Here is a 576,716-nt window from a genome sequence, read left to right as displayed (position 1 = left end):
GTTGCTCGAGAATCAGTTGAGGTCGTATCGGATGAAGAAGGGAGAATCAATTGACATTCCTCGGAGGACTGAATGAGATCCGAGAACAGTTGACTGCTATAGGGGCAACACTGAATCAGGAGCTGATGCTGAGGACAACCTTGAAAGTTGTCTCAAAAGATTGGGAAGTATTTGTCTAGAGTATACTGGGAAGAGGGACACTTCCACCTTGGGACGAGATGTGGGCAGCTATTCACGAGGAATAGATCAGATGACAATCGAAGCCGGGTAGCAGTAGCAAGGGGATCAAAGTCAAGTAGGAGGAGGAAGACGTGGCCCTAGCGTTCGAGGGAAAGCAGGAAAAGCGGAAGAAGAAGGATCTCTCCAAGATCAAGTGCTTCCACTCTGGGGAGCTGGGTCATTGTGCGACCCAGTGTCCAAGGAAGAAGAGTAAGGGAGAGTCTTCTGAGACTAAGGTAGCGCCAACACGGGCAGAGAAGGAAGTTTTGACAGGCGATGACTGTGCCATGAGTGCACACGCACCACTTGAGAAGAAGTGGGGAGACATTGAGCTATAGTCAAGCAGACTACAGGCGATGAGGGTTAGGATCCTCGAGGTACCCAACCTCTTGGATTAAACCTTGCTACGGGAGCCCCGATGAGGAGTAGCAGGACTGGCTAAGTCGGGTAGACACAGATGCGGATGGAGCGATAGAGAGAGCTACAGTGCAGGAGTCCAGAGACAGCGCAGAGCTAGCAAGTTGCAGCAATGCGAGAGGCATAGGTTTTTTGCACCAGTGCAGGAAGGCACAACGAGGTGTGCAACGGTGCGAGATGTAGGGAGTTGTTGCAGCAGCGTAGAGGTCAGAGAGAGGGAGCACTTGTCAGCGACAGAGGGAGCTTCATCGTAAGTGGGTGTCTCTAGCCCAACAAGGAAGCTAGTTGGGAGATTAGTTACTTACTTTTCAGTAACTAAGTTGCAGTGCAACAGTGGGAAGCACGATGCAACATGATGAGAGGAGGTGCAGTGCAGATGCAATGCTGGGAGAAAGGACCAACAACAACACGGATGCAAAGGGAGCTATCGTATAGATGCAGCAGTGGCCGTGGCAGATCCATGGGCAGCAGTCGAGGAGGCAGCAGTGCAGAGGATGTTGGGCAACAAGGCTTAGCATCAGCACAGGTACCGATGCCAGATGATCACAGTAATACTTAGTGAGGAGTATTGCTAGAGCATAGTCCTAGCTAATAGGGAGTGTTGATTTGGGGTAGCATCAGATGTGCTCTAAATTTGGTGGAGAGGTTGGGGCACATGAGATCTCCAATACCCAGAAAGGGTTTGGCAGATTTTAAACAAATCAGGAGATATTAAAATAATTAATATTTTTAATGGAGTCCCTAAGTCTAAACTTAGGGAAAATAAAATATTAATGTGTATTAATATGAATCTGTGTTAGAATGGTCCAAAAGGCATGGATGAATCCTGATCTAATCCTATCCATTGATTAGGGACTTAATCTCGGCAGTTGATATGTCAAAAGGAAAAGTATAAGAGGAGACTTGAGGGTCACTTGGAGAACACACCAGAGTGATCAGTGATTTTGTTCTCTAGAGCGGGGTTTGCTAAGAGAGATATAATTAGTGATCGGGAGATGCAGTTGAGGGGAATTTGAGTACGGAGAGACAGAGAGGTAGAGATAGTGTCGAGAGAGCAACGCAGTAGCCAAGGAGAGTGATGCAGAGCCAGCCAGGGCTCATGCAGAGGCATCTAGGAGCTGCAAAGAGCCTTAGAGAGGCCAACGTTGCTGACGCAGAGGGCCAGAGGGCTGATGCAGGGCCTCCCAGGGCTGACACAGACCCATTCGAGGTGACACAGAGCCAACGTGAGGCAGAGAGGGGTTGATGCAGTCTAGAGAGAGGCTAATGCTGGGGTTTCTGGGGCAGATTTGTGCTGAGTAGCTGCCGGAAGGATTATCAAGGGTTTCAGCCAGAAGATTTGTCAGAAAATGAGAGGTATTACTGCTAAGGAAATTCTCTGTTGGGTAGGCCAGTTTCGGCACCCAGATTGTACTATGATATTGCTTAATAAGAAAACCCTCAGAAAGCTGCACCGGTTTTCCCACATTGGGTTTTTTCGGGGAGATTAGTAAAAAATAATGATGTCGTATGGCGTGTTTGTTTCTGTTTCTTTTAGTTGCTGATCTGTAATATTTTGAGCATGCACTAGTGTTTATTTTCAATATTTACATTGTAAATGTAGGTTTTAACCCTGTATAGAAATTACCTGCATACGAATTCTTAAACAAAGAAAATAAACAATGCGAGAGCATAACCCATAAAACACATATGCACAGAGATTTTTCCCTGGATCCCAAAACCGGGACTACCAGCTTGATTTTTCATTATGTTCCTTTCAATGTTACAATACATATTTATACATGCCGAAGCATCCAATACCATGGACCGAAAAACCATTGCGTCCAAAAAACATGTGCGAAAAACATGCACAAAACCATAGGTGGGTCCGCCCAACCTAACATATGGTCCAAAACCAAAATTTTCTGGGGAGCTGCCCCGGACCCCATAAAGTGGGGTTACGGGTGCCCTTCAAACCCCCTATTAACTACGTGGAAAGAATATAACACAACCCAACAATCTCCCACTTGTTGTTTTCTTTCCACAGGGGGCCACAGGAGAGCTTAGTCATTTTTTCAGCCCTGAGATTCCCATTGCTTCTCTACACCAAGAGAAATTCTCAGAGCTCACAGATTTTGTCAATGCATCTGCAGTATTCTTCAAAGTGTCCACCTTTACCAGCAAGACCTTTCTGTCTTCTATCATATCCCTCACAAAGTGATACTGAACATCAATGTGCTTTGTCTTTGAATGATAAGTAGGGTTCTTTGCCAAGAAAATTGCACTTTGGCTGTCACAGTCTATTCTTATAGCTCCCTGTACTAACCCCATACTTGAACACAATCTCTGCAACCAAACTGCTTCCTTGCTTGCATGAGTGGCTGCCATGTATTCTGCCTCTGTAGTTGATAGTGCCACTACAGATTGTTTCTTACTCATCCAACTGACTGCACCTCCAAATAGGTTAAACACATACCCACTTGTAGATCTTCTCTGATCCAGATCTCCAGCCCAGTCTACATCAACAAAGCCATGAATATCCAACACTCTGTCCAATCCTGGTCTTCCTTGGTAGCACAAACCATAATCACTAGTGCCACGCAAATACCTGAAAACCCGCTTCACTGCTGTCCAGTGCTCCTTCCTAGGTTTTGACATAAACCTGCTCAATACTCCCACTGTATGTGCAATGTCTGGTCTAGTATAGACATTGCATACATCAGGCTACCCACTGCACTTGCATATGGAACACGGGACATGTCCTCTTCCTCTTCTTGTGTCTTGGGACACTGTTCAGCAGATAACCTCACACCTACAGGAATAGGAACCTTCACCGGTTTACTATCCTGCATATTAAACCTCTGGAGTATTGTCTCGACATACTTCCTCTGGTTTAACCAGAGCTTCCTCTTTGACCAATCTCTTTTAATTTCCATGCCCAAAATATAGTTTGCAGCACCAAGATATTTCTTGTCGAATTTGGAGGACAACTGGGTCTTCAAATCCTGGATAATTTCTTTGTCATTTCCAACCAGCAACATATCATCCACATACAAGACCAGATAAATAATACGGTCACCAATTAATTTAAAATACACACAATGATCTGCTTTTCTTCTGGTGAAGCCAAGTGCCCGTATAAATGTATCAAATTTCTGATACCACATCCTTGGTGACTGTTTTAACCCATACATAGACTTCTTTAACTTGCATACCAGTTCTTTCTTACCCTTCACCGCAAAGCCTTCAGGTTGCTTCATGTAGATTTCCTCTTCCAAATCCCCATGAAGAAATGCTGTCTTCACATCCATCTGTTCTACCTCAAAATCAAAAGCAGCAGCAACAGATAAAAGTAATCTAATAGAAGTTACCTTGGCAACAGGAGAAAAAATATCACCAAAATCAATTCCCGGCACCTGGGAATAACCTTTTGCTACCAACCGAGCTTTGTCTTTCTCCACCTTTCCTTATGCATTTGTCTTCTTCTTGAACACCCATTTGCTGCCAATGGGTTTCCTTCCAGCCGGCAACTCCACCAGATCCCAAGCCTCATTTTTGTGCAAAGATGCCATTTCATCGACCATGGCCTCTTTCCAGAGTTTTCCATCCTCTGAATCCACTGCTTCCTTCACAGTTCTGGGATCATTATCAGTAACAGACAAAGCAAAATTTGAACAGAAAGCAGATGGACTATACCTTTCTGGTTGCCTTCTTTCTCGAACTGATCTTCTCATAGCCAGAGTTTGTGGCTCTTCATCTTCTGATTCCTCCTCTGCTGCAAAGTCTGATTCTTCCTCCTTTGGCTCAAACTCTATCTTCTCAGGTTCCTTTGGTTGGACTTCATGTTGAATAACATCTTTTACCTCTCTGAACAACACATCTCAGCTGTACACAACCTTCCATGTGACTGGGTTCCAAAGCTTATAACCCTTTAAACCATCCTTATACCCAATAAAGATGCACTTTTCAGATTTACTATCCAACTTGGTTCGTTTCTCCTTTGGAACATGTACATATGCATCACATCCAAATACCCTTAGATGTGAAAGAGAGGGTTTCTTACCAGTCCATACTTCTTGTGGAGTCTTATCCTCCAACGCTGATGAAGGTGATCTGTTGATCAGGTAACATGCAGTATCCACCGCCTCTGCCCAGAATTCCTGTCCTAACCCGACACCACTGAGCATGCTCCTTGCCCTTTCCATCAACGTCTTGTTCATTCTTTCTGCGACTCCATTTTGCTGAGGTGTATATGGAGTAGTCTTCTGTCGTGCTATACCACACTTCTTACAAAATTCTTCAAATTCCTTGCTGCAAAATTCTCCACCATTATCTGTCCTCAGCACCTTTATCTTCTTCTCTGTCTGATTTTCCACCAGAGCCTTAAATTCTTTAAACTTGTCAAAGACTTCAGATTTCTTCTTAAGAAAATATATCCATGTATTCCTTGAGAAGTCATCTATGAATGATACATAGTACACAGACTTACCCAGTGATGGAACCTTCACAGGTCCAAACACATCACTGTGCACAAGCTCTAATATCTGTTTCTTCCTCTTACCACCAGAGGGGAAACTCACCCGATTCTGCTTCCCATATACACAATTTTCACAGAAATCAAAATCCAGAGAGCTATTATTCATACCTTCTACCATACCTTTACCATGAAGTATTCGAAGGCCCCTCTCTCCAATATGTCCAAGCCTTTGATGCCACAACATGGTCTTCTCTCCAGAGACCACTAGATTCTCTACTCCATTTTCAGGAACCATAGAACTATTGCACCCATCAACAACAGTGCTACCTTGCAGCTTGTACAGAGTTCCAATCCGAACTCCCCGCATTAATATCAGTGCTCCTCGAACCATCTTGCAGGTATCTTTCTCGAACACCGTATTTACACCTGCATCATCCAACTTGCTTACAGAAATCAGATTTCTGGCCAATGCAAGAATATGTAGAACACCCGGAAGTGTTCTAACCCTTCCACCTTGCAACTTCAACTTTACTTTTCCCCGACCAATGATTCTAGCCTTCCTATCATCTCCTAAGAAGACATCACCACCATCGTATTTCTCATACTCGCAGAACCACTCTCTATGGGGAGTGAAGTGAAAGGATGCACCTGAGTCAATCAACGATGCCTCATGATCTACATGTGTACTTGAAGAAGCCAAGTACACATCCCCACCTTCATCTGAGGTGGTTTTCGCCTGTGCAGAAGGAGCATCATCAGATCCCTTTCCTTTATCAGGAGCTTTAGATTTACAATCCCTTCTGAAGTGCCCTTCCTTTCCGCATTTCCAGCACACCACCTTTGTAGGTTTTCCTGGAGATTTAGATCTCCCTCTAGATTTAGATCTCCCACTCGATGACTTATTTTTGTTTCTGTTCTGGACCATCCTCGTACAGACAAGGCATCACCATTCTGGTTGTCCATATTTTTCCGTCTCATCTCCTCCGTCAGTAAGGCTGAGACTATTTCATCAAACTGCAAAGCAGTTGCATTGCTACCTATTGCAATAACCAGACTATCCCACGAATCTGGTAGAGAACACAACAGACTGATGCACTTATCTTCATCTGAAATTTTGATATCAACAGATAATAACTGACTTACCACAGTATTAAACGCATTCAGATGCTCTGTCACCGAGTCTCCATCTTTCATCCTCAGGTTATACAACTTTTTCCGCAGGATCAGTTTATTCACCAGAGACTTAGATTGGTACAAATTCCCTAACTTGACCCACAAAGCCTTTGCCGTAGCTTCCCCTGATACATTCAGCAATACTGAATCCGAGACACACAATCGTATTGTGCTCTTTGCCTTCCGATCCAACTTCTTCCATTCTTCATCGGTCACTCCCGATGGTTTAGTACCCGGATCTACCGCGATCCACTGATATTTATCCACCAACAGATCCTCCATCTTGAGTTTCCACAACTCAAAATTCTGACCATTGAACTTCTCAATCTCTATCTTTCCACTGCTCGCCATCTTCTTTTACCACCAGAATCGATCTCGCAGATCTCTCACTGAACAGGGTCTACCACAGGCCCAAGCGAAACCCCTCAGCAACAAAGGCATCCCCTTGAAGCCAAAACAACTCTGATACCAAATGTAGGTTTTAACCCTGTACAGAAATTACCTACATACGAATTCTTAAACAAAGAAAATAAACAATGCGAGAGCATAACCCATAAAACACATATGCACAGAGATTTTTCCCTGGATCCCAAAACCGGGACTACCAGCTTGATTTTTCATTATGTTCCTTTCAATGTTACAATACATATTTATACATGCCGAAGCATCCAATACCATGGACCGAAATCCATTGCGTCTAATACCATGGACCGAAAAACCATCGCGTCCAAAAAACATGTGCGAAAAACATGCACAAAACCATAGGTGGGTCCGCGCAACCTAACATATGGTCCAAAACCAAAATTTTCTGGGGCGCTGCCCCGGACCCCATAAAGTGGGGTTATGGGTGCCCTTCAAACCCCCTATTAACTATGTGGAAAGAATATAACACAACCCAACAGTAAATAACTTGTTAAGGAAAATAACAAGTAGGTAGGAATAAATCAGATAAAGTGCATGGAGGGTTTCTAACTAAGTAAACTTAGAAACTTCAATAAGGAATGGGAATTTTATGATGATCATTGCTTCCAACCAAAGGTTTGAGACCAAGCTGGACCTTCTCTCCTTTCCCAACCCTCCACATTAACCAATTTCCAATTAGAGAGAAGGTCTTGATGGTGGCTTTTCAGATGGTGGAAGAGGGCTATAATTTTTGGTTTGGGATTGAATCCAATCTTTGATAGAAAGAGGTTCAAGGTACTTATCCTTTATGACTTGTTCTTAGTAGTCCTTTCCCTGAATAAGCCTCCAAATGATCTTAGTCACCAGGGATTTGGAGAAGATAAATAAACTTTTAAAACCCCATCCTCCACTTTTAGATTGGCTAGGTTTCTCCAAGAGGCTAGTGCCATTCTCTTCTTCTCTTGGTTTCTTGTCCATATAAATTAGTAACAAATCCGAGGAACTTTGTCCAAGATCCATTCTGGGATCCAAGCTAGAGACATGCAATAAATTGGAATGTCCTCAAGGACATATTTAACAAGAAGTAGACGACCACCAAAAGATAGTCATCTATTACATCAAGTGTATAATTTCCTTTCAATCTTGGTTATGAGCCATTGCCATTGCGAGTCTCCCTTTAGGTGTTGGTTATCCTTAAAATGGAAATCCAAAACTTGAAGCTAGCCTCAAAGGATAATATTATTGTTACATTAAATTTTACTTGGTGAAAGAGTTAAAGCTAGTAGGTCAATAGTGGTGGTTTCTAGCACATGGTTTTGATGGCCCATGGTATTTGAGCCCATCGATTACATGTGACGAAGGCCTTAAAACACTTGGGGAAGCCAAAGTTGAGTAGAGGGTTCACTTGGCTGGCTTGGATGGGTTTGGCTAAGGACATTAATAGACCTATTGATGTTGGTTTTTCCCGATTTTTTTTTTTATAGGAAAAGTCATGTGCATTATTTATGTTTTTGTTGTTATTGTTGGTTAATATTTCTCTAAACTTTTTAGATGGTATAAGAGCCTAACTAAACTAATTTTTTTAATGAGAATGGTTTGAACAAGATGTTGAGCCTCATATTACAAATGGTGTAGCAAATATCTAAATGAGTGCATTGAGTTCAGGTCAATGATGTCTTAAGGTTTTGTAGGGAAGTAGATTTCGACTTGCTTCGGAATATAAGGAATCAATGGGTCAAGCTCATCTTTAATGAGAATGGCCTGAAAAATACATAGATGTTGAGCCTCAAATTACAAATGGTGTAGTAAGTATCTAAATGAGTGCATTGAGTTTAGGTCAATGATGTCTTGAGGTTTTGTAGGGAAGGATTTCAACTTTCTTCAAAATATAAGGAATCAATGGCCCAAGTATGTCGTTTGTTGATGGAAATATGAGTATTCCCATGGGTGATGCTGTCAAGCATGGATGAATCCCTTGCGAGTGTGACCATTCACTCCAACATTGACCAGGTTTTAGTCTCCAAACAAGATAACGTGGTTGGTCTAGCCCCATGTGGGGCACCGTGTGAGCTCCACAGCTGGAAAGTAGGATCAAGCCTAGAGACATGTGCATCAAATGTTTATCAAGCAGTGGACTAGCATTTTGAAAATTAAAAGAGATCGAGGACCAGTGAGCCCGTAGGGATGTCGTGAGAGCCATGGCTAGAAAAAATTCTAGATAATGTTGGAGGCATCTCCAGCATGGAGACGGTCAATCTTCCATTTAATTCCTCAAGGGTGAACGAATTCTCGGCGGCATTAAGTCTGTGTGGTTAAACATTTCTAGCATCAATTTTGAAGAACACCACACTGTTGGTGAAATCGAGGGTACCCACATGCGATTCGGGGTATAATTACTTAGATTCTGGTAGCCACAGTCTGAATGCATAGATCTAATTGGTAAATATGGATATGTGACTAGCGTTGGCTATGGGCCAGAAAGAAAAATCGCAGTGGTGCAAAGAGCCCATGGGGAGATCAAGGCGAAGAAGAACTATCTAATGTGAAGTGATGGAAACCAACAGACCTAAAAGGTCTGGTCGATCAAAGACGAGCACAGTAAATGATTGTGTTGTACCGGTGTATGGGCATAACAGATTGTGGAGGATAGATGAGCGCATTACAGATCTGTTCAGCATGAAGCTGGGAGCTTGGTTTTTGATGCTAGGAGTGGCATCAAGGGGACCAATGCAAGGTCTTCTAATATGCTTGGGTGCCAATGCTATGGGAAGATGTTAGAAAGTCATTTGTTTACACCTAGAGGACGATAGCCGGAGAGCTTTGGTGCACGAGCCACCTTGTGCAAGGAAGCGTTAAAGGATAGTTGGTGCAATAATTAGATGATGTTGAATTTATGTCGATTGTAGATTTGGGGAATATTTCAAAATTTTAGAGAAATCAATTGGTTGACCTTTCTCTGAATGTTATATTCCAGGCCATCAACTTAAGGTGTTAAAAGAGAATGTTAGATTCCAGGCCATCAACTTAAGGTGTTAAAAGAGAATGTTAGATTCCAAGCCATCAACCTAAGGTGTTAAAGAATAGTTGATATGGATACAATGTATGATTGAAGATGTGAATGAACCTATCATTCATTAAACCTGCTAGAGATTCTATATAGTCCTTGGCGGAGGACAATATAATCACTTGTGTAACATCTTGCTTTTCAACTTTGGGTCATGGGAGCCATATGCATGAGATGGTGGTTTTCACTTGTGAAACATGTGCATTGGATTTTATTGAGACATGAGAAGATAGAAGTTGTGATAATAATAATGGATAATTAAAATTATATATATTATAATGATCAAAAATTTTAATTGCATGTAAATGGGCATACAATTGTAAGCCCTAGTAAGGCATGCATAACCTTAGTAAATTATCAGTAAAGTCTAAATGTAGAAATAGGTGATAAGGGTTTGGGAATGAGCAATGATATCTCGCTTGGCTGGTTTGGTTAGGTTTGGTCAAAGAATCTTGAAGTCAAGTTTAAAAGGGGTAATGTTAGGTTAAACTTGACTCATTAAAAGAAACAAAGTTGTAGGTCAACAATTGTGGTTTTACGCACATGGTTCTAGAAGCTTGTGGTATTTGAGGCCATGGATTACATGTGATGAACCCTCAAAAAACTTGGGGATACTCTATTGTAATGGGCCAAAGTTGAGAAAAAGGCTCACTTCCCCAGGTTTGGACAAGGATGTTAATAGATTTATTGATGCTTGTTTTTCCTAATTGGGGTTTTCCAAGGAAAATCATGTGCATTATTACACTAAAGGTGTTTTCTTTGCAAGGTTGGGCTAGGAAAACACTGTTCAGCCTAGCCAATCCCTGCACTGCATTTTTGTCGTCCTTCGTCAACTAAAAAAGTGACAGGTGGAAATATTTTGCACGATCGCCATTCCCTTCGCAGGTATAGGGTTCACAACTCATTTACTTTGCCAGAGGAGGGAGCAACTGAAGATGTTGAATTGATAAAGAAATAACTGGAAAAAAACCCTCTTGGTAAGCCTTCGTGCTACAAGGCCATTACCGAAGCTTTTAGAGGGGCACGCAACATGGATTCCGTTGTTAAGAAGGCCAAATAGCTCACGAAAACGAATCTAGGGGAAAATGATTCGTATACTAAGTTATTTATATGCTAAGTTTCTCATGCAGAGGAAAATTTCAGACAAAATAGAGATAAATTTGGCGAAGGGCAAAGATTTAGCAGATGATGAGGAGGACAGAGAAGAAGTTAGGGTGGAGCTCTGTAGAAGATATAACACTTATGAATGCTTTGAAGGCCTTCCCTAAAGACACCAATGTGAGGTGGGAGAAGGTTGCCACTGTTACTCTATGTAAATAAAAAAAAAAAACAGTGCATGAAAATATTTTCTGAATTGAAGTTGAATTTTCACAATTCAAAGGCATCAAATACCTAAAAGTACAAACATTCACAATATGGAAGAGAAGAGGAAAATTGTTAGTCAATAGGTCAATCTTCAGAGGGAGGGAGAAGAAGAGGGTTTCTTGTTCTTTGAAGGGTGTTGAAATGTATGTCCACTGTAATTGAAAATGCAAAAGGAATGGCCAGTGTGCACCTCCAAGCCCCACGACCATTGTGAGAGTGTGGGTGTCTTATAAGCATTGAGTCATTTGGACAACCCAAAATTGAGAAAAGTAAAGCACACACATTTTCTTTCTTTGTAGGAAATGTTGATATGAAACATGGATGGAAACCCTTTCACTACTTGAATATATATATATATATATATATATATATATATATATATATATATATATATATATATATGTTGTTATTGCCGAATTCTTGGATTTCAATGCAGATGTCCTTTCTGCTTTTCAAATATTATTTCGAGTAATTGTAATGATGTTACGGCTAAATTTGTTACGTTTGAGATCTTTCATGGTTGTATTTACTTGATAGTCTCTGCTATCAGAACAATTGATGGTTTACATTTTTCTTGCTTTTGGAAGAATTGTTGGTTTTTGTTTTGTTATGAAGCAGAGATGTGACGAAATTGTACATGGGTTTTTTTTCGGATTGTTTGTTATGTCTAGGCCAATTTTAGAGGTTATAGGAAGAAAGCGAGAATTGTAGATCTTGCTTTGCAATCAGATCCCATTTTTTTTTGTCCCCTCATTGATCCGTAAACTGCCATGGATATTCCACTGGACAGTTCGTCACAAAAGATCTGATAATCTTGTATTAAAAATATGATATTCTACACTATTACAGTTTCATTTAATTTCTAGATCTATAAAATTAACTGAAATTAGTGCATGCATGTAAAAGTAAATCAAGTAGAAAAGTAGAGAACAACAAAATAATCTCTCACACACATAATACACAAGATATGCTCTTTGAGAAACCCTTTTGGGAGAAAACCCAGTTGGAAGGTGAGCCTACTTCGCTCACTTTCTCTATCTAGAAATATGGCTGCAGATACAAAGAAGTAATGTCTATGGACCGTTGGCTACTACACTGCACAGATCCTCTCTGTGTGCTCTACCTCCTATCTCTCATGGCTATATTTGATCAACTATGGACAAAATGCTCTCGAAAGAATGGATGCTTCCTTCTCCTAGTGGCCCGATTATAACACAACCCGATAGCCTATTAGTGGTTAAGTTTGACTACATCAACTTTTAGCTAGAGTTACAAAATAGGCTCTTATAAAGTCGTTTACATCACAAACACGTGGCTAGCCCCTTTTCCATGAATAATGGGCACTGACACATCATCCTCTTGAACTATAGGTGTGAAAACAAGAAGGTCAACTTCTGAGTGGCATAACATTTGCATACAAACTCTGATTGATGCGATTCTTGCGCCGTTGGAAAGATTTCTGTGTGTAGAATAACATGAAAAGGTGTTGCACTTTAGTGATGAAGTTTTACCTCCAAAAAAACATCTTTTGATGCCTCAAAACACTTCCAGAAGGTTACAGACCCTGTTTCGCCAAACTGGGCTTCCCAATTAAAATGGTTCCGTGAGCTGATTCCTCCAGTTTTTCCACTCCAAATGCATCGATATGGATGAAAAACAATATAATGATCCAATTTGAATCACTCATAGTAAGGGATCTGGAACTTCCTTGTGTAATGTATTATGTATTATGTGTGTAGCAATTTTCAAACAATAATAATTTGTTGTCAAATTGGTGAAAACTCCTTTGAAATTATTGTATCTTGATGATAACTTAGTTATCTTATTGATGCGGAAATGAACCACTCTGGGAGAGTTTTACAATGAAGCGTGAATGAAAGATCATTGATTATGCAATTGAAAAAATCAAAAGCTTAAACAACTTTACATAGGAAAAACTAGCATGTCTTTAACAACATGCATCTAACCCCTTTAATAATAATCTTTTTTATACTATAATTAATTTATATATTATAATTATTTATTTCTTTTTGTAATTTTTTATTTCAATTCTCCATTGTTAAAACAATTTAAATTATAAAGCATGCATTGTAAATTTTTATTCCTATACCTAATGTAATTTTCTGTATATTTAATTGGTTTTCATTTTACAAATGCTAGATCTCTAGCTAATTTATACTATTGGATTATTGGGATATAAATACTCATTAATTTAAGTTATTAGCTTATATGTTTATTATAAAGTGCTATTTTATCTAACTTTTTAATGTTGGATTTTGTTGTTTATATAAAATTATTAATTAAATTAAATTGTAAATTTTGTTTCAATCTACAACCAAGTTTTAAGGAAATGTGTAATTTTTGTGTACTCAACATGGAATTGACATGTATTCTTTTAAAATTTAAATTAAAAAAATATATATTTAATTAATAAGAAAACAAAAACACAAATATTTAAACTACATATTTTTTTTGTAAGCTTGGTAATACTGCATCTTCATCATGTCCGTCTTCTCACCCCGATCGGGCGGGGGCGTAGCACAAGATTTGAACCCAAGGCTTCCGGTTCGGTGAAACTTCATTTCCACGACCATTTCCAATTGAGCTACCCTAAGCGGACTAGTTAAACTACATATTAAAAAAAATTACGTATTTAAAATATAAAAAATAAAAAACAAAATAGTGTTTTCTCAAATAATACTTATATAATATTTCTTCTATTAGAAATAAGTCTTTTTTTATTTAGTGATTTATTTTTCAAGATGATGTTCCCAAATATTCTATTCCTTCGGTGTAATTGCTAATTTATGTTTTTGTTGTTATTGTTAGTTAATATTTTTCTTAATTTTTTGCAGTTATGAAAGGGAAAACTTTAATTAAGTATTGCTTTTCATGCTTAGAGGTGCCCCAGTGAATCACTAAATACTTGGAGGTATTTACTCACCATACTCGTGACTTTGTAGAAAGGACTAAAATTTATTCGAGTTCATCTACCATATTTTTCGAACCATCACAAATTATTAAGATGCCACCATAAACGCAAGTGTGAAACATAAGAAAAATTTCTAGTGATAATGAATTTGAAAGGAATCACTTGTTGTAGTTGTTTTGACATCATTGCTTAATCATTTTGCACCTAGGAGGAAGATCAGAGGGGAGAGAGGACAACCCTACCCTTCATAAATCCACCTCAATGAAGTCATAACAAGTGATTAAAAACTTTATGGGTAACCTATCTAGACCTAATCTCTTGTCCGTTTGGAAGTTGTGAAGGGTTTTAAACGATTTCTCAGTGCTTGCTTGAACCATGAGATGTTGGTTATCTCTCGGGTTAACAAACATGAGGAAGAAGATGGATATTCAGAGGGTGGCATCTGTTATCACCACAAGAAACTCTCATAGGTTGTAGCTCAAAGATGCTCGGGAACATTACAAACTCAACTTAATGTTAGAAATGGATGAATGGAAGGAACAATACTTGTTCAAGCTAGATAACCACTCCTACTTTGCTTGAATCCAGACATGCATGAACACCCCCAGACTACAAGGCTTTAGACCATTAATTACTCACAGTTTAAGGATCAGGTGAATATGGAGAATACTGACCACACTAGCAGATGCACAAGGCCCTGTGATGGCCGACTGCAACCAGTAAAGAGGTCTGCAAATCTAATTCCATAAAACACAGATAGGATGACAACTCTCTGTCACTAAGAGAAAAGAAACCTGATTAACACATTCACTGATACATACAAGATTATAACACAGAGGTAGGATGACATCTCCTCTAATGCTAAACATCAAGAGTTCAAGAAAACTACATATCAAGCACAGCCTAGAACAGAATAGAAATGGAAAGTGAGAAATTAATAGCAAAAGAAGCTTGTATTAGCTGAAAATGAAGACGAGACGTTACAAGTTTCAAAGTAGTTACAGTCTCCAGAAGTTGAACCTTACATCAAAACCACAACCATCAACCCCCATTACATTTTGCTTCTGGGTATATATAGAGTTTCATTACAAAGATGTTCTACTATTCTGGGCGTGGAGGGGTCATAATTGACCACCAACCGCTTTAACTGTCTGGCAGAGCTTCTGGTGCAATTTGCTTGCTTCAGTGAACAAATCCGATCTTCTCAGGCGCTCTACTGTACTTTCAGGTGGCTGGAGTGTCGTAAAGGATAAAATTCCTTAACTGCTGAATGTGTTTATCTGCTCGAGGCTGGTCCTTTTCCTTCTTGGCCATCCTTCCTGTTAAATGTGGTTGTTGAGGAGCTACTGCGCTGAGTACTGGATGCTGTCCATCTTCGTCCTTTCTGTAGTATGGAATGGTTAAGGACGTGGACAGTTGGGACGAATGGAGGAGGAATATCGGCTGTTAGATCGCGCAAATGGACGGTGGACAGTGCTTGGCAAGGAGTACCGGGACGTATGGAAGTAGGGTGGACGGAGGCCGTTGGATCTTCGGGTGGACAGATCCAACGGTCATCGGGCGTCGCAGATGCACGAGGGTTAATGAGCGGGGAGGACGGTTTTGACGGTGAGCGGTATTTATCGCACCACCTTGGGGCACAAGGTGGTAATCGTACAAGGGCGAGTGATACGAGTCAACGCATGACGCGTGGTGACAGGGACGAGCGAAAACCACTTTGATTGCGAGTTATCGCGCAGGCGGCTCGAAGGCACAGGAGGAGCGACCACCGTCCAATCGTGGCGGAAGTGATTAGACGGCGGGAAACAAACGGTTAGGCTATTTGCGGCGGGGGACCGTTGGATCGGGACAATCAACGGCTGCAATCAAAGGATGACAATGGGTAACAGAAGCACGGGGTCGTGTGGAAGCGGTTTTATGGGGTTCAAGCGCCCATGGCCTAAGAAAGTGGAGTTTTACATGTTTGTTTTTAATCAAAAGGGCGTAGGATATGGAGATGAAGGGAGAAGGCAAGAGGGAATGAAGAAGGTGAGAATGACCGGCAGAGGCCTCCTTTTAGCAAAACCAAGGACTGAGCTCACTCCTGCTCCTTGAACATCAACAACATGTAGCAGAGCTAACACTGGCTCCTTCTGGGGATGAGATCCTCCCTGTGAGGTCTCAAGAACTTGTAGACCACTGCCTTTCCTGTGAAAACAAAATAGCAAAATTTCCTAGTGTTCCATTGGGCATGGAGTCTAACTAAGCCTATACTAAAAACTGATAACATATTTACAATCTTAAGGTCCAAAGACCTTAAGCAACATAAATTTTCAAAAAATGCCCATTAACTGGGCCATCAAAAACTGCTTCTCCTCCCATACTTTGCAGTATGAAAGTATTGTTCCCCTGGATCTGAGAAATAATAAAAGGCCCTGTCCAAAAAGCATCAAACTTCCCATGGTTTCCTTTTTTCTCTTTCAGTACATCCCACTTAAGAACCGAGCCTCAAACCTAAAAATTATCTATTTTGGCCCTTCTATCAAAAGCATCCTTGATCTTCTTTTGATGTGCTGCAAACTTTTCAACAAGTTGCTCTCTAATTTGATGTACCTATGCTAGATCATTGATCCTTTTGGCCATATCTTCTTCCTCGTTATGCTCTTCTTGTAAGAACTGTGCCACAGGGAGGGTTAACTGAATTGGAAACAAAACCTCAGTGCCATATACCAGCTTAAAAGGAGAGTTCCCGGTGGATTTCTTGGTGGTCACTCTGTCAGCCCATAGTGCATACTTGAGCTCAAAATCCCAGTTCTTTTTATTGTCTTCCAACAGCTTTTTAATTATCCTTATCAGGCTTTTGTTGGAAGATTCTGCTAGACCATTTCCTTGAGGGTAATGTGAGGTGGAATGGACCAGCTTAATGCCCATTGAGTCACACATGTCCACCAATTATTTTTCCCTGAAGGATGTTGCGTTGTCTGTAATTATTTTATGTGGACAACCAAATCTGGTAAAGATATTCTCAGTCAAGAACCTCATGACCACATGATGATCAGCCTTTCTGGATGGGATTGCTTCAATCCATTTAGTGAAGTAATCAATGGCAACTAAGATCCATCTGTGCTGGCCACTAGAATGTGGATTGATTTCTCCAATGAAATCCAAGCCCCATTGCTGAAAAGGGCCATTTGCATGTATTGGTTTTAGGGGCAGGGACTTCAATTGTTGTTTCCCTTCAAATATTTGGCACCTGTCACATGATTTAACAAATGAGAAGACATCAACAAACAAGGTGGGCCAATAATACCTAGCTCTAAGGATTTTGTGGGCTATAGTTTTCCAATAATGATGTCCTCCACATATGCTGGAATGGAACTGCTGCATGACCTCAATGGATTGTCCTTTGTCCAGACACCTTAGCAGGATTCCAGAGGGATCCCTCCAGTAGAGCAGATTTTCACGAATGAAATATTTTGCTGCCCTGAGCTTAACAGTTCTAGCTTGTCTTGAACTAAGGCCTGGAGGAATTTCTAACTTCAGCAAAAATTGAGCTATTGCAGAGTACCAATCACAAGAAGCTAAATTTTCTGCCAATGACTGGTTTTTTCCTGGTTCAGCTGTTTCTTCTTCTGTTTGATCCCTTTCTTCATCTGTGCTTATGAGATTTATGTCCAACGTTCTGCAATTTTCTTCAGCCAATAACTTGGCAAGGCCCTAACCTCTGACAAGATTGGTGGGCTTCAATTCTATGTTAAATTCAATCAGCTTTGCAATCCATTTAGACCTTCTTCCATCAGCATCAGGCTGCATTAGAACATCTTTTATTGAAGCAGAGGGTACATATGCAATTATCTTGAAATGCAGAATGTAAATTTTGAAAGCCTTCAAAGATTTGATAAGAGCATATGCCTGTTTTTCAATGATATCATACTTCAGCTCATCATCCCTTAATATTTTGTTGAAGAATGCCACTGGATGCTCTGAGCCTTCTTCATCTGCTTGTAATAAAACTGCTGCAAGGATGTCTTCAGAGGCTGTTGACACCTAATCCTTATGATTGGGTGAATTATTGTAAATAGATAGATAGGAAATATGAATAGTCATTGGGAGACGAACTGAACAGTCTCTCCCTCATGTATATAATGAGGACCTACCTGATGGAATAAAACAATCGAATTTATTTCTGCCCTATGGAGTTACTGCCTAGCCTGAAATGGTATCAGAGCCAGCTCCTTTTTTAGCTCTTGTGCCTTGTAACTCCCTTGTCTGGCTGAGTGCCTATACTGCCTGCATTCTGTCTGCCATATTCCATTACCTGCGCTCTGCTCCATATTCCATTACCTGCACCCTGCTCCATACAATATGCTGCCCATATATTCGTTGGTGTCAGTTGCTTGACATTTTCTGTCAAGCCTACCTACACCATTGACTGCTGCTATGTTACTCTACTGCGATTGGCTCCCATACGCTGCTACGTTACACCATTGACTGCTACGTTACTCTGCGTTTGGCTCCCATACGCTGCTATGTCCACCTCGACCCTGCTGCAACAGACTTCCATGTGTTGTGTGTCTCCTTGACTGTTCAAAACTGCGCAGAGGTCTTGCGTTCAAACCATCGGCCTTTTAACCAGTGCTTCCACCTCTTTAGAGTTCTTTGCCGATATATTCAACAAATGAATTTATCAATCGAGAAACATCCAAAGTATTCAATCTACGGTGCAAGGTTGAATCTGAGTGTATACTGGGCTTCTTTTGGACGGACTGCCAAACATGTGATATAGTACTCGTAAAGACGAGTGGACTTGATCTATATTCATTGCAAGTTTAGTTAAATAGTCTCAAGTTTGTGGAGACAAGACGATTCAATGTCAGTTGTTGTGAATGTTTGTGACCAGGAATATAAAAACTAGTCAAAGCACTTTGCAACATAGTTTCGAACGATTGTACTACACACGACTGTTGGGAGTTGATCTTATATAAAATGTTCAGCTGATATGTGTACACACATGAGAGTCAGTTGGTTCTTCTTGCGTCTGGAACGCAGTGCAAGACTTTGACTGGATTTCGGTTTTCTGCACGAGGCATTATCCGTTTGCCAAAATTTGAGGCTGCAATAACTAAAGTTGAGGTGTTGGGTTGTTCGCATTTCCACTTAACCTACTTTCTGTCTGTTTCTGATAGCAAGAATAGAAGCATCTGTGTTGAAGCGTGTAGAAGTGGAGAGAGCACACGGCAAACACATTGTTATATGTGGTGAAGTTTTTTTTTGACAGTGGTAGCATTCCTTTCAATAGTCAATGGTATATGAATGGCGTAGCTAAATTTTGGATGGTTTTAATACACTGTTGCTTTCATACATATGCTGGTATATAATGTTTGATGTGGCTACTATTTTCATATAGACTATATCTCATATATACCACGCTGTTGGGCTACCATAATGTTGTTTTCATAAAGCCATTTTCAAAGTGACTAACATAGTTAACGCTCCTGCATTTGACTGTGTTTAATATATTGTTTGGGGCCCGAATACATTTTGATATCAGAATCAATTTTTTTTTAGCAGTAGAAGTTTTTTATTTCTCCACAAAAGCACATTTTTTGCCAGCAGAAGTATTTTTACAGCTTTCAGATTTTACAATGCATTCAATTTTTTTTTTTTTTTTTTTTTTTTCCACTGGAAAAATTGTAATCTTTCATTAACTTGAAAAATTACATGTTGTAGATGCACTGTGCATATGCTATAAAGTCAGTCAGCCTTCTGCGGGTTCAGTATATGATCTTTAATATCAATATATAACCAGAAACATCACGCATGATGTTCGTTTACAGTTGTTCTATTTATATGTACAAGGCTCTGTAGAAAAGGTTCTGTCCATTATATACAAAAAACTGTGCAAAGTTATCAAAAAATTTTGTTAGATATTGCAGCTCATGGGCTATACGCCCTATGGCAATGCGGGTCTATATAAGGTCGATGATAGTATTGGTATGCATTTGACCCGTGCTACTCCTGGATCATCCACTCTCCTCGGGGTAGTGTCGTGGCCTCCTTGGAAAGTTGGTCGGCATTGCTGTTGTGTTCCCTGTAGATATGATTGCAAGTGATATCAATAAAATGAGCCTTCAATATATTTATTTCATCCAATATGTTACTGAGTGTATGTGTGTGGTAGACAGTAATATTGTTGAACCAATCTATGATGATCTTCGAATCTCCAAAAATATGAATGTTCATGCAATTATGTCCCAATGAGAAATGCATGAGATGACGAAGAGTGATGAGTTCAGCAAAGTTGTTTGAGCCAGTCCCCAAACCCATCTGGACTTTATAGAAATGTTGCTCGCTGATGTATAAGATAAAACCACCCCCACATCCCTGCTGCTGGGTAGCACCATCAAAAAAGGCCCAAGGGGTACGTTTATCAATATGCGGAGGGTCGCGGGGTCTTCGGGGGCGCGGTTGGGGAGGCTCAGGCATCTCATTATAAGCCGATATAATAAGAGCAGATAGATGCAGCCAGCTCACCGGTTTATCATCAAATATAGACCGATTCCGAGCCAACCAAAGTTACTAGCTGATAATGATGGGAAGGCTCTGTTGTTTTGATCCTTTGTGACTGTTATACCATGATTCCCAAGCTCTATTAATATCATCGCCTTCCCAAGAGCCCGAAAAGTGTATAGATGTGGATATGGTGTGCCAGAGATTTGTCAAAGCTGTAAAATTCAGGAACAGGTGAAGAATCGATTCTGTTGCGCTTTTACATAGAGTGCACCAGGTAGGCCCATAGATAGCTCTGTGCATAAGGTTTTCACCTGTGGGAACTATACCTTTTAGGATACACTAGAAAAAGAGTTTTGTCTGTGGAGGCGTAGTGAGCTTCCATATTGCCTTCCACCAAAATGAGATCTGATCCGGTACCTTATGAGATATCAGCGTTAAATAGCCCATCTTTGGTGTATATATTCCATTCTCAGATTGATGCCAAATTAGTTCATCCGGACCCTGTTTGATTCTGATGTGAGATTCTGACAACGCATTTATATAGTCGGTCCATTCCTGGTGCCAGTGGGGTGGAAGATTGATCTGAGGTGCGGATTTCCAGCGCTGTTCAAAAATTGATGTATTGAGTGGATCCGCAATGTCAGCTAGAACTTTGATCTCGAGTGAATTTAGGTGCTGTATGAGAGCCTCGGATAATAGATGTCTACGTCCACACCCATTCCATGGGTCTGTGCTGATACGAGCCAAAGATCCGTTATTAATTTTCCAAACTAGGTTTTCCTTGATGAGTGGCATGGATTTTAGAAGTGCTTTCCATACAGATGAGATGCTGGAATTGGGCCAATTTGGAAGCCGAATCCAATCCATTATTTGCAAAGGCGAAATATATTTGTGATATGTGATGCTAGTCCAGAGATTATGACCCGTGAGTAATGTCCACCCCATTTTTGCTGCAAGGGCCTGTGCAAATGTGGGCAGATCTTTTAGTCCCCAGCCTCCCCATTTTTTGGGCAACACTATCTTCTTCCATCCCACCCATGAAAATATCCGTTTGTCCCGGTTCCCATTCCAAAGATATCTGTTGCATAATTGGTGTAACCTTGCCAAGATGTTTGTTGGGATCCATGCAAGAGCCATCCAAAAAACCGGTGTTGCCTCCAGTATAGACTTAACCAATATGAGTCTACCTGCTCTGGACAGGTATCGGTAACTCCATATATTAAGCCGTTTTTCTAGTTTTGAGACAAGTAAGATCCAATCAACTATCTTTTGGCTAACAGGCTTGATCCAGAAGCCTAAATACTTAATACCGTGATCTAAGGGACTAATGCAAAATGGAAAGAGTTGCCGAGCAAATTGAGACTCATGGATAGATGTTCTGGTAAGAATGATAGATGATTTTGTATGATTTGCAAGCATCCCAGTGGCAGAGGAAAAAAGGGTGAGGATTTTCGAAAATGTATGAGAGTCCCTGATGCTGCCATCAAGGAATATCATGACATCATCCACAAAAATAAGATGGGTGAGAAAGCAGTCATCAGATATTTTGAGTCCACAAAGATCCCCATTTCTTTTAGTTGAAGCAATCAATCGGCTCAGACCATCCATGACTATCAAGAAAAGTAGAGGAGACAGTGGGCAGCCCTGTCTGAGGCCTCGCTCAGAGTGAAAAAACTGAGATGCCGACCCATTGATCAAAACACTGAAGGTGGGGGTGGTGATGCAAGCCATGATCCAGGTGATGAAAATAATGGGGAAGCCTAGATGGATGAGGAGAATCTTGATGTAGAGCCAGCTAACACGATCAAAAGCCTTGGCCAAATCAATCTTTAGGATAATGGCCTTATGGTGTCTGGTCCAAATGGAAAAGGCTTCTTGTGCTGAACTGATGGCTTCATGGATCTGACGATGTTCAAGGAAAGCAAATTGTTGAGGGGAAATATGACGGGACAGGATAGGACAGAGGCGATTTGCAATGATCTTGGAAATGATCTTATAGAGCACATTGCATAGAGAAATGGGGCGGTAATCATCAAAGGGGGAAGGGGAGTCCGATTTGGGAATAAGGGCTATGAATGTCGAATTGATGGCATTGTAAAGTACCCCAGATACCTTGCATTCCTCTACAACCCTTAGTAAATCATGGCTGAGAAGATAATAGAAAGTAATGTAGAACTCAATGGTCCAACCATCTGGCCCCTGACTTTTTTCCTTTTTGAACCATTTTAAAGTGCCCTTAAGTTCCCCAGGTGTCACTGGATCATATTTTTCCTCTGCCTCATCCTCATTTACAAACCTGGGGAAGTGTCCAGCAAAGTTGATAATATCAGCAATAGTCGAGCCTGGAGGTTGTTTGTAGAGGTTCCTGAAGTGAGAATATCCTAGGTGTGAGAGCTTGTTGAAGTAGTCAACCACCCCCCCCTCTGGCAATGGGATATTCCAGATGGTGTTTTGAACCTTTCTACCTTTTGCATAATTATGGAAGAAACGTGTGTTGTCATCACCTGCTTTTAACCAAATGGCTTTGCTACGAAGATGGACAGATTCCTCTCTGTCTTTTAAAATCTTTGTCTTCTGGTTTTCCAAATCCACCAGGTGGGATTTGTCCTCTGCAGTGGAAAACTCTAAGCCTCGTTCATCCAATAAAGTGGAGAGTTCTGATTCTATAAGCAGAAGTGCTGAGTTTTCCTGTTGATGTTTTTCTCTGGCCCATTTAATTGAGAGATGCTTGAGCTGAGATAGGTTAGAGCAGAAACCTTTTTCTAAGGATTCTGACCTATCAATCGGATTAGAAGTCCAAAATTCCTTGACCATATTGATATCTGAAGGATCCTGAAGCCAGCCATGATTGAACTTGAATGGGGCTTTTGGCTTTTTGTGAGGTCCCATGATTTCCAGGTATATAGGGCAGTGATCCGAAATGCCTCCAGTTCCCACCCATTGTTTGTAGAAATGCAGCTGTTGAATAAGGGCCCCTTTCATGATAAATCTGTCTAGTCTGCGGGAAAGTGCAGCCTCTCCAATTCTTCTGTTCCTCCAAGTAGGGAGTGGTTTGTGCATTGGGACATCAATCAGGTTATGTCTCTCCAGAAGATCTGACATATATCCTGTGATCGAGTCTACTTGAGCCACGGATCCCCATGATTCGCCATATCCTAGGGAGAAATTTAAGTCACCCCCAATAATGATATTGTCAGCAGAGAAGATGGATAGCCCCAGAAAATGATGCCAAAAGTTCTCCCTTTGTTGACAGGGGCTGTAGATGTTAACAATCCTAAGGCCGTACCCTAGGTCGGCCGAAAAGAGGTCTATGCCCATAAACGCCTGTCCTCCCCAGGCAGCTTGTGCTTTGATGGTTGATGGGTTGTAGCCTATCGCAAGGCCCCTCGATCTACCAGTAGAATCCATAGCCAGAAACTTCCATCTCGGGATAATAGAGGATAAAACAACAGAGACAGGATCAGCTGGGCCCAGAGTTTCTTGGAGGAGAATGATGTCGACAGAAACAATCTCAAAAAGTCAGCGCATAACTAGTTTCTTGGAGGCACTAGCCAAGCCTATGCAATTAAAGGAAAGGCACTTCATGGAGGGAGATGGACAGGGGTATTCACTGCTCTAAGAACCTCGTCAATAGTGGATTGGCAGCCAAAGGCCACCTCCGCCCCACCACGCCTGATAGCTTTAGACATGAATGATTTTCTTCCCCGGACAGTCAAGGGAGTCGACCCAGTAGTTACAAGACCCAAACCAACAATTTTAAGATGGGATCCATGGGAATGAATGTGAGGGCGGAGATTATAATGATGCTTTGTCCCCCGAGATGATGATGGAGAGGAGGAGGTTGAGGGGTGAGTATGCAAGGAGGGAGTCGATGGAGAGTAGAAAGGGGAAGTGGGTAATGTGCAATATGCAACAGACATAGATGGAATATGCAAAGAGGAGCAAGGAGAAGTACAAGATAAAGGAGGAGAGAGAGATGTACCCAAAGCAATGGCAGCTTCAGCAGCAGCCCGAGATCTGGTAACCAGCGGCGATAGAGTTCTGTGAGTGGCACCTGATATATTTTGAGTGTTGATGATGGGAGGTCCTGTCGCCGATGTATGCAAGTTGGCCGGCGAGATAGTCCTCGAAGGTACATTGGATGGCACAGGGGTATCTTCTGGTTTCTTGTTGAGGGGTCAGTCCTTGAATAAATGCCCTACCTTGTGGCGGCGACAACATCTAAATGGAACCCCTTCGTAGTCCAATATCTGTACCCTTGTATGTTTCCCCCAGTGCAGGGTAATCTTCTCCTCCAATCCTTCGCGGGTATCCAAGTATACCAAGATGTGCGCCAGGTTTCTGTTTCTTGACTCTACGAAGGTTCGATCATGGTCCAGACATGATCCCAGAGCATTCCCAATGTGCATGAAAACCTCCTCACTCCAACACTGAAGAGGGAGCCCCAACAGACGAACCCACAGCGGACTAGCCCCAATTTGTTCTCTCTCCGGATCAAAGAGAGGGCTCCATCTTTTTAACAGAACCGACGCCATCTCAATGTGCCAATATCTAGTAAGCACCAAATCTGTATAGTTCTCCTTTGCAAAGTGTAGGGCAAACCAGCCTCGTGATAACACTTGAACCTCAGGTAATTCCTTGAGGACCCCTCCCCAGATTTCCTTTACCCATAGGGTGAGCCGAGTCGCCGAATACGCCCTCCCATGGACATGTCCAACAAGTATGGTGCTCGCCATGATAGCTGCTTCCCCGATAGCAGAGGTATCTCCAAAACGAATCGAGATATCCTTTGATGTCGCTTTAACACACTTAGTTCTTTTCTTTCCAGTACGCGGAGCAGATGGGTGGTCCACTAATGGATCCGGGGAGCCTTCCAAATGGATAGGTTTTGCAGGTCTAACCCTAACAGCCGGAGTCTCGAAATAGCCCGAGGGCGAGTGAAGGGAAGCAGAAGGGGTAGCGACAGTCGAAAGAGGAGGGCCCGAAGATGTCGTGGCGAAGAAGGTAGTATTGCACGGATGTGGATCAAAAGAGGGCGACGGAGGGATAACAGACGACAGAAAGCGAAGGGTCCCGGGGGATAGAGGGGGAAGATCCAAAGCAGGGGAAGCCCGGGGGAAATTTCCAGCAGATTGTTGAGCAGAGCGATGATCCGACAATGTTACCATCAGAGAGGGAAGAGGCAACGATGGGTTCGATGGACGACTAGGGCCGGCTTCTGCAGTTGAAAAATTAGGGCACCCAAATATGACCTGTTCAGGATGCGGATCTTCTGAGTAATCAACCTCCTCCTCTGTTTCCATTGATTCACCCATTATAGCTGTAGACATCTTGAAAGTGACAGATGGACCTGAAAAAATGGGCCGGTTAACAACTAACAGGCAGCAGCAGGTTCGCGGGAAAAGAGGTAACAAGTTGCAGTAAGGGGGTTAGCCAAAACCCTGACGGTCTATCGCAGAGCGCTCCATCCTCTCTCCGCCTCCCTTCCTTTCCTGTTCCATTTACAATGCATTCAATCATATCTATGGTGGGAATAGTTATCACTGGCAAGGAGAACTATCCTGAATGGTCTCGGATGATAAAACACACCCTCATTTTCAATGAGTTGTGGAAAGGAGTGTGTGTCGGAGAAGGAGACAATGACCTAGTACAACCTACCTAAGACAAAGAGCTCGTCATTTGGGAAAACAAGAACAACAAAGCTTATGCATTAATCGCAGCATCTGTAAATGAAGAGGTGAGTCGCCATATTTCGTCATATTCAACTGCCTTTGAAGCCTTACAAAAGCTGAAAGAACTATATGACTCACATTCTGCACTTGAAGTTGTCCAACTCATGATTAAACTCGTCACTCTTGAACTGCAAAATAATGATCCTCTTGCTCTTGCATCTGAAGTAAAGTCTATAATGCATGATATCAAATCCACTAAGGTTGAATTGGATATTCCTCTTATTGCTTTTCTCAAGGCACTTTACCCTACTTACTCCAATTATCTTGAGTCATTGCAAGCAAATGGAAGTCTCAAAGATATAACCTTTGACTCTCTTGTGAAAAAGTTTGTTGAAAGACATAAAGCTTTTGGAAAGAAGACAGCCCCTGAATCTTTTGAAGAGGCTGTGTGCCTTGCTCATAAAGAAAATCATCCTGCTCAAGATTCTACAAGAGGGAGAGGTGGACGAAGAGGAAGAGGAAGATATTTCGGAGGCAGGGGGGGCAGACATTCTCAAGGAGAAAAGGCAGATTTGCACTGTATTCGTTGCAAAAGAATGGATCACATGACGCCTCTACATGCAAGCTACCATGGGACAAAATTGAGCAGAAAAGAAACCAACAGAAAGGTAAAACTGATGATACAGACAAAGGTAAAGCATCTGAATCCGCTCACTGTGTTGAGGCACAATGTAACATTGGAGTAAATGAAGATTTGTTTAATGCTTCACTTTCTTCTTGGAAAAATGATTGGTTGCTTGATTCAGGAGCAACCTGTCACATGACTCATAGAAAAGATTTTTTTGAAGATTTCATGGACAATGTTGATGGAGCAGTATACTTTGCAGATCAATCAAAAATCTAGCCATCAGGGCTTGGCACAATCAGGCTTAAACTACCTGGTCTTCCAGACTTTCTTCTGCATCATGTTCTATATCTCCCACAATTGAAGAGAAACTTGCTGTCCCTGGTCCACATCTGCCAACAATGTCACTCCATTCATATGTTTGATGACAAGCTTGAGGTAAGAAAAGCATCTGACCACTCACCTGTCACGAGGGGAATAGAAGAAGAAAGGCTTCTCAAGCTGCAAGGAACCTCTGCTCATGCACAACATTTCTCATACAATTTTCATCATGAAGAAGGTATACTTCCATCAAGTTTATTATGGCATGGTAGATTTGGACATTTGAACTATGACAGTCTCCGTTGTTGAAGAAAAATGGTGTTGCTGGTTTGCCTACAATTCTTAGGAAACTTAAGCAATGTGATGCTTGCATTCTAGGAAAGCATAGCAAACAATCTTTTCATGATTCACATTCAAGAGCACATAGAAAACTTGAACTAATTCATTCAAATTTATGTGGTCCAATGCATGTTCCTTCTGCAAATGGAAATAAATATATCATGACATTTATTGATGACTACACCAGAATGTGTTGGGTTTATTTATTGAAGAACAAATCTGATGCTTTTCAAACATTCAAGAATTTTCATAAATGGATTGAAAATGATGCACAATCTCATATTGGGTCTATTTGCACTGATAATGGAAAAGAATACACATCAAATGAATTTGAAAATTATCTTCGCCAACATGGGATCAAACATCAAACAACTGTGCCTTATAATCCCCAACAGAATGGTGTAGCTGAAAGAATGAATAGGACAATCTTAAATATGGTACGATCCATGCTCTTCTTCAAAAATGTAAAGATAATGTTTTGGGTTGATGCTGTTCTATGTGTTGCATATATAAAGAATAGATGTCCATCTAATGCTATAAGAAACAAGACTCCATATGAAATGTGGTATGGACATGTTCCTTCGGTAAAACATCTCAGGGTCTTTGGTTCCACCTGTTATGCTTTGATACCAAAGGTACATAGAAATAAACTTGGTGCTAGAAGTCGTAAGTGTATCTTCCTGGGGTATTCAAACACCTCCAAAGCATACCGCCTCTATGATGAAGTAAATAAGAAGTTTGTTGTATCTAGAGATGTAATTTTCCTTGAATCATCCAAAACTGACAATGTTTTTGAGTGGCAACTTGATCGCTTGGATAGATTCGCAAAAGCAAAATCATTTCAAGAATTTGATAATCAGATTCCACATCTTGAAGGGGGGATTCCTATACTAGATCAACATGTGGAATCTTCTTCTGAAGAACACTCTCCCCCGCATGAAACTCCAACAACGGATGATGCTTTAAGTGATGTAATTGATAGAATTGGGAGACTCAATCTTGACTCAGTCCCAACTCAATCAACGGAGTAGCCTGGAACATCTGAGAAAGGTCCCCCAAAGTCGTTGACAAAGACACTTGAAAGTGTTCATCCTGATGAAGTTGGAAAGACAGGAACCAAAAATTCAAACCGAAAAAATGGAGGTGATGTAGATGACTCTAATTCACCTGTAGATATGGATGTTTCTTATGATTGTGAATTGAACTTGTCTATAGATTTTGAACCAACTTCCTTCAAAGAAGCTGCTTCTCATGATGAATGGAAAGAAGCAATGCAAAAGGAGTATGATGCCCTCATAAAGAACGACACTTGGAAGTTGGTTGATCCTCCATTTGGAACCAAACCAATTGGCTGCAATTGGGTATACAAGAACAAGTATAAAGCTGATGGCTCACTTGACAAGCACAAAGCTAGGCTTGTGGCAAAAGGTTTTGCAAAGAAGGAAGGAGTCGATTATGAGGAGACTTTTTCCCCCACAACAAAATGGGCTACCATCTGGACACTCTTTGCACTAGCAGCTCAGAACGGTTGGAAAGTCCATCAAATGGATGTAAAAACTGCTTTCTTGAATGGAGATCTAAAAGAGAATGTTTTTATGTCCCAGTCTGAAGGTTTTGCTGTGAAAGGACATGAACATAAAGTATGCAACTTGTGAAGTCCTTGTATGGTCTCAAACAAGCACCGCGAGCCTGGTATGAAAAACTAACTGAGCATCTTCTGAAACTCAATTTCAAACATTTTGATCTTGATGATGCAACTTTATTTGTCAAGAAAGTTGGCAAAACAGTTGTGTATCTTGTGGTATATGTAGATGATCTTCTGATGACAGGGAACAATGAAAGCTACATTGCATCCATAAAGAAGGAATTGGGGAATAGTTTTGAAATGACTGATTTGGGCTATGTTCACTACTATCTTGGCATTGAAGTAACCCAACATCCAAAGTCCATATTTCTTTCTCAAAAGAAATACATTGGAGATCTATTGAACAGGTTTGGCATGACAGATTGCAATGCTCTTACTGCTCCAATGGAACAAAACTTAAAGCTCACATCTATTGAAGGAAAGGAATTTGAGGATGCAACAAAGTATAGACAGCTTGTAGGAAGTCTCAACTACCTAACTACTACCAGACCAGACATTACATTTGCTGTTGGAATCCTCTCCAGATTTATGAAAAAGCCTTGTGAGGGACATTGGTCTGTTGCAACATAAGTTCTAAGGTACTTGAAGGGAACTCAAGACTTTGGAATCAAGTATACACAGGTGGATGACTTCAGCTTGATTGGATACTCTGATTTAGACTTCGATGGAGACAAAGAAACTGGGGTATCTACTTCAGAATATGCTATGAGTCTTGGATCAAGAGCTGTCTCCTGGAGATCACGCAAACAATTAGTTCCAGCAGATTCCACAACAAAAGCAGAATATGTGGCAGCAGCTGAAGCAACAAAAGAAATTGTGCGGCTCAGGAAAATTCTTGAATATTTGCAGGTAAAACAAGTACAATCAACTCCACTCATGATTGACAATACCTATGCAATAAAGTTGGCCAAGAACCCAAAGTTCCATGATCAAACGAAGCACATCAATACTAAATATCATCTAATTCGACATCATGTTGAGGCCAAAACAATCCATCTCCGTCATTGTTCCACAAAATGAGCAAATTGCAGACATCTTCACCAAAGTGCTTGGAAGGGAAAAGATTGAACGATTTAGAATGATGCTTGGACTCACCAACGTCCCTTCAGATTAAGGGGGGGAATTTTGACACCTAATCCTTGTGATTGGGTGAATTATTGTAAATAGATAGATAGGAAATATGAACAGTCATCAGGAGACGAACTGAACAGTCTCTCCCTCATGTATATAATGAGGACCTACTTGATGGAATAAAACAGTCAAATTTATTTCTGCCCTATGGAGTTACTGCCTAGCTTGACAGAGGCAAATGAAAATATGTGGAACTCCTGGCTATAATCTAGACTTCTTAAAGTGGGAGCTTCCGTAATAGCTTTCTTAATGGACTCAAAGGATTTTCTTGCTGAATCAGTCCATTTTATCTCCGACCCCTTTCTCAACATGGAGGTAATATGCTTTACAGGCTCTGCAAAATTTGGGATAAACCTCCTTACAAAATTTATCTTGCCCAGAAAGGATTGAATATCTTTCTTTGATCTTGGAACAGACAAGGTTTTTATTGCTCTTACTCTTTCTGGGTCAATTTTGACACCTACAGCCGAAACAACATGTCCTAACAGCCTGCCCTCTTCTAAAGCAAATTTTGACTTTTTAGGATTGACTGAAATTCCAAACCTTCTGCACTTTAGGAACACCCTTTTCCAATGCTGCAAATGGTCATGATGGCTGCTGGAGTATACTGTTATATCGTCAAGGTAGACAAGGAAAAATTTATCCTTCTCTCCCACAAAAGCTATATCCATAGCTCTCTAAAAGGTGGCTCCAGCATTCATCAGTCCAAAAGGCATCTTAGAATACATAAAAGTGCCCCAAGGAGTGGTGAATGCAGTCTTTTCTTGGTCTTATGGATGTACACCAACCTGATTATAGCTTGAAAATCCATCCAGGAAAGACATCACTTTGGCCCCTGAGACCTTCTGCAGCAAATGCCTCATGTTGGGCAGAGGATAGTTGTCTTTCTTGGAGCATTTGTTTAAATTTCTGAAATCAACGCAGAGCCTGATTTCTCCACTTTTCTTCCTTACCACTACTAAATTGGCTACCCATTTGGAATATCTGAGAGGAACTATGATTTTAGCAGCTAGTAACTTCTTTATTTCTTTTTTAATCAAAGGAAGGAGCAAAGGATTTATGGGTCTCAACTTCTGCTTGAAAGGGATGGTGTCTTTCTCTAAAGGGATTTTATGCTGGATGATCTTTTTGTCATATGTTTTCAGGTCACTATATTCCCAGACAAAGACATCAGCAAATTGCTTCATTAAATTGCAGTATTCAACACCATGGGCAGTAGACAGATGAGTGGACAGATTTAGTATTCAACACCATGGGTAGTAGACAGATGAGTGGACAGATTTATGTATCTAGACTGATCTGAACTCCGTATATTATGCTTATAGACTGCAGATTGGTCTTCTTTTTGGGCAGCTTTATAAGGCACATCATTTTGGTCAAACAACTTTTCTAATGGAACCAGACCTTAGGTATATGATTGCTAGGCAGTTGGACAATGCTATCTTTTCCAATTTTGTTTCTAAGCTGAGATTGGGGATTTTCTTCAGAGGCTTCATTTTCTTTGTCAATTTGCATTTCAGAGAATTCATCAATGACTTGAAGAAACCTATTCACTTCATCATCATCCTCAAAAACTTTCCAGTGTTGGACATTATCAGGCAAGGATGGTCTGTATTTCATCTGGACTTCATAAACTAGTCTGGGAGGCATGGGAGGAATAAACATGCTAGTAGACATAGCAAGGGAATCAGCAAGTTGATTTTTGACTCTAGGGATATATGAGATACAAAAATTATCAAAAGACTCTTTAGGTCTCCATACCTCATCTATGTATGCTTTCAGCCTTGGGTGCTTTGCTTGAAATGTTTTATTCACTTGCTGAATGATGAGATCAACATCTCCAAACACCTTTATGTTCCTGATTCCTCTATCTTTGGCTGCGTTAAGGCCCAATATCAGAGCCTCATATTCTGCTATATTGTTTGTGACTTGAAAGGCTAGCTTAAAAGACAGATGTGTGCTTTCTTGTTCTGGAGATATCAACACCACCCTTGCTCCTGCAGTTTCCCTGGAACATGCTCCATCAAAGAACATCTCCCAAACCTAACTTCCTTGCTCTCCCTCAGCCTGATTGACTGGTTTCTTGATCTGCATTGAGGCCTTCTGGGATTCTTCAATTTGGAGAATACAAGCTCCAAAGTCAGTGTCCACAACATATATGGGATGATTAGAAGGATTCTTCTCGTTACTGATGATGTATGCCAGCTGTGATTATCTGTACAATCTCCTGCTTTTTCCTCCAAAAACTGGGACAGTGGCGTAAGATAAGTCATTTTGTAGTGTCCCACCTAGTCTCTTAATCCATCCTCTGGACAACAGCATGCCAAACTTGGGAGGGACATCTGCTACCACAATATCCATCATCATGCTCTTCATGGGCAACCGAGTTAGGGTAATGGACAGGTCTCTGATCAATCCAAGGCATTTTACTTTCCTTGAATCAAATGAGAATAAGTCATGATATGGTCTAGTAATATCAAGGCCTAACTCTTCCATGACAGCTTTAGGCATCAAATTGTGGCTGGCCCCTGTGTCTAGCAGGAAATTGTGGAGGATTTTGTCATGAATGGTCAAGGAGACATAAAATGATGGAGAATTATTATCAGCATGTTCGATCATAGGGCTAAGCACAACTGCAGGCTTGTCATCTTGCAAATTGACATAGTCAATGGAGGTTTGTGAGGCTTTCAGCTCAAGAGCCTCAAGGATAGGCTTTCTAAAAACTTCACTCTTTGCTAGTTCTATCAGAGGCACAGATATTTTTAACTTCTGGACTTCTGAATCAAAGTTGAAAGGGGAAGGGGACTTATCAAGACCTCTTACCTCTTGAGTTGGTGCTTTGAGGATGATTGGATCAGCTGTTGGCTTCTTCTGTCTGATATTCTATTGCATTGTTTGGACAACAGCTCTTTGGGTAGGGTTCTCCTTAACATTGTTTGCTTTTGACCTTAGATTATACCTTTGATGCTCACCAGTATGAAAAAAGCCCCTCTGTCCCACTCTTGACTAGTTTGGTGCTGTAATAATGATTCTTCATATGCAGTCAATGTCAAAAAGGTAGCACTACCTTTGTCTTCCATGCAATGGATTTCATCCTCTTCTTCAAACTGCTCCTTCTCCATGACTACATTCCGGAAAGGAGCCTTAACCTTTTGTTCTTCATCTACTTCTTTACCCCTTTGAATGATTTGCAACTGTTCATTTGCTCTTCTAAATGGATTTGGATTTCTTGGAGCAAATGTGTTTTGAAACCTTGCTTTCCCAGAACTCTGCTCAACTTTCAGCTTGGATATCTCAGCAGCCAATGACTCTATCATTTTAGTCATTTTATCTAACTTGGGTTCTGAAGATGAAGCAGAGGAAGAAGAAACCTCACCTCTCTGCCTTCTTCTATTAGCATGACTTTTAAGCTTTTCTGCAGCCATAATATTTGATTCCACCTCCAGTGCTACATCTTGCATATCAGCTAGAGTGGCACATCTTCTTTCTCTCAAAAGTAGGCAAAAATCAGAGTCAAAAGCATTAGCATAAGTGAGTTTGGCAGAGGTGGGGGTAGGCTTTACTTCAGCTGGTATCTTACTATACATACAATTGAATCTTTTATTAAAATCAGGCAATGATTCCCCATTCTCCCTCTTTAGGTTTCCAAACTCTGTATGGTAATAGAGCAGATCTTTCCTATCCCCCCATTGTTTGAGGAATGCATCGTCCAATGCTTCAATATCAGCGATAGACCTAGGGGCCAATTCTCTGAACCACTTTCTAGCCTCTCCATCGAGGCTCTGGACAAATAGTCTCATCCACACATCATCTTCACTGATATCTAGGTTATCAGCATAACTATAAAAAGACTCAAGGTGTTCTTCAGCTGTTACCCCTTCTGTACCAGTGAATTTGGGCATATATTTCTGATATTCTCCTGCAGGCATGGCATTCAAAGGAACAGGCAAGACCAGGGGTCCATACCTAGCAGCTATAATTCTTTCCATCTTCGTGGGAGCTTGCTGACCTGCCATGACTGGGCTAGGTGGAAGGATACTGGCAGATTGAATGGTAGGAAGTAATGAAATAGATGACAGAACTGAAGGAAAATGATGGAATGTAAGGGAGGCTTTCTTTGGGCTGAGATCCAAAGGGGAACTGATTGAATAAGGAGCTTTATGAATCTCTGAGGGTATTTCTTCACTAACGAAGCTAGGCTCTATAACTTCAAATTGTATATTTTCAGCTGTAATATTTTCTTTTAGAGATGCATAAGTTTTCCTAGGCTTACCTAATCCTGATGCTCCTTTCTGTGATGTTTTCTTCTGCTTAGCAATCTTCTCAGGGTCAGGCACTGGGTCAGCTGGTGATTTCTAAGGATTTCTCTAGGTATGCCTCACAAACTGAGCCAGAACTAAAATGTGGAGTCGCCACCAGGTTGGTTCTCCAGTAGAGTCGCCAGATAGATGATTACAACCAGAAATGTGTCCAGACTTTGTCTATCATCAAAGCTGGAACTGTGTCATTCTCCCAGGGAAGTTGAGCTTCAATCTCCTCTCCCTGGCAACGGCACCAATCAATGTTATCACCCCAAGAAACTCTCCTAGGTTGTAGCTCGGAGATGCTTGGGAACATTACAAACTCAACTTAATGTTAGAAATGGATGAATGGAAGGAACGATGCTTGTTCAAGCCAGATAACCACTCCTACTTTGCTTGACTCCAGACATGTGTGAACACCCCTAGACTACAAGGCTTTAGACCACTAATTACTCACAGTTTAAGGATTGGGTGAATATGGAGAATACTGACCACACCAGTAGATGCACAGGACCCTGTGATGGCCGGTTGCAACCAATAAAGAGGCCTGCAAATCCAATTCCATAGTGCACAGACAAGATGACAACTCTCTGTCACTAAGAGAAAAGAAACCTGATTAACACATTCACTGATACATACAAGATTATAACACAGAGGTTGGATGACAACTCCTCTAATGCTAAACATCAAGAGTTCAAGAAAACTGCATATCAAGCACAACCTAGAACATAATAGAAATTGAAAGTGAGAAATTAATAGCAAAAGAAGCTTGTATTAGCTGAAAATGAAGATGAGACGCTGCAAGTTTCAAAGCAGTTACAGTCTCCAAAAGTTGAACCTTACATCAAAAACACAACCATCAACCCCCATTACATTTTGCTTTTGGGTATATATAGAGTTTCATTACAAAGATGTTCTACTATTTTGGGCGTGGAGGGGTCATAATTGACCACCAACCGCTTTAACTGTTTCGCGGAGCTTCTGGTGCAATTTTCTTGCTTCAGTGAACAAATCCAATCTTCTCAAGCACTCTACTATACTTTCAGGTGGCTGGAGTGTCGTAAAGGATAAAATTCCTTAACTGCTAAATGTGTTTATCTGCTCGAGGCTGGTCCTTTTCCTTCTCGGCCATCCTTCCTGTTAAATGCGGTTGTTAAGGAGCTACTGCGCCGAGTACTGGATGCTGGCCATCTTCGTCCTTTCTGTAGTATGGAATGGTTAAGGACGTGGACAGTTGGGACGAATGGAGGAGGAATATCGGCCGCTAGATCGCGCAGATGGATGGCGGACAATGCTTGGCAAGGAGTACTGGGAGGTATGGAAGTAGGGTGGACGGAGGCCGTTGGATCTTCGGGCGGACAGATCCAACGGTCATCGGGCGTCGCAGATGCACGAGGGTTAACGAGCGGGGAGGACGGTTTTGATGGTGAGCGGTATTTATCGCACCGCCTTGGGGCACAAGGTGGTAATCATACAAGGGCAAGCGATACGAGTCAACGCATGACGCGTGGTGGCAGGGATGAGCGAAAACCACTTTGATCGCGAGTTATCATGCAGGCGGTTCGAAGGCGCGGGAGGAGCGACTACCGTCCAATCGTGGCGGAAGTGATCGGACGGCGGGAAACAGATGGGCAGGCTATTTGCAGCGGGGGACCGTTGGATCGGGACAATCAACGGCTGCGATCAAAGGACGATGATGGGTAACGGAAGCGCGGGGTCGTGTGGAAGTAGTTTTATGGGGTTTAAGCGCCCGTGGCCTAAGAAAAGTGGAGTTTTACATGTTTTTTTTTAATCAAAAGGGCGTAGGATATGGAGATGAAGGGAGAGTGCAAGAGGGAACGGAGAAGGTGAGAATGACCAGCAGAGGCCTCCTTTTAGCAAAACCAAGGACTGAGCTCACTCCTGCTCCTCGAACATCAGCAACATGTAGCAGAGCTAACAACATCAATTATGGATCCATTATTCCCATTAAAAATAATTTGGGAATGGGAGAATCCTTCAAAAGTAATATTATAATGAAGACATATAGATTACTACAAGATACAATTTCAGGATCATAAAGAAGAAATTTTAGCCAAAAGGATAGTCTTCAAAGTTTTAAAGGTACACACTTTTAAATTGGCATAGCTTTCAATTGGAAGATTCATTTTTTGGGTGACTAAAAAATGTGTTAAAGAGGAGTATTATTATAATTTTCTCATATTACAAAGGGTTCTACAAGAAATACTACTCATAAAAATTCAAACACTACATTAAAAGAAAGTGAAGGTTCGCAATATAAATTCTCACAATTAAAGAAACAAGTCGATGAAAAGAATCATAGTATGTTGAAACAAGTGGAGTTATCATGTTCTCTAGAAGTTTTTAAAAAAGAAAAAGAAAATAAAATGAATGAAAACATGGAACACATGGAAAATATATATGGATGAAATAGAAAAGAATATGATAAGAATATGGATGAAAATAACGGAAAAATGAAAATTGTGAATGAAAAAATACAAGTCTATCAAGGAAGAAATAGAAAAATCAATGAATTCCATGGAAAAAATTCTCTTAGAGAGACTTTCTAAAAGGGATATGGAGATTTAGGGAAATCATGGAAGTAAGTAGAATTATTGCATTAGGACTTAATCACAAATGGGGAGTATTTTATCACAACTCGCAATCTCAAATATTGAATCACAAAATCATAATCATTCATCAATCCAATATCCACAACATCAAAGGTTCAATTTGGCACCAAAAAACTACCTCTGAAATATCGATATGAAGAATCTTGATGGAAAGATCCTATAACATAGATATCATAGACGGATAAATACTTAGGTCTACACCAAGTGTTAACCTTACAAGAGGTAACTTTTGCATCCTTTTATTTAGAACAAGATCAATTTGTATGGCATCAATGGCTTTGTTAAAGGAAAAAAGGTTATGTTGTATCTTGGTACATATTTTAAAAAGAATTGATATCACATTATGGAGATATTAATAGCAATTCATTATTTAGTTGATTAGTAAATATTTATCAAAGAGGTAGAATTAAAAAGCACATTACATGATTTTCAAAGTTGAGCCTTAGTGCAAAAAACATTCTATATGATAATTTGATAGACCTCTTTACGAGAACCTTAAATAAAAATATCCAACATAAGGTATGTCTCTTTGAACCTATATTCCTAGAGCATGCCTTCAGTTTGGCAAGGAGAGTTGTAAGTAAAAATATGGCTACTAGAAGAGTGGCCATTAAAAATTATAGAGAGCATCATGATCCTCCTAACCTCACTCAAAATACAAGTTTGATACTTTAGTAAACGAATGAAAGATGAACAAAAGGACTATGTTTCAATTTTGATAACAAGTATAGTAAGGGCCATAGATGCAGTGAAAAGAAATTACTATACATAGATTATGAAGAGAAAGAAGTTCAAGAATCATAACCATCTCAAGTTCTAGAACTAGAAGATATTACTCCAACAATATATTTCCATGCATTAGTCGGCATCAATACTCCAAAAACCCTCAAGATAGAAGGATATATAAAAAATAAAAGGGTAACAACGTTGATTTATTCTAGTAGTACCCTGTTGATGCCTCGAAAATCGCTGCAACAACATTGGGGGATAACCACCCGGTCCGGACCTTAAAAGCAGCTCCTTTTCCGTTTGGTGTGGTGGCTCCGACTGTTCATCTAGGTCCAGTTACCTTCTCCCTATTGCTATTGGTTTATAATGTATCTTTAACTACCAATAGACAGGGACATCAGATCACTTCTCCTTGCTGATCAGGCAAGAGAATGACCCTTAAGCTGATTTGGGCTCAGCCAAGCTACAACTAAAATTTTGCCTCTTTGAGGAGAGGACTTAAAAGAATGTAGAATTTACTCTAAATGCAAGATTATTCTATGATGCAAGCAAAAGAAACTAATCTTAATCCTATCTTAATTAGGTAGATATAGATCTAACCCAACTAAGAGCAAGATAATTAAAATATTGGGATTTAAACATGCTTTGCTTATAATGAATATCATGTTAATGAAGTAATTCAATTAACTGATATTATGGATATCAAAACAAATCCTATTGAGACCTTTAAACTGAAATAATAAATCAATAACATTCAGGAAGTAGTTCACATAAATGATATTGATTATCAAATCAGCAAATCCAATAACTAAACAATAATATGTGGAAATAGTTCACAACATATTACCACTCAATAAATCAGTTTTAATAAGGCAGATTTCTGAGTAAATAGTTACTCAGAAATCAGAAATTAATCCATAAGAACAGAGATACATAATAACAAGATTGAGACAAATTACCCATATTGACAATAGTGCACAAACATGAATAAAATGACACATTCATATCACCATAAAATTAAAACTGATATTTGAAACAGTAGTATTAGAAATACCAATTTATTGCATCCATTTCTCTGTCCTTGGTCTCCAACAGCCCTTTACATTGCTTGAACTTCTGCTTTCAAAACTAGAGCCACAATAGTGCAAGCTTTGTTCTTCATGCATAATTCAATATACAAAGGGAAAATCCTCAATAATCCCCCAGATCTGAGATTTTTCACTCCTCTCTCCTACAACTCTAAATTCCAATTACAATAGTGCTTTCATGGAGTCTCAAATTGCAGAGGAGAGCAACCTTTTTTACATTCTGCAGTCTGTTATTTATAATATTTGTGAAGGAATTTTTGGAGAGGAGAGTTTGTTGAAGAGAAATCTGCCAAATATAATTTTAATTGCTCCTAATTCTGATCTTCAATTGCTGGAGCATTCTCATTGCTTGAAATCTTTTTCTCCATATCTTTTCCACTGTTTTCCTGCAAAAGAAATCAAAATAAATTAAAATGCAATCAAAATATCATTTCTGGCAATTAAATCCAATCCAATCAAATTCTATTTAAATAAATAATTAAAAACAAAATATAAGCTCTGTATTGATGCTTGGAATGGTTCGATTGGTAAATGATATCATTGACCAATGGATCTGCAATTAGAAGAGGCTTTGGACAAATGAAATTCAAAACAATAACTCAGAAAATTGATTTTGTTTTCAAAATTCGGAGCCTGATCTTCTGCCTGATTTTTGGCCCAATAAATGATCAAATCTGTTGGTGAAACCTCCTTCAAAATGTTCTCCTTGATTTTTTCTTTCCAATGAGCCGTCCTGGGCCTCATTTGGCCAGGTAGAACTCAATTTATGAGCTTCCAAAGTTGATGGGTCAAATCTGATATAAATCTGGAAATTCTGTTGCTGGGCTAAAAAAAATGAGAATTTGAATTAAAAATTAAATCCTAAATTAGTCCCTAATTAATTCTAATTTAATTGCTAATTATAAACTAAACTATTTATTAATTTAACTAACTAATGATTTATAAACAAATCCATTCTTAATTAAAAACTAATCAATATTAATCTAATTAAAAAACTAATTAATATGAATCTAAATGATATTTAAATTAATTAAATATTACATATAATTAATTAATTTAAATAATATAATATATTACATTTTATTTTAAATAATATAATACATTACATATATTAATATAAACTAATTAATATTACAAATACAACTCAACCATATTAACATATCTAATATATATATAAAATACCAAAACTTACCATATACGTTAAATAACTAACCTACATCATACGTAAGAGTCCATGAAAACAAGTCGTTTGAACCACTTATAAAACTTGTTTTTATTCGTTTTCGCATCGGCACTTGGGAGAATGGCGGGGTTCATTAAAACGTATCAAGTGAACTTCCCCGATGCGATATCGCATCGGGGTTATGGGTGTTATGATGTGTATTGCGAACAAGACTTCAAGAGTTCCAACCCGATATCGCATTGAATTTTTGTCTTTTAAACTTCGCTTTAATGCATCATGCCGACATGTCTTTCGGGGGTTTTCAAAATTTCGGCAATCGGGAGAATGGAAGGGTTCATAAAAATGTGCTAATGAACTTCCCCGATGCGATATTCCATTTTCGCTTATCGGCACTTCGCATCGGGAAGGGTAATGAGGTTTTTAAAACTGTGTTAATACAAAAGTCCCGATGCGATATGTTTTTTGATTTTTTATATTTTTCATATATTAAATTTTAATTTAATTAAATTAATTATATTTTTAAATAATAATTAATTTAATTAATTTAAGATTTAATATTAAAAGTTAATTTTTTATTTTGGTTTATTTTATTTTAAAGAATTTTAATTAAGTTGTGAAATTATCTAAACTACAGCCACTTGAATGTTTGGATTTTGGGATTAGGATTTGATTTGGAAATTGGAGTGAATTTCTTAAAATCCTGATAATTAATAATTTGGCTGCATAACTAAAAATGAAAAAATGTTAGTAAAAACTCGCTACAGGTTAATATTTAAAGTGAATGCCTTATTGAACTAATTTATTTACAAACTACAATATTCTACATTTTATGCATTTTTAACCCAGGCTACATAAATAATCAGACTTTCAAATGAGTGCCATTTTCAAACCAGTTGACCAAATGAGGCAAAACAAGCGTCAATGGGAAGCTTATAAAAAATTGATTCTAACAAAGCAATCAAAACAAGAATCCAAAGAAAACTAAAAATTAATGAAAGCGTAGGGCAATTAACTAAAATAAAAATCCAAAAAGGTGCTTAGCCAAAATTTTTATAGAAAGGGTTCCCATTATTGGAGCGGACGCATCAATAATGGGGGGTGTTGTGTTTTTACCACAACATACCCATAACTTTAACAGTTGCAAATTAAGAAAACGTCTCAATTATTTTGTATTTCCAACACCATAGTTTGAAGTAATGGTTGTAGATGGGGGTACCATAAATTGTTCAGGGAAGTTCCATACTTTTGTTTGACAAAGTCAATATTGGTATTGACTCCAAAAAGGAGGGAGCAAGGCTCCCATTACAAAATTTTTGGAGCGATCAAGGGAGAGGAAAAGAGCGAGAAACTAGCTCCATCATTTCCAACTACTATCCTATTTTCATATATTCTAAGCTTCCCGACTACTTCTAACTTGTAAAATTTAACAAACTATTATAATAACAACTTACATATACATTTCATTATCAAATATGTAACTTAGATATTGATCTGATAAAAATTGTTTCTGAGGCAAACTGATCTGATGCAAAACTGTTCTGAAGCATACTGAAGCAAAATCCATTTATTGTTGATTCATTGTGGTATCCTCTTTCTCTTTATTTCTTCTATTGTGGTCTAGCGTATTTGAAGTTTCCCCTATTTTGTTGGTGACTATGTCTCTCAAGAAAGAAAATGTGTTTTCCAGATGGGCACATTGGTTGTTTAAGCTCTCTATTTCCATTCGTTGTTCTATGAAACACTTCATAAGAAAATAGTTTTCCACTCTTGTCTGGCTCTTAATCTTCTTTATAGTCTCTCTGAGTTGATCTATAACCAATTTATGTGCTCTACAATGAACACATGGTTCATTCTTTGAGGTACGTTCGAAAGGATCCATTTGCGCCTTGAAAACACAGAGGGACTTCACAGAGTAAAAACAATCTACAGAAAAGGAAGCAGAGAACTTAGAGAAGGGCTAATTGTGTAGAAGGAAACACAAGGGGATGCGCAGAGAAACACCTTGAAGAGCTTGAGGCTTATGGGACGCAGAAAGGAACACACAGACCTCTGACTTCGAAGCCCATACCCAAATTGGAGGAGATGCAGACAAGCGTAATAGAGGGGCACGATGCAACTCAGAAGGCAAAGATTTTTGAAAGGGGGATGGGAGGCACTAAGGGGGAGAGGGAGGAGATAAAAAGGGAGGAGGGAGGGTGATCATGGAGAATCGAGGAGCTACAAGGAATGAAGCACGAGGAAAATGGGAGACAAAGATCCATAACATCGATTTGGGGCAGAGAAAAGAGTACGTTGGGGATTGTTTAGAAATTTTGAATCTGACAGAAGGGATAGGGAGTGGAGATTCATGAAAGTCAATCCCATACCGAGGCGAGACTACTGGGATAAGGAGGGAGGGATGACTTTACAGAATAGATTGATAATGGAAATCATTATCGACTTTTGTTTCTCCATGGGAACGAGCCACTGCCTTGTTTGCTAGATTGTCTGCTTCTTTATTATTTTCTCTCAGAATGTGATAAAATTCAACCTTCCCCAAGTCCTTTAACTGAATTTGGATTCTAGAAATGATTTGGGATAAATCTGCATTTTTTGTCTTACCGTCTTTAATCATTTGCTGGATAATAATCAAGGAGTTTCCTAAAATTACTGGATTCATGTAGTTTTTCCTTTTTAGGGTTTGTGTTCCTAGAAGGAAACCATATACCTCTGCTTTGTTATTTGATTCAGTGCCCAGACCCCATTTGAAAGTGGTCGTATTTTTCTTCTCTTGATCAATAATTAAACCACCTGCTCCTGCTCTTCCTGGATTTGAATTTAAAGCTCCATCAAAGAATAGACATGGCCTCCTTATTGTATTTAACTAGATTAAAAAATCATTTTCTTTTAATCTAATTTTCCAGTTTCTTATTGTTTCAGTTCTAACTGAACTTTTCGGGGTGTGTGGCCTGTTGGTCATGAAGCTCATCCATATTTTTTCCTCTTGTTGGAGCAGATTGTTATCCATTGTTTTGACTCCTTTTGCAATCAAAAATTCAGTGGCTAATCCCCAAGTTTTGGAAAGGACTTGGCGAACATCTGATTTGTGGTTTTGAAAATTTTGCTTATTTCTCGCAAGCTAGATTTGCCAACATAAAAATGAAGGCATGATGTTCCAGAATCTCTTTATGGTATTCTTATTTTTTAAATAATATGGGTACTTATCCTTCCACTTTGTATAGAACTCATAGATGGAGACATTTAAGTTGATATATGTTTCAATTGGCCAGACTAAGAGATTCCAACACTCTTTGGCAAATTTGCATCCAATGAATAGATGTTGAATGTTTTCTTCTTCTTCATTGCACATTGGGCACCGAGATGGTCCAAGAATACCCTTTTTCTTGAGGTTTTTCGATGTTAGTATTTTCCCTTTCAGCAAGGTCCAAATTCTTTTTATTTTTTATTTTTAATTTTTGGAAGGCTTTCAGTCTTCCAGACTGTTTTCCAAAGGGGTCAATCCAAATGATCTTGAGGATCTTGAAGCTTTATGTACCCTAATTTTACTATATAATCACCTCTTGAGGGTATCCATTTAAAGGAATCTTGAAGGCCAAACCTAATAGGGGCAACTCCTTTGGGGTGGAAGATCATAATGTCCCATTGCAGCAATAGATCTTGAGGAAGATCAGGATGCAATCAATCCTCCCAAGAGAGATCATGTTGGTTCCATTTTGATATTTTTCCCAATGTGCACCTTCCCTTTTTGGTCATCCAAATTTTAAGATTATGCATTCCATTATGATTAGATATGGGAGGGTTTCCCATGATGCTGTCATCCCATTAGTTTATATCCTTTCCACCTCCAGGGATTCTTGATGTGTTCTCTTTGATAAGAGGGAACACTTTTTTGACTAGTTTCAATATTTGAGAGCATGGTCTAATGGGAATTTTGTTAGAGAGAAAATTTAACCGAGAGGAGTTTAAGTATTTGGCTTATAGAACTTGTTTCCACCAGCTTGAATCCCCTATGATGAATCTCCAAATGATCTTCACTCCAAGGGCCATATTCAATAGTCTAGGGAGGTGGATAGAGAGACTCCATTTTTCAAAGGGTGAAGTCACTTGATTCCATTTAACGAGACTTAATTTTTTTTATTCAACCTTTCCTCCTTGCCAGAGAAACTTTCTAATTATGAGCTTGATTTTCTTGTACACTCCTGCTGGGGTGAGGACTGAGGCAATTCGGTAGAGAGGAAGAGCAGAGACAACATATTTGATTAATGTAAACCTCCCTGCAATATTGAGCCAGAGAGTTCCCCATGAATAGATTTTCTTTTTCATTTTCTCAATGGAGTTGATCCAAATTTCTGACTTTGTAGTTTCTTTTGTAACAGGCAGCCCCAGATGCATGAAATGGTTCCAATTTTCTTGAAGTCGGACACATAGGATTTGAGATATTCTTTGAAGAATTCTCAAGGGAGCGTTCCATCCATAAATTATTCTCTTTAGATTGTTTAATAAGCATCCCGAGACCTCCAGTTAGCTATCCAATACTTTTTTTAACCTTCGCACCACTATACAAGATGCACCACCCAAAAATAATGTGTCATCCACAAATAATGAATGATTTATGCTCTTGACACCTTTGTTGAAGGGGATTCTAGTAATGGTGTCATTTTGTCTGTAGAAGTCTAAATTCCTACTCATGGAATCAACCATTAGGATGTAGAGAAAGGGAGATAGCAAACAACCTTGTCTTAGCCCTCGAGAAATTTGAAAAAAACAACTTGGTATACCATTTATGAGAGGGGGGATCCAAGGGCCAACAGTGCATGCTTTTATAATATTTATAAAATCAATGGAGAAATCAAATTTTAGGAGAACTGCCTCAAGGAAAGAAAGGTTTACTCTATCAAAGGCATTGGCCATGTCAAGCTTTAGGATGAATCCATGTTATTTTTTGGCTAGGCTAGAATGAATTACTTCTTGAACTATCAAAATGTTGTCAATGATATTCCTATTGGGGATTTGATCCTCCTTGGTTTTTGGATATTAGGCTTGGAAGAAGAGGCTTAATTCAATTAGATAGAATCTTCAAAATAATTTTGTAAGAGGAATTGCATAAGGATATTGGCCAGAATCGATGAAAAGAGGAAGGCTTTGGCTCCTTTGGAATAAGGGCCAACAAAGTGGAATTGGTGAAACCTCCCAATTTATTTTTCCTGAAGACCCATCTAATCATCTTTAAAAGATATTTTTGATGAGTTGCCAGAAAGAACAATAGAAGGTGACAAAGAAGCCATCGAGTCCTAGAGCTTTGTCTGGGTGAAGATTCCAAATTGTTGCATGAAGCTCTTCTTCTTCAACTTCTTTTAAGATTTCTATATTTGTCTTATCAGAAATCCTTTTAGGGATGTGTCTAATAAAGTCTTCATAGTTTGAGTTTGCATTCTCATCTGTTAACAAGTTCTTGAAGTGATTGTAGGCTTCTATTTTTAATTTCTCATGTCCTTTAATTTCATTTTCCCCTTCTCCTTTTATGGAGTCAATTTGGTTATTGATTTTCCTCATCTTGGTGGTATTGTGAAAGAAGGCAATATTTTGATCACCAGCTTGGATCCACAAATTTCTGAATTTAAGCCTCCAAGTCTCCTCCTTTTGTCTATTATTTTTATAAAGTTCCCAGTGCAACTCTTTTTCTTTTAGCTGATTTTCTTTTGTTTCTTCACCCTCTTCTAGTTTTCTACACTTTCTCAATTTTTTGTTGAATATTAGCTTTCTTTTGTTGAGGCTCTTTATAGTGATTTTTGGCCCATGCTTTTAAATTTTTTGGGCACTTTTCAGCTTGGACTCCCATACGAAACTTGGTGATCCCTTTATTGATTGCTTCCAAGTTGTGATAATTAACGATCTGGCTTCTTCATGATTAATCCAGAGAGGATTATAACAAAAAGGGATGGGTCCAAGATTTTCTCTCTCGCCAAGCTTGACTGCTACGGGTTTGTGATCGGATGTTGCTGAAGGAATTACCTTTGACTGGACTTCATTATATTATGCTATTAAGCTATCTTGGATCAGAATTCTATCCAATCTCTCTTTAATATTGCCAAGTCCGAGCCTCTTGTTGCTCCATGTGTATTTCCCATTTTTTGGGGGAATATCAATTAAACTGTGATTCTCAATGATATTTTCAAGGATGCTTCTAAAATGATCTAAGTGGAATCATCCTCCCTTTTTTTCATCGGCACTCAAAATCAAATTTAAATCACCTCCAATTATGAGATGCTTGTCCTTATCATTATTTAAGTTTTCGGACAAGGAATGCCAACAATGTTCCTTGTCTCTATAATGAGTAGGGGCATATATATTGTAAAGGCAGACTTGGATGTTGGAAGTGCCATATTATTAATCTCAATATGGGGGAATTATTTATTGGATAGTACTATGATTACAATTCAAATGGGTGATGCTAATGGTGTACTAAGGATTTAAAGGTTACAATCATTGGGAACACACACACACATAATAAAATTTAATTAACTAACACAATTTTCTCTTTTTAGATTTTTAACTTTAAAGATTAATATTTTATTTAAGTACTTTTTTTTTAAACTAATCTTACCATATTTATTATTATAATGATATTTAAAAATAATAATAATTTAAATTTAAAATAACAAAATTTCTTATTTGATAAATAGAGGTTCACCATGAGCAACCATATTCATCATGTCAATTTTGAGCTCTTAATTTATTGGTTATAATTTGGTTGTTTTCCGTTTCGGAAATTTTTGGGGTATATTTTCAATCAAATTTGTTTGAAATTTAAAATGCATTTTAAATAACAACTTTTTATTTTCTATTTTTATTTTTTTCACTAAATTCTTAACGAAAAACTTTAAAACCTAAAATAATTAGAAAACATTTTTTTTACCATTCAAAATAATAATAATAAAAAGAAATATATATATATATATATATATATATATATATATATATAATAAACATGCTACCATTGCAAGTAAGAAAAAATTTAAAACCTAAATTATAGTTCTTTTGGTGATTTTGAAGCATTTTCTTGGTGGTTTTTGATGGTTCTATAGGTTGTTTTTTTTTGTGGTTTTCTAGGCTATTTTTGGTGGTTTCCTAAGTTGTTTTTGTGGTTTTCTAAGTTGTTTTTTTGTTGTTTTGAAGGGGTTTTTTGTGGTTTTCATGGTTTTTGTATGGTAAGGTTTTTTGTTTGTTTGTTTTTTTTTTCAAATTAATTTATTTAATTTTGCAAGAAAAATGAAATTAAAAAAACAAAAAGGATAGGAAACATACCTTAGATTGAGCCTATGGAATGTTGGTGGGGTTGTTGGTGAGGTTGGTTGGATTTCTTCATGGCTGAATCGTCCATTCAAGCTTCAATACCGTCAGTCGAGCTCTTGTTTGCCTTGCTGTTTGCGCAAAAATGACTTCCGCAGATCGCGATCATGCCTTTTAATACAAAGCAAGGGGGGCTCGAACGAGCTCTAATGTTCGATTAAGCCCTAAAGCTCGATCAAGCTTATAATCTCTATCAAGCCATAATGCTCAATCAAGATCCTATTGTCGGTTTAAACATAAGCTCAATCGAGGGTTTGTTTTAAACCCTCGATCGAGCTATTTTTTTAGTGCTCAAGGAGCTCGATCGAGCACTTAAAAATGGTTCAATCAAGTGCTTGAAGTTGCTCAACTCTCTTTTTTCACCTAAACGCGAATTTTGACTCCTTTCTAATTTGTACCATATTTCTTCATTATGTAGTGTGTTGTATCAGAAACATTGTCTTCATGTGCTTGCACCTAGTACATGTCTTGTCTCAAAGTCAAACATTATAAGAACTTAAAGCCCATTGGAGTACTTTGTTGGCATTAAATTATATTAGTTTTGCAAATAGGTTTATTTTAATTTTTTACATATATAATTGCATATTTATGCCCTATGAATAAAATTCATTATTTAGAAATGGAAAAAAATGTGAAGGTAGATTTGAGCACTCTTTCGATTGTGTTTACATGGAACTCAATACTTTGGTTGATAAATTATCAAAAATGACTCTAAAGTTTAGGAATTCAGGCTAGATTATTTTTCTTGAGTTTAGAAATGGTTTTCTTGTCAACATTATTTCTAAGTCAACATTTGTTTCTTGGATTAATTTATATGTATCATATGTAATAGTTTTGTATTATATGTAATAGTTTAGTCAACATTTTTTTCCGATTAGTTTATATGTATTAAATATGAATTATATGTAATATGTAGAGCTAGATCCTATACATCCCCCAACCACAGGTCGTCGTGGTGTGGGGGGGATCTGTTATACATGGTCAGGCTCGTGATAGATCACGTAGCCCAAACAAAGTGCGAGTTCCACTCGTAGATCCTGGCTCCAACACCAGTTGGAGTGTGAGAGGTAGTGTTTTTGTCTCTATTGACAATCATCTTACATATAGTGGACCATATTCACCTACTATAAGTGTATTTTTAAATCCTCTTTAAACTTTATTTGTTTATGTCTTGAAATTGTCTTTAATTTTTAAATCGTCTTCAACTGACGTGTTTGAATTTAATGTACATATGTTATTATGCATGTAATTTGTTAAAAATATATGTTAAATTATGTTTATGATTTCCAGACCCTCAGTAGGGCGAAGCTGAGGATCAAAATGCAGTGTCGATCCCTCTGTGGGATGATGCTACAACTAGTATCACATTGGCAGAGTTACGATGAAACATACATGGACCACACGAGAGTTGCATAAAATCCCCGCTAGTTCACCTACTAGGCATAGTTTGTCTTTGATGTTGGATAGTATCAATAGGTTAATCGATACATACCAAAGGTCGGGCCCACAGAGCCGCCTCCTACATTCATATAGAGGATTATGAGGCATGAGGTTATAGGCCTACATACTTTGGAGGTGGTGAAAGAGGCCACCAAGAACATTGTTGTTCGTGGGGAGTTGTTCGACATCCCTCCAGAGCACCGTGCTAGACATAAAGTTTTGATTCCACTCAGATATTTTAAGAATGTTGATGCAGGCCCTTGTATGTATGGTTGATTCGTTGGAGCTTGGGGCCAGTTCCCCCACCATGACCAGGCCCCTCTTATTTTGATAAGCATATATATATGCAGAGTTCGTGCTACATATGAGGTCAGATTACACTAATACCTGATTTGATTTTTATGGATCTAGATTGGGACATACCTATGATCATGATGGGGCACGTAAAGACCCTAGGCATGTAGCACCACCTCTAAGATTGTTTCCACTACCGCCTCGAAGCATGGTATTGTCGACAGAGCTAGAAGAGTCGTTGCAACTTGGTTCTCAGACTAAGGATACCATTGCAAATAACATGTGGATGACATTGGTTAGTGTGCATGTCGCATTGCATGGAGAGATGAGCATATTGCCACCATTTCCTCATTATCCACCATTTCCATTATATGATGATTCGTTTCTCGTGAGTCTACCCGTTGACTAGCTTTTGTCATATGCATGTATGTGTCGTGATGCCATCGGTGACACTTGGAGGATGCACAACCCACGTGACATAGACTAGGTACATATATACAAAATGTTTGGCTCTTACGGTCAAATTATGCATAATTATTTATATTAATTTAGTTCATATTAAATTGCATTTATATTAATAAGTTCATGTAGACATAACCCAACTACATGGATGAGCTTATGAGGTCATCCGAGGGGGCAGTTGATCAGCTAGACCAACCTCCACCAGTGCATGTTTCCATGGATTCTCCTCCACCTCATAACACTCATGTGGAAGAGAGTCATTATGTACAACCACATGGACCAACAGTTGAGGTAAACTTTTTTATTCCTAAGATTTCAACATTTTTTTTTTTTTTAAGTTACATGCATGCTAATTATTTCATGGACTAACTATAATTTGGCATTGCCATTGTGTACACAAGCCCATATTCAGAGTATTGTCGATGTCGCAGTTATGTAGACACATGAGTGGGATGTTGGGTATAAAGGCATTGACGATGCAGGTAGTACCATTATTTTGTTGTCCTCCTCGTAGGGTATTTTCAACTTTAATAATAGGTGATACAGTGGAACGAACAACACCAAAAATCACCATGAAGAACAAAATATAGTAATACGATCACTAACCACACTTCATCCAACACATCATAGGTGTGAGTGTCTAGGCCTATGAAGACATGTTGCTTGCAAATCTAGATACTTGTATGCATATTTTTGGAGAACATGGATCTTCAATGCTTGTCTTTAACATGGAACAAGGCATGCCCATCTTGTTAGAATAGCTATTTTTAATAGACTAAATGTATATGCAAGATACAAAATGTGCATTGGTATAGCTAATTGCATTGCAAGGTAGAACCATATGAAGAATTTAAAGGCTTGATTTGTGAGGGTGCAAATGTTCTTCTAACAAGGATTGTGGAAGGTGCATTCAAGGATGAATATGGAAGGGTTATAAATTATTAGTAGTGGAATAAAGAATTAAATTGGTATGGTGAACACAATATGTTCGCAAATATGTAGAGATGTTATCCTGTGGAACTATCAATTTACAGGATCTGGAACAACCTAATAAGAAATTACAAAAGTGTGTACCTATAACAACTATAAATATTGTAATGGATTTGATAGGATTGTGTGGCCAGGGCTATCCATCGTGATTGTGGTTTGTATCAATGTAATGTGTGAATGGCAAAAGGAGTTTTCTCCAATGTCAATGCCAGGATACTATAGAAATAAAAGTAAATGATTCAAACTACTTAAGCAATGAAAGACATGATGAACCTAATGTGGATAAAGGTGTTGTTGGCCTCAATCTTAATGTGATGGATCAGGAGAAAGAGAAATATATATATATATATATATATATATATATATAAACACACATTGTAAAGAAAAAAAAAGTGAGTGTGTCCCTTTGACTGTGACTAAGTGTAGATGTGAAAAGAGGGCATCAAGAGAGTGTGACTATGACAAGTGTTAATGATAAGTGACAGCAAGTGGATGTAACTGTAGGAAAACAAGTGTGACTGTTGAGGGCTAGCAAGTGTTAAGGCTATAGGACAACGAGTGCGAGAGGAGGATAGTTGGCGAGAATGTTGAGTGGTTCAAATCATAGTGAATATGTTAATATTAGATTGAAAAGTTGAATGGTTCAGATCAGATATATGAATGTAGAAAAGGAAGGTCTAGATCTTATTGTAGAAGATCAGAGTGTTGAATAGGGAGATACGTGTCCAAATCAGATTGCAAATATCAAACTAGAGAGTTGATTGGATCAACAACAAACAAAATACAAACCAGAGATAAAAAAGGGGATTGGTGTCTCCAGCATGTGGGTGCTTGCAAAATATTGAAAGGGGATTAGTATTTCCTGCAAGTGGGTGCTTGTAAACAATGTAATAGTAGGTTGGTGCCTAGATCCATCTAGAAAGAAGAATATGTTTTGTGGTTTTCTTCCATGTGGGTTTCCACGTAAAAATATTTGTGTTATGTTATGTGTGATGCTTATTTAAATTTTGTGTATCTAATTTAATGTGTTAAATGGGGTAAATAAATTTAGAATATTGATTCACCTCCACCCCTTCTTCTCAGTATTTAACAATCGGTATCAGAGCAGGTTCCTTCAGTGACAACCTAACAACAGTAAGGAATATATTACAACGAAAATGGCCGACTAAGATGGTTCTTCCTCAAATATACCTCCTTTGTTCAATGGGGCAAATTTTTCTTTTTGAAAATTAGATTGGGAACCTATCTGATGTCTCTTGTTGTGGAAATTTTGCAAGTTGTGATGGATGGTTACAAAACTCCAACAACTCTTCTAATTGATGAAGCTGGTAAAATAATTTTTTAGAATAAGGAAAAAGATATGAATTTTATCCTATGTGGCCTTGCATAATCAAAGTTCGTTAAAATTATGCATTGTGACTCAGTGAAACAAATGTGGGATAAGATTTTAAGCAATTATGAAAGAGATGGCAAGGTCAAGCATGCAAAACTTCAAACACATGAAATGTGATTTGAAAGTCTAAAAATAAATGAGGATGAGAATATAGCTAGTTTCTTCCTCGAAGTAGATGATATTGTGAATATAATTAAAGGGCTTGGTGAAAACATTGATGAAGCTATAATGGTACAAAAGGTGTTGAGATCTCTCCCCTCTATACTTGATGCAAATGTTTCTTCCATAGAAGAATTACAAGAACCGGATAAAATAACTATGGATGGGCTTCATGGGATTCTCATTGTTTAGGAAATGAGGACGAAGAGAGAGTAACAAAAACGAAAGGAAGAAACATGCAGAGTCTCACATAAATCAAATGGACATCAAGATCATGATTGTTCTAGCCATGATTCAGATGAAGAGGAAGCTAACTTTGCAGGGAAGCTTAAAAGAGCTCCGAAAAATAAAAATTTCAGTTACCATTTAAATTCTTCAAGTATGGTAGAATAAGTCACTTTGCATCCAAATGTCCATATGTCCATATAAAGATTAAAATAATGAGGAAAAATGATAAAAAAAGAGAAGAAATTTAGGAGGAATAATAAAGGAAAATATCTTAGAAAGAAAACATTTTATTCCAAAGAATATAGTAGCTCATTAGAGGATGACGAAGATTGTGAATCTAAAGCAATTCAAGATAAAAATCTCCCCGGGGCTCTTAAGAAGCAAAATCTCATCAAGAAAAAAAAATAAAGAGTGTGAGGCAAAGGTGGATATGGAAGGAGAACTCATAAGTGCTTTAGATGAAATACACAAACTAAGAAGGAAGAACTAAAACCAAAAGGAACAACTACAATCCTATGAGGAGAAAGATCATGAGGCAACAATTATTTTAGAAACATAGCAAGTAGATGCCAAAAGAATAGAAGATATTCTAGTAAATCAATTAAAATAAAAAATAATTGTGAAATATTAGAAGCAGATATTGTTTCTCTAAGAAAAGATCTATAGAAAATAAAGTATCAAATGAATCTAAATCAAAGGTTTGAAAAGGAGTCTGAAACTCTTAATAACATCATCAATAGTCATATGTCATCAACAATCAAGACAGGACTTGGCTACAAATAAATTCATGAAGTTGTCAAAGGAGAATCAAGCTCTAACACATCAAGGACAAAGGAACCCAAGAGCTATGTTAATGTGCTCAACAGACCAAGAAACTAGTCTAAAAAGTGAGGAATGAAGTAAAAAACCCACAAAAAAAAAATTAGTCTAACCCCACAAATAACAATGGAGAAAGTATGTAGCAAAATATTGAACCTCCTCAAACTATCCAAAAAGAAAGTCTCAGAGATCAATCCCTTCAAGAAGATTCTTCACACCAAGGTACCCATATCTCTTCTATGGCTACTATTTACATGTCATAACATTGGTCATGAGATTGTAACTTGCAAAGCCTATAGATATATGTTGTAGAACCTATAACCACCCTCCAAAAATTTTCCCATGCTTCGTTTTGGATCCTCCCTTATAAACCACAACAACTCATCTCGCACTAATCCAGGTACTTGTGTTTCAACTGAGATTTATTCTTTTCAATCTTGGCTTGTGTTTGCTCACTTGGTTCATTTTCTAACCCGCAAGCTGATCTCTTGACTTGGTCTTTTGATAGATCCAAGCTTACCTCAGAGAACTGTGCAATCCTTGAGGGCAACTGGCCTTGCTCTTGGGAATTGCACAGTCCTGACTGACAGTGAGCCTTGATCTTAGGAAATGTGTAGAACTGGATGGTACCCAGCCTTGAGCTGGGAAATTGCGCGTGCATGAGAGGCAGCCCAGAGCCAGTAAGCCCAAAAATTGTGTAGAACCAACTGTGCTCAGAAACTGCGTAATACATGAGCCAAAAAGTTGTCCGGTTCTTCCTAGAACTGCGCAATCTCTCTAAGCAATGCATGGAAGTTTTTCCCGAAAAGAAAAAAGGCAAAATACATCCCTAAAAAATAGTGATCTATTTTTAGCAACTCGAAGGAGGCACTTGAGCTATTTTAGAAATTGCTTCCAAGTGTCTCTTTTTCCTTGATTTGTGGCATGCGCGTCATAAAGCCTAATTTGACTAAAACTATTTAATCAACGTTGCTAGAGCTCATTTACACATTCGATCTTGGAGCTCTGGCATTCCCGAGGAGATCAAGGAACCTTCAGTACAATCATCGTCACTTTTTTGGGTGAGTTTTGTTTTTCTAGTCTTTTGCTGTTTTTTTAATCGCTTTTTATTGTTTAGCTTGTGAGAGTGCTGTTTCACTTGTTTCTTTGAATGAATGTTGGCATTTTAACTTTTTTGAGCTTATAGAAGTGTTGTTTCAAGTTTTATATTGCCTTTCCCAAGTGTCACATGTGTTACCATGTTTTTGCACCAACAGTCGTCGTTGCGACGACTCTTTTCACATGCTTCATTTTCCTTCAGCTTGATTGATTCGTGCACTTATTTCACTTGCATGCATCATCACTTAGTTAGATCTGCACTCAACATCACACCATCCTTCAGATCTGCTTGATTTCACACTCCCCTTGGGCAGATCTGGGCTCCCCTTGCCCGGATCTCACTTTTCATTGCATGCACTGCGCAATCTAGGAGCTCAAGGCCTCTACCTTGGCTTCTGGAATTGCGCAGAGGTTGTCCTGGCTTGGCTCCAACTGTGCACTGTGTAGTTCTAGGAGCCAGCCTGGCAGCTTGGCCGCTGAGACTATGCAATGCACAGTCTCTCCGGACCTTGGCCCAAGACTAAATTGTTTATTGCATAGTTCCAGTAAGCAAGGTTCCCGACTAATTGCTTGGACTGCGCAATTCACAGTTCCCACAGGAATCCAATGACCTATGTCAACCAGAAGTGCACAATCTATCCCATCATGAGCTGGGTTTGTTGCTTGGTCTTGTCTTGAAGTTTCTTTAGTTTTTAAGCTAACATTTGCTTTCTATGAGTGTCCTCTCTGTCCCATAGGTACAACAGTTGTTGAGCATCTCTCTAACAGCTACAGCTAACATGCCATCCAAGAGAGTTGCATCAAAGGAAACCGTCAAGAGCAGTACTGGGGAAGCAATTGAGTAGATATGTAACACCCTCCTCCCTCATCTACCCAAGTAACTGACCAACCAGGGTAAACATGTGACGAGAGACTACTATGGTATGATTCAACCTCGTAGGTGACCTTAAGGAAGTGGAATCAATGGAAACATATTAAACATACCTTTCAAGGCTTCCATAGGCAAACCAACTCAACCAATCAAACAATGATTCCACCTCACGATCAGACATCACAAAACCACCATCAGATTGGTCTCTACCCAAGCCTTCTAGGGCTCCTGAGCATTTGTTCCAACATGGCTATCAGGACTAGTAACTCAACCCACAACTACTTTAGGGCTCCAGAGTGTTTGTCCAACCAAGGCTCCAGGACTAGTAACTCAGCCCACAATTTTTTTCGGGCTTCCAGAGTGTTTGTCCAACCAGGGCTTCCAGAGCATTTGTCCAACCAAGGCTTCCAGGACTAGTAACTCATCCCAAACTATTACAAGGCTTCCAAAGCATTTGTACAACCAAGGCTCCAGGATTAATGACTCAACCCAAGCTGTTACAAGGCTTCTAGAGCGTTTTTCCAACCAAGGCTCCATGAACTAATAACTCAACCCAAGCTAAAGGAAACATTAGAACCAACCAGAAAAACAAAGAATTGAACCCACAACACTATGGCTATCCAAGAAAGGGCAAGGCTAGGCAAATCCACTACCAATCCAGGAAATCCTCCATGTTAGTGATAGATCATGACCAATATACCACATGCATATGCCATGCATACCAAAACTAGTGAGGAAACATACATGCAACTTGGTACATGCAAGAAAAACCCGTTGTAGATGTTGATCTTGATGCCTTCTTGTGATTTCCTGCTCTTCCTTTACCTTCTTGCTCCAAAACTCCAAGTATGCCACACCCTCCAAGAGTGCTCCAAGAAAACTCTAAGTGTCCAAGAATGAGAGAGAGAGAGAGAATAGAGAGAGAGCTCCAAAATTGAATTGACCAAGCTTACCCACTTATCCTCATAAGCCTTTTTATTAATGAGGCCTATATTTTCTTCATTTTCCATTATTTTCCTTCATTTTCTTCCTCACATGCAACCTACGACCTTTCACCTTCCTTTTCTCCTAATTTCTATTATTTTCATTAATAAATGCCTCATGCCTTTCCAAATCCTTTTCCATTTCCTTTAGCCATAATAAATCGTAGTGACACCCTACTAGGATGTCTTGTCCACCATTCAACTTGGAATACGTGTTCCATGACCGTGGTATTATATCTTTACATGGATTTTTAACAAGGGTTGTTATAGAACCCCCCTCCTTGCGGGAACACCATCCTCGTTGTTCAATGAAACCTTAACTAGCAAGATTGTTGAAAACAAACATACTGCCCATGGAGCTTTATAACTTAGCTCGTTGCAGTATTTATAATGACCACTACTGAAACATGACAATCATACCATTTACTGGAGCTTGATATTACAACTGATTACGATATTTACAATACTAACCATAAAAACACATATACACATTTGCTTCACCCAACAAATAATCATACTGTCTATGGAACTTTATAAATCCATTTCGATACAATATTTAAAATAATACACACATATGCACATTTTCTCAACCAGGAAATAAAAGGATATGATGCCTACATCCACAATAAGGGAATCTAGAGGCTCACACCTCCACCCTCAAAGTAATACCAGGATTAACCTCCTTCTTAGGAAGTCCAAAATCCATTTCCAAAGTCAAATCTGCATCCAATGTCCAACGATATAATCCTGTGTCACTTGTCCTCTCAACGAACATTTATCAACTCATTGTTCTAGGGAACACTTCCAATGTGCATTTGATTCCTTTTGGAAAAGCTAATGACCAAAACAAATCCATCCCTGACCTTCCCTTCTCTGCTACACAATCCCTCGGGCAATCTGGTCACCCCCTTCTGTGCAGTCACACACTGTAACACCTCCTCCCACATCTACCCAAGTAACCATGTCAATCGGGTAAACATGTGATGAGAGGATACTATGATTGGATTTGACCTCCTATGTGACCTTAAGGAAGTGGAATCGATGGAACACATCAACCAACCTATCCACATCAGCAACATAACCCTCCAAAGACATGTCAGTGACTCAGACATCCTATTCCCGGGTTGGACTTATGTTCTGGACATATTAGACCTCATACTCTCTCATGCTATAGGCAAGAGAGCATCCAGAAACCTAAAGCCGCTCTCACAGGCTTGCCTACCAGTGACCAGAGACTAAATTTGTCAGTGTTATGCCAACGACTTTGGGATTTTAGCCACTTTTTTAGGCCCAGAGCCCAAGTCACTGCCCATAATGGAATGATAACTCAGGAAAATTAAAAGAATATGGAAACAATGATGCCAAGGTAATAAGTTGAACGAGACCTTAATCAAATCCCTACTAGGAATGATAGGAATTTTGTCAAATACATCATCAACATGTACCTACAAGTGTAAATAACAAAAGTAAGTGTAGGGATCTCATACTTATCTAAGAATCGCGATGAAGCATTGTTCCCTCATTCCATTTGCTGCATTATCATCTATTAGGCAATAAACACATTATCCATTCATTTACAAGTAAAAACATGCTGATAGCCATACATAACAGTTGTCATAAAACATACATATAACCAACATAATAGGGATAGAAATATCATAAGCATATCAGCCATAGAATCCACATACACATAAGTACATTTACACATGAAAATCAAGGGAATGAATTTCTCTTTAATGAATGAAATAAACTAACCTGAGATGGGACCACCAGACCATAGAATGGATAAGCCAAATGTCTCTTCATTCATTCACCCCCATGCCATATTACAAGCATGAATGTGGGACTCAAACCAAAAGAACCAACCAAGGCATACCGATGCTAAACCACCTCACCCTCATCAGTAGAAACTAGGATTTACCTTAATGCATCCCGGATCACTAGGCCAACACAATGAACACATCATAATAGGATTTACCGTGATATCCACCTGATTACTAGGCCAAACAAGCATGGATGCCATGAGATTTCTCCACCTACACCGTGAGGAATTTTCCTATCTCCTAGACTCTCAGGCTTTACCGCAATCCAAACCTGGATCATTAGGCCCTAAACCGAGACCCACTCTCCAAGATTTACCACATATCGAAAACCCAAGATTACTAGACCCAACAGAGAGCAAACCACCTCTTGGTTTTAACATATATCCTGCTAATCACCGGCAAGGATTCCTAGGCCCACCAAGGCAACATAACCCTGGATTTTCCGCAACACACAACCTAGCTCAGGGGTCACTAGGCTAGTGGATTTACTGTGATCCACAGTCTGGTTCAGGGACCACTAGGCCACGTCCTCTATCATTTGGAGATCCACCCCACTTAGCTTCGAATCCATCTGACAATCCAGCTCGACCAAAACATGAGAACCCCATCACACCATGGCTATCCGAAAATGGCAAGGTTGGGTTGAAAAACATTGTTACACCTAGAAAAACCCATGCCATGATAGAAAAGAACCACATGCAATTCCATGCATGAAAAATCTAGTAAGGAAAATACACATGCAAATCGATATTTGCAAGGAATCCTTCTGTAGCTGCTTGATCTTTGCTTTCTCTTGCCTTCTTTGCCTTTCTTGTTCCAATGCCAAAATTGCTCCAAGAAAACTCTAAGTGTCCAGGAGTGAGAGAGAGAGAGAGAGAGAATAATGAGAGAGATGCAAAGTTAAACTGACAAAAGGTTACCAAATGATCCTCATAAGCCTTTTTATGAATGAGGCCTCTATTTTCTTCATTTTCCATTATTTTCCTTCATTTTCCTCCTCACATGCAACCTGTGACCTTTCAACTCCTTTTTCTCCTAATTTCCATTATTTTCATAAATAAATGTGCCAAAAATGCCATTTGTCTTTCCAAAGTCGTAGCCATTTCCTTCGCCATAAAAAATCAAATGAACACCCCCTAGGATGTCTTGCCCAACATTCAACTTGGAATAAGTGTCCCATCAATCGTGGTTATTATTTTTTCCTTTATTAACTTTTATTACATGGAATTCTCACCAGGGCTATTACAGAACCCACCCCCCCCCCTTAGGGAACACCATCCTCAATGTTAGACCACACCAAGACCTCAACAAAACTGCTAAAAAGAAAACATACTGCCCATGGAGCTTTATAACATAGCTCGATGCAGTATTTACAATGATCACCCTGTTGAAAATAAAACCAACATCATAACAATATAATAGCATGATGTCATAATGACATGACACCCATATCACTTATTGGAGCTTTATAACTTAGCTCATGGAGATATTTACATCCATATACACATGTACATAAACCAACATCATCAAAACATATAGCAAAGCATATACCACAACATATACCAAAACCACACCAAAACACCAAGCCAAAATGCTTTCCCTCAACCGGCAAACAAGGAAGGATACATAACCCACATCTCATCCACCATCTCCCATGTAGCTTCATTGGGCCCAAAGTGCTTCCACTTAACCTTAACTTGCTCAATTGCTTAGTTCCGGAGCATGAGCACCTTTTTTTGAAATATACACCAAGGCTCCTGCTGGAATTCTCCATCTGTTTCTACCTGCAATGCAAAAAATTCAATCACATGATCAACATCTTTAACATACTTCTTAAGCAATGATACATGGAAAACATCATGGAATTTCAATTTTGGAGGCAGTGCAATCAATAGGATACTAGCTCAATCCTCTCAATGATACTGAAGGGTCCACAAAACTGTGGTGCCAGCTTGGCACAAGATCCAATCCGCAATGATCTCTTCTTTGGTTTGATAAGCAAGTACACTTGTTCCCCGACCTGGAACTTCTTGAACAACCAGTTCCGATCTGCATAGATTTTATGCCTACCTATGTTGCCTTCAGATTCTTCTCGATCACCTTCATTTCTTGTTCCATGTCTGCCAACATATCTGGTCGAATCACTACCCTGCTAACCCGATCACTCCAACTAATAGGAATGTTACAAATCCGCCCATACAATTCTTCAAAAGGTATCATCCTCAACAACTTCTGATAACCGTTTTTGTATGAGAACTCTACCAAAGGAAGATACTCTTCCCACTTCCGTTGTTGATGCATCGCATACATCCTCAACATGTCCTCCAATATCTTATTGACCCTCTTTGTATGACCTTTGATAAGTTGTACTGAAGGCCAACTTTGTGCCCAAACTTGCAAATAACTCCTTCCATAACTTGGAAGTGAACTTTGCATCCCTATTTAACACATTATTCTTTGGAACACCATGCAACCTGACCACATCTCTAATGAATACTTATGCTACATCACTAGCTGAGAATATAGACTTCACTGGGATGAAGTGTGCAAACCTTTGTTAACCTTTCCACAACAACGATGATGCAATCGTGTTGTCTCTCTATCTTCAACAACCCTGTAATGAAGTCCATGGAAATGACCTCCCATTTCCACTATGGAATCACGATTGGTTGTAGCATTCAACCTGGATGTTTTCACTTTGCCTTCACTCGCTAACAATCAAAACAAATCGCCACAAACTCTACTACATCCTCTTTAAATTCGACCAATAATATATTTTCTTCATTGTTGTGAGTGTCTTTTGGTAGCCTGGGTGAGATTAATAAGGTTTCACATGAAACTCCCTCAATATCACCTTCTTGAGCTCACTGTTATCCATCACATATATCATGTCTCTGAAGCTGACCAACCCATCTGCTATAAGACAATAATTCATACCCTGTGTACATGCACCTGTACCTGTGTTTATACATGCACTACCACATGTACATGTACAACTACCTATAGCTTCACATGTACCTCTACCTATACTACCACCTGTACCTATACCAGTGCCCTACTACAACCCGTGAATAATCTCCATATACCTGACATCCTGTTGACCTGCTTGCAAGATCCTACCCTGTAGATCTATCCCATAGGAGCTCCTAATTGCCAAGTGATTTACCTGTACCCACCTGCTGAGAGAATATGACACCTTGTTCTCTTTACCTTTGATGTACCTGATCTCGAAATCAAACTCACTAATTGTGGCCAACCATCTAGCCTGCCTAATGTTCAGATTTGACTGATCAAACAAATACGTCAACCCAATATGATCACTCATAAGTACAAACCTCCTGTCAAGAAGATAATGTCTCCACATCTTCAATGCATGTATGATCGCTGCTAACTAGAGATCATCTGTTAGGTAGTTCTGCTTGTGCTCGTTCAGTTTCTATGACTCATAACATGCCACCTATCCATCTTGCATAAGGACTCCACCAAGTCCTCTCTTGCAAGCATATGTGCATACTACAAACTCTTTGTCCGGATTTCCAATCTGTAGCATTGGTGCATGTGTCAACAACTGATTAAGTTGCTCAAAGCTAGCCTCACAATCCTCTGTCCATTCAAACTTCTTACCTTTCCTTTGCAATGATGTAATAGGATAAGAAATCTGAGGAAATTTCTTGATGAACCTCCGATAATAGCCTGTCAAACCCATGAAAGATATCACCTTATCCACATTCTTAGGAGTTGCCCATTCCATGATGGCTCTTATCTTTTCTGGATCTACTACAATGCCCTCCTTGGAGACAACATGCCCCAAGTAGTGTACCTCAATCTGAAAGAAACTACACTTTTTGAACTTAGCATACAACTGATGCTCTCTCAACAACCTCAACACTGCTGCTAAATGCTCGGCATTTTCTTCCTCATTTTTAGAATATACCAGTATATCATAACAAACTTATCCAAATATGGACGCAACACACTATTCATCAAGCACATAAATGTAGCTAGAGCATTAGTTAAGCCAAATGGAACAACAACAAACTCATAATTCCCATACCCGGTCCTGAACACAATCTTGTAAATGTCCTCCTCTTTTATGAAAACTTGATGGTACCGGATCTCAATTTGATCTTGGAGAACACTGTTTCTCCCTTAAACTGAGCGAACAAGTCATCAATCCTCAGAAATGGGTACCTATTCTTGATGGTCACTTTATTCAACTGTCTATAGTCAATGCATAATCTGAGAGTTCCATCTTTCTTCTTCACAAACAAGACCGGTGCACCCCAAGGTGATACACTTGGCCTAATGTATCCCTTGTCCAACATTTCCTTCAACTGCAACTTTAACTCAACCAACTCAGGTGTGCTCATCCTGTAAGGTGCTTTTGATGTTGGAGTTTCCCCTGGCACTAACTCAATAGAAAAGTCTACCTCCCTGTGAGGTGGAAACTCTGTAATGTCCTCAAGAAATACATCCTTGAACTATTGTAAAACTGGATACCTTCTCAACACATCAGCATCCTCAACCTCCTTACCCTTATCACTAGAAATGTGTACTGCAAATAACATACACCCTTTCCTACGACTACACTTTTCTTGCATAGTTTTCACCATCCTAATTGATGCAAATTTCTTCTTACCCTACAAGACTCTCAGTTCCTCATTGTCATCAACACACTCAATGGATTGTCATAGTAGTCTACCTTGATTTTATGAAGATACAACCAATCCATACCCAACAACATATTGTATGATCCCAATTGTAATACATTCAAATTTTTTGTGGTAGGCATACCATTTAAATCAAATGCACAAGCTCTTACCCAATGATGAACTCACTTTTTTGTACCTGTAGCCAACTGCACTAACCAATACTCTGCATGCAACTCTTTACTCAAACCACACTTATCCACCAAGTTAGGACTACCATAGCTATAATTAGATCCATGGTCAATCAAAATAGAAATAACTTGATCACAAAGCTTACCGTCCATCTCAATGATAGATTCCTGGTGTTCTGCATGTCCATTTTCCATTGTTGCATAGATATGAGGAATGATCTGCCCACATCCCCAACAACCTATGCCTCATGTGCATTGTATATTTGAGGCCTAGCACCTTGATTTTATGGACAATATCTCTTAAGATGTTCCTTGCTACTGTCCAACACTCCAACTGACTAGTACCAACACCTCTATGTTGTTGTTGTAATTCATGTCCCTGTCTAGCTACATTAAATCTCTTTTGCGGTGACACATTCTCTTTCTCATCTGCATGTTGAGGCCTTGTCCTCTTAGGCTGCCATTTACCTTTACCTTTGTCTTTTCCCTTCCATCCTTGTTGAGATTCATTCTTACGCTTTGATTATTCATAACAATGCTTCAATTTCCCAATAACTTCCTCAAGTGACCGAGGCTCATCATACTCAATCCGATCTCTAAATACTAATGGAAAACCACTGACAAATTTTTGAACTTTAGCCTTGTCATCAGTAAGATACTGTACATACCTCAATAGCTTCAGAAACTTGGTCGTGAACTCTTCATTTATCATTGATCCCATCTTTAGCTCATAGAATTCTTTGGCCTTACTCTCATAGTAACTCTCTGACAAGTACTTATTCTTGAAAATCCTATTGAACTCTCGCCAACTCAAATCATTTGTCCTGTTGTCTCTGACCTGCTTAACATCTTCCCACCAAATGTCTACTTTACCTTTCAAGCTGAAGATCGCTACTCTGGCCTTCATGTTATCTGTGTACTCATGCAACTCAAATAATTTATTCATCCCAAGTATCCAAGCCTCTGCATCTTCCAACTTCTTCACATCTCCATCAAAAGTAGGTGGATTTACTTTCTTAAACTCATCTGGAAAGTATCCCCTATCATTCCTCCTGTAAGGATGATAGCGATGATGATCATGATGTCTATTAGAACCAGAACTAGAATAGTACCTATATCCATCACTTCTTCTATCCAAAGTATCTAACAACCCACCATCTCTCATTATATCAGATCTATATGACCTTTTTCTACAAGGAGAGCTACTACCATATGCCCCATTAGTTCTATCCTCATGTCCATGGCTGATCCTAAGTGGCCCTTGTCACTACAAGTTTGACAAACTCTGAAAAGTATAACATTAACTTCTACTTGTTTCTCTTGTGCATGTATGATCTCATAATTATCTGCCTAACAAACCCTTATCTCTTCCTTCAAACTTCTCAACATGTCTTCCAAATCAGAAGTGTGCCCTGCACCACGCTACTCTTTGGATGCATATGGAGATTCTATGTAGTATACCACCTTGCTAGCCATTTGATCTTTTTCCTGTAATGCGTAATATGTCCAATAAACCAAATCACAATAATTCAACATACCTTAGCATAATTCGAGGAGGATACCTTGTCTACAAGATCATCAAATAAGAGTGATACATGTATAACATAATCATAATAACATATAGACATACACAATTAAATGCATACACACATAAACATCACTCTAGTTAGGGTCCAATCATAAATGCAAGGCCATATCAACAATGCATGCTATGACTTCATGCATGACAACAACCATTACTCCATTGTACACATTGCCATATGCAACCATCAACATGCACAAGCAATGCTAAATCAACTACACATGTGCATAGACGCATGTAGTCAAGCATAAGCGATCAATTCTTGTAACCAAACTACAAGACTAATACATGTAATCAAACCTACAAGAATGTAGCCTAACATATAAGGATGTAAGTAGGTGACATAAAATCATATGCAACTAGTCATAGACTCATGACGATGCATTCTACAAACTCAACATCAAATTCTCCATAACAACCTTACTTCAACCATAATCAATCATCAACCAAATGTAACAAGCACATGGAATGCCAGTGTAAGAGACACACATGAAAATGACATGCATGCATGACCAACGCAAATCGCCCATCCAGTCCGAGGGGTGAACCATTCTCTGATACCACTCTATAACACCCTACTCCCACATCTACCCAAGTAACCATGCCAACCGAGTAAATATGCGACAAGAGGCTACTATGATTAGATTTGACCTCCTACGTGACCTTAAGGAAGTGGAATTTATGGAACACATCAACCAACCTATCCACATCAGCAATATAACCCTCTGAAGCCATGTTAGCCACTTAGAAATCATGTCCCTAGGTCCCACTGATGTTCTAGACATCTTAGACCTCAGTCGCTCTCATGATATAGGCAAGAGAGTGTCCAGAAACCCAAATTCGCTCTCACAGGCTTGCCTTCCAACAACCAGAGACTAAATTTGCCAGTGTTATGCCCGCGACTTTGAGATTTGAGCCACTTTTTCAGGCCCAAAGCTAAGGTCACTGCCTAAAATGGAATGATAACTCACAAACAGTAAAAGAACAAGGAAACAATGATGCCAAAGTAATAAGTTGAACAAGACCTTAATCAAATCCCTTCTAGCCATGACAGGCATTTCGTCAAACATATCATCAACATGTAACCTACAGGTGTAAACAACAAAATTAAGTGTAGGGATCTCATACTTATCTCATAATCGCGATGAACCATTGTTCCCTCATGTCATTTGCTGCATTATCATCTATTAGTCCATAGATGCATTATCCATTCATTTACAAGTAAAAACATGTTGAGAGCCATACATAGATATTGTCATAAAACATACATATAACCAACATAATAGGGACAAAAATATCATAAGCATATTAGCCATAAAATCTACATATACATCAGTAAATTTACACATGAAAATCAAGGGAATGAATTTCTCATTAATGAATGCAATAAACCAACCGGAGATGGGAATACCACGTTCCACCCGACCATAGAATGGTTGAGCCAAATATCTCTTCATCCATTCACCCCTGTGCCATATTCCAAGCATGAATGTGGCACTCAAACCAAAAGAACCAACTATGGCATACCGAGGCTAAACCACCTCACCCTCATCAATAAAAACTAGGCTTTACCGTAATCCATCCCAGATCACTAGGCCAACATATTGAACACATCATAACAGGATTTACTGTTATCTCCACCCGATCACTAGGCCAAACAAGCATGGCTTCCATCGGATTTCTCCACTTACACTGTGAGGAATTTTCCTGTCTCCTATTCTCTCAGGCTTTACCGCAATCCAAACCTAGATCACTAGGCCCTAAACTGAGACCCACCCTCCAAGCTTTACCACATATCCCAAATCGAGGATTACTAGGCCCAGCGGAGAGAAAACCACCTCTTGGCTTTATCGTATATACTCCTATTCATCGGCAAGGATTCCTAGGCCCACCGAGGCAACACAATCTTGGCTTTATTACAACCCACAGTCTAGCTCAGGGGTCACTAGGCCAGTGGCTTTACTGTGATCCATAGTCTGGTTCAGGGACTACTAGACCATGTGCTCTATCATTTGGAGGTCCACCCCACTCAGCTTTGAATTCATCTGGCGGTCCAACTCAACCAAAACATGAGAACCCCATCACACCATGGCTATCCGGAAATGACAAGGCTAGGCTGAAAAACATTGTTACACTTGGAAAAACCCATGCCGTGATAAAAAAGAACCACATTCAATGCCATTCATTCCAAATATAGCAAGGAAAATTCACATGCAAATTGATACCTGCAAGGAATCCTATTGTAGGTGCTTGATCCTGCCTTTCCTTACTTGATATTTTATTCCTCTTGCCTTCTTTGCCTTTCCAAGAGAGAGTGAGAGAGAGAAAGAATAATGAGAGAGCTCCAAAGCTAAACTGACAAAATGTTACCAACTAATCCTCATAAGCCTTTTTATGAATGATGCCTCTATTTTCTTCATTTTCCATTATTCACGTGCAACTTGTTACCTTTCACCTCATTTTTCTCCTAATTTCCATTATTTTCATAAATAAATGTGCCAAAAATGCCATTTTGCCTTTCCAAAGCCTTAGCCAATGCCTTTGCCAATTTCCTTAGCCATAAACAATCAAATGAACACCCCTTAGGATGTCTTGCCCAACATTCAGCTTGGAATAAGTGTCCCACCAACTGTGGTTATTATTTTTTCCTTTATTAACTTTTATTACATTGAATTTTCACCAATGTCGTTACACACACCTTCCAAGTTCTGTTGGCACCCCCATCCCAAGCAATCCATCCATTGGAAAGGCTTCCTTGCATTGGAAGATACAAAAACCAAGGTGTATCCCTACCTCAAAACCATCATATCCCTACCTCAAAACCATCATATCAGTCATAGTATGCTCATGGAAATCAATAGACACAATTGGGTACCAGTGTCCCACAATGGCCCTCCTCCTGAATGCTTTACCAATATACTACTGCTTGTTCCAATTCCTTTTGTTACTGTTGCTAATGCTTGTTGTTAGTTTCAACCACCCAACCGGGCATGCTCATGCATTCTTGTACCAAGCACATAATTTCCATTATATTTAAAAATAAATTTAAATAATTCACATCATAGCTCATTGGTAGCTCATTAATAATGTACACTTACAATCTAGTCAAACTATCATATTTGACCAAATCAACATGTATAAAAATATCACTTCACATTAGCTCAAAACACAACCATCATAGATCAAAATCATGAATCACATGCAATCATCATAAACCAAAATCATAGATCACATGTAATCAACATAGACCAGAACCATAGATCACATGTAATCAACATAGACTATAATCATAAATCACATGCATAATAAAACTGAAATAAAATTTCAATACTTATCCTTTAATCAATCCTTAGATTCTACCTTTGTCTTTATTTCATACGCACTCCGGATCGGTTGTCACACCCGACAAACACCTAGTGCCTTCTCCTCAACCATGTGCACATACACATAGTGTGCATCACACACATACAACCACACATGACATACAACACCATGCAATACATAAACCTACACCTGACATATCACACATACACCTACACCCGTTGCACAACACAACACAATAAATACGCCTACATCCGGTGTACGACACAACACAATACATACACCTACACCGGGCGTACGACACAACACATACATACTCTTATATCTAGTGTACATAATAATACACATACGTACACATAGTACAAAACAATGAATACACCTATCACGATGCCATGACTACATAATGCACATACGTAGTACCACATGTACACAACAAAAATTGTACGACATGCACATAATGCCACATGTACACCAGTACCACATGTACAATATGTACACAGTACCACCTATACACAACACCACCTACACAACATATGCACAACATCACATGTACACGGCACCACCTGCACAATGTGTACACAACGCCACATGTATACTGCACCACCTATACAACGTGTACACAATACCACATGTACACAATACCACATGAACGACATGTACGTGAAACCACATGTATACAATGCCACATGCACAACATGTACATAGTGCCACTTGTACAACATGTACACAACACCACTTGTATAATCATACACACAACACCATATGTCTATAGCACCACATGTACAACATGCACACAACGCCACATGTCATAGCACTACATAGCCAACATGTACATAGAACCATCTATACCTAGCATTGCATACACAATATTCCCACAACACTATTTGTACCACCTTGTACATAATACTACATAAAAAACATGTACATACACTATATATACACAACATTGCATACCCATCACGTGCATAGTACAATATGTACACAACACTGCATATCCAACATGTACATAACACCATCTATACCGAGCACTGCATATGCAACATTCGCACAACACTATTTGTACCACCATGTACATAACATTTCATATACAACATGTACACACAATATATATACACAACACCGCATGCGTACAACATCACAGATGCAACATCCACATGATATTGACCTCATAGATTCATCTGAGTTACTCTTCTCAATTGATTCCTCATAAACCCAGAACCTCTTCATAACATTCACATGCATAAGCAATCATTCCTCCAGAAGAATGATCCCTGGTGACCCTGTCAGACAATGACATACATACATACATGTATACATATAAAAATCAACATAAAACAATCATGATCTCTGATGAACCTTTCAGATAAAAACGTACATACATACATATATGCATATAAAAATTAGCATAAAGCAATCATGATCTATGATGACCCTGTCAAGCATGACATACATACATATATAGGCATCAACATAATCATGATCACAACATAACTACCAGATATCATAAGGTTAAGGTTAAGATAATTCCCTTTATCCATGCACAACATGCACAATATTGAGAACAACAGTCCCAACATAGCCAAGGCATGTGACGCGTTAAACCCATTCACCTTACCTTCCCTGTTATCTTTCTCATGATTGTCCTGCCATCGTCCATTTACACCAATGGATCCAACCACTCCAACTCGTCATCATACTCTTTCCTGCCTTCAACTACCCTTATACATGCACCAAGCTTCATCCAGGTCTTACCTTACCTGTCGAGTACCACACAAGGCTCCCCGACCTCCATTAACTTTCCTCTTTCCCAACCAATTCCCAAGACTCAAAACATAAAAGGAAATACAAGAAAAGAGCAAGAAGAAAATCATGAAAATACATAAAAATATGACACCGCAAACAAAGTGGTAAGGCCTTGCACCAGACATAACAAAGATGCAATCAAGCACAACCAAATCACAAATACCGAAAGCATAAAACTAGCAATAGACACCATGACTCAATCCCCATGGTTCCTAGTGATTCCAAAGGAAATATCATTTTGATCCTTCTTCATAATTTCATGGCAGTCTCTTTTTCCATGAAACTCCTTGCATTGCATTACCATAAACACATAATTGTCAGTGTATAAATAAATATAACAATATACCAGTTAGTTTACCTTGTTATGCCAAGCACGTTGCTTGCAACTGAACACATCCAAGCCATCTCTCAAGGGACTCCAATCCTTTGACGGATCCAGCTATAACTAGCAACTAGTTGATGTACCTGTCAAATACATGTTCATAACTATAGCACATATCCGCATAATGTCAGACAAAATCAAGGTTAAGAAGGCTTCATGTATGCAAAACACTCATTCGTTTGGAATTAGGGTTTCCAAACATAGCCAAAGGAATTCTTGCCCAATTCCTTTTCTTTTACCATTTACCTTGCTACAATTGAGTCTTACTATGCACTGTCACATCACCCAACTGTTAGTTATATAAATACATCAATTGTTACCTTGTCATGCTAATACCAAGCATATTTCCTACAATTGTTTAAACATGTCAACCACATGTTCCAAATATCAAGACAATCATATCTATGAATTTGAAATCAACCTTTACCAAGACTAACAATCATGTCATAATCCATAGTCAACTCACAGTCATTAGACATAATTCTATAACTATCACCTACTACACTCAAGTATATATCAGTTGTCTCAACACATATGTATTAGTACAACCATTTTAAAGCAAGATCATTTCAGCAAGAAATATTATAGACACATACTCATATCATTCAAATAATCAAACATTCATATAACAAGACACCAAACACTCAAAACACCAAATAAATGACATAGTAAAACATTCAAACACCAAGTAGACGACAAAATATAACTCATACCTTAATGTATCTCGGGGGAGGCTATCTTGTGTGCACAATCAAGCTAGATTAGCACAATATAACTTCACAACATATCAAATCAACCATAAATAAGGTAATGATATCCATAACAATAACTAGCTAACATGTTCACATCATAAACTCATAAACAATTGTCATTCACACATAATAATCACATCTGCACTGTTAGTCTAGATTAGTACAACATAATATCACATCATATTAGCTCATACTTGAATGTCATAACCCTAACAATTTACATAGACCAATCCAACTTAGTACAATACATATAACATCAAGATCTTAATGTAATAACCATAGTAATCAAGTTACTAGCATAAAACAACAACAAGTTAACCTATAACATACTCATCAACAACACATAACATATAACATAATCATCAAGTTATCTAACCTAAAACAACAAGAGAAATGCATACAACCACATGTTACTACCACTCATGACTATCAAACACATGTGCATATGACTACACTGATCAACTAGCATCTATCATGTATGTAACCATAACATCAATAGACATGTACATAAACCTAATGTATATAACCTTAATGCATATAACAATACATTAATTAACATACTTGCATGCCCAATATCCAAACCTGTATGACAACATGCTCTTATCTCGAGGTCCACTGCTACAACTTCACTTTGATGGTCTGCATCTCCTGCTCTATCTCAGCCAACACATTAGCATTATAACATACCAATATCATCATGATGACCTAATTGCATATAATGACCTTATGCACAACAACCTTCACCATGACAATGCATGCATATAAACACTGAAATGCATATACAACCATATACTCATGACAACACATCCCACAACAACACCATCAACCTTCACATGGCAACATCACTACACCCATGATCAATCATCATGCAAATGCAACAAGCACATGGTCTTACAACACAAGAAACACATATGAAACCAACATGAATGCATGACCAACACACAACCCATCCAGTCAGAGGGGTGAACCATGCTCATAGACCACTCTATGGTATCAGATATGACCCAAAGAAAGTGCAACCCACTCTGATACCACTCTGCAACACCCTCCTCCCACATCTACCCAAGTAACCGACCAACCGGGGTAAACATGTGACGATAGGCTACTATGATATGATTCAACCTCCTAGGTGACCTTAAGGAAGTGGAATCGATGAAAAACATCAAACATACCTTTCAAGGCTTCCAGAGGCCAAACCACCTCAACCCATCAAACAGTTATTCCACCTCACGGTCAGAAATCACAAAACCATCATCAGATTGGTCTCTACCCAAGCCTTCCAGGGCTCCAGAGTGTTTGTTCCAACCCGGCTTCTAGGAATAGTAACTCAACCCATGGTTATTGTCGAGCTCCAGAGCATTTGTCCAACCAAGGCTCCAAGACTAGTAACTCAACCCATCAAGGGCTTCCAGAGCATTTGTCCAACCAAGGCTTCCAAGACTAGTAACTCAACCCAAGTTGTTACAAGGCTTCCAAAGCGTTTGTCCAACCAAGTCTCCAAGACTAATAACTCAACCCAAGCCGTTATAGGGCTTCCAAAGCGTTTGTTCAACCAAGGCTCTAGGAACTAATAACTCAACCCAAGCTAAAAGAAACATGAGAACCAATTAGAAAAAAAAAGAATTGAGCCCACAACACCATGGCTATCTAGGAAATGGAAAGGCTAGGAAAATCCACTATCAATCCAAGCAATCCTCCATGCCAGTGACAGATCATGACCAATAAAGCACATGCATATGCCATGCATGCCAAAACTAGTGAGGAAACATACACGCAACTGGGTACCTGCAAGAAAAACACATTGTAATTGTTGATCTGATATTCACCCTATGAGTGACATCAGTTAAATATTTGTTAAATAAAGGTATTACACACTCATGTGCTGGTGTGTTTTCTATGTTATTGAAGCAACAGATCGATCAGATTTCCAATACACAGACAATTTAAATGGAAAGACAACAGAGAAATACAGTAAGCAAATACAAGAACACAAAAATTTAATAAGGAGTTCACCCTATTCTCCAGGGCTACATCTCTAGTCCAGCTTTCTGGGATGGATCGGATCTCTCAAGCCTCTGGTGCTCGACGTTGCATCTGGTCAGCTCAGCCCTCTGTCCTCTTTCTGCTTCGCTTTACTACCTTCTTTCTCTGTTTCTGTCTCTCTGTGTTCAGTCCTCCTCTCAAGGTTCTCTGACTGACTTCCTTCACTCGACTGTCTCTGGTTTCTGTCTCTGTTCATGGCTTTTAGCCATCCATTCCAAGACTGTTCGATTCCTTTTCCGCCTCTATCGATTCACCTTCTACAGTTGCACTTGGAGTTCCCCATTTGGCATCATCATCAGCGCTCAGGGAGTGGCCACATGTCCTCCTCTAAACGGCGCCATCCTGCTTCGTCGGTTCGTTTCTTCAGTTACGTCGTGGATGAAGTCTTCCTCCACTGTGGCAGTCAAAACGGACTCCAAATCTTTCTAAAATTCGGCTTAACCCCTCGTCAGTTCCACTTCTCCCATCAGGCGCGATCTCAACCGTTCGATCTGGGTCCCATAGATCCAACGCCTTACACACGTTTCGCGCGGTTGACTTGCTCGACCATTAGCGCGCAATCAACGGCGGTTTTCTCTCACCTCCGCTTTCCACGCGTTGACCGTTGAGTGGGATCGCTCCGCTCTCGTCCAAAACCACTTACCGTTTTAGGGCGCCCTGATCAGTACCGCCAGTTTCCAGAGCGCAGGTCTCGCCTTGTCCTTTTAGCGCTTTTGCCTTTTCGCTCACGGTTCTCCGGTTCCCCATGCATCCGAGTGCTCAGGCTTCCTCCATTATGGCCCTGTTCGCCCAGCGATGCGCTAATCGCGCATCAAAAATCACCTCCTTTTCCCGATCCGGGGCTCCCAAGGGCTACTTTGACCTCCTGCACAGTCTCCATGGGCCTCGGTCAATGTGCTTTGACCGAATTCCTCGTCGTTCCACACTGGTTTCCATTGCCACTGGTTCAGGGTGGTTTTTATTGTTGTTTTGGAATTTCTTAGAAGTTTTTCCGACCTGATATAGTCATGGTTCTTTGACAGTATTTTATGGATCCAATTTGGATCACAACCTTCCCATTGAAAAAGCTTTTGGACCACCAAAAGTTGGTTTTCAAGCATTGACTAAGTGAGGGTATTGCTTTCTCACTTGTCCAATCTCAATCCACTTTGCATTGCTCGGCTTCGAACCTTTGAGCCCAATCCTGAGGTACTCAACATCTCCCCTACGTGTTATCCTCACCTTCCTGTCCAGCACTGTGTCTTCCTGCAACTCGTTAAGATATTCAGGTAGCAGGTCATCAATAGAAGGCAATTGACTCTATTCTTCAGGGTCCTCAATCATTGAAGGTTCAAACAATCTCAAGCAATCTGCATTTACAATTGAGTAGATGTGCATGTAAGCTGGTAGATCAAGGTGAAAATCATTTTCACCAATCTTCTCAAGTATCCTAAAAGGTCCATACCTGATAGAATTTAGCTTTTTACCTTCACCTTGCATCTTGTCCTTGCTGATATACAACCAGACTTGGTCTCCAACTTGAAAACTATGCTCCATCCGATGCTTGTCATGCCTAGCCTTGTACTTGGCCTGGCTCTTTTCCAGCTGTTCCTGTACTGCCTGGTGGATCTCCTGGATCTGTTCAATGAACCTAGTTGCCTTGTCCACATCACTGTGTCCATCAACCATGGTATCTTTACCAAAGACAAAATCCAAAGGAGACCTTGGTGTGAAACCAAAACAGGTCTCAAAAGGAGATCTCTATGTAGAAGAGTGTTTTTCTCTGTTGTAAGCATGTTGCACATAACACAAATGTTCATCCCAAAGCTTAGGATGTTTGCTGCAATAACCTCTCAGTAACTGGATCACTGTCCTGTTTACTACTTTTGTCTGGCCATCTGTTTGTGGATGAAAAGTTGTGCTTTTCTTTAATTTGGTGTCCATCAGTTCCCACAGACTCGACCAAAACTTCCCCACAAATCGGGTGTCTCGATCAGATACAATGGAAGTGGGTAATCCAAAATGAACCCATACATGTTCAAAGAACAATTTTGCAATCTGTTCAACTGTGATCTGTTTACTACAAGGCATCAAAATACACATTTTGCTGAACCTATCCACAACAACATATAGATAATCATGACCTTTCATAGATTTAGGCAGTCCTCCAACAAAATCCATGGAAATACTTTCCCAAGGGTGAGAAGGAGCTGGCAATGGAGTGTACGAGCCTAGTTTTCTGTTGTTAGGCTTGCTTTTAGCACACATAGCACACCCTCTTACATATCTAGATACTGTCCATTCATTTTCGGCCAATAGAAGAACCTTTGCAGCTATGCAACTGTTTTACTTACCCCAAAGTGACCTGATATTAGAGAAGTGTGTGCTTCCCTAATTATCTTTATCCTCTCAATTTGTGGAATGCTTAGTTTCCCACAATGATATAAGAGTCGGTCCTTCACATGATAGTCCAATTCTTCTACTCTTTTGCCTTGACACAAAGTTGCATATACATCTTTAAAGTCCATATCCTGAGCATATTGTTCTATGTAGCTTGCATATAGCACAAAATTATGCTTAAGGATGGTAGATGCATTTATAATGGGTCTAGATAACATGTTTGCAACCTTGTTATGTATGCCCTTTTTATATCTGATGACTAAATGAAATTGTTGTAGAAAACCCATCCATATGTAATGTCTTGATTGCTGCAACTTAGTTTGGGAGTGTAGATATTGAAGTAGTTGATGATCAGTATGTATTACTGTCTCTTTTCCCATTAAGTAATGTTTCCACTTTTTCACACTCTAAACTAATGCATACAATTCTTTATCATATGTAGGATAGTTAACTACTGCAGGATTAAAAGTCTCAGAATGATAACATATGGGTTTACTGTGCTGTGTCAACACTGCTCCCATGGCATAGTCACTAGCATCTGTTTGGATCTCAAATGGTCTTTGTAGATCTGGCAGTGCTAGTACAGGTGCTGTACTAATCTTTTCTTTCAAGGTGTCGAATGATTTCTGATGTTTGCCTCCCCACTGAAACACCTTATTCAATCTTGTTAAAGCATGTAAGGGAGTTGCAATCAAGGAGAAGTTAGAAATGAACTTCCTCCAATATTGTGTTGCTCCTAAGAAGCTTCTCACTTCTGTAGCAGACCTGGGTTTAGGCCAGTTCACAATGACTACCACTTTAGAGGGATCTATTTTCAATTCACCTCCCCCTACTATATGACCCAAGTAGTTTAGAGATGTTTTTCCAAATTCACATTTTGAGAGTTTAACATAAAGTTTTTCTCTTTTCAAAACATCTAATTTCTGCTTAACATGCTTTAAATGTTCTTCCCACGTTTTACTAATAATCAAAATGTCATCTAGATACACAATAACGAAATCATCAAGAAAAGGTCTCAGTACACCATTCATTAATCTCATGAAAGTAGCAAGAGCATTAGTTAAGCCAAAAGGCATAACCAGCGATTCATACAATCCCTGCTTTGTTTTGAAAGCAGTCTTCCATGCATCTTGCTCTGCAACTCTGACCTGATGGTATCCACTGTGAAAATCCAGCTTGGTGAAATAAACAGCTTCCTTCAATTGATCTAAAGATCATCTATGCGAGGAAGGGGATAACGATTTTTGATTGTTATCTTATTCAGTGCTCGGTAGTCAATGCACATTCTCCACGAGCCATCTTTCTTTCTCACCAAAACGATTGGTGATCCACATGGTGATGTGCTAGGCCTGATGAACCCTTTCTCGAGCAACTCCTGGACCTGCTTCTTGATTTAAGCATTCTCTAAAGCAGACAACCTGTACATCCCAATGTTAGGAAATGGAACATCTCGCTGCAAAATAATATCATGTACTATTCCCTTTTTGGGTGGTAGACCTTTAGGTTCTTGAAACAAGACATCATACTCTGAAACAACATTTTCTATATCAGCTTGTTATTCAGCATTACAGCCCTCAAATACATTGGTTTTATCATGTTTCTTTTCCTTTACAACCATCAGTAAGAATTGTTTGCATGAATTTATCATTCTTTTCATCTGCCCTGAGTTTATGAGAATATAATTATTCTTGAGCTTATGAGCTCTTACAAAGTATTCGATTCCATCTTTAACAAGTAGATACTTGTTCTCAGCTCTATAGAAAATAGCCTTTCTATCATACAAGTAAGGACTTTCTAAAACAATTCCACATATATCCAAAGGAATTATGTCTAACTCAACCTCATCTACACATGTTGACCCAAAAGAAAACTTGAGTTTGCATTGTCTAGTCACTTGTAGTTGTTCTTTATCATTCAACCATCCTAATGGGTATGGTTTCTTGTGAGGTGTAGTTGCTAATCCCAATTTCTTCACAATTGCTTCAGAAATTAGATTTACTTGTGAGCCACTATCAAACAAAGTATCAATCTTTTGATTTTTGGAAATAACTCGAATATGGAAAAGATCATGTCTTTTTCTCTCATTCTCTTCATCAACAACAGATTGAGCAGAATTACTAGTAGATGCTTCAGAATTCTTACCTTTTATACATGTGGCTACTATAGTTGTTTCATATCCTGAGTCTGACCCCAAATATTTCTGAATAGTTGTAGCAGTCTTCTTCTTCTTGCCCTCGGACTTCTTAGGTCTCAGCTCTAGACGCAGAATCCAACAATGTTCATCATCATGCCCATCCTTTTTACAGTGAGTGCATGAAGCTTTGCTTTTCTGTGCAGTGTTAGCCTTCCTTGCTTTCCACTTCTGCTTTCTTTTCTCCTTGCTCTTGCTTACAATGGGTTGGGATGGTCCCCCAACTTCTGGATCTCCATTCTTTCCTATAGCTTCTAGATGAGTAGCTTGTACAGATACCTCATCTATACTAGTGGGATTAAACATGAGGATGGTATGCCTCATGTAGCTGTGTAGACCACCAATGTACTTCAAAAGAGTCTCTGGTGAGTCTAATGAGATACCCAACATCAATGCTCTCTTTCTAAATTCTTGAGTATACCCTTGTACACTTTTCCCTTTCAATTGTCAAAGAGTTTGCCAACTCATCATGGCTTGTTGCATGTAGGCCAATGAATAGAACTGCTTTTTTATTGCAGCAACGAATTCACTCCAGACAAAGATGGTCTTACCATGTCTTTTCATATCAGCTTGGTTCTGCCTTCCCACCAAACCAAGGCAATGCCTCCTAGGCGTAGGCTTGCCAGCTGAATCTTACTCTTGTCTGAATCTATGTTCTGTATCCTGCAATATACACCAATTTGTCTAATCCAGTTGTCCAAATTTTTAGCATTTAGCTCTCCATCATATATAGGAAAATCAAATTTAACATCTAGCTTAATCAAAGATGCTTTCTTATTATGCACAGGGCTATTAGGAGGTGTGAGAAAGCTTTCCTCTTTCCCCTTTCCTTTGGAGTGGTCATGGAAGTGTGACTCATCTTCTTCCTTATCTTGCTTAGAACCTGATGAATCTTCAACCTTATGCTTTCTAAATTCTTTGTACATTTCTTCTACGATAGACTTTATAGCTAGGAAAATTTCTATGAATTGAGGGTCTGGCCCCACAGAACCTTCCTCTGACATTGTCTTCCAAGGATAGACTCTCCTAATTTCAGGATTAGTTTCCACCAACTCTCCTTCTCCTAATTTGAGCTTTGATCTAGTGAGCATTCAACAGCTAAACCAACACAAGCTTGTCTAACCTTACAGCCTAAAGCTCTGATACCACTTGATCTGATATTCACCCTATGAGTGACATCAGTTAAAGATTTGTTAAATAAAGGTATTACAGACTCATGTGCTGGTGTGTGTTCTGTGTTATTGAAGCAACAGATCGATTAGATTGCCAATACACAGACAATTTAAATGGAAAGACAACAGAGAAATACAGTAAGCAAATACAAGAACACAAAAATTTAATAAGGAGTTCACCCTATTCTCCAGGGCTACATCTCCGGTCCAACTTTCAGTGGTGGCCTTGTTTTATTGTGTCTTTAAGCAAAGAATTACAATGCAGGGACTCAATGTGAGTTCTCCTGAAGCAGATTTGCTTGGCAGGGTGGTTCTTGGATTCCCCAAGCCACTTGAGTACACAGACTTCTTCTTCCTACCAGCTCTATGACCTTCTGGTCTATAGTGGAGAGCCCAATGTGGTGCTCAGCCCGGATAGATCCTCTTTGGGATGGCTCGGATCTCTCAAGCCTCTGGTGCTCGATGCTACATCTGGTTAGCTCGGCCCTCTGTCCTCTTTCTGCTTTGCTTTACTACCTTCTTTCTCTGTTTTTTCTCTCTGTGTTTAGTCCTCCTCTCGGGGTTCTCTGACTGACTTCCTTCGCTCGACTGTCTCTAGTTTCTGCCTCTGTTCATGGCTTTTAGCCATCCGTTCCAAGACTATTCAGTTCCTCTTCCGCCTCTGTCGATTCACCTTGTGCAGCTGCGCTTGGAGTTCCCTATTGGGCGTCATCATTAGTGCTCAGGGAGTGGCCACATGTCCTCCTCTAAACGGCGCTAGCCTGCTTCGTCGGTTTGTTTCTTCAGTTACGTCGTGGATGAAGTCTTCCTCCACCGTGGCGGTCAAAATGGACTCCAAATCTTTCTAAAACGTGGCTTAATCCCTCATCGGTTCCGCTTCTCCCATCGAGCGCGATCTCAGCCGTCCGATCTAGGTCCCCTAGATCTAACGCCATACACACGTTTCGCCTAGTTAACTTGCTCGACCGTTAGCGCGCGATCAACGACGGTTTTCTCTCACCTCCACTTGCCATGCATCGATCATTGAGTGGGATCGCTCCGCTCTCGTCCAAAACCACTTACCGTTTGAGGGCACCCCGATCAATACCACCGGTTTCCAGAGCGCGGGTCTCGCCTTGTCCTTTTAGCACTTTTGCCTTTTTGCCCACGGTTCTCCGGTTCCCCATGCATCTGAGTGCTCGGGCTTCCTCCATTATGGCCCTGTTCGCCCAGCGATGCACGAATCGCGCATCAAAAATCACCTATTTTTCCCGATCTGAGGATCCTAGGGGCTACTTTGACCTCCTACGCAGTCTCCATGGGCCTCGGTCAGCGCGCTTTGACCGAGGTCCTTGTCGTTCCACGCTGGCTGCCATTGCCACTAGTTCATGGTGTTTTTTATCACTATTTTGGAATTTCTTAGAAGTTTGTCTGACCTGATACAATCATGGTTCTTTGATAGTCTTTTATGGATCCAATTCGGATCAAATTTCCTCTTACGCTTTACTGCTCTTCCTTTTCCTTCTTGCTCCAAAACTCCAAGTATGCCACACCTTCCAAGAGTGCTCCAAGAAAACTCTAAGTGTCCAAGAATGAGAGAGAGATCCAAAACTGAACTGACCAAGCTTACCTACTGATCCTCAGAAGCCTTTTTATTAATGAGGCGTCTATTTTCTTCATTTTCCATTATTTTCCTTCATTTTCCTCCTAACATGCAACCTATGACCTTTCACCTTCCTTTTCTCCTAATTTCCATTATTTTCATAAATAAATGCCAATAAATGCCTCATGCCTTTCCAAAGCCTTTGTCAATTTCCTTTAGCCATAATAAACCAAAGTGGCACCCCACTAGGATGTTTGTCCCACCATTTAGCTTGGAATACGTGTCCCATGACCTTGTATATTTTACATGGATTTTTAACCAGGGTTGTTACAAGATATCAGTTGATCTACCAGTTTATGCAGTTGTTCATTGAGAAGGGTATACATTGACATGGTAGAAAATCAAGGACGCTTTTGCAGAGGACTTCAAGGAAGACTTAGAGGACCGACATGTTTACCTTAGCATCCAATGGTCAGGATTATACAAGGTTGCATGCAGGTACCCCATCTTCCCATGTGTAGACATTATCAGCTGGATTGTCTCACACACAAATGAACAGACTATGACACTAAGTAGTACCAGTGGGATAGAGCTTGCCACCTTCAAGGTGGAGAACTTTCAGCAGATGTATCATTTACCTTAGTCGGTGAAGTGCATGGACTCATTTTCTATGCCACCCATAACTTTGTGAACACTAGAGACATCATCAAGCGCTGGGTGAAAAAGTCGTCGAAGTTTAGATAGACACCCAATCATATTTACAAGACAAAGCTTCTCAAGAAGGCTTATCAATTCTTGATCATCTTTGCCTGTAGAATATACAGTCAAGAGAACACATAAATCTTTTGTGAAGGGTGGGTAGTCATGTTGGACCAGTTGGTGAATGATGGGAAGCCATTCAATTGGTCATATTTGTTGGCTCATCAGTGGAAGATCCATGTGACTAACACTCGAAATCTGCCTAAAAATGAGCAAGTAAGATTCTACATGTCTGCATACTTACTTGATGCAATATAGGCCCAACAGTGGTTCCCTGGCATGAGTTGGACATGGACACCAAAGGAGATCGTTGTCGGCATTTATTGCAAGTTGATTTCCGACTGCAACTATCGAGGAGTGATGGAAAAGCTAACTAACCATTTTATCATCTAATTGTACAAGCTTATCTTTGAGCAAGATCCACCTTGCATGTCTCGAGAAACAATAGAAGCAATAGTGAACATTGCAGATTGGTATGCCTCACTAGGTGGCACCTTCATTTGAGTGTTTGGCGGAGAAAAGCCTTTGCATGTTCTACGAAGGTATGCCACTGATAGGTTGATCATGTAAGAGGTTTCATATCACCTCTCCACAGGGTTGTCAGCAAGACTGCACAAGAAGAAGAAAGCAACATGGCTTGCTCTTCCTTTGCAGATCGAATTGTACAAGATTAAGAGATTGAAGGATACAGATGTCGGGGCTAAGGAGATAGTGAAATTTGAGTTCGACACCAAATATTTTAATCCATATGATCCCCATGGTATTTGCAAGGACCACTGTGCAAGAGTGTACTTTCCATGGATCCACGAGACATTTCATTGGTCGGAGGAGGACCCTTGGAGGTACTGTTATAATTCCTCCATACTCAATGAACCAGTTAGTATAACAAAAACTTGGAAAGTTGCTTTGTAGACAACAACAGCACAGGAAGCAATGACAACAGCAATAGGTAGAAATATAGTCCAGGACAAGGGAAAGAGGAAGATTGTTGAGAACCCATAGGTAGAACAAAGCTGGAAGATGAAGGAAAATCCTCTCTTGGAGAGAACAACTTTGGAAGCGGAAGCAAAGAGGGAGCAATGGATAAAGAGAGCAGAGTGAAGGAGGAGAGAAAATCAAAGGCTGCAAGAAGAAAAACTAAAGCCGTAGGAGATGGAGAAGAAGTTGAAGGAAGAACATGAGCTGAGGAGGAGAGAAAGAGAAGAGAAGCAGAAACAAGAAGAGGAATAAAGGCAAGGCACAATGACAGAACAAACAACGCCCAAACAGGTTGATGAGTCTGAACAACCAGCCTGAAGAAGAGGGTGAACAGATGCAGGATCGGGAGATTGCTCAATAGATTGAGCAACTAATCGAAGTGACAGACATGGAGTTGGAGTAGGAGCCATAGAATGAAGACACTAACCTTATTCCAAGAGCACCAGAGGTCATCTCTTAGTCTCTGCCACCTCCAGTGTCAGAACCAGCCCCGAGCGAGCAAGGAGAAGTTGTTCTCCTTGATGATGATCCAATCATGGATGTGTACAATCTATCATTTGACGAGTTGCAGAAGAGGATTGTACAGGCACAGAGGAAGCACTTTCTAGATGATCACGCATCACCTGCATTCATCAAGGAAAGGGTGATAGTGCCAGACACCAGGAAGCATCCAACTGCCCTTGTCGATGCCAGCTTGGCCTATGCAGGAGCAACAAGCTCAAATGTTAAGTTCTTGTTGGCCGAGAATGAACAAATGGCAAAGAACTTGCAGGCTGCCAAGCAAGAGGAAAAACAACTTCGAGAGCAGAGTGCAATTTCCGCAATGGAAGAGATGAGGAAAACGATACTTGATGAAGTATCAACACTTGAGAGTACCATGTAGAAACTCTATGACAGATTTGTCACCATGCATAAAGCATTTGTCTGTGTGCATGGTTTACAACAGTGGAGCAAAGAGTTTTTTCAAACTCTCAAGAATATACATGCTGCCATCACCCATGTACAGGAGTGGAAAATGTGGTACAAAGGGGCCTCACTTCACTTAGCAAAGAAGATGAAGCCACAGGCAGAGATGGAGAAAGAAAAGGTCTCGATGTTGATCTAGAACTACAAGCAGCTCGCCCCATTCGTCAGTAGCATTATAGTATATCTAGGGGACATATTATGGGGTCCAAAGGGAGGTACCCAAGGGAATAATGTAATAATGTGATGGGCCATAGTTAATAAATAACGTGGTTAACCCGCATCATGTAAGGGACCACAAGTAGTTAGCAATAATGTGATAAGCCCATTGTATTAGATATATGGTATTGAGAGACCCATGGTAATTACCCATGGTATTGTATGTATGAAGCCTATATAGAGGCTAGAGACTCCCCATTGAGAGATGTCAAGGATTATTGTATTGACAAGCATATGGCTTGTGGAGTGTTCTCCTTCCTTAAGGAGTGAGTGTATGGTGTTACCCTACCTTAAGGGTTTTGACTAATAAAGAGAAGCATTTCTATATTTCAATATTGTTATTTCTGGGTATATTTGTTTTATCATATATTTGCAGGTCATATATACTACAAGTGGTATCGGAGCACTTTCTTGGGCAAAGCGGGGAGATTTTTTATTTTTTTTTGCAGGAATTTTTGGGGCGGCGAGTTTGCAGATCATATCTGAAACCTTTGGTGAAAATTTTGCAGAAACATATTACATATCTAGATTCTTTGTGAAAAAATACCCAAATTCAAAAACCAAATCGGTTGAATTAGAGTTTGAATGAGGGAGATATCGCTGATTTAAAAATCAATTGTGTTACAGAAATTTTTCTGATGATTATTCGTGGACGGTGAGTATCCAATCAATTTTTGCAGTTTTTGTGGGGAATTTTGAGAAACTAATTCTAGATATGAGATCCTCTTGAAAAATTACCCAATCTGAAAAAACAAATCGGTCGAATCGGAGTCCCGATGAGGGAGACATCGTTGATTTAAAATCGGCTCTTTTTTCATATTTTTTTGTGACGGCGGGACAGTTGCAGTGCGAATATGAAATTCCAGAGTGTCGAGATTGGGATTTCTATCACACAAAAAGACACAGAATGGTTGTTCCATTTCCGACAACAAGCTATAATAAGGATTCTGAGCCATATTGACAGAGTTGTGGCCATTTTAAATTTGCCACATAAAGTAGGTAAATTTTTCAAAACCCTCATTCTACTTCATGGCTTCTACTGAGCTGATTTTTACAAGAAAAGATGATGGCCCTACTATTGAAGAATTCATAAAAAAAGGAGAATTCGGCTTTTGGAAAATATTGGAGATATTTAGCATGGATTCTTTTGAAAGATGAGGCTACCATATGGTGGAGCTCACTTGACAGTAAAAAGTTGTCCAAACTTTCGGAGGAAGAATTTGAAAAACTATTTTTGGACAAATGGTCTCATGCTACACAACAGGAGAATGAAACACGGAAAGGGTTATTTTCTGATGATATCTCCTTATTACAGGTTCATGGATGTATTCAGAAAGAGAAGATAATTGTGTCTATCAATCCTAATAGCAAGCATAATTTTATTAATGTTCATTTGGCTAAAAGATTGCAAGTCCCAGCCAAACAAATGGAGCACACACAGGTTAATAATGAGCAGGTGCAAGTTTATAAAGATTTGAAGATTTCTATGGATAAGTATGTATTGCATTCTTATTTTTATGCTTCATATATGGCTAATGTGGATGTTGTTTTGGGATACCCTTGGATGGAATTTGTTGGTACTATCAATATTAATGTGCGGAAGAAATTCCTGAAGCTCTGGTATAAAAAGAAGAAAATTACATTACAGGATATTTCCATCAATAAACAAGTAGAGTCCAAGGAGGTTGAAGCAGAAGATGTTGCAGGTACTGACACATTAGATGAGGAATCCGTGGTTGAATTAATACTGGAAGATAAGAAACAAAAGAAAACGCCACAACATATACTAGATACCAATTAGGCTCCATTAGGTGGTGAATTAAAGAAAGATACACCATTGGTTAAAAATTCAGCATATCACCACCCACATCACCCAACAAGAAAACAACCAACAAGATGGCAACAAATCAACAACAAGGACAACAACCCATGCATGATGGATAAAGAAGTGAGACAATCAACTCAGAGCACATCAACACAGAGGAATCCCCCAGATCAACTCCCATCTCAAGCGAGCAAGGCACTGACTAGATCGAGTAATCACCTATTTTTGGGATGGATAGATGCGCGTGCATGGTACCAGTGGACTACTCTTTTGAGTAGATCTTATTATTTGTATTCTTCTTATGTTTTGAGGATGAAACATGTTTAAGGGCGGTGGAATGTAGTATACCTAGGGGGGATATTATGGGGGTACCGGGGAGGTACCCAAGGGAATAATGTAATAATGTGATGGGCCATAGTTAATAAATAAAGTGGTTAATTCGCATCATGTAAGAGACCACAAGTAGTTAGCAATAATGTGATAAGCCCATTGTATTAGATATATGGTATTGAGAGACCCATGGTATTGTATGTATGAATCCTATATAGAGGCTAGAGACTCCCCATTGAGAGATGTCAAGGATTATTGTATTGGCAAGCATATGGCTTGTGGAGTGTTCTCCTTCCTTAAGGCGTGATTGTATGGTGTTACCCTACCTTAAGGTTTTGATTAATAAAGAGAAGCATTTCTATATTTCGATATTGTTATTTATGGGTATATTTGCTTTATCATGTATTTGTAGGTCAAATATACTACAAGCATACAAGCCTCATATGCACGGTTGTACAATAGTTTTGATGTCATGGTGAGAATGCACAGGATCCCATCAATCGGTTCCCTCACCGAGGCTAGACCCAAGAACCAAGTCCAGCTAGAGATCGATGAGTACATGGAGCAGCTAAGGTGAGAGGCCACTAGGGAAGACTTGGAGTTGAGCGCACATAACATGCAAAAGTACATTGGTGGTCCTATCATGGTCAACACCATGTTGCACATGCTTCAGAATGAGTTGGATACAGGTTCCAAGACCATATACCCGGATGCCATGGAGGCAAGAGTCCGCTATCAAAAAGACACCATCAAGTAGTTTGGGGACATCATCACACAATACCAAGCTTGGCATCAATATGTGACTAAGAAGCACCAAGTGGAGGTTGCCGATTTGGTCTTTCCCCAAACTTCAGAATCATAATTTTTTGTCTTGTTAGGCTGTCTCTAACCTATTTTGTCTTACATGGGTACATGTTGAAATAAAATATTATTTGTAAATATGTTCTAAGTGAAATTCCAAGTGTCATTAGTGGAATGTGAAAGGTCATCATGTTATGTAATGAGTTACTTGTAAAGAAGTTGAAGAGTCATGAGGAGAATCAAAGAGTCACAAAAGGGAATGTCAAGGGCCACCCCACCCTTTGTTATAAATAGAACCTCAAAACTCATAGAAGAGGCTTTTGGGAGCCAAGCTTTTGGCTAGGCTTAGGCTTAGAAAAGGCTTGGGAGTATTGTGAAGACCCTTGGCTTCTCCATAGCGTAGAGTGAGTATACTTCTTTGGAGGAGCAACTGTTCTTGACTGTAATGTTCCATTATTGGGGCTAGTGTTCGTCAATGGTGTATGTATGGATGGAACTTTCACTTATAATGATAATATCATAGCCAACACGCTTTCATGCATATGTTGTTAATGTAGTTGGACTATTCGGGTTGCTTTAGCAATGTATGTTGTTTAACTTATGCATTTTCTTATGAACTACTTTGTATGAAACTGTACAAATCTTGTTGAATGTGTGTTGTTGGATTAACTCATCACTTTAATTTGTGGACTATTCTGCATTTTATCTTGTGATGTCATTCCGCTCGTGTGTTCCTTTCAAGCTGCGTACTATTACAGAATTCTAAGGGGCGCACTTCCTTTTCCCCTTTGTGTATTAGAACTTTCATGCATCGCACTTGACTCTCCGCAGGGTCACACATTTGCTCTCACCCAAAGTTATCTTGCTTACCTTTGCGTGCTACCGCAGTCAAGGCATTACACTACCACCCACTGCTGGGACTCCTACTCGAAACGGTTTGAGGTCTAGTTGGGACTTCATATCGGGGAGATCCCCTAAATGTTGGTGGGTCAGCACCGTCAACAATATATTAGAAATATAAATGTTAAGTCTGATCAATTATTAATTCCTAGATCTATTAATTCCTATGTTGGAAAGAATAATCCATTTTCTCCTCCCTTGGAAGAAATTGAGTGTTATGCATGCAATAAATTTGGATATAAGGAAAATGAGTGTAGAAGAAAGATTATAAGTTCTTATAAGCAAGCCAAGCAAGAAGAATTCACTAAGGTATAGAAGAAGAAGCCTAATAATGTAAAAGAGTGTGGGTTTTATCTCTATGCTCAAAATAAAGGAAACTAATGGCACATTGATATTGGTTGTTCAAAGCACATGAAAGGAGACAAGAATAAATTTGTTTCTCTGGATGAAGATAGAGGAAGTAGTGTTACATTTGGTAATAATGTACCAAAAAAAATAATGGGTAAAGGGATAGTTGTTTTGGACAAGGGAAAGACCAAAGCTCAAAATGTATAATATGTAGATGGTTATAAACATAATCTTAAGTGAGCCAAATTTGTGACCAAATATATGATGTCATATTTTATTCAAATGTTTGTGAAGTAAAGAAGGCAAAATCTAGGTAAAACAATTGTGAAGGAAATTAGAACTTAAAGCAATGTATATGTACTAGATGGAGGCAAAGAGAGTTGTTGCATGGGAAAAATGGATGAGAGTTGGTTATGGCACAAGAGACTAGGTCATATCAGTTTTGATCAACTTTTCAAGTTAAGTAAAATAGATGTAGTATAGGATATTCTCAAGATATCAAAGCCAAAAATTACTATTTGTATGCCTATTTGGAAAACAAACATGAGTTCAATTCAAGGAAAAGGAGCATTCAACAACAAGACCTTTAGAGCTTATTCATATGGATCTTTGTGGACCCACAAGAACTCAATCTCTATGAGGTAATAAATACTTCATGCTCGTAGTTGATGGTTATAATATAATATCATGGGTTGGTCTACTAAAAGAGGAATATGAAGTCTTTGATAATTTCAAGACTTTCAAAGCAAGAGTTTAGAATGAAATGGAGTTGAAGATTAAGTGCTTAAGATCAAATATAGGAAGAGAATTCATATCTGATGAATTCAATGTTTTTTATGAGAGACGTGGGTTTAAGAAATAGTTATCAATAGCAAAAAATCCTCAACTAAATGGTGTGGTTGAGAGACTAAACAATACTATTCAAGAAATGGTCAAAGTAATGCTTGATGAGTCAAAAGTACCAAATAATTTTTGGGGAGAAGCATCTCAAACAACAATTAGCATCCTTAATAAGGCTCATATTAGAGTAAACAGTGACAAGGTTCCCTATGAACTAAGGTATGGTAGAGTAGCTTCAATAAAACACTTCAAGGTATTTGGAAGCAAATATTGCATCACAATAAATTAGGACAACCTGGGAAAATTTCAATTCCAGAGCAAATGAATGAATTTATTCTTGGATACTCCTGTTACACAACATTTTGTCATTGTCCCTGTACTCCCTGTCTACGATCCTAGAAGACCTCTACAATGTACCCAACATGCTTTCTCATCATGAAGAAACTCTCAGTATGTCCCTCTTCATGAGTAGAATAGTTCCCCTTTACATCATTTCCCAAGAATCTTCCTTCTATCCCAGTTTACAAGACTAGCGCTACTGACCAATTCTCTCCTCGTGTCGATTTATAGAGGTTAAAACTAGCCCTTGTGCCATTCGGAGCGACTGAGCCCTTTTCCAGTCGCTCCGTTCCACTTTTCGAAGGTTTTTTAAATTAGGAGCTGAAGCTTCCATGTCTAGAAGCTTCGTAAAGGAAGTGTGGTAGATGGTTGGCCCGGATAGAGCTGAGGAAGTCAGTTTGGGCTCCTTTCCCCTATTAGGATGGAACAATCTCAAGAGATAAGACCTTCTCCCATGATGAAAGGAACCATCTCCCATCCATGCAAGCTCTATAAAACTCTCTTTTTCCCAAGCAAAAGCTAGTTGGAGTTTTGGAGCAAGTTTGAATAATCAGCAAGTCATCTATATCTTGTAGCTTTCTAGTGTATGTTTGAGGGAGAATAGTGTGATTTTGGTTTGGTTTGAGACTAGAGGGAAAGAGGCCTTAAAACTTCCATTGTTGGGGCTATCCATGAAGTGCTAGCAGAAGTGTGGGAACCCGGATACGTCGGAGGAGACCAGCAATGTCAAGGCACCAGTTGTAATCTCTTTCTGATTTATATAAATGCAACTACCGATTGATTTCCTACATGAAGTGTCATTTTACATCTTTATGGCTTAATGTTCCTTGACCTATTAAGTAGGTTGAATACAATATTGTATGCTATCACATTTGTTGTTGTTGTTGTTTGCTTGTTTCAGGTATTCGAAGGAAGGAAACGAAAGATAACTGGAGTGAGGAAGCAGGATCATCACCAAGCGGAATAGTGTTCTAAGAGGTAGGCCCTCTTAATTGATTCTAGCTTAAGGAGATTTTCCATAGATTGTTTGTTTGTGGCTAGACTCGCTCTCTCGGGCTAGAGGAATTGTTTGTGTCCACACTAAGAATTTACCTGCACCACAACTCCTCTAGGAGTAAAGGCTATAAATGCTACAACAAAATACTTTGCAAGATAGTTGAAAGCATTGATGTGAGAATTGACGAGGCACCTCTACACAAAGGAAGACAAAAACAATATGGTAGATCAGATGATCCAATTAGCTATGAGCCCCAAGAGGAAGAACTAGAAGAACAAGAAGACCGCAAGAAAGAAGAAGAGAGAGATGTTTTACCACATCCAAAGATTCCATCAAGGTATGTTTATAAACATCATCCTAAGAGTCAAATTCTTGGTAATAAAGAAATAAGGGTTCAAACTAGAAGGCAATTCATAGGCACATCTATTCATGCACATTTTGCACTCTTGTCCACAATAGAATCCAAGGATTTTGCTCAAGCTAGTCAAGATCAACAATGTGTGAATGCCATGGAGGAATAATTAGATAAGTTTGAGAAAAAATTGACATGGGAATTAGTTCCAAGACCAAAATATAAGAATGTGATTATCACCAAGCGGGTTTTCAAGAATAAATTGAATGAGGATGATCAAATTGTCAGGAATAATGCCAAATTGATGTGTAAAGGGTATGCACAAGTATAAGGTGTAGATTTTGAAGAAACTTTTGCTCCAGTTGCACTTGAAACAACCAGAATGTTCTTGGCTTTTGCATGTCACAAAATGTTCAAATTTCATCAAATGGAAGTCAAATCAACCTTCCTGAATGGAGAATTGGAAGAAGTATACCTGAAATACTTAGAGGGATTCCAATTGTTTAATAATGAAAATCATGTTTGAAAAATTAGGAAATCCCTCTATGGATTGAAACGAGCCCCCATAGCACAGTATTACATACTTGACAAGAACCTACAATAACAAGGATTTAAAAAGGGAGCAATGGACAATAATCTTTATATCAAATCTAAGAACGATAATTTGTTGATTATTGTTGTTTATGTTGATGACATAAGTTTGTTAGTGATTTTTATTTAATGAGTCAAAGTTTTGCAGCTGATATGGAGAAGGATTTTGAAATGTCTATACTAGGAGAATTGTAATTTTTCCTTGGATTGCAAGTTTGCTAATAAGAAAAACATATTATTATATCTCGAACTAAATATCTTAAAGAAATATTGAAGAAATTTAGCATGGAGAGTTGTGCATATGTGAGCACACCCATAGTAACAGGTTGTAAATTGAACAAGGATGATGAATCTCCAGAGGTAGATTAAACAATTTACAGATCTATGATTGGTTGTTTACTTTATCTAACAACCTCAAGACTAGACATTATGTAGGAAGTAGGATTAGTGGGTAGATTTACGTAAAATCCAAAGGGAAGTCATATGAATGCCATGAAGAGAATATTTAGGTACTTTCAAGGGACCACAGATTTTGGCTTATGGTATTCAAGAGGCATAGACTTCACTCTCAAAGCTTATACATATGTAGATTTCACTGCTAGTGTTGATGACGAGAAAAGAACTAATGGAGGATCATTTTTCCTAGGCAGTTATATAGTCTCGTGGCTCAATAAGAAATAAACTTCCATTTTCCTATCCACAATTGAAGCAGAGTATATTACAACTTTTGAAAAGTGTAGCTTGGAAGGTATTCTACAAGCCCAGATTAGGGGTTTGTAAGAATTTTGGTCACAAAAGGACTTTGTGGGAAAAACACCCAAGTGAAGGGGTTTTAGACCTAGGTGGGGTTCAAAATTCTTTAAAAGAAATTAAAAATAAAATAAAATCCTAAGTCTAGAGGAAAATTCCTCTAAGATCTAGAGGGTTACTAAGAAGGCTTAGAGAAAAAGATTTTTAAGAAGACCTAAGGCTAGGCTAGAGACAATTAAGTAAAGAGGAGATTGCTTGATCCAAGAGGAGGTCGAGATGTAGTTTAAAAATAGTCCTAATCCGAGGGTCGAGAAGGGCTACTAAGGAGGTCGAGATCAACATAAGGAAGCAACACAAGGAGGTCGCACGAATCTAAAGGGGTTGTATCACCTAAATGCAAGGGATGGCCATGATAGAAGGTTTGTTCGTGGAAGAATTTCAGCACAAGGCTTAGCATAACTAGATCACATAAGTTCATATTAGGAATAGAGGGTCGGGAACCTGGTGAGGAATGTTTGAAGGGTCGAAAGGCCTAGTTTTGGAAGGTTATTAAGCCTGACTTGTTGCATAAAGGTGGTTGAATCTCCTAAAGGAAAGGAGTTGAGGATTGAAGGAAACATTGATGTGATCTAATCTCAAGTGCGACTGTGATAACCCTAGTTAAGGGAGGTCGCAAAGACTTCCATACTTGGCCTAGTTTCTAGTCAAAGTTGTGGCCCATATCTAGTGATTCGTGGAGCCATGTTGATGGATTCAAGAAGGTAGATTTGTATTCTTATGATGGTGAAGTTTTGAAATAAAAGGAGTTGTTCAAAGGGTTTGAATAGCAGAAGTTTACATGCCCTAGTCTAGGGTAGATCCATCGAAGAAACAAGATCAGTCAAGGTGTCACATACCTAGATCCCAAGCCAAAAGCAGTAGTAGGGATGAGTTGAGTGCCCTCCATGTGATGTGGCCAGGGTATGAATAAGAGATTTGTTGGTCATGTATTTATCTAAGGATATGGACATAAAAGGTGTGAAAAACCCAAGTGATCAGGGCTACTAGTTTTCTTTTCAAGTGAAGGAGGTCGAGACCTATAGATATAGGTTTCTAGAGGGCTGCAAAGGTTGTTGGGTAAACAATTTTAGGTTGCATCCTTCCTAGGAATAGTGCAGCCAGGGAGACAGGGTTTTCACTGTTTAAGGAGGTCTGTATAGGCTAGGATTATGGCAGATATGAAGGTGTTGTAGGTTCCCCAACGCAGAGTTGTGGACCTCAAGTAATATGCACAGATCCATGGACCTTAGGATTGCTAGAAGAAGAGTTCTAAAGTGAGAAGTGACAAATATTCAAAGTGTTGATGGAGGATTTGTTTCAGTGTTTGGAATAACAATTTATTGGTACCTAAGTGTAGTGAAAGGTAGGAAGAATAATGATTGTTAGAGGAGCTACCATAAAGCCCTAGATCAACATCTTATAAAGGATCTTAAGAATTTTAAGTGGGTAGACATTAAAGGCCCTAGATCAGTCAAAGAACTAATTATGTATGGGCAGATCTACAAGCCCTAGGTGAGGGCAGTCCTATGGGCCCAAGATCAGTCAAGTATTGACTCAAGAATGGGAAGATATGAAGATGGAATCGCAATGAAGAATTAGAGTCCATATTGGACAAAGGTAGGCAATCAAAGTACAAATTGGAGGATTGTTAGATGGTGAGCCATTGTTCGTTCAGTCAAGAGAATGAGATTGACAACCCAGGTTCATTGTTGATCTCAATGAAAATTCACCTATAGTGTCTAACCATAGTAATGTAACTAAAGGCAATAAATAACTCACCCATAGTATTATCCACCCATTTTATTTTCCCACCCATGATATTGTAACTAAAAAAACTATAAATATCAAGCGTCCTTTTGACAGAATTATAAGTATGTTTTTAAGTATGTTTTCCCTCCCATTTAATAAATAATTGGGTTTTATGTTATATCTTGTTCTCTCTTCATACTTTGTTTTGTATGTATTCAGTTCTTGCATTTTTTAATGGATGTTCTGGTGATGGGTTCTCTCCTCCGCTCTCAACATTATTGGTTCTGGATCTAGACTCCAAAACTAGATCAGTGGTATCGGAGCCATGAGATGATAGGGCTTGAAGACTGAGTGTGTGGGAATATGAATAATGAAGTCATGCTGCAAATAATGTAGATCTGCTACCTGGATGTCTAAATTTAGTTTGGATGTATTCGTGGAGCTGCAGATCGATGTAGATCTACACTAACAATGGCATAATACTGCTATATTGAGTTTCTTGGGTGTATATTTCCACCATAGTTTGAAGCGACGCTGCAAAGACAAACCACAACGATCTCCCACAAGGCAGCGAACAATGTTTTGTTGAACATGGATAACTATGATATTTCGTTGATATGATGAGCCTGCGGGGAAGGAAAAAATAAAAAAACTTGCTATGCGTGGCCACATATCCAAAAGCCGGAGCATCCGAATTTCATCTGGGCGACTCCAAGTTGAAGTCGCAGTTGTGGAGCTCAAATCTGTTTCTTTGGCAATGCAGCCACTGATGCTAAAGCAAACAGACCGACCACAATCTCTACCAAGATCACCAGAAATCGAACAAAAGTGGATGGCAATCAATGCATATTGAGAAGATTAAAAATTGTGAAAAAGACGAGTAGAATCGCTATTCCAGTTAAAGGAGCTACCTGTTCGGAGTTGCAATATAAAAATAAAGAGAAAAATGTTTTCTTCTCCATTGGGAATTTTCCCAGATAGATCAATTTTTAAATTGGTAGCTACATATTCGTAAGAAAATAAACTAGAACTCGTGGAGTTGATATTCCTGCCAAGTTAACAACAATTCCCTAGCCAAGACAGCGTTTTCTTCTCTTGCCTTGGTGTCTCCAAATCGCCCAGGCACGGTTTATTTCTTCCGGCGCAGCAGCAAGAAAGGCCATTCTCATTTTCGTTAACCACATTATCATTGCAGCCTCAATGTTTGTTGCAAATGGAAGATCACAACGTGTATATCAATTACAAACATAATTCCTTGCCACTTCACATATCCTCCGGCGAGAAACTACAACAGGCAACTCCAGCTGCAATATCTAATGAAAAGCTCCCCAATTATAGCCACGAACAACTTACTCAAAGAGATGATCATCAGCTCAGAGATCATCTCTCCTTCAATGATTCATTGAATCCTCACACCATGTTCCCCGCTATCGATTACCTATTCCCAGATCAGATGGTCAGTTATGTGAACAGTAACAAATTGGGTATTGATCATCTCAACTCTATAACTACTGTTAACAGTGACAATCTCAATCTAACTCCATCCACCATTGATTCTGATGTTACTGAGTACTCTCTTGCACTGGCTTGGAAGCCTTGCATGTATTTTGCTCGTGGTTACTGCAAGCATGGTAGTAATTGCAGGTTTTTGCATGGATACACGAGGCAAGACAATACACTGCCTCTATCATTGAGTGGCAGCCCTACTGGATCCCGCAACTCTGATGAAGCTTTTCAAGCTGGGTCATTATACAGATTGGAGGTTGAGTTGCAGGAGCTCTTGAGAGGCAAGAAAGCGCTTGTTTCTATTGCTTCATTGCTTCAACTTTATTATGAAAAGTATGGCAAGACACTGCAGGCCGAAGGGTATTTGACTGAGATCCAGAGACATGGTAAAGATAGTTACAGTCTCACCAACCTATTAGCACGCTTGAAGAACACTGTCACCCTCATTGATAGGCCTCATGTTCAGCACGCGCTGGTTTTAGCAGAGGATGCACACAAGTTTATCGCATACAAAAGTGGAATTAGGTGGAGTGAACTCAGGTTCTCGACAAATATACTTGACACTCCCAGCTGAAAGTAATTCCACTGAGGAAGATGTTTCTAATTACTTCAGCACTTATGGTCATGTGCATGACGTGAGGATACCTTACCAACAGAAGCACATGTTTGGCTTTGTAACTTTCACATATCCAGAAACTGTGAAGATAGTTTGGGCAAAAGGAAATCCACCGGTTTCTTGTTAAACCACACCGTGAGAAGGGCAAGCTTGGAGATAAAAAGAATCCTGACAGAGGTGAGCAATACTCAAAATATAAACCTCTCAATCATTTTGATGCTAAGTACGATGATCTGCATCTGGGTCCCAGAGTCATGGATAATTCTAATGCTATAAGAAGATACATGGAGGAGCAAGATCAAGCGATTGAACTCGAAAGAAAAAGGCTTGTTGAGTTACACTTCGCAGATGCACAAAGGGTGCATCTTGCAGCAGCTGAGAGCCACATCTCGTTTGCTTCAACACCTCTTGTTGTTTCTCATCCACTCGAGAATAGATTCACTAATGGATTCACACGGTCTGAAATAAAATCCAAGGCATCAGAAGATCTCAACAATTTTCCTTCTACCGGTCATTTTGGGTATCTGCTGGAGGTATTGGAGAATAACGAAGATGAGCCCAAGCAGGAGGACAATGACGATCAAGAAAGCTATGGGAATAACCTTCCACAGAGTCCATTTTCAAATCTCAATGGAAACCATGGACCTGTGAGACCCATATTGTTTATGTAGTGGAAACATAGGACTAACGACGATATGCAAGTCCATGAGTATATCCCAACCTCTTGTCATATTTTGACTAGGTAAAGAAGGTAAGATATTGTTTGCATCAAAGTGAATAGAAAGTGGCAATGAGGAGGCAATTTACAGTCAATGTCTGCCATTAAGAATTTCAAAATACCATGTTCTTCCCTCCATCGATGTGCTGCAATCTGTACTAGTAAATAGCTATGTCCACATGCAAAGTAAACTAAAGAAAGTTAACCATGTTATCATTCAGTACCCCCATGTACACTTTCATCAGTCGTGGGGCATAATATCTTTATTGAAGCTCAAGTTTTGCATGTTTATCCAATTCCATAATTTTATGGAGGTTGAATATGATTTTGTTATATTTCTATTGAAAGACAAGAAGGATACTCCAATTCATCTTGCCAAGAAGGATAGGTATGCTATGGTAAGGGCCTTGAATGTTGTACAAACAAAGCATTCATATGGTTATCTCATGCTAGCTTCAAGAACACCAGAATATGGAGGGGACCCAACTTCAACTTATACGGCTTACTCATAAAGGGTGTTCCATTTAAGTATAGCAGAGGTACTTGGATTTATTGATACATTTATTACAAAGAGTCCTATGAGAATTTACAAAGATAAGCCACCATATTTCTACCAGATAGATGGGCAAGTGATCTTGAGGTTCATTGCAAGGTATCTCTATCCTCGAACCGTGGTTCATCATGGTTATGGGTTAACCACACAAAACCTTGCCTTTAATAATTTCAAACTACTATGTTCTTCCCTCCAATGATGTGCAGCAATCTGTACTAGTAAATAGCTATGTCCACATGCAAAGTAAACTAAAGCAAGTTAATCATGTTATCATTCAGTACCCCCATGTACACTTTCATTAATCGTGGGGCACAATATCTTTATTGAAGCTCATGTTTTGCATGTTTACCCAATTCCACAATTTTATGGAGGTTGAATATGATTTTGTTATATTTCTTTTGAAAGACAAGAAGGATACTCCAGTTCATTTTGCCAAGAAGTATAGGTATGCTATGGTAAGGGCCTTGAATGTTGTACAAACAGAGCATTCATATGGTTATCTCATGCTAGGTTCAAAAACACCAGAATATGGAGGGGACCCAACTTCAACTTATACGACTTACCTAAAAAGGGTGTTCCAGTATAACAAAGGTACTTGGATTTATTGATACATTTATTACAAAGAGTCCTATGAGAATTTACAAAGATAAGCGACCATATTTCTACCAGATAGATGAGCAAGCGATCTCAAGGTTCATTACAAGCTATCTCTACCCTTGAACCCTCGTTCATCATGGTTATGGGTTAACCACACAAAACCCTTTTCCAACGAAGTCCATTTGCTCGGCCACACACTGTCCACCTCATAATTGGCCCATCAGCATTACAAGGTATCTCTATCCTCGGCTCTTCGTTCATCATGGTTATGGGTCAACCACACAAAACACTTGCCATTGAAATCCATTTGCTTTGCCACGCACTATCAATATCACAGTGGGCTCACAAGCATTACAAGGTATCTCTATCCTCAGATATCTGTGCCTCATGGTTTTGGGTCATCCACAAACCCTCGGTTGTGGGTCAACCACCCAAAACCCTTGTCTTCAAATCTATGACAAAGACTTCTCCAAAGGGAACTTCACGCAATGGGGACCATTGCTTCCTAAGGGGGTAGGAACGATCCGGATTAAAATTCACCTATGGCGTTTAACCATGGTAATGTAACTAAAGGATATAAATAACTCGCCCGTGGTATTATACGCCCATGGTAATGTAACTAAAAAAAACTATAAACAACAAGCCTCCTTTTGTAAGAAGACAGAATTATCCACACAATGTAGATGTAACTATGCTTTCCCTCTCATTTAATAAATAATTGGGTTTTATATTATATCTTGTTCTCTCTTCATATTTTGTTTTGGATGTATTCAGTTTATGCATTTTTTTTATCGATGTTTTGGTGTTGGGTTCTCTCCTCCGCTCTCAACATTATTGGTTTTGGAACTAGCCTCCAAGATCTAGATCAATTGTTGAAGAAGGGTGTTTGATAGTGATAGTTGGCAGATCTTTGGCCCAAAATTTGTCTTCAGTGGAGTAGTGCACGAAAGAATTAGAGGGAAGAAGTCCCAAAGGAGTTGAGGAACAAATTTGGGGAGTTGAGATATGTTCACAAACGAAGTTGTGAAAAACTCAACATAAGTCCCTAAGTGTTGATGCATTGATAGATGAATGATCAGCTAGAGGGTAGATTCATATGTCAAGTTTAGTGACCTAAAGGAGCAAGACCATTGATAGAGGCAGAAGTTACAGATTGGGAGCATAAGGACTAGCAGTTGTGTTTAGGGTATGATCAAGGCGACTGTGGTTGAGCTCTACATCAACTAGACGATCAATGTATCTCATTCTTGTGTTCTTATATCAGTGGATGTATGAGGGCCATTATCCCTGGTACGGGACACCTACACTATTGTATTAAAGTCATTAATATAACGAAGAAGGGTTGAATATTTTTTAAAATTGTCATGTGCACTAGTTGATTCACTGATGTGTTATTTTCCATTGTGGAAAGTAGGATAGTTGAGGCATTTGAGTTGGTTGTGTCAAAGATTTTAAGACACTAACCCATATCTTCAGATGACATAGAAAATTCAACATGGTACCAAAGCTACTTTGAAGGTCCAGTGGATCGAAGTGTGCACAGAGGAAGCATGTGAGCCATTAGAGATCATGTAGGCTCAGAGGGAGCAACACTACAAAAGCTCGAGATCTTCAGGTTTTGATGAGACGGAGCGCTGCAAAGAAAATGATCCATTCTATAGGGTATGTTGCAGAGGTGGATGCCATATGGGCTAGTGTCATTGGTGATATTGGATACTTCAGTGGAAGTACCTACCTCACTAAGAGGGAGTGTTGAAAAGTGTAGCTTGGGAGGTATTCCACAAGCCCAGATCAGGGGTTTGTGAGAATTTTGGTCACAAAAAGACTTTGTGGGAAAAAGACCCAAGTGAATGGGTTTTAGACCCAAATGGGGTTTAAAATTCTTAAAGGAAAATTAAAAATAAAATTAAATCCTAAGTCTAGTGGAAAATTCCTCTAAGATCTAGAGGGTTCCTAAGAAGGCTTATAGAAAAGCTATTTAAGAAGGCCTAAGGATAGTCTAGAGACAATCAAGTGAAGAGGAGCTTGCTTGATTTAAGATGAGGTCAAGATTTACTCCAGAAGTAGTCCTAATCTGAGGGCCAAGAAGGGACACTAAGGAGGTTGAGATCATCATAAGGAAGCAACACAAGGAGGTTGCACACATCTAGAGGAGTTGTATCATCTAAAAGCAAGGGACTATCATGCTAGAAGGTTTGTTTATGGAATAATTTGGGCATAGGGCTGAGCATACTAAGATCACATCACTTCAGATCAGGAATACAGGGTCGAGACCATGTTGAGGACTGTCTGAAGGGCCAAAAGGCCTAGTTTTGGAAGGTTGTTAAGCCAAACCTATTACAGAAAGGTGGCTTCATCTTCTGAAGGAACTGAATTGAGGATTGAAGGAAACATTGATGTGATCTAAGCTCAAGTGTGATTGTAATAACCCTTGTTAAGGGAGGTTGCATAGATTTCTATACTCAGTCTACTTTCCCGACAAAGTTATGGCTCAGATCTATTGATTCTTGGATCCATGTTGAGGGATTCAAGAAGGAAAAATTGTATGCTTATTATGGTGAAGTTTTTAAGTAAAAGTAGTTTTTCAAAGGGTTTGAATAACAGAAGTTTACATGCCCTAGCCTAGGGTAGATCCATTCAAGAAAGAATATCATTCAAGGTGTCACAGACCTAGATCAGGGGCCAAAAGCAGTGGTAGGGACGAGTTGAGTACCCTCCATATGATATGGTTAGGGTATGAATAGGAGATCTGCTAGTCATGTATTTCTCTGAGGATCTGGGCATAAAAGGTGTGAAAACCCCAAGTGATCAAGGTTACTAGCTTTTTTGTTCAGGTGGAGGAGGTTGAGACCTCTAGATCTATGTTTCTAGAGGGCTACAAATCCTGTTGGGTAAACAATTCTACGCCACATCCTTCCTATGAACAACACAGCTAGAGAGGCAAGGTTTTCACTATTTATGGAGGTCTGTATAGGTCGGGATTATGACATATTTGAAGGTGTTGGAGATGCCCCAATGTAGATTCATATACCTAAAGCATTATGCACTGATTCATAGACCTTAGGACTGTTAGAAGAAGAGTTCTAAAGTGACAAGTGATAGATCTTCAAAGCGTTGATGGAGGAGTTGTTTCAATGTTTGGAATAGTATTTTATTGGTACCTAAGTATAGTGAAAGGTAGGAAGACTAATCATTGTTAGAGGAGCTACCATAAAGCCCTAGATCAACATATTATAAAGGATCTTAAGAGTTGTAAGTGGAAAAACATTGCAGGCCCTATATCAGTCAAAGAAATGAGTGTGTATGGGCATATCTACAAGCCCTAAGTGAGGGCAATCCTATGGGCCCAAGATCAATGAAGTATTGATGGAAGAATGGGAAGATCTAAATATGGAATTACAATGAAGAATTAGAGTCCAGATTGGACAGAGGTATGGAACCCAAAATACAGTTCGAAGGAATGTTAGATCATTATCCATTGTTCCCTAAGTGCAGGTCTTCTGAAGGACTACAGTGAAAGGTAGGAAAACTAAACATTGTTAAAGGAGCTACCATAAAGCCCTATATCAACATCTTATAAAGGAGCTTAAGAGTTGTTAGTAGGCAAACAATACATGCCCTAGACCGGTCAAAGAAATGAGTGTGTATGGGCATATCTACAAGCCCTTTGTGAGGGCAGTCCTGTGAGCCCAATTTCAGTCAAGTATTTACTGAAGAATGGGAAGATCTGAAGATGGAGTTACAATGAAGAATTAGAGTCCAGATTGGATAGAGATATGACAGCCAAAGTATAGGTAGGAGGCTTGTTAGATGGTTAGCCATTGTGCCCTAAATGTAGGTCTTGTGAAGGACTGCAAGCTTGTTAGGAGAGGTAGAGAAGTTGAGCTCAGGGTCTGATCAGCCAAGAGAGCCAAATTGACAGCGCAAGTTCATTGTTGAATAAGGATGTTTGAAAACTATAGGTGGCATTCCTCTGGCCCAAATTTTGCCTTCATTGGAGTAGTGCAGGAATGCATTAAAGGAAAGAAGTCCCAAAGGCGTTGAGGAGTAGCATGGGTAATTGAGAGTTGTCAAAAAATGGAGTTGTGAATTAATGAACAAAAGTACATAAGTGTTGATGCATTGATCGACGATTGATTAGAAAAACGGAAAATTCTTAAGCCGAGTTCAATTACCTAAAGGAACGGGACTATTGATAGAGGCAGCAACTGTAGATTGGGAGCAGAAGAACTAGCAATTGTGCTCATGGTACCATCAAGGTAGTTTTGATTGAGCTCTACATCAGCGAGACGATCAATGTATCTTGTTATTGAATTCTTGTATCAGTGGATGTATGAGGGCCATTATCTTTGGTATGGGAGCCCTAGATTGTTGCATTAAAGTTGTTAATATAACGAAGAAGGGTTGAATTTTTTTAAAAATTGTCATGTGCGCTAGTTGATTCACTAATGTGTTATTTTCCATCATGCAAAGTAGGATAGTTGAGGCATTTGAGTTGGTGTTGTTAGATATTTTATGACTCTAACCCAGATCCTCATATTATTAGAGTTGCTTTGAAGGGCCAGTGGATTAGAGTGTGCATAGAGGAAGCATGTGAGCCAGTAGAGATCGTGTAGGCTCACAGGGAGTCTATCTTTAGAGGGAGTAGCCCTATGGAAGCTCATTATCTTCAATTTTTGATGAGACAAAGGCACTACAAAGATAGTGATCCATTCTACAGGGTATGTTGTAGAGGTGGATGCCAGATGAGCTAATGTTGTCGGTGATGTTCGATACTTTAGTGGAAGTACCTACCTCGCTAAGAGGGAGTGTTGAAAAATGTAGCTTCGGAGGTATTCCACAAGTCCAGATCAGGGGTTTGTGAGAATTTTGGTCACAAAAGGAATTTGTAGGAAACTGTTGTGCTCTACAACAACCCCCCATTTCATATCATTATTTATTCAGAAAAACTATCATATGAAATGGGTCCCTTTTAGTTTTGATTGGTATCAACATTGTATTATTCAAAAAAGGTCTGAAAACAAAATGAAAACATTATAAAAAACCTTTTCGATAAACCCATTTTGATCTTAATAATATAAATAATCAATCTTTTATCATTGCGATAAAGCGATCGCAAGATCGCATATCGCAATGACATAAGAAGAATACTTTAACGGCCCATTGGTTTTCCCCAATGCGATAATGTTCCTTTCACCCCGATGCGATGCGATATCGCTATCGGCAATATACTATGCATGTTCTTAAAGCACCCCAGGTAATACACCCGATGCGATGTGATATCGTTATCGACGATCGGCGATATGCTATGCATGTTTTCGTAGAGTGCCCATACTCCCGATGCGATGCGATATCGCTATCGGCGATCGGGGATTTCAAAAGGTGTCAATATAAGGAGTTAAGTTTTCCCCGACGCCCGATTGCGATAAAGCCAAAAGCAAAAATTTCAAAAAAGCCGTTAAAACATAGGGATATTACGATCAATTCATATTAAAAGCCTTATCTGTCGAACAATGATTTACCTGTGCTCAACCGCCAAAACATCCAAGGCACGCTTAAACAAATCATTCGGCCGATTAATGATATGATGGGCATTTAAAGGATTGGCAGGTTTTAAATGGCCATTTAATGTAATAGTAAGTCCTAAAATCTTCCCATAGATTGATCCGCGGCCACTTTAAAAGTTAATCCCTCATCACACATTGATCAATATATCTTTCTCATATTAGATTTTCATTACCAATTCTCTGTGTTACGTTTATTTTCACTCTTGTGCAGAATTCTTCCAAAGCAGAAAACTCAAGCAGAATGGGGAAGAAGTCTAAGAAAACCACAGTCGCTTCCGCTGCGCCAGCCACAGGACAAGCCATCGCTGATCCAACAAATAAAAAGAAAGGATTGATATCTAATACTACATGTTCTGGTCTCGGCAAAACTACTTAGCAAAGTACCTATAATTTGATTAAAGCCGAAGAACCTAAAGTGACAACAGTACAAGCCTCTGCAGATTCAACTCGGAAATCTGATGGTACTTTAAAGGACTTAGTTGACTCCTTCCTTCATCAGATAGCAGCTCGGGAACAAATTCTCCCATATACGGATGTAGTGCGGTGGGTAATTGAGGAAATCCCAATCATGGACAGAACCTTCTGCACCAGAGACGGGAGAATTTTCGGTTCATTCAAGGCTGATGATTTAAGGCAAATGTATCATTTGCCTGAGCCAGAGAAGAAGTACAACAAGGCGTTTTTGGAGAAATTCCGAAAAGAGAATGAAATTGAATCCGAACCCATCCGGGATTGGAGACAAAATCTGGCAAAACACAAACATGAATCTTCCGGTAAGTACTCAGTTGATTCCCTATGTTCTCCTTATTGTTATGCTGGAATAATGATGTGTAGATTGTGGGGGTTGCACGATTCTTCTAATTTCACTATAGAAATGGTTCCCTTGATGGAAGCTGCGTATAACAGTGAAATAATGGATTGGGAAACTATACTCTCAGATAAACTAGCAACAACTGTTCTTGAGTTTAGAAATAAGACCCGCGTTACTGAAAGGTTAATTCCCCCATTCTACTACAGTGCCTATATTTTAGATACCTTGTGTTTTAATTCTGAATTTCCTGTGCTCGGCTAGAGGTGGACATCACAAGACCCCATGCCTATTCACATATACCATCAGAAATTGTGGAAATCCTCTTATAAGCGCCATTTATACCAAGTCTGCAATGGCTTTATGTTACCCATTCATTACTCTATTTTTGATAAACCTGCTCCCAAGATTTCCTACCAAGCAGGGATTGACTTAACATCAATAGGCAGATGGTTCGGGGAGGAGAAGTTTACTTATATAAGAGTTTTCGGTAGCCAAGCCGAACCTCATGTCCTTCCCCTGTACATACCTGATAAACTGCTGGCGAGGGAAATAGCCTATCAGATCATTGCCGAGGGAGTTACACAGACTCTCAAGAAAAATAAGAAGCAGGGCTGGCCCTCTTTTCCTTTGAGATGCGGTCTCTACACGTTGCATGATTTCAAACATGCAGAGAAAGAAGCTACAAAGATAAAATCATTAACTCTAGCAACTCTCCCTAATAGGCAATTTGATCCCAACAAAGTCGCCTATAATGCACTTGAATAGGCCAAATTGGCAAAGTTTGATCATAAAGAAGATATGTTCAATGACCTGTTCTCCTCAGCCGAGTCAATAATGCAGGTTAAGGCATTTGCCAGAGTGAAATATCAAGATGAAGGGTTGGTTGAATTCAACAGACTTAGAGAACAGAGGTTGCAAACTCTGCCTCTAGATCTGTTAGCAACAACCCCAACAACATCATCAAGCGAGCCTGAACGGGAACAGTCAAAGGAACCTCCGGTTACAACAAAAGAACAAGAAAAACCACAGGAGGAAACTCAGACTAAAGAGCAGGAGAAAGTGCGGGAGGAGACCCAGACTAAAGAGCAGAAACAGAGCAACATTGAAGTAAATGTGGATACTCATATTGATCCAAAACTGCTCCAGGAATGGCAACAATTTGATTCTATTATCAGCAGTCTGGAATGTTCAAAGGACACCGAAACTTCGAAAGCAGCAGACACACAGGAAACCACTTCACAACAGGTTCCAAGTGGAACCAGCGGCCTACCCAGTTCGAAGGAAGTAGAAATAATACCAAAGGACCCCTCCGATCAAATCATTTTGTAGGTATAAGAGATTCCTCCCTTGGATGTCTTCTATAGCCCAAGGCATAAAGCTGTAGTAAAACAACAGAGGAAGAGAAGAAGGACTGATCAACCTTCCCTTTTTCCAGAACAGACGGTCACAGGCAATGTGGTTTGGAAGGAGGAATTTGACCCCTCTGATGACCTGACAAAACTATCACAATATGCTGGAGCCTATTCGGCAACAACAATAGACAAGGCATCAGAGGTGAGTCTTTTATTGAAAACAAAAGACCAGGAAATCTTCTTATTGCAGGCACAGCTAACAGAAGCATAGCAGAAAGCGGAGCAGGCAGAACAGCAATTGTTGACACAACAGCAATTAAATAATCAATTAACTCAACAATTGCAGGCAGAGAAACAAAGGATTGATCACAACGCAATCCAAAAGCAGAAAGAGTTGTCAGAAGCCTTGGCACAACTGAGGGCAGCAAATGAGCAAATGCTAAAAACAAAAGATGAGCAGATTGCTCAACTATCAGCACAGCTTGAGAAGACAAAGGGCGTTCCACAAATAACTGAATTCAGAGTAGAAGCACTACAGATAAATATGGCATTAATTGCCCAAATCAAGCTTCTATGTCAACAAATCGCCCAGGCGGAGCCACTATGTGAATTGACGGCATCAATAAGTGAGAAAATAGAAAAGGCTAGGACGGAATTAGATCAAGCTGAGGAAACGATAGCTGCATTTCTTGACTGGCAAGATACTGATCAGGGACAAGCGGCGAATTTACCAAGAATTTTAGAGGCACATAAAGATATATTGTTTACAGAATGGCAGTCCCAGTTAATGAAAGTAGAGAGGGCAATTTCAAGGTGCAAATCAACTACAAGCAATTTGGTTGAATTGGTTAATAACACTCTCTACTTGTCAAATATGATTTCCCAATGCACGCCAGGAAAATTGACAGCGATGAAAACATTGGAGCAGTCATGTTATCCAGATCTAGAGGAAAAGGGGAGATTAATTGCTGGAATTAATAGTTTAACATGGGACACCTATTGGTTCTTCTTGGTAAAACCACACACTCAAAGAGCTGCCCTCAAGTGCCTTACAGATGCAATCGGGTATATTATCCCCGATATTCAGGATGCCACCTATGCCGCCCAGCTCAGCTCTCGCCTCAACAGACCACCCGAAGTGGAGCCGATGCTTGCGATAAGTCAGCTCAGATTTAAAGGCAAACAGCCTACTTGATGATTCATGCCGCCGACTGCCAGGTTGCTGAGGAAAATATGATCAAAATCAATTGATACCAATTAAGTAGGATTTCAATTTAGTAGATAGTTAGCTTAATTAAATATTTATAGACCCTTTCATTGTTTTGGAAAGGGTCGAAAAGTTTTGTACTTGACTTCAAGACTGAAGTTGCACTATTGTGCTTCAGCCATATTCTTTTATAAAACTGGACCAGTTATTCTAATTTTGACAAGGAAGCTTTTATGCAAATGTGCACTACTGTCTTTGTTTGAAAGTATTTCTGTGTTGGAAGAAGAATCTCAAATAGCAATTGATATTGGGAGTGTCGAGCAGCTCATATGGTACTATTATCTATGTCTGAATTCATTCTTTTCATATGAATTGTTATTTGATTACCTTTGCTATTATCGAATATATGTATGTGTTTTAACAGCATTTCTTTATTCCCTCCACTATTGGATGTTTATGGAATGATTTTCCTTTGATCATATATGTATCGATGATATATAAAGTGTAGCAATATTACGCTAATCCCTTTGTTTAACGATTTAAGCAGAGTAATTTTTGAATGAATAAAAGTCTATGTTTATTGAATAGAGTCATCTACATGCCTATTTATAAACATAGATCATCAAGCGCTACACTTTAAGAAATACAATAGTTCCCGGGATTAGTAGTAGTTCTTTTATTTCACTGATAGATTAAGTTATTCGCCTATCATTAGATTAAGTCAACCAATCATTCATTCATCCCGTTTATCCATTTCTGGGAAATTGGTCCCATTATCCCCAGTCGGAGCCACCATTCCAAACGGAAAAGGAGCTGTACTAAGGTCCGGACCGGGTGGTTATCCCCCAATGTTGATACAACGATTTTCGGGGCATCAACATTTTTGGCACTAGAAGGAGGGCCCCAACTGTGAATGGCAAGCAAACCCAAATCTGCAGGCCATTCTAAGAGTAATTCTCCCTCCGTATCACCTCGTACTTCCCAATTGCATGCTGGTTCTCCAGTATCCAAACAAGAAGAAGAGGAATCAACTACCACTGCTCAAACCCATCATACTCCAGAACAATTAAGTCTTGAATCCCCTGAAGTCCAGTCTCTTATCCACAAACTTCAGAGCTTCTCGATTTCACCACAGAAATCTGAGGTATCACAAAGCAGTGCGACTTCGCAGTTCAATTTACCTCACCCTCTCACCAGACTTCAGAGCGAAAAGCTCGGTATTGAACCCACTGAGTTCCCTTTACCCAAAAGAAAAAAGGCAAAGAAATATACTGAAGGATCTGACAGTGAAGAGCTTTCATCCACATCCTCCATTTCACCTTCCCCTGTGCGAAGTCAACCATCCACTCCCCCATTACATATTGTTGTTCATCAGGGATTAGGAACTTTAACATCCCAACCCGCTCACTCCACAACATCATTTCCTTCCCAGACATTTGGAATTTCAACAGTAGTATCATCTGCTACTGCTGTTATAATGGCAGATCCATGGACCAGGCCTGGTGCGGTCAACATGCCTGCACCATTGCATGCATTACCTGATGCTCCTGAAAAATGGCTACCCAAGTTTAACCCAGATGATGGAACGCAAGCTGAGGAACATATTAATAACTTCATGTTGGCAGTCAACTTGAAAGGAGTAACAGAGCAAGATGTTGTTGTTAGACTTTTCCCTTATACTTTGCAAGGATCAGCAGGATCCTGGTATTTTTCTTTACCTTCTGGTTCCATTACCAGTTGGAACAGTTGCCAAAAACAGTTTCTTACTAAGTATGGAGATGATAGGTCTTTGGCTACACTAATAAACGATCTCTCCAATCTTAGGATAGAGCATAGGGAACCGATTAAGGAATTTAATGCCCGATTCAATAAACTCTTGAATAAAATCCCAACGGCCTCCAAACCAAGTGAGCAAATCCGAAGTGAATGGTATATAACTGCCCTACCTGCCAATATAGCTATTTTTGTAGACAGGGCTGGGAAACCTACTTTAGCTGAAAACATGAAAGAAGCACTTGCTGTGGAGAAACGTATTAATGCTCTAGAAAAGAACGCTGCTCTGGAAGACAGAAAAGCCAAAAAGGTTTCTTTTAAAGATGATTCAAAGAAGAAAACCCCAAAAGATCCATATGACATGGAGGGTCTGCAAAAGGTCCTCAAGACTTTGTCAAACAAAATGGTTGAAATCAAAAAACAAGTAGCCGAAACCTCGACCAAAATACCCTTTAGAAATTATAAGAAAATTGAATCAAAACCACCAAATGTTATATCAAATGCAGATTCAGATCTTGAAGAAGGAGAAGAAGAAACAGCTACACCTACTGATGAAGAAGAGGAGATTGTTGAATGTCATGGAATGTGGGATTTCATACTGCCTAACTCCGATACATATAATGAAGAAGAAGCGTTTCCTGTCACTACTAGGAGTAAAAGTACCTCCGAACCTGTTCAGGCAACTTCAAAGAAAAGGAGTGCAGGTGCTGCTACAACAAAGGAAAAAGTATCTATAAAGAAGCCACCTGCAGCAGTTCCTCAAAACCAACCTTCAACCTCAAATGCTCCTTCAACATCTAAAACTTTGGTAGTATCTGATTCAATGGATTACAATATTGTTGATGATATGAAGAAAACTAAGGCAAACATTACTATGTTTGAACTTAGTAAATTAAAACATCAGCAAAAATTACTTCTTAAAGAATTAAATGTTGTTCCTACTTCACCTCTTCCCAGTGCTAAAGCTGCAAACGATACAGGCCAACCACCTTCTGGTATGGTTGAAGCTACGGATGCAGTCCTAATAGGAGATAGATCAAACTCTCATACTCCACCTTTCCTTCTAACCTATGAGATCTACAATAGAAACCTGCACAACTGCTTGATTGACTCAGGGGCATCTTCTAACATAATGCCAGCTTCAGTTTGTTCCAAACTGAACATTGAACCATAGAAGTCTGCTATTCATATTGTACAGTTGGACAGGACTAAAGTACAGGTCTTGGGAGAGATTAATTCCGTAACTATCAGGTTATCTGCTGATCCCAGAATAGTACAAAGGATTGATATCCTAATAGCCGATATACCTGAATTTTACGGTTTAATCTTGAGTGGGGATTGGTCTGAGAAACTACATGGGTATATTTCTACTGATTGGTCACATATGTGGCTTCCCTATAAGGGAAAGCCAAGTCAAATAAGGATCGATCGGGAAAAACATATAACCCATATAGTTACTGAGTTTGAGCAAGAAAACCAACCAATAGCATTTAATAACAACATTTTGGGGAATTATTCATCAGAGTCATTCTTTGGCAACTTCGCTGCCCAGCCATCCCCTTTCTCAGTAAATCATTTTACATCTCAGATTGAAATTTTTTCACAAACAGATAGGTCAAGATGTTTCAATGGTACTGAGAAAACTGTAAATAAAATTGTTAATACTTCTTTATTTTGGTCGTTATATTTCGATGGGTCCAAATCTAGTGAGGGCTCAGGAGCAGGATGTATTTTGATTAGCCCACAAGGGGAAAAAACAATGCTGTCCTGTAGGTTAGAATTTGAATGCACAAATAACACAGCAGAGTATGAAGCCTTAGTCCAAGGACTATATAAAGCCATTGGCCTCAAGGTCCAATATTTGAAAGTGTTCGGAGATTCTGAAATTATTATCAAACAGGTAAGGAATACAATTCATTGTATTTCCACCCATCTCAAGCATTATCAATCGCTGATACAGGAACTCACCTCCCACTTTTTGGCATTCAATATTTCTTCTATTCCCAAGTCTCAAAATTCGGCAGCTGACCTGCTAGCCAATGTTGCTTCCAAGCTCCTACCTTCCGAAGACTACAGCCCAGAGAGATTTTCAGTAGAATTGCTTTTTAGGCCATCAATTCCTGACAATGTCACTAATTGGAGAGTATTCAACCATGATGAAGACATTTTACAGTTCTTAACTTCCGAAAAGTCCTATGATGATCAAATCATCAAGGAAAACGAGCATGACCTTCAATTAAGAGGTAAACCTGAGGAAAATTCAATCCCTAAGCCTGTGGTGAAGCTTGAGGATCTTTATGATATTAAAGACAGGTTTAAACCTGTGACTAATGCAAAGCTTCAAAGTTCTACCCTAAGGTTTGAGTTGATAAACCTTGGCACTGAGCAAACTCCTCAAAACATTAATTTAGGATTAGGACTTTCCTTGGAAGAAAAGGAAGCATTCATTAGACTGTTAAGGAAAAATAAACAGGTTTTTTCTTGGAAATATGATGATTTGAAGACATATGATACATCTATCATCCAGCATACCATTCCAATGCTTCCCGATCAGAAACCAATTCAGCAGAAGTTGAGAAAAATACATCCGAACTTAGAGAGTCAAATAAAATCTGAACTTAATAAACTCTTGAAAGCTAAGATTATTTTTCCCATTCGGCACTCAAACTGGGTCTCCAATATGGTACCGTCAGAAAGAAAAATGGCGACATTAGGATTTGTATCGATTTCAGAAATTTGAACAAGGCGAGCTTAAAAGATAATTTCCCATTACCTACTATGGAGCAGATACTCCAATCAGTAGCAGGCTCTGAGTTAATGTCCTTTCTAGACGGTTTCTCAGGATATAACCAAGTTTTGGTCCATCCTGATGACCAGCTTAAAACCACATTCAGAACAAAATGGGGAACGTATGCGTATCAGAAAATGCCTTTCGGACTTATTAATGCAGGAGCAACTTTCCAAAGAGCGATGGATATAGCTTTTAAAGGGTTGATTAATAGAACAATAGTCGTCTATCTAGACGATATTACTGTATTTTCTAAGGAGAAGTCCAATCATTTGCATGATTTAAATCAAATCTTTCAACGCTGCAAAAGATATGGTATTTCTCTTAACCCTAAAAAATCTTTCTTCGCTCTTGATCAAGGAAAGCTCTTAGGCTTTATTGTGTCTAAAGATGGCATTTATATTGATCCTGACAGGATCAAAGAAATTTCTGAAATCCCTTTCCCTCATAATAAAAAATCCATGCAGTCATTTTTAGGCCAAATCAATTTCGTCGAAAGATTTGTTCCAGATTTTTCTCAAATTATTTTGCCACTTCAAACTATGATTAAGAAAAATTCAGTCTTTAAGTGGGGATCAACAGAAAAGGAAGCGTTTGATTTAATCAAGCAATCGATAATCAATGCCCCAGCCTTAAATACTCCTAATTTTTCTAATCATTTTACATTGTATACTATCGCATCCAACTTGTCTTATGCAGTAGTACTCACACAGCTCAATAATCACAACTTGGAAGCACCCATTTCATTTTATAGTTAAAATCTTCAGGGTGCTTGTTGAATTACTCCGAAGTAGAAAAACAAGCCTTTGCTGTATACAAAGCTGTCAAACATTACAGACCCTTCCTTTTAAAAACCCACACAAAAGTTATAGTTCCTTTTCCTGCAGTAAGGCAACTATTGATCCAAAGCGAACTAGGTGAAAAAAGGGAAAATTGGGTTACAGCACTTCAAGAATATGACTTAGAAATTAAACCAGCAAAGATTGTTAGAGGCCAAGGTTTTTGCAGGTTATTGGCAGGAGCATCCAACATTCCAGAATCAGATGATACAGATCAAACCGAAGAGATCAACCAGATAAGTATTACTGATTCTGAGTCACAATATGCTGACTTAATATTTTATTTGAAAAATGGATATGCACCTCCTAACCTGTCTTACAAAAATAAAAGGGCCATTAGATTGAAAGCAAAAAATTTCACAATTATTGATGATGTGCTTTTCAGGCAAAATTATGATTCAATCTTATTAAGATGCCTAGAAAAACCTAAAGCACAAAAGGTTTTGCAGGAATTACATGATGGACCAGCAGGAGGACATTTTGGAGCTGACACAACAGCCCATAAAATCATTCATGTTGGCTATTATTGGCCCACTCTGTTTAGACATGCTCATGAATATGTAAGGAAATGCCAAAATTGTCAAACTTCTAGTGGAAGACAAAGGAAATCAGCTTTTCCTTTGCAGCCGGTCAACATTGAACAGCCATTTGAGCAATGGGGATTGGACATCATTGGGGAAATTACTCCGCATTCTTCCAAACAGCATAAGTATATCCTTACTGCTACTGATTATTTTACTAAGTGGGTTGAAGCAATTCCTTTGAAGACAACAAATTCTGAGGCAATCATTGAATTTATAGATCAATTCATCATTACCAGGTTTGGTGTCCCAAATGCTCTTGTTTTTTATAATGCATCTTACTTCTCAGGCAATGCTATGTTTGATTTCGCTATTAAAAGAGGATTTAAATTAAAATATTCTGCTAATTACTATCCTCAGGGTAATGGTTTAGCAGAGTCTACAAATAAAAATCTGATTAAAATTATTAAGAGAACTATCGAACAGAACCATAAAACATGGCACAAATCCTTAATATTTGCACTATGGGCTGATAGGATAACACAGAAGGCTTCCATAGGATCTTCTCCGTTCAACCTTGTGTATGGAAAAGAAGCAGTGTTACCAACAAATCTTGTCCTTCCTTCCTTAGCCCTAGTTCAGTTTATTGAGGAAAGCCCTTCTTCTTCTATTCAACTGAGACATGATCAAATTCTAAAATTAAAAGAGGAAAGAGAAAAAGCCAAGGTTATTCATGCAAAACATCAGCAAATCATCAAGTCATCCTTTGATTCAGTCTCATCTGGTTCAAAACAATTTCAAGTCGGTGATTTAGTTCTGAAATGGGACAAAGCCCATGAGGACAAGGGAAAACACACCAAGTTCCAGAAGATGTGGCTTGGGCCATTTCAGATCTGTGAGAAGATAGGCCATTCGACCTTCATATTACAAGATTTATCAGGTTTGAGAGATTCTCTCCCTATTAATGGCCTTATCTTAAAGAAATTCTTTAATTGAGAAGGTAACCCCTTCTCCCTTTTTAGTTTAATAGAGTTTTGTAGTTTGTAGGACCATTAGAAAATAAAGTTGTAAGGTATCTTCCATTGACCTTTGCTGTACTTAAAAGTTGCTCAACAGAAGTAGTGTGGATATTTACTTTTAAATAATAGAAGTCTTACATAAGAGGGATAATTTCTAGGAAACTAGGTATAATTGCATTCCAAAATCACACTTCAATTTTTGTGAACCCTTCTCAAAGTTTAGAAGTATTGTAAATCATTTTATGTTTTCAGATTGGCCACAAAAGGGTTATCAATATCAAAACAGAAACTAATCCAACTTCAGCATCTTTAACTCTTACCTTGTCATCCATTTACTCTTAAGGAGAAAATTGTCCATCCCATTCACCAAAGTTTATGGTTACTCAGAGTGTAATTCTAAAATATCTGATATTAAAGATAAGAGGTCTTATTACAAGCCTGCTTACCATGTTCATAGGGAAATAGTTTAACCGACATTACCAATACTGCATACCAAAACAGGGTAATGGCTTAGAATTATAAGACAAGGGGTCTCATCACGAGCCAGCTTGTTCGGTTAGATTACTACCGGTGAATGGAATTGTCAATAGCTGGCCACCAAACCAGGACAATGGCTTTTTATCTTAGCAATAACAGAAAAAGAAAGGAAATACAAAATATGAAAACATGTTTTGAATTCATTCTGTTAATCACACTCTTAAATGGATGGGACCATGGACAATAATATGGTTTAAAGGTATCCCTGTCGAAACTATGAACGTTTGCTGGTAGCAGAGGCTCTACCTATGACAAAGGAGTCAATTTTAAAAAGCTGATTTGGAAAGGTTCTTTGTTTTATCATTATAAACCAATAAAGACCAATTTAAAACTTAGAATGTATCTAATTTTAAACAAGAGAGGAAATTAACAAAGATAGATTCATTTTATTTAGAATGCATATATACCTAGTTATATTAGAATTTTCCCCTTTAATGAGAACTCTATTTTGAAAAAGTTTAAGTATTTCCATACTTTTCAGAGATAACTGTTTCTTCCAGCGAATCGCCAATTGTTGTGCTCTACAACAACCCCCCATTTCATATCATTATTTATTCAGAAAAACTATCATATGAAATGGGTCCCTTTTAGTTTTGATTGGTATCAACATTGTATTATTCAAAAAAGGTCCGAAAACAAAATGAAAACATTATAAAAAACCTTTTCGATAAACCCATTTTGATCTTAATAATATAAATAATCAATCTTTTATCATTGCGATAAAGCGATCGCAAGATCGCATATCGCAATGACATAGGAAGCATACTTTAACGGCCCATTGGTTTTCCCCGATGCGATAATGTTCCTTTCACCCCGATGCGATGCGATATCGCTATCGGCAATATTCTATGCATGTTCTTAAAGCACCCCAGGTAATACACCCGATGCGATGCGATATCGCTATCGGCGATCGGCGATATGCTATGCATGTTTTCGTAGAGTGCCCATACTCCCGATGCGATGCGATATCGCTATCGGCGATCGGGGATTTCAAAAGGTGTCAATATAAGGAGTTAAGTTTTCCCCGACGCCCGATTGCGATAAAGCCAAAAGCACAAATTTCAAAAAAGCCGTTAAAACAGAGGGATATTACGATCAATTCATATTAAAAGCCTTATCTGTCGAACAATGATTTACCTGCGCTCAACCGCCAAAACATCCAAGGCACGCTTAAACAAATCATTCGGCCGATTAATGATATGATGGGCATTTAAAGGATTGGCAGGTTTTAAACAGCCATTTAATGTAATAGTAAGTCCTAAAATCTTCCCATAGATTGTATTCGCGGCCACTTTAAAAGTTAATCCCTCATCACGCATTGATCAATATATCTTTCTCATATTCGATTTTCATTACCAATTCTCTGTGTTACGTTTATTTTCACTCTTGTGCAGAATTCTTCCAAAGCAGAAAACTCAAGCAGAATGGGGAAGAAGTCTAAGAAAACCACAGTCGCTTCCGCTGCGCCAGCCACAGGACAAGCCATCGCTGATCCAACAAATAAAAAGAAAGGATTGATATCTGATACTACATGTTCTGGTCTCGGCAAAACTACTTGGCAAAGTACCTATAATTTGATTGAAGCCGAAGAACCTGAAGTGACAACAGTACAAGCCTCTGCAGATTCAACTCGGAAATCTGATGGTACTTTAAAGGACTTAGCTGACTCCTTCCTTCATCGGATAGCAGCTCGGGAACAAATTCTCCCATATACGGATGTAGTGCGGTGGGCAATTGAGGAAATCCCAATCATGGACAGAACCTTCTGCACCAGAGACGGGAGAATTTTCGGTTCATTCAAGCCTGATGATTTAAGGAAAATGTATCATTTGCCTGAGCCAGAGAAGAAGTACAACAAGGCGTTTTTGGAGAAATTCCGAAAAGAGAATGAAATTGAATCCGAACCCATCCGGGATTGGAGACAAAATCCGGCAAAACACAAACATGAATCTTCTGGTAAGTACTCGGTTGATTCCCTATGTTCTCCTTATTGTTATGCTGGAATAATGATGTGTAGATTGTGGGGGTTGCACGATTCTTCTAATTTCACTATAGAAATGGTTCCCTTGATGGAAGCTGCGTGTAACAGTGAAATAATGGATTGGGAAACTATACTCTCAGATAAACTAGCAACAGTTGTTCTTGAGTTTAGAAATAAGACCCGCGTTACTGAAAGGTTAATTCCCCCATTCTACTACAGTGCCTATATTTTAGATACCTTGTGTTTTAATTCTGAATTTCCTGTGCTCGGCTGGAGGTGGACATCACAAGACCCCATGCCTATTCACATATACCATCAGAAATTGTGGAAATCCTCTTATAAGCACCATTTATACCAAGTCTGCAATGGCTTTATGTTACCCATTCATTACTCTATTTTTGATAAACCTGCTCCCAAGATTTCCTACCAAGCAGGGATTGACTTAACATCAATAGGAAGATGGTTCGGGGAGGAGAAGTTTACTTATATAAGAGTTTTCGGTAGCCAAGCCGAACCTCATGTCCTTCCCTTGTACATACCTGATAAACTGCTGGCGAGGGAAATAGCCTATCAGATCATTGCCGAGGGAGTTACACAGACTCTCAAGAAAAATAAGAAGCAGGGCTGGCCCTCTTTTCCTTTGAGATGCAATGTCTACACGTTGCATGATTTCAAACATGCAGAGAAAGAAGCTACAAAGATAAAATCATTAACTCTAGCAACTCTCCCTAATAGGCAATTTGATCCCAACAAAGTCGCCTATAATGCACTTGAACAGGCCAAATTGGCAAATTTTGATCATAAAGAAGATATGTTTGATGACCTGTTCTCCTCAGCCGAGTCAATAATGCAGGTTAAGGCATTTTCCAGAATGAAATATCAAGATGAAGGGTTGGTTGAATTCAACAGACTTAGAGAACAGAGGTTGCAAACTCTGCCTCTAGATCTGTTAGCAACAACCCCAACAACATCATCAAGCGAGCCTGAACGGGAACAGTCAAAGGAACCTCCGGTTACAACAAAAGAAAAAGAAAAACCATAGGAGGAAACTCAGACTAAAGAGCAGGAGAAAGTGCAGGAGGAGACCCAGACTAAAGCAGAAACAGAGCAACATTGAAGTAAATGTGGATACTCATATTGATCCAAAACTGCTCCAGGAATGGCAGCAATTTGATTCTATTATCAGCAGTCTGGAATGCTCAAAGGACACCGAAACTTCGAAAGCAGTGGACACACAGGAAACCACTTCACAACAGGTTCCAAGTGGAACCAGCGGCCTACCCAGTTCGAAGGAAGTAGAAATAATACCAAAGGACCCCTCCGATCAAATCATTTTGCAGGTAGAAGAGATTCCTCCCTTGGATGTCTTCTATAGCCCAAGGCATAAAGCTGTAGTAAAACGACAGAGGAAGAGAAGAAGGACTGATCAACCTTCCCTTTTTCTAGAACAGACGGTCACGGGCAATGTGGTTTGGAAGGAGGAATTTGACCCCTCTGATGACCTGACAAAACTATCACAATATGCTGGAGCCTATTCGGCAGCAACAATAGACAAGGCATCAGAGGTGAGTCTTTTATTGAAAACAAAAGACCAGGAAATCTTCTTATTGCAGGCACAGCTAACAGAAGCACAGCAGAAAGCGGAGCAGGCAGAACAGCAATTGTTGACACAACAGCAATTAAATAATCAATTAACTCAACAATTGCAGGTAGAGAAACAAAGGATTGATCACAGCGCAATCCAGAAGCAGAAGAGTTGTCAGAAGCCTTGGCACAATTGAGGGCAACAAATGAGCAAATGCTAAAAACAAAAGATGAGCAGATTGCTCAACTATCAGCACAGCTTGAGAAGACAAAGGGCGTTCCACAAATAACTGAATTCAGAGTAGAAGCACTACAGATAAATACGGCATTAATAGCCCAAATCAAGCTTCTATGTCAACAAATCGCCCAGGAGGAGCCACTATGTGAATTGACGGCATCAATAAGTGAGAAAATAGATAAGGCTAGGACGGAATTGGATCAAGCTGAAGAAACGATAGCTGCATTTCTTGACTGGCAAGATACTGATCAGGGACAAGCGGCGAATTTACCAAGAATTTTAGAGGCACATAAAGATATATTGTTTACAGAATGGCAGTCCCAGTTAATGAAAGCAGAGAGGGCAATTTCAAGGTGCAAATCAGCTACAAGCAATTTGGTTGAATTGGTTAATAACACTCTCTACTTGTCAAATATGATTTCCCAATGCACGCCAGGAAAATTGACAGCGATGAAAACATTGGAGCAGTCATGTTATCCAGATCCAGAGGAAAAGGGGAGATTAATTGCTGGAATTAACAGTTTAACATGGGACACCTATTGGTTCTTCTTGGTAAAACCACACACTCAAAGAGCAGCCCTCAAGTGCCTTACAGATGCAATCGGGTATATTATCCCCGATATTCAGGATGCCACCTATGCCGCCCAGCTCAGCTCTCGCCTCAACAGACCACCCGAAGTGGAGCCGATGCTTGCGATAAGTCAACTCAGATTTAAAGGCAAACAACCTACTTGATGATTCATGCCGCCGACTGCCAGGTTGCTGAGGAAAATATGATCAAAATCAATTGATACCAATTAAGTAGGATTTCAGTTTAATAGATAGTTAGCTTAATTAAGTATTTATATACCCTTTCATTGTTTTGGAAAGGGTCGAAAAGTTTTGTACTTGACTTCAAGACTGAAGTTGCACTATTGTGCTTCAGCCATATTCTTTTATAAAACTGGACCAGTTATTCTAATTTTGACAAGGAAGCTTTTATGCAAATGTGCACTACTGTCTTTGTTTGAAAGTATTTCCGCGTTGGAAGAAGAATCTCAAATAGTGATTGATATTGGGAGTGTCGAGCAGCTCATATGGTACTATTATCTATGTCTGAATTCATTCTTTTCATATGAATTGTTATTTGATTACCTTTGCTATTATCGAATATATGTATGTGTTTTAACAGCATTTCTTTATTCCCTCCACTATTGGATGTTTATGGAATGCTTTTCCTTTGATCATATATGTATCGATGATATATAAAGTGTAGCAATATTGCACTAATCCCTTTGTTTAACGATTTAAGCAGAGTAATTTTTGAATGAATAAAAGTCTATGTTTATTGAATAGAGTCATCTACATGCTTGTTTATAAACATGGATCATCAAGCGCTACACTTTAAGAAATACAATAGTTCCCGGGATTAGTAGTAGTTCTTTTATTTCGCCGATAGATTAAGTTATTCGCCTATCATTAGATTAAGTCAACCAATCATTCATTCATCCCGTTTATCCATTTCTGGGAAACTGGTCCCATTATCCCCAGTCGGAGCCACCATTCCAAACGGAAAAGGAGCTGTACTAAGGTCCGGACCGGGTGGTTATCCCCCAATGTTGATACAACGATTTTCGGGGCATCAACAGAAACACACCTAAGTGAAGGGGTTTTAGACCTAGATGAGGTTTAAAATTCTTAAAGGAAAATTAAAAAGAAAATTAAATACTAAGTCGAGTGGAAATTTCCTCTAAGATCTATAGGGTACTGTTGTGTTGTACAACAACCCCCCATTTTTAAAAAATCTTTACATAAAATTTTTAATAAGAAATGGGTCCCTTTTTAAATCAACTTAGTTAGATTTGTAAATTAATAAATAAAACTGGTATTAACCTCATAATAAGGAAAATATTTATTAAAAGGCCCGATATAAATAAATCATTTTATAAAGCCTTTTGATAAAAAACAAAGTGTTCCTTTAAAAATTATAAAACAATTCTACATTGCGATAAAGCGATCGGAGATCGCATATCATAATAACAAAGGAATAAACCCCCATCCAATTCTCCAATCCGAAAAGGAAATCACAATCGGCAATCGGGGAAATCAAATGCCAAAGGTACACACACAAGGGCTCATCGTATCTTCCGATCCGATATCGCAATCGATAATCGGAGATATTCGTTGATAAAGGGACATACGTAAAAGCTTCATCAAATCTCCCGATGCAAAAAAGGAAATCGCAAATCGGTGATCGACAGAGTCATATGACAAAAGAATAAAAGCTTAAGCCAAACCCTGACTGCGATCAATTAATTGGGCGCGCATCTCAAAAGGTAAATATACATTGAAAAATGGTTTGCATGCATAAATACCCCACTCCATTATATTTTAATATTATCTTTCGGCAATCGGAAATATTCATTGCAAGTGCTAAAGCCCTTCCCTTTAACACTCCCGATTGCGATTTGCGATTTATCACCGATCGCCGATCAATGAAATCTAAAGCACGCTTGAAATAATCATTCAGTATACGATTGACGAGATGGGTATTTATGATATTAATTCACCACGATTGGCGGTTCGAACGGCTATTTAATATTACAGTTAAGGATAGATCCTTTAAAAGATTTCATCCGTGGTAATTCTTAACTGTATTTCATTTATCGTATGTCAATCACCGCAATTCTATTCATTATCATATTGGCTTGCGGCAGCAGTATTTCTGTGTTACGGTTTGCAACTGTTTGTGCAGAGTCTCTCCGAATCCAGAAATCCAAAGAAAATGGGGAAGAAATCAAAGAAGTCTACAGCAACTCCTGTGGCCAAACAACCAGAATAGAGCAAGAAGGGATTAATCTCAGATACGACATGTCTTGGTCTGGGAAATATTAGCTAGGAAAGCATTTATAATTTGATAGAAGCAGAGGAGCCCGAAGAACTATCAGAGGAAGCCACTGCCGATTCAACCAATAAATCAGAAGGAACTCTCAAAGAATTGGCTTGTTCTTATCTTCACAGGATAGCGGCGCGAGCCAAAGTTTTGTCGTATACTGATGTGGTAGGATGGGTAGTGGAGAAAATCCCTACTTCAGACAGAACATTTTGCACAGCTGATGGGAGGATATTTGGCTCATTCAAGCCTAAAGATCTCAGACAAATGTACCATCTATCGGAGCCTGAGAAGTGCTACAACAAAGCATTCCTGGAAGCATTTGCAAAAGAAAATGACTTGGAGTCAGACCCGATCAAGCAATGGAGGCATTTCTTGGAGAAGCACAAACACGAGGCATCGGGTAAGTACTCTATCGACTCATTAGCTTCTCCTTACTGCTATGTGGGAGCTATGATGTGTAGATTGTGGGGACAACATGATTTTGCCAAATTTTCTATAGAGATGGTCCCATTGATGGAAGCAACAATTAATGGTTATGTTATGGATTGGGCAAATATTTTGTCTGATAGACTAGCCACAAAGATATTAGAATACAGAAGGAATTCATTTACAACTACCCGGACCATTCCCCCTTTCTACTACAGTGCATATATTATGGACATTATTTGTTTTAATTCTGAATTTCCAATACTCGGATGGAAGTGGACTTCCAAAGATCCCAACCCGATTCATATTTATCACAAGCAGTTGTGGAAGGCACACTATAAAAATCACCTGTACAAAATTTGCAATGGTTTTGTTTCACCTATATATCATTCTATTTTCAATAAGCCTGCTCCCAGGATATCCCAGGATGCAACAACTGATCTGATAGCAGTAGGCAGCTAGTTCGGAGAAGAGAAATTTACCTATGTAAGGCTTTTTGGCAGTCTCACTAAACCCCATGTTCTCCCTCTGTATGTGCCTGATAAATTGTTAGCACGGGAATTGGCATATTAGATAATTGTTGAAGGGACATCTAGAACCCTTAGAGATTCTAAGAAATAGATGTGGCCTATATTCCCCTTACGATGTGGCATTTTCACTTTACATGACTATAAGCATGCAAAAAAAGAGACAGAAAAGATGCAGATGTTGAATCTTGCCGCCATTCCCAACAGACAATATGATCCAAATAAGGTTGCCTATAATGTTCTTGATCAAGCTAAACTTGCCAAGTTCGATCATGAAGCAGATGTTTTTGATGATTTATTTGCTTCAGCCAAAACATTCTTTCAAGTTAAAGCATTGGCTAGGATCAAATATGAAGATGAAGAGTTAAAAACATTTAATAGACTCAAAGCCCAGAGGTTGCAAACTTTGCCTTTGGACCTATTAGCTACAACCCCTATAGATCAGCCACCAAGTCAAACTGAACAAAAAGCAGCCGACAAGACTCCTGTAGAGGAGAAGATCCCTGAAAAAGAAAAATTGCCAGAGCAGGAATAGGGACAAGAAAAAAGTGGTGAACTCATTGATTCAAGCCTTTATGTTGATCCTAAACTGCTCAAGGAATGGTAACAATTTGATTCTATCATCAGCAATACTAAAAGTCAACAAGGATTCAGCACTCCTAAGGTAACAATTGGTCAGAAATCAACAATCAATATAGTTTCGGCTAAGGGAGCTAGTGGCCCACCCATGACTCAAAAGGATGTAGAAATAATTCCCGAGAATCCAACTGATGAAATTATTTTACATGTAGAAGAAATACCACCCTTGGATTTCTTCTACAGCCCTAAGCATAGGGCTGTAATTAAGAGACAAAGGAAAAAGAGGAAAATTGATCAATCTCCTCTTTTAACTTCACAAATGGAGATAACAAACATGGTATGGAGAGAAGAAGTCAACCCTTCTGAAGATCTCACTAAACTCTCTCAGTATGCTGGAGCATACACAACAGCTACAATGGACAAAGCATCGGAGGTAAGCAACTTGCTTAAAGAAAAGGACCAAGCAATTGTTTTGCTGGAAACACAAGTACAAGAGAAGCAGCAGAAGATTGAGCAATTGGAATAGCAGTTAGCAGCCCAGAGACAGTCAAATGATCAATTGAACGAGCAACTGCTTAAAGAAAAACAAAGGATTGATCAACATGCAATTCAGAAGCAGCAAGAGCTATCTCAAGCATTGAGCAAGCTGAAATCATTAAATGAACAGTTGAGAAAATCAAAAGAAGAATAGATCACTCAACTATCACTGCAAATAGAAAGATTCAGAGGATATCCCCAAGTCGGAGAATTCAAATCGGAGGCTCTCCAAATTACCAAAACATTGTCTAATCAATTGAGCCTATTATGTCACAATATCTCTCTCGTTCTTCCCTTATGTGAAATTTCCTCATCTATGATTGATAAGTCAGTAGATGCAAGACAGAAATTGGAGCAAGCAGATGAAAGACTAATAGAGTTTCTCTCTTGGCAAGAAACCAAGGAAGGACAAGCTGCAAATCTACCCCAAATTCTCGAATCACATAAGGAAATCCTATTCCTTGAATGGCAATCTCAACTGATGAAAGCAGAAAGGGCAACATCAAGATGCAGATCGGCAACAAGTAATCTGATTGAATTGATTAATGACACTCTTTATTTGTCAAATTTAATTATAGAATGTTCTCCAGGGAAACTTCCATCAGTGAAAGCATTGGAACAAACATGGAAATAGGAGCTGGAAAAGAGGGAAAGATTAATCGCAGGCATTCAAACTTTGACATGGGATACCTTTTGGTTCTTCCTTGTTAAACCACACAGTCAGCAAACAGCAATGAAATGCCTTACCGATGCAATCAGTTGTATGATTCCCGAAATTACTGATGCCACATACACTGCCCAGTTACATTCACGAATGAGTCATCTGCCAGAATTGCAACCGATGCTTGCCATTTGCTAGCTCAGGACACAAGATAGTTAGCCAAAATAGTGAACCACTCTGACCGACTACAGCATGCCTATTTTGAGAAGATTATCACAATTTCTATGATTTGGTTAATACCAGCACATAGCATTTTTATTTCATAATTTGTTAGTTTAGATAGTATTTATAGACCCTTTCATGTTTTTAGAATGGGTCCTCAAATTTTTGTATTAAGACTTGGCTTGGAAGTTGCACTATTGTACTTCCAATATATTTATTTTTATAAAAACTGGACCTGAATTCTGATTTTGATGAAGAATATTTTTATGTGATATGCACTATTGCTTCTTATGAAAGTGTTTCCAAGTTGAAAGGCGAGATTTGAATGCAATTCATATCGGAGGAGATTCAAACACATATGGTACTATTATCTATGTTCTTGCTTCATGCTTTTATGTGAATCAGCATTTATTCATTTTTGCTATTATTGATGTATGTATATGCTTTTAATAGCAATTCTTTTACTTATCACTATTGAATGTTTAAGAATTGTTATTTTTCATATGTATGTGTATCAATAATATATAAAGAATACAGTAATAATGTTTTAAACATTACTTTGTTCAACTACTTGAACAAAGTAATTATCATATGAATGAATATTCTTGTTTATAAGTAGAGTCATCTATATGCCTACTTGTCAATAAGAACCATCAAAAGTTGCACTAAGAGAAAGACTTCCCAGGATAGATTAGTTATTTATCTTATTGAATTTAAGAATAAATCATCCATCACTACCATTAGATATTAGAAAATCAATCACTTATCCATCCCATTTATAAATCATTGGGAAACTAGTCCCATTATATCAAGTCAGAGCCACCACACCAAACGGAAAAGGAGCTACTTTTAAGGTCCAAACCAGGTGGTTTTCCCCGATGTCTGTGCAGCGATTTTCGAGGCTTCAACATTTTTGGTGCTAGAAGCAGGGCCTAAACTGTGAATGGTGAGCAAATCCAAATCTACAATCCATTCTAAGAGTAAATCTCCCTCCACCTCACCTCCGACTTCTCCCTCGCATGCTAAAACTCCAGTTTTCAAGCGAGAAGTTGAGGAAACAACCACCACTACTCAACCCCAAAACCTCTCAAATAAATCAACTCTATAATCTCATAAGGTTCAGTTTCTAATCCACAAACTTCAAGGATTCTCGATATCACCACAGAAATCTGAGTCATCACAAGGCAGTGTGACTTCGCAATTCATTCCTTCTCACCCCCTCACCAGACTTCAGAGTGAAAAGCTTGGTATTGAACCTATTGAGTTACCTTTGCCTAAAAGGAAAAGAGCAAGGAAGACTACTGAAGGATCTAATAGTGAAACTTTCTCATCATCATCATCCATTTCATCTTCTCCATTGCGAAGTCAACCATCCACTCCTCCACTCCAGATTGTCGTTCAACAGGGAACTGGAACTTCAACATCTGTTTCTCAACCATCTGGAACTTCATCTATGCTATCATCCATTAGTAGCTCGACAATGGCACAAAACCCATGGAGCAGCCCTGGTGCAGTCACCATGCCTGCACCTTTGCATGCATTGCCAGCTCATCCTGAAAAATGGTTGCCAAAATTCAATCCAGATGCAGGCATACAAGCAGATGAACACATAAACAACTTTATGTTGTCAGTCAACTTAAAAGGAGTCACTGAGGAAGATGTAGTTGTTAGACTTTTCCCTTATACCCTACAAGGATCAGCTGGGTCTTGGTATTTTTCCCTACCATCAAGATCCATTACTAGTTGGAATATTTTTCAAGAACAGTTCTTAACTAAATATGGTGATGAAAGATCTGTAGCAACGTTAATCAATGATCTTTCAAATCTTAAAGCGGAATCTAAAGAACCTATAAAAGAGTTCAATTCACGATTTAATAAACTCTTAAATAAGATTTCTACTGAAAAAGTTAGAAGTGAATGGTATATAACAGCTTTACCTTCAAACATAGCTATCTTTGTAGATAGAGTTGGAAAACCTACTCTAGCAGAAAATATGAAAGAGGCAATTGTTGTGGAAAAACATATCATCACCTTAGAAAAGAAAGATGCTCTTGAAGATAGAAAATCTAAAAAAGTCTCCTTCAAAGATAATTCAAAGAAGAAAACGACTAAAGATCCATATGATATGGAAGTTCTCCAAAAGGTTCTAAAGACTATGTCAAATGAAATGATAGAAATAAAGAAACAACTAGCTAAGACTTCAACTAAAAAGCCATTTAAAAACTTTAAGAAACCATAATCAAAACCCCCTAATGCTATATCCAACGCAGAGTCACACCCCGAGGACGATGAAGAAGAAGATACAGTCTTATCATCTAAAGAAACTGAAGAAGAAGTAGCTGTAGAATGTCATGGGATGTGCGACTTCATTTTGCCCAATTCTGATACTGAAAATGAACAGGAGGCTTTCCCAGTAAGTAACAGGAGTAAAGGTACTCCTGAACCTATTCAAGCAACTCAGAAGAAAAGGAACATGGGTACTACTACTAAGGAAAAAACTCCAACAAAGAAGTCTATAGCAACACCTACTCAGAATCAACCATCAGCTTCTAATCCACCTTCAACATCTAAAACATTAGTAGTTGCAGACTCTATGAATTACAACATCATTGAAGATATGAAGAACAAAAGCAAATATCACTATGTTTGAACTTAGTAAACTCAAACATCAACAAAAATTGCTACTCAAAGAATTGGATGCAGTACCTTCTTCTCCGCTTCCAAATGCTGTATTGTCCAAAGCTTCTAATGAGGCAGGTAAACCACCACCTGGTAGAGTAGAAGCTACTGATGCTATTCTAATTGGAGATAGATCAATTTCCCATACTCCTCATTTTCTCTTGACCTACGAGATTTATAATAGAAATCTACACAATTGCTTGATAGACTCAGGTGCTTCATCGAATATAATGCCGGCCTCGGTTTGTTCTAAACTGAATATTGAACCCCAAAAGTCTGCAGTGCATATTGTCCAGTTGGATAGAACTAAGGTCCAAATATTAGGAGAAATCAACTCAGTTACCATTAGGTTATCAGCTGATCCAAGAGTGGTTCAGAGAATTGATAAATTAATCACTGATATTCTTGAGTTCTATGGTTTGATTTTAAGTAGAGACTGGTCTGAGAAACTTCATGGTTACATTTCTACCGATTGGTCTCACATGTGGCTGCCCTATAAAGGAAAGCCAAATCAGATTAAGATTGATCGGGAGAAGCATATGACTCATACTGTGACAGAGTTTGAACAAGAAAACCAGCCTATAGCATTCAACAATAACATTTTGGGTAATTACTCATCTGAATCATTCTTTGGTAATTTTACTGCTCAATCATCACCTTTCTCAGTTAATAATTTCACATCTCAAATTGAAAATTTTTCCCAAACAGATACATCAAGGTGTGTTAAAATTGTTGAGGAAATTGTAAATAAAACTGTAGATAAACCTTTATTTTGGTCATTATATTTTGATGGGTCTAAATCTAATGAAGGTGCAGGAGCAGGATGTATTTTAGTTAGTCCTGAGGGAGAAAAGACCATGCTATCATGTAGATTAGAATTTGAGTGCATAAATAATATTGCTGAATACGAAGCCTTGATTCAAGGACTTTATGAAGCGATTGGTCTTAAGGTCCAATATTTGAAAGTGTTTCGTGACTTTGAAATTGTTGTAAAACAGATTAGAAATACTATTCATTGTGTTTCTAGTCATCTTAAACATTATCAATCTTTGGTACAAGACCTTGTATCTCATTTTCTAGCATTTAATATTTCTCTCATTCCTAGATCACAGAATGCGGCGGCGGATTTACTAGCCAATGTTGCTTCTAAGCTCCTTCCATCTGAAAATTATAGTCCCTATAGATTTTCAGTAGAGCTAATTTTCAGACCATCGATTCCCGATAATGTCACTAACTGGTGAGTATTCAATCACGATGATGACATTTTAAATTTCTTAACTTTTGATAAGTCCTATGATGATCAAATTATTGATGAAAGTGAGCATGATCTTCAAATGAAGGAAAAGATTGAAGAAAAATCAATACCTAAACCAGTGGTCAAACTTGAAGATCTTTATGACATTAAAGATAGGTTTAAGCAGGTTATTAATTCAAAACTCCAAAGTTCTACTTTGAGATTTGAATTAATAAACCTTAGTACAAAGGACAAACCACAAAACATCTATTTGGGATTAGGACTTACTTTAGAAAAAATATTGCATTTATCAGATTATAGAATAAGTATAAAAATGTCTTCGCTTGGAATTATGATGACTTGAAAACATATGATACTTCTATCATACAACATACAATTCCAATGATATCTGAGGAAAAGCCAGTACAGCAGAAATTAAGAAAAATTCATCCCAACCTCGAAAGTCAAATCAAAGCTGAGTTAAACAAACTTTTGAAGGCTAAGATAATTTTTCATGTTAGACATTCAAATTAGGTGTCCAACATGGTGCTAGTAAGGAAGAAAAATGGTGACATTCGAATTTGTATTGATTTCAGAAATCTTAACAAAGCAAGTCAAAAGGATAATTTCCCTCTACCAATAATGGAGCAAACTCTCCATTCAGTAGATGGTTCTGAACTAATGTCTTTCTTAGATGGTTTTTCAGGGTATAACCAAGTCTTGGTACACCCCGATGATAGACTTAAAACTACTTTCAGAACTAAGTGGGGAACTTACGCCTATCAAAAAATGCCTTTCGGATTAATCAATGTTGGAGCTACGTTCCAAAGAGCGATGGATATAGCATTCAAAGGTTTAATCAATAAATCAGTAGTTGTCTATTTGGATGACATTACTTTCTTCTCTAAAAAAAGATCAAGTCATTTACATGATTTGAAACAAATTTTTGAACGATGTAAAAGGTATGGCATTTCACTCAATCCTAAGAAATATTTTTTTGCTCTTGACCAAGGTAAACTCTTGGGATTCATTGTTTCGAAAGATGGTATTTATATTGATCCAGATAGAATCAAAGAGATTTCTGATATTCCATTTCCACATAATAAAAAATCAATGCAATCTTTTTTAGGTCAAATTAATTTTGTAAAAAGATTTATTCCAGATTTTTCACAGATTGTTTTACCATTACAAACCATGATCAAGAAAAATTCAGTGTTTAAATGGGGGCCTATAGAAAGAGAGGCATTTGATTCAATCAAGCAGTCAATCATAAATGCTCCTGCTTTAAACACTCCCAATTTTTTGAATCATTTCATTTTATATACTCTTGCATCTGATTCATCTTACGCAGCAGTGCTGACACAAATCAATGATCAAAACTTGGAAGCACCAATTTCATTTTATAGTTCAAATCTTCAAGGTGCTGAACTTAATTACTCTGAAGTTGAAAAGAAAGCCTTTGCTGTATTCAAAGCCATTAAACACTTTAGGCCCTTTCTTTTAAAATCTCACACAAAAGTTATAGTTCCTTTTTCAGCAGTAAGACAGTTACTAGTTCAAAGGGAATTAGGAGAAAAAATGGCAAACTGGGTCACAGCATTACAAGAATATGATTTGGACATTAGACCAGCAAAGATTGTCAAAGGCCAAGGTTTTTGCAGGTTGTTAGCAGGAGCTTCTAATATTCAAGAACATGAAGGTACAAACAATATCAAAGAAATCAATGAGTTAAGTACCATTAATCTTGAATCCCAATATGCAGATTTGATATTCTATTTGAAAAATGGATATGCTCCTTCTAATCTTTCCTATAAAAATAAATGTGCCATTAGACTAAAAGAAAAAAACTTCATGATTGTTGATGATGTGTTGTTTAAACGGAATTATGATTCAATTTTGTTAAGATGCTTAGAAAAACCTGAAGCGCAAAAGGTCTTGCAGGAATTACATGATGGTCCAGCAGGAGGACATTTTGGAGCTGACACAACAGCCCACAAAATTATTCATGCTAGGTATTATTGGCCTACCTTATTTAGAGATACTCATGAATATGTAAGGAAATGTAGAACATGTCAAACTACCAGTGGAAGGCAAAGGAAGCCAGCTTTTCCTTTGCAACCAGTCAACATTGAACAACCTTTTGAACAATGGGGATTGGATATCATTGGAGAAATTATTCCACATTCATCCAAACAGCATAGGTATATCCTTACAGCTATTGATTACTTTACTAAGTGGGTAGAAGCAATTCCTTTGAAGACAGAAAACTCTGAGGCGATCATTGAATTCATAGACCAGTTCATCGTTACCAAGTTTGGTGTCCCAAATGCTCTTATTTTTTATAATGCATCTTATTTCTCTGGTAATTCTATACTTGAATTTTCTATCAAAAGAGGATTCAAATTGAAATATTCTGCAAACTACTACCCTCAGGGTAATGGTTTAGCAGAATCTACCAATAAAAATCTTGTCAAAATCTTTAAGATAACTATTTATCAGAATCATAAGAATTGGCACAAGTCTTTGATATTTGCACTATGGGCAGACCGTATAACACAGAAGGCCTCAATAGTCACTTCTCCATTGAATCTAGTGTATGGAAAGGAGGCTGTCATACCAGCAAACTTATTACTTCTATCACTAGCCTTCGTGAAGTTTATTGAAGAAAATCTCCCATCTTCTATTCAATTGAGACATAATCAGATCCTAAAACTAGAAGAAGAAAGGGAGAAAGCTCGAATTACACATGAAAAGCATCAACAAATTATTAAGTCATCTTTTGATACAACTTCAAGCGGCTCAAAACATTTACAAGTTGGTGATCTTGTTTTGAAATGGGACAAAGCCCACGAAGATAAAGGAAAACACACTAAATTTCAAAAAATGTGACTCGGACGATTCCAAATCAGTGAGAGGATAGGCCCATCAACATTTATATTGCAAGATCTATCAAGAAAGAAAGATTCTCTTCCCGTCAATGGGCTTATTCTGAAAAAAAAAAAAAAAACAAAAAAAACAAAAAAAAACAAAAAAACTTCAATTGAGGAGGTAACCCCTTCTCACTTTGTAAATATTCAATTTTCAGCTATATTTGTGTGAATAATTAGTTTATTTAATATCCCAGACAATAAAGTTGTGAATAGCCTTCCATTGGTCTTTACTATATTGAAAAAGTTACTCAAAAGAAAATAGTTTTAATATTTACTTTCAATAAATGGAAGCCTTGAAGGAAAAGGAAAATTCTAGGAAATTAGGTATAAGTAAACTCTAAAAACCCCTTTTTATTTTTGTGAAATCTTCTCAAAACTTGAAAATATTGTAAATCATTCAAAAGTTTTAGAAGCCTAAAAAAGTTATCAATACAAAACAAAAACTGATTCAATCTTAGCATCTTCAACTCTCAAAACTGTCATCCATGTTCTCTTAAGAAGAAAATTATTCATCCCATCCATCAAAGTTTATAATTTCTCAGAGTGTAATTCTAAAATATATTTGATATAAAAGATAAGAGGTCTTATCACAAGCCTGCTTACCATGATCATAGGGGAATAGTTCAACTGACATTACCAACACTGCATACCAAAACAGGGTAATGGCTTATAATTATAAGACAAGGGGTCTCATCACGAGCCAGCTTGTTTAGTTAAATTACAACCAGTGAATGGCATTGTCAATAGTTGGCCACCAAACCAAGACAATGGCTTTTTATCTTACAAAATAAAGAAATAAGGAAAAAATAAAATGCAATACAAAAAATGTGGAAACATATCTTTTGGATTCATTCTTTTTAATTATAATCTAAAATGGATGGAACAATGAATGATTAAATGGTTAAAAACTAACCCTGCCGAGATTATAGACGTTTGCTCGCAGCAGCCGCTCTGCCTATGAAAAAGGAGTCATTATAAAAGCTAAGTTGGAGAAGTCTCTTGTTTTATCATTATCAACCAATTAAGGTTTACTTAAAACTTAGAATGTATTTAATTTTGAGATGAGAAAGAAATAGCAAAAATAGTTATCATTATATTCAGAATTTATGATTATCTAGTTATATTAGATTTTCTCTATCCACTAAGGTTTTCAGATTAAGAAAGTTAAAGTATTATATTACTTTCTTAGAGATAATTGTTTCTCCCAGTGAATCACTAATTGTTGTGTTGTACAACAACCCCCCATTTCTAAAAAATCTTTACATAAAATTTTTAATAAGAAATGGGTCCCTTTTTAAATCAACTTAGCTATATTTGTAAATTAATAAATAAAACTGGTATTAACCTCATAATAAGAAAAATATTTATTAAAAGACCCGATATAAATAAATCATTTTATAAAGCCTTTTGATAAAAAACAAAGTGTTCCTTTGAAAATTATAAAACAATTCTACATTGCGATAAAGTGATCGGAGATCGCATATTGCAATAACAAAGGAACAAACAAAAAACAAACCCCCATCCAATTATTCGATCCGAAAAGGAAATCGCAATCGGCAATCGGGGAAATCAAATGCCAAAGGTACACACACAAGGGCTCATCGTATCTTTCGATCCGATATCGCAATCAGTAATCAGAGATATTCGTTGATAAAGGGACATACGTAAAAGCTTCATCAAATCTCCCGATGCAAAAAAGGAAATTGCAAATTGGCGATCGACGGAGTCATATGACAAAAGAATAAAAGCTTAAGCCAAACCCCGATTGCGATCAATTAATTGGGCACGCATCTCGAAAGGTAAATATACGTTGAAAAACGATTTGCATGCATAAATACCCCGCTCCATTATATTTTAATATTATCTTTCGGCAATCAGCAATATTCATTGCAAGTGCTAAAGCCCTTCCCTTTAACATTTTCGATTGCGATTTACGATTATCGTCGATCACCAATCAATGAAATCTAAAGCATGCTTGAAATAATCATTCAATATACGATTGACGAGATGGGTATTTATGATATTAATTCACCACGATTGGCAGTTCGAACGACTATTTAATATTACAGTTAAGGATAGATCATTTAAAAGATTTCATCTGTCGTAATTCTTAACTATATTTCATTAATCATATGTCAATCACCGCAATTCTATTCATTATCATATTGGCTTGCGGCAGCAGTATTTTTGTGTTACGGTTTGCAACTGTTTGTGCAGAGTCTCTCCGAATCCAGAAATCCAGAGAAAATGGGGAAGAAATCAAAGAAGTCCACAGCAACTCCTATGGCCAAACAACTAGAACAGATCAAGAAGGGATTAATCTCAGATACGACATGTCTTGGTCTAGGAAATACTAGCTAGGAAAGCATTTATAATTTGATAGAAGCAGAGGAGCATGAAGAACTATCAGAGGAAGCCATTGCCGATTCAACCAATAAGTCAGAAGGAACTCTTAAGGAATTGGCTTGTTCTTATCTTCACAGGATAGCGGCACGAGCCAAATTTTTGCCGTATACTGATGTGGTAAGATGGGTAGTGGAGAAAATCCTTACTTCGGACAGAACATTTTGCACAGCTGATGGGAGGATATTTGGGTCATTCAAGCCTGAAGATCTCAAGCAAATGTACCATCTACCGGAGCTCGAGGAGCGCTACAACAAAGCATTTCTGGAAGCATTTGCAAAAGAAAATGACTTGGAGTCGGACCCAATCAAGCAATGAAGGCATTTCCTGGAGAAGCACAAACACGAGGCATCGGGTAAGTACTCTATTGACTCATTAGCTTGTCCTTACTGCTATGTGGCAGCTATGATGTGTAGATTGTGGGGACAACATGATTCTGTCAAATTTTCTATAGAGATGGTCCCATTGATGGAAGCAGCAATTAATGCTTATGTTATGGATTGGGCAAATATTTTGTCTGATAGACTAGCTACAAAGATATTAGAATACAGAAGGAATTCATTTACAACTACCCGAACCATTCCCCCTTTCTACTACAGTTCATATATTATGGACATTATTTGTTTTAATTCTGAATTTTCAATACTCAAATAGAAGTGGACTTCCAAAGATCCCAACCCGATTCATATTTATCACAAGCAGTTGTGGAAGGCACACTATAAAAATCACCTGTACAGAATTTGCAATGGTTTTGTTTCACCTGTATATCATTCTATTTTCAATAAGCCTGCTCCCAAGATATCCCAGGATGCAGCAACTGATCTGACAGCAGTAGGCAGCTGGTTCGGAGAAGAGAAATTTACCTATGTAAGGCTTTTTGGCAGTCTCACTAAACCCCATGTTCTCCCTCTGTATGTGCCTGATAAATTGTTAGCACGGGAATTGGCATATCAGATAACTGTTGAAGGGACATCTAGAACCCTTAGAGATTCTAAGAAACATATGTGGCCTATATTCCCCTTACAATGTGGCATTTTCATTTTACATGATTACAAGCATGCAGAAAAAGAGACAGAAAAGATACAAATCTTGAATCTTGCCACCATTCCCAACAGGCTATATGATCCAAATAAGGTTGCCTATAATGTTCTTGATCAAGCTAAACTTGCCAAGTTCGATCATGAAGTAGATGTTTTTGATGATTTATTTGCTTCAGCCGAAACATTCTTTCAAGTTAAAGCATTGGCTAGGATCAAATATGAAGATGAAGGGTTAAAAACATTTAATAGACTCAGAGCCCAGAGGTTGCAAACTCTGCCTTTGGACCTATTAGCTACAACCCCTACAGATCAGCCACCAAGTCAAACTTAACAGAAAGCAGCCGACAAGACTCCTGTAAAGAAGAAGATCCCTGAAAAAGAAAAATTGCCAGAGCAGGAACAGGGACAAGAAAAAAATGGTGAACTCATTGATTCAAGCCTTTATGTTGATCCTAAACTGCTCAAGGAATGGCAACAATTTGATTCTATCATCAGCAATACTGAAAGTCAACAAGGATTCAGCACTCCTGAGGTAACAACTGGTCAGAAATCAACAATCAATACAGTTCCGACTGAGGGAACTAGCGGCCCACCCATGACTCAAAAGGATGTAGAAATAATTCCCGAGAATCCAACTGATGAAATTATTTTACATGTAGAAGAAATACCACCCTTGGATGTCTTCTACAGCCCTAAGCATAGGGTTGTAATCAAGAGACAAAGGAAAAATAGGAAAATTGATCAATCTCCTCTTTTAACTTCACAAATGGAGATAACAAACGTGGTATGGAGAGAAGAAGTCAACCCTTCTGAAGATCTCACTAAAATCTCTCAGTATGCTGGAGCATACACAACAGCTACAATGGACAAAGTATCGAAGGTAAGCAACTTGCTTAAAGAAAAGGACCAAGCAATTGTTTTGCTGGAAACACATGTACAAGAGAAGCAGCAGAAGATTCAGCAATTGGAACAGCAGTTAGCAGCCCAGAGACAGTCAAATGATCAATTGAATGAGAAACTGCTTAAAGAAAAACAAAGGATTGATCAACATGCAATTCAAAAGCAGCAAGAGCTATCTCAAGCATTGAGCAAGCTGAAATCATTAAATGAACAGTTGAGAAAATCAAAAGAAGAACAGATCACTCAACTGTCACTGCAAATAGAAAGATTCAGAGGATATCCCCAAGTTGGAGAATTCAAATCAGAGGCTCTCCAAATTACGAAAATGTTGTCTAATCAATTGAGCCTATTATGTCACAATATCTCTCTCGTTCTTCCCTTATGTGAAATTTCCTCATCTATGATTGATAAGTCAGTAGATGCAAGACAGAAATTGGAGCAAGCATATGAAAGACTAACAGAGTTTCTCTCTTGGCAAGAAACCAAGGAAGGACAAGCTACAAATCTACCCCAAATTCTCGAATTGCATAAGGAAATCCTATTCCTTGAATGGAAATCTCAACTGATGAAAGCAGAAAGGACAACATCAAGATGTAGATCGGCAACAAGTAATCTGATTGAATTGATTAATGACACTCTTTATTTGTCAAAATTAATTACAGAATGTTCTCCGAGGAAACTTCCATCAGTGAAAGCATTGGAACAAACATGGAAACAAGAGTTGGAAAAGAGGGAAAGATTAATCACATGCATTCAAAATTTGACATGGGATACCTTTTGGTTCTTCCTTGTTAAACCACACAGTCAGCAAACAGCAATGAAATGCCTCACCGATGCAATCGGTTGTATGATTCCCGAAATTACTGATGCCACATACACTGCCTAGTTACATTCGTGAATGAGTCATCCGCCAGAATTGCAACCAATGCTTTCCATTTGCCAGCTCATGACACAAGATAGTCAGCCAAAACAGTGAACCACTCTGACTGACTACAACATGCCTATTTTGAGAAGATTATCACAATTTCTATGATTTGGTTAATACCAGCACATAGCATTTTTATTTCATAGTTTGTTAGTTTAGATAGTATTTATAGACCCTTTCATGTTTTTAGAAAGGGTCCTCAAATTTTTGTATTAAGACTTGGATTGGAAGTTGCACTATTGTACTTCTGATATATTTATTTTTATAAAAACTGGACCTGAATTCTGATTTTGATGAAGAATACTTTTATGTGATATGCACTATTGCTTCTTATGAAAGTGTTTCCTTGTTGAAAGGCAGGATTTGAATGCAATTCATATCGGAGGAGATTCAAACACATATGGTACTATTATCTATGTTCTTGCATCATGCTTTTATGCGAATCAACATTTATTCATTTTTGCTATTATTGATGTATGTATATGCTTTTAATAGAAATTCTTTTACTTATCACTATGGAATGTTTAAAAATTGTTATTTTTCATATGTATGTGTATCAGTGATATATAAAGGATAGTGTAATAACGTTTTAATCATTACTTTGTTCAACTACTTGAACAAAGTAATTATCATATGAATGAATATTCTTGTTTATAAGTAGAGTCATCTATATGCCTACTTGTCAATAAGAACCATCAAAAGTTGCACTAAGAGAAAGACTTCCTGGGATAGATTAGTTATTTATGTTATTGCATTTTAGAATAAATCATCCATCATTACCATTAGATATTAGAAAATCAATCACTTACCCATCCCATTCATAAATCATTGGGAAATTGGTCCCATTATATCCAGTCAAAGCCACCACACCAAACGAAAAAGGAGCTGCTTTTAAGCTCCATACCGGGTGGTTTTACCTGATGTTGGTGCAGCGATTTTCGAGGCTTCAACAGGTACCTAAGAAGGATTAAAGAAAATATTTTTAAGAAGGCCTAAGGCTAGGCTAGAGACAATAAAGTGAAGAGGAGCTTGCTTGATCCAAGAGGAGGCTGACATGTAGTCTAGAAGTAGTCCTAATTTGAGGGTTGAGTAGGGCTACTAAGGAGGTTGAGATCATCATAACGAAGCAACACAAGGAGGTTGCACACATCCAGATGAGTCGTATCACTTAGAAGCAAGGGATGACCATGCTAGACGGTTATTTCATTAAAGAATCTGGGCACAAGGCCAAGCATAATCAGATCACATTAGTTCATATTAGGAATAGAAGGTCGAGACCCTGTCAAGGACTATTTGAAGGGATGAAAGGCCTAGTTTTGGAAGGCCACATCTCCTGAAGGAACCGAGCTAAGGATTGAAGGAAACATTGATGAGATCTAAGCTCAAGTGTGTCTGTATAACCCTAGTTAAGGGAGGTTGCAGAGACTTCTATACCCGACCTAGTTTCCAGTCAAAGTTGTGGCCCAACTCTAGTCATTATTTTAGCCATGTTGAGGGATTCAAGAAGCCAAATTCGTATATTTATTATGGTGAAGTTTTGAAGTAAAAGGATTTGTTCAAAGGGTTTGAACAACATAATTTTACATGCACTAGTCTAGGGCAGATCCATCCAAGAAATAATATCAGTCAGGGTGTCACAGACCTAGATCCCAATCGAAAAGTAGTTGTAGGGATGAGTTGAGTGCCCTCCACGTGATCTAGTTAGGGTATGAATAGGAGATCTCCTCGTCGTGTATTTCTATGAGAATTTGTGCATAAAAGGAGTGAAAAACCCAAGTGGTTAGGGCTGCTAGTTTTCTATCGAGGTGGAAAAGGCCAAGACCTCTAGATCTGGGTTTCTAAAGAGAAGCAAAGCCTGTTGGGTAAACAGTTCTACGCCGCATCCTTCCTAGGAACAATGCATCCAGGGAGGCAACGTTTTCACTATTTATGGATGTTTGTATAGTTAGGATTATAGCATATATAAAGGTGTTGCAGATGCCCCAATGCAGATCCGTAGACCCGAAGCAATATGCACATATCCATGGACCTTAGGATTGCTAGAAGAAGAGTTCTAAAGTGAGAAGTGACAGATATTTAAAGTGTTGATGGAGGAACTATTTCAATGTATGGAATAACATTTTATTGGTACCAAAGTATAGTGAAAGGTAGGAAGACTAATCATTGTTAGAGGAGCTACCATAAAGCACTAGATCAACATTGTATAAAGGAGCTTAAGAGTTATAAGGGGGCAGACATGAATGGCCCTAGATCAGTCAGATAAATGGTTGTGTATGGGAAAATTTACAACCCCTAGGTTAGGGCAATCTTGTGGGCACAAGATAAGTCAAGTATTGACTCAAGAATGGGAAGATCTGAAGATGGAGTTGCAATGAAGAACTAAAGTCCAAATTGGATGGACGTATGGCATCCAAAGTACAGGTTGGAGGACTATTAGATGGTTAGCCATTGTGCCCTAAGTGCATGTCTTATGAAGAACTACAAGCCTTCTGGGAGAGGTAGAGAAGTTGATATCAGGGTCTGATCAGCCAAGAGAGCTAGATTAATAGCCCAAGTTCATTGTTGAAGAAGGGAGTTTGAAAACGATAAGCAACAGGCGTCTGGACAAAATTTTGTCTTCATTGGAGAAGTGCATGAATGCATTAGAGGGAAGAAATCCCAAATGAGCTTAGGAGGAGCAGTGGGATGTTGAGAGTTTTTCACAAAAAAAATTATGAACAAATCAACAAAATTCCCTAAGTGTTGATGCATTGATGGATGAATGATCAACTAGAGGGAAAATTCATAAGCCGAGTTCAATGACCTACAAGAGCAGGACCATTAATAGAGGCAAGAGCTGCAAATTGGGAGCAAAAGGACCAACAATTGTGTTCAGGGTACGATCAAGGCATTTGTGATTGAGCTCTACATCAACTAGACAATTAGTGTATGTTGTTTTTGTATTCTTGTATCATTGGATATATGAGGGCTTGTTGACACTGTGATCAACAACCTCCAAATTTTTTCCTACACTTGAATTTTGGAGCCTACTTAGGATCTTACAACACGTCATTCTATGGTCACTTCATTGTTGGTTGATGTTGTGTTAAGTGTTTAAGTCTTCTTCCCGATTTCTAACAATAAAAGTAACTATCTCACACATGCTCAGTTATAAGCACACTTCCTTTATGCAAGCTTGAACATGCATATCACAGTCCATAAAAATAGTGCATGTGCAATGTTCAACATATGTCGACAGTTAGTGCGTAATTTCCATTAAAAATCTCCCTCACTTTGGTTGCAATCGTACTTCTATTTTGGTGAGGTGCCCTTGTTGTTATAAGTGTTGCTTTCATGTTCAAGATTATCGCTTTTGCTTGCTTTCACCTTAACAAGTGTCGTTTTCATGTTATCTTCACTCTAGCATGATCTTTTACAAGTGTCGTTTTCACTTTCTCTTATGGTCACAAGTGTCGCTTCTAACTGTTTTCACTCTTGTATGTGTCACACCTTTGCACATCACTAGAGTCAGTTATGGTGCACTCTTCTGCATTAGATGGTTCTAAATATCGTAAGAATATGCGCTAGACATGTTCCTATAGTTTAACACACTTCTTGATTAAATTCGATACTTGTGTCACAACTTGTATTCTAAGTGTCATAATGTTTCATTTCAACTACTGCACTTAGAAATAAGTGTCGCTTTGTTTTCGTTTCTAGGTGTGATTGATGTTCATGAGTCTTGTGTATTCCTCTAGCTTGTAATAATGGAATTCATGTGTGTGATCCATGGTTGAGTCTTGTCTGGATTCTTTTCCCTCTCTTACTCTATTAATCCCACACTTAGTCATTTTAGAGTTCCTCTTGGTACTACTACCCAGTGAAAGTTATGAAAGCTTCCATCCTTCACCAGGTGACGAGCATTGCCTATTCATGAGCCTTGACTACGTAATTTCCTTTCTTAGTGAGCCTTCCTCGGCGCAGAGCACATCTTTAGTGAATAGTCAGTCATTATTGAAGAAAATTGTGCCCAGCAAATGGATGTCACTTCAAAAATGCACTTAGGGAAAACAAGGACCTTATATCTCTTCAAAAGCGCACTTTGGAAAAACAAGGGTCCTATGTCTCTTTAAAAGTGCATGGCGCACTCTCATGCAATAGTTGGGAATCCTTGTCCATTGTTACTACACCCTGTGATCTCACTGAATTTTCCAAACCGCATAGCACATCCTCAAGCAACAATCAGATATTCTTTCCTACTAAGCCTCTCTGGAACATAATGCACTATCAAGAAACAGCGGTTACTCCTTCTCTCTTGTGATTGTGCCCTACGCCCGAGCAGTCTCTCTCTCTCTCTCCCCCTGAGTGCATGTCGCACTTTTAGTAAACAGTGGGGTCATCCCTTTCTCACTTTTCAACTCAACTGCGCTTTCACTATCTCCAACTCCTTTGAGTCTAGTAAATAGTGTAGTTTTAGTCAACAATCTCATCACATTGTCCCTTGCACTTTCTCACTGTGTTGGACTTTGAAGAAGCCCTCTTTATAGAACATGGTGCAATTTTAGTGAACAATGGTGCCTTATTGAGCCATTGTTAATCCCAATTGCATCCTCTTCATCAAGCCATTCTTTCTCAGTCCTTTCACAGGCCTATCACAAGTAGCATCTTCCATGAGCAAAGTAGGGATGGAATAGATGATTTCAAGATTGATTATGCCTTGTCATGAGTGATCTTCATTGGAAGGTGTATTTCCTAAACAAGGCAAGGTTATGTTGAAGGAAGGTGTCAAGAAGAAGAAGCAAAGAAGCACTTGTAGAGAAAAAGCACGAGGAATAATCATCATGAAGAAATGAAGTTGATCCTGGATTAAAACAGAATGAAGACATTGCATGATCAATCAGAAGATTCCAATACATATCCAAGACCCCTTGGAGGATGGGTATGAGAAAAGAATTAAATCTTTCATGAAGATGGAGTACAAATCAGATCTATCATGAAGAATGCAAGACATAGCAACAATAAGAACAACTTGGCATTGCCACATCATCATGAAGATTCCTAGTCGTCATTGCCAAGTCATGGCTATGCAAGTGTCATCATAGTGTCATATAAGTCATTGTGTCTTGCCACATCATCATGTAGTATGGAATGATATAATTATTGAGAAAATGACAAAATGTAATATGTGGAAGTCCAAGAGACACATGTGGAATACGAAAAGTCACATGTGGACAAAAGAGTCTTATAGAATGTAACGCCTCCTCCCACATCTACCTACTTTCACAGGCCTGTCGGGGTAAACATGAGATGACAGCTACTATGACATGGATAAACCTCCTAAGTATAGTTAAGGAAGTGGAATTGACAGAAAGAAAATTTAATTACCTTCCTCAAGAGCTACAAGAACCCTAAGAGCTAAACAACCACTCTAAGTGCCCAAATCTTGAGCCAACTTGGTTTTTCACTAACCTGGACTCCTAGTCGCATGCATAATACTGCATCGATGTGACTGTAGGCCTCCATTACGATGCGTAAGCCTGCAAACTAGCAACTACAATCCCAAATTCCCAATTTTGTGCCTGCAACTACGAGATTTCTGCCACCTTTTCAGGACTAGACTCCAGATCATTGCCCAGAACTTGATGAAACTTTACAAAACAATAACTAACATAAATGAAAAGCCTTTAGTACAAAACTTGATCAAGGAATTGACATAACCAAACTTAACCATGACATACATTTCATCAAACATTTTGAGAACATGAAATCTACAAGTCATGAATGCATATCTCAACATAGATATCTTATACTTATCTGAGAATAATCAAGATGGTCTAATGCTCTCTCACAACAGTTGCAATAACATCTATTAGATCATGCATTCAATAACCATTCATTTACCAATCAAAACATGTTAGGAGCCATAACTAAAATATGACATGAACCATGCTTATAACCAACATATAACCAGAATAATAACAATGATAGAATAGCCATAAAAGCCACATAATAACAAGTACATTTACTCATAAAATACAAGAGGAAAAGTGATCTTATTAACATATGAAAAATCTAACCAAGTCCGGGACTTCCACATACCACCTGACCATAGATTGGGTTGAACCAAATATTTCTTTCATCCAACCACCCTCGTGCCATATTCCAGGCATGAATGTGGGACTCACAACAAAACAACCAAAGCTTCCTCAGGATTTACCGCACATCCCACCATTATCAGTCAAGGGATTTCTAGACCCGAAGCAAGCACCTACGCAACCAAGATTTATCGCAATCCTGCCATTACCAGTCAAGGGATTCCTAGGCCCAAACAAAGAAACATACACTACCAGGTTTTACCACAATCTCGCCAATACGGTCAAGGGATCACTAGGCCCTAAACAAGCATGGATACCTTCGGATTTCTTCACCAATACCTTGAGGAATTTCCCATCTCCACCCTTAGGATTTACCGTGTATCCCACCATTATTGGTCAAGGGATTTCTAGTCCCTTGGGAATTTCCCTAAAACCACCTCACCCAGTTCCAAAACCATCTGGCAATCCAAGCTCAACCAAAGAGATAACTCCATCACACTATGTCTATCAGGAAATGGCAAGGCAGGGTTGAAACCATTGTCACACCTGTCAAAACCTATGTTAATGACAGCAAGAGAACCAAATACACACATGCATGTACCATGCATGCCAAATACAGCAAGGAAATCATACATGCAACTCGATACCTACAAGTAATCTCATTGTAGCCGCTTGATCCAACTCTTCCTTTCTTGATCTTAGCTTCACTTTACTTTATTTTCCTTCATTTTCCTTCCTTTCTCCAATGCTAGAGTGCTCCAATAATTCTCTAAGCGTGCAAGAGTATGAGAGAATAGAGAGAGGGAGATCCACCATATAACTGTCAAAAGCCATGAACTGGGCCTCATAAGCCTTTTTATTGTTGAGGCCTCTATTTTCTTCAATTTCCTCTATTTTTCCTTCAATTTCCTCCTCACATGTAACTTGTGACCTTTCAACTTCCTTTTCTCCTATTTTCCATTATTTTCATAAATAAAATGCCAATTAATGTCTCTTTGCCTTTTAATTTCCTTTGCCAATTTCCTTAGCCATAATAAACCAAATGAACACCCATTAGGATGTTTTTCCCAACATTCAGCTTGGAATATGTGTCCCATGACCTTGTCTTAATTTTTTTTTATTAACTTTATTATATGAAATTTTAACCCAGGGTTGTTACAAAACCCTCTGTAGAAATTTTGAATAATTTAACACATATTCAACAGAGATTATCCTGATCATGTACTATTGCAGAATACATACATAATACATAAGCTCCTCTACGTTGATCATCAATATAGCAGCATCAATAAAACATCAAGAGCATTCACACATTAACACAGTATGTAACCCAGGGAAATCATCTCGCTAAAAACCCCACACTATCTGTATATTAATGATTGAGAACATGTAACATTACAAAGTACAATGCTTATCACAAGCAATCCAGTACCAGCTCCACCTGTTACACACAATACAGCTCAGATCTGATCTCCAAATCTATTCCACTGCTTGCTTGCCTCTCCAGCTCAATACCTGCTCAAGAACTGATGAGAATGGTTTACCAAACTCGTATTTCACCTGCAAAGAATCACTCACACTGTGTTGGACATGAGCACAGGCTACAATTCTTGATATTGGCCAATTCATTGGCATACTCAATCCCTCTGATTGTGCAAATCATCATGCACAACTATAGTCACAACTGATAGCAATCTGATCCTCTAACACCTGTCCCTGCTGAACTGAACATGCACTGACATGCAACTAAGTTAATTGATGTATTCTATAGTTGCATTATGAGTTAATAACTTGTGAATTAATTAATAACTAATTCACCCAACTCATCTCTAGTCTATTTGCCAGTTAGACTAAATACAACCAGTTTAACAAAGCTAAACTGAACACAACTCCATCAACTGCACCTCCAGTCCACTAAACTCAACTCACTTGAGTTCTAACTGAAGTCCTGCATGCAAATATTAGTCATCCCATAGGTAACCACGTATTTCCTTCTGGGATCTGCATGTACCACATCCGTAGCTCATCCTGAAGTGCTCCAAGAGAATAAGATCAAGTTTATAGTCTGTTAGTGCTTGAATTTGGCCTCAGGTTGAAAAAGACAAAATCCAAGGCAACATCAAACCACTTAGCCTCGTAGCTAGCCCTACGGGGACAGGAGAGGGCTCTCTCCGGGTCTATCTCGGCAAAGGTCTTCAAAGGGCTGAGATGACCAATAAAGAACACTGATTTTAGGCTAGTAAACTGATAGGGAAAGTTTGATTTTAAATTTTTAGGGTTTTGTTGGAAAGCTGAGCACGACAATTTTGGGTGCGGGGATGAGACACAGTTTTTGCAGAGGTCTTTTTGGGGCAAGGTAGGAGATTGTCTTGATGCCTTTGAAATAAGTGAATGGATGGATATGACCGGTGAGGAGCTAAGGAGAGCAAGAAACCATCGAGAGTTCTCCTTAAACAGATGAAAACATAGATATTAAGCAAACTTAAAGGCAGAGCATAGAAACCATGAATTCTACCTTAACACTTCATTTACTTAATTTACAGAAGAGAAGAGTAGGAAAATGATACACATAACAAACTTACAAGTACATGAGAGAAACACACCATCAACACAAATCACCACAGGAATCCCAAATAGTGCTGCAAAACCCTGGTCTTTCCTTTGCCAAAATTGCAGAGATACAAAGAGTAATACAGTCTAAGCTTATCCCTCAAGAGTCCAACCATGAAAATGACTAAGAAAGTACATAATATAGGCAAGCTAACACATTTCCTTGCCTCTAGGGGTCGAGCTCATCATCCTAGGAGCTGTTTCAACCAATTCTAAACTGAGCACTACAATCTAGGCAATCAAAACAACTTGCCTCTATAAGCTAGGAAACCAATTCATTCATTAATTTTTTGCCATTTTATGAATGAATCTTCTAGAATAGGTAAATAAGTGTCATGTCAACATGAAATTACATTAATTACATCAAGGAGGGTGAAAAATCCCACCAAAAGTCAAAACTGGTCAAATGCTGCGTTTTCCTGAGCTGAAGGTGAAAAATTGAGAAAATGTCCTGATGCGTAGCGCCATTTCTCAATGCGTAGCGCACCTTTCAGCCCACTTTTGGGGCACTTCCAGGCATCCAAATGAGGCACAAGTGGGCTTGTTGGAAAGGGCTGGATGTCTACTCTCCAGCTCAAGTGGAATTTCTCAATTTGGTGGCCATTTGCCCCTCCAAAAATGCAATCTCCCAAGACTGCTTCTTGTGTGTCCAAAAAGTGGCAGAAGGTCATTTTTTGCTTGTTTTTTGACCTTTTGAGGGCCCAAAACTCAATGAAATGTCTTGGCAGTGGCTGAGCAAGTGTAATTTGTCATGAAAAATCCAAAAATGCTGAGTTTTTGTGAAATGGACCTCCCCAACTTAAGGGTAGCGCGCGGCGCACTACGCGTTGAGGGCAAAAACCTGTTTTTAGCAAAAAAAATTCAAAATTGACCAAAATTGCTCCAAATTTTCTGAATTTTGAGCTGAGGGTGTATCATTGAGCACCATGCTCCTTCAAGGTGGCTTCAGCCAAAATCTGAAGTGGATCGGGCCTTTTCCTCCGTTTTAGTGCCTTGGCCAAGCGTGCTTTAAGTACCTTCATTTTTGCTTTGCACACATGCATGCGGGCCCAATAATGATTTTTCATGTGGCGGAGCATATCTTTGTCCCTGTTTGCCTTGGCTAGCAACCTCTCTAAATGAGTGTTCACCCGAATGAGCATAGACCCTTGCTCAATAGGTGTCAAATCACCGGGTCTCTTGCGAGCCAAGTTCCGGTCTTCTCGGATCCTCCGCAACTCATCAAGAGTGTGTTCATCCTCTAACTGCTTGTTGCGCTGCTCTAAGTATGTGATTGTCCAATTTTCCATTTCCAACTTTTGCTGCAACAAGTCATTTTCAGCCTTTTGTTGCTGAATGATCTCCTTTAGCTCTAAGCTAGGAGAGCTGATATCAAGGTCAACAATATCTATGTCCGGATCACCTGATGGCCCCTCATCAATCATGGGCTGCTTGCCTCTCTCCTGTACCTGTGCTGCTGTCGAAAGCGAGGCCCCTTCCACCTGATGTGGAGATAACACTCGTTGTGCTGGCGAAGAAGGCGAGACCCCTTCCACCTGGTGTGGAGATAATACTCGTCATGCAGATGCAAATAAGGCCCTGTGGCCTCTCTAATATGTAACACATGCTGGAGTGCTGACATGCTCGGGCTCTGGAATGTGAAACTGCTGTGAAGGCCCTCCCTCATCATGGATAATCTCAGGAGGTGGTTGTGGCACCATGAAGAAGTCGCAAGAAATGAAATCCTCCCAAGCAATACCCTGTTGTGCCAACTGATGCATCACTATGATCTCGATTAGTGCATAATGATATATACTTTTGTGTTGTTGTGCGGGGTTCTTCCTTTGCACTACGGGCACCATCTTCTCTATATTTCGGCACATGAAAAATGGAATGTTCATCATTCGTACCCGGGTGAAATGCATCAACAAACAGATTTGGTACGAATATAAACGTGAAAATCTGCCCTCACAAGTGAAATAGCGCATAATGAGCCTCATCAAGGGTGCATACTCATCCCTTATGAATCTGAAAGGAAAAACAACAGTTAGGTGTCTCATGCATCCGGGTTTGATGTATGGTTGATAATGAAATCTGTCTAGCTACTTGCGCTTGTTCCACTCCTCCCCAACATTTGGTATCCCGGTGGCTTGAGCAACAATTTCAGGTGATAGAGTGAAATCCACTCCTGCAAGGTTCACATGACCATTGTGCAAATGTAGGACAAACAAGCAGACTAGTTCTCTGTGATGTTGAATTTATGAGATTCGCTTACAATATCCAAGGCATGATTGATACTGAAAACATGTCATTGCAAGTGGACAAGCTTGCAAATGAGCCAGAGAAGTGGGCTCCTCCCTGACATGCCGACCACCCTTACCGCCCTTGTGATGCCTCCTTGGCACTTCTACCTCCGGTGTTGAATCACTGTCATAACTCTGCTGATAATCTAATTCGGTTTCTGACATGGTTTTGAAGGCAAGATGGCTGAAATGTATTGCTGACTTTTGCACCCAATTAACTGTTGTTTGACTTTTTCAAATGCTGCAATTGCTTGAGAGAAAAGATGATTTGATAGCTTGCTGACAGTTTGTTAGGCGAAAAACCCAATGCGTAGCGTGCCTCGCCCAACGCGTAGCGCCCCTCTGACGCGTAGCGCACGTGCAAATTTGTTCTGAGAAAGGCAGCCTGATGCGTAGCGCGCCCCTGACGTGTAGCGCGCCCTCCCTGATGCGTAGCGCGCCCTCTGAAACTGCCCAATTTGCTTAATGACTCATAAAATCGCCTTTGCAAAGATTCACTTAGCTTGTGAGAGGCAAATGAGTTGCTAATGAAGAGTGATGTGCTTTTATAGGCTTCCTTTAGATTTTTATTTGCCCAAAACCCACTTTATAATGTTTGAATGTTGACACTTTTTTTGAATTAATTGGCTCTGACTTTTGGTTTCTTTTCTTTGAAAAATTGGTTGAAATGATGATTTCTTCTGAAAATTTTTGCAGGGATAGCTTCCAAGATGCTTTGGCAAAGGAGACCAAGGCTGCGCTTCAACATTTGGAGAATTTGAAATTTTGACAATTTTTACAAAAACAAGATAAAGACCTTTGTTTTTCAAAAACAGAGTTTTGAAAACAAGGTGAAAATCTAGCTGTACAATAGTGAGAATTATTGAAATGATGTTTTATGAAGGACATCCCTCTGGCCTGCTGGTCCTTTATGACCTCTCAAGACAAAAATTGACTCAACCCTAGACCTAAGACCTCGAAACTTAAAGCAAGATGAATGGCTCTTTGAAGATTTTATTAACTTAAACAAATCTGAACCAGCAGTGCCAAACAAGAGGGGAATAAAAGACACAAACTCCCTCCACCAGGATTATGGCATGCCTAACGGAATGCAACATGATCACACTGATGGGACACCTAATCATGAAATGCAAAGAGCTTTGATCTCTGGTGGAGGGCTACTAGACCGACTCTAACATTGGCTCCAATGGGGATGGTAGCTCCTTGGAGATGCCAAGAACCTCAGACCTCTGGGAGAGCAGACCAGTGCTTTCAACCATTGGGCGATGGAGTCATTATTTACTCATTTGACACAAACTCTGACAGCTTTAGTGACTGCAGATTTGACTAAAAATTGGACACAACTTTGAGCCAAACTAACTTAATTTTGGACAGAAAATGGACTGATAAAAACACCTTGACAAACCTCAAACCAACCAATCTTTATCTTCAGAATTATAGCCTTCACCGCGGGCCCCAGACTGAGGATGAAAGATCAGTACACACATGCGATAAAATAAGAGTAAAACGATATGTACAATGATGGTGACAAGAACAGAAAATGCTCAGACATGGTACCTCTTTAGCAGCCGACCATTGATCGACCCTCCGGGATAATCATCTTCGTTCATTTCCTTGAGAAGAAAAGCATTTTGGCCATGATATGTTGCGATCTTGTAGGGACCCTTCCATAAATTGTCAAATTTGGCGTGCTTCCCTTTGTCTTCATTCCGAGCATCCCACCTCAAAACCACATCATCTATTTGGAAGTCATCTGGTTTTGCTTTCCTGTCATAAATCTTCTTTATGCGCTCTTGCAACTTGAGAGTATTGTGAAGAACCTCCTCCCGTGTCTGTTGTAAATGAATCATTTGATTAATCTGCCTCTGCATGGGATCTTCCTCACTACCAGCTTCTTGAAGCAATTTGACCACCGGAATAGCAAGCGAAGTAGGAAACACTGCATCTGTCCCATACACCAACTCAAAAGGAGACATGCCAATTGACTTTTTCTGACTTACCCTATCAGCCCACATTGCATTCACTAACTTTTTATGCCAGCTCTTCTTATTGATTTCTAGTAGCTTTTTAATGATATTTACCAAGGACTTATTTGAAGATTCTGCCAACCCATTTCCTTGCGGATGGTAAGCGGTAGAATGCCCCAAGCTGATATTGTATTTGTAGTAAAAGTCAACCATTCTCTTTGATTTGAATGTTGCTGCATTATTTGTAATTAACTTACTCAGACAGCCAAATCGTGACAGTATATTAGTTTCAAGGAAAGAAATAATTACCGCATCCGTGGCCTGCCGGGTGGGAATGGCTTCAATCCATTTTGTGAAGTAATCTGTAGCTGTCAATATCCATCTATGCTGTCCTGATGATGCCGGATGAATCTCGCCTATAAAATCCAAGCCCCACTGCTGAAATGGTGCGCTGACTTCAATTGGTTTGAGAGGTAATGGCTGTAATTTCTGTTTCCCTTGAAAAATTTGGCACTCATGACAATTCTTGACAGCTTTATATACATCTGAAAACAATGAAGGCCAATAAAAACCTGCCCTTAGGATCTTATTTGCTGTAGTCTTCCAAAACAAATGGCCCCCACAGTCACCTTTATGAAAATCTTCCACAACTGTTTTGGCTTCCTCCTCGACCAAACAATTCGGCAATATTCCACCGGGGTCTTTCCAATATAGTGCAGATTTGAGGATGCAAAACTTGGTTGCTTTCAACTTCAATGTCCTACTTTTATTTCGAGGCATGCCGAGAGGTGAAGACAAATTTTGAAGTACATATATAATATCAGCATACCAAGGAGAAGAAATAAAGATGTCAGATACCTGTTGTGCTGAATTCTCCTCATCTTCATCGGACATGGCAGCTATCAAATTGATATCTAGGATGTGGAGATTTGTTTCAGCCATCAATTTGGCAAGACCTTGACCTTTGATCAGCTTAGTGGGTTTAATTTCCACATCATACTCTAATAATGCAGCAATCCATCTACCCCGCCTTCCTTCCGGTTCTGCCTGTACTAAAACATCCTTTACTGCTGCGTTAGGAACATATGCAATAATGTGGGAATTCAATATATACACACGGAAATCCTTCAATGCCTTCACAAGCGCAAGCGCTTGTTTTTCGATGATGTTATACTTCAATGCTCCGTCCCTTATAATACGGCTGAAGAAAGCAATAGGCTTCTCAACTCCATCTCTTTTTTGCATTAGTACAGCTGCCAATGTGTGCTCAGAAGCAAATGAAAATAAAATAAAATCTTGTGTGTAATCCGGACTGATTAGAGTAGGGGCTGAAGATAGAACCAACTTTACCAAATTGAAAGATTTTACCGCCTCTTCGGTCCACTTTAGCTGGCTGTCCTTTTTCAGCATGCTTGTGATTTCTCTAAGATGCTCGGCTAGATTCGGAATGAAGCGACGCAGAAAATTCAACTTACCATTAAAGGACTGTATTTCTTTTTTGTTCCGAGGCTGCTCGATTTGCTGAATAGCTTCAACACGTGCAGGATCTATACGGATGCCGTCTTTGGAAATGATGTGGCCCAAGAGCTTGCCTTCACTCATGGCGAAAAGACTTTTCTTTGGATTCAGCGAAATACCATATTTTCTGCACTTTTGAAAAACCAATTTCAAGTGATATAAATGTTCTTCATCAGATTTTGAAAATACAGTCAAATCATCAAGGTAAACAACTAAAAAGACATCTTTCTCATTGGCAAAGGCCATATCCATCGCACGCTGAAAAGTGGCACCTGCATTTTTCAAACCAAACGGCATCTTTGCATAATGAAATGTTCCCCATGGAGTAGTGAATGCAGTTTTGTCACGATCATCCTCATTTACCAAAATCTGATTGTACCCGGAATAGCCATCGAGTAGCGACATCCTTGATGCTCCAACTACTCGCTGCAATATATGATCCATCTTGGGCAACGGATAATTGTCTTTTAAAGACACCTTATTCAAATTTCTGAAGTCAATGCATAAACGGATCTCACCGGTCTTCTTTCTTACGGGTACCAAATTGGATATCCAATCGGAAAATCTGATAGGTACTATGATTCCAGACTTGTACAACCTATTCACTTCTTTTTCTATCAATGGCAGCAATTTAGGATTGATTCTCCTCAACTTTTGACGGAAAGGTTTCTAATTTGGCTTTATAGGAATAGTATGTTGAATGATATTAGTGTCATATGTCTTCAGATCTGAATAATCCCATGCAAAGACATTAGAAAACAAAGATAACAATCTGACATACTCCTTCTTTACCTTTGGCGACAACGACTTTGATAGCTTTACCATCTTGGGATTCTCAGCTGCTCCAATGTTTACCTCTTCAACACCTTCTTCAGTTGGTCTCAATGTCGGTTTGCGGGCCACATCATCTTGATCAAACAGCTCTTCCAAAGGAATCAATCCTTTAGGAATAAAATTGTCCTTAAGTTGCAGCACATCCATTTGATTTACTTCATCTAATTCTGTATCTATGGAAATGTCTTTAAACTCACCTTCAATCTGCAGAAAATCTTTAATTTCTTCATCATCCTAGAAAACTTGCCAACATCTTTGATTATCCGGAACCGTGGGGCGGTGTTTCACATAAATCTCAAATTTGTTGCTGGAATTCATTGGAATTTTTAAGTTACTTGCTGCCTTGGCCAGCGCATCCGCAACACCATTTTGTATGCGGGGCACACATGTCAAAGTATGTTCAGAAAATATTTTCAGAATATCTAGGACAGCATTTCGATATGCCCTCATACGAGGATGCTTGGCCTGAAATTCACCTTTAACTTGCTTTATCACCAACTCAGAATCACCATAAACTGCAATCTTCTTTGCTTTCAACTTGCGAAGAATTTTAAGGCCAGCGATGAGAGCCTCATATTCTGCCTCATTATTTGAACAATCGAATGCTAGTTTATAAGAACACACTCTCACCTTGCTTGGGACTTTGTCTCGGGCAAAAAAGGGACTTCGAATCCACACACCAATACCAGCACCATCGCTGCCCACAGCGCCATCGAAATCCATGGTCCAAAGACCATCTTCATCTTCTTCCAACTGCTGAAACTGTGTTGCCTCTGTTTTTTCTGCTTGCTGCCCCTTAGCTTCAGCTGTTTGTTTCATGGCAGCTGGCTTTTCTTCTCTTTCCTTTTGCAGAACTTCTCTAAAATTTTTAGTAATCTCTGGTATATCCTCTGCCTGAACTAACTGACTATCTATTTCATTAAAATTATCAGCAAACAAAACAAACGACTCCAAATCTGTATGTACATAATTTACAGGATGATTTATTGGCTTTTCTTTGCTAGTTATCATGTATTTCATCTTTTGCTCCCGATATAACTTTCTCATTTGACCGAAGACTGGAATTGTAGCATAAGAAAAATCTAGCTGAAGTGTACCTTTCAACTTAGCTCCCCAAGACCTTGAAAGCAACATACCAAAACGCGGAGGAATATCCGCCACAATCACATCCATCAAGACATTCTTAGCTGGAATTTGATCTAGGCTTACCACCAAGTCCTTGATCAATCCAATACACTTTACTCGACTGGAATCAAATGAATACAAATCATGATATTTTCTTGTGATGTCTAATCCCAGCTTTTCCATGATTGCTTTCGGCATCAAATTATGCGAAGCACCCGAGTCAAACATAGCATTATGTAAAACATACTCGTGCAACCTCAAACTGATATAGAAGGGAGGAACATCATTTTCTGGAGACTCACCATTTAAAGCAGGTCCAAAAATTAATTCCGGCTGATCATCTTCTACATTTACCGTGTCAAGCATTGGATCAATATTCAGAATTTTGGAAATTTGTCCTCGGTAGCTGGTGTTTTTCATGATTTCAGTCAATGGAATAGACACTTTTAGCTTTGAAATTTCATTCTCCAAACTAAATGCTGAAACCTTTTCACCTTCTTTGGCCGGGACTTCTCTTCTTTCAACTTTATCCCTCATTATGCTTGGTGGCTGATTTACCTTATCCGCTGAAGATGATGGACCTGCTGGGGGATCAATTATATCTTTTCCTTTTTTCTGTGGGGAAGCTGAATCATTTTTTGCTGAAGTATCTTTCTTCTTCTGAATGGGATTTATAGGAACAGCTCGATTTCTTAATTGTCTCTGCTGAGCGGACAAAGCATTGAGATATCCTCTTTGGTACTCCTCTGATTCTTCCTCAAGTGCTGCATCATTTGATAAGATATAATTCTCATCTTGATGGATGATGGAGTTTCTCACAAATTCTTCTTCTTCTGTAATATAGGTAGGCAAATCATCAGGAGTGAAAAAATGATTTTCCTCCCCGATAGTATCACCTTCATCCTCGGATTCTTGGCTAACAAAATTCTGCTGAAGAGGAGGTTTTATTTGCTGCTGAGCTGCTAACTCTTGTGCCCTTGTTTCACGCTGCTTAATTCTGTATTGTGGCTGCTGCGGACCTCGGAAATTAGGATTGCGAATCTGCGGTTCCGGCTTGTCGAGATGAGCGTTTTCAAGCATCCTTTCTACCTTGCGAAGGAGCTGATCTGATGTAGAAGCTTCTTCTTTGATTGTCACTCTTTTTTCAGCTTTCATCCTTGCTCTTTTATCATTCAAATTCGCTTCAACACTAACAACGATTTTCTGCATATCCTCCAAGGTAGGCGGATCTCTATCTCGCAGTGAATAAGCCATCTCCGGATCAAAGCCATCCGGGAATTTGAGAAGAGCTGATTTTCTAGATGGTCTTAAATCATCTGGAATAGCATTGTAAACTGTGTTAAATCTGATAATGTAATCCTAGACAGACTCACCATGATTGCGTTTGAGATTGTTGTACTCGGCATTGATCTGAAGTGGATCCTTTCTGATTTCCCATCGATCTAGAAACTACTTTTGAAGTTCATCCAATGTGGGTATGCTTCTAGCTATCAAACCTCTGAACCATTTTCTTACTTCTCCTCCGAATGTTTGCACAAACAAACGCATAGTTACATCTTCTTCATCTATCTCATATAGATCAAAGAAAGTTGCCATTTTGTCTACATGCTGCTGAGCGGAAACACCTTGAGGAGTGCCATCAAACATGGGAATTTTACTCTGATAATCAGCTGGCATATCATGCAGATTTTGAGGAAGAGCAAGAGGGGCAAACCGGGCAGCCATTGCTTTAGGTAGATTGGGTCTAGGAGTAGTAGGTGGAGTAGGTGAATGAGGGGTATAGGGAGGTGTAAGCGGAGGAGAAGCGGTATGGGATGAAGAGGGAGAATTGACTGTAGATTCAGGATGTGTGACTATAGGGGATACAGAAATAAAAGGAGGATTGGTCTGTTCGTGCGGAACAGAAGCCATAATAGTAGATCCAATATTGACAGATATAGTTTCGAGGAAATCAGCAAGATTAGTGACTTGGATATCTGTCTGAAGGTGTCTTAGGATGAAATTTTCAACCAATTTATTGTGTCTCTCAATTTCAAGGGCAGCAGCAAAATCAGGGTTGAGAACTAGAGAATCAAGTGCACTTTCAGATTTGGTTTTGAACAGGGACAACTCAAAACTCTCGTCAAAATCAATGTCTTCAAGATACTTAAAAATAGCTGGACATGAGTGAGATTTGAATATATGACTAGAATCTGAAGCCAGCTTGGATATCAAGGAACAAATAGCCAATCAGCCTGTGAAAACTCTCAACTTATCATCAAAAGTTTCAGAGTTTACAAATGTACTGGGGTAAAATACAAATGAAGTGTTGTATTCACAAGCTCACGGAGATGGACTGAAGCAGCGTTTATCTACTTCCGCTTATGCAAAGCAAAAGCGTTTCGAAGGCTACCTGGCATAACTTCAGGCTCCGTCTAAGACTTATGAAATAAACACATCAACCCACAAACAAGTTGTTCTCCCCAGTATGGTCGCCAATATGTTAGCGCTTGAATTTGGCCTCAGGCTGAAAAAGACAAAATCCAAGGCAACATCAAACCACTTAGCCTCGTAGCTAGCCCTACGGGGACAAGAGAGGGCTCTCTCCGGGTCTATCTCGGCAAAGGTCTTCAAAGGGCTTAGATGACCAATAAAGAACACTGATTTAGGCTAGTAAACTGATAGGGAAAGTTTGATTTTAAATTTTTAGGGTTTTGTTGGAAAGCTGAGCACGGCAATTTTGGGCGCGGGGATGAGACACAGTTTTTGCAGAGGTCTTTTTAGGGCAAGGTAGGAGATTTTCTTGATGCCTTTGAAATAAGTGAATGGATGGATATGACCAGTGAGGAGCTAAGGAGAGCAAGAAACCATCGAGAGTTCTCCTTAAACAGATGAAAACATAGATATTAAGCAAACTTAAAGGCAGAGCATAGAAACCATGAATTCTACCTTAACACTTCATTTACTTAATTTGCAGAAGAGAAGAGTAGGAAAATGATACACATAACAAACTTACAAGTACATGAGAGAAACACACCATCAACACAAATCACCACAGGAATCCCAAATAGTGCTGCAAAACCCTGGTCTTTCCTTTGCCAAAATTGCAGAGATACAAAGAGTAATACAGTCTAAGCTTATCCCTCAAGAGTCCAACCATGAAAATGACTAAGAAAGTACATAATATAGGCAAGCTAACACATTTCCTTGCCTCTATGGGTCGAGCTCATCATCCTAGGAGCTGTTTCAACCAATTCTAAACTGAGCACTACAATCTAGGCAATCAAAACAACTTGCCTCTATAAGCTAGGAAACCAATTCATTCATTAATTTTTTGCCATTTTATGAATGAATCTTCTAGAATAGGTAAATAAGTGTCATGTCAACATGAAATTACATTAATTACATCAAGGAGGGTGAAAAATCCCACCAAAAGTCAAAACTGGTCAAATGTTGCGTTTTCCTGAGCTGAAGGTGAAAAATTGAGAAAATGTCCTGATGCGTAGCGCGCCATTTCTCAACGCGTAGCGCACCTTTCAGCCCACTTTTGGGGCACTTCCCGGCATCCAAATGAGGCACAAGTGGGCTTGTTGGAAAGGTCTGGATGTCTACTCTCCATCCCAAGTGGAATTTCTCAATTTGGTGGCCATTTGCCCCTCCAAAAATGCAATCTCCCAAGACTGCTTCCTGTGTGTCCAAAAAGTGGCAGAAGGTCATTGTTTGCTTGTTTTTTGACCTTTTGAGGGCCCAAACCTCAATGAAATGTCTTGGAAGTGGCTGAGCAAGTGTAATTTGTCATGACAAATCCAAAAATGCTGAGTTTTTGTGAAATGGACCTCCCCAACTTAAGGGTAGCGCGCGGCGCGCTACGCGTTGAGGGCAAAAACCTGTTTTTAGCAAAAAAAATTCAAAATTGACCAAAATTGCTCCAAATTTTCTAAATTTTGAGCTGAGGGTGTATCAATGAGAACCATGCTCCTTCAAGGTGGCTTCAGCCAAAATCTGAAGTGGATCGGGCCTTTTCCTCCGTTTTAGTGCCTTGGCCAAGCGTGCTTTAAGTACCTTCATTTTTGCTTTGCACACATGCATGCGGGCCCAATAATGATTTTTCATGTGGCAGAGCATATCTTTGTCCCTGTTTGCCTTGGCTAGCAACCTCTCTAAATGAGTGTTCACCCGAATGAGCATAGACCCTTTCTCAATAGGTGTCAAATCACCGGGTCTCTTGCGAGCCAAGTTCCGGTCTTCTCGGATCCTCCGCAACTCATCAAGAGTGTGTTCATCCTCTAACTGCTTGTTGCGCTGCTCTAAGTATGTGATTGTCCAATTTGCCATTTCCAACTTTTGCTGCAACAAGTCATTTTCAGCCTTTTGTTGATGAATGATCTCCTTTAGCTCTAAGCTAGGAGAGTTGATATCAAGGTCAACAATATCTATGTCCGGATCACCTGATGGCCCCTCATCAATCATGGGCTGCTTGCCTCTCTCCTGTACCTATGCTGCTGTCGAAAGCGAGGCCCCTTCCACCTGATGTGGAGATAACACTCGTTGTGCTGGCGAAGAAGGCGAGACCCCTTCCACCTGGTGTGGAGATAATACTCGCCGTGCAGATGCAAATAAGGCCCTGTGGCCTCTCTGATATGTAACACATGCTGGAGTGCTGACATGCTCGGGCTCTGGAATGTGAAACTGCTGTGAAGGCCCTCCCTCATCATGGACAATCTCAGGAGGTGGCTGTGGCACCATGAAGAAGTCGCAAGAAATGAAATCCTCCCAAGCAATACCCTGCTGTGCCAACTGATGCATCACTATGATCTCGATCAGTGCATAATGATATATACTTTTGTGTTGCTGTGCGGGGTTCTTCCTTTGCACTACGGGCACCATCTTCTCTATATTTCGGCACATGAAAAATGGAATGTTCATCATTCATACCCGGGTGAAATGCATCAACAAACGGATATGGTACGAATATAAACGTGAAAATCTGCCCTCACAAGTGAAATAGCGCATAATGAGCCTCATCAAGGGTGCATACTCATCCCTTAGGAATCTGAAAGGAAAAACAGCAGTTAGGTGTCTCATGCATCCGGGTTTGATGTATGGTTGATAATGAAATTTGTCTAGCTGCTTGCGCTTGTTCCACTCCTCCCCAACATTTTGTATCCCGGTGGCTTGAGCAACAATTTCAGGTGATAGAGTGAAATCCACTCCTGCAAGGTTCACATGACCATTGTGCAAATGTAGGACAAACAAGCGGACTAGTTCTCTGTGATGTTGAATTTGTGATATTCGCTCACAATATCCAAGGCATGATTGATACTGAAAACATGTCATTGCAAGTGGACAAGCTTGCAAATGAGCCAGAGAAGTGGGCTCCTCCCTGACATGCCGACCACCCTTACCACCCTTGTGATGCCTCCTTGGCACTTCTACCTCCGGTGTTGAATCACTGTCATAACTCTGCTGATAATCTGATTCGGTTTCTAACATGGTTTTGAAGGCAAGATGGCTGAAATGTATTGCTGACTTTGCACCCAATTAACTGCTGTTTGACTTTTTCAAATGCTGCAATTGCTTGAGAGAAAAGACGATTTGATAGCTTGCTGACAGTTTGTTGGGCGAAAAACCCAACGCGTAGCGCGCCTCGCCCAACGCGTAGCGCCCCTCTGACGTGTAGCGCACGTGCAAATTTGTTCTGAGAAAGGCAGCCTGATGCGTAGCGCGCCCTCCCTGATGCGTAGCGCGCCCTCTGAAACTGCCCAATTTGCTTAATGACTCATAAAATCGCCTTTGCAAAGATTCACTTAGCTTGTGAGAGGCAAATGAGTTGCTAATGAAGAGTGATGTGCTTTTATAGGCTTCCTTTAGATTTTTATTTGCCCAAAACCCACTTTATAATGTTTGAATGTTGACACTTTTTTTGAATTAATTGGCTCTGACTTTTGGTTTCTTTTCTTTGAAAAATTGGTTGAAATGATGATTTCTTCTGAAAATTTTTGCAGGGATAGCTTCCAAGATGCTTTGGCAAAGGAGACCAAGGCTGCGCTTCAACATTTGGAGAATTTGAAATTTTGACAATTTTTACAAAAACAAGATAAAGACCTTTGTTTTTCAAAAACAGAGTTTTGAAAACAAGGTGAAAATCTAGCTGTACAATAGTGAGAATTATTGAAATGATGTTTTATGAAGGACATCCCTCTGGCCTGCTGGTCCTTTATGACCTCTCAAGACAAAAATTGACTCAACCCTAGACCTAAGACCTCGAAACTTAAAGCAAGATGAATGACCCTTTGAAGATTTTATTAACTTAAACAAATATGAACCAGCAGTGCCAAACAAGAGGGGAATAAAAGACACAAACTCCCTCCACCAGGATTATGGCATGCCTAACGGAATGCAACATGATCACACTGATGGGACACCTAATCATGAAATGCAAAGAGCTTTGATCTCTGGGGGAGGGCTACTAGACCGACTCTAACATAGTCCAAATATTATTATGAGACAATAATATTTGACTTTTCTATTTTTGACAGCCAGTCTAAAAATAGACTTTGATCACCCACACTGTGATCACTCACACTGTGGTCACCAACACTGTGATCACTCATACTGTGGTCACCCACACTGTGATCACTCATACTGTGGTCACTCACACTGTGATCACCCACACTGTGATCACTCATACTGTGGTCACCCACACTGTGATCACTCATACTGTGGTCACCCACACTGTGATCATCCCTGCTGGGATCAAAAATAGAACTTGCGCCATAATTTGCCTGCGGGCCCACTTAGTGAAGGCGACTCTTTTCACTAAGCTCCATCATCTTGTTGCAATCTCAACACTCCCTCTCGACAATATATGGATTATCAGCAACCCCTATCCTGCCTCGGTGGTACTCGAATTTGCTCCTAGTGAGAGCCTTCGTCAGAATATCAGCATCCTGATCCTCCGTTGGAATGTATGAAAGCAACATGATCCTCCGCTGCACACAATCTCTGATATGATGGTACCTGATGTCAATATGCTTAGATCTATCATGAAATACAGGATTAGCTGAGAGTTTAATGCAACTCTGGTTATCATAGTAAATCACAGTAGGATCCAAATGAGAACCGAACAAACCAACCAGGATCTTCCTCATCCATATAGGCTCGCATGCAGCCAAACTTGCTGCCATATACTCGGCCTCCGCTGAACTGAGTGCCACGGATCTCTGCTTCCTGCTGTACCAAGAAACTGTTGTTGACCCAATACTGAAGACCCCTCCTGATGTGCTCTTTCTGTCCGTTGGGCTCCCTGCAATCTGCATCTGTGAAGCCACATAGCTTCACCTCATCCTCCTGTCTGTACCATAAACCATATCCCGATGTGCCTCTCAAGTAGCGCAATACATGCTTGCCCGCCTTCCAGAAGAGCTTGGTAGGCTTAACCATAGCTTGTGAAAGCTGGTTAACTGCATAGCATATAGCAGGTCGTGTATTGACCAAATACATCAGTGACCCCACCAACTGTCGATAAACAGTGGCATCCACTTCTTCTCCCGAAGTGGCATCCTCCTTCCTCCAACCTCCAGGAAGAGGAGTATCAACAGGCTTGCAACCATGCATGTTGAACTTCTCCAGTATCTCCCGAGCATACTTGCCCTGAGAAACAAACAGTCCACCACTGCGCTGCCATATTTCCAATCCTAGGAAATAGTGAAGGAGGCCCAAATCCTTCATCTCAAACTCTGTAGCAAGATCCTTCTTGCATGATAGTATCAACAGCTCATCACCCGTTAGAATCAAATCATCAACATACAGTACAATGATAAGCAACTTACCCTCCACCACAATCTGGTATAGGTTCGGATCCGCCTCGCTCTTGGAGAATCCAAGTCCTGTGAAATAGTTGTCTATCCGTGTGTACCAAGCACGTGGTGCTTGCTTCAACCCATACAGCGCTCTCTTGAGCCTGCACACATGTGACTCGCTGCTGAAGACCTCAAAGCCTTCGGGTTGCTCAATGTACACCTCCTCCTCAATGACTCCGTTGAGGAACGCAATCTTCACATCCATCTGATGAATGTGCCATCCCATCTGCGCTGAGAGAGCAAGAATCGTCCGTATGGAAGAATACCTTGCGACAGGTGCAAAGGTCTCCTCATAATCGATCCCCTCTATATGTGAAAAGCCTCGGGCAACAAATCTTGCCTTGTACTTCTCCACACTCCCGTCAGCTACCTGCTTAACTTTGTGGATCCATCTCGAACCCACCACTGATTTCCCTTCCGGTCTAGGAACAATCTCCCATGCACTGTTTCTGACAATAGAATCATACTCTTCCACCATGGCGTCTACCCATGTGGGATCCTCCACAGATTCCTCGAAAGAGGATGGCTCAGTCACAACACACTTGCTCATAAGAGCCATGTATCCAGTGTACCGATCAGGTGACTGTCTCTGCCTGCGTTGGGCTGTAGGTGGTCCTACAACTTTCTCTGCATCTTGAGCCAGTCGCTCAGCTTCTGTCAAGCGCTTTCGCCCTCTGATCGTTGGCGTTGCATGAGTGGTCTCTTCCACTCCATGAACCTCGTCCTGTGGCTGATTCACGTCCTGAAGCTCATCCTTAGGAACTAATAGCTCCTCATCTGCATGCAAGTGTAGCTCCCTCTCAAGCAAACACTTCATGGCTTTCTCCTCCTGAAATTTTATATCTCGTCGCATGACAGTTTTACCACTGTCTGGAAAATACACACGATAGTTGTGGGGCATATCAGTGTACCCCACAAATATCCCAACCTCTGCGGTCGGCTCCAACTTCTTCCTGGCATCCTTCGTCACATGCATGTAAATGCTAGCACCAAAAATCCTCAAATGAGAAAGATCAGGCTTCTTACCAGAATAAGCCTCCTCGGGTGTACTCATGCCAAGTATCCTATGAGGACAACGGTTCTGCACATAAACTGCTGTATTGCATGCTTCCGCCCACAAGTGAAGTGGTAGGCCCTGATCATGCAACATTGCCCGTGTAGCACCCACAATCATTCTGTTCTTCCGCTCAGCTACCCCGTTCTGCTGTGGGTTATGGGGAGCTATGAGCTCTCTTCAAATCCCTTCTGCCTTGCAGAAATCCTTGAACTCGTCCGAGATGTATTCACCACCATTATCACTCCTAAGAGCCTTCACCTTCTTCCCCGACTCCTTCTCGACCAGTGCTTTGAATTCACAAAACTTTGAATATGTCTCGCTCTTCTTCTGCATGAAGAATATCCAGCACTTACGAGAGAAATCATCAACAAAAATCACATAATACCTGTGTTTTGCTGTCGAAGCAACTGAGAAAGGTCCACACACGTCTGTGTGAATTCTCTCAAGGATCATCGTGGCGCAACTATCCTTCTCGTGAAAGGTGGCTTTTACAAACTTACCCAAATTACACCCCTTGCACTGATCTGACTGTGCAAGTGTGCCTTTAGGAAGCCCTGTAGTGATCTGCTGCAGTATCTTCAAGGCTCCATGGTGAAGGTGACCCAATCTCCTGTGCCACAACTCACCATCATCCCGGCTCACCAATCCTTCTACCTTGCCCGCCATTGCTGCGCATCCATCTACATGCAACTGATAAAGGTTCCTCACTCGAACCCCTATCTTCCGGGTCTCACCAGTTGTCTTGCTACGCAGGAAATCCTTTCCCTCGTTGAAAACAACATCATACCCCTTGTCTTCTAACATCGCCACTGAGATAAGATTCTTCTTCAATCCTGGAACATGCATGACTTCCTTCAATACGAAGGGTTTACCAGACTCCCTCTCAAAGGAAATGGTACCGATACCGGTCGCACTGTATCTACCATCATCGCCCATCTCGATGTGCACTCCAAGATCTTTGTCCTCCAGATCAGAGAACAAATCTCTATCTCCCGTCATGTGAAAAGACGCACCACTGTTCAAGAACCACACTGATCCCATCACACTTGAAACCAAGCATGCGATCAATGAGGAATCAAGCTCAAACTGTGAGGCTAGAGCCTCTCCTGCTGAAGATCCAACAGCCTGCTTGTTCTTCTTCTTTTGCGGACAATTAGTGGCATAGTGTCCGTGCTGGTGATAGTGAAAACACTTCACCTTGGACATATCCTGCTTCTTGCCTTTCGCACCAGACTGAGAAGCTTTCTTGCTCTTCCCTTTCTTTGCTTTGGCAGCCAAAGCACAATTCTCTTCATCAGCTCCCTTTGACGAAGATCTGTCCCTGGTACTCCACCTGATCTCCTCTTGCACAAGATCTGACCATAGTCTTTCCCATCCTGGCAATTTCTCCCGACCATTGACAGAGTCCTGATAGGAATGCCAACTCTTCGGAAGACCAAGGAGAGCCAAGCTCACCAAGTCCTCATCATCGACAATAACCCCCACACTTCCCAGCTCATCTCGACACTGAGTGAACTTCGTGAGATACTTGGGAATACTGTCACCCTTCTCGCATTTGATGTTTCTGAGTTTATCTTTGAGCGCCAGCTTCCTCTGATCGCTCTTTCTTTGGAATAATTCTGTTAATGATTTCCACATCAAATATGGAGTAGCCTTTCCATGGAGGCTGGACACAATGTGATCCTTCATGCCCTCCAACAGAATCCTTCGACATTTTGCGGTCTTCTTTTGCCAAACTTCCACCTCAGCAGCATCAGTAGGATTTGGGATATCCGTATCTATGAACTCCTTTAGCCCGTTATCATCCAATACTGCCTCCATCCTGTCCTTCCATGCAATATAGTTTGAGCTGCCCTCAAGAGCATACTCCAATCGCAATCCGTTGAAAGACATTGTTGCGTTGTCACCAAGAAAACACTGCTGCAAATTCGAATTCCACCAGCAACCAACTCAACCGCCTCGGATCTAAGATTCGTGAGAACACAATATTTCTCGTACAGAGATTGACTGTATGGACATTCACCGGATATCTCACCTTCCAAAGGAAGGATGAATCCAGAGGCTACCTGGCCCGATTATAGACTCTGCCTGAAGAAATAGAATGTAAACACTTCCTGAATAGTAGATCTGATGATCAACAGCTCTGATACCATGTAGAAATTTTGAATAATTTAACACATATTCAACAGAGATTATCCTGATCATGTACTATTGCGGAATACATACACAATACATAAGCTCCTCTACGTTGATCATCAATATAGCAACATCAATAAAACATCAAGAGCATTCACACATTAACACAGTATGTAACCCGGGGAAAGCATCTCGCTAAAAACCCCACACTATCTGTATATTAATGATTGAGAACATGTAACATTACAAAGTACAATGCTTATCACAAGCAATCCAGTACCAGCTCCACCTATTACACACAATACAGCTCAGATCTGATCTCCAAATCTATTCCACTGCTTGCCTGCCTCTCCAGCTCAATACCTGCTCAAGAACTGATGAGAATGGTTTACCAAACTCGTATTTCACCTGCAAAGAATCACTCACACTGTGTTGGACGTGAGCACAGGCTACAATTCTTGATATTGGCCAATTCATTGGCATACTCAATCCCTCTGATTGTGCAAATCATCATGCACAACTATAGTCACAACTGATAGCAATCTGATCCTCTAACACCTGCCCCTGTTGAACTGAACATGCACTGACATGCAACTGAGTTAATTGATGTATTCTATAGTTGCATTATGAGTTAATAACTTGTGAATTAATTAATAACTAATTCACCCAACTCATCTCTAGTCTATTTGCCAGTTAGACTAAATACAACCAGTTTAACAAAGCTAAACTGAACACAACTCCATCAACTGCACCTCCAGTCCACTAAACTCAACTCACTTGAGTTCTAACTGAAGTCCTGCATGCAAATATTAGTCATCCCATAGGTAACCACGTATTTCCTTCTGGGATCTGCATGTACCACATCCGTAGCTCATCCTGAAGTGCTCCAAGAGAATAAGATCAAGTTTATAGTCCAAATATTATTATGAGACAATAATATTTGACTTTTCTATTTTTGACAGCCAGTCTAAAAATAGACTTTGATCACCCACACTGTGATCACTCACAGTGTGGTCACCCACACTGTGATCACTCATACTGTGGTCACCCACACTGTGATCACTCATACTGTGGTCACCCACACTGTGATGATCCCTGCTGGGATCAAAAATAGAACTTGCGCCATAATTTGCCTGCGGGCCCACTTAGTGAAGGCGACTCTTTTCACTAAGCTCCATCATCTTGTTGCAATCTCAACACCCTCCCCCTTAAGGGAACACCGTCCTCAGTGTTCTATGACACCTATAACCAGCAAACCACTGAAAACAAAACATACTGCCTATGGATCTTTGTAACCCAACTCATTGCAGTATTTGCAATGATATCTTGCTAAAAACATGACAATCATATCATTTACTAGAACTTTATAACACAGCTCATTATGGTATTTACAATAAAACCATGCATAAATCTGTACATATACCAAAACTCCTTTGCCTCAACTAACAAACAATGAAGGATACATAGTCTGCATTAGAAAAAACGGAATCCATAAGCTCACACATCCACTCTCAAATTAATAACAGGATTCACTCAGACGTTGGCTAGACTCACTTGGACCTTTTTGGAGGGTATTCTTCACTTGAGATGGCATAAGTGAATATTACTTTCACCATATCGTGTACATTAAGCAAGTTGTCAGCATAACTGGTTCCACCCATTGTAACACCCTCCTCCCACATCTACCCAAGTAACCGACCAACTGGGGTAAACATGTGACCAGAGGCTACTCTGATTGGATTCAACCTCCCATGTGACCTTAAGGAAGTGTAATCGATGGAAACACAACATACAAACCTTCCACATCATCTACAGGACTCTTAGGAACCATTCCAACCACTCAGGTAGCTAGCCCCTGGGTCCCACTGAAGTTTTTGACCACTTGACCTCTGGACGTTCCCATGCCATAGGCCTGCCAGCGTCCAGGTGGCTCCATCTACTCTCATGACAAGGCATGCCAGTGTCCAGGGACTATTTTGCTCAGTGTTGTGCCAGTGTCCCTAGGATTTGAGCCACTTTTTCAAGCCTAGAGCCCAATTCACTACCCAGAATTGAATGACACCTTCATATCAGTAAGATAACAATGATGCAAAAGTAAATACTTGAATAAGCCCTTAATTGGACCCCTACTAGCCATGACAGGCATTTCGTCAAATATATCACAAATATGTAATCTACATGTGTAAATAACATATTTAAGTATCGAGATCTCATACTTATCTGAGAACCGCTAAAAACTAATGTTACCTCATACCATTTGTTGCATTATCATATATTAAGCCATAGATACATTTTCCATTCATTTACAAGTAAAAACATGATGAGACCCATACATATCCACTATTATGAAAACACATACATAACCAACATAATACCAACAGAAATACTAATGAAATCACAACCATATGATCTGCATATAAACTAGTATAATACTCATAGAAATACAAGGAGAAATAACCTCATATTGATGATGCAAAATCTAAACCTGGAATGGGGCTACCACGTTTTACCTGACCATATAATGGTTGAGCCAAATCTCTCGTCATCCATTCACCCCTGTGCCATATTCCAAGCATGAATGTGGAACTCAAACCAAAAGAACCAACCAAGGCATCTCGAGGCTAAACCACCTCACCCTCATCAATAGAAACCAGGCTTTACCATAATCCATCCCGGATCACTAGGCCAACATAATGAACATGTAATAACAGGCTTTACCATGATCTCCACTTGATCACTAGGCCAAAGAAGCATGGATGCCACCAGATTTCTCCACCTACACTGTGAGGAATTTTCATGTCTCCTAGTCTCTCAAGCTTTACCGCAATCCGCACTAAATCACTAGGCCCTAAACCAAGACCCACTCTTTGGGATTTACTGCATATCCCATCCTGGGATTACTAGGCCCAATGAAGAGAAATCCACCTCTTGGATTTACCGTATATCCCACCATTCACTAGCAAATATTCCTAGGCCCACTGAGGCAACACAATCATGGCTTTACCACAACCCACAGTCTGGCTCAAGGGTCACTAGGCTAGTGGATTTACCATGATCCACAATCTAATTCATGGACCACTAGGCCATGTGCTCTATCATTCGGAGATCCACCTCACTCAGCTTTGAATCCATCCGGCAATCTAGCTCAACCAAAACATGAGAACCCCATCACACTATGGTTATCCGGAAATGGCAAGGCTAGGATGAAAATTTGTCATGCTTGGCGAAACCCATGCCTTAATAGTAAAAGAACCACATTCAATACCATGAATGCCAAATCTAGCAAGGAAATCACACATGCAAATCAATACCTGCAAAGAATCTTGTTGTAGTTGCTTGATCATGCTCTTCCTTACTTGATCTCTGCTTCCTCTTACCTTATTTTCCTTTCTTTATCCAAGCAAAACCTTAGCAAAAGCTTGCCAACTGATCCTCATAAGCCTTTTTATCAATGAGGCCTCTATTTCCTTCATTTTCCATTATTTTCCTTCAATTTACTCCTCACATGTAATCTATAACCTTTCACCTTCCTTTTCTCCTAATTTCCATTATTTTCATAAATAAATGTGCCAAAAATGTCATTTTGGGTTCCAAAGCCTTTACCATTGCCTTTGTTAATTTCCTTAGCCATAATAAATCGAAATGAACACCCACTAGGATGTTTTGACCACCATTAAGCTTGGAATATGTGTCCCATTAACCGTGCTCTTATATATTTTTTTACATGAATTTTTACCAGGTTTGTTACAGAACCCTCCCCCTTGGGAGAACATCATCCTCGGTGTTCAATGACACTTATAACCAATAAGACTGTTGAAAACAAAACATATTACCCATGGAGATTTATAACATATCTCGTTCCAGTGTTTACAATGACCATTGTTGAAACATTACAATCATGTCGTTTATTGGAGCTTTATAACATAGGTCATTATGGTATTACAATAACAACAACATATACTTATGCACATTTGCTAAACCAACAAATAAAAAGATATGATGCTTGTATCAATCAACAGGGGAATCTAGAGGCTCACACCTCCACCCTCAAAGTAATACTAGGATTCACCTCCTTCCTAGGAAGTCCAGAATCCACTGCAAGGTCAAATCTGCATCCAATGTCTAGCGCTACAATCCTGCGCCACTTTTCCTTTCAGCGAATGATTACCGACTCATTGTTCCAGGGCGCACTCCCAATGTGCATCTGATTCCATCTGGCAATGCTATTAACTAAAACAAATATATCCCCGACCTTCTCTTCTTTGCTACACAGTCCCTAGGGCAATTTAGTCAACCCCTTCCGTGTAGTAACACACCTTCCAAGTTCTGCTGGCACCCCCATCCCAGGCATTCCATCCCTTGGCAAGGCTTCCTCTCATCGGAAGATACAAAAACCAAGGCATATCCCTACCTCAAAACCATCATATCAATCATAGCATGCTCATGGAAATCAATGGACACTATTGGGTACCAGTGTCCCACAATGGCCCTGCTCCTGAAGTACTTTACCAGCATATTGTTGCATGTTCCAGTTCCTTTTGGCATTGCTGCTAATGCTTGTAGTTGATTTCAACCACCCAACCAGTTATTTTCGTGCTTCTTGTACCAAATACATAGATTTCATTAGATTAAAATAAATTAAAATAACTTCAAATCATACCTCATTGGTAGCTTGTCAATAAGGTACACTTGCAATCCTGTTTACTTCCTGTCACAACAAGTCAAACTAATTGTTTGATCAAATCATCATGAATAAACATATCACATTAGGTTAGCTCAAAACACAACCATCATAGATCAAAATCATAAATCACATGTAATCATCATAAATCAGAATCATAGATCACATGTAATCATCATAGACCAAAGTCACAAATCATATGCATAATAAAACTAAAATAAAATATTGATACTTATCCTTTAATCAATCCTTAGCTTCTACCTTTGTCCTTATTCCATACGCACACCGGATCGGTTTCCACACCTGACAAACACCCAGTGCCTTCTCCTCAACCATGTGCACATACACATAGTGTGCATCACACACATACAACCACACACGACATACAACACCATGCAATACATGCACCTACACCTGACATACAACACATACACCTACACCCAGTGTACAACACAACACAATACATACTCCTACTTCGATGTACACCACCACACAATACATACACCTACATTTGATGTACAACACAATACATATACGTACACAGAGTACAACACAACGAATACACATGTCATGATGCCACGACTACATAATGCACATACGTAGTACTGCATGTACACAACACAACATGTATGACATGCACATAATACCACATGTACAACATGTACACAGTACCACCTATACATAACACCGCCTGCATAACGTGTACACAACACCACCTGCATAACGTGTACACAACGCCACATGTACATCATACCACCTATACAACATGTACACAACGCCAGAGGTACACAGCACCACATGCACGACATGTACACGACACCACATGTACACAACACCGTATGCATGACATGTACGCAACACCACCTGCACACAACACCATATGTACAACATGTACATGGCACCACATGTTCGTAGCACCACTTGTACACTCATGCACACAACACCATATGTACATAGCACCATATGTACAACATGCACACAACACCATATGTACATAGCACTATATATACAACATGTACATAACACCATATGTACACAGCACCACATATCCAACAAGTTCACAACACCATATGCATAGGACACTGCATATCCATCATGTGCATAGTACAATATGTACACAGCACCGCATATCCAACATGTACATAGCACCATCTATACCCAGCACTGCATATGAAATATTCACACAACACTATATGTACCGCCATGTACATAAAATTGCATAAACAACATGTACACACATTATATCTACACAATACCGCATGCACACAACATCATGGATGCAACATGTACAACATATACAACATATGCATAATAATAGTACCACACCTCCAAAACCACATTGTCTCTACCAAGCAACCTTGCTTTCAATGTCTCTTTGCCATCCATGCTTATCCTAGCATGTCGTGGATCTCACTGCTTCCATTCAGCTGACGTATCCCTCAAAGATACCTGTCATAATATAAACATAGGCATAATACAAGAATACAATATCATTTCATATCCACATGAAACTGACCTCATAGATTTGTCATGACTACTCTTCCCACTTGATTCCTCATAAACCAAGAACCTCTTCATGGCATTCACCTACCTAAGCAATCATTCCTTCATAAGAATGATCTCTGATAGCCCTGTCAGACAATGACATAGATACATAGATACATAGATACATACATATATACAAATATTCGCATAAACAATCATGATCTTGTCAGACAACGGCATACATACATATATAAACATCAACATAATCATTATCATAACATAATTACCAGATATCATAATGTCTAGGTTAAGAGAACCCCCTTTATGCATGCAACACATGTGCAACATCGAAAACAACAATTCCCAACATAGCTAAGGCATATGACGCCTCAAATCCATTCACCTTGCCTTTCTTAATTACCTTTCCCATGACTGTATTGCCTTTAGTTTCCCTTATACATGCACCAAGCTTCATACGAGCCTTACATCACCTATTAGATTCCATTCAACTCTCCCCGAGCTCTGATAAACTTCCTCTTTTCCAACCAATTCCCAAGACTCAAAACTTAAAAGGAAAGCACAAGAAACAAACAAGAATAAAACCATGAAAACCAATAACAATATGACACCACAAACAAAGTGGCATGATCATGCACTAGACATAACAAAACTGCAAATCAAGCGCAAGAAAATCACAAAAGACCAAAAGCACAAGACTAACAACAAACACCATGACTCAATCCCCATGGTTCCCAGTGCTTCCAAAGGAAAGCTCAACCTGAGCCTTCTTCAAGATTTCATGGTAGTCTCTTTGCCATGCAATCCCCTACATCATATTGCCATGAACGCATAACTGTCAGTGCATAAATAAACATAACAACATACTAGTTACCTTACCTTGTTGTGCCAAGCACATTGCCTTGTAATTGAACATGTCCATGCCATCTCTCAAGGGCTCCAATTCCCTTGATGAATCCATCCATAACTGGAAACTAGCTGATATACCTGTCAAATACATGTTCATGACTATAGCACATATCCACATAATGTCAAACAAAATCAAGGTTAAGAAGACTTCCTGTATGCAAAGCACTCATTCGTTTGGAATTAGGGTTTCCAAACATAGCCAAAGGAATTCTTGCTCAATTCCTTTCTTTTACCTTTTTAACTCTTTGCAATCAAGGTTTACTATGCACTGTCACATCACCCAATTGTTAGTTATATAAACACATGAATTGTTACCTTGTTACGCTAATACCAAGCATGTTGCATTGCAACTACTCACACATGTCAACCACATGTTCCAAATATCAAGATAGTCATATCTATCAATTTGAAATCAACCTTTACCAAGACTAGCAATCATGTCATAATTCATAGTCAACTCATAGTCATTAGACATAATGCTACAACTGTCACCTATTACACTCAAGTACATGTCAACTGTCTCAACACATATGTGTTAGTACAATCATCTTAAACAAGATCATTTGAGCACACACTCATATTATGCAATACATCAAGCATCCAACCAAATTTCAAACATAACATGTTAAATTAATAAACTAGACGACATAATCAAACAGTTAAGCACCAAATAGACGACATGATCAGACATTCAAGCACAAGGTAGACGACATAAGCAAGCTCATACTTTGATGTATCTCAAGGGAGGCTATCTTTTCTGCAAAATCAATCTAGTTTAGCATGATATAACTTCACAATACATCAGCTCAAACACAAATAAGATCATGATGTCCATAATAGTCACTAACTAAAATATTCACATCATAAACTCGTAAACAATTATCATTCACACATAATAATCACATCTGCACAGTCAGTCTATATTAGTACGACATAATATCACAACATATTAACTCATACCTAAATGTCATAACCCTAACCATTTGCATAGACCAATCCAAGTTAGTGTGATACATATAACATCAAGATATTTATTGCTATAACCCTAATCATCAAGTTAACTAACATATAACAACAATAAGTTAACATATAACATGCTCATCAATAACATATAACCTAATCATCAATCTCACTATCATATAACAACAACAAATTAGCCTATAACATACTCATCAACAACATATAACTCAATCATCAAGTTATCTAACATAAAACAAAAATAGCAATTCATAAAACCATAGGTTATTATCATTCATGACTATTTGACACACGTGAATATGACTACACTAATCAACTAGCATCTATCATGTATGTAACCATAACATAAATAGAACGAAAGGCATATGCATAACCATAATGCATATAACAATCCTTAACCTAAATACCTACATGCCCAACATACAACCTGTAGGACGACATACTCTTGCCTCGAGGTCCAATGCTGCAACTTCACTTTAATTATTTGCATCTCTTGCTTTATCTTAGCCAACACATTAGCATCATAACATACCAATATCATCATCATGACCTAATCGCACACAATGACCTCATGCACAACAACCTTCACCATGACAATGCATGCATGACAACATATGGACACTGACATGCATAACAATTGCATATGCAACCATACACTCATGATGACACATCCACAACAACACCATCGACCTTCACATGGTGACTCACTACAACCATGATCAGCACCATGCAAATGAAATAAGCACATGGACTACAAGCATAAGAAACACATATGCAACCGACATGAATGCATGACCAACAAACAACCCATCCAGTCCGAGGGGTGAACCATGCTCTTATACCACTCTGTAACACCCTCCTCCCAAATCTACCCAAGTAACCGGCCAATCGAGGTAAACTTGTGATGAGAGGCTATTGTGATATGATTCAGCCTCCTAGGTGACCTTAAGGAAGTGGAATCGACAGAAACACATCAAACATACCTTCCATATCAGCAACAACAATCCCAGGAGCCATCCCAACCACACAGGTATCATGTCCCTCGGTTCCAATGTGTTTTTAAGCTATTAAACCTCTGGACACTCCCATTCTATGGGCATGCTAGCGTCCATAGAGCCCTGGACGCTCTCACAAGCTTTCATGCATGTGTCCAGGTACTATTTCCAGTAGACCTGTGCCAGAGTCCGCGATATTTAAGGCACTTTTCAAGCCCAGAATTCCGGACACTACCCAGAACTTGTTGTAACTTCTAGAATATGTTAAACACACGATGAAAAGAATAATCAACCAAAAACTAACTCCAGGACTGGGCCTGAGCATTCCCAAACAGGATTGACATTCTAACAAACACTTGGCATCAATGCAATCTATAGGTGTAAACGACATATTTAAGTGTAGGGGTCTCATACTTATCTGAGAATCACTAAGAAGCATCATTCCCTTATATCATTTGTTGCATTATCATCTATTGGGTATATATACATTTTCCATTCATTTACAATTAAAAACATGATGAGAGCCATACATAGCGATTGTCATAAAACACATACATAACCAACATAATAGCAACAGAAATACCAATGAAATCACGGCCATATGATCCACATATAAACCAATATAATACTCATAGAAATACAAGGAGAAATAACCTCATATTGATGATGCAAAATCCAAACCCGAGATGGGACTACCACGTTCCACCCGATCATAAAATGGCTGAGCCAAATATCTCTTCAATCATTCACCCTCGTTCCATATTCCAAGCATGAATGTGGGACTCAAACCAAAAGAACCAACCAGGTCATCCTAAGGCTAAACTACCTCACCCTCATCAATAGAAACCAAGCTTTACCATAATCCACCCCAGATCACTAGGTCAACACAATGAACATGTAATAGCAGGCTTTATCATGATCTCCACCTGATCACTAGGCCAAACAAGCATGGATGCCACCGAACTTCTCCACCTACAGCGTGAGAAATTTTCTTGTCTCCTAGTCTCTCAAACTTTACCGCAATCCACACCCAATCACTAGGCCCTAAACTGAGACCCACTCTTTGGGCTTTACCGCATATCCCATCCCAGGATTACTAGGCCCAACAGAGATCAATCCACCTCTTGGCTTTACTGTGTATCTCGTCATTCACCAACAAGGATTCCTAGGCCCACCAAGGCAACACAATCCTGGGTTTACCGCAACCCACAGTCTAGCTCAGGGGTCACTAGGCTAGTGGACTTACCCTAATCCACAATCCGATTCAGGGACCACTAGGCCATGTGCTCTATCGTTCGAAGATCCACCTCACTCAGCTTCGAATCCATCCAGCAATCCAGCTCAACCAAAACATGAGAACACCATCACACCACGGTTATCTAGAAATGGCAAGGCTAGGCTAAAAACATTGTCACACCTGGAAAAACCCATGCCATAACAGCCAAAGAACCGCATGCATGCCAAATCTAGCAAGGAAATCACACATGCAAATCAATACCTACAAAGAATCTTGTTGTAACTACTTGATCATGCTCTTCCTTGCTTGATCTTTGCTTCCTCTCGCCTTCTTCGCCTTTCTTGATCCAATGCAAAATCTTGCCAACTGATCCTCAGAAGCCTTTTTATCAATGAGGCCTCTATTTTCTTCATTTTCCATTATTTTCCTTCAATTTCCTCCTCACATGCAATCTGTGACCTTTCACATTCCTTTTGTCCTAATGTTCATTATTTTCATAAATAAATGTGCCAAAATTCCATTTTTCCTTCCAAAGCCTTTACCATTTCCTTTGCCAATTTCCTTAGCCATAATAAACCAAAATGAACACCCACTAGGATGTTTTGCCCACCATTCACCTTGGAACATGTGTCCAATGAACCGTGGTCTTTTATATATTTTTACATGAATTTTTACCAGGGTTGTTACACCCGCTCTATATTTAGCCATTTTTCACATTGATCTTTGTGACATTGGGTTTCATCACCAACTAGTGATTTCGTTGTGAAAAGCTTGTTTGCACGGTTTCATTCCTTAGATTTACTAACGCATGTTATTTGCTTGTTTTTACTTTTTAGAGACCTTAGGTGTGGATTGTGAATATTATTTAGATTCTTAATAAAATTTCATCGTGGTTGATTCATCAAGGAATTCACGTAGAATGCAGGGTTTATCCCCTAAATAAACACTTAGTCAATTGGAAAAGATTAAAACTAAGAAGTCAACATCAACAAGATCCGTAACCTCAGAACAAACTAAAACATCTACAATTGTAGAATCTGAGACAGTAGAGAATGAAGTGATTCCAACCCAAGAAGTAAAATCAATCTTAGTTCATTTTGGGCTAGAAGTTACTGAAGTTATTCAAAGAGAATCTGATACTAGAGAGGTTCCAAACACAAAACTAACTGAACCAAAAGTTGAAGAACCTAAGTCTAATATTTCCCAACCCAAATCACCTCCAGCTGATATAACTCCTACTCCTAAACCACCTTCACCTCAAAAGAAACTTATAATTACAACTGGACTACCTCCTGGTTTAATTAGTATTGAATATATTACTGGGAACAAGGAGGAAGAGTCACCATGCACCCAAGTTACTACTAGTGAACCAATAGTTTTTCCAAGAGTTCCTTTTGATCATTTCCGACCAAATCCTTGGTATTCTACTTCCTTGGAAATTTTAGGTCAAGGTCTTCCACGTTACCGCACTCATTTTTACTTTTCACCAAGACGAACCATGTTAGCAATTCCTCCTGGGAGTCAATCCACAGATACCTCTATGTTTACCAGCTCTCCAAAGTCATTATTGTATGGTGGTCCTTCAGTTCCTCCTGGGTACCAATCACTTACTGGAAATTTTTCAGGAGCCACTCCTTCCCCTCAAGTTTCTGCTTGGTCATCTTGTTTATCTACCATTACTGTTCAGAGCATGACATCCATGCCTGAAGCACCTTTGGCATCATACCAATATGTTCACAAGGTATCTGGTAACTTAGGTAAACCTCAAATAAGCCCAACTTGTGTTTATTACCTGCCTGGGGGGCAACCACCTTATCCTCCACCTGGAGGACAACCTGTTGTCGGATCATATCTTATTGTTGGAGGAAAACCTTTTACTTGAACTTATTGTAAGATACATCACATCGGTCCAAGTCAAATTGTTGTGCCTAAAACCTTGATTGGTGCTCCTTACCCTTGGCTGAATACTATTTGGAACCCTATTGTTGCTCAACAACTTATTCCAATTGCTCCATAAGTACCAGTTTATCAACATGTTCAGCGTACTGAACAATCTATTCCACAAATACCTATTCCAAGTATTTCAGTACCTATCTAGGGGATTCCGCAAACACCTGTCCAATGAACTCCTCAAACACTTGTTTAGCAACCATTTCAGCAACCTGTTCAAAGTAGACCTCAAACACCTGTTCATTCTACTATTCAGCAACTGGTTCCAAGTTCACCGCAGACCCATATCCCGGGAGTATCACAAACCACTGTCCAAGTTACCCCTCAAATACCTCTTCCACAACCTTCACAGGCTATCCCTCGGGCATCTACTTATCAAACTGGTCCTAATTTCTAGTTTACAACACAAATTCCTATTGGACAACCTAGTATAGTGACAATGCAAACACCTTTTCAAAGACCACCTTTTCAAGGTGAAGCTTTTCAAAGCCCACCTTTTCGAGGTCAAGATTTTCAAAGCCCACCTTTTCGAGGTCAAGCTTTTCAAAGCCCACCTTTACAAGGTCAAGATTTTCAAAGCCCACTTTTTCAAGGTCAAGCTTTTCAAAGCCCACCTTTTCAAGGTCAAGCTTTTAAAATCCATCCTTTTCAAGGTCAATTTCAAAGTCAATCTGTTCAAAGTCAATTTGTTCAAGGTCAACCTTTGCAAGCTCAACCTTTACATGGGCAATATTACTTGGGTCAAATGGGTCAAAGACCACCTTATCAGAGTCAACCATACCCTGGTCATACTTATCAAGTTCCATTTCAACTGCACCCTAGAATGAATCACCCTGGTTATCTTAGAAGAATGCAAATACCAACCACACAAGTTATTCTATGATATCCTAGGTATCCTCCTCCCGGGGTCGGACTTAACCCTCAAGGTTATCAAAATCCGCAACAAGACTTCAACTGATAGTTACCGTTCATCGCAACCTTATATTTATAGATTTATTCCGGCTTATGAACAATCCTATTTATTATTATCCTTTTTGGCCGGCGATTTCTACTAAGTTACCGAGTGATATACCGAATTTTGAAGGTAAATCACGAGAGGAAACATCAAATCACGTTATGACATATCATCTTTGGTTTGCATCGAATTCATTGATAGATGATTCTATCAGATTACACCTTTTCCAACGAACTTTAACTGGTTCGACAACAAAATGGTACATTGAGTTACCTTGCGCTTCTTTCCATAATTTCAACTCTTTAGCAACAACATTTTTGACACATTTTTCAGCTACCTATTTGATATGACACTGCTACTGAACTATTGACTTCCCTAAAACAATCGAGATCTACTTACATTTCGGATCATATACATGAATGGAGACGTAGGGGTCATTTAGTCAATGTTTTCATTCCAGATCAAATTTTGGCTAAATGGTTTGCAAAATCATTACTTCCTGATATTACCGAGGATGTTGCTAAAGGGGGTGTTGTAATGGAAGAGCAAGTAATTGATCGTTCCCAGTACTTAGACTTAATCTATACCCAATTTGGCACCTTGTACAAGAAAATCCCAAATTTATCTCACCCATTGATTTTAGATCAACCAGGTTCAACTCCTATATGATCTAACACCGCTAATGGTGTAATTGGTTCTATCAGCCATCAGTCTAAGGGTAAAAATAATAATTCTAAAAGCACTCAAACTTTGGCTATACAAGATTCACCCAGTGAAAGCCTTTCTCCAGAAATTACTTCTGAAATTAATGTCGTAGAATCATCTACTAGCAAGAATCAACCATCCAAAGGTAAAAAGAAGGGGAAAGGTAAAACAAAACAGAATGCTTCTTAGAAAGAGAAACCAACTAAAAATGAACCTACTGATGAGAAAAATAAACCTCATTATCCTTGTCTAATTTGTAATGAAGATCATTATATTAAGGAATTCCCACATGAGGCAAAGGTTACCAAATTCATAAAAGGTTCTCCAACTTCTGTTGTTTTAAAGGATCCTTTTCCTTCTCAAGACGGGAAAATGGTTTCACATAATCCATCTTCTTCTTCGTTGTTGGCGGATATCATGATGATGTCTTTGCAACAAATTATGGTAGCAACAAGATCAAAAGATTATGGATCCAAGGGTCCTACAGTAAATGGAAACCATGTTAGTCCATCTAGTCAACCTTCTGCTTCAATTCCTCCTCCTTCTAAACCATTACAGATTGAGAAACCAAACCATGACATGATGATTCGACCGCCTTCCAAAGGTGTTGTTCGAAAATTAGCTTTCAATCCACATGTTAGAGCTGCTCAAAACTATAACATTGTTGAAGACTTGGCAATGTCTCCTTCAGCAATGTCAGCTATTGAAGTGCTGCAAACATGTCCAGCACAAAGAAAGTTACTTTTTTCAGCTATTAGAGCAATTCATCCTCAGGATTCTAACATTATCATCTTTGATCTTGAAAGTCATATAACTAGACTCCCACATCAACTGGAATTCCAAATACCAGTTTTTTTCAAAACCAAATGAGCGTTTCACATAGTTATTGATGAAGGAGCCTCTACGTGTATCATGTCTATTACTGGTTGGAAAATTTAGGTTCTCCAACTATCAATCAATCTCCTACCACTCTAAAAGCCTTTGATGAAAGAGGTTTTTGTCCTTATGGGATCTTAAACAATCTACCCATAGAGTTAGAATGAAAGATGGTTGCAATCGAAGTTGAAGTTGTTGATTCCCAGCTATGTCTGCAATGGTCTCATCACTTTTCCGCATGATATTATTTCCCCATCAAGGAAGAATAGTAAAAGTAGAATAATTGTCTTACTATACTTTTGACCCTAAATCTACAGTTAGTGTACCTTTTGTGGGGAAACCAAATACTCCATATGAGGATATTGGTGTTGGTTTGCTTAAGGATTCATCACTGATGGGAACTTTTTCATTCCCTCCACCGAATTTTCCTTCTAATGTTTCCCAGGTTAACATGATCTCATCAAGCACTATGGAATCTTCTGATCCTTAGATAGTGCCTTTAGAATCTGAATTAACCTCGTATGGCAACGAGATGCCTTTAATCCCACTTGAATTGGCTTATCAGGTAGTTCAAACATTTTCCAATCCACCACCTTTTGAAATTGATCGAGTGAATGCGATCACTGATGATTATTCTCAATTACCTTGGTTAGAACCAATTTCATTTCCTGATCCTTTCGATAATATGTTTCCAACTGATGAAATTATTATGGAGATTATGACTTTGGATGAAATGCCATGGGACGATTATCATCATCGTTCATCTTTTCTTCCTAACCTTGATAAAATCGAGAATGATTTTTCTACTATATTTTTGCCTGAGATCGTAGATAATCCTGAATGGCCCATGTCAGTTCTTCAATCTGAATTTGAAAATAACTTAGGAAATATATCTACAATGATTTTAATTAATATCTCAGTCAAATCAAGAATTATCGAGAACATTCACATAGGTGCTTCGTGCTCACTTGAATAAATTCAAATGTACAAAGCCCTATTTCAAGAATTTCGTGACATTTTTGCCTGGTCTTATGAGGAAATGCCAAGAATTGACCCGAGTATTATTGTTCACAAAATTAATACTTACCTGGATGCTAAACCTATCAGACAAAGATTACGTCCAGTGCATCCACAAAAGGCTGCTGCTATCAAAGTTGAGGTTGAAAAATTGCTTAAAGCATGTTTTATCTATCATGTTCCCTTGATTGATTGGGTTTCCAATATTGTTCCTATTAAAAAAAAATAAGGGACCATCAGAGTATGTGTAGATTATAGGGATATTAATAAATCCTGACGCAAAGACAACTATCCTACCCCCTATATCGACCAAATCATTGACGATTGTGCCAGTAACGAAATGTTTTCTTTCATGGACAGATTTTCTGGATACTGTCAGGCCAGGGTAACTCCAGAATGAGCGAGAGAGAAAACTGATTGATTTTATTCATTAGTTAACTTATATTTATATACATAAATACAACGGATCAGTTCATCTTCTAGATGACTGTCCAGTTCACCCATCCGTTTCGGATTAGGTGTCAACATTCCCCCCCTTAATCTGAAGGGATGTTGGTGAGTCCAAGCATCGTTCTGAATCTTTCAAGCTTTTCTCTTCCAAGCGCTTTGGTGAAGATGTCTGCAATTTGCTCGTTTGTGGAACAATGACGGAGATGGATTGTTTTGGCCTCAACATGATGTCGGATCAGATGATATTTAGTATTGATGTGCTTAGTACGATCATGGAACTTTGGGTTCTTGGCCAACTTTATTGCAGATGTGTTATCAATCATGAGTGGAGTTGATTGTATTTGTTTTACCTGCAAATCTTCAAGAATTTTCCTAAGCCACACAATTTCTTTCGTTGCTTCAGCTGCTGCCACATATTCTGCTTCTGTTGTGGAATCTGCTGGTACTGATTGTTTGCGTGATCTCCAGGAGACAGCTCCCGATCCAAGACTCATAGCATATCCTGAAGTAGATACCCCAGTTTCTTTGTCTCCATCGAAGTCTGAATCAGAGTATCCAATCAAGCTGAAGTCGTCCACCTGTGTATACTTGATTCCAAGGTCTTGAGTTCCCTTCAAGTACCTTAGAACTCTTTTTGCAGCAGACCAATGTCCCTCACAAGGCTTTTGCATAAACTTGGAGAGGATTCCAACAGCAAATGAAATGTCTGGTCTGGTAGTAGTGAGGTAGATGAGACTTCCTACAAGCTGTCTATACTTTGTTGCATCCTCAAATTCCTTTCCTTCAATAGATGTGAGCTTCAAGTTTTGTTCCATTGGAGTAGAAAGGGGATTGCACTCTGTCATGCCAAATCTGTTTAACAAATCTCCAATGTATTTCTTTTGAGAAAGAAATATGGACTTTGGATGTTGGGTTACTTCAATGCCAAGATAGTAATGAACATAGCCCAAATCAGTCATTTCAAAAAAATTTCCTAATTCTTTCTTTGTGGATGCAATATAGCTTTCATTGTTCCCTGTCATTAAAAGATCATCTACATATACCACAAGATATACAACTGTTTTGCCAACTTTCTTGACAAACAAAGTTGCATCATCAAGATCAAAATGATTGAAGTTGAGTTTCAGAAGATGCTCAGTTAGTTTTTCATACCAGGCTCGTGGTGCTTGTTTGAGGCCATACAAGGACTTCACAAGTTTGCATACTTTGTGTTCATGTCCTTTCACAGCAAATCCTTCAGGCTGGGACATAAAAACATTCTCTTTTAGATCTCCATTCAAGAATGCAGTTTTTACATCCATTTGATGGACTTTCCAACCGTTCTGAGCAGCTAGTGCAAAGAGTGTCCGGATGGTGGCCCATTTTGCTGTGGGAGAAAAAGTTTCCTCATAATCGACCCCTTCCTTCTGTGCAAAACCTTTTGCCACCAGCCTAGCTTTGTGCTTGTCAAGTGAGCCATTAGCTTTGTACTTGTTCTTGTAGACCCACTTGCAGCCAATTGGTTTTGTTCCAAATGGAGGATCAACCAGCTTCCAAGTGCCATTCTTTATGAGGGCATCATACTCCTTCTGCATCGCTTCTTTCCATTCATCATGAGAAGTAGCTTCTTTGAAGGAAGTTGGTTCAAAATCTGTAGACAAGTTCAATTCACAATCATAAGTAACATCCATATCAACAGGTGAATTAGAGTTATCTACATCACCTCCATCTTGTCGGTTTGTATTTCTAGTTCCTGATTTTCCAATTTCATCAGAATGAACACTTTCAAGTGTCTTTGTCAGCCACTTTGGGGGACCTTTCTGAGATGGTCCAGGCTGTTCTGTTGATTGAGTTGGGACTGAATCAAGATTAAGTCTCCCAATTCTATCAATTACATCACTTAAAGCATCATCCGTTGTTGGAGTGTCATGCAGGGGAGATTGTTCTTCAGAAGAAGATTCCACATGTTGATCTAGTATAGGAATCCCCCCTTCAAGATGTGGAATCTGATTATCAAACTCTTGAAATGATTTTGGTTTTGTGAATTTATCCAAGCGATCAAGTTGCCGCTCAACAACACTGTCAGATTTGGATGATTCAAGAAAAATGACATCTCTGGATAAAACAAACTTTTTATTTACTTCATCATAGAGGCGGTATGCTTTAGATGTGTTTGAATACCCCAGGAAGATACACTTACGACTTCTAGCACCAAGTTTGTTTCTATGTACCTTTGGTATTAAAGCATAACAGGTGGAACCAAAAATCATGAGATGTTTTACCGAAGGAACATGTCCATACCATAATTCATAAGGAGTCTTGTTTCTTATAGCACTAGATGGACATCTATTCTTTATATATGCAGCACATAGAACAGCATCAGCCCAAAACATTGTCTTTACATTTTTGAAGAAAAGCTTGGAGCGTACCATATTCAAAATTGTTATGTTCATTCTTTCAGCTACACCATTCTGTTGAGGATTATAAGGCACAGTTGTTTGATGTTTAATCCCATGTTGGCGAAGATAGTGTTCAAATTCATTTGATGTATATTCTTTTCCATTATCAGTGCGAATAGACCCAATATGAGATTGTGCATCATTTTCAATCCACTTATGAAAATTATTGAATGTTTGAAAAGCATCAGATTTGTTCTTCAATAAGTAAACCCAACACATTCTGGTGTAATCATCAATAAATGTCATGATATATTTATTTCCATTTGCAGAAGGAACAGGCATTGGACCACATAAATCTGAATGAATAAGTTCAAGCTTCCTATGTGCTCTTGAATGTGAATCATGAAAAGACTGTTTGCTATGCTTTCCTAGAATGCAAGCATCACATTGTTTATGTTTTCTAGGAACTGTAGGCAAACCAGCAACACCATTTTTCTTCAACAAGCGGAGACTACCATAGTTTAAATGTCCAAATCTAGCATGCCATAATAAACTTGATGGAAGTGTACCTTCTTCATGATGAGAAATATATGAAAAATGTTGTGCATGAGCAGAGGTTCCTTGCAGTTTAAGAAGTCTTTCTTCTTCTATACCCCTCATGACAAGTGAGTGGTCAGATGCCTTTCTTACCTCAAGCTTGCCATCAAACATATGAATGGAGTGACCTTGCTGGCGGATGTGGACCAGGGACAGCAAGTTTCTTTTGAGCTGTGGGAGATATAGAACATGATCCAGAAGAAAGTCTGGAAGACCAGGCAGTTTAAGCCTGATTGTGCCAAGCCCTGATGGCTTGATTTTTGACTGATCTGCAAAGTATACTGCTCCATCAACATTGTCAGTGAAATCTTCAAAAAAATCTTTCCTATGAGTCATATGACAGGTTGCTCCTGAATCAAGCAACCAGTCATTTTTCGAAGAAGCAAGTGAAGCATTAAACAAGTCTTCATTTACTCCAATGTTACATTGTGCCTCAATATAGTGAGCGGATTCAGGTGCTTTACCTTTGTCTATGTCATCAGTTTTACCTTTCTGCTGGTTTCTTCTCTGCTCAACCTTGTCCCATGGTAGCTTGCATGTAGAAGCATCATGTGATCCATTTCGTTTGCAGCGAATGCAATGCAGATCTGCCTTTTCTGCTTGAGGATGTCTGCCCCCCCTGCCTCTGAAGTATCTTCCTCTTCCTCTTTGTCCACCTCTTCCTCTTGTAGAATCTTGAGCAGGATGCTTTTCTTTATGAGCAAGGCAAACAGTCTCTTCAGAAGATTCAAGGACTGTTTTCTTTCCAAAGGCTTTCTCTCTTTCAGCAAACTTTTTCACAAGAGTGTCAAAGGTTATATCTTTAAGATTTCCATTTGCTTGTAAAGACTCAAGATAATTAGAGTAGGTAGGATAGAGTGCTTTGAGAAAGGCAATAAGAGAGATATCCAGCTCAACCTTAGTGGATTTAATATCATGCATTATAGACTTTATTTCAGATGCAAGAGCAAGAGGATCATTATTTTTCAGTTCAAGAGTGAAGAGTTTAATCATGAGCTGAACAACTTCAAGTGCAGAATGTGTATCATAGAGTTCTTTCAGCTTTTGTAAAGCTTCAAAGGTAGTGGAATAGGATGAAATATGACGACTTACTTCCTCATTTACAGATGCTGCGATCAATGCATAGGCTTTGCTGTTCTTGTTTTCCCAAATGACAAGTTCTTTATCTGATGTAGGCTGCACAGGGTCTTTGTCTTCTTCTCCGACACACACTCCTTTCCACAGCTCATTGTAGATGAGGGTGTGTTTTACCATCCGAGACCATTCAGAATAGTTCTCCTTGCCAGTGAGAACTATTCCGACCATAGAGATGATTGAATGCATTCTGTAAAAAAAATATCTCTGCTGATAAAAAAAAACTTTCCTCACTTCAATATCACTTTAATGCTTTAACTTTTCAAAGCAGCATTATCATTCAAATGATAAAAAAACTGTGCAATATTACAACTGCTTTGAATGAACAAGACTGTGCATAGGCATTCAAATCAAAAGGCTGATGATTTTAAATCCTTTCATCAGCATCTCCAAGTCTTTAAAAACTATAATCCTGTGAAACAAATGATTTGTAGACAGGCTCAACCCCCTTAAACAATGTACATATATAAATGCTGCAACATTACATGAGTTTTCAATGTACATATATAAATGTCAGTCGCTGCCCATTACAATAATGTATGCACACATGTGCACATACTGTCCAGCACCACATTCACAAAAAAAATCACAATCAGAACAAGAAGAAGGCCAGAAAGCTTTAAAAAGCTAAGCCTACAAAACTCACGAACTCGGCCCTTATAAATCCACAAACTCGGCCCTTATAAATCCACAAATACAGCGGCGGCAATTGAACGTGCGAACTATTCGTATGCAGGAGACTGCTGACCCTTCACCTTGAGTGTACAAGGAGTTTGGTGCGGTAATGGCGTTTTAACTTTGAAGGGGGGAGCTTATGGTATTTGTACCAAACATGAACGACGGATGGTGTTTTGAGAGACCTCCACCTCAATTAACTTCCGCTATTTTTTTATCACGGAAATCTTCGCTTCAGCTTCCTTTTTAAGTACTACTGCAGATCAAGGGTTTCTCAGCGAAAAGGTAAAACTAGGAAATGGCAGCTGCGGATCCGGCCGGAAACAACTTCGACGCCAAGAGCTATGACAAAAACATGCAGAGCGTCTTTGGAGGAGAAGAACTTTACTCTACCTGGGAGGAGGTTCATGAAACATTTGACTTCATGGGGCAGAACGCGAGAAAGAGAAGCTTTCTCAGGTTTGAAGGTATTTCAAGCGGCTAGGAGGTTTAGAAGAAATCGTAAAGATTTCGGTCACCTCTGAGAGCGCCTTCTCTAAAAGATATTTGAAGTACTTGACAAAGAAATATTTGAAGAAGCATAATGTGAGAGATTGGCTGCGAGTGATAGCTTCAAATCGTAAAGATTTCGGTCACCTCCCGGCAGACGCACCATTTAGAAGAAATCGTAAAGATTTCGGTCACCTCTGAGAGATTGGAGTGCGAGGGTTCGAAACGGCGTTACAAGCTGGACAAGCGACGGGCAGAGGTATTAGACGACATTATGAGGAACTTGAGGCGCAGAGAATGTCAGACAGAGCAGTGCAGGACCAACGTTTAATTATGGAATATGGACAGACGCGTTGGCAGTGCTCAGGGCAGAGGAGCGCAGTCTCAGGACAGTGCGCAGTCTAAGGACAGAGGCAGAAACGCTCAGGTATGAGCAGCTCTCAGGACAGCAGGAGTTACAACTATTTCTGGGACCTGTGCTCTGATACCATGTCAGGCCAGGGTAACTCCAGAATGAGCGAGAGAGAAAACTGATTGATTTTATTCATTAGTTAACTTATATTTATATACATAAATACAACGGATCAGTTCATCTTCTAGATGACTGTCCAGTTCACCCATCCGTTTCGGATTAGGTGTCAACAGATACAACCAAATCAACATACTCCCTATTGATCAACATAAAACTGCGTTCATATATCCGTGAGGGACTTTTTCTTATTGAAAACTCCCATTTGGATTAAAGAATGTCAGCACAAATTTTCAACGGGCCATGTCTTACGCATTTCACGATATCAAGCATATTGTACAACCCTATTTGGATGATTTACCAGCTCATTCACTGAAATAAGAAGATCATCCAACGCATTTGAGAGCTATCTTTATCAAGTGTCGAAACTACAATATACGCTTGAATCCTCACAAATGTGTTTTTTGTGTACAATCTAGTCGATTACTAGGATTTGTCGTATCAAAGGAAGGCATTCATGTCGATCCACTTAAGGTAGAGGTTATTCTAAATTTTCCTCCTCCTTCCAACTTGCGCCAACTCCAAAGTTTGCAAGGGAAAGAAAACTTTTTATGTCGATTCATCCCAAACTATGTTGAGCTAACTAAAGGTTTTACTCGACTGTTGAAAAAGGGCATCTCATTTACATGGGATGAAGTTGCTCAAAAATATTTTGATGCACTCAAACACGTGTTGACTCATACACCATTGTTGCATCCACCTGATTATCATCGAGACTACTTTTTGTATTTAGCTGCATCTGATGTCACCATTGGCATGGTTTTAGTTCAGGAAGATGAGTTGAATTATGAACATGTGATATATTATTGAGCAGAAATCTTATAAAAATTGAGATAAAATATGCAAATGTGGAGAAATTAGCCTTGGAAGTCATTCAAGTTGTCCAAATATTTCGTCACTACATTCTCTTACGTAAAACAACAATGATTTCAGATTGCAACCCTATGGTTTACATTCTTACAAGACAATTTCTAGGGGGGAATATTCTAAATGGATAGTTATCCTGCAAGAATTTGATTTAGAATTCATAAAATCTAAGTCCAAGAAATCATTGGTGTTTGTCGAATTGTTATGTGACTTTCCCTATACTGAGATGGAAACCATCATACTGGTCATAGCATGCTCATGGAAATCAATGGACATTATTGGGTACCAGTGTCCCACAATGACCCTGCTCCTAAAGTACTTTACCAGCATATTGCTGCCTATTCTAATTTCTTTTGCTATTGTTGCTAATTATTGTAGTCAGTTTCAACCACCCAACCAGTCATTTCATGCTTTCCTGTACCAAGCACATAATTTCCATTAGATTCAAAATAAATTGAAATAACTTCAAAGCATACCTCATTGGTGGCCTGTCAATAAGGTATACTTGCAATTATGTTCGCTTCTTGTCACAACAAGTCAATCTAGCATCTTTGACCAAATCATCATGTATAAACATATCACATTGGGTTAGCTCAAAACACAACCATTATAGATCAAAATCATAAATCACACGTAACCATCATAACCATAATCATAGATCACATGTAACCATCATAGACCAAAATCATAAATCACATGCATAATAAAACTGAAATAAAATATTGATACTTATCCTTTAATCAATCCTTACCTTCTACCTTTGTCCTTATTATGTACGCACTCTGGATCGTTTTCCACACCCAACAAACACCCAATGCCTTCTCCTCAACCATGTGCACATACACATAGTGTGCATCACACACATACAACCACACACGACATACAACAACATGAAATGCATACGCCTACACCTAACATACAACACAACACATACATCTATATTTGATGTACAATGCCACACAATACATGTATTTACACCTAGCATACAACATGACTCAATACATCTATACCCGATGTACAACACGACACAATACATGTACCTACACCTAACATACCACACATACACCAACACCCATTGTACAACACAACACAAATACGTACACATAGTACAACACAATGAATGCATATGTCACGATACCATGACTACACAATGCACATACATAGTACCGCATGCCTGCAACACAACACGTACAACATGCGCACAATACCACATGTACACCAATACCATATGTACAACATGTACACAGTACCACCTGTACAAAGCACCACCTGCACAACGTGTGCATAACATCGCATGTACATGGCACCACTTGCACAACGTGTGTACAACATCACATTTACATGGCACCACTTGCACAACGTGTACACAACTCCACATGTACACCGCACCATTTGTACACAATGCTAGACATACATAGAACCACATGCATGACATGCACACAACACCATATGTACACAATACCATTTGCACAACATGTATACAACACGATATGCACACCATGTACACTGCACCACATGCTCACAACACCACTTGTAAAATCATGCACACAACACCATATGTACATAGCACCCCATGTACAACATGCACACAACACCATATGTACATAGCACTGCATATACAACATATACATAGCACTCCATATCCAACATGTGCACAACACCGCATATCCATTATGCGCACGGTACAATATGTACACATCACTGCATATCCAACATGTACATAACACCATCTATATCGAGCCTTGCATATGCAATATTTGCACAATACTATCTGTACCACCTTGTACATAACATTGCATAAACAACATGTGCACACACTATATATACACAACACTGTTGAAATGTGGCAACAAGAATATTCCAATTTTAATTTTTCCTTTAATTAAAATTGTGAATTAAAATTCGAATTTAGTCTCACCAGCTGCTTGGAATTAATTAATTAATTCATTATGGACTAATTAGTTGGAGAAATTCAAGTTAGAAGTCTTTCTGAATTCATGCAACAGTTATCCCTTAAATTAAGGAGATAAGCCTTTAATTAAGGAGATAAGATTGAGTTATATTTGAGTTGTAATTAGTTAGCTCAGTTTACTGAGTTAAGTCTAGTTAAATTAGTTCCAAACTGTTTGAGGAACTAATTGAGAGTTATCAGTGAGTTGATGCATGCATGCACTCAACCAGTGTACTCTAGATAACTAAATATTCCCTCATCAGAAACTCATGCATGTCTATTATGAGAAAGACCGAGTTGAGCTAAATGTCAAGGAGAGTGTACCATCAGTTGCATGTGTTTTCATATAAAGGAAACTCATGCATGCAGTCAAAAAAAGGTTCCTTGAGGATTGCGCAGTTCTGACAGTGTGTTAGAGAAGTGTGTGAGAGCAGTGTTCCACTCGATGAAGGAGATCCCAGAGGAACTGCGCAAGGAAATAGGAGCTTGGAGGGCAGAGGAGAAGGCTTGTGAGAAGCCAAGTTTGCCTGCGAGCATCTAGGAGGATTGTACTGAGAGCTGGCTAGCTGAGAGAACTAAGGCTTTGTATAATTCTTATGTATTTCCACCTTGTATGATAATACAGATAGTGGGGTTTTTAGTTGAGGCTTTCCCCAAAGTATTTTCATGTGTATTGTGCATTGATTCTTCTTCTTCTGGTTATATGTGTTCATCTCGATCTTGCTCAATCTTTAAGCTTCCGCAAAGCAAATTGATAGTAGAAGTAGATTATAGTATTTTACTTTGGTTATATTGCATTATCGGGTTAACCTACAGATCAAATTTTCTACATAGGTCTCAGAGCGAGATTTGTAGAGAATTTGCAGAATTTCTACATGGTATCAGAGCTAAGTTTATCGAAGCTGTGAACAATATACAGAGAAGAGAATTTGAAGGTTGAAGTTCGGCGTTTTAGGTGCAAATCGAATTCATATCGTACTTCAAATTGATATGGGACATTATGCGACTAATTTCCCATCGAATAAGTCCAAGAAGGGATCCTCGGAAGGATCGGAAGGTGAGGCATTAGCCTCTCAGTTCGAAATGGACTTTACCCTCATCGCATGCATGGTGTCATCGATGATGGGTTGTGTCTGGTATATTGACAGTGGAGCCTCATTCCACATGACCGGCGATAAAAGTTTATTCAGTACCTTAGAGGAGAAAGACCTCAAGATGCACATAGAGATGGGTGATGACGGAAAGTGTAGTGTTTCAGGAGTGGGCACGGTTGCTTTTCAGAGGGAGCATGGAGTTCCTATCACCTTGATAGATGTGAAGTATGTGCCTGGACTGAAGAAGAACTTGGTATCAGTCGCGATGTTGGAGGACAAAGGCTACGATGTTATCTTTAGTAAAGGAAAGGTGTTCTGAAGACACATAGCCACGGGTCAGACCAAGAGGATAGGCATTCGAGTGAAGAATCTCTATAAACTAGAGGTAGATGATTGTGCAGCATTAAGTACGAAAGCAGAATTGGTGCAAAGCCAAGACATTGGTGAGTTATGGCACAGGCGGTTGGGCCATTTGCATCATGGGGCTTTTAAAATAATGCAGCAGATATCTATGGGACTTCCCAAAGGTAAACTTGAGCAAGTTGACACATGCAAAGGTTGTACCTTGGGAAAGTACACCAAGTCTTCCTTTCATGATCGAGACAGTCGGGTAAAGGCTATCTTAGCGCGAGTTCATACTAATGTGTGTGGACCATTCTCGACGGCATCCACAGTGAAGCAAAGGTATTTTGTGATTTTCATTGATGATTTTTCTTGTAAATGCTGGATTTATTTCATGCAGAAGAAGGACCAAACCTACTCAAAGTTTTGTGAGTTCAAAGCTTTGGTCGAGAAAGAGTCAGGGAGGAAGATCAAGGCCTTGAGAAGTAACAACGGTGGAGAATATGTCTCTCAAAAGTTTAAGGACTTCTGTGCAGCGGAAGGAATTAAACAAGAGTTAACAGCACCTCATAACCCACAGCAGAATGGGGTGGTCGAGAGGAAGAACAAAACTATTGTAGGGGCAGCTTGGGCGATACTACATGACCAAGGCCTACCACTTCACTTGTGGGCTGAGGCATGCAACACAATGGTCTATTTGTAGAATAGAAGCCCGCATCGCATACTTGGGATGAAGACACCAGAGGAAGCTTTCTCCGGTAAGAGACCAGATGTGGGTCACTTCAAGATCTTTGGCTCATCAGTATATTTCCATGTGACAAAGGATGCACAAAAGAAGCTTGAGCCGACAACAAAGTTGGGGATACTTGTGGGGTACACTGATACACCTCACAACTATCGAGTGTACTTGCTTACCAGTCGGAGGATAGTGGTTCGCAGAGATCTCAAGTTTGATGAGCAGAAGGCCATGCGAATTTTCCTTGAGAGGGAGCTCCAACTACAGGCTGTGAAGGAACTATTGGTTCCTAAGGAGGAGGAGCCTCAGACTGATGCAGAGCAGCCACATACAGATGTTCTAGGAGTGGAGACATCCACTCAAGCAGAGTCTTCCAGAGATGGACGGAAGCGCACAAGAGAAGATGACAGATTGTTGCAGGATGCGAGAGAGAATGTGGAAGCACCATTTTCTCAGCGCAGACAGAGGAGGTCACCTGAGAGGTACACTGGATACATGGCCCTTGCTGGGGAATGTGTTGAGACTGAGCCATCTTCCTTTGAGGAAGCAGTGCAGCAACCGATTTAGGCTGATGCTATGGTGGAGGAGTATGACTCCATAGTTTGTAACAGTGTTTGGGATGTGGTTCCAAGACCGAAGAACAAATCAGTTGTGAGTTCCCGTTGGCTTTACAAGGTAAAGCAAGCTACTGATGGTAGTGTGGAGAAGCATAAGGCAAGATTTGTTACCCATGGCTTTTCATAGGTCGAGGGGATTAACTATGATGAGAATTTTGCACCTGTTGCAAAGTACTCATCTATAAGATCTATGTTGGCACTATCAGCATAGAGGGGTTGGAAGATCCATCAGATGGATGTGAAGATTGCATTCCTCAATGGTGAGATTGAGGAAGAGGTGTACATAGAGCAGATGGAAGGTTTTTATACCTTCGATCGTGAGTCACATGTGTGCCGACTCGTCACAGTATTGTATTGGTTGAAGCAAGCACCTCGTGCTTGGTACACCAGGATAGACAACTACTTCACCGGGTTGGGCTTCACAAAGAGTGAAGCGGATGCGAACCTGTACAGCATCGTGGTGAAAGGTAAGTTGTTGATCATCGTTCTTTATGTTGATGATCTCATATTGACTGGTGATGATCAGTTGATCGTGTCTTGCAAGGAGGACCTTGCAAGAGAATTCGAGATGAAAGACATGGGTCTCATGCATTACTTCCTTGGTATGGAAGTGTGGCAGAAGGATGGGGAGTTGTTTGTGTCTCAGGGCAAGTATGCTAACGAGATAATCAGGAAATTCCACATGGAGAAGTGCAAGCCCATGTAGACTCCTCTAGCAGGTAACTGGAGGGAGGAGGATGCTACTTCAGGAGAAGTAGTGGAGACCATTGTGTATAGGTAGCTTGTGGGTTCACTAATGTACTTAGTGAACGCACGACCATATTTGTGCTATTCGGTGAACCAGCAAAGTCAAGCGATGGTTCAGCCTACCAAGATGTTTTGGAAGGTGGCAAAGCATGTATTGAGATACCTCACAGGCACATCTCAGTATGGATTATGGTACAGACAGAAAGAGGGAGTGAAGCTACAGGGCTTCATTGATGCATATTGGGCAGGGAATCCATCAGATCGAAAGTGCACATCAGGAGGGATTTTCAACCTTGTGTCAATAGTAGTTTCTTGGTACAATAGGAAACAGAGGTTGGTTGCACTCAACTTGGCAGAGGCAGAATACATGGCTGCAAGTCAAGCAGCATGTGAGGCCATCTAGATGCAGAAAATCCTAGTTGGTTTGTTTGATCAGAGGATGGATCCAACTGTGATCTATTGTGATAATCATAGTTGTATCAAACTCTCTAATAATCCAGTATTTCATGATAGGTCCAAGCACATCGACATCCGGTATCATCATCTCAGAGACTGTGTAGCGATGAGGATCATGTTGTTGCAGTATATTTCGACAGAGGAGCAAGATACTAACATTTTGACAAAGGCATTGTCAAAGTGTAAATTCAAGTTCCATAGAGACAGGATCAGGGTGGCAGATAATCCCTTTCTTGTTGAGAGGGAGTGTTGAAATGTGGCAACAAGAATATTCCAATTTTAATTTGTGCTTGAATTAAAATTCGAATTTAGTCTCACCAGTTGCTTGGAATTAATTAATTCATTCATGATGGTTTAATTAGTTAGAGAAATTCAAGTTAGAAGTCTTTCTGAAGTCATGCAATAGTTATCCCTTAAATTAAGGAGATAAGCCTTTAATTAAGGAGGTAAGATTGAGTTATATTTGAGATGTAATTAGTTACCTTAGTTTACTGAGTTAAGTCCAGTTAAATTAGTTCCAAACTATTTGAGGAACTAATTGAGAGTTATCAGTCTGTTGATGCATGCATGCACTCAACTAGTGTACTCCAGATAACTGAAGATTCCCTCATCAGAAACTCATGCATGTCTATTCTGAGAAAGACCCGGTTGAGCTAAATGTCAAGGACAATGTACTCATGTGCTTTCCTATAAAAGAAACTCATGCATGTAGTAGAAAAAAAGGTTCCTTGAGGATCACGCAGTTCTGACAGTGTGTTAGAGCAATGTGTGAGAGCAGTGTTCCACTGGGTGAAGGAGATCATCCCAGAGGAACTGCGCAAGGAAATAGGAGCTTGGAGGGCAGAGGAGAAGGCTTGTGAGAAGCCAAGTTTGCCTGTGAGCATCCAAGAGGATTGTACTGAGAGCTGGCTAGCTGTGAGAGCTAAGGCTTTGTATAATTCTTATGTATTTCCACCTTGTATGATAATACAGATAGTGGGGTTTTTAGCTGAGGCTTTCCCCAAAGTATTTTCATGTGTATTGTGCATTGATTCTTCTTCTTCTGGTTATATGTGTTCAGCTCAATCTTTCTCAATCTTTAAGCTTCTGCAAAGCAAATTGATAGTAGAAGTAGATTATAATATTTTTCTTTAGTTATATTGCATTATCGGGTTAACCTACAGATCAGATTTTCTACATAGGTATTAGAGCGAGATTTGTAGAGAATTTGCAGAATTTCTACAAACACCACATTCTCACAACATCACAGATGCAACATGTACAACATATGCACAACAGTAGTACCACACATCCAAAACCACACTGTCTCTACCAAGAAACCTTGCTTCTAGTGTCTCTCTGTCGCCCATGCTTATCCTAGCATGTCGCAGATCTCACTGGTTTCATTTAGCTAATGTATCCCTCAGAGTTACCTGTCATAACATAAACATAGGCATAATACAAGCATACAATATCAATTCATATCCACATGATATTGACCTCGTATATTTGTCACGGCTAGTCTCCCCACTTGATTTTCCATAAGACCAAGAACCTCGTTGTGCCATTCACCTGCATAAGCAATCGTTCCTCCACAAGAATGATCCCTAACAACCCTGTCAGACAGTGACATAGGTACATGGATACATCTATACATATACATAAACATTAGCATAAAACAATCATGATCCATGAAGACCCTATCAGACACGTCATACATACATACATACATGTATACACAAATAAACATCAGCATAATCACGATCACAACATAACTACTAGATATCATAGGGTCAAGGTTAAGATAACTCCCTTTATGTGTGCAACACATGCGCAACATCGAAAACATCAGTTCCCAACATAGCCAAGGAATATGATGCATCAAATCCATTCACCATACCTTTCTTGATTACCTTTCCCATGATTGTCCCGCCATCATCCATTTACACAAATGGACTTAACCAGTCAAACTTGTTGTCATACTCTTGCCTTCAACTGCCCTTATACATGCACCGAGCTTCATCCAAGCCTTACATTCACCTGTTGGATTTCATTAAGCTCTCCCCGAGCTCCACTAAATTTCCTCTTTTCCCAACCAATTCCCAAGACTCTCAAAACATAAAAGGCAATACCAAGAAGCAAGCAAGAGAAAACCAATAGCAATGCGACACCACAAACAAAGTGGTATGGCCATACACCAGATGTAAACAAAGCTGCAATTAAGCACAAGACTAGCAACAAACACCATGACTCAATCCCCATGGTTCCCAAAGCCTCCCAGGGAAATCTCAACCCGAGCCTTCTTTGATATTTCATGGCGGTCTCTTTTTCCATGCAATCCCCTACATCATACTGCTATAAACACACCATTGTCAGTGCATAAGTAAACATTATAATATACCAGTTTTCTTACCTTGTTGTGCCAAGCACATTGCTTGCTACTGAACACATCCACGCCATCTCTCAAGGGACTCCAAATCCCTAGACACCATTTGTTATACCTTCAAATACATGTCCATGAATATATCACATACCCACATAATGTCAAACGGAATCAAGGTTAAGAATAATTCTGGTATGTAAAGCACTCATTCATTTAGAATTAGGGTTTCTAATCATAGCCAAAAAATAATCACCCAATTCCTTTATTTTACCTCTTCCTTGTTGCAATTGAGTCTTACTATGCATTGTCACATCACCCAACTATTAGTTATATAAACACCTAAACTATTACCTTGTCAAACTAATCCACAACATTTTGCCCTGCAACTGCTCACACATGTCAGTCTCACATTCCAAATATCAAGACATCATGTATATTAATTTGAAATCAACCTTTACCAAGCCTAACAACCATGTCATACTCAACAATCAACTCACATTCATTAGTCATAATACATAATGCTACAACTATCACCTACTTACACTCAAGTACATATTAGCGGTCTCAACACATACATATTAGTACAACCATCTTAAAGCAAGATCATTTCGATAAGAAATATTATAGACATACTCATATCATTCAAGTAATCAAACATTCAGACAATAGATAGACGACATAATAGACACCAATCGCTCAAAAACCAAATAAACGACATAATCAAACATTCAAGCACAAAGTAAAAGACATAAGCAAGCACATACCTTAATGTATCATAGGGGAGGCTATCTTATCTGCACAATCAATCCAGATTAGCATGATATAACTTCACGACATATCAACTCAAACATAAATAAGGTCATGATATCCATAATAGTCACTAGCTAACATGTTCACATCATAAACTCATAAACTATTGTGATTCATACATAATAATCACATCTGCACAGTCATTCTAGACCATTATGACATAATATCACAACATATTAACTCATACCTGAATGTCATAACCCTAACCATTTTCATAGACCAATCCAAGTTAGTGTGATACATATAACATCAAGATATTAATGCTATAACCCTAATCATCAAGTTAACTAACATATAACAGCAACAAGTTATATATCATGCTCATCAATAACATGGAACCTAATCATCAAGTTATCTAACATAAAACAACAATAGCAATGCATACAACCATAGGTTACTATCATTCATGAATATCCGACACGTGCATATGACTATACTAATCACTAGCATCTACCATGTATGTAACCATAACATCAATAGACATGTACATAAACCTAATGTATATAACCCTAATGCATATAACAATCCTTAACCTACATACCTGCATGCCCAACATACAAACCTGTATGACGACATGCTCTTGCCTTGAGGTCCAATGCTGCAACTTCACTTTGATTATTTGCATCTCTCGCTCTATCTCAGCCAACACATTAGCATCATAACATACCAATATCATCATTATGACCTAATTGCATAGATTGACCTCACAATGCATGTCTAACCTACCATACATGCATAAACATAACGATGACAATGCATGCATATAGACGTTTACATGCATAACAATGCATATACAACCATACACTCATGACGACACATCCCACAACAACACCATCAACCTTCACATGGCGACATCACTATAACCATGATCAACACCATGCAAATGCAACAAGTACATGAACTACAAGCATAAGGAACACATATGCAACCGACATGAATACATGACCAACACATCGCCCATCCAATTCAAGGGATGAACCATGCCCTGATACCACTTTGTAACACCCTCCTCCCACATCTACCCAACTAACCAGACAACCAGGGTAAACATGTGACGAGAGGCTACTATGATATGATTCGACCTCCTAAGTCACCTTACAGAAGTGAAACCAGCGGAAACACACCATACATACTTTCCACACCAGCATGAGGACTCCCAGGAACCATCCCAACCTTTCCAGCAACTAGCACTTGGGTCACACTGAGTTTTTAAACCAATTAACCCCCAGACTCTCCCATGTTATGGACGTGCCAACATCCAGAGGGATCTCGATCCTCCCACAAGCATGTCAGCATCCAGGGACTATTTTTCTCAGTGCTATGCTAGCATCCCTGGGATTTGAGCCACTTTTTCAAGCCCAAAGCCCAGGGCACTGCCCATAACTAAATGACACCTTTAGAACATAAAGATAACAAGGTAATGATGATCTAATGCAATTACTTAAACAAGGGCTTGACTAAACCCTTACTAGCCATGACAGACATTTCATCAAACATATCACAAATATGTAATCTACAGGAGTAAACAACAGATCTGAGCATAGGGGTCTCATACTTATCTGAGGATCGCTAAGAAGCATTGTTCCTTTATACCATTAGTTGCATTATGATATATTAGGTCATAGATACATTTTTCATTCATTTACGAATGAAAACATGAGGAAATCCATACATTATCGTTGTCATAATACATGCTTATAACCAATATAATAACAACAGAAATGCCAAGGATACATCAGCCATAAAATCCACATATAAACCAGTACATATATACGTAAGATATAAGGGAAAGAACCTCTTATTAATGAATACAAAATCCAACCCGAGATGGGACTACCACGTTCCACCTGACCATAGAATGGCTGAGTCAAATCTGTCTTCAGTCATTCATCCCTGTGCCATATTCCAAGCATGAATGTGGGATCTCGTAAAACACATCAATAAAAACCATCTCGGGCTTCCAGAGGCCAAACCACCTCAACCCATCAAACAGTGATTCCACTTCATAGTCGAACATCACAAAACCATCATCAAAATGGTCTCTACCCAAGCCTTCTAGGGCTCTAGAGTGTTGGTTCCAACCCGACTTCCAACACTAGTAACTCAACCCACAGCTTATCCAGGCTTCCAGATCATTTTTCCAACCAGGGCTTCTAGGACTAGTAACTCAACCCACCAAGGGCTTCCAAAGAATTTGTCCAACCAAGGCTTCCAGGATGAGTAACTCAACCCAAGTTGTTACAGGGCTTCCAGAGTGTTTGTCCACCCACGGCTTCCAGGAACTAGGAACTCAACCTAAGCTAAAGGAAACATGAGAACCAACAAAAAAAACAAAGAAATAAACCCACAATCTCCATGGTTATCTAGGAAATGGAAAGGCTAAGAAAATCCACTGTCAATCCAAGAAGTCCTCCATGCCATGTAGAAATTTTGAATAATAAACACTTATTCATAGAGATTATCCCGATCATACACTGTTGCGGAATACATGCACAATACATAATCTCCTCTACGTTGATCATCGATTTAGCAGCATCAAAAACAATGAAACATCAATCGCATGCACACATTAACACAGTATGTAACCCGGGGAAAGCTTACAGCTGAAAACCCCACACTATCTGTATATTAATGATTGAGAACATGTAACAATACATAGTACAATACTCCTCACAAGTATCCAGCACTATCTCCACCTGTTACACACAAAACTAGCTCAGATCCGAACAAGTCACAGGTTCAAATCTTCTCCACTGCTTTGCCTGCCTCTATTGCACACAATACCATGTGAAAATCACTCACACTGGAAATCACGTGAGCACAGGCTATATCATTGGGCATATACTGTGCAATTCTCATGGGCATACTCAATCCTATGATTGTGCAAGATCTCATGCACAACTATAGTCACAACTGATAGAAATATCAACCTCTAACACCTGTCTCCACTGAACTGTACATGCACTGAGTTAACTGATGTATTCTTCAGTTGCTTTATGAGTTAATAATTAGTGAATTAATTAATATTTAATTGACACAACTCATCACTAGTGTATTCTTTAGTTAGACTAAATACAACTAGTTCAACTAAGTCAAACTAAACACAACTCCATCAACTCCACCAAACTCAACTGCTTGAGTTCTAACTGAAGTCCTGCATGCAATAGCTCAACTGACTCACAAGAAAAGCATATTTCCTTCTGACAGCTGCATGTGCCACATCTGTAGCTCAAACTGAAGTGCTCCAAGAGGATAAGATAATGTTTATAGTCTAAATATTATTATGAGACAATAATATTTGACTTTTCTATTTTTGACTAGCAGTCTAAAAATAGACTCTGATCACTACTGCTGTGATCCAAAAATATAAGTCCATCTATTTTTCCCAACATGACCAATCATCCATAAACAACATCTTGCAACTCATAGACCATGATCCATATGTCTAAAAATAGACTTTGCGCCATAATTTGCCTGCGGGCCCACTTAGTGAAGGCAACTCCTTTCCACTAAGCTCCATCATCTTGTTGCATTCTCAACACTCCCTCTCAACAAGATATGGATTATCAGAAACCCCTATCCTGCCTCGGTGGTATTCGAATTTGCTCCTGGTGAGCGCCTTCGTCAAGATATCAGCATCCTGATCCTCCGTTGGAATGTATGAAAGTAACATGATTCTCCGCTGCACACAATCTTTGATATGATGGTACCTGATGTCAATGTGCTTAGATCTATCATGAAATATAGGATTAGCCGAGAGTTTAATGCAACTCTAGTTATCACAGTAAATCACAGTAGGATCCAAGTGAGAACCGAACAAACCGACCAGGATCTTCCTCATCCATATAGCCTCGCATGCAGCCAAACTTGCTACCATATACTCGGCCTCTGCTGAACTGAGTGCCACAGATCTCTGCTTCCTGTTGTACCAAGAAACTGTTGTCAACCCGATACTGAAGACCCCTCCTGATGTGCTCTTTCTGTCTGTTGGGCTCCCTGCCCAATCTGCATCCGTGAAGCCACATAGCTTCACCTCATCCTCATGTCTGTACCACAAACCATATCCCGATGTGCCTCTCAAATAACGCAATACATGCTTGCCTGCCTTCCAGAAGAGCTTGGTTGGCTTAACCATAGCTTGTGAAAGTTGGTTAATAGCATAGCATATATCGGGTCGTGTATTGACCAGATACATAAGCGACCCCACCAACTGTCGATAAACAGTGGCATCCACTTCTTCTGTTGAAGTGGCATCCTCCTTCCTCCAACCTCCAGGAAGAGGAGTATCAACAGGCTTGCAGCCATGCATGTTGAACTTCTCCAGTATCTCCCGAGCATACTTACCCTAAGAAACAAATAGTCCATCACTGCGCTGCCAAATTTCCAATCCCAGGAAATAATGAAGGAGGCCCAAGGCCTTCATCTCAAACTCCTTAGCAAGATCATCTTTGCATGAAAGTATCAATAGCTCATCACCTGTTAGAATCAAATCATCTATATAAAGTACAATGATAAGCAACTTACCCTCCACCACAATCTGGTATAGGTTAGGATCTGCCTCACTCTTGGAGAATCCAAGTCCAGTGAAATAGTTGTCTATTCGTGTGTACCAAGCACGTGGTGCTTGTTTCAATCCATACAGTGCTCTCTTGAGCCTGCACACATGCGACTCGCTGCTGAAGATCTCAAAACCTTCGGGCTGCTCAATGTACACCTCCTCCTCAATGACTCCGTTGAGGAACGCAGTCTTCACATCCATCTGATGAATGTGCCACCCCATCTGCGCTGAGAGAGCAAGAATCGTCCGTATGGAAGAATACCTTGCGACAGGTGCAAAGGTCTCCTCATAATCGATCCCCTCTATTTGTGAAAAGCCTCGCACAACAAATCTTGCCTTGTACTTCTCCACACTCCCGTCATCTACCTGCTTAACTTTGTAGATCCATCTCGAACCCACCACTGATTTCCCTTCTCGTCTAGGAACAATCTCCCATGCACTGTTTCTGAAAATTGAATCATACTCTTCCACCATGGCGTCTACCCATGCGGGATCCTCCACAGCTTCCTCGAAAGAGGATGGCTCAGTCACAACACATTTGCTCACAAGAGCCATGTATCCAGTGTACCGATCAGGTGACTGTCTTTGCCTGCGTTGGGCTGTAGGTGGTCCTACAACTTTCTCTGCATCTTGAGCCAGTCACTCAGCTTCTAGCGCTTTCGCCCTTTGATGGTTGGCGCTGCATGAGTAGTCTCTTCCACTCCATGAACTTCGTCCTGTGGCTGATCCACGTCCTGAAGCTCATCCTTAGGAACTAATAGCTCCTCATCTGCATGCAAGTGTAGCTCCCTCTCAAGCGAACACTTCATGGCTTTCTCCTCCTGAAATTTTATATCCCGTCGCACAACAGTCTTACCACTGTCTGGAAAATACACACGATAGTTGTGGGGCGTATCAGTGTACCCCACAAATATCCCAACCTCTACGGTCGGATCCAACTTCTTCCTGGCATCCTTCGTCACATGCATGTAAACGTTAGCACCAAAAATCCTCAAATGAGAAAGATCAGGCTCCTTACCAGAATAAGCCTCCTCGGGTGTACTCATGCCAAGTATCCTATGAGGACAACGGTTCTGCACATAAACTGTTGTATTGCATGCTTCCGCCCACAAGTGAAGGGGTAGGCCCTGATCATGCAACATCGCCCGTGCAGCACCCACGATCGTTCTGTTCTTCCGCTCAACAACCCCGTTCTGTTGTGGGTTATGGGGAGCTATGAGCTCTCTTCGAATCCCTTCTGCTTTGCAGAAATCCTTGAACTCGCCAGAGATGTATTCACCACCATTATCGCTCCTAAGAGCCTTCACCTTCTTCCCCGAATCCTTCTCGACCAGTGCTTTGAACTCACAGAAGTTTGAGTATGTCTCGCTCTTCTTCTGCATGAAGAAGATCCAACATTTACGAGAGAAATCATCAACAAAAATCACATAATACCTGTGTTTTGTTGTCGAAGCTATTGAGAAAGGTCCACACACGTCTGTGTGAATTCTCTCAAGGATCATCGTGGCGCGACTATCCTTCTCGTGAAAGGTGGCTTTCACAAACTTTCCCAAAGTACACCCCTTGCACTGATCTGACTGTGCAAGAGTGCCTTTAGGAAGCCCTATAGTGATCTGCTGTAGTATCTTCAAGGCTCCATGGTGAAGGTGACCCAATCTCCTGTGCCACAACTCGCCATCATCCCTGCTCACCAATCCTTCTGCCTTGCATACCATTGTTGCGGATCCATCTACATGCAACTGATAAAGGTTCCTCACTCGAACCCCTATCTTCCAGGTTTCTCCAGTTGTCTTGCTGCGCAGGAAAGCCTTTCCCTCGCTAAAAACAACATCATGTCCCTTTGCCATAGAGATAAGATTCTTCTTCAATCCTGGAACATGCATCACTTCCTTCAATACGAAGGGTTTACCAGACTCCCTCTCAAAGGAAATGGTACCGATACCGGTCGCACTGTATCTACCATCATCGCCCATCTCGATGTGCACTCCAAGATCTTCGTCCCCCAGATCAGAAAACAAATCGTGATCTCCTGTCATGTGAAAAGACACACCACTGTCCAAGAACCACACCGATCCCATCACACTTGAAACCAAGCATGCGATCAATGAACAATCAAGCTCAAACTGCGAGGCTAGAGCCTCTCCTGCTGCAAATCCAGCAGCTTGCTTGTTCTTCTTCTTCTGCAGACAATTAGTGGCATAGTGTCCGTGCTGGTGACAGTGAAAGCACTTCACCTTGGACATGTCCTGCTTCTTGCCTTTTGCACCAAACTAAGAAGCTTTCTTGCTCTTCCCCTTCTTTGCTTTGGCAGCCAAAGCGCAATTTTCTTCATCAGGTCCCTTTGATGAAGATTCGTCCCTGGTATTCCGCCTGATCTCCTCTTGCACAAGATCTGACCAAAGTCTCTCCCATCCTGGCAATTTCTCCCGACCATTGACAGATTCTTGATAGGAATGCCAACTCTTCGGAAGACCAAGGAGAGCCAAGCTCACCAAGTCCTCATCATCGACAGTCACCCCCACACTTCCCAGCTCATCTCTGCACTGAGTGAACTTCGTGAGATACTTGGGCATACTGTCTCCCTTCTCACATTTGATGTTTCTGAGTTTATCTTTGAGCACCAGCTTCCTCTAATCGCTCTTGCTTTGGAATAGATCTGTCAATGCTTTCCACATCAAGTATGGAGAAGCCTTTCCATGCAGGCTGGACACAATGTGATCCTTCACGCCCTCCAACAGAATCCTTCGACACTTTGTTGTCTTCTTTTGCCAAGCATCAACCTGCGCAGCATCAGTAGGCTTTGGGACATCAGCCTCTATGAAATCCTTTAGCCCATTATCATCTAACACTGCCTCCATCTTGTCCTTTCATGCAATATAGTTCGAGCTGCGCTCAAGATCATACTCCAATCGCAATCTGTTGAAATACATTGCCACGTTGATACCAAGAAAAAACTGCTGCAAATTCGAATTCCACCAGCTCCAAACTCAACCGCCTCCGATCTAGAATTCATGAGAACAAAGTATTTCTCATACAGAGATTGACTGTATGGGCTTTTACCAGATATCTCACCTTCCAAAGGAAGGATGAATCCAGAGGCTACCTGGCCCAATTACAGACTCTACCTGAAGAAATAGAATGTAAACACTTCCTGAATAGTAGATCTGATGATCAACAGCTTTGATACCATGTAGAAATTTTGAATAATAAACACTTATTCATAGAGATTATCCCGATCATACACTATTGCGGAATACATGCACAATACATAATCTCCTCTACGTTGATCATCAATTTAGCAGCATCAAAAACAATGAAACATCAATCGCATGCACACATTAACACAGTATGTAACCCGGGGAAAGCTTACAGCTGAAAACCCCACACTATTTGTATATTAATGATTGAGAACATGTAACAATACATAGTACAATACTCCTCACAAGTATCCAGCACTATCTCCACCTGTTACACACAAAACTAGCTCAGATCCGAACAAGTCACAGGTTCAAATCTTCTCCACTACTTTGCCTGCCTCTATTGCACACAATACCATGTGAAAATCACTCACACTGGAAATCACGTGAGGACAGGTTATATCACTGGGCATATACTGTGCAATTCTCATGGGCATACTCAATCCTTTGATTGTGCAAGATCTCATGCACAACTATAGTCACAACTGATAGCAATCTCAACCTCTAACACTCGTCTCCACTGAACTGTACATGCACTGAGTTAATTGATGTATTATTCAGTTGCTTTATGAGTTAATAATTAGTGAATTAATTAATATTTAATTGACACAACTCATCACTAGTGTATTCTTTAGTTAGACTAAATACAACTAGTTCAACTAAGTCAAACTAAACACAACTCCATCAACTCCACCAAACTCAACTGCTTGAGTTCTAACTGAAGTCCTGCATGTAATAGCTCAACTGACTCACAAGAAAAGCGTATTTCCTTCTGACAGCTGCATGTGCCACATCTGTAGCTCAAACTAAAGTGCTCCAAGAGGATAAGATAATGTTTATAGTCTAAATATTATTATGAGACAATAATATTTGACTTTTCTATTTTTTACTAGCAGTCTAAAAATAGACTCTGATCACTCCTGCTGTGATCCAAAAATAGAAGTCCATCTATTTTTCCCAACATGACCAATCATCCATAAACAACATCCTGCAACTCATAGACCATGATCCATATGTCTAAAAATAGACATAGTCTAAAAATAGACTTTGCGCCATAATTTGCCTGCGGGCCCACTTAGTGAAGGCGACTCCTTTCCAATAAGCTCCATCATCTTGTTGCATTCTCAACATGCCAGTGACAAATCATGACCAATAAACCACGTGCATATGCCATGCATGCCAAAACTAGTGAGGAAAACATAAATGCAACTCAGTACCTACAAGAAAAATCCATTGTAGTTGCTGATCTCGATGTCCTCTTGTGCTTTCTTGCTCTTCCTTTGCCTTCTTTCTCCAAAACTCCAAGTATGCCACACCCTCCAAGAGTGCTCCAAGAAAACTCTAAGTATCCAAGAGTATGAGAGAGAGAGAATAGAAGAGAGCTCCACCAAAAATGAACTGACCAAGCTTACCAATTGATCCTCAGAATCCTTTTTATCAATGAGGCCTCTATTTTCTTCATTTTCCATTATTTTCCTTCAATTTCCTCCTCACATGCAAACTGTGACCTTTCACCTTCCTTTTCTCCTAATTTCCATTATTTCATAAATAAAATGGCAATAAATGCCTCATGCCTTTCCCAATCCTTCGCCATTTCCTTTGCCAATTTCCTTAGCCATAATAAATCAAATGAACACCCGCACTAGGATGTCTTGCCCAACATTCATCTTGGAATACGTGTCCCGTGACTGTGGACTTTTATATTTTTACATGAATTTTTAACCAAGGTTGTTACATCGGACGAGGTGATGCCTACATATAAGGATGATGGCGAAACGACAACTATTTTTGTATTCAATCGTGTGATTGTGAGGTTCGGTGTCCCACAAGTCATCGTCACGGACCATGGTAGCCATTTTCAAAATTTTATGACGATCAAACTTACTTCGAAGCTAGGCTTGCAACATGACAGTTCTACTCCATATTACCCGTACGAAAATGGCCAAGTAGAAGTCGTAAACAAGGTTTTGACTATCATGATAAAACAGATTGTAGAATTCATAAATGAAATTGGCATCTGATTCTTTTTCTAGCCTTGTGGGCATATAATACCTCAGCAAAAACTTCAACTGGTTTACTCCCTTCCAGCTAGTTTATGGTCTCGAAGTAGTCTTGCCTATTGAATGTGAAATATCGTCATTGAAACTGGCAATCGAATTATTACCAGCCACTTCTGCAGAGAAGGAACGTTTTTTGTACTTGGCACGACTAGATGAGACTCGTTGTGATGTTGCATTAGCTAGTGAGACTCATAAGAAATGAGTTAAGGCACATTTTTATCAAAATGTAAATCCTTTCTCATATTCAGAAGGTGACTTAGTCTTGGTTTATGATCAAGAGCACGATAAATTAGGTGTCGGTAAATTCGAGCCATGTGGAATGGTCCTTATATTGTAAAATGTGTACCAGCAAAAGGGGCTTATGAGCTAGTTGATTATGACGACATTTTTTTAGGAAATACCAGAAATGGTCTTTAATTGAAGAAATAATATGCTTAATTCACTCCGAGAATAATTTGTACATTACTGTATCATATTTTGTGTGTGGAAATTTTATCTTCTTTTTATGATTTTTTGCTACTTCTCCTTCTTATCTTGTGTTACATTTGATTTGCAAATGTCAACATTCCCTCAAACTTACATTGGATTTGCTGAGGGTGCTAGTTGTAGTACTCAGAATTTGTCTTTCGCGGCTTGGGCTATTTATTCACCCATTGATGAGTTAGTTTCTATTCATGGAATATGCCTTGGTCGAACAACGAATAACATCGCAGAATATAGTGCAGTTATTGAGTTATTATCTGACGCCATTTCGTTTGGCATTCGTCAATTGATCATTAGGTTAGACTCTCAACTCATGGTATTACATTTAAACAATATCTATTCAATAAGAAGATCCACAATGTTAAGAATGTTTTTGCGGATTCATCTCTTGGAGAGTGAGTTTGATTACATCGAATATCAACACATTCCAAGACATTTAAACACATTAACTGATGTATTGGCTAATTATGTGTTAAATCAACATTTCCAACATCTGTAAAAAAAGAAAAACAATATCCATCCACATATTTTACAAGTTAAACTGAGATAATAAGTAGTAGTTTTCATTAGTCAAAATGTATGTAAAAATTGTGGCTTTACAAAATGTCATCTAAGACATGAGGCCCCATGGCCTTTATTATCTGAACATGTTGATACATCAAAAAACAAAATCTAGCCCTATGACTAGCAGTTATGCATGATGATCATGGTAGCAGCCGATAGGGCGAGCTACTCATCGTAGCAAGCGAATAATCGGTCCAGGAACCCCCATGGTATGCCTTTAGTAATTGAGAGGCAAAACATCAATCCCAACATTTGGGATGTCTAGAGTCAACCTGTCTAGGTTGTGTTCCAGCTTAGTCAAAGCCTTTACTGCATCGGGGTTATGTACTGTGGGAGATGCTCGTTGCTCACCGCGTTTGTCGAATCGATGTAGTCCTACTAGTCTCACCCAGCTCACATCTGCATGATTATTTTGGATAGTTAGTTTTGAATGCCAAAAAACAAAATTAAAAAACACAAAACAACAAAAATGTGGATTTTTTGCCTAGGTCACCCCACTGCATTCCAATTGGAAGTGGGATATCTAGATCACCAGTGTAATCTATGCATGCATATGGAAATTCTTCGATCATGATGATATGATGTTCCAACCATCCAAAGAAGTCAAGAGTATATTGAACAGTTGGGCCATCACCACCTCCGTGGCGTGCCATAAACGTAACCCACTTCAACATACGCGGATCTCGCGGTCCTCCTGCATCTATGGATACCTGTGGAGCAAGACCCCTAGAGTGAACAATATCACAATGGAACCATACCCAAATTTTTTGAGTTTGCCAGTTTTCACTCTAGTTAGTTGCCCTTTGAGATTAGCAACTACCCCTTCACAACAGTTGAATATCGTAAGCTGCGAACACTCTACAAAAATATGCATATGAGCCTTGGTGAGTAAATGAAGTGTTGCACTTCCACATAATCATGCAATAGTAAAAGCCATAGTCCTCAAAGGAATCCTCTCAATGGTTTTGATATCAATTCGTCCGTCTTTGAGTTTGAACCTTGGAAAACAATTTTTCGCTAGGTAAGTGGCAGTTGTTTCACCACCTCCTCTGTGCCCATAAAAAGAAATGACAACTCCACGATGTGAGAGCCTAGTCAAGAAATAGATGTCATCAGAATCTATGGTGAGTCTACGATCCCCATTCTGGAAGCACTCTTCCAGCACATTCCATCTTCACACCATCCATTCCAGCAAATCTAGTTGGGCCTTCATGCATGGGATCATGGAAAATTTGTATGGGCCACAGTCTCTCAAAGCCTATAGTGTTTCTAGATGATTCAAAGTTGCTACATATTGTTCTTCATGTTCTCTCTCCCTCCACTCCATTTTTGTAGATCAAAACCCTACAAATAAACATGGAAGATCATTAGAAAACATTATGATGGTTTTTGCAAAGAAATTTGGGCGTTTTATTTAAATTTTTCAAATCCCTCGACGTTGTGTGTGGCCTCCTTTTAAGAATAGAGTGGATTTGCGTAGTTCTAGTGTCCAAAACTGCACAAATCTCGATTTTTCTATGTAAAAAATTGGGTCGATGTGCGCGGACCCGATGAAGAGAGACTGTGCACACCGAGGGCGATTTTCGAATTAATAAAACCCCCCAAAAAAACTAAATACACGATGAAAAGCAGATTGAAAGCAATCAAAACGAAGATACTGAGAAGATCTCGTACCTGGAGAAAGTGATTCGTGATTTGGTCCACCGATTTGGTCATAATCCACCTCTTAATTTTTTGGTGAAAAATGCACTCAATCACTCTCAAATGGTAAAAAACACAAATGGTAAAAGATTTTTTACTTTTTGGACTTTTATAAGCTTTTTAGGCCCATTAAAATATTATTTTTTGCCTTTAGCTTTTGAAAATCCAAAATTTTAATGTTTTTACTATTTTTTTAAGCAATGACGATAATTTTTTAGTTTAAATGTGTAGAACATAGGTCATTTACAAAAAATAATCATTTTGGCGATGAGTACAATTTTGTCACTTTTTCGAACTCGTTAAAACTTACAAAAAAGCGAAAACCTAGAATTCTCTTTAAGCCCTTTCAAGACTCCCTAAACATGAAAAGATCATTGAATACTTGACTATTTCAACTCGTAAAAGTAAATAAATGGTCATCTATTCAGTATAAGTTTACCCCTTTTACGGACTGAACTAGACTAATTACGAAAAAGGTATATGTTGACTAATCATTGTCAATAGAGCTATCCCCATTATTCTACCCTTTTCTGGGCTTGAGAGACTAAATTTACGAAAAAGGACACTGTGGATTTTACTTATGTTTTTCTCCTGACTCCCTAAAAATGAAAAACACCGAGATTTACTTTCTTCGGGCTCGTTAAAAATTTATGTTGAAAGAACTGAATAAGTTTTCTTTTTGTGTCTTTTCAAGCTCTTTAAACATGAAAACGACATCGAGATACCCCTTCACTTGACTCATTAAACATAAATAGTGTAGGACTCATTAATCATAACAAGACTGAACCACTCCTTCCTAGGGTTCGTTAAAAATACTCCGAAGGACTCATCTAAAGGATGAGCTTACAGGACAAGCATATGTTATCCTCCTCAATCTTACACAAAAATAAAGAGGTACTTGCCAGTAATGGTGGGGGGAAATTGTGAAAGAACGTTTGTTTATATTGTAAAAAGCAATATGTAACTCCTGAACATGACACTTTGTCTCCTTTGTGTCCGGGTTGGGAAATCCATTTGTCTCGCAGTTGATCATACCTCATTAAAGATCTTCAAACTAGTTTCTGGTCCTATTTTTGAGTCAAATGTTGCCAAGTAAAAATGTCATGTCGCTGATATGTTCAATAGAAGTCCAACCTCAGTGAAAATTACCTTGCAATTCATAGCCTTGAATTGTGTCAGCCATCCCTAAGTCAATCCTAGATTACTCCAAACTACTGTTCTTCAAAACTTGACATGAGTTTCGTATCGTAGGCCCTCCTGCGACAGGTCAATTCCTATCAAATTCAACTCACTATATAGGAGGTTGATCTAGAAACCTTCTTCAGTACCTTGGAGCTTACATGCCTTAATGGTAGGTTTCTCACCTTCGACGATAGGTTCTCATCATTGACCTTTGATTGAATGATTCTATAAGTGTTTGACTTCACGACATCTTTTCACACTTCATAGATTGTACTAAAAGTACCTTGAGAACCATTGTCATTATTGGTGGTTTCTGTCACATTTGTTAACGGTTCACATCATTGATTGGTAATCAAGTGGTTTCTACCATGTTTGACTACAAGACATTCACTCACATGGTTATATTCGAACTACGGGTCGATTGATGGAGATCAATGTTGTAGGGAAAAGTATCCGATACGGAATGACCCTATCCCACTCTAAGGGTGATAGTACCTCAGCAACAACTGGAAGTAAAGCTATCTAAGATTTCTTCTTTATGAAAGTAAATAGGGGAGAAAGAGATCCACCAACCGATGTCTTTCGCTAGTGTTGATCCAGTGTTCTCTCCTTGCCGCTTGCTCCCAGCTCCTTGCTCTTTCACTGGCCCAGCTACACAAAGATCCTGCAAAAGCACAAGAAAGGGAAACTACAAGAAGCATACATCCATAATTGATTCAAGGATTAGAATAAATCAAATATACAAGCATCAATACACCATTAAGATACATGCATATAGAAGAACCTCAAATGCTTTATTAATGGAAGAAGTAAAGTTCTGAGAGTGTTACAACCATAAGAGGCCCAATCCAGCAACACCTCCCAGCAGAAAGAAATCTCTTCTTCACCTCCTTCAAAGCAATCACCCAATAGTTCTATACTCAAACCAACAGCACTTCCTTACATTCACAAAATTCCAGCCTCCTTAGACCTCATGAGAGAGCTCTATATATAGGATATTTGGAGAAAGGATGAGTCAGCTTGAGACTGACATGAAGCTGACTTGTGTCCTCTCCCTCTTCAGTTATACTTCAGTTCTTGAGTCCACTTGGAGATCCTAGCTTCCACTTGGAGTTTAAGGATCTCTTACTCATCATAGGGCGAATTTGCTGATCCAAGTGTCATTTTAGAAGCTTCCTGGGCACCTGACACCTTGCAGAATGACTGTGCCACTTGGCCAATCTCGCCCAGCGCAGGTAGCCTTCATTAGATTTGACATTCAGCGCAGGTACAGAGTGGAGCAGTTGACATTCAGCGCAGATGCTCAGTGGAGCAGTTGACATGATCCCGAAATTTCTTGTTTTGAGTGTTTTCAGGTGGAGAACTGATCTGAAGTGCTGTGGTTTGCTGACCTTGTTCCTCTAGGGGTAAGAACAACATGTTTAGGGACTTTGGATCCCTCAGATTATTGACATTTCATGCTCCATGCTGTTAAGCACAAAAATGTCTATAACAGTTGCCCCCTAAAGTATGAGGTCGTTTATCGGGTGAAATGCTTTATCCAGAGGATCCGAAGTTCATTCAATCGCTGAGAGGTGTCCTGTAATAAAATACAATACAATACATTATTTTTCATCTTGTTTTCATGATCTAGCTGAGGCGGGCATTCCCATGCTCAGCTTTATAAATACATTTTGGTACATAGAACAGACGATCGTCTGATGGTAGACTGATAATTCTCTGCTAAAATTATCATCCTTTGAGTAGGATGATCATCTGCTGCAATGATGTACATAACAAATGTCTTTATATCCTAAATGTATATCGCAGCCCGGATGGATGAAACTAGATCCGGGGTCTTCAAACTCGTTCGATCTTCACTCTAAGTACAAGTCGATCCATGTGAGAATTGCACTGAAGTCGAACATGGAAAGACATCGCTTGATTACCGGTCAATAATGTAAACCGTTAACAAGCGCGAGAGGAATCACCAATAATGACAATGACCCTCAAGGTACTGCAGTACAATTCACGTGGTGTGAATAAAGGACATGGCGTCGAACACCACGCAAAATCTTCTGGTCGAAGGTCATTGATGTATACCTGTCGCCGGAAGTGAGAAACTTGCCATTGAGGCATGCAAGCTTCAAAGTACTGAAGGGGTTGTTCCTAGATCAACTTCTTGGATAATGAGCTGAAGTCGACAAGAAGCGATCCGTCAAAGGAGGGCCTTAATGAATCCCACATCAATGACACGGAACGGAGCTAATGATTTTAGTGGAGGTGAAAACAAACTGTGACATATGATTCAGGGTGGCGACCATGAATGGATGAAGGATAATGTATGGCAGTGGATGGGACACGGTTGACTCTTTCTGAACGACATCTCTTGAACATATAACGACACTGATGTGATGGATCGGTAGCATTACCCCAAATGTGGATGGTTTGGCGAGGACCATGGTGATGAGACCGGTGAATGAAACAACCCAACCCGATGTGATACGGAGGACAAAGTGTCATGTTCAAGAGCGACTTGCTACCATTAAAGCTTTGAGGTTCTCCCAATTTTTCCCCAGTCATTTCTGACCAGTACCTCTTTATTTTTGTCAAGCTTGAGGAGGATAACATATGCTTGTTCTATAACCTGCCCTTCGGGCAAGCCCATCGCTATGTTTTAACGAGCCTAGCGATAGGGAAACTCGTTCTCGTCTAAAGACAAGTTTGTCGCTACTTAATCATTTTAACGAGTCTAACGACAAGGAAAACTCGGTCCTTTTCAATTTTAGAGAGTCTGAAAAGGTACAGAAAGTTAACTCCAAAATTCCTTTTTCGTCATCTAATCCCTTAAGTCCGAAAAAGTATAAAACAATACAGAAGGGATGAGTGTTCGGTACTTTTAACGAGCCGATCAAAACAAGCGCTCGATCTTTTTGTGCAATAATCCCTCAGGTCCAAAAAGATTAAAATCTAGAGGAGGGATAGCTCTTTCGGTCACTTTAACGAGCTGGAAGGCCAAAACTCGGCAAACTTTTCATATTTTACGAGTCAGATGAAAAGAGCTCAAAGAAGACTCGTCTTTTGAGGAACGAGTGATAAACAGGGATAGCAACTGATTCCAGGTACAGGTTGGAATTTTCCAATCACGGCAGTGTCACAAGGATGGCTAGGTGAAATCACTCTTCACAGCTGTTCCTCAAAATGGGTAAACAATCATATGGAGGTGAACGATTGGCCAAATGACGGTGGAGGTGGCGGGTGCAAACACGACCAAGGCTTTTATGGCTGATAAAATTACGATCACAAAGGTTATTTACCGGGATAGGTTCTTTTTTTAGATAAAAATGAGCTTAAACTCTGGAGGAAACATTGCTCACTGCTTTTATTTATTTTTTAACGAGCATGAAGACCGCGTTAAAACTGCTCGGATCTTGCGTTTATTTTTTAACGAGCATGAACTTTATGCTAAAACTGCTCGAACATATGGTCAAATTTTGATTTTTTACCATTACTAGCTTTTCTCTTTTCAAATATAGTACTGCACTTTCAATTGCTGCAACAAACTTTGTTAGAAATGGATAATATTTGCATGAAAATGAGATTATAACCCTAATATTTTACTTTAAACTATGTAAAAAGTCATAAAAAGGTGCTTTTACCTCTCATTTACCATTTCATTTGCATTTGGTTTGTTGGAGCTCTGGAGGTGCCTCTTCCCCCTTGATTTTCACCAGCTGATTCCGGGAGATTCTGCGGACGATTTTCGGCGCCGTCTGGACCAGGTAGGAGCTAAACACTAGCTCTTTCTTTTCATGGTTTCATTTTCCAGTTTTATGCCTGTTTTTCAGTGTTTCTGAGCCCCAGGGGTTTTGCAAAATCGCCCTAACTTCAGCGCAGGTTCCCCTTTCGAAATCTGCGCTGAATGTCAAGCTGCCTTAAGGCAGCCTGACCTTCAGCGCAGGAGGGACACTCTTTGCCTGCGTTGGGCTCAGAAAACTGAGTGTTCAGGTCATTTTTTGATGATTTTTCGCCAGTTTTTCATCAAAATTAGGAACTTACTCTTTCTCTTGTTTGCCTTGCAGGGAACTTTGAACAAAATGTCTCTTACATGGCAAGAACGAGAACATGAAGAAGAGGACATGATTGCCCTCCATGACCCGGTCACGGTGAACGCGCTGCGGAACTGTGGCCTGCTGAAGTTCTTCTGTATCTCTAGCATGAGAGCACAGATTTCTTTACTGCAGTATATGCTTGATGCTTGGGATCCTGTTAACCAAGTGTTCCAGATTAGGGGGAAGACCATCCCTTTGACCATAGAGGACATGTACTTCTTGACTGGACTGTCAAGACGAGGTGCCCCCATTTCCTTATCAGGTACAGCCCGGGGGACTGATTCCACCAGAGATTATGTCCGCCAGTATTGCAGGGAAGGTTCTCAGACGAGCAGAGACGGCAAGATTGTTATCCGAGAGATTACTGATCGGGCTCTCAGGTCCATTCTGTTCACTATTGGTAGGATGGCCGGTAGCGCAGCTCTACATGTTGCCAATAGGTCTTATATGCAGCACGCCTTGGAGTGTCTCCAACCGAAAGTATTCAACTGGTGTGATGCAGTACTTGTTCAGATGAAGAGTCAATTGACCAAGGTAAAGGACGGGAAGCTGAAGAACTTTGGATTTGGTTCTATTCTGACTACCTTCGCCTTGGAGAAAATCCCACTGATGCAGCCTCAGTACATCATACTTGACTTGCCTTCTCCGACCGAGCCACGCATGCAGAGGTGGGTTGACCACATGTCTAGGCATGCAGGTCAACCTCAGATTACTTTCACTGAGGCCTTCTTTAGGTGGTTCGAGCGCCAGGAGATGGCGTTTTCTGAGTATCCATATGTGGGTATGGATTTCCGAGGTGATCCGGATTTGGTGTTACCGGATGGCGAGCAGTGGGGTGCCATTGGTAAACTCTTTGACCATATTACTGTTTATTGTTCTTACTCATAATGTTGTCGTGCTTTATTCTATCAAGACTTTTAATTGTACTCTTGGGTGCATGCAGATATTGGTCCTGTTCGTCCAGCAGTTCGTCCGAGATCGCCAGCTGCTGCCCCGGTAGGGGAGCCTGCTAGGAGAGTTGTTATTCGCGATCTTGACGACACCGAGACCCTTACAGCTGTGCAGGAGCAGGTTGAGAGCCTTACTCGTGGCCTTCCGGATGTACAGATTGACGAGTTACCTTTACAGATGCAGCGGCATACCATTGGTGTGCCTAGACGATGGACTCGTCTCTTGCGCATGATTGCACAGGCCGTGACGTACTATCATGAGCACCACTAGGCTAGGGTGCCCCCTAGCATCTTTTTGAGTCCTTAGGTCATATGACCAATTTTGTCTTGGTTACAGAACATTATGTATGAACTTATATAAACAGCTTATATATTTTGATTTTCGGGTTTTACTCTGGTTGATTTACGTGATCCATATGTACAATTTTTGATGATGTGTCCTTTTTATAAATGTTGCAAATGTCTATCTAACACATAGTTTGCCAACGAGTCAGTTAATGTGTTTAAGTTTCTTGAAATATGTTGATATTGAATTGAATCAAATCGTCTTTCCAAGATCTTAACCCTTAGGAACATGCGATAAATAGCTGGATTGCGAACAGAATATATACCATTGAGTTGTAGTATTACGAGCTGTGAGTCTAGCCTGACAATTAGTCGGCGTATGCCACGTGTGATGGCATTAGAGAGTAATTCTATCAACGCGCTATACTCAGTGATGTTATTCGTTGATTGCCCAATACATACACCTCTGAAACTCACTAACTCGCCGCTTGGATCAAAAATGGCCCAGGCTGCGGAGGACAGGTTCCGCGAACTACGACTCGCTCCGTCGGCATATCCAACACATGTCTCCAGAAGGTTCGACATCTACAACGAAAAAAGGTGGATCACTCGACCAGAACAAACACTTTAGCGAAAACAAAATATAACAAAAGCATGCAGGTTACTATTTAAGCATAGTAACGCTTGAGGTACAACCCGTTGCGGGGTTGCGCCAGTGGAATTCCATCGTAATCCATCAACTCGTAGGCTCCTTTTGCTAACACCCTTTTAACAATATAGGGGCCCATCCATAAGGACTTGAATTTACCTGCTCCCAATTTATCGGATTCTTGGTCATAAAGCAAGACCAAATCACCTTCCGAAAAGACACGGGGTTTGACATTTTTGTCAAACTGAGCCTTGACTCGTTTCTTATGAGCTTCGTTAGCCAAAGCGGCGTCACGACGGGTTTCATCCAACTGGATTAATTCCAAGAAACGAGCCTCTTCTTCTGAGGTTCTGGGGAGAAGATCAATTGCGAGTTTAAGCGACGAAATTTCGCACTGGATCGGTAAGACTGCTTCCAGGCCATACACCAATTGAAAAGGTGTGAACCCGGTTGCGTTCTTTACCGACGTTCGGTAGGCCCACAAAGCTGAATACAGGATTAGGTGCCACCTTCTTTTGTGAACCCCGATCATCCTTTGCAACATACGCTTCAGGACCTTGTTGATTGCCTCAACTTGTCTGTTGGCTTGCGGATAATATGGGGTAGAGCTGTCGTGAGATAGCCCTAGCTTGGCAGCTAATTCGACCATCATGTGATTGCGAAAATGTGACCCATGATCTGTGACTATAGCTTGTGGTACGCCGAACCTGGCGACTACATGATTGAAAAAGAAAAGGGCAGCTGTTTCACCAGTGTTATCCAATGTAGGCATCGCCTCAGCCCATTTGGTAAAATAGTCAACAGCGACTATAATATACCCATGCCCCCCGGTCGAGGTGGGGTTACATTGCATGAAATCGATGCCCCACTTGGCGAAGGGCCCAACAGCAATTATCGGCTGTAAAGGTGCGGGTGGTCGTCTGGTTTTGCTATCAAAGATTTGACAAGCATGGCAACTTCTGACTGCGGTTATGCAATCTTTGAACATGGTTGGCCAGAAGTATCCTGCTCGTAAGATTCTTTGTGCTGTTGCATATCCAGACTGATGCCCCCCACACGCGCCTGAATGACAATCATTCAGGGCTTTTTCGGCCTCCTCATGGGTAAGGCACCTCCTCAGAACCGTATCGACACCGCGACGGTAAAGTGTATCACCGACAATCATGTAGTCTTTTGCTTGGTATCGTATACGTTTTTGTTCGGAGTGAGAGGTGTTAGGCCTGAACTTTTGGGTTTGGAGATAAACTATGATATCCCCATACCACTCATCGCTTACAGATATCAGAAACAAACTTTCGTCCACGATTGATTCTTCCGATGTTTCATTGTTGGACGACGATGGGAGATCGCACAATAATTCCGCGAAACCTAGAGCTTTCTTTGATTTGGATTTTACAAAATCCAGATCAAACTCTTGAAGGATCGCTATCCATTTTGAATATTTGCCCCCCAGCAACTGTCGCGACAGTATATACGTCATGGGGTTGCAATCTGATAAAATGGTAGTTTTCCGAAAGAGGACATAATGTCGAAACCTTTGAATCGCCTGAACAGCCGCAAGCGCTAGTTTTTCAACATAGGAATATTTACTTTCTGTGTCATTTAAGTTTTTACTTAAATAATAAATGGGATGTTCAATTCCATCGACTTCTTGGACTAAAACCATCGCAATGGTCGTATCTGCTGCAGCTAGATACAGGTTAAAATCTCTTTGATAGTCCGGGGCGTACATTAATGATGCTCTTACTAGAGAATCTTTCAGAGCCTCAAAGGAAGCTTGCGCGACCTGGTCCCAGACAAAAGGTACATCCTTTTTCAAAAGACGAGTATAACCCTTAGCAAGTTCTACGTAATTTGGAATGAACCTCCTCAGAAAGTTTGCTTTCCCTTGGAGTTTCTGAATCTGAAGCAAATTTGAAGGTGGAGGCAAATTAATTATTGCCTGAACCTTACAGGGGTCGAGACGAATCCCATCCTTAGAGACTACAAAGCCAAGTAAACGACCAGAACCGACGCAAAACACACATTTGTGTGGATTGAGTCTTATCTTGTAGTGTCGGCAACGTAGAAATATCGCTCTTAAATGCTGCGGATGATCAGTCCGCTTTCGCGAATGAGCCGGAAGATCGTCGAGATAAGGTTGAACAATGTTCTTGATGTCATGGAAGGCATAATTCATTGCCCCTGAAACGTCGCCCCTGCGTTCTTTAAACCAAAGGGTAATTTTCGATAAGCGAATGTGCCCCACGGACAAATAAATGCAGTCTTTGACTGGTCCTGTGGGCGGATATTTATTTGATTATACCCGGAAAATCCATCCATAAATGAAAAGATTTCACATCCGGCGCATTCATCAATTATCTGGTCGATGAAGGGTGTAGGGTAGTTGTCCTTAGGACAAGCTTGGTTTACATCCCTATAATCGACACACACTCTAATCGTCCCTTGTTTTTTCATAACAGGGACAATATTCGATACCCAATCGGTTAGAGGAACCGGGTAGATGAATCCAGCATGGAGAAGTTTCTCAACTTCTGCCTTAATGGCAGCGGCTTTCTTAGGGTGTACCTGCCGAAGCCGTTGTCTTACTGGTTTGACATCAGGATACATTTTAATTTCATGTTCAACTATGCTCGAGTCAATGCCTGGCATTTCATTATATGACCATGCGAAGACATCTCTAAATTCGTGAAAGAGAGCAGCATATATTTCCAGTTCTGAAGGGGAACAACTTTTGCCGACATGTATATTCTCTACAACATTAGGTCTTGTTGAGATATTTATGGCTATAGTCTCTTCAATATTGGATAAGTTTCGCTCGGAATCCACCGTATTTACAGTATTTGTTAGGAATTCAAAAACTGAAGGGTGGTACAGGTCGTGTTGAGTATCCTCTTCACACTCCGGAAGAAGGGAACAATGGTGGTGATCATTCCATGGTTCCTCCTCAATCAACATTGATTGTAAGATTCCTTCGTCAGTCCCATGAACTTTCGACCAAGGATCTAATGGGGTACCATATTCTCTAGACCTATCTACCCAAACGCTCGACGAGCGTTGACTTGGGTTCGCCTCCCATGCCTGAAACATTGATTGCTACAATATTTCTATAGGACTTGGTGGCAAAACCATTTGGTGATCCATGACGACTTTGTCTTCTGCGACCTTCAAGGAAGATACCATGTTGCATGTTGCTACAAACGGGATATTCCCTACATGGATAGGAGGTGGCAACGCGAAAGCTCCCATCATTGTGGGGTCTTTTAATAGGCCTACTCCGATATCTTGTATTGAATGGTCGCTCCCATGGATCATGGGAATGCTTCCTGTAACTTGTGAACCATTAGGGAGGAAGTTCTGTTGGTCGACGATCGTAATCCCTCCTTCAAATGGGAATGCGATCTTCCTAAAATAAGTCGACACTACAGCTGCCATGGCATATATCCATGGTCTTCCCAGTAGGATGTTATAGTCAAGATTGCCATCAATGACTTCAACATCAATTTCCACTGTTTTTCCTCCTAGTTCAACTTTAAAGTTATTTAGGATGTCGTACGGCGTGTACGTCCTACCGTCGAATGCTTTTAATGTCGTCGAAGATCGCGACAAGGTTGGAGATCCAAGAGTTTTCTAGCAACTCATTGACATAATACATGTCGATGCCCCCTCATCAATAATTGTTCTGTGAACAGTTTTGTTGAGTGCTTTCACTTGAATAAGGAAAGCTAATTGAGCTGGTAACTGAGGATCATATCTTTTGTGATCAAAGGATACAAGATTGGAATCTTTAGGATCCACTCCACCAATTGCTGATAACAACGCCTGCCTTTGGGATGGGCAATTTTGCAGTACCTCAAGAGTCGACATAGCGGATGGCGATTGGGCCAAATCTTCCACTATGTTATAATGTTGCGCCGCCCTGGCGCGAGGATTAAACGTCGACTTGTGTACTACTCCCTTTGGCGGTTTTATTGTTAACTCATGCGTGATGGGGGGTACAACTTCTGCCGAAGTTGTTGTCGAACTACTAGGTTGATCTTTACCTTTGTCGTTCGATACCGGCGGATTCCCGTAATCTTTATTCCTTGTTGAGATCAAAGCATCATTTTGCTTAGAGACCGACAACATAAGCACTTGCGACGGGGAAGCATTTCCACTATCAACCAGATTTTGACCTGGGTTGGGGAATGGATCAGTTAACACAGCTGAGGTTTGGGAACTTTTAAAGAACCTCTTTAACTCAGCTTTGAATGGGCAATTCTTTGTGTAATGATCCTCATCATCACATATTTGACATGGATAATTTTGTTTCCCTTTTCCAGGAGGGTTTGAAGAATTTTTTCCAGGGGATGACTCACCCTGTTTCTTCTTCTTCCCTTTGTTTTGCTTTTTCTTGCTTCCTGGTTGATTGGTTTCTTTGCCTTTATCTTCTGATACGGCATTTACTTCCGAAGCAAGAATTTCTTGATTTGCTTTTTGATTCGAAGTCTTACGGGGTTTCTTATTCGAATCCCTTGTCGACTTTGTGTTTGCAGTGCCAATCACACCATCACCGGCATGAGAGTCACTGTTCGATCCAGGAGGAGGAGGGATTGAAAATTCCGGTCTGGGGGCGTCAGGTATCTTATCATAGAGCGTGCCAGACTGAGTATATACTAAGTCTAAATACTGGGCACGAGCAATAACCTGCTCCTCTGTTACGACCCCTCCCTTGGCCACATCTTCTGTTATAGCAGGAAGAAGCGACTTTATAAACCACTCAGCTAACAGCTGATCTGGAACATAAGTCTTTACCATTCTGCGACGACGACGCCACTCATGTATATGATCTGATATGTGTGTGGTCGTTGTCTGCTTGAAATTGGTTAAGATTTCTGTTCCAGTTTCGTACCTTATAGGTAACTGAAAGTGTGTTAAAAAAGTCGTGGCTAGGGAACTAAAATTGTCGAAAGAGGCTCTAGGTAATTCAATATACCATTTAGCCGCCGGACCAGTCAATGTCCTCTGGAAAAGGCGAAGCCTTATCGAATCATCATTCAAGGTATTCGACGAACACCCCAGATGAAAAGTCATCACATGATTCGACGGGTCTTCGCCAGGATTTCCATTGAATTTAGGAATGTCCGAAGGAAGCTTGTGAGGAATCGCTGGCCACCAATGGGCATGGGCGATTGGATCGTTCGTCAATCAATGTAAATCTGGTAATTCCAGAGTTGCCACGAATGGCAACTGCTGATTCAGGTTTGGCGAGGCGTACCCAGGATACGATGGAATCGCTTGAGCAGTAGGCCTTTGCATACCAGCATAATGCAATTGATGCTGATATGACTGATATGGCTGGTGGACTTGGCCACTGTAAAGTGGTTGATTTAACCCGTTCTGAGTATAGGGTTGTCCACTATTCGCAAAGATCTGTTGCTCAGATCCTTGGTACACCTGCTGAAGCTGAGGTTGTTGGTACTGCACCATCCATGGTTGTGAAGCCATGTTTTGCTGTGTTATATTAACCGACGGACCAAGATGCGGGGTTATTGTACCCATTTGTACTTGTGTCGTCCCGGCAGTTGGCGATTGTGGTTGTGTTGCAGGGTCAAGGGGCTGTTGCATTACAACCTGGGGTTGACATACAACAGGCATCGATTGAACTTGCGACACGGTTACAATAGCAGGCATCATCGGGATGCTAGACATAGGTACACACTGTTGCATAGAATACACAACTCTTGGCTGTTGAGGTAACATAGGTACCCAACCACTTGTCGTAACTTCAGTCAAACCTGAATGTTGTTGAAAACTGTCGTATGGGTATCCTCCTAGAGGAGGTAATGAAAAGGCATACTGCCCCCCATATGGTAGCAATCCAGAACTCAGAGGGATTGTTAGTCCTTGAGGACTAGATGACCCAAATTGACCTCCATGAGGATCAATCTGTCGAGTTTCAACATAAGAATTACCGGGTATTACTCCGGATGAACAAACTGGAACAGACCATACTGTCGAAATAGTCCCTGGGTGGACTCCTTCTAGCTGTTGAGAGCTAGTTGGGACAGCTGGTATGTCGGCAAACATCGTTGGAGTGACAGCAGGAGCTTCTGCCGTCGCTGTGTCATTTGGCACAGTCCTAGATGTCGACGGTTGCTCAGACATTTTAAGTCTATCCAATAGACTGCCCAGCGATTCTACAGGAACTTCCACTGGTGGTGGACAAACTTCTGTTGCAGAAGGAAAGAGAGTGACACCTACTCCAAAATGAGTTGGAGTATTTGCTTGCTGGTCCTCTACGATTTCCTCTATTGCAATCAGACCAGGAGGAAGAGGAAGACCGTCAGGTCCATAAAAGATTTCTGGTGCCGAAGAAGGGGTTGTTTCGACAGCGACAGTTGTTTGAGCAACAAGACTCTGTGGACCGGTTACAGATGGAACTGGTTCAGTTATGCAAGTACTTGTTCTCAGACCAGGATCAGTGCAACTGTCCCTCTGTGGCTGTCGAACTTCTTCAATAGAGGCAGGGGTTCCAGAAATACTAGGAGTGACCGGAATCTCAGATGTTGTTGGAACTGTTGTTCTAACTTTAATGGGAGATTTTGACCCGGTCAAGCGAGTTCGCTTCGTCCGTACTACTTTCGATTCCGGAGACAAAGACGGTTGACTCGCAAGCCTCCGCGAACGACGGGGTTTCAATTGACTTTCCTCCACGGTTGCGGATTACTCGATCAACTAAAATACAAAAGGGGAATTATGTTTCCGTATTGAATGAATTTTATTAGACGCTTTTAGACACAACTTGCTTTTTCAGTTTTTAAGAGTCGAGAAAAAGCTAAAGATGACTCTAGTCCCCTTCGATGTTTTAACGAGCCCGAAGTGACAAATGCTCGGTTGGACTTTTTCAGTTATAGAGTTTGAAAAAGGCCAAAAGAAACTGCTCTGGAGATCTAGGCAGAGGGTGTGCCAAACCTTTCGCGAAACCACAGAATACGTTTTACGGTACGGGTGGTCGATCTTCGTGAATGTTGTGTTCACTGCATCGCGATCAGTAGGGCGGCCGACACGGCTTCCTAAGGATAAAGGATAAATGCCTATAGGGGTCTCCCAATATACGCGACGGTACGCGGGAGCACAAGTCCGTATTAGTGCTATCGTCCCTCAGGAGGAATCACCCACCTTCGTAGAGATCGACAATCACTACGTTTAACGACGCCGGAACACGTCTCTACCTAGACCTCTATTGTGAGCGTTATGTTACAAAGCGTTGTTAGGTTCATTCAATATATTTTAAGTTGATCTTGTTTAGCAGTTTGTCTTTCAGGATCACCACGAGATGTATTGGTACAAATTCCTAAATGCAGTCTAAGATGATAAGCAAGCTTTATAATCTTTTAACTTTGAAAATCCTAACTACTGAGGGAAAAGAAAGACATCATCTTTTCACACAGATCACAAAGCACACACTAATGCACTTTCTCCTAGATCAAACATGCAAACTTATCAAAAATGCAAATGCAAAATGCAGGTATTTCTTTTCTCTTTCTTAATGTTGATGTATTACAAAAAGAAAGCTGTTGTATAATTTCGAATTCAATTTCAAGTGAAAGCAAACAAGCTTGTCCAAAATCAAAAGACACCTTAAGATTTACTTGTTTCGACACTAGAAATATATAAACTCAAACCAAATGACGAAAGCAAAAGCTCAATCAGCTATGAACAGCAAACAAACTAACTCTTAAGATCAAAACGACACTTTATCACAGGTCTAGATCTAAGAGGTCACAGCAAGACTAGTTCACTTTCGTTATGGGAAACTGTAAATGCATAAGAAATACACAAAGAACAAACACAGTTTCTTTATACAACTGAGGCGGAATAGTGACAAGGAAAGTTGGTTTCAGATAGGCCCACTGACTGGTAACAAACAGCAAAAACAAGAGTGAAAACAAGGAAAGAAACAGCAGGAAACCCCAGTAGCACAGTGTACCACTGGTTCAGCGCAGGTAAAGGACTGTCAGATTGACATTCAGCGCAGTTCCCGAAGGGGCTACCTGCGTTGAAATGCAGACTGCCTTTGTACAGCCTGCACTGAAGAACGAGACTTGCGTTTTTCACAGTTTCCGGGTCACAGATTGCTCAAAAATTCACAGTTTTTGCTCAAATCAGAAGCTATCAGTCAAGGACACACTAAGGGATGACAAGGAGGATGAAAATTTATCACTAAGAGCTTATTAGAGTCCTTGTGGATCAGCTCTTCAAATCATAAACTTGCCCAAAAACTGAGCTAGAGTAGTTGCCCTCTACTTTGTATTTGAATGATTCAAACACAGTTCGATTCGGTACTCCCTTTGTTTATGAAATGAATAACAAAAAACACAAACAACCAACAAGATACGATCCCCAGCGGAGTCGCCAATTTGTTGTAGGGAAAAGTATCCGATACGGAATGACCCTATCCCACTCTAAGGGTGATAGTACCTCAGCAACAACTGAAAGTAAAGCTATCTAAGATTTCTTCTTTATGAAAGTAAATAGGGGAGAAAGAGATCCACCAACCGATGTCTTTCGCTAGTGTTGATCCAGTCTTCTCTCCTTGCCGCTTGCTCCCAGCTCCTTGCTCTTTCACTGGCCCAGCTACACAAAGATCCTGCAAAAGCACAAGAAAGGGAAACTACAAGAAGCATACATCCATAATTGATTCAAGGATTAGAATAAATCAAATATACAAGCATCAATACACCATTAAGATACATGCATATAGAAGAACCTCAAATGCTTTATTAATGGAAGAAGTAAAGTTCTGAGAGTGTTACAACCATAAGAGGCCCAATCCAGCAACACCTCCCAGCAGAAAGAAATCTCCTCTTCACCTCCTTCAAAGCAATCACCCAATAGTTCTATACTCAAACCAACAGCACTTCCTTACATTCACAAAATTCCAGCCTCCTTAGACCTCATGAGAGAGCTCTATATATAGGATATTTGGAGAAAGGATGAGTCAGCTTGAGACTGACATGAAGTTGACTTGTGTCCTCTCCCTCTTCAGTTATACTTCAGTTCTTGAGTCCACTTGGAGATCCTAGCTTCCACTTGGAGTTTAAGGATCTCTTACTCATCATAGGGCGAATTTGCTGATCCAAGTGTCATTTTAGAAGCTTCCTGGGCACCTGACACCTTGCAGAATGACTGTGCCACTTGGCCAATCTCGCCCAGCGCAGGTAGCCTTCATTAGATTTGACATTCAGCGCAGGTACAGAGTGGAGCAGTTGACATTCAGCGCAGATGCTCAGTGGAGCAGTTGACATGATCCCGAAATTGCTTGTTTTGAGTGTTTTCAGGTGGAGAACTGATATGAAGTGCTGTGGTTTGCTGACCTTGTTCCTCTAGGGGTAAGAACAACATGTTTAGGGACTTTGGATCCCTCAGATTATTGACATTTCATGCTCCATGCTGTTAGGCACAAAAATGTCTATAACAATCAAGACCCTGGATCTAGTTTCATCCATCCATGCTACTTGGAGTTATTGAATATTCATGATTGTAAACATAGATCTATTGATGGTTGCGTCCATATTGTGTCTTCTATTGAAATGGGTCTTTAGGTGTATTTATGTACTTGTTCTTTGAGATATTTAAGCTCTGAGTATGGGAATGCCTACCTTAGCGATGATTATGTATTGCATTGTAACATTTGATTGATTGTTTCAGGTCTCCAACTACGGTCTCTAACCATAACCTTGGAGTGATAAAGCGCTTCAGTCCTCAAACATATTTTCTGACTTTGCACTTTAGGAGGCAATCCGTTACACATCATTTTGTCGCATTAGGTATATGACCATCAGTCTGGATCTTTTTCTATCCATCAATGTGTTCCAAAGCATCCCCTGTAAGGCTAGAACCTAAACAATCCCAATGAGAATGAAATTTATGGATTACAATGCCCAAAAACCTATTTTTGATTTCCTGCGGAGTTGCCTACACAATTTTTGTGCATAAGCAAAAGTGACCATTAAAGTCGGCGCAAAATTGTCTTACACCATGACCTGCGCACATGACTCAATGCAAGTAAAAAATTAAAAAGTAAGTCTAGAAGCTTTGTTAATTGAATCTTTTCCAACTAACAACTTCGAGTTGATGCTTACTCAAGCTTGAACCCTCCCATTAATGAGCTACTTCCCTCTCTTTGTGGATCCCCTATCCCACCATTTGTGGATCTCATCCCTTAGGAAGAGGATCCCAAACCTCCTCCTCTTGGCCTATAAATCAAACACAGGCCAGAGGATTGGGGAGGACCATTGAAGGTAGGCTTATGCTATAGAAATAGGGCTAGAAAGCTTTTCATCCAAGGAGAAGGTTGAATATCATGGGAAGAGGCTTGTAACATCAAGGCAATGAGGTTGTAAGTTTGTTCTCCTTTTTATTCAATAAAAGCAATTGTTCTTTCCTAATCATGTCTATTCTGATATTGTTTGTGAGATTCCTTGATCACTCACATAGTTTATGACTAGTTATTGATTCAATTTATGATGTATGTTGAGTTAAGAATTTCATTTATCTTTAATTCTATATGCTAGATGCTTTGATCCTTTGTGTGTTTCTGTCTATGCATATCTCCTTTGGAACATCATGGAGAAGTTGTGGAAAGAACTGGAAATGTCTCTAAAGAATCAAGGAGAAGCCAGTTGTGGAAGACACTGAAAGGACTTCAACAGGCACTTCGTTAAATCGGTAAGTGATTCCTCACATATTACTTGTTTCAATCAGTCATAAGCTAAGGAAAGGTAGCAGTTATTTTCTTATTTGTTACTAGATTTTGTTTTAGATCTAGGGAGATCCATCTTGTCCGCAAGAAGGATTAGTCTGCCTAACACACATACTACATATAAAGACATTACCAAAATCATGATTATGACATAACTACTAGATATCATAAGGTCAACTTTAAGAGAACTCCCTTTATCTATGCACAACATGCACAACATTGAGAACAACATTTCCCAATCTAGCCAAGGCTTCTGACACCTCAAATCCATTTACTTTACCTTGTTGTTACCTTTCTCATGACTATCCTGCCATTGTCCATTCATCCCCATGGACCCAACCAATCCAACTAGATGCCATATTCTTACCTTCAGTTTCCCTTTACTCATGCACCGAGCTTCATCCGGGCATTACATTATATGTTGGGTTCCATTCATCTCTCCCCGAGCTGCATTAACTTTCCTTCTTCCCCAACCAATTCCCAATACCCTCAAAACATAAAATGTAAGAACAAGGAAAACAAGAATAAAACCATGAAAACCAATAACAATACAACACCACAAACAAAGTGGTATGGCCATACACTAGGCATAAACAAAATCGAAAATCAAGCATTAACAAATCACCAAGCACCGAAAGCACAAAACTAGCAACAAACACCATGATTCAGTCCCCATGGGTACCCAATACTTCCAAGGAAAAGCTCAACCCGAGCCTTCTTCAATATTTCATGGCAATCTCTTTTGCTATGCAATTCCCCGCATCATACTACCATAAACACACAACTGTCAACGTATAAATAATATAACAATATACCAGTTATCTTACCTTGTTGTGCCAAACACGTTGCCCTGTAACTGAACATATCCGCGCCATCTCTCAAGGGACTCTAATTCCCTTGATGGATCTAGCCATAACTAAAAAATAACTAATATACTTCTCATATACATGTTCATTAATCTAGCACATATTCACATAATGTCAGACAAAATGAAGGTTAAGAAGACTTCCTGTATTCATGAAAAGCACTCATTCATTTGGAATTGTGGTTTCCAAACACAACCAAAGAAATTCTCACCCAATTCCTTTATTTTAACTTTTACCTTGTTGCAATTGAGTCTTATTACGTGTTATCATATTACCCATCTGTTAGTTATATAAACAAATCAATTGTTACCTTGTCATGCTAATACCAAGCATGTTGACCTGCAACTATTCACACGTTCCAAAGATCAAGACATCATGTCTATTAATTTGAAATTAGCCTTTACCAAAACTAACATCCCTATCATAATCAACTCACAGTCATCAATCATAATACTACAACTACCAACCACTTGTACTCAAGTGCATATCAGCTATCCCAATGCACTTTACATTAGTACAACCATCCTAAAACAAGATCACCCCTTCATGCAATATTATAGATGCATACTCATATCATGCAGTTATGCAAACATTCAAACAACCTCTAAACATACCATGTTAGATCAACCAAATAAACAACATAATAAACTCATACCTCAATGTATCTCAGGGGAGGTTATCACATCTGCACAAGTAAGTTCAGATTAGTACGACACAATATCACAAATATATAGATCATACTTCAATGCCATAACCATAACCATAACCATTTGCATAGACCAACCCATATTAGCATGATACATATAACATCAGGATCTTAAATGCAATGACCATAATCATCATGCATATGATCGTAATGCATATGACAACAAGTTACTACCATTCATGACTATCTGACACACGTGCATATGACCACATTGAACAACTAACATTTATCATGCATGTAACCACAAAAACAATAGATTCATAGGCATCTATATAACCATAATTCTTATAACAATCATTAACCAACATACCTACATTCCCAACATACAAACCTATATGATGATCAGCCCTTGCCCTGAGGTCTAGTGTTGCAACCTTGCTCTGATGATCTGCATCTCCTGATCTATATTGAAACAAGGACGATCACAATGCATGCATAAAAATCACATAGACAACTAACATGCATGTGTGATAAGCACATTCCGTCCATCCAGTCCAAGTATTTGAACCATGCTTTGATACCACTCTATGACACCTCCTCCCACATCTACCCACTTCCACGGGCCTGTATGGGTAAACATGAGATGAGGGCTACTGTGACAAGATTCAACCTCCTAAGTATAGTTAATGAAGTGGAATCAACAAACTGAAACTTTAATGACCTTCCTCAAGAGCTATAAGACCCCCAAGAGCTAAACAACCACTCTAGGTGCCCAAATCCTGAGCCAACTTGCTTTTTCATTGACCTAGACTCCCAGTCACATGCATAAGCCTACATCCATGCAACTATAGGCCTCTAGTCGCATGCATAAGCCTGTAAGCCAATGACTACAGTCTCAAATTCCTAGTTTTGTGCCTGTAATAGTGATATATGTGCCACCTTTTGAGGGCTAGACTCCAGATCACTACCCAGAACTTTATGAAACTTTCCAAAACAATAAATGACACAAATAAAAAGCCTCTAACACAAAAATTGATCAAGGAATTGACCTAACCAAGCCTAAACGTGACATTCATTTCATCAAACATTTTGAGAACATGAATTTATAGGTCATGAATGCATATCTAAACATAGAGATATGATACTATCTGAGAATTATCTAGAAGGTCTAATGCCCTCTCACAATAGATGCAATAACATCTATTAGGCCGTGCATTCAATAACCATTCATTTACCAATCAAAACATGTTAATAGCCATAACTAGAATCTGTCATGAAACCATGCTTATAACTAACATATAACTAGAATAATAGCAATGATAGAATAGCCATAAAAGCCACATAATAACAAGTACATTTACTCACAAAATACAAGAGGAAAAGAGCTCGTATTAACATATGAAAAAGCCAACCAATTCAAGGACTTCCACGTACCACCTAACCATAGATTAGGATGAACTAAATCTTTATTTCATCAAATCACCCTTGTTCCATATTCCAAGCATGAATGTGGGACTCACAAAAAACAATCAGGGCTTCCTCAGGTTTGACCACAAATCCCACCATTACCAGTCAAGGGATTTCTAGGCCCGAAGCAAGGACTTACCCAACCAGGCTTTACCACAATCCCACCATTACCAATCAAAGGATTCCTAAGACCAAACAAAGAAACATACACTACTAGGTTCTACCGTAATCCCGCTAAAATCGGTCAAGGGATCACTAGGCCCTAAACAAGCATGGATACCTCCAGATTTCTTCACCAATACATTGGGTAATTTTCCCTTCTCCACCCTCAAGCTTTACCACTTATCCTGCCATTACCAGTCAAGCGATTTCTAGGCCCTTGGGTATTTACCTTAGACCACCTCACCCGGTTCCAAAACCATCTGATAATCCAAGCTCAACCAAAGAGAGAACTCCATCACACTATGACTATCAGGAAATGGAAAGGCAAAGCATAAACCACTGTCACACTTGGAAAAACTCATGCCAATGACAACAAGAGAACCAAATACACACATGCATGTACCATGAATGTCAAATCTAGCAAGTAAATCATACATGAATCTCAATACCTACAAGTAATCCTGTTGTAGCCTCTTGATCCAACTCTTCTTTGCTTGACCTTTGCTTCACTTTGCTTTCTTTTATTTCCTTTTCCTTCCTTTCTCTAATGCTATAGTACTCCAAGAATTCTCTATGTGTGCAAAAGTATGAGAGAATAGAGAGAGAGCTCCACCATAGAACTATTAAAAGCCATGAACTGATCCTCATAAGGCTTTTTATTATTGAGGCCTCTATTTTCTTCATTTTCCTCTATTCCTCTATTTTTACTTCAATCTCCTCCTCACATGCAACCTGTGACCTTTCACCTTCCTTTTCTCCTATTTTCCATTATTTTCATAAATAAAATGACAATTAATGCCTCTTTGCCTTTTCAATGCCTTCGTCAATTTCCCTCGCCATAATAAACCAAATGAAGACCCACTAGGATTTTTTTCCCAACATTCAGCTTGGAATATGTGTCCCATGACCTTGGTCTTATTTTCCCTTTATTAACTTTTTTGCATCAACTTTTAACCCAAGGTTATTACATAGAAGTTGAAAAGTCATTTACGAGTCCAAGAGTCATGAGGGTAGCTCAAGCCTCATAGGGGATATGAAAGGTCATTCCTCTTGTTATAAATACACCCTCATAACTCAATTAAAGGGATTTTGGAGACTTAGGCTTTGGAAATCTAGCTTTGGCTTCTCTAGCTTGACATGGGAGAGAACATCATTCCCTAGAGAAGCAAGAAGTGACTTAATGTTCCACTATTGGAGCTAGTGTATCATCATTGTAACTGTGTACTTGGATCTTTAACCTAATAATAGAAACTCATCAAGCCAACACATTTGTATTCATGTATTGTGAATATTTTAGAAGTATTCCTTAGATGTTTGTGGTATATGTTATTTCCCTATGTACTAAATAAATTGCACTTCATTTGATTTGGTGCTTATCTTGTTGAATGTGTGTTGTATCTTCTTCAACAATTGTTGTGTCTATGTGAACTATTTCAATAAATAACTAATTAATCTTTCTTACTCTTGTGCATCTATCCTAGGTTAGTACCGTCACTTCCTTCAAGAGACTCACTCCTATCTCCCCTCTTGTGAAGGTTTCCTTTTACACTTTGCAATTGGTGTTACACAGTGTTAACTCACTTGCCAATTTCACAAGATATGTGTGCAATCTCTTATGTTATTCATTGTAGCCAAGGTAAACCTTAAGTTTTGATGGTTGGGTCGATACTCTGGATCCGGCTCCTACTCCAAACGGTGTGAGGTCTAATTGGAACTTCACATCGGGGAGAAACCATGTATGTTGCCAATATCTAGCACCGTCAATATTCAGGCGCTAGAAGGAATGTCATATTACAAGTTGTGCCCATTGAACCTATTTTGAATCTCTTATCTTAAATGTCTCTTTCCCAAATCATAATCCCAGGATGTTTTTCTAATATATCAAATTTTAAAATTCTCGTGGAATTAATCTATGACTTATCTCAATTGAAGTTTGATGGTGAGGGTGAAACATTAATAACCAAGCATATATCTCTGTTTCTCAAATTTTATGAATATTATGAAATTAACTGTGAAGATATTGCTAGTAAATTATTCACCCTCACACTTGAAGGTCTAGTTAACAAATGGTGTAAGAATTTACTAGTTGCTACCATTCATTCATTTGAACAACTCATCATGGAGCTTCATCAATCCTTTGACATGTATGATTATCAAGATGTTTGTAAAAGGATTGATTTGCTTAGAATGAAACATGGTGAATCTCAAGAAGGTTTTCTTCATCGATTTCTTCACCTTTTCTATGAGTTCCCCAAGGCAGTGATTGATTCAAATTTTATTAAGCAAAAATTTCAAAGTTTGATTCTACTCACCTTGAAATCTTTTGAATCCTAAGCCCCAAATGAATCTCCTCCCCCAACTTCTGTAAACCATGAGACACCTCAATCTTCCAAGGGGGAACCTACTATTCCTTTTGTTCCTTGTCCTTCTCCTTTTTCAGTACCAATTTGGGTGCTTCCTAGTGATGATGTTGAAGCTGGGAAATCTTAAAATCAAATTAGTGATTTGTCCATTCAACCTCCATCCACTTCCCATGATCTAGATCCTATTGAGGAGAATTTGGAATGGTTCAGTAATTACATGGAGCCTAGAGTGAAAGTTGATCCCATGGTTCTTCAAGATCATATAAATGTACATAAGCCCATTCTTGAATCTAATCCAATTGAAAACATGGTTTCCTCCGGGATACCGTAAAACATCTATCATCTATGTCTCATGATTTCTTGTTTCATGATTCGCTTGATCCACCTACTTCAACTCATAATGATGTTCAACCTGTTGTTTCAAGTGATAATCAACAACAAGGTAGTTGTGTTTGACATGTAGAGGAGAAAATGGTTGGAGATGTGTCCTATCTTTCTTCCCTCTTTCAAGATGATAATCTTACCTTTTTGGCTAGTCACTGATCTTGTAACCTTGATAACGTATCAAATTATTTTGAGCCCTGTATTCAAGATGAGACTTTGGACAACCATCACCTGGACACCCATGTTCCCATTAATACATATGGTGATGAGTGCCCAAGTACATCAAATGATATATTTCCTTCTTTTGTGGACTTGGATTTGTAAGGTATCGATTCAGAACATGCTTCTCATGGTATACAATCTCCATTTATGGGTTGGGATACTCTTTCAATTTAGAATGATCCTGAAATTACTCTAATTCATACACCTTTAGATACCAAGTTTGAAGAGGTAAGTTGTCAAGTTTTTGAATCTTTGGTATATCCAGGTCATTCTGAATGTCGCATTGGTATGCCTATCCTTGACCATAACACTGATAAAAATGATATTGATCCATTCTTTTTACAAGTTTAATATGATTTAATTACAACGGGTGCTCCTCCTCTTAAGTCTTTCCATTCTTCCTCATCTCTTCATTGTACCCATATATGTTTGATAATTTTTCCATACTAGCAACCCCATTAATTCATGTAGATCGTGATCTAGCTAATCGTAGTTGCAACTAGGTACATGATGGTGTAATATTACAATTAGAGGATGAAAAGCTTGGATCTCATTAATTATTTCTTCAGCTTTAAATATTGCATAAGCAAGGAGGAAAATGTCCCAACTCTATCCGATCAAGGGATTTTTTTTATTGATGCATTTGAATTCTCTATCCATCAAGAGTATAATATGCCTAATCTCAAATGTAATTAAACCAATGGCACTAACAATGCTTTCATTGATACATCTGACGATAGTGGTGCATGTCTACCTATTGATTTTTCTAAGCCACCCAAATTCGATGATCCACAGTTAGAAAGTTCAGATATCTGTGAGCAAGTTGAGACACTTCAGCCCTTATTTATGGTTATGTCAAGTTCTTGCAATTTTGACGAGATCTTTGAACTAAGTTGGATCCATATTTTCTCGCATAATTCTTCCCCTAACATCTATCTGTTGGGTGTAAGTTCATTCTTGAAGGAATTTTAGTGTTTCCAAGTTAATCTTCTTGATCCTCAAGATATATTTTTAGATCAGATAAAGGATTCTTGTTTGGTTAGTTTCATTTCATACAAACCCTATATATTATACCAAGGGTTGGAGAGCACATCTTTCACGGATCCTTACAACCTCAAAGCTTATCATTTTGATTATCAAGATAAATGTCATTTTGGGTTGGAGGACTTTTCTTTGTTAAATTCTTCTAAAATCAACCATCTTGTTATCCATTTTGTTTATAGCATGAATTCGATCATCTTCCGGACACAATATCTATTCTTGAGTGTTTGTAACAACCCCGGGTTAAAAGTTCATGTAATAAAGTTAATAAAGGCAAAAAAAGGCCAAGGTCATGGGACACTTATTCCAAACTTAACGTTTGGTGAAGTATCCTAGTGGGAACCACTTGTTGTTTATCATGGTTATGGGAAATTGGCAAAGGCAATGGCAAAGGATTTGAAAAGGCAAAAAGACATTATTGGCATTTTATTTATGAAAATAATGGAAAATAGGAGAAAAGCAAGGTGAAAGGTCAGAGGTTGCATTCGAGGAGGAAATTAAAAGAAAATTAAGGAAAAATGAAGAAATTAGAGGCATCAATAATAAAAAGACATCAAAGAATGAGTTGGGGGCCTTTTTTCAGTTTTGTTTTAGACTTAGTCTCAGAGAGGAGAAGTGAACCAAGAGGAGAAGGAAAGTAAGCAAGCAAAGGAAGGACAAGGAAAGTAAAGGAAGGACAAGGAAAGTAAAGGAAGGACAAGGAAAGTAAAGTAAGGACAAGGAAATCAAGGAAAGGTTGGATAAAACAGCTTCGGCAAGAATACTTGCAGGTAATTGGTTGCATGTATGATTTACTAGATGGTTTTGGCATGCATGTTATATGCATGTGTGTATTTAGTTTCTTTGTTGTCATTGGCATGGGCTTTTTTGAGTTTCGACAGTGGTTTTAGCCTTGCCTTTCCATTTCCAGATAGTCATGGTGTGATGGGATACTTTCTTGTATGAGCTTTGGATTGCGAGAAGGTTTTAGATTCGGGTGAGGTGGTCTCAGGGAAAATTCCCAAGGGCCTAGGAATCCCTTGACTGGTAATGGCGGGATACACGATAAAGCCTAAGGGTGGAGACATGAAAATTCCTTAAGGTATTGATGAAGAGATTCTTAGGCATCCAAGCTCGGTTTGGTATTGTGATCTCAGGACCGGTTTAGGTGAGATCATGGTATGGAGAGGGTGGAGGTGATTTAACCTCTGGATTCCCTTAGTTGTTTATGGATTGGTTTATTCCATGAGATATCACATTCATGCTTGGAATATGGCATGGGGGTGATTGGCTGAAAGAAATATTTGGTTCAGCCCAATCTATGGTTGGGTGGTACGTGGAAGTCCCTGACTTAGTTGGCTTTTGCATATGGTTAATAAGAGCTAAGTTTATCTTGTCTTTAACCAGTAATTATACTTGTTATTATTTGGCTTTAATGGTTGTTCTATGATTGATATCTACTTGATTATATGTTGGTTATAAGCATGGTTATATGACATATTTAAGTATGGCTCTTATCACATTTTAATTAATGAATGTTTGGTTAATGAATGCATGACCTAATTGGTGTTATGACAACTATTGTGAGAAGGCATTGGTCCTTCTTGTTAAACCTCATATAAGTTTTAGATCCCTATGTTCAAATATGCATTCATGACCTATAGGTTTCATGTTTACCATGTGTTTGACGGAATGCATGTCTTGGTTGGGAGAGGTCAGGTGAATTAGTTGGTCAATTTTTCATGTCTAAATGATTTGTGTATGTGTTATTTATTATTTCTGGAAGTTTCATCAAGTTCTAGGCAGAGGCCTGAGTCCTATCCCAGAAAAAGTGGCCCAGAATTCAGGGTCGTTGACACAGAACTGACTAGAAAACTCCACAGTCGCTGAGAAGCGAGCTTATGGGAGTGAATGAGGGCTTACAGTCACTTTCACGCCTTGTCAAGGGAGTGACTAAGGCTCTAGGACAATGAAAAAGAGAGTTAGCTTAGGGGTTGGGTAGCTCCTGGAGGTCCTGTAACACATTAGGGAAGTCAGTAAGGTATAAGTTGTCGACTCCATTTTCTGAAGGTGATATAGGAGGTCGAGTCCCATCATAGTGACCCTCAGCTCATGTTTACCCTGGGAAAACCGGTGAAAGTGGGTAAATGTGGGAGGAGGCGGGCTTCAAGGTGGTATCAGAGCGAATTATGCTTTCTTTGGGTAAAATATGATGTTTTCAAGGTTATGGTTGTCATGCATGGGGTCATGGTATATAGTTGGTATGGTCACGCATGATGTTGTTATATTGATATGATTATGGTTATATTTGTATCATGCTAATGTGAAATGATTTTTCAAATGATATAAGCCTCTCGTGAACATTATGAGGTGTGGTTTTGATTTTGGTATCTATTTGGTTTATCTAACATGGCATACTTGCAGGAAGAAGAGAATCAGAGATGATGAGAAAAATGGTAGACTACAGTTCTTGTGACTCTCCCTACAGATTAGTTAGGAACCAAGGAGATGAGCATTCTCCTAGTATAGCATATACATTTAGGAGTTTGAGGGTAGAGATAAGAAGTTGCAAAGAAAATAATGATAGGTTGGTTGAGGCTCGGGAAAAACTTGCAAGAGCTCAGGAAAGGCAGGCAGAAGTTAATGCAATGATTCTTCAGAGCTTGTAATATTTGCAGAAATAGGGGTTATTAAGGATCAGTCAAAAGTAGGAGGAGAAAAATAATGGAGCCTATCATAACAGGTCTCGCTCCGGATACAGATTGGATAAATGGGATATAGTCAAAGGTGGCAGATCATTGGATACACCTGATAGGAGGACTGGTATGTATGGGCATCATTCTAGTTCTTCATCTAGGAGGCATTATCACCATCATTATCGTCATCATCCTCATAGGAGGAGTTAGTACTTGTCTGAAGAGTTCAAGAAAGTCAAGCATCCTACATTTGATGGACAGCTGAAGAATTCATGAGACGCAGAGGCATGGTTCTTAGGGATGGAGGAATTCTTCAGATTGCATAACTATTTATAGAACATGAAATCCAAAATAGCCACCTTCAGTCTAAAAGGGAAAGCATATATCTAGTGGGAAGATGTGAAGAATTTCAAGGGTAATCAGGAAGAAGAGTTGATTTTGGATGAGTTCAAGATACTCTTCAAGAAGAAGTACGTATCGTAGAGGTACTATGATGACAAAGATAAGGAGTTTTATGAGCTGCAGATGGGTTCTATGACAGATGATGAGTATACTATCAGGTTCCTGGAACTGTTGAGGTGTGTGCCTTACCTCGAGGATGAGAAGGCCAAGATTCAGAGATTCATCAGTGGTTCACCAGTAGCATATAGAGATCGAATTGAATATGATGAGCTTAGATCATTGGAAGAGGCCATCTAAAAGTTGAAACAATGTTATGAGCAGTCAAAGCACAAAGCTAAGCCTATGTGTGATTTTAAAGGGAATGAGAAAGTTAAAGTGAAGTGGCCACCGAAGTGGGGAAGACATCATGATGCAGGTGAGAAAGAAAATTTCGCTCCTTACAAGAAGTTCAATGCAGATGATAAGGGATATGGGTCACATCCTGGACAACAGCAAAACAAAGGAGATGGTAGGGGACCATTGTAGTGTTGGATAGGTGGAAAAGATCATCTCAAGAAGGATTTCCCATTGTACCAAGGTAGCAGACCTCAGATCTATAGCACTGAGGAGGTACAAACAGTTGGGGGTGTTGGTCATAACATTCCTTAGATTTATGTAGTTGTGGACAACAAGCAGGAATATCACCATGCATTTATTATTAAGATGTAAGGTAGGCTCTATGGTCGAGTTGTTTCTATTTTGATTGATCCTGGATCTAATTATAGCTATGTTAATCCTGACGTGGTGGAGAAGTGTGGCTTGAGAAAAGAAGTGCATGCAGAATCTTGGTTGGTGCAGTTGGCTACAGGTACTAAGGAGAGAGTTCATCACTGGATAAAATCTTGTACATTTGAGCTTAATGGTATGCCTAAATCAACACATTTGAAAGTACTTCCATTGGGATCATATCGTATGCTTTTGGGTATGGATTAGTTGTACCTTCACATGACCAATGTAGATTGTTATGAAAAGGTCATTGAGTGGCTGAATGATAATGGGGAAAGGAGAATCTTGTAGGGAAAGAAGAAGCCTACATCAGTTAGGATGGTTACACCTATGCAGGCTAAGCGCAGTTGTAGGAAAGGGTGTGTAATGTCTGCAATTCATATTTCCAGTGACAAGGGTAAGGATGTTAGGCAAACCAGTGAAAGTGTGTAAATGTGGGAGGAGGCAGGTTACAGTGTTGGTAAATCTTTGTATCATTCGGCGAATCAAAACACTTGTGCAAATATGGATATTACATGCAAATGGACACATGGGAATCGAAAACCTTATATGTTAATCGACCAATCTCATCATAATACTCGAGATTCTCTTCGTGGTCCAAATGTGTTACTTGAAAATTAATTTTCTCATGAGTCTTAGGGTTTTCAGTTTGGTTGTTATGAATATCAAGATCCAATCCCCGAAAGGTTAGAGTAATATTACCTGGAAATCTCCATTATAAAAAATAATTTTCGATATTTCTTAATGTTTGCAAAAAAATGAAAATACGGACGAATGTACATTTGCAAGCAATTTTCAAGGTTTGTATGATCGCCATTTCAATCAACAAGGTAAATTTCGAGACTAGATCAAACCATTTGGTAGGGCACATACTTTTGTTAATAATCAAGATGTTCAGTTAATTGTGCAAGATTTTTAACTTATTATCTTTTCTCGTGCACAATGCTTTATATTGATTTTAATTTCTCGTATCATTGTGATTGCAAGTCGGGAGAAATTACGGTTCTTACATTGGAAATTCCGTTATGCTTAGCCCTGACCTTCTAGTCAGTAAGGTTAGGAGTAGGTTTAGTTGCATTTTAGTTCCCTTTCATGTTCATTTTGCATTTGCTCTCTTTAGTCTTTCCTTTGTTTTCTTATTGTTGTCTTACATGTTGCTTTCAATTCAACCTCCATTTGTTGTGTACTTTTGGTTTTGTTTCATTGTTTTTTCATGTCTTTTCTTTTGTGTTTTGTTTAATAAGACTTTGCATGAAAGATGCTCCTTTTGGCTCAAAAGACAATGTGGCAAAACTTGAAAAGGAAATTGTGATGACAAATAATGCTTGGCTAATTTGTTACCTCTTCTATTTTGGGCTTTACGCATCTTTAAAGGGAATGATGTCTAAATGGAATATACGATTTGTTCTAGACGGAAAGTCTTTGATCAAACTACAAAGCATGTATCTTTATTAGGATCTTCATTCCTGACTCAACCTTGTATTGAATGGTGTTACGGCCTATCCTATCAACTAAGTAGACAAGGGAAAGGAGAAAAACTTAAAATGAGCATATTAACTTCTGTTGTCTTTCAAATCCCTTAGGAAAGGAACAACCTCTTTTGCAAAGTAAATAAGACGAGATCCTTCTTCCACCTTCAAAATAAAGAAGTGCATTGCATGTTCTACTAGTAACTAAATAAAGTGGTGAAGAGAAAGGTTCCATGTGCAGGGAGGTGAAGCATGCAACTTCATGAGGGTACTGAACAGGCCTACTAGCAGTGAGGCAATGCTTGTGATTCCTTGAGGTGACTCTGTCGAGGTACTGAACAGGCTTGCTGGTAGCAGAGCAACACCAAGGAGTGTGCTTAATTTTGATTATCAAAATCTCTGTATACCTACTATTCCTCTATTGAAACAATTGAGGTATGAATAGTCTTGTGAATTTGTTTGGAGCTGAGAAAGGAAAAGAAGAGACCATTTCTTTAACCAAGATAAGTGGCAAAGTTAGGATAATCTACATGTTGAATCAATACTTCTTGAAAGACTGAGACCTTTCACTTAAATATAAGACCTAAATAGAGAATTTGGAGTTCTACCAATGTGTCGCCAAGTTTTGACGTTGTGATCAACATCCTCCAAAATTTTTCCTACACTTGAATCTTGGAGCCTACTGAGAATCTTATGATATTTTGTTCTATGGTCACTTCATTTTCGATTGATGTTGTGTTAAGTGTTTAAGTCTTCTTCCCGGTTTCTAACGATCAAAGTCACTTGCTCACACATGCTCAGTCATAGGCACACTTCCTTTATGCAAGCTTGACAACGCATAATGCAGTCCATGAAGACAGAGTTTGTGTAATGTTCAACTATGTCGACAAACAATGTGCACTTTCCATTGACAATCTCCCTCACTTTGGTTACATTCATAATTTTATTTCGGTGAGTTTTCCCAACTTTCATTTTTGTGCACCTTTGTTTTTATAAGTGTCGCTTTCATGTTCACGACTGTTGCTTTTTCTTGCTTTCACTTTAACAAGTGTTGTATTCATGTTATCTTCACTCTGACATGTGTCACCTTCAATTTCTTTAGCTTTTTCAAGTGTCATTTTCACATTATCTTACGACCGCAAGTGTCACGTCCAATTGTTTTCACTCTTGTATGCGTCACACCTTTGCACATCACTAGAGTCAGTTATGGCACACTCTTCTGCATTATAAGGTTCTAAATATCATAAGAATATGCACTAGACACATTCCTACAACTTAGTAGACTTCTTGATCACATTCGATACTTGTGTCGCAACTTGTATTCTAAGTGTCGTAATGTGTCATGTCAATTATCGCACTTAGGAATAAGTGTCGCTTTGTTGTCGTTTCTAGGTGTGATTTATGTGCATGAGTCTTGTGCATTCCTATGCATTGTAATAATGCCATTCATGTGTTTGATCCATGTTTGAGTCTTGTCTGTATTATTTTCCCTCTCTTACTCTATTGGTCCCACACTTCGCCATTTTGGAGCTCTTATTAGTTCTACTACCTAGTGCAAGTTATGAAAGCTTCCATCCTTCACCAGGTGGTGATCACTATCTATTCAAGAGCCTTAACTACGCAATTTCCTCTTCTAGTGAGCCTTCCTAGGTGTAGAGTGAATCTTTAGTGAATACTCACTCATTATTCAAGAAAAATATGCCCAGCAGAAGGATGTCCCTTCAAAGGCACACTTTGGGAAAGCAAGGACCTTGTATCTCTTCAAAAGTGCACTTCAAAAAAAAAAAGGGTCCTTTGTCTCTTTAAAAGTACATGGCGCACTCTCAAGAAATAGTTAGGCATCCTTGTCCACTGTTACTATGCCCTGTGCCCTCACTAGATTTTCCAAAGTGCATAACGCATCCTCAAACAATAGTAGAACATTCTTGCCCACTAAGCCTATATGGCACATAACGCACTACCAAACAACAATGGTTCCTCCTTCTCTCTTGTGACTGTTCCTTGTGCCCAAGCAGTCTCTCTCCCTCTCTCCTTGAGCACATGGCACACTTTTAGTATATAGTTGGGTCATCCCTTGCTCATTTTCTGGCTCAACTGTTCTTTCATTGTATCCTACTCCTTTGAGTCTAGCGCATAGCACAAGTTAGTCAACAAGATCATCACACTATCCCTTGCACTTGCTCACTGCATTGGACCTTGAAGAGCTCCTCCTTATAGAGCATGGCACATTTTTTGTGAACATTGGTCACTTCCTCAACCATTGTTAAGCTCAAATACACTCTCTTCATTAGGCCATTATTTCTTAATCGTTTCACAATCCTATCACAAGCGCCTTCTTCCATGAACAAAGTAGGGATAAAATACATGTTTTCAAGACTGATTATGCCTTGTCGTGAGTTATCTTCATAGGCAAGTGTACTTCCTCAACAAGGAAAGGTGATGCTCAAGGAAGATTTTAAGGAGAAGAAGCAAATAATCACTTCTAGAGAAGAAGCACAAGGAATGATCATCATGAAGACATGAAGTAGATCCCATATTAAGACGGAATGAAGACATTACATGATGACTCAGAAGATTACAATACATATCCAAGACCCTTTAGAGGATGAGGATGGGCAACGAAGTAAATCTTTCATGAAGATGAAGTACAAATTAGATTTATCATGAAGAATGCAAGATACAGCAGCAAGAAGAATACCTTGTCATTGCCACATCATCATGAAGATTCTTAGTCATCATTGCCAAGTCATGGCTATGCAATTGTGATCATAGTGTCATATAGGTCAATGTGTCTTGCCACATCATCATATGGAATGTAATGATATAATTATTGAGAAAATGACAAAATGTAATGTGTGGAAGTCCAAGAGTCACATGTTGAATATGAAAAGTCACATGTGAGCAAAAGAGTCTTATCAAAGTTAAAAACTCATTTAGGAGTCCAGGAGTCATGAGGGTAGCTCAAGAGTCATAGAGGATATGAAATGTCATCCCTATTGTTATAAATATACCCTCATAACTCAAGCAAATGCTTTTGGAGGCTTAGGCTTTGGAGAGGTAGCTTTGGCTTGTCTAGCTTAACATAGGAGAGAAGATCATTCCTTGTAGAAGCAAGATGTGACTTAATGTTCCACTATTAGAACTAGTGTATCATCATTGTAACTTTGTACTTGTATCTTTCATGTAATAATTAAAGCTCATCGAGGCAACACATTTCCATGCATGTATTATGAATATTGTATGCCTATTCTTTGGATGCTTCCAGTATATGTTATTTCCATATATACTAAAGAAATTGAATTATTTCATTGGATTTGGTGCTTATCTTGTTGAATGTGTTTTGTATTTGCTTTAATGATCATTGTGTCTATGTGAATTATTTTGCTAGATAACTAACAAATCTTTCTTGCTCTTGTGTCTCTCTCCTAGGTTAGTACTATTAATCCCTTCCACAGACTCACTCATGTCTCCCCTCTCGTGAAGGTCTCCTTTTACACATTGCAATTGGTGTCACATAGTGTCAACTCAATTGCCAATTTCACAGGATATGTTTGCAATATCTTATGTTATTCATTGTAGCCAAAGCAAACCTTAAGTTATGGTGGTCAGGTCGATGCTCCGAATGGGCTCCTACTCCAAACGGTGTGAGGTATAATTGGGACTTCACATCGGGGAGAACCCCTATATGTTGGAGGTATCCAACACCATCAACAAGTCCATTATCCCTGGTACGGGAGCCCTAGACTATTGTATTAAATGTTTTAATATAACGAAGAAGGGTTAATTTTTTTTTAAATTGTCACGTGACCTAGTTGATCCACTGATGTGTTACTTTTTGTTGTGAAAAGTAAGATAGTTGAGGCATTTGAGTTGGTCATGTTAGATATTTTAAGACGCTATCCAAAATTCTCAGATGCCATGGAAAATTCAACAACAACACCATCATGTTGCACCCAGGTTTTTTGAATGAAATAAAATATCAAGGATATCAAGGTAAATTGTGACCAAACTTTTCCCATTGTGTGAGATAACTCTAGTGTTATTAATATCCCTAAAAACCCTTTTATGCACTCTAAGACAAAGCGCATGCCCATCACGTATCATTTTCTCAAAGAATATGTTGCTAATCAAATTGTTATATTAAGATACATTCCTTCAAAAGAGCATGCTACAGATATATTTACTAAACCACTACGTAGAGAGACTTTTGAGAATCTTAGACACATATTGGGAGTGTTTTTTCCTTCATTTTTTAAGCAAAAGAAATAATGCATAATTCCAGTCCAACACACCATGTCCTTTTCACAAGATACACTGCACGATAAAAGTGTTGATATACAACACCATCACAGGGGGAGCTGATCATTAGTGGGACAAGTTACAGAGACAAAGCACTTGTTTCCAGGAAGTGTTATGTTGCAATCAAGAGAGGTAAAATAATGCATAAGCATAGGGGGAGTAGTCTCCATGCAACCCTTTACCATTGATGTCAAAGGGGAGAAATAAGCAAAGATGAGGATAGGAAGATCCAACCAATAGATAAGGGGATTATGTCTGATGGTGTTTCCATCAATGCCAAAGTACATCAATGGTGGGATTATGTCGCAAAGGGGGGGATTTTTGAACTTGTGTTTTCATTTATGTCAAAAGAAGGTTGTTAGGAGATGTTGCAGTTGCATCCAATAGGGTTGGAATTATTTCAGGAATGGACCTTTGTAGGATCCTTGTGTGACAGTGAGGTGGAGAGCTCTTAAAATCCCTTATATGGTGATCTAGTGTAGACTTACAATTCTCAAGTTCGTGGTCAATCATGCCCACTGACAATCCACATGAATTGACTAAGTCTGATTTGAAGCTTTTTGTGACATCTAATCCATCTCATAAGTAAGCAAGATTGGAAAATGGAGTGGTTTGGATCCTCCCCTAATTCTTTTTTACATTGGATCTATGAATTGCAAGATTGCAAGTTGTTTGGTTTTCACTTCAATGAAAATTTAGTTGGTGAATCTAAACCTTCAACAATTAGAGGTTCAACAGTTGGACATGATATACATGTTTCAATTCATAATATAGTAGTACATGAGGCACAATCATAGGAATCAAATCAACACTCAAAACTATTAAAAGTATAGCCAAAATGGATACACCAACAATGATTGTTGATAAAGAAACAAAAGAAGTTCTCAAAAAACATCCAAAGAAACTCATAGCAGGTCTAAAACTAACTCGACAAGTAGTAGAACTCAAGGATACAATACAAAGTAGCGACCTTATCAAAAGGACTCAAAGAGAGGTAGTAGTGTGCTTAGGTTTTTCATTTGATTCACATGACCGAATTGTCATGGTTGCCAACATGATGAGCTTCTATACGCCTCTAAATCATGCCAACTATTACCTTTAATTTACATTAAACTTAGAAATCATGTTCATAAACAAAATAACCTACCTTAATAGTCACAAAGTTTAACAAATCTTTAACCACCTTTTGTTTGTCATTGCCCATGATCAAAAAACATTTTAGATCAGTGAGCAAAGCACATCCAAATTCCTTTTATAAGACGTTGGTAACCACCTTCATGTTGGCACCCTGATCTAGCATGACATGTGGAACTAAGAATATGTTAAAGTGGATGGGGATTAGCATTTGATTTGATGACACAGTGAATAATTAGCTAAGTAGGTGTTGGAATATCCTCTTAGAATCTCTTTGATAAGGCTTGCATAATGAGAACCTTAAACACCAACTTCAGTGGCAATTTTATTCAAAGTAAGTGCACCTAAGCACGATTGCAGAAAAAGGATGGCACAAATGCACATGTGAAATTGGCAGTAATCATGGAGATCCAAGGCTAGTTAGAATTGGAAAGAAAAGTGGCAATTAAAGATGCAATTGTGGGGATCCAAGATTTATTTTGAATTCACAGAAAATAAATTATCCCAGTTGACTATGTGTGTTGCTTTGTGTAGAGACGAAGTCGAGTGGAACTGAAGGTACAAGTTTCTAGCATGTTGAGCCTCTTTCATGTGATCATAAAAATAGCAGATGTGTATGGAGCTCCATTCACTTTCAATGGAAAGGCCTGTGATGACATGTTTCTTGCAAAGCTGGAGACCATGTATGCATATTTTGGAGAACATGGATCTTCAATGGTTGTATTCAACATGAAACAAGGCTTATCCATCTTGCAAGAATAGCTATTTTTATTAGACTAAATATGAATGCAAGATACAAAATGCACATTGGTATGGATTATTACATTGCAAGGTAAAACCATATCAAGAATTTAATGTTTGATTTCTGAGGTTGCAAATGTTCTTCCAACAAGGATTATGGAAGATGCATTCATGGATGAATATGGAAAAGTCATAAATTATTAGCAGGCAAGTAAAGTGTTAAATTGGTATGGTGAGCATGGTTTGTTTGAAAAGATATAGAGATGTTATCCGATGTAACTATAAGTTTTCAAGATCTTGAATGAACTAATAAGAAGTTACAAAAGCATGTACTTGTAAGAGCTATGAAGATTGTAATTGATTTGATATGATTGTGGGGCTAGGGTTGTTCGTCATGATTGGGGTTTGTATCAATACAATGTTTGAATGATAAAATGAGTTTTCTCCAATGCCAAGGCCACGATATTATAGAAACAAAACCAAACCAAATGATACAAACTACTTGAGAAATGAAAAATATGATGAACCTTATGTGGGTGAAGGTGTTGTTGGCCTCAATTTCAATACCATGGGTTAGGGAGTAATATATATATATATATATATATATATATATATATATATATATATATATATATATATATATATATATATATATGACATGAAAAAAAAGCAACATATATACATAAAAAACAATATTATCTATGAAAGCCAAAAAAAACAAGTGGGTTTGAGTGCGTGTGACTATGACAACAAGTGTGAATGTTGAGTGGCCGCAAGTGGATGTCGACAAGTGTAAATTTTGAGTGGAAACAAGTGGATGTGACTATGATAGCAAGTGTGAACGTTGAGTGGCAGTTAGTGGATGTGGCTGTAAGACATCAAGTGTGAAGGTTGTAGGACAAAAAGTGTGAGAGGATAATCGATGCTAATGCTGAGTGGTTCAGATCAGACTGCAGTTGTTAAGATCAGATTGTAGAGTTGAATGCTTTAGATTAGGTTGATAAACATAGAGAAGAAAGTTCCATATCTAATTTCATAATGTCATAGTGCAAAATAGAGAGCTAAGTGTCCAGATTGAATTGGACACTCAATATTCAACAAGTAATAAAACCTTTCTTAAAATAAATAAATTATAAAACATTTATTCTCATAATCTAATTAAACACACATTTTATTACATTTAAATGTATTCTTAAATTAATCTTATACACTTAAGCCTAGCCTAGATCCATCTTAACTCCAGATCTACCAAGCGTCGAGAATGATCAAATCTCTTTTCACTCTAAAAGAAGTTTGCACCTCTATAGATTTGATCTCTCTCGGTGCTTGGTAGATCCAGAGTTAAGATGGTTCTAGGTTTACACACACACACACACCGTGGGAAAAACCACGAGTTGTCAAAACCTAGAGCCAAGAAACCACAAAAAGTAAATTGATTGATTAATTTACCTCAAATTTATTTTAATTATATATATATATAGATATAGATATGAATTTAAATTAAATGATAATTTTAATATTTATTTTATGTAGTAAAGCTATTGAAATTTTATATCACATGTATTTGTTTTCCGTAGAAAAAGACATGTAATTTCATTCATATAAAATGATTGATATTACATTTTGCATATACACAACAAGTATGTATTCATTAATCACCCCACATCTAACAACATATTTTTTATAATATAGCTCACCACGAGAAAAATAAAGACAATATTGTCCATACAATTTGTCAACATCTAACATTCAAAGAGGATACTACTCAACCGAAAAAATGATGAAATCTAATTATATCAAACCATGGAGTATGCGACAACCAATCTGTCCAAGAGAATAACTATCTAGGTATAGGCAAAAAGTGTTACTGTGTACATAGCCAAAAATAAAACAACAAATATAAGAAATTAGAGATTCCATGACGAAGCTTGATATGTTGTTGATCCACGATTTATGTCCATGTATAGTCGATGGATGTACTCATAAGTCTAGTCATTGACCTGTTCAATTATAACCCAAAGATATTTTTCCATGTGGAGTCCTTCTTTGGATAGGCAGTTTGTGGTTTGGTTCCTTTCCTTGTATATATGAGAATAAGAAAAAGATATGAAAATGTCAATGATCCGCTTGATTTCCATTAGAACAAGCATTAGATAGATGTTCCTGCAAGCAATAGCACTCTTGAGCCAATTTACAGTTAACATGGAGCTCCCAAAAATATGTATGTGCATCCTTTCTCATCAAAAAAAAAAAAAGAAAAGAAAATGTTTGCAAGCCAGGAGTTCATATGTATTAATAGTAAAACTATCAAAATTAAAGTATTACATGAAAGTATATTAAGGTTAAGTTCAAGTTTAAGAATAGTCATGCAAATAACTTACACATATATTTTTTTCTTTTTTTCTTTGTTAAGTTATGTGAATCCTAATATGAATGCATGATTAACCTTTGGCTTGAGAAATAGCGACCCAGGGGAACCTAAGCCATTAAAATTATAGGAATCACACCCAGCTTGGGCCACACTAGCCCTTAACATGGTTGGATTTTTGCCCACAGAGTTTTGAACCGGTGACCTTATATCACGGAGTAACTTAATAGTACAACTCATCACCGTTTATTCTATGCCTCATGGGTTAACTCACAAACTTATTTTTGCGCGGAGAGGCACTCTCCAACCCAGTATGGTAGAGATGTTGTAATGTAATGTTTAATATTTTGACTAGTCAAATTACTAATTAAAAAATAATAATAATAATGTAACACGGTGTAAACCTCTTAAATCAGGCAAAATAAAAATAAAAATAACCCTATAAAAATAATAATAAAAATGGGCCATGGTATTCATAACCCATGGTATTCATGTGGAATATATCATGTTTAAAGCGGAAAATTAAATCAACCTAGATCCATCTTAACTCTGGATCTACCAAGCGTCGATAGGGATCAAATCTCTTGAGATGCAAACCTATTTTGAGTGAAAAGAGATATGATCCCTCTAGGGGCTTGGTAGATCCACAGTTAAGATGGATCTAGGTTGGTTAAAATATAAATATAAATAAATGCACAATGTTATGTACTGTTTTATGTAATTTTTTTAATATTTTTATGTATTTTTATATGGAAATATGTAATTATGTTGATTTTAGAACAATTTTAGGAATGTGAGATGTATCGTGGACTGTTTTAATGCTTATCATGGACTGAAGCCTATCGACATTTACTAAACATTTAATTTATATGGTTGTGCTAGCATTGTATGTGATCTTTCATTTTATGATATGATTTGGAGTATTTATAAACTTACTTCTTCATTTTTCACAAATAAATATACATATCTTCCATATGAGGAATATACATATTTCGTATTAAACCAAAGTTCATCATGTCACTTGTGGGAATTGAACCTGGGTGGGGAGGATCCCAATCATTTCTCCCAACCACCCTAGATAAACCCAATTGGCAAGGAGTATTTATAAAAAGAAAAATTATAAGATGATTTATTTATAATTAGTGATTTGTAAAATATTTTATATAATTAAAAGCCAAGTATATTCAATGTTAGAGTTGGTTAGAAAGTTTTGTAAATAATGTTTTTTTCACAATTTTTTTAAAGATAATTCTTCTAGGTATATTATCAATTTCAGAGGTTCTCATGGAGTGGGATGATTGGATCCTGGATATTGGGCATACAAGGGGGATTTTTAATCAATACATGCAAACCGTAGACCTTCACTGACATATGGAGTTTCTTTTGGGTTGGACTATCTTAGAACAACATGAGAGTTGCATGGATATCCTACACTCTCTTGAACACTTGCATATGCATTTGAGGGATCTAGATCGTAGAAGGGAGAGGATTGAACAACATCTCGACATTCCTCCAATGGCGGGAGGACATTCAAAGGATTCAAAAGCACCAATCTAGGTTGCAGGATTGGACTCATACCCCTTGGACATGCCCTTAGCTTAGGTGTGACATGTTTCTGGCTACTGAATTTTTGTTCTTAGATGTTTGTGTATAAGGGTATTTAGGCCAACTTCTTAGTCAAAACTTGTTTAATTTTAAAGCCATTAGAACTCATTTATCCTTCTCCTCCTTACAAAGAGTGTATTTTGGGATGTGATCATGAGAGACCGACCTCACTTATTGTAAACCATGATGTAAATAAAATTCATCAAAAAAAAAATTATTATCAATTTTGATTTTATTCATATTATTGTAATTATATTTACTTTATAAAAAGATAATAATCAATTTTATTTATTTCTAAAAACAAGTTAATTTATAATGCATACTTCTTATTATTTTTAATAAAATATCACATTTTCCTTGAGTATTAATGAAATATGCCTTTCAAATATTTAAATGTATATTACATAAACTAAAATTGATCACAAAAATTCTCATCTTACATAATCTACAAACCTCTATATCTAAAATGTCAAAACATTGTCTACAACCCACTTCCCACAAAAATTCAGTGTATGTCTCCATGACTACATATATATATAGTCTTTCGATGATAACCTTATTGTGTTCTTCTATATCTATCCATATAGTGTTATGGACAACAAACATCATTGAAAATGCAAGGGTATGTCTTAAACATGTTACCATAATAGCTAACCAATTCACACTTTAAACCTAATTCAAGATGATAATTTTCAAATATTTCAAATTGGTTTTTATGTTTAGAATTTCAATATGCTTTTAGTCTCATGCATGTGTTGGTGTCCTAAAATAGTATGTGGTGGGGTGAATATGCTTTTAGTATCATGCATATGTGTAGGTGTGCTAAAATAGTAGCTGGTGGGGTGAAAGTGTGTAGTGGTTATCATTTCATTATGGTTTTAGTGTTTTCCATGTGTGTAACTATGTTAACATAAATGCAAATTTTCACTCTCAAGAGGGAGGGTCACGAGATAAAGTACACATATGTGGTGAGATCAATGTATGCATTATGTAGTGGGCTGTAAAGGTGTCTAATGTCTAAAATTTCACTAGGGTTTTAGAGCAATTGTGTTAACACATATGCACTCCTTCAAGTTATTCCAAGAGGGTGGGTTGATGGGATTGAAGTGGTAGATGTGACAATGTGCATTTTTCACCGTTCACCACATAAGTCCACATCTTCGCCCTTTCTTACGTGCTTTATAAAGGGGTGAACATGTACATTTGTATTAAAACAATAATATTATTATATGTCTCTTAATAATTTTGCAAGAAACTACAACTGTCGTTATTGTTTGTATACTAATATTTTGCCTACTACCTGAGGGGTGAAGATGTATCTTTATATTAAATCAACAAAAATATAAAATGTCTCTACATATTTTTTCAAGAAACTGCAACTATCATAATTTTGCGTACATTAACATTTTCCCTACTACTCCTAAAGATGACATCTAGCCATGATGAATAAACAAATCCAAAGTATGAGATATGTAGGACTATCTGTTGTAGTGTTTTCTTCTCAAAGATGTACGAAAAGAACCCACTTAAGATTGTGGATGACAAACAATCTGAACAATATAAATGGCTACTAAACATTATAGATCTGCAACAACTAATAGAAACAAAACCTGTCAAAGTCTGGATCTATGCCACAATCATAGTTAAAAAACAAAAACAAAGAATAATAACTCCAATCGTCCAATGGAAACGAGATATACAAATAATAGATTTTATTATAACACCTGTGAAGGGAACAAATAAATGCTACCAGTCCCCTCTATGGAATGGGTTCTTGGCTATCCTCAAACATCTTCAACTTGTGTAGAGTCTCTCTCCTCTATAATGTGTAAACCCAACAAAAATATGGTGTGCGGCAATGAAAATAATCAGAGTTACAACAGTGAGTGCAACAATGAAAATAATCAAAAGTGAATAATGAATGGAAAACCCTTATATTTATAACAAAATATTGAGTTATCCTCGAATAATGAGCAATAATAAAATATTATTGATCCCATTCTTGGAATAACCACTTGGAATATTTTATTATATTTGGTTAGGAGGGAAAAAGTATTTAAACTTTTATTTAGAAATAATAAATAAATAAATGATTTATTTATCATCTCAAGAAATTAGTTAAGGAATAATAAACAAATAATGATTTATTTAATTATTCCTAAGGGATTTAGTCAAATTTGACAAAGAATAATAATTAATTAGTGATTAATTAATTATTCTTAGCAGAAAATAAGATAATTAATGATTTATCTGTTTATTTTTCATGTTGGGTCAAATATGACAAGGAATAATACTTGAACAATGGTTAATTAATTATTCCTAGAAAAAAATCAAATAAATAGTGATTTATTTCATTATTCTTCATGGGTTTAACTATAAATTACTTAATAAAGGTGGTTTATTAAGTAATTTCTCATAGTGAAAGCAATTTTACTATGGTAAAATTGGCTTTACATGGTGTAATTCGATCCATCTAGTAAATTAGGCTAGATGATCAATTTTTTGGTGATAACAGATTGCCCCCAACGTACGAGTGTTAGGAGAAAAATGTATGACCGAAGTACGTTGTAAAGACACAATCACTAGACAACATAGGGGAGTCAGAGAGAGAGAGAGAGACCAATGAAGCTAAATTGAAAGAGGATAGGGACAGAGGGGGCGAGACTAATGAAAGTCTCCTTTTATGTTGTGGTACCGGACCTCAATGAGGCGGGGGAGGCATACCCATACCCGCTGAGATAACTTAGTACAAAAATAATGGTTCGCCTAGAAATATAAAACTGAGCAATGAAGTACATGCTGAATGGTACATGACATGCTGGCATAACAAAGCTAGAAAATAATACAATGTGTCCCATATACATAATGCACCTGGAAAAACATGAGCCAGGATTAAATACAATAATATATGAGTACATGAGATACAAAGGCCCTTCTCTCAAAAAATGAGTGGGAGAGAGGGTAAAACAACCAAAGAAGCCCTCCTGAATAGGGAAGGGCTATGAAAAACTAAATGGATCATCTGGAGGAGATGTGCATGCTATGAACACTGCGATCGGTAGGAACCAAACCCATCAACTCTGTGGAACTGCATCTGCGGCTATAGCATAATAGGAATGCATCCTGGCATGTGGGGGGTTCCCTGAAGGGCCACCCCCTCATGAGGTTTGAAACATCTCACACAAACCCGGTAATCACTAGTACAATCTATTGCATCACTGGACCATCAAGTGTATGAATCACGAACATGAAATGACCAAGTCAAAGGGAAATAATGAGACCCTCTGCTTGATCTGAGTGGCCAAACAAAAATAGAAGCTGGAACCAAGATACACCGTCTTCTAGGTCGTTCTTCTAGAATAAATGAGTTGATGTTGATAGAATAGGGCCCACGATAGGTGAGGCAATGAGGATCCTCAACTAAGGCACAAGGGAAAATAGTAATGTGACTGATGGAATGACACTGGGGATAATGGGGAAAAGTGGGACTGAGGAACAAACAAAAGGCTTCCCTTGTCAAAGCATAAAGTGCATGGTTGACCTGGCAGCGACTGACTCAACTCCGGAGCGGATGGGGACAGTATGACTAGAGGCCAAAAATGGGAAACACAGGATGAATGGTATGCAAATATGGATGGAATACTGTGACATGATAGAATGGGACGTGAAATAGACTCCATGGATGCAAGGGTGACTCATCGCAGATGCTCTGAACAAGGGTGACTCGATGACACTGCCACATAAACTAGGCCCGGTGGGGACCATCAAAACATGAGTAAATGATGGTTACTCATGACAAAAATTGACACATGGTACGAAAAGTATTAAGAGGAGGTGGACCTCAAAGTACAAGTGTTGCTTTATGACGAAATTCGATTTTGAGAGGCGACGAAGTGACCCTTCTTGGAAAAATGGCTTCCTGGTGAAGTGTCAAATCATCAAAAACTGAGGAAGACCCATTATAGTACTCGATGAGAGATTTCCAATGATGCTGATGGTTCATCAAATGGAGCTACGGTCTGGTCACAATGTGCGACAAAAAAACTGTGGGTTTTCCTATAAAAGGATGTTTTCCCTCCAATTTGAGAGGAGGAGAAGGCCCTAAATCTTGTGGAGATCATAGCGGAAAAACCGACCATCGGAATTGGGATCTACGACTTTCAAGCAAGTGGCCTTACTTGTCTAAAGATGGCCTTAATGCTTCTTGGAACGATGGTTCCTGGTGAAGAATTAAGGGAGAGGAAAACAAGAATGAACTACTAGAGGAGGTCTAGAATCATCCTCACCCATGAATTCAAACATGGGGACTATGTGGACATAGAGTAGAATATTTGAAGATATGGTATCAAACGACTACGATATGTGATGTGCATATGGCTCGTCGGAGAGATCGGTAGGACAAACTATCCAAGGAATGGGAGGATAATCCACCATACCTAGATTCGGTGGGATCTAGGCTGAGACTTAATTGAGAAGATGGCTAGGGGGAAACCATCATGCCCCCTCGCAGGAGGATTTCCTGGAGCGCCATTATGTTCTGAGTGCTCGAAAAAGGGATTCAATCATTTTGGCCCAACTTGGCATGAGATCCTCCAAAGGATGATAAGGAGATGTAGGGGCCTATGTGCCCCCACAGTATGTTATGGGCGTACTGGATGTATTTAGAGTTATGGGCTCCAAACACTTATATGATACATAATATGATTATGCATTTTACATGATGATGATGGTTCGCCATGTGTTATGTTTTATGGTTGTCTTCTATGGTATACATGTGATAAATGCCAATCTAGAATGTTATTTGCAATGGTATCTACATAGTGATTTTGGGCTCTAGGAACATGACTAAAAGTAATGGTTTCAAATTCACGTACCAACAGCTTAACTCGTAGATATTTTCTAAATAGGACTTGGTTATGCACATGATACACACCATTCAATTGCATGACAAGTAGCAAGGAATCTAAACGAACATGAAGATGAAGGATGCGATGAGCGAGGGCATCGACTAACAAACCTATCACTACATCATATTTGGCCTGATTATTGGTGGAAAATCCAATGCATACGCTGTTTGAAAGGACTAACATATGCAAGGGGGTAAAAATGGCCCAAGCTGCCGAGGCTAGATTCCGGGAGAAGCGACTCACACCATCGGCATGACCGATATACGGTGTGGATGATGGATCCATCTAAAAGGTGCAAAAGACAACGGATGAGATGATTCAATCTACCTAACTTCATGGCAGAAATAAAGACACTCAAATCAAAGGCATATGCTATGAGTGACATTTCTTGAGGTAGAGTGCACTGGGAGAATTAAGAAGAAAATGACCTTCAAAATCCTCCAAAGAAATGCCCCCTTGCCTACGTGCAAGGGTAATCAGGGGTAGACATAGCTTCTATGATGTCCTCTTAAGACTGGAAGATGGGCGGAAGGGAGGAAGACTGCCTACATGATGCCTCGGCGTTACCTGGTGCATCAACCTGAGAAATAAGGTTCACATATGCATCATCTTGAATGGTAGATGACAAGCTAGTAGATGGAGGATCTATGGATGTTGAGACCTGGGATTCTGTCGAAAGAGGTTCGATAGAAGCACGCGCAGAAACCTCACAAATGTTTGTCTGTGACGACTCAAGGATGACGATAGGTAAAGGATAGGGCCTGTGATGTCTGTCATCTCGACATCAGGGGGAGGGATCACGATGGTGGGACCAGGGTCCCCCTGTTCTGGTTGACTAGAGATACTAGAATCCACGGGTAGAGGAGTAGGGGTTCCACTACGAGTGGCCTCGTATTCGTGAAGTGCTCCAAGGCAATCACGAAATTCATCGAGACAAGGGCAACAATGGGAATAGTGACCATGATGATCACACAGGGCACAAGGGTGATTTGTGCACAACATTTTGAGTTTCTTGGGTGGGGCCGACAAGTTAACATGGAATTCCGAGATATTTGACTCAGAGAACGCTTCATGAAACAAAGGTTTAAGTTGAGGAAGTTTAGGAAAATTATTGGTGGCATGCCCAACAACTTTACACAAAGCGCACGGGGTGTTGGCTTTGGGGCCTTAGGGACTGGAGGAGCTTGGGGAGCCTTGTCCTTAGGTTCTTTCTTCTTGGATTTTCCCCCCTATCCAGATACTTTGGCAACATGAGTGGGTTCCTTTTGAGGTTGTGATGGAACTAAAGCAATGGCAGGGGCCGTAGGGACCGGTTGAACTGGGGTCAAAGCGTGGTAAGGTCTTAGCTAACCAGGCATAATGTTTGCTTGGGATTGATGTACCATCCTGGGATCCCCAAAGTCATGTTAGGAAGGACTAGCAAAGCCATGACAAGGACAGGAAATACTCCTGAAGGGGGAAATAAGAAAGGTATCTGGCCTACAGGGTAATGTCCCGGCGGAATAGCTCCTGGATGGTTGAGACTTGGAGGAACAGTTCCTAGTGGAAACATAAGAGAGGCACCCACAAATGGAGGGGGTCTTGGGGGGGCAGATCCAGAGGGCTTAGCTAGATTGACAATAGCAGGGTGCTGAGGAGCTAGTTGTTGATCAGATGTACCAGACTGCTTGAGAGCAACCCGTGACACTTGTAACATGCAAACACTTGTAGAGTTAGGCTATGAAATGGGAGGGGGAGGACCGGGGAAAGCATCCAAAAATGAGGAATCTTTATAGACTCCGGGTGAAACACTGGTTAGAGGAGTTGAAGACTGTTTATCAGACATTGACGAGATAATGGACTCGGGGGAGGTCACGAATGTCAGCTCGTAGTAAGTCAACTGATTGATGATGACGATCTTCCCTTCATGGGGGAAGCACATCTTGCGAAACACCGCAGACGCGACGGATGAAATGGCATATGTGTAACTATGACCTAAGAGAATGTTGTAATTCAAAGGAGCATCAATGACTTCAATGTCAACATGGACAATCTTGCTAGCAAGGGTCACTGGATAGTTGCATTACATGCCAAGGGGCTGGGAGGAATGTCCATCCCAAGCACGCAAAGTGATGGTGGAGGGGGAAAAATCAGGTGACTTAAGTTGTTTCCAAACAACAGCGGACATCACACAAGTGGATGCACCTTCGTCAATAATGCATTGGGAGATGATGGCATTACGGACTCGGACTGGTATTTGGAAGGCAACAGATGAAGGCAATGGGGGATGTTTTGATGTATATCCCGGGAAGACAATAAAACAATCGTCAGAAAGATCTACTGCACCCAACATAGTTAGTAGAGCTTTCTTTTGAGATGGGCAAGACTAGAGGACTTCCGGCGTCGACATGGAAATAGGTGATTGTGCCAAGTCGTATACTATATTGTATGTATGGGCAGCTCGGTTAGAAGCCGCATTACGGTGTAATGGTCCCTTTGGGATCTTGGGAATGGCCTCAACTTTAGGTTGAGGGATTTGTAACGGACCATTTGGTGTCGTAAGAGTCTCAATAGATGCTTTGGTTTGGGACTTGGTGGCAGACAAAGTTGAGGGCTTGTAATATTGACGTGACCGAGTTTACAGGTTGATATGGGAGGGGTTAACCTCATCAGAGTTCATCATAAGGATCTGGTAGTCACCAAGACCAGAAGGTTGGGGGGGATGGGTTGCTTGACCTGGTTGAGGTTGAGTAGAAAAAAATCCTTGCTGAGGGAAAGGATTTGTGAGCACTGTCGGTTGAGATGGCACAGGATTCTGAGGTGATTATTGACCTCTAGAAGTTGCTTGATCTTCCCACATTTGGCGCATCTGGGGTAAGAGAGGACACTCATGTGTATAATGGCCATGTACACCACAACATGCACAAGGCTTGTTCATACGAATAACCTTGTTCTGCTTGGGTTGGCTGCCCTATTGTTGGTTGTTGGTGTTAGGCTGGTTCCCCTGGGGTTCACTAGGTTGATTACCTTGATTACCCTGGTTACCCTTGTTACCCATTCCCTTATTATTTTTCTTCGAATTTTGGGGATTGGTTGCACTCTGTTGCGCAAACACCTAACCCTGAGGAGGCGGTGGTTGCTGGGGCTGAGGATGCATGGGAGGCTGTGGTGTTAATGCTTGAGGGGATGGAGCGCTCGGCTGTGCATAAGGAGGAGCAACAGTTTGGTAGACGGGTTGGGGCCCTAGAAACATGTTGCTAGTAGGAGGGGCATAAGTGTTGGAGGAACTGGTGCCCCCCTACGAATAGCCATAACTTTGCTGAATATATGGCGAAGAGTGTGAAAGGGATCCAATGATACTGTCAGCAACGTGAGATGCCCTCGGTGCATTGGAACTTCCACGATGAGGGAGGTTTGGAATGACGGTATAGACATAACCGGATTGCACATAAATCAGGTCATATCTCAGGGTGGTTTGGAGAGCTTCTTCCTCGGTCTGAGGAAAATGGGACACGACATATTTTCCAATGGGTGCTAGAAGGCTCCTAAGAAACCAATCTAGATAGACACAGTCTTCAAAAGGTGGGGCACAACATGTGCTCCTCTGTCGACGCCACTATTGAACATGGTCGAAAAGGTGAGTGGTGGAGGATTTCCAAAATGAGGTTAATAGCTTCGTACCAGTGTCGTACTGGAGAGGTAAATGTAAATATGAAAGGAACACTTTAGCAAGTGTCGCGAAAACGGAATGAGATGCGGAGGGCTGGTCTACATACCATTTTGCATCGTCTCCAATGAGCGTGCATTGGAATAGCCGAAGATGGATGGAGTCATCGATTATGGAGTTGGACGAACACCACATGTGGAAGGATCGAACATGGTTGTTAGGATTCTCTCCAGCATTACCCTCAAACTTTGGGATGTCTAAGGGAAGCTTAGTTGGCATAGAAGGCCAACCAACATCATGGTGTATGGGGTTGTTTATCAACTGGTTAAAATCCGGTTGACTTAACCCAGCCATAAAGGGGAGCATGGAGGCTGCCAGAACGATTCCTAAGACTATTCTGCTTGATGTTACCACCAGGATAAAACAGAAGCCAACACCAGTTTGGGTTCTTGCACCAGCTATGGGTCCAGACATGGTGACGATATGTGGTGAAGGAGGCTCGGAATCATATGAGGAATCAGAAGAACCAGGAGAAGAGTCAGCATGGGGACTCGAAGGGCTATGAACTCGAACCCGACTTGGGGGGCGGGTAATATGCTCGAGCGGAAACTGGGGGTGAAGGCCTAATAGTCTCCGCGACAAACGCCTTGGAATATTTTATTATATTTGCTTAGGAGGGAAAAAGTATTTAAACTTTTATTTAGAAATAATAAATAAATAAATGATTTATTTATCATCTCAAGAAATTAGTTAAGGAATAATAAACAAATAATGATTTATTTAATTATTCCTAAGGGATTTAGTCAAATTTGACAAAGAATAATAATTAATTAGTGATTAATCAATTATTCTTAGCAAAAAATAAGATAATTAATGATTTATCTATTTATTTTTCATGATTAGGTCAAATATGACAATGAATAATAATTGAACAATGGTTTAATTAATTATTCCTAGAAAAAAATCAAATAAATAGTGATTTATTTAATTATTCTTCGTGGGTTTAACTATAAATTACTTAATAAAGGTGGTTTATTAAGTAATTTCTCATAGTGAAAGCAATTTTACCATGGTAAAATTGGTTTTACATGGTGTACTTCGATCCATCTAGTAAATTAGGCTAGATGATCAATTTTTTGGTGATAACATTATCCATTTGAATTAAGATGGATGTAAGACTAAAAGTCATTAACTATTGTCTTCTCACAAACCTTCACAACAAACAATACACGAAAATAATAAAGAATGCATTCTTCATAAGAGGAGGGGAGAAGTTTAAACATATTATATTTTGGACCTTTTCTCGTAATCATAATTGGAATATGATTATATGTAGTTTTTGGTTAAATCACAAATTTTTATTCTTTAGAATGCAATTTTGAATACATAAATAGATTGAATGCCTTGGAAAATCCATATTGCACCAAAATTATATAGTCTTAACAATTTATATCTATAATTTTAGCAATTCTTTTAAAATTTTGACCATATTTTGAGCAAAATTAATTGAAAAAAAAAAATGTACCCAAAAAAAGTAAAAAATTAGCATATTTAAACTACTCTACAAAGGATGTGTTGGCAACATGGTGTTGACATTGATGTCAACCATGGGGAGGCAACTAGTTGAGTTGGGAATTGATGTCAACACATTAGATGGTGTGTGCATGATCCTGATGATAGGGATGACGTTCTCGTAGTGTTCACATGTTGTAGAGGTGCTTGAGGAAATGGTGATGACGTTGGCAGCAAATCCTTGAGTTTTCCATGTGTATAGAGATTGTAACGGTCTTGTAATTGTCACCCAACGACGGTATGATAGTGCCATAGTCTTGCCTTGTTGTTACCATGCACTCGCCTCAGGCTTCTTGTTCTCTACGTGCGGCACTGCCTATAGGTGCATAGAGGTAAATGCCCAAGGTATTGGATGTGATTAAGGAGCCTTGACATGGTGACCTTCAAGATATAGTTGATTTAATCATTATTAGGTGTTGATTTGGTCTTCAATGGGTGTGAAGACATTGATGAGATGAGTTATGGATATGGTCATACTAAAATTGTTTGATTGGGTCAATCTATTTGTTGAGCTCCTAGCTAAATATGTCGAGCATCTCATCGTTCAGGAGGTTAGACAGTGTGTGTGTTTGGTGCTATAGGGTGCATTGAACCATATGTGCATGGAGCTTATCTATGAATGCATAAACAAGGCACATAGAGGTTGTAATGCTTGTTGGAGTGAAGTTTGTGCATGATGCAAAAACAATGAAGACAAGCACACAATGTGCATGGTACTTGTAGCAGATCACATTGGTAGAGAGTGTGCATGGGAAAATTTTGATGATTAATTGGTACGATTGGAGTGCACACAGATCAAAGTTAAAGATGCCTATAGTAGAGTTCTAACAGTGCATATTGCTGAGGATTTGTGAGCTAAAAAAGTTGGGGTTGTGGGGACTTCCATGTGAAGATTATGTTATTGTGGGTTTGAGTAGGATTGCTAATAGTGATGTTGTTGCAGGAGTGAATGGCTTTGAGTCAGTATATTGTCATGTTAGTTGATGCCGTGTATTTGTCATGATGTCAGAGCCATGTTCATCATGTCTTGTATTGAGTTAGGGTTGATGATGTTAGAAAAATAGAAAGGCATAAATATTTTCTTCTATAGATAATTACCTGTGATTCTTTTATCTTTATGTTCTTATTTTATCTTTTTATTTAATTAAGCAATTACCAAAACAATAACAAAAAGACAACAGATTCAGGTGGACAGTCAGGGCAAAACCGCTATCTAGGGGAAAACCTAGTCAACAATTCTTCCTTCAATAGTTTCTTGAGATAATCCAAGACTCTTGACCTAGACAAAGACTTCCTCCACACCAAGTCAACTCTTAATCCTTCTTGCATATGATAGCCCTTCAAAAGCAACTCCAACCTAGCAACATCAGGACACAGTGACAACTTTGACCCAGTAGAAGCAGTAGCAGCAAATTCAACTAGACTAGGAAAACTTCGATCTCCCTTGATACACCTAAGAAGTCAGAGAGAGTTGGCCCAAAATTTTGATTTTTGTGTCTTCTATCTTCCTCAAAAAACTCACAGTCTTTTCCAGTTCTTCTTCCATCCCTTTCTCAACTTCGCACTTCCCAGCTTCCAGCTTTAGATATCGAACTATGTGTGAGAGAGTGAGATGCTCCAAATGAATTCGAAGTGCCTTGTATATATAGCCTTCTAATGAGGTTGAATTACCATTCTTAAGGCCGACTTGGTTTGGAGGAAACTAAATTCCTTTTTGACTCAAAAATAATTCTTTTTACATGATTTGAAAGCCTAAGAAGGGTCTCTTTTAATATACAATGACTCTAATGACTCAGAATAAATCCTAGAAGGCCTCAATGGGGACTTTTACCTAAAGCATGATGACCCAAGCATGGAACCCATGCTTTAATAAGTCATAATAATAATAATAATAATAGTAAATATTTTCTTCATTCTTTTGATAAGTACATTTCATTGTGACTCCAATACATTTATGAAGACAGAACCTAGTTACAAATTTCAACACTCCCTCTTAACTACGGAGGTATTCATAATGACAAATACAAGAAAGATCTCATAACACATGAACCATGAATAATTTAGACACCGCAATGCCATGGACTAGATTCCTGACTAGGGTAATCTATCCAAGGTCCTCTAATAGTTTAAGCACCACAATGCCATGGACTAAATCCCTGACCAGAGAAATCTATCCAGGTGGGAATCAGATGGACTAAAGCTTTCAACCTCTCTAGTTACCATTAGGCTTACTTACTAACCATTAAATCAAGGATCTAGGTGTGTATCCAAGGTCAAAGGTCCATAACCAACGCCATCTTCCCTACTTCAGGAACTAGACATCAACACATAGTGTTGGCCAAATGTCCTCCCAAGAAATGTCTTACACGAAAAGCCTCAAATTCCTGATTATTCCAATAGGTAACAAATCCTCCCCGATCAAAAAGATCAACAACAAATCTCTCTTTATCAAACTGATCGACAACCCTAAGCATGTAAAACATGTTATCAAACCTTTGAGAGATTTACCCGTACAGACACAGCCCCAGCTAATAACCAAGTTTCAAATTTACATAAATAGATACAAACCTTAGGGGTCTTTCATACATCTTGATGTTGCTTCTCAAATTTTCGTAGTAGGACTTAGAACTTTCCAAATGAATCTTGACAGAAGACTCCTCAACCATACAACTTCCTTTCCTACTTTTCATGCAACAACATATTCTACAAATAGATCTGGCTCTCCTTATCTCAGCAGCCCTTCAAAATACATTATCCAATTTCAAGGTATCCATCATGAATATGATATTCCCTCCCTCTCAACTTAGGGAGATACCTTTCATCCAAGCTCCCTCTCAATCTTAGAGAGATTTCTTTCATCCAATCTCCCTCTTAACTTAGGGGGCTCAACTTATTTTCAACGACATCAGATAATCTTTCATGGTTTCCATCCTTCTCATCAAAGTTATCATTACCATCATTATTCATATGCTTGTCAACAAACATCTTCACCATTTTGAAGATTATGTGCATGCACAACTTAGATAGCAAGTACAACCAAAACTATAGAAGCATGAAGTTAACCATATCAAATTCATAGAAGCATTCAAATTTATACATCAAATACTTAAAATTAGTTACAAAGAAGAGACACGTACTCTTGAACTTCTTGCTAGGATTTTTATCATAAACCCTAGAGTATATCATCAAGACTTTGAGCATTTCATAACAACCTTCATTACATAAAGGGTTTCAATGTTTCTTCCAAAGGTATGACATACCCTACTACATCATATTGTAAACCATAGAAGCAATTGAAACAAATATAGATCGAAAATGTATCTAAAAATTTTAGAAGTCATATGTTAGACTTCCTATTAGGATTTAGTGCGAAAACCTAGATTTCATACATGAGCTCAATCAAAACCAATCACAACTCAATTCAAAGTAACAACATGACTGGCTTTCACTATGGTTTTTTGTAAACCCTAGATTTTACTACAATACAATTTCAAATTTTATCAACTTTTCATAAATCCCAGATTGTCTCACTAGTCATCACATATATCATATATTTTAACTTCTACTAAGGTTTAGTTACAAAATCCTACAATTCACAAATACTATCATCTTGAAGAATCAAACTTCAACTAGGGCTTCGTTCCAAACCATAGGACTCATGACCATCAACAATTAGGTCAACTTATACATCTAGGATTCCATCATCATGCACAAACATACCATAACATGTGTTTGTCAAACCCAAAGACACAAATATCAATAAACGTTAGACATATAACAAACTTGATTAGACTAGGGTTTGATCGGACATACTCACGTATACCAAGGATTTCATTTCTAGAACGTTATAAGGGTCTTGCTTATACACCTTACCAAACCCTAATGATATAGGGTTACAATATAAAATATAACAAACCCTAAATTACAAATTCTTAGAAGGTTTGAGATTTCAGACATTACCATCCAACTCTAACAAGTTAGGGTTTTTATAACCATACCAAAACCCCAAACATAACATCATCAAAGCATCAGACATTTTTATTTTGACTTCAACAATAACCCTAAGTAGGCTAGGGTTTCACACATTATCATTGACATACCCTTAAGTTAGGGTGTTCACAAAGAACCTTTCTAAGGTTCCACAAAAGTAATCAAAGATATGAGGAGGGTAGGTTTATCTAATGATGAATCACCCAATCAAGAATATTTTAAGATAGATTTTAAGCTTCTGTGGTAGTTTTTTGCAGTGGTATGATCCGGATTATCCACAGTTTCATGTTCATTCCGTCGACGTTTCAAACCCCAAAGGGGGTCCATCATCAGGACTAAATCAGAAAGAATATGAATGAAAACTTATTGAGAGAAGAGCTATAATGACCTGGGTATAAATAAACCTAGAACCCTAATTTTTAAGAAGCCGACACTTATGTAAATAATTTTTTTTTCCATTTATTTTTATTTATTTATATTATTACTATTTCCAAATTAATTATTCCTCTTAATTTACCTAGAACCTAAAATATTTTAATTGATATATCTGATTCATGAATAAGTTTAATTTTTCATTTCCTTCCAACTGTTTTTATTAATTTAACAAATTTTAATTTTATTTAGTTTTATTTGATTAATTAATTAATTAATATAATTCTTACTTATTGTTTTTATTTTCATTTAATTAATTAATTTGAATTTAATGATTAATTAATTTAATTTATTGTTATTTACCATTCTAATTAATTAGTTAATTAATTACTTTAATTTAATTAGATTAATTTATAATCTTAATTATTTATTAATCCAATGTTAATCCTTGGTTATTATTAAATTTTTTTAATTAATTGACTAATTTTATTTAATTTTTATTTTAATTAGAATAGAATAACTAAATTAATTAATTTTGATTTAATTGATCTATTTAGATTAATTAAATAATTGATTTATAATCCTTCCTATTATTTTTATTCGATTAGTTAATTAAATTAAATTTATTGATTAATTAATTTTTATTTAGTTAATTAATTAAATTAAATTTATTGATTAATTAATCTTATTGATTAATTAATTTTAATTAATCTTATTGATTCACGATGGAAAAAGAAGATAATGGTTGTCTTCCGTTCTTGGATGTTCTCATCTCTAAGAAGGTGGATGGTTCCTTTTCTCATCAGGTGTATAGAAAGAAGACGCATACTGAGCAATACTTGCATGCTTCTTCGCATCATTTCCCCGCTCAGAAGTTAGGGGTTCTTAGCACGCTTGCCACCTGTGCTGTTAGAATTTCGGATGAGGAGAGCCTGGAAACAGAGAAGGCTCACCTCCTAGAAGTCTTTGAGAAGATTGGTTACAATAGACACCTCGGTCAAAAAGCCTTCCTCAGGGCCAAGAAGGAGCCTTCAATCCGAAGGGTTCCTAATGATCATATCATGGGTGTGAACCTTCCTTACATCCAAGGAACCATGGACAGGATTGCGAGGATTCTAAAGAAGTATGGTGTTCCCGCAACTTTTAGACCTCTCAATACTATCCGTGGCTCCCTCAGGTCTGTGAAAGACCCGATTGACCCTAAGGACATGAAGGGTGTCTATGTCATTCCCTGTTCCTGTGGGACCCCTTATATTGGTGAGACTGGTCGCTCTATCAATCAGCGGATTAGCGAACATTCAGCTGACTTAAGACATGGTAGGACCAAGTCCTCGGCCCTCGCTGAGCATGCGGGGAAGACTATGCATCATGTATGTATAGAGGAGGCTCAAGTCATTGCCAAAATTGCGCAGTTTCACCATCGCAAATTTAGAGAGGCCCTGGAGATCGAGAAAAGGCCGAACAATCTTAATAGGGATGATGGCTGGAAGATTAGCAGTTGCTGGGTCCCAGCCTTATCTTCCTAGCCTCCTCCTTCCCCTTTTTGTTTTGTCTTAGGGTTTCTGTCTTCCCCCTCCTTTAATTTTTCTTTTGGCAGATTTGTCTGTTTAGTATGGAGGGTTTAAATCTTTAATAAGTTAGGAATTAGTTTCGGGCTAATTATTGTATTATCCTTAACCTGTTTACGATACTATTGGGCATGTTATAATTAAATTTCTTCCATAATTTCATATACATTTATAATTACTTATATTTTAACCTTAGAATTGAGTTTCCCTTTAACTAATATCTAAAAAAACCCCCTTTTTAAACCTTATAAAGAATATTATATTTTCCTAATGACATAGTTAACTTTAATATTTTTTGTAATAAATAAATATTGAATAATATTGATTATTAATAGAAATTTGACCATTAGGTAATATTAGTTTTACTATGGACTTTATCAACCCTATAGATAATAATATATTTACCTAAGGGCTTAGTTACCTTTAATATTTTTATTGGAATAAAAAATATTGAACGAATATTGATTATTTGACCATTAGGTTTAAAGGATAAATTATGATGTACCAATAATATTAGTTATACTATTGGACTTTACCCTAAATTATGGTATTTACCTAATATAACTAAATTCTAGGAATAATAATGTTTTAACAATTTGTTTGGAATTATAAATTATTAAATAGATATAGATTATTTAATAAACATATATTATTTTATATAACTTATTATTTTAATAAACCATTATATTTAAATAATAAATATGATATATTTTAATTAACTTAATAGTGAAGATCTAACTTACCAATGGACCATTAATAATTATTACACAATTACCTAGTGTAACTAAATTATAAAAATAATAGGGATTTATTACCATTCACTTGTATTTAAATAATATTGGAATAATAATAAATATAGATTATTTAATATATATTATGAGATATAATGACCATTATAATTAAAATACTAATATTATACTATGGATTCTCTTAATATTTGAAATAATAATAATAATATATCTATTTATTTTTAATTAACAAATGAATTCCTTTATTTACCTATTTTAGCTATTTCTAGAAATATTAATTAACTAATTTAGTGGTTTGACCAGGATCATTAGGTCAAAATTAGCCGTTAGCATTATAGCTGTTGGAGTCTCTGCACACTCTATTTAATCAAGCATAAGCCGGATTGGTTCTTCAACTTGTCCTGACGATGAACCACACTGGTTGGTTCGAAACGCGTCGACAAAAGATTGGTTATGTGATTTTGCCGAAGATTATCTAAACAATGTTATGGATCACAGAAGTCTAAATTCCTTAATAATTTTATTTTTATTTAATTAATTAATTAAATTAAATTTATTGATTAATTAATTTTATTAATTAATTAACTTTATTTAATTTAATTATAACCATAATTCTTTTTAATTAATTATTGATATTTACCATTTTAACCTATTAAGCCTTCATTGCCTAATTAATTAATTGATTAATTAATTAATTAATTCATTGATTAATTAATTAATTAATTGATTAATTAATTAATTAATTTTATTTTATTTTATTATTATTAATTATTTGAGAAATTTTATTTAATTCTTATTTAGAATTAATTACAATTTTTATTAAATTAATATAATTAATTAAATAATAAAATTTTAATTTAATTAATTAATTTTGATTTAATTAATCTAATTAAATTTTATTTTTATTAAGAGACCCTGATACTATGCTTCCAAAGCCCTGGAGGGGTTTATTTGTCTGATCAGGGGAAGCCAGTTTCCACTAATTTCACTCCCATTGTCCCTGTTGAGGTTTTGAGGAAATTTCATAATTTCGATGGCCTCTCTGATTTTTCTTTTGTGATAATTATCCTCTCTTGCAATCACTTTAGCGTCCTCCACACACACATGATGTTTGGTTTTGGACGAGTGTTCCGCAAGGGCCGATGTACGGGATCTCTCATTCTTTATATCAGCCACGTGCTCCTTTAGTCTTATTTTCAGAGATCGACCTGTTTCCCCAATATAACTCTTGCCACAAGAGCAGTCAATCTTATACACACCCTTGAGTTGTTGAGGATCGATGTTATCCTTTACTGACCTCATCATCTGCCTTATAGTTCCACATGTTGTAAATTGAGTGTTTATGTTCTTCTTCCTTAAAATTTTTGCAAACTTACTGTAATCCCCTTGATGAATGGAAGGTAGACCTTCCCAGAATCTTCTTTCTTGTCTGCAGGAGGATGCTTAAGAATAAAAGGGTGGATAAAGACGATATTCTAGTAAGTTTTGATGTGGTTTCTTTGTTTACAAAGATTCCTCTAGATGAAGCTGTTCATGTTATAAAGATGGCCACCGATCCTGAGACAGCTAAGCTTGCAGAGATTTGTTTACGGTCCACTTTTTTCAGTTTTCAAGATCACTATTATGAGCAAATATCTGGTGTCGCCATGGGCTCCCCTCTCTCACCTATTGTTGCCAACTTATACATGGAGTACTTTGAAAGAAAAGCCCTTGACTCATACCCTTTGAAGCCAGCTTGGTGGAAAAGATTTGTCGATGACACTAACCTGAATTGGACTCATGGTAAGGCGGAGCTGGAGAAGTTTTTCAGTCATCTTAACTCTATATCTTCCGAGATCAAATTTACTATGGAGCTTGAAGAGAACGGTAAGATCCCCTTTCTAGATGTTCTAATCAGTAGAAAAGAGGATGGTACTTTGGGACACCAGGTCTACAGAAAGAAAACTCATACTGATAGCTATCTTCACGCTGACTCTTACCATCATCCTTCCCAAAAATCTGGCGTCTTAAACACTCTAGCTGTTAGGGCTTTCAGGATTTCTGACCCGGATCACCTAAAAGAAGAGATTGAGCACTTAACCTCTGTCTTCAAAAACCTTGGATACAAAGAATGGAGTATCAAGAAGGCTATAAGAAGAGCTCAGGATAAGGCCCTCTCCAAGCATCCTCCTGAAGACAAGAAAGAAGATTCTGGGAAGGTCTACCTTCCATTCATCCAGGGGATTACAGATAAGATTGCAAAAATTTTAAGGAAGAAGAACATAAACACTCAATTTACAACATGTGGAACTATAAGGCAGATGATGAGGTCAGTAAAGGATAACATCGATCCTCAACAACTCAAGGGTGTGTATAAGATTGACTGCTCTTGTGGTAAGAGTTATATTGGGGAAACAGGTCGATCTCTGAAAATAAGACTAAAGGAGCACGTGGCTGATATAAAGAATGAGAGATCCCGTACATCGGCGCTTGTGGAACACTCGTCCAAAACTAAACATCATGTGTGTGTGGAGGACGCTAAAGTGATTGCAAGAGAGGATAATTATCACAAAAGAAAAATCAGAGAGGCCATCGAAATTATGAAATTTCCTCAAAACCTCAACAGGGACAATGAGAGTGAAATTAGTGGAAACTGGCTTCCCCTGATCAGACAAATAAACCCCTCCAGGGCTTTGGAAGCATAGTATCAGGGTCTCTTAATAAAAATAAAATTTAATTAGAATTTAATTAGATTAATTAAATCAAAATTAATTAATTAAATTAAAATTTTATTATTTAATTAATTATATTAATTTAATAAAAATTGTAATTAATTCTAAATAAGAATTAAATAGAATTTCTCAAATAATTAATAATAATAAAATAAAAGAAAAATAAAATAAAATAAAATTAATTAATTAATTAATCAATTAATTAATTAGGCAATGAAGGCTTAATAGGTTAAAATGGTAAATATCAATAATTAATTAAAAAGAATTATGGTTATAATTAAATTAAATAAAGTTAATTAATCAATAAATTTAATTTAATTAACTAATCGAATAAAAATAATAGGAAGGATTATAAATCAATTATTTAATTAATCTAAATAGATCAATTAAATCAAAATTAATTAATTTAGTTATTCTATTCTAATTAAAATAAAAATTAAATAAAATTAGTCAATTAATTAAAAAAAAAATTAATAATCACCAAGGATTAACATTGGATTAATAAATAATTAAGATTATAAATTAATCTAATTAAATTAAAGTAATTAATTACCTAATTAATTAGAATGGTAAATAACAATAAATTAAATTAATTAATCATTAAATTCAAATTAATTAATTAAATGAAAATAAAAACAATAAGTAAGAATTATATTAATTAATTAATTAATCAAATAAAATTAAATAAAATTAAAATTTGTTAAATTAATAAAAACAGTTGGAAGGAAATGAAAAATTAAACTTATTCATGAATCAGATATATCAATTAAAATATTTTAGGTTCTAGGTAAATTAAAAGGAATAATTAATTTGGAAATAATAATAATATAAATAAATAAATAAAAATGAAAAAAATTTATTTACATAAGTGTCGGCTTCTTAAAAAATTAGGGTTCTAGGTTTATTTATACCCATGTCATTATAGCTCTTCTCTCAATAAGTTTTCATTCATATTCTTTCTGATTTAGTCCTGATGATGGACCCCCTTTGGGGTTTGAAACGTCGACGGAATGAACATGAAACTGTGGATAATCCGGATCATACCACTACAAATATTTTAAGATTCAAGAGAGCTAGGCACAATGATGTCAGTAATAGTTTATCAAGAATGAATATGAAGATAGCAAAAACTTGTAGTTCAAAACATACCTCTTGTTTCTTAACAAACCTTTTAATTCAAATGCTTTGTCTTGTGAGGCTTTCTTCCTTGAGTCTTTAGCACATTTTTCCTAAACAAGGAAAATATGAGTAGAAAAGTGATTAGTATTTAATGTAAGCAAAACTAGATAAGTAAGGAAAACTAAGAATGAAAATGGTAATAAGATACTTATCTTTGGAGGTTGATGAGGGCTCCCTCCAAGCTTGAGGGACACCTATAACCTTAAGAACAAATAAAAATGTTTTTTCCAAACTATGTTAAACCTACAAAAACTAGAAATAAAAAATTAAATAACTAAAGCTTAGATCAAAGGACTTAGTAGTATAACTCCCTTATATCCAGTTCTTCGGGCTTAGTCTTCTTTGAATATCCTTCTTCAGCAACATTGGTTTGTTCTCTGCTTCTTTTCTTGTTCTTCAGATTTTCAGGACAATTACTTCTATAGTAACCCATTTTGTGGCATTGGTAACATTCTATCTTGGACATATCGACTTTACTTCTTGGCCCTCTTGACTTCTTGGAGTGTCCTTTCTTGTGAGAAGCAGCGTACGCATTTGAAACCTTTTCTTCTTCATTGTTGGATACTAATGATAGTTCATCAAGTAATTACCAAAACAATAACACAAGGACAATAGATGTAGGTGTACAACCAAGGAAAAACCCCTATCTAGGGAAAACCCAGTCAACAATTCTTCCTTCAATAGTTTCTCGAGATAATCCAAGGCTCTTGACCTAGACAAATAGTTCTTGCACACCAAGTCAACTCTCAATCCTTCTTGCAGATGATAACCCTTCAAAAGAAACTTTGACCTAGCAGCATCAGGATGTAGTGGCAGCTTTGACCCAGTAGCAGCAGCTTCAACTAAACCAGGAAAACTTCGATCTCCCTTGATACACCTCAGAAGTGAGAGAGAGTTGACCCAAAATTTTGATTTTTGTGTCTTCTATCTTTCTCCAAAAACTCACACTCTTTCCAACTCTTCTTCCAACCCTTTCTCAACTTCTCACTTCCCAACTTCCAGCTTCAAACATCGAACTATGTGTGAGAAAGTGAGATGCTCCAAATGAATTCAAACTGCCTTGTATATATAGCCTTCCAATGACGTCGAATTACCCTTCTTGAGGCCAACTTGGTGTGGAGGAGACTAAATTCATTTTTGACTAAAAAATAATTCCTTTTACATGATTCGAAAGCCCAAGAAGGGTCTCTTTTAATGTACAATGACTCTAATGACTCAGGATAAATCCTAGAAGTCCTCTATGGGGAATTTGATATAAAACATGATGACCCAAGCATGAAACCCATGCTTTAATTAGTCATAATAATAATAATGATAGATATTTTCTTCATTCTTTTGATAAGTACATTTCATTATCACTCCAATACATTTATGAAGAAAAAATCTAGTTACAAATTTCAACAGATGAGAGTATGTATCTTGAGATACTATTGTGATGGTTGAGTGTGATGCTAAGTTTGCTTTTGTATGTTATTGTTGGGTTATTGAGTTGTATGTATGAGAGTTGTTATGAGTTGATTTTGTTGTTGGGTTAGTGATTGTATGAGCAGTTTGTTAGTGGGTTGTTGTACTACAAAGAGAGAGGTACTACATAGGTGTATTTGTATTCATATGATGAGCATAGAGTCTTAATGGGTCCAGTCTAAAAATTGGATGAAACATGGCCTATAATTGATTGATATTAGATCATGCACCCTAATTTGAAAATGAATGAACTGTAGTCCACAAGAGCTTGAAGTTTGGGGCCTTCAGTGGGAAGTGGTGGCTTCCTTCAGGTTGTGACCTAAAAACTTTGGGAGTGGTGGCTTCCCCCAGGTGGTGGCTTGGGAAACTATTAGAGGTTGGAGCCTCCTAAAAGTAGTGGCCTAAATAGTTGAGGGAGTGGTGGATTCTAGCAAGTCTTGGCCTACAAAGTTGAGTAAGTGGTGGATTTTGTCAACTAGTGACCTGGAGTGAGTGGTTTCTCATGTGCATCGTAAGTTGGGGCTTGCACACTAGTGGTAGATAGTGCATGATGTAAAAAGAAGATTTGAATAATAAGGAAGAAGAAGCAGAACAAAGCAGGTGTTGGTTTTTCTCCTATAAGGGCTTCCACCTTATATCTTGTGTTCATGTGTTGATTTGTTTCTTTCATGTTTATATGTTACTTATGATGTGTACTTATATATGTTTTTATGATGTGTTTCTCATTAGTGAATGATTAAATAAATTGTAAAGAAAGGCAAAAAGTTATAATTTTGTGATCCACTACACAATATTGATTCGCTCCCCCCTCTTAGTATTTTCAATCTCCCAACAATTGGTATTAGAGTGGGTTCTTTCATGTGCAACTCGACTGACAGAAGCCAAGTCCAAGTATATTCTATTTTTTTATTTTTTTTGATGGATCATCAAGGAGTGTCTTTGCTCAGTGCTGCAAGCTACAAAATATGGAAAGAGAAAGTTAAATTTGAGTTATTAGCTCATGGATGATCCAAGAGGATCTAAAAAGGCTCAAAATTTGAAGTCCTCATATCTCAACAAAAGTGACACCAAGTCGTAGAGCTTAGCGAGACCTTTCAAATGGCACAAATGGCACCTTAGATCGAGTTTGTGTGCCAAAGTTATGGCCATTTGAAGGTATTGACCAAAACAACAAAAAAGTCAAAGTCAAGGTCAAAGGATGATGCAACAGGTGTTGACTTCGCAATTTGTACTTTTGACATGGTATCTTGAGGATGTGCCATGTGTCATGCATAGTTGGCATTAATAGGAATGAGTTGGACCTGTCAAAATGTGCCACATGGCATCACCAAGGCACACTACATGTCCTCACCACATAAGCGTATTTGGGAATTGAAGCGGCCCAATCTGAGGCCACCAAGTGGCAACACCCAATTGGCCATTTAATTTAGGCATGTGAAAGAGTTTTTTAGACGATTTCATTGGATTTTCATTGATTTTTTTTTAAATATTGTTCATTGGGTTTGTTTGAAAGCAATGTTGAAACTAAAATTAGGGGGCCCACAAGGTTTGACCCCGAGAACCCCCCAACCAACAAATACCTTAACATATACATGCCATCTAGTACACCCAACCATGGGATTTGTAATATTTGCCCAACATTATATATTTAAACTTATATTTCTCATTCGCATGGGGGAGCCCGCGATCCAACCATGAAGAGGAACAGAGCCATGGGGTGTCAAACAGAGAATAGGGTAGGTGGTCGAGGCATACGAGCCATGGGTCTCGCACGTAGTGTAGGCATTCTTTTCAAAAAATATTCTCGAGGAATATTCTCAAGGATATTTTGAGCTACTGTGGCACAATCTATGAGGAAGAGAATCTCATAGGGGTCCAAAAGTGACGATGACAAAAGCATATGATGTTTATAATCATTCTTCATTATTCTTCGAGACGAATCAATTAGTGTAGACATAATCTGGATCTGAGCAACAAATCTAAGGCCTTATGGGAGAAGCCCACAAGTGTCATTAATGTTTGGCACAAATTTTGAGGCAACGATGCACCTTTCAGAAGTTGGTGATATTTATAGTTGAAAGTTGTAGAATGACAAGACAAACTTGTTGGTGCTATGTTTGATGCATTTTGAGCATTTGATTTAGCGTTTTGGCATGGAAACTAATGTAAGTCTCATTTATTATTGATTTTCCCCTTTTGATATTTGGAAAAGGGGAGAACATATATGAGAACGTGTATTTGTAGATACGCTTGAGTTTGAACAACAAATTCAAAAAGGGTCTTTTCCACTCATTGTGAGAGTCCAACCCCTTTAACTTCGAGAAAGGGAGAATATTTTATGCCACTTTATGTGAGAGAGTTCACCCTTTTTGTAGGGAGAAAAATTTTGCCACTTTGTGTGAGAGTCCATCCCCTTTTATTCAGGAAAAAGAGAGAACAATTTATGCCACTTGATTGTGCGAATCCATTCCTTTTGTATCGTCGAAGGAGAACGTCTCTTTCTAGGAGAGGTATTGCCACTTGAGTGAGAATTCATTCCTTGTATCGACAAATAAGATACGTATTGAATAACAACGAATGAAGTGGCTATGCAATTAAGTGGAGCCTATAGACATAGCTCACACGTTGATGGTGAACTCAGTTATCAATTTTTGGTGCAATTGTCTATATTGTCATTTCCTCTTATATTTGCTTATTTGTGTGTGTTGCACTTATGGTTACTTCATGCTCTTTATGCAATTCGTATAAAGTCATCGAAGTAAAGGTCCCAGATCATGTTGGTATCAAAGCGGTCATCTTTGACGTGAATTATGAGTGTGGATGCTTACCAAGGTCGAGCTCAAAGAGGGTGAAAGAAAAATTAAGACTTTCAACCCCGAGATTGGACGTGCAACTCGAAGAAAGAAAATGGAGAACGAAGATGTTCACGTAGAGAATGAAGAGCCTCTCCACAAGGATTTCTACCAGATGGAAGATATGGTAGACAAATTGTTTGTAGATTATCTGAAGAGAGCGGCAAAGAAGAAAGGAAGAATTCCATAGTAAAGGATAATGCATCAGTGAACCAGGGATTGGGAGGAGACCCCCCTAAGCCTCCATCTCCACCTTCAAGTTCAAGTTCTTCTTCCTCTTCCTCTTATTCTCATCATTCAAATAGTCATTAAAAATATGTTTCTAAAAAACCAATGTTAAAATTAGATGTAAAATTTGATTTTCCATGTTTAATGGAGAGGATAATGTATAAAAGTTAAACAATTGGATTAGACGAATAGAATTTTACTGTTGTATACAACATATTGAAGAGGACAAAGTGAAGATCCAAGCACCTCTTATGCTGGAAGGCACAACCATTGTATGGTGGGAGAGAAAACTTTGAAAAGGTAGAAAACATAATGGTAAACTCCTTTCGTCGTGGACTAAATTGACATATGCATGAAGAGGACAATTTTACCCATTAGGTTACACACAAAAAGCCATGATGGAGTGGCAACATTTGAGACACGGTAGAGGTTAGAGTGAAAAATTTCATAGAAGAGTTTAGGAAGCAGACATTGGCATTGAATGTCCCTTTAGACTCATTGGAAACTTTGATGAAATAGGTTGGTGATTTACACAATTACCTTCAACATTGTTATTATTTGATCCCACTAATCTAGATGAAGCGTGCATGAAAGCAATTCATATTGAAAACATGGGAAATCATGAACATGACGACCATACAAAGAAGACAATGATAGCAAAGAAAAATGAAGGAAATCCCTCTTACACTCGTTGCAAGAAAGATGGGCATGATAAGGAGCACTGCTAGAAACTACATCCTGAGCTAAAGCCTAAGATATTTGGTAGCAAAAGGAAGTAGAAAAGTGTTTCTGCAATGCAAGAAGACTTGGGTTCTAATTCAAGCGATGAGATGAAGATCACAACTATCAAGATATGAAAGATGGGAAAAGCATCAAAGAATGCATGGCTCCAAGAACTCAAGGAAATCAACCAGAGGATTCAAGTAGAGAATGTTCAATTGAGAAGACTACTACAAAAAGGAGAAGAGGAGAAGCAAAGATTAGAGATTCAACTACAAGCCACATAAGATGCCTTAGTAAAGTCGCAGTGTAATGAAGGCTTGGTGAAGCCATCCTCACCTGCTATAGAATTGAAAAGTGAGGTAAACAATGTCAATAATACTCTAGTTTCCTATTCTTTCCATTATGGTGATGATTTTGGTGCTTTTGTAAAGCACACTACAGGAGTTAGCTTGAAGCTAATGAAGAAAACGAGATATGTACGAAACAACCTTGGAAATAATGGGCAAGGCAATGTGAATCCCATCCAAGTGGTAGAACTACCTCGATATGTAGGACTAGGTTATGGCAGAGAGGTAAAAGGATCATTTTTCCAAGACCATCGATGAAAGAGACTCCAAAGCCACAAAAGCAAGAGAGCCTTCAAGCAATGAGTCTAAATCAATGCAAGCTGAGAGCACATCACATCATTCCAATGACCGTGATTGCAAGTAATCTCTAAATGGAGGTGAGAATTTCAGAGGATGAGCTAAGTCAAGTTCTCCTCACGAGAGCTTCACCAAAGACAACCATTCAAGGAAAGTTGTGTCGACCAAGAAGAAACTAAGACATAAAGACTCCTCTCCACATCACGATAAAAATAAGGGAAATAAACTATGGACGTTAAAAAACCAATGCACCTATTGCAACAAGAGTGGGCACTAGAAGGCCACATGTTAGAACCTCCATCTAGAGCTACGTCCAAAGAAGAACTAGAAGTTTATGAAATCACTTACGAATAAAGGAACCCTTGTGCAGGAGCCAACATATGAGAAAGTGGAGCATATTGTAACCCTCTATGAAGCTGCATAGGAAGAAGGATAGCTACATGAAGAGAGTCCATTATCTTGGTTAGGTAAGAGATGGCTAGCCTTTTTAACTAGTTGAGTGTGGCCACCATTGTAAATCACATGTTGCTTTTGAAGATCCCATAGATGGGCAACTTTTTTTGTAAAAGTGTGCATCATAGTGATATTTTTGGCCTTTCTTTAGATAACAAGGGGTATGGGTTATGTTGTGGACCAAATAAACCATGTATGATCTATGTATGTAAGCTTTTGGGTCTAGAAGTCCTTTTATTAGGAGGATTGATCCAGGAGGATCCAAAAGGATCTAAATTTGAAGTCCTAAAATCTGAATAAAGTGACATCAAGTCGTAGATCTTGGCGAGACCTTTCGAGTGGCGTGTACGACACCTCAAACTGAGTCTGTATGAAAAAGTTATGGTTGTTTGAAGATTTTGACCAAAACAACAAAAAATTCAAAGTCAATGTCAAAGGATGATGTGGCAAGTGCTGACTTATCAGTCCGTACAACTAACGTGGTATCTCGAGGATGTTCCACCTGTCATGCATAGTTGACATTATTAGGCATGAGTGGGACTAGTTAAAAGGTGTCATGTGGCATTACCAAGGCACATCACGTGTCCTTACCACACAAGAACAGTTGGCAATTGAAGTCGCCCAATCTAGGGGCGCCACATAGTAGCACTAGATTGGCTAGGTAATTTAGGCATGTGACAAAGTTGCTTGGATGGGTTCGTTGGGTTTTTGTTGAATTTGTTTTAAATATGGTCCGTTGGGTTTGTTTGAGAGCAACATTGAAACTAAAATTATGGGGCTCGTAGGGTTTGACCTCAAGGACCCAACCCCCCCCAACCAACAAACACCTTAACATATACATGCCATCTAGTACACCCAACCATGGGCTTTGTAATATCCGCCCAACACAATATATTTAAACTTATATTGCTCATTCGCATGAGGGAGCCCACAGTCCAACCACAGAGAGGAACAAAGCCACAGGGCACCAAATGGATAATTGGGTAGGTGGCCAAGGCATATGATGCTGTGGTCCCGTGACCAATGCGAGAATGCTTTTCGAAAATTATTCAAGGGGAATATTCTAAGATATGGTGGCATAATCTACGAGGAAAAGAATCTTAAAGGAGTCCAACAGTGACAATGATAAAAGCATATGATGTTTATAGTCATTCTTCATGATTTTTAGAGACGAGTCGATCGGTGTAGATAGAATTTAGATATGAGCAGGAAATCTGAGGGCTCATAGCAAAAGCCCACACGTGTCATTAATGCTTGGCACAAATTTTGAGGCAAAGATGCACCTTTCAGAAGTTGGTCATGTTTACAGTCAAAAGTTACAAAATGACGATAGAGACCTGTTGGTGATGTGTTTGATACATTTTGAGCATTTGATTAAGCGTTTTGGCATGGAATCCAATGTAAGCCTCATTTATTGTTGATTTTCTCCTTTCAATATTTGAAAAAAAGGGAGAACATGTATTTGAAAATATGCTCGAATCTAAACAACAAATTCAAAGAGGATATTTGTCACTTGTTGTGAGAGTCTAGCCCCTTTAACTTGGAGAAAAGGAGAACAATTTATGCCACTTTATGTGAGCAATTTCATCCCCTTTGAAGGGAGAACAATTGCGCCACTTTATGTGAGAGTCTAACCCCTTTGATTTGGGAAAAAGGGAGAACAATTTATGCCACTTGTTTGTGAGAATTCATTCATTTTGTATTGTCGAAGGAGAACGTCTCTTTGTAGGAGAGACATTGCCACATGAGTGAGAGTTCATTCCTTGTATCAACAAACAAAATCCTTATTGAAGAGCAACTAATGAAGCAACTATGCAATTAAACAGAACCTGGAGACGTAGCTCACATGTTGTGGGTGAACTCTGTTATTAAGTTTTTGTGCAATTGTCTATATTGTCATTTCTTTTTATGTTTGCTAATTCATGTGTTTTTTACTTATGGTTATTTCATGCCCTTTATGCAATTCGTTTTAAGTTCGTTGATGTAAAGATCATGGATCGATGGATCTGATGTTTGGAGTATGGTGTCTAAAGGTTGTGGTAAGGATTATCTTTCAATGAAGGTGCGACAATTGAATGCTCGATCCAAGTGTGTGATCTATGATCATCTTCACAATGTCGATCTAGAGAAAATAATAGATCTGACATCTTCTAAAGAGATGAGGGACAAATTTTAGATCTTGTATGGAGGAGAAAATAACAACAATAACAATGAAGATATCGAGAAGAAGAGCAAGAAGAAGAAAAAGAAGAAGGGATCTCAAAAGATAAAATCTCAGCCTGAAAAGGCCAGTCCCCCTAGTGCGAGTTCAACAATCGGTCAGCAAGAGAAGAAATTGGGAAATGAAGACTCAATAGAACCAAATATGATACAACAGACCAGAATTGAAGGTAATGATGATTTTGAGTAAATTTTTAATTGTGTATTAGATTGATTTGATATTAGACATGTTGACTTGCATAATGAAGATGAGGATGATGTCATGCTTATCAAAGATGAACATGAGTCAACCATGATAGTAATTGATAATCTAACCGTTGAGATACAGAGGTTGACAACTTCTTGTAAAGATCAAGAAAATTTGATGTAGATTTTGATGAAAAAGAAAATGAGCTTCAAGAAGAAATCCTTAGCTTGAAGATCTAGTTGGAGAAAGCAAAGAGTTGAATATGTGAAGAGAAGCCAAAGGAAAGAGAGTGAGGGCCTAGTTGAAAAGCTAAAGGTTGAAGTTGTTACGTTGAGGAAACAGATGGAAGAAAAAAGATAATCAACTGAAGCAAGAGAAGAGCACCAAGGTTTTGTACAATATGCTAAAGAGCCAAAGATCTCCCTTGAACAAATTTGGTCTATGATTTCAAATGGGAGAGTCTAACACATAGGCACATGCAAACAATGATACAACACCTAGGATGCATATAGCAAATAATGGCACTAAGATGAGAAACAAAAGAGAAAGGAGGTAGCAGGTCCAGCAACAACCGAGAAGAGAACCTAGAGGAGGATCTATGATTGGAAAACCATTCACTCCGAGAGAATATTATGGTACATCTGATAAATTTCACAGGAGAAGTAGTAATTCATTTGCTCCTTTAATGGATGAGATTGAGTGTTGCATTTGCCACAACTATGGAAATGTTTCCGCCAACTATAGGAGAAGAATGTACATAGCTAATCAATAGAGTATGCAATAGTTTGGGAAGCTAAGGAGAGGAACAACCTTCATGTATACAAATTCTATTAATGGTTATTGTTTTTCTTGTAACCTATTTGGCCACAAAGCAAGTGATTGTAGATCTTGTGCACGGAGTAGAGGCATGTTTTATGCAAGGCAGAGATGTTAGGCCCCTATACTACTAGTGTAACCCGTTATTGTTATTAGTACAACCCACTTATTATATTGATGTACCCATGTAGTGCCCATATTGTTACTATTGTGCCACATAGAAGCCCACTATTGTTATTATTGTGCCCTTAAATTATTATTGTTATGTCGGCTCTGATTATGTTATGACCCCTTAGACTCCTATATATAGAAAGGAGGTCTTTTCATTTGTATCATCCAAGAATTGTTCATTTATGTAATGTAAAGGAGGTTGCCCCCTCGAAGAGGCTGAATTCTAAGGCGTTGATCTATCTTTTCTATCTTTTCTTGAGCTGTTTTCATAACATTTGGTATCAGAGCTTTGGATTCTAGGGTTTCGCTGCTCCAAAAAGGTCATCGTGGAATTTTTGCTATAGATTTTTTTCTACGATGTTTCAGAAGCTAAAAAAAAAAACCCATTTGAGAAGACATCGTGCTGAATCTCGGGTCCGAATTTCAGAGTTTTTTGTGCTATATTTGCGGAGATATGATCTGAGGAAGTTGGCCTTTTTGCAGACTCCTAAATTACATTCCAAACAGGTGACCTGGGGAAAATAGTCATAACTTTCTCTATGAGCATCAGATTGAAATTTCGTAAGAAGTTACAAAAAGAGGACGGACTGTAGTTTCTTGTATATATTTTTCAGAGCCAAAGGTTGAAACAGGGACACGTGGCATGTCGTACAAGTTCACTCTACTAAACTAGTCTATAATCAGGTCACTATGGGAGATTTGGCACAACTCGTCCTTGGAGAATCCAATTTAGATCAGACTGTGGCATTGGAAATAGGACGCAAAGGGCTACTACAGGTTGCAATTTCAGAACTTAAAGATCCGAAAGTACAGAGTTACAGTTGTTTCAAGATAGAGCTCCTAAAATCAAGAAAAGCAAGATGAGGAAGTTTGATGGCAAGGATCCAGTAAATTGGATACTTCAGATGGAGCAATATTTTGATCTACATGGTGTACCACTGTTACAAAGGTATGTATTGCATCTTCATATTTAGAATTGGATCAATTTTTATGGTGTGAAGGGCTTTGTTCTCGTAAACAACTTATTACATGGTCAAGTTTCACAGAGGAAATGATAGCACATTATGAGGATACAAAGAGCAACACCTTCTTTAGAGCAACACCACAACAATTGGAAAGAGTAAAAGGGCTTTGTGACATAGTGGAAAGAAAAATTATGGAAACCAGGAAGCATACCCCTCACAACTATAAAGATGGAAGTGTTGTTTCTCCCAGCCTTCCACAACCTACAAGGGTTACACCACAACAATTGGAAGAAAAAAGAGAAAAAGGGCTTTGTTACAATTGTGATAGCAAATGCACTAAAGGTCATAAGTGTGCTGAGAATAAATTATTTTACATAGAATATGAAGAGGAGGAAGAAAAGGATCAAGAAACATCAAAAGAAGAGGATATACGCCAGGACCCCACCCCAGATAAAGAAGAAATGAATCAGAACATATCTTGTAAAGCATTAGCAAGAATTACCACTCCTCAAACTCTCAAGATAGAAGGACATATCAAGAAGAAAAAGGTGCAAGAAGTGAAAGATCACATCGAGAAAGAAGAAATGAATCCAACCATATCTTGTAATTCATTCGTCGAAATTACCACTCCTCAAACTATCAAGATAGAAGGACATATCAAGAAGAAAAATGTTCAAGAAGTGAAAGATCACATCGAGCATCAAGAAATGAATCCGACCATATCTTGTAAAGGATTGGAAGAAAATAGCTCTCCTCAAACTCTAGATATAGAAGGACATATCAAGAAGAAAAAGGTTCAAGCAAAGAAAGATCACATCGAGAATCAACAACAAGTTCTCCAACTTTTAATGGATAACGCCACTTCAGCGCAAAATCAAACGAAACAACAAGTAAATCAACATTGTAGTGAAAAATGTTTTTATGTAGGTGATTGGGTATTTTTACTGCTACATCTCAAGCAAGCTATTTATGAGAAGGAAATGTTGGCAATACTACATGCACTTAAAAAATGGCGACCTTACAGAATGAGAAGACTCTTCATGGATGAGGATGTGGAAGCATTGTTTTGTGTTATTTCTATTATAGAACCAGATTGGATAAACGAAGCAAGGGATGAATGGAAGAAGGATGAAGAAGTATGGCCACTTATTCAAAAGTTGCAAAAGATCCCAATTCAAACAATATTGCCAGAAATTGAAGAGGAAGGAAAAATCATATTGGAACTTGGAGCAGTCACAGAAACAAGAACCCGACAACTATGAAATCGATCAATTTCAGAGTATCTCATCAAGTGGAAGAACTTACCTGTTGAAGATTCCACAGGGGAGGACAAGAATTTTATACAGAAGCATCAAGAACTACTCAAGCGTTGAGGACAACGCTTTTTGAAGGAGAGGGGCATGTTAGGCCCCTATACTACTAGTGTAACCCCTTATTGTTATTAGTACAACCCACTTATTATATTGATGTACCCATGTAGTGCCCATATTGTTACTATTGTGCCACATAGAAGCCCACTATTGTTATTATTGTGCCCTTACATTATTATTGTTATGTCGGCTCTGATTATGTTATGACCCCTTAGACTCCTATATATAGAAAGGAGGTCTTTTCATTTGTATCATCCAAGAATTGTTCATTTATGTAATGTAAAGGAGGTTTCCCCCTCGAAGAGGCTAAATTCTAAGGCGTTGATCTATCTTTTCTATCTTTTCTTGAGCTGGTTTCATAACAAGAGATCTGGCACAATTAGCAGATGATTTGACCCTCTTACCTTATATATCGGTCATGTGAGGTGTTATACCTATGAAAACTTTGGTCACATGATTAAAGACTACAAGTTGTTCAGTTCCTCAAGGAAAATATGGTAAAAACGAGTAGCTAATCTAGAGTAGGCCTAGCAAAAGACTAGAAGAGAATGCAGATTCCAAGAAGCAACCTACCACGGTGTGGAAGAAGAAGGAGGAACAACAAGTGAAGTGTGTATTGCTCTATGTGCCTTTGATCATGATGACAAATCGTACATTGATAATGATTGTTCCCATCATATGTCAAGGAAAAAAGTAGTTTCCACTTCCCGCAAAAGACTAAAGATGGCCATGTTATTCTTGGAGATAAAACACCTGCTAAGGTGTTGGGAAAAGGAATGGCCAATCTCGACGACAGGAAGACTAGTGCAGTTGATGTGTTGCTAGTAGAAGGGTCAAAGCACAATATCTTGAGCATGGGTTGGATGGTTGATGGAGGCAAGGAAGTGATGTTCAACTCCAAAGGGTGCTACATCAAAAAAGAAAGGTCAAAGAGAATAATTGCAAGAGGAATCACGACCCTGGACAATGTGTATGTGTTGAAGGGAAAAATGAGTAGAAGTAAGAGATTGAGGACAATCTCTTCCTCTTTAGATTTTGAGCAGGAGAAGCTAGTCTCTAATGTAGTCCATTATTCTCATATTTACTCAAGTAAGACTGTAAAAGAACATGTGAGCCCTGCAGCCTCAAGGGGAGTGTTGGCAATAGTATAACTGTTGAGATTGCAACAAGATGATGGAGCTTATTGGAAAGGAGTTGCCTTCACTAAGTGGGCCACAGGCAAATTATGGCGCAAAGTCTATTTTTGGATCACAGTAGGAGTGATCAGAGTCTATTTTTAGACTGCTAGTCAAAAATAGAAAAGTCAAATATTATTGTCTCATAATAATATTTAGACTATAAACTTTATCTTATTCTCTTGGAGCACTTCAGTTTGAGCTACAGATGTGGCACATGCAGCTGTCAGAAGGAAATATGCTTTCTTTGTGGGTCAGTTGAGTTGTTGCATGCATGACTTCAGTTAGAACTCAAGCAGTTGAGTTTGGTGGAGTTGATTGTGGAGTTGATGGAGTTGTGTTCAGTTTGACTTGGTTAAACTAGTTGTAATTAGTCTAACTTCAAATAGACTAATGATGAGTTGCTAAACTAATTATTAACTCATAAAGCAACTAAAGGATACATCAGTTAACTCAGTTGCATGTTAGTGCATGTACAGTTCAGCAGGGACAGGGGTTAGAGGATGAGATTGCTATCAGTTGTGACTATAGTTGTGCATGAGGATTTGCACAAGCAATGTATTGAGTATGCCAATGAGTATTGCGTTGTTATGCCCAGTAGAATAGCCTCTGCTCATGTGATTTCCAGTGTGAGCGATTCTCAACAGGTTTATGCAATAGAGGCAGGCAAAGCAGTGGAGCAGATTTGAACTTGTGACTTGTTTGGATCTGAGCTGGTTTGTGTGTAACAGGTGGAGATAGTGCTGGATACTTGTGAGGAGTATTGACTATGTAATGTTACATGTTCTCAATCATTAATATACAGATAGTGCGGAGTTTTCAGTTGTAAGCTTTCCCCGGTTTACATACTGTGTTAATGTGTGCATGCTATTGATGTTTTATTGTTATTGATGCTGTTAAATTGATGATCAACGTAGAGGAGCTTATGTATTGTGTATGTATTCCGCAATAGTACATGATCAGGATAATCTCCATTGAATATGTGTTTATTATTCAAAATTTCTACATGGTATCGGAGTTGTTGATCATCAGATCTACTATTCAGGAAGTGTTTACATTCTATTTCTTCAGGCAGAGTCTCTAATCAAGCCAGGTAGCCTCTAGATTCATCCTTCCTTTGGAAGGTGAGATATCCAGTGAATTTGCATACAGTCAATCTCTGTACGAGAAATAATTTGTTCTCACGAATCTTAGATCTGAGGCGGTTGAGTTTGGAGTTGGTGGAATTCGAATTTGCAGCAGTGTTTTCTTGGTGTCAAAGAAGTAATGTCTTTCAATGAATTACGATTGGAGTATGCTCTTGAGGGCAGCTCAAACTATATTGCATGGAAGGACAGGATGGAGGCAGTATTGGATGATAACGGGCTGAAGGAGTTCATAGAGACTGATGTCCCAAAGCCCACTGATGCTACTCAAGCTGATGCTTGGCAAAAGAAGACAGCAAAGTGTCGAAGGATTCTGTTGGAGGGCGTGAAGGATCACATTGTGTCCAGCCTGCATGGAAAGACTTCTCCATACTTGATGTGGAAGGCTTTAACAGATCTATTCCAAAGCAAGGGCAATCAGAGGAAGCTGGCGCTCTAAGGTAAACTCAGAAACATCAAATGCGAGAAGGGTGATAGTATGCCCAAGTATCTCACGAAGTTCACTCAGTGTCGAGATGAGCTGGGAAGTGTGGGGGTTACTGTCGATGATGAGGACTTGTTGAGCTTGGCTCTACTTGGTCTTCCGAAGAGTTGGCATTCCTATCAGGACTCTGTCAATGGTCGAGAGAAATTGCCAGGATGGGAAAGACTGTGGTCAGATCTTGTGCAGGAGGAGATCAGGCGGAGTACCAGGGACGGATCTTCATCAAAGGGAGCTGATGAAGAAAATTGCGCTTTGGCTGCCAAAGAAAAGAAGGGGAAGAGCAAGAAAGCTTCTCAATCTAGTGCGAAAGGCAAGAAGCAGGACATGTCCAAGGTGAAGTGTTTTCACTGTCACCAGCACGGACACTATGCCACTAATTGTCTGCAGAAGAAGAAGAACAAGCAAGTTGCTAGATCTGCAGCAGGAGAGGCTCTAGCCTCGCAATTTGAGCTTGATTTTTCATTGATCGCATGCTTGGTTTCAAGTGTGATGGGATCGGTGTGGTTCTTGGATAGTGGTGCGTCTTTTCACATGACAGGAGATTGAGATTTGTTTTCTGATCTGGAGGACAAAGATCTTTGAGTGCACATCGAGATGGGCGATGATGGTAGATACAATGCGACCGGTATCGGTACCATTTCCTTTGAAAGGGAGTCTGGTAAACCCTTTGTATTGAAGGAAGTCATGCATGTTCCAGGATTGAAGAAGAATCTTATCTCTATGGAGATGTTAGAAGACAAGGGGTATGATGTTGTTTTCAGCGAGGGAAAGGCTTTCCTGCGCAGCAAGACAACTGGTGAAACCCGGAAGATAGGGGCTCGAGTGAGGAACCTATATCAGTTGCATGTAGATGGATGCACAGTAATGGCATGCAAGGCAGAAGGATTGGTGAGCCGGGATGATGGCGAGTTGTGGCACAGGAGATTAGGTCACCTTCACCATGGAGCCTTGAAGATACTGCAGCAGATCACTACAGGGCTTCCTAAAGGCACTCTTTCGCAGTCAGATCAATGCAAGGGGTGTACTTTGGGGAAGTTTGTGAAAGCCACCTTTCAAGAGAAGGATAGTCGCGCCACGATGATCCTTGAGAGAATTCACATAGACGTGTGTGGACCTTTTTCAGTTGCTTCGACAGCAAAACACAGGTATTATGTGATTTTTGTTGATGATTTCTCTCATAAGTGCTGGTTCTTCTTCATGCAGAAGAAGAGCGAGACATATTCAAAGTTCTGTGAATTCAAAGCACTAGTCGAGAAGGAGTCGGGGAAGAAGATGAAGGCTCTTAGGAGCGATAATGGTGGTGAATACATCTCTGATGAGTTCAAGGATTTCTGCAAGGCAGAAGGGATTCGAAGAGAGCTCATAGCTCCCCATAACCCACAGCAGAACGGGGTTGCTGAGTGGAAGAACAGAACGATCGTGGGTGCTGCATGGGCGATGTTGCATGATCAGGGCCTACCCCTTCACTTGTGGGCGGAAGCATGCAATACAACAGTTTATGTGCAGAACCTTTGTCCTCACAGGATACTTCGCATGAGTACACCCGAGGAGGCTTATTTTGGTAAGAAGCCTGATCTTTCACATTTGAGGATTTTTGGTGCTAACGTTTACATGCATGTGACGAAGGATGCCAGGAAGAAGTTGGAGCCGACCACAGAGGTTGGGATATTTGTGGGGTACATTGATACACCCCACAACTATCGTGTGTATTTGCCAGACAGTGGTAAAACTGTTGTGCGACGGGATATAAAATTTCAGGAGGAGAAAGCCATGAAGTGTTTGCTTGAGAGGGAGCTACACTTGCATGCAGATGAGGAGCTATTAGTTCCTAAGGATGAGCTTCAGGATGTGGATCAGCCACAGGACGAGGTTCATGGAGTGGAAGAGACCACTCATGCAGCACCAACCATCAGAGGGCGAAAGCGCTTGACAAAAGCTGAGCGACTGGCTCAAGATGCAAAGAAAGTTGTAGGACCACCTACAGCCCAAAGTAGACAGAGACAGTCACCTGATTGGTACACTGGATACATGGCTCTTATGAGCAAGTGTGTTGTGACTGAGCCATCCTCTTTCGAGGAAGTTGTGGAAGATCCCGCATGGGTAGACGCCATGGTGGAAGAGTATGATTCTATTGTCAGAAACAGTGCATGGGAGATTGTTCCTAGACTGGAAGGGAAATCAGTGGTGGGTTCGAGATGGATCTACAAAGTTAAGTAGGCAGCTGACGGGAGTGTGGAGAAGCACAAGGCAAGATTTGTTGCCCGAGGCTTTTCACAGATAGAGGGGATCGATTATGAGGAGACCTTTGCACCTGTCGCAAGGTATTCTTCCATATGGACGATTCTTGCTCTCTCAGCGCAGATGGGGTGGCACATTCATCAGATGGATGTGAAGATTGCGTTCCTCAACGGAGTCATTGAGGAGGAGGTGTACATTGAGCAGCCCGAAGGTTTTGAGATCTTCAGCAGCGAGTCACATGTGTGCAAGCTCAAGAAAGCGCTGTATGGGTTGAAACAAGCACCAAGTGCTTGGTACACGCGGATAAATAGCTATTTCACTGGACTTGGATTCTCCAAGAGCGAGGCGGATCCTAACCTATACCAGATTGTGGTGGAGGGTAAGTTGCTTATCATTGTACTGTATGTAGATGATTTGATTCTAACGAGTGATGAGCTGTTGATACTTTCATGCAAGGATGATCTTGGTAAGGAGTTTGAGATGAAGGACTTGGGCCTCCCTCATTATTTCCTAGGATTGGAAATTTGGCAGTGCAGTGGTGGATTGTTTGTTTCTCGGGGTAAGTATGCTCGGGAGATACTGGAGAAGTTCAACATGCATGGCTGCAAGCCTGTTGATACTCCTCTTCCTGGTGGTTGGAGGAAGGAGGATGCCACTTCGGCAGAAGAAGTGGATGCCACTGTTTATCGACAGTTGGTGGGGTCGCTTATGTATCTAGTCAATACACGACCCGATATATGCTATGCAGTTAACCAGCTTTCACAAGCTATGGTTAAACCTACCAAGCTCTTTTGGAAGGCGGGCAAGCATGTATTGCGTTATTTGAGAGGCACATCGGGATATGGATTGTGGTACAGACAGGAGGATGAGATGAAGCTATGTGGCTTCACAGATGCAGATTGGGCAGGGAGCCCAACGGACAGAAAGAGCACATCAGGAGGGGTCTTCAGTATCGGGTCGACAGCAGTTTCTTGGTACAGTAGGAAGCAGAGATTCGTGGCACTCAGTTCAGTAGAGGCCGAGTATATGGTAGCAAGTTTGGCTGCATGCGAGGCTATATGGATGAGGAAGATCCTGGTCGGTTTGTTCGGTTCTCACTTGGATCCTACTGTGATTTACTGTGATAACCAGAGTGGCATTAAACTCTCAGCTAATCCTATATTTCATGATAGATCTAAGCATATTGACATCAGGTACCATCATATCAGAGATTGTGTGCAGTGGAGAATCATGTTACTTTCATACATTCCAACGGAGGATCAGGATGCTGATATTCTGACGAAGGCGCTCACCAGGAGCAAATTCGAATACCACCGAGGCAGGATAGGGGTTGCTGACAATCCATATCTTATTGAGAGGGAGTGTTTAGATTGCAACAAGATGATGGAGCTTAGTGGAAAGGATTCGCCTTCACTAAGTGGGCCTGCAGGCAAATTATGGCGCAAAGTCTATTTTTGGATCACAGCAGGAGTGATCAGAGTCTATTTTTAGATGCTAGTCAAAAATAGAAAAGTCAAATATTATTGTCTCATAATAATATTTAGACTATAAACTTTATCTTATTCTCTTGGAGCACTTCAGTTTGAGCTACAGATGTGGCACATGCAGCTGTCAGAAGGAAATACGCTTTCTTTGTGGGTCAGTTGAGTTGTTGCATGCATGACTTCAGTTAGAACTCAAGCAGTTGAATTTGGTGGAGTTGATTGTGGAGTTGATGGAGTTGTGTTCAGTTTGACTTGGTTAAACTAGTTGTAATTAGTCTAACTGCAAATAGACTAATGATGAGTTGCTAAACTAATTATTAACTCATAAAGCAACTAAAGAATACATCAGTTAACTCTGTTGCATGTCAGTGCATGTACAGTTCAGCAGGGACAGGTGTTAGAGGATGAGATTGCTATCAGTTGTGACTATAGTTGTGCATGAGGATTTGCCCAAGCAATGTATTGAGTATGCCAATGAGTATTGCATTGTTATTCCCAGTAGAATAGCCTCTGCTCATGTGATTTCCAGTGTGAGTGATTCTCAGCAGGTTTATGCAATAGAGGCAGGCAAAGCAGTGGAGCAGATTTGAACTTGTGACTTGTTTGGGTCTGAGCTGGTTTGTGTGTAACAGGTGGAGATAGTGCTGGATACTTGTGAGGAGTATTGACTATGTAGTGTTACATGTTCTCAATCATTAATATACAGATAATGTGGGGTTTTCAGCTGTAAGCTTTCCCCGGGTTACATACTGTGTTAATGTGTGCATGCTATTGATGTTTTATTGTTATTGATGCTGCTAAATTGATGATCAATGTAGAGGAGCTTATGTATTGTGTATGTATTCCGCAATAGTACATGATCAGGATAATCTTCGTTGAATATGTGTTTATTATTCAAAATTTCTACAATAACAGCATGAAGCACTGATGAAAATGAGTAGCAGCAAAAACATAGTGCGACCGAGAGCCTACAATTCACATTTTGCCCCACAGGATCAACAAGAAGTCAAGAAGGTATATGAGCTCAGGGGGAGTTATGAATGAAACTAGGGTTTAAAGGGTTATATATCGTTTTCAGCTTGTTTTCAATGACGCCTTTTGTAGTAGATGCATTTGATGTTTCAACCATTTGTATGTATTTGTGTGTTATTTTCAAATTGGTTGAAGAATCCCTTATGCAAATTATGCGTAGAAGACGATAATTTAGTTTAGCTATGTATGTGAGAGAGAGTTATTTGGCATGCATAGTACTAGACTATACATTTCTGCCATGTAACCACCTCTGTGTGCATTGAGTAACTCTATATGTACTTGATTATCATTTGGTTCAACATGTGTAGGAGAGTGAGTCTTTGTGTCAAGAATGCATTGTTGAGGTGAGTCATGTTACAACCATGTATGGGATTTTGAATGTCAAATTCTAGCCATACTTCAATGATTCAACCTTGTATTATCATTATGAGCCTTGTCTTTCATGTTCATCACTTGGTCATGGAATTATTGATCTAGTTATAAAGTCTCTTGCATGTTTCAAGGAGACATGGGTTTGAGAAGGCAAAGAAGAACAACAACTTGGATAGTTGGTTGAGTACAACCCTGATATGTGTTTAGGTGGAGCATGTTCAACAAAGAAGAAGGTCATGGTGGTGGCATAGTTGCTTTGATGTCACTTATTATACATGCCATGAGTCGAGCACCCATGTTGGTCGGTTCCTAATGATTGTCATGCAGAAGTATTGTAGCTAATCTTGTTTCATCAGAAAACATTTGATATCAATAGAGTTTAGTTAGTGTCAACATGGTGTATTCAACGAAGATTAGATCACCCTTTTCCATTGATTTCAAAGGGGCAGAGTGAGCGAGCCACTAGAGCGAGAATGATACCAACTAGTTAGCAATGGAAAAGAGTTAAGTTTGGTTGTGTGGTTGAAGGTTGCCATCAAAGCCAACGAGGGATATTGTTGGTAGCATGGTGTTGGCATTAATGTCAAACATAGGGAGTCAACCAGTTGAGTTAGCTATTGATGTCAACAAGTTAGATGGCTTGTGCATGATCTTGATGATTGGATGATGTTCTAGAAGTGTTCACATGTTGTAGAGGTGATTGAGGAAGTGGTGATGAAGTTGATAGCAAATATGGGTTGAAGATCCTTGAGTTTTCCATGTGTATAAAGATTGCAATGATCTTATAATTGTCACTCAACGACAGTATGACAATGTTACAGTATCACCTTGTTGTGCTGGCGTCACTCGCCTCAGGCTTCCTGTTCTATGCCCAAAGCACTGCTTGTAGGTCCACAAACGAAAAATCACAGGCTAATCCAAGGTAAATTCCCAAGGTATTGGATGTGATCAAGGAGTCTTGACATGATCTTCAATGTATAGTCGATTTGGTCATTATTGACTATTGATTTGGTCTTCAATGGGTGTGTACACATTAATGAGATGAGTTATGGATCTTGTGGTGGATTTGGTTGTGGTAAAATTGTTTGATTGGGTTGATTTGTTCATTGAGCTCCTAGTTAAATATGTCAATCATTCCATCATTCAGGTGGTTAGACAATGTGTGTGTGTTTGGTGTTGTAGAGTGCATTGAAGCATATGTACATAGAGCTTATCTACGAATGCATACATAGTTCATGTAGAGGTTGTAATGCTTGTTGGAATGAAGTATGCACATGATGCAAAAACAATGAAGAAAAACACACATTGCGCATGGTACCTATAACAAAGCACATTGGTAGAGAGTCCGCATGGGTAGAGTTTCATGATCAGCTAATGCCTGGAGTGCGCATAGATCAGAGTTAAAGATGCATGTAGCAAAGTCTTGATAGAGGATATTGCTGAGGATTTGTGAGGTAACAAAGTTGTGGTTTTAAGGACTGCCATGTGAAGAGTATGATGCTATGGGTTTGAGTAGGATTTCTAATAGTGATGTTGTTGCAGGGGTGAATGGATTTGAGTTAGTATATTGTCATGTTCAATGATGTCGTGTATTTGTCAACATGTCAAAGCCATGTTCATTGTGTCTTATATTGAGTTAGGGTTGATGATAGTATATGTCTCGAGATACTGTTGTGATGGCTGAGTGTGATGTTGAGTTTGTCATTGTATAATGCTATTGGGTCTATGAGTTGTATGCATGAGAGTGGTTATGAGTTGATTTTGTTGTTGGGCTATTGAGTTAGTGATTGTATGACTATATTGTGAATGGGTTGTTGTACTACAGAGAGAGAGTTATTGCAAAGGTGTATTTGTATTCAGTTAATAAGCATAGAGTCTTAATGGGTCCAGTCTGAAAATTGGATGAAATGCGACCTACAGTTGATTGAGATGAGACCGTGGGCCCCAATTTGAAAATGGATGAAATGCGGTCCACAAGAGCTTGAAGGTTGGGGCCTTTAGTGGGCAAGTGGTGGCTTGCTGATTCAAGGAGTGGTGGCTTCCTTTGGGTTGTAGCTTGAAAAATTTGAGAATGGTAGCTTCCCTTAGGTAGTGGCTTGGGAAACTAGTGGAGGTTGGGGCCTGTAATAGGTAATGGCCTACAATAAGAGTGCCCTACATAGTTGAGGGAGTGGTGGCTTCCAACAGGTGGTGCCTTGAAAAGTTGAGGAAGTGGTGGCTTGTGTCTGGTAGTGGCCTACAACGAGTGGTTGCTCGCATGCATTGCAAGTCGAGGCTTGCACCACTGATGGTGGCTAGTGCATGATGTAAAAAGAAGATTTGATTAATAAAGAAGAATAAGCAGAGCAAAGCATATGGTGGTTTTTCTCCTTGAAGAGTTTCTACCTTATATCTTGTGTTCATGTGTTTCTTTCATGTTTATATGTTGCTAATTATGTGTGCTTAGATATGTTGTTATAATGTGCTACTCGCTAGTGAATGATTCAATAAATTGTAAAGGAAGGCAAAAAGTTATAATTTGGTGATCCACTGCACAATATTGATTCACCCCCTTCTCAGTATTGTCAAGCTCCCAACAAGAGGTAGGGGTGAAAGACTTATAATGATTTAATTTGTCTCCATCTTTACTTAGAATGCCCATGTTTTTCTTTGCTTCTTATTTGGTTAATTAGTAACTAGGTTGGACAAGGACATGCTCCCCCGAAAAAACTATGCGGACCCTATTTTCCAACATTTATGGGACTTGGGGATCCTTAGGGAATGTTCGCAAATTGTTGAGACTTCAATAGGGCCTCAAGGACTTCTTGGTCGTCCCTAAGACATTTTGGGTAGATTTTATGGACATTCATAGGTTTCATGGATTTTCTAGGTAGATTTAGGGATATTATGGGCATATGTCTTAAGTGTTGATAATCATGGACATTGATGATTTGACAACATGATCATTTTTCCCATCCATGATTTCTATATTGCACTAAATCTATCTTTGTTGTACAAATTGCAGGTCAAAACATGGGTTTTGTTTGATGGGTCTCAATTTGTGTGTGTGTGTTTTTGTAATATTGTATTTTTAACAACAAAAATATAACAAACAAAGCTTTTGATGTCAACTAGATAGGAAATGCAACATTTCAAGGGATGATCTTTGTGATTATTATGTTAGTGTCGGTATCTTTATCCCTCCGTCAGAGATCAAATCCTCTTGTTGCATTGCATATTAGGTGTCTCGCTTAGTCAGCTGCATTCCATTAGGAGCATGGATCATCTGACGGTAGTGGCTTGCTGTATAGTTTCCCTCATGTCATTTACCTGTTGCCTCATGTTTATTCATCAAAAGTTGTATACAGTCACCTTTTTGTCTTAAAGATTGCAAAAGTCTTTTCTAGGGTTTCATTGTCATTTAGGTCTAGGGTTTCATCAAAAAGGTCTCCAAAATGTCCAATAACAGTCAGCAGGCACATGAGGAGGTTCCAGTACCAATAAAGTTCATAATAAATTGCTCAGCAATGTATTTTTCCTCAAAACTCTGTTTTGAGGAAAAACAGAGTATTCTAGGTTTTTATTGTATTAATTCATGTATTTTCAGTTCTCTTGAATGTAAATCAGCTCAGAGGAAACCCTGGTCTCCTTCCCAAGCTTCAGCTGCTCCATCCTCTGCAAGGCAAACAAAAAATCAAGTCATTCAGTTCATCAAAGGCACAAAGAAAATAAACTGCCCAAAAAACAGAGTTGAAGAAGTAAAGTTACAATGCAAACATTATAAAAGCGGGTTTCATGAATCAAAATTTCAAAAGCTCTTTGTTTATAGGTTATTTCTTCATGTGATAAGCTCATTTTCAAAAGAGAAGCAAGATAGAGCAATTTTGGTGAGCAAGTGAGAAATTGGGTGAAAATCGCTGTAAGATTACCGACGCGGTGCACTGGGCAGGAGGCGCGATGCATACAGCCGGCACGGCGCACTGGGCCTTAGCACTCAGTGCATTTTAACACGAGCGCGGTGCATAGGTGGGGCGCGACGCATACATCTAGGAAGCCCGAAAATTACTAAATTCGCTCCAAAATCGCCCAAAATGCATCGATACAAGTAGGTTGAACTTCATTCATGGTTTTTCATCCAAGATTAATGGTTGTTGATGGTGTGTGTTTCATGGTGCTTGTGTAAAACAATCAAACCCTACCTTTTAAAATACCTCAAAGAAACTTGCTGCTAGGGTTTCAATTCACTGTTTTGTCACCAAGTTCACTCCCTCATCTCATTTGTCCTTTGATTTCATCATTCCCTAAGTTCCCCTACCCCCCTAAGTTCATTAATTCCCTATCCCAAATTCCCTTTCCCAAATTTCCAAATGTAAACCCCAAACCCTAATCCTATACAAAAACTCCCATAATATCCCATATTTCCCTAACTAAGTCTATCCCAACAGTCCCAAATTTCCCACTAGTTTTCCCCTCTCCTAACAGTCCCTTGTTTCACTGTTTTCCCTTGGTGGCAGAGGTCAAGCACATCACCAAAAACAGTCCACCACAGTTTGACACATCAACACCTATTTCTCCAAGCCAATTTGTCTACCAACAGTTATGGCATCTGATCCTTCATATGATTATGAAGAAGAGACCCAAAGTGACTCACCCACAGAGGGACATGCACCCAGGAGGCCTCATAGAGGTGGTAGACATATCAGAGAAGAACCTACCACTCTTGCCGAGTTGCAGGCCTGCCCTCTTGCCATATTTTGTTTCCAGCATCAGTCATGTTATGAATTTTGCGAGAAGGTTGCTAATATTCAGTTTCATCATGAGTTGGCCCACTTATTTGTGTTGCATTTGCATGGTGATCAAGCCACTCTTGCTGGTGTTACTTTCACATTAACACCAGAAACCATTTCATTGGCAACCGGCATACCAAACATTGGAGAACCATGGAATAAGAGGCAAAAGATTGACCAGCAACACTATGAACCATACATCAAACCTGGTTTTCTGAGGCAGCTCAAGAGAGTGTTTCCTTTTTGGTTTCTCAAGGATGAGTATGCTCCTTTAATGAAACTCATCATGAAGTATTTCACCTGTGAGGGCCGGTTCTCCCGCTTGTATGCTTATCACATCAGGCTGCTGATGCATTTCACTCGGGTGCGAATGATGAACATTCCTTATTTCATATGCCGAAACATAGAGAAGATGACCACTCTTGTGCAGCACAAGACCCCTCAGCAGCAGTTCAACAATCTTTATCATTTTGCTCTCATCAAAATTGTGGTCGTTCATCAGCTTGGTTTACAGGGCATCACTTGGGATGACTTCATCTCTCGTGAATTTTTCAAAGCTTCACAGGGACCTTTAGAGGTTGGGCATGAGATAGGTGGACCTTCTTATCAGCAAGGCCATGAGACCGCTAGTGTGCCGGTGTTCATCTCTTATCAGAGAGGCACTAGACGGTTGTTTGCAGCAGCAAAGCGAGTGTTATCTCCACCCGGGGTGGAAGGGGCCTCGCTTCCTCCATCAGCACAGCAGGTTCAGGACCAAGGCAAGAGGCCTCTACAAGAGGAAGGACCATCAGGTGAGCAAGAGACTGATTTCATCCTCATTAAGGGTGATGATACTCACATGGGCCCACAAAGTGCAAACCTTAGACAAATCATCAAGGAGTAGCAGGCGGACATTGATGCCTTGTCCACCAACTTGGATAGAGCCCAGTGGACTATACAATATTTGGAGCAGAGGAACAAGCAGCTTGAGGATCAGCAGGTGGTGATGGAGTTACAGAACATTTGGCAAAACCGCTAAAGTGCCCGAAGGAGGAGGGTGGAGTTCACTTCCTTGGAGCAAGAGATCAATGCCGATAGGGAGTCATGGCTCGAAAGAGTCAATATCCACTTGGAGAGGAAGCTGGAGAAGGCAATAAATGAGAAGAATATGCTTAGAAACTTGTCATATCATTACTTGTCCCGAAACTTGGTGTGCCAAGCAAGAATCAGGAATTTGAAAGCAAAGCTAAAGAGAGCATCAAAGACGAAAAAAGAGGATGAAGGACTTAAAATCTTAGCTGAGGCTTCCTTGGCCCATCACAACACTTGATAGAGAAGACTCAGCCCAAATTTCAAGAAATTTGGAGCAATTTTTGCATTTTTGTAAATTTTTGGCACAAAAAACAGAGTTTTCCTCCCTATGCGCCACGCCACGTGGCGCTTGCTTTTGCTAGAGGGCTCTAAATCACAAAAACTTTGCATTTGGATTTTTCATGAAAAGTTATGCTTGCCTACCTATGGCCAAGAAATTTGGGCAGGTTTTGAACCCTCAAAAGGTCAAAAAACACTCAAAAAATGACCTCACTACCCCTATTTTGACACAGAGGAAGCAATGTTGGGAGAATGGACTTTTGGAGGGGAAATGGAGACCAAATTGAAAAATTCCACTTGGGTTGGAAAGTAGACAGGTAGACCTTTCCATCAAGCACACCTGGAGCTCATTTGGACATCGGGAAGGCCTCCAAAAGAGGGTCCAAACAAGCGCTACGCATAGAGAATCAGGCGTGGCGCATAGAGGAAAAATTGCCAGTTTGACCAAGTTTTACTCTGTTTTTCACCCAGCTTCGCCTAGTTTGACTTTTTCACTTTCCTATTGGAAAATTTATGGTGTAATTTGATGAACATTGATGGATTATGATGTAAATATGTTGGATTTTCACTTGTAGAGGTAGATTCACCAGTTTAGAGGTTGTTTGAAACTGAATGAATCAGTTCCCTTGTTTTTAGAGGCATGTTGTTATCTTGCCGAGTTTCTAGTTCTCAGTTTAGAATTAGTTGGAACGGCTCCTAAACTTGTGAGCTCGACCCTAGAGGCAAGGATGAGCTATGTTTGTTTATATTATGTTGTTTTTCAGTCATTAGCATGGTTGGACTCTTGAGAAAGCCTTGAGCTTCATTGTACATTCATTTTCAGTATTTTGGCTAAGGAATTGAGACCAGGATTTGTGACACTCTTTGGGATTCATGTGGCAATTTGTCTTGGTACAATGTTTCTCTTTGTGATTGTGAATTTGTTTATGTGATTGCATCATCTATCTTATTTCTTCTGAACTAAACAAACAAGAGTGTAAGTAGAATTCATTGAAAGTGCAATGCTCTACTTGAAGTTTGCTTTAGTTGTTTGATGTTTTCAGCTGTTTGAGGAGGATTCATGCTTGCTCTTGCCCTCTTCAACACCTCACCTGTATTTTCCTTCCATCCCACTCAAATTTAAGTGCCAAAACGATTATCTACCTTGCCCCATCGAGATCTCTGCAAAACTGAGCCTCAATCCTCGCACCCCAAAATGTGCCTTTCCCTCTGAGTCAACAAATCATCATTTTATCAAATCAACTCTTTTGCACATATACCTAGCCTAAAATCAGAAGATATTTCAGTCATCTCAAGCCCTCATCTATCATAATTTGCTGAGATTGACCCGGAGAGAGCCCTCTCCTGACTTAGTAGGGCTAGCTGCCAGGCTGAGCGCGGTTTGATGTTGGCCCTGGATCCTACCTTTTCAGCCTGAGGTAAATCTTGGCACTAACATATTACTTGTGTTCTTCTTATTTTTTTAGGTCATCTTAACTTTTACATATTGTTCATGGGTTTCCAAAAGTCATTCAAGTCCATGTTTCCACCATTCCTACCGCAAGCATTGTGAAAACAATAAGATAATAGTGACTTGGATTGGTTTTAGATATTTTTAAAAACTTCCTATTCAATCACATTCTTAATTTGACATGCAAATATAATCTCTTTATAGAACCAAAGTGTTGTACAATGGGTTTTAACACAACTATAAAAGTATGCAAAGCCTAGTAAGAAGGGAATGCTTTTTATGTTTTGACAAAATCATCATTGTTAGATCTGGGACTTTTGTGATCCATATTGTAGATAGAAGTCTTTCGGATTAATCACATCATTAGGATTTGGTCGACGTTTCGAACCAACTAATGTGGTTCATCTTCACGACAAGGTGAGAGAAATCATAGAATCTTCATGAATAAATAGTAAGGATGCATCATTGCCCAAGGTTAGGTTGGAGACTAGTCAAACAAGTAAATAAACTCTTTGAAAAGTTAGATTTAATATTTTAAATTTATAAAATATTTGATATTCTAAAATTAGTTGTAAAATAGATGTTAGGAGTACAAATTAAATTAATAAGGGGAGGGGGGGGTTTAAGAATAAGTAATTAAATAATAAATAAATTAATAAGGTTGGGGGGGGGGTTAAGAATAAGTAATTAATAGTTGTTATAATAATAAAGTTATAAGATAAAAATAGTTGTTGTTTAATATTAAATAATAATTAGGTTATAATCACTAATGAAACGAATAAAGAGAGGTTAAGAGTAGGTTAATCACTTTAGTTATACATTGGATTTTAGGAATAATATATCATAAGGAATACTCATAAATTAACAACAAAGAATAAGCTATAAAACTAAATAAAAAGGGGTTCAAGGAGTTTAAAAATAAAAAGTTTAGATCTAAATAATATCTATTGAAAAGTAAAGAGAGGAAATGTATTATGAGGTAATTAGGAGAATGATAATCGATTTTAATTAAGTTAAAAAGGGTCAAAAAAGGATAAAAGTTGTCAAAAAAAAAAAAAACCAAGAGGCAGAAATTGTATCAAAAGGGGAACCTAGGAGTAGGAGGGTTTATTATAATTATATACCGAAAAAAAAGTGGAGGGGGGGGGGGGGGGGGGGTGCGGTGGGGGCGCGTAAGAGGATCATAAGGAGAGGGTTGGAATCCAACTCTTACTTATCTTCCAACCATCATCTCTGTTGAGATTCCTAGCATGCCTTTCAATCTCAATAGCCTCCCTAAGCTTCCTATGGTGGAAATGGTCAACCCTAGCAATGACCCTAGAATCCTCAATACAGACATGGTGCTTGGATTTCTCCGCATGTTCGGCAAGAGCCGATGAGCGGGAACAATTGTGCCTTATGTCTACAACGTGCTCATGGATCCTCTGGTTAATCGACTAACCCATTTCTCCAATATATGGAGTACCGTAGGAACATGGAATTAGGTAAACGCCTTTCATGTCCTTTGGGTCAATAGGGTCTTTAATTGAACTAAGAGAATTTCTAATGGTACTTAGAGGCTTGAACATTAGTTGGTTCGAAACGTCAACCAAATCCTAATGATGTAATTAATCCGAAAGACTTCTATCTAAAATCATCATTAATAAGAAATATGAGGAAAAAAACAACTATAAAGATAATTCTTTGTCTTATAGTTTGTCATGGTACTTGTTGCAAACTACAAATAATTACACTTAAGTTTCCGAAACTAAAATGCATTTTGTAGATGCCTAGAGGCTAATAATGGAATGCTACTCAATCCCTTTTTAAATTCCTAGACCTTTGTCACAATTGTAAGTGTAAATAATATACATAATATTACATAATATAGTTTGTTATGCTCATAAGCTTGAAGTGACTACACATGTTTATAGTGACTTCTAAATTTTTAATATTTATTATTATTATCCTTCCTTAAAAAAATTGGAGGCATGTTCGAGTGGTTCTAGAAATGCATGCCTACTATTTCCTATCTCAAAAACTAATATAATATAGTTTACAAATTATTTTTAAATATAATAAATTTAAGATATTTAATATTTAAATTAATACAACATAGATTACAAATTATTCTTAAATATAATAAATTTAAGATATTTGATATTTACCACATAAAATTATATTGTTTATTGAAACAAGAAAAAAATAAAATAAGCAGAAAAAAATAAAATAAGCCCAGGGGTTAGCTCATCTGGTCAAATAAGTGCCTCGTGGTTCGGGAGGTCACAGGTTCAATTCTCCCTGAAGCCTTTGGGGTTCACAGGTTCAATTCTCTCTGAAGTCCTTGGGGTAAGGCCTAGCTATTGGCCTACCCAGTGGCCATGGGTGCCTCTGAACCACGAGAGAAAAGAAAATAATTTTTTTAATAATAAAAATATTATATTATTATATATATAATTTCTTAAATATAATAAATTTAAGATATTTGATATTTATAAAATATTTTTTTAATAATAAAAAATATTATATTATTATATATAAAATAAAACAAGAGAAAAATAAAATATTTTTTTAATAATAAAAATAAAATAAATATTATATATATATATTTTTTTGACAGAAACGATTAGGTTGATATATTGATTCTTGGCTGGAAGCCTTAATTCAGATTACAATGAGGTAAACAGGGATCAGATTTCTCATCTGCCAGAAACCAAATGACTTCCCCTCTAATGAGCCTGCGATTTTTGCTAGCTGTGGTTCTTGTAGCCTTATCTATCTTTCCTAAATTGCAGATACAGACAAACTGCTTCAATAAAAGACAGTAAAACATTTTAAACAAACGGTTAAGGGATGGGATCCCAGCCTTCGTCTCCGTCTCTTAGGAGAGCTCCGGGGGGGAGAAGAACCGCTTTGTTGGCTTCAGCATCGGCTTCTTTATTGTTGTCTCTCTTTATATGAAGAAACTCCAGATTCTGGAAGGTATTTGTCAGGAATCTAATTCTGCTCAGAAGTCTTGATAATCTTAAATCTGAAGGAGAGGAATTATCCACCATGGCCTTTATAATGGACTGGGAGTCCCCAAAAATAATTGCATCTTTGATACCCAGAGAGTTGAGCAATTTGAGCCCCTGGAGGAGAGCCAGAGCTTCAGCTTGAATGCTGGAGTTGAAGCCCACTCCCCAAGCATATCTAGAATCAATTCTGCCATCTGCGTTTTTAATGACACCACCTGCTCCGGAGCTGCCGGGGTTGCCTTTTGCAGCACCGTCAAAGAAGAGAGTTTTTCTTGCCTTCTTTTTGCAAAACTCAACGAGTTCTGCAGCCTTGAGACGGATTTGCCAATGCTTTAGGGGAGGGGGGAGCCTGACTTTATCAACGAATTGGAGGCCCAGAGAGTCACCCCAAGCTGTGTCTTGATCGCTGAGATCTGCCCTGTCTAGTTGGTCTCCCAAACATTCTTTCAAGTGACTTTTAATTTTTACCCAGGTTATCTTGGGGTCGCTCTTTTTGTCATTGAAAATCCTTTGATTTCTTTCCAGCCATATGTGCCAGCAAATTAATTTAGGAAGAGAGAGCCAGGCTTCTTTGATATGGAGGTTCTGAGAAGTGCCACCAGGATACATGCGCTTCCAGTTTGAGAACAAATCTGAGCAGTGATTAGGAGGAGCGAAGTCAGAGTTCAAAGGGCTTAACGCCTCCTTCCATAGGTCAGCTGCGAAATTACAGAAGAGCATCATGTGAGCGGCAGTTTCTTCATGATCTTCGCACAACGAGCAGCGAGAGGGTCCAATAATGCCTCTTTTACGAAGCCTGTCCTCGGTCAAAATCCTGTGATGGCAAAGAAGCTAGCAAAAGTTGTCTATCTTGGGGATCGTTGTCTGAGACCAGATCCCCTGCCAAGGCTTCGGGTTAGGCGGCACATTCAGATGCTGAGAGAGCTATTTGTACCCCTGCGAAACTGTGTAACTACCCGGGATTGAACCCCATCCCCGAGTATCTGCTTTCCTGATATTCAATGGGGCTTTGCCTTTTAAATGGGTGAGGAGGGTGGCATATTCTTTGGATAGATGCGATGGCACCTCAAGATTGCCCCATCTCTGCCAATTGTTATTCTCCCATTGTGATAAGTCCCACAGTGTTTTAACGCCTGCTCTATCCATCCAGTCTTTTAACAGAACCAGAGATCGATCGTCAGCAAGGGGGTCGCTGCCCATAATGCGGTCCTCCCAGATATTGATGCGCTTTCCGTTTCCAGGAATCCAGTGCGCATGCTGCTTAATTAAGTCAGAGGCTTTCTCGCACAACTTATGTATCATAGTTCTAGAGATGGTGATAGGATTGTCCAGACAACGTGCTCTCTGCCCACGGAAGTATTTTTTCCATAGCACAAGCTGAGCCCAACTCGGATTTGGAGCAATTATCCTCCATAATAGTTTTGCACCCAATGCAATATTTTGTTTGCTGATATTCTTAAAGTGCAGCCCGCCTTCCATTCTGGGAAAGGAGATTGTGTCCCAACTTATTAATGGAATTCTCTTCTCATTTGCTTTGCCACCTTTCCATAGAAGTTTCTTATATACTCCTCCATTTTCCTCGTGATACCGATAGGAGCCATCATCACTGCAGCTTGATAAATGGGTAGACTATTCAGAACAGCTTTTATTAGCACTGTCTTACCTGCTAGATTGAGCCAGTTGAATCCCCAGGATCAAATTTTAGACTTGAATTTTTCCAACAGAGGCAGCCAATCTCTGCTGAGTGCTCTTTTTTGGAAGACAGGCAAACCCAGATACTTGAAGGATGACCAAGTAGAGGAGGCTGCAAAACCAAAACAGTTAGAAATGGCTTGAATCGTTCTGATCGTTGCATTCCAGCAGAAAATGTGACATTTGCCTTTATTGAGGCTACTTCCCGAGTCTTCACAATAGGCGTCCACCACTTCTTTGAATCTTTTAGCCAAGGGTAAGGAGGCAGCACCCAGCAGGAGGGAGTCATCCACGAACAGTGCATGATTTATGCTTTTGACACCTCTTGCGATGTTTAGTCCCATTATTTCTTGGTCTGACTGCTTTTTATTCAAGAGAAAACTGAGGACAGAAGCTTGGAGGACAAAGAGCAAGGGGGATAGAGGACACCCTTGCCTCAGCCCTCTAGAGGCTTTGAAAAAGTCAGTGGCCCTCCCATTCACCAAAGGGGCGATCCATGGTTCACTGATACATGCCTTGATCCAGCTGATGAATTTGGGACCAAACCCAAATTTGTGCAAGACATCCAACAGAAATCTGTGTCTCACCCTATCAAAGGCGCTTTCGAGATCTAATTTGACAACCATTCCTTTCTCTTTCCGGGTCAAGCTTGAGTGAATCGCCTCTTGGACCAGGATAAAATTATCCACTATCTGTCTTCCCTGAATAAAACCTCCCTGATTCTCTGGAATAATGGAAGGTAGAATGGTTTTCAGCCTGTTGGCAATCACTTTTGTTATCAGTTTGTAGCCTATGTTGCAAAGGGAGATAGGGCGAAATCTGGAGAAGGTGTTGGCTCCTTTTTCCTTAGGGATAAGGGCCAAGAAAGCCGAGTTGGTGCTTCCCCCTATTTTCTGACAAGCTTGAGATTTCCGGACCATTCTGCATAAATCTTTTTCCACAATCTGCCAACAATTCTGTAAGAATCTGGCAGTGAAGCCATCTGGGCCCGGGAGGGTCAAGCTCCATGGCAAAGAGAGCGGATTTGATTTCATCATTAGTGACTTCTGCTTCCAAAGACTGATTCTTTCTGGCCGAAATCAGAGTGGGCACCTCATTTACTAAAGTTGAAGTCTGCCCCAGGTCCTCTTTCTCACTATACAGGTTTTGGAAGTGGAGGAAGGCAGCATTTTTTATGCTTTGTATATCTCTGTGATTGGTGTTCTCTTCTTTGATTTCGAAGATGGAGTTGAAATTTTTCCGGGCTTGGGCTTGCTTGTGAAAGAAGGCAGAGTTCCTATCTCATGCCTTGAGCCAAAGCCTACGAGATTTGACCCTCCAATACTCTTCCTCGGCCAAGCTTGCTTTGAGTAGCTTTTGCTGAAGTTCCACCTCCTTGTCAAGGACTTCTTTTGTGATCACTTCATTTTCCGAGTTCAGGTGGTGATTCTCGAGGCATTCTTGTATCTTTTTCCTTTCCACTGCAGGGTTAGGAAGGGATTTTACCCAAATTTTCAATGCAGCTTTCACTCTCCTAAGCTTTTCTTCCCAAACAAAGAAGGCAGAGCCATTGACAGGTTGCTTCCAAGTGTCTTTTACTAATTGCATAAAGGACTATTCCTTGACCCAAAGGGGACTGAATTTAAATGGGATAGGGCCTTGATCCATATGGGCCACAAGATCAAGTTTGATGGGTCTGTGATCAGATACACTGCAAGGGAGAATATGCATTCTAGATTCTAAACCAAGAAAAAGGAAAGTACTTTGAACAAGAAATCTGTCTAACCTTGCAGCAATGTGACCCAAACCGAGCCTTCTGTTGGACTAGGTATACTTGCCCGTCGAAGGTTTGATGTCGATCATATCCCAATCCTGAAGCAGATCCTCCACTCATTCGCGCGCCGGATCCCTTACTATACTTCCTCCACGTTTTTCAGCCAGAGTTAAAGTGAGGTTTAGATCCCCGACAATGATGATGTTTGCTAAATCTTCAAAATCTGCCAATCCTCTAATGGAATCCCAGCAGGTCTTTTTTTCTCCTGCGCTAACTGGGGCATACACATTAAAGAGACAGAGGGTCTCATCTGAGTCGACATGTTTCAGCTTTGTGAACAGCCAGTGTAAATTGGCGACTTCTTTAACTTTTGAGAATTTGTTTGCATTCCAGAGGGTGCCCAGGCCTCCTAAGGCACCCCGGGCTGAGACTGCTTGTCCTTCGCTTCTCTTCCATAAATTTTTGCCGATATGGAGGAAGGCCTTATCCTCCATTTTAGTCTCCTGGATGAGGAGTATGTCAGGAGTATCGGATCTTATCAGACTTTTGATGGCTTCTTCTTTTATTTTGCTCCCCATACCCCTACAATTCCAGGAGACGATCTTCATCACTTGCTTTTGGAGTGGGGAGCTCCTTTAGAGCTCTGGAGCTGATTTCTAGTCATCTTCGGTGTTTTAGCCAAGAGTTTCTCGAGGGTAGGCTGGCTTCCTTGTAATTTGTCCTTGTAAGTCTCCTGCTCTCTTTTTTCGCGGGCAGATTTTCGGCCTCTCAATGATCTTCTGGCCGAGGATTGCGAACCTGCTATTTCACCTTCTTCTTCTGAATCCTCCGAGCTTTGCACTTCCTCAGCCTCTTCTGTGGGTATCTCTTCCGTTCTGTCTGCATTGCTTTCGACTTGCTTTGGCTCCGAGGGGGGCTCTTTGTGGGGCGATCCTTCATCCTGCATCTCTATTCCTTGAGAGTCCTCTATTGCTGAGCTTAACTGGATAAATTTATTTCCTTGATCTTCCATGTGAGGTGTTTGAAGCCCAGAGCCTGTCTGGGGAGCTTTGGCATTGTTGTTGCCAGTTCTTGGGGCTTTGTTTTTGGTTCTTTTAACCTGCGTCCATCCTTCCTCCTTGCCTTTCTCTGCTTCACTGTTTTTTGGATAGCCTCTAGCAAAATGGCCGTAGACATGACACTTCCTGCACTTGAACGGAAGCTGCTCATAATCCAACTTTTGAACATGCGTCCAGCTTCCGACCCTAATCTTTATTGCCTCAGGCAGACCGACCTCAAGGTCAACTTCAACACAGATTCTAGCGCAATCGAATTGATCTTTGCTGTTGGCTCGATCAATGAATTTACCTAAGGTATTCCCGATGTGTTTGAGAGATTCCCAGTTCCAGCAATGCATTGGCAGATTGGGCAAACGAACCCACACAGGGACGGCTGAGGGGACGTCCACTGCTGGGTCAAAATCAGGCGTCCACTTGTTAAGATACAGCCCCTGAGGGCCCATGAAATAGGGGCCATTGCGGAATATCAGCTCCTTATCTTCTTTTTCAGCAAATTCAAACAGGAAGAAACCCTTCCCCAGAAAATACGAAGTGACTCTGCTTTTAATGAGCGGCGCCTAGTTCCTTGCAACCCAGCTCTCCGTAGTTTTGGGGGAGGGCCAGAGCCCAGTGAACTGTCCAACCAAGGCACGCTCCGCTAAAGAAAGGGCGACCTGGATCGGTTTCTCGGGGGGAAGCGAGATCTCAGGGATGTCATCCAAGCGTTTTACAAATTTCGCAGCCTCGGTCGTTTTCTTTTTTGGAAGAGAGTTCAACAGCTTGACAAAAGCCTCGGCTTCAGAGAGAGGGGGCGAAGAAGACTCCATTGAGGCAGCCTTAGCTCGATCTAATCAAGCTCACCCAAGACCAGCGGGCATAGCCCCCATATCTGCTCAGGAGAAACCCCAGAAAAACGATCAAAAGGGTAAGGGCTGAACCACCGTTACAGAAGCCGAACTCCACGCAGAAGAAGCTGCTCGTGGAAGAAGGTAGAGCCCTCCGAAATGGCCTCAGGGCCGGGGCGACGACCTCATTCGCAGGGATCAGATGCAATGGCAATCCGATCAGAGAATCAGCAACATCAAATATTATATTATATTATTATATATAAAATAATGAATATGATTTCATATGGAGGGAAAAAAATTAAACAAATAACCTTATTCACTCATCATTATAATCAATTATTATTATTTTATTGGTTAAGTTTAAGGTAAGATTAACTCTTTTATTCAACTATCTACTTATACTAAAATACTATCACTAAAACTCTAAAATGCTAAACACCCTTTCAAATATTTCAATTCCACATTTAATTACTCTATAAACATTTTAATAAAATGCCTTTTCCTTTTAAGCTAGTCCAAAACTACAAACCCCATATATTATATTATATTATTATATATAAAATTTCTTGAATATAATAAATTTAAGATATTTGATATTTATAAAATATTTTTTTTAATAATAAAAATATTATATTATTATATATAAAATAAAACAACAGGAAAATAAAATATTTTTTTTAATAATAAAAACAAAATATTATATTATATTAGATTATTATATATAAAATAATGAATATGATTTCATATGGAGGGAAAAAAATTAAACAAATAACCTTATTCACTTATCATTATAATCAATTATTATTAATTATTATTATTTTATTGATTAAATTTAAGGTAAAATTAACTCTTTTTATTCAACTATCTACTCATACTAAAATACTATCACTAAAATTCTGAAATGCTAAACACCCTTTCAAATATTTCAATTCCACATTTAATTACTCTATAAACATTTTAATAAAATGCCTTTTTCTTTTAAGCTAGTCCAAAACTACAAACCCCATAAAAATTTAGTAAGTGAGGTGACGAACTCACCCATTCACGAGTGACACAAACAAAAATGAAATGAAATTATTTATGCTGAAATATTAAAATATCCCTGAGTCCTGAATAATTTGTAACAGGGTTTAAACTCCGCAGAATAATTCTTACTGAAACTTTGGTGAAGATTGAAGAAACGATCATCTACGACTGTGACACACGATGGACTTTTGAAACAGCTTCGTAACCAGAGGAGAAACTTGGCGCTCAGCATGATAACACAACCTACACAAAACAAATAATCATCCTCTCGTGTCTCTGGTATCAAGTGTCCTACAAACAATGGAAACACCCGTCACAAAGAAGAAGAAGACCAAAAAGATGAAGAGGGAGGAAATGGAAAAGCAGAAGACGGACGAATCAGTGGACGTGGATGAAGCAGCAGCAACCAGTGCAGAGAGAAAGAAGAAAAAGAAGAACATAAGAAAAGGAGAAGAAGCAAATGGAGAAGAAGCGGAGTTTGGTGGCGTACAAACAGTGAGCATAGCCGTAGCAGGTTCCATTATTGACAATGCTCAGTCTCCTGAACTTGCTACAAGGGTACCTTAATATGTATTATTTATCAATATTTCTAATTAAAGCCGAAATTTGTTGCAGCATTCACTCTGTGTGTTTGTGTTTTGTGCAGCTGGCTGGACAAATAGCAAGGGCAGCCACCATATTCAGAATTAACGAGGTAAGGAATTTTTGGTGAGCATCGGTCTCCTCACCTTACATGACAATTTTACTTTCAAATCTGTTAGAAATTAAAGAATTGCCCTTACTCTGCCCTATTCCCCTATTCCCAGGGGGGAAGATACACTGGATTTTTATTTATATATTTACAAGATGCTTCATATGGCACGCACGCCTCTTCTATATCGGGGATTTATTACAATGCAGTGTAGCCAGCTTACAACACCGTAGAAAATTCCCTTCAGCTCAGAGGCTACAGGTGGGGGACTTACACCTGGTCCCATCGCCAGCTTGCATTGGCAAAACGACCCATGGGGAGCAAAAAGTGTCTGTGGGATTCGAACCTTTGCGAGGGTGTAAATGCCCCTCCTTAACCTTCCAACCAAGCCCCCCATTAACGATTTTGATTTATTTTGATTTCACGTTGCATTCTATTAAAGGCTTCTGTTACAGTCAAATAATATTACCTAATGATTCATTTAGTTTTAGAGAACAACGCGTTTTCTCTTCCTTTGACACTCCATAATACATATTATTAGCTATTTCTAGTGCACCAAAGTTAACTGAAATGGATTGGATCATCTGGCATTTGACATTTTTCTTGAAGTGTATTCTGAAGGTACGTTAAGAAGTGTTTTGTGTTTACTATATTTTGCTCAAACTATTTTATTGAAGTTAAGCTTAAACATTGGCCTGTAAAAGCGGATGCTTATTCTGCTCTATGACCGTTGGACTGTTCAATATTCTGAAATGATTTCAATTGAGAAATTTCTATGTGTTAGGATATTCCGACACATAGGAAATAGTTAAGTATAACTTGGTCTAGTATAGAGTTAGGTAAAGTGTGTTTCTTTACTATGTAGATTTTGTAACTTACAATCCGACGGTCACGATATGTAGTGATCCGACGGTTCATTCTCTCCTCGGTATTACCGACACTTGATCCGTGGCTTAACACCCGATTGGTCCATGATCTCTATTTAAAGAGCATGGAGGGTCATTTGTAGGTTAACCGTCCATGAGAGAAGCTTATGTAAATTTTCATTCTTTTATTAATAAATTGCCTGAAGTGGCCGTGTTGGCTCAGGCCGTGGACTGTTTCCCTCTTTGAGGGTTTTAACCACGTCAAAAACACTGGTGTATTGATCTGTGATCTGTTTGTGAGCGGTGTCCTTTGGTGTTCTGTCTGAGGAACTTACCCTGTAAATTCCTAACATCTTGCAAGTTCATTTGCACAAAGTAAGTCTTGATCTGTGACAGCTTCAGATATTTGCACAAAACGGATCAGACCAATTTAGTAGAACCTTATTAACAGAACATGGTGCAAATTCACTTTTTTTTTTTGATTTGTTACGAATTTCCTGGTATATCCCTACATAAAAAGATGGAAGTAAAAAGCAAAAACAATAATGGCATTATTATTTTCAATACATTCAAAACAGCTTAGTTACAGAGAAAAGAGAACGAGTTCACGAGAAAAATGGGCCCAGATGATAAGTAACAATGTTTTCCAATCATACCTAGGAAATTTTATAACTCTATTCCATCTTTAGTGATAATGGAGATGAGCACAGTCATTACTTTTGGTATTGTACTATAACTTCTAAAAGATGCCAAACTGTCAAAATGCAATTTATGTGCAATCATTAAAAACTATATACTTTCATTAATACTAGAATATGATACAAAATTGGAAAATTTATAGCACTTTCCCTTAAAATGTTGGACATATCCTGCAATCTAATTGAGTGTAAGTAAAGGCAATTCCTTCTAGATGTCCTAAATATAGATTTCTGATTTGAAAACATTTAAGGCACCATTTGGTCTTACTGCAGCCACGTGGTTCAAACATGAAATCACTATTCAAACATGAAATCACTTATGCATGGCACCTTATGATCAATGATCCAAACTGTTATCAAAATGAATGAAAAAAGCTGAAATACCAGGCCATATTTCATCTGAAACAAAATGGTGCAAGTCTTGAAACTGGGCAGACTGTTTGATCCACATTGGTCCCGTATGCTGCTGTCAGAAGAACATCGAAAGCTCAACCTCCATTTGCTTGGGTCATTCATTAGCAATTTTTTGGGTCATTCATCAAGCAATTACCAAAACAATAGCACAAAGATCACAAACACCAGATATAGGCGGACAGCCAGGGAAAAACCCTGTCAACAACTCTTCCTTAATAACTTCTTGAGATAATCCAAGACTCTTGACCTAGACATAGACTTCCCTCACACCAAGTCAGCCCTTTCTTCCTTCTTGCAGATGATAACGCTTCAGCAACAACTTCAACCTTGCAGCAATAACTTGCAGCAGCAACTTCGACCCAACGCCTGGCAGCAGCAGCAACAACAACTTCGACTTGACAAGGGAGACTTCGATCTTCTAGAGGAATCCACATGAGAAAGAGATAGATAGCCCAAAATTTCGATCTTGACCTTTTCTTCCTTCTTCTCCAACTTCGCACTCCTTTCAGCCTCCTTTTTTCAACTTCGCACTCTTCCAGCTCTTTCTTCTGGGATATCGAACTTGAGTGAGTGAGTGTGAGTGCTCCAAATGAATTCGAACTGCTCCAATATATAGGCTTCTGGTGAGGTCGAATTACCCAGTTTGAGGCCGACTTGGTGTGGAGGTGACAAATACCTTATTTGACTCAATAATAAACCTTTTTACATGATTCAAAAGCCCAAGAAGGGTCTCTTTAAATGGACAATGACTCTAATGACTCAGAATAAATCCTAGAAGTCCTTAGTAGGGACTTTGACCTAAAAACATGATGACCCAAGCATGAAACCCATGCTTTAATAAGTCATAATAATAATAATAAAAAATATCTTTTTCATTCTTTTGATAAATACATTTCATTGTGACTCAAATACATTTTATGAAGACTGAACCTAGTTACATTCTTCAACACTCCCTCTTAACTAGGGAGGTATTCATAATAACAAGTACAAGGAAGATCTCAAAACATATGAATTATTAAGAGTTTAGGCATCACAATGCCATGGACTAGATTCCTAACCAAGGCAATCTATCCAAGGTCCTCCAACAATTTAGGCACTCATGGTGCCGCAAATTAGATTCCTGACCAAGGTAATCTATTCGGGTGGAACTAAGATGGACTAAAGCTTTTAGCCTCTCTAGGTACCATCAGGCTTACTTGCTAACCATCAACCCAGGGATCCAGGTGCGTATTAATGACCAATGCCACCCTCCCTACTTTGGGATCTAGACATCAACACATAGTGCCGACCTGTTGTCCTCCCAGGCAATGTGTTTCACACACAAAGCCTCAACAAATCTCTTCCAAACTTTTATCATCATCAACAAGATCAACAATATCTACTATACCAAGCATGTTTCTAAGATATTCAAATTTCTTATTAGGAAGAGGCTTTTTAAGTATATCAACTACCTGATTGTCGGTCAAGACATATTGTAGCTTCACGATCCCATCTTGCACCAAGTTCCTAATGTAGTGGAACTTATTGTTGATATGGTTCGTCCTAGCATGAAACACGGGATCTTCAGACATCTTGATGCAACTTTGATTATCACAGTTTATCATAGTAGGACCCAGAGGCTTCTCGAACAAATCTGTCAAAAGCTTTCTCAACCATACAACCCCCTTTCCTACTTCACATGTAGCAACATATTCTACAACCAAATCCTGCTTTCCTTCTTTCAGCAGTACCTCAAAGTGCATTCTCCAATTTCTTCTTTCAAGGTATGACCATAATATGCCCTCCCTCTCAACTTGGGAAGATTTCTTCTATCCAGGCTCCCTCTTAACTTAGGGAGATCAACTTTTGTCTATAACATCGGAGAATCTTTCATGGCTTCCATCCTTCTTATCAGAGTCATCATGACCATCATCATTCATATAACTTTCTTCGTCATGCTTATCAACTTTACTTACAAACATCTTCATTATCTTGAAGATTATGTACCTGCACAACTTAGATAGCAAGTACAACCAAATCCATAGAAGCATGAAGTTAACCATATCAGAATCATATAATAATGGAAGCATTAGACTTTAGACACTAGATATCTAACCTTAGTTAGGTTCATAATCAACAAGAGACACATACTTCCACTTCTTGTCCGGGTTTTGTTACAAACCCTAAATCATACCAGTAGATATCAATCTCATTATATCTAGGGCCACAATATCTCTTTCATCGATATGACAAATTCTTTTATAACATATAGCAAACCTTAGAAACAATTCAAACAAGTATAATTCAACAATGCATCTAACAACTTTCTGAATTCATATGTTAGATTTCTACTAGGATTTAGTGCAAGATCCTAGATTTCATACATGAGCCATTAAGCTTCAACAATCAAAACCAATCATAGCTCAATTTCAGATTTCAACAATCTTTCATAAATCTCAGATTATCACACTTTCATCATATTTTAGAGATCTGAACTTTTACTAAGGTTTTTAGTTACAAAAACCTATAATTCATAAACACTATCATCCTAGAGTATCAAACTTTGACTAGGGCTTAGTTCCAAACCCTAGGACTTGTGATCATCAACAATTAGGTCAACACATATATCTAGGATTCCATCATCATGCACAAGCACATCATAACAACATATGTTAGTCAAACCCAATGACACAAACACTTTCAGACATCTAACATATTTAATTAGATGGACAAACATATACCTAGGGTTTCATTCCTAGAACATTGTCTAAAATAAGGGTCTTGCTTATAAACCCTTCCAAAACTTAAAGATCTAGGATTCCAACAACAAACCTTAATTTATCAATACTTCAAAGGTTTGGGATTTCAAACATCATCATTCAACCCTAACAAGTTAGGGTTTTCATAACCATATCAAAACCCCAAATATAACATCATCAAAGCATCAAACATTTTCTCTAGACTTCAACAATAACCCCTAACAAGTTAGGGTTTTCATAACCATATCAAAAACCCAAATATAACATCATCAAAGCATCAAACATTTTCTCTAGATTTCAACAAACCCTAAGTAGGCTAAGGTTTTAGACATTATCATTGACATATTCTTAAGGTAGCGTTTTTACAAAGAATCTTTTTAGGGTTCCACAAGAATAATCAAAGATATAAGGAGGGTAGATTTATCTAATGATGAATTACCCAATCAAGAATCTTTATGATTCAAGAGAGCTAGACACAATAATGTTAGTAATGTAGAATAATTTATCAAGAATGGATATACCTTTATTATGAAGAGAGCAAAACTTATAGTCTAAGGCATACCTTTTGTTTCTTAACAAACCTTGTAATTCCAATGCTTTGTCTTGTGAGGCCTTCTTCGTAATCCTTGAGTATTCAACAAGCCTTTCTTAAACAAGGAAAATATGAATAGAAATGTGATTAATATTTAATACAAACAAACTTAGATAAGTAAGGGAAACCAAAAATGAAAAGGTAATACAAGGAGTAAGATACTTATATTTGGAAGTTGGTGAGGGCTCCCTCCAAACTCGAGGGATACCTATAACCTTATAAAAAAAACTCAAAAATGTTTTTCCAAAATATGTTAAACCTACAAACACTAGAAATAAAAAATGAAATGACTAAAGCTAGAGCAAAGGACTTAGTAGTGTAAGTCCCTTATATCTGATGCTTCAACTTTATTCTTCTTTGGAGATCCTTCTTTAGCAACATTAGCTTGGTCCTTGTTCCTTAGTTCATTCTGAAGACTTGCTACTTGACCAATGTTCTTGATAGTGAACAATCTTGATAAGGCTTCATACATTTCTTGAGTAGAGTCTATGTTGGAAATGTATGGGACAAGATTGTCCTTTATACCTTCTACCATTAGTGTCATAGCCAATATTTCTGACTCTCTAAACTTCACTTTATCTGCATCACTAGATCCTTCGGTAGGTTTCTTCACTTTTCCTCTGACCAAATCCAGGACTTTGTTCTTTTCGAGAATGAGATCAATTCTTTTCTTCCATGACCTGTAATTTGATGCATCTTCTAGTTTGTTCTCTCCCTTGACATTATCCTTGAAGGTAGTAAGCTACTACGCTTCTTTCCTTATAAGATCTCCTTATATGATCCTTTGCTCAACCTTTTGAGGTTTCTTAGATTCCTTTCAGTAGATCCTCAAACTGCCTTTTTCCTTCTTCACCTTAGCTCTGATACCATGTTAGAAAATCAGAAAGGCAGAAAGATTTTCTTTATATAGATAATTACTTGTGACTTTCTTATCTTTATGTTCTTCTTTTATCTTTTAGTTCATCAAGCAATTACCAAAACAATAGCACAAAGATCATAGACACCAGATATAGGCAGACAGCCAGGGAAAAACCCCTATCTAGGGGAAAACCCAGTCAACAACTCTTCCTTAATAACTTCTTGAGATAATCCAAGACTCTTGACCTAGACACATACTTCCTCTACACCAAGTCAGCCCTTTTTTCCTTCTTGCAGATGATAACCCTTCAGTGACAACTTCAACCTTGTAGCAATAACTTGCAGCAGCAACTTCGACCCAGCAACTGGTAGCAGCAACAACAACAACTTCGACTTGACAAGAGCGACTTCTATCTTCTAGAGGAATCCACATGAGAGAGAGAGAGATAGCCCAAAATTTTGATCTTGACCTTTTCTTCCTTCTTCTCCAACTTCGCACTCCTCTTAGCTTCCTTTTTCCAACTTCGCACTTTTCCAGCTCTTTCTTTTGGGATATCAAACTTGAGTGAGTGAGTGTGAGTGCACCAAATGAATTTGAACTGCTCCAATATATAGGCTTTTGGTGAGGTCTAATTACTTAGTTTGAGGCTGACTTGATCTCCTTGAGGCCAACTTGATCTCCTTAGACCAAATTGGTGTGGAGGTGACAAATAACTCAATAATAAACCTTTTTATATGATTCAAAAGCCCAAGAAGGGTCTCTTTAAATGGACAATGACTCTAATGACTCAAAATAAATCCTAGAAGTCCTCAATGGGGACTTTAACCTAAAAACATGATGAGCCAAGCATGAAACCCATGCTTTAATAAATCATAATAATAATAATAATAATATATTTTTCGTTCTTTTGATAAATACATTTCATTGTGACTCAAATACATTTTATGAAGACCAAACCTAGTTACATTCTTCAACAATAATTAATACCAATCCATAACATGCAGTGAAGACGACTGAAGAAGATTGCAGACCCTTTTTATGATTATTTTTCCGTGGACACTGGAAAGGATCATGGATTATCTAGGCCTGAAAGTGTGAAAATTCTATCACTGCAGCAACTGATTTACTTTTCCTACTTATTCCATCATAAGTCATTTATGAAATCACTTCAATAAACATTAAAATAAATACTGCTGCAGATATCACACCGTAATACAGAAACACAAATATGCGCAAGAATCAACACATTGACACAGATGTTTTGGACTAATGTCCCCGGAAAAACCCAATGTGGGAAAACCGGTGCAGCGAGGGAGGATTTTATTATTAAGCAATTTTCTAGTACAACAGGGTGCCAAAGTGGCTTACCCATAGATAGACAAATTCTCCAACACTTCTTCTGAACCCAGCGTCAGCCCTATTGGCCTCTACATGGCTTGAAACCCTCTGTGTCAGCCCGTTGAGACTCTGCGCAGCCTCTCTGGCCTTCTGCGTCACTCCTGCAGCCTTTGTGTGGATGACGCAGGCCCTGCTGGCTCTGCGTGGCTCCCTTTGGCCCTGCGTCTGCCTCTTCTACCTCTCTGCAATGATCTCCCGTCTCTCTGTTCCGTACTTGCTGCCTCTTGACTGCTCACCAGAGCACTGGTTCAATTTTTCAGCTAACTCCGCTCCAGAAATTGAACTCACTGGTCTCTCTCAGTGTGTTCTCCAAGTGACCCTCAAGCCTCCTCTTATACTTTTCTCGTTGACAAATCAACGGCCGAGATTAAGTCCCTAATCAACAGCTAAGATTAGATCTGGCTTGATCCATGATTTTTGGACCATTCTAACACAGTTTCATATTAATTCACATTAATATTTTATTTTCCCTAAGTTTAGGCTTAGGGATTACATTAAAAATATTAATTATTTTAATATCTCCCAAATTGTTTAGAATCTGCCCAAACCCTTCTTGGGTATTGGAGATTTCATGTGTCTTAGCCTCTCCACCAAGTTTCGTGGCTAGAGCACATCCGATGCTACCCCAAATCAACACTCCCTCTTAGCGAGGACTGTGCTCTGGCAATACTCTTCATTGAGCATCACCCTGATCATCCGGCATCGGTTCCTGTGCTGATGCTAAGCCTTCCTGCCCAACATCCTCTGCACTGTTGTCCATGGCTCTGCCATTGCTACTGCCACTGCTGCCTCTATACGACCTGGTCCTTTCTCCCAACATTGCATCTACACTGCAACTCCCTCTTCACACTCATTTCTACTTCTGAAAGGGGTTCTTTACCATCCCCATCTTTTCCTCGAAGTAGTCAAATTTTGACTTTCCAAGGGCCTTGGTGAGGGTATCTGCCACCTGTTCTCCTATAAGAGTGTAGCTCAACTGTACAGCTCCTCGTTGGACACAGTCTCTGACAAAGTGACACCGGATATCAATATGCTTTGACCTATCATGAAACGCTGGATTCTCAGAGAGTTTGATGCAACTCTGATTATCGCACATGATCCTGGTCGCCTCCATATTCCTTCTAAATAAGTTCACCAGTAGTTTTCTAAGCCATATGGCCTCACACGAAGCTGTGCTTGCTGCCATATATTCTGCCTCAGATGAGCTCAGAGCCACAGACTTCTGTTTCCCACTGCACCAGGAGGTCATTCCTGATCCAATGTTGAAATAGTACCCAGAGGTACTTCTCTGATCCATTGAACTTCTTGCCCAATTTGCATTAGTAAATCCACTCAACCTAATATCCTTCCCCTTGGTGTACAAGAGCCCATAATCAACTATTCCCCGTAAATACTTGAGAACGTGTTTGGCTGCTGCCCAGTGTGCCCTCTTTGGTTCCACCATGAACTGATTGAGGGTGTTGACAGTGTAGCAAATATCTGCCCTGGGATTGACCAGATACATCAGGGACCCTATGAGCTGTCGGTATAAGGTGGGATCGACATCCTTTCTTTTGATGCATCAATTTTCTTCTAGTTGGTAATCATTGGCGTAGCCATAGGTCTGCAATCTCCCATCCTGAATCTTTACAAGATTTCTGTAGCATACCTCCCTTGCCCAAGGAAGATTTCTCCTTTTTGCTGCCAAACTTCCAATCCTAGGAAGTAGTGCATTCGTCCCAGATCCTTCATATTGAACTTTGTGGCTAGATTCTTCTTGCAGTCCTCAATGAGTCTGGATGATCCTGTCAGAAAGAGATCATCCACATATAATACTAAGATAAGCGACTTGTTCTCTACGACCAGAGAGTAGAGATTTGGATCCGCGTCACTCTTGACAAACCCCATCTTCTGCAATTAGCCATCTATTCGACCGTACCATGTTCTCGGTGCCTGCTTCAGCCCATACAAGGATTTCTTCAGTCTGCATACATGAGACTTCTCATGAGTTTCCAAGCCCTTTGGTTGTTCAATGTATACCTCTTCTTCTATTACCCCGTTCAGAAATGCCGTCTTGACATCCATCTAATGGATCTCCCATCCCATCTGGGCTGCAAGAGATATCACGGTCCTAATAGATGTATACCTGGCTATCGGGGCGAAGGTTTCCTCATAGTCAATCCCTTCCTTTTGAGCATACCCCTTAGCCACAAACCTGGCCTTGTATTTCTCAACACTGCCGTCCACAACATATTTGATCTTGTAGATCCATCTCGAACCTACCACAGATCTGTCTTGAGGCCTTGACACCACCTCCCAGACATCGTTCACCATTATGGAGTTATACTCCTCTACCATCGCATCTAGCTAGACCTGATGCTGAGCTGCCTCCTTGAAACTGGCAGGCTCTCCATCCTGAGCTACTAACGCCTGATATCTGTCTGGCTGTTTTCGCTCCCTCTTACTGTTCCTTGGTTTTGTAGCCGCAGAGAGCTACAAGATGGGTAGGATTCTTGAGGAGGTCCACCTCATGAATCAATACCTTGCTACGGGAGCCCATAGTATGTAGTAGCAGGATGGATCAGTGGCAGTTGTTGCAGTTAGGTGCTAGAGTGACAGATGCAGTAGCTAGTAGCAAGTCAGATACTGGGCAGCGCAGAGTTGGTAGTAGTGCAGATGGCACGGGGCGGAGTTAGTAGCAGCGCAGAGGCTTTAGTGATAGCGCAAAGTCTAGCAGCAGTCAGGACTTAGGTGACAGATACATCATACTGACCACAGTTGGTTCAGTATTTTGGATGCTTTTTCGTTGTAGTTGCAACAACAACAGATGGAGAGGGAGATGCAGTGCAGATGTAGTGTTGGTAGCAGTTCAGTAGGGCCAGAAGCAACACGGATGCGGAGTTTATTAGAGTTGCGCAGTAGTTGGTGGGCAGCAACAACCAAACATCAACAATGTAATAGGAGGTGGTGCAAAGACAGGGTGTTGCTTCAGTGGGTTGCAGCACTAAAATACATTCCTCGCTAAGAGGGAGTGTTGATTTTTGTAGCATCAGATGTGTTCTAGCCACGAAATTTTGTGGAGAGGGTAGAATACATGTATTCTCCAAAACCCAGAAATTGTTTCTAGAAATTCCACCTAGAGACGACTTAATTAAAATAATTAACTTTTTTTAATGGTTCCTAAGTCTAAACTTAGGAAATCTAGTTAATTAAAGGGTATTAATTAAGTCATGGTGAGAATCTTCTAGAAGAAGACATGGATTGATTTCTAGTTAATCTTAGCCATCGATTATGTTTTAATCTTGGCCATTGAAGCCTTAACGAGAGATTATAAGAAGAAATTCGATGGGGGTTGGAGAACACACTTGAGGAGCAAGGAATTCAATATTGCTGGGAAATCGAACTCCAGAGTAGTAGCTATGTGTTGCCGGAGGTGATTCAGTAGTTTTGATGCAGTAAGAGAGGGGCAGGGATAGCAAGGTTGAGAGGAAGTTTTTCCAGTTCGGTGAGTGCATAGCAGAGAGACAGAGAGGGTGACACAGTGCAGAGAGGCAGCGCAGAGCTTCAGAGGGAGATCCATATTTTGCTGAGGAGAAGTCGAGATTTAGACGCAGGATCTGGAGTGGGAGCTCGGAGGCCAGAAGATTGAGTTTCCAGAGTAGCAGCTGATCAACAGAGTGAGAGAGACGCTGGTCCCAATAGGCTAACGCAAAGGCAGCAAGGGGCAACTCATCTTGAGCTAAGGTCAGTGTCGCATCACCGGTGGAAGTGAGATTTTTCTCACTAGACTTCTGTCAGTCATTTACTCTGTATGGAAAGCTAGATTTGATTTTCCATAGATTTGTACTCAGATTTACTACCGCATAATAATAAAACCTCAGCTGCTGCACCAATTTTCCCAAGTTAGGTTGTTTCGGGTACATTGGTCCAAAAATAACGGTGTTTATTGTGTGTGTGCATCTATTCTTCCATTGTTTTTATTTCTTCTGCAGTATTGTATTTGTGAAGGCTGCAGTGTATATGTTTCTATATTTGCCGTAGGAAACTGCAAGTCATTTGTTTGATTAATTTAACAAATAGAAGAAACATTATCAGTTGCTGCAGTGGGATTCAGGATCACCGTATTTTCACACGCCCTAAAGATTTTGAGGAGATTCAACATGCAAGATTGCAAGCCCATGACCACACCTCTAGTCACAAACTAGAGGAAGGTGGACTCATCTATATTGGAGCGAGTGGACCCCTCACTTTATCGACAGTTGATTGGGACACTAATGTATATGGTGAACACACGACTAGCCATATGTTTTGTAGTTAACTCTTTGAGCCAGTTCATGGTCGAGCCTACCAGAGCTCATTAGGTTGTTGCAAAGCACGTATTGAGGTATCTCAGGGGGACAATAGAGTATGGATTGTGGTATAGATAGGTTGATGGGGTGAAGCTTGAGGGCTTCATTGGTGCAAATTGGGCAGGGAGTTCCATAGATAAGAAGAGCACATTGGGCTGCACATTTAGTATTCGATTAGCAATTGTTTCTTGGTTTAGTCGGAAACAAAGGTCAGTTGCATTGAGATCAACAGAGGCCGAGTACATGGCTGCCAGTTTGGTAGCATGCGAAGCCATTTGGTTGAGGAAGTTGCTCGTGGGCTTGTTTGGATAGGAGTTGGAGACCACCGTGATTCACTGTGACAATAAGAGCTGCATAAAGTTCTCTGAGAATCCAGTGTTTCACGATCTCTTAAAGCACATTGTGATACACTATCATCACATCAGGGACATTGTTCAGAGAGGTACAATTAGACTCCTATACATATTGACAGAGGAGCATACAACAAGCATTCTGACCAAGGCATTGCCAAGGCGCCTATACATTGGCCTCTGCGCAGCAAGAAGAGGCTGCCTTAGACAGTGTGGGAAAGAGAGGCTGTTTGGGTGCTCTTGTAGGGGGAAAGGCCGAAGTTTGAAGCTTAGGGCCGCAACAAGAAGAGGCAATTCAACATGGGTGAAATAGGGCTGTTCCGAAGCCATTTCAGGAAGACTGAAGGGATGGAATGAGGTCGAGTATCTTGCTAGAAGGCCGAGGAGAAAGGGAGCTGTTTGAGGGCTCGTAGAGGGTGGAACAGTCCTCTAGAAAGGCTGCCGTAGGCTTGTTCTAAGGGCTGTAGGATGCCACTGTAATGAAAGGAGGGCAGAGCCATTATTAAGGGCTAGAAGGCTGCCCAAAATTATAGAGAAGGGGATAGCCTTCCCTTGGAGGACAACCACATTAATTAAGGGAAAATTTGGGCAGATTTTAGGGGCTGTTTGGTTGGGTGTGTAAGGGCTGCCAGATGCCCTAACCAGTCACCACATAAGCAGCAGTGAAGGCAGCATTGGAACAACAGTGTTGTGGACAGCTAGGCAATGGAGCATGGTGGAACCATGATGCATGGACAGCAAGACAGCAAGGCTGCCATATGCCCAGAACAACAGTGTTTTGGGCATGACTGTTAGGTACAACAGTGCAGCAGTACAACTAGGACAGCTAGGCAATGGTACATACATATTTGGAGTAGCGTAAGTATGTTATGTTGTTATAGGGACAACAACAATGCTGGGTTGCTGTAAGTATATTGAGATAACAAGCCGTGATGGGACAACAATACTAGCAGCAATGATATTGTGCCACAATGTTCAATGGGACAACAGCATGATGAGACAGAACAATGATGGGACTGCCATGTCATTGTGCAACAGTGGCACAATGGGACAACAAGCATGGACAACATGGTGCAACATGGCAAGCTTGTACAACATGGAAAGCATGGTATAGTATGGCAAGCATGGTGCAGTATGGCAAGCATGGACAACATGGTGCAACATGGAAAGCTTGTACAACATGGAAAGCATGGTGCAATATGGCAAGCATGGACAACATGGATAGTTGTGGCAAGCACATGAGACATGCTGTATGACAACATGGTTCAACCATGGCACATGGGACAACAATGCAACATTAGGTGTAGCAGTCATGAGGTCCCGCATTATGATAATGGGTGCAGCATGGTGCAGCACGGTGAGGTGCAGCATGATGACAAGATGCAACACGATGATAGGTGAAGGAGTCACCTTGGAGAATCAGTTGAAGTAACATGTTTTCAACTGATCTCATGTATCATCTTCTTATAGATGATCTATGCTCTTATCTAGATAAGTCAAAGTGTTGACTATGTTGTAAATGTACTATCTCTCTCTCTCTCTCTCTGATGAACTATTGAAGAACATATAAGAAGAATTGATCAAGGTTTTCCCCACATTGGGGTTTGTTCCTGGCTAGCGCCACATCTTGTGTCCTCTTGTCTTGACTTGTCTTTTGCGATTTATGTTTATGTTCTATTTGCAGTTTACTTTAACGCTGACGTGATTGCTAATCTGGAAAAGATATTGAGCTAACTGTGAAAATTGAAATAAATTGCTCTAAGCATAGAACATACCTAAAATTAACACAGAGGGAGTGGCGCAGAGCCTTAGCGCAATGCTTGAAGGGCGTAGTTTCTGTCGGGGCAGAAATCCGCTGGAAAAGAACGAAGACACGTAGAAGGGGAATTTTCTCCTCTTCGAACTTTCTGTTAGAAAGTTCAAATTTCTCACTTGTTGAGCAGCTGAGCAGTACTAAGCAGTGACTACAGGAGTCAATTCGACAATTGGGTGAGATGGCATCGCATGGGCTCAGAGATCAGGACAAGTTGGACAGAGCCTGCAACTATGTCATATGGAAGACCAAAATCTTAGCTGTTCTGGAGGAATATGATCTCGAGGCCTATGTCAAAAGTGTTGTAGCTGTTTCTGTTGACAACAATCAAAAGAAGAAGTACAAGGCCGAGCAGGGGAGGGAAAAGAGGCTCATTCTCGATGGAGTTCGTGTGGTCTCACACTTGCAGGGCAAGGATACAACTCGAGAGATGTGGGAAGCCTTGTCTTCTTTGTATGAAGGTGTTGAGATTTTCTGTTTTATTAAATTTGGGAAAAATCTCATGTATGTGACAACAATAGGATTAGTTGCTATATTAGCTCCAATATTTTTTGAGGAGGAGTTAATGCATCCTATATTTGTTGTGAGGGAATTTATGATTCAGTTTTATGCTCCAGCTATATAGAAATGTAATCCCGTAGAGGATTGAGGGTGTGTGTAGAGAAAATAGGGTGAGCTGAGAGTATGTGTGAAGAATTAAAAGTGCTGTAATCTCCTTTGAATAATAAGATTGCCGATGCCTCTGTTCTGGTGGACGTAGCCTAGATTGGTTGGGTGAACCACGTTAAATCTGTGTGTTATGGTTTTGTGTTTTTTAATGTGCTGTGTATGTTTGTTTAATTTTATTTCCGCTGCGCATTGTTTGGTCTAACAGAAGGCTCTTCCGAACATCGAAAGATGTATTTGGAGTAGAAGTTGCAACGGACTTTGATGCAGAAAGGAGAAGGGGTGAACCTCTATCTTCAATGTCTTCAAGACACTAGAGACCAACTTGCTGCAGTGGGGTCCACTCCTCAGCCACCCACGATGGTGAGGATAGCCCTGAATGGAGTCTCGGATGAATGGCAAGTTTCGTCGTAAGCATATTGGGCAAGGAAAAACTACCTTGATGGGAGGAGATGTGGGCGGCTCTTCAACAGGAGGAGGTAAGGAGGGACCTAGTGAAGGTCAACCTTAATGACAACAGTGGGAGTGGCACAAAGGCGGAGGAGGAGGAAAACACAACACTAGCATCGAAGGGACAACAAAAGCCAAAGAGAAAGAAGGACATTTCGAAGGTGAAATGTTTCAGTTGTGGTGAGATGGGCCAATATGCATCCTAGTGTCCTTTGAAGAAAAATGACAAAGATGAGAAACATGATCCTAAGGCTGCTTCAACAAAGATTGACGAGGATGAGTTTTCCATGAGTGCCCACGCATCTCCAGGAGGGAGATGGGGCGATGTTGAGCTGTAGTCGGGAGGACTACATATGCGCAGGATCCTTGAGTAGTCCACCTCTTGGATCAATTCCTTGATACGGAAGCCCAAGATTCAGCAGTAGCGAGATGGACTTAGTGTCAGATAATGCAGTGGATTGTTTGGAGGATAGATGCAGTAGCAGGGGACCAGAGACTGATCAACGTAGAGCAAGGTTGGCAGTAGTGTAGTTGGCACAATGCATGAGTTAGCAGCAACGCAAAAGATTCAGAGGCTCAGAATCAACAACAGTCAAATTCCAACATTGTATTATGCTGAACATAGTTAAGTTCAACTAATTTTGGATGTTTTTCAGTTGCTTCTTTCAACAACTGAGTTGCAGTACGAATGCAGTGTTAGTAATGGCAGTGCTAGCAGCATAGCAGATGCAACGTTTGAGAGGGAGTTGTAGTACAGATGCAGCAGTGGCAGTGGCAGTGTCATGGGTAGCAGTACATTAGCAACAACAACATAGTGTTGGTGGCAGCAACAGTGCGGAAAGGGAGATGCTTCAGAAGCAGAGCAACATGCAGTTGGGCATTGTTGCTAGAGCACTTTCCTCGCTAAGAGGGAGTGTTAGTTTTTGGTAGCATCGGAAGTGCTCTAGCCTTGAAAATTGGTGGAGAGGCTAAGGCACATGAGTTCTAAAGAACCCAGAAACCGTTTAGTGAAATTCCACTTGGATTGTATTTTATTAAAATAGTTAATATTTTTAATGCGGTACCTAAGTCTAAACTTAGGAAAATTAAAATATTGATGGGTACAAATCAAAATATGGGTGAGAATGATTTGGAAAGTGGATCAAGTCATGTTTTAATCTTAGCCGTTGATTAGAGACTTAATCTCAGCCGTTGAAGACTCAACAGGAAAAGTATAAAATGGAGGCTTGGGGTTCATTTGGAAACACACACAGAGAGAACGAATTGATCAAGAATTCGATTCCTAGGGCAAGGTTTGCTAAGGATTTCGAATTAAGTGATCATTCTGTAGCAGAGGGGTAGTGAGAATCCGGGAGAAGGACTTTCTAAAGAATATAGACAGAGAGGTGGAGAGAGCCAACAGAGCAGAAAAGCTTTGCCTATCACGCAGAAGCCAGAACTGCCAGGAACAACCGGAACTGTCAGGAATTGCTGGAACAACCGGGAAAGCTGACGCAGAGGGAAGAGGCTGAAACTGCTGAAACAACCAGGAAAGCTGACGCATAGGGCAAAAGTTGGAACTGTCGGGAACAGTAGGAACTGCCGAGAAAGTTGACGTAGAGGGCAAAAGCTGGAACTGATTGGAACAGTCAGAACTGTCGGGAATTGTCGAAATAACTGGGAGAGCTGACGCAGAGGGTAGAGAAGGTGACGTAGGGCCAACGTAGAAATAGCCGGGGTTAGGCAGTCTTGTGCTGGATCAGCCGAAATTCTGCAGAGTGAAGTGAGGTAACACTCACTCAAAATTTCCACCAGTATTTCCTCTGTAAAGGATTGCTAGATGAGCATCCTAGATTTGTATTCAAATATTTTTCCTGCATAATAATAAACCCTCAGAAATGCTGCACCGGTTTTCCCACATTGGGTTTTTCCGGGGACTATTGTGTCCAAAAATAAGTGTGTCCTGTGTATCTTGTTCTTTGCTCAGTTTTCTGTTTCATGAGATCAAATATTTAATTAGTGTAGGCTGCAAAAGTAATTTGCTTCAGTGTTCAGAAGAATAACTTAATGAATGTAATTTAAAAATCAAGTAGGTGAAGTAGATTCAGATTTGCTGCAGTAGGGGTTCCTTCAGTGTACGAATTTTCACAGACTCCCCATAACGAAATGCTTCTACATGCTTGGATTTTTTCATATTATACCAATCCCCTTTCGAAGCTCGCTTTCTTTTCGATTTTCTGTCTCTTCGTCTGTTTAATTTCTGCTTTACTGTAACTTCTAGAATTGGACCATCAGGGATAAATTCCTTATTCCAATTGTCCTTTGACTGAGACTGCAAGTTGTTCTTCATTGGTGGCTTCATCAACGACGTCTGAATCATGTGATTTGTCTCCACCTTTGTCATAATGGAATTCATTGTCATCTTCTTCCTATCCAATTTCTTCCCTGTTTTTAGGATTTTTAGTTTGTATTGCCGAGAATTATTTGTTCATTTTAACACATGCATCCTTAGAATCATCAACAACCACCTTTGTAGATAGTGTTTCTTGATCATGTTCTTGGCTATGTTCATGCTTCCTTTCTTCCTTAGCTAGGTCCTCACTGACACTGTATGCTTCTTGTATAGCCGCAACCAAATATTAGATTGTGCCTTTGCTTCAATTGGCTTGGGCTTATTGTTAGTGTTGCTTGATTTATTTTTCTCACAGCGAAACCAAAAATTGTTCCATTTACCTGCCTTCTGTTGTGTGCCCTCATTCTTTAATGCCAGTGTTTAATCAAATTTGGAGGTCACAGGTGTGGCAGCTATTCTATTCTGTTGAGTGGGTTGCCCAAACGTGCCCTCCCCAAAAACTGGAGTTTATGTGCTGTAAGGGAACAAGTTGCTGCCAAAAGCAAGACTGCTTTGGCTAAAATCTGGTGTTGAAGATTGAATTATTCCAAATGGCTGAGTACTTTTAAGGGGCGAGTGTCCTTCATTAGATGCAAAAGATTGATCTCTTTTATTCTTTGCCTCCAATTTCTTCAATTCCTCAAAAGTCCTTCTATTCCAATATTGCATTTCCTTCATGGTTTCCACGTGCTGCCTTTCCAATTGCCGCCACTGTTCTGCATACTCCTCACTGATTATTGTTTCCTGAGGTTCCATCTTTAAATACCCTCTAGGTTGGCAGGCAAGGCAACTTTGGTACCACTGTAATATACTAGGGCAAATTTTCACACCAGGGTTTGTAGGTTTTCAACCATTTTTTTTTAAATTCACAATTTAGTTCAATAACAATAATGGATAATAACTTCAAAATTCATAATGGAAGTTGATGAATAAGCAATTCATATCCAATTGTCCAGTACATATACAACCAATGCCAGATGGCAGAAACGATCCCAAATAATTCTAATTTTATTCTGAATTGAACTAGGCTTATGATCATTGAATTATACTAAAATGCTATTGTGTTATGAACATAATAAACTGTTTGATCAGCGTCAGAATCCCTTCCTGCTACAGGACCTGTCCGCAAATGCTACTAAACAGTGTATGCAAGCTCAAAGATGGTTGCACTCTAGTTTGTGCCCAAAACTCCTCCAATCTGACTCAAGATTTCCGTGTATGCTTCAATGATGTCTGACCTGCTCCAGGATCTCCTGAAGCGTTATGCTTTAATCAGGGCACGAACCAGCTTGTAAGGGCATACTTGAACACTTATGCAAATTCAGGAAGTGTGCTGCAAAGTCACCTTAGGCTGCCAGAAAGGGATCTCACTGTTGGGGTGGTTTGATTGATCCATGGTGCCCTAACAGACTCTCAGGTTAACTTGACCAACACACATGGATCCTGATGCTGCCACAGGGAAAATTCTTCAACGCTAATGCCTTGATCTACAATTACTATTTTTGATTGCTCCATTGTCACAAGGATACTCTATTGATGGGTGACCTAAATCCATTTACCTAAACTGCTCCGCTACAAAGATACGCGGTTCCGCTCTTTCTGAAATGCTTTGCTATCACAAAATATTTGTTCGCAGGTGTTCAGATTGTATTGCAGGATTCTTACGTAGAAAATTTCATTGCCGCAGGAGGCATAGCCTTAAATAATTGGTCTCCTGACTAACGTCAGGATTATCTCAGAACTTTGACCACAAAGGAATGCAACTATCACAGTAAGATGACGTCCAGCCGAGAGTGCAAATAATTAAGATAAAGGCGTTCTGCCCAGAATACCAGAAGATAGATTTCCTATTGCCTGACAATCACAATACCAAATCCAGAGTCCAAACCTGTGGCTGAACAAAGTAGAAGAAATAGGAAATAAAAGAGAAAATTTATCAACTAGGGTGGAATCTTTCACCACTGAAATTGATAGGGAAAAGGGGTATTAAAACCCTCAGAGCCTCAAGCTCAAGAAAACAAAGATAAATGATCCAATTTCCTGATGATCAAAATGAATTCAATCCTCTTGTATTTATAGACTTCCTAGAGGGGATCCTCTCCTTAATTGATTGAGTAAAATTCACACAAAACCCCAACTTTGGGTTTCTTTGCCCAACAGCCCCAAAACTCGCCCACTCATTGGGTATTTTGGGGTTTTCCCCTTTATGGATGACTACAGCCTACGGGGATTGATAGGTTACTTCGTCCCTTAAGCAATTAATTTTTCGGGAACATTACATGGATGTTGTGGAGCCAAACTTCTATCTTCATGATAGGGTCCTCGCAATCAACCTTACTTATCACTTTCCATCAACAATCATTTATAGCGTCTTTTCTACCTTTGTAGTGTACATATTTCTGCTAATGCAAATCATGATGGCCTTTCTCCTCCAGATGTCAAATTCTGCTGCATGCTTCCTCTAAGGTCAATATTCCTTTGCATGGTCTATTATTGCAACAACGTTCAGCTTCATGCTCTTTTGATCATCAATCTGGAACGAACCAATCAACAAGCTTCAATATCATAATCATCAAGATCTTTACAACTCCCTCTTTCCATTTGAGATTAGTAAACTTTTTGCCATGTGATAGTCTTTTGCCCCTTCCTTTACAATCTTCATGCTATGCCACATTCCTTCAAGTCTTTTATCTGCTAAGTCAAGCTTTAGATAGAACTTGCCTTGACTGTTGGGAATCACGATTGCCGTTAGACCAAAACCCGCAGGTGTTAGTCAATGATCGCATCGCCAGAGACGAGGATCCACGAGAGGCGGTTTGTCCATGTCGCAAAACACACGGTTAGCGTTGGTTTATCCAATGTCCAACAATCTCCCCCCCCAAATGTGAGTCGAGTATGTATTGAACTCGTGACCTACGCCCTGATACCACTTGTTGGGAATCATGATTGCTGTTAGACCAAAACCTGCATGTGTTAGTCAACAATCGCTTTGCCAGATATAAGGATCCACGTGAGGCGGTTAGTCCATGTCGTGAAACACACGGGGAGCGTTGGTTTATCCAATGTCTCAACCTCTAACATTTCACATTCTTCTTCTGATACCAATTGATGAAAACTTGACTACACTGAGAGGGGGGGTGAACCAGTTTAGGCCATTCATGGACATTAAAATTCTTTTCATTAAACTCATTAGCTGAAACATTACATGAGTAGCTTAACAAATAATAAGCAACAGATTGAACATGTGAACAACAAATAATAAGCAAACCAAAACATCACACCAGCACATATTAACAACACATATTGACACCAGATATAAGTGGAAACCCATAAAGGGAGAAAACCTCGATTTTATTATTGTTGTGATGCAAAGGCAAGCTCCTACTCCTTATTACATCGGATTTTCTGTAGGCTCCAACCTATAGGAGGATGCTACCTCAATCCTTCTGCAAGCGACAAGATGCAAGGAAGCTCCAACTCCCATATGTTTTCTGCAGGCTACAACCCACAAGAGGCTCCTACCTCAACTAGCTCAATCCCTTGATACAAGCAAGAAACAACAATGTGCTGGTTTACTTGGTCATAAATTCATCATATCTCCATCTTCATTTTTGCCTCATCTTTCCTTCAAATTTGCTCCACATAAGCTTAATATGTGTCAGGTAACTAATGCATAACATCTCAATCAACTCTCACACATTCTCCAACTCTCTAACCTCATTTTGCTTCCAAAAACAACATATTTTACAAAGAAAGTTTGTTGGCTGTTTGTATTCCACATAAGAATATGAAGTGAACAGACTTGACTCTTTGCCTTCCACTCATTCCTTTCCAAGCTCTTCATATTTAGAATATTAGAACATAAATAAGTGCTCCACCACATTATTTCAGCCATCTATAATGATTAGGTACACCAATATCAACATAATGCCAAAAGTAACATATAGAGATAACATATGACTATGTAGTTGAGCATTCATTCCTCATGATCAATACGAACATTTGCCATTAGTGCATCACAATAATCTCTCCAACATATTTGCCTTTGCCTTGGACTTGCATCACAATATCTTCAGGTCATTGACTCAACAACCTTGTCTTTGCTGTCATGGAGTCTCGCCTTGCCTTTGCTATCATGGAGTCTTGCCTTGCCTTGCTGTCATGGAGTCTTGCCTTGCCTTTGCTGCCATGTAGTCTTGCTTTTGCCTTGCTGTCATGGAGTCTTGCCTTTGCCTTGCATCAGAACATCTCAATTATCATATGCGTACAACAATTAGCTCATCAAACATACCCAAGCACCTTTGCTATTTCTCTACCCAAGCTGCTCCTTTGCCATGCTATTGCTTCTTTGCCTTGATCATAACATACATGCTTGTCGCTGCTCCTTTGCTGTCACCTTCATCTTTTGCTGTCAAATATCCCTGCACCATACCTTGCTGCTCCTATTCCTTTGCTTCTCATTTTTCCTCGCTGCCCTTTTGCCGCTCCTTTGCCATCAATGACAATAATTCCACCATTGACTGTAACTTTGGTTAGAAGACTTATAAAAGGATAGGGAGACAAGATCTAAAGACAATAACATAATAATGAAGAAGATTTTAAATACTTATCTCTAGAGGAAGGTTGACTCCCTCTTAATCTTGGACTCTCTTTTTCATCATTACGATATAGTACCTGTCGTAAAAAACTAGGTTCCTTTTCCTTACAGAGAAATCAATCAGTTAGGGTTTCTATTTCTAGGGTTTCTCCTTTCATTCCATACTTTGCTAGGGTTTACAAACCCTAGATCCCATGACCTGTCACTTACAAACTGAAGAGTTCGACAACCACACAAAAGAGTTAGTTGCAAAAACCCTACATTGCAAATTCTATGCAAACCCTAGAAACTTTAAAGTCATAAAGACTTGTCATCCAAGCATTGCAAAATACTAGCATATTGTAAAACCCTAATGCCTTTTATTCATGACCTAGTCTTCAACATAGCATCAATCACTTACATGTCACTACCCCTTTATCTTTTAAAATGAGCTAGATAACTTGACACATATCATGAAATGTACACAACAATAATACATACCTTTGCAACTTTACCTTACCTCTTCTTTGCAGAGATCTGGTCTGGTTCCTTGAGTTGATATTTTTCAATAACATAATTTCTTCCAATCTTCAGGTCAACTTCATTGATGAGATACGAGTAGCATGACTGCCTAATCTGTTATTTTTTGTCGCATCATATGTGTTTTAGCCACAAAATTTGGTGGAGAGGCTAGAATGTGAGATCTCCAAAACCCAGAAATTGTTTTTGGAAATTCCCCCTAGAGATGACTTAATTAGATTATTAACCGACTTTTTAATGTTTCCTAAGTCTAAACTTAGGAAAACTGTTTAATTAATCAGAATTAATTAAGTCAAGGTGAGAATAGTTTAGAAACTCACACGTATCGACTTCAAGATGATCCTAACTTTTGATTAAGTTTTAATCTTGGCAGTTGGTGCTCCAATAGAGGATTATAAGAAGAACTCGAAGGGCACTTGGAGAATACACTTGAGAAGTTCGATTTCCTTGGCAGATTGATTTCCAGAGAGGAACAACAGTTGCCGGAGAGCCAGAGATCATGTTGAAGGAAATGTAACTAGGTTCGGTCTTGATAAATGTACTTTTAATATTTGTATTTATTCAAGAAAAGAAATATTATTTTTATAATATATGTCAATGAGTTTCTTGCTCATTGAAATAGGTCTAACACTATTTAAAGTGCTACAGGTAAGTCAAATAGTCAAAAGAAAAGGTTGAAGACCTTAAGGGCATGTTACACCTTGTATAAATAGGTATTAAAGTCAAGAGAATACATCCCAGCAAAGTCAATTCTCCTCCTATACTAAGGCACCATTAAGAAGCTCCTTAAGCATGCAATACCACCAAGGAAACCATCCGAAATCTAGTCTTTTAGTTGGCCTGCAAACAATTAACTAGTCAGCCTACATGTTGGCCTAGTGGAGGGACAATCCTTTATATATAGAGGCTGTCCACTCCCTCATAAAGAAGATAACACAATCTCTGAAATCAGCGAAGAGACAAGCCGAGAAGGAAGGTAAGGGAAGTCTAAAGGGTCTCCAAAAGTGCAGCGAAGGAAGGAGGAAACTCAAGGAAGGTTACAGATTGTTTCTAGGGCTAGAAACAGTCACACGTGTGAGGATAAGGAGGACAAACAACGGATATAGTAGAAGCAAGTTTTCAGTTCAATATTCGTTGGTGTTTGGGCTAGTCACTAGGCCTACAAGGCCTCCCAAGTCAAGCGAAGAAGTCCCTCTCTCTAGCAAAGGAAAAATGACCCTAATTCTCAAGGGTACCTCTCACACGTGCAAGAATTAGGGCTGCACTGCTGCTATAACATCCCTCCCTTGGCAGTCATAAAAGTTCATTGGTTGGCTAAGAGAGAGAAGGGATCATCATAAGGGAAGTATCTCATCTAAGACATGTCTTTTAGAGCAAGTATAATAAGACTTACCAACAATTGAAAGAAGAACGAAGTGCCGAAAAAAGTGCCGGGGAACAAAGTGCCGGGAAACAAGGTGCAAAAAGAGGGAAGGACTTGAATTGTGCTTGGAGGATATTCTTGTCAGGGGTCTAGGGTTTGGCATTGATCAATAAGAAGCTTCAATAAGAGAAACTTACTAAAGGGTTTTCCTCTCAAGAGAAGAGAGGTTTTGGCCCTGGTAGAGAGCCAACATCTCGTGTTCTTGTTTTTATGTTTTGGTAGCAGTTTGATGAAGTACACACATATTCACTAATAATAAGAAGAAGAAGAATAAGCTAATAATGAAAAGTAAAAATACTCCACAAATTGTTATGAAGTAACGAAGAATCACACTACACACATTTGCCCTAGATTCTTCAACATGGTATTAGAGCTAAGGTGACACATCAAGGAATGGGCAACTCAAGAACACTCATCAAGGAGAAGCATCTACAAGGTTGAAGCATCATCAAGGAGGTCTACAAAGCTAGAAAGAGCCTTACATAAAGGCACCTGCAAAGAAGAGCATATTGAAACAGGACCTACGTCAAGCTACAAGTCTTCAAGCAAATCTCATCATCAATCAAGCCCACTTGGAGAAGGCAACTTGACAAACATCAAGATCCGAGGAAGGCAAGCCATCAAGTCTTCAAGAAGAAGGCAAATCCACTACATCTCAAAATCTATCAAGTAAGTACATGTCCCCTTCTGAATATACATCAATGTCTTTTTGCAAGGAAAGCAATAAATTGGTAGGTACCAATAACTTTCTTGCATGGAAGAAGAGGACTAATCTACTTCTCAAGGAGAATGAACTCCTAGAACATGTTAAAGGGAATATCGCTATCCTTGCTAAGGAACAAACTCAAGCCTTAGCTAAGTACAATAAGGATGAGACCAGAGCTCAAAGGATTATGATAGAATCAATCAAAGACCCTGTCATTCCCTATGTCTCCAAATTTGAGACATCGAAAGAAATTTATGATAAGCTAGTAGAGCTATTCTTAGTATCCACAACTAGAGAAGTAATATCTTTGAGGAATGAATTGTACAAAATGAAGATAACAAAGGAAGGAATAGCTCCCTACTTCATGAAAATCTCTGAAATGAGAGATCAACTTCAAGAGCTTGGGGAAGTCATGTCTGACAGAGAGATGACAATGGTAGTACTCAATGCTCTACCTGAGGATTGGGGCAACTTCACATCAAGCATATATGCCAAGAAGGAAGCAACCACTCTCAGTGAAATGTGGTCTCTATGCAAGACAGAGGAAACCAGACTCAAGAAAAAGGAAGATGTGGGATCAAAGGAGCAAGCATTTGCTACCATGACCAAGAGAAAGGGAAAATTTGGCAAGTTTGGTCCACGAAGAACTAACAACAAAGACATGTCCAAAATCCAATGTTTTGGATGTCAAGAATATGGACACTACAAAAGGAATTGTCCTAAGCTTAAAAAGGACAACAACAACAAAAGAAAGAGGGAAGAAGCTCACATAACTCAAGAGGTGAAAGAAGAAGGAAAGAAGCAAAAGAAGGAAGATCCTCCAGATCTCTACTATGACTAGGTCAAACTCTTTACTTCTAGACTTCTTTCAAAGTTTTGAGTAGGATAGGAGCATGTAGGAATAGATTAAAATTGCATGGCTAGAAACATCCTCTAGAATCTAGAAGCATGATGTACATAGAGTTCTAGATACTCATGAAGATGTAGCATTTATGATAAGAACAAAAATGCATGAGTAGAAATATCTTCTAGAATATAGGAGCATGGCAGATATAGCTCAAGATATTCAAGAAGCATGCCTAGTATAGGACCAGCGTGATGTACATAGAGTTCTAGATGCTCATGAAGATGTAGCATTTATGATAAGAACAAAAATGCATGAGTAGAAATATCTTCTAGAATATAGGAGCATGGCAGATATAGCTCAAGATATTCAAGAAGCATGCCTAGTATAGGACCTCATGCACGATGAAAGGAAAATTGATCATGATTAAGAATCTTAGAAGACCTCCATCATCAAAAGGAAAAGAAACATTTGCAAGGCAAGGATCTTTAAGATCCTATGTTGGAATCTTCAAAAGAAGGTTCATGGACCAAAGCAGATGTCTCATTGGGAATCCCATTCATGGGATTCAAGAAAAAGGATGATATGCAGGCAAGGTAAGATGAAGCAAGAAGGGCCACACCATGGACAACCAAATGAAGCTAAGATGATCAAAGGAGAATCAAGGTGAGGTATGTATACATCAAAGGTTTAGTCATGTTATCATTTGTATATTATTGAGTCATGGGAATAGTTCTATAACATGACCAAGTATGAAAGAATCTCTTTCACCATAGACATGCTCGAAGGCATGTACTACATTACAATGAAGGTCAACAAAAGAATATGCTCACATAAGGAGCATATGTAATATCCCTTATCAGGAATATTCCTCAAACACAAGCAAACTCCAACCGGAGATGGACTGGGAGGGCATTTACCAGATATGTCGCCTCTGAAAAGAGGACGAGATCTGGAGGCTACCTGGTCCTTTCCAGACTCTGTCTAAGAGTATAGGAGAAAACACACAAGTGGTATAGTAGCCGGGAAGCTCAAAGAGATAAAAATAACAATGGTGCAACATATAACAATATAACCATAAGCAGATACTCAAGAAATGCAGAGAGAAATGCTAAGGCATTTTATTATACTGAGTAATAGAATGAGTACAGGAAGTGATCAGAAAGATGGCACCTCGACTTGCACAAGGCAAGTGAATAAATACACTCAGAATAGCAAGGAATGGTCTCTCTCTGAACTGCGTCCAAGCTGTTGGTGAACTGCTGTGCTGCTGGAAATCAAATGAGGATTTGGGGATGTTCCCCTCAGAAAATGCTGAAACTCTGGAATCGAACTCTACTAAAGAAACCCAGAAAAACCTAGAAAGCTTTTCTAAAATGGCCGACCCCCGAAAATCGCCCCCTTGAGGACCCACGCAATCCTTCAAGGCTCTGCGCTGCCACTGAAATAACCCACCATGACTCTGCCTGAAACTCAGCCAAAATCCTCCAATATATGCAAGCGCTGATCCCCTGCTCAACCTCTCAGCACAAATCCCCTTGCAAAAGCTCAATCCCGAGCTCCTGCCAGAAAGAACTGCGTCATCCCTCTCAAGACTGCGCAGTCATCTAAGATGCTCAATCCTCTTGCCAAAATGCTGATGAAACTACTGCAAAAATACTGATGAAAATACCTTGCCCGAGCAGGGACTCGAAGTCCCCTGGGGCTAAGGGTGAGATCTCCGAATGAAGATACTCAATGCACTAAACAGTGCTGCAGACTAGCTAAACAGCCAGCGTGCTCTAAGTCGAAGTGACTAGCTCAAATGCACATAATCGAATGCCAAAATGAGAAGGCTCCTCTCTCCTTTATAACATTGGCCTCTCTCAATCCTAAGGCTCACCTCCTCCAACGTAGCTTTCCTCTTGCCACGTGTTTCTGACCATCTGCGTAGTCACTCCATGTGTCTACGTGGGCCCCTCCTCTACGTGGTTCTTTGGCCCCCCTTGGCTCACCTTTTAAGTTACAACATTGTGCTACTAGGGAGTGTCTTTATTCACGAAGTGAGTATGTCCCCCTCTCCTCACCTTTTTATTTATAAACAGCTATACAAGGCAAAATTGAGCAAAATCGAATATTCCAATTAGTCGTGGCTAATTAGGAATATTACAGTCTCTCCCGGCAAAATGTTGCTTGTCCTCAAGCATCTGAAGTGATGGATGCTGCAAGATCTTCTCACTCTCCCAAGTGGCATCCTCATCCGGTAAATTCTTCCACCTCATCAAGAATTCTTGGACTGTCCTGCTTCGCAACCGCCTCTCCCTGGTATCAATAATAGCCTCTGGCTGTAACACCAAATGCCCCTCATCATTCGTGGGTGTAGCTCATCTGTCACTGTCACATGCTGCTCCAATGCCTTCTTCAGGCATGATACATGAAAAATGTTATGAATCTCGCTGCCTTGGGGCAGTTCCAACTCATATCCAACCTGTTCAATCCTGCGTATCACCCTGTATGGCCCATAAAAGCGGGGTTTGAGCTTTCCAGCCCCCTTCTGCTTCAGTGACGACTGTCGGTATGGCTGTAATCGTAGGTAGACCAGGTCCCCTACCTCAAACTGTCTCTCCACCCGACCCCTGTCAGCATACAGCTTCTGCTGGTTCTGCGCTGTAGCCATATTATCCTTGAGAGCTCAGAGAATATCCTGACTCTCTTGGATCCAAATCTTGGCTCTCGGAGCCTTGCTAGCACCAAACATCATGTCAGCAAAAGATAAAGGATGATATCCATACAAAGCATAAAATGGTGACATACCGATGGACATGTGATGTGTAGTGTTGTAGCAGTACTCCCCCAGATGCAGCCACTTTAGCCATGCCCTCTGCTGCCCACTGACATAGTTACGCAAGTAGCCCTCTAGCCACTTGTTAACTATCTCTGTCTGCCCGTCCGTCTGTGGGTGATAACTGGTACTCGGTGTCAACTTCGTCCCCACCAACCGGAAAAGCTCCTGCCAAAACCCGCCCATGAAACGGCTGTCCCTGTCACTGATGATGGTCTTAGGAAGACCATGTAGTTTGAAGACCTCTCTGAAGAACAGCTCGGCCACCTGTGCTGCTGTGTAGTGTGCGGATATGGCGAAAAAATGTGCGTACTTTGTCAGTCGATCAACGACGACAAAGATACAATCCTTGCCCTGCACCATGGGCAACCCTGTGATGAAGTCCATTGAAATACTCTCCCATTTCCCCTCCGGAATGGGAAGAGGGTGCAGTAATCCTGCGGGATGGCTCATCTCCCCCTTGTTCCTTTGGCAAACATCGCACTCCCGGGCTTGCTGGAGTACGTCCTCCTTGAGGCCCTTCCATGAGAACCTCTCTCTAATGGCCCTGTAGGTTTTGGTAAACCCCTGATGACCTGCCAATGGTGAATCATGTGATGCTTGAAGTATCTTCTTCTTGAGCTGAGACCCCTCAATCAAGAAGATCCGGTCCCTGTAGTAGATGATCTCATCGACCACCCTGTACCTGTCATCCGCCACCTGTCCATCCAGAACCTCACATGCAAATCTGTCCTTGGAGTACTCTACTGAGAGTCGAGCCCTCTAGTCTGCGTCCAAGCTCATAAGAGACAACGTGGCTGGCCTACGTGAAAGGGCATCTGCTACCACGTTGTTCTTACCCTTGACATACTCGATGTCAAAGTCATATGCTTGGATCTTGCTGATCCACTTCTGCTGCCTCTCCTGTAGCTGCTTCTGCTCCAAAAAGAACTTGAGGCTGTTGTGATCAGTCCTCACCCTGAACCTGTTACCCACCAAATACTGCAGGTACTTAGTCAATGCATGCATGATGGTCAGCATCTCCTTGTTGTATATAGAATACAACCTCTCATGTGGAAGGAGCTTCCGGCTCTCAAAGGCTATAGGGTGATCTCCCTGCATCAACACTGCGTCGATTCCCTCTCCCGACGCATCACACTCCAAAACAAATGGTTGCGTGAAATCCGGCAACACAAGCACTGGGCAGCTGCTCATAACCTCCTTGAGCCTGTCGAAGGCTCGCTGCGCTGTATCCGACCAACTGAATGCCCCCTTCCTCGTCAAATCTGTCAGGGGTGCAGCAAGCTGTGAGAAACCCTTGACGAACTTCCGATAGTAAGTACAAATGCCAATGAATCCTCGAAGTTCCATCACGTTTCTCGACTCCGGCCAATCTCTAATTGATCCAGGTGGATATTGGTGGCCACCTGCCAAGTCCACCTGGACCCCCACCATTGTCTTTCTCAACATTTTCAGTTTCCTTAATTGTAGCACAACTTACTATTTTTAGCAATTTTTCGGGTCCTGAACTTCTGGAGCCGTTTTGAGGCCCTAAACGACGTTTTTTGGGAAATCTGGGGGCAACATGGGTCCATGGACCGATGTTGCCCTTCCCAAAGTGGTAGTGCTCGGATAGATCTTTCTAACGAGCTATTGTACGCGTCAAACGGAGATCGTATGCCAAAGTTACGACCCTGGGAAGTTGATGTACCAATTTACCCAAACGGGGCCCACAGTTTGGCATTTCATCTCCTAGGGTTAGGTTTTGGAATGTTAAGGGTTTTCCATTGTTTCTCAACAATAAATAGGCCTTCGAGCCTCATTGTAACACAGTTCAGAGGCATGTAGCCATCACATCTCTTCTCAGAGATAAGCTACCATCGCCCTAGCTAGTTTATTTCCATTTCTGTTTGTAAGCATATTTCAGTATTTTCCATTAATGAAATGAAGTATTATTTCCGCTGCATCTTTATGTATATGGTTATCTCTGTAATTTGTTGCGTTCCTGTTTAAATCTGGATCAGTGGTATCAGAGCGGTCTGCTTTTTCTCTGTTTTTCTTTGCATGTCCCCAACAAGGTCGGGATATAAGGAGTTAGGGCTTGAACTGGTTGAACCTTTGCAAGACCAGCCTCGCAAATCCCGACGGCCTCCCATGGCGGACGAGAAGAAAGACGAGGGGGCAGGAGATCCCATTAAAATCTTGCTCGAAGAAGCGCTCGAGCGACAACGGAACGCGATGATGGACAGCTTTGCGCAGATCCTTCAGCGGCTACCCAGAAGCGGCGCATCGGCTTCCAGCAGCTCCTCTGGAAACGCCACACCCTTTAAGGTACAAGTTAATTTTGAAATCCCCATATTCGAGGGTCAGATAGACGCCGATGCCGTAGATAAATGGTTAAATCTGCTAGAGGGTTATTTTTCTGTTCATGAATTTTCGAGTCGGGAAAAGATTGTTTTTGCTCTTCTCAAAGCAGCCCCCCACGTCAAGGACTGGTGGGAAACCTACTGCGAGCAGAAGGATGAAAGTACTGGCTCACTATTTTCAGCCGCACCCACCTGGGATTCGTTCCGGGATGCCATCAAGGAGCAGTACTACCCTGTCGGAAGCTATGAGGATGAATACATAAAGTGGACCACGCTGCGGCAGGGAAGGGACCAAGACGTGCCAGAGTTCACCAATCTTTTCCATACCCTTCGCACAAAGTTGGGTATCAAGGATTCGGAGCAACATTTGATACTCAAATATCGTGGCTGCCTGCACAAGTACATCCAGGAAGAAATACAGTTCCTAAACATCCCCTCGCTCGGCGCAGCATACCGGTATGCCGTCAAGGTCGAGCAGAAGTTTAAACAAAAGAAGCGAGACTTTGGATCTGCGAATCCAAAGCAGGGGAAAGGTGCCCCTAAACCACAGAACAAAGGACAAAGCCAAGGCGGGACAACCCAAGACAACCAGCCGAAGCTGCAAGCAAAGAGCAACGCCGCGAAGCCGAGAAAGGACACTGGAAAATGGTGCGAGTTCCATAAGAGCTCCACTCACAACACAAGTGAGTGTCGGGCCAAGCAGTCACTGGTGGCTGAGCTAAAGGTTTCAGAATCAGATGCATGTTCCGACTCTGAGTCAGAACCCGATAAGGGGTATGAAAAAGGGAAGCAGATCATTGATGCGGATCCCAGCGCCACTGTTGCTACCGCAAAGATCCAGAAAAATGAACCCGAAGATCCAGAGGAGGAGGAGCGTCTCTTCCACTCCCAGATGTGGGTAAAGGGCTCCCCGATACAGTTCATTGTTGATAGCGGGAGTCAAAAGAACCTCATTTCGGCAGAGGTCGTGAAGCGGTTGGGCTTACCGACCACAGCACATCCACAACCATACACCATTGGGTGGCTTCACCAAGGGCGAGATCTTCGCGTGAGCCAGCAGTGTCGCCTTCCATACAACATCAAGCCCTTCACGGATGAGGTATTGTGTGACATTGCTCCCCTTGAAGTTTGTGATGTATTACTAGGACAACCATACTTGTGGAAGCGACATGCTGTGTATGAATCAAGGCCCCGTGCTGTTATTATTACATTGGGAAATAAGTTGTTCAGGATACCAGAGGTAGCACCACCTGCCGCCATCTCTTTGATTACTGCAAAACAATGCAGTAAGATCATTTCCAAAACCAGGAAATTTGTTTTCCTGATGATACGCCCTCAAGGGAAGAAGAAGACAGTGGCCGCGGCCTCCAAACGGGGTCCCTCTGCACGGCAGCTACAGATGGACAAGATTGTGGAGGAGTACGAAGACATCTTCACCTCCCCGGCAGGGGTTCCTCTGCACTGTCAAGTCAAGCACTCCATCGATCTGACCCCAGGTGCGCCGCTACCCAATGGACCAATTTATCGGCGCTCCATTCTGGAGAACAATGAAATCAAGAGGCAGATTCAGGAGCTCCTGCAGAAAGGTCACATCCGTCCGAGTTCTTCGCCCTGTGGGAGCCCGATAGTGTTGGTACAGAAGAAGGATGGGACGTGGAGACTCTGTATTGACTATCGGGCGCTGAACAAGATCACTGTCCGTAATAGGTACCCGATCCCGCGGATTGATGACCTCCTAGACCAACTAAAGGGGGCGAAATATTTCAGCAAGATCGATCTGAAGTCAGGATATCACCAGGTACCAATTGAACCCTCAGATGTGTGGAAGACTGCCTTCAAATCCAAGGAGGGCCTCTTCGAATGGTTGGTCATGCCTTTCGGATTGACGAATGCTCCTGCAACCTTTATGAGGCTAATGGATGACATCTTGCGGCCATTCACCAACTCCTTTGTAGTAGTATACTTGGATGACATTCTGATCTTCAGCCAGAGTTGGGAAGAGCACCTCCACCACATCCGACAGGTTCTCCAAACACTGCGGCAACACAAGCTATGTGCCAATTTGGAGAAATGCACTTTTGGCATGACCGAGGTTCAGTATCTGGGATACATCATTGATGAACAAGGGGTGCATGTCGATCCAGCCAAGGTCCAAGTCATTCGGGATTGGCCCTCTCCAACCACTCTAACAGAGCTCCGCAGCTTTCTAGGTCTTGCCAACTTCTACCGCAGGTTTGTGTTGGGATTTTCTCATATTTCTTGGCCCTTGAGTCAAGTCACCAAGGGCGGGGCGAAAGCAAAATTCTTTTGGTCTGAATCTCAACAGAAGGCATTCAGGGAGTTGAAGGATCGCCTCTGCACGGCACCAGTGCTCGCGTTACCAGATTTACAACAACCATTTGAGGTCGAGACAGATGCCTCTGACTATGCTATTGGGGCAGTCCTTACTCAACATGGACATCCAGTGGCATATCACAGTGAAACACTTTCAGACACAGTCCGGAAGTACCCCACTTATGATAAAGAGATGTATTCCATTGTACAGGCCTGCCGACAATGGAAGCATTACATTTTGGGGAAGGAAACGGTCATCCACACAGACCACCGACCTCTGCAGTTCATACAGACCCAAGGGAAATTGCAGAATGATCGCCATCAGAAGTGGTCTACATACCTGCAACAGTTTCACTTGAATATCAAGTATAAAAAGGGCAGCACCAATAATGTTGCAGATTGCCTCAGTCGACCACCGATCATGGCGCTAACCACCGTGCTCAACTCTTGCAGGCACGAGACTTCTGATTGGCCACTTCTCTACAAAAGCGACCCAGAATTCGGCCACACATACCAGACACTCTTGGAGGGTCGGCAGGTTGCAGATTTTCACCTCCAGGATGCCCTATTATGCCACCTCGGTCACCTCTGTGTTCCTTCAAGCGAGCGTGCCAAGATGATTTGGGAAGCACACTACAGTCGGGCTGCTGGGCATTTCGGGGTCGAGAAAACAGTGGCAGTACTGCAAAACTATTTCTATTGGCCGAATCTTCGACAGGATGTTGGGAAGTACATCCGATCATGTACTGCCTGTGCCATTGCCAAACCGACCATTAAGAAGCAAGGCCTCTATACCCCGTTGCCTACCCCTAGTCGACCTTGGGAATCCATCTCCATGGATTACATGTCAGGCCTTCCTTCCACTAAGCATGGAAATGACTGTGTTTTTGTGGTCGTCGACAGGTTCTCAAAGATGGCCATTATGATGGCCTGCAAGAAGAATATCACAGCAGAAGCCACTGCTAAACTCTTCTTTGAACGAGTGTGGGTGCACTTTGGGATCCCACAGTCTATCATCTCAGATCGGGACAGTCGGTTTCTCAGCACCTTTTGGTCCAGTCTCTGGTCAATGCTGGACACCAAACTCACGAAGTCCACAGCCTTCCATCCTCAAACTGATGGCCAGACAGAGGTTGTCAATAGGATGATTGTGCACATTCTGCGCATGTATAACTCAAAGCATCCACGCACATGGGACGAGAGCCTCCCCTACGTTCAGCACAGCTACAACCGAGCTCTTCACAGCTCCACTGGCCATAGCCCTTTTCAGGTGGGTTTGGGATTCCAGCCACTATGCCCCATTGATGTGGCCATGCCACTTGCAGATACTCACATGAATTCAGCTCATGTCCAATCCGAAACAGATAAGGCCACCAGCTTCATTGAGCGCATCCAACATATTCGCCAGCAGGTCCATGACATTCTTGAGAAATCAAATGCCAAGTACAAGCAGCGACATGATCAACATCGGGTGCCACACAAGTTTCAGGTGGGCGACAAAGTCTGGTTGCATTTGCAAAAGGAACGCCTTACTGGAGCCTATCGAAAATTGAGACCACTCCGATATGGTCCTTACACCATTACTAAGGCTATGGGAGACAATGCATTTGAGCTCAGCATTCCCCCATTCCTTGGCCTGCACCCAGTATTTAATGTGGACCGCCTTCGGCCATACTTTCCACCATTGCTAGACACATCCGACATTGCAGAACAGCTCAAACCCACAGAATTAAATCCAGATTGCATGGAACAAGCTGCAACTGATCGGATCATGGACACACAGATCAAGAACACTCGCCAACAGAATATCCAACTGTATCGAGTTGTCAAAGCGGGCCAACTCCTTCAGCAGGGCAAGTGGCTCACCAGGGAACAAGTTCAGCAGAAGTTTCCTCATCTCATGGAGGAGCTCAACGCAATGGGGACCATTGCTTCTTAAGGGGGGAGGAATGATCCAGGTGGATATTGGTGGCCACCTGCCAAGTCCACCTGGACCCCCACCATTGTCTTTCTCAGCATTTTCAGTTTCCTTAATTGTAGCACAACTTACTATTTTTAGCAATTTTTCGGGTCCTGAACTTCTGGAGCCGTTTTGAGGCCCTAAACGACGTTTTTTGGGAAATCTGGGGGCAACATGGGTCCATGGACCGATGTTGCCCTTCCCAAAGTGGTAGTGCTCGGATAGATCTTTCTAACGAGCTATTGTACGCGTCAAACGGAGATCGTATGCCAAAGTTACGACCCTGGGAAGTTGATGTACCAATTTACCCAAACGGGGCCCACAGTTTGGCGTTTCATCTCCTAGGGTTAGGTTTTGGAATGTTAAGGGTTTTCCATTGTTTCTCAACAATAAATAGGCCTTCGAGCCTCATTGTAACACAGTTCAGAGGCATGTAGCCATCACATCTCTTCTCAGAGATAAGCTACCATCGCCCTAGCTAGTTTATTTCCATTTCTGTTTGTAAGCATATTTCAGTATTTTCCATTAATGAAATGAAGTATTATTTCCGCTGCATCTTTATGTATATGGTTATCTCTGTAATTTGTTGCGTTCCTGTTTAAATCCGGATCACTAATGGCCCTGATCTTCTCCTCATGGACCCTCACTCCATCCACTCCTATGATGTGTCCCAAGTATAACATCTCCGTCAACCCAAACTCACATTTGGAGAGCTTGGCATAGAACTGCTGCTCCTCCAAGATGCGCAATACTGTCTCAATGTGCTGGAGATGCTCCTCCCAAGTCCTGCTGTAAATGAGGATATCATCAAAGAACACCAACACAAACTTCCTTAAGTGGTTGCGGAAGATGTGATTTGTGCAAGACTGGAATGTAGCTGTGGCGTTGGTTAGCCCGAAGGGCATCACCAAAAACTCAAAGTGCCCATAGTGACACCTGAAGGCGGTCTTGGGAATGTTCTGCTCCCTCACGCGAATCTGATGGTACCCAGATCTCAAATCAATCTTTGAGAAGAACCGTGCTCCTCTCAACTCGTCCATCAACTCATCGATCCTGGGTATGGGGTATGTGTTCTTCAGGGTCTTCTTGTTCAAGGCCCTGTAGTCAATGCACATCCTCAATGTGCCGTCCTTCTTCTTCACCAACACCACGGAAGAAGCAAAAGGACTCGTGGTTGGCCGAATGTGCCCAAGAGCCAACAACTCCTGAATGGCCCGCTCAATCTCATCCCGATAGGCCTTGGGATGCCTATAGGGGGTAGTAATCACTGCCTGTATGCCTTGCTCAACCTCAATAGTGTGCTCAAACCCCCGGTCCGGTGGCTGTCCTAGCGGAATCTCCTTAAATACTATGGCATACTGGTCAAGGATGGACTGTATCTCCTGATGCACTGTCTGCCCTGTAGTCCCTGTCTCTGATGCACGCAGCTCTACTGTCTACTCTATGTCTCCCTTCCGGAAGACTGCCTCCATCCGATGAGCCGAAACAATCTGAGGCGGATATGTATGCTGTCCCCGTATCTTCTCATGCCTCCCTGTCTTCTCATCATCCCACTCCATCTCTAGGGTCTTCTAATCTGTCGTGACCTTCCCTAGAGTGATGAGCCACTGAACACCCAGTATCATGTTGGTGTCTGGAATATCGACCACGAAAAAGTGGTCAGTCAATGTGTAAGTGCCCATCGTCACGGATAACTCTGGTACATAACGTGCACACACCATGGTCTGATCTCCTGGGACCAAAACTGAAAACCCATCGAAGCTCTCTGTCTGTATACCTCTTCGCTCAACCATCTGTGCATCGATGAAGTTGTGGGTTGCCCCACTGTCAACCAAAACTGATACTCGCTGGCCACGTACTATCCCCCGTATGCGCAGCATCAAATACTTGGGAATTCCTCGCAATGTTGCAAGGGCTCCTCCGGTAGGTGCAAAAGCTGCACCACCCGCTGTTGGGGGTGGAGGTGGCAAACGATCTTGCGCGGCATGACTACCTCCTGCCTCCACCTCATCCTCCTCATCCTCTTCTCCGCTGCTCTCGGAGAAGACCTCAATAAAATGTGCTTTGCCAGCAGCACATCTATGTCCTGGTGCCCACGGCTCCTGACAGGTGAAGCACAACCGCTTCTTCTTCAACTCCCTCCTGGCATCATCATCAATTTGTACTCGTCCTGGATTCCCCTTCGGAGGCGGAATCCTCACATCCTTCCCCTTAGGCTGGAAAGCCTGTCGCTGGGGGTAAGGTGTCTGGGTCCTGGGTAAGACATCCTGTAAGTCCCGGGTCCTGCTAATAGCATCTTGAAGGGTGGTTGGTCTAGCGGATCTGACTAGACCTCGAAGTGGCTCTGTTAACCCCTCAACATACATGTAAATCCTCCGTGCCGCGGACAGATCTAGCACCATCACTAAAACCCTCAAGAATTTTGAAATGTAGGTCTCTGGGCTCCCAGTCTGTTTGAGTCTCGTCAGCTCCACAAAGTGCTGTTCCGGATCCCTCCGGTCAAACCTATCCATCAATCCCCTGGTGAACTCCGCATATGTCGTCACTGTTGAGTGTCCGAGTGTAACCATCCCATGGAACCACCAATCCTGGGCGTCATCGTCCAAATGTAATGTCGCCACCTTGATGGCCTCCGTCTCCGACATCTGGTTAAGCTGGAAGTAAATGTCCAGCTTCTCCACCCAAGACTTTGCCGAACTGTTTGATGAACCATCAAACGTGGGCAAGTGGAATCTACTAGCTGCATGGTGGGTGTCACCATCATGATAATGCCGGTACCCTCTATGATGGTTGTGGGGTCTACTATCCCACTGGAGCTGAACAAAGTCTCTGAATGAGAGAGCCTCCCTGAACTCCTGCCCATAGGCCTGGTATTCTGCAAAATAATCGCCCATATGACTGGGCTCTGCCTCCTGCTGGGCTCCGGCCCTCGTGTCTGCTCCTAAGAAGGTGGGCATGGTAGAGCGTGTAGGGGCATGTGAGGCCACCTGCTGAGTAGTATCACGCTGCTCTGGCAAATGGCGGGATGCACCCAATCCGTCACCAACCTAGAAAACCTGTGGGCTCTCATGCTGTCTAGCCTCTACTGCTGTGAATCTCTGCCCCATCACCTCAATTTGCCTCGACAGATCCTGTACTGATTTGAGGAGCATGTCCGCAAATCTCTTCCGGTCATCATCTGCCATCGGATCCTTCTGCTCTGTGTCCACCACAAGCTCCTTTTGTTCTGTGTCCACCACAGGCTCCTCCTGTTCTGCGTCCACCACTGGAACATAGTCTCCCTCTCCGTAGGTGTTCTCCAACCTACACCTAGTGTCTCTGTATCTCCTACCTCTGTAACAGATGTAGGGCTTTTCCCCTAGTGTCATAGATTACTAGCTCCACAGGCTGAGCCAGATCTATGCTTTGATACCATTGTAATATCCCTTATCAGGAATATTCCTTAAACACAAGCAAACTCCAACCAGAGATGGACTGGGAGGGCATTTACCAGATATGTCGCCTCTGAAAAGAGGACGAGATCTGGAGGCTACCTGGCCCTTTCCAGACTCTGTTTAAGAGTATAGGAGAAAACACACAAGTGGTATAGTAGCCGGGAAGCTCAAAGAGATAATAATAACAATGGTGCAACATATAACAATATAACCATAAGCAAATACTCAAGAAATGCAGAGAGAAATGCTAAGTCATTTTATTATACTGAGTAATAGAATGAGTACAGGAGGTGATCAGAAAGATGGCACCTCGACTTGCATAAGGCAAGTGAAGAAATACACTCAGAATAGCAAGGAATGGCCTCTCTCTGAACTGCGTCCAAGCTGCTGGTGAACTGCTGTGCTGCTGGAAATCAAATGAGGATTTGGGGCTGTTCCCCTCCTCAGAAAATGCTGAAACTCTGGAATCGGACTCTACTCAAGAAACCTAGAAAAACCTAGAAAGCTTTTCTGAAATGGCCGACCCCCGAAAATCGCCCCCTTGAGGACCCACGCAATCCCTCAAGGCTCTGCGTTGCCACTGAAATAAACCCACCACGACTTTGCCTAAAACTCAGCCAAAATCCTCCAATATGCAAGGGCTGATCCCCTGCTCAACCTCCCAGCACAAATCCCCCTGCAAAACCTCAATCCCGAGCTCCTGCCAGAAAGAACTGCGTCATCCCTCTCAAGACTGCGCAGTCATCTAAGATGCTCAATCCTCCTGCCAAAATGCTGATGAAACTATTGCAAAAATACTGATGGAAATACCTTGCTCGAGCAAGCACTCGAAGTCCCCTGGGGCTAATGGTGAGATTTCCGAATGGAGACACTCAATGCACTAAACAGTGCTGCAGACTAGCTAAACAGCCAGCATGCTCTAAGTCGAAGTGACTAGCTCAAATGCACATAATCGAATGCCAAAATGAGGAGGCTCCTCTCTCCTTTATAACATTGGCTTCTCTCAATCCCAAAGCTCACCTCCTCCAACGTAGCTTTCCTCTTGCCACGTGTTTCTCACCATCTGCGCAGTCACTCCATGTGTCTACGTGGGCCCCTCCTCTACGTGGTTCTTTGGCCCCCCTTGGCTCACCTTTTAAGTTACAACATTGTGCTACTAGGGAGTGTCTTTATTCATGAAGTGAGTATGTCCCCCTCTCCTCACCTTTTTATTTATAAACAACTATACAAGGCAAAATTGAGCAAAATCGAATATTCCAATTAGCCGTGGCTAATTAGGAATATTACAACATAAGATTGCTGACTAAGAAGCAAGAAGAAATGCTGACAAGTCCAGAAAGCAAACAATGAAGGAATGCTCTCACAAGAAACATTAGATGGTTGACCTATCTATCTGAGAAGAAGCAAATGAAGAAAGAGATCAAGCATGTGAAGAATGCCATAATCACCGAGAATCACTATCTGACAAAATGCTTTGAAGATATCTCCCGAAAGAAGACATGACAACTCTGACAAAGAAAGAAAGGACCCTTGATACATATCAAGGTCTTGGAGATATGAAAGATGAAGATAATTGATTCTACTCTACAAAGATGTCGTGATGAATAAGCCATCTAGCAAAAGAAAAAGCAATGTTGAAGCAATATCAGGATGAAGTCATAATGGGCTACTAGGTCAAAGCATGTACAATGAAGCATCCATGAGAAGAATATTCCGAAGCATGGACAACATGACAAAGGAGTATCCTAGATGACAAGAAAACTTGATGAATGACAAGAAATCCACTTTCCACTAAGGAAGCAAGATATGACAACTCAGGAAGGAAAGTGATTGATGGATGGTGCCCTACCTAGAAGAAGTCTGAACAAAGACTTCATGACATCAAAGAAAGGAAGAAGATCAAGCAGCTGAAAGACACTCGAAGAAGAAGTTGTTGATGAATGAAAGAGTCCCTAGTTAAGAGGGCGCTCTAACAGGTCCCTGATCAAGAGGGAGTTTTGGATCACCCCTGATTACAAAGGAGTGACAATTGTGTTTTTTATTTCATGGGTCATGCACTAGACTAGGACTAATAGCCGTAAGTCTAGATGAAGGCCATGAATGGAAATGTAGACACAAGAAAGACACAACATTCTTGTCTTCACTTGGGAAGAAAGAATGGGAGGATTAGGTAATCATCCGACATCCGATACTCTTTGAGGATGTGTAGGGCATCCAAGACAAAAGTAGGCAAGAGGACCGATATTCTTTGAGGGTTGGGAACCCAAGATAAGAATAGTCCTAGAAGGTCATACTCGGAGAACACCCGGGTGGGTATGTACCTTGAGAGACAATGATGAAGGTGTCTATAAATCATTGGTCTCGCCAGCATTGTAGCTCATGGTTTTGTAAAGAGATGAAGCTATTAGTCAAGGCCTTGCACTAAGACAATGCTGATGGATATGATGCTATAACAGATGGATTGCTAATCCAGTTTCTCTTATGTGAATTCTTCAAGATTGATAATAGCCAAACACCTTGGAATATTGTATGAATACCTCCCTAGTTAAGAGGGAGTGTTGAAGGAAATGTAACTAGGTTCGGTCTTCATAAATGTACTTTTGATATTTGTATTTATTCAAGAAAATAAATATTATTTTTATAATATATGTCAATGAGTTTCTTGCTCATTGAAATAGGTCTAGCACTATTTAAAGTGCTATAGGTAAGTCAAATAGTCAAAAGAAAAGGTTGAAGACCTTAAGGGCATGTTACACCTTGTATAAATATGTATTAAAGTCAAGAGAATACCTCCAAGCAAAGTCAAGTCTCCTCCTATACTAAGGCACCATTAAGAAGCTCCTTCAAGCATGCAATACCACCAAGGAAACCGAAATCTACTCTTCTAGTCGGCCTGCAAACAATTAACTAGTCGGCCTACATGTCGGCCTAGAGGAGGGACAATCCTCTATATATAGAGGCTGTCCACTCCCTCATAAAAAATATAACGCAATCTCTGAAATCAGCGAAGAGACAAGCCGAGGAGGGTAAGGGAAGTCTAAAGGGTCTCCAAAAGTGCAGCGAAGGAAGGAGGAAACTTAGCAAAGGTTAGGGACTGTTTCTAGGGCTAGAAACAGTCACATGTGTGAGGATAAGGAGGACATACTGCAAATATAGTAGCAACAAGTTTTCAGTGCAATATTCGTTGCTGTTTGGGCTAGTCACTAGGCCTACAAGGCCTCCCAAGTCAAGCGAAGAAGTCACTCTCTCTAGCGAAGGAAAAAGGACCCTAATTCTCTAGGGTACCTCTCACACGTGCGAGAATTAGGGCTGCACTGTTGCTATAACAACCCTCCCTTGATAGTCATAAAATTTCATTGGTTGGCTAAGAGAGAGAAGGGATCATCATAAGGGAAGTATCTCATCTAAAGCATGTCTTCTAGAGCAAGTATAATAAGACTTACCAACAATTGAAAGAAGAACGAAGTGCCAGAAGAAGGAAGACGAAGTGCCGGAAAACGAAGTGTTGGGGAACAAAGTGCCGGGAAACAAGGTGCAGAAAGAGGGAAGGACTTGACTTGTGCTTGGAGGATATTCTTGTCAGGGGTCTAGGGTTTGGCATTGATCAATAAGAAGCTTCAATAAGAGAAACTTACTAAAGGGTTTTCCTCTCAAGAGAAGAGAGGTTTTGGCCTTGGCAGAGAGCCAACATCTTGTGTTCTTGTTTTTATGTTTTGGTAGCAATTTGATGAAGTACACACATATGCACTAATAATAAGAAGAAGAAGAATAAGCTAATAAGGAAAAGTAAAAATACTTCACAAATTGTTATCAAGTAACAAAGAATCACACTACACACATTTGCCCTAGATTCTTCAACAGATCGAAGCGGAGACAGTGAGGGGTAGGGACAGTGACATTGGAAGAAGTTTTCTAGATCCAGCGAGTACATTTGCAGAGAGGCTGTGCAGAGCCTCAAGAAGGCAGTTCGATTTGCTAGGAAGGAAGACGATTTTAGTTCCAGAGGCCGAGTAGAGGTTGTAGAGTGCCGAAGAGACGTTTTCCCATCCAGCAACAGGCAAGACAACTTGATTAGCAGTCAATTCGGGCAACATGGAGAGTAGGCAACTCTAGATTGATGCAGAGCTTGCACATGCCCAGTTGGATGACTTGCTTTTCAGTAGTAGTCGAGAGCCAGAATTGCTGGGAGTGAGGGTAATTTCCCTCTAGATATTTTTGCTAGTATTTTCTCTGTATGATAGCGAAATTTCGACATCCAAACTATTGTACTCAAAATTTCTCATTGCTGCATAATAATAAAACCCTCAGCTGTTGCACCGGTTTTCCCAAGTTGGGCTTTTCTGGGGACATTTGTCCAAAAATAGCTGTTATATTTTTATGTGTGTGCACTAGATTTTCTCAGTTTCCAACGCTATTTTCTTTCGCAGTTTATTTGTGAAAATCACAGTGTGAATTATTTGATATTTGCCATAGTAAACAACAGATAAATTGTTAATAAATTAACAATTAGAAAAACAATTTCCAGTTGCTGTGATACATGAAATTTTCACCTAGTATCAGAGCGTGAGTGATCCGTCGGGAAGCTCAGAAGTGGAGAAGGGAATTTCGCTGTTTAGTGGGAATAGCATGCCGAAATTTTCAGAGGCTGCACAAAACCTAGACAGGCAGATCAAATTGCTGGGAAGAATTCGATTTTCAGTTGCAGGTGGCAGAAAAATTCGAATTTCCCAGAATGATGATCAGAGGGAGCAACAAGAGCTCAAATTTTCGCTGAGCAGATTCCTTGGTTGGACACAGAGGGTTTTGCAGCAGCAGAATCAACATCGGGTGGAAGAGAAATTGCACACACAGGGAGATTTTTCTCAGAGGGTTTCTAGCCAAGAAATCTGATTTTCCCAGTCGCAGATTGGCAGTAGCAGCTAGCAGATCTGCGCATTCTAGGAGGGAGTGCGAGTAGCATTGCAGTAACCGAGCAGAGGAAGAGGGAGTTTCCAAATCAGATTCGAATATGGTCACAATAGGGCTTTAGAGATCAAGATAGGTTGGATGGAGCTTCCAACTATGTCATCTAGAAGGCTATGATGTCCTTCCTTCTAGATGAATATGGCCTGGAAGCTTACATAGATAATGTGGTGGTAGTTCCCTAGGATGCGGATCAGCTCAAAGAATACAGGAAGGAGATGGCGAGGGCAAAGCGGTTGATCTTGGATGGAGTCCAAGATCATATAGTCTCACATGTGGCAGACAAAGGTACAACCAGAGAGATGTGGGAAGCTCTCTTTACGCTATATCAGGGTACTTCTGAGCAGAGGAAGATGTTCCTGGAAGAAAAGTTGAGATGCATCAAGATGTAGAAGGGGGAAGGCATAAATGCCTTCCTCACCATGATTCAGGAGGTCCAAGATCAGCTTGCAGCTGTTGGGGCAGCGTCTCAACCATCAAAGCTAGTACGATTGGCACTAAACAGTGTCTTAGAGGATTGGCAAGTCTTCGTCCAAAGTATATTGGGTAGAGACACGCTACCTAGATGGGACAAGATGTGGGCCAATTTGCAACAGGAGGAAATGAGGTGAGCTTTGCTTAAGAGCTCCATGAATGGCAGTAGTAGCAGTGGATTGAAGGGTGTGAAGGAGGAGGAGAATGTGGCCCTAGCATCGAAGTGTTCCAGTAAGGGGTAGGGGGAGCAAAAGAAGAAGGACCTATCAAAGGTGAAGTGCTTCAGGTGTGGTGAGTTCGATCTACAACACGCAGTGTCCTCCCAGGAAGAAGGACAAGCATGAGAAGCAGGACCAACAAGCAGCATCCGTGAAAATAGACAAGCTTTCCTCTAGGCTAGAGGAAGAACTTGCTATGTTCGTAGATATACCTCTAGGTCCCCAAGATTGAGGTGGGGTGATTTGGTGCTGTAGCCCCAGAGAGCTACAGAGATTGGGTAGGGTCCTTTGAGGAGTCCACCTCATGGATCATCACCTGGCTATGGGGGCCCATAATGTTCAGTAGTAGGATGGATCAATGTCAGAGATGCAGTCAGAATTCCAGAGTGACAGTCGCAGACTAGTAGCAGTTAAGTGCTAGGGAGCGCAGTGCAGGGTTGGCAACACTGCAGAGTGGCATAGTGCAGAGTCAGCAGCGACATAGTTTCTTCAGTGACAGTGCAAAGGCTAGTAGCAGTCAAGACTCGGGAAACAGATGCATCATACTGAATACAATTGATTCAGTATTTTGGATTTTTCTCAGTTGTAGTAGTTGCAGTTGCAACAACAACAGATGAGAGGGAGTTGCCGTGCAGATACAGAGTTGGTAGCAGTATAGCAGTGTCAGCGACAACATAGATGAAACATCAAAGTCGCGCAGTGGTTGGTGGGGTAGTAGTAGCCAGACATCAACAACGTGATAGGAGATGACACAGAGACAATGTTGTGACAGGGCATCAACACTAGAACATAGTCCTCACTAAGAGGGAGTGTTAGTTTTTGTAGCATCAGATGTGTTCTAGCCACGAAATTTGGTGGAGAGGCTAGAATGCATGAGATGTTCAAAACCCAGAAATCGTTTCTGGAAATTCCACCTAGAGATGACTTAATTAGATTATTAACCTATTTTTTAATGTTTCCTAAGTCTAAACTTAGGAAAACTGGTTAATTAATCAGAATTAATTAAGTCAAGGTGAGAATAGTCTAGAAACTCACACAGATCGACTTCAAGATGATCCTAGCCCTTGAATATGTTTTAATCTTGGCCGTTGGTGCTCCAATAGAGGATTGTAAGAAGAAGTCAATGGACACTTGGATAATACACTTGAGAAGTTCGATTTCCTTGGCAGATCAATTTCCAGAGAGCAGCAATAGTTGTCGGAGAGCCAAAGATCAAAGCAGAGACAGTGAGGGGCAAGGACAGTGAGGCTGGAGGAAGTTTTCCAGATCCAGCGAGTGCATTTGCAGAGAGGCCGAGATTTCTCCAGGAGGCTGCGTAGAGCCTCAAGAAGGCAGTTCAATTTGCTGAGAAGGAAGACGTTTTCAGTTCCAGAGGCCGGGCAGAGGTTCCAGAGTGCTAGAGAGACGTTTTCCCAGCCAACAACAGGGAGGACGACTTGATTAGCAGTCAGTTTGGGCAACATGCAGAGTAGGCAGCTCCAACTTGACGCAGAGCCTGTGCAGGCCCAGTTGGACGACTTGCTTTTCAGTAGCAGTCGAGAGCTGGAATAGCCGAGAGAGGGTAATTTCCCTCTAGATATTTTTGATAGTATTTTCTTTGCAGGATAGCCTGATTTCGGCATCCAAACTATTGTATTCAAAATTTCTCACTGCTGATAATAATAAAACCCTCAGCTGCTGCACCTGTTTTCCCAAGTTGGGTTTTTCCGGGGACATTTGTCCAAAAATAACTGTCATATTTTATGTGTGTGTGCTATATTTTCTCAATTTCCAGCGCTATTTTCTTCCGCAGTTTATTTGTGAAAATCACAATGTGAATTAATTGATATTTGCTGTAGTAGACAACAGATAAATTGTTAAATAAATTAACAATTAGAAAGATAGTTCATGAGGCACAATACTTGCTAAGGTTTTGCAATGAGTGCTAAGTGAACTATTCAAAAATCATGAGAAATTAGTCAGTTACGACTACCTCTCATGGAAATGGTCATACGTTTGAATGACTTACTTAACGCAGTTGAATCCCAAAAATGATATCTAATATAATGCACTGCGTAAATCCCCCATACTTAAATTCAAAAAGAGTCAAGGGATCTCTACTTGAATGGTTCATGAGGCACAATACTTGCTAAGGTTTTGCAAATGGGGTAGCAAGCTAAGTGGGCTTGATTGTGGAAAAACTCCACAGTTAAGCGCGCTTGAGCCAGAGGAGTTCTGGGATGGGTGACCTCCTGGGAAGTCCTGGTTACCGGGTGCAAGCCCCGGAAGTGATGATTGATGCTATGTGATTCGTTCTCCACATTTCACTAGTTTCAATCCCACTTCTTCACCCCTGTGAGCATCACCCGATGCAATGAGTGCTAAGTGAACTATTCAAAAATCATGAGAAATTAGTCAGTTACGACTACCTCTCATGGAAATGGTCATACGTTTGAATGACTTACTTAACGCAGTTGAATCCCAAAAATGATATCTAATATAATGCACTGCGTAAATCCCCCATACTTAAATTCAAAAAGAGTCAAGGGATCTCTACTTGAATGGTTCATGAGGCACAATACTTGCTAAGGTTTTGCAAATGGGGTAGCAAGCTAAGTGGGCTTGATTGTGGAAAAACTCCACAGTTAAGCGCGCTTGAGCCAGAGGAGTTCTGGGATGGGTGACCTCCTGGAAGTCCTGGTTACCGGGTGCAAGCCCGGAAGTGATGATTGATGCTATGTGATTCGTTCTCCACATTTCACTAGTTTCAATCCCACTTCTTCACCCCTGTGAGCATCACCCGATGCAATGAGTGCTAAGTGAACTATTCAAAAATCATGAGAAATTAGTCAGTTACGACTACCTCTCATGGAAATGGTCATACGTTTGAATGACTTACTTAACGCAGTTGAATCCCAAAAATGATATCTAATTAGAAAGATAATTTCCAGTTGCTGTGATAGATGAAATTTTCACATAATCCATCCATAATACTTCGGTCTTCAAGATATGATGTTGTTATAGGTCATTTTGTCACATTTGCTGAAAACCGGATCAATCAACATCCTTGAACACTTTGTCATTATCCCTTTGCAAAGCCCTAAGCATCACCTCTCCAAAAAGTCTGAGTTTCTGGGTCAATCAACTCAAAAACAATGTTTTTAGCCCTAGCGCACCCTGCATAACTGTTCACCTGCAATGGTTGCAAGTTGCATAACTGAGCACTTGCACTGACGAGCGTTGGTTGCTCTACTTTATAGGTTCGATGGTTCTAGAATTTTGGAAAAATTAAAAAATATTTTCGAATCTTCTCCTTCCAGAAGATTCTAAGGTGGTTTTAACCATTTACCATGGATAGAGATCTTGAATTCCTATCTGATCCTACTCTAGTGGTCTTATCTCTTATCCCTAGAGCTTATTCTCCCTCATATGCAACCCTAGATTGGTAAATCTCAAACTACCACTTTCACCCTAGAAATTTACTGCCTTCCATAGAGTCTTGGTTGGCTTTTGGAGATTACTAGCGCCCTCATGCTGTTGCTTTGAGCTTAAGGAATCATCATCCATTTATGGATTAGGGTTGAGTGTGAAGGTTTACTTTGTGGCAAGGAAGGACAAGACAATTGGGGAGACATTTACAAAATCAACTTCTATATTGTTGATTTGGGGTAGCATCGGATGTGCTCTAGCCACGAAAATTGGTGGAGAGGCTAAGGCACATGAGATCTCCAATACCCAGAAAGGGTTTGGGTAGATTTTAAACAGTTTGGGAGATATTAAAATAATTAATATTTTTAATAAGTCCCTAAGTCTAAACTTAGGGAAATTAAAATATTGATGTGAATTAATATAAAATTGTGTTAGAATGGTCCAAAAGTCATGGATCAAGCTAGATCTAATCTTAGCCGTTGATTAGGGACTTAATTTCGGCTGTTGATTTGGCAACGAGAAAAGTATAAGAGGAGGCTTGAGGGTCACTTGGAGAACACACCAAGAGATCAAGATTTCAACTTTCTGGGGCTGGGTTTGCTGAGAAAGTTGAGAGAGTGATCAGGAGTTGCAGCTGAGGGGCAGTGAATACAAAAGTAGAGAGGCAGAGATAGTGTTGGGAGGATCAGCGCAGCAGTCGGGAAAGCTGACGCAAAGGGCAGAAGTCGGAACTGTCGGAACAACCGGGAAAGCTGATGCAAAGGGCAGAAGCCGGAACTACCGAGAATAACCGGAACTGTCGGAACAGTCGGGAAAGTTGACGCAAAGGGCAAAAGCTGGAATTGCCGGAAATAACTGGAACTGCCGGGAAAGCTGACGCAGAGGGCATAAGCCGGAATTGTCAGGCACTGTCGGAACTTTCGGGAAAGCTGATGCAGAGGGTAGAAGCCGGAATTGCCGAGATTTTTCTCTGTTGGGTGAGCCAGATTTGGCACCCAGATTGTATTATGAAACTGCTTAATAAATCAAACGCTTAGATAGCTGCACCAGTTTTCCCTCATTGGGTTTTTCCGGGGACATTAGTCCAAAAATAACGGTGTCATTTGTGTGCTTGTTTTTGTTTCCTTCAGTTGATGATCTGTAATGTGTTGAGCATGTACTTGTGTTTATTTTCAGTATTTACATGGTAAATAACTTGTTAATGAATCAGAACAAGTAGGGAGGAATAAATCAGAAAGTACATGGAGGGTTTCTAACTGTTAGACTTAGAAACTTCAACATGGTATCAGCGCGTGGTTGCAAATCACATGAGAACTGAGGACATCAACCGAGCAGAGGAATAACGACAGAAAACAACTGTCCCGAGTGACAGAAACTGTTTCTAGTAGCAAAACAACAAGGAAGGGGTGACGCAATGCCTGCGTCATCAAGTTCGGGCCAAGAAGAGGCTGCGCAGAGGTTGAGGGAGGCAAAGACAGGCTCATGCAGAGGTTAGGAGGGCAAACGCAGTTGGCTTAGGGAGATAGTTTGTCGGTGCTGGGACTGCGCAGAGCTTAGGAGCTCTCACCTTCAGGTTGCTGGGGTTTAGGAGGTTGTGGATAAGTTGTAGAGTGAAGCTGGTGGGGTACTGTTGTTAGAACAATACCTAACAGGGCAAGGCCAAGGAGGAGAGAGTTGCTACCGAGGGTTTCTAGCCGAGAAATCCGGATTAGTGGTGTGGTTGCATAGACGATCAGAGTAGGGGGCATCTCGACATCGGCAGAAGGGTTTCCAGGAGGGAAATCGAGGCTCAGAGGGAGTCAGATCGAGAACTTCTAGGAGGGAAGTAGAAGAGCAGCGGAATGGTACTACACAGAGTAAGAGACTAGGATAGACTAGATGGAGCCTCAAACTTCGCAGTCTGGAAGGCCAAAATCTTATCCGTACTTGACAAAAATCATGTCAAGCACTTCGCCTTGAAGACGATAACGGTCCCAATTGACCCAGCTGACAATGACAGGTATGAGGAAGCAATGGCAAGGGCCAAGAGTATCATTCTTGATGGGGTCAAGGATCATATAGTACCACATATTGCCAAGAAGAATACGGCACGGGAGATGTGGGAGGCCCTGACCAAGTTGTATCAGCATACTTCCGTGCAAAGGAAGATGCTCCTAGAAAATCAGCTGCGGTCATACCAGATGCAGAAGGGAGAACAGATCGACACCTTCCTTGGTTGATTGAAGGAGATCCGAGATCAGCTGACTTCCATAGGGGCCACACTAGATCCAGAGTTGATGGTGAGAACAACCCTAAATGCAGTCTCAGAAGACTAGGAGGTGTTTGTTTAGAGCATACTGGGCAGGGCGACCCTTCTAGATTGGGAGGAAATGTGGGCGGCTCTTCGCCAAGAAGAGATCAGGAGGGTGACCAAGACGGGAAGCAGCAACAAGGGGATCAAAATCAAAAAGGAGGAGGAGGTGGATGTTTCCCTAGCATCTGAGGGTAAGAAAGAAAAGCGGAAGAAGAAGGACCTCTCCAAGGTCAAATGCTTCAACTGTGGGGAGCTGGGTCCTTATGCAACCCAATGTCCGAGGAAGAAGAGCAAGGGAGAGGCTTCCAAGACCAAGGTAGCGCCAGCAAGGGTAGAGAAGGAAGTGGAGACAGATGATGACTGTGCCATGAGTGCACACACACCACTTGAGCGAAAGTGGGGAGACATCGAGCTGTAGTCAGGCGGACTATAGGAGATGAGGGGTAGGATCCTTGAGGTACCCAACCTCTTGGATTATACCTGGCTACGGGAGCCCCGAAGAAGAGTAGTAGGACTGGCGGATGTCAGTAGAGGCGGATGCGGATGGAGTGACAGAGGGAGCTACAGTGCAGGATTCCCAGGACAACATGAGGCAGCAGTGCGAGAAGCACAGGAGTGTTGCACCAGTGCAGGATGACACAGAGAGGTGTGCAATAGTGCGAGATGCATGGAGTAGTTGCAGCAGCGCAAAGGTCAGAGAGGGAGCACTTGTCAGCGACAGAGGGAGCTTCAGCATCATGGGGGTCTCTAGCCTGACAGAGAGGTCAGATCAGTTACTTACTTCTCAGTAACTGAGTTGCAGTGCAACAGTTAGCAGTGGCAATGCTATAGGCAACACGATGCAGCATGATGAGAGGGGATGCATTGCAAATGCAGCAGTGGCAGTGGCAGGGCCATGGGCAACAACATGGATGCAGAGGGAGCTGTCGTACAGATGCAACAATGGCAGCGGCAGAGCTATGGGCAACAGTACAGGATGCAACAATGCAAAGGATGATGGGCAGCAGACCTAGCAGCAGCACAGGGATCGATGCCGGATGATTAGAGTGATGCTCAGTGAGGAGTATTGTTAGAGCACAGTCCTCGCTAAGAGGGAGTGTTGATTTGGGGTAGCATCAGATGTGCTCTAGCCACGAAAATTGGTGGAGAGGCTAAGGCACATGAGATCTCCAATACCCAGAAAGGGTTTGGGCAGATTCTAAACAGTTTGGGAGATATTAAAATAATTAATATTTTTAATGAAGACCTTAAGTCTAAACTTAGGGAAATTAAAATATTAATGTGAATTAATATAAAACTGTGTTAGAATGGTCCAAAAGTCATGGATCAAGCCAGATCTAATCTTAGCCGTTGATTAGGGACTTAATCTCGGCCGTTGATTTGTCAACGAGAAAAGTATAAGAGGAGGCTTGAGGGTCACTTGGAGAACACACCAAGAGATCAAGATTTCGACTTTTTGGGGCTGGGTTTGCTGAGAAAGTTGAGAGAGTGATGAGGAGTTGCAATTGAGGGGAAGTGAATACAGAAGCAGAGAGGCAGAGATAGTGCCGGGAGGATCAGCGCAGTAGCTGGGAAAGCTGACGCAGAAGGCAGAAGCTGGAATTGCCGGAATAGCGGGGAAAGCTGACGCAGAGGGCAGAAGCCGGAACTGCTGGGAACAACTGGAACTGCCGGGAAAGTTGATGCAGAGGGCAGAAGCTGGAACTACTGGGAACAACCGGAACTGCTGGAACAACCGGGAAAGCTGACACAGAGGGCAGAAGCCGGCACTGCCGGGAACAGCGGAAACTACCAGAACAACCGGGAAAGCTGATGCAGAGGGCAGAAGCCAGAATTGCCGAGATTTTTCTTTGTTGGGTGAACTTGATTTGGCACCCAGATTGTATTATGAAATTGCTTAATAAATCAAACCCTCATATAGCTGCACTGGTTTTCTTGCATTGGGTTTTTTCGGGGACATTAGTCCAAAAATAATGGTGTCATTTGTGTGCTTGTTTCTGTTTCCTTCAGTTGATGATCTGTAATGTGTTGAGCATGTACTTGTGTTTATTTTTAGTATTTACATGGTAAATAACTTGTTAATTAATTAGAACTAGTAGGAAGGAATAAATCAGAAAGTACATGGAGGGTTTCTAACTGTTAGACTTAGAAACTTCAACATATATATGGTTGTAATTCTCTCCTTTATTTATTAATACAAAAAACACTCTACTTTCCTATACTTGTGTCATGTTGATGCTTATGCATTTCAATGCCATGTTGACTCATTGATTAGAGACATTAGATTATGTTGTGTGGATATTGTAGTTCTCTTGCTTGTTTTAGTCGTTGTTGCAGGTTTTGTTTATATCGCTTGGAGCTAGAGTTGGAGCTTACAAGCAAGGAGAAGAAGAGGATTTACTACAAATTCCAGGTAGGTCTCTTTTCCGTATTCTTAAAATACCGCATGACAGGGGGAGCAGTTCGACAGGGGGAGTCCTTGTGCACTCCTTTGCCATTGATGTCAAAGGGGGAGAGAAGAAGAATATTGCCATCAATGACAAAGGGGGAGATTGTTGATCTAGATTGTCATTGATGTCAATATGGCAATATTCTGGATACTAAATGATGATGTGAAGCCAAGCAGAGCAGATCTGTGAAACAACAGGAGCAAGAAGCCAAGGAGGAAAGCCATCAGGGAAGCTATTGGAAATCATTGTGAAGCCAAATAGTAAGAGGAAGAAGTTCATTGGAGAAATCAATATCGACGACTTTATCGCTTTATCACAGCACATCGGAGAAATCAATATCGACGGTTTTATCGTTTTATTATATGTCACGTTGAATCCCCCCACTACGATATGTATTATGGACCAAATGGTTACATAAAAATATGATCTATTGTTATATCGCATCTGCCATACCAAAATTGCCGCATTGGACGCTATGTATCACAAAGAAATATCACACCAAAATCTACGATTGCGATATATACTGCGGACCCGAAACAGGTTATGGTAATAGCCCTATACAATATCGCATCCGTCTCATAATCACAAGTCCTTTTAAAGCTGGTGTCACATTAAAACCTTGATTGCGATATAAGGTACGGACCCGATCGCTCCATTATAACACGCCTTAAAGAAACATCACATCCATCGTATCAAAATTTTCATATCACAAGACTTAAAGGGATGTAATGCTAAAACACCGATCACGATATTACTGCGGACCCAACAGCACCACTATAATATGACTCAATTTAATATCATATCTGCGTATCGGAACTTTCATACCACAAGTCTTAACGGGATGTCACGACCCAACCGCCGATTGCGATAGAGGTTGTGGACCTGACGGATTTATTAACCACTGTTTATTAAATATCACATCCGCTACGGGGTGATATGTGAATATCGGTGATGTTGATATCGGAAGACAGAGCATGTGCACACTTGTAAAACCTCCGATTATCATGAAAGTTGCGATTGCGGGATTAAAGGTGATGATGTGGCATGTGGGACCTCTATGGGGTATAACAACTCTTATATGGTTTCCCTAAATAATCAAGTCTATGGATGAAAGACTCTTCGATATATTTTTTTAATATACAAGTCGGCCTCCTTCCAATAAACATGTCCTTTGGTCATTGGTGAAACTCGTATAAAAACGAGTTAAAATGCTTCACCTCAAAGTGTGGATCTCGGGCATCTATCACAGAGTAGAAGAAAAAGTTCACAACTCGTGAACTTGAAGGAACAGAGGAAGCCGAAGGTCGAGCAGGAAAAAGAAGCCAAAGGTGCAATAGAAGCTGAAGGTCAAGCGAAGAAGGAAGCCGAATACTGAGAGGAAGACAAATCTTTTGACTGGGTTCATCTTGGAAGGCTCGGACCTGAAGTGAAGCCATAGGGAAAACAATGACCTGTTACAAAGACTACAAGGACAGGGTTTGGTAAAGAAGTCCTTGGGAGCAATATAATACAATCAAACATTTCTTGACAGAGTAAAACTATAGGGTTGGAGCCCTTGGGGTTGGTGCCTCAGAATTGAAAGGATTGGTGTCCTTGGAGTTGGTGCTCCTGAATTCAAGGTTGGTGCCTTGGTAAGATAGGGTCGAAGCCCTAGAGGTTGGAGCCTCATTAAAGTCCAAGTTGGTGGTTGGCAAAATTCATCAGATATTGTAATCAATTCTTTTATATATATAATAAAATCATTTCTTTGATTAAATTGTAAGGAATCTAACTGGTAATAATAACAATTGAAAAGAAAAACTGATTCACCCCCCCTCTCAGTGTTTCCAACATTACCTCCAAACATAAGCTTGGTTGATAGACACTTAGGACAACCTTTCTCACCTAGCTTGAGGAGCCTAGCACCTTTTTAGTGGTTAACATGGTGACCTTGCAGTCGTCAGAGCCACAGTCTCTGCAGCGCCGAAGGCATTGGGTGGTTAGAACACAGGGGGAGGTATCGTTAATCAAGCCTCTGCTTGCTTCCCGTTGGCTTCTATCCCACAACCTACTCTAGAGACTAGTTCCAAAATAGTTAAGAGGAAGGAACCATCTAGAACAAACATATAATTAAAAGTAACCAAGATTCTTGCATTTCACCTAAGTCTTAGGATTTGCATAGCATATAGTTAGTTAAGCATTCAAGCAACGATTGTTCATCCGGTCATTTGGTCCTTAATTGATATAAAGCAAGTTGACTCCATAAGGCATTGGTCTCATTGATAATTAAATCTAATCTCTAAAAGCTTGCTAAATCAACCAAGTGGCTAGGCCATTCAATCGTGTCTCCCAGACTCATTGGTTGCCAACTTGTCTTTCATTTCTATCTTCCATAGGGACTACCACACATAGCCTGCTCTTGGGAGACAACTAGAATAGAGTGGGCAGGATCATAGTGACAATCCCCACCATGAGTCGTTGTCGCACCGTGCCTATACAATCTGAGCGACAACAAGACCCTGTGTACTTGTCAAACATGACATCTGGACTTAAAACTATCTTCTATTGGGATAGAATGTAGAATTTGTAAGCCTTATAAGTCTCTTTGTATCCCACAAAAAGTATCCTTCAAACTAGAGGGTTCCAACTTAACTCTTATGCCCTTAGGAATATGAATATATACAGGATAACCAAGAACACAAAAATGTGAAACCTGTGGTTTTTTTTACTAGTAAAAGCTTCTTCTAGTATCTTGTCCTTCAATATCTTGTGAGGGTACTTGTTGAGAATGTAGACTGCTGTGCAACATGCTTCTACGCAAAGATACATGGGCAAATCTAGGTAATGGTGTTAGTTTTTGTAACTCGGACAAGTGTTCTAGTCTTAAGTGGTGTCATTAAGGCTAAGTGTTGGAAATTGTAACTAGGTTCAGTCTTCACAATTTATTGAAGAAGATATTTATTTTATAAAAATAAAATTGATTTTGTATATGTCCCATTTGCACACATGAAAGAAAAGGAAAATTTGAAATTTATAATCGATAATTTTTTCAAATTTCCAAGTTGGCCCTCCTAGGAGACAAGTCGGTTCAGTCACATGAAACACCCTTTTGGACACAAAAACTACTATATATTGGTAGGCGTGCTCCCAAGATAATTCGTGGATCTTCTGTAGCTGGTACGAATCTCTGTGGAAAGAAGGATTTCGGGTGCCCTCCTCTGTGCTTCTCTATGAAACTCGGACGACCTTTACCTATAATATTTTGTGCTCCTTGTGGTAATTTATGAGGAAAGATTCAGGCACTTTGAGATGATCTTTGTGAAGAAATTCAGACTTTCTGTGGTATGAACTTGTGATGAACTTCGAGCCTTTCTATGGCACATTTTTGTGACAATATGTAAGCTCCTGTGGTAATCTATGAAGGATTTGATGGACAGACCTATAGACAGGTCTATGGATAGAATTATGAAGGCAAATATTGTTTAGTGGAGGGCTGACTTGGCAATGGAAGAAGCTAGTAACTGAAGCATATGTATTTGACTTGGATTTCTCTGAATTCTATAAAGAAAGGATTGATGGGTTTTCCCCCATGGTGGGGGTTTTGCCCTGGCTTGGAGCCTATATCTTTTTGTTCTCGTCTCTTATGATCTTCATATTCTTATATTTTTGGTCTTTTGGTTTGTAGGATTGAATGGACTCTCCTCTATCGATCTTGATGTCTTTCAACTTGTTCTTGAGAAAGAGGACTTGATTTGCATTGTTTACTTTGAACATCCCAACCAGCTTATCATACATCTCCTTAGATGTTTCCAAATTAGAAATATAGGCAACCAAAGGCTTGTGAATGGTATCTTCAATAATTTTTTTAGCTTTGACTTCACCTTTCTTGTACTTTGTTTTTGCAGCAACGGGTACATTTGAAGGAGGCTCCACCACTCTTCCCTTTACATAAGCCATAGCATCATTCTCTTCCAGAGTCAAATCCAAAGTCATCTTCCATGCATGATAGTCGGATTTGTCCTTGAGCTTGTCCTCAGATTTGAAGAATGATGTAGTCGTCATTGAAGCTAGACCAATATTCTTGTCCAACAACTTTCCTTAGTGATTGCTTTTCTCACTCTTGCTTGGGATTTGTCTTCACCTGAGCTCTGATACCATTTTAATTTTAGTTAGCAACGATATGTTCTATGCTTAGCACAATTTACTTCAATGTTCCTTAGTAGCCCAATAACAATTTCCAATTTCCAATAGCAATCACAATAATCACATTGACAATAAAAGAAGATAGAACATAAAATAAAATGCAGAAGACAAGCCAAGACAAGAGGACACCAGATTTGGCGGATGCCAGGGAAAAACCCCAATGTGGGGAAAACCCTTTGATCAATTCTTCTTATTATTAAATCAAAAGTTCAACAGAGAGAGAGAGTACAAAAGTCAAATTGACTTGCCTAATACAAAGTCAAAACAACCCTGTAAATTTCTGTAGTCAACTGCAGTCAAACTTCAACCCTAACTAGAAAGTCAATGTTGGTCAAAACAACAGCAAATCTTCCTCAAAGCAGCTCAGTCTTCCTTGGTCAAACTTGGCCTGATTAGGAGGTCAATTTCAGCCCAAAACAACTCGGTCAAACTCGGTCAAAGGAGAGAGAAAACTGTTGTAATTTTTTTGTGGTCAAACAACAGTCAACCCTGAAGTCAACATAGGTCAACCAACCCAAAAATTCTTGGTTTTTGTGCCCAACAATGCAGCCTGAGAAAATCGAACTTTTGACCCAAAAACTGAAGTCAAACTTAGTAAAAAATACCTTGGTCAACGCTGGTCAAACTTGTCCCTCAAGTCTGAAATTCGGCCTGCAATTTCTGCTCAGAAAATCGTCCTCCTTGCTGCACATGTGAGAGAGAGAGGTTGCCCAATGTTGTACGAACCAATTAGATAAAAAAAGAGAGGAATGTGTGAGTGAAGAATGTGTCAAATGAGGAGTGTGGTCTCTTGTATTTATACAATTCGTTGTGGGTGAAGAGACACATCCATTGGGCTTCTTGAGCCTGTTGGAATTTCTAAGTTTAACCCGTTAGAAATTCTTCCTGTACTATCTGGTTTATTTCTTCCTACTTGTTTAATTACTTAACAAGTTATTTACCATGTAAATACTGAAAATAAACACAAGTACAGTGTCAACATCTACAGATCATCAACTAAAAGAAAACAAGCACACAAGTGACACTGTTATTTTTGGACCAATGTCCCCGGAAAAACCCAATGCGGGAAAACCGGTGCAGCTATTCAGAGGGTTATATTATTAAGCAGTCTATCTGAGTACAACTGGGTGCCTAATTTGGCTCACCTGACAGAGAAAAATACACGACAGCAATACCTCTATATCCGGAAACAGGTATTTAGAAAACCTGTCCCACAAAATCCTCTCTGGCATCACTGAAGCTCAGTGCTAGCCCTTATGGCCATTGCGTCAGCCCCAGGATACTCTGCGTCAGCCCTCTAAGGCACTGCGCAGCATTTGGGACCCTCTGCATCACTCCCTCTGCCCTCTGCATGGATGACACAGTCCCTCTGGGCTCTGCGCTGCCTCTGCTGGGCTCTGCGCTGCCTCTGCTGGGCTCTGCGTATCCTGGACTAGCTGCTGCTCTTGCTCTCTCTGCTTCTGCACTGGTCTCCCAGTATTGTCCCTGCCTCTTTGCCTCGTATTCACTGCCCCTCGCTGCTGATCACTGATTCAACTTTGCTTAGCAACCCCGCTCTAGCAAAATGAATGATTGATCACTTTGGTGTGTTCTCCAACTGACCCTCAAGCCTCTTCTTATACTTTTCTCGTTGGTCCATCAACGACCAAGATTAAATCTCTAATCAACGACTAAGATTATATTTGGCTTGATCCATGACTTTTGGACCCTTCTAACCCAGTTTTATATTAATACCCATTAATATTTTATTTTTCCGAAGTTTAGACTTAGGGACTCCATTAAAAATATTAATTATTTTAATATCTCCCAAACCGGGTACAATTTGTCCAAACCATTTCTGGGTCTTGGAGATCTCACGTGCTTTAACCTCTCCACCAATTTTCATGGCTAGAGCACATCCGATGCTACCCCAAATCAACACTCCCTCTTAGCGAGGACTGTGCTCTTGTAATACTCCTCACTGAGTATCACACTGATTATTCGGCACCGGTACCTGTGCTGTTGCTAGGCCTCCCCACCTAACATCCTCTGCACTGCTGCATCTTGTACTGCTGCCCATGGCCCTGCCACTACCACTACTGCATCCGTACGACAGCTCCCTCTGCATCGGTGTTGTTGCTGGTTCATTCTCCCAGCATTGCATCTCCTCTCATCATGCTGCATCGTGCTATTGCATACTGCTGCTGCACTGCAACTCAGTTACTGAGAAGTAAGTAACTGATCCACCCAACTTCTGACATCCCTGTCAGTTTAGAAAAACTCTCGATGCTGAAGCTCTCTCTGCCGCTAACAAGTGCTCCCTCTACTGACCTCTATGCTGCTGCAACAACTCCCTGCATCTCGCACCGTTGCACACCTCTCTGTGCCATCTTGCATTGGTGCAACACTCCCGTGCCTCTCGCACTGTTGCAGCGTGCTAGCCTCGTGCTGCCTCGGGAATCCTGCACTATAGCACTCTCTGTCGCTTCATCTGCATCTGGTCTCTACCGACATCTGCCAGTGCTGCTACTCCTCTTCGGGGCTCCCGTAGCAAGGTATAATCCAAGAGGTTGGGTACCTCAAGGATCTTGCCCCTCATCGCCTGTAGTCCACCTGATTACAGCTCGATGTCTCCCCACTTCTTCTCAAGTGGCACATGAGCACTAATGGCACAATTGTCCTCCTCCTCAACTTCTTTCTCCGCCTTTGTAGGCGCTGCCTTCGAGTCTGAAGCCTCTCCCTTGCTCTTCTTCATAGGACACTGGTTCGCAAAATGACCCAGTTCCCCACAATGGAAGCACTTGACCTTGGAGAGGTCCTTCTTCCTCTTCTCCTGCTTTCCTGTAAATGCTAGAGCCGCATCCTCTTCTTCCTCCTTCTTGATTCTGACCCCTTTGTCGCTACTCCCCGCCTTGGTCAACCGTCTGATCTCTTTTTGACGAAGAGCTGCCCACAGTTCTTCCCAATCTAGAAAACTCGTCCTACCTAGTATGCTCTGGACAAATACCTCCCAATCCTCAGAAACTGCGTTCAGTGTGATCCTCACCATCAATTCCTCATCCGGTGTGGCCCCTATGGAAGTTAGCTGGTCACGAATCTCCTTCAACCCAATGTTGCACAAAGCGGGGACAAAACGGGGATGCGGAAGCGTCAATTTCCAAAAATCTAGGAAGCGAAGCGTCTCGGAAGCGTCTACTATATATATATAATTTTTTTTTTTAATATTTTTTTGCATTTATATTAAAAAAACATCCAAAATACCAAATTAGTTGTAGAAGACATGAAAACATGCATATTTTTACATAAATCAAGATAGATATGGCATCCATTGTACATCAATGATTAATTATTCCAGCATCAACCATCTACAATCTAGATTCCTCTTCTCTTGTTTAGCCTTTGCCTCTACTTCAATTCTATAGGGATTGTAGTCAACGTTGCCTAATTTTGATCAAATAGCTTAATCCAAGCCTTATAATATGGTAGAGAAAGCTTAACATGCTTGATCAATGATTTTGACTTGAGTGAAGGGTACATAATTGCTAAGGCCATGACAAAGGAGTTCAACAATCAATAACACCAACACTGGGGTACATGCCCTCACTGGGCTTGTTGCTCTTGATTAAATGCCAATCACATGCCCTCATACATGATATAATCCAATGAAACGCCACAATCCCATTGATCCTGATAACTGTTAAGTCTGCTGAATTTTGAATGGGATATGAAATTCTATTTTCTGCATATGAAGTCTGATGAGGTTGGAACCACTCTCAAACATCTTGAGTCATTTCATGGTAATGTTAAAAATTTAAGTAAAAGGATGGAAATGAAAGATAAAGGAGAATGCCACATTGACTTTAAGAATTTAACATTACCATTAGGGAGCATCTAGGAAGCGTCTAGAGAGCATCAATGGGTACCTTGGGAGTATTCGGAAAGTGTAGTTCCTCACAAAACAATTCAAAATTTCCAAAAAAAGAAAAACAAAAAAAACTCGGCGGAATCGTCCACCTTCTCTCGGATTTGCTCGCAATCCGCAATAGATAAACGCCCGAACCTCCACAGATCCGCACTCGATCCTTTTCGGATTCGCGGATCGGGAAATAGGAACTGCGGATCGGGCAGTAGGAGCCGCGGATCAAGCCCCCATGAATCCAAAGCTGCAGGAATCGCCAAAAAATAGAGGAACCGCGGATCCGATTTTCCGATCCGCGGTTCCGCCGAAGGATCGGTGGCGGATCCGTACGGGACGCGGACTTGCCTTTGGATCCTTGGGGGGAAGGACAGTTCCTACAACACTGCTTCCACTGATCGAGGAAGACATCTATCTGCTCTCCCTTCTGCATTTGGTATGCCCTTAGCTGATTCTCCAGGAGCATCTTCCTCCGCACAAAAGTATGCTGGTACAATGTCTTTAAGGCATCCCACATCTCCTTTGTCGTTTCCTTCTCGGCAATATGTGGTACCACATGATCCTTGACCCCATCAAGGATGATGCACTTAGCCTTAACCATTGCCTCCTCGTACCTTCCATTCGCTACCGGGTCAATTGGGATAGCTATCACTCTCGAGACGAAGCCCTTGAGGTGATCTTTGTCTAGAATGGACAAGATCCTGGCCTTCCAGACCACAAAGTTTGACACTCTGTCCAACTTGTCCCGATCTCTCAGCCCATTCATGGCCATCTTGCTGCTCTTCTGTTCGACTCCTTCTGAGTCTCTCTACTTCTTGTCTGGAAGTTTTCCTTTGGACTCCCTCTGAGTCCTGATTTCCCTCCTGGAAATCCTTCTGCCAACGTCGAGTTGCCCCACTTTGATCGTCTGTGCTACTACACCACTGATCTGGATTCCTTGGCTAGAAATCCGCCTCGGTTAGCAACTCCCTCCACCTTGGCCTTGCCCTATTAGGTACTGTTCTGACCACAATACCCCACCAGCTTCGCTCTGCAAATTACCCACAACCTCCTATGCCCCAGCAGCTGAAGGATTGAGCCACTTGGCTCTGCGCAATCCCAACACCGACAAATCAGCTCCCCCAGCCAACTGCGTCAACCCTCCTGGCCTCTGTGTGGCTTTGCGTGAGCTTGATTCTGCCTCCCTTAGCCTCTGCGCTGGCTCTCTTTTGCCCAGAATGATGACGCAGTCCCTCTGCGTCACTCCTTCCTCTGTCGCTTTCTCCAAGAATTAGCTCTGTCACTCGGGATAGCTGAATCTGATGCAAATGCTTTACTAAGTTGATGCCTTCAATTTTCCTGTGCTCTGCAACCACGCTCTGATACCATGTTGGAATTTCTAAGTTTAACCCATTAGAAACTCTTCCTGTACTATTTGGTTTATTTCTTCCTACTTGTTTAATTACTTAACAAGGTATTTACCATGTAAATACTGAAAATAAACACAAGTACAATATCAACATCTACAGATCATTAACTGAAAGAAAACAAGCACACAAGTGACACCGTTATTTTTGGACTAATGTCCCCGGAAGAACCCAATGCGGGAAAATCGGTGCAGCTATTCAGAGGGTTATATTATTAAGCAGTCTATCTGAGTACAACTAGGGCCTAATCTGGCTCACCCTACAGAGAAAAATACACGGCAACGATACCTCTATATCCGGAAATAGGTATTCAGAAAACCTGTCCCACGAAACCCTCTCCGGCACAACTGAAGCTCAACGGTGGCCCTTTTGGCCACTGCCCTGTGTCAGCCCCGGGACCCTTTGCATTAGCCCTCTGAGGCACTGCACAGCCTCTGGGACCCTCTGCGTCACTCCCTCTGCCCTTTGCGTGGCTGACGCAATCCCTCTGGGCTTTGCGCTGCCTTTGCTGGGCTCTGCGTAGCCTGGACTGGGTGTTGCTGTCGCTCTCTCTGCTTCTGCGCTGGTCTCCAGTATTGTCCCTGCCTCTCTGCCTCGTACTCACTGCCCTTCGCTGCTGATCACTGATTCAACTTTGCTTAGCGATCCCGCTCTAGCAAAATGAATGACTGATCACTCTGGGGTGTTCTCCAACTGACCCTCAAGTCTCTTCTTATACTTTTCTCGTTGGTCCATCAACTGCTGAGATTAAATCTCTAATCAAAAACTAGGATTAGATTTGGCTTGATCCATGACTATTGAACCCTTCTAACCTAGTTTTATATTAATACCCATTAATAGTTTATTTTTCCTAAGTTTAGACTTAGGAACTCCATTAAAAATATTAATTATTTTAATATCTCCCAAACCGGGTACAATCTGTCCAAACCATTTCTGGGTCTTGGAGATCTCATGTGCTTTAGCCTCTTCACCAATTTTCATGGCTAGAGCACATCCGATGCTACCCCAAATCAACAGAGCCTACATAATGATGAAGTCGACCTGAACAATTTGCACATGTGTGGGCATAAATTCAAAATTTCACTTCTGCTTGTTCGAATGAGATGATCTTTATATCAATCTTGGACATCTTGGAAAGAGGAATCCAATGCAATCATCATCTCCATCAAATGAGCTGCCCCAAGGTGGAATTTGGCCCTAGTTGCCAATTTTAAATTCAAAATCAGACTTCTGCTTGTTCGAATGAGATGATCTTTATATCAATCTTGGACATCTCGGAAAGAGGAATCCAATGCAATCATCATCTCCATCAAATGAGCTGCCCCAAGGTGGAATTTGGCCCTAGTTGCCAATTTTAACAAGTCAACTCTTCAAAAACCACTTGGAACACCAAGTTCAACAAGGATTTTAGGGTTTTGAAGCTCCTTTACAATTCACACTCCTTAAACCAAGCCCTTAAAGCCTCATCCCCTTTTCCTAGAAAATTTTGTACCTTGCTTAAGAAGCAAGCAAATCCCATTCTTGAGCAACCCCTAGGAAAGGGTCCCCGAGATCACTTCACATCCATCTTAGTTGATCTATCCTTCTTAAGTGATTCTTTATATATCGGGTCTCCTCCCATTGGTGAAAGTTTGTAAAGAGTAGGAAGCTTTAATTGTGGTGACAATGGGCTTTAGCTTCATTGTTTCTCTTGACCTAACAAGTACCCCTCTAGGACCCCCTGCTAGTTTGAGCGGCAACAGGGACCTCATCATTAATAGTAGCATCTGGACCTTCCTCTAGGCTTTGGCCTTTGCCTCTACCTTGGTCCTTCAAGGGCATCAGTTAACACCCTCCAATTTTGATGAAACTCCCTAATCCAAAGCCTTAAAATAAGGTAGGAAAAAGCTTCACATACATAATTAGTGATTTTGCTTGAGTGAATGGTACTTTTTATTAAGGTCATAGTATTCAACAAGCAACATCTCTAGGGACATAGAGGGCTTGGTGCTCTTAATTAAATGCCAATTCCATACCCTCATACATGATAGAATCTAGTGGAAACGCTGTAATTCTGCCAACCTTGAAATTGTGAAAACTATTAAGTTTGCTGAGTTCTTATTGGGATCTGAAATTCTACTTTCGCCATTTGAAGTCCAATGAGGTAGGAACCACTCTCAAACATCCTGAAATGAATAATGGTAATGTTGAAAGTTTAAGTAAAAGGATAGAAAAGGAAAGATAGAGGCAAATGCCAATTTTTACTTTATGAATTTAATATACCAGTAATTACCAAGGTGACAAACCTAGGGTCTAGGATTAATTTTAGGGTTTTGGTTTTGTTTATAATTTTTTTTTTAATTTTGGGATTCTATTTTGTGGTCCTATCTGCTAGTGTTTGAAACCAGCTGGTTCAGGCATCTAATGCATTTTGTACCGAACCGACCATTTCTAGTTTAGACCCTTGATTTGAAATAAAACCCCTTGTAAATGTTGAATTTCCATGACCTTGGGTCTAGGTTAGTCTTAAAATCACTGACGCTACCAAACCAAGAATCTCAACCATAAACTACTTTGCACAACGGAAATATAAAGCAATAAATCACACATGCACAGAACATAGACAAATTTTTAATTTTTCAACCCAACTTCGTTATATTAACAACATATAATACAACAGTCTAGGGCTCCCGTACCACAGATAATGGCCCTTAGTACAAGATACAAAACTAGGGCTTGGTGTTAGTCCATCGACAACCAATCTGCCCTCAACAAGATACTCTCACTATCTAGTTGATGTAGAGCTCCTCACAGCTACCTTGTTTGTACCCTGTACCTACCCGGTCCTTCGACCCCCGATTTGCAGCTCCTGTCTCTATCAATGCCCCAAGTCCATCTGGCCATTGAATCTCGGCTAATCAATCTGCTTTCTAGTTGTGCCTCCGTCCATCAAGGCCACAACACATCGAGGCTCCTGTTGAGTTGTTCACAACTCCACTTGTGAACAACTCTCAATCTACTCACTGCTGCTTCTCAGCTACTCAGGGACTTCAACCCACTATGGTCTTCTTGTGCTACTCCGATGAAGACTAACATAGGGCATGGAAGGCTGCCACCTATCACTGCAAGATGTCCATCTCTCACAATGAACACGGGCTAGGAGGACTGACCATCATTTGCTGTAGAAGTCCTTCTCCACACACAAGTCTCGGGCTCCACAACTGCTCCTCTGGTTTGTCAACCCTTGAGCTCAACAACTGCCTCTCTCGCAACTACCTTTGTCCATCAAGGTGTTGCTCACTGGGCTCCAACTTGGACACTATCTCGCTGTCCTCCAACAGACCATAAGTGCCCAATCTCATCCACACTTGGTCTTCTCTCACGCTGCCCTCCAACAGTCCATGAGAGACCAAGTCCACACTGTAGCATCTGCACCTAGTTAGGGCATCCCCACACTTAGGAGACCCTTACACATGGCTGCCCACAGACTTCACCAATCTGCCCTTTGCTCTGCAATAGAGGAGCTATTGCACAAATCCGGGCATCAACAATGTGTCCTCGCCTAGGACACCATCAATCCATCATACACGGGTCCTTGCTGCTGTCCTCTTGCCTCTCGATTTAATGTGTCTGTTGTCACCTTGGCTGCTTGGTAGGCCTCCCAACAGTTCATGTGGGCTCCTCCAAACAACTCCTAAGGCCTCCTACAAGCAACCCACAAACTGACCCAAGCAATGGTCAACACTTTGACCCAATGCACAACAATCTTCTACTGCAAGTCTGCTGCTCAATCACTGTGGAATCTGTCACTAGTGTAGGGCATCTAATCACCAGATCTGCCCCTCCTCCTTGACTTCCACAGGCTGCCTTTAACTGATCCAAATATTGGTCACATCTTGACCCAACATCCCTTCAAAAACACTGCTGTAATGATGTTTGACTTCGCTGTTGTGACAGTTCTGGTTAGGGCATGTGCTGCAGCCCTAACTCCACCTAAGAGTCAACAAACAAGCCCTTTCAGGGTTGCGGCATACCTTAAGAAGGCACCTCCTTTGCCACGCTGCCTCTTTTAGGGCCTAGTCTACCATTGACAACCCTTACGCAGCTCTTGACTGTGTGATAAGGCCTGCGGCCTAGCACAACAGTCCTCCTGTAGCACCGGCCCTCTCCAAACAATGCCCAAACACCTTCCAATCATCAACGTTTTGCTCCTTAGGAACTCAGCCTAGCTGCCTGCAAACTCGGCCCTTGAAACAACAATAAATTAGCCCAAAACAGTCTTACTTACCTCAGCTCCTTGGCCTCCTGTAGCAGACTTCAGACCCTTTACTTCCATGCTGTCGAAGACCCTTCTTTGCTGCGTCTAGATCAGAGCTCTCTTTCTCCACTGAGTTGCTCTTCTTGGAGGATATGTTGCACTCTCTTGGATGAGTAAAATGACTCATCTCACCTCTCTATTTATACACATAGAAAGGGCTCCAAAATGTCATGTTCTAGGGGCTGTCCAACTGTCACATGCCTAAAATATCCTTAGGCCGACCTTAAAACATAAGTCACAATCCCAACACATAACTTCAAAAATTCATAACTCCTCAACGACAACTCGGAATTGGATGATTCTCGTTGCGTTAGAATCGTCTCTCCGAGAGCTATCATCCTCATCCATCACATGTCGAAGACTCGTCATGGTTTTGGCCCAAATCACGATGGGTGCAAAACCTCCAAGCTTGGACCTCAAGCCCACAAGCCCATTTGTGGCGCTTTGACCTCCAACCCTTGAATACTAGGGCTTGGAGTACCTCCCAAGCTACACAAAATTCAACAGTAAATGGGTCGAAGCAGCTGGTTTTGGCAAAGCTGGTATGATTCTGATAATACTGTTGCAAGTACTATATGCTGTACACTCTGTATTCCATGAGATATTTATAAGAGTATAAAATTGTGGTAGGTGAAGGTAGGTGAGGAGTTAGGTGGTGGTAGGTGGAGTGTTAGGTAAGGCTTACAATTATTTCCAAGAATATGAGTTACAAATATAAAATGTAAATATAATTTATCTTGGACTATGTTAACTATAAGTCACATCACCCTATTTTTATATTGATAAATACTTCTCATAAAATATCTTTGGCTAAGTTACTGTGCTATGAGGGGGATATCTATGTTGTCAAAGTCACCCAGGACTTGCACCTGGCCTTATCCTCACCCACTCAGAGGGTTTTGAACTTGGGTCTCCACGTTAATACATTCCTGATCATCACGTTGTTTGTTGCTATACCACACGTCTGTGGGCAACACATCAACCCCTTTTGCATTGACAAGTGTCCTATTTATGGTGAATTTGATTTGCTGTACCCTTGCCAACAAATTTCTTATAATCTTTATGGTGTTCCTTGTGTGTTCAACAACTCATAGGATTTAATACACTTATCATTGATTAGGAATTAACTTCCTTATAACTTTATGTAAGAGTTTGATTTGGTTCAAGTTCTTTTTTTGAAGTTCCTTTCAGCCACAAATACTTGAAAATGAAGGAATTTGAAGAAAATAGATATACATGTAAAACTAGCTAGACCTTGGATTTAAATTTAGCGTCAAATTAAACTTTAAGCAAAACATAAGATGGAAACTTAAATAAACTGACCCAAAGGACAGCACAACCCATTCTAAGGACATTAAAGGGTGTTATTAAATTACATTTAATACTAAGAGTTATATTACAGCCACTCAAGTGCGCTTTGCTACTACATTTCTATCCATCAATATGAACTTTAACCATAGATTCCTATCTTGACTTTAGATCATTAATTCAAGGGCATAAGCAAAGGTTGACGTTCATTTGCATTACTTTTATGGAGATGAAAAAATTATCACTCTACTAAATTTGCCACAATGATTAGTTTACATAATTATGATGTTTGCTTTCTAATCTTCTTTCTCTCTCTATCTTTTATGATATACTGAATGTGACTCATTCTTTGCTCATCTTATTCCAAAATTGTATGCAAGCCACTTGATTTGCTAGGAATATTAGCTTTTTTCCTTTTCTTTGTTGCACTCTTTGAGCTTCAAAAGATTTTACATTGTGTTGATCAGTTTTATAGTTGCCATAGTTCATGATAAAAAATGCAGAGTCAGCAAGCTTAAAATTGGGTGCTTATGTTTAAATAGGTGATAGTGTTTGATGACAAAGCAAAAGCAACCGCATCGAATATATCAATTTGGGATGCTGCCGAAAAAAATGAAAGTGGTGCATTATTTATGGCAAGAATCTTAAACTATCTTGATATACCTCAATATTTGCGTCGCACTCTTGTCCCTAGACATAGTGACCTAAGGCACGCGGTATGTATATCTATCCTTGCATCTAGATATAAAGAATTCTGATATATTTCAGTAATATGAAAATGAAATGTAATGACTTATTTGATGTCTTTGGGGAGCTATATTTTGCAGGGTTTGTTGCCTCCTTTGGATGCTCCTCACCATGCACGCAAGCATGAGTGGGTTCCATATCGTGAAGGTTGTATTTTATGTTACATTCTCATTTAGAGAAAAAGTAGATATTCAGTATGATAAATAAAGAAGCTCTTTTTTTTTAATTCATGTTGTGCTTTTCATTTGAATCTTAATGTAGTGAGCCAGATCCATTCTAAAGTTTTTCTAGGTATTTTGATGAACACACCATCTCCTTAACTGCTTTTGATCATTTATGGCCTTTGTTTATGTTATTTCTTTTTGTGGAGCTCATATGGTATATTAGGTTATAAGAATACAAGTGAATGCTATAATGTGGTTTTTGTATGCATCCTCAACCATAAAATCTGGGAAATTCAAGCAACTAGGAAATTAGTTCTTCGAAATTGGGATGGCTATGGTTTAGTAAGGATAGGATACATTGGGGCAATTTTTCAGGCAATTGCAAGAAACATGGGAAACAACAAGAAACAATTTTTTGAAACAGGAAGGCAATTTCCATTTACAATCTATCATCCTTTTGGGAAATCAGATTTGGAAATCCTAGTTTCACAGATGTTGAGATCAAAAAATAATGACAGGATCAAGTGGAATTGAATACCTAACCCAAAACATGCCAATAAAAGAGAAAAGCAACACTAGAAGAGTGCATTGGAGCTGCCCATTAAATGTGCCAGAAGGAGAAATGTCAAGTGCACAAGTGAGAGAAAAACCAACCAAATAACAAGAATTTAACAATGCCAAGTGGGGATTCCTGTAGGCTTAAAGCACTTATATCGGAGAGCCTTAGTCCTGATCTAAATAATGATTTACAAATGAAGCTTGAGTGGTGTAATTATACCACTCAAATGGTAGGGAATTCTCCTAAGAGGGTTAGAGGTCCACATAAGTAGGATGACATTTCCCATGGTTTATGGACCCACTTAAATGGGGCAACACTCCTCAAGAGGGTTATTGTAACAACACCCTACTTACCCCATTGGGGTTGTTATTGCTAATCCAATTCCTCTTGTGCTGTTAGAAGAATGGGATATTTTTTTTTTTTGTCTCCTATGTTCCTCAAGAGGCTTATTACCCCATTGGGGGTTGTTACTACTAATCCAATTCCTCTTGTGCTGTTAGAAGAATGGGATACTTTTTTTTTGTCTCCTATCTTCCTCATCCTTTCCGAGCATTTGAAATGATTTAATTAAGTTTATATCTCCTCATTTTACATCTGAGCACAACAACTCAGAGCTTATTCACTTCATTTTAATTATTTATGAATAGTTTTTGTAAGAACCCTAATCTCAAGCTAATTTCAAAATAGCAGAACATGAAATTTTTATACAGAATTTAAATAATTAATCTAATGAATACCAACCTATTTGCTTTGCTGAAAATCTGTCTGCTTTGTTGCAATTCTTGTCCGGCTATCTGCTTTGCTGAAAATCTGTCTGCTCTGCTGCAATTTTTGTCTGGCTGCATTACCAAAACGGCCAAAAACCACCCTGCCGAACTGGGTACAACCTGGGTACACAGTCTCAGAATGCTTTCCAATCGAAGCAATTTGATCCCCCGTGCCCAAAAACTCCAGTACAATCAGAACTCAAGAGTGTCTGTATCTCTGTGTTAAAATTGGAATTGCTCTCTGTTTTTCCTTTCCCCCCCTTCTCAAGATTTCCTTCCTCCTTTTAATTCCCCATCCACCGCCTTCCTCCCATCTCCGTGTCATTATTTTGATACATGTAATTTTATAAAACCAAATTTTATTTGATTTTGTTGATTTTATTTGGATATGGAGATTTGATTTGATAAAGTTTATTTATTATTTTAATGAATTAATTTGATTTATTTAATTTATAATTTTAATTAATTTATATTAAAATTAACATTTTCTGTTAGTTTAAGGATTTATCATATATATATGATATTCTGGTGAGGTATTAATTCATTACCTTAATTTATATCTCCTCCTGTAGTAACTAGCTTATATATAGTGCGATACATGCGGGTCCATGCATATGTAGCTATCGTATGGAGGTCTCGTATGTATGCTAATACTCGTATTTTATTTATAGTTATAGGTGGGTTATTACAGTTTTGCCTCTTATATATATATTTATAGACCCCATACCATGGTCTCGACAACCCACCTTGCACACACACACACACACATCCATGCACTTTATTGGCGGACTTTATGTCGGGCTATTAGATGCCACTTTTCCCAATTGCGATGGGCCCCGCGCCATATTCATATCCCTGGCACTTATAAAAAACTCACGATGTCGCCCCGCTGTAACCTAGCGGTCCCCATCGTGGCCCAGGCCCTTCCATGGTTACACCTTGTGCAGGATTCACATCGATTGATGACCCATGATACTTCATACATGTGCTCCAGATCTACGCATTCCGACAGGTCAACATGCACAGACGTTAACAGGGGCAGGGGTGGCGCACAAAGTTGTTTATCAAACCGCACATCTCCAAATCTATGACTGGGATCAATTCCAACACCCTCCACCACCTTTTCTGATACCATTGCAAGGGGTGTTGGAGAAGGCAGTATCGGGTTTTTCAAACCACTTATGGGTTGTGGACTGGCACATAATGACAAGATGGGTCCCATCTCTCCGACCTTTTCCATGGTACTGGCCCGCTACGCCATCTTGATCCTGCTACCTCGACGATTCTCCCTACTTGCTCCCCTTTGCACCTCCGGGGCACGTCATCCCTGTCCTGTCATCCTGACGCTCTCCTTGACCTCTCCCCTCTTGCGCCTCCAGGCTGGGACCCTTGGGACATGTCATCCCGATCACGTCATCCCTACACTCGTAAATATTCTAGGGTCAATACGTCAGGCTGGCCTGTTAGGTGGGTCCACCTTTCAACCAATAGCGGGACTGTCAGACTCACGTGTCTACCAACACAACACGACTTACGTCATCCCTTCTGTTCCTTGCGTGCCTTGCTTTATTCCTACCGGGAATAACTTTCGGGCTTATGTGTCCTAGTGGACCACTCCGTGTGGCCTCCGCTTCTGGTTGGTCCACCGTTTTCACTCCGCCACGACAGCGTGCGCTTAGTCATCCCAGCCTTGCCCTCTCGTCTTCTCCTCTGATGCTTCTTATTTAAACTCCGGGGAGACTCTTACGGGCTGACGTGTCTCATGGCTCACCTTGCACCAATGCAATTGCATCCAAGATTGCATAGAGGCCACACGTCATCTCGCTCTTTCAAATTATACTCCCCTTTTGAACTTACAGGATGTGGCCTCCAGGCCACATCACCCCTTCCTTTGCCCAATTGCGATGAGGCGAGATCTGGACAACCTATCCTTGGCTTCCATGGCGAGGTTTTCGTTAGACTATTGGATGAGGTTTATCCGGTTGAAGCTCTAAGTGTGAGTTGAAGCCCGAATTCACTGCAATGCTGCTCACTATTGAATCTTGCCATGGCTCGATTTGGGAAATACTTCTAGACTATGAACTATACGCTTGATCCTGAGCTCGGTGATTTTCTCATGGGTTTGCTCCCCTTCAGCGCACATCGCCATCCACGCATGGATTCGATTATGGTTTTGCTGCAATGCTTCTTTAAACGTCTGGACTTGTGCTAGAGTCCTGCCATGGCCAATAAGGTTTACTAAGGCACTTGTTGGTGCTATCCTCCTGAGCTTAAGCTAGAGTTAACGTTCCCGAGTCCACGAGATTCATGAGAGGTATAGAAGGCCACAAAGAGTTTAACACTCATTGAAGAGACAAGGAATTCCTCATTTGGGTCCAAGTGCAGGCATGAGCCTTATGGACCGATGAATAATGGATAAGTTCATGGCCTTCAAGTATTCCCTGTTCAAGGACAAGGAATTCTAGGCATGACTGCACTGGTGACGTTTTGGCTGCCTTCAGCTAAGAACTTGTTGACTCCTAAAGGGCCTACAACTCTCTTGCCACACACCAAGATGCTCCCTAAGGCTCACAGCAACCCTGCAAGTAATATTGAGGCGCTATTTAGGAGTTATAGGGGCATATGGCTATTAGCAGTGACACACAAACGATCCCTCTCGGACGAGATATTATCACCTCGAACACCATGGCTATTACCAACGATTCAAGCAAGGAGCTGCCACAACATCCTAGTGCCGCGGTGTTACACAGGAGATGGCTTCCCGCCTAAGAAGATTCAACATTATTACAGCGCAATGCAACAACGACAAGGGATGGTGACCAACACCTTCAACACACTACATGTAGGCCTTGTCAACGCAGGTTATCCTTCATGTAACCATCATATTGCAATAGAAGAAGTCCTTATATCAATCGTTGTCACGATTTAGTTTAGATTCTTATAGATCTCTTCAATGCCTTTAACCCTTGCACAATATGCTATTCGTTTGTGTGTTATTAACAACACAACCAAGCATTTCATACAATACACCATTTCAACCCAGAAATGCAACATAATCCTTTTTATCATGTAAAGGCATTGCACAATATACTATTCATTATTATAATGTTAGAATGTAGTCACGAATCTTGCTCAACAACACCATTTCAAACCATCAATGCAACATACATTCATATATTCGGTCATTGGAGTTATTGCAATGCTGAATGTGGTGGGCAATGGCATTAAAACTGTGGGTTCCCTAGTGGGATTGAAGGGTTCTTCATTTTAACATTTGTTTGGCATACATTCATCTTCAAGGAAAGGTTAGGGGGTTCACTAGTGATTCATGGAATTGCACAAATGTGGAAGGGAGTTCCATTGGTGTAACTCTTATCCCCTGTTAGCAACTTCAACGCCCAATATTTCCATTTTGCCACAATGCCCAAAAATCACTGCTTCAATTTCGATTCATAGGCTAATTGGTACTTGGTCATGAAATTGGAGAATACTCAGCATCTTTATAATGCATAAGCTATGTATTGCTAGTTTTGAGCATTGCTAAAGCTATATTGTCCATTGTTGTGGGTGTTTGTTGTTGCTAGTCTTTGGAATATCTATCTATATATATATATATATCTATATAGTGAAATGTTTTAATCTTAATCATGATAGTTAACAGTGAAGCTTAGATTTCTCAACTTGCCCACATTCAGATTTGGTCATTTGGAGTCTGTTTTGTTGCAGTGAACTGCATTAGTCTTCAAAGATGTTAGTGATTTTCTTCTTCTTGCATGTTATCCTATCAACAATATCTAGCATTAGCAGAGTTGAAGAAAGATTTGCGAAATTCAGTGCCATGGACCAACTTGTACTTTTTTGAAAATAAGTTTGATCATTTAAAATTGCATTGTAAAAGGGTGCATTTTCGGTTGAAGCTGACATCCTTCATTTGCTGAGCTTGAGTTTTTGAGAAAATGGCTAGAATTGATGAGCTATTTGAGTTACTGAAAACTCTAATAGACTCTACTATTAATGCTATAGTCAAAATTAACAAAGTCACTCTCATAGATGTTAAAATTTGCTTACAAGATGCACAGCAGAAGAGCAAGTTTCTCCAACTTGAGTTACAACTCTAGCGAGATGAATTATGACAAAAGAGTCAACATTCTAAACTGATTCTTGTTCAGCACAATTCTCTATTGGAGTTTGAGATAGACTCTTATCAACAACCAACACATGATCAAACTTCAGGAGCAGTTTCACATGAACATGCAAAGGTTCAATTTACCCTTCCCAAGCCCATCATCAAACATTGGGAAGAAGTTATCCACAACAAACACAAAACTAGTCTTGGATATGAAAAGGAAGTGTCTTTTCCATTCCAGACTACTCCAAAGAAATCAAGTTTCATAGTGCAGGGCTTCTTTAGGATGATTCATCTTCACTTACTCCTCTTCCACAACAACTTAGTATTGTTAAATGCCAACATTAGGATCAGGTTGGCCATGTGAAAGATCAATGCTTTGATCTTCACCCTTGTGAGCAATGTGGAAAACATTCTCATTATTTAGACACATGTTCTAAACACAAGACTCCTGCAAGAGAAGAGCTTCACGTTGGATGGATCGCTTCTTGGCAATGGTCTTCAACAACTAAGAAGATATATCAGTCATACTGCAGAGTTCATTCTCGAGTATTGACACTTCTTGTAGTAGAGAGATCTTAATCTTCTCACCTTGTATTTGACAGGTTGGGAATTGATAGTCAACTACTAGTTTCAAAGTTATTTCAAAGCGAGCCTGAGCCATAGCCAGAACCAAAGCTAATTGCAAGAGCCTAGAGCTAGAGTCATATTATAGCCATAGATAGACTCATGTTCCATGAGCATGATTTGGTTGGTAGCCTACCTTAAACCACTATCGGTAGATGACTTCAGCTTCTACTATGCACCTCATTCGTTTGTGATCATCTTTAAACCATCATCAACGAGCACTTCCACTTCGTCGAAGACTTTGACTTGTAGCCAGATTCAGAACTGTTTCAGAAGTTGCTTCAAGCTAAGTTCTAGAGTTGGTGGTCAACCTTAAATCACCACCAGTATAAGACTTCGGCTTTTGCTATCTCATTTAGTTTGTGGTCTTCCTTAAACCACCATTTCAGAGAGCACATCCAGCCATTCGCTGTCATCCACCTTGTTTTTCAGCTTTCTTCTTGGACTTACATATACCCCTTCGGATTAAGGGGGGAAATGTTGGAAACATAATCCTTTGGGGTTATGTAAATTTAGCACATTCACTTGAGTGGAAGGCGAAAAGTCTCAAGTGAAGGTCAACAATTATGATAAGTCGAAGAGACCTCTTGGAATATAAAACCAATGGTAAGGAAAATGTGTATTAATATGTATATTTTATTATTTTGTTAATAATATGTATCATACAGTTATCTAAATTTGTCTATTGTTTTTGTGTGTTCAACAAAAGCAATCAAATTTCAACTCATCCTCTAGATGGTGAATATGCAAAGAGAATACAACAAGGCAGTTTGGTATACATGACCAAGCCAAAACACCCTCTCTTCTCCTCTACTAGGGGCTTCAAATAAACAGTGACCATTTGTGAAACTAAACTTTGAAATCACTATAAAACAAATAAGATATCAACAAAAACATAACAAACTCTATCATCCCCAAGGTCAGCGTCACAGGCCAAAATGTTTAGGCACCACATCAAGAGTTGATCAGGACTATGTCACAGGGTTCGTCGGAGCTAAACCTTGAGGTTAGGAATCTGACGAAACTAAAAAAAACCGTAAAAATTCTTTTGGGTTCGTTGGGTTTGAGGCTAACCGACACAAAAGAATCTTGATCGGCCAAGCTCGAGGCCAATCGACAACTGCGACAGAGAAAAAACCCTGCGCAATCAGGTTACAGGAGTGAAAATTTAATTTGTTTAAAGGTTCGAAGGCAACGAGCACATGAAAAACCCCGGGAGAGGAGCTTACGAGGCGAGCTGATTACACATAGAAAAAAATCACAGGAATCTGCACTACAGAATAAAATCGCATGAAATTACAGATTGGTATTGGGTTTACACGTCATGGGTCTAGGTTACAAATGACGGTTATGAGTGTAACATTTTCACTATGCGTTGAATGAATCAAGCAAATGTGATATATTTTATCAATCTGAGGGAAAATGGAATATAATATATATTATAAATTAATATAATTTATATTTATAAAAAATTATAAATTTATTAATATAAAATTTAATATTAATTATCACTATATAATATATATATATGGGCGAACGTTATCTAAACCTCATCCACAAATTCGAATTTGAATCGAACTTTATCGTTGTTGAATTTGAACTTGAACCCGAACCATGTGACATTGGATAAGGACATCCTGCAAAGACAATCCTTGTTTTCATCGACCCAATTAACATTTTGTGGGTATAATTGTAGTTTGTCAAGTTTGGTCATCATTTTTTTGTCCTTTGGGTTTGCTTGATCTTGTTTTAAGTTTGACGAGTACATTTTATTCTCTCTTCTTTATGCACTTCCATTCACATTAATATTCTTTCACCTGCTTCTTACATTTAAGGTTTACCAAGGGGAGTAGAAGTTCTTGAGTCCAAACTATTTTTATTTTGTATTCCAGATGCCACATGTGTTTGATAAGTAGATGAACTTCTTTACATTTTTGCTCATTATGAGTTTTAGTTGAAGTTGTGAAACTGTTTTTAGGTGTGACGCTTGACAAGAAATCTACAGCTGGTGGTGGGACTTTTGTTGATGTGGGTCTTCACAAGGTTAGAATCTGAGTTTTCTCAATTACATTTTATTCACTTTGGAGTTATCCGAGGATTTTCTTTCTACATGGTTGGCATTTCGGGTAAATATGTACCCAAATTTAATATTTAATTTTTCTCACATATTGTTGGAAATTGGAATGATTAATTGATGGTAGGTTGGAATTTTTATCATTTGGAATGCTGAAAATCTAACTGTTTGGTTTATACTATGAAGAAATATGGTTAAGGTGGGATTTTGCCTGGGATACACTCTATTAGATAGGATTTCCATGTTCAACCATTCTTCGTAGCATGCAAAGTTATGAGTTATGTGCTATATACATATAATTCTATCTCTATAACTCCATATAACAAAATAAGGAAAATCATGAGAATACAAAATGGAAATAGAAACAATGTTTTTATTTTTAACCCTAATTGAGTGATTTTGTATTCATAAAAGTTGCAGCATAGCTTGTGGTGTAGATACAACAAAATTCTAGTTTATATTTTTTCAACAAAAACCAAATTGGAAATACTATTTTCTTGCATATGGCTGCGGTCCCATGTAATTCCTTAAGTAATACATCCCAGTATTTCTTAGTGACATAGATTCTATAAAAAAGACATAAAATCCTAATAACTTTGTGATTCATTTAGCTAACAAAAGGCATGGGGGCCGGCTGCTTCTTCCGTTGTTGCATTCTCAGGATCTGAGTCTAGCTTGATGATTCCTTTGATTCTGGCAACTGATGCTCTGTTTCCTCTTGCTTCCATCCTTCAGAAATATTGTTCACTGATTGTACCTGATTGGATGCTCTAGAGTGGTTTCCCTCTGTCAATTTTATGACCATGTTCTTGAGCATATTGCATTCAACCTCTAGAACAGAAATCTGATGCTTCAGCATAAATCAAAGTACCCATATCTGTTGCATTTTGAGTGGCGACCTGGTGATCATTTAGTTATTTTAGCTGTACCAGGAAAAATTGACGTTATGTTTCTTTGGATAGACACTTTATGAGTCATTAATCCTCTTCTTATCTCCTGCCACTCACAATAATCCATCAGAAATCTGCAAAAACTCAAGCTCCCTTTTAGCAACAAGAGTTGGAGGCTTGGAAGTTTGGTGCTTGGTCCTGGGAGCATGTAACTACCGTACACAGTTTGAGGAGGAACGCTTGGGTTGAGGAGCCATTGATTGGAGGGTACACCATCTTAGAGTTGGAGTGCTTGACATGTGGGCACTTAGCTTGGAGAGTGCACTATCTTGGGGGTCAGAAGTAATGAACAATAGTTCATTTAAGCAAAAATATCCACATAGGATATAAGTATATAACTGATAATATGTGAGTTGTTACTATGGCATGTGATGTTGTGTATAAGTACACATTGAATGGTCACTCGTGAATAGACATGTCTTTTGGATACGTATCCTTTGAGTATTATTATTATTTTATATGATTATTTTTGTTACATTGCCTCTCCTTTCAAGGATGTTTTGTCCTCGAAATATTTTATGGAAAGAACTACATCTTCATTTTGGCCTGCAATTGTTTCACATGATTATATATTCTTGATGTTGTGATGGTTTAAGAGATGAGGCAATATGAGCTATGGATTTCTAAGCAGAAGTGCCCTGTTGACCACATTTTTGTCAACAATCCAAGGAAGCAGAATGCGAAGACACGAATATTTTTTTCGAAATTCAGAATCGTCAGCCAACACATGTTATCATTGTAAGCCCAATTTCTGTAAGTTATAATGTATATGATGCTAGTATGACCATTTAATTACGTAACAACACCTAGGTAAGCCTCTAATTTTTCCGACGAATTTCATCTTAGGAGGTTTTTTAACCTCACCGAATTATGTGTGTTTCTAAACGTAGATAATGAACAAAGTTTTTCCCCCAATTTAAACCCCAAAGCTATGGTGGAATTCATTGACAAGGTTTTAGGTGAGTCCTAGTGTTATATCGAGTCTTTGTAAAAGTGGTTTGGGAATCATTTAAGCTATTTGGCTAAATTATTTATTACAAATCACTTGGTTTATACTAGATCATATTCTGTCGCAGAATTGGGTAATGTCATGAGGGTCTATATGTAAATGTGTATTCCCCCTCTGAGAGTTTAATTATTTGTAATATCTGATGTAAAAAATATTTTAGTGCATGGTCCCTCATACTTAGACACCATGGCTAAAGTATTTGAAGGTGGAAAAATAATTAATCCCCTCTAGTGTCAATTAATTTTTCTGGCAAAAATAAAATTAAATCCTAAGCCAAAAAATTAATTAATTTAAAGTCAATTAATTTTAGAGAAATTAATTTTTCTTCAAGTGGAAAATTCGTGGGCCAAAAGAAAAATAATTTTTGGAAGTCATCCACCAAGGCAAAAATGGATATTTTAAGAAAAATTAAGTCCTTATACCTTGGTGGTTAAGTGAGTCATTTTTTTGAGGCAATTAATCCAAAATATTAATTTTTGGATTAATTAAAAATGGGTTTTAGGTGAAATTCGAAATTTTCCTCAAAATAAAAATATTTGACGATGATGATTAAAAGATGATCAAATTTTTATCAACGGTCGAAATTATTTTTGTACTTGACGTATCTTTGCCATATCCGGATTCTGGATTTTCAAAAAACTAGTGAATCCGGATCTAGATCCGTATCTGTATCCGTATACGAATCCTGGTAACTTAGTGAATATTAGATATGAAAATCCATAATAAGCTAAAGCTTTGTTTTAATTGCTTTTGAGAACCTTTGCATTGTATTTGTGAGTGGCATTGTAATTTTCTATAGCATCCTGAAAGTGTACATTTTGCTTAATATTATTAGCTTCTTGTCATGGGTTTTCTAATGCCACTTTACTTTATGCAGCCTGTTTGTATTCAGCAAACTTTTGAGCCTGGATTGCGTGTGACAGTTGCCATGGGATCTAAAAGGAGTTTGGAGGATGGTAAGAGATTATTCATTGGGGTGCTGAGATATAGCCGTTTACTGTGTTTCTTTTAGCATTGTTGGTTTTGGATAATTGGACTTTATCTTGCATCTAGAAGATCCTAAAGCTGTAACTGATAAATCCTGTTATCGTTGAAACTGCCCAGTTCCAAGGTAACTGGAAATAGTACCTTGTCACCATGTATTTCCGTGCACTTCGTGTTAGTTCTTGCCAACCATGGGGAGGAATCGTTAGATGACTTTAGTAGTCAAACTTAGATGCAACAAACTATCAGTAACACTCAAATCAATCTTACAGCTCACTGCCCTAAACAAATCTGTGTCCAAAATTGGAAAAACGGCAAGGAATAAAAGATTTAAGGACTGGGAAAATGCACATAAGATGATGCAATGTTTATCTATGATTGAAAGGACTAAATTCAGTACAATTGTTCTATGAAAAACATGGAAATAAAGCAACAAACCAGAATTTACAGCAAGATGTGTTTGAAAATGGCACAGGAACCAATGCATAACATTAATTTGCTGGAATGGACTTCCAATACAATTATATGACAATGCAGCATATCCATTACAACTATATGGCAAAAACATGCTTACCTAAGTGCAAAATGAGAAAGTACTGTGAAGAATTATGACCGTCCTAGTGAATTAAATGTTAGTGCTTTTGGTTTTTTTTTAGCATGTGGAAACCGGGAAAAATGAGAAGTTTCTCTGTTTCTGTGATAAAAGTGAAATTACAGCAAACTAATCTTCCTGTAAATTATCTAGAAGAGAGTAAAGATGACCTAAACATCTACTTAAATATGCCTAAGATGCGTTGTATTCAATGTTTAATTTGAAAAATTCATTCAAGTGAAAGTTAAAAAAAATGTGAGATTTCGTAAACCAGTGTGTTTTAATGGAGACAAAGAGGTAGGAAGAAGAGTGAATAGTGCAGAAGACAAGTCAATGCCTATCACTGAAACTGACAAGCCCTATTAAGACCAAGACTAAATAATAATGAAAGCCTAAGAAAACAAATTTCTGCATAAAAACTCTGTACTATGTAGTAGTCGCCAATGAAAATCTGTCTTTATTATCAAAAGCTCTAGATTTAACAAAGTTCTGACAAGTTTGGAGAGCACACTCTCCAATACGAACAGGCTCTTCTAATTGGGACAGTGCTAGTCACGATCCAGCAAAATCAGCTCACCACCATAGGTGCTCCATGATAGCAGTTAATCTCAATTTCTCTAGGAGAAATAAGCAAAGAAGGGGAAAAATGAGCTTGAGCACACACGAGCAATTTGACCCTCTCTTCTCCTTGCTTTGTACAATATAGGAAAAAGAATGAGGGAGAGAAAGGATAAGAATAATCCATTCCAAGTATATCAATCCTAATCTCCAGTAAGAGCTGCATGCAATAACAAATCTGAAAAACATACACTAGGTTAAACCTCCTTGAGACCCCACATTGAAACTAGGGACACAATGCATGGGTGAAACATGTGGTGTAAACTTCTAAGTTACCGGATCCGGCCCTTTGGGTTCCAGGATCCACGGATCTGATCCGGATCCAGATCCAGATCCGCCTAGATATGCCCAAGAACTGGCAACGTGGCGGATCACTGCTGGCCGAAACAGATCCTCAAAATCAGAAACGGATCCCGCAAAACTGGAAACAAGATCCCGTGAATTTTTCCGGATTTCAAACATTTTTGCAGCGTGGTTTTAACTTTTTAGACTGCAGTTTAGGTTTTTATTTGGCTTTATGCTCTCTTTGTCTTTTTCACTGTTTGTCAGCACACTGGCATTTCGTCGATTTCGACAGCAACATGGAAGCATTTGTCGGCACACATTGGCATTCACTGTTTGTCGGGACTCAGCAGTGGGCACACATTGGCATTGGCATTTCCGACCTTGGCTGTGGCGAAGGGAAAGATAGCGACCGTTGTGGCATTTTGATTCGTTGAATAGATAGTGCAGCGACCACTGTTCACCAGGCAGCGACAATTCACTAGGGCGCAACAAAGGACTCAGGACTATTCAGCAGGCAGCAATTAGTAATTTTTTAATTTGTTAATGCTCGTTGGAAGTTGGATGAGTTAAATTAAATTTTTTAATTGGGTCTGAATTTCTGAAGTCATAAATTTTGTAATCGGGTCAGCCACTATTTCCCTCACCTAATACTAATAGCAGCTGTACAATAAAACAATAACCGCTGTACTATTTCCAAGGCATGTGATTCATTAATGAAGGAAACAGGTCCATTATTGGACAATGCAAGGTGAATTAAGCAGTTTGATTTTAGCACAGAAGTCTACTACATATATTCGTCTTAGAGAGAGATTACTCCAGTAGACTTGGCAGATCTGTTTTGGGAGATTTGGCAGCTTTATCAAACAGTAGATGTAACAGGTGTACTACCAACAAATTTAGCAGGGTTTTAGCAGCTTTCTAAAACAACAGAGTTAATCATAGTTTTAGTAGGTTTATAATTGGAGCAGGGTCTGTTTGATGGATGAGATCCTACAGAACTTTAGAGGACAGTACAACATAGTTAACAGGGAGATTTAGAGGCTTATCACAGCAGTATTTTGAATTTTCCCTTCGTAGTCTTATGATTTATAGCAGGCTGGAGCACATCGCTGAGAGGAGACATTTGTGGAGTTAGATTGTTTTATTTTGGAGCCTTATTCTCTCTCATCCTCTCTTCTCTCGTTGAAGAGATCTATCTTTGGCATACTACACTTTACCTTTATAATTTCGCCCTCCCAAGTCTGATTTTATCATTTTGATTTTGTGTCTGTTTTTTAATTTTATTCTTAGCGAGGGTTTTGTTTTTGTTTTGTTTTGTTTTGTTTTTTTTTTTTTTTGGTTTTTAATTTAAAAAATATTATTATATTTTAATTTTTTTGTACTTGCCGTATCCTTGCTATATCTGGATCCTGGATTTTTCAAAAACTAGCGAATCCGGATCCGGATCCGTATCCGAATCCTAGTAACTTAGGTAAACTTCCTCCAACTATGCAAGATTAAGACAAATCTTCAACAGAAAGTTATACAACCCTCTCACTCAACTACAACCAAACAATCCTTCTATTACAACAGATTATGCCTAGCTATGTGGACAACAACATTCACACTCACTATGTTTCAACCCAAAACAAATTGACTCAACACACTAGTAGTAATCTCTCAATACCCTGACTAGCATGCAACACCGACGCAATTCATCAAGCCACCCTACTTTAATGGAAGCATACACAAAGCCATAGATTATACATCAACATTGTTGAAATTTGGTACCGGAGGACAGGTGGTTCCCTTAGGCTTTGATCTTTGGCCTAGGGAAAAGTGTTCAAAAGAATTTAATTTTTCTCCTAAAGTGACTTTATAATTTTATAAAGTTAAATCTAATTTAAAAGTGACTTTAAGTGATAAAGTTATTAAGTCTAATTTTAAAGTGACTTTTATAAAGTCAATGAAAAATTAGAAAGGAAAAGTGACTTTGGAAATAAATGACTAAGTGGGTCTTTATTAAAGTGGGGTGAATTAAAAATAGAAAGTGAGATTTAAATGAGCATTTAATCTCAACCATTGATCTAAATCTATTTCAGCCATTGGATTTAGAGATCACCCAAAAGTCACTTGGATCACCCAAAAGTCACTTGGAGTTATATTAAAGGAGGAAAAGGAGGAAAAGGTCATTCATTCTTTCATGAGCAGATTGGGAGAAGGAGAGCAAGAGAGCAAGAGAGATTTCTGAGCAGGAAAGAGAAGGAGACAGCAGCTTGGCACACATTCCAAGGCAGCAGTTGAGCAGATTTGTACAGCTGATTCAGCACATAGTGAAAGGCAGATTTTTGCACAAAAATTGAGGAGCAGTTTGCTGATTTTTCTGCACACAAAACGGAGGTCGTACAGCATTTATTGCTGTCCTGTTTGCTGTAATTTCCAGATTGCTGTGAGGCACGGGAAAGGAGATAAGTTGTAAATTTGCTTGCTGATTTTTTGCTGAATAATTCTCACTGTAAAAAGACAATTTTCAGAAATAAAGAAGAGCTCTCAAACTGGTTTTCCCCAAGAGTTGTAGGGGGTTTTTCCAGGGTCAAGTTGACCAAAAATATCAGTGTTTTAATGGCTGTTTTTAATTGCTGATTTTTAATTCTGCAATTTCCAGCATTCTGAAAAAACTTCCAGAATTTGTGTTTTCAGCAATATTTATTTTTTTCAGTCTGTTAAATGTATGGTTATGGGAATGGGCATTTAACTACATGGGAGAAATAAGGAGAAACTGAAAACCGGGGTGGGAAAACAGAAATTTTTACATGGTATCAGAGCTTGAGTGCTGAAGGGCAGTTTGGGACAGCAAAAGGAAAAATTACAGTTGCTGATTTTTCACTCAGAAAATTCCAGCAAGCTGATTTTTTCATAAACAGCAATTTTATCTTTACTACAGCAGTGCTATTTTTCAGTTTTAGGACAGCAGGATGTCATTGGGATTGAGGGTGGAGGATAGGCTGGATGGGCATATAAATTACAGCGTTTGGAAGGAGAGAATGCAGAGTATCTTTGAGGAGGCAGAAGTCTGGGATATCATGGTGCATACCGCACAGAACCCTGTTGTTGTGCCCATTGATGTTACTCAATTGGCTGAGTATAAAAAGAAGAACAATAAGGGTAAGAGGCTGATTCTAGACGGAATCAAAGACCATTGCATTCCTCATGTGAGAGGAAAGAGCAATGCCCATGAGATGTGGACAACATTGTCCAATCTCTACCAGAGTACCAATGAGAACCGGAAGATGGTCCTGAAGGAGAAGCTGAAGAACATTAAGATGGGTAATGATAGTGCAGCTGGATATCTCACAAAGATTACCAATGTGAGAGATGAGTTGGCAGCGATTGGAGAGGCCATTCCATCCACTGAGTTGGTGCGTATTGCAGTGAATGGCCTCCCCCGTTCATGGTTGAATTTTGCTGATGGGGTTTGTGCACGTGAGACCCTTCCCACATGGGAGAGGTTTTGGGATGATTGCATTCAGACAGAGATCAAGAAAGGACAGCTTGGGGCAGCCAAGCCAGTTGAGCAGGATGAGGATGTAGCACTGGTGGCAGGAGGCAAGAAAGGCAAAGGGAAGAAGCAGGCTTCCACAAGCAGTGGTGGGGGCAAAGGCAAAGGTAAAGGTAAACCGGGGAACACACAGAAGGACTATTCCAAGGTGAAGTGTTGGAATTGTCAAAAGATGGGACACTATGAAGTTGTGTGTCCGGAGAAGAAGAAGAAGAAGGGGAAGAACCAGGACGTGGCAGCTTCAGCAGAGATTGAGGACATTGCTGGTCGTTTTGACCGAGAGTTTGCGTTCACTACATGTGAGTCCTCTAGTGCAGGATCACCTGCCACACAGGTTCAGAGGAAGCATGCTTTTCCCTCGATTAGCGGAGCATCTACAGGTATCTGGTATGTGGACAGTGGGGCTTCACGTCACATGACAGGAGTCCGTGAGTACTTCTCAGAGCTTTCAGAGAGTGGTATTGATATTGAGGTAGTACTCGGTGATGACAGAGTTGTTAGAGCAGTCGGGGTGGGGACAGTGACATTTCAGAGGGAGTCCAAACCTCCCTTGAAAGTGTCAGAGGTTCTTTATGTGCCAGGGATGAGGAAGAACCTCATATCCGTCTCAGCTTTGGAGGACAGAGGATATGAGGTACTGTTCAGGGGAGGACAGGTGTTGATGTATCCCAGGGGCGCTCCAGCTGATTCAGCTAGAGTGATAGGTGTACGCCATGCAAAGGTGTACAAGTTTGCATTTCAGCCCCTTTTGGCATTGAGCAGTAGTACCGACAGCAGAGCTAGCAGTTCTGAGCTGTGTGAGATTTGGCACCGCAGGATGGGACATATGTATCATGGAGCCTTGAGGACATTGCGGGAGATCACTACAGGTGTGCCAGATTTCAGTACTGATCACTTTGATACTTGCAGAGGTTGTGCGATGGGCAAGTTTGCCAAATCCCCTTTTCCCAGCAGTGACAGCAGAGCGACGGGGATACTTGATTTGATTCATTCCGATGTGAGCGGTCGGATGTCTCATGTTTCCTTGAGTGGATATGAGTACTATGTTTTATTCATTGATGATCACTCCAGGAGGACCTGGATTTATTTTTTGAAGACCAAGAGTGAGGTCTTCAAGCGGTTTCAGGAGTTCAGAGCTCTTGTGGAGACTCAGACAGGTCGAAAGATCAAGTCCTTGAGGTCGGACAATGGAGGAGAGTACACCCTTGGAGAGTTTGTTGACTATTGTGCGGAGGCAGGCATTAGGAGGGAGTTCACTGTTCCTTACAACCCCCAGCAGAACGGGGTTGCGGAGAGGAAGAACAGATCCATCATAGAGGCTGCCAAAGCCATGATACATGATCAGGGGTTGCCATTGTTCTTGTGGGCAGAGGCCTGCAACACAGCTGTTTACTTGCAGAACAGGAGTCCGCATCGTGCTTTGGGGCACATGACTCCGGAGGAGGCTTTCTCTGGGAAGAAGCCTGATATTGGTCATCTTCACATCTTTGGATGCATTACATACTCCTATATACCCAAAGAGAAGAGGACCAAACTAGAGCCCACCGCAGAGAAGGGTATCTTTGTGGGCTACAGTGAGACCTCAAAGGCCTTTCGGATTTACATTCCTGCACAGAGGAGAGTTGTTGTCAGACGGGATGTGAAGTTCGAGGAGGACAGGGCCTTTAGGAGGTCACGGGAGTTAGAGTATCTGGATCAGCCAGACCCTCAGCAACAGTTGAGTCAGTCGCAAGGATCCAGTGGGCAGGGATCAGGAGGATCCGGAGGTACATCTATGAGGATGTCAGGTCCATCAGTGAGCAGTGGCTCGCCGAGCCAGAGGGGTGGTGCTCCGGGCAGCATGCAGAGCAGTTCACAGAGCAGTTCACTAGGGAGTCCACTGATGGACAGTTCACACGGTACCTCAGCTTCTACAGGTTCAGGTGCAGGCAGGAGGACAACAGACAGACAGTCAGGAGTTCAGGCTACTGATGGTGATGAGGAGGAGGAGTTTCATTCTCCTATGGGAGAAGCATGCTCAGGGAAGAGGAAGCCCAAGTGGCTTCAGGACACCTTGAGAGATGCCACATCTGTTGCTGAGCCGAAGAGGCCGGTCAGAGAGAGTAGACCACCTGAGAGGTTTTGTAGTTATATGGCGATGGTTACCAGCATCCTTGACTCTGAGCCTTCTAGCTATGAGGAGGCAGCTAGCCAGCAGGTCTGGAGAGAGGCCATGCAGGAGGAGTATTCTTCTATCATGAAGAATGATGTTTGGGAGGTGGTGCCGAGGCCTGAGGGCAAATCCGTGGTTACTTCCAGATGGCTTTACAAGGTAAAGCATGCTGCAGATGGCAGCATTGAGAAATTCAAAGCGAGGTTTGTGGCTAGAGGGTTCTCCCAGGTAGAGGGAGTTGATTATGAGGAGACCTTCGCTCCCGTGGCTCGATATACTTCGATCTGCTCCATTATATCGATAGCAACAGAGATGGGTTGGAAGATCCACCAGATGGATGTGAAGACCGCATTTCTCAATGGCTTCATACAGGAGGAGGTGTACATTGAGCAGCCACAGGGCTTTGAGGTGCATGGGAAGGAGTCCCATGTGTGCAGATTGAAGAAGGCCCTTTATGGCCTGAAGCAAGCTCCCAGAGCTTGGTACTCCAGGATAGATGCATACTTGCAGGGGATGGGTTTCACAAAGAGTGAGGCAGATCCGAACCTTTATTTTATTGTGATTGGTGAGGAGCCTCTCATTCTGGTGCTGTATGTGGATGACTTGATCATTACAGGTGCAGAGAGACTCATAGAGCACTGCAAGAGAGATCTTGCGGCGGAGTTTGAGATGAAGGACATCGGCTTGATGCATTACTTTTTGGGTTTGGAGGTGTGGCAGGAGGAGGGGCATTTCTTCCTGGGGCAGGGGAAGTATATTGTGGACATCCTTAGCAGATTCCACATGGAGGATTGTAGACCCATGTCGACACCGATGATCACCAACTGGAAGAAGCTTCATGCTTCGGATTCCGAGTTGGTGGATCCCACATTGTACAGGCAGCTGATTGGTTCCTTGATGTATTTGGTCAACACTAGACTAGATATCTGTTTTGCAGTCAACACGATGAGTCAGTTTATGTGTGAGCCTAGGAAGGTTCACTGGGTGGCTGCAAAACACATTTTGCGGTACTTGCAGGGGACAGTGGATTATGGTCTGGACTACAGGCAGGGAGATGGAGTGAGATTGGCAGGATACACTGATTCTGATTGGGCAGGTTGTGCTTCTGATAGGAAGAGCACTTCAGGGTGTTGTTTTGGGTTGGGTTCAGCAGTAGTGTCATGGTTCAGCCGGAAGCAGCAGTCAGTAGCACTGAGTTCAGCGGAAGCAGAGTATATGGCAGCCAGTCTAGCTAGTTGTGAGGCCATCTGGCTTCGCAAGATGTTGTTTTGCTTATTTGGTCAGCCGTTGAGACCTTCAGTGATTTACTGTGATAATCAGAGTTGCATTAAACTCACGGAGAATCCAGTATTTCATGACAGGTCAAAGCATATCGGGATCAGATATCATTTCATCAGAGACTATGTTCAGAAGGGAGCTGTGAAGCTTGAGTATATTTCCACTGATGAGCAGGTTGCAGATATCCTTACCAAAGCCTTACCACGGGGCAAGCATGTCTACTTCAGAGACAAGATGGGTGTGGTGAGGAACACCTTCCTCGGTAGGAGGGAGTGTTGAAATTTGGTACCGGAGGACAGGTGGTTCTCTTAGGCTTTGATCTTTGGCCTAGGGAAAAGTGTCCAAAAGAATTTAATTTTTCTCCTAAAGTGACTTTATAATTTTATAAAGTTAAATCTAATTTAAAAGTGACTTTAAGTGATAAAGTTATTAAGTCTAATTTTAAAGTGACTTTTATAAAGTCAATGAAAAATTAGAAAGGAAAAGTGACTTTGGAAATAAATGACTAAGTGGGTCTTTATTAAAGTGGGGTGAATTAAAAATAGAAAGTGAGATTTAAATGAGCATTTAATCTCAACCATTGATCTAAATCTATTTCAGCCATTGGATTTAGAGATCACCCAAAAGTCACTTGGATCACCCAAAAGTCACTTGGAGTTATATTAAAGGAGGAAAAGGAGGAAAAGGTCATTCATTCTTTCATGAGCAGATTGGGAGAAGGAGAGCAAGAGAGCAAGAGAGATTTCTGAGCAGGAAGGAGAAGGAGACAGCAGCTTGGCACACATTCCAAGGCAGCAGTTGAGCAGATTTATACAGCTGATTCAGCACATAGTGAAAGACAGATTTTTGCACAAAAATCGAGGAGCAGTTTGCTGATTTTTCTGCACACAAAACGGAGGTCGTACAGCATTTATTGCTGTCCTGTTTGCTGTAATTTCCAGATTGCTGTGAGGCACGGGAAAGGAGATAAGTTGTAAATTTGCTTGCTGATTTTTTGCTGAATAATTCTCACTGTAAAAAGACAATTTTCAGAAATAAAGAAGAGCTCTCAAACTGGTTTTCCCCAAGAGTTGTAGGGGGTTTTTCCAGGGTCAAGTTGACCAAAAATATCAGTGTTTTAATGTGTTTTAATGGCTGTTTTTAATTGCTGATTTTTAATTCTGCAATTTCCAGCATTCTAAAAAAACTTCCAGAATTTGTGTTTTCAGCAATATTTATTTTTTTTAGTCTGTTAAATGTATGGTTATGGGAATGGGCATTTAACTACATGGGAGAAATAAGGAGAAACTGAAAACCGGGGTGGGAAAACAGAAATTTTTACAAACATATGACAAAACCTTGCCCAACAGTATATGATGTTATAGCAATACCAATTCTCTGCTCATACAACAATATATAATAGTTTATTCTGAGAGTCATACAAAATATAGCAGCAGTGTAATTCAACTCTGACAAAACCCTAGCAGTAATAAAACCCCTCAACCTCTCACTTTACATAGCATCAACAACAATACATGGCGTCAATAACATAACCATATCTCAACTGGTTTTACTTAGCCCTTGTGACTGCAACAATATAAAATCGTGTGCTCTGACCATAGAAAAGACTCTACGTAACTCAGCCAACACAATTTAACCGAGTCATACAAAATACGAAACTCGACAAGTATGCTCTGCCCTGACACTGCTCAACAAATATGACAAGATAGCAACACATATATCATGATCTGAATGTACAGGCTACAATTAATAACAGGGCAATGCACAACAAAGCTCAGCCAATGGCAGTAGTAGCGATAGCAAAAATGAGTGTGCTCCGTATTTTCTAAAAATATACTAGGCCTTCCACAATATTACAAATTTACAACAACAAACAATCCTCCAACAAATGGATATACCAGTGCTAATAAATTTTTTGAGTAGTTTCTTCAAATATTGAATGCACAACATTTTGTCAAACACTAGATACGCAATTAACAGATTTGCAAAAAAAAGAAAAAAAAGGCAGAACTACAGACAAGAACTGCCCAAATGCGCTGCATACAAGGCTCTACAGGTGTACACAAAATCTACTAGATCACATCACAAGACTCGTCACTGCAGACCATTTCAATTGCACTCTCTCTTACAAGTTTTCTGCGATACTGAATGCTTTCAGGAGATCGAACATTTTTAGCATAGGTATAATCGCGCAAACGTTCTCAACTTGCAAGGCTATGCATAGGCTCATCGCACTCGCTCTGCTACAGATCCCTTAATCTTGTTCCATACGCATTCCTTAGTATACGAGCCTTGCAAATATATTCCACCTGTGCTAGAGATTGCACACCAAAATATCACATACACATACTATCCCAAAGAATTACTTCAGGCTTTATATATTCACACATAGATACTACGAAATGCTCAACTATAGGGGATACAAGCCACCCAATCACACCATATGAATCAATTCTGGCAGCATACATTACGAGCTTTCACTCGCACTCCATCCCAACACACGCAATTACACATTGTTTATGTGTACTGGTTCAAATCACTTTGCTACAGGAGATACACAAAGCTCATACATCAATCCAACACAATGGCACATATTCGGTTTCGATACTCTTTATTAGATCAATGACATTCTGTTGCTCTTTCTCAATGTACAACCACATGGTAGATCACATACACATTCTACTGGTGCACTCCATCACTGCTCCAAAACCGGGTCAGAGGCTGTAGCACACTTGATAGATCACGTTTACGTAGACACAAATTTGATTCGCGCTATACTGCCATACTCGATCCATCCATGCTTTAAATTGATCTGTTCTATTCAACACGTGTATAATGCCTCAACGACCCAGATTGATCAATGCATCTATGGTGATCAACTGATCAAACAAAACAATTGGTTCACAACCAGATCCTTAGCGACTAGATCAAGTAAAACTTTTGGAACATATCAATTACACGTAGAAGATTCATCACACCCATCAAGCCTGCGCACAACATTTCGTTAATTATACATGACAAAAGCTATTTACACCCCAATCTATGTGCATTAACTTTTATCTCTGCAACGCAAAGCTACAGGTATACATGTTCTTTATCACTCATCAAACACTTTGCACAGGTAATTCGGCTACAAGGAAAACATTCTTCATCATCGTATATTCTCTTCCCAGGAGCATCCAAATGCACAGGTATCACTTGATTTCTGTGGTAACTCTCCTCCAACAAATAATGCTCTCGGACTCCTCAAAGAAAACTCGCAGACTCCACAGACGATAAACTTCAACAAATGCAAGTAAAACTCAACTCATTTTTAATAATTTATTTAGCTTTTGGAGATGAAACTCGGCCTCTAAAAGATCATTTTCTATAGATTCTCTTTGATGACTTTCTACAAACACTTAACAGACAGTCTGGCGTCTGGTTACGGTAATGATGTAGTGTTGGTGCCAAAGTCCTGAAGATTGTAGCTCAAACTCTGTTAAAGATGACGAGACTCTGCCACTAAACAGATAGAGAATTCGACCCCTTGATTATGATTAATCTGGTTCCTCAAATGCTGATAATTAATCCTTCAATATTTGGCAATTTCAGTCTCTAAAACAGTTTTTGCTCTTGAAATAGTAATATCCTCTTGCAATAATAATGCTTCGACAAATAGAAGAATTTGGCCTTATGTTCCTTCGACAAATAATTTCATTTCGTCACCTTGAAGAAAATACCTGCAAGAAAATGAATGGCCAACTAGGGTGGTTGTCGAGAAAACCACCGAAATTGACGAGCAGATTAATACTAGCTAGGGTGATTATAGTGGATCATCAAAACTAGTCTTCCTCCAATTTGATCAATTTGCAATAAACCCTTAGGTTGGCAGGAAACCCAACTTTGATACCACTGTAATATCCCAAACGAAATATTTGGCTAATTTTTAATATTTAGCTCAACAAATTTTTTTCATATAAAAATTTCATCCATTTAACAGAAAATTGCCAATAAAATGTAACAAGTAAAATACGACAACTCAATTAACACGATACATGGAAACAAGCTCAGCTTTATTTTATTAATTGGAATAGGATTTACAAACTGAGTAGTTGAGATAAATAAACTGGCCTCCAAAATAATCTGCTCCAATGCTAACCCAGGCCTCCAAAATTGATATAGGGCTTTTTGAACTGTAATTTTATTAAACCTTAAATCCTAAGGAATGAGAGGGGTTTTCGTCCACCCTCATCAAATCACCCAAGGGTTTCCATCTTGGGGCTGCTTGAAAGCTAAGAAACAAGTTCTCAAAACCTCTCACAAGACAATACACAAATCCAAGATGTCCAAATGATCCAATTCTCCTCCTTTTATAGATCTGATGGATCCCTCTCCACCCTTATAGAAGCCTTTGTTTTATTATTTTATTTTCCTGCTCTAGAAGCTGCTCCTCTTATCCTTATTGAATGGTGTTGTCATTGATGCCAATGTCTGTTAATGGATGCTCTTAATATTTTTTTGGATTGCATCAAGTTGAAAGCTCCAATGAAAGTGTGGCTGGAAACCCTAGTAGCGCTGCATTTGTTGAGGTTTTTGAAGATGAAGAGCAGTGAAATTGACCTCAAGATCATCTTTGTTGGATTCTCCTCATCAAACCGATTCTGGTGGTATGTGGCACATCTCGTAAGCCTTCATTGTTGAGGAGATATTGGCGATTAAAGTTCAAGACCCTGTTGTGTGGGCAAAAACCCCAGAGGGATGATGTGGCATTATTCTATTGGTTTTACTATTGTGCCTCTCATAAATTAAAAAAAGGATAATTAACTTCTTCCATAGTCAAAGGTTAAAAGAAATATTATTAAAACTATGTATTATTAAAACATAGGGCTTTTTGAACTCTAATTTAATTAAGCCTTAAATCCTAAGTCGGCCTTACCCAACGAACTCAAATATTATCCTTAAATTATGGAATCCGCCTGCCCTCCAGAAAAAAACTATATAAGTCATTTTGATCTTCTTCAAATGTATGAACAATTTGAACAAATATCTCTGTAATTAATCTCTGCAACTACTTCGGCTTCTGTGGAGAAATTGCAAATCATAACGAGGCAACAAGATCAGTTGAAGGATTTTGGATTTGAATCTTGGATAAAAGGTTTCATTTGTATATGCAGGACCAGCGAAGGAATTCCTTACAAAACTCTGAGTTTTTTCTGTGCTTTCAGCTTCTAAGTCTATCTCAGAACCAACAAGGAAGTTCCTCTCTTTTGCGGCCTTGTTACCTAAGCTTCTGTGGTTTGTTTGGAAGGCATATGAAGCAAAGTTATTGAGTTTATGTTTGTGGCCTACAACAGTCATGGTCATTGGTTTTTGAGGATGATTTCTGGAAAGCGGTTGATGCATGGAACACTGATGTAGAGGAAGATTAAGATTTCTCTGCGGCCTTGTATCCAAGGCTTATCATCAAATTTTTGGGCATATTTGTCAACAAAGTTATAGTCTCCGTGGAGGATGTATGCTGAAATTAATTGCGGTTTGATCTGAGGGGGTTTGCAAGACCATTCGACCCTCTCTTCTAGAGCTTTGGTGTTGTGGTCACCTTCACCTTCTGTGGTAAACCTTCAGCTAGGGACAACGAAGTCCTTAGACATGTTTTGGAGCGATTGTTCTTGTTTCACTGCAGACCTGTGACCAAGACACAGACAGAATCTCGGCCTTCATCAAGTCAAAACATTTGAACTTCCTGTAGCAGCATACGAACCTTCTCAAACATGTATTTTCCTGTACCATAATTCAGTCCAATCAAACACTGTTAAGGGCACAAAATTGATGACACACTTCAGTGCATCGAAGGACTACTAGAGGAATATCTGGCCCACTGATTAGGGCTGTTCTAAGCATAATTTTTTTTTCTTGTGGCCTGGTTGTGTTCCACATCTTGGACAATTCTGCGGTTCTGTTGACATGATAAGGGTCTGCACTGTTATAAGTCTTGGCTCTCTTTCTGAAATGTTTTATGCATTGTTTTAAAATTCGGCCGAATCGAATCCGAAACGGCCGAGTTGATCCGAGTCATTGAAGAATTTTATGACTCGGCAGAAAAACCAGTTCGGGAGGCCGAGTCATGACTGACTCGGCCGAGTTATTGCATGACTCGGCCGAGTCAATCATGACTCGGTCAACCCGGCCGTTTCCACATCTACTCGGCCGAGTCATTAAATCTAGCCAGTCCCCACAAAAAACAGCGATTTTTCTAATTTTTTTTGAACTTTTTAACATTTAGCTGATTGTTGGGGACTCCAAGGTGTTTTCTAAATTGGTTAAGTGCTATTTGGGGTCCATTCACCTCTCCTAGTATTGATATGCTACTCAAATTTCATGGTAATGTTAAATTCTTAAAGTAAAAGTGACATTCTCCTTAATCTTCATTTTCATCCTTTTACTTAAATTTTTAACATTACCATGAAATGACTCAGGATGTTTGAGAGTGGTTCCGGCCTCATTGGATTTCATATGGAGAAAGTAGAATTTTAGATTTCATTCAAAATTCAGCAGACTTATCAGATTTTCAGGATTTCAGGATTGGAGGATTGCAATGTTTCCATTGAATTTTGTCTTGTATTAGGGTATGGAACTCGTATTTAACCAAGAGCACCAATCCCTCTTTGTACCTTGATGTTAGTGACATTGGTTGTCGAACTTCTCCAGGATTCGCTCCCAAACCAGGAGCTTCTGAAAATGTCGCTCCAGCTCCCGTTTTCGCTCTTGCTCCCCACTTTCGCTCCCGCTCCCAAGTAACAATGAGCCAGATGATGTTGGCAACTCTAGCAGTAGCCAGTGGTACTGGTCACAGAGTTTTGTTGTAGAGGCCATTTATAGCCTCCTTGGTTATTTGTTTTTGTTTTGATCTCTATATCATCATCGTGTATGTATTGGACAATGCACTGGGTGCCATTTTGATATAATGGATATATTCATGAGCCTACTTTGATAATATGTTGTCTTCTATCTATATTCTAATGCTGTGTGTTTGGAAACATGAATGAAAATCTTTAAAATTATGTGTTTTTATAAAAAATAAATATTTAATGTATTTTTTACAACGACCGAGTCATTGAAATCGAGCCGGCCAAGTCGATACCGAGTCGGAGTCGGAGTCGGAGTCGACCCTCGGCCGAGTCGGAGTTTTAAAACATTGGTTTTATGTACTCCTTTTGAGCTTCTAAATGTTGGTGTCCTGAAGCATTCATTTAAGAAGATGTCCTGAATGATTGGGTATCTTGTCTAGAAGATTCGAAGACAAAATTCAATTGATTACAGTGCCAACTCACAGACCTATGGTCCGAAGTTCAGAGTTTCCCCTGAGATTTAAGGATACTTCTTATTACATTATTCTGCATCAGAGCAAGACATGTTACCTTGTGAGTTCAACTCAGATTGATCATCATTCTATGCTCTATCTGATTCGAAGATAGCAGTACAAGGTTGAAACAAGGTACGTATATGGTTTTGATCTTCAATGTTTTAGTAGTCCTTTCAGCACTTCAAAGAACAGAAGTTGTGGACCTGTTTACTTCAGAGATAAGAATGTTGTATTGCCCATTATTTGAGAGATAGGTCATCTTGGTTTATGTATTTTGATATCCAAATACTTCGAAGTCAAGGTTGCTACACAGTTGGTTATAACATACTCAAGTCTAGCATAAGTTTGGAGTCTGGACTAGCCTCATACTTTTTCCCTGAGCAATTTGAAGCAAGGCATTTTGTAAGGACCTAGTTGACAAGCAACTGTAGCAAATGTGAACAGAGGTATGCATTGTCTCTTCTATTGAAAGGTGCAGGAAAATGCAAGGATCATTGAGGAGAATTTCTAAAATCTATATGATCACTAAAGACAGTTCTGGAAAGTTTACTTGTTGCCCTAATTCAGAAAACTAAAGAAAATCAAAAGCTTCTTGAATACTTCAAAACATATTATTAGCATGTGGAAGGTATCACAGACTTAATATTGCTGTTAATGGTTTCATCATTAAGAAGTCTGGTTCTGTTTAACAGTAAGGGTTCGAAAGTTATAAATCTTGGTTGCAAATTCGAAAGACATCCTTGTGAGCATCAGTGTTTTGTGATGAAGTATGACAAAGTTATCTACAGCTGAATTTTGGTAAATCTTGTAATAACAGTCTATGGCAGAAAGTGAGAGTTTGATGACATATTCATGTTGACTACAATAGTTGATGATGTTGATATGAGCAGCTAGGGTTTTGATTGCAACATCCTATGATTCCCGGTTCGTTAATGATACAGCTTATAGTTGGGCATAGATCTGATTGGCGGCATCTAGGGTTGTGCTCGTGGGCACAAGTTAACAGTATTGGCAAGGGCTATATTACAGGATTGTGATGCCAGCACAAATATGGTCCAGGTCATTGTGTTAGTGGATTGGACATACTTCTGCTAGAGTTATTGACAGATATATCTATACAATGAGCAGTGTTGGCCAGTTGTGAAGCTAGTGTTTCAGCGGTAGTACTGTATTGATATTAACAGAAGTGGATTGTGATAGTGAACTTGACAGATGATGACCAATTATAGTGAAGGCAGAATTGTCTTGACAGTTGACATTGACAACTAGAGTTTGATGTGCAGGGGCAAATTTGATTGATAGAGTTTGTGTTGCAGTTTCTTTGTATTAATTCAGAGCACAGGTGGATCTAGATTGAAAATTGTGAAACGTGGTCCGCCCGCTGATCAAGGTGGCAAGGTGGTGCAAGGCAAAAGAGTGTAATCTCCTTTAGGTCAGAGTCTGAGAACATTTCAGGGTGGCAGGGTGGTGTTAGGGCAGGTTGTAGCTTGCATAGGGTGTTGGAGCACCCTTCTGGTTGCAACTGGTAAACAGGGTGTAGGAACGTCCTACAGGTTGGAGCCTGTAAATCAGGGGGTTGGAGTCTCCTTCAGTTGGAGTTGAAAATTTGATGTAAATCTTTTGAAGACAAATATTTAGAAGCGTTCGATGGTTTTTGTCCCGGAGGGGTTTCCACCTCAAAATCTATGTCTACTATCTTTATTATTGTGCATTGTTGAATGGTTTGATGATGTTTATATTTATCTAATGCTAACAACAATTAATGCTTTGAGAAATTGAAAATAAACTAATTGATAAGAAACACCGATTCACCCTGCTCTCAGTGTTTCCAACAGTCTTAAAGTGATCTCTTATGTTATTTTTTATTTTTATTTTAGTGACTTGGCCTTTTTCCTCAATTAAGCATTTTCGCCTTTTTATTTAATTGACTAAAGTCACTCTTAATCTGGAAAAATGGTAAATCTATCTTTACGATCTCTCAGGCCACTGAAAGTCACTTTTCACCATCCCGTTTTGTAGATCTCTTTGTTCCGGTTCCAACGAGTTATTACACTAAGGTGTTTCATCAAATATTCTTCTCAAAATGACATCTTAAACGTATTTGATTAATTTAGGCTCAATAATAATCTCGTTTTGCAAGAATTGTTGGAATGCAACGAAACCAAGAATAAGCTGTGCGGCGCTGACCCTAATGGTGAAGTATGTGAAAATTCCTTAAACCTGGGAATTCCTACTACAATGCTGATGATATTTCTCCTACTTGTTAGATTTACATGAACAAGTTATTTGCAGTTTCCTATGACAAACATCGAAATACATACACTGCAACCTATACCAATTAAATTATATGTCGAAACAAGAAACTGAACAATAGAGAAAGATACACGCAAATGACACAGTTGTTTTTGGACAAATGTCCCCAGAAAAACACAATGCGGGAAAACCGATGCAGGAGATTTGAGGGCTTTTATTATTATGTAGTAGTTTTCTGAATACAACTTCTGGGTGCCCTTCCGACAATCCAGTTACAAAGAAATATGACTGTCAGAAGGAATTTGTGAGATTACCTCACTCTACCTGGAAAGTCCTGGCTGATCCGGTAGTTGAACCAACGTGTCCCCGGCTATTTCTGCGCTACCCCTACGTGGGCCCTGCGTCAGCCTCTAAGGCATTGCGTCACTTTAGAGCTGGATCGATTTGCTCTCCCAGAGCTCTGAAGTCAACCCTCCTGGCTCAGAACGTCAAACCTCAACAAATTTTCAGACTTCTGCTTGGAGGACTGCGTGTTGATTTGGGGTAGCATCGGATGTGCTCTAGGCCTCAAATTTTGCAGGGAGGCTTGGGCACATGTATTCCAAAGAACGCAGGAAGTGTTTTGGGAAATTGCACCCATAAATGATTTTATTAAATTAATTAATATTATTTAATGGGACCCTAAGTCTAAACTTAGGAAATTAAAAATATTAATGGGTATTAATCTAATTGGGGGTGGAACTTGTAGAAGAAGACGAAGATCAACCTAAAATGATCTTAGCCATTTATTAGCTTTTAATCTAGGCCGTTGAATGTCAATGAGAATATTATTTAAGAAAGCTTGAGGGTCATTTGGAAAACACATCGAGAGATCAAGAGATCAAATTTCTAAAGTGAGATGTTCTTAGAAGGAATTTTGATCGAGAAGATTTCTTGCAAAGAGGGGCGGTGAGTATCCGGAAGAAGGAAGTTTTCCTAGGCCGGAGAGTACGAGGCAGACGCTGGCCCACGCAGAGCTAACGCAGTGGTATCACAGGCCTTAGAGGGAAATCGAATTCTTGCTGAGGAAATTGCACTTCAGTAGCCGGGAGCCGGGGTGTGAGACCGGGAGGTAGAGATTTAGATTTTCCAGCCAGCAAAGGGTCCAGAGAAGGAGCAATGTGATACCCAACAAGGGTAACATAGGAACTACGTAGGAGTGACGCAGTTCTGCGCAGAGGCTATGCAAAGGCTCAAGTTCAGCGTGATCAGACTCAGATTCTCCTAGTGATAGGGTGAGATCATTTCACCATTCATTTTGTCCAGTTTCTCTCTGTATTAGATTGCTAGTTGAGCATCCAAGAATTGTACTCAGATTTTGTCCTGCATAATAATAAAACCCTCAGATCTACTGCATCGATTTTCCCACATTCGGCTTTTCCGGGGACATTTTCCAAAAGTAACGGTGTCTATTGTGTTGTATTTTCTTTCTTGCTCAGTCTCTTGTTTTCGCATATAATTTAATTAAGTGAAGGCTGCAATGTATGTATTACAATAATTTCCATAGGAAACTGCAAGTAATTTGTTTAAAGGAATTTAACAAATAGGAGTAATATTATTAGTTGCTGCAGTAGGGATTCTAGTTTAGGAATTTTCACATGGTATCAGAGTTGCAGGTGAAGCAAGAAGGGTAGAGCTGGTTGATCCAATGCTTAGCAGAAGAGGGAAATCGAAAAGGTACAAGAGCCAGTAGTTTGAAACCCCCAGAGGGTTTGTGCAGTTCTTAGCCGGAGGGCTAAAATTTCGAGGCAGTCTCTCTCTGAGTGAGTTGACGGAGAGAAGGACTCCCAATTCGAATTTTTGTTGGGGCAGAGGACTCCCAGGTCGTTCGCTGGGCATAAAATCCTCAGAAGAAAGAAGAGAAGCACGATTGAGGGAATTTCTTCCTCAGAGAATTCCTAGCCAAGGAATTCAAATTCTCTAGAACTGAGCAACAACAAGGGGCAACAGTTTTACTAGCTCCAGCAAGGAGTGCGTAGGCTAGCCCAGCAGTAGCACAGAGGAGAGAGGAGGTCATTCAACTTTCTATTTTTGGCAGAAATGGAAACCAGTGGCTTGAGGGATCAGGATAGGTTGGACAAAGCATCCAACTACATCATCTGGAAGCCTAGAATGTCATTCCTTCTAGATGAGCATGCCCTGAAGACATATGTCGACAACGTGGTGGCTGTCCCTGCAGATGCAGATCCATTGAAGAAGTACAGATCAGGGATGGCGAAGGCCAAGAGGGTTATCCTTGATGGAGTAAAGGATCATGTGGTGTGTCATGTTGCTAGCAGAGGGACTGCTAAGGAGATGTGGGATGCCTTGGCTATGTTTTATCAGGGATCTTCCGAGCAACGGAAGATGTACTAGGAGCAGAAGCAGAGATCTGCTCAGATGCAAAAGGGGGAGCGTGTGGATCCATTACTCACAAAGCTGAAGGAAACCCATGATGAGTTGTCTGCTGCGGGGCATACACCTCAGGATCCAGAGTTGGTTAGACTATCCCTCAATTCTATCTCAGATGAGTGGCAAGTCTTTGTCCAGAGTATCCTGGGCAGAGCAACATTACTGAATTGGGATGAGATGTGGGTAGCTCTAAAAGAAGAGGAGCTGAGGAGAGACTTAGTCAAGGTCAAACTTGTTGGAAGTAGCAACAATAGTGGTTCAAATCCCAAGGAGGAGGAGGATAATGCAGCCCTTGCATCGAAGGGACAACAGGAGTAGTGGAGATGTAAGAGGGATGTCTCGAAGATCAAATGTTTCAGGTGTGGTGAGATGTGTCACTATGCTACTCAATGTCCTCTCAAGAAGAAGGACAAGGATGAGAAACATGATCTAAAGCCTGTGCCCGTGAAAATCGAAGAGGAGGAGTTCGCCATGACAACCGAGATACCTCCAGGAGGGAGGTGGGCTGATTTGGAGCTGTAGTTCGAAATAGCTATAAATGGGCAGGAACCTTGAGGAATCCACCTCTTGGATCAATTCCTTGCTTTGGGAGCCCAGATCAGGAGTAGCAGGATGAACTCGTGTTGGATAGTGCTGAGGAGTGTCGGAGAGACAGTTGCAGTGGCTAGGAGCGCCAGAGTTTGAGTAGCGCAGAGCAGAGTTGAAAGCAGTGCAGATGGCACAGAGCAGAGGTTAGCAGCATCACAGTATATTTAGAGGGTCAGTGCAGAGACTAGAAGCAGTCAGGCTCCAACATTCACATAGTATCATACTGAACACAGTTAGTTCAGTAATTTTGGATGTTTTTTCGTTGCTGATGGAGTAGCAACAACAGTTTGTAGTGCAGTAGCAGTTGGCAGTGGCAGTGCTAGCAACGACATAGATGCAGCACTTGAGAGGGAGCTGTAGTATGGATGCAGTGTTGACAGTGGCAGTGTCAACAACAGTACAGTTGCAGCAACAGCGCAGTAGTTGGTGGACAGCATGTCAGACATCAGCAACGCAGAGGACGATGCTTCAGAGTTAGAGTAGTATGCAACAACGTATATTGCTAGAGCACATTCCTCGCTAAGAGGGAGTGTTGATTTGGGCTAGCATCAGATATGCTCTAGGCCTCAAATTTTGCAGGGAGGCTTGGGCGCATGTATTCCAAAGAACCCAGAAAGTGTTTTGGGAAATTCCACCCATAAACGATTTTATTAAAATAATTAATATTTTTTAATAGGACCCTAAGTCTAAACTTAGGAAATTAAGAATATTAATGGGTATTAATCTAATTGTGGGTGTAAATTCTAGAAAAAGACGAGGATCAAGCTAAAATTATCTTAGCCATTGATTAGCTTTTAATCTGGGCCATTGAATGTCAACGAGAAGATTATTTAAGGAAGCTTGAGGGTCATTTGGAAAACACACTGAGAGATCAAGAGATCAAATTTTTGAAGTGAGAAGTTCTCAGAAGGAAATTTTGATCAAGGAGATTTCTTGCAAAGAGGGTCAGTGAGTATCCGGAAGAAGGAAGTTTTCCTGGGCTGGAGAGTACAAGGCAGAGAGAGGGCAGAATGACGTCTAGAGAGAGGTAGACACTGGCCCACACAACGCTGGCATAGTGGCAGTGCAGGCCTTAGAGGGAAATCGATTCCTGCTGAGGAAATTGAGTTTCAGTAGCCGGGAGCCAAGGTGTGAGACCGAAAGGCAGAGATTTAGATTTTCCATCCAACAGAGGGTCCAAAGGAGGAGTAGCATGATACCCAACAGGGGTGACACAGGAACTGTGTAGGAGTGACACAGTTCTGCGCAGAGGCTATGTAGAGGGTACACCGAGGCTCCAGTTCAGCGTGATCAGACTCAAATTCACCTAGTGACATGGTGAGATCATTTCACCATTCATTTTGTCCAGTTTCTCTTTGTATTAGATTGCTAGTTGAGCATCCAAGAATTGTACTAAGATTTTTTGTTGCATAATAATAAAACCCTAGGATCTGCTACACCAGTTTTCCTGCTTTGGGTTTTTCCGGGGACATTTGTCCAAAAATAACGGTGTCTATTGTGTTGTATTTTCTTTCTTGCTTAGTCTCTTGTTTTCACATATAATTTAATTAAGTGAAGGCTGCTGTGTATGTATTACGATATTTGTCGTAGGACACTGCAAGTAATTTGTTTAAAGGAATTTAACAAATAGGAGTAATATCATCAGTTGCAATAGTAGGGATTCCGGTTTAGGAATTTTCACACTGCGCTGCCTCTGTGTGAGCCCTTCTGGCTCAGCGTCAACCCCTCTTAGGTACTGCGCTGCCTCCTTTTGGTGTCTATCTGCCACTTTGTTGCGTATCCTTGGCTCAGGAGAAGATTCTTCAACCAGACTATCCCTGCCCCTTACTGCAAAAGCTCATTATCGAAATTCTCTTGGTAGCTGCTCTGCTTTAGAAAATCGAACTTCTGAACTCACTCTGTGTCTCCCAAATGACCCTCAAGCTTCTTTAAATAATCTCCTCGTTGACATTCAACAACCTAGATTAGAATCTAATCAATGGCTAAGATCATTTCTGCTTGATCCTCGTCTTCTTCTAGAAGTTACACCTATGGCTAGATTAATACCCATTAATTATTTTATTTTACTAAGTTTAGACTTAGGGTCCCATTAAAAATAATTAATTATTTTAATAAAACTGTCTCTGGGTGGAATTTCCCAAAACGCTTTTTGGATTCTTTGGAATACATGTGCCCAAGCCTCCTTGCAAAATTTGAGACTTAGAGCACATCTGATGCTACCAGAAATCAACACTCCCTCTTAGCAAGGAATGTGCTCTAACAATGCCTCCCATTGAAGCATCACCCTGACTTCATAACATCGTCCTCTGCGCTGCTTATGTCTGACATGCTGTCCACCAACTACTGTGCTGTTGCTGCAACTGTACCGCTGTTGACCTTGCCACTGTGAATACTGCATTTGTATTGCAACTCCCTCTTAAATTTTGCAGTCGTGCTGTTGCTGGCACTGCCACTGCCAACTGCCTCTACACTGCAAACTGCTGCTGCTATTGCATCTGCATCAGCAACAGGAAAACATCCCAAATTACTGAAATAACTGTGTTCAGTATGATACCATGTGAATGCTGGAACCTAACTGCTTCTAGTCTCTGCGCTAACCCTCTGAATCTTCTGCGTTGCTGCTGGCCTTTGCTCTGTGCCATCTGCACTGCTGCCAAATTTGCTCTGCGCTGCTCAGTCTTTGGCGCTTCTAACCACTGCAACCGTCTCTTCGACACTCCCTAGCACCATCCGACACTAGTCCATCTTGCTACCACAAAACTGGGCTCCTGTAAGGAGCAACGTGATATCCAACAGGGGTGACGCGGGAGCTGTGTAGGAGTGACGCAGTTTTGCGCAGAGGCTATGTAGAGTGTACGCAGAGGCTCCAGTTCAGCGTGATCATACTCAAATTTTCCTAGTGACAGGGTGATATCATTTCACCATTCATTTTGTCCAGTTTCTCTCTGTATCAGATTGCTAGTTGAGCATCTAAGAATTGTATTAAGATTTTCTCCTGCATAATAATAAAACCCTAGGATCCGTTGCACCGATTTTCCTGCATTGGGTTTTTCCGGGGACATTTGTTAAAAAATAACGGTGTTTATTTGATCCAAAATGGATCCTAAAAACCCTCTAAGTCTTCAAAAATCAAAACTATCGCAAAAGGAAAACCTTCACAAAATGGCGGAAAACACTATCGGGAGCGAAAAACATGAAGAAACAATGGAAAACAGGCCTATCGGAGGTCAAAGGAACGACGCACAGGAGCCGTCGGATCTGGCCGATCAACGGTCCAGATCCGATCGGCATATCGCAATCGACGGAGGCTATCGGAGGCTACCATATGAAATATGTGATAGCGATCAACGTGGGTCAACAAGGACCGTCGATCAAGCGCGCAGATCGACGGCCTAGGTTAACTCGCAATATCGCAATCGACAGATTACAAAGGAGCGCTTACAAACTGCCCAGGGTCTATGCGATATGCAATTGCGATCAATCGCATCGCAATATCGCGTCGAAGTAATACAACGGAGCGGGGTTGATATAAATATGACTTGCGATAGCCGGACCCGATGGGGTTATAGATGATATTTAACATATTTTGAGATCCGGAAAACAACATTTTTCTGTGTATTTTGCATTTTCGCCAAATAAATGAAATACAAAGGGAATACGCCCGATGCGATGAATCTGGACCCGAAAGGGTTTATACATGAAGATATATATATTTTGAGTTCCATAATGAGCGGGATTTCGGGCGGGCCTTAGGCGGTAAGTGGTATTGGACGGGCTCCGCCCGATCCCATCCACTGGCTGACACGTGGCTAGGCGCCAGAGAGAGAAAACCACCCTTTTCGGGCGGTTAATCCCCATACACATAAGCCGCCCAAAATGAATCTCAACCGTTGGATCAAGATCACTCAGATCAACGGTGGACATGTGATAGTGATATAAAGGCGGACTCGATGGAGTTATAAGGTAGAATTGATAATATTTCAGATCCGATAGACTGCGTTTGGGCCGATTTTCTTGTCTCTGTGTAAACAGAGAACGACCATTTTTGGGATTTCAAAGGCGCAATGGTCCCTTCCATTATAGAACAGGGGGCCACCATCCCTGAAGGCGTTTAGCAATGATTGCTAACGCTTAGAGGGGGATTTGAGCGGACAGAGGCCAGGAGCCAGAGAGCCCAAAAGAGGAAACGAATAGACAGTGCCGATTGGCTTAAAAGCCACAGAATGACAGAGACAGAGGCAGGCAGTGCTGAGACAGAGAGAAGACAGAGACAGAAAGCGAGAGGGAGAGTCTGTGTACTCAGTAAGACTTGAGGGATTCAAGCAAACCCCTATTATTTGTTCCTGTTGTGTTGAGACTCAATTTGAGCTCACATTTTGTAAAACTCTGCTCTTGAAGACATAATAGAGAGGTCACCACTGAAGGTTGGACCAGGAGATGTAGCCCAGGAGTTTTGGGTGAACTCCATATTAAACTTGCTGTGTTATGTGTGTTTGTCTATTATGTTTCTTTAACTGCTTCACTGTCTATATTATTCGCAATCTTATCGATCCGTTGCACTAAGTAATGTAGGCAAATCCATGCACATGAGTCTGTAATACCTTAATATTAGTCTAAGATCTCATTTTCAGATCAAGTGGTATCAGAGCTTTAGGTTTGCTAAGGTTAGACAAGCTTGTGCTGGATTGTTGAATGCTAACTAGGTCAAAGCTCAAACAGAGAAAAGGAGAACTTGTTGAGGCCAATCCAGAAATTGGAAGAGTCTATCCTCAGAGGAAAATGGCAGAAGAAATTCCCTTGGGAGCAGAACCTCAGTTCATGGACAGTTTCATGACCATGAGAGCCATGGTGGAAGAGATGTATCGAGAATTTAAGAAAGGTCGAGGTGAAAGTACTTCAACCTCCAAACAAGACAAAGGAACAGAGGAACCTCTTCTAGATGCCCATCCAGAAGGCAAAGGAAAAGAAGAGAGGACTTCTCCACCATCTACTCCATCATCACCATCCTCATCATCTTCTTCACATAAAACTAGCCCTGAAAAGAAAAAGAAGAAAACTGTTGTGATTAAATTAGATGTGAAATTTGATTTGCCAATTTATGATGGTGAATTAAATGCAGAAAAGCTAGATAACTGGATTAGACAGATTGATGTATATTGCAGGGTGCAAAACATTAATTCAGAGAAGAGAAAGATTCAGCTGGCTAGCCTTCGCCTTGGAGGAACTGCACTAGTGTGGTGGGAAGGTAAGACACAAGCTGATTTGAAGAGACATGGTAAAATTCTTTCTACATGGAATGAATTTATTTCTGCTATTAAAAAACAATTCTATCCACTAGCTTATATGCAGCAAGCAATGATGAGTTGGCAAACTCTTTGCCAATTAAAGGGCCAAAGTGTACAAAGCTATACCCAGGAATTTAGAAAAAGAGCTTTAACTCTAGGCATATCTCTAGACTCACCTGAAACTTTGCTGAAGTATATAGGTGGTCTGCATAGCTATTTGAGGCACACCATTCTCATGTTTAACCCCACTAGCCTGGATGATGTATCAGTTCAGGCTACACATTTAGAGGCTAGAGACAAGAATGTGAACTCGGAGATTGGGGGATCATCAAAACCATCTGCAAGCAAAAACAAGAAAAAGAGGAAGCAGAAATGGAAGGAGAGGAAGGCAAACATTGTACAAAAAGAAAAACCTTCATGCACTCTGTTGTCGCACAGATTGCCACGACAGTGCTCAGACCGGGGGCTGTCACCCTGATCCCCGATCTCTCCGTTTAAGCCGTCCCCCGAGGCTAAGGGGGGTAGACCCTATGGGATAAAGGAAGAACAACTGTGGACCAGTTGGGTTGGGAGACACAACAAGGGGAAACAAACACTTGATTGTTTTTATAAGTTAATGAACCAGTGCCTTATGGAGTTAATGATTAAATGATTATTTATTAGATGTTGCAGAAATATAAACCATGTAAAACAATTATTTATCATCAAATAACCCAAGCGATGCAAGATGTTCAATAAATGTACAATGCTTTAACAATGATCCAGTAATTAAATCTCTAAAGATTGAATACTTTAAACAACCATACAATTTAGATGCTAACCAGTTACCACTTTCACATAGTTAACTTCAAATAAACATTTAAGCGCATTTAACCATATAAAAATGATAAATATTAATCCCGCAACAGAAAAAAGACATGAAAAGGTATTTTCAGAATTTTAATTGGTCTTTTTTCAAAAGTTTTTATTTTTTAAATATTTTTATTTTTTATGATTTTTTGATTTACTCTAAAGTTAAAACAAGACTAAACTTTAAAAAATCAAAACTAAAGCCTAACCCAAAGAAAACTAAAACTAAGAATATCTTAAAAATAAAACTAAAATTTAAGCAAAAAAAGTCTAACCCAAATAAAACTAAACCTAAGAATATATATATATATATATATTTTATATTTTTCGATATTATCAAAATTTAAACAAAATTAAACTAAACTTTAACTAAATCTAAAAATGAAATAAAAAAATGAAACCAAAAAATTAAAAGCTAAGACTTTTTATGATTTATTTTATTTTATTTTGTTTAAATTCTAAACAACAAAAAAAAAGTAAAATCAGATCTAAATCCTAATAAAATAAATAAATACTTTTTTTTTTTTTTCAAAGTACTGAAGACTGAAGTCTAAATATAAAACACTGAAATAAAAATAAAACTTTAATCTCATCTAAATCTAACACTAACACTGAAACCTAACTTTCTCTTATTCTACAGCTAAAACAATGAGAATCGATTTTTTTTTTTAAAGTCAAAATGAAATAATACTAAATTTGAATTAATTCAAAATCCAAAACCCAAAAGAAACTAAGTTAAACGAAATTAAATCTACATAAATAAAAATCTAAAACTAAAACTATGTAACAACACTATAATCCTAACGTAAGAAAAAGAAGAAGAAATCATATTTGCTTGTTTGCAATAGCAGGTTTACGTGAAGGATGGACGCAGGGAAGGGACGCGGACTGCAGACAAAGAGCTGCGGGTGGAGGAGTTGAAGTATGGACGCGCGCAAAGAACGCTGACTCAGGCTGCCAAAGGAAGAAAGGAACTGCGGGGTGATTTTTTCTTGTTTTGCAGGTTGTTGGGAATGGAACGGAGGACTGAAGGGCTGCGTTGAGGAGAGGAAGGTACTGCGTATTGGCAGCGAAAGAAAAAGTCACGCAAGGCACAGGTTTGCTGGATGGAGGGGAGACCAAGGGTGCAGTTAGGAAGCGTGAAGATGGATGAGGCTGCAGGATGAGGAGCCGTTTGGAGATGAATGAATCGGCTGAGGAGAGGGTTTGGCAGAGAAAATTTTGATGAACCAGCGTGAAGGGTTTCTTTGCCAGCGCAATGGAGTTGCAGTTCTGGAATAGAAGCCTGCGTGGGGACAAAAAGGAGATGGCTGTGGAGAGCTGCGTAGGAATATTTGTGGGCAGCGTTTGGAAAATAGCCCAGAAATTTTCCAGATCTTGTAAAAAATTTTAAAGTCCACACCCAGACCTTAAAAATTCCGAAAGCTTTTGAGAAAAACAACAGTAAACACAAAATCAAAATTTTCCTGCAACGAAAATGAAACCCCAAGCAGCAGCTGAAACTGAAACTGGCGGCCCAGAAACCCCAGGATGCCACAGCATAAAAAAAAAAATTTCGAAAATTTCTGTCAAAATGAAATCCCAGGTAGCAAATAGATAGCCTGGAAAAACCCTCGAATTTCTTCAGAAAAAACTTGCAAATTCTCCAGTAAATTTTAAATTGCCCTGCATTCAGATTTGTCTAATGAAAACCCCAAATTTTTTTTAAGATCTGTACCTGCAACCTGCAATGGCAAAAATAGAACACCAAGAAGTAAAATGTGCCAGAAACAAAACTGAAAACCCTAAAACCAGCTAAAAATTTACAGTATTTACAGATTTTCGACTCTTTAAGCAGCTAGATTTGTCAATAATCCACAGTAATATTTTCAGAATTTTAAACTTAATGTGAGGTACTTCAGAAAACCCTTCATGCATTCATAAAAAAAAAATTCAGATGATAAGCCTGGGATTAAAACTGGCTGGGCTCTTTCAAAAAACGCAATCAGGGAGTTGGCTGGTTCAGCCGAGAACTTCCTTGAACACCCGGTAATCTAAAAAAAGGATTTCCTGCACAGCTTAAAATCAACCATTAACATAGAGGGAGAAAACAATAGTGAAATCCAGATCAAATTGATATACCTACCATTATATTTCAGAATCTAAACTATCATTCAAACCCCAAAGATCAAACAAGATACCTGTGCCTGAATCAATCTTCATCAAGCTATTATCAATGACTGAAAATAAAATTATGCAGAAAAATAAAACATCTGACAGCATTTCCAAAAGAGTAACACCAGCGAGATTTTTAACCCTAAAGTCTTTCTTTATTGCACAAAAAATGACTACAAGAGAGCTTTCTTTAGCACCAGACTCTCAGATCCAATCTCTCAAATGACCCCTAGCACCCTATTTAAAGGAAAAAATCCTAACGGCTAGTTCAAGTGATCCATGTCAAACTAATCTCGACCGTTGATGAGGATCAAGATTTCTTTTAATCTCATCCGTCGAATTTTTAAATGCATTTTAATATGTTAAAAAATTAAAATTCTGCATTTATTTACTCAAAAATTTGACTTATTATTATTTTATTATTTTTATTTTAATATTTTATTATTTATTTATTTATTTATTTATTTATTTTTAATTTTTTTAATTTTATTATTATTTTATCTATTTTTTTAAAATTTATTTCTTTAATTTTTATTTTTTTGAATCCTCGAACTTAGCCTTTGGAAAAATTACCTAGGACCTAGGACTTAAGACTTATGAGGGGATTAAAACATTTTCTAACCCTCAAGACACTTTACATCATGACTTTTACAATTTTACATCTCAAGGGGGAAAACCCATTTGACATAGACCCTCATAGACCATCCAGTTCTGCGACCAAATCTAATCTAGCAGATCAACGCACTAGGATTCCCCTAAGATTTTAATGACAAAATTCATTCCGGCTTTGGGGTTAGCCTGAAGGAAAACTCTGCCGATCGTGGATCAGTGAGACAAAAAACCTTAGGAACATAGATTATTACTAAAAAATTAGGTCCACCTAGGCAATTTACATACATGACTCATATCTGCTTAGATTCTTTACAATTTATACATGCAGACTGGGTTTATAACATAACACGATTAGGTTGATGATGGAAGTTGAATGGCACGGACACATCGATCAAGCGCTATCCCTTTTGTGAAAAAAAGGGGGTGTACTACGATGGGTAGTTGACACATAGTGGTCAACACACTCATTGCAAGAAGGATGGACACGATGATGAACACTGCTGGTCTTTGCATCCGGCGCTGAAACCTAAGAAGTTCGGTCGTAAGAAGAAAAAGACTGCTGCTGCTATTCAGAAAGACTTGGGGTCAGACTTAGGTGATGAAACAACAGTGACAGCCACAAGTATAAAAGGTAAAAATTCTGAAGCATCTACAATTAATTCTGCACAATCTATTAATAATGAAGATAATGAGAGGAAAAGACATGAGCTTTTTCATATTAGAGTTATTTCCAAGCACCAAAATATTGATACTTTATTTGATAGTGGTTAAGAAGTAAACTTGATTTCTAAAACAATTGTAAAGAAGTTGGGCTTACTAACAACACCCCACAGGAAGCCATATCCGTTAGGTTGGGTATGTGATAAAGCAAAGCTACAAGTGACTAGACAATGTAAACTTAGGTTTGCTATTGGGTCAACATTTGCAGATGAGGTTGAGTTAGATATAGTCCCCTTGGATATATGTGGTATTGTTTTAGGAAGTCCTTACTTGTATGATAGAAAATCCATTTTCTATAGAACTGAAAATAAGTATCAACTCACAAAAGATGGAATAGAATATATTGTAAGAGCTCATCAGCTCAAAAATAACTACACTCATAAACTCAGGGCAGACGAAAAGAATTGTAAATTCATGAAAGAGATTTTTATTAATGGTTGTAAAGGAAAAGAACCTTGATAAGGCCAATGTATTTGAAGGCTGTGATGCTAAATAGAAAGCTGATTTAGTTAAAGTTGTTTTAGAATATAATATCCTATTTCAAGAACCTAAAGGTCTTCCACCCAAAAGGGAAATAGTACATGATATTCATTTGCAGCAAGATGCTCCATTGTGTAACATCGAAATGTACAGGTTATCCACTTTAGAGATTGCAGAGATCAAGAAGCAGGTATGAGAGCTGCTCGATAAAGGGTTCATAAGACCAAGCACATCACCGTGCGGATCTCCACTTGTGTTGGTGAGAAAGAAAGATGGTTTGTGGAGGATGTGCATTGATTACAGAGCACTGAATAAAATAACGATCAAGAATTGTTATCCTCTTTCTCGCATTGATGATCTATTAGATCAACTGAAAGAAGCTGTTTACTTTTCCATGTTGGACTTGTGTAGTGGCTATCATTAGGTCAGAGTTGCAGAACAAGATGCATGGAAGACTGCTTTCAAAACAAAGTAAGGGCTGTATGAATGACTAGTTATGCCTTTTGGCTTAACTAATGCTCCTGCCACTTTCATGAGAGTTATGAATGATGTACTCCGACCTTTTATTGATGATTTTGTAATTGTATATTTAGATGACATTCTTGTTTTTAGTAAAACATGGGAAGAACATTTGAAGCATGTAAAGAAGACTGTAGATGTTTTGAAAAGAGAAAATCTCTATGTGAAGTTATCAAAATGTGAATTTGGCAAAACATCTTTAAATTATTTGGGTCATATTGTAGGGGGTGGTGAATTGAAGATAGATCCCTCTAAGGTTGAAGTCATTGTGAACTGGCCTAAACCCAAATCTACTATAGAAGTTAGGAGTTTCCTAGGAGCAGCACAATATTGGAGAAAGTTTATTGCTAACTTTTCCTTGATTGCAGCTCCCTTACATGCTTTAACAGGATTTAACAAGGTGTTTCAGTGGGGAGGCAAACAACAGAAAGCCTTCGATACCTTGAAAGAAAAAATTAGTACAACACCAGTACTAGCATTGCCAGATCTTCAAAGACCATTTGAGATTGAAACAGATGCCAGTGACTATGCCATGGGAGTAGTGTTGATGCAACACGGTAAACCCATATGTTATCATTCTGAGACATTTACTTCTGTAGTAGTTAATTATCCCACATATGATAAAGAATTGTATGCATTAGTACAGAGTGTGAAAAAGTGGAAACATTACCTAACGGGCAAAGAAACAATTATACATATAGATCATCAACCATTTCAATATTTACACTCACAAACTAAATTGCAGCAATCAAGACACTATAGGTGGATGGGTTTTCTATAGCAGTTTCATCTTGTCATCAGATATAAGAAGGGCATACACGTTGCAGATATGTTATCAAGACCAATCATAAATGCATCTACTATACTCAAGCATAACTCATGTTAATTTTAGGTATGTTCTATGCTTAGAGCAATTTATTTCAATTTTCACAGTTAGCTCCATATCTTTTTCAGATTAGCAATCACATCAGCATTAAAGTAAACTGCAGATTATAGATAGAACATAAACATAAATCGCAGAAGACAAGCCAAGACAAGAGGATACAAGATGTGGCGCTAGCCAGGGACAAACCCCAATGTGGGGAAACCCTTGATCAATTTTTCTTATATGTTCTTCAATAGTTCAACAGAGAGAGAGAGAGAGATAGTACATTTACAATTGAAGTCAACACTTTGACTTATCTAGATAAGAGCATAGATCATCTCTGAGAAGATGATACATGAGATCAGTTGAAGACATGCTGCTTTAACTAATTCTCCAAGGTGACTCCTTCATCTATCGTTGTGCTGCATTTCGTCATCATGCTACACCTCACCACGCTGCACCATGCTGCATCTCATCATGCTTCATTAATCATGACTGTACCCATCACTGTACTGCATTATGTGCCATTGCTGCACCATGTTGCCATCCTGACCTGTGTGTTGGCTGCACCTTGCTTGCTTGTTGTCCCTAGCATTCTTGTTGTCCTTAGCATGCTTGTTATTACATGCTAGTTGTCCCTTGCATGCTACTCTCCTTTGGAGACAGATGCTTCGGCTGTTTCGGCAGTTCCTGGCAGTTCTGGCAATTCCGGCTGTTTCGACAGTTCCGGTTGTTCTCGGCAGTCCTGGCAGTTTCGGCTTTTCCGACAGTTCCGACTTTTCCGGCTTTTCCGGCAGTTTCGACTTTTCTGGCTTTTCTAGCTGTTTCGACTTTTCCGACAGTGCTGGCTTTCTGCCCTCTGGATCATGGTAATGTTATTCCTTAGGATCTCTCCTCCTACTAAAACTCAAGGACAAGTAGAGAGAGGAAGAGATCCCAAGTGTGTTGAAATGACTTGAAGGCCACTTCTATTTATACTAAAACGTTGAGCACATGTGGGGTTTATTTGATTGCTGGCCGACCTTGATGAATTGTCTTATAACGCAAATAAATTCATAACTCCATGAATACTTATCGAAATTGGATGATCTTTAGATCAATACTACACCTCTCGCTGAGAGGGATCCAAGAAAAATATCAGCTACCATAAATAAGATGACCCACATGGAGTTTTGCCCTAGTTGCCAATTTTAACACTCCCTCTCAACTAGGGAGAACTCCATCTGTTGATCCATATGTTTGACTGTACTATCTCTGCCATCAGTGCCCTGCACTGCTCCGCATTGCTCTGATTTGCTGAGCTCTGCTTTGCTTTGATCTGCTGAACTCTGCTCTGCTCTGCTTTGCTCTGCTCTGCTGAACCATGAAGAAGAAGAATTGATCGAGAATGTCTCATACCATTCTCTACTGACCTGAAGTCAGTTTCATCTGAAGAGAGTGTGTCGCATCACTCTTACTGACCCGAAGTCAGTTTTATTGATCCCAGATCAATATCACAAGAGAGTGTCTCAAACCACTCATGCTGATCCTGGATCACTTTCATTGATCCCAGATCAATGTCACAAGAGTGTCTCAAACCATTCATACTGATCCCAGATCAGTTTCATTGATCCTGGATCAATGGAGATCATCCTAGCATAGGGAGTACGATAGATATAACGATGTGTGCATCGATTGTACTACTATGGTCCCTATCCCCATTTCCCTGCTCATTGATCAAATGAGAGGTACTTGGCATGAGTCCCAGACTGCATGGGTAGGATGCCTCGATAGGAGAACTAATCATCCTGTCAGTGGATGCCACAGAGAACTAATCATCCTGGCCCACAGGAGAATTAATCATCCTGTCCACAGTCGCCACGGAGAACAAATCATCCTGGCCCACAAGAGAACAAATCATCCTGTTCCACAGTCGCCACGGAGAACAAATCATCCTGGCCCCATAGGAGAACTAATCATCCTGTTCCATAGTTGCCACGGGAGAACAAATCATCCCGGCCCATAGGAGAACTAATCATCCTGTTCCACAGTTGCCACGGGAGAACTAATCATCCTGGCCCACAGAAGAACTAATCATCCTGTTCATAGCGCACCACCAGGGGAGGGTGAGTTGCCCTGTGGTCGTATGTTGCTCTAGTAAGTACAACAAGCTCCCCAGAGCTCCCAGAGCTCAATGCATGCAACATGCAGGACCCTTATAAGAAGGTCTCTCAACGACTCCAAGTCGTTCGGGAAAGTCACAGATTTGACCTTTCCCCAGGGCTTTGACAAAATGTCTGCGACCTGTACATTAGTCTCAATGCGATGGAGCCTCCTCGCTCATCGACTTACCATATCGCAGATAAGGTAGTATCTGATGTCTATCTGCTGGAACAATCATCGAATACGGGATTCCTCAATAATTGAATCCCCCCTCTGGTTGTCACAGAGAATCACAGTGGTATTCATCATGTGTACAAACAGCTCACTTAAGAGCTTCTACAACCATGCAGCTTCACACGAGATCATACTCGTAGCTATGTATTCGGTCTCGGCAGTGCTTATAGCAACCGACTTCTGCTTCCTGCTCATCCATGATATCGAAGCAGAATCCAAAGAGAACCAGCATTGAGAAGTGCTCTAGTGATCCTCCACACTGCCTGCCCAGTCAGCATTCGAATAATCATGTAGTTTCATATTTCCAGCAATGTATCTCAATCCATGAGAGATTGTGCCCCGAAGATATCTCAGAAGATTCTTGGCACCAATCCAGTGAGGCTCAACCAAATATGAGCTCACCATGCTAACTGCAAAACATATGTCCGGACGGAAGTTCACCAAGAACATCAACGCGAATGAGTTTATGAAACTCAGAGGCATTTCCCAAATCTGGTCCGACATCACTACCATATAACTTCTGAAAGTTAAGATCCTCGAGGTAGTCACAGGCTTGTAGTTTATCATTCCACATCCAGAATCCAACTCCCTCTTACTTCTACAAATGAGAGGGTCTGCACCTATCAGAAATAGGTCGTCCTCATAAGGTGCCAGTATGAGAGGTCTATCATCCACAACCTTCGGGTAATGGTTTGGATCGGTTTCACTCCTAGTGAATCTCAGCTTCATCAGACAGCTATCAATCCTCTCATACTACGCCCGGGGTGTTTTGCTTCAAGCCATAGAGGGCTTTCTTCCACCTGTATACATGAGATTCCCGATCATGAATCTCAAACTCCTCGGGTTGTTCCAAACCTGTGGACCTGCTGCATGAGGGGAATGGTCCCCTTATAAGATTTTCCTTTGGTACATCTCAGACATGTACCTTCATGCTCTACTTGAATTCAGACATCCCTATCACCATTTGACTCACATCAGGTAGGGCCCCATAGGTAGACCTCCGGTGTTATAGATGCGATATGTCAATTGACATTATTCCCAATGGACCATCCTACAACTTGATACAAATTTCCAACCCTGAACCCATGAGAAAAAACATCTTTGAAAATTATATTTTTTAACACGTACCTTTCCATCGATGAATGCCACCCTGAAACCTTTGACTTCCACTTCCAAGATGGACACCAGGTTCTTCTTGCGATTAGGTACATAAAACAGATTCTGTAAATGAATCGAGTTACCCTTATTCAATTGAGAGTTAACATTCCCTACACCCTTTCCGGGATAGGTGGCATCGGCTCCAAGCATAATCCCACGATTGTTTCCATCTCTACCAAATTAGAGAGTGCACCCATCTATCTGATGAAGTGCCTTGAAGCACTACAATCTATAAGCCAGATTCCCAAATAATCTGAAGGAGAGGGCCAATACAAGATAACGCTTCTTTATCTTATCAGAAAAAACATTTGATTCTTCATACCTGGGGTTCCTTGCTTTCTATGAAGAGTCGGCCATTTCCTTGATGAGTTGCATTACCTGTTATTCCTTTGATCATTGAAGATGTCCCTGGAATGATTGTTATCATCATCAAGTGATGTGTCCCTGCCATTCGGACACTCGTTCGAATAATGGCCGAACTAGTTATCTGCTTTTCCTTCCACCCTGAGATCCGATCTTCCAATGAAGTGATCTTTAGGTATGCCATATTCCGCTGCACCATTTTGATAATATTCTCTGCTTCGACTTCACCCTTGGTGAATTTGAAGAGGGATGAGGAATCCACTGATCCTTTTGTCCTTTCCCAACTGTCTTCGGTGATTGCTCTTTCACTCTTGCTTGGGCATTGTCTTCACCTCAACTCTGATACCATGTTAATTTTAGGTATGTTCTATGCTTAGAGCAATTTATTTCAATTTTCACAGTTAGCTCCATATCTTTTCTAGATTAGCAATCACATCAGCATTAAAGTAAACTGCAGATAGAACATAAACATAAATCGCAGAAGACAAGCCAAGACAAGAGGACACAAGATGTGGCGCTAGCCAGGGACAAACCCCAATGTGGGGAAACCCTTGATCAATTCTTCTTATATGTTCTTCAATAGTTCAGCAAAGAGAGAGAGAGAGATAGTACGTTTACAACAGAAGTCAACACTTTGACTTATCTAGATAAGAGCATAGATCATTTCTAAGAAGATGATACATGAGATCAGTTGAAGACATGCTGCTTCAACTAATTCTCCAAGGTGACTCCTTCACCTATCATTGTGCTACATTTCGTCATCATGTTGCACCTCACCGCGCTACACCATGCTGCACCCATCATCACTATGCTGCATCTCATCACGCTTCATTAATCATGACTGTACCCATCACTGTACTGCATTATGTGCCATTGCTGCACCATGTTGCCATCCTGACTTGTGTGTTGGCTACACCTTGCTTGCTTGTTGTCCTTAGCATGCTTGTTGTTGCATGCTAGTTGTCCCTTGCATGCTACTTTCCTTCGGAGATAGATGCTTCGGTTGTTTCGACAGTCCCTGGCAGTTCCGGCTGTTCTCGACAGTTTCGGCAGTTCTGGTTGTTCTCGGCAGTTCTGGCAGTCCTGGTAGTTCCGACAGTTCCGACATTTTCGGCTTTTTCGGTAGTTCCAGCTTTCCCGGCAGTGCCGGCTTTTCCGACAGTTTCAGCTTTTCCGACAGTTCTGGTTGTCTGGCTTTTCCGACAGTTCCAACGTTTCTGACAGTTCCGGCTTTCTGCCCTCTGAATCAAGGCAACGTTATTCCTTAGGATCTCTCTTCCTACTAAAACCCAAAGACAAGTAGAGAGAGGAAGAGATCCCACGTGTGTTGAAATGGCTTGAAGGCCACCTCTATTTATACTGAAATGTTGAGCACATGTGGGGTTTATTTGATTGCTGGCCGACCTTGACGAATTGTCTTATAACGCAAATAAATTCATAACTCCATGAATACTTATCGGAATCGGATGATCTTTAGATCAATTCTACACCTCCCGATGAGAGGGATCCAAGAAAAATATCAGCTGCCATAAATAAGATGACCCACATGGAGTTTGGCCTTAGTTGTCAATTTTAACAACTCAGTATTGCATGAAAGCTACATTGAACAATATGCTGAAGACGTAGATTTTAAAGATGTATATGCAACTTTAAGTCAGGGCAAACAAGTAGAAGAATTGGATTATCATATTAAGGACCGACTCTTATATCATTTGGGAAAGTTATGCATTCCTCAAACTGAAAGAGTTAACATAATCCGAGAAGCACATACTTCTCTAATATCAGGTCATTTTGGTGTAAGTAAAACAATTGCATAGTTGCAAAGGTTATGTTATTGGCCAAGAATGCATGAAATAGTTTCTAGATGTATTAAAGGGTGTACCATGTGTGCTACAAGCAAGCCCAGTAATAGAAAATTAGGCTTGTACACTGAAACTTCTCAGCCGTCAAAGTTTGCCATCAAACCTGCACACGCAACAGCAGAGAACAAAAAATAAAATAAAATTCGACTGCGTATGGTAAGTTTAGTCGTGGGTAAGTATAGATGTTAAGTTTGATTTTCATTTTATTTTTTATTAGATTTCATTTGGTCTAAATTAGAGTTCGTTTTTTTTTTTTGTTCTATTTAGAATCTTATTTAATAGGTTTATTTGTTTATTTTTAGGGAAACGTATGTATATATAATTTTTGTTGACTTTTAATTTAGATCTTCATAAAAAAAATAAAAAAAATTTAGATTTGGTTTAGAATTAGATTTTTTTTTTTATGCTTAGAACTTATATCATAATAAATATAAAAAAATATAAAAATATAAAAAAACATAAAATGCATCAAAAGGTTCTTTTTTGGATTTTGGTCATAGTTTAGCTTAGAATTTAAATCAAAAAATTCGATTTTAAGTTTTTTTTTTCTTTATGTTTATTTGATTTAGGTTAGCTTAGATGTAATTTTATGTTTAGTTATATTTTGATTAGATTTTATTCTAACTTTTGTTTCATTTTAATTTTAAAGTCAAATTTTTTTTTTTTTTAATTTATTTATTAAATTTAGACTTTAATTTCTAGAATTAGATTTAGATTTTAATTTAATTTTTTTTTTTTTTTTTAGTTTTGATTTTAAACAAATCAATTAAAAAAAAAGATTAAAAAAAAAAAATTCATAAAATGATTAAAAAAGTTCCTTTTATTAGACCTTAGTTTAAATTTAAATTAGATTTTTTTTTTTAAGGTTTTGTTTTAGTTTTAGTTTAATTTTAAGTTTTGTTTTAATTATAAAAATAAAAATAAAAAAATCATAAAAAATATAAAATTATAAAAGGCAAAAAAAGATTTTCTTTTCTTGTGGTTTAGATTTAATTAAAGTTTCCCTTAGTCTTTAATTTTTATTTAAAAAAAAAAAATTTGCAATTTCAGTCTTGGCTCGGGAATTTCTTAGGTTTCATCTTTTATGCTGAGGCTAAAAATTTTGACGTGGGAATTAGTGTTTAATATGATTCAATGTTCATCTGAGGATTAACTGCATGAATGTGGTCTCTTGTTAGTATTTTACGTGATTGTTCAAAGCACTTTATCTTTCGAAATTTTAAATTGCTGGAGTATCATTAAGCTGTTAAGCATTTTCTCGCATTTGATAAAAGTTAATTTTCGCTCAGGATTTGATGATAAATGATTGCTCTGAATGAGTTCATATTTCTGCAGCATTTGATAATTAATTGTTTAAACATTAACTCCACAAGGCACTAGTCTATTAATTCAGTTAAATCTATTTAGTGCTGGTTTCCTTTCGTGTCTCCCAAACCAACTGATTCACAGTTGGTCATCCATTTTCCCATAGGGTCTACCCCCCTTAGCCGCAGGAGACAGGCTTAAACGGAGAGATCGGGGATCAGGGTGACACCCCTCGGTCTGAGCGTTGTCGTGACAATCTGTGCGACAACATTTTTTGGCGCCGTTGCCGGGGACAGAGTTTTTCTGTTCCTGGCGTTTCAACGACATTCATCTTCTCATTTTTCATCATTCTCATCATTCTTTCTCATCTCGCGTTTGAGCTGGCAGATTCAACATTTTTTGGCATCATTTGGATCTCTTTCATCACCTTATCTTTCGTCATATCAGCAACTTCTCTTCGATTTGTTTCTTGTGGCGACTCCATTTTCTTATTTTTCCCAGACAAGAAGCCTCCCTCATATCTACTTGTTGGTTGCTCTTTGGATCTTAGAATTAGATTCATTGTTCAAGTGGCGACTCCACTTCTTTCATCTCTTAATTTTCTTGAGCAGAAATCTCTTTCTATCATCCATTTGATCCCTTATTAGTCATCATGAATTATTCATTTAAACCATGTCATTTTACTGATAATCTCCATGATTTTCCGAAAGAGGCCATTTCTAAATTATTTAAGTTCTCAGGTGGTGATTCGGTCGCTGTTAGACAGCATTTAAACAGGTTTACTTGTGTGATGATCATATATTGTAGACTTCCTCAATATAATCATGAAGATGTCAAGATGCGTCTATTTGTCCATTTTTTAAAGGGTGATGCTTTGAACTGGTTTAATAGTTGTCCTGAAGATTCCTTCATTTCTTTGCAAGACATTGTCGATGCTTTTAAAGATAGATATGGTGATCCAAATAGCTCGCCTTGTGCTCCTAAAATTGTGCAACAAAATGAAAGTAATCTTGTAAAAGGTCCAACTGTCCAAGACAATTCTTCATATCAGAATGTGCCATCCACTTGTACCATTGCAGATCATAGTAGTGTTGACAATGAAAAGGAAGATCATAAGCAAATTATACAAGATCTATTGCTACTGGTAAGAAATATGGAGATAAATCAAACTAATTACGCCAATGATGTGAGAACTTTATGCAACCACCTGGAAAAGCGTAATAGGGAGATGGAGATCATGCAAAATCAACATAGTAAGGAAATTGAAGCCATGAAGATTAATCATGACACAGAAATTAGTTTTATGCAAAGCAAGATGTCAGGCTTAGAGGAAAATATGACGACCTTGCAAGCAAATCATAAGAAAGAAGACCATGCCAGGGAAATCAGTGCTATAAGGGTTGAACACTCTAGTCAGATAGACGCCATTAAAATACAGTTTCAAAAATTTCAATAGCAGTCGGAAGATGAAGGAAACCAGGAAAAATCAATAGATCAAGAGCCTTCTCATCCGCTGCAACAAGCTCCATCTTACTATGAGGAGGTCATTGGTTCGATTGAAAGGTGGTTAATTGAAGGTGATCCAGATAGAATTAAAAATGATAAAGATCAGATGCAGGATAAAGAAAGACATGTCACGAATATCTTACATACTTCATCTGATAACTTTGAAGCAGAAAGTTCCATGTCATCAGTGATCCAGCCTGCCAGGAAGAAAAAGTGCAAAATAAAGAGAATGAGGAGATTTGATGCATCAGACGGCCGCGAGCAGCTTGATTTTCGGATAGGAAAAAGTCCTACCATATGCAGAATTGGACATGGCACATCCGACAAGCAGCCGACAGATTTGCCTGAAAGCAGGCAAATGCTCAGTATACACTATATTGAACACATCTGATGCCATGGGGCATCCTTTGTATTGTATTTCTAACCCTACTCCTTGTCATTTCAGCATTTTCATTTCTGTTTTAGGATTAGATTTGCTTTTCTAGATTAGTTAATAAATGAAGAGCTTATATCTTTCCTGTGCTTAATGTTATATGATGATTTTTGGATGGACGCTACTTATGTTTTGTTGTGTGTTGCATGGGTGCAGATTCTGGATTCTCACATTCCTACAGTGCAGCAACGTGTCCCCAAGTGGAGCCAGATGTTGACCACTACCGGTCAACTACCCATAGCAGTACACCCCCTTTTTCTTCGCAAAAGGGATAGCGCTTGATCGACATGTCCGTGCCATTCGACAGTCATAGGCAGCTTGAATAAGTTATGTTGTAAACCCAGTCTGCATGTATAAATTGTAAATAATCTTAGCAGATATGAGTCATGTATGTAAATTGCCTAGGTGGACCTAATTTTCTAAGTGATAATCTACGTTCCGGAAGGTTTTTCGTCTCACCGATCCATGATCGGCAGAGTTTTCCTTCAGCCTAACCCCAAAGCCGGAATTGATTTTTTCATTAGAATCTTAGGAGAATCCTAGTGTGTTAATCTGCTAGATTATAGTTGTGTCGCAGAACTGGGTGGTTTATGAGGGTCTATGTCAAATGGGTTTTCCCCCTTGAGATGTAAAGTTGTAAAAATCATAATGTAAAGTGTCTTGAGGGTTAGAAAATGTTTTAATCCCCTCATAAGTCCTAAGTCCTAGGTCCTAGGTGATTTTTCCAAAGGCTAAGTTCGAGGATCCATTTAAAAATAAATTAAAAATTAAAAAAATTAGAAAAAAAAAAAAAAATAACTGAAAAATTAAAAAAAAAAATAAAAAAAATAAAAAAATAAAGAAATAAAAAATAAAGTAAAAAACTTAAAAATAAAAAAATAATAATATTTTGAGTAAATAAATGCAGAATTTCAATTTTTTAATACATTAAAAATTCGTCGGATGAAATTAAGAGATATCTTGATCCTCATCGACGGTCAAGATCATTTTGACGTGGATCACTCAAACTAGCTGTTGGGATTTTTTCCTTTAAATAGGGTGCTAGGGGTCATTTCAGAGATTGGATCTGAGAGTCTGGTGCTAAAGAAAGCTCTCTTGTACTCATTTTTTGTGCAATAAAGAAGACTTTGGGGTTAAAAAATCTTGCTGGTGTTACTCTTCTGAAGATGCTGTAAGATTGTTCTATTTTTTCTGCATAATTTTATTTTCAGCCATTAATGTTAGCTTGATGAAGATTGATCTAGGCACAGGTATCTTGTCTGATCTTTAGGGTTTGAATGATAGTTTAGATTCTGAAATATAGTGGCAGGTATCTCCATTTGATCGGGGTTTCACTATTGTTTTCTCCTTCTATATTGATGGTTGATTTTAAGCTGTGCAGGAAATCCTTTTTTTTAGATTACTGGGCGTTAGGGGAAGTTCTCGACTGAACCAGCCAACCCCTGGGTTGTGTTTTCTGAAAGAGCCCAGCCAGTTCTTGATCCCGGGCTTATCATTCGAAATATTTTTATGAATGCATGCAGGGTTTTCTGAAACGTTTTACATTAAAATTAAATTCTGATAATATTACTGTGATTATTGATAAATCTGGCTTCTTAAGAGCTTTCAGTTTGTAAATACTGTAATTTTTTTGCTGGGTTTAGGTTTTTTTTTTTATTCTTGTTTATGCATATATTATTTTTGGGTGATTTTCCATTCCAAGTTGCAGGGTTACAGGTGCTTTTGGAGCAGGAAAATTCAAATATAAATTTCGTGGAAAGCTTCAGTTGTTTCTCTTGGCAATCTGGGTAATCCGTTTCATCTCCATAGCTGCCAAATCCACAATCTGTCAAACCTTCACGCAGTTCCTTCTGGCATTTTCAGCTGCCCAACCTGCAAATCTATTTTCACTCAATCTCCAACGTGCTCCCTTTACCTGCGCATATCCTTCTTTGATTTACACGCTATCTGCACCCACGATTTCATTTCTGCCTCAACGCACCGCATGCAGTCACAATACTGTAAACAGATCATCGATTTTTTTTATTTTTTTTACGCAGCATAACCATTCCAGCTACCCACGCCACTCCTGTCACACAAGCATCTCTACGGTTTTCCATCGATTTTTCAGCGATTGCCTCACGCGTCCCTGCATCGTTCCTCACCAAGCTGCCCTCTGCGTGCAGTCACTCCATCACCTGCAAAAAAAACGTGTCCAAACTATCACCGCAACTGCCCATTTGTTGATCAAGCCGCACCTTCTTCTGCCCTCGGGTTCTCCCTCCGTCCAGCCATTCAAAACCCGAGCACTCATTGCTGCTGCATTTTTAAAATCCGCTCCAAAGCTGCTTGTCCCACCTGCAAATCAAATAAAAAAAAAAGAAACGTGGCTGACTGCGTCAAACTCCACCATCGCTGCCTTGCTCCAGTGTTCTCCCTGCCCTTGCCTGCACACTGAAACTTCTCAGCCGTCAAAGTTTGCCATCAAACCTGCACACGCAACAGTAGAGAACAAAAAATAAAATAAAATTCGACTGCGTATGGTAAGTTTAGTCGTGGGTAAGTATAGATGTTAAGTTTGATTTTCATTTTATTTTTTATTAGATTTCATTTGGTCTAAATTAGAGTTCGTTTTTTTTTTGTGTTCTATTTAGAATCTTATTTAATAGGTTTATTTGTTTATTTTTAGGGTAACGTATGTATATATAATTTTTGTTGACTTTTAATTTAGATCTTCATAAAAAAAAAAATTTAGATTTGGTTTAGAATTAGATTTTTTTTTTTTTTTTTTTTTTTTTTTTTTTCTTATGCTTAGAACTTTATATCATAATAAATATCAAAAAATATAAAAAAACATAAAATGCATCAAAAGGTTCTTTTTTGGATTTTGGTCATAGTTTAGCTTAGAATTTAAATCAAAAAATTCGATTTTAAGTTTTTTTTTTTTTTTTCTTTATGTTTATTTGATTTAGGTTAGCTTAGATGTAATTTTATGTTTAGTTATATTTTGATTAGATTTTATTCTAACTTTTGTTTCATTTTAATTTTAAAGTAAAAAAAAAAAAAAAAATTCATAAAAATTCGTTAGGCTTCTTTTTTTTTTTATTAAATTTAGACTTTAATTTCTAGAATTAGATTTAGATTTAGTTTTAGATTTTAATTTTAATTTTTAATTTTTTTTAGTTTTGATTTTAAACAAATCAATAAAAAAAAAGATTTAAAAAAAAAAAAAATTCATAAAATGATTAAAAAAGTTCCTTTTATTAGACCTTAGTTTAAATTTAAATTAGATTTTTTTTTTTTAGGTTTTATTTTAGTTTTAGTTTAATTTTAAGTTTTGTTTTAATTATAAAAATAAAAATAAAAAAATCATAAAAAATATAAAATTATAAAAGGCAAAAAAAGATTTTATTTTCTTGTGGTTTAGATTTAATTAAAGTTTCCCTTAGTCTTTAATTTTTATTTAAAAAAAAAAAATTGCAATTTCAGTCTTGGCTCGGGAATTTCTTAGGTTTCATCTTTTATGCTGAGGTTAAAAATTTTGACGTGGGAATTAGTGTTTCAGTGTTCATTTGAGGATTAACTGCATGAATGTGGTCTCTTGTTAGTATTTTACGTGATTGTTCAAAGCACTTTATCTTTCGAAATTTTAAATTGCTGGAGTATCATTAAGCCGTTAAGCATTTTCTCGCATTTGATAAAAGTTAATTTTCGCTCAGGCTTTGATGATAAATGATTGCTCTTAATGAGTTCATATTTCTGCAGCATCTGATAATTAATCGTTTAAACATTAACTCCACAAGGCACTGGTCTATTAATTCAGTAAAATCTATTTAGTGCTGGTTTCCTTTCGTGTCTCCCAAACCAACTGTTCACAGTTGGTCATCCATTTTCCCATAGGGTCTACCCCCCTTAGCCGCGGGAGACAGGCTTAAACGGAGAGATCGGGGATCAGGGTGACACCCCCCGGTCTGAGCGTTGTTGTGACAATCTGTGCGACAACACGCTCAAAGGGGGATTTGAGCGGACAGAGGCCAGGAGCCAGAGAGCCCAAAAGAGGAAACGAATAGACAGTGCCGATTGGCTTAAAAGCCACAGAATGACAGAGACAGAGGCAGGCAGTGCTGAGACAGAGAGAAGACAGAGACAAAAAGCGAGAGGGAGAGTCTGTGTACTCAGTAAGACTTGAGGGATTCAAGCAAACCCCTATTATTTGTTCCTGTTGTGTTGAGATTCAATTTGAGCTCACATTTTGTAAAACTCTGCTCTTGAAGACATAATAGAGAGGTCACCACTGAAGGCTGGACCAGGAGATGTAGCCCAGGAGTTTTGGGTGAACTCCATATTAAACTTGCTGTGTTATGTGTGTTTGTCTATTATGTTTCTTTAACTGCTTCACTGTCTATATTATTCGCAATCTTATCGATCCGTTGCACTAAGTAATGTAGGCAAATCCATGCACATGAGTATGTAATACCTTAATATTAGTCTAAGATCTCATTTTCAAATCACTATTGTGTTGTATTTTCTTTCTTGCTCAGTCTCTTGTCTCCGCATATAATTTAATTAAGTGAAGGTTGCTGTGTATGTATTACATTATTTTCCATAGGACACTGCAAGGAATTTAACAAATAGGGGTAATATCATTAGTTGCTACTGTAGGGATTCCAGTTTAGGAATTTTCACACTGCATTGACTCTGTCTGAGTCCTTCTGGCTCAGTGTCAATCCCTCCTACGTACTGCGTTGCCTCCTGGTGTCTCTCTGCCTCTCTGCTGTGTATCCTTGGCTCAGGAGAAGATTCTCCAACCAAACTATCCCTGCTGCTCACTGCAAAAGCTCACTATCGAAATTCTTTTCACAACTGCTCTGCTTCAGAAAATTGAACTTCTAAACTCACTTTGTGTGTCTTCCAAATGACCCTCAAGCTTCCTTAAATAATCTCCTCGCTGACATTCAATGGCCCAGATTAGAAGCTAATCAATGTCTAAGATCTTTTTTGCTTTATCCTCGTCGTCTTCTAGAAGTTACATCCACAGTTAGATTAATACCCATTAATTATTTTATTTTCCTAAGCTTAGGCTTAGGGTCCCATTAGAAATAATTAATTATTTTAATAAAACTGTCTCTGGGTGGAATTTCCCAAAACGTTTTCTGGGTTTTTTGGAATATGTGACCAAGCCTCCCTGCAAAATTTGAGACTTAGAGCACATCCGATGCTACTAGAAATCAACACTCCCTCTTAGCGAGGAATGTGCTCTAGCAATGCCTCCCATTGAAGCATCACCTTGACTTCATAACATCGTCCTCTGCGCTGTTGATGTCTGACATGCTGTCCACCAACTACTGCGCTGTTGCTGCAACTCTGCTATTGCTGACCCTGCCACTGTCAATACTGCATCCGTACTACAACTCCCTCTTAAATTCTGCATCTGTACTGCTGCTGGCACTGCTACTGCCAAATGCCTCTGCACTACAAACGACTGCTGCTACTGCATTAGCAATGGAAAAACATCCCAAATTATTGAACTAACTGTGTTCAGTATGATACCATGTGAGTGCTGGAACCTAACTGTTGCTAGTCTCTGCGTTGACCCTCTGAATCTTTTGCGTTGGTGCTGACCTCTGCTCCGTGCCATCTGCACTGTTGCCAACTCTGCTCTACACTGCTCAGTCTCTGCCTCTACTAGCCACTACAACTGTCTCTCCAACACTCCTCAACACCATCCGACACTAGTCCATCTTGCTACCACAAAACTGGGCTCCCGTAGCAAGGTAATGATCCAAGAGGTGGGCTCCTCAAGGATCCTGCCCATCTGTAGCTCCTTCGAACTATAACTCCTAATCAACCCACCTCCCTCCTGGAGGTATGTCGGTTATCATGGCGAACTCCTCCTTGATCTTTGCGGGTGCAGCCTTCGGATCGTGCTTCTCATCTTTGTCCTTCTTCCTGAGAGGACACTATGTTGCGTAGTGACCAATTTCACCACACCTGAAGCATTTTATCTTCGAGACGTCCTTCTAACATCTTTGCTGCTGCCCCTTCGATGTAAGGGCTCCATTCTTCTCCTCCTCCTTGGGCTTCAACCCATTGCTGTTGCTTCCGTCAAGCTTACACTTGACCAAGTCTCTCTTTAGCTCCTCTTACTTGAGAGCTACCCAAATCTCATCCCAATTCAGCAAAGTTGCCTTGCCCAAGATACTCTGGACAAAGACTTGCCACTCATCTGAGACAGAATTGAGTGCTAGTCTAATCAACTCGGAATCTTGAGGTGTAGACCGCACAACTGATAACTCATCTCGGGTCTCCTGAAGCTTCGTGAGGAGTGGATCCACACGCTCCCCCTTTTGCATCTGAGCAGATCTCAGTTTCTGCTCAAGGTACATCTTCCGCTGCTCGGAAGATCCCTGATACAACGTAGACAATGCATCCCACATCTCCTTCACAATCCCTCTGCTAGCGATGTGACATAGAACATGATCGTTCACTTCGTCAAGGATCATTCTCTTTGCCTTAACCATTTATGACTTGTACTTCTTCAACAAATTTGCATCTGCAGGCACAACCACCACGTTATCGAACATATGTCTTGAAAGCATGCTCATCTAGAAGGAATGACATTCTTTCCTTCCAGATGACATAGTTGGATGCTCCGTCCAATCTATCGTGATCCCTCAAACTATTGGCTGCCATCTCTGTAATGAAAAACTGTCGAATTGCTCCTCTCTGCTCTTAGTGCTGCTGCTCAGCCAATAAGAGAGCAAACTTCTTGGCGGGAAGTCTATTGAGGAAAAGTTCCCTCACTGTGCTTCTCTTCTCTTCTCTTCTGACGTCTTTCTGCCTAGCAAAATGGCCTGTAGAAAAACTGTGTTCCACCATCTCTTGCTCACATTGAGGCTTTAGCGCTGCTCCTTCTGCCACGACAAGATTTAGATCTGGAAGCCCTTCTCTCTATCGACTCACTCAGCGGGACACTGCCTCGAAATTCAGCCCTCCGGCTAGGACTGCGCAAACCCCTCTAGGGATGCGAAATGCTGCCTCCTGCGGCTTTTTCGACCTCCTTTTCTGCTCAGCTCTGGGTTCTCTGGCACTGTTCTTCTTGTCTCACCTGCACTCGCTCCGATACCATGTGAAAATTCCTTAAACCTAGGAATTCCTACTGCGACACTCATGATATTTCTCCTACTTGTTATATTTACATGAACAAGTTATTTGCAGTTTCCTACGACAAACATCGAAATACATACACTGTAGCCTACGCCAATTAAATTATATGCCAAAACAAGAAATTGAACAATAGAGAAAGATACACACAAATGACACAGTTGTTTTTGGACAAATGTCCCCGGAAAAACCCAATGCGGGAAAACCGGTGCAACAGATTTGAGGATTTTTATTATTATGCAATAGTTTTCTGAATACAACTTTTGGATGCCCTTCCGACAATCCAGTTACAGAGAAATATGACTGACAGAAGAAATTTGTGAGATTACCTCACTCTACTCGGCAAGTCCTAGCTGATCCGGCAGCTAAACCAACGTGTCCTCGACTATTTCTGTGCTGCCCCTGCATGGGCCCTACGTTAGCCTCTAAGGCACTGCGTCACCTCAGCGTTGGATCGATTTGCTCTCTCGGAGCTCTGACGTCAACCCTCCCGGCTCAGAACGTCAAACCTAAACAAATTTTCAGACTTTTGCTTGGAGGACTGCATTGCCTCTGCGTGAGCCCTTCTGGCTCAGTGTCAACCCCTCCTAGGAAGTGCGCTGCCTCCTTCTGGTGCCTCTTTGCCTCTATGCTACGTATTCTTGGCTCAGGAGAAGATTCTCCAACCTAACTATCCCTGCTCCTCACTGCAAAAGCTCACTTTCGAAATTCTCCCGCAACTGCTCTCCTTCAAAAAATCGAACTTCTGAACTCACTCTGTGTGTCTTCCAAATGACCCTCAAGCTTCCTTAAATAATATCGTCATTGACATTCAACGACTCAGATTAGAAGCTAATCAATGGCTAAGATCATTTCTGCTTGATCCTCATTTTCTTCTAGAGGCTACACCCACAGTTAGATTAATACCCATTAATTATTTTATTATCCTAAGTTTAGACTTAAGGTGCCATTAAAAATAATTAATTACTTTAATAAAACTGTCTCTGGGTGGAATTTCCCAAAATGCTTTTTGGGTTCTTTCGAATACATGTGCTTAAGTCTCCTAGCAAAATTTGAGACTTAGAGCACATTTGATGCTACCAGAAATCAACAAAGTACAATAAGCAATCCCCATCGCCCCCCATAAAAATCCTCAAAACTCCTCCGAGACTTCTATTGACGTAATCTGGCTCTTGTAAATTTGCTGCCACCAACCTTGGAAGTCCATTCTGAATGCATCATAAGGGAAATTGGAAATGGGAACTATTGACCCTGCTGCCTACACCTACCTACAAGTCAGTGAGAAAAGCCTTCAACCCCACAAGGTGTGGTTGGTGGTAGGGAACTTAGAGAAGGGACTGTCACACTAATCCCGACTCTCTCCGTTTGAGCTATCTCCTAGGTTAGCTAAGGGCAGTGGTCCCTAATGAAAAGTTAATTTAAAAAAGATGTGAGTTTCTAGGAGAATTGTTAGAGTTAAATAGATTATCTCTTTAATATTTATAAGAAAAAATTGATATGAGCAATAGCCATCATAAGATAAGCATCAAATACATAAACAACCAGTGCCCTCCAAGTATTTGCTCTTTAAGAAATGAAATTGTATTTTGCTTAAAATGAAGTGAAATGTTTTCAAATGGAAAGCCAAAATAAACCTGAAAAATGAAACATTAAATTGTTAGCACAAGATATTATAAATGCTTTCAAGATGAATAAGTCTACAAATCAAAGCATGGAAAGTATCTTGTTCAAAAGGATACAAAAATAACTCAAATGTTAGACCAAGATGACAACAAAGTATGTTACAAAAATAATCTACAAGAGGCTAGGCCAAAGAGTATGAGCAAGCTCTCCTCTTTGACTAGCCATGACTTAACTCTTTGAAATATCTAGATATTGATAAATGAAGTACAATACGTAAAAAATAAAATTTTCCAAATTTGATATTTTGATGCATGAAATAAAAGCTTTAAGAAACTTGAAAGAATCCCTGCAAGACACAAATGAGATATAGATGAGACTTTGGAATTCAAAACATGCGGGTTCTCCTTGAATATTTTTCAAGAATGGGTTGATTCCTTCGAGAATTTCCCCTCACGCTTGAAAAGCTTGACCAAATAATGATTCATCTACAAAACTTGACCACAAATCATTAAATCGACATGAAATTATATAAGTGAGTGGAAAGAATTCCTAGAGATACATCTATTATCCACTAGAAGATTTCTTTTCCTAAATCAAATAATTAATTCTTATGCTAATATGAGATAGCTGTATATTAACATAACTTGAAACACGCATGAAAGAAATAATGACATGAGGAAAGAAATAGAAGCATAACAAGAAGTCAAAAATTTACCACACATGCAAGGAGAAGAACACCATCACGCTTTATCCCAAAAACTGTTGTATTATATTGCAAATAGTGAATACAATCCTGTAGAGTCTCCTCAAGCACAATAGCTCGTATTACCTGATACAATATGATAGCCAAAGGCTCATTTAAATAGAATTATGGGAACCAATCCCAATGAAAAATGAAATGACAAGTGTAGCAATGGAGATAATCCCAATGATAAACTGAGTTTCCAAGTGGCCACATGACTGAGATCCCAATGAAGATGAGCCCTCCAAATGGCAATCAAACTGCTGAAGCATACCTGTAGATGGCCTGTGCAGTCTTCCTTGGATGGCAGCATATGTGTTTAAGTGGCACAATTGTGCAGCTATGTGGGAAAGAAGGGAAACATATCCCACAATTTTCTGTTCAAGGCTGCCACAAACAATTACGTAACTGCTGTGAGCTACCATTAGATCATCACTGGCCCATGCACGCACAATCATCCAAACATGTGTAAATCTGTCCATACATTGACTGCTGTTTGATTGTTCCTGCGTGGACTGTTATGGTGACTGCGTGGAAGCTCCCAAAAATGTGCTGCGTACAGGTAATTGTGTTTGGTTGAGTGGGGACAAGCCTTCACCAATTTCTCCATCGAGTCTTTAAACTATCCCTTTTGCCACACGCTGATTTTTGTCTTGCTGTAGTATATCTCTGTGTTGACAATTCTTTGACTGGCCAACGTGAGTTTATTTAATTTGCATGTGCATATTTGTTTTCCTTTTGGTGACTTATGCATATACCATGGAGAGGTGAGGTGGGTCCTTTCCCACTTACTTACTTTACCTTTGCACTTTAATTCCAAACTTGATTTAAATTAAATCAAATATGAACTTTTAATAATTTGATGTGCCTCATGAACTTCACTGTTGGACCATTTGACTGCCTTTGACTTGCTTTTTGACTTTGTAAATGACTTGTGGCTTGCTTGGTGGGCCCCACATGATTGCCACATCACCCTTGACTCTCCACATAATTTCCATGTCAAAATTTGACTTATTTTGACATTGGAAAAATTTATAATTTTTTCCAATTATTCATTTTTTTGAATTTTTTCCTCATTTTTGCTACCGTCATTTGAAAAATCGGCTTTTGAGGGACTATAAGTCATTTTTTGACCCCCAAAGTAGGTCCTAGGATAGTGCTGGGCCTCTGAGGATAAATTTCGAGTAGTCATACGCCCGAAACATTTCCTAAGGCCACTTATTTACACCATTACATAGAAAATAATTAAAAAATCCCATTTTGTGGGAAATTTTTAATTATTAAAAAATCCTACTTAGACCTAGCCAAATTCCACGAAATTTTTTGTGTGATCTAGTATGGTAATATACATCGCCTCTAGACACTAAGATGTGTTAGGGGCTCAACCTTCAAACCGTCACCTCGGCTTGGGGGTAAAAAGTGAGTGAAATACCCAAAAAATTATCCGTCTCTAAAAAAGAAGGGATAATTAACTAGATGAAAAAAACATTCCAAGGTGTACTCGTTTGCTGATTGAGTCCTAACATTCTAATTCTGTTATAGACTCAAAAATTCATCATTACTAGTATCACTTATTACAATTACCCGTAGGGTGTGGAATCTGGATACAAGAAAGATGATGAGAAGATAGAAGTAGAGTTAAAAAATTCTGATAACTGATGAGATATGATGGTACAATTGTCTTCTGGATCATCCTTGGGCGTGGAGTCTTCATATAATCATCAAGTGCCACTCCAGTGGTCAACATTTGGCTCCATATGGGGATGTATGCTAAATACAAAGTGATAGTGTGCAAGAACATGGAATTTGCATCAACCGACAAAAGACATATATCAACAGTGTCCATTCAAAATATCATCAAATGAAATAAAGTACAGAAACGAAGAAATGGACATTTATTCTAAGAGCATAAATGATAATTTATTCTTGAAATAAAACTAATTAAACAAAAATGACAAGGGATAAGGTTAGAAATATGATACAAAAAGATGCCCCATAGCATCAGATGTCCTTAATGAAGTTCATGCTGAGAACCTGCTTACTTTCACGTAAATCCATGGGTGGTTTTTCTGATGTGCCCTGGCCAATTCTGAATATCTTAGGACTTTGGTCTATCCCAACACTGTGTTGTACATGGTCATCAAATTTACCAAATCCTTTCCGCTTTTTTCTTTTCTTCTTAATAGATTGTGATGTTGATGTTGAGGTGATCAAAGTAGACCTTTCTGCCCGATTTTGAAGATGCTTTGATTGAAAATTCAAAGTATCCAAGACTTCTTTGACTTGCCTTTGTCCATTTTTCTTCTGCTTTGACATGGGTGATGGATCAATCTCATAAGTATAAACTTGATTCCCCTCAGTTTCCTTGCTATCCAAGTCTCCATCAATTAGCCATTTTTCAATGGAGTAAATGACCTCCTCATAATGAGATGAAGATTGCTTCAGTGGACCGGGAGGCTTATGATTTGTTTCTTTGTTCTCTTCCCATTCGTCATTTAACCTAAGTTGGAATTTTTGTACCTGTAATCTTTCCATTTCATCCAACCTATTCTGAAAAGTGACTTGATTAGCCTTAATAACACTTATTTCCTTGGCATGATTCGTTTCCATGGTGTTGATTACTTGCACTTGTTTTTCTTCCATGGTGAGCAACCTATTTTGAAAACTGACCATTTGATTAAAATGATTGACTTCCATGGCTTTTATTGCTTGTGCATGATTTTCCTCCATGGTCTTAATGAGTTGAGCTTGGTTGAGCTGCATATCCTTAATCATTCGAGTCAACCCCTTGATGAGATCCTTATCATTCTCATTTGCTTGAGTTTTGATCTTTCTTTCATCTCCATATTTTTCTTCAAAGGCATCATTGATTGGTTCTAGAGAATCAAAATTGTTAGCAGGTAATTCTATGAACCAATCCATGGCATTTCCATCTAATGAAAAGATGAAAAGTTTCATTTTAACATCCTCATGGTTAATATCATGGCACCATTTGCTAACACAAAGGTGGAAATTCTTAAGGTGAATTTTATTATTACGTAGAAAACTAGGCAACTCTTCAATAGCCTCAATGGCTTCATCTGGAATGAAATTCGGGTAGCCTGAAATTTTGTTAAAATCACAAGGGGCAAACAAATCATTCATGATGTTATGCTCGCTTGACCCTGAAAGAGCAAATGGATACTAGAGAGAGGCTCCTGTCCAAGATTAGCAAGAAATCTACAAGAAGCAAGCTTCAAGCAGAAATCCTTGCAGAAAATGAAATAAGTGGAGTCGCCACTTGAACAAGAATCTAACTCTAAAATCCAACATGCAAAAACCAAAAGTTAGTCGTATTTCCCAGGTACAAGAAGACTTGTCCCCAACAACGACGCCAAAGATGTTGACCCTACCGCCTACACCTACCTACAAGTCAGTGAGAAAAGCCTTCAACCCCACAAGGTGTGGTTGGTGGTAGGGAACTCAGAGAAGGGGCTGTCACACTAATCCCGACTCTCTCCGTTTGAGCTATCTCCTAGGTTAGCTAAGGGGGGTGGTCCCTAATGAAAAGTTAATTTAAAAAGGATGTGAGTTTCTAGGAGAATTGTTAGAGTTAAATAGATTATCTCTTTAAGATTTATAAGCAAAAAATTGATATGAGCAATAACCATCATAAGATAAGCATCAAATACATAAACAACCAGTGCCTTCCAAGTATTTGCTCTTTAAGAAATGAAATTGTATTTTGCTTAAAATGAAGTGAAATGCTTTCAAATGGAAAGCCAAAATAAACCTGAAAAGTGAAACACTAAATTGTTAGCACAAGATATTATAAATGCTTTCAAGATGAATAAGTCTACAAATCAAAGCATGGAAACTATCTTGCTCAAAAGGATACAAAAATAACTCAAATGTTAGACCAAGATGACAACAAAGTATGTTACAAAAATAATCTACAAGAGGCTAGGCCAAAGAGTATGAGCAAGCTCTCTTCTTTGACTAGCCATGACTTAGCTCTTTGAAATATCCAGAATTTGATAAGTGAAGTACAATATGTAAAAAATAAAATTTTCCAAGTTTGATATTTTGATGCATGAAATAAAAGCTTTAAGAAACTTGAAAGAATCCCTACAAGACACAAATGAGATATAGATGAGACTTTGGAAGTCAAAACATGCGGGTTCTCCTTGAATCTTTTTCAAGAATGGGTTGATTCCTCCGAGAATTTCCCCTCATGCTTGAAAAGCTTCACCAAATAATGATTCATCTACAAAACTTGACCACAAATCATTAAATCGACATGAAATTATATAAGTGAGTGGAAAGAATTCCTAGAGTTACATCTATTATCCTCTAGAAGATTTATTTTCCTAAAGCAAATAATTAATTCTTATGCTAATATTAGATAGCTGCATATTAACATAACTTGAAACAAGCTTGAAAGAAATAATGACTTGAGGAAATAAATAGAAGCATAACAAGAAGTCGCGAATTTACCACACATGCAAGGAGAAGAACACCATCACGCTTTACCCCAAAAACTGTTGTATTATGTTGCAAATAGTGAATACAATCCCGCAGTGTCTTCTCAAGCACAATAGCTCGTATTACTTGATACAATATGATAGCCAAAGGATCATTTAAATAGAACTATGGGAGCCAATCCCAATGAAAAATGAAATGACAAGTGTAGCAATGGAGATAATCCCAATGATAAACTCAGTTTCCAAGTGGCCACATGACTAAGATCCCAATGAAAATGAGCCCTCCAAATGGCAATCAAACTGCTGAAGCATACCTGTCGATGGCCTGTACAGTCTTCCTTGGATGGCAGCGTATGTGTTTAAGTGGCACAAGTGTGCAGCTATGTGGGAAATAAGGGAAACATATCCCACAATTTTCTGTTGAAGACTGCCACATAAACAATTACGTAACTGCTGTGAGCTACCATTAGATCAGCGCTGGCCCATGCACCCACAATCATCCAAACATGTGTAAATCTGTTCATGCATTGACTTCTGTTTGATTGTTCCTGTGTGGACTGTTATGGTGACTGCGTGGAAGCTCCCAAAAATGTGCTGTGTACAAGTAATTGTGTTTGGGTGAGTGGGGACAAGCCTCCACTAATTTCTCCATCGAATCATTCAACTATCCCTTTGCCATACGCTGATTTTTGTCCTGCTGTAGCATATATCTGCGTTGACAATTCTTTGACTAGCCAACGTGGAGTTTATTTAATTTGCATGTGCATATTTGTTTTCCTTTTGGTGACTTATGCGTATACCATGGAGAGGTGAGGTGGGTCTCTTCCCACTTACATAGTTTACCTTTGCACTTTAATTCCAGACTTGATTTAAATTAAATCAAATATGAACTTTTAACAATTTGATGTGCCTCATGAACTTCAACGTTGGACCATTTGACTGCCTTTGACTTTGTAATTGACTTGTGGCTTGCTTTGTGGGCCTCACATGATTGCCATATCACCCTCGACTCTCCACATAATTTCCATGTCAAAATTTGACTTATTTTGACTTTAGAAAAATTTATAAATTTTTCCAATTATTCATTTTTTTGAATTTTTGAAAAATCGGCTTTTGAGGGACTATAAGTCATTTTTTGACCCCCAAAGTAGGTCCTAGGATAATGCTGGGCCTCTGAAGATGAATTTCGAGTAGTCATACGCCCCGGACATTTCTTAAGGCCACTTATTTACACCATTACATAGAAAATAATTAAAAATCCCGTTTTGCGGGAAATTTTTAATTATTAAAAAATCCTACTTAGACCTAGCCAAATCTCACGAATTTTTTTGTGTGATCTAGTATGGTAATATATATCGATTCTAGACACTAAGATGTGTTAGGGGCTCAACTTTCAAACCGTCACCCCGACTTTGGGGTAAAATGTGAGTGAAAAACCCAGAAAATTATCCGCCTCTGAAAAAGAAGGGATAATTAACCAGATAAAAGAAACACTCCAAGGTGTACTCGTTTGCTGATCGAGTCCTAATATCCTAGGTTTGTTACAGTCTCAAAAGTTCATCATTATTAGTATCACTTATTAAAATTCCCCGTAGGGTGTGGAATCTGGGTACAAGAAAGATAATGAGAAGATAGAAGTATAGTTAAAAAACTTTGTTGACAGATGAGATATGATGGTACAACTGTCTTCTGGATCATCGTTGGGCGTGGAGTCTTCATATAATCATCGGGTGCCACTCTAGTGGTCAACAGGGACATTACAGTGTGAGGCAAATAGGAGGGGTTTGGTGGGGTGGGGTAGCGTGTGGTGTCTCTTTAATATTTATAGTAAAATATTAGGGTATAGGGAGGTTTTTTTATTTTTAGTTTTTATTTAAAAAATTCACTAAACTGCAACTTAATTTGCACATGGTGTCTGAAAGGTGACTTGGCTTGTTTGGTATCAAATCCGCCACCCGTGGCAAGTTGAAGGCTGAGTTGACTCGATGGCCTATCATCTTGGTTGGCTTGACTGCTTCCAAGTTGAACAAGTATGAGTTTTAACACTATGAATTTTAGGAAAGGACAATGTAATAGTAATCCCTACCTCTAAGTAAGGTGCATCATCTTATGCTAGCTCATCTAATCTCAAGCACTAACATAGCATGTGCAAACTCAAGAAGAATATAGGGAATCTCTCTAGAAAGGCATGTAGCTTCTAGGCCGCTTCAACACAATCAAAGCTCAGATGAAGTTAAATATTAGATCATCAAGGCGGTTGCACCAAACACAACTGTATGAAAGCTTCCTAGGACTTAACATTGCCAAAAACAACGAATATCTCTGCATGGGCCCATCAAGTTAGATATAGACCTTGCCAAAATTGAACCTGTTGCCACCTCGCTTGCACACCTAGATTAGTGTGGGAAAAATCCTCAATCCCACATGGTGTGATCTTGGTGGCAAACTAAGAGAAGGGGCTGTCACCTAATCCCAACTCTCTTCGTTAAAGCTCTCTCCTAGTTAAGCTAAGGGGGGTGGTCTGTAAAGAAGGTTAATGAAGTCAAATGTGAGGTTTTAGGAGACTAAAGTTAGAAGGAGATATTTATCAAAGATATTTTGATTTCAATATGTAAACAAACATATAAATATATGAGCAATACTCTAATGACAAGTGCTTCAAATTAAATGACAAGCGCTTGCTCAAAATGAAATTCACAATACAATGATAAGCAATCTTGCAAATCAAATGTTAGACCTGTTAACGCTCAAACTAGCAGGGGTCCTAGAAGGGGATCCCAGAGGGGAAACTACTAGGTCAAGGGAAAAAATGGACCAATATCCCATTGTCACCTCAGCTAAAGCTACCTATTCTTTACGGGACTTTCACCAATGGGAGGAGACCCAATATGAAGGGAATCACCTAGATAAATGAGTCAATAAAGGGAAAGAAGTGATTCCTAAAGGCCTATTCACAAGAGAGACTCAAATTGTGGTTTGTTTGCTTGAAAAGCAAGGTGTAAGGCTCTCTAAGAAGGGTGAGGGGATTTAAAGGACTAGGGTTTTGCAAATGAGACTTGGATGGAAGGGCCTAGTACAAGAAATCTTTGTGGAAACTTGGATTCCAAGTGGTCTTTGTGAAGTTGTCTTTAAGAGGTTACGGGACCACACGAGACCAAGTGGACCCACAACTAGGTCAAGGGGGTGGAATTGATCAATCAAGGGTATGCTTGACCTAATTGAGGAGGAGGAGATCAAAGGAGGATTTTTCAACAATCTTAACACAATGATCTCAATGAGGACACTAGCCAAGGGAATCAAAGGGCAAGATTTGATCTTGGGTCCAGGACTTGAAATATCAAATCAATATAAATATGCCTGCCTATATGATTACTCATGCAACAAATCCCAAAGCGAATGCAAACCCAAACACATGGAGGATGTTGCGGGTGAGAGGTGGAAAAATATGGTTTCCATGTGAGGTAAGAGGAATCCCTAAGAGAAGGAACACGAGTCAATCTAGAAATGCAAAGCCTTCCCTCTAAGTACACAATGGTGGAATGAATGATTATCCTTAAGAACTTATCACAATCATTACTCATAATATTGTGCTTTGTAGTTGCCACAAGGTCGTGATGATAGGGGAACGAAGAGTGAGGGAATGAAGGAGTGCAACAAATAGATTGCTAAAGGAGATGGTCACATTGGAGAGGGGAGGTCATGGAGTGATCAAAACCCTGAGGGTGTGTTCAAGGAGGTAAAGTATAATCAATGAGGGGCTCTTTCTCGACACTATACTCGGAAGGGGGAAAGGGCTCACTATCACTTGAGATCATATGACAAGAGGTGAGGGAATCACTTGATGAAGACTCAAGATGATGAACAATAACAAAGGGCAAAGGGGAAGGTGAAATCTCAAGGGGATCCTTTTCCTGAAAATCCAACTCTAGAGGCTCAAGTGATTTGAATATACTCCCGGAATCATAAGGAAGGTAGTGATGAGCAAGGGCCTTATCAACCTATCATTGTTGGTATCAAAGATATCGTCGTCCCAAAAAGGAGAATCAATCATCTCCAATTGCTCCCTTTCATGCAAGAGAAAATGATAATTCTCCTTCTCAAGGGTATCGATGGATATGTCATCATAAACAATGCCCGAGAGAAAGGGAGGACCACTATCAACCTCATCCTCCTTGTTGGTGTCATAAATGGGAGCACAGTGAAATTGAGGACCAACAATTTCCCATTTCTCTTTTTCAATATGGAAATAATCTCCAATGTCATTTTACAAGGGGCTAATGGGATGACATTCCTCACAGTTCTCAAAAGGGGAATCATTAGGAGTACCATCCTTGAGAAAGGTAAGGTTAGTCTCAACTTCACTTTCCATAGACTCATTCTTTCCTACACACATGTTGTTAGAATCATCTTTTTCATTGTGTGGACCCAACGATGACTCGTCTTCCTGCTCATTACTTAGATTCTCAATGTCTTGATGATGCTCGATGAAGGCTTCCTCTTGGATGCTTAATGCAAGGTATACTTGAAAGTGTCTAAGAAAGCCATCAATGAACTCCTCAATAGATGAGATGCTCTCAGGTTCATGATCATGCAACCATGAGTTATGACCACCAAGAGATCCCATGAACAACAACATAAGGACATCCTGGTGAACCACTTTCTCTTTTGAAGCATGTGCATTAAATCTTTCTACATGGTCAATTGCGGAGAGTGGATCACCATCAAACATGGGCACCCCACGTACCATCCTTCCTGTGACATGATTAGGGTGGCCAGGGACGCTAGCGATGTCCAAAGCGGGAAAATCATCAAAGAAAGACAACCTATTTGAGGTATACATGTAAATTATGTAGGAGTCGTGAGGGTGAATTTAATGATGCCTAAAAACTGCTTGCTTCACCCTACAAGCATCGACCTTAAAGTTCAATGAAGAACTAGGGATTTGTTCTTCCAATGGATTCGACAGTAATGGCATGTCAATATGTCGTATGGGGAACAAAACACACCTCTCGTGTCCTTGACAACGGCGCCGAAATGTTACCGCTAGGGGTCCTAGAAGGAGATCCTAGAGGGGCAACTTCTAGGTCAAGGGAAACAATGGAGCAATAGCCCACTGTCACCTCAGTTAAATCTCCCTACTCTTTACGGACTTTCACCGATGGGAGGAGACCCGGTATGAAGGGAATCACCTAGATAATGTGAAAATTTCTAAATAGAAATCCTATTGCAGTGATTACTATTATTTCTTCTACTTATTATCTCATAAATAAGTTATTCACAGTGTTCTTACAACAAATATCGAAATATATTCTACTACAGCCTTCACAATTAAAATATTGCAAAAAGTAAATGTAAGGAAAAATACTGACACAAATACAATCACAATGACACAATTATTTTTGGACAATCGTCCTCGGAAAAACCCAATGTGGGAAAGCTGGTGCAGCAGATGAGAGTTTCTTTATTATTCTCTTCATAGTCTATTCCTTCTTTCTGAGCATACCCCTTTGCCACGAACCTTGCCTTGTACTTCTCTATACTGCAATCTGCAACATACTTGATCTTGTAGAACCATCGTGATCCTACCGCTGATCTATCTTTTGGTCTAGGTACTACTTCCTAGACATCATTCGTCATGATAGAGTTGTATTCTTCTACCATGGCATCCACCCATACTTGGTGTTGAATAACTTCCTGAAAGCTATAGGGTTCTTCAACCTGAGCTACCAATGCTTGGTATCTGTCAAGTGGCCTTTGCTGCCTTTTCTCGGTTCTAGGAGCTCCAACAAACTCCTCTGTGTCCCTCAGTGTTTGCCGTACTTCTCTGCTGGTTCTACCACTGGTGGTGGGAGGCTCAACCAACTCCTCCTCCTGATCCTGTCGTTCCATCTATTGAGAACTATCTGCATTTCCTCCTTCTGAGGAGATATTGGTACTGGTCACTGTACTCGATCCAAGTGTCTGTCCTCCTGCCTGTCCTCCTTGCTGCCCCTGCTGCTCTTGGACTAATGGAACATCTCCTGACTGATCTTCTGCAGGCATCTCACGAGATTTCCTAAAAGCTCTATCCTCCATGAACTTTGCATCTCGTCTCACTACAATCTTCCTGTTGCTAGGAATGTAGATTCTGTATGCCTTTGAGGTCTTGCTGTATCCTACGAGATACCCTTTTTCTACAGTTTGATCCAGTTTACTGCGCTTCTCGCTTGGAATATGACAATAAGCCACGCTTCCAAATATCCTGAGATGACTGACTTCCGACTTCTTTCCTGTGAAGACCCCTTTGGGCGTTTTCTTCCCCAATGCTCTATGGGGAGTTCTATTCTGGATATACAATGTTGTGTTGCAAGCTTCTGCCCATAGATATCTAGGTAGATCCTGATCATACAGCATAGCTTTGGCTACCCCAACAATAGTGTTATTTTTCCGTTCTGCTACTCCATTCTGCTCTAGATTATATAGAGCTGTCCACTCTGTTAGAGTCGGTCTTGTAGCCCTCCATCAGCGATCAAAGCTCTTTGCATTTGCATAAGTAGGTGTCTCATCAGTGTCAATTTTTGCATCCCATTAGGCATGCCATAACCCTGATGGAGGAGCTGGTGTCTTTGTCCCCCTCTTGGCATTGCTGGATCAAGTCATTTCAGTCCTTAGTCACTTTCAAGCTTGTCTTGTCTTGGCTTGAGGTCAAATTCCTAGGTCTATGGTTTTGGTCAAGTTTGTTTACAAGGTCATGTCTCTGAAGGTCAATAAGTGCTCAGCAAGCCAGAGGGATGATTTTAAAGGTGTTTCTTCGCAAATTCCTATCTTGTACAGTTAATTTTCACCTTGGATTTAAAAACCCTGTTTTTAAAGCCAAGGTTATTTTTCAAATTTTTGTAAAAAGTGATGAAATTTCAAAAAGCTTCCAAGGACAGCATGTAACCCTGGCTCCCTTGCCAAGATCCCTCAGATATCCTTGCAAAAAGTATCGAGCAAAAGCATTAAATGAGTCAATTTCAGGACAAAGGAAACCAAAATGGTCAATTTTATAAAGTGTCAAAGAAAAACATTATAAAGTGGGTTTGGGCATGAAATTATTTCAAATCAAAGTTATAAAAGCCCAATCTCCCTCCATTTACCCTCATTGTGCATCTAACTCACTTGCAAGAGAGATTGGGCGAGGGTTTGAGCGAAATTGTGAGCAGACCAGGCGCGCGACCCGTCAGAGGCGCGCGACCCGTCAAGCGCCTTCCAGCAGTGTTATTTTCTAACGGGCGCGACCCGTCAGTGGCGCGCGACCCGTTGGGTGAGGCGCGCGACCCGTCAGCGCCCTCCTTACCAAATCACCTGCAAATTCATCCAAGGAGCCAACAAAATTGCTAAATTGCCTAAGGTAGGCCCTCCAACTTACAAATTGCTGCTTGTTATGGTTAAAGACATCATGAATACATGTTTTAAAGATCTTATTGTGCAAGAGAAAAAGCTCTATATGGCTGTGGTTTAAAATTGTAAAATATGCCTAGGGTTTTATGCTGTTTTAAGGTTTTTCCCTTGTAAATCATTTTTCCCATTTCCCATGTCATTTTCCTTGTCTTTCTATATAAATTTCCCTTTTAAATTTGTAAAGAAAACCTAAACCCTACCCCTTTTCCCTAAAAAATGAAAAATCAAGCCCTAACCCTACCTCTCATTATACCCATGTAAACAATGTATATAATGATGCATATGCAATGATTTTTGCAATGTTTTTTCCCTTAAATCCCTGTTTTATATATTTATTCCCATTTTCCCTTTAAAAGTGTCCCTCCCCTAACATTCCCCTCGTGCTCCTTGTCCCCTTGAAACAGCATATAAATCAGCATTTTACAAGGTAGAAACAGCAGTACATTTTGGCCACTCTGCTCCTTAAACAATGTCAGAAACCGAAACCTATGAGCAGAGTGATGACCAGGCATTAGCTTCAGAGATTGAGGTACAGAGGAGGCCTCATAAGGGTGGAAAGGGCGGTCATCATAGGCGAGAGGAGCCCACCTCTTTGACAGATTTACAAGCTTGTCCTATGGCAGTCTCATGTTTCCAGTACATGTCTTGCTATGAGTTTTGCGAGAGGATCTCTCGGATTCAGCACCACAGAGAGTTGGCTCGCCTATTTGTTTTACACTTGCATGATGGACATGTCAACCTTGCCGGGGTGGACTTTACATTGACACCCGAGATGATTGCACAGGCCACAGGGATACCTAATGTCGGAGAGGTATGGAATAAGCGCAAGGTGTTGGACAGTGTTCATTTTGAGCCTTTCGTTAGACCAGCACTCATGAGACACTTGACGGGAGTGTTTCCCTTCAGATTTCTCAGGAGTGAGTATGCTCCCATGATGAGGCTCATCATGCTCTATTTTACCTGTGAGGGCAGATTTTCACAGGTATATTCGTACCATATTCGCCTATTGATGCACTTCACACGGGTACGGATGATGAACATCCCTGTTTTCTTCTATCAGAACATTGAGAGGATGGTGTCCATGATGCAGAGGAAGAGCCCGGCACAACAGTATAGGAGCCTTTACCATTATGGTTTGATTCAGCTTGTGGTATTACATCAGTTGGCTCAGCAGGGCATCTCATGGGAGGAGTTCATCTCTCGTGAGCTTTTCACAGCACCACCACCGCCACATCCTGAGGTTATTCACGAGGAGGGAGGACCATCACAGCAGCATGACATCCCCGTCACTAGACATGTCAGCTCCTCACCTTTGGTTACTTATCAGAGAGGCCAGAGGGCCTTATTTGCAGCAGCTCGGCGAGTACTTTCTCCACAGCATGTGGAAGGGGTCTCGCCTTCTTCATCGGCTCAGCGAGTGTTATCTCCACATCAGGTGGAAGGGGCCTCGCTTTCTTCAGCAGCACAGGTATCAGAGAGGGGCAAGCAGCCCAGGATTGATGAGGGACCATCAGGTGTTCCAGATATAGAGCTTATTGATCTTGATGTCAGTTCTCCTAGCCGAGAGTCAAAGGAGATCATTCAGCACCTTAGAGCTGAAAATGATGCATTGCAGAGGAGATTAGAGGGGGCACAATGGACAATCTCATATCTAGAGCAGCGCAACAAGCAGTTGGAGGATGAGCAAGCTCTTGATGAGTTGTGGAGGATTCGTGGAGATCGCATCTTGAATAGAAGAAGACCCGGTGATCTATTGCCTGCTGAGTGAGAGTCCATGCTTATCCGGCTCAATGCTCACTTGGAGAGGCTGTTGGCTAAGGCCAACCAAGATAAAAAATTGTTGAGAAACATGAAGAACCATTATTGGGCGAGAATGCACGTGTGCAAGGCAAAGATGAAGATGTTCCAAAGGCGGTTGGCCAAGGCACAAAAAAGGAGAAAGAGGCCCGATCCCCTCCATATCTTGGCCGAGGCTTCACTGAAGGACCAAGGCACTAAATAGCCTAGCCACAGCACAAATCCCAAGAAATTTTGAGCATTTTGGGTAAATTTTGGTTTTTTTAGGCAATTTACAGGTTTTCTCCATTAACGAGTCTCACCCCCCGCGCGACCCTTCATCCTGGCAACTCCATTTTGCAAAAACTCAGCATTTCCAGATTTGTCATGAGAAGTTACATATGCTCATCCATGGCCAAGAGATTTTATGAAGTTTTGGGCCTCCAGAAAGTCAAAAAACAAGCAAAAAATGACTTTCTGCCACATTTTTGAGACACAGAAAGCAGTCTTGGGAGATTGCAATTTTGGAGGGGTAAATGACCACCAAATTCAGAAATTCCAGTTTGGTTGGAAAGTAGACTCACAGACCTTTCCAACAAGCCTACTCTTGCTCAATTTGGACACCTGGAAGTGCCCCAAAAGTGGTCCCAAAGGCGCGCGACCCGTCAGGCAGAGGCGCGTGACCCGTCAGGCAAATTTCTCCAAATTTCAGTGTACAGCTCAGAAAAACGCAGTTTGACCCTGTTTGACTTTTTGGGGTGGATTATTATCCTCTTTGATGTAATTAATGTACTTTTATGACACTTTTACACTTATGTACCTCTTCTAAAAGATTCATTCATGAAAAAGGTGAAAATTAAATGAATGAGTTGGTTTCCTAGCTTATAGAGGCAAGTTATTTTGACTGCCTAGTTTGTAGTGCTTAGTTTAGAAGTGGTTGAAACAACTCCTAGGATAGTGAGCTCGACCCATGGAGGCAGGGAAAGAGGTTAGATGATCTATATTATGTACTTTCTTGCTCATTTTCATGGTTGGACTCTTGAGGGAGAAACTATCATTGTATTATTCACTGTATCTCTGCAATTTTGGCTAAGGAAGACCAGGGTTTTGCAGTCCTTTTTGGGATTCTTGTGGTTACATGTATTGATGGTGTGTTTCTCTATGTACTTGTAAGTGTGTTATGTGAATCATTTCCTTTCTTTTCCTTCTGCACATTAAGCAAACGAAGTGTTAAAGTAAGAATTCATGACTGTCATGCTCTGCTTTTAAGTTTGTTTAATTTCAATGTTTTCTACTGTTTAAGGAGAATTCAAAGTTATTGTTTGCTCTCCTTAGCTCCTCACCTGTCATTCCTGACCATCCACCTCAATCAAAGGCATCAATACTGTCTCCTACCTCGCCCCAAAGAACCCCCTGCAGAAACTGTGTCCAATCCCCGCACCCAAAATTGCCATCCCCTCAATTTGCCACCGAAAACCCTAAAAACCCCAAATCAACCTTTTGATCAGTTTACTAGCCTAAAATCAGTGTTACCCTATTGGTCATCTCATCCATTGAAGATCTCACCGAGATAGACCGGAGAGAGCCCTCTCCCGCCCCGTAGGGCTAGCTACGAGGCGAAGTGGTTTGATGTTGCCTTGAGGTTTACCTTTCTCAGCCTGAGGTGAAATTTCAAGCGCTAACACATTCTCTTTTAATGCCCTTTGTGCAGAAACCTGTGAAATCTTTGTTCGTATATTCTCCACCATTATCTGAACGCAATACCTCTATCTTTTTCCTTGTCATATTTTCAACAAGAGCTTTAAACTCTTGAAAATGATCAAAGACCTCATCCTCGGTCTTTAAGAAATAAATCCAGGTTTTTTTGGAGTGATCATTGATAAAGGTGACGAAGTATTTGCCACCACCAAGAGCTCTTGTGGACATAGGACCACAAATATCTGAGTATATTAATCCTAATACACATTCTGCTCTATTGTTACTTATGGAAAAAGCTGCTTTAGCGTACTTCCCTAGTACACATCCTTTGCATAAGTCATCATGTTCACTACTAAGGACTGGTACCCCTGTAACAGTCTCTTTGAGCATCCTTAGTGCTCCATGGTGTAAATGCCCCATTTGCATGTGCCATAATTCATTTCGCTCCTTCTCACCATTATAGTTGCTGCCTATCAGTGCCATTGGTGACTCAAGCTGCAATCTATACAACTTGTTGCTTTGAATCCCAATTTGCCTTTTCTTCTTCCAGCTTGGATGCTTGACGTATACTTTCTTTCCCATGAAGTATACATCGTATCCCTTGTCCTGTAACTGGGACACTGAAATCAAGTTCATTCCTAATCCTGGCACATGCAGAACATTGGTGGCTCGGATGTTGGTCCCTGCTTCCGTCTGAAATGCTATGGTGCCTCTCCCTACTGGAGTACATTTCGTTTTGTTTCCCATAGTGATTTGGAAGTCCATTTGTTCTTCTTGATAGCTCGAGAAATGTTCTCGTACTCCAGTCATATGAGCTGAAGCCCCGCTATCAATGTACCAAACATCTGCTGATGCTAAATTTGCTAGGCATGTGAATTCTTCATCTAATCTGGTAGATAACTCTGAGATACTTTGAGTATCCATATTATGCCAATTTCCGATGCTAACTTGTCCCAGCAATTGCTGTAGGAAAAACTGCATCCCACCTGAGACAACCCCTCTTGCTGAATGTTCTGCTGTGCTGTTCCTTCTACTGCTGACAAATTTTGATCGGAAAGACTTACCTCTTTGTCGACTCACTCAGAGAGTTTTCCCACGAAATCTAATCCCCTTGGCTTTGAACTGCGCAAGCCCCTTGGAGATTCGAATTATTGCCCTTGCAGAAATTTCGAATTCCTTTCTTCCTTCAACGCTGGGTCTTTCGATTTCTTCCTTCTTCTTTCCCTTAGCTTCGATACCAAGCGAAAATTTCTAAGTAGAAATCCTACTGCAGTGATTAATATTATTTCTTCTACTTATTATCTTAGAAATAAATTATTCACAGTGTTCTTACAGCAAATATCGAAATATATTCTACTGCAACCTTCACAATTAAAATATTGCAGAAAGTAAATGTAAGGAAGAATACTTACACAAATGCAATCACAATGACACAGTTATTTTTGGACAATTGTCCCCAGAAAAACCCAATGTGGGAAAACCGGTGCAGTAGATGAGGGTTTCTTTATTATTCTTCAACAAATTCTCATGTACAAATTACAACCAACAAAACAGGAGTGAGAAATTTTACAGACGCTTCCTGACAAATTTATGATCCAGGTGAAGTACTCCTCTTCCCCAAAATCCTTTTGCGTCCCTCTGCGTCAAATTTCTCTCACTGGCCCAACGTCTAGCTGCCCACGCAGGTTCTGCATCAATCTGCCTCTATGCTGCCTCTTTCTGCGTCACCCTGTTCCTGCTCTGCGTCTTGCTGCCTTGCACTCTTGAAGGATGCTGATGCCCTCTCTTCCTTTCTCACCTGCAACTCTCCCTCTGATTCGATTTTCTCTTGCCGAACTTCAACCAGTGAGAAAATCGATCTTACTCGGGTAATTGAGTATCTGCCTCTGGTGTGTTCTCCAAGTGCCCATCAAGCCTCCTCTTATAATCCTCTCATTGATCAATCAACGACCCAGATTAGATTCTAATCAATGGCTAGGATCATATTGACTTGATCTCCGCCTTCTTCTAGAAGTTTTACCCACAGTTTAGATTAATACCTATTAATTATGTTAATTTCCTATGTTTAGAGTTGCATGAAACTTTAAGGAACCCGATGTTTCGGGTCGTACCCGTACCCGAAACTCCGAAACTTGGCCGAAACTTGACCATCATGTAATCATCTATTATAGTTAATATAAACTTGTCTTTCCTTCTAAATTGTCATCTATGAGTCTTATTCCCTTTTTTCTTCAAGATAATGTGTTATTCACTTATTTATTTATATATATATTTTTTATATATACATATATGATGTTTCAGCCGACGTTTCCATTTTTGGAAGGTGATGTTTCTAAACGTACTCGTTTCGGAAACTATGAATTTTCGTGCAACTTAGGTTTAAACTTAGGGTCCCATTAAAAATAATTAACTATTTTAATAAAATTGTTTCCGGGTGGAATTTCCCAAAATGATTTCTGGGTATTGGAGAATGCATATGTCTAAGCCTCCCTACAAATTTTGAGACTTAGAGCACATCCGATGCTACCAGAAATCAACAGATAAACGAGTCAATAAAGGGAAATGAGTGATTCCTAAAGGCCTATTCACAAGAGACTCAAATTGTGGTTTGCTTGCTTGAAAAGCAAGGTGTAAGGCTCTCTAAGAAGGGCCAAGGGGATTTCAAGGGCTAGGGTTTTGCAAATGAGACTTTCAATGGAAGGGCCTAGTCCAAGAAATATTTGTGAAAACTTGGATTCCAAGTGGTCTTTGTGAAGTTGTCTTTAAGAGGTTACGGGATCACACGAGACCAAGTGGATCCACAACTAGGTCAATGGAGTGGAATTGATCAATCAAGGGTATGCTTGACCTAATTGAGGAGGAGAAGGAGATCAAAGGAGGAATTTTCAACAATCTTAACACAATGATCTCAATGAGGACACTAGCCAAGGGAATCAAAGGGCAAGATTCGATCTCGGAGTTAGGGCTTGAAATATCTCAAGATCCCACCATTGGAATGGCTTCAAAATTGGAGGGCCCTTAGGAGACACAACAATGTAGTAGAGGCTAGGAGATCAAATTGTTTTGATGGGCAGTTTGTGAGAAATGCGATGCCCTCGGTTCCCTATAGAGGTTAGGCCTAGAAGAAAGAGGGAGAGGTGATAAAGAGTATGATTTATGGTGATCACCTATGGAAGACCAATACCTATTCCTTTGGGAGAAATGGAGTCAAGAAGATTCCAATGATTAGGATGGTTTCATTCAGTCAAGGAGGCCTCTAGAACAATTTCGCATGACAATTAGGGCATGAGAAAAATTGCTTCAAGGTATTTATACTTCAATGTGCAATATGTGATGACTTGTCAAGATAAATTTCAATGAATATCTCTAGGAAAATTTACTTATTCAAACATGGCCCATAATATGATGTAACACTAATAAGAGACAAATTTATATTCTTTCACCCAAGAAAAGCAACAAAATTTCGGCCTAGTATGGCGAAATCTTAGCATCATTTATGTGACATAAAAAAATGACAAAATGGCATTAAAAGAGCACTTACATGTGAAAACAAGTAGATCCAATCATCATCATATGCTAATATAGAAGCTCCAAGACAAAATGAAGAGATCCAAACATCAAAATTCATCCATCCATGCAATTTCGTCCTCCAAAGAGAATAGCGAAAATTCCACAAGAGAATATGATCAATCCAGATGATGATGAGAGAATGAATCAACTCATCATCTTTTTAGACAATGTCTAATGAATTCGATTTAGCTAATTTTGGCCAAATTTAGCCTCTAGAATAAAATAATGTGCAAAATAACAATAACATTTGGTGACAAGCCCACCAAATAGCTCAATAATACTGAATAAGCCTCTGAAGAGGGTCGAATGATCATCAAAGGGATTCGTTGGGACTTTGAGGAGGCCTGATGAAGTCCAAAGGGTGCCATGATCAAGAAAATGACTCCAAACATAGTGGACAAGGGGTTGGCCTCTTGTTATCCAATCAAGAACTTGTGGTGCTCCCAAGTGGTTGTGGGGGCACAAGGACAACCTCATGGGTCTCCAAATGGATGAAATATGCCTGTAGACCATATGTAAGGGCTGGAGTGATGACATTAACCATCCATCTGGAGTGGGGGGAATCCTGGAGCATTTGCCAAGTGTATGGTGCAACTGTGGAGTCGACTGGGTATGGTGGACCAGGTGCATCATCCTCATCCAAAAGGTGGAACACGAGCAATCAATGAACACTGCTGGAGATACAACAAATCATTAGAATAGTCAAGTAATAATGCTTACAAGCTATGGAATCAATGGGGCACTTCATGGTGGCATGCCCTTCCATAATGGGCTTTAACAAGTACAAATGTCTCCAAGCTCAAAAGGGGGTTAACCAAGGACCGTATTAGGTGGTTTCAACCTCTAAAGGGGGTAGCATGCCCACAGTACATCCTTTAAGAGGTAGGTGGCAAATGATATAATGGTGGAATGGAGTGGGGATCAACGCTAACATCTAGGCCACATGTCAAGGTACATTGGGTAGCTATAACAAGGGAAGCCCACACCTGGGTATATGAATGTAGAAGGGAACAAATGATGGTACATGAGTTACCTCAACATTTGTTTTTTAACCCTTCTTCATATGCCTTTTGCCTTTGATTGATTTTTCTTCTTCATAACTACTCGAAGCTCCAAGGGATAGAGAGCGTGATGTGTAATATGTAGTAGTGGATACCTCCTTGAGGTGGGGTAGTTCATCGCCCACCAAGGGTTGGGACAATCTTGGATTCCTTAATGATGGAGGGGGCTCATCTAGGGTCCATAGGAACCAGGGTGATGGCCATGCATAAGGGGTAGAGCTCATGTTCGGATTTTGCCGATGTGCTAAATTTGTATGTCCTGACCATCTTTTGCATTTTGTGGTACATTTCCTGTTGAGATTAGCCAAATTATGGTTTTTTACTTTTTTTTAGTTGCATCAACCTTCGAGGCATCGTTCTAGGCCCTACCCAAGGTGTGGACAAGGGGAAGGGGTGGCTAACCCTATGTGGATCGAGTGAACACATGTGGATCCGGATGGGAAAAGAGGTGAATGGGGCTCAAATAAGTGGAAAGGGAGTAATGCAGGTGGTATTGGGAAGCGGGACCACGTAACCAAAATCGAGATTTCCCATGTAGTACCAACCCTAAAGCCAATGGTCAGTAAAAGAGATCCCACTAGGCTAAGATACAAGGGTAACCACGGAATCGGATAATGGAGACAAGAATACAAGCTTAACCCACTCTTTCCGCCGAATCTCCCCACCAATTCATGCTCAAAAGTGCCTATGACAAGTAAGAAGAACTACTCAACTACATCAATGAAAAACCATACCTTTGGGGTCAGGAGGCACACCTTCAAACATACATTCATAACAGATGGGCGAGGGACCACATGGTCGGCTCCGGTGGCGGAAAAAATGGCACATCGAGCTATCCGGGGGCTGCCGGCTGAGGACCATCTAAGAGAACATTTTTCTCCTATATATACTACCCATAGGTGGTGGGAAACAAGACCAAGATGAGCTAATAAAATATCACTTGCAAAATATAAATGGCGATTGTACTTGTAAAAGAAATGCTCAAATAACAAGAGATAATGACATCAAATAATAATGAGGCAATTCATCATTAAAATAACAAGTACATGAGATAAACAATATTGCAAGTAAATTTTAAATGCTCCAAGATGACTAAATTGAAATGATGTGCAACCTATCTAATGTGGAATGCAATTATCTTGGTTAGTTTTAATCTATATGCCTATCCTAAGGTGAGGAATTCTCCTATCAAGTTCTTACCAAGGGGTAAAGATTGGGGTGACTTGCAAGGAAGAGGAGCTGAGGAGGCACAAGGCGTCATTAACGATACCCTTCCCCTAATCTTTACAAATCATGTGTGCCGTTGTATTTACAAGGTTACAAAGCCACCTTCATAATTGGAGGATCACACACTTTACCTCACTCCGTACCAAATGGAAGAGATTTTCAAGGAAAACCCTGTCCTATTATGTCTATACAACCAAATTTATGCTTGGAGGTAAGTTTTAAAGTTGCAAATTAATACTAAAAATGCCTAAATGTAATGCTTGAGTGAATGCTATTGCTTCCAAGAAAGTATTGATATTAGTGCTAAAAAATAAAAGACGATGCTCAAATAAACAATACCAATATCTTTCAATGGAAAGTGAAAGTGAAACTATTAGCTCAATGTAGCTCCACAAGTTTGAAATATATTGCTTTGCAATTAAATTAAATCAATGCCAAATTGCTTCAATGGAGTGACACAAGAAATGCCCAACAATAATCAAAATGCCACATAATATAAATTGACAATGATCAAGCAATATGCTCAAGAGATTTGTGAAACCAAAGTGGATGGATAAATTAAACTAGTTTAAAATTGCCAAATAAATATAAAATACTTGTTTGCATCAAAAGAAAATTTGCATGTGTTGTGGTAGATTGCCCAATACAAGTATTCAAGAAATGGAAATGGAAAACATAAACCAATCTCAAATGTACGCTAAAATGAGAAATGGATGTGAGTGTTATGTTAGGAGGCTATCCATGAGCTTAGCAATGAGATTAACAAGGGGAATTAGAGTAACAACTAAGAGATTAGTCCACCCACATGCAAAGATCCTCCCTCTAAATGGGGAGAAGGGATACCATGGGAAAAGTCCCAAGCTCCCTCACAAAAAAAATGATCTTTTTATTAGAGATTGGGTACAAAGAGAGAAGAGAAGAGCCTTTTGAGAAGACTTCCTAATGAAACCAAAGGAGTCTTTTACAACATGCCACTTTCAAAAGCTAGATCTCTTCTTTAACAAGTGAAAGCTATAAGAGAGTCTTGCCAAAATCTGAATAAAAGAGAGACTAATTTGCAGCAGTCAAATCAGACACAGAGGGTTGTAATCAACTCAATGGAGAGAGGCTAGGCCTCCTCTAGCCCACGACCTAGTGAGAGAATAGTGCTGCCCTCAAGGTGGAACTCGACCTTGCATGAAATGATGCCTCCAATGCCCACGACCTCCTTGAATATTAACCTCAAAATGTGTGCCCAAGGTCCTGCAAACAACTTGTTAAATGTTTTAAACAATAATTCCTGCAAGCTGCCACAAGAACAAATTAGTGAGGGTTGCAAGACAAATCAAGTGTTAGCTATGAAACAAGTCAAGAAAATGCAATGTATATATACAATATAATCTACAAGCGCTAAGCTAAAGAGTATGAGTAAACTCTCCTCTTTGCTTAGACATCATTTATCTCTTGAATAACAAAATTATAACAATGAAACACAAGATTTTGAGAGATAAACTTTAAATGAATTATGCTTGAAATATGAGTCGAAGCCAAAAGTCCTTGCAAGACAAATCGAAAGATGAGGCCTTGAGAATTAAAAAATGTGGGTTCTCCTTCGAATATTTTTGAGATTGGGTTGGTTCCTCCAAGAACTTCCCCTCACACTTGAAGCTTGATCCAAGGAAAAGTCTTCTACACAACTTCACATAGACAAATTAGATCCATATGGGTTAATCACGTGCAATGATGCAATTTTTTTGGAGATATATTGGACATCAAATAGAACGTTCTCTATCTAGAGCAAGTAAATAAACCTCATGCCAATGTAAGATAGTTATACATCAACACAACTTGAAAAACATAATGGAAATAATAGCTTAATGAAATGAGTAGACAAATGAAAGCAAATGATCGAGATATTGCCATACACGATGAGAATTAAAAGAATGTTGAATGAATTCATTTCGAATGAGCAAACAGCTCAATCCTAATACAGAGATATTTACAATAATAGAAACATCAGGTTTCTATGTAGAATATAGAAACACTCAGTTTCATCAAAGAAACTGCTAAAAGAATACAAATAGCAACAGCTAAAAAGGAATGAGCATTAAATGCTAAATAGGGATATTCTAATATATTCTAATACCCTCCCTTAATGCTCAATCTATTTACAACACCAATAGACCCTCTGAATTTTACAAATTTATCAGGACCAAGAGGCTTGGTGAAGATGTCGGTGGGCTGCTCTGTTGTGGGAACATATTGCAACTGAACTGAGCCGTCTTCAACAAGCTGGCGAATGTAGTGGCAATGAGTTTCCACATGCTTTGTTCGTTCATGAAAGACAGGATTCTTGGCAAGTTTGAGCACTCCCTGATTATCACAAAACAAAGAAGTAGGCCTTGTCTGGGAAACATGCATATCTGCCAGCATACGTCGAAGCCAAACTGCCTCACAGGATGCCTTAACTGCTCCCCGATACTCGGCTTCTGTTGAGGAGAGAGCCACTGCCTGTTGCTTCTTACTAGTCCAAGTAACAGCACCGGATCCTAGATTAAACACATACCCAGCTGTAGATTTACGGTCATCAACCGAACCGGCCCAGTCAGAATCAGTGTAACCACTGAGAATAGGATTGGAACTTCGAGTGTATAGGAGGCCATAATCAGAAGTGCCACGCACATATCGTAGCACACGCTTTGTTGCTTGCCAATGATCAGCTTTAGGAGCGGACATGAAGCGAGAAATGTAGCTTACTGCAAAACTGATGTCAGGTCTGGTAGCAGTAAGATAGATGAGACTGCCCACTAATTGCCTGAATAAAGTTTCATCCACAAGGGGAGAGGATGACTGAGCTGAAAGTTTGAGCCCTGGTTCCATAGGAGTCGTGGCCGGTTTGCAATCCTGCATTTTGAATCTGTCCACAAGATTTTTGGCATACTTTGACTGAGAGAGAAAGATCTGATTTTCAGTCTGCCAAACTTCAACCCCCAGACAATAATGAAGAAGCCCCAAGTCTGTCATCTCAAAAGTTCTGCATAAATCTTGTTTGATCCCATGGATCAAATGTGCAGAGCTGCCAGTAATGATAAGATCATCCACATAGACAACCACAAACAAGATATCATCACCAGTATGCTTGATGTACAGGTTTGCATCAGAAGGGCTCCGCTGAAAACCCTGATCTGTCAGGTACTGATCAATTTTCATGTACCAAGCCCGAGGAGCTTGTTTCAATCCATAGATTGCTTTAGCTAACCGACACACTTTCTGTTCTTGACCAGCAACCTTGAATCCTGGAGGCTGCGTCATGTAGACTTCTTCTTGGAGATCACCATTTAGGAAAGCACTTTTTACATCCATCTGATGAACTTTCCAATTGAACTGAGCTGCTAGGGCAAGAACAAGCCTTATGGTACTCATCTTGGCTGTAGGAGCAAAAGTCTCCTCATAGTCGATGCCTTCCTTCTGTGAGAATCCTCGAGCCACAAGCCGAGCTTTATACTTGTCTATGGTTCCATCAGCTTTGTATTTCACTTTATACACCCATTTGCAGCCTATGGGCTTTTTGTCTGCAGGAAGATCAGAAAGTGTCCATGTGTGATTCTTCTGAAGACTCTGGAATTCGGCTTCCATAGCCTGTTCCCACTCAGATGTACCCTTAGCCTCTGAATAGGTTTGAGGCTCAAAAATACTGTGCAGGTTAGCCATAAGAGCAAAATTGACTGTAGACTGTTGTCTGTTCTTATGTCTAGAAGTTCTGCCTTCAAGGAGCTCATCATCCCGGAGATCACCAATGGTTTTAGCCCACCATTTTGGCCGAAGAGTAGAAGAAGCAATAGCAGAAGTAGAGGAACCAATGTCAGGAGGAGGTGGAGAAGACTCAAGAGCAATAGGGGCCGCAAGAGGAGGGTTATTTTCTGGAGGAAGCTCAGATAGAGTATTATCAAATACTGATGCTACATCATCCCTCCCATCAGGTGGACCGACCGGAAGAAGAACACTGTGAGGCTGATCCTCAGAACACTGCTTAGAAGAAGAAGACTGAAAAAATCCTCTGTCTTCATCAAATACTACATCCCGACTGAAGCTAAGACGACCAGTGGCTATATCTATCAGCCTATAGGCCTCGTGATGATCACTGTACCCTGTCATCATGAGTTTCTGGCTTTTGGAATCCAACTTGGATCGCTTAGCAGCTGGAATCCAAACATATGCAACTGAGCCAAATACTTTGAGATGATTGATCTTAGGCTTACGGCCAGACCAAACCTCTTCAGGAGTCTTCCCTGTAACAGCCTGAGTGGGTGATTTGTTAAGAAGATAAATAGCAGTAAATACTGCTTCAGCCCAGAATTTGTTTGGAACACTCCTGTGTTGTAGCATGGAACGAGCCATTTCAACAACCGTGCGATTGCGACGCTCGACAACACTATTTTGCTGAGGAGTGTAAGGAGTGGTTAATTGACGTTTGATGCCATGAATATCACAGAAGTTGGCAAACGCTGAAGAACAAAATTCCCCCCCATTGTCGGTCCTAAGGGTCATGATGTTACAACCAGATTCTTTTTCCACTAAGGTTTTAAACTTCTGAAAGGTACTAAGAGCATCAAATTTATTTTTTAAAAAATATACCCACATCTTTCTACTGAAATCATCTACAATAAGTAAAAAATATTTGCAAGCAGTGATAGAAGCTGTATTCATAGGACCGCAAATATCAGCATGAAGTAACTGAAGTACCTTAGATGCGCGCCAAGATTCTCCATTTTTGAATGAAGACCGATGTTGCTTCCCGCTTGACAGGCGCTGCATACCCCCAACTGCTGAGTCTGAATATCAGGTAATCCAGACACAAGTCCCTCCCGAGAGAGCTGAGAGAGATACTGCATATTGAGATGCCCATATCGCTGATGCCATAGAGTGCTGATAGGAGAGATACGTGTTGCTAGAGCCACTTCTGGAGAGTCACCGGTGTCAAGTAGCCTGTATAGACCATGATCCTCTAGGCCAACAGCAACTGTTAAACTAGTCTCCCTGTCAATAATGGAGCACTTGTGGGTACTGAACACTACATCAAGTTGAGGAGAATTCCTCATAATCTGGCTGACAGATAGCAGATTAATTTCCATACCAGGAACATAGTATACATTCAGAAATATAAGTGTGCGCCCACCAGACTGAATTTGAACTGTCCCTCTGCCAACTACTGTGTACTTTTCACCTCCGCCAAATACCACGGAATCACTGAAAGGTGAGAAATCAATAAACCAGTCACGCCTGTGAGAAAAATGACGTGATGCGCCAGAGTCAATGTACCATGTAGAGGAAGGAACAGGATCTGAAGCTCTTTTAGCCATAAAGGCGTAAAAGGCAGACTCTGTCTGCTCGGAATGTTTTGCAACATTTGCTGTCTGATGTGGCCCTCCCTGTTTCCTCTGTTCAGAAGCAATCCTCTGTCGACAATCTTTCTTCATGTGACCGAACCTGTGACAGTAATTACACTGCACACTTTTCTTCCGAGCAGGATCAAAAAGCTGAGAGGAGCCTTTCTGCTGAAAGGACTGAGAGGACTGATATTTTGCAGAAAATGCATTTTCAGAGGACACTGATGAAGCACTACTACCAAACTGCTGTTTCCACCGATCCTGCTGCAGAAGTTTGGTACATAAATCTGGAAACTTCAGATCAACATTTGTGGTGGTAATGTTGAGTGTTTCTATGTAGTGTTCATAGGATTTCGGTAGACTTTTCAAAGTAATAACTATCATATCTTCCTCCTCCATGGTCCGACCAATGGCTTCGAGCTGATCTCGAATGTCTTTAATTTTGTTGAGATGTTCCTGTAAAGACATATGTTCGTCCATCATGATGGAGAACAACTGATTTTTGAGAAAAAAAAGCTCTGCTTTTGTCAGATGTCTCATGCAGTTCTTTCAACTGTTGCCAGATTTCAGCAGCTGTCTTGCCAGACAGGATTTGTGGTAACTGATCATCAGTGACAGAGAGCTTGAGAAGCATAACAGCCTCTCGATTTCGATCATCAAATTTATCTTGATCGGTCCCAGCTGTACCGGGACGAAGCTCTTTGCCCAAAATGAGTTGATCAAGACGCCTGTACTAAAAAATGGTCAACATTCTTTGTTTCCAAATGTTATAGTTGCTGCCATTAAAGCGTTGATTTCCTTCTAACATCAGATTGGTGAGCGTGGCCATTTTCCCAAAGAAAATACAGAAGTCAGCAAAAATATCTCTCCAGTCTAAAAACAATAGTAATACTGCTGAAACTGTCCCCTTTAATCCTGCTGCAAAAATCCCCTTCTTTAATAAATGTGACAGGTCCAAATCATAAAATAAAGTTTGAGGTTCCTTTCTCTGTCCAGATCTGAGTTTTGTAATGGGAACACACTGCTGATTTGGAACAGATAAGAAAAAAACGCTGATTGGGAACACACTGAGCGACAACAGATAAAAAACGCTGATTGGGAACACACTGCCGGCAAACACTGCTGATTGGGAACACACTGCCGGCAAACACCACTGATTGGGAACGCTGATAAAGCAAATACGAAGATCTAAAAAATTGGCCCACGTGAGCTATCAAAGCTTCACGTCACGTCTCAGCTACGTGGTATAGTTCCACAGGTGTATACGCTTTATATATATACACGTTTGAAATATATTCCGAGGCGTTTGAAATATATCCACGGGTTTGATAACACACGCGTATGACTGAAATATATCAGCGTTTGAAATATACACGGGTTTGAAATATATCAGAAATATAACGCTTGAAATACAATGAACCAACACACGCGTATCCACAGATATCCACGGGTTTGGTTTGACAGGGTTTCAAATATATATCCACGGGTTTGAAATAGTTTGAAATATATATCCACGGGTTTGAAATTACACGCGTATCCACAGATATCCACGGGTTTGTTTGACAGCGTTTGAAAAATAAAAAAATAGACAGTTGCCCACAGATCGAATTTTCAAACCACGACTCCGATTTTCAAAAAAAACAAATGAGTTTTGAACGAGAGAAAACACCTGGATCACGATTGCTGAGGAATTCCACGTTGTGGTAGAGTAGCCGCCAGGCGAAGAAGAAGAAGATAGCCGGATTCACGATTCCAAGCAAACTGGCCAGCCAAAAAAAATTCCGCTCCCACGAAAACAGTCACCGCCACAAAGTTATTTCCTTAAAAAAATGATCATGCAAGGGAAGAATCCATTTCTGTATCGAGATGGACGACTGTAAGCTTTTATCACAGCGAGCAAAGCCGAGGCTAAGACTCAGTGAAGGCTGCCTGGCTTACAGAGGGCTCGACCTTAGAAAGGACTCAAGAGATTACGATGCAGAGAGAATTACTGTTCAAGAAATCTCTTAACCTTGCTCTGATACCATAAAAGAATGTTGAATGAATTCATTTCGAATGAGCAAACAGCTCAATCATAATATAGAGATATTTACAATAATAGAAACATCAGGTTTCTATGTAGAATATAGAAACACTCAGTTTCATCAAAGAAACTGCTAAAAGAATACAAATAGCAACAGCTAAAAAGGAATGAGCATTAAATGCTAAATAGGGATATTCTAATATATTCTAATAAGAATAACACTTCAAATGTAACCCGAAAGTCTTTTATTGATATTGCAAAATACACAGTAGCAAAGCTTCTGCAAGCACAAGTGCTCATATCAAGATTATATAGTGAGAGCCCAAAACTCCTTTAAATAGAGAAATGGAAGCAAATCCCAAGAGAGACACCATGTGACAAGTATAATTGGAGAAGGTCCCAAGAAGAGCAAATCAAACCCCAAGTGTAGAGTAGCCATGACACATGTGAAGTCCAAGCAATCGAATTCCTCAAGTGTGGTCGCATATCTCCCATCAAGAAATGTGAGTTCTCCATGTGTGAGGTAGGTGGATGCCAAGTGTGAACCAAAGGGAGCCACCTCTCATGTAATCTCAACCACTAAACGAAAGGATGACACATCTTAACCTTCCCATGCATAGAGCTGCCAATCAAGGAATGCATGGGCCTCTTCTAGATGGTGCGTGGTGCTAGAGGTGAAGTGTAGTTGCCATGTGTTAGAGCTAGTAGTGTTTGAAGTGGAGACATGACTCCACTAAATTCTGAAATCAAATATTCATCCAATATTCTCCAACATTGCAAGATCTTCCATAAATTTCGATTTGCCGAGTCACTAAATCGAACTCCACAAGTGTAGGAAGGAACTTTATTTTCCCATGTGATTAATCTTTTGATGATTGCATGTGCCTAATCGCCATTTGACTGCCTCTTGACTTTCTCTTTGATTTGAGATTGATGATTGCATGTGCCTAATCGCCATTTGACTGCCTCTTGACTTTCTCTTTGATTTGAGATAATTTCCAAGTCATTTTGTCACATGGAGTTCTCTTATTTTTCTCTATTTATTTTATTTATGGGCTAATTTATAGCCACATTTTCCACAAAACTTAGGAAAAGTGGGTTTTGAGGGTTTAGAACTTTATTTTTTACTGCTCAAAGTGTGTCTTAGTAGAAAGTTGAGGAGGAGAGGTGTAAATTTGAGCACACATATCTCATACAACTTCTCTAGATAACACTTAGTACAATTTACAATCAAAATTTATTAAAATTTCTGTCCCGCGTGAAATTTAAAAAATAAAAAAACTGACTCGTAGACCTAATCAAATTCTGCAAAATTTTACAAGTGATATAGTATGGTAAATATACAATGACTTTGGACGCTAGGACTCACCCAAGGCCTTGCCATCAAACCGCACTCCGGCTTTGGGGTTATAGCTTGGGAAAAAAAACTCAATTAATTATTAAGCGTTGAAAAAGTACAAATAATTAACCATGTAAAAAAAAATCCATAGAGTAAACTCGCGTGATGACAATATCTCAAGTTACCTAGAACTTTTATATGACTCAATTCATCATACTAGCATTACTTTACATCATCCTTCTAGGGCTTGCGGAATCTGAGTACAATATAGAAGAAGATGAGAAGAAGAAGATAGAGCTTAGAAGCTCTAGTGATCTCTGAACTCTGATGGTACATGAACTCTCTACATATGCTTGAGCATGGAGTCATCAACTCTTCATGTTACTTTAGTGGTCAACAAAACTAGTCCGTGAAAATTCAAAGTGTTTGGAATGGCATGAATTCAGACATTAATGATTAATGTTGCTCACCATACTGAGTCGCCAAATGTTTAATGGCCACCAGCTAAATATGAACCATGCCAAAACACAACTAGTCCCTGAAAATTCGAAGTGCTTAGAATGTTCTGAAATCAGATGCTAATGTAGCTTGCCATACTAGGCCCCTAAATGTTCATTGACTTGCTAATGTTAGTTTTTGTAGCATCAAATGTGTTCTAGCCACAAAATTTGGTGGAGAGACTAGAATACATGAGATCTCCAAAACCCAGAAATCGTTTATGGAAATTCCACCTAGAAATGACTTAATTAGATTATTAACCAGTTTTTAAATATTTCCTAAGTCTAAACTTAGGGAATATGGTTAATTAATCAATATTAATTAAGTGAAGGCGAGAATCATCTAAAAACTCACACGGATCGATCCAGCGATGATTTTAGCCATTGATTAAATTTTAATCATGGCCGTTGGTGCTCCAACAAAGGATTATAGGAGAAGATTGATGTGGTGATGGATAATACGTCCGAGAGTACCAGAAGTTCAATTCGCTGAAAGGGATTGACGTCTTCAATTCTAGAGGCAGGGAAGAAGCCCCAAAGTGCCGGAGAAGCATCTTTCCAGCCAGCAGAGGGAAGAACAACTTCATCAGAGACAAGTCAGAGGCTTGATGTCAAGCAGGTTGCGCAGAGCATCCCAGAGGCTGACGTAGAGGGTCAGAGGGCCAATATCCCAAGTTACCAGATTTTTGCTAGTGTTTTTCTCTGTAGGATTGTCAGATTTCGGCATCCAGTTGTACTCAAAATTTCTCACTGCTACATAATAATAAAACCCTCAACTGCTGCATCGATTTTCCCAAGTTGGGTTTTTTTGGAGACTTTTGTCCAAAAACAGTTGTGTTAATTTTATGTGCATGTGCTAGCATTTCTTAGCTTCCAGCATTTTATTTTTCCGCAATATTTTATTTGTGAAGGTTGTAGTGTGTTTATTTCGATATTTGCTGTAGCGAACAAATTGTTAAATTGATTAACAATTAGGAGAAATAATACCAGTTGTTGCAATAGGATTCCAGTTAGGAATTTTCACATGGTATCAGAGCGCAGTGGATAGGCAGAGAGCTCAGAGGCGAAAAGAAGGAATTTCGCTGCTCAGTGTGGGCAACAGGCAAAAATTCCCAAGGGCAGCGCAATCTTTTGCCAGGAGGCTGAGTTGCTCGAGGAAGACCGATTTTTCTGAGAGGCAAAAAAATTCGATCCTTCCAGATTGAGTGATTCCAGAGGGAGCAACTCAGTCATTTTGTTGGGTAGATCTCTAGCTGGATGCAGAGGTTTTTGCAACAGTTTGCTAGGAGTAGAGCCAAGATCGGGGTGGAAGAGAGAACAACACACAAAGGGAAAATTTTCCCTAAGGAACTTCTAGTCTCAAGAAGTTCGTTTTTCCTTGTAGATCGACAGTAGTTGTGAGCAGATCTTCTCACTCCAGAAGGGAGTGCGAATAGCAGAGCAACAATCGAGCAAAAGGAAAGAGGAAGTTTTCGATAGTTCGTTGAGATGGCCACTGTTGGGCTTCGTGATCAGGACAAGTTGGATGGAGCTTCCAACTATGTCATCTGGAAGGCAAGGATGTCCTTTCTTCTAGATGAATATGGCCTAAAAGCCTATATTGATGCTGTAGTGGCAGTTCCCACGAATGTTGAACAACAGAAAGAATACAAGAAGGAGATGATGTGGGCGAAGCGATTGATCCTAGATGGAGTCAGGGATCATGTTGTCTCACATATAGCTAGCAAAGATACTACCAAGCAAATGTGGGATGCTCTCTCCACGTTGTATCAAGGTACTTCCGAGTAGCGGAAGATGTACCTAGAAGAGAAGCTGAGACTCATCTGGATGCAGAAAGGGAAATGCATAGACCCCTTCCTTACCAGACTTCAGGAGGTCTGAGACCAATTGTCAACTGTTCGGGCAATGCCTCAACCCACGGAGCTAGTGCGATTGACACTCAATAGCGTCTCAAAGGATTGGTAGGTCTTTGTCCAAAGCATATTGCGCAGAGATAGACTACTAGACTGGGATAGAATGTGGGCTAATTTGCAGTAGGAGGAGTTGAGGCGAGCTGTGTTAAAGAGCTCTATCAGTGGCAGTAGCAGTGGATCGAAGACAGTGAAGGAGGAGGAGAATGTGGTCCTCGCATCAAGGGGTCCTAGTCAGGGACAAGGGGAGCAGAGGAAGAAGAAGAAGGACCTGTCAAAGGTCAAGTGCTTCAGATGTGGTGAGCTCGGTCACTACAGTACCCAGTGTCCTCTCAGGAAGAAGGATAAGGAGGAGAAGCAAGACTAACAGGTAGCTTCAGCAGATATCAATAGGCTTTCTGATCCGTAAACTGCTGTGGATATTCCACTGACAATTTGTCACAACAAATCTGATAATATTATATTAAAAATCTGAGATTCTACACTATTACAGTTTTATTTAATTTCTAGATCTGTAAAATTAACTATAATTAGTGCATGCATGTAAAAGTAAATCAAGCAAAAAAACAGAGAACGACCAAATAAGTTCACACACACATAATACATAGGATATGCTCTCTGGGAAACCCTTTCGGGAGAAAACCCAGTTGGAAGGTGAGACCGCTTCGCTCTATTTCTCTGTTTGGAAATATGGCTGCAGATATAAAGAAGTAATGTCTGTGGCACGTGGGCTGCTACAATGCACAGATCCTCTCCGTGTGCTCTACCTCCTATCTCTCTTGGCTATCTTTGCTCAACTATGGAACAAAATGATTTCGAAAGAATGGAATGCTTCTTCCTCCTAGGGGCTCGGTTATAACATTGCCCGATAGCCTACTAGTGGTTAAGTTTGACTACGTCAACTCTTAACTAGAGTTACAAAATAGACTCTTCTAGAGTCTTTTACATCACAAACACATGGATGGCCCCTTTTCCATGAAAAATGGGGGCTGACGCGGCATCCTCCCGAACTATAGGTGTGAAAACAGGAACGCCAACTTTTGAGTGGCATAACTTTTGCATATAGACTCCCATTGACACGATTCTTGCGCCATTGAAAACCTCTTTGTGTGTCGAATAGCATGAAAAGGTGCTTATGCTTCAGTGGCAAAGTTTGACCCCCAAAAAACGTTGTTTGATGCCTCAAAATGCTCCCAGAAGGTTTTGGACCCCGTTTCGCCAAACTGGGTCCCACCGGTAAAAACGGTCCCGTGACCTGATTCCTCCACTTTTTCCACTCCAAATGCATCAAGATGGATGGCAAACAATATAATGATCCAATTCGGATCACAACTCCCCATTTTGGGAGGCTTTTATACCCCAAAAGCTTTTATTGAATGAGGTGAGGAATATTTTCCTCCACCTCTTTGGTGTACCATTTAGCTTTACCTGGAAGTTGTCCCTTCAACCCAATCTGCCAAAGGTCTTGTTGTCCTTGTCTTGTAGTTCTGGACCTCTTCTGCAAAACTGTATCTTCTGTCAACTCTGCCTGAGCGTCTAGTGCCAAATCCTCCACAGAAGGTAGGACCTGTTCCTCTTCCTGATCTAGCATGGAAGGCTCATAGAGTTTCAAATTCTCTACATTTACAACTGAGTAAATGCGCATATATGGTGGTAAACTGAGTCGATAGGCATTATCACCCACCTTTTCCAGTATCTCAAAGGGACCATACCTTAGAGCCTTGATTTTCTTACTAGGCCCCTGCAACCTCTCCTTGTTTAACTGTAGCCATACTCTGTCTCCCACCCCGAATGATTTTTCTGTTCTGTGATGATCATGCTTGGCCTTATACTTCCCCTGCGACTTCTGCAGTGTTTCCTGTACCTGTAGATGGATCTGCTTGGTCTTCTTTATAAATTTTTCAGCCCTCAAAGCATCTCCTGTAATGCCTTTCTTCACTCCTTGCCACCCATATGCAATATCCAAAGGTGAAGGTGGCGTGGACCACTCTGTTATAAGAATGCTGTATATATACCAGATTTTCATCCCAGGTCTTTGGATGCTTCTGGTTGTAACCCATCAGACGCTGCATCAAAGTCTTGTTGACTATTTCTGTCTGCCCATCTGTTTGTGGATGGAATGCTGTAGATCTCTTAAACTTCGTGTCCATCTTCTCCCACAATGTAGTCCAGAATGCACTGAGAAATCTTGTATCCCTATCTGAAATGATGCTCCATGGTATCCCAAAGTGTACCCAGACCTGTCCAAAGAACAAGTTTGCTACTTCTTGTCCGCTAATGGTCTTTTTACATGGCATCAGAACACACATCTTGTTGAACCTGTCAACTACCACGAACAAGTAGTCATGTCCCTTCCTGGTTGTCGGTAAACCTCTAACAAAGTCCATGGAAATGCTTTCCCAAGGACGAGTAGGTACAAGTAAGGGATGATACAGACCTTGTTTCTTGTTGCTAGGTTTGCTGGTACAACAAGGCATGCATCCTCTTATGAACCTAGCTACTTGTTCTTGCATTTTGGGCCAAAACACATACCTTTGCAAGTTAGACACGGTCTTCCCTACACCAAAGTGCCCTGCAAGCTTGGAGGTGTGAGCCTCTGTAATCAGCTGCAAATGCTCACCTTTAGGAACACATAACTTATCTAGCCTGTAGAGTAACCCATCCTGGAGATGGTAGTCAACAATGTTGTCGCCATCGTGCACATGACTTTGACTCTGCAACTGCTGATACACCTCCTTGAAGTCCTCATCTTCTGAATATGCCTCTCTGTATGCATCATGGGTGAATGGCTCCATGTGCATAAGAGTCCCCAAAACTGTAATCTTTGATGTGGGTGGCCTTGAAAGCATATCGACCAACTTATTTGTGCTACCCTTCTTATACTTGATCACCAAATGAAATTGCTGTAAAAACCCCATCCACTTGTAATGCCTAGTCTGTTGTAGCTTATTCTGGGCCTGCAAGTATTGTAACGGCTGGTGATCCATGTGGATTATTGTCTCCTTTCCCATCAGATAGTGCTTCCACTTCTTCACAGCTTGCACCATGGCATAGAGCTCCTTATCGTAGGTAGGGTAGTTAAGAACTGCCCCATGAAATACTTCAGAATGGTAGCAAACGGGCCTTCCTCCTTGCATCAAGACAACTCCCATAGCATACCCACTCGCATCTGTCTCCACTTCAAAGGGTCGTTGCAAGTTTGGTAATGCCAGAACTGGTGCTTCACTGATCTTCTTCTTTAACTCATCGAAAGCCTTTTGCTGCCCTTTTCCCCACTAGAAACTCTTGCCACTTGTTGTTATGGCATGGAGCGGTGTTGCTACCACTAAAAATGACTTTATGAATTTCCTCAAGTACTGTGCTGCTCCAATGAAACTCCTAACCTCAGTAACATTAGTAGGCACCGACCATTTCATGATGGCCTCCATCTTGGAAGGATCTATCTTCAATTCTCCTCCACCAATCACATATCCCAAATACACCAAGGACTGCTACGCAAACTCGCACTTCTTGAGATTTGCTAGCAGCTGGTGCTTCTTCAATGTTTCCAACACCTACGTCAAATGTGAATTATGCTCCTCCTAGGTAGCACTATATTCCAGTATATCATCCAAATAGACAATAACAAGTGAATCTATAAAAGGGTGCAATATGTTGAAGTTTCTAAGTCTACCAGTTAGAAACGCTCCATGCACTTTACTGATTTATTCCTACCTACTTGTTCTGTTACTTAACAAGTTATTTACAATGTAAACACTGAAAATAAACACTAGTGCATGCTCAACATATTACAGATCATCAATTGAAGGAAACAGATACAAGCACACAAAGTGACACCGTTATTTTTGGACCAATGTCCCCGGAAAAACCCAATGCAAGAAAACCGGTGCAACTATCTGAGAGTTTTCTTATTAAGCAATTTCAGAGTACAATCTGGGTGCCAAATCCGGCTTACCCAACAGAGAATGCCTTTGGTAGTAGTACCTCTCAGTCTGAGACAAATGTCCTGACTGAAACCTCGGATAAAACCTCCAGCAGCTCCTCAGCTCCAATCTGCCGCAGAAACCCCAACGTCTGCCTTTCTGGATTGCGTCAGCCTCTCTCTGCCTAGCGCTAGCCTTGCGTCAACCTTCTAGCCTTCTGCGTTAGCAACACTAGCCTCTCTGAAGCACTACGCAGCTCTTGGCTGCCTCTGCGTGGCCCTGCGTGAGCCCTGGCTGCTACTGCGTCACTCTCTCTGGCTCCTGCGCTGATCTCCCGACACTATCTTTGCTTCTCTATCTCTCTGTACTCATTGCCCCTCAGCTGCAACTCCGATCACCGATTCTATCTCTCTTAGCAAACCCCGCTCTAGAGAATAAAATGACTGATCATCTGGTGTACTCTCCAAGTGACCGTCAAGCCTCCTATTATACTTTTCTTGTTGACATATCAACGGCCGAGATTAAGTCCCTAATCAACGGCTAAGATTAGATTTGGCTTGATCCATGTCTTTTGGACCCTTCTAACATAGTTTTATATTAATCCACATTAATATTTTAATTTCCCTAAGTTTAGACTTAGGGACTCCATTAAAAATATTAATTATTTTAGTATCTCCCTAACTGTTTAGAATCTGCCCAAACTCTTTTTGGGTATTGGAGATCTCATGTGCCCTAACCTCTCCCCCAAATTTCGTGGCTAGAGCACATCCGATGCTACCCTAATCAACACTCCCTCTTAGTGAGGACTATGCTCTAGCAATACTCCTGACTGAGTATTACTTTGATCATCTGGCATCAGTCCCTGTGCTGATGCTAGGCCTACTGCCCACCATCCTCTACACTGCTATATCCTGTACTACTGTCCATGGTTCTGCCATTGCCATTGCTGCATCTGTATGACAACTTCCTCTGCATTCGTGTTGCTGCCCATGGCTCTGCCACTGCTACTGCTACATTTGCACTGCATCTCCTCTCATCATGCTGCATCGTGCTGCCCACTGCTGTATTGCAACTCAGTTACTAAGAAGTAAGTAATTGATCTCCCAATTTTGACCTCTTTGTTGGGCTAGAGACCCTCTTGATGTTGAAGCTCCCTCTGCAGCTGACAAGTGCTCCCTCTCTAACCTCTGCGCTGCTGCAACAACTCCCTGCATCTCGCACTGTTGCACACCTCTTTGTGCCATCCTGCACTGCTGCAACACTCCCGTGCCTCTCGCACTATTGCAGCCTACTAGCCTCGCGCTGCCCTGGGAATCCTGCACTGTAGCTCTCTTTGCTGCTTCATCCACATCCATCTCTTCCTAGATCCGCCAGTCTTGCTACTCCTCTTCGGGGCTCCCATAGCAAGGTCTAATCCAAGAGGCTGGATACCTCGAGGAACCTGCCCTTCATTGCTTGTAGTCTGCCTGACTACAACTCGATGTGCCCCCACTTCCGCTCAAGTGGTGCGTGTGCGTTCATGGCACAGTCATTGTCTGTCTCCACTTCCTTGTTTGCCCTTGCTGGCGCTGCCTCAGTCTCAGAAGACTCTCCCTTACTCTTCTTCCTTGGACACTAGGTCGCATAATGACCCAGCTGCCCACAGTGGAAGCAATTGATCTTGGAGAGATCCTTCTTCTTCCGTTTTTCTTGCTTTCCCTCAAATGCGAGGGCAACATCTTCCTCCTCCTTTTTGACTCTGATCCCCTTACTGCTGCATCCTGCCTTTGTCTGCTGTCTGATCTCTTCTTGGCGAAGAGCCGCCCACATCTCCTCCCAAGGTGGAAGGGTTCCTCTGCCCAATATACTTTGGATAAATACTTCCCAGCCTCTGAGACTGCATTCAGGCCTGTCCTCACCATTAATTCCTGATCCGGCATGGCCCCTATGGAAGTCAAGTGATCTCGGATATCATTCAATCCACCGAGGAAGGTGTCGATCAGTTCTCCTTTCTTCATCTAATATGACCTCATCTGATTTTCTAGTAACATCCTTCTCTGCACAGAAGTATGCTGGTACAATTTCTTTAGGGCCTCCCACATCTCACTTGTTGTTTCCTTCTCGACAATGTGTGGTACTACATGGTCCTTGACCCCGTCAAGGATGATGCTCTTGGCCCTCGCCATTGCCTCCTCGTATTTGTCATTATCAACTGGGTCAACTGGGATTGCTATTGTCCTCAAGGTGAAGTGCTTGAAACGATTTCTGTCAAGTACAGATAAGATTCTGGCCTTCCAGACTGCAAAGTTTGAGGTTCCATCCAGTCTGTCTTGGTCTCTTACTCCGTGTAGTGCCATGCTGCTCTTCTACTTCCCTCCTGGAAGCTCTTGATGTGACTCCCTCTGAGTCTCGATTTCTATCCTGGAAATCCTTCTGCTGCTATCGAGATGCCCCCTACTCTGATCGTCTGTTCAATCGCAACACTGATCCGGATTTCTCGGCTAGAAACCCTCGGTATCAACTCCCTCCTCCTTGGTCTTGCCCTATCAGGTACTGTTCTGACTACAGTACCCCACCAACTCCACTCTGCAACTTTCCCACAGCCTCCTAAACCCCAACAACCTGAAGGTGAGAGCTCCTAGTCTCTGCGCAATCCCAACACCACCAACTCGGCCTCTTCAGCCAACTGCATCACAACCCTCTGGCCCTCTGCTTGAGCCTCCCTTTGCCTCCCTTGGCCTCTGTGCTACCTCTTCCTGGCTCACCCTTGATGACGCAGGCATTGCGTCACCCTTCCCTTGTTGCTACTCTGCTAGGAACAACTTTTGTCACTCGGGACAACTGTTTTCTGCTGCTATTGCTCTGCTTGGTTGATGTCCTTAGTTCTCCTGTGATCTGCAACCACGCTCTGATACCATGTTGAAGTTTCTAAGTCTACCAGTTAGAAACCCTCCATGCACTTTACTGATTTATTCCTACCTACTTGTTCCGTTACTTAACAAGTTATTTACAATGTAAATACTGAAAATAAACACTAGTGCATGCTCAACATATTACAGATCATCAACTGAAGGAAACAGATACAAGCACACAAAATGACACCGTTATTTTTGGACCAATGTCCCCGGAAAAACCCAATGCGGGAAAACCGGTGCAGCTATCTGAGGGTTTTCTTATTAAGCAATTTCAGAGTACAATCTGGGTGCCAAATCTGGCTTACCCAACAAAGAATGCCCTTGGTAGTAGTACCTCTCAGTCTGAGACAAATGTCTCGGCTGAAACCCCAGATAAACCCTCCGGCAGCTCCTCAGCTCCAATCTACCCCAAAAACCCTAGCGTCTGCCTTTCTGGACTGTGTCAGCCTCTCTCTGCCTAGCGCTGGCCCTGCGTCACCCTGAATGGGCCTGCGTCAGCCTCAGGAGGCCCTGCGTCAGCCTTCTGGCCCTCTGCGTCAGCAACGCTGGCCTCTCTGAAGCACTGCGTAGCTCTTGGCTGCCTCTGTGTGGCCCTGCATGAGCCCTGGCTGCTACTGCGTCACTCTCTCTGGCTCCTGCGCTGATCTCCCGACACTATCTCTACCTCTTTGTCTCTTTGTACTCACTGCCCCTTAGCTGCAACTCCGATCACTGATTCTATCTCTCTTAGCAAACCTCGCTCTAGAGAATAGAATCACTGATCATCTGGTGTACTCTCCAAGTGACCCTCGAGCCTCCTCTTATACTTTTTCGTTGACATATCAACGGCCAAGATTAAGTCCCTAATCAACAGCTAAGATTAAGTCTGGCTTGATTCATGTCTTTTGGACCATTCTAACACAGTTTTATATTAATCCACATTAATATTTTAATTTCCCTAAGTTTAGACTTAGGGACTCCATTAAAAATATTAATTATTTTAATATCTCCTAACTGTTTAGAATCTGCCCAAACCCTTTTTGGGTATTGGAGATCTCATGTGCCCTAACCTCTCCACCAAATTTCGTGGCTAGAGCACATCTGATGCTACCCCAAATCAACACAATACATCATTCATTACATAGACCAAATGGCATAACTAACCACTCATACAAACCTTGCCTGGTTTTGAAGGTGGTCTTCCATGTATCTTCTTCTTTGACTCGAACCTGGTGATATCCAGACTTCAAGTCCAACTTGGTGAAATACTTTGCTTGTTGCAACTGATCTAGCAGATCGTTTATCCTGGGCAGGGGGTATCTGTTCTTGAGCATGATTTTATTCAACGCCCTGTAATCTATACACATCCGCTAAGTCCCATCCTTCTTTGGCACAATGATGATGGGTGACCCACATGGTGATGTACTCGGTCGAATGACACCCTGTTCCAGCAGCTGCTGCAACTATTTCTTCACCTCACTTGCTTCTATAACAGACTGCCTGTACAACCCAATATTTGGCAATGGGGAGTTTGGCAATAGCTGGATCTTGTGCTGCACTTCTCTCTTGGGGGTAGCGCTGTAGGCTCTCAAAACACGTCCTTGTATGCATGTAACAACTCCTCCAATTGCTGTTTTTGTTTCTTAGTACACCCCTCTAGGGATGCCTTGCCTCTTATTGACTCCTCTACAGACTGATTTTCTCTTAAAAACAATAAAACATACTTATTGCTGGAACTGATCAATTTCTTGGCTTGGTTGGCACTTACCAGTGAAATTTTCGACTTGTCTTTGTGCATGTTGATGATGAATGATTTTCCATCCTTGATGAGTCGATACTGGTTAACTCTCCTCATGAATATTGCATCACGCATGTACATGTATGGACTCCCAAACACGACTCCACATACATCAAGGGGAACCACATCCAGATCTACTTCATCAATAAAATCAGCATTGATAGCAAATCTAATTTTACACCGTTTTATTACCTTCAGCTCTGCATCCTTATGTACCCATCCCAGTGGATATGGGTTTGGATGATCACGAACTTCAACCCCAACTTCTTGACTAGATTTGCTGCAATGAGATTTGCCTACGATCCTGAGTCAAACAGAGCATCAATCTTCGTCTTCTTGACCTATATCTTTACATGGAAGAGTTTGGTCATTTCTTTCTCTTCCTGTTGCTGAAGGCTACTCAGATTCACCTCCTTCTGCACTGATGTACATATGATCTTCTCATCCACGTTTGAGCTGCTTTCGACTTGGTTGCTCGAATCAGTGACTATGAGATTCTTCTTATTATTATCTCTCTTCTTGTTTTTCGGGTTTAGCTCTGGATGCAACTTCCAACACTTCTCTTTTGTATGGCCATCAATGTTGTAGTGGTTGCTAGGATCTTTGCACTGGTGTGCTATGGCTGCCATCTTTTTATCTTTTCCCCTTTTTGCTTCTTCTTCCCATCCTTAGAAGTGTCTTGTTGCTCCTTTTGCTTCGATCCACTTGATTGCACTCTTTTCAGGCCTATGTTCTCCAGGTACTGTGCCTGTACACAAGCTTCGTCCACCGTTTTGGGCTTGAACAACATCATTTGCTCACGTAGGTGACGATGTGGACCCCCCAAATACTTGAGGAGTACATCTGGGTTCTTTGGAGGGATACCCAACATTATAGCCATCTTTTTGAATTCTGTGGTGTATTCCTGCATGCTTTGGCTCGATTTTGCCTGAAGTAATGCCACCGGATCCACTGGTCTTCCACGTACCCAGTTGGATAAAAATGTGACTTAATGAGGGTTTTGAAATCCTCCCACTTAGTCATTGGAAGTTCTCCCTCGAACCTTAGGGTTTCCGTTTAGCTGCAACCAGTGGTTCAGCTTCAGAGCGTCGATCTCGCCGTGGTATGGCTTGATATCGACTTTTGCTTCCACTTTAAACAGGGATTGGTTCATGACACTCGAACTGGGTTGATCTTTTCCGGGTTCTTTCTTCGGCTGGTTATCTGTGTCTTCCCGATCTCTCGATCCCCCTTTTGATTTGTCCTCTGCATTCGAACCCCCTTCTTCTCCAAATATCCCTAACTTATTGCTTAGGGCTGCCATGAGGAGGTTGACATTGCAGTTTATATCCGTGACTTGTTCTTCGAGCTGCGAAAACCTCACCTCTGCAGGATCATGAGGTTCGTTTACAAATTCGTCGCCCATGATTAGGGTTTTACGATTTTCAGCCTCACCGATCTAGATCCCTGCAATCTCCACAAAATACCCAAAGAAACCCGCTCTGATACCAAATGATCCGTAAACTGCTGTGGATATTCCACTGGACAGTTCGTCACAACAGATCTGATAATATTATATTAAAAATTTGAGATTCTACACTATTACAACTTTATTTAATTTTTGGATCTGTAAAATTAACTGTAATTAGTGCATGCATGTAAAAGTGAATCAAGCAGAAAAGCAGAGAATGACAAAATAAGCTCACACACACATAATACACAAGATATGTTCTCTGGAAAACCCTTTCGAGAGAAAACCTAGCTAGAAGGTGAGGCTGCTTCGCTCTCTTTCTCTGTCTGGAAATATGGCTGCAGATACAAAGAAGTAATGCCTGTGGTTTGTGGGTTGCTACAGTGCATAGATCCTCTCTGTGTGCTCTACCTCCTATCTCTCCTGGCTATCTTTGCTCAACTATGGAACAAAATGCTCTCGAAAGAATGGAATGCCTCTTCCTCCTAGTGGCCCGGTTATAACACAGCTTGATAGCCTACTAGTGGTTAAGTTTGACTACATCAACTCTTAACTAGAGTTACAAAATAAACTCTTCTAGAGTCTTTTACATCACAAACATGTGGCTAGCCCCTTTTCCATGAATAATGGGGGCTGACGCGACATCCTCCCGAACTATAGGTGTGAAAATAGGAAAGTCAACTTTTGAGTGGCATAACTTTTGCATACGGACTTGATTGATGCGATTCTTGCGCCGTTGGAAAACTCTCTGTGTGTAGAATAGCATGAAAAAGTGCTATGCTTAAGCGACAAAGTTTTACCCCCAAAAACATTGTTTGATGCCTCAAAATGCTCTCGAAAGGTTTCAGACCCTGTTTTGCCAAATTGGGTTTTGCCTGGAAAAACGGTCCCGTGAGTTGATTCCTCCAATTTTTCCACTCCAAATGCATCGAGATGGATGACAAACAATATATTGATCCAATTCGGATCACTTTCCTCCAGGTTTGAGGAAGACTTCGCGATGTTTGCAGATATACCTCCAAGAGTGAGGTGGGGAGATTTGGTGCTGTAGCCCCAAAGAGTTACAGAGATTGGGCAAGGTCCTTGAGGAGTCCACGTCATGGATCATTACCTGGCTACGAGGGCCCACAGTATTCAGTAGCATGATGGATTAGTGGTAGTTGATGTAGTTAGTACCAGAGTGACAGTTGCAGACTAGTAGCAGTCGGACGCTGAGGAGCGCAGTGCAGTATTGACAGCAGGGCAAGTGGTTCAGTGGAGAGTTGGCAACAATGCAATGTTGGAATTTCTAAGTCTAACTGTTAGAAACCCTTCATGTACTTTTCTGATTTATTTCTGCCTACTTGTTCTGATTAATTAACACGTTATTTACCATGTAAATACTGAAAATAAATACAAGTACATGCTCAACACATTACAGATCATCAACTGGAGGAAACAAAACAACCACACAAGTGACACTGTTGTTTTTGGACCAATGTCTGCGGAAAAACCCAATGCGGGAAAACCAGTGCAATTATCTGAGGGTTTTAATTATTAGGCAGTTTCAGAATACAATCTGGGTGCCAAAACCGGCTCACCCAACAGAGAATAATCTCGGCAGTAGTACCTCTCCTTTGGAGATAGATATTTTGGTTGAAACCCCGGATAAACACTCCGACAGCTCCCAGCTCCAATCTGCACCTCCAATTTGCCCCATGAAAACCCCAACGTCAGCCTCTAGGGACTGCGTCAGCCATTTTTGGCCAAGCGTCTGCCCAGCGTCACCCTAGCTCGCCTTGCGTCAGCCTCTGGAGGCATTGCGTAGGCCCTTAGAGCCTTTGCATCACCCACGCTGACTCTCTAAGGTACTGCGCAACTCCTGGCTGGCTTTGCGTGAGTCCTGGTTGGCTCTGCATGAACCTCTGGTTGGCTCTGCGTCCCTCTCTCGACTTCTGCGCTGATCCTCTCGGTACCATCTCTGCATCTCTGCTTCTGTATTCACTGCCCCTCGGCTGCAACTTTGATCACTCCTTCAATTTCTTCAGCAAACCCTGCCCCAAAAAATCGAATTCTTGATCAATTCAGTGTATTCTCCAAGTGATCCTCAAGTCTCCTCTTATACTTTTTTCGTTGACAATTCAATGACTGAGATTAAGTTCCTAATCAACGGCTAAGTTTAGATCTGGCTTGATCCATGACTTTTGGACCCTTCTAACACAATTTTATATTAATTTACATTAATATTTTATTTTCCCTAACTTTAGACTTAGGGCTCCATTAAAAATATTAATTATTTTAATATCTCCCAAACTGTTTAGAATCTGCCCAAATCATTTTTGAGTATTACAGATCTCATGTGCTTTAGCCTCTCCACCAATTTTCGTGGCTAGAGAACATCCGATGCTACCCCAAATCAACACGTAGATTCTTTAGTGACACTGCAGATGCTAGCAGTAGCTAGAGACTTGGGAGACAGATGCATCATACTAAACGCAATTGATTCAATATTTTGGATGCTTTTGAGTTGTAGATGTTACAGTTGCAGCAACAACGGATGAGAGAGAGTTGCAGTGCAGATGCAGTGTTGGCAGCAGTTCAGCAGGGTCATCAACAACACAGATGCAATGTATATCTGAGTTGCGCAGTGGTTGGTGGGTAGCCGCAGCCAGACATCAACAATGTGACAGGAAACGATGCAGAGAGAGGGTGTTGTGGCAAGATGTGCAACACTAGAACACAATCCTCGCTAAGATGGAGTGTTAGTTTTTGTAGCATCGGATGTGTTCTAGCCACGAAATTTGGTGGAGAGGCTAGAATACATGAGATCTCCAAAACCCATAAATCGTTTCTGGAAGTTCCGCATAGAAATGACTTAATTAGATTATTAACCAACTTTTAAATATTTCCTAAGTCTAAACTTAAGGAATATGGTTGATTAATTAGTATTAATTAAGTGAAGGCTAGAATCATCTAAAAACTCACACGGATCGATCCAAAGATGACCCTAGCCATTGATTAAGTTTTAATCTTGGTCATTAGTGCTCCAACAAAGGATTATTAGAAGAGATCGATGTGGTCATGGAGAATACATCCGAGAGCACCAGAAGTTTGATTTCTTGGCAGATTGATTTGCAGAGTAGCAACGGTCAGTTGCCAGAGAAAGCCAAAGATCAAAGCAGTGAGTGGGGCAGAGATAGTGAGGCTTGAGGAAGTATTCCAAATCCAATGAGTGCATTTGCAGAGAGGCAGAAGAGCCACAAAGAAGTTGACTCAGGGGCAACACAACAACTTCTAGAGGCAAGTTCAATTTGCTGAGAGGGATTGACGTCTTCAGTTCTAGAGGTCGGGAAGGAGTGCCAGAGTGCCGGAGAAGCATCTTTTCAGCCAGTAGAGGGCAGAACGACTTCATCAGATACCAGTCAAAGGCTTGACGTCAAGTAGGCTGCGCAGAGGTTGACGCAGAGTGTCAAAGGGCCGAGTTTCCGAAGGCAAGTTGTGTCGGGGATTACTTGTGGGGTGAGGAAATTCTTCACTAGATTTTTGCCAGTATTTTTCTCTATAGGATTGCCAGATTTCGACATCTAATTGTACTCAAACTTTATCACTGCTACATAATAATAAAACCCTCAGTTGCTGCACCGGTTTTCCCAAGTTGGGTTTTTTCCGGGGACTTTCGTCCAAAAACAATTGTGTTAATTTTATGTGTGTGTCCTAGCATTTCTCAGCTTCCAGTGTTTTATTTTTCCACAGTATTTTATTTGTGAAGGTTGCAGTGTGTTTATTTCGATATTTGCCATAGCGGATAAATTTATAAATTAATTAACAATTAGGCAAAATAATACCAGCTGCTGCAATAGGATTCCAGTTTGAAATTTTCACAGCTAAAAATAGCACTGTTAAAAATAACACATCTTTGGATTCTAAGGAAACTCACACCATAGGTAAATCCTCCTACTTAGTCTTCAAATATGAAATCAGATTGACAATCAGACCCCTCCCCTAAAATTGCTAAAAATATGCAGTGGATAAAAATAGAAATTGCAAAAAATGACTTCTTAGATTTGCCTAAAAACAAAATCATGTGCATCTCTTCCCAAAGGGTTTCCAAAACTGTGATTAAATCATGCAAAAGATGACACTGCAAACTCACCCCAATCACACCCCTTAAGGTTCTTCAACCTCCCATACTCACTCCGAATGTTGCACTGTATCTATATGTATGGGGCACCTGTTGCCATTGCATCACCTGTCCACCTGTATTCATGATGTGTCCTCTGCATGTACCTATATAAAAACAACCTATCCGAACTCTCTGCAACCACCTGTCCTTGAATAATAAAGAGACGCAACCATGTACCAAGTCCAAAAGGCACTCGCCTAATTGTTCATGGTGCATCGGTGGACTATGTAAGCAATCCACTCCTTATTGTATTCGTGAACTGTTGATGCCAAATGCTGAACTTTGTAACATTGAGCTCACCTTGAATGATGTCCATGAATATGTATTATAGATTAACACTAAGGTTTGTAAAGTCAAATCTGGTGTGAACAAATTTAATGACAAATGGTTGGTGAATTTGGACAAGAATTTTTTTGTTTCAGTTTGCGACTTCCATTTTATTGTTTTCTTTTGGTTTCCTTGTTTGAGTTGATGAGTTTTGCATGTTTTCTACTTTACAGAAGACATTTAGTTTTGCAATGTCTATCTTATTGACTTGCCATATATATGTTAATGTTAATTGCTTATTTGAACACAAGTTTCCCCACTAGATGTATATAGTTATTATTTTTGCTGAAATCTCTTTGAAAGTCTCTGGCATGCAATGCTTGGTTGAAAGTGATTTCAAGGATTCCATATAAACTATTACTTCTCTGTTTTCATTCTAGAATTTTTGTATACGAAGCATGAATATTATTCTTTTCATTGCATTGTCGATATTCCTGGTAGTTTCTGGCTATTCGTGATGGGTTCACATAACTATTATAATGGTATTGTCTCCTACAGAATACAGGAGTGCATCTGATAGTATTGCATGGGTCCACAGATTTAACAACTAATAAAAAATATTAGATTCTTATTTCTTTTTCTGTTATCAAATGATATGCTATTCTGCAATGGCCTGCGAAACTGCTAATGACAAATTCGTTACTTAGGCTGAATGTTGCTTTAGTTGAACAAAATCAACATGCTTTACAAATTCTCTTACAGCGTTGAGTTTGAATTTGAGAAGAGTGCAGATTTGTTTTTCCACAAATTAGCTGCTTTTACAGGAAATAATTCTTGTGTATTGTCCACAGATTGTCTACGGCAAGCAGTGGACCGTTCAGAGCCAAGCAAAAGTATGGGGCTTTATTGGGGTTACAATGTGCGCTACGCTAGTAATATTAGTTGTGTGTTCAAAGAATCTCCTTATCAGGTATAGAACATTTTCTATGGATTTTGCTGGGGGGTGGTGGGGTAGGACAGTTTCCACTAACATGCTTTGCAACTTTTGTGCATCTTCAAAAGGTCCTGCATTTTTAGTTCCAGTGTTGAATTCTTTGAATCTCTGTAGGGTGGCTACGATTATTCTATTGGAACTTCAGAGCGTGGAGATAAAATCAGCTCCAGAGATCTTGCGATTCCGAAGTTCAGGTATTCTGAGGAGCATGAACTGATGTTGACTTGTGTATTTAGTTGGATCATTTTTGTGTCTTTTTCTCATATTTGCTTGCAAGTGGTCTGTTAGCGGAGTTTAGAGGTCTATGAAACCATGTGGAAGTAGGTCATAGCTAAAGTGCATATAGCAGAACTAGGGAAGAGGCTTTAGTATGTTCACATGAATGACACTTTTATCATCCATGTGATAAGTGTCATAAATAGAAACGAAATGGAGATGGCCATCTCCATTTTGTCTCCATTTATGACACTTATCACATGGATGATATAAAACTAAAATTCTTCAACTGAAAGGTGATCTATGAGAACCAAAGTTAATGAGATTAGTCAACCTCCAACTTGGATGTGTTTGAAGTGTTCTATTTTTCTTGCAAAGGTTTTTCTTTTTAATATTGACAAAATAGAGATGGCCATTGTGCACCAATACATGTACCATATAGTAGAATGAGAAATATCATCTGTAATTTATCATCAGATCATAGGCAATGTACACATGGATGTTTTGTATTAATATTTTTGGATAAATTATTTTGTGCTCTTTGTAAGTTGAAATCAATTCTTCATTCAATATGTAGTAGTATATAACCAAGTGGAAATGCCTTTATGATGACGCAAATCTTAGTTTTTGCTAGAATAGGTCGGGTTTCTCTGTATGTCCTTTGTAATGTCCCAAATGAAGAAAATTTGGAACAAGCACTTCACATAAAAATTTTCATTCACAAACCAAAGATTGTCATGTAGAAAAAAACAAATAGAGCACTACAATCCCACAACACAATGAATAAGAAAACTCTCAGCTTTATTATATTAGATAACTGGGGTTTTACATGCACATACAACCCATACAACTGAGATAATCTGGCCTCAAATAGATCTACAACAATGCCGCAAATCAGCCTCCAAAACAAACTGAAAACCAATAAATTGCAACCTGTGAACCTTGAATGGATTCACCAAGTGAAGAGATGGGTGCTTGCCCACTCTCACTAAATCACTCGAGGGTTTCCGTTTTGGGGCTACTGCTGGAGTAGAGAACCGGGTTCTCAACTTATCATACAAAAACAATATACAAATCCAAGATGTTTCCAAATGATCTTCTCCTCCTTTTTTATAGATCTCATGGATAGATCTCCAAGTCTCTAGAAGCATCTTATTTTATTATTATTCTAGAAGCTCCTCCATTGACTTTATCAAGTGACCTTTTAATTTTATTTTATTTCACTTAAGTCACTTTTGGCTCTTCTTCTCCATTTAATTATTTTTCCTTAATTAAATGACTAATTAAAGTCATTTTTAAGTAAGGAAAATGGCAAATCGCCTACCGTCGGCCACTGTAAGTCTCTTAATTAAATAACTCCCTCATGAAAGTGATCTTTGTTGATGAACATCAGGTTGTGTTCTTTCAGTGCTACCTTTCAATCCCATGGTGATAATGTGAACACCTTTAATTGCCAAAACAATATACTCAATTCATATGTTCGTTGAATTGAGTTTATCACCCACAATTGAACTTGCCTCAACTATCATCATTCATTCCTGCAATATCTTACTAGGTAGCAAAACAATATGTTAACCAAATAACCAATATCAAAATGTTAAATATCAGACTTACCTTGTCATGATGGCCCTTCTCATGAAAGCATCAACTTACTTGAGTTCTTCGAGATCAACATCCTTTTGCATGATTCATCTTCATATGAATCTTTCTGCATATAGTCATCAGAGTGCCCATGGATCAAGCTTGATTACCAAGCTGTAATATCTTCCTTGGAGTTGTCATTGTTAACTCCCTTTCTTTCTTTCAGAGACTATACTTGATGTTGATCAACATTATCATGTTTGCCATGCTATTTTGTGACAGAGTCTTGATCTAAAGCATATCAAACTCATTCTTCCAAGTATATGGAAGACTTCTTATGCTCTTATAACCAACTCTTTTTGCAAACTTCTTATAGATATGAATTCTACCTTCTTTCTTTCTTATACATGGCTATCTAGTCATCTTTCCCTTGAATGAGCTTACTTCTATCCTTAGAAAGACTTCAATTATGTCTTTCGAACTGTAACATGATCATCTGCATGCCTTCCTCCTTCCAGATGGAATATACTCCGTCATGTCGTAATGCTTCTTCCAAGAACCTTTCCTAAATGATGGTGTTCATTGGAGGATCCTGGTGATCCTTTTTGCAAAATGACTACCTCTAACATTTATAAAATACTTGAATGAACAATGATATGCAAGATGATCCAAATCTTGTTATTCAGGTAAGCTAGATGACTATTTCCAAAGAAATTTAATCATGTAGATTTGAAGTCTTCTACTATCATATGCATTCTTCTATGATGCCATGCTTCATAACAACAAAGACTCTTTTAGACAATGCAATGTTGCATGCTTACTCTTGTAATCATCAATGAACTTGCTAGCATCAATTCCTTCAGTCCTTACAGTTCCCTCTTTCCATCATGCTCATCATTTTCAATAAGTCATTAACAATCACAAGAGTTGCTTTGCTTTGCCATCCTTTTCATCTTGCTTCCTTTCTTATGTACCTACAATATTCACCAACAAGTACAACCAAGCAAAATATACAAAGACGAGCATGATGACAAATTTGTGAATCTAGGGTTTCCATGGATTTTCTCAGAGGGTGTACTTTTAGGGTTCTTAAATACAAACCCTCAATTTCTTGATCTAACCCTTGATAGTGTTTTTACTTTTAGCGTAAACATCAGCCCTAGGGATCCGAATTTCAAGTCTTAGGTTTTATCCAATACAACCCTTGCTAGGGTTTTACCATATACCCTAGATTGTCCTTGCAAGATATATATTTGCAAACCCTAGATGATTTATTTCAATTGCTAGGGTTTCTATAGAGGGAACAATCAAAAGAAGGGTTGGTTTTTTTTTCACTTTTTTTCTAGGGTTTTCTAATCCAAATCCACATCTAGGGTTTATGAACCTTTGATACCTAAAACCTTGTAAGATCTACAAACCCTAGATTTTACCATGCAAATTATGCTCTTATCATGTCTTCTTCTTTTGCAAGGATACAATTCCTTTTTAATTGTTAAGGGCCACTCAATCTTCAACAAAGGTGCTCCATTCTTTTGTTCTTCAAGCCACACGTCCTTGTCTCTTCATGAGGTTCCCAAGTTCATAGGTTGGGTCCCTCCTTTTTGTCATAGCATGGTGATTCAAACTTCTTTCTTGCAACAATCAAGTGTCAAGACTAATCAAGTGAAACCATATATATTTTTGCACTGTGAGTCAAGGTCATATATGACTTTTGTAGACTTTTCAACATAAATATTATTGTAGCCAAAAAGTGTTCTTCTAGCTATTGTGGCCAATTACTTCAACGTCATTGATGCTCTTAATGTCATCATTCTGAATGTAATCACTATTTAATATAGAAATATATTCTAGTCTTAGAACAATGAATGCTACATTGCCATTGTAGTTACGAGCATCAATCTTTCAAGGAACTTCAAGACCATTTTTACATCAACTTTTACACAATGGTTATAAATATCACTGCCAAACCATATTTTGTAAGAAAGAGCCATTTACACGCTACATGCCATACAGTGCCGGTGAAGCCACGATGATTGAGCTATTGTATCGAATTAATGTTCTATCGGGTCATAGATATAGCGTATGATTTCCTTGTCACGAATCTCCGTTGACTATTCCATGCTTTTGTTGTGAGCAACTTCACTGTAAAGTGATGGTGTGACATAAAACCTAGAGCCACTAAACCATATATATTATTATTATGCGAGCCATCGAACTATGTGGGCCATTATATAAATCACAGTGAAACATCAACGAGCCATTCAAAACTAGTTATAATATAAGCCACTGAAATGTGATGTGATTGATCTTTAAAAAGCAAGTCGGAGGCGAAGTTATGCCATGGATACGAAGGAAAGTTATCGAGCCATATTATAAGTTCTCTATGACATCTCATTATACGGATACTTCCGCGGCACCTATACGAATCACTGAGTATATGGGCCAACAGATTATAATGTAAGTGAGCTATTACAAACACAATAGAGTAGTTACACAAGTATTGTAATTTTATCTGATCCATAGAAGAGAGTTATGCAACAACCACTATAGAATACAGGACTATTGTGCAAGTCATATGAGTGATGTCAGAATCAAGTTATACTGTTGCGTATGCCCTTGTAATGCCAATGAACGATGCGATTTAGCTACAATGAAGATTTATTGATTCATTGAAATATTGAGCCATGGAAAGTAGGATCCGATCCACTAGAAGGAAGCAAGCCACAGGCTATAAGATCTGCGCCTATTACTATAATGCGAGCCTCTAATATGCACTACTAATAAACAAATCTATCTGAGTTTCATTGTAATGCGAATTTCTTGTCACGAGCGAGCATTCAAAAGAGTGCGAGTCAATCAAATAGGTTAACGAGCCACAATACAAATCATAGAGCGAGCTATGATATAAGATCTTTAATTGCATCGCCACTGTAAATTGAGATTTACAGATCGAGCCCAGAATCGACTTACTAACCCTCTTTCGCAGATAATGCTAGGGGTATTGCAGTGCCAACAGAAAGTGATCTTCAAAACCTTATCCTCCAGCGTTAGCTCTAATACCATGTTGGAAATCAGAAGGTTTTTCAATTTTATCTTAGATTTCCATTACATGATAATTACTTGTGAGTTTGTCAACATTATTATTATTATGTTTTCTTCTTCATCAAGCAATTACCATAAAACATAAAGATCACAAAAGACAATAGAACACAAGATATAGGCTCCAAGCCAGGGAAAACCCCTCCAAGGGGAAAACCCAGAAAATTCTCTTCTTATAAAATTAGCTTAAATGAGATTTCCAAGACCCATAACCACAAAAATTTCCGCCTTTAGATGCCATGTTAAAACTTCCTTCCTTCTAGCAAATTCATCAGCAAGAGACCAATAACAAGAGTCAAACCAAGACAGATCTTCCACAAATGCTAGCTCCAAGAAGAAATCCTTTCTTCCAGACTTCATCCTCCACTTCTTATCTGCCCTTCTTTGCGATATTTCAGACCAAAATCCATCCAAGTGTGTGTCCAAATGAGCTCCATCTATCCTCTATTTATACAATTCAAACGAGTGCGAATAGACATGTCGATTGGGGCAAGACCGACTTGACATGTAGGTTGACTTGGCATCTAGAGGGGTTTCTGTCCCAAAGTTTAGATTTAAATTTTTTTTTCTTTTTATTTTACAATGGGTCCAAATAGGACTTTGACTCTTTGACTCAAAAACCTAGAAGCATGAAGAACATGCTTATCTAGAAAAATAATAATAATTTTTCTTTTTCTTTTCTTTTGCTTTTTACATAAAAATACATAATGGTACAAATTATGAAGACCGAAACTAGTTACATTCTTCAAGACCTCTTTCATGATAATTGCTTGTGAATGTTATCTGCTTTCTTATTACTTATTATGTTCTCTTCATCAAGCAATTATACAAATGTTCAAAACAAAAGGATCACAAAGAGACAAAGAACTGTAGAAATTAGGCTCCAAGCCAGGGAAAAACCCCACAAGGGGGAAACCCAAAATCCTTATCTTAAAGAATCAGTTCAAAATGAGATATCCAAGACCCAAGCCAAAACCAAGATTGCCACAAAGAATCCAAATCAGCCCTCCTCCAGGTTACCTCCAACAAGTCAAAGTCAACAAAAGTCAACGCTAGTAAAATCTCTAAAATCTGGTTAACCGCTAAAATTTCAGCCGCTAAAATTTCGGGCTTGCAGTACCTCAGAAAAATTCGCATGTGTGATAGGAACAAGGGCAAAAAATTTGTCTTCTTTCCCCCTTTGACTTTCCTCACTTTCCTTTGACTTCGACTGTCTTCTTCTTCTTGTTTGGCACAAAAATTGATGATGATGATCGTTGGATGAATTGGTTCCTCAAGTGGTTGAGTTGACTTTTATATATACATGTCTAGCAGGGTGAAATAGCTGCCCCAAGCGCCGACTTGTCTAAGGAGGGCCGACTTGGTCTTGTGATGACGCTTTGATTCAAAAATAAAATTTCTTTTCTTTTCTTACAAAAGGTCCAAATAGGAGTTGACTCAAATACATTCTTCTTTGACTCAATGAATTCTTTTTGACTCAATTGACACTATAAGCATGAAGAACATGCTTTGACTAAAATAATAATGATGAATATATTAAAATATCAGTAGTACATTTGAACTACATTATGAAGACTGACACTAGTTACATTTTCAACACTACCTCTTAACTAGGGAGGTATTCATAATGACACAACATGATAGTCTCAAGTTGAAATATTCATATAAGAAAGGATTCAAATTGATAAGCATCAATGATGATTTTTCATCATCATAACCAACATCGTCAAAATAGCAAGGCCTTGACTTATAAGCTCTATCTCTCCATTAGATCACAACACAATGTGTTGAGATGTCATTGTTGTCGTTGATGTCCTGTTGTTGCCGCTTGTCACACACACCTAAGTTAGTGAGAAAAGCCCTTAACCCCACAAGGTGTGGTTGGTGGAAAAACTAGGAGATGCGGCTGTCATCTATTCCCAACTCTATCTGTTTAATCTTTCTCCTAGGCAAGCTAAGGGGAGTGGTCCCTAAATGAAAAGCTAAGTTAAAAAGGTGATGTAAGGTTTCTAGGAGATGTCAAGGTTAATTTGGATTATTTGAGATTATGAGCAAATAAGATGAGCAATATGAAATGAAATATATTTTAATAACCATCAACACATAAATCAAAGATGAGCATATAAGACCAGTGCCTTCAATATTGCTTTAAAATAAATAACACTTGCTCTAAAATGAAATGTTTCAAAGTGAAACAAAAGTAACCCTGTCAATCAAGAAGATGTTAGCAAGATTTAAAATTGCCTCCAAACAAATGCTTTCAAAATATAATCATTCACAATGCTCGAGCATGTAAGGAGGCAAATAAAATAACTTGCAATATGAAACAAGCTAAAGCTTCACTTTGCAAAATGAACAATATGGTGCTTGCCCAAGTGAGATAATCAATTCAAAACCTTTCATCGTGACAAGTATATAAATAATTTGCAAGTAAAATAGCTTGAAAAGTAAAGTCAAGGAAAATTTTAGGGATGAAAAATTATCTTAAAGTTTAGAAACCTTGGCGAATCCCACTAGTCCATAATATGAAATCTATAAAATGTTTGGAGATATTTTGTAAAAATATTCAAATTTATAATATTTTTCATATAATCTATATATAAATTTTTGGCGATTTTTAGGGTAAAATAATTTCATTCTATAAAATTTGGGCGAATCATTTTTACAAAAAAATACAAATTAGCGAATCTTTTTTTTGGAAAAAGTATAGAAAATTAGCCCATGGGTGAATATTAGCCCCTAAAATTTTTCTTGAGTAAAGTGTGTTAATATGAAATGCACTTAAGTAAGGTTAGATGCAATTATCATGGTTAATTTTAAGCTAGATGCGTAATCTAAGTGAGGGATATTCCTTTTGAATTGTTGCTAAAGGGTAAAAATTCGGGTGACTGTAAGAAACAGGGGTTGAGGATACAATGTTGTCGTTAATGATATCCTTCCCCTCAGTCTTACAAGCCAGCATGTCCCTTCGTCCCTACAAGGGGACAATCCAACTCCATAACTGCAGGGTCACGCACTCTTTACCTTACTTCGTACCAGTTGGAAGAATTTTCCAAGAAGGTCTTTTCCTTATAATGTTTATCAACCAAGCTTATGCTTGGAGGTAAATTAGAAATGCAAGCTAATTTAAAATGCTTAAATGAAATGCAAGTGAGTTTTCCCAAATAAATATTAAATTTGCAATGCTTCAAAGTAAGGAAATGGTGCTCAACAATATATTGGAAATATAATTTTCAAATGGAGATTAGCTTGTAAGTAAATTAGAGTGATGCAAACAATTTGCTTGAGAAACAAAGTTGTTTCAGGTAGACAATAGAATGCTCCAATAGTCAAGATAACAACGTAGCATTTAGATATGAAGCATGAATTCAAGTATACATGAAACAGTTTGTTACACTAAATGGAAATGAATTAGTAAACAAAATTAAAGTTTGTTAGAAATTGAAATGCTTGCATGTGAAGAGTAGATTGCTCAAAGTAAAGTGCTTGTTGTTGGAAAATCCATAGAGATAGTAGTTAAACGATTTTCCTTATTATGACATTATCTTGTGATGTTTACATTATTATTATTATATCTTTCAATTTGTCTTTTCTTATCATCAAGACTAATGCCAAACAACAAATAGAAGAGGACACAAGATGTAGGCACAATGCCAAGGAAAAACCCCACTCTTTGGGGAAAACCCGGTCAAAATTCTTCCTTCAATAGATTCAAGATGAGACAACCAAGACCCTTACAATCTAGACTCGAGACTTCCTCCATCCATTAAGTCAACCTTGTCATTCTTTAGTTCAATAGCTCCTGTAGCAGTCAATCTTCTTCATACTTAGATCCTTGCCGTGGCATTGAACTAGTATCACTGTAATAGCACCGAAACATTGGAGAACAAAGACTTCATCACTGTGATAACATCATGACATTCACTGTAGTAGCAATGTGACAACACAGAGATACATCAATGCAATGTAGAAGCTCCAAACTGGGGTAACCCTGAACTTGATGGAGCATCAAACTGTGATCCTTGTACACTATCTGAGCCCTTGCAAATGCAGCGAAACTTTTTCCTAAAATACCTTTTGTGATCACCGAAAAGGATCCTCTGAAATCCCCAAATGTCTCTAAGATTTACGGGTTTCTATTATGTGTTTTTTAGCGAAGGTCACACTGCTATATATAGTTGTTTTTCAATCTTTAATGAGCCGACATGAAAGTATGAAGAGTTGTCTCACTGAATTTGAGCCAACATGTTGATGTATATTTTTGAGGCCGACTTGAAGAGGTTTCTTTTAGCAAGGAGACTTCAATGGATGGAGGAGTCTTCTCAAATTAATTTTGACAGTAACGTAAGGCCTTCAATGGAGGCTTGACCTATACATTTGACCCAAGCATGAAACCCATGCTTTAACACAAGTCAAATAAAATAATAATAAAATTATTTTTGCTTTTCTTTTGACAAAATATATTACATTTGACTCAAGTACAATAATGAAAACCAAACCTAGTTACATTTTCCAACACTCCCTCTTAACTAGGGAGGTATTCATATTTACATATTACCAAAGAGGTACATGGAAGATCTCAAACCACATCATCTATGAAGAAGTTTAGGCATCGCAATGCCATGGACTAGATTCCTGACCAGGGCAATCTATCCATTGGTCTCTCAACAATTTAGGCACCGCAATGCCACAAACTAGATTCCTGACCATGGAAATCTATCCATTGGTCTCTCAACAATTTAGGCACTGCAATGCCACGGGCTAGATTCCTGACTAGAGAAGTATATCCATTGGTCTCTCAACAATTTAGGCACCACAATGCCATGGGATAGATTCTTGACCAGGGAAATCTATCCGGGTGGGACTAAGATGGACTCAAGCTTTCAGCCTATCTAGGTACCATCAAGCTTACTAGCTAACCATCAACCCAAGAATCCAGGTGCATGTCAGAGCTCAATGACCAACGCCACCTTTCCAACTTTGGGACCTAGACATCAACACAAAGTGTCGATTAGATGTCCTCCCAGGCAATGCTTCTTTCACAAAGCCTCATCACCCCTTGATCCAACAGATCAAGGACAACAAATCTCTCCCTATCAAACTGATTGGTAACTAGCATGCTATCAAAAACTTCGAGAGATTTACTTGTACAAACACAACCCTAATCAATTATATACTTTCACATGTACATAATCAAATACAAACCTCCGGGGTCTTCCTGACAATTTGATGTTTCTTCTCAACTTTTCATAGTAGGACTATCAACCAAATCTTTGACAAATGATTCCTCAATCATACACTTTCCTTCCTACTTCATATGTAGCAACATATTCTTCAATCGGATCTTGCTTTCCTTCTTTCAACAACACCTCAAAATGCATTCTCCAATTTCCTTCTCCTACTCATGGCCTTCACTAAAACTTACGACTGTTAGTCCTAGTCTAGTGCATGACACATGAAGCAGAGAATCATATCTGTCACTCCCTCTTAAACAGAGAGGATCTAATCATTCCTATACAAGGAATATTCTCAACCATCCTCTTATCCTAGGGAGATTTCTTCCATTCGAGCTCCTTCTTAACCTAGGGAGATTTCATCCAGACTCCCTCTTAACTTAGGGAGTTCTACTTTTTCTTTACGACATCGGAGAATCTTTCATGGCTTCCATCCTTCTTATTAGAGTCATTCATATATCATGCTTATCACGTCAATTTTACTTACTATGATGTACTTGCACAACTTAGATAGCAAGTACAACCAAAATTATAGAAGCATGAAGTTAGCCATATCAAAAACTTATAACAATGGAAGCATTTAGACTTTATATATATCAGATACCCAAACTTTGTAGGAATTTATAGGGTAAGTTTCTCAGATAGAACACCAAAGGACACCGCTCACAAATAGATCACAGATCAATACACTAGTATTCTTGACGTGGTTAAAACCTTCAAAGAGGGAAACAGTCCACGGCCTGAGCCAACGCGACCACTTCAGGCAATTTGTTAATAAAAGAAAGAAAATTTACATAAGATTCTCTCATGAACGGTCACCTTACAAATGAACCTCCATGCTCTTTAAATAGAGATCATGGACCAATCGGGTGTTAAGCCACGGATCAAGTGTCGGTAATACCGAGGAGAGAATGAACTGTCGGATCACTTCATGTCTAGAACATATCGTGACTATCGGATTGTAAGTTACAAAAGTACATAGTAAAGAAACACACTTTACCTAACTCTATACTAGACCAAGTTATACTTAACTATTTCCTATGTATTGGAATATCCTAACATCCCCTCTTAAGAACAACTTGGGATAGGATTGAAGGATGTACAAATATGACACAATAGGAGAAGGAAGGAGGCATTAGAGCCTATTCCCCCTTAGTAACAACTTCTTGAACTTCAACCATAAATCGAAGTTTAGTAAACTTCGCCTCTGTGAGAGCCTTTGTAAAGATGTCTGCAACTTGATCATTGGTTGAACAATATTGCACTTCAAGAACATGGTCATGAATGAGCTTTTGATGAAGTGCATGTGTAGTTCAATGTGTTTGCTACGCTGTTGTTGGACTGGATCTTTGCATAGTTGAATGGCACTTTGATTATCACACCAAAGTGTAGTCGGATTCTACTGCTAAAAGCCAAACTCTGACAGGATCTGACGAAGCCACAAGGCTTCCTTACTAGCTTCTTCGATGCCACGATACTCTGCTTCTGCTGAAGAAAGAGAAATGGCATTTTGTTTCTTGCAAGCCGATGTAATAGGTCCAGAACCAAGAGTGAAGACATAACCTGTAGTAGACTTCTGATCATCAGGGTCACCAACCCTATCGGAATCAGTGAAACCAACCAATAGAGGAGATGCTTCTACACTGTAATGAGTCCCAAACTGAACTGTACCTCGAACATAATGAAGTATTCTTTTAGTTGCTTTCCAATGACTTTCATGTGGGTTTTGCATAAAACGAGTAATAAGGCCAACTGCAAAGGAAAGGTCAGGACAAGTATGGGTCAGCTACAAAAGTTTTCCTACAAGTTGACGATATAAGGTAGCATCAACTTCAGGGGAAGTACAAGTGACTGAAAGTTTGGCTCCAGACTGAAAGGGAGAAGGGGCTGGCTTACAGTCTTCCATGTGAAAGTGGCGTAGAAGATCACAGGCATACTTGGACTGGGAAAGGGAAATACCTTCCTTGGATTGCAAGACTTGAAGACCAAGAAAATAATGCAAGTGTCCTAAGTCTGTCATTTCAAACTGCTTTTTAAGGCTGGACTTCACATGGTTTATAAGGTTGGGATCACTACCAGTAAGGATAAGATCATCAACATAAAGAACAAGAATGATAAGAGACTTATCCACTTTCTTGGTGTAGACAGTATTGTCAGAATGACACCTAGAAAAGCCAGTATCTAAAAGAAAGCTATCCATTTTGGCATACCAAGCCCGAGGGGCTTGCTTGAGACCATAAAGGGATTTCTTAAGCTGACATACAAGGTTGGAGTCTGTTTGTATAAAGCCAGGAGGTTGTTCCATATAGATTTCTTCATGCAAGTCCCCATGCAAAAAGGCGGATTTAACATCCATCTGATGGACTTCCCATTTGAAAGAGGCAACAAGGGAAAGAACAAGGCGGATAGAGTTCATTTTGGCAACAGGGGAGAAGGTTTCAGTATAGTCAATGCCTTCAACTTGTGAAAAACCCTTAGCAACAAGACGAGCTTTATGTTTATCAACTTTTCCATTTGGTCCAAACTTGGTTCTATAAACCCATTTGCATCTAACAAGTCTTCATCCCTTTGGAAGAAGAACAAGATCCCATGTATCATTTGCCAATAATGAATGACATTCTTCATTCATAGCTGTGTCCCAATCTGAATGGCCTGAAGCTTCTGCAAAGGTGTCAGGATCAAAATTCGCTGAAGCTTGAGCCAGTAAAGAAGAGGCTCTATCGAATTGAGAACATGTACGTCACTGATCTGTAGGATCACCTGCAAGAGCACATGCTGCATCTCAAGTAGCACAGACCCATTTTGGAAGCTGAGGAGCTGAAGGAGGATCCTGAGAAGGTGGGGGAGGATTGTCATCCTCACTGTCATCATCTGAAGAAGAAATATTTTCAAAAGTAGAAGGGATAGAGAGAGGTGGCACATCCGCCGAACTAGGCTCGTAGGCCGATATATTTTTAGCAAACTTTACATCTCTTCTAATGATAACATTTTTGGACTTAAGTGGAATAAGTCTATATCCTTTGACATCTTTAGAATATCCAACAAAAATACATTTTTCACTCTTAGGTTCTAAAGCTTTATGTTTCTTATCTGGAATATGGGCCCATGCTTCACTTCCAAAAACATGAAAGTGACTTACATCTAGTTTAATAAGCTCCATGCTTCTTCTGGAGTGATATTCTTTGAAACCTTAGTAGGAGTGCGATTTATTATGTAATTTGCACAGTTAATTGCTTCTGCCCGAAAATTAAGACCAAGTCCTTTAGATTGAAGCATACAATTAGCCATTTCCTTTAAGGTGCGATTCTTCCTTTTAGCTACACCATTTTGTTGTGGAGTATATGGAACAATATGTTGTATTTGAATTCCATGCTTAGTGCGAAAGTTGATGAATTTGTTGTTAACATATTCTCTGCCATTATCAAATCTTAGCTTAAGAATTTGATGTCCAGATTGTTTTTCAACAAAGGCCTTAAAGGCCAAGAACATGTTAAATACTTCACTCTTGAGTTTTAAGAAGTATACCCAAGTGCGTCTGGAGAAATCATCAATGAAAGTTAAGAAATACTTGTAGCTAGAGAATGAAACAACTGGAAGTGGACCACATAAATCACTATGCACAAGCTGTAAAGGGGTTGAGGCATGCCAAGAGGCACGTTTTTCAAAACTATCTCGATGATGTTTTCCGAGTACACATCCGGAACAAACACCATCTCTGCAAGATACCATAGGAAGACCTGTCACCATATTTTCTTTACATAGATTTTGAAGGGAGCGATAGTTTAAGTGACCAAATCGCTCATGCCAAAGTTTGCTCACTTCATCATTATGAGCAACAAATACCGAGGGAAGAGTTGATGACCCAAAGTTGTTAAACTTATACAACCTTGTAGAATCATCAGCAATGTCAGTAGCTAAAATCTGTTTAGGATCTCTTAGGTCCTTAATTACAACATCGTGACGTGAAAATTCAACGGTTTTACCTTCACCTGAATGAGTTATCTGATATACAGATAGAAGGTTGCAAGATAAGGTTGGAACACATAATACATCATTAAATTGACCATTGTCTATATGAACAGTTCCAGTCCCTACAACACTAAGAGATCTATCATCACCAACATATATATTTTTGGTGTTACAATCATTTAAATAAGAAAACATGGCTTTGTTTTTGGCCATGTGATAAGAAGTTCCAGAATCAATGAGCCACTCATGAGAATGAGAAGAAGAAGACACATTTAGTGCATAACCAGATTGAGATGCTTGACAACCACATGCAGAAAGTGCTATTCTTGAAGATGAAGTTGAAGTTGAAGAGTGCTCCAAATGGATGTTATGCTTCTTCATTGCTGCTTCCAAGGCTTCCATATTCTTAAAGCATTTGGATTCTAAGTGGCCATCTCGATTACAAAAGTGGCAATGTCTATCAGTCTTCTTCCCTTTGTTTTTATTTGCTTTATCATTTTGTTGAAATGATTTTTCATTTTGAGACTGAAACTGCTTAGGACCATTCTTTTTAGGACACTGCTTCTTAGGATTCTTTGAATTTGGTTGTTGTTGGGCGGCTAAGGTTTTCTTAGAAGAGTTTCCAAGATTAAGAAGACCAAGATGTAAGAGTTTTTCTTGTTCTCTTATTAAAGAATCACAAAAGGCATCAAAAGAGGGGGACTTGTTGTCTTGTCCTTGAGAAATAAAGGCTTCTCTGGTAGAATGGAAGGTGGAAACAAACACAAAGTAGGTTGGTCCCAACTTAGTAAGAATGGAATAGCTAAGGCTACCATCTTTTTCTTAATCTTAACACTTTCCAAGAGAAGTCTAAGGGTCTTGAACTTGGACAAAAAGTCTTCAATGGAAGAAAAATTATTGAGGTCCAACGTAAGCAACTCATTTTTGAGTTGATGGGCTCTAATTTCATTTTTAATTCCAAAGACTTTAGTGAGTTGTTTCATTGCTTCATTAGGGGTATCAAGTTTTGCGATATGGAATCTAAGGTCTGGAGAAATAGACATCCCTATCAAGCCACGTGCTTGATCTTGCCTATTTTCCCATTTGGCTTCCTTATCTTCATCTTTAGGTTTAGTTTCTTGGTCTGAGGCTATTTTGTAAAGACCTTTACTTCTAAGTAAATCCGCAATGTAGGACCACCATTGGAAGTAGTTGGTGCTATCAAGAATAACTTGGCATGGACTTTTACATTTTAACAAAAACTGAAGTTGTAGATGCTGAAACTAAGTGTTCCAATGGAAAGATCTCGAAAAATTAGGCTGATTAAACAAACGGCTCTGAAAACGACTTCTGGATGAAGTTATGGCTTTTAGAAGAAAAGTTGTTAAAGATGCCGACGAAGTGTGTGAATGTGCGGAAGTGAATGATAATGTTATATATTTAAAAAAAAAATCCCCCCCCCCCCCATTTTCCAAGCTTAATCTAATTAGCTCACTTTAAAAAAAAATTTTGTCCCACTTTTATAAATAAGTGAAAGTCACTTTTACAATGGTACTTTATGAGCTACCCACTAAATTGTAACTTAAATAAAAGATAAAGAGACTTTAGAATTATAAGTGACTCACTTTTTATAATGGGTGAGAACACTTTTACATAAAATAACTTTAAAACATAAGTTACATGTGCTTTTTGAAAAAGTAACTCAACAAAAATAAAGACTTGAGCTTAAGACCTCTATTCTCATAAAGTAACTTTGGATCAAGTGAGCTAGTTTAAAAGGTTAGTAATTTTTGGAAAAGAGGCAGGGGTTTTTTTTTTGGTAGTCATTGAAGTTTTGGGGTGCGTGCTTACTTGAAAAAGCTCTTTTTTGCCTACAAAACAGAAAACCTCACAACCCAACATGGACATACAAAAAAAAAACCAAACCTTATGGCTTGAAGTTAGCTTTTGCCAGAACCTAAATATTTTCCTCAATGTTTCTGGTTTTCCGAGATCACACTAAGGCGTGACGGAAAAGAGCATACGCATGAGAAAAATCTTTCCTTTCTGTTTCTGATTGGCCCAGATCGCACAGGGTCGCAAGACAAAGAGAATATGCAAAAATGAAAGGTATAGATCCGGTATTAAAAAAAAACAGAGAGCTAAATAAACCGAAATAAACAGAGAGATGAATAACTAAAACTACAAATAAAGACTGTATACGTTTAGATCTTAAAAATGATGTAGCTAGAGCTACCAGAGACCTTTTTCGCGTGATATGAAAGGGGCTCTTCACTGGAACAGATGCTCCTAACACAATAGAGCAGTCCTCTCGACCCGAAAGCGGTCAGAAACAGTAGATCTAGGACAGGACAGTCAGATGCAGTTGTATCGACTTCGGATTTGGATCACCAATGAATGCGGCCCTCAAATAGCTCTGATACCATGTAGGAATTTATAGGGTAAGTTCCTCAGATAGAACACCAAAGGACACCGCTCACAAACATATCACAGATCAATACACTAGTATTCTTGACGTGGTTAAAACCCTCAAAGAGGGAAATAGTCCACGACCTGAGCCAACGCGGCCACTTTAGGCAATTTATTAATAAAAGAAAGAAAATTTACATAAGATTCTCTCATGAACAGTCAGCTTACAAATGACCCTCCATGCTCTTTAAATAGAGATCATGGACCAATCGGGTGTTAAGCCATGGATCAAGTGTCGGTAATACTGAGGAGAGAATGAACCGTCAGATCACTTCATGTCTAGAACATATCGTGACTGTCGGATTGTAAGTTACAAAAATACATAGTAAAGAAACACACTTTACCTAACTCTGTACTAGACCAAGTTATACTTAACTATTTGCTATCTATCGGAATACCCTAACAAACTTAATTATAACCAAGAGACACATACTCTTCAACATCTTGCTAGGGACTTTGTAATAAACCCTAGAGTACATCATAACAACTTTCATTACATCTAGGGTTTCAATGTTTCTTCCAAAGGTATGACATACCTTACTACAACATATAGCTAATCCTAGAAACAATTCAATCAAATATAGATCTACAAAGTATCTAACAACTTTTTAAAATTCATATGTTAGACTTCTCACTAGGGTTTCATACAACTCCTAGATTTCATACAAAAGAATCAATCAAAACCAATCACAACTTAGTCATTAACATGACCAACTTCCACTAGGGTTAGTTGCAAACCTTAGATTTTCAATCAAACATCAATCCCAACCAAAACTTAGATACAAATCTCAAATTATCACATTGTCATCATACATCAAAGATTTTTACTTCTACTAAGGTTTAAATCCAAAACCCTAGAATACTATCATCCTAGAAAGACAAACTTTGACTAGGGCTTAGTTCCAAACCCTAGGATTCATGACCACCGACAAATAGGTCAACTCATACATCTAGGACTTCATCATCATGCATAGGCACATCATATGTCAGACAACATTAATATATTAGACATATCCTGTCCTAGAACAGTCTAGGGTTTCAACCAAATGGACACATACCTAGGGTTTCATTCCTAGGACTCTATAACAAGGGTTTTGCTTATAGACCTAGCCAAACCCTAAGAATCTAGGGTTTCATAACATAGCAAAGCAAACCCTACAATACCAAAACTTCAAAGGTTCGAGATCTTAGACAAACATCCTTCAACTCTAACAAGTTAAGATTTCATGATCATACCGAAATCCCAAACATGACATCATCAATAAGAACTTCAAATAGCGTTTCACAATTGTTAAAATTGGCAACTAGGGCCAAACTCCATGTGGGTCACCTTATTTATAGCAACTAATACTTTTCATGGATTCCTCTCTTCGAGAGGTGTAGGATTGATCTAAAGATCATCCTATTCCGACATGTATTTATGGAGATATGAATTTATTCATATTATTGACAATTTGTCAAGGTCGACCAACAAGCAAATTACCCCAATTTATCCTCAATGTTGCATTATAAAGAGAAGAGGTCTCAAGTCATTTTGACACACACACTTCTTTTAAGATCTCTCTCCACTCGTTTGGGTTTGGTGGCTAGAGAGGTCAAGAGGGAGAAGCCCTAGATGCAGTGAAGGAAAGGTTCTAGACGCAGTTGAAGGGAGAGACACCTAGCCGTAGTTGAAGGAGATCTAGCCATGCCCTAGCTGCAGTCACAAAGAAGGCATAACCGCAGTCTGGAAGGTGCCATAGTGCCCTAACCGCAGGCTTTAATCCGCATTGAAAGGGAGGCCCTAATCCGCTGTCCCAAAGGCCCTTATACACAGTCAAGGAGGAGCCTTAATATGCTGTCATTGAAGGGCCTAATTTGCTGCCTAAAGAAGCTCCTATATGCAGCCCAAAGAAGCCCTAATACGCAGTCATAAAGGAGCCCTAATTCACTGTCAAGAGAGCCCTAAATCCATAGTGATAAAGAGGCCTAAAGCCGCAGTCTATGGAGGCCTAATACGCAACAAAGGAAGAAGACCTAGTGGCTGATTTAAGGAGCCATAATATGCAACCATTGACTGACCCTAGGCCGCAACGAAAGTGCCCTAAACGCAATAAGAATAATTCTGTTAATAGCGTGAAAGAAGGTTGTTCCTAGGCATGGGTTAAGGGACAGTTTAGGCATCGTTTTGTGACTGCGTTTTCTTCTTGTAGGAGGGCCGAGTTAGAGTAGCTTTAGATCAGATCTGTTGGGGTATCGTTGAAGGAACAAGTATAATGTTTTTGCTGCCTGGAAGCTACAGGAAGACTGTGTGTTAGGCTGTAGGCTATACCACCACAATCAAGGTTTGTTTATGAATGTTTGAGGGCTTATTTATATGCCCAGATCAGCAGCGTATCCCATGAGATGTCCTAGGCTGTTGGAGGACTGTTTCAATAGTGCTTGGTGGCCTAACCAGTGATCATGATGACAATTGCAATCTATTATTGACTGTGTGCCATTTCATGAAGCAGTGATGGCTAGTGCAACAAGAAGACATCAGAGTTTTGGGAGATGTTTTAGGTCAAGGTTTGACCATGATTGGTTCAGTTTGCTGAACATCCTATTGATACCAGATGTATGTTCTTTAGAAGAAGATTCTGTCCTATGTGACCAACATTGTCTTCTCTGGTCAAGTCTTTTCTACTGCTGTCATTAATATTAGTTTTGTATATTTGTACTATCTTTCTCTCTGCTGAACTATTGAAGAATATAAGAAGAATTGATCAAAGGTTTCCCCACATTGGGGTTTGTCCTTGGTTGGTGCCACATCTTGTGTCCTCTTGTCTTGGCTTGTCTTCTACTGTTTATGTTTATGTTCTATCTGCGCTTACTATCATGTTGATGTGATTGGGAATCTGAATATTGACATTGGGCTAATATGAAAAATTGAAGTAAATTGCTCTAAACATAGAACATACCTAAAATTTAACAACAATAACACTAAGCAGGCTAGGGTTTCACACATTGTCAGCATACCCTTAGGTTAGGGTTTTCTAGAGAACCTGTCTAGGGTTCTATAAAATCAATTAAGAATGTAGAGGGTTAGATTTATCGAGAGATGAATTTCCCTAAACAAGAATCTTTGTGATTCAAGATATCTAGACATAACGATGTTAGTAATGTAATGCAAACTTCAAAAATAAGATAAAGAGAATTTTATAAGATATATAGACATACCTGGAGATGTTTCTTGACAAACCTTGTAGGTATTTCTTGAAGTGTAAGCCATGATCCTCTATACTTGTAATGCATGCTTTCAAGCAAAATATGTGATACCAAGAACATGACTTCATTTCTCAAGTTAGATCTCTTACATAACCATGGAGGACGGAATCCCATGAAAAGTTATTCCTTCTTTTAATCAACGAATTTTGCTTGGAATCCTAGATTACTTGTAGATCCTAGAGGAAGAGGATTGATATTCTAATATGTTATCTAGAGAGTACACTCTTTAGCCTAGACTAGATATCAACAAGGATTATATGAACCATTAATCATTAGATATATTGAAAATCTAAGAACTCCTGAGCATACGTACCTTGTGTTTACATACCTCTTACTTGAATTCCTTGAGCTGGTACCTCAGACAAATCTTCGGATTCCTTTCATAGTCTCCAAATGAATGTTTTTAGTGCCCAAAATTTTTAGACTAGACTTGGATCAACTTAGCAATTTGGACTTCAATTTGTTCTTTGTAGTATGTCAGCCTTTTTCATACTTTGATTTTGGAGATAATTTGAGCTTCTGTGATTGCACCTTGTTCCTTGTCCGAACTCCTGTAGTGATCCCAAAATACATGTCTCTTCTTTTGAACTTATATCACTGAAATTGCATTGAAATGATGTCACCGAAAATTTTAACATAGAGACCTCATCGTTGTAGTTGCATTGTGACCTTCTCTCTGTGGTGGCATCGAACTGAAGTAGCACTTAGCTGTGGGAGCCTAACACTGAACTGTGGAAGCACAATAGTAAACTTTGGGAGCATGGGAGCATGACACCGAACTATGGGAGCATCACAACGTCCTGTGGGAGCATTGCACTGAAATACTAATACAGTCTCTTCATGAAATGCCAAGACTATGCCTTTACCGAAATGATAAGACTATATTTTCACCGAAATACTTAGAACCCAATCTCTGGAAGGATCTGAACTGACTCACTATGTAGGTACCGAAACTTCTTCTTTGAGAGAGCTTCAAAATTGTAAAACTGCCTTTGACCTTGACCATAGCTCCGATACCATGTTGGAAAATCCATAGAGATGGTAGTTAAACGATTTTCCTTATTATGACATTATCTTGTGATGTTTACATTATTATTATTAGATCTTTCAATTTGTCTTTTCTTATCATCAAGACTAATGCTAAACAACAAATAGAAGAGGACACAAGATGTAGGCACAATGCCAGGGAAAAACCCCACTCTTTGGGGAAAACCCAGTAAAAATTCTTCCTTCAATAGATTCAAGATGAGACGACCAAGAAAACCTTGTCATTCTTCAGTTCAATAGCTCCTGTAGCAGTCAATCTTCTTCATACTTAGATCCTTGCAATGGCACTGAACTAGTATCATTGTAATAGCACCGAAACACTGGAGAACAAAGACTTCATCACTGTGATAACATCATGACATTCACTGTAGTAGCAATGTGACAACACAAAGATACATCACTGCAATGTAGAAGCTTTGAACTGGGGTAACCCTGAACTTGATGGAGCATCGAACTGTGATCCCTGTACCCTATCTGAGCCCTTGCAAATGCACCGAAACTTTTTCCTGAAATACCTTCTATGATCACCGAAAAGGATCCTCTGAAATCCGCAAGTGTATATGAGATTTACAAGTTTTTGTTCTATGTTTTTGAGCGAAGGTCACACTGCTATATATAGTTGTTCGTCAATCTTTAATGATCCGACATGAAAGTATGAAGAGTTGTGTCACTGAATTTGAGCCGACACGTTGATCTATATTTTTGAGGCCGACTTGAAGAGGTTTCTTTCAGCAAGGAGACTTCAATGGATGGAGGAGTCTTCTCAAATTAATTTTGACAATAACCTAAAGCCTTTAATGGTGGCTTGACCTATACATTTGACCCAAGCATGAAACCCATGCTTTAACAAGTCAAATAAAATAATAATAAAATTCCTTTTGCTTTTCTTTTGACAAAATATATTACATTTGACTCAAGTACAATAATGAAGACCGGACCTAGTTATGTTTTCCAACACTTGTAGCTCAAACCAACATATAAAATAGAGAATGCAAAGCCTTAAGTTGAACTGTAGCAAACTTATCTAAACAAAATAAAAATATGATGAGTGAAGTTTTGTAGATTTTAAGCATGCGTTCAAAATAGAAACAAGAGAATGCAAAAGTTAATCCACCCACATGTTTCTCTTCCTAAATGGAGAGAAGGGATGCCATTGGTAAAACCCAAGCTCGCACAAGAAAAACAGATATTTTATTAGTTTTTTTACAATGAGAAGAAGACCCCTTAATGGGCTGCCCAAAAGATGGAAGGGGAAATTACAAAATAGGAGTCTATAGGAGCCAAGATCTTCTTCCAAGAAGTGGCAACCACAATGGCTAATGAACAACTCTTGAAATCTGAAAATTACAAGTGCCCAAAGGCCCACGGCCAAATTAATTTGTTGTTGTCGAAGATTTCCCACGACCTCCCTAAAGTTGATACCCAAGTGCTCTTGGGGCCCTACAACAAATAGTTAGAGTTTCGAACTTTAACTTCCTCAATCTTGTCAACACAAAGGGTGACATAGTCCATAAATAAATCTGAATTTTCTCTGTAAAACCAGCACTCAAACTTAGTGGAAAGGAGATAGAAATGTTAGTAGATATAATCTACAAATATTATACAAAATTTAGATTAAGGAATTGGAGCAAAAGTCTAATTCTTGTCTAATTTTCAACATGCTCTTCAATAGAAAAATAAAATCGTTATTAGCACAAGAAATTGAGACAAATGATTTTAAATGAAGTTGGATTTTGAAACACAAACTAAAAGCCAAGGATCCTTGCAATACAAAATCGTAAGATGAGGCCTTGGGAGATGACAAATGCGGGTTATTTATTGAACTTGCTCAAGAGTGGGATGATTCCTCCAAGAATTTCCCATCACGCTTGAGGCTTGATCCAAGAGATATCTCTACACAATTTCAAATAGACATTAGATCCACATGGGTTAATATAAATACAATGATAAAATGATCTTAGATATTTATTGGAAAATCGATTAAATTTTTTTCTATCTAGAGCAAACTCTTAAAACCAAATGCCAATGTGAGATAGCTACACATTAACAAATCTCTAAAAGTGTAATGGAAACTAATGAACACAATATCATAGATAGAAAATGAAGCACAATGATCAAGATATTATCATGCTCAAGAAGAACAACACCTCATATGTGAACCCCAAAGTATTTATTGCAATAGAATATAAGTGCATATAAGAGTAGAGATTCACCAAGCACAATAGCTCGTTTTCAATGGATACATTGCGAGAGCCCATGACTCTATTATATAGAAGTTTGGGAGCCAATCCCAAGGCAAATGGTGACAATCCCAAAGCAAATGGGTGACAATCCCAATGCTCCTTCATGCAAATTCGAATTTCCCAAGTGGCATCAAGAATCCCTCAAGCAAAATCGAATTCCATGATGAAATGACAAGTGTAGAAGGGTAGGGACCCATGTGGGGACAATTTCCCACAAAAATCTCTGCCAAATATTCTCCCAAATCCTCCCAAATGTGCATTAACTCCACAAATTCGAATTTTCCAAGTAAGCAACTTCTTCATTTATTGCCAAAAATTCGATTTCCTTGAGTGGGCCATGTATTTATGATGCAAGGTGCCAAATCATCCTTCACTTGTCCTTTGACTCATTCCTTTGACTTGAGATAATTTCCAAGTCATTTCCATGTCATTTGTCATGGAGCTATTTATTTTTCTCCATTTAATTTATTTCTGGTTTAATTTATTGCCAGATTTCCCACTAAACTTAGGAAAAATGGGTTTTGAGGGTCTAGAACACATTTTTAACCCCTCAAAGTGTGTCATAGTAGAAAGTTGAGGGTGAGAGGTGTAATTTTGATCAGACATACTTCATATGACTTCTCCAGGCATCACTTATTACATTTCATATACAAAATTTATTCCAATTTCCACCCTGCGAGAAATTTTAAAAATTAAAAAATGACCCCCTAGACCTAATCAAATTCCACGAAATTTTTTGTGTGATCTAGTATGGTAATATACAATGACCCTAGACACTAGGACTCACCCAAGGCCTCACCATCAAGCCGCACTCTGGCTTTGGGGTTATGCTTGGAGGAAAAAACTCAATTAATTATTAAGTCCTCGTAAGGATATGATAATTAACCAAGTGAAAAAAAAACCTCCTAGAGTAAACTCACTTGATGACAAGGTCCCAAGTTACCTAGGCCTATTACATGACTCGACTCCTCATACTAGTATCACTTTTACATTGTCTCCGCAGGGCTTGTGGAATTTGAGTACAACAGAAAAAGATGAGAAGAAACATAGTTGAAAAGCTCTGATGACATGATGAACACTGATGGTACATTGAAGCTTCTGATACATCCTTGGGCATGGAGTCTTAAAAAAATCTTCAGGTGCCACTTCAACATTTGGCTCCACCCGGGGATGCATGCTAGATTGGGAGTGATAGTATGCAAGAACTTGGAATCTTCATCCACCAACAAAAGACATATATCAGTAGTGCCCATTCAAAATATCATCATATAAAATCAAATTTAGAAACGTAGAAGTATACAAATAGAAATTTATTCTAAAAGCATAAATGATAATTTATTCAAGAATGAAACTACTTAACCAAAATGAAAAGGAATAGAGTTAGAAATATAATGTAGAGATGCCCCATGGCATTTGATGTCTTCAGTGAAATCCATCTTGAGAACCTGCCTACTCACAAGCAGATCCATAGGTTCTTTCTTTGATGTGCCCTATCCAATTTTGTCTATCTTTGGACTTTGACCTTCCCCAATATTAACCTGTTTATGGCCCTCAAATATACCAAGCCCCTTCTTTTTCGTTTTTTGACTACTGATTTGTCGAGGCTAGATCCTGCTCAAAATGGGTGATTCATTTTGTAAATCTTTTTTCTTTTTTGCTTTTCTTCTTAGATAGCTCAGTTGTGATGGTGATGATGATGCAATTACTGTCAATCCTTCTGCCTTGTCTTGAAAATGCCCTGATGGAAGATTTGAAATACCCAAACTTTTTGAGCTATGCCTAATTTCTTCATTTTGAATCTGTTCTGTTAAGGGTGGTAGAAAAGTTGTCAACACTGCATCACTTCCTAGCTTGTATGACCCATAGATAATTTCATTGTTGGGTTTCCTTGGATCCTCAACATGATATCTCTGCTCTAACTCTTGATGAATCCTAATAAAGCTATTATCTGGCATGGGGATGGTGGCATATGATAAGTCCATCTGAAGGCTACCACCTAAATCTGATGCCCATTTCCTTGATAGGAGCATTCCCCATGCATCAGGCACATCTATCACAACAATATCCATAGTCATTATTCTGTCTGGGTATGCAGCTAGGAAAACCTGTAAATCTTTAATTATCCCACACACTTCAATTCTTTTAGAATCCATTGAACATATGTTGTGATAGGGCCTAGATACCCTTAAGTCCAGTTTCTCCATGACTTTTTTGGTCATGACATTTGATGAAGTCCCTGACTTAAGCATGCAGTTGTGTAAAAGACGATCATTCACTATCAAAGAAACATAAAATGGTTGATGATCTTTGTTCCCCACATAACAGTTCATACTTTTTAATATTATTTCTTCGTCTTCTGGTTCATCATTAGGCTTTTCCTCCCTTTGAGTAACTTCAATGGCACTTAGTAACTTTTCTCTTTGAGATGGTATCTTTAAAAGCTCTGTCACTGGGATATAAACCTTTGCATTATTCACCCAATTGCCCAAGTCAAAATCTAATTCTAAAGTAGGAGGATAATTATTTTGTGATTATTCTGGTTTTAATATCCCTTCTCTGATAATTCATCCCTTTGTGTTTTGCCATAGCAAGAATTTGTCCAGATGTAGGCTTTTCCCCAAAAATCTCAATGACATTATCAAAATTTGCAATCATATTATCAACCCCAAGATTATTAGGCCTATGGTCAATTTCTTGATTTCTTTCAATGGTGTTAACTTGATTCTCCATGGAGAACATATTGATTTGACCACTTGTTCCCACATGTTCACCTCCTAACATGTCACTTTCCATGATTCTCTTCACATATGGGCATGTGGCCTCCTCATGAAACTCATCACATGGCCTACAATAAGGGGGAACTTGATGTACCATGTTGGTGGATTCTAATGGATTTGGAGGCCTATAATCTTGTGGAGGGCCCTTATTCTTTTGCCATCTATCATTTGGTCTAGGTTGGAATCTTTGCATTTGTGATCTTTCCATGGCCACCAACCTATTTTGCATGGCTTGCATTTCTTTAGTGTGATTTGCTTCCATGCTCTTGATTAATTGGGTTAACTCCTTGATGGGATCCTTATCAACTTCCTTTGCTTCAACTTTCCCTTTATGTTCATGAGATTTTGATGGCCCTCTATTAAAACCAGGAATTTCAGACTTTCCTGATTCATGCCTAGCCTTTTCCATCTTCAAGGCTTCAGTTTGAGTTGCACCCAAATTTGTAGGATCTTTTCTTCTTAACTCATATGCAGTTTCAACACAAAAGGCATCCAAATATGAGTAGAAAAGAAACTTGTTAGGAGGCTTAATAGTAGCAGGCATGATTTTCACCAAAAAATTAAATCTCTTATTAAATTCCTCCATGGTTTCATTCTCATTTTTCTTCATATTGCTAATAGCATTGATCAAGTGCCTATTCTCTTTCTTCTCCAAACTTTTCCATGAAAGCAACAATGATGACTCTCAATGAGTCATAAGAGTTAGCAGGTTGCTCAATGAACCAATCAAGAGCATCCTCTTCTAAAGAGAGAACAAAAGGTTTCATCTTTGCATCCTCATGGTTAGCAGTGTTACACCACTTGAAAATGCAAACATTGAAATTCTTAACATGTGATGTAGCACTAATGACATTGTTACCTTGAAAGGAAGACAATTTTTCAATGGCCTTGTCAGGGATATTGTGAGGATAGCCATTTATCTTAGCAAAGTTACAAGGAACAAAATGATCATTCATAGTGCTTGGCTCTACTTGTTCTTGAGAGAGCAAATGGATATCAGAAATAGCCTCTTGCCCAAGATTAACAAGAGTTCTACTATGAGAGAGTCTATTTAACCTCTCTCTAAAAACCCTTTTAGGCCCAGTAAAGGGGCTAACTAGACCACTTGAATTTCTCCTAGTAAAAATTCTTGCAAATTTTGAATTAAGTGGCATCGCCACTTGAGCTAGAATCTAATTCTAAATTCCAATATGCCAAAACCCAAAAATTAGTCAATTTTTCAGGTACAAGAGGACTTGTCCCCGACAACGGCGCCAAAAGAATGTTGTTGCCTCTTGCCACACACACCTAAGCAATGTTTTAAAACTACGACTCGGACTTCGAACCGGTCGAGAGTGGAGTCCGGCTCCGACTCAGTGTCGACTCAGCCTAGTTGATTTCAATGATTCGGTCTTTGTAAAATATACATTAAATAATTTTTTTTTTTTATAAAAGAACATAATTTTAAAGATTTTCATTCATGTTTCCAAACGCAAAGCATTAGAATATAGAGAGAAGACAACATATGATCAAAGTAGGCTCATGAATATATCCATCATATTAAAATGGCACCCAATGGACTGTCTGATACATGTAATATATAGAGATCAGAACAAAAACACATAACCAAGGAGGCTCTAAATGTCCTCTACAACAAAAGTAAAACATCACTAGTCACTAGTCACTACTGGCTATTGCTAGAGAAGCCAACATCATCTGGCTCAGACTTTGAATCAGAATCAAACGGGGAAACCCATGGCTCCTCCTCCTCATCACGATCTCCAACTGCAACTGTAGAAGTAGTAGCACTAGTAGGCACAACAACTGCATGCTGAGATAGACAAGCTATGCACTTGCGTCGTGGCTAAGTAGAGGAAGTGCTTGCAATTGGAGGATTTGGGGCTGGGCCTGGTACTAGTGGATCTGCATTTAACTGAACATTATGTTCAGCTAATGCCTCCATTTGTAAATCCAAATCAAGACCAATATCCTCATTAGAATCAAACTTTGCTGGATGACTCTCCACTACCCAATTTGATGTTGGATCAATATCTTCCAACACAATGGGATTTGTATTAGGTCTTTTGTTCAACAATTGGTTGCATATTATTCAGAGGTTGTATTGGGACATAGACTAGATCATTTAACCATTTTTGTTCCAAACAGTTTCTCTCCTTCGTGTGAATCCTCTCATAGACAGACCAATTGCGCTCACACCTAGAAGCACTGCAAGTTTGACTCAAAATATAGATTGCACACTTTTGCAATTGAGGACAATGGCTACCAAATGCCTCCCACCATTGTGCTGCAAAAAACATGTTACATAGTTATGTAATGAGTTAACTCAACAAATTATATCCAACTTTCAAATTAAAAACAATTTAATAAAATAAGAATTTGAAAATTGAAATTGTTTATTTACTTGGCTCCTCTGCTTCTCTTGCAATGCTTGCTAGGTTCTTGCCAAAGGTACCTGTGGCTCTGCTGAAACAAGTGATATGTCGGTGTATCTCCAGTTGGTCACTCTCCTTAGGGACTGTTGACCACTACGTGTCAACTTCCCATAGCAGTACACCCCCTTTTTTCACAAAAGGGATAGTGCTTAATCGACATGTCCGTGCCATTTGACAGCCATCGTCGACTTGATCAATTTATGTTGTAAACCCAGTCTGCATGTGTGAATTGTAAATAATCTTAGCAGAGTTGAGTCATGTATGTAAATTGCCTAGGTGGACCTAATTTTCTAGTGATAATCTACGTTCCGGAAGGTTTTTTGTCTCACCGATCCATGATCGGCAAAGTTTTCCTTCAGCGTAACCCCAAAGCCGGAATGAATTTTGTCATTAGAATCTTAGAGGAATCTTAGTGTGTTGATCTGCTAGATTATAGTTGGTCGCAGAACTGGGTGGTCTATGAGGGTCTATGTCAAATGGGTTTTCCCCTTTGAGATGTAAAATTGTTAAAGTCATGATGTAAAGTGTCTTGAGGGTTAGGAAATGTTTTAATCCCCTCATAAGTCCTAAGTCCTAGGTCCTAGGGAATTTTTTCCAAAGGCTAAGTTCGAGGATCCATTTAAAAATAAATTAAAAATTAAAAACTTAAAAAAATTGAAAAGATAAAAAACAATAAAAAAAATAAAAAATAATAATAAAAATAAAATAAAATAAATAAAAAAATAAATAAAATAATAATAAAAAATAATAAAAAATAAAAACTTAAAAATAATAAAATAATAATATTTTGAGTAAATAAATGCAGAATTTCAATTTTTTAATGCATTAAAAATTCGACGGATGAGATTAAGAGATATCTTGATCCTCATTGACGGTCGAGATAAGTTTGACATGGATCACTCGAACTAGCTGTTGGGGATTTTTTCCTTTCAATAGGGTGCTAGGGGTCATTTGAGATCAGATTAGATCTGAGAGTCTGGTGCTAAAGAAAGCTCTCTTGTAGTCATTTTTTGTGCAATAAAGAAAGACTTTGGGGTTAAAAATCTTGTTGGTGTTACTCCTCTGGAAATGTTGTAAGATTGTTTTATTTTTCTGCATAATTTTATTTTCAGCCATTGAGGATAGCTTAATGAAGATTGATCTAGGCACAGGTATCTTGTCTGATCTTTGGGGTTTGAACCAGTTTGTGAAAAGCGCGATTAAATCGCGCTTTTTTCCCCGCGCTGATTTAATCGCGCTTTTTACACGAAAAAATCGGCTATTTTTTTTGCCGATTTTTTCCGAAAAAAGCGCGATTTTTTCCGAAAAAAGCTCGGGGTTGCCAGGATAGCACGATTTTATAAAAAAAAATTTGGTTTTTCATTTGGTCATTTGGGTTTTTTCATGCAATTTTTTTTGAAAGAAACAAAGAATTTTTGAGTGGGGTAGCTTAATGATCAAGTCTAGGCCCTAGTATGGATATGCTATTCATGGTAATGTTAAATTCTTAAAGTAAAAGTGACATTCTCCTTAATATTCATTTTCATCCTTTTACTTAAATTTTTAACATTACCATGAAATGACTCAGGATGTTTGAGAGTGGTTCCAACCTCATTGGATTTCATATGGAGAAAGTAGAATTTTAGATTTCATTTAAAATCCAGCAGACTTATCAGTTTTTCAGGATTTCAGGATTGGGAGATTGTAATGTTTCCAGGTGACACCACCTGCTCGGGCTACCCCTGCCACCAGTAGAGGACGTGGTCTACCTCCTATAGCTCCTACTTCTAGTTCTTCAACTTCTAGAGCACATCAGACTCCACTGCCATCTCCACCAACACAGGCACCAACATCTACATCTAGAGGGAAAGGGAAAGCTGTGGCATTTTCTCGCAAGAGGGGCAGAGGAAATCAATAGGATTAGACCTCATTTTATTGTATATGACATTATGACATGATGAGATACATTATCATATTTTTTGTTGATATTTTGAGGCTGAGATGGGACTCAGGAGTCAGGACTTACTATTCAGGACATGATTCAATGTTATGTGTGATTTTAGCGCTAGAAATGATATTAAACATCTTATATATTAGTTTTTCTATCATATTTATGTGTCAATGTATTTATTTTATGTTGTAGATGGTTTAGATATTAAAAAAATTGAAAAAAATGAAAAAAATGAATATTTTTGTACCAAACGATTTTTTCCCGCTTTTTTCCGCTTTTTTCCCGATTTTTCCGATTTTTTCCGATTTGTTCCCCGCGCCGATTTAATCCCGCTCACGCTTTTCACAACATTGGTTTGAACGATAGTTTAGATTCTGAAATATAGTGGCAGGTATCTCCATTTGATCTGGGTTTCACTATTGTTTTCTCCCTCTATGTTAATGGTTGATTTTAAGCTGTGCAGGAAATCCTTTTTTCAGATTACCGGGCATTAGGGGAAGTTCTCGGCTGAACCAGCCAACTCCCGGATTGTGTTTTCTGAAAGAGCCCAGCCAGTTCTTGATCCCGGGCTTATCATTTGAAATTTTTTATTAATGCATGCAGGGTTTTCTGAAGCACCTCACATTAAGTTTGAAATTCTGAAAATATAACTGTGGATTATTGACAAATCTGGCTGCTAAAGAGCCTTAGATCTGTAAATATTGTAAATTCATAGTTGGTTTGTAGGGTTTTATTTTTAATCCTTGCATATATTTTCTGGGTTTTTTGTTTTCCATTTGCAGGTTGCAGGTCTGGGAAGAAATCTAGTTTTTTGCAGAGTCTCTGTTTTGGCTGTCCAAGGGTTTTAAATTCTGTTACTTTCAGATCTGGAAATCTTTTGAGAGGGTTTCATCTCCAGAACCTGAAAACAAGTGGCTGCCTCCTGCAAACACCAGATCACAGCGGCATTTTATCCACGCATGTTTTCTCTCCGCAGCTCTTCATTTGCTGCAAACTCCTGTACGCTGCCAAAGTCTGCAAAATTATTACGCTGCCAGAACCATTACGCAGCTCATCAGCAACTGTTGCCCAGGCATTCTGCGTCCACTTCCCTCTCCTCATCAATCCGGTCCTTCTGACCGGCGTCCATCACCTCTACGCATACCGTGATCATCCGCCTCCCCTTCCAAATCATTTGCTGCCCTTCAAAGCCGTTTTCCCCTCCTCTATGCCAAACAGAAATCAGCGCCATATCTTTTCTCCACCGCAATCCTCCTCTTCCTTGTGGTTTTCTCATGCAGCAGGATGCTCCACGTCCTTGCTTCCTCATCGATCCTCTCCCTGAAATGCACTATCAATCCGCTGCTGTCATTGAGCCAATCCCTTGACTTTTCTGCTGCCCGTTGAGCAGATCCTCTGCTGTCGTCGTGAGTCTAACTCTCATCCTCGCGTCTGCGCAGTTTTCTCCTATGCAGCTCCCTCAAACCTAGGCCATACCCATGCCCATCCTCCGTCCAAATCCTCATTCCGAGCATCCCCTTCTGCCTCCTGATCCACTGCCTTGAGTAGCTGCTCCCTGCGCGTTTTCTTCATGCCGTCCAGAACTGGTTTATGCAGCACGTAAAAGCTCAAGTATTTCGATTTTTTTTTTTTTTAGTTAGTGTTTCATGATTCAACGTAAGGTTGGCTTTTTGGCTTTTGTTTTAGATTTTAGAGTTAAAATTTTATCCTAAGTAAGCACTTTCGACTTTATTTCTTTTTAGTTAGAGGTTAATTCAGATCTGAGTTCATTAAAGTTGGCATTAGATTGTAGTTTAAATTTCTTAGGTTAGGATTTATTTCGTTTCATTTAGTTTAATTTTATATAAAATATAAAAAACTCAAAAATAAAAAATACAAAAAATAAAGTTACAAAATTTCCGTTTTTTTCTTTTTATTTATTTATTTAGTTTTAAATTTTATAAAGTTAGCTTTAGAGTAGACTAGGTCTCTTAGGTTTTATTTTATAATTTTTTTTTGATTTAATTTTATGGTAGCAATTTTGTATTTAGAAAATATAAAAAAAAAAAAAACAAAAAAAAAAAATAAAATATAAAAATCATAAAAAAAAAATAATAAAAAGTCCCAAAAACATAAAAAGTTTTAATCCTTAGTTTTTATTTTTGATTTTTTTTAGTGTAAGTCTTAGTTTTAGAATTATTTTTTTAGAAAGGTTAGTTTAGATTTCGTTAAATAGATTTAATTTTGTTAGATTTTAATAATAAAAAATTCATAAAATATAAAAATATAAAAAAGCAGTTTTGGGTTATTTTTTTAATTTAGATTTATAGTTTAGTTTAGTTTTATTTTAAAAATATCAAAAAATAATAATAATAATAATAATAATTTTTAGGCCTTTTTTATTTTCGTTCTATAGTTTAGATTCTAGATTCAAGGTTTCATTTATTTAGACTTTAGTTAGCCTAGTCTTGTTTTATTTGAAAACATAAAAATATCTTGGAAATATTTTGCCAGTCTTGGCTCAGGGATTTATTACGTTTCATCTTTTCTGCTGAGGCTAAAATTTTGATGTGGGAATTAATGTTTAACATGTTTTAATGTTCATCTGAAGATTAACTACATGAATGTGATCTCTGGTTAGCATTTTACGTGGTTGTGTAATCGAACTTTATCTTTCGAAATTTAAATTGTTGGAGTATCATTAAGTCATTATCTCGCATTTGGTAAAAGTTAATCTTTGTTTGAATTGTTTGATGGTAAACGATTGTGAATGAGTTCATATCTTTGCAGTGTTTGATAAATAATCGTTTAATCAGGCACTAATCTATTCACTTAGTAAAATCAATTTAGTGCTTGTTTCCTCGTGTCTCCCAACCCAACTATTTCACAGTTGGTCATTCATTTTCCCATAGGGTCTACCCCCCTTAGCTGCAGGAGACAGGCTTAAACGGAGAGATCGAGAATCAGGGTGACAACCCTCGGTCTGAGCGTTGTCGTGACAATCTGTGCGACAACATTTTTTGGCGCCGTTGCCGGGGACATTTTATTCTCGGCGTTTCAACGACAATCATCCTTCTCATTTCTTATCTTTTCATCTGGCCCGGCAACGCCAACATTTTTTGGCGCCGTTGCCGGGGACAGAGTTTTTTCTGTCCCTGGTTTATTCGACATTCATCATTATTTCTTCTTTCTTATTTTTCATTTGAGCTGGCAGAGTCAAATTTTTTTAGCATCATCTCATCTTTTACGCCATTCATTAGCCTGTCAAACGGCCAACATTCTTTGGCGTCTTTTGATCTTTTCATCACCTTATCTTTCGTCATATCAGCAACTTCCCTTCGATTTGTTTCTTGTTTGGGTGGCGACTCCATTTTCTTATTTTTCCCAGACAAGAAGCCTCTATCATATCAGCTTGTTGGTTACTTTTTGGATCCTAGAATTTGACTCATTGTTCAAGTGGCAACTCCACTGGTTTCATTTATTAATTTTCTTGAGCAGAGATCTCTTTCTATCATCCATTTGATCCCTTATTATTCATCATGGATTATTCGTTTAAACCATGTCATTTTACTAATGTTCGCCATGATATTCCGGAGGTGGCCATTTCTAAATTACCTGTGTTCTCGGGTGGTGATTCAGTCGCTGTTAAAAAGCATCTAGGCTGGTTTACTCGTATAATGATCATGTATTGTAGATCTCCTCAGTATAATCATGAAGATGTCAAAATGCGTCTATTTGTCCTTTCTTTAGAAGATGATGCTTTGAATTGGTTTAAGAGTTGTCCTGAAGATTCCTTCACTTCTTTGCAAGACATTGTCGATGCTTTTAAAGATAGATATGGTGATCCAGATAGCTCGCCTTGTGCCCCTAAAATTGTGCAACAGAATGAAAGTAATTTTATAAAAGGTCTAGCTGTCGATGAAAGATTTTAAGACAATGCTTCATATCAGAATTTTCCATCCACATGTACCATTGCAGATCATAGTGGAAAAGCAGGAACAAATTGTAAAAACAGTGTTGACAATGAAAAGGAAGATCATAAGAAAATTATACAAGAACTAATGCTACTGGTAAGAAATATGGAGATAAATCAAACTAATTACGCCAATGATGTGAGAACTTTATGCACTCACTTGGAAAAGTGTAATAGGGAGATGGAGGTCATGCAAAATCAACATAGTAAGGAAATTGAAGCCATGAAGATTAATCATGACACAGAAATTAGTTTTATGCAAAGCAAGTTATCAGGCTTAGAGGAAAATATGATGACCATGCAAGCAAATCATAAGGAAGAGATAAACTCTATGCAGCATTGCTTAATGACCATAAAGGAAAAAGACGATAAAGTAATAAAAGATATGGAAGCTAATCAGATATGTCTTCAGAAAAAGTTATTGACCATGGAAGAAGATCATGCCAGGGAAATCAATGCTATGAAAGTTGAACATTCTAGCCAGATAAATGCCATTACAATACAGGTACATAAATTTCGACAGCGGATTAAGGATGAGAGAAACCAGGAAACATCAATAGATCAGGAGCCTTCTCATTTGCTGCAACAAACTCCATCTTATTATGAGGAGGTCATTGGTTCGATTGAAAGGTGGTTAATTGAAGGTGATCCAGATAAATTTAAAAACAATAAAGATCAGATGCAAAATGAAGAAAGACATGTCACACATATCTTACATATTTCATCTAAGAGCTTTGAAACAGAAAGTTCCACGTCATCAGTGATACAGCCTGCCACAAAGAAAAAGCGCAAGAGAAAGAAAATGAGAAGAAGATTTGATGCATCAGACGGCCGCGAGCAGCTTGATTTTCGGATAGGAAAAAGTCCTACCATATGTAGAATTGGACATGGCACATCCGACAAGCAGCCGACAGATTTGCCTGAAAGCAGGCAAATGCTCAGTATACACTATATTGAACACATCTGATGCCATGGGGCATCCTTTGTATTGTATTTCTAACCTTACTCCTTGTCTTTTCAGCATTTTCATTTCTGTTTTAGGATTAGATTTACTTTTCATGTTACTAGATAGTTAATAAATGAAGAGCTTATATCTTTTCTGTGCTTAACGTTATATGATGGTCTTTGGATGGACGCTACTTATGTTTTGTTGTGTGTTGCGTGGATGCAGATTCTGGATTCTCACGTTCCTACAGTGCAGCAACGTGTCCCCAAGTGGAGCCAAATGTTGACCACTACGTGTCAACTTCCCATAGCAGTACACCCCCTTTTTTCGCAAAAGGGATAGCGCTTAATCGACATGTCCGTGCCATTTGACAGCCATCGTCGATTTGATCAATTTATGTTGTAAACCCAGTCTGCATGTGTGAATTGTAAATAATCTTAGCAGAGTTGAGTCATGTATGTAAATTGCCTAGGTGGACCTAATTTTCTAGTGATAATCTACGTTCTGGAAGGTTTTTTGTCTCACCGATCCATGATCGGCAGAGTTTTCCTTCAGCCTAACCCCAAAGCCAGAATGAATTTTGTCATTAGAATCTTAGAGGAATCCTAGTGTGTTGATCTGCTAGATTATAGTTGGTCGCAGAACTGGGTGGTCTATGAGGGTCTATGTCGAATGGGTTTTCCCCTTTGAGATGTAAAATTGTTAAAGTCATGATGTAAAGTGTCTTGAGGGTTAAGAAATGTTTTAATCCCCTCATAAGTCCTAAGTCCTAGGTCTTAGGGAATTTTTTCCAAAGGCTAAGTTCGAGGATCCATTTAAAAATAAATTAAAAATTAAAAAATTAAAAAAATTGAAAAGATAAAAAACAATAAAAAAAATAAAAAATAATAATAAAAATAAAATAAAATAAATAAAAAATAAATAAAATAATAATAAAAAATAAAAACTTAAAAATAATAAAATAATAATATTTTGAGTAAATAAATGCAGAATTTCAATTTTTTAATGCATTAAAAATTCGACGGATGAGATTAAGAGATATCTTGATCCTCATCGACGGTCGAGATAAGTTTGACATGGATCACTCGAACTAGCTGTTGGGGATTTTTTCCTTTAAATAGGGTGCTAGGGGTCATTTGAGATCAGATTAGATCTGAGAGTCTGGTGCTAAAGAAAGCTCTCTTGTAGTCATTTTTTGTGCAATAAAAAAAGATTTTGGGGTTAAAAATCTCGCTGGTGTTACTCTTCTGGAAATGTTGTAAGGTTGTTTTATTTTTCTGCATAATTTTATTTTCAGCCATTGAGGATAGCTTAATGAAGATTGATCTAGGCACAGGTATCTTATCTGATCTTTGGGGTTTGAACGATAGTTTAGGTTCTGAAATATAGTGGCAGGTATCTCCATTTGATCTGGGTTTCACTATTGTTTTCTCCCTCTATGTTAATGGTTGATTTTAAGCTGTGCAGGAAATCCTTTTTTCAGATTACCGGGCGTTAGGGGAAGTTCTTGGCTGAACCAGCCAACTCCCGGATTGTGTTTTCTGAAAGAGCCCAGCCAGTTCTTGATCCCGAGCTTATCATTTGAAATTTTTTATTAATGCATGTAGGGTTTTCTGAAGCACCTCACATTAAGTTTGAAATTCTGAAAATATAACTGTGGATTATTGACAAATCTTGCTGCTAAAGAGCCTTAGATCTGTAAATATTGTAAATTCATAGCTGGTTTGTAGGGTTTTATTTTTAATCCTTGCATATATTTTCTGGGTTTTTTGTCTTCTATTTGCAGGTTGCAGGTCTAGGAAGAAATCTAGTCTTTTGCAAAGTCTCTGTTTTGGCTGTCCAAGGGTTTTAAATTCTGTTACTTTCAGATCTGGAAACCTTTTGAGAGGGTTTCATCTCCAGAACTTGAAAACAAGTGGCTGCCTCCTGCAAACACCAAATCACAGCGGCATTTTATCCACGCATGTTTTCTCTCCGCAACTCTTCATTTGCTGCAAACTCCTGTGCGCTGCCAAAGTCTGCAAAATTATTACGTTGCCAGAACCATTACGCAGCTCATCAGCAACTGTTGCTCAGGCATTCTGCGTCCACTTCCCTCTCATCAATATGGTCCTTCTGACCGGCGTCCAACACCTCTACGCATACCGTGAGCATCCGCCTCCCCTTCCAAATCATTTGCTGCCCTTCAAAGCCGTTTTCCCCTCCTCTATGCCAAACAGAAATCAGCGCCATATCTTTTCTCCACCGCAATCCTCCTATTCCTTGTGGTTTTCTCATGCAGCATGATGCTCCACGTCCTTGCTTCCTCATCGATCCTGTCCCTGAAATGCAATATCAATCCGCTGCTGTCATTGAGCCAATCCCTTGACTTTTCTGCTGCCCGTTGAGCAGATCCTTTGCTGTTGTCGTGAGTCTAACTCTCATCCCCGCGTCTGCGCAGTTTTCTCCCATGCAGCTCCGTCAAACCTAGGCCATACCCATGCCCATCCTCCGTCCAAATCCTCATTCCGAGCATCCCCTTCTGCCTCCTGATCCGTTGCCTTGAGTAGCTGCTCCCTGCGCGTTTTCTTCATGCCGTCCAGAACTGGTTTATGCAGCACGTAAAAGCTCAAGTATTTCGATTTTTTTTTTTTTAGTTAGTGTTTCATGATTCAACGTAAGGTTGGCTTTTTGGCTTTTGTTTTAGATTTTAGAGTTAAAATTTTATCCTAAGTAAGCACTTTCGACTTTATTTCTTTTTAGTTAGAGGTTAATTCAGATCTGAGTTCATTAAAGTTGGCATTAGATTGTAGTTAAATTTCTTAGGTTAGGATTTATTTGGTTTCATTTAGTTTAATTTTATATTAAATGTAAAAAACTCAAAAATAAAAAATACAAAAAATAAAGTTACAAACTTTCCGTTTCTTTCTTTTTATTTATTTATTTAGTTTTAAATTTTATAAAGTTAGCTTTAGAGTAGACTAGGTCTCTTAGGTTTTATTTTATAATTTTTTTTTGATTTAATTTTATGGTAGCAATTTTGTATTTAGAAAATATAAAAATATATATATATATATATATATATATAAATCATAAAAAAAAATAATAAAAAGTCCCAAAAACATAAAAAGTTTTAATCCTTAGTTTTTATTTTTGATTTTATTTAGTGTAAGTCTTAGTTTTAAAATTATTTTTTTAGAAAGGTTAGTTTAGATTTCGTTAAATAGATTTAATTTTGTTAGATTTTAATAATAAAAATTTCATAAAATATAAAAAAGCAGTTTTGGGTTATTTTTTTAATTTAGATTTATAGTTTAGTTTAGTTTTATTTTAAAAATATAAAAAAAAATAAAATAATAATAATAATAATAATTTTTAGGCCTTTTTTATTTTCGTTCTATAGTTTATATTCTAGATTCAAGGTTTCATTTATTTAGACTTTAGTTAGCCTAGTCTTGTTCTATTTGAAAACATAAAATTATCTTGGAAATATTTTGCCAGTCTTGGCTCAGGGATTTATTACGTTTCATCTTTTCTGCTGAGGCTAAAATTTTGATGTGGGAATTAATGTTTAACATGCTTTAATGTTCATCTGAAGATTAACTACATGAATGTGATCTCTGGTTAGCATTTTATGTGGTTGTGTAATCGAACTTTATCTTTCGAAATTTAAATTGCTGGAGTATCATTAAGTCATTATCTCGCATTTGGTAAAAGTTAATCTTTGTTTGAATTGTTTGATGGTAAACGATTGTGAATGAGTTCATATCTTTGCAGTATTTGATAAATAATCGTTTAATTAGGCACTGATCTATTAACTTAGTAAAATCAATTTAGTGCTTGTTTCCTCGTGTCTCCCAACCCAACTGTTTTATAGTTGGTCATTCATTTTCCCATAGGGTCTACCCCCCTTAGCTGCGGGAGACAGGCTTAAACGGAGAGATCGGGGATCAGGGTGACAGCCCTCGGTCTGAGCGTTGTCGTGACAATCTGTGCGACAACATTTTTTGGCGCCGTTGCCGGGGACATTTTATTCTCAGCGTTTCAACGACAATCATCCTTCTCATTTCTTATCTTTTCATCTGGCCCGGCAATGCCAACATTTTTTGGCGCCGTTGCCTGGGACAGTTTTTTCTGTCCCTGGTTTATTCGACATTCATCATTATTTCTTCTTTCTTATTTTTCATTTGAGCTGGTAGAGTCAAAAAATTTTAGCATCATCTCATCTTTTACGCCATTCATTAGCCTGTCAAACAGCCAACATTCTTTGGCGTCTTTTGATCTTTTCATCACCTTATCTTTCGTCATATCAGCAACTTCCCTTCAATTTGTTTCTTGTTTGGGTGGCGACTCCATTTTCTTATTTTTCCCAGACAAGAAGCCTCTATCATATCAGCTTGTTGGTTACTTTTTGGATCCTAGAATTTGACTCATTGTTCAAGTGGCGACTCCACTGGTTTCATTTATTAATTTTCTTGAGCAGAGATCTCTTTCTATCATCCATTTGATCCCTTATTATTCATCATGGATTATTCGTTTAAACCATGTCATTTTACTAATGTTCGCCATGATATTCCGGAGGTGGCCATTTCTAAATTACCTGTGTTCTCGGGTGGTGATTCAGTCGCTGTTAAAAAGCATCTAGGCTGGTTTACTCGTATAATGATCATGTATTGTAGATCTCCTCAGTATAATCATGAAGATGTCAAAATGCGTCTATTTGTCCTTTCTTTAGAAGATGATGCTTTGAATTGGTTTAATAGTTGTCCTGAAGATTCCTTCACTTCTTTGCAAGACATTGTCGATGCTTTTAAAGATAGATATGGTGATCCAGATAGCTCGCCTTGTGCCCCTAAAATTGTGCAACAGAATGAAAGTAATTTTATAAAAGGTCTAGCTGTCGATGAAAGATTTCAAGACAATGCTTCATATCAGAATTTTCCATCCACATGTACCATTGCAGATCATAGTGGAAAAGCAGGAACAAATTGTAAAATCAGTGTTGACAATGAAAAGGAAGATCATAAGCAAATTATACAAGAACTAATGCTACTGGTAAGAAATATGGAGATAAATCAAACTAATTACGCCAATGATGTGAGAACTTTATGCACCCACCTGGAAAAGCGTAATAGGGAGATGGAGATCATGCAAAATCAACATAGTAAGGAAATTGAAGCCATGAAGATTAATCATGACACAGAAATTAGTTTTATGCAAAGCAAGTTATCAGGCTTAGAGGAAAATATGATGACCATGCAAGCAAATCATAAGGAAGAGATAAACTCTATGCAGCATTGCTTAATGACCATAAAGGAAAAAGACGATAAAGTAATAAAAGATATGGAAGCTAATCAGATATGTCTTCAGAAAAAGTTATTGACCATGGAAGAAGATCATGCCAGGGAAATCAATGCTATGAAAGTTGAACATTCTAGCCAGATAAATGCCATTACAATACAGGTACATAAATTTCAACAGCGGATTAAGGATGAGAGAAACCAGGAAACATCAATAGATCAGGAGCCTTCTCATTTGCTGCAACAAGCTCCATCTTATTATGAGGAGGTCATTGGTTCGATTGAAAGGTGGTTAATTGAAGGTGATCCAGATAAATTTAAAAACAATAAAGATCAGATGCAAGATGAAGAAAGACATGTCACACATATCTTACATACTTCATCTAAGAGTTTTGAAACAGAAAGTTCCACGTCATCAGTAATACAGCCTGCCACAAAGAAAAAGGGCAAGAGAAAGAAAATGAGAAGAAAATTTGATGCATCAGACGGTCGCGAGCAGCTTGATTTTCGGATAGGAAAAAGTCCTACCATATGCAGAATTGGACATGGCACATCCGACAAGCAGCCGAAAGATTTGCTTGAAAGCAGGCAAATGCTCAGTATACACTATATTGAACACATCTGATGCCATGGGGCATCCTTTGTATTGTATTTCTAACCTTACTCCTTGTCTTTTCAGCGTTTTCATTTCTGTTTTAGGATTAGATTTACTTTTCATGTTACTAGATAGTTAATAAATGAAGAGCTTATATCTTTCCTGTGCTTAACGTTATATGATGGTCTTTGGATGGACGCTACTTATGTTTTGTTGTGTGTTGCGTGGATGCAGATTCTGGATTCTCACGTTCCTACAGTGCAGCAACGTGTCCCCAAGTGGAGCCAGATGTTGACCACTACGTGTCAACTTCCCATAGCAGTACACCCCCTTTTTTCGCAAAAGGGATAGCGCTTAATCGACATGTCCGTGCCATTTGACAGTCATCGTCGACTTGATCAATTTATGTTGTAAACCCAGTCTGCATGTGTGAATTGTAAATAATCTTAGCAGAGTTGAGTCATGTATGTAAATTGCCTAGGTGGACCTAATTTTCTAGTGATAATCTACGTTTCGGAAGGTTTTTTGTCTCACCGATCCATGATCGGCAAAGTTTTCCTTCAGCCTAACCCCAAAGCCGGAATGAATTTTGTCATTAGAATCTTAGAGGAATCCTAGTGTGTTGATCTGCTAGATTATAGTTGGTCGCAGAACTGGGTGGTCTATGAGGGTCTATGTCAAATGGGTTTTCCCCTTTGAGATGTAAAATTGTTAAAGTCATGATGTAAAGTGTCTTGAGGGTTAGGAAATGTTTTAATCCCCTCATAAGTCCTAAGTCCTAGGTCCTAGGGAATTTTTTCCAAAGGCTAAGTTCGAGGATCCATTTAAAAATAAATTAAAAATTAAAAAAATTGAAAAGATAAAAAACAATAAAAAAAAAAAAAAATAATAATAAAAATAAAATAAAATAAATAAAAAAATAAATAAAATAATAATAAAAAATAATAAAAAATAAAAACTTAAAAATAATAAAATAATTATATTTTGAGTAAATAAATGCAGAATTTCAATTTTTTAATGCATTAAAAATTCGACGGATGAGATTAAGAGATATCTTGATCCTCATCGACGGTCGAGATAAGTTTGACATGGATCACTCGAACTAGCTGTTGGGGATTTTTCCTTTAAATAGGGTGCTAGGGGTCATTTGAGATCAGATTAGATCTGAGAGTCTGGTGCTAAAGAAAGCTCTCTTGTAGTCATTTTTTGTGCAATAAAGAAAGACTTTGGGGTTAAAAATCTTGCTGGTGTTACTCTTCTGGAAATGTTGTAAGATTGTTTTATTTTTCTGCATAATTTTATTTTCAGCCATTGAGGATAGCTTAATGAAGATTGATCTAGGCACATGTATCTTGTCTGATCTTTGGGGTTTGAACGATAGTTTAGATTCTGAAATATAGTGGCAGGTATCTCCATTTGATCTGGGTTTCACTATTGTTTTCTCCCTCTATGTTAATGGTTGATTTTAAGCTGTGCAGGAAATCCTTTTTTCAGATTACCGGGCGTTAGGGGAAGTTCTCGGCTGAACCAGCCAACTCCCGGATTGTGTTTTCTGAAAGAGCCTAGCCAGTTCTTGATCCCGGGCTTATCATTTGAAATTTTTTATTAATGCATGCAGGGTTTTCTGAAGCACCTCACATTAAGTTTGAAATTCTGAAAATATAACTGTGGATTATTGACAAATCTGGCTGCTAAAGAGCCTTAGATCTGTAAATATTGTAAATTCATAGCTGGTTTGTAGGGTTTTATTTTTAATCCTTGCATATATTTTCTGGGTTTTCTGTTTTCCATTTGCAGGTTGCAGGTCTGGGAAGAAATCTAGTTTTTTGCAGAGTCTCTGTTTTGGCTGTCCAAGGGTTTTAAATTCTGTTACTTTCAGATCTGGAAACCTTTTGAGAGGGTTTCATCTACAGAACCTGAAAACAAGTGGCTGCCTCCTGCAAACACCAGATCACAGCGGCATTTTATCCACGCATGTTTTCTCTCCGCAGCTCTTCATTTGCTGCAAACTCCTGTACGCTGCCAAAGTCTGCAAAATTATTATGCTGCCAGAACCATTACGCAGCTCATCAGCAACTGTTGCCCAGGTATTCTGCGTCCACTTCCCTCTCCTCATCAATCCGGTCCTTCTGACCGGCGTCCATCACCTCTACGCATACCGTGAGCATCCGCCTCCCCTTCCAAATCATTTGCTGCCCTTCAAAGCCGTTTCCCCTCCTCTATGCCAAACAGAAATCAGTGCCATATCTTTTCTCCACCGCAATCCTCCTCTTCCTTGTGGTTTTCTCATGCAGCAGGATGCTCCACGTCCTTGCTTCCTCATCGATCGTCTCCCTCAAATGCACTATCAATCCGCTGCTGTCATTGAGCCAATCCCTTGACTTTTCTGCTGCCCGTTGAGCAGATCCTTTGCTGTCGTCGTGAGTCTAACTCTCATCCCCGCGTCTGCGCGGTTTTCTCCCATGCAGCTCCCTCAAACCTAGGCCATACCCATGCCCATCCTCCGTCCAAATCCTCATTCCGAGCATCCCCTTCTGCCTCCTGATCCGTTGCCTTGAGTAGCTGCTCCCTGCGCGTTTTCTTCATGCCGTCCAGAATTGGTTTATGCAGCATGTAAAAGCTCAAGTATTTCGATTTTTTTTTTTTTAGTTAGTGTTTCATGATTCAACGTAAGGTTGGCTTTTTGGCTTTTGTTTTAGATTTTAGAGTTAAAATTTTATCCTAAGTAAGCACTTTCGACTTTATTTCTTTTTAGTTAGAGGTTAATTCAGATCTGAGTTCATTAAAGTTGGCATTAGATTGTAGTTTAAATTTCTTAGGTTAGGATTTATTTGGTTTCATATAGTTTAATTTTATATTAAATATAAAAAACTCAAAAATAAAAAATACAAAAAATAAAGTTACAAAATTTCCGTTTCTTTCTTTTTATTTATTTATTTAGTTTTAAATTTTATAAAGTTAGCTTTAGAGTAGACTAGGTCTCTTAGGTTTTATTTTATAATTTTTTTTGATTTAATTTTATGGTAGCAATTTTGTATTTAGAAAATATAAAAAAAAAAAACAAAAAAAAAAAAAATATAAAAATCATAAAAAGAATAATAAAAAGTCCCAAAAACATAAAAAGTTTTAATCCTTAGTTTTTACTTTTGATTTTATTTAGTGTAAGTCTTAGTTTTAGAATTAATTTTTTAGAAAGGTTAGTTTAGATTTCGTTAAATAGATTTAATTTTGTTAGATTTTAATAATAAAAAATTCATAAAATATAAAAATATAAAAAAGCAGTTTTGGGTTATTTTTTTAATTTAGATTTATAGTTTAGTTTAGTTTTATTTTAAAAATATAAAAAAATAATAATAATAATAATAATTTTTAGGCTTTTTTTATTTTCGTTCTATAGTTTAGATTCTAGATTCAAGGTTTCATTTATTTAGACTTTAGTTAGCCTAGTCTTGTTTTATTTGAAAACATAAAAATATCTTGGAAATATTTTGCCAGTCTTGGCTCAGGGATTTATTACATTTCATCTTTTTTGCTGAGGCTAAAATTTTGATGTGGGAATTAATGTTTAACATGCTTTAATGTTCATCTGAAGATTAACTACATGAATGTGATCTCTGGTTAGCATTTTACGTGGTTGTGTAATCGAACTTTATCTTTCGAAATTTAAATTGCTGGAGTATCATTAAGTCATTATCTCGCATTTGGTAAAAGTTAATCTTTGTTTGAATTGTTTGATGGTAAACGATTGTGAATGAGTTCATATCTTTGCAGTATTTGATAAATAATCGTTTAATCAGGGACTGATCTATTAACTTAGTAAAATCAATTTAGTGCTTGTTTCCTCGTGTCTCCCAACCCAACTGTTTCACAGTTGGTCATTCATTTTCCCATAGGGTCTACCCCCCTTAGCTGCAGGAGACAGGCTTAAACGGAGAGATCGGGGATCAGGGTGACAGCCCCCGGTCTAAGCGTTGTCGTGACAATCTGTGCGACAACAGGGACCATGTGGTCAAGGTAGTCAACCAATCCATCTCTGACCTCCCTAGTCAAAGCTTCTGCCTCCAGAGCTTTATAATGATACCTTGGGTTGAGAAAAAAACCCAGTTGCATGTATAGGGCGATGGAGTTGATTGTTCCATCTTTGATCAATGATTTACCAAATGGGCCCATACTTAGCCACTCTTTCCTTGTATGCTGCCTTTATTTGCTCCTTTGCTTGATCCATAGCCTCATAAATGAAGCTCATAACCTATCTTTCCCCATCCACCAACTGCAACACCTTAACTAGTGGCTCAACAACCTTTACAATCTCTGCTTATTTTTTCCAAAATATTTCTTCATTAACTTTCTTTCTCACATCTTTGTCATCCTGTTTGCGAGACCATAGACATTCAATCCATTCATCATTGGAAAACACCCTTTGCAAGTTTCTATGTTCAGAAAGCATAGATTGCAATGTCAAAAAATGAGTTGCAAATCTAGTGATGGTAGGCCTAACAATATCCTTGCTCCCTGTGTGTTTCCTCATCAGGTTTAAAATCCATGAGTGATTGTAGATATATTTTGTTATGCTTTTGGCATGCTTTGCAGTGTTCTTAATCCAATCTATTTTACCAATATCCTCAAGCATGAGGTCTATGCAATGTGCAACACATGGGGTCCAAAAGATGGTTTTGTGTTTTTCCTCTAACATTTTACTAGCAAGAACATAGTTAGAGGCACTATCTGTGATGATTTGTGGGTTATTGGTGGAGAGCCCGGGGTTAATTTCTCGGAATTTTCTAAGCACTGGAGGAGGCCCTAGCTGCCATTGTTTGCAGCCAACAGTGCATTTTTCACTGGGACATTGCAGAGATTGTTGGGGACAACCACATTGCATGTTAGAGTAGCTGATTTCATCACTTGGACATTGTTAGCTTGCCTTGGGCAAGCCCAGGTGCATGCTTTCTGATCTTACCTTTGTACCCATCAATATCAATAAAATGGCACAACTCAACATAGTTTATGGAGATTTCTGGGTGTTTAATGTGCTGTAAATTTTTGTGTTTGTTTTTGCTATGTTTGCTTTGTCTATCATTCTAAATTTCCATTAGGAGTATTACAGTCATATTGGCATTAATAGGGTGCGCGTTGAGAGCCATGGGCCTCCACTATAGCAAAGAGCAGATAGCCATGCCATGGGATCCTTCAACACCATTCATTGCTCACTCATGTCCCTCTTATTTGATGATGATGATGCACCTGGACCACCTTGCGCAGCCGGTTATACTCTTGCACCACACACTTGGCAGTTGATCCAGGGCCCAGATGGGGTTGTGTCTCATCATGGGAGACAAAGGGAGGGCTTACATCATTGTTGTAGCCCTTGCAGATGGGATGCATGCTTGTTTGATTCAGTTGGAGACCGATGAGAATGATTTTGTGCCCCCATAGCCACTTAGGGGCACCATAGGTCATTTGCTTGGAGATCAAGGGGCCATGTCCTTCATCACTATTTTTGGAGCCCTTTTATTCATTTTGGCACATGTTGGATTCCATTTGGCCTCCCAACGACCCTCCTAGCTACTTGTCTATCATTTCGGCCCTCTTGAGAGGCTTATTTTTCATATTATGGAGCTATTTGGTGGGCTTGTCACCAAAAGGTTGTTATTTGTACATTATTTTATTATTAGGGGCATCATTAGGCCTAATTAGGCAATTCGAATCCCTTAGAGGATCATATAAATTGATGAGAGGTTCATTTCATTCCTCATCATCACTTGGATTTGTATCTTTCTCTTCTTGAGAACTTCACACTACTTATTGATGGATGAATTGGAGGATCTTTAATGCATTTTGATGTTTGGATTATTGCTACTCTATCTTGGAGCTTCTCTCTTGCAAATATGATGGATGGATATACTTTTTTTGTCATGTAAGTTTCTCTTTTATGCGAAATTTTTGATTATATGTCTAATGTATGGAACACTGCATCATGGTGCTGCTTGTGCTCTAAATTTATGTGAAAATCTTGAATCACCTGGTAATCTTGATCTATTGCATGCATTATTCATTTGGCAATAAGAGTGAATGTTCCTAGGGGTTAACTTAGGTGGTTCAACGTTGAAACTCCATCTAGATTTGCAAAACAAAGTATAAATTCCTTGTGTGACCTAACTAACACCTTCCTATACTAGCGAAGTTACATCTTGGTCTCCTTGATGAAGCAAAGGTCTAAAGATCAAATTTCATTCTTGACTCCATTCTCCCAGTAGGCTAGGCATTGATCCTTGTCTTGGTGATCACATTAAACCTTTCTTTTCTTCTTTTCTTTCCCTAACCCTTTGTTAAAATTGGCAACTAGGGCCAAACTCCATGTGGGTCATCTTATTAATGGAAGTTGATATTTTTCTTGGATCCCTCTCATTGAGGGCTGTAGGATTGTTCTAAAGATCATCCGATTCCAATAAGTATTCATGGAGATATGAATTTATTTGTGTTATGGGACAATTCGTCAAGGCCAGCCAGCAACCAAATAAACCCAACTTATGCTCAAAGTTTTAGTATAAATAGAGGTGGCCTTCAAGTCATTTCAACACACTTGGGATCTCTTCCTCTCTACTTGTCTTTGGGTTTTAATAGGAGGAGAGATCCTAAGGGATAACACTGCCCTAATCCAAAGGGCAGAAGCCAGAACTGCAGGAAAAGCCAAAACTGCCGGGAAAAGCCGGAATTGCTGGGAACTACCGGAACTTCTGGGAAAAGCCGGAACTGTCGGAACTGCCGGAACAGCCGGGAAAGCTGACGCAGAGGGCAGAAGCTGGAATTGCCGGAACTGCCGTGAATAACTGGAATTGCCGAAACTACCGGGAAAAGTCGGAATTGCCGGAATTGCCAGAACTGTTGGGAAAAGCCGGAATTGCTGGGAATAGCCAGAATTGCTGGGAATAGCCGGAATTGCTGGAACTGCCGGGAAAAGCCGGAACTGCCGGGAAAAGCTGTAACTACTGGGAAAATCCGAAACTGCTGGAACTGCAGGAACTACCGGGAATAGCCGGAACTACTGGGAATAGCCAGAATTTCTGGAACTTTCGGGAACTGTCAAAATTTCCGGGAATAGCCAGAATTGCCGGAACTGTCGGAATTGCCAGGAACAACTGGAATTGCCGGAACAGCCAGGAAAGCTGATGCAGAGGACAGAAGTCGGAACTGTCGGGAATAGCCGGAACAGCTGGAACTGCCGAAATTGCCGAAACTGCTGGAACAGCCTGAGCATCTATCTTCGAAGGAGAGCAATATGCAAAGGAAAACTAACATTGGGACAATTGTATGGTACTTAGCAACAAATACACCAAGCATGAAATGTTATAGCTAGCATGCAAGGGAGAGCTAGCATGCAACAACAAGCATGCAAAGGACAACAAGCAAGCTAGGGACAACAAGCAAGCAAGATGCAGCCAACACATAGGTCAATATGGCAACATGGTACAGCAATGGCACATAATGCAGTACAGTGATGGGTACAGTCATGATTAATGAAGCATGATGAGATGCAGCATAGTGATGATGGGTGCAACATGGTGCAACACGGTGAGGTGTAGCATGATGATGAAATGCAACACAACAATAGGTGAAGGAGTCACTTTGGATAATCAGTTGTAGCAGCATGTCTTCAACTAATCTCATGTATCATCTTCTTAGAGATGATCTATGCTCTTATCTAGATAAGTCAAATTGTTGACTTCCGTTGTAAACGTATTATCTCTCTCTCTCTCTCTCTGTTGAACTATTGAAGAACATATAAGAAGAATTGATCAAGGGTTTCCCCACATTGGGGTTTGTCCCTGGCTAGCGCTACATCTTGTGTCCTCTTGTCTTGGCTTGTCTTCTGCGATTTATGTTTATGTTCTATCTGCAGTTTACTTTAATGTTGATGTGATTGCTACTCTGGAAAAGATATTGAGCTAACTGTGAAAATTGAAATAAATTGCTCTAAGCATAGAACATACCTAAAATTAACACCCTTGTACCCACTAGGGCCTAGTGCGAATTGCATTAGGAAGCTCCTCTTCAAGTGTGAGTTGGTCCACTATTGCGCTAGGGTTTTCTCTAGGTGCCCTCAAGGTTTCAACGAAATCCCGTGGCTAGATCTTGAGATATCCTAAGCCGTAGCCCCAACTCTATTGTTGTCCCTAGGTGTCCTTGGTTAGCGGCATTCCAAAAGGTCTATTGCGCTTAAAAACTTAAAGGTAGTAAATCTCTCTTGACCCTTTCCTCTCATAATTGCTTGACCTAGTCTTATTGTCGACAATCATCATAAACCCTTGGCCTTGCTTGGGTCTTCTAGCTCTTTCTAGTGGTCCCAGCCTTTCATATGCTTGTTACCTCACAAGACCTTAAGAGAGGTCCTTCTAATCCCAAAGAGCCCTAGGTCTAGGACATCCATCAATAATGAACACCTCTAATCCCTAGGTCTAGGCAGCACTTAAGCCTTTGTTAGAGAGCCCTTTATCTTGATTCTAAAGCAAGCAAGCCCTATTATTTGAGCCCCTCTTGTGAATGGGCTTTAGAAATCACTACCTATCCTATCATTTACTCATCATCCCTAGTGATTTCCTTATATCGGGACTCCTCCCATCGGTGAAATTCCGTAAAGAGGGGGGGACATCGACTGAGGTGACAATGGGTCCTTTTCCCATTGTTGCCACTTCTAGTAGTAGTCCCTTTGGAACCCCTCTTAGAGGCTAGGACTGCTGTTAAATTGAGTAGTAATAGGACCAAAATTATTGGGTGAAGAAGTAGACCGAAATTCTGCCCTAGCGGACTAGATTAGGCCAATGTTCTTGGAAAAATGTTTGGCAGTTGGACCAGGTTTGACGAAGTCTACTTTGCTGGTCAGTTTGCCTTGTGGTTGACTAGGTGATCTAGGTGTATCACTTGTTGAATTGAAGAATTTCTCTAAGGAAAAGGTTGTTGGGTGTTTTTCCCCATGTGCGTTTTGCAGGGTAAATGCTTGTGTTCTTGATTTGGATTCACGATCCTAATGTTTATTGTTGAAGATATTTTGTGTAATTGCTTAATGATTAATGTGACTATGAAAGGATCTAAACTGAATATCATTAGAAGTAATTCTTAGATAGAAGACTTGTTAATTTTTGGTATGTTCTATGCTAGAGCAATTTATTTAATTTCTTTTCCATATTAGCAATCACATTAGCATAAAGTAAACTGCAGATATAACATAAATATAAATCACAGAAGACAAGCCAAGACAAGAGGACACAAGATGTGGTGCAAGCCAGGGACAAACCTCACAATGTGTGGGGAAACCCTTTGATCAAATCTTCTTTTATCTTCAAAGTTCAGCAGAGAAAGAGAGAGAGAGAGATAGTACATTTACAACAGAAGTCAACACTTTGACTTGTCTAGATCTAAGCATAGATCATCTCCTATAACGATGAGATCAGTTGAAGACATCCTGCTTCAACTGATATCTATCATCGTGTTGCATCTGGTCCTCTAGTTGCACCACTACATACTGCACCATGTTGTTGCCCATGTCCATGATCTTATCCATCATAATGCTGCTCAAACTAATGTGCATTATCATCATGCTGCTGCCCCTGCTAATGTATCATTGTACTGCCCATGCACATGATCTCTTAGCGCTGCCCACCATGCTGCTGCCTCTGTCTTCTCGTTGCTTCATCATGCTGCAACAATTTGCCTCTGTTGATATCAACCTTAGCTACTTGCTATGGCTTGCAGCCTAGCAAAGCAGCTAGGGTATAGATCCTATTCGGCATACTTCTTAACCTATCCTTCTTTCTGCATTAACAGGTCTCCATGTGTTAACAGTTTTCCATTACAACGTTTACAAGTCTTTATTACAATGTATAGAGTTTCTCCATGAACCAGTGTATCATGTTGTTACCATGATAGCGTATGAACATGTACAGTGTAGGTGTCTCCTGGATCTGTGTATATATCTTCATCATGTACAGCGTAGATGGCCTCACGTTGACTGTGTGTAGAAGTCTCCTTTTGCAGCGTATTAACTTAGGTTTATGTACAGCGTATATGGCATCACGTTGTACGTGTCTCCATTGCTGTGCGTTAGAACTCATTGCTGTGTATATGCATTCCAGAGATCATTGCGTCCCATGACTGTCTATATGACTTGTATATATATGCATTCAATATGACTGTGTCCCATGAATATGACTCTCATGCCGAGCGTATAAATTGCCAAGACTGTGTTATCACTGTGCGTGTATATATTCATTGAGTTTGCTGCATATCCACCTGCGATGTGCATATGTATATTGCTTGAATCCTGTGCCTCTATGTATTAGGGCCTGCGTATGTCCATGACTGTGTTCCATACGTCATGAAGCGTATATTTATGATTGCGTGGCCACTACAGCTTCATTCCCATATATGATTGCGTTCCAAGATATGATGACTGCGTGGTATATGACAGCGTTCCAAGATGTGATGACTGCGTGGTATATGACAGCATTCCAAGATGGCTGCGTGGTATCCAATATATCTTGCGTTCCATTATATATATGTTGACAACCATATGATTCTGCGTGGCATATTAACCAGCGTATGGTTGCTTCAGCATATCTATGTCTTCCATGAACTGCGTATGGGATAACTTCTCCATTGACTGCAGTGCGCCCTTTGACTGTGATCATTACAGCGTGTTAGGGTTTACAGCGTATGAGTGTACCATAAACAGCGTATAGGGTTTCTCTAGAAGATTCCATATATTGCGGTGGTTCAATTAGTAGATGTATACATCTCAGCGGATGGCCTGCGTATATATATATATATATATTTTGCTGTCTTGCGTATATATGGCTATGCGGTTATGGTCTCCTCATGTTATGACTGCAACTCTTTTATTTTACTGCTTCTACATTTATGTTGGACCGTGTATAGCTGTGGATATACTAGTATATCCATCCACGCATAAGCTAGGGCGTCATCCCGTATATCTTCTTGTGTGTCTCTCCTTCACCAAAAACCCAAGACGTGGTGAGGAGGAGATCACATGAAGAGTGTGTCTAAATGACATCAAATCCTCTTATATTTATACTAAAAGCGTAAGGTTGAATAGACATGACGATTGGGCTTCTTGAACCTACGTGAGAGCTGGTCGGCTAGATAATAAAACCATAATCTAAATAAATTCATATCTCCATAAATACTTATCGGAATCGGATGATCTTTGGATCAATCCTACACCTCTCGACGAGAGGGATCCAATAAAAATATCAGCTGCCATAAATAAGCTGACTCACATGGAGTTTGGCCCTAGTTGCCAATTTAACAAGACCTACGAAAAATCAACAGTTTGAAACTTGATTGTCGACCAATTGGTCTATTGACCTTGGAACAATATGAACTCATTTTCTTTGTTTTGAATCTCCAACATGTGCTACTATTTATTTGAATTGTGCATAAGATGTGGCATCTTGGAAGTCTATGTTATGTGAATATGGTAAAGCAAAAGGCAAAGAAAAAGTTAGTTTGATAGTCTGAACTTTGGATTTTTCCTAAATATTGAAAAATACATTATTGCATTGGCTAACTTTTTGATCTTTGTGTTTTGCCCGTTGCTAAGGAACCTTGTAAGTTGTACTCTTTTTTGTATTGTTTGTTGAAAACATTTTTATAATGACTTTAACTTATTTTATGAATCAACAGACACCTATTGATTGCATTTGGAGGACTTGCGGGCCTTGAGGAGAATATTGAGCAGGATGAGGACTTCATGGTATAATAGATTTAGTGTTTTTTTCCCCTTTTCTTATCAGTCATCAAACACCATAGAAAGAAATGATTTTCTTTGAGAACATTTTTGTTGGATGGAAGTTGCTTGCTTTTTCTACTTTTGCTAAACTTCTAAAGTGGGGTATTGCATGTGTGATATTATGTATTTGATTGCCCATAATGTTAATTAAACGACTTGTGTGTGTAGTTTGTTGTCATTTTTCCATTATGCCTATTTACATAGGTTTGCTGTGTGCACTATTCGAACAATATCTATGAATGTAAGATCGGTAATAGAAACCATATGTAAAACATGATATACATAAAATGATGAACACAACTTGTCATTCATGCGTGTAAGTGGTTACTAAATCCCTGTTTCATAAAGTCTTAATGTGTGGCTAGTTCTATAATTTGGCAATCATCACTTTCTTTTCCTTTCCACATTTATACACAACAATTACAAAATTCAGAGATTACAATTGGTTAGAGATAGCTACGCAATTGAACTCTGATCAACAGTTACCTTTCTTGGCCTTGTAACCAATTTCTAACTATTTTGTTCCTTTTTCTTAAAATACAGTCCCATTAGGCTTTTGATCATCTAATCCATGACATACATCTATTTCCTATTGGATAACATTTTTGCTTTTTATTTTCTAGTATGAGTGGCTAAAATATTTTTTTCTATGATTGTCTTAGTAAGGTGTATATATTGCATTATACTCTTTGGTTCTAAATATAAACACGGTCTATAAACTCATGTTGATGCATCCTTTTGAGGAAAAAATTAGAATATGTTGTTATATGGCCATGCTGACTAAAGAGATTCGAAACATAATTCAAGATGAGCAACAAAGGCAAAGCAAGTTCAAGAACCAATGATCTTTAGATGGTTAACCTATGTCTTCCTATATCTTATTTGGATGACCTCTCGTACAACTTTTGTAGGACATGTAATTTGTAAATACATTGTAGTGTATACTGCTTCTATCCATAGTCACTAGGTTCACCACATTCAAAGCTTGGAATTCAAATTTAGACTAGTCTAAAAGCCTAGTTTGAAATTTTGTGAACATTTGTCCAAATTTGGCACATGTTCAAGGGATTAACACAGAAAACAAGTCGCCACTCACTGTAAGCATCAAATATGGGAGGTCTAACACTGGAGTATGGTAGTAAACTAATTTTGTTCCCGCACAAGCTTTGTTAGATTTTTTTTGTTTTGCACGCAAGCTTTAGTGACTAGTCACCAAAATGCTTTCAACACTACAATCTCCAACACTCTGTAGGTTCCAGTGTGGCGATTTGTATTAGATTTGAACTTCCCAATATTGTGCATGTTCCGAGCCATAGGTTTGCATGTTCTAGCGAGCACAAATCACATTTTACATAATGGATGGTCGACGCAAGTCACAAGGTAAACAAGGTTGACATAGAACATGTTTAAATTATGAGAATGTGAATGGTTATGTGTAAAGGATTTAAATTTTATACATCGTTAATTCGTAAAATAACATTAATATTAATTGTTTATAAATTTATATGGCATTAAAGAAACACTAATATATATATATATGCTGAACTTGATCGAATTACATTGCCCTCCAATTCAAACATTAACACAAACCAAGTGACTTAGCTTCTGCTCAATGTTTGCTAGGTATTGTCATACTCTCCAACATGTATATGGCCATCTCAATAACTTGGCAATTTTTTAACGTAACAATCCGATTTTGTTGGGGAGTATATGTAGTGAATTTCCTTCGGATGCCTTATTTCTTACAAAATGTATCAAAATCATGAAAATAGAATTCCCCTCCATTATTAATTCATCGAACTTTAGTACTCTTATTGGATTGTATTTTGTTGTCAGTTTAAAAATTCACCAAAGGCATTTGAACTCTGGTTAAGGAAATAAACCCACACCTTCTTGAAAATGTGATCAGTAAACATTGAGAAAATAATTGGGAGTAGACACTAGAACCATCCTGATTGTATTAGACATCACCATTGATCTTTTCAAGCACGATTTTGCATTTCAAGGCCTTAGCATCATCAAAGGCCAATTTGTGTTGTTTTCCTGCTAAACATTACATATATTCTCTTTTTGGTCCTAAATTTTTGCTAAGCAATTGCCATTATACCCTTTGTTAGTTAGGCAAGATACTGAGAATTTAATCATCTATTGTTGAAATTCAAATAGCTCAAAAGGTGTTTCCCGGTGTAGAAAACCCACAAAAAGGAGGCTTGTGGGCAAGATACCCAAGTGTTGGGTTTTTGGACCCAAAGTTGTGGGCTTGAAACCCAAGAAAATGAATTTAATTTGATTATGAGTCATGTAGTCTGAGATCATCCAGCAAGCCAAGAGACATAATTGTTGGGGTTTCACACCACTTGATCAAGTATAAATATAGGCCAAAGGATAGGCAACCTAGAGAGGTAACCATGTTGAAATATGTAACTAGGTTTGGTCTTGATAATGGCATATGTAATCATGATTTTATGTATTGAATGAAAAGAGAAAAATAAATTTATTATTTGTGTTCTTGGGGCATGGGTTTCATGCTCAAGGGATTTTTTTTAATTTTTTTTTAGGTCAAGCACCCATTGAGTGCTTCTAGGTTTGTCATAAAGTCAATTAAGTCATTGTCATGTATTGAAGACCCATTTGGGCATGTTACATATTGTAAAGAAAAAAGTATTGAGTCAAAATAGAGTCAAAAAACCCTCCAAGACCTTGTCATGGCACAAAGATCAAGTCGACCTACATGAAGGGACAAGTCGGCCTCAAGATAGCAATTCGTACCCCTCACAAGCCTATAAATAAGAAGGAATTCGACCTCATTTGCACACTCACTCAAGCAAGTTCGATCTCCTCAAGATAAAAGCTGGAAAAGGACGAAGAAGAAGAAGAAGATCAAGATCAAAGTTTTTGGGCCTCTCTCTCTCTCTCTTTCATTAGGGTTTCTACAATTTCTGGGCTAGACGAAATTCTAAAGCTGAATTGAAGCTGTGACGCGGTAAGGTCGAAGCTGTGAAGCTGCAAGGTCGACGCTGTGAAGCTGCAAGGTCGAAGAGGTGAAGTTGCCTCTATATTGAAGCTGTGAAGCTGCTAGGTCGAAGTTGCTAGAAGGTTGAAGTTTGTTGTTGGAAGCTGTGGAAGGAAAGCTCATCAAGAAGGAAGGATGACTTGGTCTTGGAGGGTCTTGGTCAAGGGTCATAGGTCTTGGAATTCGTCAATTGAAGTTCTATAAGAAGAGAAGGATTCTGGTGGGTTTTCCTCTCAGTTGGAGAGGTTTTGGCCCTGGCTGATCGCCTATATCTTGTGTCCTATTGTCTCATTGTTCTTTATGATTTGGTAGTTATTTGATGATAGAGAACACTAATATTAATAAAGGAAAAAAGAAGTTAATCAAGTAAAGAAAAATACATCACAACCAGTTATCAAAGTAAGAAATCACCTACACTACATCAAGGAAGGGCAATACGAAGAAGGATACTCTAGGGCTGAAGTATAAAGAGATCATCTTGGAAACATCAAGAGCATCTGTAATGTTCCAAACTAGGAAAAATAGTGCTATGCAAAGCAAACAATAAAAACAACACCATAAAATTGAAACATTCAGTGCACACGCATAACAAGTCTAGGAATAACTGACAGCTGAGCCATTTTATTATAATCTGGGAGAAAAGTACAATAATGTGGAAGTGGTGCACCTGGGCTTGGCTCAATGGCAAGCGTGATCAAGCCCAGGTCGAAATATGTCAAGCCCATATGTCACAAATAACTGCTGCAATGATGCCTGCACTGCCCTTATGAAATTGTGCTGTCCGCTGCAAAGTTGTTGCTGGAAACCCCACCTCTGGTGCTCATAAAATTCCGAGAAATTAACCTTGGCCTCTTCACCAAATATCCAGAATAACCCATGAAGGAATTGGCCAAATGTTGACCTCGAAATTTTGGCCCAAATTCCCCTTAGTTCCTCTAGCTGTTGGCTGAGTTGGGACCCCTGTTTGACGCCTTAGATCTGCCTAGAAAATTCTATAAAATTAGGAGTGTGATCCTTGCCCAAAACCCATAAGACCCAGAAAGGGTTCCCTTGGTTCCAACCTTAAAAAATTGACCCTTCACAGCTTGGCCCTCCTCCAATTTCGAATTCTGTTGCTGTGATTGATCCTGTCAATCTCCAATCTCCCAACTCTAGCAATCCTCCTCAAATGGCCCTCCAAATGATCTCCCAACCTCCCAACTCCAAACTCCCCGGGGTGGTGCTGCCCCAAATAGTGTCACTCCAATAACTGTGTAGTCATGGAGGAGATGACACAGTCCTGCGTGTGATGAAATGAGAGCTGTGTTTAGGATGGCCCTTTTGTTTGTAGCTTCCCTCTATACTCCTGAAAATGATGAAGGATGCTCCTGTCTCCCCAACTTTCCGAAGTGCCTCACGCCGTGAATGCGCAATCCCTGCGTTGTTGTTACTCCCCCTGCTGCTAGTACTCGACTTACAGTTGATGAGTTACTGTAACTCATCTCCTTGTTGCTGCTACAAACTGAGATGAAGAAGAACTCCCTTCTAGGGCTGGCACTCGAAGTCCACCGCGGCAAGGGTTGAGATCTCCGCTTGGAGACACTCGTGTGCTAAACAACACAGTAACTCGGCTAAGCAACTCGAGCAACTAAGATTGAGTTCAATATGTCAAAAGATAAGATAACCAAATGAGGAGAGTTGCCTTCCTTATATAGATTTTGTGGAGCACTTTTCCCTTCATTTTCCCTCCATCATAGGTCCCTCGCATAACCATCGATTTCCCCTCCATGCAAATCGAACTAGGGAATGCGTATTACCCTAGTATGGGTGCCCCCACGTATACTTAACCACATCGAATTAACTTCTACTGAGTCTAGCCTCCTAATAAAATCGAATGTGCTCCCATCACCTCCAAAATTGGCCCCAAAATGTAGAAATTAATACTATTCCAAAATAATTTAGGAAGGGACATGGCAGTCCTCCCCTCCCAAATGTTGCTTGTCCCCAAGTAACATTAGTGTTGGATGCTCAAGTATGTGCTCACCCTCCCAAGTAGCATTCTCAACTGGCAAGCTCCTCCAATGCACCAAAATCACTTGTCCTCAAGCAATGCCTGAACGAGCATCCTCTCTAACTGCTGCTCCCCACTGTCACTGCAACATGTGCCAAGGTCCCAGATGTTCCATTGAATCGTCCCCGACTTTAGCACTGTCCTGATATGAAAGAATCCTTCAATACCAGTATCCCAGGCCATCCTATCCAACATGAAACTCTCCTCACTCCACTCACTATCTTGCTCGGTGCAAGTACCAGAAGCACCCTGCTCCATCAGTGACTCGCTAAAGCCCAATGGAAGATTTGTATGATCTCCTCCTGCAGTAGCCAACACATCTCTAAAGGTTATTGAGATGTGAAGAGTTGTGATGCCCCAGTTGTTGAATTTTTTGAATCTAACAAATCAGAAATTCCTACTGCACTATCTTGTTTATTTCACCTACTTGTTTATTCCTTGACAAGTTATTTAACCATGTAAATACTGAAAATAAACACAAATTCAGTCTCAACCATATACAGATCATCAACTGAAATAACAGACAAACACACAAGGGACACCGTTATTTTTGGACAATCGTCCTCGGAAAAACCCAACTTGGGAAAACTGGTGCAGCAGTTCTGAGGGTTTTATTATTAAGCAACTTTCTTGAGTACAACTAGGGTGCCAAACTGGCTCACCCAACAGAGATTTCTATCTGGTAGTAATACCTCTCTTCGGAAGCAGATATTCAGCAAGTTTGCTCCACGAAAATCCTTCCAACGCTTCTCTGAGGCTCTGCGTCAGCCCTCCTGGCCTCTGTGTAGCTCTGGAACCCCCTGCGTCAGCCCTTTGCTCCTCTGCGCTGGCTCTCTGGCCTTCTGCATCACCCATGCAGGCCCTGCTAGCCTCTGCGCAGTCTCTCTGGCCCTCTGCGTGGCTCCTGCTAGCTTTGCATAGCCTCCTCAATCACTGCGCTGGCCCTCTGACACTATCTCTGCCTCTCTGCTCCTCGCTGCAACTTAGATCACTTGTTCGAATTTTCTGAGCAAACCCTGCTCCAGAAAATCGAACTGACTGATCAATCTTGGTGTATCTCCAACTGACCCTCAAGCCTCCTCTTATACTTTTTCTATTGAGTCTTCAATGACTGAGATTAAATCTCTAATCAACGACTAAGGTTAGATTTGGCTTGATCCATTTCATTTAGAACATTCTCACCCAATTTTATATTAATACCCATTAATATTTTAATTTTCCTAAGTTTAGACTTAGGAACTCCATTAAAAATATTAATTATTTTAATATCTCTCTAACCAAGTGAAATTTCCCCAAACCATTTCTGGGTCTTGGAGATCTCATGTGCTTTAGCCTCTCCACCAATTTTCATGGCTAGAGCACATCCGATGCTACCCCAAATCAACACCAGTTCCTTGCTAGTCCCAGAGTGGTGCCACCATGCGGACGCTGCGCTACTCTGACTATGACATACTCCCCTGGAATTCGATGGTGGAATACTAAAAGAGGCGAGACACATACTACCTGGGCATGTCCATGGTGCCAAGGCCTACCCATCCACATCTAACTTCGAACCTGTGCAGCAACAGAGAATGTCTGCCTCCCCATATGATGAAACCCTCTGTTGACCCCCATGTGTCATCCCAAGAGTGAACTATATCACTCTCTGCCACGACTCTGCTCATCACGAGTGATCTATCGATCAACTGAATCCCTGCATCCCATAGCCAGACCTACTGCGGCATAGCTTTGACAACCGATGGAATCCCTCTGGCTCTCATCTCTAGTCCCTGCATGCCACTCATATATAGGATCCATACATGATGAACTAATATGAGGCATGCTAAACTATCCCGTGCCTACCACTGTGTAGTACTGATGACCACTGGAAACCACATGTGCCAAATAGCTACCCGCTGAATGCAACCAATAGATGGGTATCTGATACGTGCAATTGACTCAGTGTATGCAGATCCATCCTACTCCTGCCAACCATCGCCATTGGTTCAGCTACCCACCCCTTGGAGAATGTGTCAATACGATGTCGGGAAGCCGGATGCAAATTGGACAACTGTCTCAGTCGTACATGGTATTCTCTGCTCATGCATGGTCCATACATGCCCTGTGGAAAGAGTGACACATGTCTCCCCTATGAACAACTCCCCAGGCATAGGATCAATGATGAATGATATGCCATCCCTGTCGGTGATCACCTTATCCCTTGACTTGTGGCTGTCAACTTGCGCACCGACTCGATGCCCCCGCTGAGAAGTCTCCCCTCTATCGCACCAAGTGTCATCCGAATATCTTGGGTGAGCTCCCCGTCCCTTGCTGGTCAAGCTTAGAGTGTCAAGGGACAACAACCAGATCGCTTGTTACTGTAAGTGATGTAGAAGAGGGTCAAGCATGTGAGTCCCCGCAGATACCATCAAGTATCACCCATCTGTGTCCCCATCGATCCTGGGTGAACTACACCCAAAGGTATGCCCATTATCTTTGTCCATGGCTGTCCCTGGAGGCAACACTCCAAGACCTCGCTATGCAGCACCATATGCCTTTGCATACCAACGATCATCCCAGTACTCTTGGACATGACATTGTACTCCACGACCTTCCCCTGTACACTGTTGGACACCCCCAACTACAGCTATGCCATCCTGTACTGTCCCGCTTCCCGCTTGTGTCATTGCACCTGTCACTCCCTACATGGATTGAATGTGATGTGAGGCACTCCCACTCCACAACGCAGTCTAAGACACTACAACACACCACCATGCATCTCCGTGCCCACCTATAGACCACTGCTCAACGTTAGATGCTCCCACACATCTTTGGATGTGATGGCCTAGAGCTATGTCTCTACTTATCATGCCACACCCGATCAGTATCATCACCTCCACCATTGCATCACTATCCCTACCGATGAATGGATCTTCCCTCTAAATCCCCCTTGAGGGATCCGAGAAGTGACTCTCCTTATGTGTCAACAGTGATGCCACCACTGCTCCGCTCCTTTGCGTCCTCTGTGCCCCATACAAAAGTGAAGAGTCCCCAGCTCCATACAAGGCACCGTCTGGTGGCCTATCAATGCCACCTGCTCCAACAAACTCTTGCCAGAGTATGTTGATCACCCAGTGATCTCGTGTACAAATGCCATACCAAGAAAACCAAAAGAGTCTGTCCATAAAATGGTCGGCCACTGGTGCTGACCAGGTCTCCCCTTGCGAATGTGCACACTCAACTTCTAGGCCAACTGCACCATCCCTGTTGTAGTCAACCCGCATACCTAGGAAATGATAGGTAGCCCCACCCGGAACCCAATACCAGTCCGCACTGCTGGTATCCCCAGTGCCTGGAAGCTCCTGCTGAGCTACACCCAGGTTCACTACCATCTCCATAGCCCACTACACAGGGTACCAACTCAGAATCTCTCGCCATCCAACCCCAAGAGAGGGATCGAATGCACGAACTCCCGCACATAGAAAAACCCCAACATGTGGGTGCTGCACCCTGTGCAAATCAAGTCGTCTCATCTCTCTCTATCCAATGGGTAAAGGTAACCTCATAGTGCTGTCAACCTTGTTTATGTATGCCTGAAGAGGATTGCTCTCACGCCCCAACGTGCACTCTAGCTGCACTAGTAGGGAATCCAATTGCTCCCTAACGTGAGTCAATTTGGCCGTGGACTCGGCACAAACCGCTCTCATGCCCTCCAGGTCCTCATTCTGCTTCAGAATAACCTCACGCACTAACGTGACCTTCTTTTGTAATGCTAGAAGGTTGGCCTGAAACTGGTGGAACTGCCATGGGCATCTATCACTTGTAAACTCGATCACCACTCCAGATACCTCAACAACTGTTGGCATCTAGTCCATGGGTGGCATCCCCTCAACAAATGTCTCTATGTGTGTAGGCTCTATCCTCTCCACCAAGGTGTCAACTGGGGCTATCAAAGAGGTCTCTAATAAAGGTGACTCTTGCACCACACCAGGTATATCGATGTGCTCCTCACCATCTTGTGGGCTCTCAGCATCATGCTCAACCTCCTCCTCAGGCTCCTGATATCTAAAGCCAGGTCTCCACCAGCAAAAGCACCCCCTGGTCTCACCCTCTCACTGACTCTGTCCTGCTTGCTCCTTTTCAGGAGATCTGGTGCCCTGATTTGGTCGACTTTCCCCACATGATGTAGATGGTTGCACCCCCATGGCCTGCTCACCTCTAACGTCTTTGTTGTAAGGGTGAGGATGGGTTTGGTTTGTCACCCTCCTCAACTGGGCCAACCTCTCATCGTCCCAATGAATTCTACCCCAGAATTTTTGCATACTGGATTTCCCTTGAGCCATGGGTTTGTCTCCGGTTTCACCCGTCACTATGCACTCATACCCAAAGCTTCCATGATCTTCTGGCTAGTTTCCCACAGCTGGGCCAAGATCATGCTCTGATACCACTGTAATGTTCCAAACTAGGAAAAATAGTGCTATGCAAAGCAAACAATAAAAACAACACCATAAAATTGAAACATTCAGTGCACACCCATAAAAAGTCCAGGAATAACCAACAACTGAGCCATTTTATTATAATATGGGAGAAAAGTACAATAATGTGGAAATATGTCAAGCCCAGATGGCACGAATAATTGCTGCATTGATGCCCTGCGCTGCCCTTGTGAAATTGTGCTGTCTGCTGCAAAGATGTTGCTGGAAACCCCACCTCCGGTGCTCAGAAAATTACGGGAAATTAACCCTGGCCTCTCCACCAAATACCCAGAATAACCCACGAAGGAATTGGCCAAATGTTGACCTTGGAATTTTGGCCCAAATTCCCCTTAGCTCCTCTAGCTGCTGGCTGAGTTGGGACCCTTGTTTGACCCCTTAGATCTGCCCAGAAAATTCTATAAAATAAGGAGTGTGATCTTGCCCAAAACCCAAAAAAACCTATAAAGGGTTTCGCTTGGTTCCAACCTTCAAAAATTTACCCTTCACAGCTTGGCCCTCCAATTTCGCTGCCCTGTTAGTTTATCAGCCACAATTGAATGGATACCACAATGCCCTGTGCAGGCTACTACCTACCCTAGCACCACCTTGCCGCCCTGAAGTGTTCTCAAGCCACAACCTGAAGGTGACTCCAATCACTTGCCTTGCACCACCCTGCCACCCTGAAGAGTCGACGGACCATGTTTCACAATTTTCATACTGGATCCCCCTGTGCTCTGAATCAATATAAGAATGTTGAATAAAAGATAACGTTGTACTGCTCAAGTTGACCACAATGTTGCTCAAGCTACTCAAGCCACTAAACAACCACTGCTCAAACTGTCACTGCACTGCACATCAAACCTTGTATGCCAATGTTTCCAAATCAAACTGTTATCGCTGACCATTGTACATCATCTCTAAATGCCACTGTACATCCCAACTGAATCACTGTACTGGCTACCACTGCTCAATTGCACATCACTGTCACTGCACTGCACAACTCATGAATAAATAAGCATCAGGAGCTCATAAAGCAGATTGCCACATCACATAACCACACACCCTGTATTGGTGCAAGTGTCGAATCCAAATGTCTGATAATGGCATATACCAAGATGCCACAGGTCATCCCTATGACCTGCTACCATTGCTCTCAAGCTCTGCCTACGGAGAGCTACAAGCATATGTTCCTACACTACTGAGCACTGCTCATAATCTGTTATCCATCGTTACAACAAGATGATGTGCCCTCATAACCCTGTTACCCTTTAGAGACCGAGTTAGAGGAGGAAAAAACCACAGACATTTGAGAGTAGTTTACCAAAAAGAAACTCGTTGCCCTAGCTTCCTGAGGTAGGCTGAATATCACAGAAGTCAACGAAAATTTCAGAGCTAAATCATTTGCTTGGTTGGTGTGATTTGAAGGCTTAAAGATCTTCCTTTTATAGTTTTTGGTAGGCTAATTAGGGGCTTCATTAGGTAGGATTTTAGGATGTTTTAAAAACAATTTTCTTTTTAATAAGATTAATTTAATTTAGTAGTTATTATTGAATTGTTTGTTTAAGCCTTAAGGAATTGGTGTACTAACCCTTATAAATATTTGTCTAGAAAAATTTTCAATTCCACTAAAATTTTGAAATCAATGATTGGCTTAGTGCATATGGTCCTATTGTGAAGTCAATGATTGGTTTATTGTCTTTGGTTCTTGGAGTTATGTAAATTATACGTGGTGAGATTACGGTGATAAACAATGTCATATATTGACAACCGTAGGAGGAGGTGTCATGTCACTACCCCTTGGGGTTTTAGCCCAGAAACTGGGGTCACCAACTTCAATTGTGAATATCTCTCAAACCAGGAGGCCTCTCAGGGCATACCACATATCAACAAAAACATCTTTTTGAGGAGAATCTAATGACATAGATATCCAACCCAAACTCAATGATTTGACCTACCAAAAACCGTCGACAACGTCAGGTACATCTTGAGTCCATGGAACCCAAACCGTAGGACTTGGATTTTCAACCATCCAACAATATCGCTATCATCTTGATGTAATCTGACAATTACTAAGAAGTGTTCATTAACCATTTGACATCAATGATTGGTGTTTTTGGTCAATGTGAAACCCAATCAACTCCATGGGTTGACATCAATGACAACACCATCAAACAAATTTGACGAGACATTCAAGTGATGGGCAACCAAGCGATAATTATGGCATAATTAAGTCACCTTCTATAAAAATAATTGAAGGATTGGGCTTGATAAAAATCTTGCCAGAATTGTCGATTGATGTTCCCTGCAACCTCGAAGACATTCTTGATATCCCAAGCCAGGTAATTTCCGATTTGGAGCTTCTGAACTGCTTGCGAACTAAAGATTTTTGAGACGATTTTGTTATGGCCAAACACAAAGTTCGCTTGGAGGACGAAGAAATTGCAACGAAACCTCGCACCAAGGCAAGATTCGACCTTGCACGTAAAACAGAGTTAGAAAAGTGCATGCAAAATATCAGGCAAGTGAATATTGAGGAACCATCTTGGGAAAAACACTATGAATCCTTCCTAAAATGGGCCAAAGGAGATGAATGGAACCCGCAAACAAAGTTGCTACAAAAAGCAGGAATTCGTGACATCGTTGGTGCACTGCTAGTTGTAGACTTGCAGGGCATGAAAGAAGAGGTTGCATAATATTTAGTTGGTAGATACCATGCAGGAAATCTTTGGCTTGACCAACCACAATCAATTTCTGCAACTACTATTCATTTAATAATAGGTCTACCATATAAAGGGGAAAAAGTGTTGACCACAACATATGGTACCAATTGGCTCACACAGCTCACTGGTGGAGCGTCAGGGAAAAATTCTAGAGAAATGGTTATAAGTCAGGTCCAGGATCCGTTCGCCAAATGGGTTTGCACAATAGTTTCTTTATGCCTTACAATTGTCGGTCGAGCTTCCAATGTAAAGTTGACAATGCTTGAGGCTATCAGTGAAATAGTCAAATTAGGGAGTACAATAAGGCCATTCGATTTCCTTCTTTGTTAATTTGGCTAGCTATGAAGTCTAACCCTCTAGTCAGAGAGGTGGATTCCATAAAGAAGGATATGCCCCTTATGTGTTATTTCATAATCTTTTCCCATAGTTGGTCAGGAAAACCCTAGTCTGTAGAACCTCTTGAACTTTTTAGAAATTGATTGCTTCACATAAAAAACAATTCCAATAAATGGCGAGTTCTCCAACATGTTAGACGAGCCCTACCCTCTTGCTCTCATATACAAATGTCCTTGGACTATACCAAAGTGTGGCATACCAATTCCCCAGAACTCGACCCCCAGGAACTCCCATACCAACCCGCTGTAGAAAAAATATTTGATGAATTGTGTCGGTAGTCCAATACCAATTTCCCCATTCCTCCTGGAGTCTATGACCCTTCTCACGACATTACTACCCCCTGGCTGACGCTGAATTAGAAGAAGAGGAAAAAGCTGCCCTATATTTACAACCTTTTAAAGTTGATTTGTCAGTTCTCTTACCCGAAAATTCCAATAAGTCTTCTTGCAAAGAATCTAGTAGCCTTAAGGTCACCCCAACTAAGACCAAATTGACCTAGTGGCAGAAGGTGCTCAAGGAAATTCATCTGACTGATCTTGAGCAATAATAGAGACTTGATGAAGCCATCCAAAAAATGGAGTCAAACGGAAAAACAATCAAGAAGACTAGAAAAACTAATCCGACATCCACTCAGGCAAAAATCCAGAATGCATTGGAGAATGCGAAAGGCATATTTGCCGACAATATTTATCAAACAGTGGAGCAAATCCGCCAGGCCTCATTGAGACAGAATCATCAACAAAATGGAACATCCTCCAAAACACAACATCAACAAAATTGTGCTTTAGTATGAGACAAGTAGGCTAATGATGAAGGCACTAAAAAGCCAATTGATCTAATAGAAGACACTCCTGTCAATTCCCCGACTTGTATTATAGAAGAGCAACATCAGTTGGGGCAGTTTGAAATGAATCAGTCGGAACAAATTCAATCTAAGAAGAACCATTTTGACGACGATCAGTGAGAACAGAACTAGTCTGAACAGAATCAGCCACAACATAGCTAGTCGGAGGGAAATCAGACGAAACAAAATCAATCTGGTCACCAAGATAATTCATCTAAACGAACCCATTCCGGTGAAACAATTAAGGATTGTAACTAGCAAACAATAGATGTGTCGACTGATCATCAACAAGAAGAAACATTTGAGATTCCAATTACCAATACAACAACAACGAATAATCCATTAAGTACCAAGACTGTTCTAACTAGTGTTGATACTATCGGTATCGGCAAAATATCGGCGAGGGTCTAGAAAACATCTTATTGGTAAATCGGCAAAATATCGGCAAATATCGGCAAATATCGGCAAGCATAAAAAATCAACTTTTTTTTTTTTGTTCAGATTTTTAAACATAGTCGATATTTTCAAAATATGGTGATATTTTGCCGATATTTTCAAAATATCATGATATTTTCAAAACAGAAAATATCGCGATATTTTCTCGGCGATATATCGTTTTGTCGACAATATCACGATATTTTCGAATATCGCCGATATTATCAACAATGGTTCTTTCTATCTATAGATACTTCTACAGAACTAGCTATGACAAGTGAACCCGTAACCAAAGATAAAAAGGAATGAGTCGACATTACTACTAAGTATGCCGACCTTAAACTTGCTAGTGATTAGCAGATTTTCAGGTTATAGAGCAGTTGGTTAAAGCTGCTAAAAAGAGGTTGTGCAAAAAAAAGAGAGATACCAATGAACTTCAACATTGACAAGAACGAGAAAGGGACACTTGGCTAGCTTGTCAAAGCCAGGCAGCAAAAAAACTTCACATTCCCATGCTAGCCAAGAGTGATGATCATCTCGTTTTTGTCCAACAATTGGTAGAGCAGTTGATTAATCATAATGTTCAACTTAGTGCACAAGTATCATAATTGCAAGCCCGACCTCTAGATGTCGGAAATATTAAGCTTACAGAGACATTGCGGAAGGCTCACGAGGAATTCATAGCAAGTAAGCAAACCTTGGAGAACACCCATAACATAGGAGTTGCACTCATAACTACACTTAACAATTGGCCCACTTATTTAGCAAATAATCATACCAAAATCAGGGCCCAAGAGATGCTTATTAGAGAGTTGTCTTCAAGGCAAACTTCCGATCCTAGAGCACAACAAGCAATCAATAATTCGTTGGAGCAAGAATGAGCAATCTTCTCACAGAGTCACAACTATTGCGACAGAAACATTAGTGGTTGAGGGAAGGGAATAAAGCCTAGCATGAAGCTTCTAATGCTTCTGAATATCTGCAGGGAGTACTTGAATAAATTTCGAGCATTGAAGTAGCTAAATCATTCAGCCAAAGGACAGTGGAGGACATGCCTCTTGAGGAGAAAGTACAATCCTTGTCAGACCTGAAAGAATGTAGTGCTAAAGCCACACTTGCAGTTCAAGAATGGTCCATATTTGATGAACATTTGCAGATCTTTGCTCCAGCGATCTACAAGACTATGTTTCCAAACGCACCTCCGCCACCACCAGCTTGCTTTGCTTCCCCACATCGACAACAACCTACCCATTAGTTCTTTGCACCTAGTGTTTCAATGTATGATACAACATCAGAACAATAGTCTCATGAAGTAGAAGTCGACCAGACAGTACATCAGTTGGTAGAGCAAATTCAAGAAGTTCCAGATGTTCCGACTGCAACTGCAAGAGCACCAGGCGATGACCCACCAATTGTTTTATCTTAGTTCATTTTATTGTAATAGTTTTACTGATATTTTTGTTTTAAAAGAACCAAGAACATGGAATGTAAACGCTATTGTTTCTCTTTTTCAATTCTTGTGCCTCTCCAACTCTTCCTTTCTTTGGGGCAAAGAAGGCTTTAAGGGTGGGGGAGATGTTGGAGGAGCTAGTCGGTTTAACCGACTAGTCTAATGCAAAGAGGGCTAGTCGGCTCAGCCGACTAGACCAAGTCAAGTTAATAGTCATGTAATGTAATGAAAGGATAACTAATGACAGATTAATCATCATATCTGGTCGGACAATTAGACTGCCATAATTGTCCCGACAGTCTATATATATCTGTCCACGTATCTATATATTAGTTCTAGTTTGACATATAATAAAGATATATATGTGCTCTTTTGTTGGTTCTCCATTACCGTGCCTCTTGTATCTATATATATGCTTGCCGTGTAATTACTTGTTGTCTGACTACTGGTAACAATGCACGCTTTTCGCTAGATTACAACAGGAGCATATAAATTTTGTGGTTCCAACCCCTTTCCTACCCACAAGCTTTCTCACATACTACCATAAGGATGTTGAAGTCTATTTGTGTATCACGATTAGTTTCATGATCATCAAGCCCCCATTTCTTCCTCCTCTCAAAGGTATATGCCACTGCCTACATCTAGTTCTTCCTCCTCATCATTAGTATTTTAGTTTCCTAACTCCACCATTATAATGAAAAATGGACCTAAAGGATAAACGACATACCTATCATGCATCTTGAATCTTGAGAATAACTTGTTGCATGCAATAGAATGATAGGCAAGAAGAAATGGGAAAGAGTAGTAGAAGATAACATTCAAGTATTCAACATGGCAAATATACTGATTTACAAAACACGGAAAAAAATTAAAAAGAGAAGCAAGAACAGGATTTAGAACCTAACACTTTAGATCTCTATGGCAGCCTTCAATATCCATTCCAAGATTTGACAAATATGCTTCTCAACAACTAGCAAGTTGCCCACTCAAAATCCTAACAAAGATGAGAGAAACGAGAATTAGAAAGCAAATAAAGTGAGTGATTGTTTTAATCCACTAAGGAACGATAGACATTCTTAAATCATGACCTTTGGAATCTTGTGTTGGTACACAAGCAGGAAAAAAAAACCAAATTCACCCTCTAGCATGGGTTTACTCAAGAGTATCCTCAGCAATTTAAAGCTTCCATGAGTGTCATAGGAGCACCAAGAAGCATTCTAAGAGCATTGCCCCTTGAGCATTCCCCGTTTGGGTAGGGACCATTTTTTTATGCAAGGGAGCATCTAGGAAGTGTGCTTCCCCATAATGTAGGTTTGATGTAAACATTGAACCTTTTGTTCCATGGTTTTAGTAAGTTGAAGGACCCTGATTATATATCGATTGGTGCCTTGTACAAGAAAGAGAAGATCCTAATATTCATTACCAATCATAGCTACATCATAGAACTCACTTTATGTTTGATCTACTTAAACTTATAGAGACCCAATTTGCTAGTTGTTATGTCACCTTCAAGTACCTTTTGAAGATAAGAGAGGCATTGTCTAGTATGGTGGTGACTAGTGAGTGATTCATGAGAGGACTTGAGGTTGCAGGGCTTTGATAGAGAGTTATCTTTTGAAGCTAAAAAGTTGTTCTAGATGGTAACTTTGGACAGAGGTTACAAACTTACACATGCTTTGCACTTCACCAAGCCCATTTATAATGTGATTTATTGTGCAAATTCAAATTATTCAATCATTTAGGTGTATGAGGAGGGGAACAATGTTCTAGGCTAGAGTAAAGACATTGTTGAGCCTAATGATGGGATAAGTTAAATGTTCCACTCCATGCCTTAGCACATGTCCCTACATCAAAATATTATCTAGATTGTGGTTGACCCAGCCAATGCTTAGTGCTGTGGGAAGTTAAGACCACACATGGATTTGTGTTGGAAATCTAGGGCAGAATATAGATTAGAGTTCTTTAACTTGATTTCCTTTTGATCTTTTGAAAAGTTCTTCTGATATTTAGTTTAGTTCTTCATTATTATTATGTTCTTTCCATCATCAAGACAAATGCTAACAAGAAGATCACAAAGATAATAAAGATAACCAATGTTCCACCAAGGTTCCGGGATGAGGGGGCGAGGGAGCGAGGGGGCGCGGGAGCGGCCTATGCAAAAGCTCCCTACCATTTTTTAGGAAATGTGGGGGAGCGTCAGGGTCTTAAAAATTTATAAATATAAAATATAATTTATTAATTAATAATTGAGTCCACTATAAAAGGTACGCTGTTTTTTTTTTTTTTTTTAATTCCAAAACAATGTCTTGGGAAAGCAAATCATCAAGATTGAAAATACAAATTTTTGCATATATAACATTGAATAGACATGAGAATAGTAACAACATCATAAAATTCTAATTCAATTTTTTAAAATAAATAAAAATAAAATATTATCAATTAAATAATATTATGATTTCAATAAAATTTTAAATTTAAAAAAAATTAATTAAAAACAAAATAAATTTATTTACTTATTGAATCATATTTTAAAATATTCCAACCATTATTATATACATTCACTTAACGTAAATACAAACATAAATGTGTAACTTAACAAAACATTAACCTTAATATAAACCTATATCAATCATATCAACCTAACAAACTAGTATAAGAATGGCTTTCAAAAATCAAAATCTAAACCATTTTATTTTCTGTATCATCCTTAGAGGACAAACCGCCATTAACCATAGAAATGACTTTGAAAAAAAACCATTCTCTCAATTATTATTTTATAACTATTTTAATAATGCATATAATAATTCAGCAGGCGGTTGACATACATCCAATAGCTTTGAGTGACACCAAGTTCCATTCAAAAGATGGTTTCCGACCCGTCAAACTTTTGAGAGAAGGTGAGTGAGCACCGTGGCTTCCTTAGCATATGCAGGTCTGTAGATTTGCAGCTTATATATATATATATATATATTGCGGTTACATATCACTTGCAGCATATATATATACTGCGGTTACATATCACTCTCTCTGCTCAGTCCAATTTCATGCTCGCAGAGGTCAGGGTATCAAATGATGCTGCCTATATATTTGGCAATGACAAGCATGGATTGGGGAATCAAATCCTGCCCATATATTTGTGTCTTAATGAGTTCGGACTTGATAGCGGAACACTATGGATGAGTAAGGAGGCGTGGGGAAGGGCATAATAATGAAGACGTGCTGTTGCAATTTTCCTCAAGTAGAAAGTACGAATTTATAAAATTTTCACAGTATATATATAATATTTTTTTGACTATTTGAACTTTCGAATTGTAACTGGTTGCTATTGACGCCAGGTGTGGGAATTTATATAAAATTTGAACGAAACTATGGATGAGTTTACATAAATTGAATCTACAGACAACGTCATACGTGAATGTAATTCTGTCCCCGGTTCTGCAACCGTAAATTGAATCTACAAACAACGTCATACATGAATGTAATTCTGTCCCCTTAATTAAAGATTAAGTTCAGCGTTTAGTTAATTAAAAATTAAAAATGGTTTTTAATGCATTAAAGGTGTGCCATGTCCCCCCTCGTCCCCCCACGCCCCCTCTCGCCCCCCCCGTCCCCTCTTGTCCCCCCACGCCCCCCCACGTCCCCCTTTTCGGAAACGCCCCCTCAGGGAAGGGAAACGTTTCCCTGGCACGTCCCCCTGAGTTTCCTCCATTTTGGGAGCGTGGGGAAACGTCCCCTACTCGTCCCCAAGTCCCTGGAGCACGGGGGAACGAGGAAACTAGACCCCTAGGGGGGGCGAGTCCCCGTGGAACACTGAAGATAACACCAGAGATAGGCACCAAGCCAGGGAAAAATCCCTTAGAAGGGGAAAACCCAGTCATACTCTTTCCACTAGAAGAACCAAATCAAAGTGAGACAATCCAGGACCTAATTGACCATGACACAGACTCTCCTCCATCCACCAAGTCAGCCTTTAAGAATCTTCCTTCAAATCACCAAAGAGCGGGCAACTCAAATCAATACTTCAACTGATCCAATAGGACTTCGTCCTTCTGCACTTCTGCAATTTTTGGTCTCTTCTCTCCCTGTACCCTCGGCCCTGCAATACTTCAGATCTCTTGTACGTGTGACAGAAATTTTGGCTTAGATTAGATATATGTCTCCTCGTCCTTTCTTATGATTTTCCTTCCTTCAGTTCTTCGCACATTTTCTTCACTTGTAGATTGCAGATTGAATTATTTCATTTTTATGCCCTCACAATAGGTCGAATCCATTGCTATGAATAGTGGTTGGAGGCTGCTCTTTGAGGCCAACATGAACGGTGGGCTGGCCGACTTGGTCGAGGGGATTAATATAGCAAATTTTGACTCATTTATAAATTGTTTCTTGATTATCAAAGCCCAAAAAGGGTCTATAAAATAATGACAATGACAAAAGCCTAGACGCCTTCAATGGAGGCTTGACTTAGAAACATAAAGCATGAAACCCATGCTACAAATAGTTTTTCCTTTATAAAAAATACTTTTTCTTTCTTTTTACAATTACTTTATGGCTCAAATACAAATATGAAGATCGACACGTTACATTTCTCAACCATTTGCAGGTTCATAATGGATATATGATTGCATCAGACACACTGTTTTGTGGTGAGGCTGTGTGATCTCATACAATAATGATTGAGGACATACATCAATGGGCATGGACCATTTAGTTTAGTCCATGCAATTAAAGAGCAAGGTAAGATAAATCTTGTCCAATGGTGGAACATGTATGGTAGTTCTTCCCCAGAATTGTGACCTTTAGTGGGGAGGGTGCTTTCATGGGTTGTAAACGCTTCTTCTATAGAAAGGTGTTGGGGGACCTACAATGTCTTCCATAGTGTGAAGGGACAACTTTAATGTAGATCGGGTAAAAAGCTTGGTTTGTGTGTATTAAAACTTGAGGTTATTGTCCCATTATTATGAGGTGGTGAAGAGTGATAGAACATATGAGACTTGGGACAATAATCTAGTGGACAATAATTTGGAGGATGGAGCGATAGATTTAGAGTGCTTGGAGCATTTCTTTGTCTAATGGTCCCAGGACATTGATTGTGCTAAGAATCAAGATGGCACCCCTATCCTTTGCTATTGTTAATAGAATTCCAACTACATCAACTTTAGTGTCACAACTTGCACAACTGTGTGGGGGTGTCTAGCTTGTGCTGGTGTTCATCCCAGTGTTCAATTCCTACTACCACTGTTAGATCACAAGAAAAAAGATTAGACATTACTTGTGGAAAGAGGAAAGAAAAGTAAATGGTAGAATTGTTTGTCTTTATCAGTTTAGCGTTTTCACTTTTCAGTGCCCCTATTCTGTAAACATTATATGACAATTGATTGGATATTTTAATTCCGGTCGTGATGCCCTATTTCATTTCATGGTTGGTGTTCTCTATTATGTTGATGACTGATGTTATGCATAAAAATTTAATGTTGATGCTATAATTGTGATATGGTTGATGTTATCAGTGTACTAAATGGTTTGATGATCTAATGATGAATCTACTATGGGTCACATTCCTAGCTCCTTAAATATGTAGTATTTGTCTACAAGTAACACAAAAATCTGACTTCATACTTGTGCAACTAATTTGGCAATCTGCATTTTCTTTTAATATATATGCTTTGAAATATCTAAAACATGCTCCCATGTTGCTCCACACTTACGTTTTTTTGTGAATTAGCTCTCTGGCACTCCTACACCCTCCTTTGCTCCCAATTCCAATATCTTTCATGTGGTAATCTAAAAACTATTCCATGTAACTTGATGAGGAATATTCTTTTTGTTAATAATGCTCTATAATTCGTAAGCATCTGTAGACATTTTTAGAGTTTAAGCTTGGTCAATTATGCTAGTCCAAAAGTTGTCCTTTCCGTGTTCTGATATATCTCATGGATTGGAATGGTTTTATGTGCATCGGAAGAATGTTTTAATGGAATATTTGTAAAAGTTGCAGAAGGAATATAGATATATCTTCTTTTTAGTGTCCGCATTTCTCTTGTATTGCTGAAATTAATTGAGTGGATTGATGATACATAGGGCAAAGATGCTACACAAATTTTCAGTCAGTACCTAAACACATGCCCTGACCAGGGGAGTCGAACAATTCGAACTGAGGTATTTATGGCTCTGCTTGGATGTCATTGTCAGTGGATCCATTTATGTTTCCTTCTTTTTTTAGTGCAAAATTAGTTTCCTTTGGCACTAAAACTTCCCGAAGTATGCCTGAACACGGATTTTTCAAACTAATTATTTACATGAAATGAACAGGAGGCTATTTTTATATCTTTACAATATTTTCAAGATCCTATTAAAAGAGCAACGATATGATCAGATGGTCAAGAGTACTTTCTCTCCACTTTTGGCTTTCACTATGAATCCTACACAACTAGGAATACATACATGAAGTTGGGTAGACATTGAGAGGCAAATTTTGAAATGCGAGAGTAAGGAAGCAGAAGAGTTAACTTGCCAACTCTTGGCTTCTCAAGCGAAGGCATTGCCTTTTTTCTTTGTTCTTTATAGTTTGTGTGGCGGACAGGATATTAATTCGAGCTCTATAGAATATAGAAGTTTATAGAGCTCTAGCAACGTGGGGGTTTTTGAGAGAATTTATGTATTATAGAAGTATGTTATTAGAATGAAAATATTCTTTTATTCCTTGTATTAAAAAAAATGCTAAGATTATATATATGCTTTCCTTTCATATTCACATGGTTTAGTGCTATTTGTAGCAGTTTAACATGGTATTTTTTCAACTATTAAGTTTTCTGATACATAATTCGTCTTGCACTGTTGACTATCCTTTACTTCTATAACTTCATAAATGAATTATTTTATTCTTTTGTATTCTCGCCCAAAATACTTGCACATATATTTCATAATAATGTTCTTCATGTTTTTAAACAAGTTTCACTGAACATGATAAAATCTTATGTATAGCGTGCCGACACACTACATATGGCCCGCTCTATTCTTTAAATGTTTTTTATGCTGGACAAATGATGAAATTGATGCATGTACAATTTTGGAAATATCAGACTAGGAAAGTATGTCGACTACATCCTCAATATCTCAGGGCAAAAATCATGACAACTAATATTCTAGCCTCTTTCTTGCTAACTCCCGTTGGAAAATCAAGTGTAATGGAAATAAAGCTTGACTCTCCTTCTTGATAATTACTTGTGAATGTTAATATTCTTCTTTTGACTTATTATTTCTTCTTCATCAAGCAATTATACTCTATTCAATCTAACAATATCACAAAGAAGCAAGAGACACAAAATTTAGGCTTCCAAGCCAGGGCAAAACCCCACAAGGGGGAAACCCAACAATCCTCTTCATATTGAATCAAGTCAAAATGAGATATCCAACCCAAGACCAAAACTTTCAAAGGTTCCAAGTTAGCTCCCTCTCAGTCTTCTTTAACAGCTCGAAGTCAACATAAGTCAAAGGTGATCAAATCTTCTCAAATTGGTCAACAATCTCTGAACTTTTGGCCCTTGCTGAAGAGGTCCAATTCGTCCCTGTTACAAACTTCAGAAAATCTCAGAACCTCGCACATGTGACAGAGACAAGGCAGAAAACTTGTTCTTTCTTCCTTCAAATTTTTTGTACTCCGAATTCAGCTTGTTTACTTCTTTATTTGGTGCAAAGATCGATGTTTGATGCGTGTACTTCATTGTCTCCTAAGTGGTTGAATAGTTGTCCTATATATAGTTGTCCAGAGGGGTCCTAAACAGCCACACAGGCCGACTTGACAAGGAGAGCCGACTTGGACCTTTAACTGACCCTTTTTTACTAAAATAAAAAATCCTTCATCATTTTCTTTCAAATGTCAAATATGACATGACTCAAATACAAAATCCTTTGACTCTTTTGACTTATTGAGCATGAAAAACATGCTTGACCAAGAATAAAATAATAATAATAAATACGTCAATAATTATTTTACATTATGAGGGCCGACACTAGTTACATTTTCAACAACTCCTACACTTTGCATCTCTCGTAGCAAGAATTGCCTATTGAATAGTCAATAGTCCATTAATAATTTTTTTTGGCTATCTTAGTCATTATTGGGCATATTATAGCATATGCCATGTTTTGCATCATTAATCATGACATTAGTTACATTTTGAAACATCTTTGGAATTGATAGTGCACATTGGATTTTTTAATTCTTGTCTTGTACACTTCATTGTCATTTGCAATAAGCATTTGGTTGATGCAAGCATTGGTTATTCTGGTTCCAACCATGATTTGAATAAAGAAATCACATTTTATATGAGATGAGTGTTTTTCAAATACGCTTCATTTGATTACGATTATAACTGACTCTCTTGGTGAATCTTATGTAGTATTCTTGGTGTTGAGAAATCTAGGGGCAACTAGATTAGGTGATTTCTCTTACTTTGATAATTGCTTGTGATATTCTTTTACTTAACTTGATGTTCTTATTATTAGCTTCTTCTTTCAATTGATTATTATTGTGTTCGTTATCATCAAACGACTACTAAACAATAAAGGTCAATGCGACAAGAGGACACAAAATGTAGGCTACTAGCTAGGGCCAAAACCTCTCCTCTTGAGAGGAAAACCCACAATAGTTCTTCTCTTATAGAATGTTCAAATGACGAATTCAAAGACCTATGACCCTTGACAAAGACCCCTCCAAGACCAAGTCAACCTTTCCTTTGATCAGCTCGTCCTTTACTAAGTCAACCCAAGTCAAACTTGATTTATAACAGCTATAACTTCTTTTTTGACCATAGTTTCGGACTTGCGATTGTGAGTGCAATTTTCAGCCTCCCTTACTTGCAATTTTTCGACTTCCACTACAGAAACCCTAGATTGACACGTGTGAGAGAATAATGGTGAATTCGTCCTTCTTTCTCCTTCATTGTGATTAATTCTTCTTCCTTGACAATTCGACTTGCATACTAGGTTGTTATGACACCAGATTTTGGATTGATTAGAGGTCCGAGACTTCGGTTTTGTGATTGCAATATGTACCTTCAAATTATGGCACGTGTGGAATTATGTAACCCAAAACAACTTCAAAACTTCGACTTCTCTTCTCTTTGTATTATTCTCTTCTTCGATCCTAGGTCACTCTATTTTTTCTTGATCGAACTTGATGGATAGTCATGAATGAGGTCGAGTGCTTCCTTATATATAGTCTTCTTTCGGTGGTTGAACTCTTTCATGAGGCCGACTTGTCTCTATTTGAAGGTCGACTTGTTGTATGAAGGTTGACTTGCATTGGAGGGTCTTTTATGACTCAAATAAATTCCTTTTACATAATACAAGATGCCCAATGGGGTCATACATATAGCAATGACTTCCTTGACTCCTAGACTTTATGACGAAGTTCTAGAAGCACTCAATGGGTGCTTGACCTATCAATAAAATGACCTTGAGCATGAAACCCATGGTTCAAAATAATAATAATATTTTTTTTTTCTCTTTACATTAAATACATAAAATCATGATTACATTAGACATTATGAACACAGACCCTAGTTACATTTTCCAACACTCCCTCTTAACTAGGGAGGTATACATAATCCATACAAGGTACTTTGACATTCTCGTACCGAATAATTCTCATAAAAAGAGTTTGATTGTTAAGCCATCTCATAATCTATTTATTCAACTTATGTCAATGCATCTTATCATATCAACCAACATTGTCATATAGCAAGGCCTTCACTAACAACTCTATCTCTCCACAGGAATAGAGCACAATGTTGGGGAGACAATGATTTGTAGATAGACCTATCAATAAAATGACCTTGAGCATGAAACCCATGGTTCAAAATAATAATAATATTTTTTTTTTCTCTTTACATTAAATACATAAAATCATGATTACATTAGACATTATGAACACAAACCCTAGTTACATTTTCCAACACTCCCTCTTAACTAGGGAGGTATACATAATCCATACAAGGTACTTTGACATTCTCGTACCGAATAATTCTCATAAAAAGAGTTTGATTGTTAAGCCATCTCATAATCTATTTATTCAACTTATGTCAATGCATCTTATCATATCAACCAACATTGTCATATAGCAAGGCCTTCACTAACAACTCTATCTCTCCACAGGAATAGAGCACAATGTTGGGGAGACAATGATTTGTAGATACCTTCATCATTGTCTCTTAAGGCACATACCCCATCTGGATGTTCACAAGGTATGTCCTTCTAAGACTTCCCAACTTGCATTAACACATCCTCATGGAATTTCCTCTTCGACTACTCTTACCTATTGGATGTCCTACCTCATCCTCAAAGAGTATTGGAATCAATCTCACATGCTTACCCAATCCTCTATTCTTTATTCATAACATGAAGACAAGAATGATGTGCCTATCTCTCCCTCTCAACTAGGGAGGATCTACTCATTCCTATAAAAAGAATATACCTAAAGTCCCTCTTAACAAGAGACTTGTTACACATAGCATCTCTCTTCGGTGGAGATCATGGTACTATCAGCTGCCTATAGGGCTCCTTTCTACATTATGTCATGAACTTCAACTTCTTCATCATGGAGCCTTCTTTTTCTTTGTAGGGCATCGACCATCTTCTTCATCACTTCCCTTCAACGAAACATCGTGTAGGAACCAATAATCATGTCATCATTCTCTTCATTGGAAAATGATCTTCTAGTCATCATCTGGCTATCTTTGTACAACTAACTCTTCCAAGTCATGTTTCTTTCAGGATCTTCAATTCAGTCTCATGAGTACTAGTTGTAGGTGGCTTCTACAACCTCCCTCTGGTAGCCATGTTTCAACCCAACCAGATGTTTTTCAAAAAATCAAAATGAACATCAAATCAAAATTACCTTTTTATGATGGTCTTTCATCATGACATCTGCTTCTTGCATTAACATCCTTTCGCATATTGTATGAATCCATCTCCATACATCACCAAGGTTTTCTTTTTCCAACTTATCAGAGTCTTCATATCTTTCTCCATGGAGATGTCATATCTAATCCTTCTAGTTATCAAATGTTGATTACTTATCTGAGTAGATGCATCTTCTCATGAACTCTTCTTTCACCTTTCTTTGCATATTTCTTCCTCAGGATCATTTATACACAACTCCTTCATTATGGAAACCATAGTTGCCAACCACCTCATATTCTTCATGAGGTCATATTATGCTGATTTCATCTTGTCGATATGTAGAAGAGTTCTAGGCACATTGATTACATGCCTTCATGCATCATTCTAATGGAAGAGTTTCTTCTTTTTTCATCATGCTCATGAGATAGATCATTCAACCATTCAATTTGCAATTATATGATGACATGAATTTACCTATCTATTACCAAATAGATACATACCTCTTCCTTCTGTTAATCATCTAGACTTCCTTTGGCAGCTTCCTTTCCTTTCTTGAAGTTGAGAATACTTCAACCAACTTGACATGTTGCATATCTTAGTCACCATACCTTTATCCTTCTTAACCAATGGATCCCACACAAGGTGGAATGCAGACTATCAGAGAGACGCTTGCTTCTTCTAAGTAGAGGTGAACCTTCTAATGAAGATTCCAATGGAGGATCTTGATGATCCTCATTATGCAAATGCTTCTTTCTAATGATGATGATGTATGATGATCACTTTATCTTCTAACTTGCTAGATGACTTACTCCAACCATATATACAACTACTTTGGTTATCTTAATATGCTTTCGATGAAGATGCCATGAGCTACTTTCTTTCTATCATGATGACTGCTCCAACTATGTAGACTTTTACTTCAGCTATCCTTCCAAGCTTCTATGATGATGTCATTTCTTTCTCTGCTATAATGCATCCTATCATATTTGTGATGCTTTCCATCATGACTTCTAACTTCTATATGCTAAAATGAACTAAGTGAAAGAGGTTACCTCAATCATAATAAAGATCTTTTACTTCCTCCTTTGATTTATTTGTTTCTGGTTCTTCTACTTCTTCTGTGACATGAGCTTCATTTCTTTCCTTTCTCTTCTTGTTGCCCTTCTTGAGTTTAGGACAATTTCTTTTGAAATGCCCATATTCATTACACTCACAACATTGGATCTCTGACATATCAATTCTCTTTTGAAACTTATTTTGAGGCCCAAACTTCCCAAATTTTCCTTTCTTCCTTGTTGACACTGCATATGCTTGAGTTGGTTTAGTTGATCCAACATTGTTCTTTGCTTTTAATCTAGATTCTTCAATTTTGCATAATGACCACAAATCACTAAATGGAGTGGTTTCCTTCTTCCCATAGATGCTTGATAAAAAATTTCCCCATTCACCTGGTAATGCATTGAGAACTAGAGTGGTCATTTCTTGATAAGACATTATTTCTCCAAGTTCTTGTAGTTGGTCTTTAATTTCAGATACCTTCATGAAATATGCAGCTATCCCTTCTTCTCTTGATACCTTCATCTTGTATAGTTCAGTTCTTAAGGATATGATTTCTCCTGCAGTGCTTATAGAAAATAACTCCACCAATTTGTCATAGATCTCTTTGGTTGTCTTCAATTTTGCAACATAAGGGATGAGAAAATCCTTGATTTTCTCTATGAGGATCCTTTGTGCTCTTATCTCTCATTTCATGTACTTTGATAGTGCTTGAGATTTCTCTTGAGATGGTTTGGTGATGGAGCCCTTTACATGTTCAATAACTTCATTCTCCATGTGAATTAAATTAATTCTCTTCTTTCACGGAAGGTAGTTCAAGGTCCCAACCAATTTATTGTTGTCCTTGCGAAATGAATTCATTTGGTGTGTAGATTGAGACATAAAAATATAGAATACTTACTTGTCAAGTGAAGATACTACTTTGAAGATGATATCTTCAACTTGATGTTTTCTTGATGATGTTGACAATTAAAGATGCTTTCTTGAAGATGATTGCTTCTTTGATGATGTCTTTCTTCTTGATTTCTTTGATGATGATGGCAATGCTTCTTCTAGCTTCCTTTGGATGTAGAGATGTAGAATGTGGAGACTTCAAGATGCTTTAAATGTGTTAAGTCCTTCTTGAATGGAGGTAGGGTCTTTGAGGTCTTCTTCTTCTTCCAAGAGTTGTGATGATGTGATCCTTATGATGTGATGGATAGTCCTCCTTGATGCCTTTTGTTTCTCCTTGATGATGTCCTTGTGCTTGGCCCTTATGTATTCTTCTTCAAGCTGCCTCTTCTTCTTGATGTTGTCACCTTAGCTCTGATACCATGTTGAGAAATATAGGGGCAACTAGATTAGGTGATTTCTCTTACTTTGATAACTGCTTTTGATATTCTTTTACTTAACTTGGTCTGTTGTTATTAGCTTCTTCTTTCACTTGATTATTATTGTGTTCTTTATCATCAAATAACTACTAAACAATAAAGATCAACGAGACAAGAGGACACAAAATGTAGGTTGCTAGTGTTGAGAATTTAGTAGGGCAGTAAGTAGGTTAATTATCTTAACTTGATAATTGTTTGTGTTACCTTTTTACTTATTAGTTTTGTTCCTTATTATTACAGTAAATGATACACCAAACAACTTGTTAGCGCTTGAATTTGGCCTCAGGCTGAAAAAGACAAAATCCAAGGCAACATCAAACCACTTAGCCTCGTAGCTAGCCCTACGGGGACAGGAGAGGGCTCTCTCCGGGTCTATCTCGGCAAAAGGTCTTCAAGGGCTGAGATGACCAATAAAGAACACTGATTTTAGGCTAGTAAACTGATGGGGAAAGTTTGATTTTAAATTTTTAGAGTTTTGTTGGAAAACTGAGCACGACAATTTTGGGTGCGGGGATGAGACACAGTTTTTGCAGAGGTCTTTTTGGGGCAAGGTAGGAGATTGTCTTGATGCCTTTGAAATAAGTGAATGGATGGATATGACTGGTGAGGAGCTAAGGAGAGCAAGAAACCATCGAGAGTTCTTCTTAAACAGATGAAAACATTGATATTAAGCAAACTTAAAGGCAGAGCATAGAAACCATGAATTCTACCTTAACACTTCATTTACTTAATTTGCAGAAGAGAAGAGTAAGAAAATGATGCACATAACAAACTTACAAGTACATGAGAGAAACACACCATCAACACAAATAACCACAGGAATCCCAAATAGTGCTGCAAAACCCTGGTCTTTCCTTTGCCAAAATTGCAGAGATACAAAGTGTAAACAGTCTAAGCTTATCCTTCAAGAGTCCAACCATGAAAATGACTAAGAAAATACATAATATAGGCAAGCCAACCTCTTCCCTTGCCTCTAGGGGTCGATATCATCATCCTAGGAGCTGTTTCAACCAATTCTAAACTGAACACTACAATCTAGGCAATCAAAACAACTTGCCTCTATAAGCTAGGAAACCAATTTATTCATTAATTTTTTGCCATTTTATGAATGAATCTTCTAGAATAGGTAAAAAAGTGTCATGTCAACATGAAATTACATCAATTACATCAAAGAGGATGAAAAACCCCACCAAAAAGTCAAAACTAGTCAATGTTGCGTTTTCCTGAGCTGAAGGTGCAAAACTGGCAAATTTTCCCAACGCGTAGCGCGCCATTTCTCAACGCGTAGCGCGCCTTTCAGGCCACTTTTGAGGCACTTCTCGACATCCAAATGAGGCACAAGTGGGCTTGTTGGAAAGGTCTGGATGTCTACTCTCCAGCCCAAGTGGAATTTCTCAATTTGGTGGCCATTTGCCCCTCCAAAATTGCAATCTCCCAAGACTGCTTCCTGTGTGTCCAAAAAGTGGCAGAAGGTCATTTTTTGCTTGTTTTTTGACCTTTTGGGGGCTCAAATCTCCATGAAACTTCTTGGCAGTGGCTGAGAAAGTGTATTTTGTCATGACAAATCCAAAAATGCTGAGTTTTTGTGAAATGGACCTCCCCAACTTAAGGGTAGCGCGCGGCGCGCTACGCGTTGAGGGCAAAAACCTGTTTTTGGCACAAAAAATTCAAAATTGACCAAAATTGCTCCAAATTTCCTGAATTTTGAGCTGGAGGTGTATCATTGAGCACCATGCTCCCTCAAGGTGGCTTCAGCCAAAATTTGAAGCGGATCGGACCTTTTCCTCCGTTTTAGTGCCTTGGCCAAGCGTGCTTTGAGTACCTTCATTTTTGCTTTGCACACATGCATGCGGGCCCAATAATGGTTCTTCATGTGGCGGAGCATGTCTTTGTCCCTGTTTGCCTTGGCTATCAACCTTTCTAAATGAGAGTTCACCCAAATGAGCATAGACCCTTGCTCAATAGGTGTCAAATCACCGAGTCTTTTGCGAGCCAAGTTCCGGTCTTCTCAGATCCTCCGCAACTCATCAAGAGTGTGTTCATCCTCCAATTGCTTGTTGCACTGCTCTAAGTATGTGATTGTCCAATTTGCCATTTCCAACTTTTGTTGCAACAAGTCATTTTCGGCCCTTAGTTGCTGAATGATCTCCTTTGACTCTAAGCTAGGAGAGTTGATATCAAGGTCAACAACATCTATGTCTGGATCACCTGATGGCCCCTCATCAATCTTGGGCTGCTTGCCTCCCTCTTGTACCTGTGCTGCTGTCGAAAGCGAGGCCCCTTCCACCTGGTGTGGAGATAACACTCGCTGTGCTGATGAAGAAGGTGAGACCCCTTCCACCTGATGTGGAGATAATACTCGCCGTGCAGATGCAAATAAGGCCCTGTGGCCTCTCTGATATGTAACATATGCTGGAGGAGCACTGACATGCTCTGGCTCAGGAATGTCAAACTGCTGTGAAGGCCCTCCCTCATCATGGACAATCTCGGGAGGTGGCTGTGGCACCATGAAGAAGTCGCGAGAAATGAAATCCTCCCAAGCAATACCCTGCTGTGCTAACTGATGCATCACTATGATCTCGATCAGTGCATAATGATATATACTTTTGAGCTGCTGTGCGGGGTTCTTCCTTTGCACTACGGGCACCATCTTCTCTATATTTCGACACATGAAAAATGGAATGTTCATCATTCGTACCCGGGTGAAATGCATCAACAAATGGATATGGTACGAATATAAACGTGAAAATCTGCCCTCACAAGTGAAATAACGCATAATGAGCCTCATCAAGGGTGCATACTCATCCCTTAGGAATCTGAAAGGAAAAACAGCAGTAAGGTGCCTCATGCATCCGGGTTTGATGTATGGTTGATAATGAAATTTGTCTAGCAGCTTGCGCTTGGTCCACTCTTCCCCAACATTTGGTATCTCGGTGGCTTGAGCAACCATTTCAGGTGATAAGGTGAAATCCACTCCTGCAAGGTTCACATGGCCATTGTGCAAATGTAGGACAAACAAGCGGACCAATTCTCTATGGTGTTGAATTTGTGAGATCCTCTCACACTATCCAAAGCATGATTGATACTGAAAACATGACATTGCAAGTGGACAAGCTTGCAAATGAGCCAATGAAGTGGGCTCCTCTCTGACATGCCGACCACCCTTACCACCCTTGTGATGCCTCCTTGGCACTTCTACCTCTGGTGTTGAATCACTGTCATAGCTCTGCTCATAATCTGATTCGGTTTCTGACATGGTTATGAAGGCAAGATGACTGAAATATATTGCTGACTTGGCACCCAATTAACTGCTTTTTGACTTTTTCAAATGCTGTCACCAAGGGGACATAAATACAAGGGAATTGTTAGGGATAGGGGAACATGTGGGAATTAGGGAGAATAAACACAAAGAAGGAATTTAGGGAAGACAAGCATGGGAAATTACAAAATTGTGGGATTTTAAAGTGAAGTAGGGTTTAGGAATTAAGTATGCTTTTAGGAATTTTAGAGAGGAGAATTATGAAATTTCAAGGAAAAATTTGAGGGAGAAAGGTGATGAAAATGAGGGAAAAAGGGATTTATAAATGGGCAACCTTGGACAACAAGAGAAATTTGAAACCCTAGTACCATTGAAACTTTAAATTTTTCATAAGGGAGGGTTTTGATTTATCATTTACATAGCATTTGAACATATTAATTCTCTTTTTCATCTTGCAAAACCAAATCTAGGCATAGAGGAGAAGCCTACCTGCACTTTGCCTAAGAGAAAAATCGATTTGATGACTTGCTGGCAGTTTGTTGAGCTGAAACCCCAACGCGTAGCGCGCCCTGCCCAACGCGTAGCGCCCCTCTGATGCGTAGCGCACGTGCAAAATAACACTGAAAAAATCTCCCTGACGCGTAGCGCGCCTCTGAAACTGCTCAACTTGCTCAAGAACTCCTAAAATCGACTTTGCAAGGATTCACTTAGCTTGTGAGAGGCAAATGAGTTGCAAATGAGGAGTGATGTGCCTTTATAGGTTTCCTTTTGATTTTTACTTGCCCAAACCCACTTTGTAATGTTTTGAGTGTTGACACTTTTTGAATTAATTGGCTCTGACCTTTGATTTCTTTTCTTTGAAAAATTGGTTGAAATGATGATTTCTTCTGAAAATTTTTGCAGGGATAGCTTCTAGGATGCTTTGGCAAAGGAGACCAACGTTGCACTTCGACATTTGAAGAATTTGAAATTTTGAGAATTTTTACAAAAATGAGATAATAACCTTTGTTTTCAAAAACAGAGTTTTTGAGAACAAGGTAAAAATTTGGCTGTACAATGATGAGAAATGTTTAATGAAGGACATCCCTCTGGCCTGCTGGTCCTTTATGACCTCTCAAGACAAAAATGGACTCAACCCTAGACCTAAGACTTTAAAACTTAAAGCAAGATGAATGACCCTTTGAGGATTTTATTTACTTGAACAAACCTGAACCAGCAGTGCCAAACAAGAGGGGAATAAAGACACAAACTCCCTCCACCAGGATTATGGCATGCCTAACGAAATGCAACATGATCACACTGATGGGACACCTAATCATGAAATGCAAAGAGTTTTGATCTCTGGTGGAGGGCTACTAGACCGACTCTAACACAACTACCAAAACAATAACAACAATGACACAATAGATACACTACAAGCTACGGCCAAAACCCCTCCTCTTGAAGGGAAAACCCGTAAATCTCCTCTTCTTATAGATTCTTCAATTGACAAATACCATGACCTAATGACTTAGCCAAATACCCTCCAAGATCAAGATCAATTCAACCTTTTGTTGTAGTGCCTTCGACCTCTTCACTATAGATCTAAATATATGGCTCACGACAATTGTTGCAACTACTGTTGCTTCTCTTGGAGACTTCGATCTCCCTTGAATAGCCTTCTTTTCCCTTCGCTTGTCTTTCCTTGAGTCTTAGGGCTAATGAGACACCCTAAGGAGACCTTCACTTGCCTTTCCTTCTCTTCTTCTTCCAAGATCAAACCAAAAGATAGTCCCTACGCAAAAACCCTAACTTTGACCTTTAAGAGAGAGAGACCTAGCCCAAACAATTCGACTTCTTTGACTTCATTTCTTCCTCTTCTTCATTGCATAGAATGAGATGAGTGTGTGTAAAATGGAGGACGAGTTCATCTCTCTATATAGGCTCTTCTAAGGGTGGATGTGGCACTTCATGTAGGCCGACTTGATCTTGGAGGTATTTCGGCACTTTAAAGACAAAATAAATTTTCTTTAGAAGATACAATGTGCCCATAGGGTCTTCAAAATATGACAATGACTCTTTGACAAATCCTAGGAGCACTCAATGGGTAACACACATTTCATTAAATTTGGAATTAAATAGTGGATCTAGAATTTCAAAATAACCAAAAAGCTCAATTTTGTTGATGTCCTTGTAATAAAATATTTCCAATTTTAATGGAATATGTGTTGGGTGCTTGACCTATAAAATAATTCCTTTTTCATTTTATTCTTTACAAAATTACATTTCATACTTATGAAGATTGATCCTAGTTACACATTCTTCAACACTTCCTCTTAACTAGGGAGGTATTCATAAGAGTTACATGGTCATTCTCAATCTAAAGAGATCTCATAAAAAGAGTCGGATTGGTAACCCATTTGTTTAGCATCATATTCATCAACATTGTTACCTAGCAAGGCCTTGACTAATAGATCTATCCACATGATCAGAGCACAATGTTGGTGACACCAATAATCCATAGACACCAAAACCATTGTCTCTCGAGGTACATACTCCACCCAATTGTTCACAAAGTATGACCCCCATTGGACAATTCTTCTATTGGGTATCTGTTAAAATTGGAAACTGGGGCCAAACTCCATTTGGATAATCTTATTTATGGTAGCTGATATTTTTCTTGGATTCCTCTCTTCGAGAGGTGTAGGATTGATCTAAACATCATCTGATTCCGACATGTATTCATGGAGATATTAATTTATTTATGTTATTTGACAATTTGTCAAGGTTGGCCAGCAACCAAATTACTCCAACTTATCTTCAACGTTGCATTATAAATAGAAGAGGTCTTCAAGTCATTTTGACACACTCATCTCTCTTGGTCTCTCCTCTTCACTCGTTTGGGTTGTCCTCTCTCAAGGAGGACGTAGTGGAAAGGATCTTCTAAGAGAGCCCTAGACGCAGTCAACTAAAAGGCCCTAGCCGCAGTCTTGTGAGGATATCTATTTGTAGGTAAGAGGAGACCTATATGTAACTAATAGAAGCCCCTATACGCTGTCAAGAGGGAGTCATATTCGCAGCTCAAGGAGGAAGCCTAGCCGCTGTCCAAAAGGGTGATCTAGCCATGCCCTAGCCGCAGTCACAAAGAAGGCATAGCCGCAGTCTGGAAGGAGCCCTAGTGCCCTAACCGTAGGCCTTATTCTGCAGCAAAAAGGAGGCCTAATTAGTAGCCCTAATCTGTTGTCAATAAAGATCCATTCACAGCTCTAAAGAGGCTCCTAAACGTTGTCAAGGAAAGGCCTTATACACAGTTCAGAATGATGCCCTAGCCGTTGTTTGTAAAGCCCTTATTCCCCAGCAAGAAGACACTTATATGCAGTTAATGGAGAGTCTTAGCAACTGTTTACAAAGCCTAGTCTAGGCCGCAGTCAAGGAGGCATCATACGCAGGCCTAAACCGCAGCAAGGAAGGGATGTTAGGGTCACTATCCACAGCCAGCATGGGAACCCTAAACCATAGCAAAGGTAGCCCTAGAACGCAACAAGAAAGTGACTTAACTGAGCATTAAGATACATGGATGGACAACGTGTTCGCTGTAGGTGACTGTGTGATAAGGAAGTTGGTATGGGCATGCCATAAGGACTGTTTGCTAAGGTGATAAGCCATTGTTATACATTGAAGGAATGTGTTGAAGTCTGCTCCATAGATCAACATTCATACATAGTTAAGATGATTGAAAGTGTTGCTGCGTTGATGATGTTTTGAAGACGTTTTCTTCAATGTTGCTATGTGCTAGGCCACAGGCCATAACACCATAGCAAGGGTTACCTTGGGGCTACTTTCTTAGGACTGTTTGGAGATTGTTCTGGAAAACTTCAGGTGCCCTTATCAGATCAGCCATTCATCACAGTCAAGGGAGTTTAGGGCTTCATATTGTGCCCTAACCAAAATTGCTGGAGCAACTAGCAATTTGAGGAATGTTGCATCAAGATATGCTTCAGCTCTCTCAATGATGGAAGACTATCATAATGATGTTCTTTCTTCTGTTGTCATAAAATCTCAGATTTGTGTATTTGTACTATCTCTCTCTACTGAACTACTGAAGAATATAAGAAGAATTGATCAAGGGTTTCCCCACATTGGGGTTTGTCCTTGGCTCATGCCACATCTTGTGTCCTCTTGTCTTGGCTTGTCTTCTACTATTTATGTTTATGTTCTATCTGCGCTTTACTATCATGCTGATGTGATTGCTAATTTGGATATTGTCATTGAGCTAATATGAAAAATTGAAGTAAATTACTCTAAGCATAGAACATACCAAAATCTAACATGGTATCAGAGGTGAGGTGAAGATAAAGCCCAAGCAAGAGTGAAAGAGAAATCATCGAAGACAGTTGGACAAGGAAAAAAGGCTCAATGGGTTCTTCATCCCACTTCCCGGCTGAAGACAAGCTTCGTGAAAAGTCTGACTATCACGAATGGAAGATGTCTCTTGATATGACATTGGAAGAACAAGAAGTGTTGGATTATGTGAAGGGTAAAATCCTTGAGCCTCCAACAAATGCACCCACTGTTACAAAGAATAAGTACACCAAGGGTGAAGTCAAAGTGAAGAAGATTATCAGATATTCCATTGACAAGCGTCTAGTGGCCTACATCTCTGATCTAAACACCTTCAAGGAGATCTACCACAGATTGGTAAGCATGTTCAAGGTTAGTGATGCAAATAAAATTTTGTTCCTTGAAAATAAGTTGAAGGATATTAAGAAGGGCAAGGACAAGGATATTCAATCCTACTTCTTAAGGATCACCAAGATCAAGAATGATCTTCTATCGATTGGAGAAATCATATCTGACAGGGAAATTACTATCACTACTCTTGGAGGGCTCCCACCTGAGTGGTATATATTTAGAACCATTATTCTCAATAATGATCGAATTCCAGGGTTTGAAGAATTGATGTCGAGATGCATTCAAGAAGAAACTAGGATGATGGAGCAAGAAATGCCTTCTAATAGAGGCAACCCTACTGCTTTCTCTGTTCATGCCAAAAGGATAAATTATGGAGGGTCTAAAGGTCATTTCAATCGAAATCTTGGATCTAAGGGAGGAAGGAAAGGCAAATGCTTTGCTTGCAATAAGTTTGGCCATTATGCGAGGGAGTGTCCAAATAGAAGGGACACATCACATGATGATGATCACAATCATTCCAGGGTCAACTTCAACAACAATGATCGAAGGAATGACCAGTACAATGGCAAAGGAAAAAGGAATGCAGGACATCAAGGAAATGGTCGACCCTCCAAGAAAGCTAGGAACTCCAGGTATGAAGAATCAAATGTAGTTTCTGATAAGCAAAAGGAGTATTATCTTATATCGGCCCTCTCCACTACCTCTCCTCCGGACACTTTGGGAAATTGGCTTATTGATAGTGGTGCTTCAAGGCACTTCACCGGATACAAGGAAGCTCTCTCTAATTTGATAGAGAAGGAGACAAACTTGGAGATTATTCTTGGAGACGATGCCACCTATCCCACCTATCCCGTAAAGGGTGTAGGGAATGTTACTCTTCAATTGGATCATGGTAACTCGATTCATTTAAGAAGTTCTTTATGTACATGATCTCAAGTAAAAACCTGGTGTCCATTTCGGCAATGGAAGACAAAGGTTACAAGGTGGCATTCATTGATGGAAAGGTACGTGTTTGGAAAAGGAATTTTAAAGATGCTTTTACTCTTGGGTTCAGGGTTGGCACTTTGTATCAAGTTGCAGGAAGTCCATTGGGGACCATGTCATGTGACACATCTCTTCAATGGCACTAGAGGTCTCCCCATCTTCATTACAAGGCCCTACCTGATGTGAGACAGATGGTGACAGGGATGCCTAAATTCAAAGAAGAGCATGAAGGTACATGTCCGAGATGTACCGAAGGAAAACTTACAAGGGGACCATTCCCCTTATGTAAGAGCACGACCATAGATGTGGAACAACCCGAGGGGTTTGAGATTCATGATAGGGAATCTCATGTATGCAAGTTGAAGAAAGCTCTCTATAGCTTGAAGCAAGCACCCCAGGCTTGGTATGAGAGAATTGATAGCTATCTGATGAAGTTGAGATTCACTAGAAGTGAAGCCGATTCGAACCTTTGCTTTAAGGTTGTGGATGATAGACCTCTCATACTGGTACCTTATGAGGATGACCTCTTTCTGACAGGTACAGACCCTCTCATTTGCAAAAGTAAGAGGGAGTTGGATTTCGAATTTGGAATGGTGGACTGCAAGCCCGTGACTACCTTGATGGAGCTTAATTTTAAGAAGTTATGCGGCAGTGCTGCCAGACCTGAATTGGGAAATGCCTCTAAGTTTCGTCAACTCATAGTAGCATGGATGTTCTTCGTGAGCTCCCATTCGGATATATGTTTTGCAGTTAGCATGTTGAGCCAACATATGGCTGAGCCTCATCAACCACATTGGATTGGTGCCAAGAATCTTCTAAGATATCTTCAAGGCACAATCACTCATGGACTGAGATACACTGTCGGCGCTGTGAGGCTGCATTGTTATTGTTGACACCTAATCTTCATGATTGGGGAATTTGTAAAATAAATAAATCAGGAATGTGAACAGTCATCGGAAGATGAACTGAACAATCACTCCTAATGTATAAAACAATTACATACCTATGGAATAAACACACCAATCAGTTTTTTTGCCCTTGGAGAGTTACTGCCTGACCTGACATGGTATCAGAGCCAGTTCTAAAAATAGTTGTAACTCCCTTATCTCTGCCACTGCCTCTGTCCTGAAATGCTCTGCCTCCATTGCATTGCATTCACCTGATTACTCTGTCCTGAGCGCTGCTCTGTCCTGAGCGCTGCCTCTGTCCTGCGTCTTAACGATGTTGATTCTCTGCGCATGAATGTGTCAGTTATACCTTGACTGGTTGCATCGAATGATTGAGTGGAAGCTGGTTGAAGTATCACTGTTAAAGCGTATCTCTTCCCATACCGCCCAGTCGATACCACGTTCGTAATATGTAACTGCGTTTTATCACACTGTCCAGCTTACCAAACGGGTGCTCTGTTGATTGTTTTCGCTGCCTCTCCACACCGTATACCTTGCTGCCATTACGTTGAATCCCGCTGCGTTGAAACCCTCTCTGGTTAACCCATCTGGATGGTAGGCAACTGCTTATCAAATCTAATTCGTATTAACCCATCTGGATGGTAGGCAACTGCTTATCAAATCAAGTGGGGCTGAAGTTGTCAAGCCGGGTCAGTTCAAGGTTATTGAAGATGAAGGAATGTCGGTTTACCATCGGCCTTCTATGAAAGGTAATTTGTACATTCATTTCTCTGTGGATTTTCCAGATTCTGAGTATTGTCAAACACGATTCTGTAGCAGTCTCGTGTAGAAAGCTCGCTCACCAAACCAAGAGCGTAAGTCGACGGGCGGTTGCTTCGCATCAACTTCCTGAAAGTCTGTGTCGAGGGTGAATACCTGTCAACTTGTACCCTTGGTTGGAGCCTTTTTCAACACTCCGAAGTTTCCGAGATCCATGTCTGGGCGCTCCGGGCTGACGGCAAGGTCACAACGTTTGAATGCGCAGTCGTATTAACACTTGAATGTTGAATGCGCAGTGGTATTATCGTTTTGAACTTTGAATGCGTTTTGAACTGTCTTGGATCTACTAAGAAAATGAGTTCTAGATTGTGATT

The 576,716-nt window shown here is 39.7% G+C and overlaps 1 protein-coding gene and 1 pseudogene across 1 annotated transcript; both read left to right on the top strand.

Annotated features, from left to right (window-relative positions):
- The first annotated feature begins 94,137 nt into the window (after nucleotides 1-94,137).
- LOC149169010 (zinc finger CCCH domain-containing protein 18-like) lies at nucleotides 94,138-95,717 on the top strand (annotated as a pseudogene).
- A 209,564-nt stretch (nucleotides 95,718-305,281) lies between these two features.
- Nucleotides 305,282-559,184, top strand: LOC149169009 (methyltransferase C9orf114 protein). The gene is made up of 11 exons (XM_089428512.1): nucleotides 305,282-305,822; nucleotides 305,911-305,958; nucleotides 373,917-374,090; nucleotides 374,202-374,268; nucleotides 382,343-382,407; nucleotides 385,275-385,353; nucleotides 484,132-484,250; nucleotides 484,389-484,468; nucleotides 536,966-537,035; nucleotides 558,512-558,589; nucleotides 558,743-559,184. Exons 1-11 carry the CDS (start codon nucleotides 305,565-305,567, stop codon nucleotides 558,800-558,802), a joined length of 1,098 nt encoding a protein of 365 aa, XP_089284638.1. The 5' UTR covers nucleotides 305,282-305,564; the 3' UTR covers nucleotides 558,803-559,184.
- The last annotated feature ends 17,532 nt before the right edge of the window (nucleotides 559,185-576,716 follow it).

This window comes from Pinus tabuliformis, chromosome 4_2 (genome assembly GCF_031772625.1).
Source record: "Pinus tabuliformis cultivar Carrire ecotype Pingquan chromosome 4_2, CPIR1, whole genome shotgun sequence".
In the NCBI taxonomy this organism is placed as follows: Eukaryota; Viridiplantae; Streptophyta; class Pinopsida; order Pinales; family Pinaceae; genus Pinus; species Pinus tabuliformis.
The sequence above is the reverse complement of the archived record's forward strand: the minus strand, read 5'-3'. Positions and strand labels throughout refer to the sequence as shown.

What these genes read in the sequence shown, in the direction of transcription:
- LOC149169009 (XM_089428512.1), top strand. Translation starts at nt 305,565, where the DNA reads ATGGAAACACCCGTCACAAAGAAGAAGAAGACCAAAAAGATGAAGAGG. An exon ending in TCAAAGAATCTCCTTATCAG is followed by an intron (nt 484,251 to 484,388) that starts GTATAGAACATT and finishes GAATCTCTGTAG; the next exon opens with GGTGGCTACGATTATTCTAT. An exon ending in GTCGAACAATTCGAACTGAG is followed by an intron (nt 558,590 to 558,742) that starts GTATTTATGGCT and finishes TGAAATGAACAG; the next exon opens with GAGGCTATTTTTATATCTTT.